This window comes from Mytilus galloprovincialis, chromosome 14, assembly GCF_965363235.1.
Source record: "Mytilus galloprovincialis chromosome 14, xbMytGall1.hap1.1, whole genome shotgun sequence".
Lineage (NCBI taxonomy): Eukaryota > Metazoa > Mollusca > Bivalvia > Mytilida > Mytilidae > Mytilus > Mytilus galloprovincialis.
Window position 1 is genome coordinate 56,723,416 of NC_134851.1, and position 576,716 is coordinate 57,300,131.

Sequence of the window (576,716 nt, forward strand, 5' to 3'; positions counted from 1 at the left end):
CACAATAACTTTGAAGCCCGTCTTTGATTGCTGATAAAATAGATGTTAATAATTTAGAAAGAGGTTTCGTGGAGCACTTGGAAGACCCAGCAATATACCGTTGTTTGTAAGGACACTTATGTAGTTTAGGTATCCAATACATTGATGGAAGATCCAGTTCTTCATCTTTGGTTGAAATTCCAAAGGAACATAGAACAGACCTATGATTATCCAGGAATTCCTCTTTGGTAAGTGTCGTGAGGGTATATGTTGAGTTACCAAGTGAATTGTCAATACCTAATTCGTTTATCAAGCAGTTGATGTAGTGACTTTTACACACAAAAACGATGTTATTTGGGGCTTTATCTGCAGGGACAACAACATATTTGTCATGGAGGTCGGATAGGTGTTTTGCAACATTTGGGTCTTTAAAGATTGACGTAGCATGGTTATTGATGGACCCATTCAGTTTCTTAATTCTGATTTGTATCAACGACCTCACTGCCTTAATCCATTCGGAAAGAGTGTCTACGTCTTCCTTCTCGCGCTTAGCCCATTGCCTGGCATAATCCTCGACTGAATCCATCAAAATTTTAAAGTTGTATTTCCAATTGATGGATTTAGGCTCACGATATTTGGGACCTTTCGATAACACATTTCGTAGAGAAGTGTTATTAACAATGTTAAGGTCACCGGTAATAACGTGGCCAGCAGGATTATATGTGAATTTGGAACTAGCACAAGTGCAATCAGGAGGTTACACTACAGTCAAATATGACCTCAAATTGAATTTGCGGATACTTCAGTTTTTTTTATAGACTTCGTCTTGCTTTTTGGTTTTTTTTCTCACAAATATTACTGCTTCCATAGTATTATCTGTTGTTGTGTATTTCACTCTGGTTAATATCTATTACATTATAGGTTGTGTACCTATATCCCCCCTTTTTTCCTTGCAACGTACCACAAACTTCAAAACTATTCCATATAAAAAAAGAAGATTTGATATGATTGCAAATGAGACAACTTTTCAAATGAGACCAAATGAAACCTAAATTAACAGTTATAGGTCCCGTACGGGCTTCAACAATGAGTAAAATTCATACTGCATAGTCTGCAATTCCCGCAATGAATAATGTAAAACAAACGAAAAATCTAACGGCCTGATTGATGTACAAAATAACTAAGAAACAAACAAATATAGTATATAGAAACAAACGACAAACACTGCATTACCGTCTCGTGACTTGAAACAGACACATACAGAATGTGGCGGGGTTCAACCTTTTTAAAGGTGCGCCAACACTCCCCTAACTGGGGGGGGGGGGGGCTGGGACCGTGTGTACCAGTGCAACAAGCTTTATACCAAATCAACCGTTATCTCCATCATCTTCATTTTCATCAATCATCGCAAGACATGTTTTAATATTTCTACATATTTCACTCATGGCCACAGGTCTGCACATGAAAGGTTCTGCTCAAAGCAAACACGTTATTTTAAGTACAGACAATGTATTGTAGGAAGTCCGAAGACATTTGCTCCTTAACATACAAGCTTCAAACCAAGCCTATCAATTCATCCAAGATTTAACAGAGATCTAAAAGGGGGTTTATGAAGGTGTGATGACATCCATATGCTTGTCTGCAAAGATGCTGGGGAAACATTATACGAGACGTTCACACTATCTTGAATTCGCTCAATTTCATGGCTGGCAACACATTAGATAGCGTTACACTTTACTTTAAGAAGCATAAAATCCATTGGCATTCAATGTTTCAACAAGGTGTTTTTAAACCAAACTCATGGTACATTTGTAAAGCCAATCCTAAATGAAAAGGAGTAAAAAGAAATTGGCCACACAAACGATTGACTCAACAATTGCTTACCATTTACGCAATTTTTCTGGTGCCGTTTCCTGAGAATAGTCTTGGCTGTATGCAGTATTTGCAGTAAATACAAAGGTATTGACTGAATTGAAGAAGGAAAAGACAATTCATCCGAAGTTAGGTATTCTTTTGTAGAGTTTCAATGTCTTTTCTAAGTATACTTGCAGCGGAACGAAATATCTGTCCGTTATTTGTGTTTATTATACTTCATGTCAAAATGCCAGATTTTGATTGGCTAATACGAGGGTGTCAATCTACTCTATTACCCTTCATGGAGACGCTTGATCAAGTGTGCGCTTTATTAAATACGACTCTATCCTATGACATATACTCTATCACCCTTCACAGGGACGCTTGATCAAGTGTGCGCTTTATTAAATACGAATCTATCCTTTGGCAAATACTCTATTACCCTTCACGGAGACGTTTGATCAAGTGTGCGCTTTATTAAATACGGAAGGTTATGTACAAGATGTCATAGTTTATTACTTTGAATTTAAAATTTAATCGACAGTAATAACAGAACATTCAGTATAATAAATTAAATAACACATACCTGAGAGGGTGATAGAGCAGATTGTTACCCCTCGAAAAGACATTGTCAACCTTGGCTTCGCCGCGGTTGACAATGTTTTCTCGGGGTAACAATCTGCTCTATCACCCTCTCAGCTATGTGTTATCTATATACTATTACAGTTGACATTGAGATTTTGAGGTCAGTTTTCAATTGACTAGCAGCTGATATGGCATCTCAAATAGTTATTTTGCTACTAAATATTATGTTATACTTGCCTTGAACTTCTTGAAGTTGTGAATTTCTATAGAAACCAATGAGTTTAGACTGCATTTTACACGTAGAATATTTTAAATTAGAATCAGCCGGAAGGAAAGATCTATATTTATCAAGTAACGATGTCATGCGGAATAACCATTAGATCGTTGTCAATAGCCAAAATAAAATTAGCAAAAGCGGTATCGTGATCTGAGATGTCTGCTTCCACGGGTTTGGATTTTTTTTTTTTCGTTTTTAGCAAATAATTTGTAATTGCAAATAAAATGACCGAGTGCTTGAAGTTTAAAAGATTGACGGGAAACTATTTTAACTTTAACTTTATCTGACACGGATAAAACATTCTTAATACGCTCATCTGAGTCAAACTTGAGTAGTTTTTTGCATATTAAGCATTGCATAAAATTTAACGACTGTTGTCTTATCTTTGGACTTAATGTGCAGCAAGTTGCAACGGACTTGACATATCACGGAATATTTACTGAAACTATCCGTTTATTATTTTGATCTTACAATAAGACTTTTCTGACAAAGTATATTTGATGTTTTATAACCAAAAACAGAGAATATAAACATAAACAAACAAAGTATGTGGCATATATCAGTGCACTTTAATTGAAAATATGTGTATATAATAGCGAAAAAGGTAGTAATTTCATATATCAGTTGAGAGAAAATTATTGACTAAAACACAAAATGTGACGGAAGGCAAGTGATTAAGTTCCGTGTTGAAATTGAAGTGTTTTACTCCATTCTTTTTCCATTGATTTCTTAAGGTTTTTTTTCATATTTTGGTTCCAAAATTTCTATCACTTATTAGTTTTATGAAATACTAATTGCCTAACATATTATGGGATAATTTTTATTACTACTATGAAGAAAAAACTAAAGTTTGTGTCTGAATTTGCAATAAAAATTACCTCAATTTTAAACAGTCCAAACTTCGCAAATTTTATAGATTAAAATAAAATAAAATACTGAATTGAATATTTTGACATATAAAAATAGCTTCAGGAAAAAGTATTTCAATTAAATGTAAGTAAACATACACAAATTTTCATTTTGAAAAAGGGGGGTTGAAACTCTCCAATATACTACTAGTCATTAAAACGACTTTTTAGAAAAATGTGACCGTACGAAATTCTGACGACAGGGCAAAAACTAAAGAGGACATATTTGTCTTTAAGTTAAGACCATATTTAGCCGTGTGTTATTTGGGGAGATTAAACTCGCGATCTAGACGACTTTTTACACTTCTGTCACCGCACTATAAATTAGTATAATTAATCACAGTGACTATTGACTGGCGATAAGTATCGCTAAAGAAATGAAAATAAGGTTTTCATCTTTGATATGTCGTCATAGTAATAATCTATTTGTTACGGGTGTGGACCCCCTGTTTTGAACAATCAATGCATTTGAATAAGGACATATTGCTGGAACCCCCCGTTTTAAAATGTCTGGATCCGCCCTTAGGATTAAATTTTGTATTAACACCAGACGGCCGTTTCATCAAAATTATGGCTAGTTTATACGGCCATAACTAAGGCCATAAACATATTATTGACTAGTTTTGGTACTCGATGAACATCGTTTTCAATATCCTCTCAGTGACGTCGATGATAATAAGATATAACGCCTATCTAGTACACCAAAATGTTAAATGTTTATATGTATCAAGTTAAACAACAAATGAGGAACGGTGTAATATAATACCCGTAGCCCATTCACAACACCACAATTTACACGACAGAAATAAAATAACTTGAGTGTCAGTGCATTAAAACAAACTTAGTGTAGGCCGTCTTACGAACAAATAACCCATTTACATTGGAATTCATAAAAAAGGAATAAGAAATATAAGTGTCTTATTGAATAGTAACTTCGGTTTGACCACTGTCCTTAATTACTTTTCTCTGAATAAATACAGTCAGTAAAATTCTACCTACGTTAAAAAAATACCTTAATCTATAGAATGCTTGTCCGGCAGGATCGTATTGGCCGCCTTCCATAAAGCATAATGTGCCCATGTTACGAACACGTGAAACTATTGAACACAATATACTAACTCGAGCGCACAAGTTGGTAACTCGTGCGCACAAGTTGTGTAACTTGTGCGCACAAGATAGTAACTCGTGCGCACAAGTTAGTAACTCGTGCGCGCAAGTTATGTAACTTGTGCGCACAAGATAGTAACTCATGCGCACAAGTTAGTAACTCGTGCGCGCAAGTTTGTAACTCGTGCGCGCAAGTTATGTAACTTGTGCGCACACGATAGTAACTCGTGCGCGCAAGTTTGTAACTCGCGCAAGTTGTAATTATTTTTTTGCGTGGCACTCCAGGGCTTCCGTAAAATTGTACTTTTAAATTGCATATTGTAATTTTTTTTCTTATATTGGATTTGTTTTTCACTACATGTATAACATTATAATTTCAGGTTAGAATGCAAAACTGGTGAAGATGAAGGTTATAATTGTGATCATTGATTAATTTGAAGCAGATTTTGTTCTTAAGAGTGAAATAAAAAAAAAACAGAGGTGTGTTTTAGAAAGATTTCAACTACACCTGTATTAACAAGACAACAAACATATTCATTGTATGACTGAGAGAGAAATGAATATAAGTCTAATTAAAGATTAGACTCTTAATTTTCTTTTTCTATTCACACTTTTAAGTAGCTATATATAGCTATATTACCAAGCTCTAATTAGACTCATATTTATTTAACCCTCTTTCCAATTTATTTGCAATCTTTGGTAATCTTATTCAATTACAATTTGGTGGTCCTTTGGTCAATGTATCTAGTGCTGACAGTTCTTGTTGTTTTTTATGCCCCACCTACGATAGTAGAGGGGCATTATGTTTTCTGGTCTGTGCGTCCGTCCGTCCGTCCGTCTGTTCGTTCGTCCGTCTGTCCCGCTTCAGGTTAAAGTTTTTGGTCAAGGTAGTTTTTGATGAAGTTGAAGTCCAATCGACTTCAAACTTAGTATACATGTTCCCTATGATATGATCTTTTTAATTTTAATGCCAAATTAGAGGGTTAACCCCAATTTCACGGTCCACTGAACATAGAAAATGATAGTGCGAGTGGGGCATTCGTGTACTGGGGAAACATTCTTGTTGTTCGACTTTTAAGATATATGGTCCTAGGATAGGCAAAGGATATCGTATGTATGCAGATATCCCTGTCACATTGATCATTATGGTGTTTTTATAAGTAGTGTTGTTTATTTGTGTAAAATCAGGATCCCAAGTCATCTAAAATTGCAATTGTCAAACAAATAAAACTTAATATGACCAAAAGAAACCAGAGTTTCACACTACTTACTTAGAACAAGGTCATACAGAATGAGAATGTGTTGGGCTTACACATACTGTAAGTGCTTAATTCTCCTGTAACTTGTGACGGTCTAACAGCTTAACATTTAAGAACAAACGGTTGACACACAGAAATTTCACCCTTATAATAAATAAAAATATGTGGTAAGATTGCTAATGATTGAAAAAAGACATTTAACTCTCCACCAGAGACCAAATGAATCTACTGAAAAATAACTCATTTGTGTCCCTGCATGCAAAAGCTCTCAAGTCAATAAACCCTGAACATGGGCTGGTCTAAAAATCTCAATGGGAATAAGATGTGCTTCAGTTAATACAACCCGATGCAGATGTTGGATTTTTAAAAGGGGTTTATGGAGGGGTCCCCAACCTAGACGAAGTTATAGTAGTGGAATCTGCAAAACCTGGACTGACCCTAAATGAAGCTTTAATTATAAAATTATCGACGTACGATTTATGGTTACATCACTGACTGCAGCTGGAAACAACAAATAAGAAAGATGAGTACGTATGTCAGCTTCTTATAGTTCTTGTAACATGCTCAAATAAGCTTCTGTGTGAAATCTGTCCCATAAAGTTAATGGGACGTGTTTGTCAAGAAAAGGACATTTGTTTTAACAAAGAAAATATGAGTGTCTGCATCTTTGGTTGATATACAAAAACAAAACATTTAGCACGCCTATGACAAATGTATGAGTTTTAATTTTATGATGTCCTCTTTCTTGAAAGAATTGACGGGGGAGTGAATTGGAAACTCCTAATTCCTGTATCCGTATTGTTTAATAAATTCACGATATTGAAAGCCGTTTCGTCGGCAGCGAACCGTCAACGATAACATTTCCTGGAGTAACACCAGCGTATATATACATGATATATAGATAGCTATTACAATGTGTAGGAAACAACTAATGAATAGAGCTATTCTTGATATAATGGTATATATATTTTTTCAAACTCCAAAAGGCATATATAATCTGATTCTTAATTTAGAGGTATTAATATTAAAGAAACATATTATAAACGGTTCCCATGGCCAGAGACATGTGTGTATATATGTCTCTGCCATATGGCCACCTGTTTCTTATGTCATAGCTTCAAATTGTCATAATTTAAAAAAAAAAAAAATCATCAAAAATTTGCAATCCAGATTTAATAAATATGTACAAATTATTGAACCAAGGACACAATATATATGTATATAAGCCCTGGTGGTCGTGTGGTCTAGCGGGACGGCTATGTACAGTGCAGGTGATTAGGGATCGCAATATCTCAGTAGCATGGGTTCGAATTCCAGCGAGTGAAGAACAAAAGCAAATTTACAGATCTAACATTGTTGGGTTGATGTTTAGACGAGTTGTTACTTGTATATATATTTTGTCACTCTAAATTGTGCCTTGATCCGCCTATGCTGATCAGGGGCGGATCCAGAATTTTTCCTAAGGAGGGCCCGCTGACTGACCTAAAGGGGGGGGGGCTCCAGTCATGCTTCAATGATTCCCTATAATCAACCAAATTTTTCCAACGAAAGGGGGGCCTGGATCCGCCTATATGCTGATTCAGTGAAAAATGCTGACGATAAAGTAGCCAACTTGCATGAAAACTATATATATATGAGAGGTTCTTCCCTAAATTAATATTGGACTGGTTTTCAGTGCAGGATAATAATACACAATTTCTATTATGTCCAACCTCTGTATACTCGCATTATTCATAAACATTCTGGAATCTTCTAGTTTTTATTTCAAGTTTGTCAATACTGTGATTTAAAAAGAACAGAAATACGGAAAGATCATCATGTGAATAATGTAAGAATAAAATATAAGTCAGTGGCGGATCCAGCCATTTTAAAAAGGAGGGGTTCCAACTATATGCTCCCATTCAAATGCATTGATCGGCCAAAAAAGGGGGGGGGTTCCAACCCCCGGAACCCCCTGGATCCGCCACTGGAAGTTTTGATTTAATAATATTGCAGATAGAGCTAGCTATTATCTGAGGCTATATAATTTGGTGACACTCTCAGAGCCTTTATATATAATTATATTATAATACCACTTCACGCGGAGTCCCTTTTTATTAATATCCAACACATTTTGACAATGTTTGATGACTTACACCAAATCACATTATTTGGTCATTGTTTTTTGTGGACTGGCGGGGGATCATTTTCAAGTTTAAAAGGCTTTCCAATGCAGTATTATTGATATCTATAAGACTGATATTTTTACAATCATTTACAAAAAGGCTTAAAAAATTGTAACAGTTTCAGCAAATCAATGAGGATTCCGCAAGTGTTACACATGATACATGATATCCTAAATCAATATCATGCATGTGACAGCCCCGACAGTTTATTTCTCCGGTGAAAAAAAAAAGGCGTATTTGTTACAGAAAAACTGGTTTAAATAAAAAATTAAAAAAAAAAAAGTAAATTTCTTCCTGAATATAAATTCATTTTCAATTAATTTAACTCGATTAATGAAATATGTATATCGGTATACTACTGTATTCTGAATTTAACGAATCAAACCAATTTAAATTCATTTTCAATTAATTTAACTCAATCCCCCTCCCCCCCTTTTTTAGTTTTTATATTACACGTAGAAAACACTCTAAGTGAGTGCATTCGTGTGCTAGCACATGTTTGTTATCCTATTTTGGGAGTGTAGAAGAAGACCCCAAATAACCGATCAAGGGTTCATACACTTATCAAAATAAAACACAAAAAACTTTAAGCCAATCGAACTAGCAGGATAATTTATCGGTATGTTCGGACTGTATGTTTATTTGTTATGTAAAATCTAGATATTTCCGAAATAAAGCCGCCATTGTCTGAATATCATCTGAAGCGAGTTAGGCTCCCCTCTCTATGATTTCCCCTGGTATATTTTTGTTCAATGACAATCAATATTTCTTGTAGGTTCCAAACTGTCCTTCACTTTTGACAACGAGTACTTACATTTCCCCAAATTTACCCTTGGAAAAAATGTGTAAACTGGATTTTTATTTTATCGAATCTTTTTTTTTTTGGAATTATTTAGATTTTTATAAATAATATTCTTTACACCAGAATTTTTTTTTTTTAAACAACCGTAAGAGTAGTAATGACTAGTATATCACTATCGGACACGCAAGACAGAGATGTATATTATACAACTGATAGTTTAAAATGGAAAGTTATCGGTCGTGTACACTGATCAGAGGTGAAACGATGCGTGAACTTGCAGGTCCGACATGAAACCGCTTGAATACCTGAACGTGTCCCCTCACAATACATATGGGAGTAATACCTTTAGCCATGCTGGTGATCAGACAAGGGAAGGTCCAAATGTATCTAAATAAGTTTATTACATAAAAGAATTATGAACAGATTAGATTTTCGAAAACAATTTTTACGGAACACTTATTTATGACTTTTGACACTATACCAACACGCGATTACGACTATATTAGGCTATACAAGTAATAGCTTTTCTAAAAAGCTTGCCGTATTTTAGCTGATTATATTGAGATCAGTGGTTTGTGAGTAGTTTATTTTTATTGGAATATTGCACTTCAAGAAATATGAAAACATGCGCTTTTTTTCTACTAATTTGTCATTTTTGGTGTATTATTGGTCTACCCGTGTTATAATGGAAGGAGATTTTATAAAGTTGAGAATGGAAATGGGGAATGATATTATAATAAAATGTATTTTGTGTCTATAATCAACTTGATAAAAATAGCATATAACCTACAAGTACTTTTGAGATTTCTACTTGACAAAATGGACAACAACAGAAGGAAGTGGCGGATCCAGAGGGGTATGTATAAGGCGTACACCCCATTCCCCCCCCCCCACCCTTTTGCTCATTTTTTTTTTTTTAAATGATTAATCATACTAGACTATGTGAACTTTGCGATTTCCTGTGTACTCTATTTTTTTATATTTATGTGACAATTCTTTACTTATAAAGATATTTTTGGCTGGAATTTACTGATTGTCAAAGTAATGTGATTCGCTATGGTAGAGTTGACCAGTGCTTCGAAAAACGTCACTCAGTTGTTTTGAAATTCAAATTACAGTAACACATTGCTAAGTCTGAGGATGACAATCATGACACCTTCAAAGCGACATAGGATTGAGCAAGAACGTATTGACTTCTATTTAACTATTCCACCGAACAGGAAGTAATACTCTATAGACTATACATGTAACACTCTCATGAAAAAATTCTGAGGCAATATTAAATACCTACGAGAACATGTTTAACCCCAAATGCCATTGTCATGATTGATTGAATATATAAAAGTGCTGCTTTGCGTTGAAGACTAAACTCCAACCTTTAATAATTTACTTTTATAAATTGTGACTTGGATAGACAGTTGTCTTTGGTACTTACATACATGTATATGAGATCCAGTTATATCTATCTACAAGATTGAGCACATTTACTTTTATAAATTGTGACTTGGATAGACAGTTGTCTTTGGTACTTACATACATGTATATGAGATCCAGTTATATCTATCTACAAGATTGAGCACACATTTTTTTTGTAATAAATTTAAAAGATAATTATTTCTATAATATCTGATAATATGTATCAGTTATTTGTGATTTTTCATTTGATGTGTACTCTCTGGTAATGTCAGTTTCAGCATGATCAGTTGATTGGTTGTGATAGAAAAAATGGGGCAGTTTGCAATTGTCATGTGCAGGTACACCACATGTGGATCTTCTTTCCCCTCTCATTTATAAAATTGTGCATGATATCTATCACAGAAACGCACCAGAATTTTGGTAAATGAAACACTTGTCATATTAAATTAAAGTCAGGGGTGGAATTAAGAGGGTTTTTCAGGGGGCCTGGGCCATCCCTTTTGTAGGAAAATTTTGTTTTTTTATAGGGAATCACTGAAGCATGACTGGAGTTGGCCCCTTCTTAGGCAGTCAGTGGGCTCTCGCTTATGAAAATTTCTGGATCCACCACTAAAAGTTTGAGTATAGTTAGATAAGAATTTATGACATATTATGTTGAAATTTGCACAGATAATGAATGAAAAATAGAGTAAATAAAAAATAGGCACTATTATTAAAAGCTTTCCTTGCTTATTCACAAGGACATATAATATCCTCCATGCTATTCCGATCTTAGTTTCTATTCATACATACATGTAGTCTGGTGCTGTTCCAAGTAGTTTTCTTTTTTCTGTTTCTTGAGAAGTATTTCTTTTACCTGTTCAGTCACTGTAAAGTGTTACAATTCCTATTTAAACGCAACACATAAATAGTGACCAAAAAGGTACAGCTATCACATGAGAGAAGCTAGAAAAAAGTAAAATGTATACATTTTAAACATTTTTGTAGGACCATGAAAATGGGGTATATAGACAGATATGCATAAAGAGACCATAGAACAAATAAGCAAACAAATTCAAAGGAGATGTACAAGTACATGTAACATGAATTATTATTATTAAAAAAAAGTCATGGCATGGCCAGAGACCCCAAACTTGACAGCTTTTGGTGTTGAACAGGTAAAATGTTTGCATTGACAATAAATATAGCCTTTGTTTCACCCAGGTCGCCTTTCCCTAAATCAGCTATATTATAGGTAACCACATATTTCTGGGCCGGGTTGAAAAATAAATGAAAATGACTTTGAAAAAAGCTTATAGAAAGACACCAAATTTGGGAGACATCTATTAAAATGTTTGAAATAATAAGAAAGTTGACAAGAAATAAGCTTTTTCAGATAATATACAGACTATTGAAGTCAGCCTCCTGAAATGTTTGCTTATACACTTTGCTTTCCTATAATGATTTAAAATCAGTGTGATAGTTTTCATGAAGAACACTGAGCGTACAGGTATTATGACGAGATAAATGTTGTGTTACATGTATCTACCCAAATAAGTAAAATATGAAAATTCTTGCCTCCAAAACCAGTGATTGATCTCCTGATTTATATTTCATCACTCTATGCAGATGCTGTGTGAAAAAAAAATTGACTAAACAGTATGCTTCTATCCATTGAGTTGATTTATTATTAATTATTTTGCTTTGAATACATCTTATTGCTACTATATGAATATGTCCACCATTACAAACTGTACATGTACATCACAAATATTCCATGTAAAATTTTGATGTTTTAATACAAAATATATCCCACTGTGTTCATACTGGGACTATTATGGTCCAACAACCAGTGGCGGATCCAGAAATTTTCATGAGTGCAGGCCCACCAAATTTCCCCAAAGAGGATTGCATGCCCCCTTGTCCCCTTCTAAATCAGTCTCCTGACAGCTACAAAGAATAAATTATCAGGTACGAGTACATCAAAGATCATTAAACTATCTACCCCACATGCAAACATCTATTTGGGAGTTCACTGTATTGCAAGTTTTTTTTGGGGGTTCTAAGGATCGTATAAATGATTGCATTGGGGGTCATTGTCAAAATATAGAGCTAAAGATAAATTATATAATTTGCAACAGCTGACACTTTAGTATCATATAGTGCACTGAAACCCTTGCAAATAACAATACAGTGGTGCTTGGTGTAGGCTTCTTTGCACATAAGAAACCATATTGCTCACCTTGTAATTTTTGTATTCTTCTAATAAGTATCGTCGGGTTTGTTTATTTACACCAGAAATCAATGAAGCGATGAATGCTGGAACCGAAATTACATCTTCGGTAAATTCCATGATTCTAATATTTTCTAATCAATATGTCCAAGCAATGAAAAATAAATCGTTATTATTTTTATACATAGAGCATACGTTTTATGTATTTACTATTTAAAATCTAAGCTTACGAAGAAATATAACACAAAAGTATCTCAATGCTCGTCGATCTCAATCATTTAACCGTTTTAATACGCAGTTTAAAGTGTAAATTATACGCATTACTGTTCTATTTTTAAAGAATAGCAATAATACATAAATGTACAGTTTCTTAACAAAATAGCAACATAATTACAAGATTAAATCACCACATTGTCACAAGATTATATAATCTGCACCAAGTTGACAGTTTGTCGTGAGTTATCATCATAACTAATCACTATAGCAAATGAACACTTTATCATAATATGTACATATAACCTAGTATCATGATTTCAATCCGACCCCACTTACGGACGCGTTGAACATATAATGCATGCCACTCATTAATAGCCAATCAGACGTTAAAAAGACCTTCATTTCCCAAAAAAATCATTCCGGAAACATCCGCGAAGCAGTATTTATAACCAATGAAATAACAGAAATATCGTTAACAGATTTACCCGAACCTGACGTTTAGCCTCTGACTAATCTAAATTTGAATGAAAAAATGAAATCGATGGTGATCTATGGTCTAGCAAAATAAAACTTTAATTTTAATATCTATGAATTTGAACATTTTTATACAGAATAGACATAATATTTGTTTTTGTTTTTTTTTTTGCGGAGTTTAAGAATTTATAATGTTAAATTGAAATTTTGGCAAGAAAAATGTATATATTCATGAATACCATGCAGATGATTGGGGTCAAATGTCAAACATATAAATGAAATCTTTGGTCCTATTATATTTCTACTACCTAAATACATTTTAAATAATACATGCTTTTTGTGTATTTATTTGAGTCCCATAATATAATGTTTATTTTTATTTAATTGGTCAAAATGAATTTATTTTGGTTTAAACGATAATTAAGAACAGAGAATAAAAACACGGTTAAAGAGAACATACATATTCGTGTTAAATTCGCCTCATTTTGTTAATTCAAGTTTGACAACAACTTAATCCGTAATCCACATTAGCTGACAACCTTGTTTATTGTATTTTCTCAATGCGGAAATTAAGTGAGACAAATACATGTATGTTATTTCTTTATTTCTGTAAATTCCATTTATTTACACATACATGGTGATCTTTTCATAGCCTCATATATGTACATGTTCCGGACCATATGAGTATTTGGACCATACGCGTATGGTCATGACCATATGCGTATACTCATATGGTCCGACCATACGCGTATGGTCCGACCGTACGCGTATGGTCGGACCATATGAGTATAATACTCGTTTGGTTATTAACGGGCCGGACCATATAAGTATTTGGACCATATTTGAGTATGTTTTTCAAATTACATAATAAACGTTTCAATGATTCAAAAACTTTATCTAGGAAAAAAACAATAATGGTTACATGACAATGTATTAGTTTTATTATTCAAAGATTATGTAAAAATTAAATATTGATGCCACAGTTAGTTTTCATCGCTAATTACATTCTTGCATATAGGTTTGGGATGACATTTACTTCCACACGGTATCATAGCTTATTTGTACTTGCAAATTTTGGTTGTGCACGATCCTTTTCATTTTCACCTTTTGTTTGCAAGTGAAAAGCTAGCCTTTTTGCAAATGCATACAGTGATGCCGAGTTTTGGGCCAATCCGATATGTCTACGGTGTTTTTAAGAAGCTCTAGATTTCAAATATCGTAACATGACTGCAATACACCATATCCACAAGACAACTTAAAAATAAACTATATTCTTCTCCAGTGACTTCTTGTGTAACAGTTCATTAAGAAATTTTTGGAATTAACTTTTTAAGTCGACATATTGCCTTTTACTCGTAATAACAAACCGGTAATTACCATCGGTAATGACCATCGGTATAAAATGTTTTTATTATAGTTTTGACAAGTAAGTTAAATGAGCTATGTGAAACTTCTAAATTTTATTTAGCTTGTCTTTTATTTTTATATAACAATAAAATCACCTATATGATAGCGTCTTTTTAATGAACGATCATACCATATGAAGACTTTAGAAGTAACAGAGTTTTAATTACCCCGACCATACGCGTATGGTCGGACCATATGAGTATATACCCATATGGTCATGACCATACGCGTATGGTCCAAATACTCATATGGTCCGGAACATACATGTATACATGGTATTTGGAACAGAAAAAAAGATACCGTCGTAAATTTAAAAAAAAATGAGAATGAAAATAGGGAATGTGTCAAAGAGACAAGTAACCCGACCATAGAGTAGACAAAAGCAAAAGGCCTCCGATGGGTCTCCAATGTAACGAGAAACTAATGGCTACATGTATATACATGCAAGCATTACTTACGATATTCATACGGTACGTCTAAATCCCACCTTGGCCGCATTGGTGCACTAAGCTCCAGGAAGTGCACTAAGCCCATGATGGACCACTCAAATAAGTACCAAGGTCATTCAGTACGATACAGATTTGAATAAAGAGCATATATTTAAATTTTGGTGTAAATATGTTTAAGAATTGAATGCTTCTTTTTGTAAATTTATTGGGGTGTAAAAGCTTTGACCGAAGTACATTTTGTATTATAAAAATGTACGCACGGTCAACGCTTTTTAACCCTATAAAGTTGCAAAAAGAAGCATTCAATACTTATAATTACATTTTTTAGCTATGATTATTAAAACACGAATTTTATATATTTTATTATTTAATTCACCTATGCACTTTATTGTTGGAGCACGTGTTATCATGAATGAAAAGTGAGTATTGAGCAATGCAACTGCTTACGGAATAACACGTGATGTGCAGTTAGCCAATCAGAATAAAATATTATAATGAAACATACATCTAATGTAATTATTCAGAAATAAAAGAGTTATTAACATTTTACATGGCACGCGCCGATTTTGTGTCTAGTTGTCACATTGTTGATTGAATCCAATGAAGCTTGACGAATTTATAAATACTGCACTAAGGATATGAAGCAAAGGTTAAATATGCAGCAAGATAACTATTTACTATACTATACATAAAAATATTAATTTTCGCGAACCATTTAGGTCACGGAAATTCCAAAATATGGCATCAGTAAGGAGAGTTGTACAAACAATGTAAATACACAGAACCCCATCCAAACTTGCTTTAACTAATAGTATTCATCTTTTTCTATTTTATATGTACTAACAACATTCCATTTTTCTATAATTTCGATTAAAAAATTCCAAAATCTGAGTTAAAACAGGTCGAATGCCCCAAATAAACGTTGTCTGATTGGTTGAAGTACTGTGGCGTCGATGATAAGCATAGAAAGCCTCGATGTAAAGCACAAGCCTCGATGTAAAGCACACGCTTCACATGAATAAGGAGAGTTTTACAAATAATGTGAATACACAGATCCTCCATCCTATTTATGTTTTGCTGAAAATGTTGCAGTGTTCATCATTTCTGTTTTGATTCTGCTAACAACATTCCATTTTTTCTATAATTCCGATTTAAAGATGTGGAAACCCGCAATAAAAATAGATGGCCTCAATGATTTATTAAAAAGCAACGCAAAAAAATTCCGTTAATATAAACATGTTGAACTTCGACCCTGAGTTAATAAACCGATTCACAATAAAGATCTCCTTGCGCTCAAATGTAATTCTTAGTGAAGTATACGGGTAAATTCGTTTACAGAAATTTATAAACACTTTTATCATTAATATATTACCAGGCTTTTGCATAGTCACGTTTTTTATGTTCAACTTTAGTCAAATTCAATTCTATACATTTTTTTTACGTAAAGCAATAGGAGTAAGAATATTATTTCGCGCCAATTTAACCAGCATCACCGCCACCATCATAATTATTTACCGTTATCTTTGTGAAATTTCAGTTATATAGTTTATTAATTAGAGAAATTTTGGTAAGTATTACTTATTAATGTTAAGGTTCTACTGATGTGCTTCTCTAGACCTTTTTGACGGTCAGTTTTATCCCATTTATCTCAATATTATCCCCGATGACAGAAATGTCAACCCGACTTATTCGTGTCAAAAGTGAAAATCGATCTATTTGATGAACTAATTTCTTCATAAACTGTGCATGCATTATTTCTGTATTATTTGATAACCAATCACATTCACGTTGCATGTTTGCATGATAATGGGTTATGTATCAGTGGATTGTAAGGGCGATGCAACATGTGAGGTCTGCGCGATCACGTGACATTATTATTTGTAAACAAACATGCTCCCCGTGTAACACGTGTCTGAATTATCCTTTCAAAGTGTTATGAATCTTTCAATCACTATTTTATGATATATTTTTCTGTTTTTAGGTTTGCATATCAGTAGTCAAAGTGAATTAGACATAGTTCTGTGGGTTTTTTTTTTTTTTTTTTTAAATTAGTCTACATTATTTAACTGAAGTCTAATAAGATGACTCAACTTTTCCTCTTATTCTCCCTCTATTTTTGAAACCTGCATACCAAATGAAAGGGCATTTGCTCCCCTTGAACAATATTTGGCCCCTTCCCTGTCATTTCCCTTTAAATTAGTTCGAGATTACTCTGATGTCCAACGGCAAAATGCCGAAATCGATGGGTCACTGTGAAAACTGTTAAAATATGGAAAAATAAAGGTTGGCAGGTAGGTGAAACTTACATAAATGAAGAGATAAATGAAAAATGAACAGATTGGTGCCCGATTTATATAACTCCATGGCCGTCAGTCGGCATCAGAAGCGGCGAAGCAGCGCATCTATTTTGGGTGGGCAAATATCCACTTTTTGATATGGGACGAGCTCTGACGTCCCACGGCCCCAGCTTGTCTGGCAAAACAGCCGTTGGACGTCAGAGTAATCTCGGACTACTTTTAAATTTGCTCAAAAGTCATAGTCCATTTACAGAAACGGCTGATTTGTGATTTTACCATCTTAACTGCAATTTTCATATTGAACACATTTGACCATTCAGTATGAGTTCCCATGTATTTTTGTCTTTTATGAAGGAGGTTTTAGGTCATGTTTTCCTAAACACCTTATTGCTATTTGTCTGTCTGGATTGTTAAAACCACAAAATCAAATATCGATGAATATGCAAGTTTTCAACAATCCAGGAGAATTGACATCCACGAAAAATATAGGAATCCACAGTAAGATTTAGGTTTTGATAAATTTTGGAAATGACATTAGGAAGTTATAAAACTTTATTCTTTGAATGAGGGGGAGGACAGGGGGGTACCCTTCTCCCTTCTCCCACCCCTCTTCTCCTTTCTCCTACCCCCGTTCTCCTTTCTCCCATTAGAATAAAACATCTCCTTTTGAGATATTTTTTCTTGAAATATTAGAAATTTTTTTAAAAGTAGAGATATTTTATTTTTTCTCCTTTCTCCCAGCCTTCCTCTCCTTTCTCCTACCTACTTTCTCCTTTCTCCCACCCCCTTTCTCCTTTCTCCTACCCCCTTTCTCCCTTACCCCTGTCCTCCCCCTCTTGAATATGTTTCAAGCATATTACATGCATGCTCAGCACCGCTTTTTATCAGGAATTTTATAATTTATGTCTTAAAATTCGGGTTTTTTCTATTATAAAAATAGGTGGATTTTCAAGTTAATGAGAAAAATGCTTTGTTCACTAATTTAGCAATGCTTTAACTGTTGTGAATGTAAGCTCCCTTCGGCTATTATTAGAATCTAGATTTACATCATTCATTTTCAATGTAAGAGTTCTCCTTTCATTCAAAAGGTAAATTTCCATGTTTCCTGGTCACTTGACTAGAAACTGCATTCAGTGATATTGTTTGTCTCAATTTACGCCTGAATTTCAGATTTTTCCGAATTACCAATCACTAAATCACTAAAATAAATGTTATTTAATACGTATTAAATACATGTAGCATTGTATGTAACTATCATATTCATGTTTTTATTTGACATTATGAAAGTACTATTGAGATCCAGGATTCTGACTTGAATAAACAGTGTTTGTAACACACATGGTTTTATCCGTTTCTTTCCCTTCCCTTAAAAGTATCTTTCAGTTTGAAACTACCTGACAATCATACTGAGTTCACACCTAATTTGAATTGGATTGACATTAACTAATTTGAATTAGTTTAATTCACATTTGAAACGGTTTACATTAACAAACACATAGTTCAAATGCGAATCGAATGCAAGTGAATTGTTTGTCTATCTATGGTCAACATGTTGGGGTATGACTATACCGCTTTTACCAATTTTAAGAAACATTGTTGAATTTTATTTATGGAAGCTTACTTTTCATTTATATAAATTTAAGATTAATATTTCTGAGGTTATGGATTGTCTCTACTTATAAAAGAGGAGGATTCCAAGTTATTTAATATATTTAATTAAATTGTATTCAGGCGCATAGTTCCCTATATGCCAACACGCAACTGTGTGCATATCAATTCAGCATGCAAAAAAAATGTCAAAATAAAAATTTATAGCATTCGGCATGCAAAAAAAAAATGTCAAAATAAAAATTTATAGCATTCAGTATGCAAAAAAAAAAAAAAATATCAAAATGAAAATTTAAAGGAAACACAAATATGTTGTTTATAATAAAAAAATCATTTGAAAATTGTATGTTTTTCGAATATCATAAAAACAGTTGTGAAAATGAATAATCAGTCCCTTGCTTTAATGAAAAATCTTGCTTCACTAGTGCAGAAAATGAATAATTTGTCCTCTTAGATTACAAAAATAAATAACCGATCAAAAACAAATCCACCTGCCCCTCCCCCAGAATATCAAATGGTCGACCCCTAAGTCTATAGGATTTTTTTCTGCGACAAGTGCCTCAAACCATGTATTAAGATTTTTGGATAAAGGACCACAATAGGTAAAAGTCCAATTTAATATTAAATGTTTTAAGTTCTTAGACTACATCCATTCTCCGTCAGAAACCTATTCTATTTTGACTATTTGATCACAATCCAAATTCAGAGCTGTATCAGGCTTTAATGTTGTGTCCATACTTGCCCCAACTGTTCAGGGTTCGGCCTCTGCTGTAGTATCAAGCTGTGCCCTGTGGAGCATCTGGTTTATTTGAAGGGAAGATGTTCCCGACCTGTTTATTAGTGGAATTGTGAATCAGGCCATTTCTCTTCTTTTTGGGATACGATTGCTTTCAAGCAATCTGTAGACTTATACTGGTGGCTCAGAGCATTGCCCTCACGTCAATCGTTTTATTCTAAACATTAAGGAACATCTCAGATTCTTATGATTGTCTTGCTTTAAAGGTAAAAACAAACAAAGGGATTGAACTTTAACTACTTTCCTATAATGTTCTTTTCATAATCTTCATGTTTGATAATTCCCTTGACTTATATGCGTGTTTTTAACAACACGGAAAATCAGAATTACGCAGTATTTATATTTAGTGTTTTTCTAAATTTAGAAACACGTTAGAGGGAATTCCCAGTTTGATAAAATGCGATCCGATAAATCTATTTCTGTCATATAAGAACTGAAGTGGAGTTTTTCTTATATTTTACCTTTATGAAACTGATATTTGAGATTGTACTTCCATAAAGAAATAGAGAACTATCTAGGTTGTTTAATAAACATTTGATATACGTTCTTGCTCCAGGTTTTTTTTGGAAATTATGCGCATGCGTATAGTTTTCTTGACTTTGAGGGGTTTTCGATTGAATGGTTGCTCTGGATTCCCCACTCAATTAATTAATTTTAAATCATATGCATCATTTAAATGAAAATAAATATAGTCCACATCGTAGAACACCCCTTCAGGCAAAATGGAGTCTTCCATATTATTGTTTCCAATTGTCTCCCTTCTGGAAGTAACTTCCGTGAATTCTGAATTAAAACAATACGTCGAGTATTAGCTCGTTCTGTCAATAAAGTGTATTATATTAAAAATGATCGAAATTTAAACCGATAAATGTGTACGGAAAGGAGTCATGATCACTGACCGAAAGGAAATTAAATATTTAAAGAGTTAGGAATGGGGTTCCTCCTAGAATTAACGTAGGAAAATAGGTGATAAGATACGAAGTGAAATACCTTCTCTCACTCTGAGTCTCAGTGACTGCTGTGGAAAGTAAACTTGGAATTGATAGTACAAAAATAAAACACAATAGGCCTAATCGCATTGTTCATACACTTTTATCCAGGATTGGCTATTTTGTAACTATTTTACATGTGCAGTTGAATTAGTTTTGAAAATAATATTATCCAGCTACATGTATACATGTACATGTGTCAACGAAACAACGGCAATCGTATCCGTCAGAGCAATCTGCTCTTTGATTTTTTGGGGGGGAGGGTTCCAAACCTGTTGTTTATAAGTTGCAAATCAGGCCATTACATTAATTGTTGCTTACTTAACATGTCTAGACTGTTTTTTTCTCACTTATTAAGGCTGTATGGTTGCCTATAATTACTTTGTTATTTTAACCTCTGGAAAGCTGTCTCATTGGAAATTATACCACATATATACAGATTTTTATATGGATTGTAGACCTGAAAAAGATTTTCAAAGTTGAATATGCTGCAAACTTCAAACAACCTACTACTTATTTACCATGCATGTCTATCATGAAACTTTTGATCAGAACTATATATAAGTGATTTCACCATTTCTTCATATGTGTACCACTATCAATCAACAGAACAAATGCAAATTATTTTTTTAATATTTGCATATGGTTTCCTTTAATTTCTCACATCTATTTTATTTGAATTTAGGGAAATAAGTACATGTATTATGTATATAAACAAATCTCATGTCGATATATAACATGTACAACAATCAAACATCAACCCACACCAAACTGGCTGTAGTTGAAAAACATCAAAAGGGAAAATACAGTGAAATCTGGAGAATTTATATTATCACATATACATGCATTTGAAATATATTTAAAATATTTTTTTCAATTTTTTTAGTTTTAGGTTCCACCTAGCTACCATATTAGAAAACTGGGATTTAAATGCTAGTCTATTAGAGGGATATTTCCAGTGGCGAATCCAGAAATTTTCATAAGTGCGGGCCCACTGACTGCCTAAGAGAGGGCCCACTCTGATCATGCTCCAGTGGTCCTCTAAATAATCAACCATATTTTTCCAGACAGGGGGGGGGGGGGGGGCTCTTAATTCGCCTTTGATTTCATTGGTTGTAATTTTATTTTATCATGAATTAAGATTTGAACAGGACTTGGGGAATGAAGGTAAAGACTGAATGTCAGTTTTAGTCTTATATATGTACTTTAATTTTAGTCTTACATGTATTTATGTGTACATATATCACTGATTCAGTGGCGATGGTGAATAGCTATATATAGACACTGACAAGTCTTGGATAACATTTTATAGTTTTGAATGTTTCTTCATCAGTTTACTAAAATTAGGTGGAGGTATGTTTTTATTTCCAACAGAGGGCACTCATGCTCAACCTATATCAGTTTGTGCATGAAGCGATTGATAGTTGCCAGACACTGAATGATTATACCTCAAATTTGTTAAAGTTTTAACCTATGCATATATACTTTAAATACGATAAAAAAAAATCATGTCTTTTTCAGGACTTCTGATGATCCAACCATGTAGAATGGCATGTTATTGAGATATGGTTCTGGTTGATGGATGTTCACGAAGGACCTGTAGTACAAAGTATATCACTGGATTGAGCTCTCTGTCTAAGTGTATTATTAAAGTGCTTTGCTTTGAGCTCGGTTCATTGTTATGCAATTCATTCTTTGTGAAGTAAAGATTTTACAGACAACTCTCATGTACAAGGATGTCTCCATGTATTATCATTTCTATGTACAATGTAAGTAACAGGGAGATAAAAGCATTTTATTTTTTGTTTGAACCAAACATTATTTGTCCATTGACCAAATTTGTTTTGCTTTCACCAGCTTTGAAGGAGATATTATCAAAGAATTGATAGAAAACAGCACAGAAGCTTACTTTCTAGCTCATCAGGCCCAAGCATCATGTTAGGCATGGTCATTACTAAAATCCAATAAATTTCTTCTAATCTGAGGATCAATTCAACATTTTAAAGTGTTTTACTAATGATACTGACAAGCCACCACAAAGATATACTGAGTGCCATTGAAAACACAACACTTTTGTTTTTACAAAAAGTCTGATAATTTTTATTTATTTTATATTAGAACTTTGTAAAGTTGGTTGAAAATGACTTTAAAGACAATTGTCGACAACTTTACGGTTGGGTGATTTTTGGAACAAATGCGAAGTAAGGGTTATTTTGAACGGACATAAACCGAGTTCACCGCTTTTCAATATACGCACCATTTTCACGATTTTGTCATTTAAAGCTTGGCTAATGTCATGAATTTTCCCGCCCTTATTGTAAGGAAACTACAATAAACATCTGAGTAAATGCCAGGACTTTCTGACAACCAGCGACATGCAGTTTCCGGCATGATCCAATGAAGCCTTTCACAGCATACAATTTCGAGAAGACTGTAGCCTCTACAATAACCCAAATCATCCACAAATTCAACAAAAATGGATCAGTTAATGATAAGCCACATCCCGGGGTTCAAAAAGCAAGAAACGTTCAGCAAAACCGATACATTTAGTCTTTAACATATCCGATATCGACTCTGATGGATGTCCAAAGGTCACGAGAGTTCAATGGTAGTCAAGGTAGATCCTCTGAAGCAATTTCAGTAAAGCACCATTTGCGCAGAAATTCAACAGTTAAAGAACACCAAAGCCGACATCTTAATGGCCGTCTGGCGTAATCATCGAATTCTGTAGACCAAAAATCATTCATTATGTACCAAAAATCGTCAGTGGTGGTTACATAGACGTTTGGCACCCGCCTTGGCCAAAAGTCATGCATTTCGCCAGATTTAGGTCCGATAGAGCAAATTTTGCATCAGATTTGACATGGTTTAGACGATGAAAACCACCACCAATATAAAAAAGTCAGCTTGAGTTTGCTTTGCGGGACAAGTGGAATAACATTCCTCGAGATCACATTAAACGTCCGGGATGATCAATTCCGCGGCGCTGTCGAGATTGCGCTGCAGAACAGGGTTGTAACATTTTTTGTTAGGACTGTGATTTGATGATTCGACATTGGATGTTTCGTTGATCTATTGCGCCCGAAAGATGACAATGAAACATTTTTGTTTGATATCGATCTATTGTTAGAATTGTTAATTTTCAAGAACAATTCATTTTGAAAGATCATGATTTCTAATATAAATTTTATTTTTGAAAAACCAAGTGTTGCGTTTTCATTGGCACTCAGTATATATAAATAGAACCATACAAATAGTTAGCAAATACATATAAAAAAAGATGTGATATGATTGCCAATGAGACAATTCTCCACAACAGACCAAAATGACATAGAAATTAACAATTACAGGTCGCCACACACCCTTCAACAATGAGCAAAGCTAATGCAGCATAGTCGGCTATAAAAGGTCTCAAAATGACAATGTGAAACAATTCAAAGGAGAAAAATAACGCGTATTTATGTACAAAAAATAAAGAAAAAACGAATATGTAACGCATAAACAAACGACAACCACTGAATTACAGGCTCCTTATATCATGTTCTCAGATATCATCTCCCAAAAATTGAACCTATTATGTGTTGCTCTCCTAGCTATAAAATGTATCCAAAATCAAAGATGTGGAACATATTCTATCATAATCATTTGGTAACTAATGCAATTAGTGTCTCTTCCATGCCTGTCTTGAACATAAAAACTAAACTACATATAAAATAAACAATACTCCTAATGCTCCGGTTGGTTGTCATCGTGCAACACAGTTAATAACACATATAGGAAAATCATAGAACTACATTTATCATAAAACACTGTCAAACATTCAAACATACTATCCACACTCATCTGTGTCCACACTTGTATATTAAAAAAATATGTTAAAAGTTGGTTCGATGATATACAGAGATTTTAAAGTTATTAACATTTTTAACGTGACACGCGCTCTACATGTGTAATGTCTGATCACCTTGTTAATTGATCCAATCCATTCCGATTGATTATCTTTTAACTAGTAAATTATTTTCTGATTTGTTGGAAAAAATATTTGGAGAAAGTGTTTGTTTGCGCTCAGTTTGGAAATTAAAAAAATGCGGAAATAATAATAAAAACAATAGAAATCGGCTTTTACTGAAAGCGGAGTATATTGTTGATTATTTCTTTCTTTTTATTCTTCCCCATTTACCATTTCAATATTTGCACGAATAGACACAAATTGTAACACATTCAAATACAAGAGTTAAAATGTGGCGTCCTTGGGGTTCAACGCAACCCATTTTCAACAAGTATGATAGTCTTGAAATTCTACAAGAGGTGAATTATTATCAAATTTATATTTCATATAAAAAAATAGTTAGTGTATGATTGCCAATGAGACAAATATCCACCACTGTCCAGAGATAATGATTGCCAATGAGACAAATATCCACCACTGTCCAGAGATCATAGTGGAACGGCGAAGATAAAAGCAAATAAAGGTCGCGCAATACAACTTTAAACGATGAGAAAAAGCATACCGTTTTGTCAGCTTTATTTTTCAGATTTAGCCAATAAGTTTAAATCAAAATTAAATAGTAGAAGAATGTTTTTTTTTAAATGCTGGATTTTAATAGTTATGTTTTACAGAACTGAAATACTTGATGTTATGTAGTTTTATGGTTTCACAGAACCGAAATGCTTTATAAAATATATGTTTCATATCTGTTGATATTTATCAAAATGAAATATTAATAAATGAACTTATATGGGAGAGATCCGTTTGCGCCAAAAATGCGTCCTTTTGCGCTACAACTTTTTTTCTCCAATGCTACGTTTGCGCCACCTGTTTTAAAATTACATGGTATCATTCGCGCCAGAAATAAAACATACGATTGCGCCAATTAGAAGAAAAATGACTTCCCTCCATTCCCTCTATTCGGACTTGGAACCTGCAGTTTACACGGCAAATGTTTCCTTTTCTGAAACATTCTTTCTTCTTACTGCTGCTGCATGAGTACCTCCTTATTCTGTGTATGTAGGAGCTTCTAACTTCACTTTATTGTCCAAAAAGACAATCATTGAAGGATGAAATGCATAAAACAGTTCACAATAATTCCCCGTGGAATGCTTCTGCTCCGTTACTAGTACATCTTGCGGTTTGGACTTAGTGTGTATATATGTATCCGCTGATAATAATTCTATGTTAGATAAACATAATTATTTAGAATCAAAAGTTGTTTGGCTATCAATAAGTGCATTTTCAAAATCCTTTATTTTTTTAGGCTTGATGAAGATCTACATGATTTAACGAATAAATGAAGAAGATGTGGTGTACTTGCCAATAAATTAGATCACCGTACAGCCTTTAACAACGAGCAAAACCTTAACCGCATAAACATTTACAAAATTTCCCAAAATTACAAATATGAATTCAAACAATTCAAATGAGAAAACTATCGGACTGATTGATGTACAACACTTATAGAAAAATATACACAACAACGACAACCACTGGTCACAGAAAAGAGGGGGTTCAAACCATATGTCCCAATTGAAAAATAATTTCGTCAAACAAACGGGAGTTTTTATCTACAGAGTAATACTTGGACCAGCCACTGTAGAGTCTCCTGAATAGTATACCTGTAGAATAGTCAAAGATAATGGCGTAAAAAAATATTTTCTTTATTTATGTTTTTATTCCATTCAGTTCTTCAATTTATCGATTGATTAATAAAAATATCGAAACAATTATTTTAGTTAATCTAATCTAATTTTAAAAATGTCAGTACGATCTTTTTGATAAGATTGTAAGGCCTATATTGCTATATGGCTGTGAAATTTGTGGATTTATTTTTATTGATGCAATAGAAAATTTTGTAAACTTTTCTTAAACTTGAAAAAATCTACCCCAAGCTTTATGGCATATGGAGAACTAGGCGCTTATCCTATGTCAGTATATGTGGAACATCGTATGCATCTTTTTGGTCTAACATTGAAAACCTTTGTTAGTCTTGTATGATTGTGTATAATTCGGAGTTTAGTATGACGTCCATTATCACTGTACTAGTATACATATTTTTAGGGGCCAGCTGAAGGACACCTACGGGTGCGGGAATTCTCGCTACATTGAAGACCCATTGGTGGCCTTCGGCTGTTGTCTGCTCTATGGTCGGGTTGTTGTCGTTTTGACACATTCCCCATTTCCTTTCTCAATTTTATTTCCCCAATACTTGTCGCCAATGTAGGAAAAACACACAGAATACGTACAGAAAAAAAAATCATTTTCAAAGAAGTCCGAGTCCAAAGTCAAAATAGGTAACAAAAGAATCTTAGCAAATTAACAATGATACATCAATTAACAGAGGACTATGGAACACCGTAAGTGTTATTTTTTGGTCATGAAATCTCATATGAAGAGTTGTCACATTGACATTCATATCAAATCTTCTTTTTTTATATTGTTTTTATCCTTTCGGCTGCCATTTTAGGAAAATATTGTAAAGCATTTACTTTGGATTCATTAATATTCGTTGGATACCCATTATAGTGGAAATCGGGGGTACAGGTTAACCACGAATTGAAATGTTCAACGAATTGTAGATTATATATTGGCTTGAATACAGACTGACAAAACCATGATATGTTCCACGAAAGTAACTGTTTTCCTCAAACCACAAAAATTGGTACCCACGAAACTAAATGAATCCACATTACACAAAGAATAGACTTCCAAAATTAAAAGTAGGGCTTAACGAAAAATCTTTCAAAAAGGGAACCTTTATTCTAATGTTAAAACAAAATATGCATTTATTTTACAATTATATCTCGACACAAGGAAAACAACATGATGAAATTTCTAAACAAGTATTAGGAACTCAACACATATCTATCCATCTTGAACGGAACTGTCACTTGTCCGTCATAGTTCAAATAAATACTCGCGATATTGTCGGAAGGGTTGGTAGAGAGATGAGCGGGCCGGTAGAGCAGACTCTTCCTATATGAAGGTATATTATGTTCCGCTGGAATGGGTCACTTTTATACGCCACATATATCAATGTATTGTGAATTAACCACGGGAATAGCTCAATAGGGCAGTTATATTCATCTTTCGATACGATTTTTGTAAAAATCTTGATTTATCGTTTAAAAATCAAGTTAGTATCTAAATGATAAATATGTGATATCTGAGAAATATATGAAAGGATACTGATTTTGCAATGAAAGTTTGTATTGTCGAGTTTACACAAGACTTCAATATATTAAGAGGGTATTTGAAATCCAGGCTTCACATACATACATAAAAACTCAGTATAACCCCCTTCCCACTCCTTGTTAAACAGTAATACTTAAAAAAAAAAAGTATTGAGGAAAAAGGTGTTATAGACTACACATATCCTTTCCAGTACTAATAAGACAAAATTTCACATATAATACTAGATTGGATATAAGAAATCTAATAGGTCTCAAGAGCTTGTGTCACTCACTTGTATTAATTTTACTGATGCTTTGGAAATCATGTAAAAAAAAGGTTAAAAAATAATTTATAGTATTAGATATTAGAAACTATAATGATATCTAAGATAATAACAAAACACTACAAAGTTTCCGTTAAATTATCAACTCAGAGGTAGCAACCCAACACAATGGGTTGTCGGATTTGTCAGAAAATTTCAAGGCAGATATATACAATACAAATTTGTTTATTGTCACTTATGACGCCCAATAATTTGAGCAGTTCAATTAATTTCAATTTCATACAAGTGATAACATATTGATTACATTGATTATTCAGGATTTTCTCAGTAGAATAATATGTATAGTTTCACAATATAATATAGATTGATAATTAACCGTATGACGAACACTTTTGCCATTCACAAGATTAGCTCTAAATACTTTAGTTTCAGAGATATAAATCAAAAACTACATTTTACCCCTAATGATGATTACGGCCAAGTTTGGTTTTGTGTAAGTAGTTTCAGAGAATAAGATTTTTGTAAAAGTTAGCAGACAACTACGGTGCCGACGACGGACGGCCAAGTGATGAGAAAAGCTAAGTTGACCTTTTACTTGAAGTTACCCAATCAAACCATTTGGACCTGTGTACAAGCTTTAGTGACAATGTAACCTCAGGTTTCCAACATATTCTATAGAAACATCTAGTAAAAATGATAATGGTGCGTTGAACCACCCAAGATTATGTTATCCCAGATGCTAATTAAGACCAAACAACAAATTGGCAGTATTTGGCCACAGCCTTTAATATTATATTCTCATAATTTATACATGTTGTATATAACTGAAAAATGAGGTTACCCGCATATTGCTGATTATGGCAACCGTACTGTCATATATATATATACATAAAGTACTACCACAGATAATGGTAACTGAAGATAGGATTAAAACAATTTGGAAATCACCGTGGGAACACAGGTGATGGATCGAAACCCTTACATTGTTCATCAAGATCTGTAGTAAATGATCCTATTCATAAAACAAAATGTTTTTTGATGCAGCGAATTATGCAAATCACAGGCCTAATAAATTCAGTCTTTGTTGGAAGGTTCGATAACTTCGATCAGACTTCTTCACAGGTCCTTCCTGTCTGTCCAAATGGCCAAATACATATAGGTGTTCAAACAATTGACAACTGAAACATCACCTGAAATTATAAATTACAACACAGGCAGTATCTTATTCTAAAACATTGTATTTACAATAAATATACATTTCGGGAGGAGGGAGGGATTTTGAATAAAATTTTCCTCTGATAAGTTATTTAAGCAGCCTCTCCTGTTGGACCCAAATTAAAAAAGGATCGTTCACTAACCACCAATGAAATTTGAGTTTTTCTAAACTCACTAATAACCAACCAATGTAATAGTACAGCGCACCGTGATAACTGAATTTAAGTACAGGACTTAAATTCTATTATCCCAGATGCTAATTAAGACCAAACAACAAATTGGCAGTATTTGGCCACAGCCTTTAATATTATATTCTCATAATTTATACATGTTGTATATAACTGAAAAATGAGGTTACCCGCATATTGCTGATTATGGCAACCGTACTGTCATATATATATATATATAAATTACTACCACAGATAATGGTAACTGAAGATAGGATTAAAACAATTTGGAAATCACCGTGGGAACACAGGTGATGGATCGAAACCCTTACATTGTTCATCTAGATCTGTAGTAAATGATCCTATTCATAAAACAAAATGTTTTTTGATGCAGCGAATTATGCCAGATTGACAGTGAAACAGAGTAATGATTCACTGTCAACCGCCATATAATGGAGGTTCGCTGCCAAGCTGTGAGCCAAATACATCCACTAAAAATCAAAGCAAACTTCAAGTTACATGTAACTACTAGTAAAGTTGCTGAATAAAAAAATACAAAATAAAACAAACTATATATATATATCTACATTAAAATTTTACACAAGATCAATTATACAAAGTTTGGCTTAGGTTACAATATTGTATATTTATATCACCGAGACAAAAACACAAAATAAAACTACATATTTCATACTTATATATCAGTAGAGGGGAAAACATGACCATTGGTTTTAAGCATGAAAAACTCAAGACCACCTTGAATTGAATTTAAAAAAATGTTATTTCCTATAACAGACAAATGCACCCCATCAGATTTATACATGTTTTCAGTCCTAGAGATGTCTGGATAGCGTATATAATAACCACCCGATTCCAATATAAAGTTAGCTACTGCATTATTAACCCTGTATCTACATTTTTCCATTGCCTTACTATCGTTAGAGTATCTCCATTTTAAACGAGGCAACATTTGTGACCACACAATTTTAGTGTCAGGCAAGTCCTTTGAAATAAAGGTCATAGCTTGTATCAACTTTTCTCTTAAGTCTTTAGTTTTTATATTCCCTAAATCATTAGCACATGTACGACCAGAAATTTAGGAGGATCTTCATATGTTTTCATTATTCTTATTTGTCTTCTTAGCTGACTTGTAACCATGCCTGATTTCCCTTGCCACCAAATTTCTGCATTTAATCTGTCAAGACAGAGGTTAGTCCCACCAGGACGTTGCCTAGATTCAATAAAGGCATTCTTCACTAATGAAGACCCCGTAATCCAAATCTTTGCAGGTTTACCTATACAAATTTTTGTTATTTTTTGTAAATTTAACCAATAATAATACAATTTAATTCAATACAAAAAGTTTTTATGATCTGATGTAAGTTTTGTAGGCATTGGATTTCCAACGCCCTAGTTGCATGATTATGGCATCAGGCACACCCCAAGTGACAAACTAGTAGCACAACCAATGCGAAATGAATGAGAACTATAGTTTTTATAATTAACCCCGACTCTCTCCAGTGATTTTTTCAATACCGTTATGAACTGATAACGAGTAAAACTGCGCCATTGTAGTGACAAAAAAGTGCTCCTGGTAAAGGAGGTCTATCCATGAGAAAAGACTTTATTAACTTGCATGGGCAGGTCTCTGAATTAGGTTGGGATTGAAATGTAATTAAGGCACCTGTACCCAACTGGTCAGTTTTTGATGAAGGTACACGTATATTTAAGACCCCAAAAGATGACCATGACACATCAGATATAGAGATAATATGAGCTGACTTTCCATTACTTACTGCTAATTCTCCTATTCTCAAAAGACCATGATAGGCTAACGAGAAGGCAGCCTGAAACAACTTAACTTCATAACTGGAGGAACAAATAAACGGTAGAATTTTAACTATTAATAGAAGTAATTCTTTGGTAATAGGCAATCTTGAATCCCTAATTTTTGGCCTTGTCCGGTTAACCCCCTCCATCATTTTCTTTATAATAAATTTTTGAGTAAAATCTTCAAAGTCATTCATTCTACTGAAAAAACTTATCCCTGCTAAATAACACTTAATAGAGGAATGGGAATAACTTGCTTGAAACAAATATGCTATAAAATTGCACAATTCATACAAAGGTATTGGCCATACATTTGATAAACCAAACAGTTTTCTGAACTCATTAAAGGCCAATACACCTCTTTGATATGTTGTTAAAGTACTTGGGGCAACTGAACTATCGATAAGGGACCCAATTATATGTTTGAAATTAATGTCAAGAAATCTTCTGGTATCCCTGCTGGGGTCGTTCTGGCTGTTGGAACCAGAGCTCTGAAACGTGACATCTGAAATCGAGAGATGGCATCAGCTACCTTGTTTTTTGATCCTTCAATATGCACAGCTTTACATTGTATATTGTTCATCATTGTCAGTAACACAAATGGACGAATCAGTTTCATTATTTCCTTATCTTTTGATGACCTTTTGTTTACAATACTAACCAATGCAAGATTGTCAATATTAAAAAGGATCTTTTTGTTTTTTAGGTTTTCTGCCCATAAATACATTGCAAGCACCACTGGAACCAACTCTAAAAATGACATGTTCCTCATAATTTGTAAATCTTTCCATGTTTCAAGCCATCTAAACTGAACCCATGACCCCTGGAAAAATGCCCCACAGCCCAAATTTGGGTTCCCAGAGCTATCAGTGAAAAGTTGCAAAATTTCGTTAGATGTCCAAATTTGTTCTGGAAAGAAACACTGGCCATTAAAATTCTCAAGGAACTTTAATAACATGGCTATATCGGACTTCACCTCTATATTCAATCTTATTTTATGAAACGGCTTCCTTGCATACCCCATCAAATCATAAAATCTACGAATGAATGCACGTGAAGATGGAATGGCTTTTGAACAAAATGAGAGTAACCCTGTCACAGATTCTAACTCTTTAAGTGTCATTTTTTTTTAAACGATAAAGGTTCAAGAATCACTTTAAGCTTTTCTAGCTTTTCTGGTGGAATCAAAATCATCATGAGTTTGGTGTCGATAAGGAAGCCCAAAAAAGGTAAAACCGTGGTTGGTCCCATTGTTTTATTTTCTGCAATGGGAACACCTAACTCATTACAAACATTCGTAAATGTATCCATCAACACCAAACAATCATTTGTGTTTTCGGCCCCCATAAAAATAAAGTCATCTAAATAATGATCAATAGAATTTAAGCCGGACTGCCTTTCAACAACCCACTGAAGAAAATTAGCAAAGGTATTGAAGAGTTTACACGACAGCGAGCATCCCATAGCTAACGCTTTATCCACAAAATAATAACCATTAAATTTTATGCCCATTAAATCAAAATCAGCAGGATTCACAATTAACAAACGGAAGGCCGATTTTACGTCCATTTTGGCCAAGGAAACATTACTTCCCAATGCATAAATCTTGTGAAGTATACTGTCTAAAGTGGAATAACTAACTTTACAAAGTGCGGGTTCAATATAAGAATTTACACTATTATTATCAGGATGTGATAAATGAGTTATTAACCGCCATCCCCCGTCTGATTTCGGAACTAGACCAATTGGTGAAATGCGTAAATTTGAAATTGGCAATTTTGAAAAAGGGCCTAAAATCCTACCAAACTCTATTTCTGTTTTTAATTTGTTCAAAGTTTCCCATTTAAAGTGCTCTGCGGAAACTAAATTTTTTGACATAACATGTTCCCTAGGCCCTGTATATTGTAAACGAAAGCCAAGAGAAAATCCTAAATACAATTCCTCAGCTGCCTCCCTGTTCGGATAATTTTTAAGTAACTCTTGCAATCTTACAATTCTTATTGGGGTATGCCCTAGTTGCCATAGACGTGCCAGGAGCTCTCGGTCTTGTTTGTTGCTGTTGCCTGAATACAAAATTTTGAGAAGACATTACTCCAGGTCTTGAAAATCTTGAGTTGACATATGGTTGTCTGACCCTTGAATTTGGTGTTGTCTGTGAAGGCAAATTATATTGCCTGAATTGACAGTTTATAACTGAGTGAACACCATGACATTGTATACATGCATGACTATATTGACAAAATGAATTGAAACATTTGCCGTTATAATTAAAGGCATAGCACTTTGACTTTTTATACACATTTCTATTAGCAGAAAATGTATTGTAACCAGAAGAAACTACTTCCAAATTTTGTGTGCCACTACTATCAGCCATATATAATAACCAAACCTCTGAATCTACTATAGCCCATGAACTTGCCGGATCCAGTGCTTTGCGCAACCTAAATTGCTCATCATATAACTTCCAACCTAAATTATTTGGATTTCTTTTTGCACCCAAACGTACAACTGACATGTATTTAAGTAATTCTTGTAATCTACCTGAATGCACAGTACAATATACACTAACAAAAATGATAAATGCTGATGTCCACTGGTCAATAGACCCAATTTTGTTTTGCAGGTTTTCTGTTTGCACAATGAATTCACCCCCTCTAAAAACAAGCTTTTGTGTAGCCTGCTGAGTATTGTTAGCTAACAAAATGCCTAAATCTATAAATTCACTTTTCATAATTTTTTCTCTAATACTTTGAGAAACATTAAAAGCAATATTAGCATGCATGCTGGGTATCTGAACAGGGTGGTCAAAGGTACTGAATGGCATTGTAAAATTTGAGGCACCATTAGTATTACCTAAGGAATGTTCTGGAGGATCTTGACTGGTTACAGTGTTGTACTCTCTTTGGTCTGGTAGTGGTACTCTTGAGTATAGAAGTGTGTAGTTGTGCTCGTCAAATCGACTGGCCCTGTACTTGCACTGGTATATATGCCTGCCCCGGTCTGTGAAATTAACATTGGGTATGTCCCAGTAGAACTAGTAACTGGTATGAATGGTGTACCAGTATCAACTGTAGGCAACTGTGGTGCCGGTACTGACATAGTGTCAGGTACTCTCTGGTTAGCCTTTTCCTTGCTGATGCAGCAGCCACTATTGGCAAATTTTTCCTTTTCCTGGCAGACCGCCTGAGCTGTGCTGACATGACTCCTAAAAGAATAACTCGAATTAAAAACAAAAAACACTGTCTGAATACTCAGTTAATCCAGATTGATTATTGCTTGATTAATTGTCCAGTAGAAAATATCACACATGTGTAATTAATATATATATACGAAGCAAATTACTGATGTATCACAAAATGCACAAGACAGCTAAAATTAAATTAAATAGGCTGTGACCGTTTTATTATTTAAAAGACAGTACTAATAATAAGGTTGTGTGAATTGCATGTAACTCTGTACTCCATTATCCATCAGGAACACCCATATTTCGATAATTATTTGACTTGATGTTATTGTTTACATTAAGTACCAAATTACCTCTTGTACAATTCAAAATAGGTAACAAAAGAATCTTAGCAAATTAACAATGATACATAAATTAACAGAGGACTATGGAACACCGTAAGTGTTATTTTTTGGTCATGAAATCTCATATGAAGAGTTGTCACATTGACATTCATATCAAATCTTCTTTTTTTATATTGTTTTTATCCTTTCGGCTGCCATTTTAGGAAAATATTGTAAAGCATTTACTTTGGATTCATTAATATTCGTTGGATACCCATTATAGTGGAAATCGGGGGTACAGGTTAACCACGAATTGAAATGTTCAACGAATTGTAGATTATATATTGGCTTGAATACAGACTGACAAAACCATGATATGTTCCACGAAAGTAACTGTTTTCCTCAAACCACAAAAATTGGTACCCACGAAACTAAATGAATCCACATTACACAAAGAATAGACTTCCAAAATTAAAAGTAGGCCTTAACGAAAAATCTTTCAAAAAGGGAACCTTTATTCTAATGTTAAAACAAAATATGCCTTTATTTTACAATTATATCTCGACACAAGGAAAACAACATGATGAAATTTCTAAACAAGTATTAGGAACTCAAGACATATCTATCCATCTTGAACGGAACTGTCACTTGTCCGTCATAGTTCAAATAAATACTCGCGATATTGTCGGAAGGGTTGGTAGAGAGATGAGCGGGCCGGTAGAGCAGACTCTTCCTATATGAAGGTATATTATGTTCCTCTGGAATGGGTCACTTTTATACGCCACATATATCAATGTATTGTGAATTAACCACGGGAATAGCTCAATGGAGCAGTTATATTCATCTTTCGATACGATTTTTGTAAAAATCTTGATTTATCGTTTAAAAATCAAGTTAGTATCTAAATGATAAATATGTGATATCTGAGAAATATATGAAAGGATACTGATTTTGCAATGAAAGTTTGTATTGTCGAGTTTACACAAGACTTCAATATATTAAGAGGGTATTTGAAATCCAGGCTTCACATACATACATAAAAACTCAGTATAATCCCCTTCCCACTCCTTGTTAAACAGTAATACTTAAAAAAAAAAATATTGAGGAAAAAGGTGTTATAGACTACACATATCCTTTCCAGTACTAATAAGACAAAATTTCACATATAATACTAGATTGGATATAAGAAATCTAATAGGTCTCAAGAGCTTGTGTCACTCACTTGTATTAATTTTACTGATGCTTTGGAAATCATGTAAAAAAAAGGTTAAAAAATAATTTATAGTATTAGATATTAGAAACTATAATGATATCTAAGATAATAACAAAACACTACAAAGTTTCCGTTAAATTATCAACTCAGAGGTAGCAACCCAACACAATGGGTTGTCGGATTTGTCAGAAAATTTCAAGGCAGATATATACAATACAAATTTGTTTATTGTCAATTATGACGCCCAATAATTTGAGCAGTTCAATTAATTTCAATTTCATACAAGTGATAACATATTGATTACATTGATTATTCAGGATTTTCTCAGTAGAATAATATGTATAGTTTCACAATATAATATAGATTGATAATTAACCGTATGACGAACACTTTTGCCATTCACAAGATTAGCTCTAAATACTTTAGTTTCAGAGATATAAATCAAAAACTACATTTTACCCCTAATGATGATTACGGCCAAGTTTGGTTAAATTTGTGTAAGTAGTTTCAGAGAATAAGATTTTTGTAAAAGTTAGCAGACAACTACGGTGCCGACGACGGACGGCCAAGTGATGAGAAAAGCTAAGTTGACCTTTTACTTGAAGTTACCCAATCAAACCATTTGGACCTGTGTACAAGTTTTAGTGACAATGTAACCTCAGGTTTCCAACATATTCTATAGAAACATCTAGTAAAAATGATAATGGTGCGTTGAACCACCCAAGATTATGTTAATGACCTAGAAATATTTTATTGAAATAAGATGTAGGATTAATTTCCTACCACTGCTCATGTCAAATTCCAGGGTATATTTTTGTTTAACATTTTTCGTAAACAACACGTATAAGTGCCAATGAGACAACTCGCCATCCAAGTCATGATTTGTGAAAGTAAACCATTTTAGGTCAAGTACGGTATTCAACACATAACCTTGGCTTACAACGAACAGCTTTATATAAATGGCCTAAAAAATTACTAGTGTGAAATAATTTAAACTAGAAAACGTACATACCTGTTCTTATATCAAATCAGAATTTGTAAATAGTTGATCATTTGTGAGAAATAGTTAACTGATAAGTAGATACTATTAACGATCATGCCTTATATCTAAAAATGTTATCTACTTCGAAGTGCAACATTATCCCAAGTACCTGTCCTATCTAAGTGACAAATTGGTTGTTGTCGCCGCAGGTAAATCTCCAAACAATTCTGTTCATGTATTCATAATGTTATAGATACTACAAATTTGGATGCGTTTCTTGTCATATAGCACACGAGGGGAGTTAACATTAATCGACATAAAGACCGACCGTTGTGCAATCCAGACACGACGAGGTGTGTTAAGCAACAAGAAACACATAAAATTAGGCATTATCTAAATAATATACCGTCACACCTTTTGATTTTTCTGCAAATATTTTAAGGAATTATATCCAATTTCACCGATTACTTTGATATACGATACTCTTTTCATAAACGTTTAGGTATAACAACGCCCTACTGCAAATTTTAATGGTTTATAGATACATCGAATAAGCGTTGTTCCTTTGAAGAAAAAACCATGTAGTGAGAGCGGAGGGTGAAACGTGTGTTTTTAAAGAATCGACGCTTATCCTTTGTATCTCTTAATTAAACTATTGGGTTGATGGTTTTTTGTTTTTTTTTCTCCAAAATTAAAGCCTTTTCCTAATTAGAGGTTTTTGAAATTGAGTTTATCATGTTCAAATAGTTATCAAAGGAACCAACTTATAATTTAACACTCTAGACGCATGTTTCGTCCACATAAGACTCATCTGTGACGCTCTGATCAAAATAGTTAGAGAGCCGAACAAGTACAAAGTTGAACAGTATTGAGGACCTAAATATTCAAAAAAGGTGTGCTAAATACGACTAAGTTAATGTATGCCTTGTTAACAGTAAATTTATAAATTTAAGATACAATTTATATGCATGTAAACACCGAAGTACTGACTAGTAGGCTGGTGACACCAACGGGAACGAAACGTTCACCAGCAGTGGTATCGACCCAGTGGTGTAAATAATTTTAAAAGGTACCAGGCTTATAATTTAATACCCCAAAAACGCGTATCGTCTACATAAGACTCATCAGTGACGTTCACATCAAAATAGTTAAAAAGCCAAAAAAGTAAAAAGTTGCAGAGCATTGTGGACCTACAATTACAAAAAGTTATGCCCAAATACGGCTATAGTAATCTATGTCTGGGATAAGACAATCCTCAGAATTTCGAATAATTCATACTTTTGTCAACAGTAAATTCATAAAATTACCATACAATAGAAATTCATGTCAACACCGAAGTTCTGACAACTGGGCTGGTAATACCCTCGGGGACGAAACGTCTACCAGCAATGGCATCGACCTAGTGATGTTAATAAATATCAAAGGTACTAGGCTTCTAATTTAATATGCCAGACGCGCGTTTCGTCTACATACGACTATCCGTGACGTTCAGATAAAAAAAGTGAGAAAAAACAAACAAGTACAAATAGTTATGAAAGGTACCAAGATTTTTATTTAATATGCCAGATGCGCGTTCCGTCTACTCAACACTCATCAGTGGCATCTGATCAAAATAATTAGAAACAAAATAACTACAAAGTAGAGGAGCATTGAGGATCCAAAAATTCCAAAAAGTTGTGCCAAATCCATATTATTTTGAATAATCCATACTTTTGCAACAGTAAATTTAGACAATTATCATATAATTGATATTCATATCAACACCCATCGTCGCTAGTCCAGGGTAACGATCCACTTCCCTCCTCTCCACCCTTGGCAGATTGAGATATGATTATACGACTATATTTAGTGACAATTTGAATGTTATTACTCAACTAATAGAAATTCCTGTGTTTGTCCCTAGGACAAAGGCATGAATGTCAACGTATATTTTCGTTTCCTGTTTTACCAAGTGTGTAGAATCTAGCCGCTACCGTGTTTTACCTCCAAATTCAAGAGTTCAAGTGCTACCATTAGTCAAGAATAATGTATTCGGAATGCGCGTGACTTATGTCTACCGATAGATGGCACAAAATTGTTACTTCAGATGTTGGCTTAATCTGCCTAGGGTGGAGAGGAGGAAAGTGAATCATCACCCTTGGCTGGCGAAGATGATCAACACCGAAGTGCTGACTACGAGGCTTGTGATACCCTCGGAGACAAAACGTCCACAAGCAGTGTTGACTACAGGGCTGGTGATGAAAAACAATATGTATCTACATAGTCACTTGTGTTCAACTAGTCATAGCAATTGCAGTTACGACTATCCCAAAATGGCGGAGCCAAAAACAGGTAAACATTGTTTTATAATTTTCCCTTTTCACGCGTTGTTTTGAAGAATTACGTACTCAGGTGCTAATTTGATATTTACGATATTGTTGTGTGTGTGTTTTCTAAGTATCATATGTCTTTTTTTTTTTAAATAATAGCCATAGAAATGTTTCGGAAGATCATCGTAACTCAAAAAATTTTAGTGAATTAATTACGAATTTACTTTTTTGCTTTGTAGATATATTCTTTATATTTTACAAGTTATAATTTACTGTAGAGGCAAATATTTTCCAAACAAATTGTTAATGGAAACAATAATGTATAAAAGAGGGACGAAAGATACCAAAGGGACAGTCAAACTCATAAATCTAAAACAAATTGACAACGCCATGGCTAAAAATGAAAAAGACAAACAGAAAAACAATAATACACATGACACAACATAGAAAACTAAAGAATAAACAACACAAACCCCACCAAAAACTAGGGGTGATCTCAGGTGCTCCGGAAGGGTAAGCAGATCCTGCTCCACATGTGGCACCCGTCGTGTTGCTTATGTGATTACAAATCCGGTAAATAGTCTAATTCTGTAGGTCATATTCATGAAAGGGAAAGGGATAGTAGTTACGACGTGAAACGGTTATTCCATAACGGTCAACCAACTCGTGATGGCGTCCGTAAAATTTATATTACGTTCGTTTTCAAGTTAAGATATGATTTAAGTCATAGTATCGAATCCTCCTTTGAACCGTTTGTACAAGGGTCCCTTAAATGAAAAAAACCAGCTTATATATAAAAAGAATATGTGGTTTGACTTCCAATGAGACTACTCTACACAAGAGACCAATTAACACCGAAATTAACACCTATATGTCACCAAACGGCCTTCAACAGTGAGGACAGCTAAACCGCAGATTCAGCTATAAAAGTCCCGAAATGACAAATTTAAAACAATTCAAACGGAAAAACTCATCACATGAATACAAGTAGAAATTCATCTAACAAAAACAGAGTGGACGTGAAGGGGTACTTGTATTTTCTAACAAATATAAAGACCCTAAGTATAGATCTGAGAGTACTCCCAATAACAATTAAAAAAAACAATCATGCATCTAAGATTACCTTATTTTGAAAAAAAAGTATTTCGAATCTGAATGTTGTTACGCGTTTGTTATTATTTTCAAATAATCTTGAGTATGACCCCATCATAGTGGAGGGGCATTAAATTTTACAATTTTCCCCGTCTGTTACGTCCGTCCGTCCGTTAGTAGGTACTGTTCTCTTACTTAAGTTTGCCACAACCAAATATTATGAAACTTACACACAATGCTTATTACAACAAAAAAACAGATTAAGTTTGAATTTTGGTGGTGTTCCTTTTACCGTTCTAGGGTAATACCCCTTTATAAATGGATAAATTGCTGATTTCGTTTCTTCTGTTCTGTTACTTAAGTCTGCCTTAACCAAATGTTATGAAACTTATACACAATGCTTGTTGCCATAACACACAGATTAAGTTCATTTTTCGGAGGCGTCACTTATGCTTTCTTGAGTTGTGCCCTTCCAAATGGAAAAATTGCTGAATTGTTCTTTTCTATTCTCCAGCTTTTATTTACCATAACAAAATGATATGAAAATTTAACACCACAAATTATAACCACATAACACAAATCAATTTGTCGGGGTAATTTTTACAGTTCTAGAGTAATGCACCTTTAAAAACGAAGACAATGCTGAATTGTTCACTTTCTATGCAATTTCTGAAAACTATGACGTCACGCACTTTAAAAATTTTGCCTGCTTACCTCTTACTTTCTTTTAATTATTTTATTTTATACCATTTCGTATCTTTTTCTTTTGATTCAATACAATATAATGCCAGGTAAACTAATATATATTTATTTGGTACCAACTCTTTAATGATATAAATTAGAGTCCTGAATTACGCAACTTACAAATCACAACATTCAATTCTTTCTGACGATAAAGAACAATATTTCAACAAAATGTTCAGAGGAATTGCTTAAATGAAAGTCAATGCAAAACCTCAAAACCCTACAGCGAACGTCATATTAAACATATGTGCATTATTAAGTTGCAAGTATTAAATTCAGCTAAGGGGTCACATAGCATGAACAGTTTTATTATATTAATGTATCAATGACTTTTAGTTAGTGTTCGTCTTGACATGAGACCAGTTGCAAATTGTTGAGATAAAATATTGACGTTGATTTTGGTACTTTCGATTTTTATACCTTTAAAAACGGATAATGATATGCTTTACAGACACGAATAACTAAATTGGAAGTGACGATAGGGTTTGTGTTTCGTAATTGCATTATATATGATGGTTGAGGATATCTTTAATTCTTCAAGGTAGCACTACAGTCAGACTTTTCTGACTCCAACCAACAGTCTTTAAAGATTTATTTCTCAAAAACTACTCAATGGATTTTTAAAATCGTTAACTCATTTTAAAGCTGAAATGTTACTCTTTCTTAATCTATAGCTAAATTTGTTATTGGTATGATTAATCTCAAAATATAGCTCATTTATTGCCAAAACAGTGGTCATCCAACATGGATGAAAGTTGCACATTCAGGTCAAATGGTAGTAAAACTTTGTTTTCATTCCTTTAATCAACCATTCACAATTAACAAAACCGTGTCTCAGGTTTTTATATATGCCTCTAGTAAGAAGATATATTGATTTAACTGCTGGGTGCCAAACCTTATTTCACCTTTCATCTTACAAGACCTATAAATTCATTTAAAAACAAATTATCCAAAAACTGGACACGGTATTGTAAAACAATACTCCCTTTAATCCCATATATCAAAGTCAAGCCAAAGGGGGTACCCATAAAGTTTCTACTTCCTTTTTTTGCTAACAATTCTCATAGAAAATTGTTCTGAGATATCACCTAAAAAGTGAATTCCCTCTAAGAACCCCTATAAATGCAAAATAAATACGAAAATTCCACAGGAGTGTTCTGACATCATTATTGCATCAATAGAACCACACACTCTGTGTCTTTGATATTCTAATACTGTAAATTTTGCATTATTAGTGCAATGTCTAACACTAACTTAGCATTTGGCGGAATTGACGTCACAGATTTCACGAACATTTGTAATGTAGTAATTACATATAGACAAAGCTCCACCTCTTACAGTCTAAGATAAGGGAATAACAGGGTTGACAAGCTGCATATAATCAATATTTACCATCATTATTCTGGCTGTAAAGAATAATTTTCATTTGAATTTTAAAAAGAAATATACTATGAAATTAGCTAGAACATTATAATTGTGCAATAAAAGACATGTTCATAAAAAGATCAAGACCATCCCCTTCTTGAAAATAGACTGTCTCACATGATTTTTCCGTTTTATGGAATTGCAAAAGGAGTAGGTCCGGTAAGGACCAATTTCGGCCTCAAAATTCAGGTTCATCTGACGAAAATTTTTGACCACTTTTTAAACACTTAAGTGTCTATTTCATTTGAATCAATTAGTTTATGTGAAAGATTTTAACTGATTTAGTCATTAAAATCGACCCGATTCTAGCACAAATGTGACAAATCTACCAAATATGCCGAAAAATTTCACTTTTCAGATGGTTTTTGTCATAAATGAAAGTGGCCGCATCCGTGTTCATCCTCAACCTTTATATATGTTATGTATTATCATAAAAATACAACTTACATTTCAATATTAAGGATGAACACGAATGCGGCCACTTTCGTTTTACACGAAAACCGTCTAAAATTTAAGTAAAATGCTAAAATTGTGAAGATTTCAGTAATTTAGCATGACTTAATGGTGCTAGTACCCAATATACGTGCATTGTATTGTCAAAAACAGCCATATTTATGTAGCAGAAGCATTCTACTGTCCAATAAATAACTAAAAGTTTACATTTTAACGATTTTGTAAAACTGCTATATTTTGGGGCCAAAATGAGGTCTTACTGGACCTACTCCTTTCACATATTAAAACTTAAAATTTATTAAAATGTCAAAAACTCTTTACAGAAGACATGCTCATCATTTAAATTTAGAAGAGACTAATTTATACAGGCAGTAAGAAATGTTGGGTAAGTTACTTTAGCTATAATTTATTTATTTTTTGTTAATTTTTTTTTATTAATAAGTAAAACAGTTTAAACTACATGCAAGACACGTGAGCAAACATTTTAATGATGGTAGTATCTAATAATAATTTTAATTTATTGTTGATTAATTTAAATTTATTTTACTATAAAATAAAAAAAAGTAACTAAATAAAAATGTTTATAAAAATGTTTCTTAGATATGATGGGGAAATGTTTGCCACATTGCTACAAGAGGAAGTACACTCACAAAGGAGAAAACACAGGTGAGATAGAAAATTAAGATGGGTTACATACCGTCATTGGGCTTATGCTTTGAGGGTAAGATACTGTTACGTTAAAAAGAAAATTATCAAGTAACAGAATGAGTAGATTGTCTGATCCGTCTACAAGATGGAGGAAAATAAATCGTTATATATATTTCTTTCGCCAAATTCTTTCGCAAAATGCGAAAATGGCGACCGCCAGCGGAAACCCTGCTGAACTGTCACCATCACCGACATATGTTGTATATTGAAGACTGTGCTTTTCTTCTGTAAATAAGTAATTCAGCACATTGTGCCTCCATTGTCCTAGCTGACCCATCATGATTCAATGTGCAATCTTTCTCATGTTCAACAAACCATTTAAAATAATCCCTAGTGGTTTTTTTCTTTCTCATTTCTTACAAGCCTTGCATTCATTTGATAATGTCACATAATCTAGCACCTTTCCTGTGTCAAAAGATATAATACTTACAAAGCCGAATCTAGAACAATATCCTACATGTGCCCATGATCCATCGACAGAAACGGAACATTTTCATGCTCCCTTTCCATCCCAACCGGACTTTCTTTTCAATTGCTGAATTTCCCCAGCTGCTTCAGACAGATTTTCCTCTATTATTTCAGTGGCAATTTCTTTCCATGTTTCCGTACGCTTTTTGTAGGGTCCATAATTTACTGGACTTGGTAGATCAAGTATAGAACCAAATTTTCGAAGTGCATTTCTAGATTTTCCCAGCATGCGCATTGCTAAAACCGAAAGACGGTTCACATTGTATATTTTACTATATTCAAAGTTTCCTTTCTCATCAGTATCAAGCACTGTATTTCAATGACACTCATTAAATCTTAATGTTAATTTCAAGCATAGTCCACTTTTTATGATTTCACTCGCATCAATAACATTTAATTCACCAGTTTTACAAGTACTACAAACAGTAACCTGGTTAAAAAAAATTTGGCAAAATCTTCAGCTGTATAAATGCACGCCCAGTTACACTTGCATCCTCTTGGTCATCACAAGACATATCAGTGTCAGAAATGTTTTCATTGTTGGAATTCACTTCCCATGTTTTTTTCATTTCTTTTTCTCTCTCATCATCATTATTATAAATATTATTATCATCATCATTATCAGCAGCAGCAGCAACAGAAGCAGCAGCAGCATAAACGTCTTCAAATTCAAATGACTGTTTAAAAGGTGATGTAAGTTTCAGAAAAGAAACACTACTATTTAGATTATTTTCTCTGGAAAAAAGACTGCTTGTCACTGTTGGTAGTGTCAGATTCAGAAGCATACTCTTCTTGTGATATGACGACTTTGGGATTTTATAAACTGTGCAGAATGATATTTACTTCAAAATTATTGTGATAAAACAAATATCCTCAAAACATCATTGTAAGACTGTAGTTCTACCTTAAATACAAATGTTTGCTTCAGCTTTAAGAAAATTGGTATATTTTTATCACTTAATTAACTATATGTCAATTCTTATGATTTTCATTGCAAGGTTTTTAATTTCGAATTCATTAGCATAGTGGGAGATATTATGGACATAATTGTGCAAATCGTGATACAAGCATGAAATTTGGTATAAAGGTTGACTAAATGATACTTAAAAAAAATCCGCCGCTGGCCAGAAAAAAAAATATTTTTTTCAAGATGGCCACCACACATTTCGAAAATGGCGTCATAACAAATTGACAATAATTCGTTAATCCTTTAAAAGGTGTGTAATATGTAAAATAGTTCCTAAATTACGACAAGACAATACATTAATGAAACTAAAGGTGACTTCCGGTTTCAAAATGCCGCCAAAAAAGTAAAAAAAAATTATACTTTCAAGCAACTTCGCAAGGGATGTATAATCCAATGTAAGTTATGATAAAACGTTAAAAAAAAGTTCCTAAGTACGACAAAATAACACATACATGAAGAAAAATAGTGACTTCCGGTTCCAAAATGGCGGCAAATACGTAGAAAATATTTTTATAATTTCCATCAACTAATTAACAAGTGTTAACACTCTTTGTTAAGTTTAAATGCCTATTTCACAGTGTAGATACTATTCTGTACGCTATCCGGAAGTCGCGATTTTCGAAGCGAGAACTTTTTGGATTGCATTTGAAATTTGATGGATATACTGAATTAAACGGTAAGTTGATCATCTGTACATTGCTTAATGATTAATTCAGCTGACATCGGTATTCTCAAATGGTTAAGAATTAAATGTAGTGTAGTCGCACTATCTGGGCATGAATAAATAGTAGACTGTATAGGGTTCTGGATAGTTTTATTATTCAATGAAGCATCAAAAGAAACCCTGTAATATAATATTACATTTAATAACAATGTATATAAATCAATTCTTTTAAAACATGTATTATATCAATCTGATAAATTTACGTAATATGTACATGTGTACTCAAAATAATTAACCAATTTACTGTAAAATACGTCACAGTTCATGAAATTACCAAAATGTGCAATTAACCTTATCTAATCAAAATATAACTTTCTGTGACATCCGAAACAGAATTTAACTTGTCAGAAAAGCAAAATAGAAACATAGTTTCTCATTTAACAAGACATTATAATATACGAATTAGCCGTTAAAACTATAAACAAACAGTCTAAGCAAAATAAGCATTAATTAAGCCAATACCAAAAAGCAGTTAACTAATAAAGCCAAGCTAAGCTAAACAAAGCAAAATAACTAAGCTAATAAAATAATAAGCAACTACAAATGAACACTCATTCTTACCTCGTATGAGGTACAAAGGTTATGCCTCTACGTATATCTACATCATATGCAGAACTCTGTCAAATACCTGTATAACAAATACTAAATTATAGTTACTATGCACAGACTTATAAAGTACTTAAAATCTATCTATCGGAGACAAAAATATTATAAAGACTCTGAAAAGTATTTATCAAGTTAACATTTTACTCATTTACTCTCGGACTCATTCTGCTCAAATATTCGGCATTCAATACGTTTATATTTACTCTATTTATTTCCAGGCTTAAATTATGTAGCTCAAATGTAAATCAATAATGTGCCTGTTATAAAAGTTACGTTAACCTTTTAAATAGTTTACAACATTCATTCACCAATCACACGATACACATTCTTACTACGAATTCATGCTAAAATGGAAAGTTACTCATGCGTGAAATACTGATTAATCCGGTAATAAAATTACAATGAAAGTAAGATAAAGACAGAATATCTAAAGAGATAAGTAAGCAAACTGACCTGAAATAATCGTGGAATTCCTCCAATACAAATAGTACAAAATATGAAACAGCAAATAAAGTATATGAAACGTCTGTTCGGTTTGAACATCAATCCACAATTGAATATAGACTGAATAGAAATAAACCGCCAAAAGATATATAACCAATGAAATAGCAGAAAGTGTGCGGTCAAATCAAGCGTAAAACACTGACCATCAGAATAGTAGAAGTGAGTAACAATCAAGGCCGAACTAGTCAATCGTCAAAGTCCGTGAACATAAAATACGAATAGCACAACTCATAATTAATTACAATCCGTAATTAATCTATTTGAAAACGAAAACACAAATATGAATTAGGAATTAAATCATCTTTATTAAAAGCAAATTCAAATCGGAAATAAAATATACATTACAAAATCATAACGGTATTTATTCAATCTTGAATAAATACACGCTAGCACAGTAGCACATTCATTATTCGTATCTTTGCCTTAATCAATATATTTTCAAGTGCATCACTAAGGAAAATCAGTCTGTGAACCTAAAAACAATCTTTTTACCCTCTTAGTGTACAAATTAACGTAAACACCAGACTTAATTAACTAAATGAAGTATATTTCAAGTGGTGGTTAAAATTGTAACCAGATCTTTGAAGCCAGAAATAAGAAAATTACACTTGTTTGAATTTCTCACTGTACGATCAGTCTCGCTTGTATATTTTGAAACTGCATGATCAGTCTTTATTTCACTGTATTCTAGTGGTGATTTCAAAGTTATTTACGATACATTAGAAGGTGGCATTTTTCTAAATAACACATATATATTTCAATAAATTCACATCCTGAAAACTTGTGAACCATGTTTAGCTTAATAGGGTGTACTCGACTTACTACATTAAGTATAAGGATGTTTAAATGTTGTTAAAATAAGAGGAAGGTTTGTTGTGTGTATAAGTTTCAGAACTGTCCTCCGTGATACTTAAAATTGTACAAACACACAGATTTAATTGTTATATAAAAATGCATGTATTTGCACACATTCGAGGCCGTACTGTAGCCTATAATTGATCACAGTTCCTTCACTTTGTTTTGGAAGTAGAGCTGTCTCTTTGATACGCAATTGTACACCACTTTGTAAAGCGGGGGTTTATAGTGATAATGAAGTCCGTCTTTCCGTTCGTTCGTTGGACCGATGCAATATGTTTCACCGGTTTTGTAAGCGCATCTCCTCATAAACTACTTAATATACAATGGGGTTTCCAGCCATTTTTAAATGGAGAGAGGGTCCAACCCAGGAGAAAAGGGGATTCCAAATATATGTTCCCATACAAATGCATTGATAGTTAAAAAAAAGGTTTCAAACCGCCGGCTCACCTTTTATTGGATCCGTCACTGATATGACTATTAATTAATCTTTCTCGGATTCCTTATCATAAATGATAATGACTGTATTGTGCACCGTCTATTTCGAATTTTAGTAAACATCTTTTATGGGGTTTCTTTATATAAGATACGGACTTTGCATTATATGGGACGACCATCAGGTATTTCCAACACCTCCTAAACCAATTATTAAAGTCTTCTGAAATTGCTCCATTTGTAATCAATTAAAGCATTATGCACCTTCTATTTCGAATTTTTGGTGAAAATATTTTTTATGTTTCTATATCTAAAATACGGACTTTGCCATAGCCTTATATTGGGCGTACCTATTTTATATCCACAAATTCCTTTAGACATATAACTTAATGAATCTTTTTTAGATTCTTTATCATTTAATTCAATTGTGCACCTCTTATTTTGATTTTTCGAAAAAATCACTGTTTTCTCTTTCCGTGATAAGGAAAAATAATATAAATAAGAAGATGTGGTATGAGTGCCCATGAGACAACTCTCAATCCAATTCCCAACTTATTTTAAAGTTTTAGTACAGCGGGTTTAAACGTTTTAATGGTCGCACCAACCTTCAACCTACCAACCGATTTTTCTGTGGAAAATCCTGTTAAAAAGGGTGACAGTACATAAGCAAATTATTATCATTTCATCAAGTTGTCACGCAATTAACAAATGCAATCAGTACAATGAAATATATATGGATTCACCCAGAAATCGCTTTTTAAAGAAAAATGATAATATCCTTTTCATTTTAACTTCATTCGTTATTGATATAGGTAATGATTTCTGTAAGCTTACCCAAATTATATCACATGAATTATTCCCCTTCGCAAAGCTTTCTTTTTGCATTTTTTGTAATTTTGAAAGAGACAAGCTTGATTCATGTTATCATCAATTGGTCAACGGCGGACGGTGTAAATAGTCTTTAAAAATGTAATAGCTAAATAGATAACTGCAACGATACACTATTACATAGTCCACAATCAAATCATGTGTTGCTTTTTATGCATTTGATTCTAAATCAGACTGACGGAACAAAAATACAATTATTTTGCAGTCTGCAAAAATTATCAGAACTATATTTATATTGTCTGATGAAAGATATTACACGTTATAGTTCCCTGGACAGTTCATAATATCACATAGACACGTATATACCTTCAAATTGCCGTTGGTTTTTTTTCTTCAAAATCACGACTGGTCATACAGTCAAAAAATTGAAATCGCTTCTAAAATACAGTCAGTTGTAGACTGATCGTACAGTAATTTATTTTGGGATCCTCAAGGAAAACATATTTTTTTATGGGAAATACGAATATTCTACTTAGATACGAAAAGATTATTGAAACAGTATATATTTAACTGTAAACTGATGTAGATATTTGTAATAAAAGATTATTTGCTTTGTACTACGAGAGCAAAATTGTCCATCATTTTCACTTTTTTCTATCAAGTTGGTATGATGCACACGTATATTTTATGTTCTAGTGCATGTTTTTGTTACAATTACACATATTTATGATGCTATACATACCTTGAAGATGTCCAAAGCACTGTAAATATATATATAGGTGTAAACAAATGATGAGAAAAGTCACCGTAGGCAAAACCGTCCTGTCAGCCAGTTGGAAATCATCGCTTCGAAAATCGCGACTTCCGGATAGCGTACAGAACAGTATCTACACTGTGTAGTTTGGTTAGAAAGACAGGTTGCTTATTTTATAATTATCTGATAGTTGCCTATGCAACAACCCGTACAAGGAAGGCCAAAACGGTAGCATCTACAGTTACCAACACAGCTCGATTTTCGCCTCCGCATTTCAAAATTTTCTAAAACGAGGATGCAACGGCAGTCAAAGAAGTCCATTTTGGTTTCCAACTGTCATTGATTCTTTCTTTCATCCAACCCCAGTGTTCATGACTTGGAACACGTACCTGTCGAATACATGAATCAGGCTGAGCCCAAACAACTCCTCCTTGATATACTTCTCTTTTGATGTGCTCTGGAAAAGAACCTCTTGTAGCCGCTGCATGCTTCATGGCAAACAATTCACATCGTGCCTCGCTTCATACTTAAGCCTAAAAAAACATCCTTTACATCTGGAAACCCTTTCCATTGTTAGCCAAGCTGACCTTTTGCTTTTTTCATGACAATTCGACAAATGCCACATCCGCTAAATGCATGGACGAAAGGAAGAGCAGCTACACAGGGACCAAACGCATTTGATATGTCACGTGCAGGAAGCCATCACAAGTCGTTATTCCTTCCATAACCTATCCACAATTTGTTCTATCTAATTTTGCGATTGCTGCAGTTCTTGATACTATGGCATCTGTGTCAGTTCTACCTAAAATTACATTTTACAACACTTTTCATAATCATGCCGAACATGGACAAACATTCGTGTATCTGCTTCTTCATGATTACAAGGAGATAGATAGCAAGTATCTTTATTGAAATTGCAAATAATATTCTCACCATGAGTAACATACACATTTTTATTAGTCTCTTAAGAAGCAATTTTGTCAGCAAGAAACTTGAACAATTTCGTTTTGTTGTCATCTTCACAGAGAAAACTACTCCATACCCTTGATGTTCTACCAGAACCAACACCATCTGGCACAAGAACCTTGCCTTTGTCTTGTCACAGCCTTTAAATTATTCATTTAGTAAACATCAAATACAATGTCTACTTTTTAATACTTATCGATGCAAGATTTTATATAAGGCAGTATGACATCATTAGCATAATCATCAAATATTTTTGCCCAACTTTGTGACCTGGAATTAACCATTGCTGCCCCACCAACGATAAATGCGTCCGAATTTGGATCCGCAAATCGCAGAATGTTTCAAGTAAACCCATTTGCAGCGATTTAATACCACTATTTCAAGTGACATCCTGAGATAAAGACGGAGGAACAGTTTGGTTTCTATGGATAAAGAAATATTCGAAGTAAATGAAAAGTCTAGAAAAGATAGCGCAATCACTTTTCAGGTTCTTTAGGTATGTTTTTGACAAAACGTTTCCAGTTTCATTTTGCGGCCAAAATAGGAAGTTGTTCTTTTTTATTTGGTTATAAAAAGCAGGTTCTCCGTCGTTTTGCATTTGCTTCAAAAGATCTTCGTATTGTTTGGACCAATATCTTGGAGTTTATTTACATATCTTACCTAATTACAGCCCCTCTGGTCATGTTATAACTGGAGATCTAAACATAATTCAACATGAAAATCTCCGAAAGGTGATTTCTCATGGTCCTAAGTTTAGAGAACCCCAACACATCAATTGGAACCATAACTTCAAAATAATTATGGATTCCATTGAGGACTACGCCAGAGCATGGGCTAAACGAGAAGAAGTTGAACTGGACACTTTGTCAGAATGGGTTAAAACTATCAGGTCTCTGATAAAACGTCGCATTCACAAGTTGAAAAACTGTGTTAACGATCGACCAAAGTCCATTTTCAGAGACAAAGAGGCCATGAAATGTCTATCATCTCTTCATGATACGTGTGTTGTTGTTCCTGCGGACAAAGCTTCAAATAATATTGTCTTTGTATGTAAATCGTATTACTACGAATGTCTTGTAAAAGAATTGGGTATAAAGGAGCACTCAGGTAATCCCACATACAAAGACATATCATTTGACAAGGATGAGATTTTAGCAAATCATAAGTCCTTCATGGCTTCCATAAACATTACATTGAACACCAAATTGGAGGACTTACCTTGTTTGTATTGGATACCAAAGCTTCATAAAATTCCGTACAAACAACGGTATATTGCTGGCTCATCTTCATGTTCCACTAAAGAATTGTCCATTAGATTGACTAAAATTTTATCCGCAGTGAAAGAGGGTCTTCAGAAATACTGTGAAACTGTTTACTCGCGTAGTGGTATTAACCATATGTGGATTCTTAAAAATTCTAAAGAACTTCTAGACAATTTTAAATCTCGGTCTATTTCTGAAATTAGTTCTATCAAAACTTTTGATTTTTCAACCCTGTATACCACCATTCCCCATGTGAAATTGAAAAATCGCCTAAAAGAAATAATCCACAATGCCTTTCAACATAAAAATGGTAGCATACGCTATAAATTTATTACTTTGGGATTTCATAAGGCATATTTCGTTAATAGTGACAAACAAAAAGGTAAAACCTGCTACACAAAAGAACAAGTGGTCAGTATGCTGGAGTTTCTTATCGACAACATATTTGTTGAGTTTGGAGGTAGACTTTTTCAACAAACTGTCGGCATTCCTTTGGGAACGAACTGCGCGCCTCTCCTTGCTGACCTCTTCTTGTTTTCATATGAATCAGAGTTCCTTCAGACACTTGTCAAAAACAAGAAGATCAAAGAAGCCAGGTTATTTAATTTCACTTTCAGATATATTGATGATGTTCTTTCCATTAACAATCCAAACTTTTCTGATTTGGTTCCATTAATATATCCACCAAAACTAGAAATTAAAGAGACAACAGACACGGCTTCATCCGCATCATTTTTAGACTTATACCTCGAATTTGACATACACAGTCATCTTAGTACCAGAATCTATGACAAACGAGACGATTTTGATTTTGAAATTATCAATTTCCCCCACCTTAGTAGCAACATACCAACTTCACCTGCATATGGAATATACATTTCCCAACTTATTCGGTATTCAAGAGCTTGCAGCTCCTACTCAGACTTTGTAAAACGTCACCAGTGTCTGAGCAGAAAGTTGATGAACCAGGGGTATGTCAAAGAACGTCTCGTCCTTTTTCTAAAAAAGTTCATCGGAAGGTACCCAAAACTTGTTGATAAATATTCCGTATCAACTTCACAAATAATACACGATGGTCTTGAAGTATAGATTTTGCGTACTGACGTTGTTTATCATCTTAATTACGTGTTATATTATCCTTTTATTTGTCTTTATTAATATTACTTTTACTGTTGTCTGTTTTTAGAGATATCCTTTTGACGTAACTCTGTGCTTATGTATCCCATCATACTTTGAACGACAAAATTATTTTATGATGTGACTCTGTACCTATGTATCTTGTCATACTTTGAATGACAAAATTATTTTATGATGTGACTCTGTACCTATGTATCTTGTCATACTTTGAATGACAAATTTATTTTATTCATTAATATTACTTTTACTGTAAACCAACTTTTTTTGTGATATACATTTTACGTGACTCTGTACTTATGTATCACGTCATACTTTGAACCACACTATTATTTTATTTATTATTATTACTTTAACTGTCAAGTCAGTGTTTGTTATATCTATTTTGCGTGACTGTATCTATGCATCCCGTCATACTTTGAACGACAAAATTATTTCATGTCTACCTGTGCGAATTTCAAACGCGCAATTTTACACCAGTACCCATACCCTCCTTCCTTGATGGGTGCATTTTACATAGACAAATATAATCGTATAATATAATCAAAATGAGGATGTTAATTTGATGTATGCCTTTTTGTGCTTCTTCGTTACATTTTTGTTTTTATAGTGATTAAGATGATAACACAATGTTGACTGCTGTACCCCTATTTTTGACATTTTTACCTATTATGTCTGTTTGTTTTGTTCACGCATCGGTGACTATATAATGGAATTTGATGAGACTGTCATACAAGTGAGAGGTTTAGCTAGCTATAAAACCAGGTTCAATCCACCATTTTCTACATTTGAAAATGCCTGTACCAAGTCAGGAATATGACAGTTCTTGTCCATTCGCTTTTGATGCGTTTTGTTATTTGATTTTGCCATGTGATTATGGACTTTCCGAATTGATTTTCCTCTGAGTTCAGTATTTTTGTGATTTTACTTTTTACCTGTTTCCGAATCAACAATTTCCTAAATGGAGTATTTTTTTTTACAAATCTGACGACTTTTCTAGAAATGAATTTCCAAACTCGTTCATCACTTTGCAAAGCCTTTAAAACTGTTTAAAGAAATCTTTTTGTGTTTTCGTAGAGTCTTCATTATGTCGTTCGTCTGATTTAGAATGACCCAAACCACTAGATCTTTCAAATTAATCTTCTAGTATACTGACTCCTGGTCCAGCAACCATCCATTTGTCTAATGGGATCTTTGGTTAATCCTATGGCACCAATATCGCCCTTCACAATAGCATTATTCAGTTTTTGTGCCTGATCAATTGTGTTACAAGAAAGAAATTTACTGGTCTTACGTACAGTGAAATTATCATTTTCAAACTCCATTGCCACCTGTGGGTGATGTTCGGGAAGGGAAGTCATATCTCGGAGATGAGTCGTTAATGATCTAGCATAATTTACACGATCAAGACCTAAAACAATACGCTATCATGCTTTATATGGACTGTTTGAAAAGTACTAAATCTCACTCATGAAATGAGCATGATGCCAAAATCAGAAGAAGTTCTTAATTTATAATTGAACGCCAGGAATCAAACTATGGTCGAGATGACTCTATGTCCTTACGCCAGTCTTTTAAATCATTGAACGTCACAGAGTCATGACATAATTATATATTCTGAGTTTAGCTTTTATAATCTGAAATTAACAATTTTTAAGCAAAATACATGCAGTTGTCTGATGCGCCTGTCTAGTCCTAGGTACATTTGAACATACATAAAAAGAATCTGCCGTTCTTGGAGTTGCAATATTGGCTTCAGTAAGACACCATGTCTATCCCCTATCACGCAATATATCACCCAGAGTTTTATAACAAGTCTTTTCAATGTGCAAACCAACCAAACATGACGATACACTTATATTTTCCTTACAAATCAGGCCGTTCCCACTGAATTTGCTTAGGCATTTCGCAAAATGGCCGATCTGCAGTTACATTTGATGTTTCTCCAGATTAACTACATTTTCGCCTTAACCATCGAATACCTGAGAATTGCCCGGTAGTGCATACAAATCGCTCTTGATGTCTATAAATAGTTTGCACATGCGCAAAAGTGTGGAACACATGTGTATCATAACCTTGAAAAATGTTATTAAACCAATTCATAATATCATTAGAAATCCAAAAACGCTAAATATATAGTAAATAGTTCAAATATTTTTGAAAGAATTTTGTTACATTTTCGCGCATGCGCAAATACTGGATATATTCATTTTTAATAAATATGTGATGTAATTAAGGTAATTGGTTTTTACTAAAAGAAGTTCAAAGAAAAGTTTTCCAGAAAAATCAGTATTTTCAAACTAAAGAAAACAGCCATTTTAGAAAATGGCCGTGGCCATCTTGAAAAAAATAATTTTTTTAATGACCAGCAGTTATTTCTTACAAAGTATATAATAATGATGCTTTGTGGTAATTTTCATGCTAGTATCATCATTTGCACAATTCCCTCGATTTCGCTTGCTAATATCTTCCACTAGCAGAAAGATATCCATTGCCTCATTGCATTTTACATAATCTTGGTCTTTACATTATGTTCATGCTATACAGATGCCATTTTTAGCTCACCTGGCCCAAAGGGCCAAGTGAGCTTTTCTCATCACTTTGCGTCCAGCGTCCGGCGTCGTCGTCCGTCGTCGTTAGCTTTTACAAAAATTTTCTCCTCTGAAACTACTGGGCCAAATTAAACCAAACTTGGCCACAATCATTATTGGGGTATCTAGTTTAAAACATGTGTGGCGTGATGCGGCCAACCAACCAAGATGGCCGCCATGGCTAAAAATAGAACATAAGGGTGAAATGTAGATTTTGGCTTATATCTCTGAAACCAAAGCATGTGGAGCAAATCTGACACGGGGGGTAAATTGTTTATCAGGTCAAGATCTATCTGCCTTGAAATTTTCAGACAAATCGGACATCCTGTTGTTGGGGTGCTGCCCCCGAATTAGTAATTTTAAGGAAATTTTGCAGATTTTGGTTATTATCTTGAATATTATTATAGATAGAGATAACTGTAAACAGCAATAATGTTCAGTAAAATAAGATCTACAAATAAGTCTACACGACCAAAATTGTCAATTGACCCCTTAAGGAGTTATTGCCCTTTATAGTCAATTGTTAACAATTTTCATAAATTTTTGTTAATTTTTGTTAATTTTTTGAATATATTTTCCACTGTAATTACTGGGCCAAGTTCATTATAGATAGAGATAATTGTAGCAACAAGAATGTTCAGTAAAGAAAGATCTACAAACACATTACCATCACCAAAACACCATTTTGTCATGAATTTATCTGTCTCCATTGTTAACATGCACATAGACCAAGGTGAGCGACACAGGCTCTTGAGAGCCTCTAGTTTAATGATGCTTCTGACAGAAAAATAATGAGGAGATGAGCTAAACAATTGTATCAAAATTGTGTACGCCAGATACTCATTTCTCATAAGGTGACGTCAAAATAAAAAAAATGGAAAATAAACAGGTCAAATAAAGCATCTGAAATTCAAACAACACTGCATTTAATTTAACGGTCATTGTCAAGACTTGACATATACGACATTTACATGTACGATGTGTCTGTGTCTAAATTCACTAGATTCATGCATTCGCTAACTAAGATATTTTAAAAGAAACACGAATTGTTGTACGATTTAATAATGCACAAGGGTTTTTTTACAATTCCGTTATTTTATATGTTGGCTCAGTTTTGATTCACTTTGCGTGTGAAGGAAGTACTTACACTGGCGACGCAACAGGAGTCGCCCCTTTCGAAGTTTATGTTTTTCCCTTAATAATGTGTTTATCTTGGCTTGGTTTTTTTTTAAAGATTAATGAAATGTCATCATAAAATAACTACAAATGCCACGTGCGCTTACAATACTCACTAAAAAGAGATGATATTCATTGTTGGCGATGCTGTATTGACATACACTAAGCTGAAATACCAAAGGAGTAGGGTCAGTAAGATCCCTTTTTGGCCCCGAAATATATTAGTTTTACAAAATTGTTAAAATGTAAACTTTTAGTTATTCATTGGAAAGTTGAATGCTTCTGCTAAATGAATATGGGCTGTTTTTTTACAATACAATGCACATATATCGGGAAAAAGCATCGTTAAGTCATGCTAAATTACTGAATTTTCCACAATTTTAGTTAATTTTAGACGGTTTCCGTCTTAAATGAAAGTGGCCGCATTTATCTTCATTTTTAATATTGAAATACAAGTTGTATTTGATTATAATACATAATATATAATATGATAATTATATAAAGGTTGAGGATGTACATGGATGCGGCCACATTCATTTTGACAAAAACCATCCGAAAAGTGACATTATTTGTTAGATTTTCAACTGATATAGACACTTCAGTGTTTCAAAAGTGCCAATAATCTTTCGTCAGATGAACCTAAAATTTGAGGTAAAAATCGGCCCTTACTCCTTTCTGTCATACCTTTAATGTAACATAATTACGATATAAACTCTATAATACTATAAACGACGTTTGGATTGAAAGGTGATGCAGGCCGTCACAAGATTTGTACCATATTAGAAGACTTGAAAAATACAATGAAAATTAAGTGTTTATCTGCTATAAAACTATATGGTGGTGGCGGCGGGACTTTGTAATTTTAATTGTTCTTTAACTTTCAAACGAATGTCATATTCCTGACGTGGTATAAGCATTTTCTTTTGAAAAAAAATATTGAATTGAACCTGGTTTTATAACTAACTAAACCTCTCACTTGTATGACAGTTTGCATCTTCCTCCTAAAACTACTAAAACCGTTACGATTCGCAGATGCTTGCACTTTAAAAAAACAAAAACATACTAAAGACTCAGACTGAGACATATTTTAACCTAGTGGTATTGCAATTTTGAATTTCTATTTTATATATATAAAAAAAATAGCAAACAGCTGTTTTAGTTAACTGGAAATTGTGTTCCAATAGACTGTTATAAGTTACTCTGTAATAAATGTTTCCTCTGCAATGAATGCATTCGTTATTAAAGAGTTTGAATCGATACTTTGTAGATACAAAAATAGGCACATTACAAATTTATTTTAACCAATTTGTCTTAATGATCTGACATGAGCTTTTTCCAACATGTGTCACATAGTATGCAATAAGTATGACTAATATCCTCCACAAGCCAGGTAATCTCATAGTTAATCACATATAGAATTGTATAATGAATACAAAGTCAAATCACCAAAAAAAAATGAAATCCAAGGAAAATTCAATCGGAAAGTCCCTAATCACACGGCAAAATCAAATGACAAAACACATCAAAACGAATGGACAACAACTGTCATGTTCCTGACTTGGAAAAGGCATTTTCCTATGTAGAAAATGGTGGATGAATCTGGTTTTTATAGCGCTATCCGTCTCACTTGTATGACAGTCTCGTCAAATTCCGTTATATTTACAACGTTACATGAACAAAACAAACATAATAGATAAAATAGTCAAAATATGGGTACAGCAGTCATCACTGTGTTACAATTTGAAAAGAAACAATTTTACTTAAAAAAGGCACAAAAGCATCTATCAAATTGAAAAAACATTTATTGCTTCGCGTTTCTGACGTCAGAAAATGTTTACCTCACATAGGAAGAAATTTTGTCGTTCAATGTTTGTACAAAACAATTTTATCATTTCACAATGGGGAATGTTGGCATACTGGGTTAAAAAAAATCAAAAGTATGTTAGGATTAATTTCAGAAATAGACCAAGATTTAGAATTGGCCGGAAGTTCTTTAGAATTTCTAAGAATCCATAAATGGTTATTACCACTACGCGATTAAAATAATTTTGTCGTTTGTCGTTCAGCGTATTTTCTAATTTATAATCGAACTATAACATTATGAATTAAATAGAACAATAACATGATGACGGGATCTTTTAACGTAAAGACTCACGTTATAAGAACCAAAAGCAATACAAAAAGTCGCATATACAAAACACACCAGCCTAAATGAAAGATAATACAAACACATTGACGGGATGTTTAAGTACCGAACCTCGTCAAATAAAACACAGAAAACAATCCAAACAATAAAAGTAATATTGATAATAGAACAAAGACAAATGGTCCGAGTACACAGTTATTTCGTAGTGCATTTCTTTTAGACAATAAATGAAAATTAAGGAAATCCCAACCGCGCTTTCTCAATAATATTTTTACAGTGTGTTGTACTACTTTTGGGAACAAATTATATCAAAATTTTAGAAAGCTTCATCGGCTCTAACTGAAAATATGGACAATTTTATGTTTAAGGGGTCTTGAAATCTTTTGACAGCTTCCGAAGTGCTTTTTTTTTACCTTTTTCAGTGGGACCTAATCACTACTTTACCTTAATATATATGACCCAATTTTATTTTTACAGTGTCATTTCACCCCTCTCCTGTCTATATGAGGCATAAAACATGGAGAAATAAATTTGGAAGGGGTATAAAACAAATTGGCAAGTAACACACTGTCCACATTAAGGACTATATTCGTGGACAACGAAAATCAAAGGACGATAACTGTGTACTCGGACCAAATGAAAGAAAAATATAACACGTTGTTAAGATAATAAACAACGTCAATACGAACAATCCATACATAAGACTATCATGTATTATTTGTGAAGTTGATACGGAATATTTATCAACAAGGCCTTCCGATGAACTTTTTTTTTTAAAAGCACGATATTTTCTTTGATATACCCCTGATTCATCAACTTTCTGCTGAGACACTAGTGACGTTTTACAAAGTCTGAGTATGAGATGCAAGCTCTTGAATATCGAATAACATGAATAAGTTGGGAAATGTATATCCCATATGCAGGTAAAGTTGGTATATAGCTAAGGTGGAGGCAATCTATAATTTCAAAATTAAAATAGTCTCGTTTGTCATAGATTGCAGTACTGATATGACTGTGTATGTCAAATTTGAGATATTAATCTAAAATTGAGACGGAGGAAGCCGTGTCTGTTGTTTCTTTAATTTCTAGTTCTTTGGGATATATTAATGGAACACCATCAGAAAATTTCAGATTGTTTATGGAAAGAACAGCATTAATATATCTGAAAGTGAAATTTAACAATCTGGCTTCTTTGATCTTCTTGTTTTTGACAAGAGTCTGAAGGAACTCCGATTCATATGAAAATAAGAAGAGGTCAGCAAGAAAAGGCACACAGTTCGTTCCCATAGGAGTGTCGACAATTTGTTGAAAAAGTTTACCTCCAAATTCAACAAACATGGTGTCGACTAGAAACTCCAGCATACTGACAACTTGTATTTCTGTGTAGCATGTTTCATTTGTGTTTTACCCTTTTGTTTTCCCCTATTAACAAAATATGCCTTATGATATCCCAGAGTAAGCTGGCACTTATGGTAGAAGCATCGTTTTGGAATAAAGAACGATAACTCTCTCTACACGACCCATCTGAAAAGTTTCGTCACTCTCGTTAAATCTCGTACGATTATTTTTTTTAATGGCTGCCGAATTTAACGTTTCAACGCGAACTTGAAAAAACTGAACAGATAGGAATAATTTCTATGTAAAATGCGACATGAATTTGTATTTGTTTACAAAAACAAGAATTCAGAAATTTTAGTAACTTGTGAAGTTAATTTAAATTTTATTGTACCACGGAAATTACCGAAGTTTGGACGTCACAACATCTGACGCCATGTTTCGTCTGCTTCATTTTCCATTATCAGGGAGGTCAAAACAAAGTTCCTGTAATCACAGGTACTTCATTTAAAAGTCACAAAATAATAATTAATGATAACATATTTAGCGTAAAAGTTCCGTCCAGCCATGGGAACACACAAAAAACCTCTGCAAGCAATACATTTCGGGATTTTTTATATAATGGCCATGCGGCATGTGGGGCTCCGGTGCCAGCTGTCCGGTGCACTGGTCGACAATGACTATACTTATGTTCACCTGCCACATAATTCCCCACATCAACGAACAGTGATAATGACGTTGGTTATACTGTTGAATGTGACGGTAAGTCATAAAAGCCTACAGACTAATTCAAAACTTTAATTACGTTTTTTAAATTACCAGTTTAAACCTGATCAAAAAACATTTTCACTGACACTCTACAGAGTACTTTATCACAATATCAGGTTCACATTTCAACCTATTTAGCAATACACACTTATGGGTATATAACATCACAGTACCACTGACACTACAGAGTACTTTATCACAATATCAGGTTCACATTTCAACCTATTTAGCAATACACACTTATGGTTATATAACATCACAGTACCAAAACTGCATTCAGTAACCAAAATTGCACCTATTCAACAAAACAAAAGGCTGTGGAAATCTTAGGCTACAAGTTTTCTTTCACCATGTGCAGTTATTTAATTATGATCATCTTTTTAAAATGAGCGAATTAAATTTGTTACCAGCATCCTTTTCTTCAAAAAATAAAAGTTGAAGCATGGAATAATGTCAAATTGTTCGAAAATATTTGAAGAAATAAAACAAAACATCTGTTTATATTCCAGTTTTAAGGATTTGAAATAACATGTAATGATGTATGGAATTTGGGTACTGACCTCATTACAGAACATGGATTGTTTGGAGGTCAGTTCAAACCCATTTTTCTATGACTGCATGGACTCAAAATTAAATTGGTGTAACTATATTGTAAACAAGGATAGACTAAAAATAAGCACGGAATAAACTTTTGTCTGGTTCATAAAAAGAAGTTGGTGAAAAAAACTGACAATTTAGGTGCAATTTGGGTACTCTCATGTTAGAAACTTCACAACAGAACTACAAATTTATTTTCATGACAAAAATAAAAAATTTACAAACCTTAAGGCAATAAAATGCTTCGCCATGCACAGCCTGATATGACCACAGATGTATAATGTATATTTAGCATACTAATTTGTCATATCAAGTCAATCAATCAAGTTGAAATCAAACATATTTTAATTTGGGACCCTTCAAACTTCAATATGGACTAATTTGAAAACGGGTATCAAGTGAACCCAAACATTTCTATTCAGCAGAATTCTCTAACTACATATCTCCTTAATTTCATATAATATTGATAGTATTAAGTCCTACAAAAATATTGAAAATGTGTACATTTATTTTTTTCCTAGCTTCTCTCATGTGAAAGCGGTACCTTTTTGGTCACTATTTATGTGTTGCGTCTAAATAAGAATTGTAACCCTTTATAGTGACTGAACAGGTTAAACAAATACTTCAAAAGAAACAGAAAAACAAGACAACTTGGATTAGCACCAGCCATGCCAGTATATGTATGAATAAAAACTCAGATCAGAATAGCATGGACAATATGTTAGGTATATCCTTGTGAATTTATTATGAGGAAAGTTATCAATAATTCTGCAGATAATGCTGCTGCAATTTCATCAAGACTAGTGTTTTGTACATTTTCTGTTAAAATTTTCACACAATCAGTGAAATATTCAGAAAGGCTGAACTTAATTTTTATTACTGAAAGTTTTAAACAATGACAAGTGTTTTATTTATCAAATAACTCATGTGTTTCTGTAAGAAAAAGGTCATGTGCAATTTTGGGAATTAAAAGGGAAAGAAGATCCTTTTGCCTTGCACTGGTGCATGGCAATTGTGAATATACTTACCAAATATATTTTCTTTATCATGATACTCATGTCGACATTATGAAGAAGTACACATCATAGAAAAAATGCACAAATTACAGATAAAATAATTAAAACATCCTATTTTGTGTGCCACTCCTGCCAAATCAGTATTTGTTGCATCTATATATATACTAGATGAGTATAATCCATGTAAATATGGTAAATTTTTAAAGAAAAACACAAAATTTTGATAAAAAAAACAACCCCAAAAATGTTGTACCATAACCCCAAAATCAATTATAATCCTCCCTCTGTGTATTGAACCTTCTAGTACAATTTCATGGAGATCCATTCACTTATACTAAAGTCATTGTCTTGAAACCAAATGTGTCTTCTTGAAAACAACTATGACATGATTAAGCAATACTCGAAAGCAAATTTTTGACATGGTTGTATTTCCCATTTCCATTCTCAAATTTATTTTGCTGTCATATAAAAACTTGAAGAGTGAGCTAACAAAAAAAAATATGCAAGAAATGTCATAAAACTGACTCTGAATTAGGACATGAAATTGATGTAGAACTAACAAACTGAAGATGATCAGGAATACAAATGTTTTTTTGTTTGAGTCATATTTTTTTCACTGAACCCCTACATTGCTATCAATTAAAATTATTTAGTCAAAATTTAACACTAGTATTAAGGTTCATCATAACAAATAGGCAAATACAGCCTATTATCACCAAAAAAATACTGTGTACAGACTTACCTGTGCCGTTTGGGAAGTTTTAAATATTTTTTATATATTTTTACAGTTAAATTTATTTTGCATTTCTGAAAGATAAAATCATTTTTGGTGAAGATCTGGATTCAAAATATTTATATCCTCTGCTTAAACAGATTTTTTTTCATCAATTTGGGAATAAGAATATATTTTTTAGGAAAAATACCATAACCCCCTCCTGCCTTTTGAAGTTCTTTTTTTTTTTTTTATTCAACAATATATTGCTTGCTGTTAACAATTGACTCCACTAGTCCAGCCTTCTAGTGAAGGGTACCTGCATTTTAATATTATTTCTCTCTGTGTAACAATGATAAAGTACAATTTATCTAGACTATAGTGTATATATTTCATTTTCAACCGTAAAATAAATAAGTATATATGAAATTCTAATTTATCAATATGTATATCTAGTTTGTTAAGAAAGAAAAAGTTTCCGGAAATATTTCACACTTGCCGTTATCGGTTTTCTATTATTGTATTGATATCTCTTCCTGGTTTGGAAATACCAGTTTTAATAATGATTTATGATTAATATAAGCAATTCACAGGTATGTATAAACAATCATTACAATATATGTGTATCGATTCTGATAAAAATAGAATGTAATTAATTTTTTTTCCCTTTTATTTTTAACGCTAAAAAAGTGGAGAGCAATACCGTTATCTCCACGCTTATCGGTGAAAGGTGAAATTATTTCTCTAAATCAGTTCCGGATCTAGACTTTTTAAAATTATTTATCTTTTTCTATTCTTATTTTTGCTAGATTATACATTTGCAAACATAAAAATTATTACAACAATTTGACAACTTTATCAAGTAGACATTTATTCTTAGTATGTTTACTAGTTGCCTGCATTTTGTAGCTGTACATGAATTCTGTTTTAAATACAGAATATACATCTAAAGATTTTGTTTTCTGTTCAGACATATAGTTTGCCTTGTATATACAAAACATTATAATTGTAATCAAATAATTAATTTCATAGTATTGTTCATCATTTATTTTATAACCCCAAACTAAATTTTTTAATGTGAGAATATTATTATTAATATTTAGTTTTTCTAAGAGTGTTTTTACTTTTCTCCAGAAATTATCAAGAAAGTGACATGTTAGAAACATGTGATCATAATCCTCTGTGGTGTTGCAATAATGACAATTTGAAATATCGCATATCTTCCACTTTTTTAATAAAATTTTACAAGGTAAAATAAAGTGTAGCAATTTCCAACGGAACACTTTGTATTTATTATCTTTTAAAAAATAATGAACAAACTTTAACATATTACATGAAAGACTCTTAATGTATACAAGGTTAAGCTTTGTCTTCCATTTATAAAAACCAACAGGTATTTCAATTTCATTCTTAATTAATATATATTATACTAATATATGTTTTCCCATCTATTTTGATTTCAAATCCTTTAATATTATTGTCTTGTCTTATTCTACATGCTAATATCTCTACAGCAATAACGAAAATTAAAGCACTGCACGGACATCCTTGTCTAATCCCTCGAAAAATGTTGAGGGGTTCAGATATCCACCCATTATTGATCACTGAGCTTTTAATATCTGTATACATAGTTTTTATCCATTTGAGCATAGAATCTTGAAAGCCAAACTTTTTTAATGCTGAGAACATGAAATCCCATTCTAAAGAGTCGAATGCTTTTGAAAAGTCTAAAAATAATAATGCTCCTTCTATATTAAATTTTTCTGCATAATCAATTATATCCTGGATCTGTCTAATATTATAACCTATATATCTATTTTTTACATACCCATTTTGATCTTCATGGATAATTTTTGGTAAGACATTTTTAATGCGCTGAGCTAATGAATATGCTATTAATTTTGTATCAATATTTAATAAAGTAATTGGTCTATAGTTATCTAAACTCAGTGGATCATTTTTTTTATGGATAAGAGAGATAACTCCTAATTTCTGAGAAGTTGTTAACTCCCCTTTTTTATATGAAAAATTAAATGTGGATACAATGAATTCTTTTAATTCTTCCCAAAATGTTCTATAAAATTCTACGCTTAAACCATCAATTCCAGGTGCTTTGTTCAATTTCATCTTAAATAGTGAATCTGTACATTCATCTATAGTTAATTTTCCTTCCATAATATCACTCTCTTGTGTTGTTAATTTATGATCAATATTTGTATCATTAATATAATCATTTATAAATTTTATATCTGGATTTGTACTTTTATAAATATCTTTATAGAATTCTGTCTCTAATTGTAAAATTTTGGATGAGTCAGTTTGTATCACTCCTTCTTTATCTCTTAGTGCAGTTATAGTTTTTCTTGTTTGTCTAGCTTTTTCCAAACCTAAAAAGAATTTCGTATTTTTTCCCCTTCTTCTACCCATTGAATTCGTGACCTGATTTGAGCTCCTTTTGTTTTTATTTCATATATTTTCTTTAATTTATTCTCATTATTAATTAATTCTTCATGAAAATGCTTTATTACCTCATCTTTACAATGTTTATTAATGTTTTCATTTAATTTTTTAATTTTATTTTCCAATACATGTATTTCACTTATATTCTGTTTTGCTTTTCTTTTACAGTAATCAATGGTGTATTCTTTGACCTCAATTTTGAATAAGTCCCAATATTTATATCCTCTGCTTAAACAGATTTTTTTTCATCAATTTGGGAATAAGAATATATTTTTTAGGAAAAATACCATAACCCCCTCCTGCCTTTTGAAGTTCAATGATCATTCCCTAAACATTTTCAATCTGAACTTATAATTTTATTTTATACAAAAACTATATGTTAATGTAGCCTAGGACATTCGTCCTGAAAATGCATGAAATATTTGCCACTGGACGTTAAACAACCAACAACCAAGCAATATATAGGATATAGTATAGTCTTAGTATAAATCTGGCATTAAAGGTAGCGCCTTCCTCATATTAAATTTATAGCGTATGCTACCTTTTTTATATTGAAAGGCATTGTAGATTATTTCTTTCAGACGATTTTTCAATTTCACATGGAGAATGGTGGTATACATGGTTGAAAAATCAAAAGTTTTGATAGAAATAATTTTAGATAAAGACCGAGATTTAAAATTATCAAGAAGTTCTTTAAAATTTTTAAGAATCCACATATGGTTAGTACCACTAGGCGAATAAACAGTTTCACAGGATTTCTGAAGACCCTCTTTCACTGCAGACAGAATTTTAGTCATTCTAATGGACAATTCTTTAGTGGAACATGAAGATGAGCCAGCAATGTACCGTTGTTTGAACAAAATTTTATGAAACTTAGGCATCCAATATAAACAAGGTAAGTTCTCCGATTTGATGTTCAATGTAATGTTCATTGAAGCCACGAAGGACTTTTAATTTGCTAAAATATCATCCTTGTCAAATGATATGTCTTGATATGTGGATTACCTGAGTGTTTATTTATACCTAATTCTTTTACACGAAATTCGTAGTAAGACGATTGATATACAAAGACTTATTTGAAGCTTTGTCCCCTGGAAAAACACCATACTTATCATGAAGAGATGATAGACATGTTACTTTTGTCTCTGAAAACGGACTTTAATCGATCATTCACACAGTTTATGAGTGCGACGTTTTATCAGAGACCTGATAGTTTTGACCCATTCTGACAATGTGACCAGTTCAACCTCTTCTCGTTTAGCCCATACACTGGCGTAGTCCTCAATGGAAACAATATTTATTTTGAAGTTATGGTTCCAATTGATGTGTTGGGGTTCTCTTAACTTAGGACCATGCGAAATCATCTTTCTGAGATTTTCATATTGAATTATGTTTTGATCCCAGTTATAACTATAAGGCGAGTGGGAACAGTCACATGTCGGAGGATTGTTTAGGTATTGTTTTAAGTCAAGGTCCTGCAATACTTGTTTAAAGCTAAATACATTAGGTGCAATGATTTTGGTGTAACGGGACTTTATGGTATTTTACAAAAGGAGCACTAGCTGTCAAATTAATGTTCACCGTTTTGACTCAAATTCTTATATTTGATTTATAACATACTAAAATGTATATCCAAATTACTGAAATAAACAGTCAACAATTCATGTACTCGATACCTCCTATAAAAAATCGTGTGTATTTAAGTCTAGACGTCAAACGTAACCAAACTCTTGCTAATAGATTACATTGAAGGTCCCATGAATACGGATTTGATGAGGTCGAATTATTCAATTGCAAATGCATAATTCATCAGCGAAATTTATTTGCTTATTTTAACAAAATTGAACCTAATAAGCTGCTAAAAGCAAATTATTATTTCATTAATTCACTTTCCTTAATGTTTGAACCAAACGCAACAGTGCCCCGTAAAGACATGAACCTATTCCTTTACTGTAATTGTTTTCAGTATAAGAGATCAAATAAACCACATGGGGATCGAACACAAAACTTTCTGTTTTTTTAAGTGACGTCATGTCAACGAAAATACCATACGCTGTTAAATTTCACAATTTTACAAATAAGGATTAACTTTTTCGCTATCAAATATGAAATTCGGCATCGAAGGCTGATCTATATATATATATATTTGATTTAATAAATGTGTTTCTACACGAAATTGAACGATTTGCATGTATTATAAATATATCTATCTCTTACTGTATCAATCGTAAAAATTGATTGCTATAAAAACCTTAGCAAAAGGACAGGTAAAAAGGCAAATTGTTTAGAATTTAAGTTGTTTTCAGATATTAAGAATGAACCAACAGAAAATTGTTATCCTTTGAAATATCATATACGCCTTCCTCTGTTCTTCTTTTTTCACACCATTAGTATGTGTACACAGAACAATATATATGCACGAAACGACATAGCAAAACATAACAAGGAAAATACGGGAAGCTTTTTGAAAAAGCTATTACTTGTATGTCTTCGTTTTTACAAAGAATCCATAAGTTGTCTCCCTTTCTACACAACAATTAAATACACCTTTGTTTATGAAGCCGCAAGTCAAAGTGCTACTTTGCTGGTGTATATTTTACATTGCAATATTGATTTCCTTCGAAAAACAAAATTTGAAATAAATACATCAACAAAATAAACAATACAGTCGACCAAACTTCTTCGTGCATATCATTCATATTCGATATTGTATTCTCAAAAGGAAGCGGAATGTCCACCAAGAAATAAAAGGGAACAGACTGTCAGTGACAATTGGTTCAGTGTTTTTAGGATTTTACTTTTTGCTCTGAATAAATAACTTATCTTAAAGTAACGGACTAAAAATAATTATGTTACCGTTTATAAATGAATCAAACAGACTTGACAGTCATCTATATTGATTTTCTAAAATAGAATAAAATGTCGTCCATATAAAAGTGTGGCGAAAGATACCAAAATATGTAAAAACACAGGAACAGACGATTTTAACAAAATTAAAGAAAGTCACTTAGTATAATAAACACGACGGTGATTGATCCACTGAAATACATTGAAGATTGAATGTGAAACAAAATTGTCATTGTCTGATGTCTATCTAATAATACTATTCCGAATATTTACCACAGCTGAGTACATCTTTATCTAAATTTATAAAATTGGCAAACTTGTCAATATACAGATCGTTAATTTCTCTATTAAAATCATTTATCGCTTTTTTGTGCATTTCCCCTTTGATTTTTTTTTTGTAATAATTTTTCATATTATGGAACTCGCTTGAGATAAAAATTATCGCTAGAAACTAAGGAGGCACGTTGCGTTGCTCATGAAATTGACATGCAATTGACAACGTCGGCATATGTATAGCGATACACAGATTATAATTGGTCGTCTCAACTTGATTAAATTTCTCGCTTTCGTCGTACAGGCTCAAGCGAGAGAGAAAATCAATCTGTTTGAGATTATCAACGATAATCTATAACTACAATCGTACTACTCTAGTAGCAATTTACCATATTAAACATCAAAAAGTAAAATCACAAAAATACTGTACTCCGTGGAAAATTCAAAAAAGAAAGTCGGTTATCAAATGGAAAAATCAAAAGTTCAAACATATCCAACGAATGGATAACAACAGTCTGTAATATTTTTGGCTTGGTACAGCCATTTTCTTATGTAGATAAATGTGGATTAAACCTGCTTTTGTTATATTGACAACGATGTGTGAATAAAACAAACATCTATAATAGGTAAAATATCAAAAACAAGGGTACACGAGTCAACATTGTGTTATAATCTTAATCACCATAAAAACAAACAAATATGTAACAAAGAATCACAAAAAGGCATATAGCAAATATTAAAGACAAGAATACACAAATACCATAGGACAATAACACAATGGCTGGATGTTTAAGTATAGAGCCACATTATATATGTAAATAGGATCTATACATGTCCCAACGTATTTGGTAAGAAGGAGCTTGTAGCAAGATGTTATAGTTTCTGAAACAGGGTTATGACAACTTTTTTATCCTTTCAAACCAGTTCATCATTTGTTGACAATTTTTACGTATCAGCTTCACAAATAACACATAACGTTGTTCATCACCTTAATTAAGTGTAATAATATTCTTTTATTTGTATCTGTAATTTTTTTACCTTCACTGTTTATATAAAAAAAAAAAGAAGATGCATGATTTCCAATGAGACGTCAACATTCAACAAGAGACCAACTGACACAGCAATTATCAAATAGTAGGTGACTATACTGCTTTCAACAATGAGTAAAGTATATTCCGTATAGTGAGCTATAAAATGCCCCGAAATGACAAACGATAAACAATTCCAACGAAAAAGCAAATGGCATAAGTTATGAACGATTAAATAGAAAAAAAACATATACGAAACACAACAGCAAAAAACAACACCACTGAATCACAGGCTCCTCCCTTGGGACAAGTACATACAAAATGTGGCAGGGTAAAACTATGTTTAATGCACCAACCCTCTTCTTAAAACGTGGGACAGTAGTGTAATAGAACAACATAAGAACAAACTATAAAAATTAATTCAAAAAGGCATAACTCATCGGATGGATAAAATAGAAATTCATCAAACAAAACAAAAACACAGGACGGACGTGTACGGATACTTGTACTCTAAAAAATCGATATAGTGCTATACATTCTGGAAACTTATGATTATTTGTTTGCTTGGTTTTTAACGACACCTTCTTAACCATTGCGCTATTTCGTGGAAATCAGTTTGTATTTATTGGGGATACTAGAGAGAGAAAACCTACCTTCTGTATGAAAATTGACAATCGAAGTCAATTAAGATCAACTTCAACTTTCAACTTTTATTAACACTCTAGACAGTTTACACTGTAACAAGAGGCAGACAAGTAATACAAGTAATAATTTACAATGGTGAACAAGATAGAAAGAAATATACATACATAGTTCATTAATTATACCTAATTCTCTGTACACAAGTATACACATACATAACACGTGATAATTATTCAAAGCTATAATAATGGGATCTGAGATCGCCAGTCGATTACATGTAAGTGATAATATATTAGAATTATAGATATTTCGTAAGTTTTTTGATAAAAATAGACAAGTTATTTAACACTTTTACATTACATAAAGACATCAAACCTTTCATTTTATATTCTGAGGGGTTAACAATATAGTAATTTGGAATATATGCACGTCTTAATTTTTTAACCTCGTCATTTTGACATACAAATAAGTAATGAAACTGATTTCCAATACCATTATTTTTACACAAAGTACATAGTCTTTCCTCTTTTGGAATATTATGCCATCGACCAGTTTCTAGTGGAATTTTGATATTTGAGCATCTAAGTTTGGTAATATATATTCTATTTTCTTTTTTTAATCTTACCAAATAATTTTCTAAACAAAAAGCGTGTTTAAACAGTAAATAATATCCACCTCTAGAAGAGTTTTCAGCATCACTAAACCACTTTTGAATAAACTGATCTTGTAAAATTTGCTTAACATATATTTTGATGTCAACATTTCTTAAAATACATTGATTGTTCCATACATAGCTTAAACCTGTGTTGTCTAATGTAGATCTAATACAATTAATCCACTTAGAAACAATATTTCCAGAATTATGCATCTTATACAAAAATTGGTATAATAATCCTGATAATTTCGTGCTGTTTAACAATAATTTTGACCAGAATGATAACATTCGTAATCGTACTTTAATTTCCAAGGGATACGTGCCAGTTTCACCGTACACCATATAATTAGGAGTACTGCTTCTTAAGGCAGCAACCATTTGATTTTCTGGGGGGGGCTATGGTTTTTTTTGGAAAAAAAAGTTTGTTTCCAGTTTTTGGAGAAAAAAATAATTTGTTTTTGATTCTGAGAAAAAAAATTTGTTTGTTTCACCCTTAGCTGCCACTATATGTAATGCTAAAATTGAAAGAAAAAAATTGTTTTCGACTTGTCGCGAAAAAAATAGATTGTTTTTCGCCGCAGGCGAAAAAAAAAGTTTGTACAGAAAAAAAAACCATAGCCCCCCCCAGAAAATCAAATGGTTGCTGCCTAATGAAAGAATTCTTTTCAAAAATTTTAAATGAACTCTTTCTAAAGCATCTATGTTTTCGAAACCCCATATTTCACAAGAGTACATCAGTATGGGTTCAACCAAAGAATCAAACAATTTTAGTTGCAAATCAATAGGAATATTTAAATTCCTTATTTTTCTGTAGAGAGCATAGAGTGCCTTTTCTGCTTGTTCTATCAATTTTTTTCTGGCATTTGTAAATCTACCGTTACAATTAAACAGCAAGCCTAGATAAGGATAAAAATCTACTATTTCAATATCAGAACCATATAATTTAAAATCATGTAAGTGGTTTCTTTTGCTTTTTCTTTTTGAAAATATCATAATCTTTGTCTTATCTGTGTTCACAGAAAGTTTCCATTGAGTACAATATAATTCAAACATATCTAATGTATTTTGCATATCACTTGCTGTTTCAGCAAGTATGATAGTGTCATCTGCATAAAATAAGATAAAAATTTGTAAATATAGTCCAATATGTTCTTGACAATGCGTTGATACTGTTTCGAGTCCATTTATGTTATTTTCACACAAAAATTCTTCTAGATCCGAAAGAAAAATAGAAAACAAAAAAGGTGATAAATTTTCTCCTTGGCGTACCCCGAGATCACTAGAAAAGAAGCCAGAAATATCATTTCCCTTTTTGACACAAGATTTAATGTTATCATACATATTAAAAATCACTCTTAAAATTTTTCCGGTAACTTGATTTTTTACCAACTTTTGCCATAACCCCAATCTCCAAACAGTATCAAACGCTTTCTTAAAGTCGATAAACGTACAATAAAGTTTTTTACCAAATGATAAATATAATTCTATCAGCACATGTAAACAAAATATGTTATCCAGAGTTGAATAGCCTTTCCTGAAGCCAGCTTGTGCTTTTGGAATTATTTCAAATAAGTCTGCATATTTTGAAAGTCTCCCATTCAGTATGGCAGTAAATAATTTTCCCAGAGAAGATACTAGAGTAATTCCTCTGTATGAGTCAGGATTAAGGGGGTCCCCCTTATTTTTGAAAAATGGCAAAATAATACCTAATGTCCAAGCTTCAGGAATGGCTCCAGAGTCTAATATTTTATTAAATAACTTAAGATAAAGGGGCATCATGAATTGAATGGTAGATTTCACATATTCATTGATGACCATATCGTAACCTGGCGCTTTTCCGTTTTTTAAATCTTTAACGGCTTTAAAAATTTCATTTTCTGTAATTTTACCATTTAAGATTGCATTTACACGTTCGTCATTGCAATCTGGTATTTCAAAATCTACATCATCTCGTTCTCCGTCTGTGTTCAAATTTTTAAAATAAGCGTGAAGTTCATCAAGATCGATTGGTGTGTTTTTACCCTGTGGTCTTTCAAAATTATTCAAAACATTCCATAATTTTTTTGGATCATGGTGATCCATACTACGCAGCTCGTTTTCAGCTTTAAATTGAAACTCCTCGTAACTTTTGTTCATTACTGTTTTATATGCCTTACTAGCTTTTTTCAAATCGTGTCTACTTTCCTCTGTTTTTAATAAATTATGTGTTTTCTTTGCTTGATGAAAACTATCTCGTTTTAAACGACATTGCGCATTAAACCACGGTTGGTGTTGTTTTGAATTTCGATTAATTTTGGCGGGTTTATTTCCGAAATTTTCGATGGCTGAATCAAGAAACACTTTATTTAAACTTTCGACTAATTCGTTAAGGTCAGTTTGAAAATTTTCATTAGTTATATCAAGCGTGTCTAACTGGTTCGACAAGTTATCAATGGTCAATTTACTTTCAACGCTGTCAACAAATTGATCTCTTTTGTCACCAATCCAACGAATATGCTTACTAGGCACATTCGGTGAATTGTTTTTATCAAGCAAATCATCAGGTAACATCGCTGAAAGATTGAATTGCAATCTACAATGAATATCAGAAAATAACGAATCAAAATCAATAACTTCAAATTCCGTAATATAGGGGAACAAATCTCCTGATACTATTAAGTAATCAACTAGACTAGTTTCTTTGCTAGTTACTTTGCCCATATTTTTGTCGTTACCAATTCTGCCATTGGCAATATATAAACAATTGTTTTTACATAATTGCAAAAGTTTGTTACCATATACATTGATGCGACCTTTGTCCTCAGACGATCTTTGTAAGGATACATTATATAAACATAAATTGTAATAGTCATATAAACATCTATCTATCTCATCTATTCCATCATAATTCAAAATTGTTGAAAGTTCATCGTCTGGTATAATATAATCACAAAGAGACCCTGTTCTGGCATTAAAATCGCCAAGTAGTGCAGTTGCAGTGCTTTGATCTTTTAACGTAATTAATTCTGTTTCAATTTCATCAAAGGCATCCTTGGAGGAGTACCTTGAATTTTCGGGAGGTACATAAATACAACCAAACATAATTTTAGTTAATTGCATTGGAATATCTACTTTAACCCAAAGTACAAACTCAGAGTCTGTGTTTATAAATGTAAGAAAATTTTTTAAACATTTTTTAAAAATAACTGTTATACCTCCAGATTTTCGTTCAAATTTTTTTCTATTTTTGGTAAAATAATCATATCCCTTAGGCAAGTTAAGCTGGTCTAAATCATCTAGTTTTGACTCAATACATACAAAAATGTCATTTAGTTCAATCAAATCAGTAAATTCTTTAAATATTAATCGATTTTTTAGGCCACATACATTTAAGCATGAAATATTTAATGAGTGAGAATTGTTACATATACTGGGTTTAAAGTTCAACTGTCCTCTTGTTTGCCTGTCCTATATGTGGCGGGGACGTCCAAAACCTGCTCTTGATTCGTCTCGTGAGCCAAAGTGCTCCCTTAGAAATTGACTGCCTTGTTGAGATGGATACATATTGTCTTGCGAAGGGTTGTTGGGTACATTGGAAGCATTTTTCTGAGCTTCAATTACATCTTCAGGATATATTCTGTGACCATTGACGTATAGCTTGTCTTCTTTAAGACGTGCATGATTTCCTAGACGTTGTTCTCGTTTGAAAATAGGCCATAGAACATTTCTTCTTTCTACCATTTCGTATGGATATTGCTCAAAGACGCTGAAAGATGTTTCTTTCAGTTTAGCAGGGGCAGCTCTAAGAACTTTGTTTCTATCCTTTCGACTTTCAAATTTAGCTACTATGGTTCTTGGTTTGGCGTCCTTGCGTGGTCGGAGGCGGTGAACAATATGAAATTTGATTTCTTCGTTTATCTTAAGTTTTTCTTTGATAAATTTCTTAAGGACTGTTTCCGTTTCAATATTATCATAGTCATCTTTTTCCCTCGGATCTTCGAGTATACCACCAAAAAGAAGATTTTCCCTCATCGACCTTGACTGAACTTCGAGAAGCTTTTCTTTTAGTTCCATATTTTCTTGTCTCATATTATCGAATTCCTCCGTTATAAAGCAAAATCTGTTTTCAATCTTTTTAACTACGTGTTCAGATCCAGTTACTCTGCATTCTATTTGCTTCATATCTTGCTTGACTTCGGCAAGTTCTGTCTCTAATGACGAGAATCTGCTTTCGATCCCCCCTAGACGTTTATCAATCGACGGTAAAGCATCTAGATGTGACAGTTTTGTATAAATGTCATTTAATATAGATTCTAGACAGATTTGTGTATTTTGTGCGTTCGAAATTTGGGGGGAGGGTTGATCGGAGAAAACCAATTTCTGTTGTGGGTTGCCATGCAGATTTGCTGGTGTGTTGAAAGGTACATAGTTAAGATGCTGTCCATATAAAACTTGGCGTGCACTTTCGATTGAATTTCCAACAGGAGTGTCCACTAATGAGTTATTTACAATGCGATTTTCAGGGTCCGCCATTTTTGTTTACAATTGTAAACAATGGTCAATTTCAGAGTATCATTATATGTTAATTACTTGGCTCTGTTGTACATACTTGCTTTTTTGTGTAGAATTAAATGTTCAATATCCAATATATTAATGATAGTACACGGTCATAACTCGAAATTGTTTCTTGGTTTCATATTAAACTAAAAAAATTTAAGAGCGACAATCAACACCTTCTATCTTGTCCGCCATTGTATCTAAGAACCCAGATCAGAGTCGAGTGCCTTTGCCTCCATGCTAGATTCGAATGCACAATATCAGTGTTGACTGGCTAGTGATATGTGGGTCATTTTCAAAAAATGTGGATATTTCAGTTGTGAAATAACAATACAAAAAAAATATTCAATTTTCAACTTTAATATATGAAATTGAATAGTTTAACAACAATACAACCTGAAATAAAAATATGCAATCTTAAATACTACTACAAAAATATTTTAAAAAATAACATAGAAACAAGTATGGGACATATGTCAACTACATAACGGATTTAGTTTCGGTCCCTAATTTTTTTTTAATAATATTTACATTTTGCTTGATATATATTTCCATAAAAATCATCACACTTTTTTCAAAACAGTTAACATGGTTAAAATAACACTTTTTAGAAACATATTTTAAAGTGAATTTAATTCAGCATTGTCAACTACATAACGCTTTTTGTCAACTACATAACGATTCACTGCGTTATGTAGTTGACCGTTATGTAGTTGACCTATTTGTGGTTTTTGGATGTTTTTCTTGACCCTAATACTACCAGATAAATGGTTTTTATTGAATTAGAGTCAGTATTATAGACTTTGAATGATTTATGTAAAAAAAAAATATTTATGCCAAAATTTATCAATGTTTTTGCCGTTACAAAGTTGACATAGAATAAAATTACGGAGTAATTTGTACTCACCAAAACTAATCTATAATGAAATGAATCAATGATGTCATCCTGTAACTTTAAGCACGTCATCAGAGGATGAAGAGTAAGTAGAGAACACTTCCTTAGGGATATAATCAGTTGTTTATTGGCAACATTATTTCATTTGTGTTATGTAGTTGACATTTTTTTAAGTACGAAATGAAAAGTAAAAAAAAATACTAATAAAATCTAATAATTCCCTGTATTTGTGTATACATACCTGCAGTGATACCTATATATTTATAATAACAAAAGAAAAATAATAATTTCCGCTGGGTATTAAAACCAGCATTTAAAAAAGACTAGTTTTTCAATTTCGTACAAGCAATTTTGGGGTTTTTGGACCCTTTGAAACCCACTGGAAGCAATTTCTGTAGCTAAATTTCATATTGAATTTGCTGGAACTTGTTACACACACCAAAAACTAAATGGTGGATCTAAAAATTGGATAAAAAATATTTACACTTTTTAAAAAATATTGATTGTACAAGAAAATCCACATTTTTTGAAAAAGGCCCATAAACGTCGACCACCTAGACCTCAGTGTTACCGAGTCTCCTCTGTAAATTATGAATACTTATTCTAAAAATTGTATGTGACCGAAGTAAACATTAACATCAAGGCCAAAATAAACTGTAACGATAAAAATGATAATAGACTCTCAGCTAGATACTACACAGAAAAATAAAGTTATAGGTCATTTAGCCCAAACCATCAGGTAATTTTAAGTTTTCATCTTATCGTTAACTTTGCCATACTTGATTTCACCCTAGTCTGTAAATGACAATCCAATGATAAGAAAAAGGTACGATGGGACAATGAAAATATAATTTTAAGGATGTATTCTTCTGACTGTTCAGTCTCGTTCAGTCTCGTTGAAATCTCGTTCTTTAATTGTTTTCAAAACATGTGATACAAGTGAAAAATATCATCGTATTTTAAAAATATTATAATTAAGCATAACTCTGTGAAAAAATTGTGTATTTACAATGAACTTTTTTTGAGTAATCAAGTTTTCAAATCTTCAAGTCAGTATTTTTAGCCAAAATTTCGAAAAAATGGGTGAGGGATACAAAAAATGATTTTACAAGAATCATGTACATCCCATATCGTTTTGGTCTTTTCAAATTTCTTAGATATGTACTTTTTTAATCATTTATAACCAAAAAGTTGAAATAATATGCATTTTGTTCTTAAAACTGAGAAAAATCACAAAAATAGAAAATTGACAGCATGGTAAATTTTACACAAAAAAACGTCAAAATATGATAAAATTTTCTTATATTAACACCTACCTATAGTTTTTTTAAGTAAAATTTATTCAGATTGGTCCATTTCATCTCTATAGAAAGTATGAAAAAAAGTTTAATTGTGGAACAGTGATTTTTTTCAGGATAGCAAAAAAATAGGTAAAAATCGATGAAAAATGGGAATATCATCAAAATTGGGCATTCATTTTCAAAGGGCTGTAGCAAAAAAAGAATTGCACCACCATATGATTTTTCCTTCACCAATTATAAACAATAATGACTAAAATCATAGTTTTAGAAAGAAATACAAATCATGTATTGTTCTTTTTAGATGATAGATATCGCTATGTGTATTTTGTTACATTCTTATAAACCCAAAAATCAGGTTAAGAAAAAAAGTTTAATTATAGAAATTTTTGGCTCCTCAGAGGTGTACATCCTTAAGTAACATTGTTACGAATTTTAATAAATTTGGCAAGGAATGATATCCCTTAATTAATAACACCTATATTTCACAGCATGCATTGTATTTGGAGAAGTTGTCAATGACAACTGTCAAGGAACACGCATGTTTGCATTGATATCATAAAACTTTGGTTCATCTCCAGTTTAAAAAATAACAAGAGGTGCTTCCACTTATATGCAAATCTCATGATTATTCCACATTATGGTAGTGTAGAAATTTCAATGGTTTACATGCAATGTTTTTAGATTTTTATATAGCTACTGAACCACTCAAGTTTCCCGTTTTTTCCGTTTTCGCTTCGTTTTTCATTCGTTCCGTTTGCGTGTTTCGTTCATTCCGTTTACGTGTCATTCATTCCATTCATTTCGTTCATTTCGTATAAGTTCATTCCGTGTTCCATTCCGTGTGCCATTCCGTTTATACACGACATAGCATGATAACAATCGTGTTGTTCGGTAAATTGTGAAGCTAATAATTTCGTTTAAGAACGTTTACAGCGTGTGTGAACGATTATATCAGTCTAAAACGAAAGGTAATTTGGTTCGTTTCACAGATAAATTTCGTATTTTATAATCACATCATCAAATGTATTTGTTCTTTATTAAAAAAAACGACAATAACCACATAATGGTCACTGGTTCAGGTCTAAATAGACCGTCTTTTTTATATAAATGATGTGAAATTTTGTTAAAACTTTTTTGTTCGCAGTATAGTCATTAAAAACTTGTTGATACATGGACATATTATATTTTACTTTCAAATTGAGATTAAATGTATTCACAGGTTCATTATGTATATTTTGTAAAAAGGATGTTTAGAAATATTCCTATTTTAAAGTGTACTCTACACATGGCTTACTGGATATGCCGAGTTGCAGATTATGGTTGTCTAACTAATATACAATTAAACAAATGAAGAAAATTGTAGTATGGTAGTTTTAAATAATTAAAAGTAAATGCTGAATATAATGTACCTACGATTGCTTAAAACATAGGGACAATATTTCAGTAAGTCTGTGTTTCATTTTAAAAAATAAAACAAGCTAGATTTATATTTTTTTAATACAGTTACTGTAATCTTACTGTTGTAGGAAAATATTTTTTTATTTGCATATCATAAATATCATGCATATGAAACATGTATATGTATACAGCCTTGTGTTTAAGTTTAGTGGACTATTGACAATAACATATTTCTGTGAAGCTAAAATGACTTAACATTTTATTGCAACCGATGTGTATTAATTAAAGTGGTGACAACGTTTTTGAGGTATGAATACATGTTTTAATCAATCCAAATAACCAGCGGGCGCACTCTGCAGGACATCTTTTGAAAACTTGCCAGACATTTCACACTTAGTTGTTCAACAGATAATAATGCTACTGCCAATCATCAAATGGAACTTTTATTTTTAGCAAATGAGACTGATAAAGATATTTATATATTTACATGGATCTTGAATTTTTTTGGTGTTTAAAATTTGTTCAGAAATATAATTCAGTATTTTTATTTCCTTTATTTGAAATGTTTAAGCTTTCGGTTAATCTGACAATGACAGTGTAGTTATAACTTGATACCTGTTAAGAGAACGGTAAACAAAAAAAAAAGTCACAGGAAAAAAGTCCCTGGAAAAAAGTCACAAAGTCCCTAGATAATAAAGTCACAGGAAAAAAGCCACAAGAATAAAAAATCACAAGAAAATAATCACAGGGAGCTGACAATGCGGTATGGGCTTTGCTCACTGTTGATGGCCGTACGGTGACCTTTATATATAAATTTGTTAAAATTTCTGTGTCATTTGATCTCTTGTGGAGAGTTATCTCATAGCAATCATACCACATCTTTCTTATATATGTGTTGTGCAAAAAAAATAAACAACACAAAACCAGTGCAAGTTGTCGATTTATTCAGTGACAGTTGCTTTTTCAGTTACTGAAACCGTTAATAAAAACTGTCACGTACTTTGACGTTTAAAACTAATTTGAATAAGCATAGCATATCTGTTGATACATGTATGTAAGGGCTGTATAGCCAGTCAAATTCTTTAAAAACTTCCATCATCATGTTAAAATAATAGATTATGATGATGTTTGTAAAAACTTGTGATCTTTTAACAAATTCCCATCAACTAGAAATTAATATTCAGCCCTAAACGTTGCCGATGAAAGCATTTTAGAAAACCATAAATAATATAGTGAAGATATTTTAGCTTTGTCTTAAAATTTGCAATAAAAAGTACCTACAAATCTTGAATCAAAACTCTTTTGAAACAAAGAAATGTGTCCAGATATATATAAAGAATATTTTTTTCCGTGTTTTATTCCGTTTATACACGACATAGAATTTTCCTTTCCTAATCAATTGTACTCATGACTTACAGTAATGTGAAATTTTACAGCAAATCATCTAAAAAATTGTACTTTAGTGTCAGTAAGGACAAACAGTCATATTTAGTGTAAAGTGCAAAGTTCCAAAAATGTGGTTAGAGTTATGAATTTTCGTTAATTCATATATATATATCACATTTTATAAGAAATATTAATATTAAACCGGGATAAAAAAAAATCTCAATTATACTAAAAAAAAGAATATTCAATGAATATTATACAATATGCTTCGTCGCAAATTCGTGTAAAACCTTAAACAAATAGTACAGTTGCATTTTATCGACTGGTCAGTGTTTGGAACTTATGATAGCAAATAGTTATAGCGTATTGAGGACGAGAAAACGAATAAAAAGCTATATTTCGCAAGAAACAACTATCCATCAGAAACAAAAGGAATTATAGATGTTAAACTGGTCCGCCTTTCCATCTATACATGTGGCTTCGCACTTCGAGGTGAACTCAACAGGGGTCCAGTTTGTATAGATGTGAATTATTAAAGGTCACCGTCTCGAAATCCTATGCACGTTTGAGTTTAAATCCCGCGATAATTACAAGGTAACATCAAAATGACATATAATTAATATTCGTTAATTCTATATACTCAGAATGAATAGCTTGATCGTTTATACAGAGAATAACATAAATCTAAAATAAAAAAAATATGTGGTATGATTGCAAACGAGACAATTATCAACCAGAGTAAATGACGGATGAAAGCAACCATAAGTCATCATACAGAAAATCCATACCGAATAGTAAGCTCTAAGAAGATTCCGACACAAAACTATTCAAACCAGAAAATAAGTCATCCTGTTGCTGTTAAGACTTCATAACAATTGTATTTATGAATGAAAGCATCAATCTGTCGATTGCTTTCTTTTGCTTACTGCGCTACATCGATCAGAAAAAAGAGAAATATTTTGTTAAAAAGAAAACAACCTAAACATCAGAGTTACATTTAATTTCAGTTCTGTTCCAGTATCCATTCGCAGTTTTTCTTAAATATTTTTTTACATTTTTTTTCTTATATGCAAAGGGTTACCGTGCATAGGTTTAGTATCATAGACCCGAACTTAATTTAATTATCTTTTAAACAAAACAGGTAACTGTTGTGGTGACTTTTGCAAGAAATTTTATAGGTACAAGGACACGTTATCGACGCTACTTGATAGTAGAAATTTTCACTAATGGTAGTATGAAAATTGATAGAATTTTTCGTAATAAATATCCTTTGTCAAAGATCTATTTTATATTATGATATGTTAGAAATGAAACACAATGATAGGTCACCGAGTTTGTTTTCAAGCTACAGACTGTGAAAATATGAACCAGTTTGTATGGATTATACACAGAAAGGGTATCATTATATGAATATTTGAAGGTAAAATGAATGATAGAATTTCAAATAAAAATGTGAGAAGATAACTCTTATAAAATGCATTCAGAATACCAACAGAAAAATCGAGGCACTATGCATTTTATCCTGTTAAGCATACATGACATATAACATACAATAAACATTTTTCGGTTAATTGTAGTAGACATACATGTAGTCCTGTCTTCGTGTTGCAGACCGTAATTTGACTTGACCTGTAATTGTTAATTCTTTATACATTGTTACTTGGATGGAGAGTTGTGTCATTGGAACTTATACCACATCTTCTTATTTGTTTGTACATTTATCTCTGATTCAGTGATGTTTTAGACAGTCCGAAAATAATGAAACGAGATATAAGGCAGTTTTAAAATATGTATCAGAAATTCAGATTTATCTTCATTTTTCATATACCAGACTAAAATACAATCTTTTAATACCATTTTAATTTCTAGCAGCTTTGTTCAAGATTGACTTCGTCTAAGCAGAGGTTCAGTACGTGCCAGAGGCAAGATAAATGTTCTAAATATTTTTAACTTTTGACATTTTTCATATCATGAAAAAATGTAATCGAATATCCTGTTATTACCACGTAGAAAAGTAATATACTAGTAGGAACTAATAAATAATTCGGTCCAAGGCCTGGTTGATGAAAGGAAATTGTCGACAACACAAAATGCAGGAAATAATTGTGTACAAGAATTGAATAAATTAATCAAATGGTCGCCCATTTACAGTAACTGTAAGAAGAAAATGGTATAAACTTGCATCTGCATGGTTAGTAAGATTGTACAAGTAAAAAGTAAACGAGTATTCCACCTGGCTAAGGTGTTAATTGACTTCTTAATTAATGACTTAATAGTATTATACTATGTACACGAATTGAGAACCCGCTTATCTATCTAATTTAGTCTTCCCGTTAAGCGTGAATACAAGTACTTCTTCGTGACAATTACAGCTGATTTCTTTTTTGGTGCAGGGTAAGACTTTGGTAAGTTTGATTGCTATGTTTGTATATTGACAATTGGGATTGGGATAACTTTCAATCAAATTTTAACATAACATATACTTGTTTTAATAATGCCTGTCTATATTGTTTGCAGAAGTCGATCTTTATAATAGTGCTTGAACTAACGTTTATACAAACAAAGCAAGCAAGCCAACTAAAGTTTTACTCTACAAGCATTAGGAAATTAGCTGTAATGGTACAATTAAAACCAGGAGCATTTAAGATCGTAAATAAATTATTGCAACCCGAAACACAGCCGTAGTCCGTTTTAAAATCTTTTAATGTGTCATTGTAAATAACGTTGTTTTGTCAATATAATTTTTTAATTTTTTTTTTATTTAAATGATTCTCATATTGCTTGTACATGTTAACGCAAACACTTTATCGGGTGAGTATGTGTTCATGTCTGCATGGTCACTGCTTATCAATCGTAAGCCTCAACAATTTTCATGAACTTTCGGGAATTATCGCTTGATTTAATAGTTCGGATTTTTAGATTAGATATGCGCCGTTAAATGTGAAACTGGTCTTACTAGGACTATTTTCAGAATAAAAGTTCCTTAACATTTGTTAAGTTATCGCATACACGTTAGTAACTTACTTGAAAAGTACATGATTTCGTCTTCGCCGTTTTACTAAACATACAACTTTTCAGTAATTACTGCCAAACATCACACTATATTGCATATAATATATTCCCTCCACCCCCCCCCCCCCCCCTTAAAAAAAAGAAAAAAACAACAACCAACCAGTACATCATTAGAGCCCCAAATTATTCATCGTGAAAATATTGCGCTTAACAAGAGGGACAAAAGATAGCAGATATCAGAGGGACATTCAAACTCACAAGTCGAAAATAAACTGACTTCGCCATGGATAAAAAAGAAATAGATAAACAGACAAAAATAGTTCACAGAACACAACATAGGAAACAAGGACTGAGCAACACAAACCCCACCAAAAACTTGGGTGATTTCAAGTGTTTTGGAAGAATAAGCATATCCTGTTCCACATGTAGAACCCGTTGTGTTCTCATATTATCCATAATTTTAATTTGATTTGATAGCTTTGTTATGCCCCACCTACGATAGTAGAGGGGCATTATGTTTTCTGGTCGTCTGTGCCTCCGTTCGTCCGTTCGTCCGTTCGTTCGTTCGTTCGTCCGACTTCAGGTTAAAGTTTTTGGTCAAGGTAGTTTTTGATGAAGTTGAAGTCCAATCCACTTGAAATTTAGTACACATGTTCCTCATGATATGATCTTTCTAATTTAAATGCCAAATTATAGTTTTGACCCCAATTTCATGGTCAACTGAACATAGAAAATGAAAGTGCGAAGTTCAGGTTAAAGTTTTTGGTCAAGGTAGTTTTTGATGAAGTTAAAGTCACAACTACTTGAAACTTAGTACACATGTTCCCTATGATATGATCTTTCTAATTTTAATTCCAAATTAAAGTTTTGACCCCAATTTCACGGTCCACTGAACATGGAAAATTATAGTGCGAGTGGGGCATCCGTGTACTATGGACACATTCTTGTTTTGATTTATGTTTCAGACGCGAATATTCAGTTTTTGGTTAAAATGCACACAATTGATTTTTTTTTTTTACAAAAATGCTTTTGAGGAGAATAAAATTATGAACCCGTATGCATAAATTCTTAAAACATAGAAAACATATAGACAATAACTGTTTAGTGTCTTTAAATATCAGCTGTATGTGTACGAGGCTAAGATACAGGTGTAATGCGAGCTTTAGCGAGCTATTATTCCTGTTTCGAGCCGACTACAAATACAGCTAATATGTAAAGACACTAAACAGTTATTGTCTTTATCCTGCATTTAATTCTGTAATTTAAATTTAATTTTAAATTTAATTCGTGTTTTGAAAGACACAAAACTTCACATTTTTATTTTTACATTTATTTTCGATTTGAAACCCTTGCGTCCCGCATAGTAATATTAAAATATGAACCCAAATTCAGCTGAAGACGGGTTCGAAAAAAAAAGAATCTCGAATGGTCAACAATAATACATTGCTTAAGGTAAATAATTGTTTATTTTAACATAACAACTAAATTCAACAGTAAAAACAAATAACAAATCATTGTCCCATTTGAAACAGAAGTGTACGAATTGTAAGGGTATATATGTTTATACAAAACAACGTAATGAAATTTTCCATGGCGGTCATTTTTAAATGGTATCTCGTCAATTGTGTGCTATGATTTTTCTCAACTCTATTTTTTGTTAACCATGTTAACCATTTATCATATCTTAAAATCCTTTTCAAAATGTTTTGGAAAAAATTACTGCTTTTATTGGTTTTTAAGGTCTTTCCCCTACGTGAGGAAAGACCTTATTGTTTTTCTAACGTTTTTTCTTTTTTTTCTTTTTTTTCTTCCAACATTTTTTTGGCATGGCCTCCCTATGTTTCTTTTGAAGTTATCAAGACCAAACATGGACCATCGATAAACCTCATCATGAGGTATAACCAGATGACCCTGTTAAGGATTTCATCATCCCCTTTATAAGTTATCTCCCTTTTATTAGTTTTTTTCAACATGGCCCCCTCTCGTTGTTTTTCAAGATATCATTACCCTATTTGGACAATAGGTAGATCTCATCATAATGTATTACCATATGAGGTGGAATAGGATTGCATCATCCCCTATGATAGTTATATCCCCTTGCAGCAATTTCTTTCCTTTGCATTTTTCTCAAAAAGTATTAGAGATAGAATTGATTTGAAAACGGCAACATGTAGAGGAACAGATGGTAATGTTAATGAACATATACAATCATTTTGTTATTAACCCTTATAAGGAGTTATTACCCTTGAAAAATTGTGTACAATTTTAGAAAAAGTGTATTTCCAGAACCGGAAGTTTTAGAGACTTGGGACCTTCACCAATAATCTTTAATTCATGTGACCTTTAATTTGCACCCAAGGTCAAAGGTCACAGAGTGCAAAATAAAATTACGCTGCAATTTCAGGCTTACATATTAGGAAAACGATAAGACTTTGCTGCATACATACAGCGTATAAAATGTTCCTCTCGACGAGCTCTACATTTTATATAATAAGCCCAAAAATGTCCGACCGTCTGTTCAAAAGTTACAACGGGATGATTCTTAAAAGTATAGTATTTTGTGTATATCTTTTTAAAGGTAACAGATATCAACCTACTATAAACTGCAAAGATGATCAGTAATTCAAGACTTTCAATTTGAGGTCAATGTCAGGTCATGATGAAATTTCACCTTGACCTTCACATTATACTATGACCTTGAACTTGTGATATTTGCAAGGTCAAGTGGTCCTGAGTTGAATGGTGACAGTCCCATGTCTCAACGACTTCCGGATCTCAAGTTTGGTATTGCATCATATATTTGATGATTAATTGTGACCTTGGTGAACATTGAAATTGTCCCGATTCTTTTTCTATAATGTTGTCCTTCAACTGCAGATCATTTACCATTTAACAGATTTGAGATATCTATTGTCGTTTCAGAGATAATGCAGTTTGAAATTTTGCGAGCCCGGGCATGTATTTCTGAATCAGCAACAGCTTACCACTTAAAATGTTTAAGAAATTGAAGAGGTTAACATAGTTATATGTTTGACCAAATACCAAAAAGATTCCATTGAAAAAAACACCAAAAAATCATTTTGAAATTTTCATGTTTTGCATCGACTTTGTAAGTTTCATAACTTCTATTTATATCGTTGATATTGCATCATTTTTGGCACTTTGTGAAATAGGGTCATCTGATATATCAAATTGAAGGTCTCAATAAACTCTACTTAAAAATGAAAATTTTAAACCTCTTTTTCATCCCAAGTGGAAGGGTGGGGTCATTTAGTGCAAACATTCAAATTTCTCAGATGGTAAGGTTGTCGCAAATCAAATAAAAGAACATAAAGTGTACATTTCAAATTTCAAATTGACGTCTCCCAAAAATGGGTTGGATGGGGTCATTGAGTGCAAAAAATTAATTTTCTTTTAAGATATATAGGGTTGTTGTATATCAAATGAAAGGTCATGATGTGTACATTTGAAATATCAAATTCCCGACCCCCAAATATTAGTTGGATAGGGTTATTAAGTGCAAAAATCAAACTTTCTAAAACATGGCGTTGTCGCATATCAAATCAAAGCTCATCTACCCTATGTTACATATATCATAATTCCGATCACAAACATGTAGGCGGATGAGGAAATTCAGTGTTAAAAGCGAAAAGTTTCAGAAGGTATGCTTGTCGTATATCAAACGAAAGGTCGTACAAAGTACATTACGAAAACATCACTTTTACAGGAAAGACCTTTCAATTGTTTTACAAACAATTGAGATACTAGTTCTTTTTTTTTTTCTTTTTTTTTCTTCCAACATTTTTTTGACATGCCCGCCTCTTGTTTCTGTTGAAGTTATTAAGACCAAATATCAACCATCACTAGACCTCACTAAGATGTATTAACAAATGACTTTGTTAAGGATTTCATCATCCCCTTTAGGAGTTATCTCCCTTTTATTGATTTTTTTCAACATGACCCCCCCTCGTTGGTTTTAAAGATATCATGACCTTAATTGGACAAAATGTAGATCTCATCATGATGTATTACCATATGAGGCTGAATAGGATTCCATCGTCCCCTATGAGAGTAATATCCCCTGGAAACAATTTCTTTCCTTTGCATTTTTCTCAAAAAGTATTAAAGATAGAATCGATTTGAAAACGGCTACATGTACAGGAACAGATGGCAATGTTAATGAAGATATACAATCATTTTGTTATTAACCCTTATAAGGAGTTATTCCCCTTGAAAAATTGTACACAATTTTAGAAAAAAATTATTTTGAGAACCGGAAGTGGTAGAGACTTGGGACCTTCACCAATAATCTTTAATGCATGTGACCTTTAATATGCACCCAAGGTCAAAGGTCACCGAGTGCAAAATAAAATTACACTGCAATTTCAAGCTTACATATTAGGAAAACGATAAGACTTTGCTGCATACATACAGCGTATAAAATGTTCCTCTCGACGAGCTCTACATTTTATATAATAAGCCCATAAAGGTCCGACCGTCTGTTCAAAAGTTACAACGAGATGATTCTTAAAAGTATAGTATTTTGTGTATATCTTTTTAAAGGTAACAGATATCAACCTACTATAAACTGCAAAGATGATCAGTAATTCAAGACCTTCAATTTGAGGTCAATGTCAGGTCATGATGAAATTTCACCTTGACCTTCACAGTATACTATGACCTTGACCTTGTGATATTTGAAAGGTCAAGTGGTCCTGAGTTGAATGGTGCTAGTCCCATGTCTCTACGACATCCGGTTCTTAAGTTTGGTATTGCATCATATATTTGATGATTAATTGTGACCTTGGTGAACTTTGAAATTGTCCCAATTCTTTTTCTATAATGTTGTCCTTCAACTGTAGATCATTTATCATTTAACAGATTTGAGATATCTATTGTCGTTGTAGAGATAATGCAGTTTGAAGTTTTGCGAGCGGAGGCATGTATTTTTGAATCAACAAGAGCGTACCTCCTAAACTGTTTTAGAACTTGAAGAGGTTAACATAGTTCTATGTTTGACCAAATACCAAAAACATTCCATGGAAAAAAACGCCAAAAATTCAATTTGAAATTTTCAAGTTTTGCATTGACTTTGTAAGTTTCATAACTTCTATTTATATAGTTGATATTGCATCATTTTTTGCACTTCATCAAATGGGGTCATCTGATATATCAAATTGAAGGTCTAAATAAACTCTACTTAAATATGAAAATTTTAAACCCCCTTTTCATCCCAGGAGGACGGGTGGGGTCATTTAGTGCAAACATTAAAATTTTTCAGATGGTAAGGTTGTCGCATATCAAATGAAAGAACATAAAGTGTACATTTCAAATTTAATATTGACGTCTCCCAAAAATGGGTTGAATGGGGTTATTGAGTGCAAAAAATAAATTTTCTTTTAAGATAGGGTTGTTGTATATCAAATGAAAGGCGATGATGTGTACATTTAAAATATCAAATTCCCGACCTCCAGAAATTAGTTGGATAGGGTTATTAAGTGCAACAATCAAACTTTTTAGAACATGGCGTTGTCGCATATCAAATGAAAGCTCATCTACCCTGTGTTACATAAATCATACTTCCGATCTCAAAAATGTAGGCGGATTAGGTCATTAAGTGTAAAAAGCGAAAAGTTTCAGAAGGTATGCTTGTCGTATATCAAACGAAAGGTCGTACAAAGTACATTACGAAAACATCACTTTTACAGGAAAGACCTTTCAATTGTTTTACAAACAATTGAGATACTAGTATTTTATTTTATTTTTTTCTGAAAATGCATGTATTGGCCATGGGTTAAGAAGATTTTGATTGTATGGATAAATATTTTTTTCTTCTAAAATCCTAAAATTTCATTAAAAGAAAAGTATGCGAAAGATATTGAAACTTTCCAACTCTAAAAAGTTTAAAACATCATGTTTCTCGCCTCTTGAGTCTCTTTTTCATATTCTATTGAAATATTTTCCCTAGGTTAGATCTAGGTAAGGGCGTGCAAATATTATTATTTCACCGAGTGGAGCAAGACGAAACACACTGTAATATTTGTTTATGCCAAAAACAAAAAACGATGCCTCCTGCTTTTAATTTAATCCTTTAAAAGTTACAACATTGTATAGTAATGCAATAATATAAGTATGTAGGAGTGTACCATCTTTCAATGTATTTTGCCCTTCTGTATATACATAGACAATAACTGTTTAGTGTCTTTAAATATCAGCTGTATTTGTACGAGGCTAGGAAACAAGGTGTATGCGAGCTTTTAGCGAGCTACTACACCTGTTTCGAGCCGAGTACAAATACAGCTGATATTTAAAGACACTAAACAGTTATTGTCTTTATCCTGCAATTAATTCTGTATATTGTTTGTGTTTTGAAAGACACAAAAACTAACATATTTAGCATTTATTTTCGATTTGTAATCCCTTGAGGCCCGCGTAGTAATATCAAAATCATACATTACGCTGAAGACGAGTTCGCAAAAAAAAAAATCTCGAATGGTTAACAATAATACATCGCTCAAGTTGAATAATTATCCATTTTAACATAAAAACTAATTTCAACAGTAAAAACAAATAACAAAACATTGTCAAATTTGAAACAGAAGTGTACGAGTTGTCCTACGCTCCAGACTTGACATTCACTAAACATGCATGCTGAAATTGACATGGTTGATTTTGTAACACAATCAGACACATTCAAGTTTTGGAATCGACAATTGTCATCGTCATTGGAATGCAACTGGAATACACATTCTGAGGTCACACAGGTTCAAACAATACTCAGTCCGGCAGTGGGCGGAGCTTTAAAGCGATATCTGTATAGTATACAGATACAGCATAGCGATATCTGTAGAGCTGTATCTGTATAATAGGACACCCAATTGCAGGATAAAGTCCAGCTATCGCGGATTCACCAAAACACGCGATTCCACGATGGAAATTAATTAAAGATCGTGGATTTCCGTGATGGACGCATTTAAGAGATCGCGACCTTTTACCTAAATAATATCCAAATCTGGTCCGCGAAGTCCACGATGACGGTTGATTTACAGGATAAAATAATTCCTTTAGTGATGCTACATTTTATAGCTGATACAATGTAAGCTGTCTTAATGCGAGTCACGGCAATGAGATAAGACAACGAGGTGTAATTGGGTCTACGTGCAGAATAATAACAAAAAATGTTTTAAAGGGTTTTTTTATTCATTAAGCAAATGTATGATATGTGATTACTAAATACTTTTTATTCTGAATTAAGATAAAATATTTTAATTTCATCCTCCCGAAAAAAAGCTTTAAATTGTTTATCAAATTTGACACACGCTACCTTTGTCGTACCTTAATTTGGATCTTATTGTGAGTTCAATAGATAGCAACAAGGTCTAACTGGGTGTACATTTAGAATAAAAAATACATTAGTTTTTTTAAAGGCTTACGCATTCATAAAAAAATATGTATGATATGATAACTCATTTCTTTTTATTCTGATTAAAAAAATAATTTTAATTTAATCCTCCAATAAAAAGTGGTAAATTGTTTAATAAATTTAAAACATGCTACCTTTTTCGTACCCCAATTTGGAAGTTACAAAGATTACAATGCCTGTCAATCATTACCCCAATAAAGGTTAATAAACGCATAACCTGCGTCGGCCAACAGACACCTGCTGTTATAAACAAGTACGTGTCCGATTTATATTTCAACAGGTAAACAGAAGTCAGTTAACAGAAATTGATAAGTGTTTTTATTAAATTGTTGAATGATAGTTTAAACCAAGCTTCACATGTTCTTACACCCAATTTACAATAGCCTTGACAAATCTCACTACTAGTCTTGTTTATAGTCTGGTCGACTGTCTTCTCTACTACCTGATTGTCTATTATTGTTCTTTGTATCTCAATGAGTTCTTCAGAAATTTATTTAGTGACGCTTCGAATACCAGATAATTAGTTAACTTGACCGTCAATGGGTTGATAAGTAATTATTATATTATAAAGAGCCTCGGACTAAATTTCATTTTACATTACTTTTAAATTCTTTATTGAAAAGCACTTTACGCCCATATGGACCAATGGCTTAAAACATTATACATAATATACAGTTTACATAAAACAATGAAAATAAACAATGGACACACTTTGAACTATAATTTGTCTTTTTTTTTTTAAATCAATATATATAAATATATACTGGTTTGGGTATAGTAGTATTCACCTTATACATGTCAGATTTAAATAAGCAATCATACGAAGTTCCCTGTTATAATTTCGATAGATCTCTGGCCATCGACCACAATTAAATTCCTCTATTAGTTCTTTTTAACGTTTGTCTCATTAAAAATGCACCAAGTCTTCTTGTCAAATATGCTGTGTGTGTTAAGTGCAGTACTAGTCCAAAATATATCCAAAATTCCGAAAGATTAAACTAAATTATAAATCGTCTTACAAGTTCAAGCCAATACACATCCAGCCCTTATGGACAGGTCGAGAGATGTTCCGAAAACTGTAAATATGACGCTTTTGCACATGGCCTAATTACTCTTTCCATATCAAAATAATTAGAAGTGTACGTAATTGCACGCCTCTAGCGGAATACGGGATTAAAAACGTTCGTCGTTATTTACGCAAATTATCTCCCTTACTCCAAGAAAGGACACATGAAAGAGAAACTACTTTCTGCGGTCTATAATGAATCCAACAAGCACGCCTGTGCTGTCGTAAACCTCATAGAAATTATCTAAATAACTCCAATTAGAAATCACAGCATTCTGTACATTGTTCTGTGTGCAACCTGACTTAAAAACACTGTTTTTGTTTTTGTTTTAGACGCGTAGGAGAAGGCATTTCGTGTTTATGATATCAACAGAAAGAAAAAACGCCTCACAACAAAATTATAATTAAACAAATAAACAAATAAACATGTAACAATTTTTCCTCTTTTGATATCAAATTAATTAAAATGAAACCTGAATTGACCCAACAATTTTAATATCGTTTTAAAAAGCCGTAGTCTTGAACGAAAAACACAGTACTCAACGTAAAGTTTTATAATAGGTTACAAATAATTAATGAAAGACGTGTGAATTTATTAAAAAGACGTTGAAATGTTCGTATTTTGTGCAATTGAAAATTTAAGGACATGATTTATATTCATATAAGAAATCAGACCACTAGTGCAAAACTTACCAGTCGGAAGAACAAAGACGGAAAACAAACAAAAAATAAACAAATATGCCCTAAATTACTCAGTAACTTAAAAATTGTCTCACTCTATCATTTATCTTAAAATGTGTACATCATTCAAAATTAGAGAATGTAATTTTGAAATAGAATATAGAAATACGGGGGGGGGGGGTGGTGGGGATAGGACCTTTATCGGAACTCCGGAATCGGGTGTTTTTAAGCTATGGATTTCGGGATTGACCCTTTCGGGATCCGGGAATTCTATTTCCGAATTTCGGGTAGTCGGGATTTAAATTTTTTTTTAATTCGGGACCTCGCCGGATTTCGTGTTTTTAAGCCCGGGATTTCGGGATCTGGATCCCTCCTTCCTTCCTCCCTCTATTATGGTTAAAGAAAAGAGGTCAGGGAAGTTTTGTGATACTTGCAACTGCAATTTAATATTTAGTGGAATGAGAGGTGAAATGTGTTTAGACTATTATATTTCGATATTTTTTTTAATTTAACCAAAGTTTACTGCAAGGGGTGTTTAACGACCTCGATGATTATCCATGAGGATCTCGCACTCGGTCATCTCTAGGTTTTCAACTTGTTCATGATCATACAAGAATTGAGAAGCCTGTGGTTTACTAGTCTTATAATATGAGACTTTGGAGTTCATATAATTTACATTCAACGTTTTTTATCGAATATTTCAAGGCTTTTTGACTATCAATGTTGATCCCCCCTTTTTCCAATTGATTGGATAAAATGAATGGATTGCCGCCCCTATTTCGAACTGAAGTCCTATAAACTGACTGGTATTCGAATTTGTTAAAAGAAATAATTGATATCTCTATTGATTCAATACCGTAATGTTGAAAAACAATCATTTGTTTCCGCGAATTCGGAACAGCTAGAAATATATATAACCGGAAGAAAAGGGACATTGGGAACTTTTACTATAATTTTCAAAGTGCTTTATAGGAACTCTCGTTTGGAATTGAATATGTATATGAACTCTCGTTTTGAATAGTTATATGAACTCTCGTTTTGAATATTTATATGAACTCTCGTTTCGAATAGTTATATGAGCTTTCGTTTTAAATTGATTATTTCTCGTTTTAGTTTTAAGTTGAATATTTCTTGTTTTAAATGTTTCTTTATTCTTAAATATAATGTTTCTTATTTCAAATATCCAAAGAGATTATAGATTTACTATTTTACAACTTAATCCGATGGCTGTCAAGAGTGTGAGAGATAATACATGTATCTAACACTTGAACTACAAAAGCAATTATCGCTATTTTATAAAGTTTAGCCGGAGGACAATAATCCTATTATTATTACATAAGATTGGACAATTATATTTATATTTTATGAGAACCTTTTATAATGTTTTAATACCCTTATCTTTGAATTAATTTATGTTTTGTAAACTGTTGCTGGGGCAGTCTTCCCCTAGCTCTCAAGCTGTAAACTTGTGAATAAATTTGTATATATTTTATACGGCCTTGCGTTTAAAGCAGCCATAGTGTCGATTATAGACCTACAAACTTTAATATAACCCGTGCCGAAGTTCACGGACTGATGCCGGAATTCACGGGGTTATAATTGGGAAGGATCCCACGATTACCGTAACCTTTGCAGCCAAGCGAGTGTTTTACTTATGAACTAGTCCCAGTATACGAAAATTGAAAAATGGAGTTACCAAAGTTGGAAAAATTTAACGCGTTCGAAACAGAAAATGCAGATATGTGGATACAGCGTTACGAACTTATGTGCGAATTTTCAAAGTGGGATGACGTGCAAGCCACAAGAGCGTTTACATGCTTTATTGACGATTACGTTTTAGCATGGTACATGTTATTAGACAATGAAGACAGAAACAACAAGCAGACATTGTTCAGAAAATTCACGGAGCGCTTTGGGAGAAAGAGTATAGAAAAAGTGGGATTGTGGAAAGATGCAGCCGATTTAAAACAAAAACAATACGAAACTGTTTCGCAGTTTATATCCAGAATCGAGAGACTCTGTTTTCTAGCTGGTCAAACATTAATGATGGAACAATTTATTCTTCGTGGACTTAGACCAGAGTTTGTTGTTCCGTTTGTCACCGCAACCGGTCTTAAACAAAACTTTTCCGTAAGTGAGGCCATAGATGCTGCTTTGCTAGCAGACATCACCATGCAGCTAGTATCGAAACCAGAACCAGTCACCAGTGCTATAGAGGACAACCCTACACCACAGATCCAACCCAGAAGTGATGGTAAGTGTGATACATACTGTCATAGTTACGAACATTTTGAGAATGCACAATTTTATGTCCCCCCTGTCAATGTACTTAATCATGTTTATAGACAACAGAAACGCCCCCCAAATAAAAGGCTTCAGAGAAACAAATTCAATTTTTATCCAAGTAGTGCTAAGTCCAACCTATCCCATAATTCAATCAAAAGCAGGTTTATGAATTCTAGAAATAATCCCCCTAATCAGAATATTGTTAATCTTTTTGCAAATACAGGCTGTTCAAGAGCCGATTGTAAAATAAATGTTAGAATAGGTTCCTCGGTTATACATACTCTTGTCGATACCGGTGCAGCAGTATCGGTCATAAATACAAATACTTATAAGTCATTGCAAGTAGACAAACCCTACCCTGTAGATAAATCAGATTTGTTAGGTGTACGTGGTGTAAATGACAATTTTATCAGAGTGCTAGGCAAAGTTACACTGCCCGTTGAAATAGGAAAGCTCACTTTATTTCACGATTTTTATATTTTGGATGATGTCAATATGCCACTTATTTTAGGCCGAGACTTCATGCATGATCAAAAAGCTGAGATAAGTTTCCCCAAACAAGTTTTATCATTACAAAATGGAATGACAGAAGTTTCTTTAAGTCAGGGCCAAGATCGGGATCACACCCACAATTTTGTTCGTGTGCTATCCGATGTTACATTTCAACCTAGAGAAAGAGTAATTTTTCCTGTGAAAATAGATAATTTTAGCGAAAACACATCAGGTATAATTGAACCAAATTTTTCACTTGCTGGCAAACACAGTATAATGGGAGCACGGTGCTTAATTAAAACATATAATAACAATTCTGTTTTTGAAATTTTAAATCCTACAAATGCTGTAATAACACTGAAACAAAATACTATAGTTGGAAATTTTATTAAAATTCAAGATGATAAAATTTTTGGAGAATTAAAAGAAAATTTTGAGTTTATAGATAGTATCAGAACTGGCGAAGCTTCAAATTCAAATAATAATTATATCAAAATTGCTACCGAGATGGGTATTGATCTTTCAAAATCCGATTTAAGCGAAACACAAAAATATCAGTTATTGACTCTGTTAGGGCAATATAGGCAAGCTTTTGCTAAAGACATAACCGAATTGGGCTGTACCAAAATAGGCAAACACATCATTGATACAGGCGATGCAAATCCAGTCAGACAATTTACGTACAGGACTACCCCTAAAACAAAGGAAGAAATAAATACACATTTGGACGAAATGGAGGAACAAGGTATCATTCGAAAAAGCATGTCACCATGGAGCAGCCCCATCTTACTTGTAGCAAAACCCAATGGCGAGAAGAGAGTATGTGTGGACTATCGCAAACTAAATCGTCTGACGAAAATCTATACACAATCGCTCCCAAATCTTTCAGATGTCCTAGATACACTTGGAGAAAAGCATGCGCAGACATATAGCGTCTGTGATATGAGACAGGGCTTCTGGCAACTGGAGCTTGATGAGCAATCCAAAGAAAAGACTGCTTTTATGACGCATCGAGGTCAGTACGAGTTCAACCGACTTCCATATGGCCTAGCAAATTCACCTGCAACCTTCAACATGATAATGAATGAAGTAATCCGGGATCTCAACTGGAAAAGCGCATTAGTTTATGTGGACGACATTCTAATTTACAGTAAGAACTTTGAAGAACACCTTTGTCACTTGGCAGCTCTGTTTGATAAACTAATCGAAGCCAATCTCAAATTGAAGCCGTCAAAGTGTCAGTTTGCTTGTAAAGAAGTGCAATATTTAGGCCATATTATCACAAAAGAAGGCATAGCAGTAGATCCTGAGAAAACAGCATCTGTTCATTCCTTTGCAGCGCCGAAAAACGTTAGAGAAGTACGTATGTTCTTAGGACTATGTAATTATTACAGGAAGTTCATTCACAACTACTCCAAAATAACTTCTCCTCTCAATCAACTGTTACACAAAGATCAACAATTTCATTGGACAGACGAATGTCAACGATCGCTCGAAACCCTCAAGACAAAACTCACTTCAGCTCCTATTCTAGTATTCCCGGACTTCAATAAAGAGTTTAATCTACATACTGACGCAAGTGGTACTGCAATAGGATATGTTCTAGGTCAACACGACAAAGACAAGAAACTCCGAGTTATTGCGTATGGCGGACGTATGCTACGAAAACCAGAACAAAGATGGGACGTTAAAGACAGAGAATGCCTCGCACTAGTTGTAGCTATCAAACAGTTCCATGTTTATTTGGCCAATAACAAGTTTCACGTGTATACAGATCATATAGCTTTGCAATACCTTCATCGTATTAAAGAGAGTACCGGACGTTTAGCAAGATGGTCTATGTATCTTCAGACATACAATTTTGAAGTACACTATCAACCAGGAAAAGATAACGTTTGCGCTGACTTCCTCTCCAGAATTCAGCACCCCGAGAACCAGCGTCAGCGTCGACTCAGTATAGACGAAATCGAAGCTGCATATACAGCAACCGATCAATCCAGAAAAGAAACCAATCAACAGATGTATAACGAAAATCAAAGGTCAGTCGTCCAGCCAGTCCTGTTACAAGACTCTGGCAAATCAAAACATAATTCAGTATCAGCAATTAAGGCAGTCACTGAAGCAGATAACAGTTATCGTAATGCGGACCCATTACTCATGATCATCGAAACCACAAAGCTAACACAGGATAGAATCCAAGCAACTCAAAATGAAGACGAAGAAGCAGGACAAATGCTACAATACATTGAACAGAATACTCTACCACAAGACAAAAAGAAAGCTGACGTTATAGTCCGTGAGTCAAACCACTACGTTGTTTCAAATGGTATACTATTTCACCATTACTATCCAAGAGGGAAAGGACACTTATCAGATAGGGTCATCAAACAATTAGTTGTACCAAAGTCATTACGTAACGACGTACTTTTATCGTACCATGATGCAATTATTGCAGCGCACCCCGGTATTGACAGAACTTACAACAACATCCGAATGAAGTATTATTGGAAGAGAATGTACTCAGACATTGAAGATTATGTGAAAACCTGTATTGAATGTCAACAGGGCAAAACGAATCCACACTCTAAAAGAGCACCATTACAGCCTCTTCCGGCAACTGGAGTATTTGAAAGAATACACATGGACATTCTTTGCAATTTACCGCATTCATCAGGAGGTTTCAATCAAATTTTGCTAGTAGTATGTCCGTTCTCCAAAAGGTGTGAAGCCTTTCCTCTTAAAACAGGAGGAGCTGTAGAAACTGCAAGAGTCTTGTACAACGAAATTATATGTCGATATGGTCCTTGTAGACAAATTCTTACAGATTTAGGGAAAAATTTCACTTCAAACCTCGTGAAAGAAATCTGCAAAATTTTCCAGATCACCAAGCTCAATACGTCATCCTATCACCCAGAATGCAATGCAGCAACCGAACGACAGAATCGTACATTAGCAACATCTCTGCGAATGTATTGTCATGACAACCAGTCGACTTGGCCCGACTATTTACAAGGCGTCATGATGTCTTTCAGAAACACAATACAAACTGAGTCAACACAATATAGTCCATATTATTTGGTCTTTGGAAGAGAGCCTCGAAATCCCATAGACATTGCGCTGATTCCAGAATCAACAAAAGGTCTTAGCAAAGATGCAGAGTCAGCCCTTAAATTGATCGTTGATAATCTCACCCAGGCCAGAAAAACAGCCAAGACAAATATTGAAGCTGCACAACAGAAGTATAAAACGCAACACGACAAAAATGTAGAGGAACCAAGTTTTTATATACTAGACAAAGTATGGCTTTACTGTACCCGGACTCCAGTTGGGTTGTCGCCCAAACTCCAACGAAAATGGACTGGACCATATTACATTGCGGAACACATAGGCGAATACACTTACCGTTTGCGCAAAGCTTCTGACAATAAAATATTGAAGGCTCCAGTGCACGCTAATCGATTGAAGAAGTATCTCGACCCCAAGAATCGCCCCACGAACCAACCCAATGAAGTTAATGAAGATAACGACCTAAACCCAGAGGAACTCATGGACATGCCTGAAATCCTTGACAGAGTCAATGACACAATTATCAATCATACACAAAATCAAGTAGGGAAAAATAATCAAAATGATCAAACACAATTACACAAAGATAAACAACCGTCACAAAATCCAAACCCTCAAAAGGACATATATGATGTCGAAAGAATCCTTAAGTGTAGAAAACGAGGCAACATTAAGCAGTACCTTATTAAATGGCAAGGTTATAGTAGTTCACAAAATACATGGGAACCATCAAACAACATACCCAATAATTTAATCCAACACTTTCATGCTCAGAGTCAAAGTAAAAATAAGCGAAAACGACATGGATAACTTTTAAAATAAACTACATGTAGGCCAAGTGTTTTTTCTACAGAGCACGGTTTTTATCGAGTCTAGATAATCAACTCAATGAGAAAAGTCTATTTTTGTTTGTCATTTTCACATTTAGAATCATTTTATTAAGAACACTTCATTATTCTACTATGAATATTCATTTCTTTTCTCAGATATTTGCCACTGACATTAAGAAATTAAGCAATAAATTGAGCTAAAGTCTGTGTATCTTTGTTGTAGCATAGAACCTAGTGTTTTACACAAGTGAAGGTTGTAACTTTGAACAAAGATCACTGACTATAGTATACCAAATAACCACAATTATTTTTTAGTTGTCGATATTGGATCATTTAATACAACATGCTACAATGTATAAGTAGGTGACTTTACACGTGGAAGCTTGTATATACACAGATTATCAATGGTGTAACAAAATCATTTTATAATACAATTTTGGTGCGAAACAAGAATGCAAGATGGACTCGTCACCTATCTTGTGTTCTTGTTTACATGGGTGTACAGGAGTGACGACCTGTATACTACATGTCAGAAATGCTTTATTATGTTTGATCAAAAACTGCTTACAAGGTACAAATAGCCACTGATAATCTGATAATCGGTTTAAATTCTTGATAGTGTTTTCAAAAACCTTCCAAACAGTAAAGGGTAGTTTGGTAGAATTCTAAACGGTCCAATGATCATTATCCCCCCCCCCCTTTTTTTCCGCGATTCATTGAATACTTAGATACTTAGTTCTACTTTTATGATTATAGTAAAAGCATCCCCTTCGTTGTTTTATATATCTATACATATATATAATAGAGCCATGCTCTTTTGAGTAATGAAGCTGAAATAGATATTTTAGTATAGTTATGTCAGTAGTCCCCCTCCTCAGAGTATAGTATACTTATGCCAGTAGTCCCCTTCCTCAGAGTATTGTTGTACTTATGTCAGTAGTACCCACCTCAGATTATAGTATACTTATGTCAATAGTCCCCTCCTCGGAGTATTAGTAAACTTATGTCAGTAGTCCCCCTCCTCAGAGTATAGTATACTTATGTCAGTAGTCCCCCTCCTCAGAGTATAGTATACTTATGTCAGTAGTCCCCCTCCTCAGAGTATAGTATACTTATGTCAGTAGTCCCTCTAATCAGTGTATAGTATACTTATGTCAGTAGTCCCCCTCCTCAGAGTATTAGGATACTTATGTAAGTAGTCCCCCTCCTCAGAATATCTAATATGTTTATGTTTATCCCCCTCCACATACCCCCTTTGTATATCTATTAAAAGGTCCAATATGTGCATTTTCTATGTTCGTGATGTTTTCAGTATGTACACACTTTCAGCAACTAGAGAGACGAATTACCCATAGACGAATTACCACTAGACGAATTACCCATAGACGAATTACCCAAAGACGATTTACCCAAGACGTATCACCCATAGATGAAATAACGTTAAAAACCCAAATACGAAATGTAGCAATTTGTGCTCGGGACGAGCACTTCGGGGAAGCAGTGGAGAATATAACCGGAAGAAAAGGGACATTGGGAACTTTTACTATAATTTTCAAAGTGCTTTATAGGAACTCTCGTTTGGAATTGAATATGTATATGAACTCTCGTTTTGAATAGTTATATGAACTCTCGTTTTGAATATTTATATGAACTCTCGTTTCGAATAGTTATATGAGCTTTCGTTTTAAATTGATTATTTCTCGTTTTAGTTTTAAGTTGAATATTTCTTGTTTTAAATGTTTCTTTATTCTTAAATATAATGTTTCTTATTTCAAATATCCAAAGAGATTATAGATTTACTATTTTACAACTTAATCCGATGGCTGTCAAGAGTGTGAGAGATAATACATGTATCTAACACTTGAACTACAAAAGCAATTATCGCTATTTTATAAAGTTTAGCCGGAGGACAATAATCCTATTATTATTACATAAGATTGGACAATTATATTTATATTTTATGAGAACCTTTTATAATGTTTTAATACCCTTATCTTTGAATTAATTTATGTTTTGTAAACTGTTGCTGGGGCAGTCTTCCCCTAGCTCTCAAGCTGTAAACTTGTGAATAAATTTGTATATATTTTATACGGCCTTGCGTTTAAAGCAGCCATAGTGTCGATTATAGACCTACAAACTTTAATATAACCCGTGCCGAAGTTCACGGACTGATGCCGGAATTCACGGGGTTATATATATTCCAGAGTTTCAATTTGAGTAACTCGAATAATTCAAGCCCTTTCCATGTCCGATTTTCTCCCATACGAGAAATGTAGCATTCGTACATCAGCTGAATAATACGACTGAATTATTCGGGTTACAACTTGTGTAAATCCCGAATGCACATAAAAGTAAAGGTCCAGCCCGACTTTCGGAAATGGACTGTTGTAGATTTTAGATTGATTTCCAGAAATAAAATTCATACAAAAATGTTTCACGCAAATATTCGTCTTCAGACGTGTAAAGTTATACAACGGTTACTAGCCGGTCTGGATTGTGAAAAAAAAGAAGCGCATGCAATGCATAAAATATATAATGTCGTGGCTCAGGGATGTGTTGAATTATAGAGATGCTTATGCGGCATAAAGATAAGTCTAATTTACCCAAATGTACTAAGAATTACCACACAACTTAAATTTACTTAAATATTGATTTCTTATCCTGTGCCAGACAGACGGCTGATATTCTGAGAAGAGACCTTGATGAAATGAAGTTTTATGGGAACAAAGATTTTGAAAACACGTTGCAGTGTTTAGATTTTAACAAAAAATAAGGCACAAAGGTCGAAAATAGTTCTAGTTCATAGTGAAGAAAAATGTTAACCGTTTTCTAGCTTGGCGATCTCCGCACGCACCCGAATATAATAGACAAATACAATACAATAGTACACAAAACGTAACATAAAGAACGAAATACCGAGCAACACGAACTCCAACAAAACGGTATATATTTCATACAAGTATAGGACTATATGAAGCGTCGTAACTGTTGCGGCGACGTTTTACACTCAAGATTCAACTTTAACAGGGTATAGCTTGAAAGAACTTTCTTTTCACGGGTTAGAAAAATTGTTGTCCTTCCGATTATGGTTTACTTATATATTTCAGTCAACAACCAGTTGCTATTTTAGTGGAAGGTGAATTTTTTTCTGAGTGAAATTAATTTTCAACTTTGTACGATTTTGACGTGCAAACATTTCTTTTTACTGTTGTACACCTTTATTTTCTTCATTGTGTTGGGTAAAATATATATTTTCATTCTTTTTGGACGAGGTTATTTATTTTTAAGTCTTCATCAGGCCAGACTATTAATTTTCACAATTCGGCACCTCTCCTCAGAATAACGAGTAATTAATCGTCCCCTAACATACAGAGTCAAAATAAATGTGATTACAGCAACTATAAGTAATCATACGGCCTACACCAGATACCCTGTAGTCATTCAGAAAGGATCCGACATGACAAAATGTGAAACAATTCAAACGAAAAAAATCAACTCATTTTCGAAACAAACTTGCCTTCAGAGTTACATGTGATCCATAATGATTACCAAGAAAGATTAGGTAACAAAGAGTAATCAAGTAATTGATGAGCTATATACACCAAACAAACTAATTTCCCGGTATTCGAAGCGTTACTAAATAAATTTCTAAAGAATTCATTGTGGTACAAAGGACAATAATAGACAATCAGGTAGTAGAGAAGACAGTCGAGCAGACTACAAACAAGACTGGTAGTGAGATTTGTCAAGGCTATTGTAAATTGGGTGTAATTGAGTCTTTTATGCAAACATTTATTTCAGGAGGATAATACGTCACTTGGATTGTTTGATTATTGTCTTTGATTTCATTTGAATAAAGTACAAAATTTAATCCATTAACACTTTCAATCATTTTGCAATAAAAAAAAATGCTGGTTTTATTTGTAATAAAATTTTCAGCTTTTTAATTCTATAATTATAAAAATATGACCAAATTATTAAACACAATTTTTTTTCTCATTTTGGACTGGTTGGAAGTTGTTTGTAAAATGTCCAGTGACAAATATCTCGTATATTGTCGTGCAATTTCTTTAAGCGATGTTGCTGGTTGGCACGTTTATTTAATTAATTCCCCGGTCAATATACCAGTCTTTAAAACCCTGGGACTGTTAGACAACAGGACAGTTATCAAATAGAGTTAAATGGCATTTAGTATACATTCAACATTGAGCACTACAAGACATGGTTAAGACCCGGGGATTATACATGTACTTATATGATGCAAAGGACAGACTGTAAACTCGGATGCCTATTTTCTGCATTAATAAATGCATGTCATTTTGGAAGATAACGGTTGGAACATTATGTAAATAATAAGAAAAAAATGGTGGAAAACATGTTTGTCGTATGATTTGCCAAAAACTAAGCTTTATCAAACTTAGTAGGGTATATTGAAAATGTAATGCTGGGCAAACAAAAAGACATAATTTGTAGTAATATAGCATAGAGGAAAAGACAGAAGATGGACTGGGAGAAGAGCTAAGTTTATTGTATTTAATTTAATGCAACAATTTCAAATATCTTTTTGAAAGATTTGTGTGGTCCTTAAAAGGACCGTTGTAGTCTTTGTGTAAACTGTATACACCTCAAAGGGCGTTGAAGTTTAGCTCTTGATAATGGGTGTCAGCTTCTGGTGGATTGTTCTCAATCTGGACAGCAGCAAGTGCAGGTCTTTGCTTCTTTGGCTGCCGACGCAGCATCTCATTCACTGCATTGATGACATTCGTCCGGAAGATGTCTTCCTGACGGACCTCAGGGTACATCCGAACTGTGAATTGACGAATTATTTCTCGCCTGGCTGGGTCCAGTTCACGCTTGCCATGCTTCCCACCACCATTCCAGTTGTAGAAGTTGCGCAGGTTGTCCATGCCGTACAATTCTGGAAAAAAACCTTTTTGTTAAGGCAGCCGCAAAATTACCAGAGCTCTTTGCCGAAACCTTGATTCTTGTCAGCTCCTCATTTGGAATGTTGTACAAGTCTGGTATGGCAGGTACCTGTTGGTCGTCTACAACTGCTGCTGGAATGGTGGGCCTATGTTGTCCGTCTAAAATCTGGTCTTGTTGCCTCGCCAGTCTTGTACACATGACTTCCAGGTCTGTTAACCTACGGAGTACTGTATCATTTTTTCTGTTCATAGTATCAAGGTTTTTCTGGATTGATGTTACTGACAAACCTATTGCTGCTAGTGCAGACATTACAGGACCGAAATGACTAGAAGAATGGGTTGGTCTGGCTGGTGTAAAGGGCGATTCTAGCGGTGGAGTTGGTGCTGTCGGATTTGGTCCACGGATGGCAACTGGCGTACTAGAAGTTGGTACAGGTAGGGGGACTGCTGGTTGGGTCTGATTGGAACCTTCAGCAGATGCTGGTTGTTAAGTAGTGGCAATGCGACGTCTAAGTGGTCTGATGACTGGTAACGGGTCGTAAAACTCTGGGGGAGTGACAACCCTAATCACTCTTGCTGCCGGTTTACCACTTTTGGTTAGGGGTCGTACAGTTTTGGATCTGGAAGCCTTTGGTCTGCTTGGTGTTTGACGTATTGGACCTGATGTTTTAACTGCTGTTTTTGGTCTGTCTTTTCTTTTTGGTTTGAGTTCTCTCGACAGGTGGGCTTGAAAGATCATCACTCTCGGCTGCTAGAGAAAACCGTCTGTCCTGCTTTGCCTTTTCTACTAGGGCTGACATTGCCGCGTAGTCACCAGAACCAAGGATGATGGCACTAGCGTACTCTTTACTGTTCCACTTAACTCGGTAAATTTCATTTACGTTTATTCTGTCTTCTGTTGCTATGTGGACTCTCTGGCGTACCACGACACCCCCACAGTTAACAAATCTGACAGCAAAGTCAGATTGCTCTCTGGTTAGGGGACGTAAAGACATTGTTGTAGTAAATGGTATATATTTTAGTTAACGGATAACTGAAATGATAATATTTTTTGTTGGCCTTCGTATTTATTGCCAATTTGGCACCGCCCAGACGAAGGTTTTTAATGATTCCATAAATTTCATTGGTGATAAACCAAAAATTTACTCCCAGAACACGTGCACTGCCTTGACACGTTAATGTGTATTACAAATGATTTCGAAGAGGCGACACTATGTCTGGCTGAACACCTGTGCTTCCAAAGTTTGTGAAAAGATTTCAAACTATTGAATAAATATATAATTTTTACAGCAGATTCCAACGAGTATGAAGCTATAGGTAGATTCTTTGGTTAGCTTCCTTGCTAGCTCAACCATGAAATGATTATTACCTTAAATTTGGGAGGAGCATAGCACTAATTCATCATCCAATGAAAACACTCATATCAATGACCTGTTTATAATATGTATGTTTCATACAAACAGGTTTACCTACATGTAAACAACTTTGCAAATTAAATTGTATTTCTTATAGTCTTTGATTGAATTAAAAAATTCTTAGTATTACAATAAATTAGAAGCGGAGTTACGGTTTATGTTTTGTTCAAGGATAATATTTAGTGTTGATTCAATGCTTAACAAATAGAAATTCTATAGAAAATCCACAGTATTTCCCCTTGTAATCTCACATTTGCCAATTTGGTACCTGATAGAGGGATAATTATTGCAAGCAGTGCTAGCAATGATTTCCTTAAAACAAGTTTATAGATTTAGATATTGGTTTAAACAAATATAAATATGGACTAATTCAAGTACACCTTCTAGGGTGCGCTCGACTTTCGTGACTTAACACGATTTTTAAATCTAATTTAAAAGGTTGTTTAGGATATTTTGTAAACTATAAACGCTAGCACATCATAGAAAATGAAGTGAATAACCTATACTTAAAATTTTATAACAAAGATATCTGTGGATTTTCTACAAAAATCTTGGTTTATTTGTCACAAAATCCCGTTTAACTTTAAAAATGCAATGCAACTATAAATAATAATGCTTGCTCGAAGTTTCCCCTTTGTATATGCACACAATGGCACATCTCTATTATTCGTTATCTTTGCTGTTTTAATACTATTGCAGTTTGACAAATTCGTAATTCAAAGGCAACAGAAGGGGTCATAAACCTTATATTTACGCCGTGATTGTACCATAGTAAAGTACTTACACCTAACTGGATTTATAAATAAACTGAGTAATTGATTGAAATAAAATTGGCAAATCAAACACGCCTACAACATGCTTCAGCCTTGAGAATTTGCTTATACTTATCAATAAATTTTAAATTTAGATTGAAAACTTATTTTTAAACTGACTTGTAAAACTTGTTTTACAATGTTTATATTCTGTCACTATTTCTGATTGGTTCTCTGTTTAACTATTGACTCCACCCAAAGGCTTGTGTACCTAACCTAATAATGATTTCATGGTTGAGCTAGCAAGGAAGCTAACCAAAGAATCTACCTGTAGCTTCATACTCGCTGGAATCTGCTGTAATTGTTTTAAACTCCGCAGTCTCCTGTTGCTTTATAGTATTATGGGGGCACAAATTTAATGTATTTGCATGAATAAATAAAAGTGTGATATGCTAGTTTTACACCTGAATTAAAATATGCCGTAATTATGACTATAAAGCAATCTAATATGTAGTAGAACTTAATCAGAGATCAATATTTTAATTAGGGCCCCGCCTTTAGGCGGGTCGCCCTATAGTGACCAGTCTGTCCGTCCGTCCGTCCGATGATTATGATTTCATACTTTATACTTTACATGTTATTAACCACCACCAGAGGGCGTGTCATGATGTATGTACATCTTCATAGGTCAAAGGTCAAGGTCAAAAAACTTTTTTAGGTGGGTCGCCCTATAATGATCAGTCTGTCCGTCCGTCCGTCCGTCCGTAACACTTTAACTTTGTGTCCGCTCCATATCTAGAGAACCATTATGATTTCATACTTTATACTTTACATGTTTGTTAACCACCACCAGAGGGCGTGTCATGATGTATGTACAACTTCCTAGGTCAAAGGTCAAGGTAAAAAAACTTTGGTTTCAGTTGACAACCCTGTGTCCTGTGGTGAAGATCGTGTCCGCTCTATATCTTGAGAACCGTTATGATTTCAAAGTTTATACTTGACATGTATATGAACCAAAACCAGAGGGTGTGTCATAATTTATAAACGACTGCTTAGGGCAAAGTTCAAGGTCAAACACTTTGTTTTCCGTTGACAACCCCATGTCCTATGGTAAAGATTGTGTCCGCTCTATATCTTAAGAACCGTTATCATTTTAAAGTTTATACCTGAAATGTATATAAACCAATATCAGAGGGTATGTCATAATTTATGTACAAATTCCTAGGTCAAAGGTCAAGGTCAAAAACTTTGGTTTCAGTTGACAACCCCATGTCCTATGGTAAAGATCGTGTCCGCTCTATATCTTGAGAACCGTTATCATTTCAAAGTTTATACTTGACATGTATATAAACCAACACCAAAGGGTGTGTCATAAATTATGTGCAACTTCCTAGGTCAAAGGTCAATGTCAAAAATTTTGGTTTCAGTTGACAACCCCATGTCCTATGGTAAAGATCGTGTCCGCTCTATATCTTGAGAACCGTTATCATTTCAAAGTTTATACTTGACATGTTTATAAACCAACACCAAAGGGTGTGTCATAATTTATTTACAACTTCCTAGGTCAAAGGTCAAGGTCAAAAACTTTGATTTCAGTTGACAAACCCATGTCCTATGGTAAAGATACAATTTTTTAATGCACATTATTCACAGCGGGGCCCACAGAGATGGCTCCCATCTCAATGATATCTAGTTAGATTGGACTCTATAAAGATTATTATAATTATTCTATATCAAAACAAATTTTCTCTTTCATCTTCACAACAATAGTATTCCAAAATAAATTTATTACTTAATTAGTTTTCTGTCAAACTGGATTCCTATTCAAGGTCCGTATTGATTAAAATATGTATTTAAAAGATGTTGATTTTAATCGATTGATTGAATTATGGTTGCTCGTTTAACCTTCCGTGACAAATATTAAATACATATTCGGCGAATGAAAAAAATACACAATTGATACAATATATATGCATGGTAACCGGAATTAAAGGCTAGATGTTTGAATTGTCGTGAAAATGAGAGTACATGTATCATGTTTGGTAAGAATTTACAACTGACCATCTATTGACACCGGCTATTTTCAAAAGGTTTCATAGACTGCTCTTCCGATAAAGTTATTTGCAAAAGGAAATTTTCTTTCAGTTGTGTCATCTAATAAATACATGTAAGAGAATGATTATCTTTGTAAAAAAGTAAGTTGTATAAGAAGCGTAAAGATCAAATTAATAAAAAAAAAAAAATTAAATAAATAAATTCCGACAAAGATGTGTACAAGAATTTAAACGTTTTCAATTAAAAAAAATGGTAAGTAAATTCTGCCAAAAATAAATCTGTATTTTATATGTGTTGCCAATTGTTACATTTACGGGTATTTACAATATTCTTACAACCGTGAGAATTTATTTTGGAAATTGTTTACGATGACATATTCGGGTATTGATCAGCTGAATACCTGTACATGTACATTTACCTGGTTGAAATCCGTTGACCAGTCCGTTTATTCCCGGGGGCAGTATAATGTCATTTGCTGGTATATTGTGCAACAGGGTTTTATGACTTGATATTTTTCAGTTTACCATCTGAAGAAATTGATGAATTCGCTGTCACATGTTGATTTCTTATTAAAATACCAACTGTTTGATGAAAAATTATCAGTTTCATCGTAACAATGGGCAGAGTAGACGACAAAATCAAACAAGAAATCGCAGTACTGAGAAAGTCGGGCAACACAATCCAAGCAATTACTGGAATATTGAGGTCCAGGGGCCATAACATTTCGCGTCATTCCGTACGGTACTGGCTGAGAGCCTATGACAGGGGTTTTATTTCCGAGCTTGGTGTTTATGTCCAACCAAAACAACGAACCTTCAGAAAAGTTTCTGAGAGAGACGCCGAACTCATCAAAGAACTAATCAAGTCAGACTTTTCCATGTCAAGCAAGCAGATTCACAAAGCCCTACTTGCAGATGGTGCCAACTTGAGTCTGTCGCTCACCAAAATAGCCATCGACGCTGCAGGCTTCACCCATTCACGACCGCGGTATGGCCAGATGGTGAGAAGGGCAAACAGACCAAAACGTGTTGATTTTTGCCAACACCTCATTGACGAAAATGACGACTTTGCAGACATAATCTTCTCTGATGAAAGTTCAATACAGACCTTCCAAAATAAGACCAATTATTACAGAGAGAAATAATCTGCTCCAATGGTTCATGGAAAGCCTAAACATCCACTGAAAGTCCATGTTTGGGGTGCCATAAGTCGGAGGGGTCCGTCAAAACTGACTATCTTTGAAGATATAATGGAAAAAGAATTTTTCACCAACTCAATTTTACGGGACAACCTTCTTTCTTATGTTCGGGTAAAGTTTCCTGATGGGCACAGATTCCAAATAGACAACGACCCTAAGCACAAGTCAAAAATGGCAAAAGAATTTATGAACGACAACGGTATAAATTGGTTGGATATATGGCCTTCAGAAAGTCCTGACTTGAACCCCATAGAAATGGTATGGAATCAAATGAAGCGTCATGTTGCCCGTGTAGACCCCAAAACAAAAGAGGAGCTTGTTGACACTTTACAGACCTTTTGGTGCGAGAAAATGACAGTAGAGTAATGCAACATGTACATTGATCATATATACAAGGTTGCACCTGTATGTGTCTTGATGAATGGAGCAGCAACTGGTCATCTGCCCGACAAGATTTTGCCTGAGAGGACAAGGGGTAAATCGCTAACGTATTTCAACAATAAGCTAAAGACTGACTGATTTAACTTGTTCGTTCTCATTTCATTCCATTCGCATGTTCGTTCCGTCTTCGTTCCGTGTAAGACGGAACGTTGAGTGGTTTAGTAGCTGCATGTAACAGTTGTGTTTTCAGATATGAAACAAAGTTCAAATTCATGTGTAATGACCTTCCAATAAAAACAATTTAAGTTTGATGTAGAGTAAAAAGATGCAAGTATAATTAAGTTCTTACCATTGCTTTAGTTGACGATCATTTGTTTATTTACAGAACGTATGTCATTTTATAAGAATAAAGAAATGTTTTGTCATTTCTAAAGAGACAAAAAAAAAAATTAAAGTTAAAATAAATGATAAGCACCCATACCATATAGTCGGCTATGAAAATAGCCGACATGAAAAAAATCAAAAAAATAACGGCCTAATTAATAACAACGACCTGGACCCCAAACAACCACTGAACTACTGATTCCTTACTTAGGACCAGCACATCAAGGATATGACGGGGTTTTTATTAGAATCAAGATTTTACCTTCTTTGTGAATGTTTTACTAAACGTGTTTGGGTTATAATTGGTGCTTTGTTATGTTTCGGATGATTTATTTCAAGTTTAAACGCGATCTTATCTAATAATTTATATACAATTTAGTCCTGGTCTCTATGGTGTTTATTGATCTGACTTTAAAAAAGTACTTTGAAATATCTATTGAAAACATATAAATGCATGAAAAAACATGAATTGATTTGAAAACATATCTGTTGCCTCGTTAATATTTCATTTCATATAAAAATAAATATATTCAATTGAGAGCACACATGTTGGTAGCTATATATCTCTTTTCTATCTGAAATAAATTATCCGTGCAATTTAACGTATCTGTTACCTTAAAATATCACACAGGTTGAATTCTTATAAACCATTATGACGAAAATCATAGTTTTAAAAAGAAATACAAATTATGTATTGTTCTTTTTATATGATAGATATCGCTTTGCGTGTTACTAATAAAGGTTCTGGATAAACATCATTTTTTCCACCCGGCAAACAAAACAACACAAAAACCACGTTACTTGTCATATATATTGTACAGTGAACAAATGTCTCTTACTAGGTAGTTATTGTTTACGTCTCAGTAGATGTATTTATTTCTTTGGATATAACATTTACAAAAAACATCAATTTATCTACATATGCTATTTTTAAAATCGGTCGATGTGGCCATGTATGTAGAAATAGTTTGGATTTTAATGAACGTAATATATATCATTTACAGAATATTAAATCAGGGATTCCGTTATCATATTTTATTCAACAATTGTGAATGTAACTATATATAATTTGTATTACAATCACCTCCTTATTTTTTATAGTAATGTTGTTTTTGAATTCTATCTTTTCTGTGTCATGATTATTTACAATTCAACAGTTTTGAATAAATCTATCACTGAAGTCAATGTCTTTAGCTTTTTCGTGTATAATTTAGTTAAAGAGGGGCGAAAGATACCAGAGGGAGAGTCAAACTCATATACCGTAAATAAACTGTCAATGTCATGGTCAAAAAAGAAAAAGATAAACAGACAATTATTGTACACAACATAGAAAACTAAATACTAAACAAGACGAACCCCACCAAAAGATGGGGATGATATCAGATGCTTTGGAAGGGTTATCAGATATTGCTACACATTTTTCCTCCGTCGTGTTGCTCATGTTATCAAAAACCCGGCAAATAGTCTTATTCGGTAGATCACATTCGTGAAAAGGGAAGGGGTTGTAGTTATGACATATAACATATCCGATATCAACTGTGAAACTGTTATTCCATAACGGTCCATCAACTCGGGATGTCGTCCGTAAACATCGATTTTGATTTGATTTGGAGCGGAATTCGTAACGCATATTTTCAAAGGATTTAATTATCGATAAAAAGACGAATAGCCTTGGTGAGGATCCATTTTTAATAACGAGTTATTTAAGCAGTCAAAATATGTTTTATGTTATCATTTATGGATTATTTAATCAGGGATTTGGTTACCATAAACCCCTCAAAATTCTAGCCAACTACCTTTAAATAAACACACCATTGGTGGACTTCTGCTGTTATCTACTATTTGGTCGGGTTGTTGTCTCTTATACATTTTCCCCATTTTCATACTCAATTTTATATATTTGGTTTAAAAGTTCGGATGTACCTGTATTACAATCACATCATTATTTTTACTTTTATTGCAATGTTGTTTCAAATGTTTCACTATGCAGATGTGGAACTGATCTTAATTTAAAAAAAAAATATTTAAAAACGATCACGTTAATCCCCTTTAAAATCAATACTTGTTTGAAACTCAGCCAAGCTCCGCCTATCTTGTTATCAATCCTTTTTATCTTTTATTTTAGCCTACGCAGTGTACGTTTAAGAATAGTTGTACACCAGATAAGATAGAAATAGGTTGTTTTTAAGAAAAAAACTGTTTCATTAGGTAAGTTAACGTTAGTTAATACATTTACACGAGTTGATTTGTTTGTTGACTAATGATACACTTTTAACTAATTGTGCAATGTAAAATATATTTAAATTCAGTACTTAGCATATGAGGTCAGCTTATTAGAATAAAAATAATGATGGTACAGTTTAATAGTCGATTCATTGGAATTTAAAAGATTAAGGCCCAACAGAGCAAGAGCAATAAAATATTGTCAAGTATCAAAAATTTGATATGACGATGTAAATCTAAAATTAAGATGAAAATTTGAAAATCATATTATCAACAATTTGCCATGATTCTAACAGCCTAATCGGAATGAAATATATTTCAAGTCGATAATTATGAGGACTCAGAAATGTTCTGTGCTTACAACAACTAGGTTTGCTGACAAATAATGTCAAAATTGATGCAGTAAAATAATACTTAAAACCAGTTAAAAGATAACATAAACTTGATTCTTACTTATCTCTTATTTACTATTAGTATAATTTTCGCGCGAATTATTCTTAAATCACCTTCCCTATGCACAATTAAAACCAATGCAGGCCGTTATTTTTGTTTTTTAATTGAATAGTTTCATATATTTCATGTTGGAGTTTTCAAAGCCGACAATACGTTTTTTTTTTTTTATCATTGTTGTTGAAGACCGTATGGTTACCTACCGTTGCCTACATCCACTTTATTTGTACTATTTAGCGTTAGCAATCTTATCACATATCTTTATATTCATATTATATATATATATATATATATATATATATATATATATATATATATATATATTGCGTACTTTTACACTGCTATCCTCAGGGGCCCGAGTGGCAGGGTTGTCTAAGTAGTTACTACTGAAATCAATAGCAACTCACCACTGAGGTTGTGAGATTCCGCTCTTGCGGGTGCACTCCACTCCAATCTTTATTGACTAGGATTGTAAAATTTCATATCAAAGGTCGGTGGTTTTCTCCGAGCACTCCGACTTCCTCCACATATATAAACTGGTAGCCACGAAATAGTCTAAATGCAATGCTTAAAAGTGGCGATGAAATACCACCAAAAAAATAAATTAATAAGAAGGTTTGGCGACTGAAGCATGACCTTAGATTCAGTGGTTGTATTACGTTGCTTTTTGTCAAAGTATATCTACGTCATTTAGAGAGGTTTTTGTATTGGTTATCATATCAAACTTTCTTATAAAATTGAGAATGTAAATGGACAATGTGTCAAAGAGACATTCGAATATGACGTTCTTCTTAAATTTTGGGTACAAAGCCATGTTCTAATTCGAATAGAACATGGGCTGCACGTGATTGACGTCACAATTGAAATTGCAACGTCAGATGAATTTTGAACAACGCCAGAGATCAAATTGGACATTTTTGTTGGTGTTGCTCGCTCGGAAATTTAATAAAACATTCTTAAAGTAAGTTTAAATGTTTCTGTTCATTTTTTATTGATGAACTGTTAAAGATATAAAAGATTTTGTTCATCAAATCAAAATGGCGACATTTCGAGCGTCTACTATAGGTCCGCTTCGAAGTACAAAAGTTCAAAATATTCTTATTAGAATCGATTTAATTCTATCATGCCATGTTCTATGCTCATTTTAACATGGGTAGGCATTATATTTGTAAAAATTTAATACCTCGCTAACGCTCGGTATCAAGATATTAAAAAATATAATGCCTACCCATGTTAAAATGAGCATAGAGCATGGCATGAAAGAATTATTTCTTAAACAACCCGACAATAGAATAGACAACAGGAGAAGGTCACCAATAGGTCTTCAATGTAACGAGAAATTTCCGCACCCCGAGGCAACCTTCAGCTGGCCCTAAAAAAAGTTGAGTGATAATGAACGCCATACTTCACTCCTAAACAAGAAACTAACTTTTAAAAAAATAAAACACTAACAAAGGCCAGAGGCTCCTGAAATGACACAGGTGCAAAAATGCAGCGCGGTTAAACACATTTATGAGATATCCCCCCCCCCATACCTCCAGCCAATTTAGAAAAGTAAATGCATAACAATACGCACATTAAAGTTCAGTTCAAGAGAAGTACGAGTCTGATGGCAGAAGATGTAACAAAAGAAAATAATCAAAATGACAATAATACATAAGTCTTCATCATATGAATATCAAGAACAATCCCTCCAGTTAGGGGTTGAGTATCAAACCATCATAATATATATGAGTAGAACATAACCCGTGTCATGCCAACAACTGGTTTATAAATAAATGGGCTTAGTTCCGATGCAAAGACCCTATAAGTGAAACAATATCAAAGCCGAAATATGCAATTTTTAATGACCTGACAACAGTATCGTAACTATATCCCTTCTTGATAAGACTATTTAAAGGTTTTGTTAGCTTCTGAGGTGAATACTGACATTTTTGTGCTTGATAAAGAATATTTTCATAAAAAAATATTTACGAATGATGTCCTTGTACCGATGAAAAAATTTAGAAACTGTTGTGACTAGTTTGTGATATCGAAAAGCCTGGTGTAATAATTTTTCAGTAATACATAAATTTCTCTGGTTAAAATCTGTATATATCATACATATAACTGATTAATAAAGAGAAAATGGAAAACAACACGCCTAATAATTTCTTGCGTCCGAAGCGCTATCCGGATTTACCTTCATCAGGAACGCTGAAAGCCAAACATTTGAAATCCGAAAATGGATAAGTTCCGAAAATTGTTGAAGAGCTATACAGAGTTTCACGCAAAGCAACTAACTACACGACTACCTACAGAAGATAACCATAATACTTGTGTTACATTTTTTATGGGCTAGCATTTCTTTATTTGTTATAGCTTTTATATTAACATTATTGATACTGTTTTCACGAACAATATACCTTGATATCAAGAGTGTATCTTTGAAATAAGACTTACTTTATGATTGTTAGTCAGTAACATATACTAATACATACATATATATTGTTGAAGATTTTCTGTACAGAATTTTGTAAAATAAAAATGGCTGTAGGGTCTTTTTAAAATACGTTGTCGATGTAATTTTGTGCAATTGTCATACAATCGAGATGTTTATCTAAAATTGAAAATGGAAATAGGGAATATACTAAAGAGACAACAATTCAACCATAGAGCAGACAAAACACCTATTAAACCAGGTTTTCCACAACAAAAGATCATGCCTGTACCAAGTCAGCAATGTGACAGTTAATATCTAATCGTTTGATGGTCGTGCTTTTGATTTTGCCTATTAATAAGTGACGTTCCGTTTTGTATTTTCCTTGGATATTTTTTGTTGGGTTACTTTTAACGGATGAAGAGGAGTCAGTTACAAATTTTAGTTATAATTCTACCTATGTGTATCACGACTTCATTTATTGTCAAATTTGGAATGATATACCAGACAGCTTCGATCGGTCAGTGCTGTTCATTTGGAATGAATTTCCACGCAGTGGTTGTTGTAACAACTAAACTTTCATCACCTTTAAAATTTCAGAAATTTACTTGTTCATATTGCTCATTACAATCTTTTTGATAAGCATATTTTTGCAGTCTTTGTTGTAAATATCTATATAACCTAGTCACTTTGAAAATTTAAGAATTGTACAAGCGTTTTTGATTTCCTTTTTTCTCTTTTAGTTGTATAAAATTCAAGCTCGTTATACCTAAATCAAAATAGATTGATATGAATCATATTACATAGTAATCATAACTGTTATTCGAAATATTCATAGATAATTACATTTATTTTTAGTTTTTTGTTTGTGTTGTTTTGTACACTTTTATGCGTTTACATAATTTATTTATTGTTTACATGTCTTGTTATTCGTTACGATCAATCACCCTTGTAAGAAAGGCTTTCAACTAGACGTGTTATATGTACTATGATATCATAAATAAATTTAGTATTATTTCTTATTTTGAAACTAAAACTGGAATTTATGAATTAGATTTCTTTTGCTTTCTTTCATGTGCTTGTACACTTCAATGTATAATTAAATCGTTTTAATGAAATAGTGTATGTGTACTTTTATTTTTATTTTGTTCTTTGTCTGATGCTTGGTCCGTTTCTGTGTGTGTTACGTTTCGGTGTTATGTCGTTGTTCTCCTCTTATATTTAATGCGTTTCCCTCGGTTTTAGTTTGTTACCCCGATTTTGTTTTTTGTCCCTGGATTTATGAGTTTTGAACAGCGGTATACTACTGTTGCCTTTATTTCGGATATATAAAAAGACTTGTTCATTGAAAACCTTGTAAAAGTAATGATAGAAATACATGATTATAATTTCGGTCTCCAATCTTATATCCGAATACAATGTCTTTAACATAGCTTAAAATCTTTTTTTTAACTAATATAAAAAATAAAACGAACTCAAAATCGGAAAGTCACATAGAAAATGGCAAAATCAAAAGCTCAAACAGCTCATTCATACGAATGAAATACAAATTCCTGACATGGTATAGGAATGTACAAATACGGGGATTAAAAAATGTTAAGAAGCTAATTAAAAATCTCGAATTCCGGTATATGTCAGTCGCATCAAATTCTATGATATTGACAAGAATCTGTGAACAAAACAAGCACACATCACAGGTAAAAATGTAAAACTTGGGGTACATCAATTAGCATTGTGTTATAAAAAGTATAACTTTAGTACCGAACTAATCACTATAAAACAAGAAAATATGTTAACACAAAAAAGCTTTACAGTTTTAAATATTGTATTTATCAACTGTAACTTTGGTGGATCGTTGTCAGATTGGCAGTCATGTCACATTTCCGTGTTTTCGAATCATTTGTTTAACAGATAATAATTCAACCTCTCGTTTTGGGTGTTTTTTTCAAGTATTGATACTTCAGCTATCTAGTTGAGTTTTGTTTCTAACAACAGATTATATTGCTACATCAACTGAACATTATTACTGGCTTATTTTCTATTTTTATTCTTTCCCTATATATTTGAGTTGCGTTTTTCTATTATATTAATGGGCGATTCTGTTTGACATCACCTTTTGCAGCCACAAGCATTTCACAATATAAGGAACTTCTGGTATCTTAATCAAAATGTAATGTGTTTTCAGATTAGAAATTTTACATTTAATTTAAAGATAATAATATTTTCGCCTTGTTTTGTAAAATTTTGCAATAATTATATTATTATAATGTAACCGTGTATATCATTCATATTGTGTACGCATTTTAGAACTGATCGTTTTAATTGGTCTTGTTTCCCGTGTCAGTTGAAGTTTAAAATCTCCTTTCCGAAATTGCACTTGAACGTTTTATTCATGGCAGTTAAATTTGTAAATATGTCTGTAAAGACGTCATTAACAGTCAATGAAAAACACGACAGCTCCTAATTTTATTTTATACAGTCTGATACAATCCTAATGGGTGTATCGGTAAGGTTTATATAATCATCTTTAAGTTTATATAATACAATATTTTATTTTTCCTAGCACAATGCCTTTTTATTCTTGTTTAATTTATTACCAGAATTGAGCCAAATATTTCAATAGTGGTGCTTAATGCTACTACCATTTTGTAATTAACTTTAGAAACAAACTTGAGTCTCCTTCTGACTGAGAATTTTTCAAACTAAATGTTAATGGTAAAGTTTTATTCCAATGCTAAATAAAGGCAACAGTAGTATACCGATGTTCAAAACTCATAAATCGATAGAAAACAAAACAAATTCAGGTCACAAAACAAAACCGAGGGAAACGCATTAAATATAAGAGGAGAATGACGACACAACTTTATTTTTTCCAAAAGCAATGGATAAAAAAGAACTGGTATCTTAATCATCTTGCTTTCTAAATGTTGTTTTCATTTCTTTAATCACATGCCATGGTTTCTTCTACAATTATGGAAGATGCATCAACCTCGCCGATGGACATCTTTATTTAAACCAGGGGCAAAAATCACTCAATTATTGCACTCTGTACTGTTTTATCGGTATATAACTTTTGATCATATTACGAAAAGAATATTACATCTGAAATGTTAAAGATTTGATCCATAACGGACCATTTTGAAGTTTATTGCACTTTCGACATTAAATTTGTTATCGTAAGCTATGATGTCTTACAATTGTCCAACATTTGTTCTGTATATCATTTTTTATTTTGTTTGAGATTAGACTAAATACATTCTATTTATTCTTTGAGCTAAGGTACATGTATACTTAAGTATGATAATATTTTGTTATCAGAAATAAACACGGAAATTGGCCATTAGTATAAAAGATCTAGGGGGTCATTCATTTTGTATAGCAAATCAAGAATACTCTATGTTTGGGGGGGAAAATGCCTGTCATGTTTTATATTCAAAATGTTAATAAGGGTTGGGCCTAGTGATTGCCAAAATCTTTCACACAATTTTGTTGTGATACCATTTTTATCTGGGATTTAATTGGATGCTAAATTCTAACAGCTATTGATAATTATTTTATAATGTAACATATCCCTCACATTAAAGGCTTTTGTGTTTTAATAAGTTGCATGTTTACAGTTCGGTGAAACGATAAACTTAATTAAAGATATACCTTGCCCATAGAACTTGTAAACCATAAATAGTGAAGTGACTTTTTTACGTTTACTCTGTTTTGAGATATTTTTATCCATTGCTTTTCGTCTATGGTGCATGATTTTTTTTAATTATTCATTGTTTTTGGCTTTTTAATTAGCTTTCATTAATTGTGAATATTTTCAAATCGTAAATTCGTTTTTATTTGACCTAATGACACAATTATTTTAAGCACTTTGATTATTAAATGTTTACTTAGTTTGTTTTGTGTTTAGTCACATTTGTTATGTGTATAACCATTTATAAGATTTCAGTATGTCGCTAAATTTTTCCTTTCGTATTCACACTTTGAACAACAAATTAACTTATTTTGTTTTAAATATTTGGTAACTCCTAACAACAAAACTTATATTTATGTATGTTTACCTATTTACGTTATTTCATTGATCATTATTTTGTCCAAGGCAAGGGTTATTTTTTTTACATTGATTTACATCTCCTTTTTTTATTAATATTTCAATTGTATTGTGGCATATTTCAAATTTATTTGTTTAGTGTATATATGTTCGCTTTTTATCATATATTGTTTTATCGTGTGTCTGTCTATCCCTAAAAACAAGAACCCGTTGTACAACTGCTCTCAATTACAAGTTTTGAACATATAGTAAATAGTTTTACTATAACATAGTGAGAAAAAAACCATGACCCAACGGGGAAAAAATCAAACATTTAAATGCACCAAACTAATAACATGTATGCTAGTATTCATAAGGGCATAATAAAACAAAATAAACATTTTGTAAATATAAGCATAATAGCATGCATAAGTAAATACTTTTAACTTTCTTCAAATGACTTTCATCACCACATCAGCATAAGTAGACACATTCTAGTTGTTTATTTTGCCTTCACAATATACACATATGTTCTCCTATTTATTTGTATTGTAGTCCTGTAATGTTATTTTGTCATTTTAATGTATTATTGAACATTGCCATTATAGCGGGAAGTTTGGCATGCCATAAAACCAGGTTCAACTCACCATTTTTTTTCTTAAAAAAGTGTCCTGTTCCAAGTCAGGGAAGTGGCCATTGTTATATTATAGTTCGTTTCTGTGTGTGTAACATTATAACGTTGTGTTTCTGTTGTGTTGTTTGTTTCCTCTTATATTTGAGTGTGAATTCACATTGCTCTAAGACATGTCACGGTACTTTTCTATTCCAAATTCATATATTTAGTTTTGATGTTACATTTGTTATTAACAAATCATATGTATGACTGTCGCTCTACATTCCGTTATATTGACAACAATGTATGAATAAAAAAAGGCAGACATAGTAGGTTAAAAGGTTACTTAAAAGTTAGCGTTTTTAGATTGAATGGTTCATCAAATGAGGCTTTGAAGGTGATATACATAACGTTTTCTAAATAGCCTATCATTTGTTGCGAATATTCAAAAAGGTTGTAATAAAACGAAGTTAGTCACATGTGAAGCAGAACCTGATTTTCTTTCCTGATCAGTTGAAATATCCCCCCCCCCCGGGTTTTGTGTGGTGACTGTTGCTAAATATTTTGGTTGTTTTACGTTGTATTTTGTATACTGTGGTTTGTCTCTTGATCGTTTTTGTTTTTTCTTGCCATGACACCGACTTTCAATATACCTTTAGCGTAAAAGGTCTTTTAAATATAAAAACTCGGATGCTTTCTATATTACGGTTTGGTTGCCCGTACGAATTACATTTTTTAGATCTGATTTATTGAAGTGTGCACCGCACAATTTTTTGCGACTGAATAAAAACAGGAAATAAGACGATAAGTCTTCGAAAGGTTTTTTTTATATAGCCGTATTTTGAGGTAGTTTTGAAAGAGTCTATTTGAAAAATTTCGTTTGCATTCAAAAATATTTAATAATAACTTATTTTCTAAACAGAATATGGAAGAATTTGGTAATTATGCAACTGACGAGGAATTTAAAGGCATTCATAAAGAAATATCGACACTCATTGGAGAAAAGGGTGTTCAATACATCTCTGATTTTATTGACAAAAAGTCAAATGAATGGAAAAAGGAAGTTATTCAAATTGGGATTTTGGGTGAAAGTGGCTCCGGCAAATCAACATTTTTGAATACTATCCGTGGGCTAAAAAGAGGCGATGAAGGATTTGCCGACCAGGGTTACATTGGTAATACAACGAAATCAGCTACAAAATACACAGTAAAGGATAATCCTAACATCATATTTACGGATGGTGTTGGTTGCGGAACCATACAATATAAGAGAGGTTCTGAATATCTCAAATCGCTGGAAATAGAGAAATTTGATTTTGTGCTGTTGATGTCGAATAGGAATTTCTCACAAGATGATGCCTGGTTTGCCAAAGAAATACGTAACATGGGAAAGCCTCTATTTTTCGTTAGAACAAAGTTTGACGAAATCTTGCGAAGCGCCAAAGCAGACGGAATCTCAGGAAATGACATTCATAAAGAAATTTTAACAGCATGCGCAGAAAATATCAAAGACAGTGGAATTCCATCAACAAGTATATTTATAATATCCAGCTATGACCCGTCACTTGGTGATTTCGATCCGTTAATGACTGCAATATTGGAGACTTTATCACAAAATAAAAGGAAGGCATTGCTTTATTCTATACCTCCGTTATCGCACCAGGTGATTAAAGATAAGAAGAATGAATTGATCAAACGGGCATTCCTTATGTCTATTTTGTCGGCAACAGCTGCAGCATTACCTATCCCCGGCGTTGATGTTTGTGTCGACTTATCAGTTCTTTATTCGGAAATACAGTTTTATCTGAAGGAATTTTCGCTGACTGAAGACAGACTTGAAAGCACTTGTAAAATACTGAAAATCAGCTATAAGGAAATGTTGATTAAGCTTCCTCATGTTCGAAATATACTTGTAATGGGAATTAAAGCAGCTATCATTGCGACAATAAAGACACAAGTTGCTGATAAAACCACCAAAGTCATGGCAAAGCAGTTTTTAAAGTATTTACCAATTTTCGGTACTCTAATATCATCGTCGTATGCGTACATAGCATGTTTAAAAATGCTCCACCAGGAAATAGAGGAATTAGAAAAAGAAGCACACAGGGTCCTTGATGAAGTTCTTGAAAAGCTTAGAATAGAGTAAACAGTTGTTCATAAACATTATGACAGTTTGGTTAACATCTAAATTTGATCTTTGACTTTTATTCTTTTAAAACTTAGTTATATATAATCAAAAAAAAAATGTGGTGCCAAAGCATACCACCAACTTTACTTTGACTTCTGTACTTCACACGAAATTGTTTTAATCTTTAGAAAAAGAATTCCGCAGCTTCTACTTAATAGAAAGTATATGATTGAATGTTGCTTCTCATACTAAATCTTTTTTAAGACAAAGTTTCAAATTGTATATTTAAATATGTTGTCATTACATTTTGATACCTAAGTGAATAATGTGTCTTTCTGTTATCATTTTCTATTATATGGTTTATAGACTCCATGTTTTTTCCTACCCTATTGCAACGTTGTTGAATAGTTAGCATCTACATTGTATTTTTATTTCGCCATCCCTTCCTTGCTTATTTTTTATGGATTTTTAAGTTTTGGTTGATTGTTGATTTGTTGGACTGATGAAAAATAAATGCTGCAATTTGTAGCTTTTTTTATAGGCCACATACGCACCATGTTGAAATTTCTATTAACTAAGCATTTAACTTCGTGGTTCTTCCATACCAAAGAAATCAACAAAAGTTCAGATGTTTGTTTTAAATGCTACTTCCAGTCTTTCTTATCTGCGCAAAATGTATGTAACGAATGTAAAGTCACACCATGAAATAATGAACGTAAAGCCCCAGTCCCACTAGACCACGATCGCACTACACTCACCGCGATCAAAACTAAATTCAGATCGTGGTGAGGTCGCAGTATGAGCGGCATGAACATGTAAATTATCGTTGCTTTCACGATGCTACTACGTCCTCATTACGCTTCTACAACGATCCCGCTACGATTATACCACGTTCTCCCCACGCTTGTTCTGCGACCTCTCTACGCTTATCAAGATCTTTTTACGCTTATCACGTTCCAACTACGACCATACCACGAGTTATCCGATTGCAACACGATGTAACCACGCTTTCACTGCAATTTAAGTACGTTCTTACCACGATTATACTACGTTCATACCGCGATCTTACTACGTTATCAGTAATAACGTCAACATTGTGTTCCATATAAATACAATTCCATTCCTTCTATTTCTGATTAATACATAGATATCTCGGAGACAATATACCCATGCCACCAAAATCTTCTAGAACACGTGGGTTTGGTGTTAGGGGTTGATGTAGTGGCAGAAGGAGCTCTGAAAGTAACGAATCCTGATCAAGCAGAGATTTCGGACCGACCATTCCAACTTAAACTACAACCTTTTGCTGGTCCATAAAGCTCAAATGATTTTAGTGAATGATAGCAGAGATGACACAGATGTGTCAATAGATATATGAAGATGTGGTATGAGTGACAATGAGACAACTCTCCATCCAAGTAACAATTTATAAAAGTATTTTATAGCCATTATAGCCCAAGGTACGACCTTCAACACAGAGCCTTAGCTCACACCGAACGGCAAGCTATAAAGGGCCCCAAAAATTACTAGTGTAAAACCATTCATACAGGAAAGCCATCGATCTAATCTGTATAAACGAGAAACATGGTTTAGCCGTTAGAGAAAATGGACAAGAACTACATACATTCAAACAAAACCTGGAGATATATTATATATTTTATTAGAAAATGACAATGAGTATAATGGTCGTAGTATGAACGTAGTCAGGTCATAGGAAGAGCGTGATGAGAACGTCAAGGGCGTGCTTGAATCGTACAATGGTCTTGAACAGCGTGATGTAAACGTGGTATAGTCGTAGTGGAAGCGTAGTTGGGTCGCGGTGAGAACGTGATGTTCGTAGTCATGGTAGTGAGGTCGTAATAACGTCGCTGTGAGATCGTAGGGCATTCTCTTCGAAAAGAATCACGCTTTCGCTACGCTTTCGCTACGCTCTCGCTACAATGGTACAGCGGCCTTTGCGATCTTATTACGACCTTAATGAGCTCTCACTACGCTTCTACTACGTTCTGATTTCGCCACTACCGCACCACCATTGTTTTGAACATGTTCAAAGTTGACCACACTCATCGCGATCTTAAAGACCTCACCACGACAGTTCTACGACCTTACTGCGATCTTCACGATCGTACTACGATCATCCAAATTTGCATTTTTTTCACAGATCGTAGTGCGATCGTGGCCTAGTGGGACTGCGGTATAAGGTTTTAAAAGATATTCATGAAAAAAGCACAGTGATTATATTACTATTTTTGAATTAATTATGAATGAATATATCATCATTATATAAAGTATTCAATTGATACAAACACGCATAATTATATTTAATATATCGACATAGCTTTCGTTTTTCCTTTAGTTACATGTTTGTTTTATAATACAATGTTGAAGCTGTACCCCTATTTTGACGATTTTAACTTACGATGTCTGTTTGATTTATTCACATATTTTTGTCAATATAATGGAATTTAAAAGCGACAGGCATCACTGAGTCTACACTACACCGTCAAAAAATGTTTGGACTCGATGGTAAACGTGGTATAGTCGTAGTGGAAGCGTAGTTGGGTCGCGGTGAGAACGTGATGTTCGTAGTCATGGTAGTGAGGTCGTAATAACGTCGCTGTGAGATCGTAGGGCATTCTCTTCGAAAAGAATCACGCTTTCGCTACGCTCTCGCTACAATGGTACAGCGGCCTTTGCGATCTTATTACGACCTTAATGAGCTCTCACTACGCTTCTACTACGTTCTGATTTCGCCACTACCGCACCACCATTGTTTTGAACATGTTCAAAGTTGACCACGCTCATCGCGATCTTAAAGACCTCACCACGACAGTTCTACGACCTTACTGCGATCTTCACGATCGTACTACGATCATCCAAATTTGCATTTTTTTCACAGATCGTAGTGCGATCGTGGCCTAGTGGGACTGCGGTATAAGGTTTTAAAAGATATTCATGAAAAAAGCACAGTGATTATATTACTATTTTTGAATTAATTATGAATGAATATATCATCATTATATAAAGTATTCAATTGATACAAACACGCATAATTATATTTAATATATCGACATAGCTTTCGTTTTTCCTTTAGTTACATGTTTGTTTTATAATACAATGTTGAAGCTGTACCCCTATTTTGACGATTTTAACTTACGATGTCTGTTTGATTTATTCACATATTTTTGTCAATATAATGGAATTTAAAAGCGACAGGCATCACTGAGTCTACACTACACCGTCAAAAAATGTTTGGACTCGATGGTTTCTAATATCCGGCACGGTAACGGAACTTTAATACGCCGAGAAAAGGGTGGGTTTCTGTTTATCTATTGGTTTTTTATGATATCGAAGAATATATATACATATACATTTGTATAAACATTTTCTATTGTGAGATGAAAAATTTTCTACAACCATTCTAGATTAACGCAAAAGTAAGAAAAAATGCACGTCAAAATGACGAATTTTTTAACCTTGCCTCAACTTTGTTTAATATTTTTGTAAATTGTTCGCATTCTACGGAAATAAATGTATGGAAAGAAGATATTAACATGGAAATTGCAAAACTAACCACTTTCAGCACATCAATACTTGATTTCTGTGTTTGGAACGAAAGAAAATGGGTATGTTCAAATGAAAGAAAACGGTTTTGTCAATGTGCATAATCTGGTTTTGTCCTAGATTTCACAATACAAATATTTAAATATGTTTTGCATCGGAAAATATCTTTCGCAAATGATTAATTTTAATCGCCACAACTATTTTTTTACGGCACTTGAAGTTCAAGTTTTAAATTACTTAAAGATGACGTTTTTAATGTTTATATCTGTTATCAACTGGTAACTCACACAATAAAAAAACGCATTCAGATGTTACGATCTACATACGATTACTGAAGGAGGAAAGGTACAGAAACATGTAGCGGGATTAACAAGACGTTTACTCTTAATGTAAAACCTCCCACGTCATATTACATTTATATAACAACAATGGCGACATTAGTTTTCGCAATTGTTGTAATATAACTATATATGAATTTTTATTTAGGAGTTTGTTTTCTTTCCTATTTGCTGTTATTGTTTAATACATAAAATCTCGTTTCCTTTGCTTTACATTTAGTCGTGAAGGCTGTAAATCTACGTCATTTTGGTTCTATGGTGGATAGTACTGTTATTGAAAATTCACTTGATATTTTCTTATTTATAGATATAATGTGCATTGGAATCGTGCACAAATTTCATTTAGATGAATTTATTTTTAGAAATTAAATGATCTGATAGATAAATAAATCATCAAAAAGATACCGTTTACATCTCGTTTAAAAAATTGGATTCCTCAGTAATTCTCTTTTGCAACCTTTAATAAAGTGTAAATAGTTCACGTAGATAATTGCATAAATAATCATCTTAAACTCCGTGTGGATATACTTTTTCCGTTTAACTTTTGTTAATCGACACGAATAAAAGAATATATAAGGAAAAGGATACAAGTCTTATTAAAAACTCTGAAATAATATATGACAAAATGAAATGTTTCAACAGGCTGACCACCATGCACAATCAATTAAGAACCGAAATAAAAACAAATCCTAAAAACAAATATGAACCTGGTTGTAAAGTAAGCTAAAGATCCGACTTATATAACAGTTGTTTTTAGTTTCGTTGTACCTATCAAATTGGGTAGGCAATAATTAGTTAATGTGACAATAATTTGGATCCAGCAGCTGAAACTGTGTACACAAATGGTGTACACATACATTAAAGTCATACAGAAAAAATGACTACAAATCCACACTACAAATTAGCATAACAAAGAGGCCAATAAAAAAGTTGTAGAAGATAGAAGTTAACAATTGTTTATGAGAGGATTAAAATTTTTAAAACCATCGTCAAATGCTGTCTACAAAAGACTAATCCGTGACGTATAAGTTGGACGTAAATTGGATAATGACATCCACAAAACAAAATTTCCCGTTGATAATACATACCGTATAAAGTATTATGCTTAGTAAAATGAATATAATGTGGGCTTTCAAATAAATCTTTGCGTGACTGATACATGTGATAACAATTCTACACTCATTATATTTTGTCAAATAAAATAGTACAATTTCAACGTCAACCCCAACCTCGAAATAATGATGTTATCCACCGTTGTTTTCTGACAATCAAATCATTCAAAAGAATATCACAATCGATTTAATAATGTTCCAGTTGTCACAAATATGACAGAAATTGTACCGGTTTATCTGTGTGTGTGGTGTTTTTTTGTAACAAAAGTATATCTAAAAATAAAGGAATCCTGTGTTCCAAAGGATAATGTCGATGCTGTTATCATTGTCTTTTTAACCTATGGAAATGGTTTAAAGGACTAAGACTAAATGTCCTGTAATTTAATAAGGAGGGCATTATTTCCTGAATGTATGACTACACATTTTAAGATTGAATGGTGGTCAGTTTGAAAATTCGAGCTAATCCAAGGCCGAGATAAGAATTTAAAAAAAAGGAACGTTTGTTGTTCTGTCCTGTTACAGCCTACGTTGTGTACCACCTGCAATTATTTTAATGTAAGCACTATAACTTTGCTTTTTTCTGTTACGTTCTGTCATGCTACCTGATAAGAAATAACAACATATTCATAATCAGAACCAAGAAGGATATGACAGACAATTTTATTGATGAAACACGAAGTTCACCTACTATTTGCCTAACAGTTCCTGTGTCAATGTTTTTCCAGTAGAGATATTTGTTTTTAACATAATTAACAATGCAGCATATATATTAATTTCATGTTTAGAATTTTTTAATATTTTACCTTATCTATTTGTAAGCACATTTGTTATCTTGCCAATTTTTTGCTGTTAGAAAATATTTTTATTAAAGTTTTTGAGATTTTATGTTTTGTGTATGTATGCGTGTCTGGCTTTGATTTGACAACACATATATTGAAAACTCCAACTGGATATCTTTAACATATCTAAAGGATTTTGTAATTTGTTGTTAAAACAATTTGATCATGTATGTTATAATTCATAATAACACTTTAAAATATTATATATAAATGTATCCGACGTGAAAATTACATGATTTTGTATTAAAGATGTATTATTGACGGATGCACATCATTATTTTCCCTCGTGGAGCCTCTATCATGCCTAAGTGTTCTGTTTAGTTCTTGACTAAGTTACAAAGTAACAGGTTTTATGAAGACGTTTATGAGGTTCAAATTTGGGAAAAAACGTCGTATATACCCAAGCAGTTTCCTATATATATACATATAGAAAAAAGTATTGCAACACCTTTATTTTTCAAAAACTGAAAAATCAGCCTCTTATTTTGGATGGAATATGATAAAATTATTGTAAAATAATATTGAAACATAGTTTATGAAGTGTTTTTTGTACAAAAAAAATGCATTTTACAACTTTTTTTGTAATCGAACTTTATAATGTCAGACATTTTAAAATTAATCTTAAGATGATTGTTCACATCATGGTTGATCGTTATTACGTCAAAGAATTAGTACTTTGTTCGCTGCCTCCATTCAAACGGATAACTGCCTCTTAACGTCTTCTGATTCCTGCCTTAAATCGACTAATTTGTTGCTAAGGTAGCAGCAATCATTTCTGATGAAGGGCATTGTTTATTTCATTACGTGTTTAAACTGGGGTGTCCTTTCGCAAACTTTACGCCAAAAAAAATCCCATATATGCTCGATATGGTTCAAATCCGGGCTACGATCGGCCAAGGAAGATGAACCTAATTCCATTGAAACAATGGCTCTTCCTCCACGATGCTAATGTCCAACTTTGTCGAGCTCTGCACTACATTTGATACAGACAACTGTGTGTCTGTTCGTACGCAAAGGTCCCCGATATGGTCTTATCGCACGATAACCAGTAACGATGAGTCGATCTCGAACAGTTCTTGTTAAAAGGCTCCTGAATGCCCACCACTCTCTTTTAAGGATTGTAATGTATGTAATGGGTTTCCTTCTGACCAACCTTCATTACGCTTGATTTTCCCTAGCAGATGGTATAGGGGTTCTTCTTGTTCTCTGAAGGTCTTTAGCATCGTTTATTGCCTGATTTTTATTCTCAAAACGACTTTTAGTGGAATGGTGATGACCAACAATACGTGCGGTTGTCACAGCGACATTCCTGCTTCTCTCATGCTGATAATCTGCCATTCTGCTGCAGTTAAGAGTTGTGGAGGACCCATTTGATGGTGCCATTCACATAACTTCATGAACTTGGTTATTTAAAGTGTTGAAAACAATGAGGATAAAAACATCTGTATTGCTGTTTACGGGTACAGCAGCTGCATGTGCAGATAAGAACTTATCGAGTCGATACTTATTGATTAAACCCAGGTGATATTTAAATAATGTTTAACTAGTTCTATTTTAATCTAGTGATTTTTTTTATTTCAATTTCAATTCGGTGTTGCAATACTGTTTTCCATGTGTATAGATCGATAATGATTATATGTACATGTACATTTGTACAAGGATAGATAATGTATAAAGGTAGATGCTAATATTTTTTTCTCATTTGCTTTTCCACCGACAAATGAGACTGTAAAAATCGAGGCCTCCTTAGTTGCTTCCCTGGTCAACTGAGGGTTGATGTAACAGGTGGTTTTAAATAAGATATATTTGTAATTAAAAAAAAGAAGCTTTGTTTTGTTTTATTTAGAGTGTTGTTTTAACGATTGTTTTAAAAATAGCAATATTTCTTCTTTTTACAAAAAATAATGCAATGATATACGGAATTACTTATTTTATAGGCCTCAAAGAACTATTTTTTTTTTTATAGAATTTGAATAAGAATGCAATAACTTCTTTAATTTAATAGAAATTAAGAACCGTCATATGATTTCAATACTTTTGTACATCCAGGATTCGTTTTTTTTTATATAAAATATGCCGACTGCAAATATTTTATCTTTTATCAGAAATTTTGCAACCTCAATTGAAATCAGTTATTATAAATGCATTTGAACTGAAAAGCATTTATCATAAAATGTAAATAATTTAAGGATATATATGAATAAACTCTTGGGTTTTTTTTAATAATAAAATTGTGAAAGGAGATTGGGAATGTGTCAAAGAGACAACAACCCGATCAAACAGTAGAAGGCCATTAATGAGTCTTAAATGCTGCAGGAAAACCACGCAACAAGAATGCAATTATTTCTTTTTTTATAATGGCAATTGTTAGTTGCCATCAGGGGTCGAATTTAAGTTTTTTTTAGTACTGGCCAGCCGGACCAGTGGACTGAAAACTCTACTGGTCCGACTCCGAATCTACTGGTTCTGCAAAAATGACATTCATTTCACAAACACTAATATAAACGATAGATGTTTAATTTTATTTTGATGCTTTCGTTTACATAAGTTAGACAGGAACAAAGAATAGTCTTGATTCTGATTTTGATAAAGGCTTTGATAATCTCAATGATTTTCTTTATCATCAAAATCAGATTTGTTTGTGCTGTTCTAATTGCTCATAAGCAAGTACAGAATCCAATTTGAAATTTGACGATCCAGTTACAAAATACATGTCCTATCTAGGGTTGTCACTGCAAATTTTTCACATGTTGTACAGTTCATTAAATTCCGATCAACCATTCGCGAGACAGGCACTTGTTTCTGTCCATACGAAGGTCGACTATCCATACTTCTATTTATATGGATAGTCGACCTTCGTATGGACGGAAACAAGTGCATGTGATTCGCGATCTTTTTCCCATGATTTTTGGTATTTGCGTTTCCTTTTGTCAATTTCATATACTTTATTTCGATCTTCCTTTTGATTTTCACTTATTTTCATTTTTTTGTCCGGCGGTTTCACTCCTTCCAATAATTTCTTCATTTTATATTGTTATAAATGACGCACACCCGAGATATAAATTAATTTGATCAATTGTAATTACCCCAGTACCGTGTAATTGATTTTACAGGTAAATTGTTCTGTAAACAAACGATGCAATCAGTGTTTTTTATCGACAAATTTCTACTGGTCCGCCGAACCACCAGCTGACAAATTCTACTGGTCCGACGCACATTCTACTGGCCCCGGACCACCGGACCAGCGCTAATTTCGACCCCTGATTGCCATTGATTTTTTTTACTTTTTAAAGTTTAGCATTGATTGTTTTTCATTAAATTATAAAAATAAAGAGAATTTTTACTAAAATATTGTTCGCATTGTTTCAAGTTACCATTTGTTCTTCTTTGTAAAAAAAAATTGATGCATTGTTATTTGTAACTAGATATGTCAAAGGCCTCAAGATAAGATTTGTATCAGAATTTTAATAATTTAAGGAAAAAAATATTTTATTTTTTTCTTTGTGTTTATTACGAATGCAATACTTTCTTAAATTTAATTAAAATTATGAACCACCATTTGATTTCAGCACTTTTTTGTACATCGAAATTGGATGTTTTTAAAAACATATCCGGAATTTCAGTGAAAAGATAACAAATCACCTCCCTCTTTACCTCAAATCAATGATGAATTAAAAAAACACACAGTAATACGCACAATGAAAACTCAGTTTAAACGAAGTAAAATTTTGATGTTAGATAAAAAATAAGCAAAATGACAGTGCTTAACATTTATCAACAAAGCACTACAAAGAGTTACTGAAATACCATCTCCAGATTTCAATTATACTGATTGAAGAATTATGTCTTCATCATATGAAAATCAAGCCAGTCCCTCCCATTAGAGGTTAAGTATTATTCCAACATAAGATAAACGAGAGGATTATAACCCGCATCACGTCATTAAACTGGTTTTACAATAACTGGTTTATTTCCGACGCAAAACCGCCAAGAAAAACATATATAATGTATTTACAAAAAAACCATATTTATAACTTGACAACAGTATCGTATCTATATCTCCTCTGAATAAGTCTGTTTAAAGGAAGATGAATGATGTCTTTTTAGTGCTTTGTATAGAAAATTACCATAAAAAAATCTGATGTGAAATATCTGAACGTATAATATGCTTGCATGCGGATTAATATTTTCGAACGGCGTCCTTGTACTGTTGATAAAATTTGGTAAATTTTTTGACAAGTTGATCAAATCGAAAAACCTACGGATGTGATCCATATAATATATAACATAATCAATTCAATCAGGAATACACATTATATCAAAAAATTTCATGGACTATCAGGTAGTTATCTATAAGTCCGTTATGAAAATTGTCACTCCATTCTTTATACAATATTTAATAATTTCTTATTTTCTAAATAGAAAATGGAAATATTTGGTGATTGTAAAACTGATGAAGATGTAAAACGCATGCATCACAAAATAACAGAATTTATTGCTGAAAAGGGAGTTGAATTCCTCTCAGATTTTATTGAGAAAGAAACAGATAAATGGAAAGATGAAATTATTCAAATTGGGATTTGTGGTGAGAGTGGTTCTGGCAAATCAACATTTATTAATACTCTCCGTGGGCTAAAAAGAGGCGATGAAGGATTTGCCGACCAGGGTTACATTGGTAATACAACAAAATCAGCTACAAAATACACAGTAAAGGATAATCCTAACATCATATTTACGGATGGTGTTGGTTGCGGAACCATACAATATAAGAGAGGTTCTGAATATCTCAAATCGCTGGATATAGAGAAATTTGATTTAGTGCTGTTGATGTCGAATAGGAATTTCTCACAAGATGATGCCTGGTTTGCCAAAGAAATACGTAACATGGGAAAGCCTCTATTTTTCGTTAGAACAAAGTTTGACGAAATCTTGCGAAGCGCCAAAGTAGACGGAATCTCAGGAAAGGACATTCATAAAGAAATTTTAACAACATGTGCAGATAATATCAAAGAGAGTGGAATTCCATCAACAGATATCTTTATAATATCCAGTTATAATATGTCAATTGGCGATTTCGATCCGTTAATGGCTGCAATACTGAAGACGTTATCACTGAGAAAAAAGGAGACATTGCTTCATTCTATCCAGCCTTAATCATACCAGGTGATTAAAGAGAAGAAGGAGCAGTTGATCCAACGGGTGAAATTCATTTCTATTTTTTCGGTAGTAGCTCCTTCTGAATTTTTGACTGATTATGATCGCGATTACAATTCATCAGTTCTCATCGACGAAATACAGTTTTATCTGAAGGAATTTTCTCTGAAAGAAGAAAAGATTAAAAATATTTGTATAAGGCTGAACATCAACTATAATGAATTATTGTGTAAACTTCCTCGTGTTCGATATTTGTTGCAAATAGGAATCCATAGAGCGATCGATGCGTCGATTAAGATAGAATTCGATGAAAAAACCACCAAATTCATAGCAATGGAAGTTTTACGGGTTCTGCCGGTTATCGGTACTGTAATATCATCTTCGTATTGGTATATTGCTTCTTTCAAAATGCTTAAAAAGGAAATAGATCTTTTAGAAAAAGATGCACACAAACTTCTTGACGAATTTCTTGAAACATTTGAAATATAGAAAATGTCAGTTTATAGACTAAATAACAGTTAAGAAAGCATCAAAAGTGCGTCATGACTTTTCCCTGCTAAGGGATTTTTTTTTCATTGCTTAGTTTCATGATACTTGTAGCAGAGTGTAGATGCAAATGGGTATTTCTAGCCTTTCAATCAGCACTTTTGTACTTTGTTTAATTTTGCTTATTTTTTCAAAAATTTTCCTCGTGTTTTTTTCTTATAGTTTTCCATTGAGATATTGATATATAGTGTTGCTTCTCACAATAAAAGTTTATGCACAAAATAAAAGGTATAAAGTATGAATAGCTGATAACATTTACGCTATTATACCAAGTGGAAAAGTTGAAGCCATCCCTTCGATAAATGTATGAACACCGTCACGAGTTGGTGACATAGTACCATAGTTCCAATTGTCGAACCTGCAATTCCGTCTGCTTTCCCTGGATTTTCACAAATAGAAGAGTGGCTGCCTACTCATTCGAAGCAAACGAGCTTATATCAATCCAGAAATTTAAGTGCGACAGAACAAATAAGGAGTTTTCAAAAGTTTCTGTATTAAGGATGTTTGCTACTTTGTTTAAAAATAACAAGCTTTTTAAAAGACTGTTATTAATTGGTAGTATATAAATTAAGAAACTAAAATAACAGATAAAAACGGATGGTCCGTGTGTTTGTTTTCGAGATATAAGCCATTGAAAATTTGGCGGGAAATAATTCTCTCTAGAATTTTCTTACATTTAACATTGGCACCTTTTTATGGTTAACAAACTATGAATAAAATAACAAGGATTCAATAAGATTTTGAAATATGGCTTTTTAAACTATACGTAATACAAACATGAAGAGAAAAGTAGGGGTTAGTGGGCAATTTTTTTAATGTTAATACATGGATGAAACCAGAGGATTCCGAAAATCTGGCAAAAATTCTAAAATAGAGTAGCAAACATCCTTAATATAAATGCTCTACGTAAAGCAGTTCTAGCAGATCAATAATAAATAGTCACTCCCATTTGTGTTAAAAAAAGAGGAACGACAGATACCAAAGGGACAGTCAAACTCATAAATCTAAAACAAACTGACAACGCCATGGCTAAAAATGAAAAAGACAAACAGAAAAACAATAGTACACATGACACAACATAGAAAACTAAAGAATAAACAACACGAACCCCACCAAAAACTAGGGATGATCTCAGGTGCTCCGGAAGGGTAAGCAGATCCTGCTCCACATGTGGCACCCGTCGTGTTGCTTATGTGATTACAAATCCGGTAAATAGTCTAATTCGGTAGGTCATATTCATGAAAGGGAAGGGGATTGTAGTTACGACGTAAGGAACATATCCGATATCATTTGTGAAACGGTTATTCCATAACGGTCAACCAACTCGTGATGGCGTCCGTAAAATTTATGAAGGGATGATTTCAACTTCACCATTTGGAACTCTTGGTTTAATAGCTTCCTTGTGAGCAGTAACCCTCTATCAAGAAAATCATGATAGGAAATGCAAGCACGGGAATATCGTATCAATTGGGAGATATATACCCCGTATGCAGGTGCTGCTGGATGTTGCTACTTAGAAATGGAAAGTTCACAATTGGAAAGCTGAAATCATCTCTTTTGTCGTAAAGTTTTGTTTTCAACCGACCCTCATTGTCAATTTCTATATGTAAGTCAAGATATGAAGCTGACTTAACTGTATCTGTAGTATCCTTTATCTCCAATTCGATGGGATAGATGCGTTCCACATAGTCACCAAATTTTGAATTGTTTAGTGAAAGAACGTCATCTATATAGCGGAAAGTAGAGTTAAAGGATATTGCTAACTTCTTATCTTTCTTCCTAAGAAGTTCCTGCATGAAGTCAGCCTCATAATAATAAAGAAACAAGTCGGCGAGTAGAGGGGCACAGTTTGTTCCCATTGGGATGCCGACAGTCTGTTGAAAAACACGTCCTGCGAACGTTACAAATATGTTGTCAATCAAGAAATCAAGCATCTTGATAATATCGGTTTCAGAGAATTTTTGTTTGAATCAGAGTGATTCTTTACAAAGTATGATTTATCCCTCCCTAAGACAAGATACTTGTATCTACGTTGGCCATTCTTTTTTATGAAGCAAAGTAATACCAACTCTTTCAATTTGTCTTTTAGTTTGGAATGTGGAATACTTGTGTAAAGAGTGTTAAGCATTTTGTAAAACATTTCTGGCAAAGTCAGTAATTTAGTATCAGCTGTTTGAGATATTTAAAAGCAATATGTACAACCTTAACATTTTTTTAATGTTATCTTTGATTTTTTTTTTTTGATTTTCTTAAATCAAAGTAAACCAAACGAAAGCCATTACTTAAATTTTTATATTAACCAAATGCTAGAAGCACAACTGCTTTTTTAAAAGTGACTATAAAAAAGAAGATGGTGTATGATTGCCAATGAGACAACTGTCCCCATGAGACTAAAAATGACACAGACTTTAACATCTATAGGTCACCGTACGGCCATCAAGAATGAGCAAAGCCCATACCGCATAGTTATAATAGGCCCCGATATGACAATGTAAAACAATTCAAACGAGAAAACTAACGGCCTTATTTATATAAAAAAAAATGAACGAAAAACAAATATGTACACATAAAGAAACGACAAGTTTATCGTTGATTTTTTACGCCTCCGAAATATATATTCTTTTCAAATAATTCATGTTTCTATATCAGGTGTTAAGATTGATTTGAATTTGTTTTATTTTGGAAATAAAGCTCCTGCACACATCCTTGGTTTCTCTGTATCGTTTTAGTCATATCGATCATATCGTGTTAGGTTGACTTTATTCATAAGCTTTTCCGGAAGAAATTAAAGAAACTAGCATTTCCCGGTAACTTCACACATTTGATGACTTTGGTGAACTCATCTATTTCATTAATATTCAAATAAAGGTGAAAGCTGATTCACTTAAGTTGGGCTCGTATCTTGGCTAAAAGCTTTACATTAACAAAGAGGGCCGGTCGATTACAAAATTTTACAAAAAGATACTTTCATCTACCCAAATGTTACCATTTGATTTCTATGTCATCTAAAGACAGCTCTGACATGTGACTGTTCCTATCCGCCTTATATTTACAGCTTCTGTGGCCATGTTAATAATGGGGATCTAAACATAATTAAACATAAACATCTCCGAAAAGTGATATCTCCCGGTCAAAAATTGAGAGCCCCAACATATCAATTGGAACCATAACTTCAAAATAACTAAAGTTTTTATTGCGGACTACGTCAGACAATGGGCTTAACGAGAAAAGGTTGAATTTAACACTTCGTCAGAATTGGTCAAAGTAATCAGGTCCATGAGAAAACGTCGCATTCATAAGATCAAAAATCTGTGAGTTAGATCGACCAAAATCCATTTTCAGAGACATAGAGGCTATGCAATGTCTATCATCTCTTTACGATACTTATGTTGTTGTTCCTCCAGACAACGTTGTAAATAATAGTGTCATTGTATGTAAATCCTACTACTACGAGTGTCTCGTAAACGATTTAGGAATAAATGAGTATTTATGTGATCCCACATCTAAAAACATATCATTTGACAAGGATGAGATTTTAGCAATCATAAGTCCTTTATGGCTTCAATGAACATTACATTGAACAACAAATCGGAGGACTTACAATGTACCTTGTTTGAATTGGATGGTTTAGCTTAACAAAATTGCGTACAAACAACGGTACATTGCATGATCATCTGTATGTTCAACTTAAAAGAATTGTTCATCAATTTAATAAATATTCTGTCCGAAGTAAAATAAATTAGTTTTATCAAAACTTAGGATTTTTCAACACCTGTAAACCACCATTGCCCATGATAAATTGGGAAACCGTCTAAACGAAAAATCCATAATGCATTTCAACATAATAGTTGTAGTTTTTGTTAATACGGAACCAAAAGGTAAAACATGCTACACGGAGAAACAAGTGTAACTGTTTAACAACATATTTGTTGAAGCATTCTTTTTCAACAAATAGTCACAATTCCTATTGGGACTCTTCTTGTCGAACTTTTTATATTTTCATATGAGTAGGAGTTCCTTCAGACACTTGTCAAAAACAAGAAGATCAAAGAGGCTAGGTCCTTTTATTTCCGTTCAGATAGCGTATATTGATGGTGTTCTTTCAATTAACAATCCAAACTTTTCTTATTGGGTTCCATTAAAATAGTCCACAGAATTACAATTAAAGAAACAAAAGACAATGCTTCCTCCGACCCATTTTGTCGACATTTACCTTGGATTTTACATACGCGACACGAGTTCCAAAATCTACGACAAACCCGACGATTTTGATTTTGAAATTATTAATTTTCCCCACCTTAGTAGCAATATACAAAATCATAGATACCAGGATTAAATTTTGTATTTACACCAGACGCGCGTTTTGTCTACAAATGACTCATTAGTGACGCTCGAATTCAAAAAAAGTTAAAAAGGCCAAATAAAGTACGAAGTTGAAGAGCATTGAGGACACATTGAGAAAAAAAATTTGCTTTCATAATTTTTTTGTTCATCCTTCGCCGGGATTCGAACTCGTGCTACTTTGAAGAAACAATGGACAAATGCATTATTCGACTAAAAACAATCGATCATGGTACAAAACCAACAAAAAACTGTCCCTCATAAGACATCTTTATTCAACGACAAATCCTTTTACAATGTTACTTTCTAAATCATAGAAGTAAACACTGAGTGGGTCACCACATCACGACGGAGAAGAAAACTTTTGGAACAACCAGCGCCATACAGAAGAGTTGGCAGATCCTGCTCATTTAAATAGAAACCGGGTGATAATTCTTATTCGGGAGGTTACATTCGGGTAAAGGACGGAAGGCGGGATTGTGGTGTCGACGAATGGCATATATTTGTCGTCATATATGAAACAGGTATTTTGTACAAGTTTAAACTTCACGTATTAAAACTTTTAGTTCAATGGCTTCCCCGTAAGAGCAACCTTTTATCTTAAGCTCGGAAATATCGTAACAAATGAAAGATATATCCTCAATTGTCAGTCCCTTTTTATGTGTTGCTACATAGAATTTAAAGTTCACAATTTGAAAGCTGAAATCATTTCTGTTGTCATAAAGTTGCATTCTCAATCGATCTTCGTTGTCAATTTTTAGATGTAAATATAAAAAAAAGAAGATGGGGTATGATTGCCAATAAACAACTCTCAACAAGAGACCAAATGACATAGAAATTAACAACTATAGATCATCGTACGGCCTTCGACAATGGGCAAAGGTCCCGAAATGACATATGTAAAACAATTCAAACGAGAAAACTAACGGCCTTATTTATGTACAAAAAAATAACGAAACACAAATATGTAACACATCAACAAACGATAACTACTGAAGTACAGGGTCCTGACTTAGAACATACACATATATACCAAATGTGGCGGGGTTAAACATTTTAGGCCAAGATATGAGCGGACTTCATTGCACCTGATATATTTGTTATTTCAAGATCGATGGCATACATTGTAGATGCGTTCAACAAAATCACCAAACTTTGATTGATTTAGTGAGAGCAAAACTTGAAATGAAAGAATATTTCTAGTGTTGTTTCATTTTTCATTTCTGTATGAAGTTATCCTCATATGAATATAAGAACAAATCAGCAAGACGAGGAACACAGATGATTCTAATAGGAATGCAAATCCTCCAAACGTAATCAAACATCTTGATAATGTCAGTTTCAGAGAATCTTTTGTTATTTTCTTACAAATTAGGATTTATCCCTCCTTAAGACAAGATAATGGTATCTGGGTCTTATCTTTCTTTTTCATGAAACAAAGCAGGACCAACGCTTTGAATTTGTCTTTTAATTTTGAAAGGGAACACCTGCATTAAGTACAGAAATGTTAAATGTTATAATAGTACCACTAGATGAAAAGAACTTCGATTGTTTGTACTGTAATAGATGTTAGGAATTTTTAGATAACAACTTCTGGCTCTGATTGCTGATATTTCGAAAGAACATATTTTATATGAGATAGAGCCAGGTTTATCAAATATTTACTTTTTGGTAGTGGTGGTGTATGTTGAGTTTCCTTGTAAATTTACAAAAAAATTATATACTTACTTCATTCACCGTGCAGTTTAGGCAATAAAATTTACACATAAGCTAACAACACTAGGTGACTGGAATATAGCATAAATCAAATAAACGGAAAAAACATTCAGCACAGATACAAAACGCACAAATAAATAACATAATAGTATTTTACCACATCTTAACAGAAGAACAACAACAAATGTGTCAAAACTTCCACATTTTCAGAAAAAAAAAATTTAAATCTAAAATCAGCCATAACTGCACTTGTATATATTTGATAAAAAAAAACATAACCTTGTTCTGCAAATTATACTTTTGAGGGGTTATTGGCATTTGTAAAGTTTATTTTCGTTTTGTGAATTAGAACGATTGCGGTTTAAATTAAAGAAGGTCATGTTATCTGACTATTAGAGCACAAACTCTGATAAACTCTGGGAAACGTCACCAGTATCTGAGCAGAAAGTTGATAAACCAGGCCTCACGTTCATAAAACTTTCGAGCATGATTTTTGTACTCAGACTCAAAAATCCACCAATCAAATTGCTTGATTTCATGTTTCGAGCATGATTTTCGTGCTCAGAGCACTGAGCAAAGTGTTATGCCTTCAAGGCCAGGGTTATGTCAATGAACGTCTCATACTTTTTCTAAAAAAAGTTTATCGGAAGTTACAAATACCTTGTTTGATAAACATTCCGTATCAACTTTACAAATGATACACGATGTTCTTGGAGTATAGATTCTGGGTACTGACGTTGTTTATCATTTTAATAACGTGTTCTAGTCTTCTTTTATTTGTCTTTATAGGTTTTACTTTTACTGTTAAGTCTGTTCGATAGATATTACGTGGCTGTGTACTTATATATCCCGTCATTGTGAGATTGTTCTTCGATAAATTTTGTATTCCGTTCTCTTTCATTTTTGCTAATGTGCTTTGTCTATATGCTTTTTGAGCTTCTCTGTTACAAATGTGTTTGTTTTTATGGTGATTAAGATTATAACACAAAATTTGACTGCTGCACCTCTATTTTTGACAATTTTACCTATTATTTCTGTTTGTTTTGTTCACACATCGTTGTCAATATAATGGAATTTGTTGCGACTGCCATACAAGTGAGAGGTTTAGCTTGTTACAAAACCAGGTTTAATCCACCGTTTTCTACATAAGAAAAAGCTTGTACCAAATCAGGAATATGACAGTTGTAATCCAATCGTTTAATGCGTTTGAGCTTATGATATATCCATTTGATTAGGGACTTTCCGTTTAGAATTTCCGTCGGGGTTCAACTTTTTGTGATTTTACTTTTTTGATAGTAGTATTAACGTTACTAGTTTAAATACTATAATTTTCAATTAAGAAAAATTAGTGTTGTCAAATCGTACACTTTTGTCTAACCGGTTAGTCGTATAATCGTTCGACCGATTAACCGGTTAACCGGTAGTTTAAGTTAATGTTTGAAGGCCTTATCAATAGTACCCTACATATCGAATAGAAATACATTTGCCGAAAAATTAAAAGGTACTAATGACTAGTTAGGGGACGACCATTTGATATTCAGGGGGGGGGGGGGGGCAGGAGGATTTTGAAAATAAATAACTCAGCCTTGATAATCACAAAAATAAATGGTTTGTTCTGTGGTGGTTTGAAAATAAATTACCTGACTTGCAATGTATTGAAAATAAATAACTCAGTAGGTCTAATCAAAAGTATGAGATGGCACCAGATTCTTCATAAATTCATCTCTTTCCCCAAACAATCGGGAAACACTTCCCAATTTTTTTAATAATAAAAGTATATAAATATTATTTAAATATACTTGAAATGTCTGAAAATTGGTTTCATTTAACTTGAGGTATATTGTCTCCGTAAACCTTACCTCACTTTTATTTCAACAAGGCCGTAACTACATTGATGCAAATGCCTCATGTAGGAAATTTCAAATCCAAACGCTTGTCTCCATATCAAATTGCTTCACGGCGAGTGCCTTGCAAGACGCAAGTTCTGATTTCCCTCAGACGTAGCCCTGATTTTTTTTATCAATGTTTCTTATTTATTTGTCTTTTGTTCATTGATTGCCCTTCTGTTATCTGTTAGTGTTGCAGTCCCTTTTGTAGTCTAGTAGTTTTGTTATGAATTTGATCATGAGTTTAAAAAAAACAGCAGCCACAGACTTTACTATGTGAATTCCATTTTTGCTTTATCATTGGTTTTTGGTTTTGTCCCTAGAAACTTAAGCCTTACACTGAATTTATACATTTTGCTTTGTTTATGTAATTTTTTGTTAATGTGAGCGTTACAAGTGAAGGTAAATCAAGGGAAAATTGGTGTACGCTCAACTTTTTAGCTCACCTGGTCCGAAGTTAACTTTTCACATTTTGAACTTCTTCTAGAGAACCACTGAATGGAATAAAACCAAACATGGCATGAATGTTCCTTATGAGATGCTGACCAAATGTTGTTACTTTGTAGCCGATCCATCATCCAATATGGCCGCCAGCAGGGGAATAACAATTGATCAAAATACTCTTAACGTCATGGGACATGCGCATTGTGTTGAATTATATTCGGCGTAATTTGATTAAAACCCATCCCCTATGTTAAGAAATAAACAAAAAAACAAACAGCAAAAGCATTAATAACTGTCTCCAGTTCATTTGGAAAAAATATAAACAAAAATTAAGTGACGAGACACACAAGAGATATTCCAAAAATGAATGCTCGCAGTTACAGATGTTACGAACAATAGCAAAAATGGAAACCAATGTTTCAGTTAATTTCTGACAGTTGGGGATAAATGAGAAGAATTTGGAATGCCGACCCATTATCCTGTCATGACTCTGATAAAACAAAATGTGTCTAGAAAGTTCATCATAGATACTAGGATTGACATTTTGTATTTGACGCGCGTTTCGTCTGCAAAAGACTCATCAGTACGAAGTTGATGCTCATTGAGGATCAAAATGTCCAAAACGTTTTGAAAAGTACAGCATATACAGCTAAGGTAATCTATTCCTGTGGTAAAAAAATTGTTGTTTGACAATAATCGTTTCACTTTAAATTTATATTTATTATTGCATCTACTTTATGGAGGTCAACTATAATACCAGTATAGTATCTCTATGCAATGTTCTGATAGCACGGCAATAATAAATAAAAAAGAATGCCACACTTTATTATATAGTAAATACTCTTATTAAATGTGATAATAGAAAACGACACAATGATGGATGATCATGTGAGCTCATTAATATGAGGCAGGCATAACCTGTGAATGGGGACGAAATCTGTATGTATTTTTTTTTAATTCAAACATGTTAATAAAAGAAACGGAAACACCGTTACATTCCCGATTTTGGTTCTGTTGTTAGGGATATAGCTGTGACGTTCTTTAAGTTATGACGTCATATTCAATGTAAACAAAAGAAACACTTTCAACAGGTAACGTTTTTTTCATATCAAACAATTATTAAAAATAAATTTGTATTGAGTTTCAATCTGATATTTTATTCAAAGACTCATACAAACAAGACCGGAAAAGAAAGTAGATTTCTTCGCAAATGCGGGGAAAACCGGAACAGGAAGTAGATCTGAAAAAAAAGTTAACGATTTTGAGTTCATTAGCAGAATGAAAAATTCGGGAAATTTTCCCGATTTTCTTTTTTTTTTTTTATTGATTTTTCTACCATAAAAGAGGGACGAAAGATACCAAAGGGACAGTCAAACTCATAAATTTAAAACAAACTGACAACGCCATGGTTAAAAATAAAAAAGACAAACAGAAAAACAATAGTACACACGACACAACATAGAAAACTAAAGAATAAACAACACGAACCCCACCAAAAACTAGGGGTGATCTCAGGTGCTCCGGAAGGGTAAGCAGATCCTGCTCCACATGTGGCACCCGTCGTGTTGCTTAAGTGATTACAAATCCGGTAAATAGTCTAATTCGGTAGGTCATATTCATGAAAGGGAAGGGGATTGTAGTTACGACGTAAGGAACATATCCGATATCATTTGTGAAACGGTTATTCCATAACGGTCAACCAACTCGTGATGGCGTCCGTAAAATTTACGAAGGGATGATTTCAACTTCACCATTTGGAACTCTTGGTTTAATAGCTTCCTTGTGAGCAGCAAACCTCTATCAAGAAAATCATGATAGGAAATGCAAGCACGGGAATATCGTATCAATTGGGATATATATACCCCGTATGCAGGTGCTGCTGGAATGTTGCTACTTAGAAATGGAAAGTTCACAATTGGAAAGCTGAAATCATCTCTTTTGTCGTAAAGTTTTGTTTTCAACCGACCCTCATTGTCAATTTCTAGATGTAAGTCAAGATATGAAGCCGACTTAACTGTATCTGTAGTATCCTTTATCTCTAGTTCGATTGGATAGATGCGTTCCACATAGTCACCAAATTTTGAATTGTTTAGTGAAAGAACATCATCTATATAGCGGAAAGTAGAGTTAAAGGATATTGCTAACTTCTTATCTTTCTTCCTAAGAAGTTCCTGTATGAAGTCAGCCTCATAATAATAAAGAAACAAGTCGGCGAGTAGAGGGCACAGTTTGTTCCCATTGGAATGCCGACAGTCTGTTGAAAAACACGTCCTCCGAACGTAACAAATATGTTGTCAATCAAGAAATCAAGCATCTTGATAATATCAGTTTCAGAGAATTTTTGGTTTGAATCAGAGTGATTCTTTACAAAGTAGGATTTATCCCTCCCTAAGACAAGATACTTGTATCTACGTTGGCCATTCTTTTTTATGAAGCAAAGTAATATCAACTCTTTCAATTTGTCTTTTAGTTTGGAATGTGGAATACTTGTGTACAGGGTAGAAAAGTCAAATGTTTTAATACTGTTACAAGATGAAAGAGAGTTAGATTGTATGTACTCTAAAAGATCTTTTGAATTTTTAAGTATCCACATCTGATTTACGCCACCTCTAGAATAGGTAGTTTCACAATAACTTTGAAGCCCGTCTTTGATTCGTGATAAAATAAATGTTAATAATTTAGAAAGAGGTTTCGTGGAGCACTTGGAAGACCCAGCAATATACCGTTGTTTGTAAGGACACTTATGTAGTTTAGGTATCCAATACAGTGATGGAAGATCCAGTTCTTCATCTTTGGTTGTAATTCCAAAGGAACATAGAACAGACCTATGATTATCCAGGATTTCCTCTTTGGTAAGTGTCGTGAGGGTATATGTTGAGTTACCAAGTGAATTGTCAATACCTAATTCGTTTATCAAGCAGTTGATGTAGTGACTTTTACACACAAAAACGATGTTATTTGGGGCTTTATCTGCAGGGACAACAACATATTTGTCATGGAGGTCGGATAGGTGTTTTGCAACATTTGGGTCTTTAAAAGGGGGACTTCGTCCCCATATTATTTCCTTTTGTTTCCAGACTTATATCTAAGTGGTGACGACTGCCAGCATCGCTCAGCATGTGACCATTGTCCGGATAGCCAGGTGTCACATATCCATCATCTAGGGTATCATATAGATTATTGTTGCCGCACATGCGGAAAGACCACTGCCACAGTTCACGTAATAAATACAAAGACCGAATGCGTATTGTCAGACCATATGAGTATATTCCCATATGATCATGACCATACGCGTATGGTCCAGATACTCATATGGTCCGCCTATTATTCTAATGTCCCAAGATAAAAAAATGTTTTACAGTTATTTCTTTTCCTTTTATATCTTAAGTTTGTGCTTTTACTCTTGATTTTTCCTGTATGACAAAACATCATTATGTACTTTATGTAAACACATATTTAAACCAATAAACACGAAATAGATACCAAAAGGTTCAATAATTATTATTTCTGGTATTTTGAAACATAAAACAAGGTTATTAGGAATTCAAATATTGCATACACAACGCTTTGATATAATTTTAAACATGTATGAATACAGATTACTTTCCTTTTATTAATCAAAAGCTATAAAACCAAACACTTACTTTAAACAAGCAACAACCGCCTGTCAGATTAGTGATAAGGCTTTTATAATGCAAATTATGTCATTAACACACGATGTTTTTCCAAACCTCCAAATTTTATCAAATCAATTTTGAACCGGACATAGCTTTTGACCGTATAGGCGAGGGACATTGCTTCTTATCTTCACATATATTTCTAAATAATGTAAACATGAGTTTATCATTTCCTTGTTCAGTGCAAAAGCGTCCAATCGAAATGGGGTTATGAACTCATCCTTAGACTGGACAGTACTATTGACAATCCTCGTAGAGTTTTTAAAAATTTTGTATTACGCTGTTTAGCTTATGTTTCATTATTTTATAAAAGAAGTCACAACGATTGAAAAACATATTTACGAACATTCAGTGCAATTTTTCTGAAAAATTTGATTTTCTTTCTTTTGAAACATGCGCTCAGTTTTCAAATGATTGATAAAAAAGGTTCCACTCTCCACAATTTCATAACAACCACGAAACCGCAATTACGTAAAAGTTGACCGGTGTTTCCTGCATTTTCGACTCTTTGCCAATCATGCATTTATACAACATGTCAGTATTTATGTAGGAAACAAAACCAGCACATCTGATAAATTTATTTTCAATGAAACCTGTTAGGAAATCACTTAACATGTAATTGTTATGAAAAATAGGTTGATATAAAACTTTATTAATCATGGTCTATGCATGAAGGAGGACGGAAGAACTCTTTTCAGTATTGGTTCTTTTTGAGGGGAAATTCGGGATTGGGCCTATATTTTCAATGAAATTTAGAATTTATAACTAACGGAACTCGGGAAGTCATATTTTCATTTCTGGGATCCGGAATAGAATTTTTTGGGGATTCGAGATTACGCTCCCTTTTAAAGAACCTCATGGAGTAGCTCAACTGAGTTGGCACCATGCATATCTTTTAAAAGTATGCAGTGTTCTTTAAAATGAACACATTTAACGTTTGAAATTACTTGATTATATCCAAATACCAACTGATACTGATGAACAATAGAAGTGGTCAATATTATCGTTCAAAAATAGTTGTCAAAGAAAATACGCTTATAAACAGTTTGAACAACATTTGACAGAGTTCCTATCTATTAAATGTGCCTTGATGTGTATCTGCAATTCAAATTGTGTACAGGTACTAAGTAAATTAAAATCAAAAGGGAAATTAGCATGCGTATAATTGTTCGAATACTAGAGTCAAGAAAGGCACCAAAACCAGGTTTAATTTAGAACAGTCGGGCTCCCCTTGTTTTGAAAACAATTTATTCTATTTTGTTTCAAATGACAACTTCACTAGTAAAATCAAACGATATATACTATGTCAAAATAATTCATAGATAATGCACATATATAACAGGTCCTGGTTTTTACATTTTCAAAAAGATTTTAAAACAGTTTGTTTGTAACTGTTCACATAGTGTATGAGTCCAAGTTAACTAATCTGTTTGTTGAAAACAAATATGATCTGTGTGCATGTTCAATCCCACCAAATGTTGAATCAAACCTACAGAAGATGGAGCATTAGTGATCATGCGTTACCTAGAATTGATCAAAAGCAAATGCAACGATAAAACCTGAACATAGCTCCAGTTAAGCGTTTTGTGTGAAAAATATGATAATAAAAAGATGTGCTATGATTGCCAATGTAACAACTATCAACATGAGACCACATTTCACAGGAAATGATTACTAAAGGTCAACGTACTTCAACTTCACTTCTATGGTCGGGTTGTTGTCTCTTTGACACATTCCCCATTTCCATTCTCAAATTTATTCAACATAGATCAAAGCCCGTACGTTAAGATCAACTATAAAAGTTAAACAATTCAAACGAGAAAACTAAGTCTAATGTTTGTACATAATAGTTTACGAAAAACAAATATGTTACATAGCATTTAACAAAAATGACTGAAGTGTAGGCTTCTGACAACCCTCCCCTTATTTCCATTCATTTTGTTTGGTGTTTTGAAATAATAAACTAAATCTAGCTCTAGATAACGTATTATTACTAACGCTCTCTTAATAACGAAACAGGTTTTTAATTTCGACATTCGAACTGACTGGTATACGAATAATTTCAATACCCCATTCTGATTTGACGCTTTTACACTAAACGTGGAAATGATAACCATAAATGTACTGCAACGAACATGATGAACTCTTGTTTACGTTGTTCAGAAATACATTTAGATAAGGTGCAGTGTCCCTCGCCCCTACGGTCAAAAGATATGTCCTGTTCGAAATTGTTTTGAAACAATTTGAAGGTTATGAGAAAAGACCGTGTGTTAATGACATAATTTGTAATTATAAAAGCCTACTCGCCAAAGAGAGTCGACAAACTATTGTTGCTGTTTCTTAAAGTATATCGTGATACACTAGTAAGTAAACTTAAGTATTTGGTCTTACAGCTTTTGATATATAAAATTGAAGTACAGGTCATTCATAATGTAAATCTAGCAAAGTTTTTGTATACAAATGAAATTGAAGTATACCAAAGAAGCATTCAAATAATGAGTCGAACATAAACTGTCAATGTCATGGCAAAAAATAACTTAGAGGCAAACAATAGCATACAAGCATAATGTAGAAAACTAAAGATTGAGCAACACGAACCTGGAATAATCGTTTTTAATGCAAAAGAGTAATCAGATCCTGCTCTACATTTTTTTACATAAATAAGGCCGTTAGTTTTCTCGTTTGAATTGTTTTACATTGTCTTATCGGGGCCTATTATAGCTGACTATGCAGTATGGGCTTTGCTCATTGTTGAAGGCTGTACAGTGACCTATAGTTGTTAATGTCTGTGTCATTTTGGTCTTTTGTGGATAATTGTCTCATTGGCAATCATACCACATCTTCTTTTTTATATGTCGTAGTATTTTACTATCTTTTCGCTTTCTTTGGTGTTTTGAAAAACTAGATGCATTAATCATTGTTGTCTTAAAAGCCTTTTGACATATATTTTTCGTCTATTGTTTTGAATACTATGTGCATACATTAACTACAAACATGTCCATACATGATATACATGTACATGTTAGTAAATATGCATGACATTCGTTTAAAGAAATTACAGGTCTATGTTTGGTACTTTTGAGAGTCGATATTTTACTTGACTGTGACAACTCTTTTTTTACATTGCATTATAAGATCTAGTGCTGTATTCGTATGTGATAGAAGGTGACAAATTTTTGTTTATAATTAAAGCCATTGAAACGTTTTTCAAAATGGTCACTGAAATAGAACAGGTATAAGAAAATGACATTGCCATTTTTTTTTGCACTACATTTATATGTCTACTTATATTTATATAATATGTAATTTTGTGTATAGTTTTGCACGTTGTTGTTATCATATTTTAGGTTTAACATGAAATTGTTCGTAGTTGCTCTTTTGGTTCTAATGGCATACGTTAGTGGTCTTCCGCAAAGAAGATTTCTTCTGGATGGTAAGCTTATGTCTATAATTCAAGCTATTGGGACGTTTTTCGAACACACCACTGAAAAAGAATGGATAACGGGAAATGTCACGAATACCGAATCAAATTTCTAAATCAATACACAACATATATACCTCCAGATATCACCGTGTGATCTCTATAAAGGAATAACCTTTAATGGACGTTTACTGCTTTGGTTTTTCTACTTTTTGTTAGACTTTCGGAATCCTCTGGTTTTATTAATGTTAAGCAAGTAAAAAAATTGCCGATAACCTCTACTTTTCTTGTCATAATTCCGGTTTAAAAGCATTTTTAAAATTTTTATAAAACCCTTGTTGCTATTGTATAGCTTTTGAAAGAAACAAATGAGAAACAAGCTTAAGGTGCCAATATAAAATGCATCCAAATCTAGAAACAATCATTTCCCGCAAAATTTTTATTTCATTTTTTTAACAAGTACACGGGTAAATTATTTATTTCTGCTATTTGAGTTCTGTTATTTATATACTTTAAATGCATAAAAGTCTTTTAAGGGGTAGCCTTCTTATTTTGTAACGAAGGAACTTACATCCTTAAATACGATTGGGAATTTTTTTACTCTATTCCTTTCAAAGAAAACAAACCAGCGATCCAAACATCAGAATATCTAGCGTGAGAACTAATATTTCTGTCAGCATTTGAAATAAATTTGAGGGAAAACAATCAGTATCAGAAAATGTATTTGTCCTTTTCCCTGATCATAAGATTTTGTTCTTTAAAGTTCTGAATCAGTAATTCAATTCAAAAAAACATTATCTCATCCTCAAACTTTTCAAAAAAAACCTTTCTGGTTAACATAAAACACTAGACCATGAATAACAAATGACCAAAATACTCTTAACATGGACATGCGCATTGTGTTGAATTATATTATATTTGGCGTAATTTGATAAAAACCCATCCCCTATTTAGAAAAAAAAAGCGGTAAAAACATTAGAGTTTAGTCTCCAGTTCATTTGGATAAACATAAACACAAATAAAGTGACGATACACACAAGAGATATTCCAAAATAAATGCTCGCAGTTACAGATGTCACGAACATTAGAGAAATGAAAACCAGTACTGTGCACTATCCTGTCATTAGAAAACAAATGTGTCGAAAAAAGCTCATCATAGATACTAGGATTGACATTTTGTATTTCTGTCAGGCGCGCGTTACGTGTGCAAAAGACTCATCAGTGACGCTCGAATAAAAAGTTTCACTTTTATATTTATTATTGCATTTACTTTATGGGGGGTCAACTATAAACGCAATGTGGTATTTCTATGCTATGTACTGATAGCATGGCAATAATGAATTGACAGAATGCCACACTTTAGAAATAGTAAATACTCTTATTAAATATTATAACGGAAAACGACACAATGATGGATGATCATGTGAGCTCATAATTATTTCCTTTTGTTTCCAGACCTATATCTAAGTGGTGATGACTGCACGCATGGCTCATCATGTTCCCATTGTTCGGATAGCCAGGTGTCACAGATTCATCATCTAGGGTATCATGTAGATTATTGTTGCCGTTCATGTGGAAAGACCAGTGCCACATTGCATGTAAGCAGTACACATTCCGTCCTGGAGTGTGCATGCCACTAAAGCATCTAACACGATGTGGCACTTTTATTTCTGAATATAATAAATGATGAGCATATATTAGTACGATTGATAATGTTTACCTCATTAGTTAAATATACCAACAAAACATATAAAAAAGGGACTGTCAAGTTATAAACTGATGATCATGTCTAGAAAAGGGGAAAACTAGAGACATGTAAACCCTTGTATTGTTCCATGGCCTTTCAGGGTTGGCTGGTTTTTGTTAGGACATAGCCTTGCGGATCATGAATTGAGATCGAGGTTTTTATTGTCTTCTTTTCATGTCTAGTATACGTTCTTTTTTACACACGAAAACTAATGGACAAGAAACACAAATAAGTATAGACATCGGACAATTTCAAGAGCCCGGTAAATAAATTAGTTTAACTGTCAGATACATCAATCTCTGAAACAGGGTGTCTTTATTTCTATTATATTTGATTCTTTCATGACTTTTCATTTAATATGTTCACAAGAGTGCACACACTGAAATATCTCGCCTTCTTTTCTTATCATTGATATTATGTTGATAGTCCGTAATATTAAGCTTTATTACAACTGTCACATAAACTTAACATTAACCAAGAAAACTAAACATTGACCAATGAAGCATGAAAATGAGGTCAAGGACAGATGAACCATGCCAGGCAAACGTGTACAGCTACTAATTCTTCCATACAACAAGTGAAGCTGACCTATTGCTTATAGTTTAAGCAAAGAAAAAACACCAAAACAGAAAAACTTAACACTGAGCAATGAACCGTGAAAATGAGGTCAAGGTCAAATAAAACCTGCGCTACTGACATATATATCATAAAGTATTTCCAAATATATTTGACCTATTGCATATAGTATTAGAAAAAAAGACCAAAACTCAAAAACATAACTTTGACCACTGAACCATGAAAATGAGGTCAAGTTCATATGACACCTGCCAGCTAGACATGTTCACCTTACAATCATACCATACACCAAATACAGTAAAAGAAAAACAGACCAAAACACAAAAACGTAAATATTACTACTGAACCATGAAAAGCAGGTCAAGGTCAGATAACACCCGCCAGTTGAACATGTACACCTTACAATCCTTCCATACGAGGAATATACTTGACCTATTGATTATAGTATCTAAAATATGGACTTGACCACCAAAACTTAACCTTGTGCACTGATCCATGAAATGAGGTCGAGGTCAAGTGAAAACTGTCTGACGGGCATGAGGACCTTGCAAGGTACGCCCATACCAAATATAGTTATCCTATTACATATAATAAGAGAGATTTAACATTACAAAAAAATAACTTGTTTTCAAGTAGTCACTGTTCCATGAAAATGAGGTCAAGGACAACATTGTACATGTGACTAACGGAAACTTCGTAATATGAGGCATCTATATACAAATTATGAAGCATCCAGGTGGTCTAAAATATAAAGCTTTTAAGAAGACAAAAGTCGCAGGCTCGACAAAAAACGATTTAAACGTCTGTATGATTGAGGCAAGTTATACCAATGATTACACCCTATACAGATTATTTATTATACATACATGATTTGCATAGGGAAACGTCTTTTGTCTTTAGCCGTAATTTTTCATCTTTGTTAAATTTGCTAAATCTCGAAATATCGATAATGATATGCAAAAATATATCTAGCTTTGAAAATCAAGTATTCTTTTTGGTTCAAATTTACAAATTACAAAAAAAAGTCGGATCAATCAGAAGCAATAAGTATTTTTCAATGCTGTAAACTCAAATTTCAACAAATCCATGATTACCTTTAACATGTCTACCTGTCTAATACAGCTTATGAGTAATTACCCAAACATACAATTATGAATTTGGTACAGACAGGAATTAGATAGATCCCGACTTCTTGGCATTTTTTTCTGTCAGGTTTTCTTTATCCATGACAATGACAACCTTCAGTTTTGGTTGAATTGTGTTCAGTTAGTTGAGACGAATTTTTTTAATATCTAACCTCAACAAATGGTGATGACGATGACGGACGCCAAGTGAAGCAATAGTTCAAAACGTCTGTCTCTCTGGCGACAATAGTTATCAAAGGTACCAGGATTATAATTTAGTACACCAGACGCGCGTTTCGTCTACATAAGACTTATCAGTGACGCTCAGATCAAAATAGTTGCAAAGCCAAACAAGTGCAATGTTGAGGAGCATTGAGGACCCAAAATTCCAAAAAAAGTTGTGCCAATACGGATAAGGTAATCTATTCCTGGAATAAGAAAATCCTTAGTTTTTTTTTGAAAAATTCAACCTCCATTTTTGTCATAATTTATAGGTTTTGTCATGTTGATAATTTTGCTATTATCAGTTTCTTATTTCTATATTTCTTAGAAGTCATCACATGTTACAACCAGGATATATGTAATTTTTTACTTTCTGAGTAATTTCCCCAGTCATTTTTTCTGTCTGTTGTAGTTTTTAAGATATGAGACAATACGTGCTAAACTCATTATGTTTTGGTTTTAGTCAAGGCATCAATGTTTATTTACTGACAAAGGGAAAAAACGCAGACTTCATATTCGATACTATAAAAAACATTCATTTTTCCCGTTTGAATGGTTTTACATTTTTGGGGACCTTCATAACTTACTGTTCGGTGTGAGTCAGGACTCCGTGTTGAAGACCGTACTTTGCCTTATAACGGTTTACTTTTACAAATGTGATTTAGATGGAGAGTTATCTCATGGGCACTCGTGCCACATCTTCTTATATCCATTCACTTCAATTTTGGTTGAAATTATCTCCGTAGTTTCAGAGTATAACTTTGAAGAAGTATAAAAGGGACACAAAATCTATGTTTTGGCTATAGCTCCTTAAGAGATCATCCAATTTTAGTCATGGCGACCATGCATATGTTTGTTCACTGACTGAGGAGAAAATACAAACTTGAAATTAGATACCATAATGACCATTCACTTCAAATTTGGTTAAAATTGGATCTATAGTTTCAGAGGAGAAGCATTTCGGAGAAGTTTACGACGATCACAACAAATTAATCAAGTTCTATTTTAGTAGATGTCCAAGAAGTGGCGGCTGTTCACAAACCTTTATATTTCAATACCATAAGAACCATTTACCACAAGTTTGATTAACATTGACAAAGTAGTTTCATAGTTTACGACGGAAACAAAACATTTATCAAATCAATGTTTAGACTATGTCTCAAGAAGAAGTCATCCAATTGCTTTAGATGTATTGAAATTTTTTGGATTTTGTACTGATCATTTTTTCTGTTTATAATTTGCACTTAACTGTTGTAGTTTTGACGTGTTCTTGTGTTTGCATTTTTATGTTTCTTGATATTCAAATTTTCTACCTATCTCATAGATTTTTAAATTATAGGCAAAACAACACTAAAATTCAGTAAAAATCATCATAAACGGACGATAACTCCTTATGAAGTCATTCAATCATTTTTGTAGATCTTTTATCATTTTTGGCTGTACCAATATGTTTTAGTAAATAGACAAATAAATGAAAACAAGTCCTATAAGTAGTCGTCTGATAACTTTGGTGCAAACGGGAAGTAGGTCAATACTACATTATAAGCATAAAGAGCAGCATGATGCGTGCCAAATGTGAAGCAGGATCTGCTAACCCTACCGGATCCTGAGATCACTTCCACTTTTTGGCGGGATCGTGTTGCTTTATCTTAAGTTTTCTATGTTGTGTCTTGTGTAATAGTATTTGTATGTTGGTCTTTTACTTTTTAGCCATGACGTTGTCAGTTTAGTTTCGGTCTTGAGTTTGAATGTCCCTCTGGTATATTCCGCCCCTATCTTATTTATCCTAGATACCCTAATAATCTATCACCACTTCCTTGGTTGAAAAAGTTTACAGGGAATGGTGACAAAGATGACTGACGCCATGTAAAGCAATAGCCCAAAATTGGTCTTTATCAGTGCCGGGTCAAAGGTCAATTTCTGTCATCTTGGCAAATTTGTTATCTTATCCTGTTGATAATTCATGCTATAAACAGTTGTCTTAGTCCTACATTTTTTTTCCAAAATTATCATTTAGGGACAAGAACACCTATACATCCTTTCAACACAATTTTTATTTCGTGGAGACCATTTTTGAAAACTGACAATCACAGTCAAATAAGATAAGAGTTGAACACACTTCTGCAACGTGCCGGGTTGAAAGTCATAACCTCATTTATTTCAATTGCATGCTAGTGATAAAGTTGTTGAACTACTAAGACAACTGTTCACCTAGTTCCCTATTGCCAAAGATATATTCCACGTTCATAACATGTTTGTCACTGTCAGATGTTATCTATCTATATAAATAGTTATCAAAGGTACCAGGATTATAATTTAGTACGCCATACGCGCGTTTCGTCTACATAAGACTCATCAGTGACGCTCATAACTTTTTTGGATTTCAGCGTCACTGATGAGTCTTTTGTAGACGAAACGCACGTCTGGCGTATATATAAAATTTAGTCCTGGTATATATGATGAGTTTATTTAATCAAAATGTGTATAAAGCCAAACAAGTACAAAACTGAAGAGCATTGAGGATCCCAAATTCCAAAAAGTTGTGCCAAATACGGCTAAGGTAATCTATGCCTTGGATAAGAAAATGCTTAGTTTTTCGTAAAATTCAAAGTTTTGTAAACAGGAAATTTATAAAAATTACCACATTATTGAAATGCATGTCAACACCGATATGTTGACTACTGTGCTAGTGATACCCTCGGGGACGAATTAAAGAGATGTAGTATGATTGCCAATAAGACAACTATCCACCAAATTTCAATTAGAGTGGATGTATATAAAGGCAACAGTAGTATACAACTGTTCGAAATTCATAAATCGATTGAAAGAAAGAAAAAAAATCCGGGTTACAAACTAAAACTGAGGAAAATGCATCAAATATAAGAGGAGAACTACATCACTGCATAAAAACAACATTAAAATGTAACACACACAGAAACGAGCTATAATATAAATAAAGGCAACAGTAGTATACCGCTGTTCAAACTCATAAATCCATGGACAAAAAAACAAAATCGGGGTAGCAAACTAAAACTGAGGGAAATATAACAATGGCCATTTTCCCCGACTTGGTACAGGACATTTTGAGAAAAAAAAATGATGCATTGAACCTGGTTTTGTGGCATGCCAAACTTCCCGCTTTTATGGCAATGATAAATATAACATTAAAATGACAAAATTACATGACAGGACTATAATACAAATAAATGGGAGAACATTTAGGACAGAGAAACACATGAATAATAGCTAACAAAAGGTACGAGGTTAAAAATTTAATACGCCAGACATGCGTTTCGTCCACACAAGACTAAGCAGTGACGCTAAGATGAAAAAAGTGCGAAAGCCAAAACAAGTACAAAGTTGAATAGCACTGAGGACCAAAACTTCCAAAAAGATGTACGCAATTATAGGCAGCTGTACAGCGTTCAACAAGGAGAAAAAACCTATACAGTATAATCGGCTATAAAAGGCCTTTGCAAGAAAAATGTTAAACAATTCATTTGATAAAACTAATGGCCTAATTTATTACAAAACAATTTACAAATTAGACAAAGTGATGCCCCCTGGAAATGCTCCTTTTATGCAAGTAAATACCCAAAAAATGACACAAAGTTCAACTATCTCCCAAAACAGCAAATATTAATAAAAATCAAAACCCTGACTTCAGGCACACCTTCAATATATGTACAAACAGCCAGCAAAGTGAAAACTTCCTAGGACTCAAACTATAGGAGGAGTTATCCGGAAACGCTCAGCTTATTCAAGTAAATACTCCAAAAAATAAGAAAGTTCCACTATCTTCAAAAAGAGCAAGTATTAATAAATTCAAAACCCTGATCACATACACACCTTCAATATATGATCATACAGCCAGCAAAGTGAAAACTTCCTAGGATTTATAATTGTATGAGCAGAAGGAAGGGCGGAAAGAAGGAAGGATGATAGACAGACGGAAGGATAGGGGTAAAACAATCTGTCATATGAAGGACATGAAACACCAACCACCACTGAACTGCAGGCTCTAGTCTGTTTCAATATTAATAACAAAACTAACATTTCAACTCTCTGTTCAACTTTAAGCCATGTTCATCATGTATGGATCTAATTGGGCCAATAGTTTAAATAACAATTCAAAACCATTTTGTAAAACAAGGAAAATAGAATTTTTTACAACATATATGTATTTCCTTGTGTTTTGTTGCCATGGTAACTAGTGAAACTTTTATTTCTGAATTGTACGGTAGTGTAAAATTTAAGAATATTTATAACTTTTAAATTTGCACTTAATTTTGTGCCAACTAAGGCCTTTTCTCCCTACTTCTTTCTAAAATACAGAAAGAAGGATTTATGAAAATTAAGAATGAAATTAAAAATACAGAATAGAATTTTAGACATATCACTTTATTCAAAATAATTGTACATCATAATATGATATATATCCTAATAAACAATGCAAATAAATAACAAATGGATGGATTCATTAATATTTTGGACGGAGTGATACAATAATTTCTAATATGACAGTTGTTGTCCATTCGTTTGCTGTGTTTTATCATTTGATTTTGCCTTTGATTCTGAGGTATCCGTTTTGAATTTTCCTCAGAGTTCAGTATTTTTGTGATTTTACTTTTTACAGCAACAAATACATTCATTTCACTGATTAAACTTAAATATATAACACAATATTTGACAGCAATGACTTTGATTTTCACATCTATTTACTTATTTCATGATACAAGACAGATTTTGCGTGTCTGGCGTATAAAAATATTTTTTAACCTATTACCTTTTGATGGCTATTATTCGTTTGTTTCTCTGTCCTAAATTTTCTCCCATTTATCTGTTTATTTATTGAAACCCTGTCTTGTAATGTTGTCATTTAATGTTATAATAAACACTGCCATTAAAGCGGGAGGTTTGGCATGCCAAAAAAACAGGTTCAAACCCACCATTTTTTCATAAAATGACCTGTACCAAGTCAGGAAAATGGCCATTGTTACATTATAGTTCGTTTCTGTGTGTGTTACATTTCAGTGTTGTGTCTCTGTTGTGTCGTAGTTCTCTTATATTTGATAAGTTTCCCTCAGTTTTAGTTTGTAACACAGATTTGTTTTTTTTAATCGATTTATTAATTTTGAACAGCAGTATACTACTGTTGCCTTTATTGAATCTGTATGCTCCTTTTCCATATTTAGGCTAATCAAAAGAAACAAAATAATGAATGAACACATACATAATTTGACAATTTTAACTATTATGTCTGTTTTGTTCACGCATTGTTGGAGATATAATTGAATTTGATGTGACTGTCATACAAGTGTCGCTACAAACCAGGTTTAATCAACCATGCTTTAATACACTGCATGTTGAAATCTGGTGGATAGTTACATGTTTTTCATTAGCAATCATACCAATACCTTAAATTAAAAAAAAAAATTAAAAAAAAGTTTTGTTCATTTGTAAACTAATAAAAAAAGTTTGTATAAAAAAGTCAATAGGTGAAATTAAAAATTAAAAAATCAAAATAAGAATTTAAAGTCTTCAAAATACCAATGTTTGGTTTACAATTTTTAAACATCACTATAACGAGTACAAAAAAAAAACAATAATACAGAAAAAATAAAACAGAAATTTCTTAACAAATTTGACAGTGCAATATATTTTACCCCCAAAAAATTCAACCAAATTTGTTAAATAAACGTACAATCAACAACTGAATGTCACTTAAACTCATTGCTGCCATGCATACATGTATTTCAGCTAAAAAGAATTGTATGTAAAAATTTGCATATTAACAGTAAGTTTATAGTTAAAAGTAAGCATCATGACACAAAGATAAAACAAGAATGTGTCCCCAGTTCACAGATGCCCCACTCGTACTATCATTTTCTATGTTCAGTGGACTATGAAATTGGTGTCAAAACTCTTATTTGGCATTAAAATTAGAAAGATCATATCATAAGGAACATGTGTACTAAGTTTCAAGTTGATTGGACTTTAACTTCATCAAAAACTACCTTGACCAAAAACTTTCACCTGAAGCGTCCGGATGCACGGACGAACGAACAAACAGAGGCACAGACCAGAAAACATAATGCCCCTCTACTATCGTAGGTGGGGCATAAATACAAAGCATAACAAAATGATGCAATCATTAACAAATAGTTAAAACAATATTATAAACACTGATTGCATAGCAGTTCAATGATCATATATGGATAAAATACAATGTCTTAACTCCAAAACTTTTGGAGTAGTCAAAATGTAAAATACAACAGTCAAAACAAATTCCTAAATGGAATGAAGTTAACATCCCCCCCCCCCCCCCTCTCAAAACAGGCAGTAAACTGTTTTTATGTACAGAAACAAAAGTTGCATCATACTATATTTAAAATATAACAAACCAAAGGTCAATCAGTAACCAAAGACAAATGTTTTATGGCAGAAAATGCCAGCTCTTATTGCAATAAAGCTTAAACCATATAGAAGGACTTGCTGGTCACCATAATTGATTTTAACATATCAAATAAGAAATTTTACATTTCAGTGATTTTTTTTCAAGATTCTGTGATGGTATCAAACAATGAGTAAAATGATTGGCAAGGCTTTTGTGATTCAGACGCCCAAAATTAAATAAGAGGCTTTTGTTTCATTTTCGTAAAAAAACTGGTATAGAAAATTCTAGCTGAAAATATCCATTGCGCTAATTTTCATCTTTTATAATATGACAGGATCCTAGTTTGAGATCGTTATTCTTTTTCCCTGCAAAACTTGAGTAAACATCATGTTTTAGCCATGTTGGTTGTAATTGATTTATAACAGTGTGTGATATTTTTATAGATCAATGAGACAGAACACAAATCTTACACATTCAAAAATACCCAATAATTTCTGTTTTTACAGTTACATTATCATTTTAGTTTTAAATTTATCCTTAATGATTTAAAATAAAATTAACATCAAGAATTCATCATATTTTTCAATGTAGATTCTCCACTAGAACTCTGTATAGATAATGCCTTGCCTCCATAAGTCGTCTCGTTCTCCTTAATTTCTGTTGCTTTCTTGTACAATTTGGCTGCAGCTTCAAAATCTTTCTATAAAAAAATAGGAAATAAATTGAACATTTTTTCATAATTCTTATATGCTATGCATAATAAGGTTAGCAAGGGCTTACCACAAAAAGTTTAATAAAGATTCTGCGAAATTAATTTGGTTTACAGTATATACTGAAAAGCATTTTTCTGGAGTATCTTGATGTGACATGTGTAAATAAGACAAAAGAAATAAGTCTATAAGTGAGTGTTAAGGTAACCCTAACACAGCAAGAAAATCAAGGAAAAAAATCTGTTAAACTTGTAGTAGGTAAAAAAGTACAAAATAATTGAGAATGTAACAGTCTAGAAAAATCATAAAGATGAGACTTTTGTTTGTTTTATGTTTTGCCCGTAATTTTTTAGTTTTTGCAGTCAAATTTTAAGATATCTATAATAAATATTTACATAGTAAGATGGCAAAACAGCCAAACTTTCTTGTCTTTATATTATTTGTGCTTTCGTGTTGCTGTCAATTAACTGTTATAACTTTGTTGGCATTTCACACACTGTTTATCATTTTATCCTTATATACTGTACCAGTACCAGAGAGTTGTGGTGTAGTGGTTAGTGCATCGGACTACTAACACAAAGGTTCCTGCTTTGATACCCGCTCCAGGGAGAACATTTCAGGGACTGAGTTTTTGGCTCTCCCTTGACACCATTTGCGAGAATGCTCTTGAGGAAACGATGATAGTCCATCGGAAGGGGACGATAAATGGCTGACCCATGTTAAGAGAGAGCCATATCTCTTGCATGTAAAAACCCCCTTGTAGATTTTGAAAAAGAACAGGCTAATGCTGCTACAAGGCAGCACTCACACCCGCAAAGTGGAAAGGAATTATAAATTGCAATAACTTGTTTCCCAATCCACTATAAATAAATATGTTTAAACTAAACTTTCATACCAGTTCATATTTCATAACGGCCAGATTGCGTAGAGTTTCTGCCACACGAGGATGCTGAGGTCCCAGACTTTCATCGTAAATCTTTAATGCCCTCTCATACATTGGCTCAGCGTCTGCATATTTGTTCTACAATATATAAGTAATATCATTGGTTTCTATTCAGGACATTCCCTAGTAATGTTAAAAATAAAATAATTACATTACATATATATATTTTATTTTGATGGGCTAACATCAAGCTCGGGTCATTCTAATATCAACCTTCATTTCTAACTGATATGGAACATTCATGATGACACGAGCTTCCACAATAAAGTGCACAGGTAAATAAAATAAAAACTTGATAGTACTTGTGTTTTCAAAAAAATGTAATTATAAGTATTGAAAGTTTTTTTAAATAATTTTATAGGGTTGTAAAAGCATATACATTTTTTTTAATGAAGTGCTTCCATGCTTCATACACAATGAACTTCGGTCAATGCTTTAAATAAATTTACAAAAAGAAGCATTCAATTCTTATATAATTTTCAGAAACAAACATTTGTTTTTTTCAGCAAAGTTGTTAAAGCAAATAAAATATGAGTATTATCTATCTAAATTAAATCTGTACTATCAAATTGATAAAATGATTTACATTCCATTGAGTTAACACATAAAAAATTAAAAAATTTCTCCTTTAGAATAATTTTCTGTGAAATTTACATTTGTTAAAGGCCAATAAAGTGTATATATATACAGATACGCTATATTATAACATTAGTTTGGCAGGTTTAATTATCATAAAATTTTGACAAATAATTTACTCAGACCCTTCGACACAAATTTCAAAAAAACTTGAACCATGCACTTTATCTGAAAATTTCATTGCAGTTTGACAAACACTAAGTTGGATCATTGAGAAGCTTTATATTTCCTTAACAATAGAATGTGATTGAAACATTCAGCTGATTTTTAGAGTTATCTCTCTGTAAATACCAGCTAAATGTAAAATACCAACCTGTTGAGAATATAATACAGCTAGGTTTACTAATGCCGTTGCTACAGAAGGGTGATATGTTCCAAATGTTTTCTCCCTGATTTCTACAGCTTGTTTGTATAAGGGTAATGCCTGATCAAATTTACCCTGTAAATAATGACATGTAACATTATCATATATTTAATATTATTTTGTTCATGTTTCTGACATAAACATGAAACACCTTTAAAATAGCGAAATATCTATCAAACTTTTTAGGCAATGTCAAGCTCATTGTGTTTCTTGTTTCCTGTTTTAATATATCTATAGTGAGGGGGGATAGGACCTTTGTCGGGACTCCGGGATCGGGTGTTTTTAAGCTCTGGATTTCGGGATTGACCCTTTTGGGATCCGGGAATTCTTTCTTCGAATTTCGGGACATCGGGATTTCGTGTTTTTTAAGCCCGGGATTTCGGGATGTCGTGTTTTTAAGCCCAGGATTTCGGGATCAGGACCCCTCCTACCCTCCCTCTATAGTTGATGTGTGGAATAAACATGTGAAAATAACAATGAGAAAAATTCCAAACTAAAAATATGTCACAATTTGGCAATTTTCATATCATGCGCAATATTATTATTGAAATGATACTGTGAAAATTGAAGTTTCATAGAGTTGTAGGGTCACAGATTCTAGCTTTAAATTCAAATATGCCATAAGTTTACAGTTTGTTCCTGTTTTTGGTCTATGTTGTGTATATAGACTAAGGTTTTTTGCCATTATAAGTGATTTAAATTACCAGTTGTTACAATATGGTTGATTGCTTTTTGACGCAGCTCACATATTTGGAATGTAAACTTACAGTCATAAGGATGACAATTTATCAATCTTCATATCTTTGATAATTTTGACATTGGACATTGAGGATACACACGAACATACAAAAGTGATAATATCCTTAACATTTTGTTTACCTGTTTCCTATACAGCAGTGCTAAATGGTTGATAATGGAGGCTACACTCTCATGGTTGGTACTTAAATACTGAAAATAAAAAATAAACTTAATTGCAGAACAAATAATTGAGGTGATACTTACTTTATTATATTTTTGTTCTTAAATATTGAACATTTAAATGACTGATAATTTCAAGTGAATCTAAATTTTGTAACTGTTCAAAGAAAAAATATTGTTTATTTCTTTTCAACTCAAACTTTCACATCCTTATAAGATAAATTGGCATTTCAGTTATACATTTATACTAGTAAAAGCAAAAATCAATTTCAATGGATTTCCATTAATTTAAATGAATGTTTTCTGTAGGCTTTTATGCAGACTTTGGGAAAACCAAGAAATCAAATATTCATGAAAATACAAAAAAATGAATCCACAATAGCTGTTTGTGTGGTCAGGAGTTGTTTCAACATTTTGAATCTCCTTAAAAATCTGTACATTTGTTTCTAATAAGTGATGCTTAGTACCAAATGTTTTGGTATTCTTTATTTTTTTATTTGTTACCTACCTTAGTTTTTATATCAAGAGCCCTTTCATACAGAGGTTCTGCTTTATTGAACTGTTTCCTGTCATTATATAAAGCAGCCAGATTATTCAGAGACTGAGCCAAGTCTAAATGATCTGGTCCCAACGTGCTCTCTCTCATTTCCAAAGCTCTCTTGAAAAAAGATTCAGCAGTTCTAAAAAGAAAAATAACAATGATTTATACTTTATTTGTCATGAATTCTTTTATTTTTGGTTAACTACAAAGCTACAGCCATTATTAATATATCCAGGTGCTCTAGAATTACTTTGATCCCCTTACAGCATTATCGTTGGCTTTAATTTATCTTAATATTTTTATCTTTCATGGAATTCATTACACTACAGTTTATGTGGATTTTATCATCTCTATTGATCCATCGTTTGATATATATCTACTTTAAACTTTCTATTTCTTTTCTTACCATCATTAGAATTGAACCAAGTACAAATTGGAAAAAGAAGTAAAGCTTTTGAATCTATAATATCTGAATAAATCTATAGTTAAATTTTAGTTGAGAGAAATGGTCTGCTTGCAAAAGTTAGATCAAATATTTTGGGGTTTTCAGTGTATTCATATGCATGCGATGAGTCATTGACCCTCTCCCTTTTTTTTTTTTTTTAGAAAATCCTTGATATGTCACTGGTATATATGCTGTAATGGAAACTATGTGGAGAGAATAAACACATATATCTTACTCAAAGTCATTCTGTAGATAATATAAGACCCCAAGTTCATTGAGTATTCTGGCATTGTCAGGAGAATCTGGTCCTAGAGCTAACTCCTCCAGCTGTAGAGCTCGTCTCTGGACTACGGTCTTAGCTTGGGTTTGCTGAAATATACAGAATTAAAATAACCAAAAAAAACATAATGAAAAAAATTTTATTTCCATCAGTATAAATTGCCCAAGTGTAAAAAGCAAAATCGTGGCTGTATGAAAAACAATTGTATGTTCGACCTTTTCCAGAGGATGAAATTGTAAATATATTTGAAATCAATTAAGTTACCCATTCCTTTCATTTAACCCTTCAAAATTGTCCTCATGCCTATAGAGATTTTAAATTGTTTATGCATAGTTATATTGTAATTATATTTATTACAGATTATTTTTTAGCCAATATTGATACTCAAAACATAACCCATCAAAAATTTCTCAGATTGATTCCATTCATATATTTTAATAATGATATAAAACTTGAAAAGTTACCATAGGTGTGACTTTAGGAGATTTTTGTTTCTTTCTGATGTTCACAGATCTTTTCTTTAGAGGATCAGCTTGGTCATGCCTGAAATACAATAATTCAAAATAGTTTTTTTTTATCTTTATCTTTTATTGTTGAAATACATTAACTTGAAATAGTTTCTAGTTTGGCACAAGTTCCAAAACTTGCTGTTATTATGCAATAATGTATCACTCATTTCTTTAAATACCTTTTTTTTTGGCATTTTAATGCCATACATGAAGTAAATCAATAGTTCTTTTCAATAAAACTGTGACCTCATTTATTTTCATGCTTACCATTTTTTTTGTTTAAAGGAAAATTTAAATTTCACTGAAACTTGCAATCAATTTCATGCATGTTTTTAACAAATTCTGCAAACCATACAGAATAAGTGCCCTATTAATTATTTAATCCACAGAAATAGCAGGAGATAACAGCGGCCATTATTTTATTTGTAAAATCCTGATCCCGAATTTTAATTAGTTTTTACCTGTCCTGTCTCTGATATAACTGAGCTAGAGCCTCCAGTTCAGTAGCCACCAGTGGATGATCCATACCATACTCATTCTCATACAGAGCCAGAGCTTGTTTATAAAAGTCTTCAGCTGTGGAGAATTTACCCCATTGTGCATAGAGTCCTGCTAGTATATGATGTGTCCTAGCTACTATTGGATGATCTGGGTGTAGGGTGGTCTCCCTTATTTCAAGAGCCTTCTGCAATGCTGATACTGCCTGAAATGCAGAAAAACGATTTTATGGTTAAATCTGTCACAAGATCCATGAAAATTCCAATCAACCAGTATTTGCCAGTATTGACTACTTGACGAATATTTACAGGGAAGATTAATATCAGTGTTAAATACTGGGGGAGGTATACTGAACCATCTTGCCTTCTCTACAAGCACCTAAAATAGATTTGGATAGAAATTCTACCTAAGAACAAGAATTTAGAGACGCCCCAGCCAGGGTGTGAAATTATGGTTTGTATACTTCCGTTGATTACATATATGCAAAGCTATCATATTAAAGCTAAGTATATGATAATTAACTTTATTTACCTGATTGAGTTGACCTAGATCTTTTAAGAAATGCCCTAATGAATCATAAAGGTCTGCTATTCTCTCCAAGGTAATCAGTCCACCATACTGGCCAACCACTGCAAAATAAAAACATTAAATGGATAATACTTTCATACGATTTCAAAATATTCTCTGGGTTGTATCAATTGTACTTTTTTAGATCTAAGTACGAAAAATATCTTCTTAAATATAGTGCAGTGTTCTCCCCAGGATTTTTGGATAGCGCTGTGGTAAGCGCGTAATTTTTCGACAATTCTCAGTAACTGTGTTGCAGCATGCAGTTCGTGTATAATTGATTTGTTATGTTTTTTTCTTATATTATGCTTTTGCTGTTTTTTATTGTAAGGATGTCCTCCTCATCATGCCAGGCCTGGGGCCATTACATTGCAATGTAATGCATTACATTACAATTACTTTGTGATTCTTCCATTACAATTACAATTACAATTACATGTTTTCTCACATGTAATGCATTACATTACAATTACTTTGCCTGTGTAATGCATTACATTACACATTACTTTTTCAATATAAAATCTAAAAACATTTCAAAAAACAGATTTTTAGGTTAATCAATATGTCCATTGAACTTAATTATCATAAGAGGTTCAAAAGTGATGTCATTAAGAGAACAGCGATCAGTTCTGTACACCTTTCTGGCAATACTAAAAAGCCTATCTACAGCAGCTGATGTGTGTGAAATGGCTAAATACTTGATAGCTGTATTAGTCAAAGAAGAAAGGCACACTGAATTTGACTTCCATCATTCCAGTGCATTGATTGAAATTTCTTCACATGGCTCAGACAAGTAGATGTCAACATCATGTACTGCACCATACCTGTGTCTATACTCTTTGATGGAGTAGTAGGAGGCATGAAACTGGAAAAGTCACTTTTAAGATTCTTAGGTGGTGGTAAAAAATAAATAAATTATCATATAATTTTGTTTCTTACATTGATCACTTAATCATTAAGACATCATTAAGGGATTTCAAAGGAATATAATAAATGCTCATGGAAGTTACCCGTTTGTTTGTTAAATATTATGTACATGTTATTGTCTGGATATAGAAGAAGTCTTTTTCTCTCCATTTTAATTCATATAATCCTCATATTATCTGTGTATAAAACCAAAGGAGAAGTCTTTTTCCATGATGGGTCTATATCAGACTGCCTATGTGAAGATTTCTTAGCACTAACAGGTGATGTTGCATAGCATACTGCAGAATATGTAGGACCAACAATAAATTCATTGTCAGCTTCTGTGTTTGCTTTTGTTACCCACTATAGCAGTGTACTGTTAACCTTACGACGTTTGACAGGAATTGACATTTTTTTAGCAAAATGATTTCTCATTTTTCTAACCTTAAAGTTTTATAATATATATTAAAATAGCTTCATTCAAGCTGGACATCGAGAAAGTGAATTTCTCAAGTCGTATCAGCTTGGGGTTTGTTTTTCTAATCATATCCTCTCAATTGTTTTCAAATGGTAAAATTCATTACTGAGGAATTGCTGACTAAACAATTATCTGTTCGAATAGGTGATAATTAATACTTCAAAAACTTGCTCATTTTCGGGTTCGTATGGATAATAAACCCGGCAAATTGTAACAAACCCTGGTGTTTGATCGATTTTAAAATCATCATTTGTTCAAAGTTCGTAAAACAAGTTTGTGAGTTTCGTCTGAAATGCGGTCAATATATTTCATCTCATTCCATTTATATACGCCTCTATATATTCTTTAAATTAGACAATAGATGTCAATGTTGAAATCTTTGTTTATTTTTATCTTTCAAAGTCGCCATTTTGTAAAATTATTTATTAGACTGGTCCCGGGTAGTTACTTAATACAACGGAAATAATTCATTCAGAAGACAGCAGGGAACTGTAATAGCACTGAAAAGCGCAGCGCTAAAACGGCCTGGAGAGAACACTTTAGTGGATTCATTATAATTTGCAGGATACCATTATTTATGAATTTCTTTGAACAGTTTAAATTCACGTTCAATGGTGTACAAATTTTCTACATTTTTGTTTGTAGAAATTTTTAAAAACCACAAAATCAACAAGTGAAACTGCGAGCTACTGCTCACTGATGATACCCCCGCCGCAAGTGGATAATATTAATAGTGTAAAAATATGCAAGTGTTCGGTAAACAGGAAGTTGTCGAGTGATGAATCTGAAAACGCATCACACGGTATAGCTCACTTATAAAAATCCTGAAACCAAATTTCAAAAATCCTTGTATTGTAGTTCCTGAGAAAAATGTGACGAAAATTTTTTAACTTGGTTATCATGTGTAAAATCATACAAGTGTTCGGTAAACAGGAAGTTGTCGAGTGATGAATCTGAAAACACATCACACGGTATAGCTGACTTATATAAATCCTGAAACCAAATTTCAGAAATCCTTGTATTGTAGTTCCTGAGAAAAATGTGACGAAAATTTTCAACTTGGCTATCATGTGTAAAATCATACAAGTGTTCGGTAAACAGGAAGTTGTCGAGTGATGAATCTGAAAACGCATCACACGGTATAGCTGACTTATATAAATCCTGAAACCAAATTTCAGAAATCCTTGTATTGTAGTTCCTGAGAAAAATGTGACGAAAATTTTCAACTTGGCTATCATGTGTAAAATCAGACAAGTGTTCGGTAAACAGGAAGTTGTCAAGTGATGAATCTGAAAACACATCACATGGTATGGCTGACATATATAAATGTTGATACCAAATTACAGAAAGGGTGGATGTGTAGTTCCTGAGAAAAATGTGACGAAAGTTTCATGGGACGGACTGACTGACGGACAGACTGACAGACAGAGGTAAAACAGTATACCCCCCCCCCCTTTTTTTTAAAGCGGGGGTATAATTATCCATGAAACCAAAATTTATCCACAATCCACATAGATAACTGAAACCACATATTAAGTCAAATCAACAGGAACTTACATTCTTCCATTTTCCTTGTAGCATTGAAGTAGAGTTGTGCCATGGTGTTTTTATCTGCTGCTACAAACTGCCAGTAAGATAAAATCTCTGGACATCTCCCTCTGAAAAATACATGAAAATGAATAAAATATTATGTAAATCTACCTATGGAAAAACATTTATTGCAGACAATTGAAAGTAAGCATACACAAGATAAATAGGATCTTCTGATTACATGATAAAAGTTAAAATTTTCTCTGAAAATTTATATTTCCTTTTCAGATTTTCTTTCTTTTTCCAAAAAATCTGTTCTTGTCCTGAACACTATTAAAAATATTTGCCACTGGACATTATCCTTTGAAAGTCATATAATGTACATCTTGTTTCATACATACCTTGAATACAACCTTTGGAATACACATAGATTCAGTAAACATTGCTGTAATTCCTCTTTTTCTTGTGTTTGTCTCAGTAACCATGGCAACTCATCAGAAACTCTACAAGATGTCTTCCCTGGACTACAATAAATTTTAATATTTTTTCATGGATGGTTGAAAGTAACTATAACCCAACTTATTTTCGCGGATGCTCTTTTTCCCATTAAGTCTTTTCATGGCAAATTTGAGGCTATTTAAGTTTGCGATTTTCAAATTTACTTGATGTAATTCAATAAGAAAAGACCCAAGTTTTACAAGTTGTCGATTTATATTCGCCCTATTTTTCTACTTGGGAATGTTTGGGAAAATAAATCGCTCCCAAAAAGGTGTTGGTTTACAGTATCCAATTTTATGAGAATGAAATGAATACATAAAAGATTTTTATACATGCCTGTTTTTTGGAGCAAAAACAAAAGAAAGACTGTACTAAGATAATTTATTTTCAATTTTATTTCAATATTTGTACCATTTCTAAATTTAAGTTGAGTTTACTATATTTGCCCCCTTCTGTGTGTCAAAGGCTGACCGTTGCCTAATTGCTAGCATCTACTTTTTGAAACATTGGTAATCAAACCACATCTCCTTATTTTTATATTAGTGAGTATCTCTTTTATTCATTAAGCAGGTGCAAAAAAAAAAATTTTTTTTTTTTTATATATGTGTACATATTTGATTTCTTTATTCTTACCTTAAGGAATTTGAAAAATATTGAATTAGATTTTGTCTGTATTGTGGAATTAGCTTGGCCTCCTCTTTACCAAAACAATATTCAAGTGCTGCCTTCTCCATCTGAAAGAAATTAAAAATAATTATCATTGAAAATACATGTTTTACAACATAATCTGTCAATATTTAGCCTACTTTGATCGACAAGTGGTTTAACACCACTTTCACAACTGTTGTGCTTTTTGTGGTAGTCAAGTGTTTTTTTGCAGAGTAAATCAGAGAAAACCAAGATGTTTGGAAGGAAAACTGGAAATACTAATCAATAAGAATAATTTGTTGAAATTGGTCTCACAACTCAGTGTTGATTGGAAGGTTTGATACAGTAGTTCGACTACTTATACTTCTTGGCTACCAATACCACACTGTCTTAGAGAGAAAATTGTTACTTAAAATTAATTTGGACACATGTATAACTGATTTTACCTGCTGATGTGCAAACATGAGTAGTCCTCCTTGGTACTTTATTATAAGATGATGAAAGAGAATTTCTGTGAACAGTGTCAGGAAATTAGATGACAAATTTGGCATCAGATCCAGTAACTCGCTTTCTCTTAATCCACAGCGACTCACATATATAAATCTTAATATCTGAAACAGAGCAAATGTCTTAAAACATTTGGATAAACTATATTTAGCCTTGGTCAAAGGTTATAGGAATATAGGAAACTGCAAATTCAGAAAAGTCTGTATTCACATACAATATACGGTATGAGTCTTAGAAACTTTGTACGTGCAAGATTTACAAAGCCCTTCAACCGTTTTATTCGGATTACAAAAAATTGGCCAATAACTCCACAATTATTTTGTCATATCTATGCACTATAAGAAGTAAGAAAGTATATTGAATTCATACATGTATTAAATGAAACTATTATATACCTTTTCTGTTTTTTAAGGCTGATCAATTTTGTTAAATTAACAAGAGAAATTTTAACATGATGTGAATGCTCACTTAGCATTATAAAGGAAAGAAATTAAATCTTAAAATTATAATGTAATTATTGGTTAAAACTAGTGTTGTCAAATTGTACACTTTTGCCTAACCGGTTACTGGGATAATGTTCGACCAATTAACCGGTTAACTGGTAGTTAAAGTTGATGTTTAAAGGCCTTATCTAAAGTAACCTACAAATAGATATAAGAAGATGTGGTATGAGTGTCAATATCATGTGACAACCTCCCAACAAAGTCATAAAGTTACGTTTTTATTATAAGATGAATTGAAGAAAGTCTATAAGTCTTATAAGGCTTGTCTTAGAGGATTCTCGGCGAAGTTTGACTTTTCATAATCAATGCACCGTATCAACTATAGTGTTTGTACTAACTTAAGATTGAAAAATTAAAAAAAAAAACTTTCGTAGAATTGAATATGTCTGAAACCGATGATTGTTACATTTTTTTTAGTGTTTCAATTTGAACTGATTAAGAATGTTACTCGTACTATAAAGAATACATTGAGTACATTAACATTGGTTTGAATTTTGCAATTTTTGAGTTAGCATTTCGGTTGAAGTATGACAAAGCCTTTCACGATGGAGGTTACACATTCAGATTTAGGTCTACACAGTATTAGATCAAAAATGAAATAATGAAGTACATTGTAAAATTTAATCTTATTACTGATTTAAAGTTACTGTTAAACATGTTAAAAAAACATGTATACTAATTATGTTTCCTTAAAATCTTGCCCCGAGCTGATAGACAAGTTCTAATTAATTTTATGTTATTTGATTAACAATAGCAATCAATGTAATGGATAATTGGTCTGTCAAATTAATTACCACGACAATAATTTTTAGAAAAAACATAACTTTTTAATGATTTCAATCCAAATTTATATCAAATCTATTAAAATTGAAAAAAAGTCCGGTTAACCGGTTAGTGATTTGGTTTTTCGGTATTCGGTCGTTCGAACGGTTAACCGGTTGACAACACTAGTTAAATCCTTTAAATTTTACTTTTGGTTAAGATGTATTGTAGGGATGTTGACTTTTTTTTTATCCTTCCCATTATCAAATTGGTGTGAACTAACCTTTTTGCACCAATAAGGCTTAAAGCAAACACCAATAAATCACATATGATTTAAAGGGGAGCATGACCCTTCTAAAGCAATGGCGTTAACACCTAAAACGTGATAAAAATCACTCAATCTTTAGTTTTCTATTTGATGTTTTGAGGACTGGAATTTTTTGTCTGTTCCTTTTTTTTTCTTCTGTCCATAAAATTGTCTGTTTGTCTGTTTCAGACTCTTTTTTTTATTTGCTTTCTGGATATTTTCTAGATCGTTAAGTAATGAATAATTAAACTCACCATTTTTAAATGACCTCTGCTTTCATGAATTTATACTCACCATTTTTAAATGCCCTCTGTTTTCATGAATTTATACTCACCATTTTAAATGCCCTCTGTTTTCATGAATTTATACTCACCATTTTTAAATGCCCTCTGTTTTCATGAATTTATACTCACCATTTTTAAATGCCCTCTGTTTTCATGAGATTCCAGTGAATATCTAATTACATCTAAAACCTTACAGTATAAACTGACACAGTCTGTACATGTTAACAAATTCTCTAAATGCTTGGCTGGTTTAGAATCAAATCTAGTGTACCTATAAAGAAAGAAAAAACGACATAATATACAGTTTATTTTGAAGTTTGGTTGTACCTGTAGAAAACTATTTCAAACATTATAGCCCATCCCATTGTTTACATTTATTATTGATAATTGAAAATTCAATAATTGCACTTTCAGGAAAAAATAAAAACATTGAAAAAATTTCTGAATTTACAATATTACATGTTAGAACTTAAAATATAAGATTAAACTTAAGTAATGTATATAAGGTTATTTTTAGCTTGTGTGTTCTTCAATAAAAGGTAAGTTTGTATATCATGCATTTTTTTCTTTCCAACTATAATAGATTATCACATTCTACCTACCCTGATATATGCCTAGCTAGCACCATTACATACAGTGAACAACAAGTGGATGGAGTTCTACATTGTGTCAGTATGGACGTCTCCTCTTCAGAACTTATAGAAGCATCCAGAGTAGCTAACTCAGCATGGAGTAACTCCTTCACATTCTTGTTACTCAGTGGTTCAACCCGTACTGTAGGCCAAGATCTGTAAATAGAACAATTATTGAAAAAAAAACACAAAATTTAGAGTTACACTTTGAAGCTTATCTCAATAAGTTTAGTTCAGATGGTTTATTTCTTTTTACTATTCTGATTGGTCTACCAAATAAAATCTGGATTTCAAAACTGGTTGCATTTTCAAAAACACTGACATTTTTCTGCCAGAGTTATTTTCACATAATCTGCTATCAAGTAAAATGTACAAAAATATCCCCAATATGAATATGTGTTGAAAGTAATATTATTGATGGAAAGGGAGAACATATTGTTTTAACATGTAAATTTTATTAATTATCAATTAAAATCATAGAAATAACAACCTTTGAAAATATGTTTTCAGTAATCATCATATCATCATGAGAATGATGTTTTATTTAATTAAGGGAAATAACTCTAATCAAAATCATTAGAAAACAGAATTCCACTACCAAATCTTGTGCAATACAATATTTACCATCTCTCCACAGTTCAATTTTAAATATTTGAAATGCTCAACCAGCCTCAGGTTTTAAATTTAAAAATTTAATGGTCTAGAGTGGATAAATTTATTATCACACCTGATGCAGTGGTAGAATCTATAAATCAATAGTCATATTACAACTTTCCCGTTCCCCTTTTGACCTTGATCAGATATGGATATTTTGCTCCATGACCAATGACAACTTTCTCTACATGCTGACCTTTCACCTTGACCTAGATAAGCAATAGGGTTTTTTTTCTTCTTACCTCCATGACTGGGGACAAGTTTCTTCACATGCAGACACAATTATTCTTGTATCCACTGGCAAAGGATCTTTCAGCCATTTTAAATGCACCTCAGCTTGCTGAAAATACAAATGATTTAAACATAGGTGTACATTAATACTAAACTATTACTTTATATAAGCCTTTCAAGCTAGCTGAAGGTCAGTGTGTGATGGTGCAGTATGTTTCAAATTAGAAACCCTTAAGCTTGATGCCTGAGCACCATTTCTTAAACAGTAGGTTCTAGACAAATTTTCGCCAATTACCAAAATCTAAATTAATTCATACAGGTGACAGTCTAAATTCCCTCCAATCTGTATCCCATCTAATCACTTTTTATTTTACTTTCAATTGTGTCACCCATGTCATTTTCATTGACTAGATATAGTCTGATAGTGTATATGCAACAAATTTGATGTTCATATTGATACAAAAAACAGAATTTTACTTTTTTGAATTTTCAGGTATCTCCCATCTCCATTCAGGTAACTTCATTCAGTTTTGCACATATTATTTTCAAAATTTAAGACTTATGCAAGCCCTTCTTTTATAAAGTATAGCATATAAGAACTTTTCAAAAGAAACTTATAAGGAATTAAGGAAACTAGAATCCGAAACAGGCAAGTGATGGTATTTAGATGTGAAACATTACTGCTTATGGTACCTGGAAACGATCAATGGAATCCAGTACAACAATAGCTCCACCTGGTGTCCTAGATGATATCCTCTCTAACCACCGGGGAAACTCCTCCACTATTCTGACAGGATCAGAAGTCAATTGTGGAGGTGAATTCAACTGTTGCATCAACTAGATTAAATAAAAAATACACAGAAATATTAACTTTTTTACTTAGAAATCTTAAAATGCTGGATTAAAAATGGTGGCGGGAAGACAAAAAACCCTGAGAACTTTTTAGATATCAGGAAACAAGTTATATGGGGAAATCAATATATTAGGAATCAAGGCAAAAGTTTGCATTTTAAACATTGGATAGAAGAAGATATAATTTTTATTAATGATATAATCGATGATAAAGGACCTCTCAAATTTTTTTAGACAAACTTAAAAGGAAACAAAATTGGATACCAAATCTTGGAAAGAAAAATTAAAGAGTAAAACATCTACAAATACTAAAATTAATTTTCAACAAGATATAAAGATGAATAGCCATGGATTGTATTACAATCTAGACAAAATTTCATTCAAAGAAATATATAATATTTTAATTAAATCTAATAAAGAGCTCCCAGTAGGATTCTATGTATGGAAAAATCATTTCACTTTTGATAACGTTATTTATTTTATAAAGAAGAACCTTACTTTTACATTCTATTTTTTAAAAGATAATAGAATGAAAATGTTTAGATGGAAATTAATGCATAATATTACAGCAATTAATCATAATTTGTATCGTTGGAAAATATCTGATAATCCAAATTGTGTGATTTGTTCCAAATGTGATAACTATAATAATTTTTTCTTTGAATGTAAATGGGTAAAAAATTATTGGTAAATAATTCAAGACATATTGATGTATTTTAATATAGATAAACATGTCTTCTGTCTTAAAAATCTTGTACTTGGATATAAAATTGAAGATATTGAATATAATACACTTAATCATGTCATAACAATGATTTGTTTTGTGATTTATAAATGTTTTTATTTATCAGAAAAGAGAACTAAATTTGTGAACATGTTGTCAGTTCTAAAAAATGAAATTGAAACACAAATGTTATATCATCCAGATAGTTTATTTTTGAGAAAATTTCATAGGAAAATATCAAAACTTTGATTATATTTATTTTTTATGAGAATTAGACCTTATATTAATACTACAGTATTTAAATAACAAAAAATCAATCAATTAATAATTTACAAATCAATCAAGATCAGGGGTCAATAGCTCCTTTTTTGATCTCTTCGATATACTTCATTCTTACTTACCTGTAATATTCGATTATTATAAGTTTAAAAATTTACACATTCGATAAGTGACTTGATGACCGTAATAAATTACTCACCATTTCATGAATTTTTTTGTCAAGCCATGAGGTCAACCATGCTTGATCATTCTTGATCATTCTACTTTCGGTTAAATTAGTTTTATATAATCAAAACAAATGACGGGCAAAAATACAGTTATCTGGTGTTCTTTTTATTACTTTCTTATATGATTGTTTATATAGGATCACTGAATAATATATATATGTATTGTGTGCTCGTATGAATACTTTGTAAAATGCAACTAACACAAGATATAAATATGAGATATATTTTGCTAATCAAATCCCCTGGTTTCATTAGCAATTAACAACACAGGGAGGAACCTTAGCGTCATTGTAGTAGCGCTAAGGGACATTGTTCACAACCAGTAGTGAAATAAAATATTTAAAGTTGAAAAAAAAATATTTACTTTAGTAAAGAATAAAAAGACACAAAAATTTTATTTTTAAAAATATCGCAAAAGCTGAGCTCAAACAGTCATCTTGAAATGTTCATTGTGGTCATGGGCACTAGGTGTGAAAAGACTCTACATTCCAACTTTTTAAGAATTGTACTGTTTTTTACAAAATTAAAAGTTAAATTTAAGAAAACAGGAATATAGTCCTCCACTATGTCTGAGTGGTATTGTCTAAAATGTAGTACATATTTGTCTTTTTTTTTTATACATTCAAAGGACACATCTACAGGTCAGAAAATTTGTACTCAATGTTCTCAAATATATATAGACTACTTGTCTATATTGAATCAGCACTGACAGTGGACTCTCTACCAACAAAATGATACAATCTACCGGTACACAGAGACTACCTGTCTATAGAGGACAAATTACCTGAGCAGTAAGTCTTCTCATCATCATAATTGGATCAGCACTGACCGTAGACTCTCTTCCAACAAAATGGTACAATAGGAGACTGCTGGGAATTTTCTCCTGCTGTAACTGGATCCTACAAAAGGGGAGACAATTATAAACATTTTACCATGGCAACTTAACAAGATATCCTTTTTCTTTAAAAAAAATCTTATCTAGCTTAAAAATGTAATAAATAAATTTGGTGTATTTACTGTCTTCTGATTGGTTAAATTTATTAGTTTTATTTTCAATGTTGTCAATTTTTATGGCGACACGCCCACTCTGACGTTGTGTATTCATACGCAAACATGTTTGTTGTTGTTAATGTTAATATAAATGATATAAAAAGTTCTTTGAGCTTTATTTTTGATAGAAATTTATTTATAATGAATGGCAATAATTTATTTTGAATTTATTGAACCATAAAATTAATTTTTGACTCTTCACATTTTACATAATCCGCTTCACGGATTATTCAATGTGAAGAGTCAAAAATTAATTTTATGGTTCAATAAATTCAAAATATATAAAAGCCATTCATTAAATATGTTAAATATTTGCTAATTTGCCAATAATACACAAAATAGCAAATAAATAACAATGGGTTTCATTCATGGAATACCATTTTTTTTTTTATCTCGAGGGGAATATGTGAAATCTAAATGTCCAATTAATTTTCTATAGGCTTATATGCAGACTTTGCAAAACCATGAAATCAATGTCAACATTACCTCAATCCACAAAACTTGGTACTGATGAAAATAATAAATTTGTCCAAAAGACAGGAACAACAAAAACCTGACAAAAATAACCACCAAAAAAGTATTTATATTTTAAAATTTTGTAAAAATATACTTTTTTGCAGTACTCACCATTTGGCAAGAAGAAGAGATCTTCCACATCCTGATGGTCCTAAAATCAATAATGGCGGTAATGGTCCTGCTGACAACACATGACCATTTAGTCTCTCATAATGCTGTAAACACAAAATTCAATAGAACATGTCTTACATTTTTTTGTGTATTTAGGTTACTCTTTCATCAACATAGTCAGGGGTGTCGAAATGCTATGCCCGACTCGCCCGACTCGTACATTTGAACACCCGGACAAGTAATTATTTGTGTCTGGGTTGCCCGTGGACAAGTAAAAAATTATAAAAGACAAAGTTCAAATCCAACAAAAATATAGAATAAATTCAAAATGTATAAAGATGTGTAAAAGAAATCAATGGTCAGCGAGTAAAAACAATGTTAATTCATGACGATAAATATTACATAATACCGGAAATAGATCGATTAACAAAATAGATAAAAATAAGTATGCAAACCTGAGTCGCGTAACATTGCAATGGTTTTGTCCATTGACCCGGGATCGTCGATTAGGTTTTATCAATCATGAGCGGAAGTGTCATTTTATATGATTTTGTGTCGAGATTCAGATTGATAAATACTTAAAACAGCCTTACCTGCCAACTGTCACTATTTGCGGGGGAAATCCCGGGACCATGGAGGCTCCCAAATTGAAATTTTGAAAGAGCAATTTTGTCCACAATTTTAAACAAAACAATTAATTTTTCCATGACTGTAGGCTAACAAAAGTATGAAGAAGCCAAAAAAACAACATTAAAATGTATTTGAAGGCCCCCTTGAAGGTTTTTATGACTATGACAGCCATCTTGCACGCAAAACCCCCATGGGCATTTTGAAAAGTTGACAGGTATGATTACAGCGGACAAAAAGAGTAATGAGTAGAGTAAAAAAATGAAAAAGCAAATGCAAATGGAGGATAAGGAATTCTAAAAAAAATATGGAAGCGAGAGTTTCAGACATTGTGACTATCAGATTGCAACTGGCTATCTAGGATGGAAATTCAGAAAATAAAGTTATTTCTTTGTCTTTATATTTATAGATCGAAGTGAAGGCCAACAATATTTGTTGTCAGAGTGGTAAATAGAAGGGATGCTTTAATTGCCCATTAAGACAATTATAAAAAAAAAACAAGCGTTTCAGTTGAGAGAAACACCAAAAAAAACAATAGTTTATCCATTATTTAATTTTCATTTCTTCACTCACTGTCCTCTAAATTAGTATATCACTATATGTACCTACTGGCTACAATTCTTATTCAAAAACTGCTGCAAAAAATGACCTTTACATGTCATTTCATTGGTTGGTTTGCTGTAAGGTTTCTGTCCCATAGATGTTAATTATATATATAACCTACTTTCCTAAATACATTTAAACAAATGGATTTCATTTGCTTGTGATGCAAAACAGTGCTAAGCATTACATATTAGCTAACAATGAAATACTTCAATATTTATTGGGACCATCAGGGCAAGTAACTTTTTTTCCGGACAAGTGAAATTTACAGTTTAACTTGCCCAGGGACAAGTGCCCACAGCAAATATTTCAACACCCCTGAACATAGTACTAACATCTGTTTTTGTTCATTCATACAGGAACATTGAAACTTCAGATATGAATTAAAGTTTGCACGGAACCTAATATCAAAGTATCAATTGCCCAGGATTCAGTAATTCAGACTTGGATGGAGAGTTGTCTCATTGGCACTCATCTTCTTATTCATAAAAATGTACTGTGTTTGAATGTTAACAATTGTCAATTGACGATTTGATTGGTGATACACTGGAAATTTGTCAATGATCATTCATTTACCTCAAGATTGCTTTTTAATGCTTTTTGTTTTTAGGTTACTGTGGCATTTAATTTTTATCAATAGAAATTCTACCACTGCATGGAGTGTGATGCAATATTTCTCTACATAATACAGTCAAATTTTATCTTAAAAGAGAGATGAGAAATATTGTATTGCATATGATTTGAAGATGGAATCTGTTTCTCTTATGATTTATAGACAATATGTAGAATAACATTATTCTTTTTCAATGATCTACAAAAAGATTTGTTCTTTCTGAGTGATGTTATCAGGCATGGATACCATGTCTTGAGTTGCAAAAGAGGGATTTCAGAAAAAAACAAGAAAATTGGATGTCATGATTGAATTTTAACCAATAAAGAATTGAGATCAAAAGGACCACAAGTTGCTTGAATAAAAATAAACAACAGGTCAGGAAATGGATAAATTGATAAGGATTAGAATACTTTTTTGCATTAGTCCTTTCCAGTTAACTATATGTGGCTATTTATTTTTTTATAATTTGCTATTTTTTTATCAACTTTACGGAAGACCAAATTTTTTAATAATTGCAACAATTCATATCTTATTTTCCCAATTCATGAAAGTTGCAAAAATTAGCTCGTTAACATTTATGTAAGTACCCTTTCAAATCCTAATTCACAACTTGAGCTTTTAGCTAGGTTAATAGCTTCTAATTGTTCATTGTCGCTCTGTACATCCCAAACATGGCCGCCACATAACTGGTCTGGACCATCATCCTCATTCTCATCCTCTTCTCCCTCTGCTCTCGATTCCAACCCAATCTCCTGAAATACACAAAAATGTCTTGTGAAGTATGATTAACTTTTGTTTGATTAATGTCACATGACACATATTCCATGCATATTATGAGAAGAGATTACAAAAAGTATATACAGTGGATTCGTTCATATTTGTGGTTACCAATTTCGTGGATTACGAAAACTTGCATGTTCCTGGATATTAATTTTTGTGGTTTTGTCAAAGTCGGCAAATAAGTCCATTATTTATTGAATTTTGTGATTCACCTGTACCCAAGAAAGCCAAAAAAAATGGTATGAATAATGAATCCACAGTATATTTGATTGTTGTTAGATTATAGAATAACAACTAAGGCCAATTTTTTTTGCTTTTGAAATTATTATGTAAATTAAACTAGTATCTTTACAAATTGATAAATAGGTGAGGATGAACAATGTTGTACAAACTCTTATGACAAACAAAATCTGAAAGAATATTTGAGATCAAAACTTCATTATGTTTATTTGTATTCTCATGTTTTTAGTTTGTTGTGAATATAATTCAAAAGAAAAATATACTTTACATATCATTTAAAACAATAAATGCTTCTTACTGCAGAGAGAATTTTTTCGATCGCTGAGCTAGCTTGCTCCACACCTCGACTAGGACTTGTATACCCATCTATGATCTTAGCAGTCTTCTTCTCTCTTATCTTTGATTTTAGGTCTTTAGCATCACTGTGACCTGATTTGATCCTGTAATAAGTAAATATTTATGTCACTGTGACCTGATTTGATCCTTAAATCAGTAAATAACTATGTCATCGTTACCTGATTTGATCATTAAATAAGTAAATAACTATGTCATTGTTACCAGACTTGATCGTTAAATAAGTAAATAATTATGTCACTGTGACCAGACTTGATCGTTAAATAAGTAAATAATTATGTCACTGTGACCAGATTTGATCATTAAATAAGTAAATAATTATGTCACTGTGACCAGATTTGATCATTAAATAAGTAAATAACTATGTCATTGTTACCAGACTTGATCGTTAAATAAGTAAATAATTATGTCACTGTGACCAGACTTGATCGTTAAATAAGTAAATAATTATGTCACTGTGACCAGACTTGATCGTTAAATAAGTAAATAATTATGTCACTGTGACCAGATTTGATCATTAAATAAGTAAATAACTATGTCACTGTGACCAGACTTGATCGTTAAATAAGTAAATAACTATGTCACTGTGACCAGATTTGATCATTAAATAAGTAAATAATTATGTCACTGTGACCAGACTTGATCGTTAAATAAGTAAATAATTATGTCACTGTGACCTGATTTGATCATTAAATAAGTAAATAACTATGTCACTGTTACACAAACTTGGTACTCTTTGTGAGCTATGAACAGAATCAAGATTCGACAGAAAGGAGAATCGAGTCAAGCTGGTACCAGACCATCTTGCAACACAGGTTATAACTTCTAAGACAGCTTACTTTATATTTACCTATATTTTTAGGAATAAAATGCTGATACTTACCCTTTGACATCCCTAAAACAGAATATCGCTGACTTGGCTGTTGGATTGTCTAAATATCCTATTTTATACTCTATACTTGTAAATCTGGAATAGAAAGAAATATTCATATCTTATTCTCTTGATTTATTAGTAAAATCAGAGGAAAAAATAATGTGAGTATTTCTTGTAATAAAAACTCTTCTAAAGTGTATATTAGAATTAATTATGCTAAAAGCACAAAACATGACCTTGCATACAAATTGTCAAAAGATTATCAGTTTTTTTTCATAATATTTTTTAAATATAAAAAAGAAGATGTGGTATAATTGCCAATGAGACAACTATCCACCAAAGACCAAAATGACACAGACATTTAAAACAATTATAGGTCACCGTACGGCCTTCAACAATGAGCAAAGCCCATACTGCATAGTAAGCTATAAACCCTCTGTGCATTTACTTATTTACTAGACTTAAAACTGATAAGAATATATACTAGGTAGATTTGATATGCTATAAACGATTTGGCTTATCATGATTCAAATTAATTTTGAAAATATTCAGATAAATGTTTTCACTTATAACCTTAACATTACCAACGTTCCGTAAAAATGAGGTAAAAATTTACATGGATTTATTCCTGTATGAACCAATTCTCCTGGATTAAGGAAAAATTGTATTTTCATGGATATGTTATTTCATGATTATGTAAAAGTCTGCAAATAAGTCTATCAAATATCTATATAAAATGTGTAATTTGTTGAACATCATTTAAATTTGTAGTTCACCATGTTCACACAGGAAATTGATGAAATTGGCATTCCATAAATAATAATGAATACACAGTCAAACTGTGTACTGTGTTTATTTTTAATAATTTTTTGACACTTACTTATCTGTTAAATCTCCTAAGAAAGCCAAAAATATACAGGATTTAGATATCTGTTGTTTTCTGGAAATCTGTTGATGCCATAAGAACTGTAAGATAAATAATAAATACAAATGCAAGTATTTGTAAGTGGAAATGACAATATGTTGTATAGGCTTTGCTCATTGTTGAAGGTCATACGGTAACCTATAGTTATTAATGTCTGTGTCATTTTGGTCTCTTGTGGACAGTTGTCTCTTTGACAATTATACCACATCTTCTTTTTTATAATATCCACATAAGTTGTTATTCATTATATTATAAACGGCTTAAGACATCTGTTCTAGTCTAGATGTGTTCATTAATTAATATAATGTAAAATTCATTGTTTTGAAATTTGCATTCTTAAAAAGTAACTTTAATCATTGATAGTTGGCAGTTGTCATTTATTTCATTTAAATTTGCTTGAATCAAGCATTTGACATATGTAACAAAAAGTTTAAGACATATTATTAAATATGTCATCTATACACTCCTCTAATTTTTATCTTTAACTCACAAGGCAGGTATGCCATCACTGGGGGTCTCATTGGGGGGTTTTGATCCCGGATCCCGCTTACTGTTTTGTCAGATTCCCATATCCCGCTTACACTATGTACGTAAGCAATTATCATTTTTTTGTAATTTCCTGTGTCCCGCTAGACTTCACAGCACAATAATTTGACTTTCACATGCCACGCTTACAAAAAATTGGCAATCCCGCGTCAGGCTTAGACCCCAATGAGACCAACATCACTTAACCTCTGTTTTCTATACTCATAAACAAGTACCCTTTTGACTACCGGTAACTTACCTGTTGTGATACTGTAGATGTGTCATCGTAAGGTAGGTGTGTCATCACTAAACTTCTGCCCTCTGTTTCACACATGGCCTGCAGCCGTGGATAATAATCCTGTAAAAATTGTAACTATATCGGCAAGGTTGAAATAATCAGTAATACAGGTATATACTGGTTTATTGTCAATTCCTGTCAAAAATTTACTATTTTCATATTACCGACTTTTGATCCGGAAAGTTTTTTTTCTTTTTTCAACAGGTTACCTACTTTTTGGTCAGACATTCTTGCACTCGTTCAAGTAAGACCACTTGAAAGAAGCAAAATTCAGCTTACAGGTTGATACAATTTGCAGTGAAAAACTTCTGTTTTGTGGCTTTTAAACATGACAAAATGATTGTACAAAAGTACACTTTTTAACTAAAATTGCACCAATTAATATACATTAGATTTTACTTCTTTCGATTGCTCTTACTTTGACAGAGTATGAGGATATCATTGTGCAGATAGAAAACTTACCTTGATCAGGATTTCAACTTCAGTATGTGTATCTCTAGGAGCTGATATGTAGATTCTAAGCACAGGACTTAGTGAATGTTCTGGAGCACTAGGTAAATTTTGTGACAAATTGGATAACACAGTACTCCAATCCTCTGTAAATATACACATGTAAATAATTAGAATAAGTGTCAGCCCAAATGTCTGTCAAATACAACTGGAATTGCTGTAAATTCAGAAATCAATGCACACATTAATTATTGTGATTTTGTCATTTTAATCTTTTTGCATTTGCAATAATAAAAACCTTGCAATAATTTATAAATTCACAGTAAATGATTTCCTATGACATATAATGATAGGTAAAATATATATTAACTATTATGTGTGAATCATTTAATGCTGAATTCACATGTAATTCGAATTCGATTCGCATTAACTAATTTGAATTAGTTTAATTCGCATTCTAAACGTTTTACGTCCTAACTTCAATTCTAATTCCAATTACAATGCGCGTCAAATTCGCTTTACTGTCCAAACGACGTCAACTTTTTATTCATATTAACAAAAGGGTATTTCTAATGCGAATTAGATAATTCAAATTAGCGAATTCGAATCAATTCGAATTAAAAAGAAGAGTGTGTGAATGCGATTAGCGAATTCGATTCACATTCGATTCTAATTCAATTCAAAATAAATGTACGTGTGAACGAGGCATTAATTCTTCTATATTGATTATTCACTGCAATGAACTTTCAGTGATTTTTAACTGACTATTTTTGTGTGTTCTCTATGTATCAAAATATCTCTCTCAGAATGATTTGATGTGACATATAAAGAAACATCGACTGTGGATTTATTTACTATTGTGGGTACCAATTTTTATGAATTGAGGAGCTGAGTAGCTTTTTTTCATGCTTTTGTCACAAGTCTCCATATATTCCAATAGAAAATTTGTAATACAGTGAATACTTTTTAAAATATGTACGGTGAACAGTACCAACCAAATCCAAGAAAATTGTTATTAAACAAATAACAATGAATCCACAATACAGTATAGCGGGTTCTTTTCGCCGGGCATAAATTTGTTCGCTTATTTTTGCGGATAAAACAAAATTGCCAAAAAAATTCCGCCAATTTAAAAGTGCTCATGCAAAGATACTGATAAAAGTGTTAAATCTGCCAAAATAATAACCACCAAAATATATCTTATACTTTATTAATCGCGAAATTTTACACCTGCGAAAATAACCCGTTATACGGTATATGATAGTGAACAACGTTCAAATTTGGTGTCTCAAAGGATTTCATTTTCATAAAAACCACCCAAACTCTTATATCAAAATATGCAGATACTTTAATATAACTTGTTTTAGCACTTATCTTTTCAAAATCTTTGTCAAGCCTATAAGTTTTTTTTTATCATTTGTCATCGTATAATTAATCAAATGTAAAAATAATGTGGGAAGGGGGGTATGGTTTATTTCTGTATCAGAATAATGATAATCTTTCAGTTCTAATATTCATTAAACAAATGGAGATAACCCTTTATTACCTTTATTGACATTTGTAAACATGCCTTCTGGTTCTACCATACTATGGACAAACTCTGGTAACCTTGGTGATGGTTGTTGTAGCTGCATTGTACTACTGAGGGATGGCTCTCCGTCCATATTGGGCCACCACTCACCAGGGTTATTGTTACCTGTGATGCAAAAAAAAAGGTCTGTTAAGGTGGTTCCTAACACTACAGGGAGATAACTCTGTAAAATCAGCTAAACGTTTGAATTATGTTACGGTGTTAATGGAATATTAAGTTTCAAAATTATGAAAATTAGTGTTATATAATTATTGTAATTTTTCTGATAAAATGGTTGGTTTAAAATTATTGAAATTTTCATATTTTTGTCAAAGGGTCAGAGTAAACACTTTGTCAAAATTTCATGAAAATTAAATGAGCCAAATCAATTTTAGTGAAGGTGTTAGGTACCAACTTAACAAGCTTTGATTATTTTATGTAATACTGTGTATTTGTTCATTTTTCATGGGAACTTTGCAACTTTTGGTGTTTATGTTAGTTTTTTTTTTTTTTTATTCATGCTGATTCATGCTGATTTGATGTACATGTTTCAAGGCATTTCAAACTGATCATTATAGCTTGTTCTTATATTTTGATGTTACACTGTTGCCCCAGTTAAGATGGAGGTGGACTACACACAAAGCATTGTTTTTTGCTCAGAAACTTGAACCTCAATGGTTCCATTTGTGTTGTCACATTAATTTTATTTTTCGTTTGTCGGAAATGAGCACTTTAATAGCTTTTCTGCTTTGAATTGTTTTTAATTTGTCATTTCTTGGCATTTTAAAGCGGACTATACAATATGGATTTTGCTCATTGTTGAAAGCTGTGCAGTATCCTACAGTTGTTAATTTCTGTGTCATTGGCAATCATACCACATCTTCTTCTTTATATAAGATACAGAATTTACTCAATGCTGAAGGCCATAAGGTGACATACAGTTGCTTAAATTCATGTAATTTGGATTATGTTGGATAATTGTCTCATTTAATTTGCAATAATACCTCATCAACCAATTGTATATTAACCACCACAGGCATTATTTGTGAATACATCTTAATTTTATATCAAAACTTTTCCTTCAATCATGATCATCTTATCAATAAATGTTGTTTACAATGTCTTTCAACTGTAAGGTCAGTTACAAAAGAGCATACTTATCTATACTTACTATTTTCATCATATTCCTGTCTGGATTGAGCATCAACATCCTCTATGGAATAACCTAAAGCAATTTTTGCCAATTTGTTTTCCAACCTTCTTTTTTCTCTTAAAATATTTTGTAATTCTCTCTCCATTGTTTCTCTGAAAATCTGATGAAAATAAAATAAACAACCTTCATATTCAAACTTTCAATATAAAATATTTTTTTTAAGACTTAAGACTTTCAGATTTTTTTTTGACAAGTGCAAGCTATTTAAGTTATTTACTTCTGCTGCTTTCTCCAGCAAAATTAAGCTATCCAGTCATTACTGACCACAAGGGTAGTGGTAGGCTAACCTTTTGTTTTGGTTGATATTTTTTTTGGCATTTAACCCCTTCAATCAAACTTCTGAACAAATTATGAATATTTGACCATCATGCTGATTATTGTTAAAAATATATAGTATAATTTTTAATTTGTTTCTATTCTTTTAATGTTTGTTATTTTTCAAGCACCTATTTCATAAATTAAAGCAAATTTGTTATTTATCATGTTTATACATAATATGATGAAATATCAGAACTGCAATTAGGGTTTCTCATTTCTTGATTCTTTGGGATTATTTTACCAATTTTTTTCCCCTGACTTTATTCCACTTTTTGCCCATTATTCTCTATTGAACCCTAACAGATTATTTCACGAAAAGACATTTACCAAGAAACAAATTGAAAAAAATAGTTTCTAATTCAGTCAACCTTTACTAAATAATTCACCATAAAAAAAGTATTAACATGTCAAAAGTTTTACTTTGAAATTTCTCTGTAGTTTTCCTCTTTCATCTTCAAATGTAGCCGCCCTAATCAGTGCATGTTGTTCTGCCTCGAGTGACATATCTCTCTCGCCCCGGAGGTTAGTGCACGTTTTCTGTAGTACTACTAGTTCTGCCTTCAGTTTCTTGTTTTCTCTAATTAGCTGCTGTTCTTTCCTACTTGAGTTAGCCATTTCATTGTCTTTATTAATTCTGAAATTTATACTCTGGCAATGAATAACATTTTTTGAAAAAATAATTCCTCAATTTTTTTTTTTCTTATAGGTACAACCAATTCTAGTTATATCTCAAAGTCAGCAGGACAATAGAAATATTTTGAGATAACTGCAGTTTGACTGAAACGAAAATCGGAACTTTGAAAGACCAAGGGACACAATCCTTTAAATCTATCTGGATGAATATGGGAAGGGGGTCAATATTCCAGTCTCAGGTCAATGTATTTGTATGTTATGGTCTTTCATTAATATATTAGCATTGTTTTCACTCATTTAATTATTTCTTTGAACAGTTACAATGTTTCCCTGTTGCTTTTATCCTAAAGAGTAACTTCCGATCGATCTTAGTGTTATTTAATTCATTTAAAGTTGACAACATTGTTTATTCTCCAATACAAGAAATTTTAGAAAATTTAGATTTCTTTAGATTTTTTTTTTATCTCAATCTTTCTATTCAAGAGAAAATACAAATAGATTAAAGATGACGATTTCTGTAGATTTAAGGTGATCACCAAGGGAAGTCTTAATTCCACTTAATACACATCATTCATATATTTTTTTTTAACCTTATTTTATTATCTTCTGCATTTTATATACTGGCAAAGAATGACATTTTTGTGAAAATAACTTATCAATTATTCAAATAGTCTCTACCTACATCATACATGTATAGTATTTAGTGCTCTTCAAAAGGTCCCTCATGGGGGTTGTCCAAGTAATCACATAATCACAAATTCTTACCAATATAGTCACATAATCATTCATTAATTTTCAAACAAGATAATCAAGTAATCAAAATTACAGTCATAAAATATCAAATAATCATGAAATATTTGGTGAAAAAATTAACCTTGTATTTTCCTGAAACAAGTGACAATTTTTCAATGTTACAGTATCAATGAGTAAGGGGGCGACCATTTGACTACTGCACAACAATTCCAGAAAAAAATGCTCCTTTTGCGGTTTAAGCAAGGTACCAGTCTTGTATTACAACTCCAGTTTCCGGTGCATGTCAAAACATGTAGGGAAACAAAATTGTCCATTTTTTTCTGGACTCAATTTTTTTCTGATGATTATAGGTTCATGCTGAATTGAAACATATATATGTAGATTGAAAAAAAATTAGCATTTTTTTGGGGATATCAATCCAGGAAAATTGAAGGATATCATGTTTACTGGAAGTGGTGCGGCCTTGTTAAAACAGCAAACAGAAAGTAGAAAAAACATGTTTTGACTTCAGGGTTACGTAACTTTTTATTCTTCATGGCATGACCACTTTTTTTTCAATTAAATCACAATTTCACATTAGTACATGTATATATATACATAATATGAACATGAACATTTTTTCTATGTAGCATTTTTTATTTTTTTATTTTCAAAGATCAGCTGTTTAGCATGTAAGCCTATGGAGCAGTCAATTACAAGACTGCAACCGCAAAATGTACACTAACTAAAGAAAGACAACTCTAAATGAAAAGGGAAATAACTTAAATGAAAATATTGAATACCTGTACATCTCAAACTCTTTTCTTATCCGCTCTACTTCTGTGTTCTCTATCTCTACAGAAAGGGCAGAGCTAAGACTTCCTCCCTTTGGCCCTTTACGACTGGACCCACTTTTAAGACCAAGTCGTCCTCTTGGTCTAATTTCTATCGGTATTCTTTTGATGACACCTCTACTGCTTCCATCCAGGTCCTTTCCAAGGATATCATCATCCTCAGGATTATGTAGAAATGACCCCCCTGTTCCCATGGTCACAAAATTTCAACAGAATCACATATCACCTTGGAATACTTTGTTGAAGCTAAAAAGAAAAAAGAAAAAATTACATTACAGGAAATTGGTTTTTTTTCTTCTCTTTGTTGAATGACATCCTGAACTTGTGTGGATTCATTTATTTTCATGTAGTCCAATTTTTGTGGATCATGTACGTGGATTGTGAACATGGTGTGAAAAAAAGGGCATTTTGGTGAATATTTTATTTCCTGGTTTTACCAAATTCGGCATACACGCATATCGACAATTTGTACTTCTTTAGATATTACAATTCATTATAAACACTAAATACATGAAAATTGGTATCAGATAACAAATTCACAAAAACAAATTAAATACAGAAACAAGGATCAGTTATAAAAGTATTAGTTGAACATTTTTGCTGGTTCATGATTATTGATGATACATGTAATATTTTGGAACATTATGATCATGCAGTTATGAAAGTTGAACATTTTTTATGGTTCATGATGAGACAGATGACACCTTACCTGGTCTAAGAACACAGACATTTCGTAGTGCATTTCTTTCAGACAATAAATAAAAATTTAAAAAATACCAATATATTCACCTTCACTTTCTAAGTGTGTTGTACTACTTTTGGGACAGACTATAACAAAATTATAGAAAACTTCATCACTCAAAATATGGACAATTTATGTTAAGGGGGTCTTGAAATCTTTTGACAACTTCCGAAATGCAAATTTTTAACCTGGACCAAACCACTAATTTACTTTTAAATTCATGACCTACATTCTTTAAGTGTTATTTCATCCCCCTGCTTGCTATTTGAGGCATGAACATGTAACATGAAAAAGAACTTTGGAAGGGGTAAAAAAAAAAAACTAGCAAGTAACACACTGTCCACACCAGAGACTATATTTGTGGACAAGGAAAATCAAAGGACGACAACTGTGTTCCCCCTACCAAATAAAAAAATAATATGAAGGGAGATAATTGTGCAGGATTATCTAACTTCACATATCATTTTAGTAGGTATACTTTCATAAACAAGGTTGTAAGTATCCAACGTGATGTTTGGCCAATTATCACCCAGATAATTTTCCTATGATAAGGTTAATCACCTGTTGTGTTTTGTCACTTGTCACTTTTACTTTTATAAATTTAACAAAAAAAGTGTTCATTTTTTCAGACAGTGTATATCAAAGAGGTGAAACCTAAAGGAACAAGTGAAACTGCGAGCTACTGCTCACTGATGATACCCCCACCGCAAGTGGATAATATTAATAGTGTAAAAATATGCAAGTGTTCGGTAAACAGGAAGTTGTCGAGTGATGAATCTGAAAACGCATCACACGGTATAGCTGACTTATAAAAATCCTGAAACCAAATTTCAGAAATCCTTGTATTGTAGTTCCTGAGAAAAATGTGACGAAAATTTTTAACTTGGTTATCATGTGTAAAATCATACAATTGTTCGGTAAACAGGAAGTTGTCGAGTGATGAATCTGAAAACGCATCACACGGTATAGCTGACTTATATAAATCCTGAAACCAAATTTCAGAAATCCTTGTATTGTAGTTCCTGAGAAAAATGTGACGAAAATTTTCAACTTGGCTATCATGTGTAAAATCAGACAAGTGTTCGGTAAACAGGAAGTTGTCAAGTGATGAATCTGAAAACGCATTACACGGTATGGCTGACATATATAAATGTTGATACCAAATTACAGAAAGGGTGGATGTGTAGTTCCTGAGAAAAATGTGACGAAAGTTTCATGGGACGGACTGACTGACGGACGGACTGACGGACTGATGGACTGACGGACTGATGGACGGACTGACGGACGGACGGACTGACGGACGGACAGACAGAGGTAAAACAGTATACCCCCCCTTTTTTAAAGCGGGGGTATAATTACCAGTCTTATAAACAATTCTAAAGAACATAAATTATATATCTATATAGGGTAGGTGAATTTTTATTCACTTGGAATGTACATGAATATATAAGTAAAATGTTTGTATTGATTCTTGAACAGTGAACATTTAAGTGAACATTCATGTTGCTAAAAATAATGCATGTAGTCTAAATAATTAATTGTGAAGTATGGCTATTCGAATTTCAAACAGCAATAACACATCATAATATTTTCATGATAATAAGCAGTGTTTATGTTTTCCTTAAAAAGAGTACTAAGTTCCCAATAACAGTAAGAAAATCAATAAAACCAAAAATCAATATACTAATCATGCTAATGAACTCAAGATCCTTAATTTTTTTTTATTCTAACTTTTTCTAAAAGTTATGTCATGATCATCATGATCACGACAGTTGTGGCACAAAGTTTGCATGTTACCCACGCTGCCTAGATGTTGTCATCAATTGCATCTGTAAATTTGTACACATCATAACCCAGGCCATTCATTAGGAGGCGGTATCCGGTACTTTTACCCTCCTATGCTATTGACAAGTAGCGCCTAAATGTAGGAATTTTTATATAAGATATTCATGGAATAAATTGAAAAGTACCACCTAGAAACATGGAAAGTACCAGTCAACATGAAAGATAATGAAACCCCTGATAACCAAAAAATAGGAGGAAAGTTTTTTATTGGAACCCTATTAAATACTTTCAAGGCACATATTTATTCAATGCAACAAAGCTATAACTCTCGAGCGTCAGATTCTAGGGGAGTACACATGCAACATGTGTAAACAGTGAAAATTGTCCCAGAAAACATTTTTTTTTTCATAAATTTATAAGTCCCCCAAAAAATTTCACATCAATCCACTTGAACTTTTTTAGCTGTGCTTTGCTCTGCGATATGCACCCCATAGTTTGGCATCCACATCATTTCAGAGGGTCCTAATGGGGCTACCTTCATGACAAATAATGGTAAAAATTGCTAAATGACATTAACAATAACAGTACATGTAATTGTTGGTGCATGGTGATCAAATGTACTTTTTTTAACATGTTTAAGAAGATGAAACAATCGACAGATTTTGATGAATCACATTATTTTTTCCCATAATAACAGTGACAATAGTTATTTGAGACCTCTGACAAATCATGAGAAGGATGTTTTAACGAAACAATGATAAAGTTTCGACCAATTTGACACTAAGGGTTGCAAAAAATGTAAGATTAACACCGGACGGTAAAGGGCTTTACTACCCTCATTTCAGCCCTAGCTACTGACTCCGGATAACATAAGAGTATTCTCAAGGTTTACTAACTTTAATCCTTTAATATGTGCCTAAAAATTGAAGACAGAAAAATTCAAAATACCTTATTTTTTTTAGACTTTTAAACTGTGTATCATTAAAAGATTCAAATACAGATATTTGTGGTGATCCATAACTGGATAGATCAACAAAAAAAAGAAGAAATACACTTTTCCCTTATTTTTCACACCATACAACTATTTGAAACCTGTCAAGTCAGATGTATCTCAGGTCGTTCCAACCGTGTTAAAACTGTTTTGACATTTCATGAAAGTCTAAAAGTTAGACCGGTTACGGAACAAGCACCTGTCCCTTGAAAATAAATAACTCGCTCTCCGTGTATTCTGTAGGTTTATTATTATTATGTGTTGTACAATTGAATATTTTTTATTTCTAATATAAATAATTTACAAACCAGCATTAACGTTAACAGCTGGTTAAACTTTATTTAAGATAAACTATCAGGGTAAAGAGGTAAAGACCCCCGAGGAATGTTGATTGCACTGGAATCTACTAAATCAAGGTGCTACCGAAGCTTGAAGTATTTTTCAAAAATCTCAATCATTCTAAACATTTTACAGACACAGTCGTGTCACCAACAACACTTTTTGCCGAATGTTCAACGTGTTATATAGAAGAAGTGTGTCGTCTTGTTTTAATCGTTTTGTTCGAGGTAAATACTTTAGAAGGCGTGTCAAGATTTTTACAGCCCTAATTATGTATATGTCATAGATTATAAATCTGGTAGTACTTTTTTTGTATTTCCCTTCCTGATCAATCCTGATTTATATAACTTTAAAAATCCTTCAATTTGGCTCAAAATTAACAGGATATATATGAGGGTGAAAATACCCTTTACCGTAAGTCGTCAAACGGTTATTTTTGGCTACTGTTATCATCAAATTGGTTAAGATTTTACCTTGATTGGTCAAAATATCCTTATCGTGATTCGTCAGGTGACTGAAATAATTATCGTTAGCATTATTTTGGTGAAAAAAAATTGTGTGTTTCGTCAAATTCAGCTGATCTTTTTTTTATGGTCTAAAAGAAAGTACATTTTATCATCTTGCACTTAAAATTACCGTTTCCAGGTAAGGAACCGAATTCATACTGAATGTGTATGGTCCCGCGAAAACTTAGCTCATTGCCTGGCAAGGCAGCAAGTCCTCTCAAAGTTATATACATTTAAAATGTTCGCCAATTTACAATTAAAATTATATACACTCTATGCTGTTCACTTCCTTCCAGAGCCTGCTTTGAGAGCAGCTCTGAAACCCTCTATCGAGTCAGCTGATGTTGTTTTAGCTGGAAGTTGATTCCAATCCCTGATGGTTTTTGGAAAGAATGACCGTCTATAGGTTTCATGCAGTTTTTGTTCTTTCCAAGTAAAAGCGGCCTATACCTCTGGTGCGGCTGTCATTGGGTATTAGATATTGTTGTCTATCTATATCAATAAGCCCATGCTGGATTTTAAATAGCATACATAATTTGTTGGTTTTTCTTCTTTCTTCCAGGCTTTGCCACTGTAATTGTTTAACCATGTGTGTTACACAGCCAAGTGTTCGGTCTGAGTAGTTATTATGAACAAATCTTGCTGCTCTTTTTTGAACTTGTTCCAATGATTTAATCTTTTTTTGGCTCCATGGATCCCAAACTGTACAGGCATATTCCACTGAAGCCGTGAAGGTCTTACCATGGCTGTATATGCTGCTGCTTTTACTGGTTTTGTGCAGTCTTTCAGATTTCTTTGGATAAATCCCAATGTTTTATTTCCTTGGTCTACAATATTATCAACGTGTCTATCCCAAGATATGTTGTTACTGATAGTTACGCCTAAGTATTTGCTTGCATCACCATTGTCTAGTGTATGTCTGTGGAGTTTGTATGATGTATCTCTCACTTATTTGTTTTTCTGCGTTATTCTTATAACTATGCATTTTTTGGTGTTAAAACTCAAATGCCATTTATTCTCCCATTCTTCCAATGATGTTAAGTCTTTTTGCAAAAGGTCGCTGTCTGCCTGGCTGTTTACTGTTCTACCCTCATACATACTCATGATACTAGTCCAAATATTTATAGGTTGTCTTGCAAGGCTATTTTAATGTGTCACAGTTAAAAAAATAAAAAAGCCTTGCAAGATGTCATAATTATCAAAAAACATAAAAACAAAAATACTTTGACCTGTAAGGCTGTATGACCTGGCTAAAGGAGACTTAAAAACAATAGAAAATTTCTTAGCAGTCCGAATTTGTCAGGAATTTGTTCAATTTGATTTTTTATTTCATTTAATGTCTTATTGTATATTGTAAAGCCCCTAGCAGTTGTAGGGGAGGTGCATTAAGTTTTATCCTTTCCTTTCGTATGTCCCAAACTCAATTAAATGTTCTGATTTTATATCAAAACACAGAGCAAGTTTGAAATATGGCCCTTAAAAACAAAAACGTTATAATTTATGCCTGTTTCCAGGACATATGGTATATCATTGTCCGTCTTTCCATGGTCAACATGTCAAACATTAACTCAAAAACATTTTAACCAATTTGCATGAAACATTGGTGAATTGTAACGTTTATATCTATTGATGTGAGCTCCCTTTTGTTATTTATAATTTTACATTTAATGTTCCAAGTTTTGGGGTTTTATTCATTAAAAAAAGGGGGGGTTCCAGTTTTTAGAAAATAACTCAAAAACTCTATCACTAATTTGCAAGAAACTTTGGTGAATTGTTTATATATATTGATATGAGCTACCTTTCGAATTTTGTAAATTTTTGATTTTATGTTTTTGAAGTTTTATTCATTAAAAAAAGGGGTTTTCCAGCTTTCAGTCAATAACTCAAAAATGCTTCCAGCAGTTTTCATGAAACTTGGGTAAATTGCTTATATCTATTGTTGTAAGCAACAGTTCCATTTTTATAAATTCAAATTTTATGATTCTGATTAAAAAAAAGGGTGATTTTCAAGTTTACAGACAATATGATATTGTCAATATCCCTTAAGCATGTGAAGTGCTTTGAGCAGTTTTTATAAAAACTTGGTGGCTGATATATATCTATTTAGATAACTTCCCTTTAGTTATTTTTATAAATTTCTGATATGACATTGAGAAGTTATTGATCTTTATTCTTTGAAAATGCCACGGTCATATCATGTGCTCATGGTGGAGCTGATTTAATTTCATTATTATTCCACCAAAGACAATTTATTTTATTCAACAATTAATGAGATCAAAGACATCATAACTATGCACAAAAAATGCTCCTAAAACAAGTAATAAAGTCCTAAATATGTCCTTTTGTCAGTTTGTTTCATAAACTTCAAGAAAAATATATGTATGCATTGAAGACCAGGCCTCACGGTCATAAAACTTTCGAGCATGATTTTTGTACTCAGACTCGAAAAATCAACCAATCAAATTGCTGGATTTTATGTTTCGAGCATGATTTTTGTGCTCCGAGCACTGAGCAAAGTTTTATGCCTCCAAGGCCTGTTGGTGACCTTCTGCTGTTGTCTGCTCTATGGTCGGGTTGTTGTCTCTTTGGCACATTCCCCATTTCCATTCTCAATTTTATGTACAATTTGTTTAATGATATATTTAGGCCATAAAAAAAGAATATGTTTGTTTACCCAAGCGCTACCTACCCAGAAAAAAGCTGCCTACTCAAATTCTTTTATTGTCCTGATTTGAAGAAGTTTTTTTTAATCAGATAGGCATGAAGACTAATAAACACCCGATACTTCAATTTCTCTTTTTGAAAAAAAAAAGAAAATGCCTACCTACCTACCCACTGTCTCAACCTTTGGGTAGGATTTGGGCAAATCAAAATTTTTTTAATTGTGGCTTTACCATATGAATATCTGAATAAGTTTATTAAACCTTCAATACCAATAAGATTACATTTTCAATAAATATGTTGGAGGGCAAACAGACCAAGTGTTGACAAGCATGTATTCTGACAAGCAACAATAGATTTTGAATTATCATGATTATGATGTCAAATGTTTTGAATTGTGATGCAATATTTTACTGTTCAAAACAGTTTCCAACTTGTGTGATTTAAAGTGATGTCCAATAAATTTTCATACAAGTGTAAATTACATGTAGATTATATGTCTAATGACCCAGTTTTACTGTTCTAGGATTTTTTTTTTTTTTTTTAAACATGAGTTACAATATTAATAGAAGGAATCAAGACGTCTTTATTAATTCGACTACTGTAGACCTAAAATTCTAGTAATACTAGACCAGTTAAAAAACAACATAGACCAGCTGTTAGACCACATTTAAGAATCTTCTCATGGCATGGATTTGGATCATCTGTATTTGAAAATATGTTATACAAACAAAAAAAAGTGATTATGGATTATTGGAATTTTTCTTTCATATTTTTGGTTTTTACCAAAGTCAAGCATTGTGAAGTGATATTTCAAGTGTCAAGTGATATATAAGAAGTAGAATATTCTTTATATTCTTGAATAGCTAAGTTTTACTACAAAACATGTGTATATGGATTTTCTTTATAATTTATATATCAATTTTTCTTTAGAACAAAATATATATAAAGAAAATCCTTTGTCTTGTCAAATTCTTCAGAAATGTACTGCTATTGAACATGGTGAATAATTGTCTTCTGATGTACTCTAATTTGCCTACAACTTTACCTTTATATGCAGTGACCTAAACCACAAGACCTCTTGTTAATTCTTTGACAACAAAGTACATGTGTGCTGCAAGGGGGGAAATCCAAAACTGATGGACTCACCAGTTTTCAAAATGATGAGTTCAGGACTTGTGGACTCACCAGTTTTAAAAATGATGAGTGCAGACAAATTTTAATGAGTCCAGGACTCAGGGACTCACCAGGAGTTCAGATTTTCATGATTCAAGGACATGTGGACTCACCAGTTCCAAGAATGGTGAGTTCAGAGCACTTTTCATGAGTCCAGGACAAGTGCCTTGAAGTGGACTCATAAGTTTTGAAAATAATGAGTTCAGACAGATTTTCATGAGTCCTGGACTCTTCGACTGGCCTGAGTGAGAACCTGTATAATATGTTTTATATGTATGAATTTTTTGCCTGATTACACATCAGAAAAATGTGTTTGTATTGATGAAAATTAAATCATAATCAATTTAAAAGTTAAAATTCATTAACCATTCTGTATTTTTTAAATACAATTAAGACATTGGATATAAGTACTACATGTTTACTACATATACATGTATGTCAAAATCATTCATGTTTCCCTTAGTTTTCCAGGAATAAAAAAATGCAGTTTACATGGTATACTTGTTAGATTTTACAGGTAAAATGCATGTACAAATTATATGTTATTCAGAAAAAAACATGCATCCTATCAAATTTTGTTGACAAGTAATTTTATTTAAAGATGTGCAAACCAGGATGCACCATACTGTATACATGACCAGTTTTCAAAATTTGATTAAAATGTGTGATTTCTTAACTTTTTTAGGTAAGAGTATAAAAATGACTAAGATCATTACTGATGATTTAATTTTTAACATGATTACATTGAACCTGTACCTATTTTCATGGATTTAGTAGATATTGGTAAACCCCAAATTTTACAAATTTTGTATATAAATGACTGTGGATTACTTTTTTCCCTGGGTACAAATTTTCATTGATCAAAGAAAACTTGTATATATAAAAAAGAAGATGTGGTATGATTGCCAATGAGACAACTGTCCACAAGAGACTAAAATGACACAGACATTAACAACTATAGGTCACCGTACGACCTTCAACAATGAGCAAAGCCCATACCGCATAGTCAGCTATAAAAGGCCCCATTAAGACAATGTAAAACAATTCAAACGAGAAAACTAACGGCCTTATTTATATAAAAAAATTAATGTTCGTTGCTATTTAACTTCGGGGTTTTGCTGAGGTCTGAATGCAAGCCTATATGAAATTTGTCAATCGTTAAGGATTTAACTTCGTGGTTTACCTGTACCCACGAAATCCACGAAAAATTGATATCCAACGAATAATAATGAATCCACAGTAGGCTTTTATGCTGACTTCGTTGGGCATAACCATAAAATTCTACATCCACAAAAATAAGACATTTTTCTCTTGATTGTACCCACAAAAATAATTAAATTAGCAGTATTTAATCTGACTTAAAGAACTATAAGTAATGGTCATTTGCTATTCTAAAAAAATTATCATATGAGCTCAGCTTCGTATAGAAATCGACCTTAAATGCAAGCGCATGAATATGTATTCATGTAAAATACTTTGATTAATTTTGGATCAATTTGGAAATCAAAGAAAAGATTATTTTTAAAGGTTTTTTGTAAGGTTCTCATTAAACATGTACAACATTTGCAGGTAAATATCAATGTATCATGATATAGTCAATGCACATATATATATCTTTATTTTTGAATTTTGTGATCTAAATGAAAATGTTACAAATTTCTATCATAAACACTTTTAATACATCCGCAAAAAAATGTTTGCATCGTATAATGCTATCATGTCTGCATCGACATCGTCCGAAGACACATTTAGTTTCCGGACAATATCTTTAGTTTTAGTGAATGGATCTCTATAAATTATTACCAGAAGGTTCAATACCACTAAAGGAAGTTTGGGATTGATTTGGGGTTTATGGTCCCAGTAGTTAAGTAATTAGGAACCAAAAAGGGGGCACAAAATGAGCATTTTGCAGTTTTCAAACAATAACTTGTGTTCAAGTGTATGAATTTCTCTAAAATTATTCCACAAGTTTCCATACCATGAAGGGATGGTTAGTATTGACTTTAGGTGGTTATGGCTCAAAGTGTTTTGGAATTAGAGGCTTAAACGGGGGGAAAACTAGGTTATTCTGGTCAATTGACAATTAAGACAATTTAAAAGCATTGTAAGGGAGGTAATTCAAAAGCATTTAACATACATTGTTGGTTATGTTCAGATATACCTCCCTTACTCTTCTTGTAAATTATGTATAAAGGAATTAATGTCAGGTTTTGGACTAATTGCAAACTAGAGGCTCTCAAGAGCCTGTGTCGCTCACCTTGGTCTATGTGCATATTAACAATGGACACAGATAAATTCATGATAAAATGGTGTTTTGGTGATGGTGATGTGTTTGTAGATCTTTCTTTACTGAACATTCTTGTTGCTACAATTATCTCTATCTATAATGAACTTGGCCCAGTAATTACAGTGGAAAATATTTTGTAAAAATTTATAAAAATTTACAAACATTTATGAAAATTGTTAACAATTGACTATAAAGGGCAATAACTCCTTAAGGGGTCAATTGACAATTTTGGTCATTCTGACTTATTTGTAGATTTTATTTTGCTGAACCTTATTGCTGTTTACAGTTTATCTCTATCTATAATAATATTCAAGATAATAACCAAAATCTGCAAAATGTGCTTAAACTTACTAATTCGGGGGCAGCAACCCAACAACAGGTTGTCCGATTTGTCTGAAAATTTCATGGGCAGATACCACTTGACCTGATAAACAATTTTACCCCATGTCAGATTTGCTCTAAATGCTTTGGTTTCAGAGATATAAGCCAAAATCTACTTTTCACCTCTATGTTCTATTTTTAGCCATGGTGGCCATCTTGGTTGGTTGGCTAGGTCACGCCACACATTTTTTAAACAAGATACCCCAATAATGATTGTGGCCAAGTTTAGTTAAATTTGGCCCAGTAGTTTCAGAGCTAGGAGAAGATTTTTGTAAAAGATAACAAAAATTTACGAAAAATTGGTCAAAATTGGCTATAAAGGGCAATAACTCCTTAAGGGGTCAACTGATAATTTTGGTTATGTTGACTTATTTGTAGAACTTACTTTGCTGAACATTATTGCTGTTTACAGTTTATCTCTATCTATAATAATATTCAAGATGATAACCAAAAATGGCAAAATGTCCTTAAAATTACCAATTCAGAGGCAGCAACCCAACAACAGGTTGTCCGATCCATCTGAACATTTCAGGGCAGATAGGTCTTAACCTGATAAACAATTTTACCAAATGTCAGATTTGCTCTAAATGCTTTTGTTTCAGAGATATAAGCCAAAATCTACATTTCACCCCTATGTTCTATTTTTAGCCATAGTGGCCATCTTGGTTGGTTGGCCGGGTCACGCCACACATTTTTTAAATTAGATACCCCAAAGATGATTGTGGCCCAGTTTGGATTACTTTGGCCAAGAAGTTTCAGAGGAGAAGATTTTTGTAATAGATTACTAAGATTTACGAAAAATGGTTAAAAATTGACTATAAAGAGCAATAACTCCTAAAGGGGTCAACTGACCATTTCGGTCATGTTGACTTATTTGTAAATCTTACTTTGCTGAACATTATTGCTGTTTACAGTTTATCTCTATCTATAATAATATTCAAGATAATAACCAAAAACAGCAAAATTTCCTTAAAATTACCAATTCAGAGGCAACAACCCAACAACGGGTTGTCCGATTCATCTGAAAATTGTAGAGCAGATAGATCTTGACCTGATAAACATTTTTACCCCATGTCAGATTTGCTCTAAATGCTTTGGTTTTCGAGTTATAAGCCAAAAACTGCATTTTACCCCTATGTTCTATTTTTAGCCATGGTGGCCATCTTGGTTGGTTGGTGGGGTCACGCCACACATTTTTAAACTAGATACCCCAATGATGATTGTGGCCAAGTTTGGTTTAATTTGGTCCAGTATTTTCAGAGGAGAAGATTTTTGTAAAAGTTAACTACGCCGGACGACGACACCGGACGCCGGACACCAAGTGATGGGAAAAGCTCACTTGGCCCTTCGGGCCAGGTGAGCTAAAAAGGGGGATGGTATGAGTTTTCAAAAAAAAAATTCCAAATTTTTGAAAAGTTTTAAAGAAGAAATTTTTAATTGCAATATTGGGCAATAGATTTGTAAGATCTTGACATTTGTTTAGTGTCAGTAACTCATATTATGTCAAAAATTTGATCACAATCCAAATTCAGAGCTGTATCAAGCTTGAATGTTGTGTCCAAATTACTTGCCCTAATTGTTCAGGGTTCGACATCTGCGGTTGTATAAAGCTGTGCCCTGCGGAGCATCTGGTTTATCATGTTTATCAATAAAAAATATGAAGTTTTTATGCTATTTTATCTGTCATTAATTTTTAAAATGATGTTTATGATTAACAGACTAATCCAGAACAAGCATCTACAGATAGGTTTAAAAAAAAAGTATCTTTTCTACATGTTCTACTTGTAAATAGGATGAAATTCAGTTATGCGAGTACAAATGTAGCAACTAGGAAATATAAAATGAGCCATCTTTTAACCACCAAGAAAATGATATATGATCAGTGAAGAGTGAATGCTAATCATAATATTTTCTATTTGTCCTTCAAGAATTGCGTGTAATTAGCTTAGGAGATGGAAAAGAACTTTCATCTTCATGATCTTGATAATTAAGAAAAAAATCCCAAGTTTAATTAACATACTTTCTTTGATGTTTGACAAATTTGACATTGCCGTAGAATTTTGTAGAAAGATTTGCTTTTCTTAATTTTCATCATCTTTCTTTTCATCTTGATTGATTTCCTGATTAATGATCATATAGATTTTTATCTTTGATTTGAGAATAAATATTACAAGGGAGGTAAATCAATTATTTCATCATATAAATTTCTTTTAATGAACCACCTAGGTCATTTTTGTAGGTGCATTTTGTTTTCCGGTCTGTGCCTCTGTTTATCCGCCTGTCTGTCCCACTAGAGGTTTAATTTTTTGGTCAAGGTAGTTTTTGATAAAGTTGAAGTCCAATCAACTTGAAACTTAAAACTTGTGTTCCCTAATCCCTATGCTATTATCTTTCTGATTTTAATGCCATTACAGCCAAATTATAGTTTTGACCACAATTTCACTGTCCATTGAACATAGAAAATGATAGTGAGAGTGGGGTAATAATCCTTACAAATTTACAGCACTGAATTGATGATTCTTCAAATTTTTCTAAAGAATGTGTTGCAAAATTAACAAAAATTGATAGGAATCAATATATTTTTTCAGGCCATGTCCTTGTCTGGCCTGTGCTTATTTCAAGGAGTTTATTGCTGTGTCGTATAATTAATCACAATCCAAATTCAGATCTGTATCAAGTCTGAATGTAGTGACTCCATACTTGCATGAACTGTTCAGGGTTCAACCTCTTCTGTTGTAATAAGCTGCACCCAGGGTAAAATTTTAGATGTATAAGTTTTGCTTACTCTTTACACTGTGGAGTGTGGATGGTTACAGGTCGGTACCAAAATCCTCTCCAGTTGAAGTGTAATATCATTGGTTTATCTCTTGAAACGAGCTATTGATTGGTAATTGAGAATATTTCTCTGATAACCAATACTTTAATTAAGATATTGTATTTTATCACGAACAAACTCTTACATTGCTTGTTTATACATCTGAGGTAAGCTGTTTGAATTGTTTATTACTTTATATGCATAATCATTAAAGGGGTACATTTCCCTAATTTTGAACACACATTTTATACATACATGACATAAGCTTAAATAAGGTTGAAATAACTTCAATAAAGATTTTATGATGTTCAAGTTTGAATTTTTCCATTAATTATTATTTGATTATTGGTTCTATGATTTTATCAATTTGTCTCATACATTGGATTTCTAAATTATAATATGCAATAGTGAATCTGTTCCAGCAGTGTGCACTGTCCTTTTGAATAAATAAATTCATAAGTGAAAAGATTCTGTTAAAGACTTATATTTTGCCCAGGGATGCATGTATTGAAAATTAATCGTAGAACATTTTGACAAAATATTTACTTTGGCCAGTTGACAAAATATTAGAAATACAAGAAATTTGAACCAGACAATTTTCAGGAATAATTTCATTGGATATACAATGTACATGTACAAATGATGTACATTGTATATATACCAGTTTGACAAACACTAATTTTGATCATTGAGAAGCCAATGATTTTTTTTTACATGTTTTACTGTATGTGATTTGTTTGGTTTTGAAGAGCTTAATCCCTTAGGTGCGCTCAATCTAATTAAAAACCGATCTCTCATCACTCCTGTTTCTGATATGTCGCGTGGGAGATCTAACAAAACCCGCTTTGAGGTCACATGTGAGTGACCTCATAGGTGTGTCTTTTTCGACCAATGAAATTGAGTCTTCCACGATCTTGGAAGTTTAACGTAAGGCAAAGGGATGTAACTCATTTTATTTACGACGAAATCGTCAGTCAAAATAATTCATAAACTTTTTTGATTGGCTTATTAATAGGTCGTCAACTCATTTGCATATCTTTATAAATTCATAACTTTTAGTTCACTCACATGTGACCTCAAAGCTGGTTTCGTTAGATCTCCCACGCGACATATCAGAAACAGGAGCGATGAGAGATCGGTTTTTAATTAGATTGAGGTGCGCTTGTACCTCCTTAAGCACTGATAAACATTTAAATTAGATGGCCATCAATGTTGTTAAGATATTTCTATCTATCAGGGGAATCTCCTTACAGTGCCCAAGTACTGTGGATTCATTATTATTCGTTGGATACCAATTTTTGTGGGTTTCGTTGGTACAGGTGAACCACAAATTAAAATGTTCAACGAATATCATATTTTTAATAGACCTTGTATACAGAGATTGGCAAAACCACGAAATCAAATGCCCACGAATATACAAGTGTTTAGCAATCCACGAAAATTGATATCCACGAAAAAATAAATGAATCCACAGTAGTTGTTTTATTTTGGTCAGTTTCGTACACTTTTATAGCTGTATCTGTGTTTCACTCATTGTTGAAGGTCATAATGTAATCTATAGATGCTAACCCTCTACGTCATGTTATCTTTGGTGGAGAATTGTCTCATTGGACGGTAATCATAATGATACCTCATCAAATTTTTATGAATTTTTATTAAATAATGTCATCTTTTTTTTCAGTGTCCCTTCGTGTTTGCCATTACTCCACCTTTGACATGACATCTTTCCGACCTATTGTAATCAGCGGACCGTCTGGAGGTGGTAAAAGTACACTGTTAACACGCCTCTTCAAAGAATTCCCAGACTGCTTTGCATTTAGTGTTTCGCGTAAGTATTAAAATTTATGAATTTTACGAAAACTGTGTTTAAATGTTCTTAAAGTTAGACCACGGTTAGATCGAATAGGATGACTATGTAAATTGTCAGATATTTGTTGCTGCATGCCTATTGTTCATAGGATTTTATACCAATGTCCGTCTGGATGCAGGTCACACATCTTAATAAAAACTAGAGACTGTTTTAATATTTCATATACATTTAACTTGTATCATGTGTTTAATGTTTATTTGAAAGACATTTTGCATTAATCTAAATTTGAATTCATACTTGTCACTTCATTGTTTCAATGCGTAACAGTAAAATTGTTTAGATTATAATACACTTGTAAATAATTATTCCAGTATTATTGAACCTATTCATTTGAAACCTATTTGGGGATCACTAAATCATATTGTAAATGGAAACTTCATTTGAAATTTTACCCACAAATTTAATACATGTATAACACTCTGATTAGTCATTTTAGTAGGGACTTGTAATTAAAATACTATTTTGTTTCTATGAATGGTTAAGTATCGCATCATGATCTGAGTTACTCAATTAACAAGAAAAATCATTTCAAATAGCACCCATTACATCTAATCAATATAGCATCAGTGATCACATTACCATAAAAAAAAGTTCAGTAAAAAGGTTCATAGAGCTTATAATTATTATTGTTATATATGAACCAAATTAAAATAAAACGTTTGTATTTCGTATATCAATGCTATCAAGGGTTTGTATTTCGTATATCAATGCTATCAAGGGTTTGTATTTCGTATATCAATGCTATCAAGGGCTTGTAGAGACTACATATTTTTTAAATGTTAAACAAAAATCAATATTTTGCTCCCATAGAAAATCATTGATTGATTTGATGTAGTTTGATGTGTGTATTAAAATTATGTAATCTATTTTTAACTCAAGCTTTAACACTTCCTTCCTAATAAGCATAAAAATTTGTAACCACAACTAATCTGAACTCAAAACTTTATATAACTCATTATATAGCTATAGGGAGATATCAGGCTTTAAGTTTCTTTATACTTTCTTTGTTGAATTGTTTCTTTTTGTTTTATATATTATAGTTTTTTGTTTGCTAAAGCCAACAAGAGAAGAGAAAAAAGTTTGTGTAATGATTGGTGGGTTATAAAAAGTTCATAGTTTTCCTATCATGACAATGTTTAAAAATAGTTTCTATGTTATTTATAGATACGACTAGAAATCCACGAGCGGGTGAACAAGATGGAAAAGGTAAATTGTCACAACAACTTGATTTAGCAAGAAAAGTTCTCAAAGGACCTACAATGTACTCCTACCTAACTTCCAAAGAGAGTAAAAACTTTGTTTACATAGCATTTCATAACAATTAAGCCAAATTTTGCAGTTCTATTTCAATCCAGTGAGAATTTAATCACTTGAACTTTTATTTTCATAAATGTATGAAAAATATGAACAAGAGTTGATGTCAAGATTGTTTATTATTATAATTGTTAGTATTTTGCCCAATAATGCAGAAATTTTCATTTAACACAATTCAACCTTTTTGCGTCCATTTCTTAATCTTGAAAGCTAATTTTTTATTTTGTTTTGTAAAGAGTTTGTACTTTGTATAATTCCTTTTCAGATTATTTCTTTGTTACAAGACCAGACTTTGAGTCATTAATGGCAGAGAATGGTTTTTTAGAACATGCAGAATTCTCAGGGAATAGATATGGAACAAGGTATGATGTTTTCTTACTCTAATTTATTTTTTTGGTTTTCTGTTTTAATAAAGTTTCAGAAGAGACTAATAAACACTAATAAAACATGATGTCAAAAAAGGATGGACAACCCCATGCCAAAATTTTTTTTTAAAATAAAAATTACACAAAAACTGTGCAATAGACTATTCATGCTATTGATTGAAGAATTTCAAATAAACAATAGCTGACTATGCGGTTGGGCTTTACCTATAGTTGTTAATGTCTGTATCATTTTGGTCTATTGTTGACAGTTGTCTCATTGGCAATCATACCACATCTTCTTTTTTATAAAAACCTATTAGTAAACTCTGTCAGAGTAAAAACTTCTTTGTAATTCTCTCTATTTTGATAGTTTAAATTGCTCTTTTGACAAGAAATTACCCCACGCCTCCACATTGTCACTGGACAAATAAAATAACTCCTAGAAAAAAAATTGAATCATAATTTCCTGCTGATATGCACATCTACATGTACACAGTATGACCTTATTATCTACAAAGTTTCATGAAATTATGTTGTGTGTTTTCACAGGAGTTGCATTAACAAACTGTTGCAAAAGTTTATAGAGGTAACTAAAATGAAAGTTCAAAGGGGCGTAACTCCTAGAAAAAAACTTTGTCATTAGATCTCGGATACAGTCAAAACTGTAAAAAGTATCATTTTACCATTATTTCCTGTCAATATGCACATCTACAAATAATTTTTTTTACATAATACATGTATGTCCCTATTATCTTCAAAGTTTCATGAAATTCTATTGTGTGGTTTTGGAGGAGTTGGGGTGGTCAAGAACAGGTCTATCCGACAGACGACGGGTCAAAAACATAATAACGAAGGCAATAAATTATGTTGGGTATAAAAATTTGGTGACAAATGTCATTTGTTTTTTTCACGATTGGGGAAAGACTGATGAAATGATGGCATCATAAATCGTAAAAATATATTATCCATGTCCATTTTTTGACCACCTCTTAGTTTGGGGATAAAATATGTCAAGGAAAATCATCTGTTGTCTCACTTTCTACACCATAAGTCTTTCATAATGAGCAAAATAAAGTGAATATATATAGTCTGATTAAATCAAAATTGTACAAAAACAAAGGCATAGTAATAAAAATTGTGTAAATAAATTCCTGAAAATAGACTAAAATTAAATATATGTTTGACTCCAATTTAATTTGTCTAGGATTGTCAGTTTTGCTACCAAGGCTTGTGGTTCTCTCAGTGCACCTTGTCTTCCTTCACAAATAAAAACTGACTGCCAGGAAATTGCACAATAGCACTGAAAGTGGCATTAAACACTAATCGATCAATATATCTTGTTTGTCTATCCTCATTGTTAAGGAAAAAAACTAGATGATAATACTTTAAATATCTGTTTCTTACCTTTCAGTAAAAAAGCAGTAGAAGATATACAAAAGACTGGTAGAATATGTATATTGGATGTAGAAGTTAATGGTGTGAAAAATATAAAAAAGACAGATTTCAATGCTAGATATGTGTTCGTCAAACCTCCTAGTATGGAGGTGTTGGTAAGTATAAAAGACAGATTTCAATGCTAGATATGTGTTTGTGAGACCTCCTAGTATGGAGGTGTTGGTAAGTATAAAAGACAGATTTCAATGCTAGATATGTGTTTGTGAGACCTCCTAGTATGGAGGTGTTGGTAAGTATAAAAGACAGATTTCAATGCTAGATATGTGTTCGTCAGACCTCCTAGTATGGAGGTGTTGGTAAGTATAAAAGACAGATTTCAATGCTAGATATGTGTTCGTGAGACCTCCTAGTATGGAGGTGTTGGTAAGTATAAAAGACAGATTTCAATGCTAGATATGTGTTTGTGAGACCTCCTAGTATGGAGGTGTTGGTAAGTATAAAAGACAGATTTCAATGCTAGATATGTGTTTGTGAGACCTCCTAGTATGGAGGTGTTGGTAAGTATAAAAGACAGATTTCAATGCTAGATATGTGTTTGTGAGACCTCCTAGTATGGAGGTGTTGGTAAGTATAAAAGACAGATTTCAATGCTAGATATGTGTTTGTGAGACCTCCTAGTATGGAGGTGTTGGTAAGTATAAAAGACAGATTTCAATGCTAGATATGTGTTTGTGAGACCTCCTAGTATGGAGGTGTTGGTAAGTATAAAAGACAGATTTCAATGCTAGATATGTGTTCGTCAAACCTCCTAGTATAGATGTTTTGGTAAGATGATTTGATGACTTTTTTTAGAGCTAATTTCTTTATGTGTGTAGAGTAAGACTTTGGTTGGCTTGATTACTTTGTTTGTATATTGTATAATTGTACATGTATTTAGGATGACGTCCAATCAAATTTAATATGTATATACATGTTTAACTATGCTGATCTATATTGTTTTCAAATGTCAATCTTAATTACAACATTTATACGAAAAAGCAAGCCAGTTACAGAGCTCCAGATAAGAATTCACAAATTGGGTTTTTTACCCACCATTTTCTTATATAATTGGGTGATAAAGTATTTTGATTGCATTATCAATTCCAATTCACCCTCATGTTAATATCAAATTGGGTTTTTCACCACCAAGCTCCTTAATGTATTGGGTTTTTTCATCAACACAATATTGAATATTTAGGCAATATCAACCCCAGATTTTTTTTCCATCTTAAATATGTTTCTTTCTTTGTTTAGCTGTTTTATTTGGTTGAGGGTTAGGGTTATTTGCTAGCTGTTTTATTTGGTTTATTGACTGAGAAGCAATTGTAGGTTTAATTTGTGTTCCGTTTCAAACCTGCCAGTTTTGTATTTTCTCATATAAACTGTAAAAAAACGGATATGTGTATTCACAGGCACTCGTCTTATACCTTTATATAATAAATTCTTAGACCAGTGCCTGTGTGTGTATTCATTAATTAACGGTAAAATGAAAAAAAAAATAGTATATAAACTCTAATTATACTTGAATGTTTTTGTTTTATTCCAATTTTCATAAATCTGGGTTTAGTTGTCTTTTATTAGAACTTTTGGTTTCTGATGCTTTATAATGTCATAATTGATTTGGCCTTTCATTTTTTCCAACTGATTTCGTTTTTGAGGACACCCTGCTTTTATTAGCAATGTTCTCATTAAGGTACGCACACACGCCCTAAAAACACTGGCTGAGTCATGTTATCATCATAACTTTCCCTAAGCTTTTTAAAAGAAGCAGAAAACATGCTTCTATTCAATATTTTTACCGGAATTCACTTTTGTTTTAATTCAATGTATGTTATGATAAATCCTGAGCAATGCGAAAAAATATGACTTCATGACACATGCTAATTGGATAAACGCCGAGAAGATCGAAATGTTTTCAAAAATAAGTGTACCTATTGAGCAACGGAAAACTCCAACAGGGACCCATTTCAGCTACTTGATGCAGGGATCTTTTTTTTAAACGAAAGGAAATTTCCAATTATAAATATTATAAAAATAGTTTACGCGACGACTGTAAACCGATAAGGGTAAATAACGCAAATGGTAGCCAATAAAAGGGTTGAGAACTCATGGTTTTGGAATATAATTGGGTTTTCCTTTGAATTAATTGGGTTATTGAACCCTGCAATGGGCAATTGCATGGGTTTTTTTATTATTTGTATTGCGTGATCACGCAAATACGCAGCTTATCTGGAGCTCTGCAGTTAACAAAAGTCTTACTCGACAAGCATTGGGAAATAAGCTCTTACACACAATAAGAAAAATCTACAGAACACTCGTTATTATTGCATTGTTCCAATTATTGCAAAGGACTATCACTTTTCCTAAGGATTCTCTCTGGGCAGTCCAGTAACCAACACCATTAAAAACTTACCACTATGCATGAAATAGGATTTTGGAATCAGGACCAACCCTCGACCCTCATACTTAGTATGACAAAGTATATATTCTACTTGTTGAGAGTTGAACTAGGATTTGATATGTATTGTCAATTTATATGACCCACTTATTGGCATTATGTTTTTCGACTTTTGTTCGTTCATCCGTCTGTCCCCATTCAGGTTAAAGTTTTTGGTCTAGGTAGTTTGGAAGTTGAATTCCAATCAACTTGAAACTTAGTACACATGTTCCCAATGATATAATCTTACTAATTTTAATGCCAAAAATAAATCTATTTTTTACCCCAATTTCAGGGACTACTAACATACAAAAATGATAATCTAGCGGGACATTCCTGTACTATGGACAAATTCTTGTTTTATCCTCAGACATCCACTTCTTTTTACAATATTTGACATTTCAGTGGGGTAAACTGAGTATAAAAATGATGTATTCTTGTTGAGAGTTGAAACGGGATTTTATATGTATTGTCAATTTTTGTTATTATCTGAACTTCTGTATTTTTATAGGTTGAAAGATTAAAATCACGAGGAACAGAAACAGAAGAAAGTTTACAGAAAAGAATAAATTCAGCAACAGAGTCTCTGGAATATGGTATGAGAGAAAGATTTTCTTATAATCATGCCTTCCCAAAAAGAAATTGGAAAGAGGGAGTTTAGAAGAAATAGATTTATCAGTTTTAAGACATTTTTCTTCTCCAGAAAATTTCCTTTGTCCTTTTCTTCACCAAAAAATATTTTAAAAAACATCAATGTTTTTCATATTTGGAATATTAATGGGGAGGGGCTGGATGGGGTTTACATAATAGAGAGTAATTACTGATTAAAAACAAATAAAAGAGAAAAAATATAAAAAAAAAGAAAAAAAAACACAGAGAATAATGGGGTACAAAGGTATAAAGAATTCCTGTAGAAAATAAATTTTACAGAATATGTATTATTTTTAAAGATATCATAAGAAAAAACATCTTTTTTAAAGAATCCAGGAATTAATGAGTTTGACTTCTATCGACTTACATTTGTATTGTTATTATTTGGGTCTTAAATGGAAAGAAAAGAAATCAAGAATGGACATATTCTTGTTAATGACCGTTTATGAGTTATTGAAGTCTTATATTAAAAGACAAATTGATGTTTTTGGGGGAAAATATTTTAACCTGTATTGAAAGGAAAAAAATCAAGAAGTCGAACATCTTACAAAAATTCCTAAACCTCACCCAAGTACATCCTTAATGTCATTGTTCTTTATTCACAATGCATCAGAGCAAAATCAAGATAACAGTTAATTAGCTTTGATATAATCAGAGATACAGCAGCATCAGTATGTTAATCTTATAGGTGTTTTGTTTTCTTTTTTCAGCTGAACAGAAAGGCAGCTATGACCACATTGTAATAAATGATGATTTAGACAAAGCCTATGATAATTTCAGGGGATTACTTATAGAGGTACGTTATAGAATTTAAGATTGGAGGATTGGTAGCAATATTATGCAGGCATCAGCAGAATAGATATTATAGAGCCCTTTATAGAAGTAAAAACATCATCAAACACATTTTCTTACAATTTGATTAATATATATGGTGGATCATCTTAATATATTTAATGGGATAGTATTTTCTTTTTCTAAAATGTAATAAAATGTATGATGCACTGCACTATTTTTCACAAACTGGCAAAAATCATTCATGTAAATATAAATCTATGAGATAATATGAAAAGATAGGTTTACAAAATGCAATTAATCGCTTATTTTTTTCTGAATTCAAATACTGTGGATTCATTTATTTTCGTGGGTATCAATTATCGTGGATTGATGAACATTTGCATTTTCGTGGATATTTGATTTCATGGTTTTGCCAATCTGTGCATACACATCCTATTGTAAATTTGTAATTCGTTGAACATTTAAATTCATGGTTCACCTGTTTCCACGAAACCCATGAAAATTGGTATCCAACGAATAATAACGAATCCACAGTAACACCCCTGTACATTATTTGCCAGACTATCAAAGAGAGCTATTTTTATTTTACAGGCACACAAGTTTAAAATATACATCTATAAACATTTTAATACCATCTTCTTTAGAGGAGATGATTTTTTGTCCAATGGTTGCAAGAAATAATTTTGAACAAGGCTTTTTAATATAAAAAAGAAGATGTGGTATGATTGCCAATGAGACAACTGTCCACAAAAGACCAAAATGACACAGACATTAACAACTATATGTCACCGTACGGCCTTCAACAATGAGCAAAGCCCATACCGCATAGTCAGCTATAATAGGCCACGATAAGACAATGTAAAACAATTCAAACAAGAAAACTAATGCCTATAATAGAAAAACAAAGGATAGGGGGTATCCATCCATGACACAAAATCAATACATGCACAGAAACAAAAACACACAAAAAGCAAAGGAACAGTGATTTTATTGCTGTTCTTCATCTCAGTGATTACAAAGCGCAATAAGGACATCTTAATAGAATAGATAATTTACATAAGTTCATTTACATAAGTTCATTTACATAAGTTCATTTACATAAGTTCATTTACATAAGTTCATTTACATTAGTTCATTTACATAAGTTCATTTACATAAGTTCATTTACATAAGTTCATTTACATAAGTTCATTTACATAAGTTCATTTACATAAGTTCATTTACATTAGTTCATTTTATTGAAATGTTTTGTTCTTGTAGGATATTACAGCACTGCAACAAGCCAGATTAAAAACAACGAAATAATGATGGCAAAAAGATAAACTTTACTATTATCTGCATTTCTGTATTTCCAGATAGAAAATAAAACATTCCTTCTAAATGTTATAAAATAAAAATTAATTGAATTTTTATTTATGTTGGATTACTGTCTCATGATGAAACCCAACATTTATTTTATTCATAATTATGATGTAACGAATTTTAAGGGCAGATGAATTTTTTCTTCATCTGGAAATGCAGGAATGCCGATTATCTGAAAAGGTTGAATGATTCTGCAATAAAATGGTAGCTCAAAACTATTATACAGTGCAATTTGCAAGGACTGTTTTATATAATAATGCAATTGATTTTTTAGCAGCTAGAGCTTCATATTGAAAACAAATTGTAAAGTTTTGGCGGGTTTAATTTTAAGCTAACCTATAAAATCCTGTTGAACAGGAAATGTAATTGATTACTGAATATCTAAATAAATGTTTGTAAGTAATGTTTATGGAATAAGATCACTTATTTAAAGCCCCATTACTTTCTATGTTCAATTTTGCAAGATATTTTTTGTTGAATGGTCGGATAAATCCATGAATTTTGAAGGGCATTTAGGAGCATCATTGAAGAAACATTTATTGGGCAAAATATGCATAGGAGCAGTAAATAAGTTACGGTGCAGTCTGGTGTATCTGTGCACCTCAGACTTCACTCCATTCAACTGATAAAACCAATAATTGGATAATATTGTGTGAACACATTCATAGCGAACTTTTATTTCATAAAATCTATTGTTTGTATGGTTTCATCCTCTAGATTTTGTGTAATATGTGTCCAAAATTAGGGCACCCCCCTGTGCTGAGAGTTCCTCCAATGTCCTGTAATTTAGTGCATGCCTTCCAAAAATAGCTTATTTTGGATAAAGGAAAGATTTTACACTACGAAATATTGCTGAGTTTGAACCAAATACACTGCCAACGATGTAGAGCAAAAAACGAATTTCAATCTGATAAAAATTTGACTTAAATAAACAAATTTTATCTGATGATGTATTTTTTTTGGTAAATTGTAAATTTTAGAAATTGTCCAAATTTGGCAAATCACGGGATTGCACTTATTAATTTACTCTTGGACTTATCAATTTTATTCTTTTTTTTCTCCCTTTGGAAGGCTAAAACAATAACAAGAACAATTTTATTTGTGTTACTGTGTTGATATTACGAAATCAGCTAAGGTGTGATATCACAGGCCGCACAGACACCAGGGACTCCACTGTACCGCTATTGTAACTACTATTGAAACATGGGTGAAATTTGATATCTAATAATATAATATAATAATAATAGTAATAATAATGATAATAATAATTCTTTATTTAAAGAGGGTTACACAGTTAGCTATAAAGCTAATCTTCCCTGAGGCCCTCATGAAATACAATGATATATAACAAACAATTACAAAATCTGACTTCAGTTTTTAGATTTTTAGAACCAGCAATCCTTAATAGATAATTATCATCTGAGAATATACTATAGGGTGTAGATTGCAAAAAAGAAAAATAATCAAAAAGTACAAAGAGAAAATAAAAATGGACAAAAAGTACAAAGAATAGAAAAAATGGCCAAAAAATTAAAAGAATACAGAAATGTAGGACCTCATCCAGACCCTCCTGTTTGGGTTAATGTTTGAGCATTTCTTTTAAGGTTTTTAGGATTTGTTTTATCAAATATCAATTAGCTGAAAATAAAAAGAATTATGTAACTCAGAAGATGAGATATTTTCACATATAACTGTTATGCAAGTTGTGGGTAGAATATTGTCTTTATTTATTGTATAATTTTATATCGCTGACATCATTTAAGATGAAAATGATTGGCGAAATTGTGTAACAAAGTATAAAGTAGAATTTATGATATAGCCACCTTTTAATATTAAATGTAGATATCTCAAAGTATCATAAACAAAAAAAAACGATCTGTAGCCATCGATTTGAAAAATAGCTCTACTTATAGTCTAGGTTGAAGCCTTAAGCAAACATTAATTGTACTCATCTCAAAATGAATCTTTAACTTTAGATTGAGGGATTCCTGCATCTTTGCCAGATAAAAGATGAAGTTCAAAGATATTTCATGATGTAAAGTATCAGTAGTACAATTCATCAGCATCACCAAAATGCTGAATAATTTAATGTACTCTTAGTCAAATGAACAATTAATATAGACAGGTCCACACAAATTTCTTTTGACAATCAAACATTTAAAACTTTCAATCTAAAACTGAATCAAACATTATAGGAGAAGTATGCTAGAGATTTATTTTTTAAATTTGCCAGTCAGACTGGATTCATTAATGAATGCTTATACTGTTACAGTGAAGATTTAAAAATGTAAACCTTCATATAAAACTAACAGAAGGTAGTTCATGTATAAGATACTGTTAATTCAGAAATTATTACCGGTACAAGGTTTTTATTGATTATTATAATATCTGTTTGCAAATTTTCCTGAAAACACAATGATTTTATTTTGTATTTTGTCCATTAAAATCGTAATCATTTCTGAACTTTAAATTAAAAAATGAATATTCTTTAATTGTAGTGTCATCTAATTACCTGTCAATCTGGACAAAATACTACCTGTCTAATCTGAACAAAATTCTACCTGTCTAATCTGGACAAAATCCTTATAGTCCCATAGATTTTGATAATACTGGTTTATTTGTGTTGAATTGATTTTTTTTCATTTTTTTTTTCATTACCTCTGCATTTATGTTCATACAGAGTTGACTTCTCCTGTTTTTACAGAGTTGTCTACCTCTACTCATATGAAGTTATCTCCTCCTGTTCATACATAGTTGTCTCCTCCTGTTCATACTGAATTGTCTTAACATGTTCATACAGAGTTGTCTTCACATGTTCATACAGAGTTATCTCCTCTTGTTAAAAGTGCTAATATTGTGTCCATGTGTAGGGGAACAAAATTTTGTATTCCATTTCATTTATAATTTAATATTTTGTGATAACAATAGGATCACAGGGTTATCAGATACTCAAAACAAGCTATCAAAGAAAAAACCAAATTTTTGATTTCAATTTGACATTTCCACAATGGCTGTTCAAAAAAGATTTGGGAGGCAAATAATTAGATATGGGTGGTTGCATTTTCCTTAAAAATTAAAAAAAAAAGCCATCTATAAAATTTCATTTACAGGTGGTTGAGGTCTTCAAAAAGTGCAGGTAAGTTATATGCAAGCAGGGGCATCATTTATTATTCTAATATTCTGAACCAAATTAATTCAGACTTTGCCCAGCTTTATCAAAATGAAAGAATTAGAATATTCACTTGTATGTTATATAAGTAGCACTTGTATTTTATTATAATTTAAAAATTTACATACATAATTAATATAAGTCAAAATTTAATTATTTGTTGTTGTTTCTGTGTATTAATGATGTCTTTTATCTTGTTATATGCTACAGATAATAAATATTCTAATGCAAGATTGTTTGTATTGTTATTTGATTGGAAAACATTATCCAATTTTCATATAATTGATGCTATGAAAATGTATGCACAAGCCTATACCACATATGACTGATTTTAAATGTATGATTTAATGGTGTCCTTTTCTGTCAGTTTGATTTAATTTAAAAGCTCCGATAGTATCAATTGATTATTTGATGGTCACAAATACCCCTTTAGTGGCTCCAAAAATGTGTGCTAGTAATCTTAATTTGCGACCATCAAATCACCAATTGATGCCATCGGAGCTAAAATACAATACAGTTATCTTCTTATTGTTTTTGCACCTATAAAAAAATACATCACATCCTGTTGCATACAAAAATAGGTCGAAAAAAATATTCTTTTGAATTTAACAGTTGTAGGTAATTATACCCCCGCTTTAAAAAAGGGGGGGTATACTGTTTTACCTCTGTCTGTCCGTCCGTCAGTCCGTCCGTCCGTCAGTCCGTCCGTCCGTCAGTCAGTCCGTCCCATGAAACTTTCGTCACATTTTTCTCAGGAACTACACATCCACCCTTTCTGTAATTTGGTATCAACATTTATATATGTCAGCCATACCGTGTGATGCGTTTTCAGATTCATCACTTGACAACTTCCTGTTTACCGAACACTTGTATGATTTTACACATGATAGCCAAGTTGAAAATTTTCGTCACATTTTTCTCAGGAACTACAATACAAGGATTTCTGAAATTTGGTTTCAGGGTTTATCTAAGTCAGCTATACCGTGTGATGCGTTTTCAGATTCATCACTTGACAACTTCCTGTTTACCGAACACTTGTATGATTTTACACATGATAGCCAAGTTGAAAATTTTCGTCACATTTTTCTCAGGAACTACAATACAAGGATTTCTGAAGTTTAGTTTCAGGATTTATATAAGTCAGCTATACCGTGTGATGCGTTTTCAGATTCATCACTCGACAACTTCCTGTTTACCGAACACTTGCATATTTTTACACTATTAATATTATCCACTTGCGGCGGGGGTATCATCAGTGAGCAGTAGCTCGCAGTTTCACTTGTTAAACCTACATTTCATTGCAATAAAACATTACTAAGTCATAAACATATATTTTGGGTATTTCAAAGAAACATTATTGTTATTTCAATTTGGGGTTACTATAGAATATTTTGTTGACTTGAGGTTGCATGGTTACTTAAGCTTGTACAAAGTTTAAAAAAGGGGAAAATTTGATTGGTTACCTTCCAATGATGTTTTTTTCTTATATGCAATGAAATGTTATGTGATTTTTTTTCTATAGTACTGAACAGGATAAAACTTTACTCATGCCAAGTATTTCTTTATTTAAAACAAAGATAAATTTTGCACAATTTTTTGAAAAGAGCAAATTTAACAAAAACTAATAGGAGAAAATCATTGGTGGGATTACACGTGTATGTATTTACTTTAAATCTTTAATACTTGCATCATTCCTTTCTCTGGAGGGCTTGATGCTTAGGGGGCTTAGTGGTCGTAGATTAAAAAATAAGGAGATATGGTATGATTGCCATCAAGACAAATATACACCCAAGTTCAAATGAAGTTGATGTTAGAATTCATAGTAACTGTTCAGCCTTCAACAATGAGAAAAAGCTGTAATGTATAGCGCTAACATGAAAAATTTGAAACAATTAAGTAAATTAAGGGTCGTATTTATAGCAAAACAATTTCAAAAAACAAATATGACAGACTTAAATCAACGAAAACCACTGATCAACTGGCTCCTAACTTGGGATACACAGATAAAAAATATAGCTGGGTAAATAGATATAGGAAGATGTGGTGTGAGTGTTTGTGAGAAGTTCATCAAGTAATCACAAATATATTGCCAATATAATCAAATGGTCATTAATTATTTTTTTAAACAAGTAATCAAAAATACAGTATTAGATTATCAAATAATCTCTATAAAACGGCCCAGTAATCACAAAAAAACACCTATTAGGAGGCTCATTAGGATTGTTATTTTTCCAACGAAAGGTATTTGGATCTCTATGATTACTCTGGCTTCCTTATTAAAAAAAAATACAGCCAAGATAAAACACAGAGCACTTCAAAATTGTGTTTAACACTAGTAAAATATTAATCAACCCTCAATGCTGTTGAGTTTTGATATTTTGGTGTATGACGGTTTACTACTTCTAAAAGATTATTTGCAGGAATGAAAGGAACCCCTTTTTTTATGTCAAAATAAAATAATATGTTCAACCTCCAAGGCCATAGCAGACAATTTAACCTTGGAGGCTGTGTGAAATTATGTTATGTTTAACATTGAAGGCCATAATTATGAGTTTAGGTTATGTTATACCTTGGAGGCTAGATGATATTAGGTTATGTTTTACCTTGGAGGCTGGATGATATTAGGTTATGTTTTACCTTGGAGACTGGATGGTATTAGGTTATGTTTTACATTGGATGATGGGTGATATTAGGTTATGTTTTACCTTGGAGGCTGGATGATATTAGGTTATGTTTTCTCGAAGTAATATGATGCTTTTCTTTTCTTTTAGTTTGTAACCCGGATTTTTTTTCTCAATCAATTTATGAATTACGAACAGCGGTATACTACTGTTGCCTTTATTTTTTACCTTGAAGGCTGTGGGATATTATGTTATGTTTCTCCTTGCAGGCTGTATGTGATAAGGTTAGGTTTATTTTATGTTATATACTATGCTATCCCAGAGGAGGAATGGAGAGTGGTCTACTAATTAAGTGGTTGTAACTGAAAGAGGGACGAAATATACAAGAGGGAGAGTCAAACTCATAGATTGAAAATAACTGACAACTGAAGTCCAAAGGCAACAAATTATTGGTATTGCCCATGACACCGTCTTGGCTGGACATTTAGGTACAAGGAAAAGACTTACCGTAAGATCTTGCAACATTTCTACTGGACCGGACTTTATTCGTTTATAGGGATTGGTAATATGATTGAACCACCTTTTGTTCTTAGAATATGGAACAAGCAGTTATATTGAAAAATTCAGACATTTTGTCACATTCAGACTCCCTACTTTTTTCAGCCGTGCCAAACAAAACCACTGCTACTTGTCAGAATGTCGATGAAGGTGATTCTTTTCCAAAAAAGCAACATATTTACCGCCTCAATCCGCTAAAACTTGTATTTATGAGACAAGAAATTAGACAATATGCTTGACAATGAGATTTTGAGCTGAGTTACAGTGAACGGAGCTTTCTATGTCTCCGTCTCCTTGTTCCTAAAACAGAGAAAACCTTTCGTTTCGTAATTCATTTCAGAAAAGTTGATTCGTTTTTAAAATCTGATTCCTATCCGATTCCAAGGATAGACGACTGTATCACATTGGGCACTCAAAATTTGTGAGCAAATTTGATTTATTGATAGGTTCCTAACAGGTGTTCTTGGCACATCGAGCTCTTGAAGTATCAGCTTTTGTCACAGCAGACGGCTTATTTCAGTATACAGCTGTCATGCCTTTTTGTATCTTATTGTATGTAATGATACTAGTAGCTGGGAAGACCATTTAACACATTTATATGATACTTTTCGTAGATTTTACAATGAAATTTGACTGTTAGTTTTGGTAAAAGTTGCAGGCTAATTTTGATTATTTAGGGCATACAGTTGACCAAGGGCAGGTGAAACCTATTATGGTTAAAGTGGATGTTATTACTAATTTCCTCCTTCTACAAATGAAAAACAAATCATGAGATATTTAGGTATGATTTGATTTTACAGGAAATTCTATTCAAATTGTTGTCACTGTTGTCCAATCATTGACTCATTCATCTTTTACGTTAAATTCATCTGGAGTGATAATTGCCAAGACTCATAACGCTTTTGAAAATAGCAAATCACTTTTAAATTAATTTACAGTCCAGTTCTGATCACTTTCTGACATCCGCAAGTGATGTCAGAATTGGAGCTATTTTATATCAAGAGACAGATGATACTTTTGAGAAACGTTGTTTTAAACTTTTTACAGATTTTGATAGTTATTTACTGATATTAATGTGTTTGTTGTTTAATTTTATATGTTTTTGCTTGGATTCTGACTGAGGCTTGTTTTGTACTGTAATGTCTTATTATTGATTTAATTACTTCAATCGTTGTACTTAATTTATATGCTCTTTATGGACCCTATAATTTTGAATAATAAGAACTTAATATTTGACTTAATTTATACTTCCGGAAAGATCACGCGCGTCTAGCGTATCAAATTAAAATCCTGGTACCTTTGATAACTAATTACACCACTGGGTCGATGCCACTGCTGCTGGACGTTTCGTCCTCGAGGGTATCACCAGCCCAGTAGTCAGCACTTCGGTGTTGGCATGGATATCAATTATATGGTAAACTCTATAAATTTCCTGTTTGCAAAACTTAGTTTTTTCGAAATTCTAAGGATTTTCTTATCCCAAGCATAGATTACCTTGGCATATTTGGCACAACTTTTTGGAATTTTGGGTCCTCAATGCTCTTCAACTTTGGACTTTGGTTTTATAACTATTTTGATCTTAGCGTACTAAATTAAAATCCTAGTACCTTAACTATTTACATAATACTTCCGGAATTCCGAAAGATCCCTTGTGCGACACTTACAAACGAGGAAATACTGGATAATCATAGGTCTGTTCTATGTTCAACCAAAGATGAGAAACTGGATTTCCATCACTGTATTAGATGTATATATATATATAAACTATATAATTGTCCTAACAAACACTGTACGTGTTGCTAGGTCTTCAAAGTACTCCACGAAACCCCTTTCTAAATGATTAACATCCTTTTTATCAGCAATCATAGCCGCGCATCAAGGTTCTTGTGAAACTGCCTATTCTAGAGGTGGCGTGAATTAGATGTGGATTTTTAAAAAATACACTCTCTCATCTTGTAATAGTATTAAAACATTTGACTTTCTACACTTTACACAAGTATTCCCCATTCCAACTAAAAGGCAAATTGAAAGAGTTTGACTGTCCCTTTAATATCTTTCGTCCCTTTTTTTGGTATTGCTTTATTCCATAAAAAAAGAATGGTGAACGTAGATACAAGTATCTTGTCTTGGGGAGGGATAAATCCTACATTGGAAATAATCACTCTGATTCAAACAAAAAAAATCTCTGAAACTGACAGTATCAAGATGTTTGATTTCTCGATTGATAACAACATATTTGTTACGTTTGGAGGACGTGTTTTTCAACAGACTGTAGGTATTCCAATCGGAACCAATTGTGTCCCTCTTCTTGTCGACTTGTTTCTTTATTATTATGAGGCTGACTTCATACAGGAACTTCTTAGGAAGAAACATAAAAAGTTAGCAATATCCTTTTACTTTACTTTCCGCTATATAGATGATGTTCTCTCACTAAATAATTCAAAATTTGGTGACTATGTTGAACGCATCTCTCCCATCGAACTAGAGATAAATGATACAAAAGCTCAGTTAAGTCGGCTTCATATCTTGACTTACATCTAGAAATTGACAATGTGGGTCGGTTGAAAAAATGAACTTTACGACAAAAGAGATGATTTCAGCTTTCCAATTGTGAACTTTCCATTTCTAAGTAGCAACATTCCAGCAGCACCTGCATACGGGGTATATATCTCCCAATTGATACGATATTCCCGTGCTTGCATTTCCTATCATGATTTTCTTGATAGAGGGTTACTGCTCACAAGGAAGCTATTAAATCAAGAGTTTCAAATGGTGAAGTTGAAATCATCCCTTCGTAAATTTTACGGACGCCATCACGAGTTGGTTGACCGTTATGGAATAACCGTTTCACAAATGATATCGGATATGTTCCTTACGTCGTAACTACAATCCCCTTCCCTTTCATGAATGTGACCTACCGAATTAGACTATTTACCGGATTTGTAATCACATAAGCAACACATGTGGAGCAGGATCTGCTTACCCTTCCGGAGCACCTGAGATCACCCCTAGTTTTTGGTGGGGTTTGTGTTGTTTATTCTTTAGTTTTCTATGTTGTGTCATGTGTACTATTGTTTTTCTGTTTGTCTTTTTCATTTTTAGCCATGGCGTTGTCAGTTTGTTTTAGATTTATGAGTTTGACTGTCCCTTTGGTATCTTTCGTCCCTCTTTTACGACAAAAGAGATGATTTGGAGCAGGATCAGCGTACCCTTAGAAGCACCTGAGATCACCCTCAGTTTTTATTGGGGTTTCGTGGTGCTTAGTCTTTAGTTTTCTATGTTATGTCTGTTGTACTAGTATTTGTCTGTATGTCTGTTTGTCTTTTTATTTTTTAACCATGGCGTTGTCAGTTTATTATCGATTAATGAGTTTGACTGCCCCTCTAGTATCTTTAGCCACTCTTTTAACTTCGACTGTGTTCTAGAAGTTTCGCTTCTTCAAAGTTCTAGACGTTTCTGTGGTAACTATATATATATACTGACGATTAGTTATAAGACAGTAAGATATAAGATTACAAAGAGTTGTTCCCTCAGTGTTCGGTTTATAACGGATTTGTTTCAGTTAAATCGATTTATGACTATTGAACAGTGATATACTATTATTGCCTTTATTTATTGATAAATTCTACATCATACTAGTTTCGTTGGGAACTTATTGGACATAATGTTTCATTTGGATTTCGCAAAAATGAGGAGAAGAATTCCGGATAAAGGAAAGACTAGTTCAGACTTTCAGATATTTTTAATAAAGGCAACAGTAGTATACCGCTGTTCAAAATTAATAAATCAATAGAGAAAAAAACAAATCCGGGTTACAAACTAAAACTGAGGGAAAAGTATCAAATATAAGAGAACTACGACTAAACAGTTAAGTGACATTTCAATTTGTATAATATTTCTTGTAAATAGTTAAAGGTACCAGGATTATAATTTAGTACGCCTGACGCGCGTTTCGTCTACATAAGACTCGTCAGTGACGCTCATATCAAAATATTTATAAAGCCAAACAAGTACAAAGTTGAAGAGCATTAAGGATCCAAAATTCCCAAAAGTTGTGCCAAATACGGCTAAGGTAATCTATGCCTGGTATAAGACCTTAGTTTTTCGAAAAATGCAAATTTTGGTAAACAGCAAATTTATAAAAATTACCACATTATTGATATTCATGTCAACACCGAAGTGTTGACTACTGGCCTGGTGATACCCTCGGGGACGAAACGTCCACCAGCAGTGGCATCGACCCAGTGGTGTAAATAGTTATCATAGGTACCAGGATTATAATTTAGTACGCCAGACGCGCGTTTCGTCTACATAAGACTCACCGTGATGCTTATGTCAAAATATTATAAAGCCAAACAAGTACAAAGTTGAAGAGCATTGAGTAAAATTGGAGTATAAATCTTGTTAAATTATTATTGATTTTAGTCTTTACTGGCGACAATTTAATAGTGAATTTTTGCCGACACAATATGATAACTCAAATATATCAAAAAGCCAGAAGGCAACACACTATATGTTAGTGTTTACTAATTTGTTGTGAACTAAATTGTTGTAGTATTGAAGGTATAATTCATAGTGTTAACTAATTATGTGTGATCTAAATCGTTGCACTATTGAAGCGATAATACACTGTTTACCCATAAAGTGCCAACTAAATTGTGGTAGCATTGAAGCCAGAAAACTTGGTGTTATCTAATTCGGTGTGAACTAATTTGTTTAGTCTTTTCAGATTATTATGTTACACAGGTCAATCAAGTTCCTCTTATGATCGAGTTATTTTACTTTGACCGCATGCATTGCAAACGCTTTCTGGAAATCCGAAAATTCGGCTTCCTCTGCATTTCTTGGCGGAGGAATATATTCTTTCCAAGATTTTATGTCAAATCCATTTGTAGCATACACTGCTTTTAAATCAGACTCGGATATTTTCAAACAAGAAAACCTGAAATTACCAACTCTGTAAAATGTCTGGTCTAATACTCCGATTACCACGAGATGACAGCCTGGGGTCATGAGACGACCAACATTCTGAACTATTTTCTTGTAGTCTGGAACCTCGAGGCATGCTGCCTCAAAACAAAGACTTGAGACAATTATATCAGGGCAATCGTTTCCAAGCTGTATTGGAGGCCATTTGTTCACATCAACCGGAAGTATCTCTCTGATTTTCTGTCGAATCTCTTCAAATCGTTCAGGGACTGTCTTGCTGAAAAACAAAGACCGTTTTAAGATTGATTTCTTATATCTGAAATATGAAAAACAAAATCTAGCTTCAATCAAACAAGATTTACATCAAGTTGTGTGCAGAATTTTTGTAAAATGCGGGGATTTAATGGTTACATGCACATTAATTAAAAATTGAATGCTTCTTTTTTGTAATCTTACTGGGATACAAAATCATTGACCCACAATAATCAAAGCACATTTTGTTACGCGCCTCATATTAAACGTACGCACACAAACAACACTTTGACACCCTGTAAAATTACAAAAACAATCATTCAATTCTTATAATTTCACTCATATATGGTACAACTATGAAAATACGAGTTATATTATTATTGTTTTCCTGTGCATCGGAGTGACGTTGTCATGAACTATGTGTATGAGTCAGAAAAACAATTTGATTATGGAATACGTCCTCGCGATTGATTTCAGTACGGATTCTTAATATGAAACATACATGCTCAATAAGCCGTTTCAAAATATAAAGGGTTATAGGTAATTTCATTGTTCGTACACTGATGCACAAAATGAAAATAACATCACGGCATTGTTTGAAAAGGGCGTTTTTATCCAATCACAACGTACGTGTTGTTGTATGCTTTTGAAAACAACTGAATACCCAGAATGCAGTAGATTCTGAAACGGCAAATTAACTAACATCCCAAACTTACTGAATCTTTCCACCTTCAATGTCTAGCACAAATTGACATAATGCACTTCCGGTCTGTAATTTGTCATCTTTCCAATCCCCCAAGGCGTCTCTATTAACTTGTGAATAATCCGATAGTATTATATTTTGTACGTATGGACATGCACTTATGACGGTGTGAATTGTTGGACCAGTACCAATATCTAACAAAGTTTTTCCGTGGACATTGCCTGGAAATAGAATGTTTTGTGCAATTTTATATCTAAAATTCAGATGAAATGGCAATTTTATACGCCCGAATCCCTTTTAGGGATATATCTTCATCTTGAATCTTATATGAATAGATAAATGCGTGGTATGGGGCAAACTATTGTACCTTGTATCGTATAGAGAAAAAAAACTGAGGAGTCCGAACATCAGACACAAATTTCAAAACTTCACAACCTTAATAGGTCAATTTGACAATAAATCGGATCCAGCAGCCATAACTGTGTAAAGATACAACAACGACACATACAAATAGTCCAAATAAAGACGACAAAAAAACTTATGTAGTTGATGGTTAATTTAAAAAAAAAAACACTGTAAAAACATGTTGCGTCCTAGTTGCACCTCCAGACACACTTATACTCAGGAACGACAAAAGCTAAAAATCAAATTTTTAAAATTAGAATTTAGTTTTGTAAATCAAATACTTTCATAAATTTAGATATCAGTCAACTCGCTGCATTATTCAACCGGAAACCAGCCAGAAAAAATAACCATGACCAGTGACAACCTCTCCCACCTGACATCAGCGCGTCATAAACCTTCATCATTTGTTCCTTGAAATGCCAGGCACTAAGGGGGATGAAGGGGAGGGGGGCCTCTGTTTATGAAGGTTAGTATTTAATTTACAAAACTAAATTTTAATTCTAAAAATTTGATTTTTATTACATTAAATACCTCATCTTCATAAATCTAGATACCGTATAGCGGGTTATTTTCGCGGATGTAAAATTTCGCGATTATCATTTTGGCGGATTCAAATATTTTTATCAATACCTTTGCATGTGCACTTTTAAAGTTGCAGAATTTATTTTTGCGATTTTGTTCAATCCGCGAAAATAAGCGAAAGTTTTCACATCGCGAAAATAACCCGCTATACGGTAACAGAATTTAACGAAACGCTGAATCCCCCGTCACTATGAGCAGGAACAACAACCTGTTTAGCAGCAGCTAAAGGCCCTTAAAAATATAGAGGTTGTCACAATGAAGAAGCATGGACCATAAATAATGATTATAAAAGACAATATCTGACCTCCAAAAACCAGCTGACACGATTTCCGACATAGAGAAGGAATTAAAAATGTTCCAAGAAGAGGCTATCACTCTTACTTCATGTGATTTAACTTGATGTTTAGCTACAACTTCAGAAGATGCAGAATTAAAAGCCAAAATGACAGTATTGCAAATCCAGGTAGAAATGGTTTTAGCAGAAATGTCAGAAATTCCCTTTTTAATAGTAATGAACAAGCTAGAATAACCAGCCGCTAAAGAGACTATGTACAAAAGCAAAGTTCTCACAAGACACAAAACCTGAGTATCTGCAGAGGCCGGTAAGGCAGGGATAGTAATTAAACCAGAACCTGGTTCTCGGCTAAAAAAAAGGGATCATTGAGAAGAGTAACTGGGGTCCTATCAGCCGCAATGGGTAGGCAAGACTCATATATCGACAAGGCATGAATCTCACTCCTTCTACGACCATTAGCCAAAGCTATAAGAAAACAACATTTATACGATAAAAATTTGAAGGAGGCTGAATGTAAAGGTTCAAAAGCCGGAAACCGAAGAACTATCAAGACTACACATAAGTCCCAAGAAGGAACTAAACGTCTTTGACGAGTCCTATTAAGGCAAAAGTTTTTTTTTTATCAACAAAGACTCCTGAAAGAGATATTGTTCTGGATATTGCAGATCTATGTCCCTTTATAGTAAAAGGAGAGAAACCCTTTTCTTCAAAAAGATAAAGGAAAAATCCGCTAACTATTGGACAGTAACTGTGAAAGGATCAATCTGTTTCGACTGACACCAAGTACAGAATTTAACCATTTAGAGTCATAGCATCTACTACCCAAGCTTTCTCGTCTGGAATGGGAGAAACGTAAGTCTCCAACTTGTGATTCAGACTGGTTGCTAAAAGATCTATATGAGGACGATCCCAACAAATAAAATAAATAAATAAATAATCTTTATTTCAAGAGGATGATCCCATTAGTTAAAACTAATCTTCCTGAGAGTCCTCAAAATAATAATAACATATTTATAAGTACATAGAGTATTATAAAGTTATATTATACACAATATATACAATACAACGAAGCGTGATCTCCTGAAACACTGATGGATGAATTCCCCATTTTGTGTTCACTGAAACACGCGGACGGGAGAGAGCATCAGCCAGAAGATTTTGACTGCCTTGAACATGTCTAACAGAATTATATCGAGACTGTGACACAGAAGAAGAATTCCCTTTCTCAGATGATACAGAGAAAATGAATGAGTTCCCCCTTGATTCTAAAGATAAGCCACTACTGTGGGGTTGTCCGTGGCAACCAGTAGTGACTGACCCTGAATCAAAGCATGAAAATGAAGGAGAGAAAGAAACACAGCTATCATCTCTAGAAGACTGAGGTGTTCCTCAAACTCAGCACCTGACCAAAGGCCTGAAGCTGATCTACCCTCCAGATAAGCTCCCAAACCATTCAGACTCACATCTGTGAACAAAGATATGCTTGGGTTTGGAGGATCCAACAAAACTCCCTTGAGAAGATGTTTTTCCTGAAGCCACCACTGAAGATGAAGTAAAAACCGAGGCAGAATTGGAATACATGCCTCCCACAACTGAGAAATTGGGTGATAAAACTCCGACAGATACCACAGGATTGGACGAATGTGTAGACGTCCTAGTGGAATGACGTCTATGATTGAAAACAAGAAACCCACCACTTGCAGAATTTGAAACTGTAAACCTGGTCTGCCCAAACCAATCTCAGGAAATGACGAAACTTGTGAGAAATTGGGATGTGAAAATATGCGTCCATCAAATCTAGAGAGGTTGTTCAAATTCCCGAATGAACTGTTGACCTGATTTACCAGTTGGCTTCCGTTTCAAATGTGGAACCAACAGGTACTGATGGAGAACAGAAAGATCTAGAACCAGTCTCATTTTCCCGTTCTTCTTTGGAACCAAGAACAGCCGGGAATAAAACCCTAGATAAAAAGGAGGATTTACCTCCTCCAACACATCCTTCTGAATAAGAATGTTTACTTCGTCTTGTAACAACTGATTCTTTCGAGAATCATTTGTCAATGACAGATTGATTGGAACAAGAGGCTGTTACAGAAACTGAAGCTCCAATCCCCTCAGTAAAATCAAAAGTACCCACTTGTCTGAAGTTATCATAGACCATTGATCTAGAAAGTGGGACAGCCTGCCCCCCACTTGAAGATGAGAATACTATATACTATAGACGGAGCAACACGAACCCCACCAGAAACTTGGGGTTTCTAATTAGAATCCTGTTCACCGGTTACAGATATAAAGTGGAACTCAAAACATATTCGAAGTCAATAAAAAAAGAAAAATAAATGATATCTAGCTCTTGCTCTGCTTTTGAAAAAAAAAATAGTATTATAGAATTTGTTTACAGTTATATGTATCTTTTATTTTTCTGTCGCTCCATCTTTTTTCCGTTGAAACTCGTGGAGAAGTTGATTACTTAGTAACTGAAACAACATTATATCAGACTAAGAATTATAAAAATATGGTTTGTATTACCTAACCTTGAAAGATAAGATCATCACAAAGATAAATGATGCACTTTATATACAATTTTTAGTCACTTACGATTTTTTTCCCAGTCTTTTATCAATGCCGAGTTTGATTGAAACACCACAGAATTAAGCTTTAACTTAAGATGTCATTTGGCACAATCATGGTCAGGGGATCGGACTAGGAAGAATTCACAAAGTACCCTAAATAAATGCTTAAGGAAGTTGATGTCAAGATTGCAATTGACCATTAAAGTCAGGATCAAAATATGCTCCTTGTATTGCAGTTCCTGAGAAAGATACGACGAAAGATATTCATGGGACGGATGGAAGGACTGACGGAATGTCTAATGGACTGACGGACGGAAGGACAGAGATAAAACAAGAAAACCCAAGCCTTTTTAAAGCGGGGGTATAAATATGCTCAGTCCTTTTCGGGGATGTCCTATACAGTTGCATTACTTGGTACGACTTAAAAGACATGTGTTAAAAAGAAAGTAGTCAACAACACAAAATCCATTAGTCGTTTTGATGTCGTGTGTACATTAAACTAGATGTGTCAAAGCGACACAAATGGCCCCGTCCCAAAAAGTTGAAAAAATCTGCAATATCAATATAAACACATGTGGACACAATCATGGTGGTAGTCTCACATATCAAAAATCAGCTCAAAATCTGGAGGGGAATAGAGAAAAAAAAAATTTATAACTATGATTTTCAATAATTTATCAAAGTCTAAAGCCCGTAATTTCAGCGAAAATAAGCGGAGCGGGACGAAACTTAAGGTTGACCTATAACTCATCATGGTTAACTCACATACCAAAAATTAGCCCAATATCTGAAGGCGTTTAGAAAAAAAGTCCGTATAACTATGATTTTCAACAATTTCTCAAAGTCCAAAGCCTGTAATTTCGGCTAAAATTATTGGAGCAGAACGAACAATACACTTGATCTGTAACTCATCATGGTTAACTCACATACCAAAAATCAGCCCAATATCTGAAAGCGTTTAGAAAAAAAGTCCGTATAACTGTGATTTTCAACAATTTCTCAAAGTCCAAAGCCAAATTTCGGCAAAAATTAGTGGAGCGGAACGAAACTTAAATTTGATCTGTAACTCATCATAGTTAACTCACATACCAAAAATCAGTCCAATATCTGAAGGCGTTTAGAAAAAAATTCCGTATAAATGTGATTTTCAACAATTTCTCAAAGTCCAAAGCCCGTAATTTCGGCAAAAATTAGTGGAGCGGAGCGGAACGAAACGTAAACTTGATCTGTAACTCATCTTGGTTAACTCATATACCAAAAATCAGCCCAATATCCAAGACGGAATTTCGGACAAGGGTAAAACTATATGGCACCGACAACTTCGTTGCGGGGCCATAAAAAAAAACCACTGTCAAACATCCAAACATACTATCCACATTGATATGTGTCGGCACACTTGTGTACATTACAAAATATATAAATACACAATACGGGATATTACAGATTTAACTTACCTGCTTTAAAGATATCATGCAGTGCCATTAATACAAAGGTCAGGAAATCTCCTTCTTCGTGACACCCAGAAACTGCAGAATAGTAAGAGTCAATATACCAATTAACGTCGAAATCATTAGAATAATCGGTACTTGTCAAAGTCGCCATTTCGTGAAGGAAAGGTCACGCAAAAAAGTTCATTAGATCTTAGATAGATGAGAGATTGTCTCCCTTTGAGCAGTGATATTCTTTAATTTGTATTTTGATTGACAGATGCAGTGGCGTAGCTAATATAAGCCATGAACATTTTAAAATTAACTATTATAACTGTTTTCTCTTTCACCAATGCCGATTGTTTTTGAAATTCCATAAAATTATTAAGCTTAAACGTTAAGTAGTATCATTTACGATCATTTACCACCTCGGACCAAACCCTTTTAAGGTTCATCATAACAAACGGACAAATATGGCTGTATTTACATGCCAAAAATTACTCAGAGTACAGACTTACCTGTGGAGTTAGAAAAGTTTTAATGCCAGGCATCCACTAGATATAATAAAGTTAAATGCATTTTGTGTTTCAGAAAGATAAAATCTCTTTTGGATTTTGATGGGCATTTTTTTCCTTCATGCAAAAGGTGTGAAAATTAACTAAGTTGTGGTACAACTATGAGATGCTCCCTCAGGTAAAAAACCGGTTTGTATTGTTTTTATTGTCCTAAGTGACATGGACAACAGGTATCATCACAACTATAGGTGAGTTAAAGAGTTTATCTGAGTCAGTGAGTGGACAGTATCAAAGTAATTCAGGTGTTTGTTTATTTTTACACCTTCTGCAGAAAGGAAAAAAATGCCCATCAAAAACCAAGAAACATTTTATCTTTCTTAAACCCAAAATGCATATAACTTTTATATATCTAGTGGATGCTAGGCATAAAAACTTTCCAAACAGCACAGGTAAGTCTGTACACAGAGTAGTTTTTGAGTTGAAAATACGGCCATATTTGTCCATTTGTTATGATGAACCTAAAGAAAGCCCAGTCGAGGTCTTAAACAAATTCATTGCTTGAATCAGCTAACATAATCTATATTTGGTTAAGTGGTAAAGAAAATCAGGCCCTAAAATGCAGTGGGAAAACTGGTTAAAGACCATATGATTTAGTTAAAGCTATTTTCCAAATGCATATAGTTCTGAGGTTCGGTCGGTATGCTTGCTTTGTTTGTATTTAAATGTTTGCTCCAGAATTGTAATTAGGATTAAGACCTCTGACAGATCACGATAAAAATATTTTGACGATTCACGGTAATTTTTTTAACCGGCAAATTGACGCTACCAAGTAGCCAAAAATAACCGTTTGACGACTGATGGTAAAAGGCATTCCTACCCTAAGTGATCCTTTTGATGTTAAATTTGATTTTATCACTTTTTCAACGTTTGCATTAATGTGTTTGACTTTCAAGGAAAGTTTGGCCTCAAGCATCACTGAAGACGTTAGTTCTCGAAATGTGCATCTGGTGCCGAAAAATTGGTACTGTAAAATGATATTGCAGATCGTTTTTCATTCAATTATTCACACCTTTTCTGTACAATTTGAAGTTTAACATACTGTAAAGGCACTTGTTAAAGACTTGATTGATGCTTAATGCCACTTTCAACAGAATTGTGTTATTTCGTTGGTGTCAGTTTTATTGTTGGGGGAGTATAGAGCCCTCCCCCCCCCCACCCCCAGAACCACCAACTTTTGGAGGAAAATCTACAAATCCTAGATTAAGATTGGAATTAGGTGCAACTGTACGATAGGGTTCAAACTCATAACCTCAGTGTTGACTGGCTAGTGATTACAGTTGTGGTACTGATCACATGGCAAAACCAAATGACAAAACACATCAAAAACGAATGGACAAGAACTGTCATAATCCTGACTTGGGACAGGCATTTTCAAATGTGGAAAATGGTTGATGAACCTGGTTTTAAAATTGTTTTATAAAAAGAGACGAAATAAGATACCAAAAGGACATTCAACTCAGAAGTCGGTTATAAACTGAATCAAAGTGATGGAAATCACTCATGGAAAGATTAGAAGAGTAGTTTGAATTATTTCATATTAAGGTATGGTGGGGGGAAATGAACATTTATAAAGCACTGTTGCTGAAAATTGCATTAACAGCAGTTCTTTAAAAGGAAACTTGCTTTTCCAGTATGAGGATAAAATGAGCTCAAATTAAATAATATGGGTCTCTTAACTTGCACAATTTTATTTAAACTGCAGTTTATATCTTATCGAAATTATGTTGCCGGTTCTGAGTATGTTTAAAAAAAACAAAAAAATGCAAATCAAAAATTCTTCTAGTAAATGTTACAAACAATCGGTATCCTTGCAAGACATAAATCTAGACCAACAGCTTAAAATTTTAAAGTGTCAACAAAAATAATCTAAAGATGTTGTTTTGGGGCATTTTGTAAGTTGAAACAGAGGTTATATGACATTGAAGATTAAAAGTTTTAGAGTGCCTTTTGGTCAATTTTTAAACTATTTTTCAACACAGGGCATTGAAAATGTACTTTTTCAACGTACTTTTTCAACGTAAACCAATTAAAAAACTTATTTTATTGAAATGTGGATTCTTTCTTGATTGCAATAATATATATTCACTTCTTATAAAAGTTCAAATGACTAAAATAGACATAATGATTAATGGGGAATAAACTAATAAACAATGGTTTGTTATAATTAAAAGTTTTAAAATTTTAAAACTGTTTCAAGCCAATTCCTGATAAAAAAAAAGTGAACTAATCTAAATTGCTGATTAATTACAGATGATTATTGGAAATTTATCAAGTAAATTATAGGCCTTACTTGAATACCTTTTATATATTTATATTCATATTTCAATTTTTTTAAAGATCTTGTTAATCCATTAATCATTTATCTTTCAGATATAATTTACAGAATCACTTTATGTAATGTAGATCAAAAGTAATTGGCAATAAATAAATCTATCATCCTTATAAATATCAAACATCTAATATACACATTTGTGTATTCAATTTTGAGGTCAAATACTTGTGTATTGAGAATTAGATGTATACTGATTGGTCTGTATAATTATGTAAGACTGAGGTTGATAGGTAATGTGGTCAATTTGATTGGCAGTTTAGGAGGTGGGACATTTTAATTAAAGGTTCACCTTGTCTCTGATTGTTTAGTGATAATGACAGTTGTCAATCATACTAGTTGAATCAATACCCACTTACCTAATCAAAATATTTTTAAAAAAGCCTGTACATCAACACACCTTAATGACATGTTTTCTTGAATGAACTGCTCCAATAATATACCCAGTTTTTTCAGTTTATATTTGTATTATGTGCACATACATGAGAACCATAGGGAACTATATTTCAGTGTGAATACATTTTGTAACAGAAGCTAACCTGTCCTGTTGTTAGGGAGGCCGGTGCCTAAGTAAAGATTTAGAACAAGTTCTAATCTTTCCAAAAAGCCATGGCCAAAAAAGGAAAAAGATCAAGACTAACAACAGGTTACGAAACATTTTAATATCATTTTAAAACATCTCATCCTATTTTTCTATATATTTTGTATTTACATTGTGTCTTTCAATGTTGTGATGTTACACTGTTGTTTCAGGTAAGGGTGAAGGTTGGTACCTATTAGAACATTTAAACCCACTGCAATTGTTTGTAACTTTCCTAAGTCAGGAACCTGATATATTCAGTGGTTGTCGTTTGTTGCTGAGGTTTACCTGTTTGAATGGTTTTACAATAGTCATTTTTGGGGCCCTTTATAGCTTGCTGTTGGGTGTGAGCCAAGGCTCTGTGTTGAAGACTGTACTTTGACTTATTATGGTTTACTTTTACAAATTGTGACTTGGATTGAGAGTTGTCTCATTGGCACTTATAACACATCTTCTTATATCTATAAAACACAACATAAAAAAACTGAGCAATACAAACCCCACCAAAAACTAGGGGTTATGGACCTGATAGCTCTGTTCTGCTTTCTGTTGTAGTAATTATTACATCAGCCAATGAAATATCAGCCTTCAAATTTGTGAAGTCATGTATCATTATAACAAAGCCAGAGGATCCCAAAAGGTCTTTTACACCATATATAGTACAACGAGGATCCAAAAAGGTCTTATACACCAAATACAGAAGAGCAATGCATGAGACAGGATCTGAGTTTTAGTAACATTGATCCTTACATTCTCTGATATGTAACCTGAAACTTGATATTTTTTTTCCTTGGTCGGTCGAGTTGGGATATAAGATAACAAAACACATTGATATGTATGTATGTATTCTCTTTTTTTTTTTAATTTTAAATACAATGAAATGATTGATGCTTGTGTATGTTCTCCGCTTCCCTGATCAAACTAAGCACATGACAAAAATCAACAGTAGGTAACAATGCCATACCAAATTTTAGCTTGAATTCACTCATGCATTAAATATAGGTCATGGTGGACAATTTATAAATATTACAAAAAAGTACTGTCAACATACAGATTTATAGAGCAGACCAAGATGATGTATTTTTATACAGATTTTTTTTTATCTTGACAATAAGATAATTTGTGACAATCTAATTATAACAAATAACTTTCATTGTTTCAAACATGTTATAAAATGATATTAATATATATGAAAATTATGATTTATGCATAAAACTTTTGATGATGGCGTGGTTGCACATTACTTGTGTAATTATTTGATAGATTTTGCCCTCCACTATTAGAGGATCTAAATTGGAGGTCATTTATTCATAAATTCCTGTTTAAGGTAATTTTTCTGTATTCTGTATATTTTAGAACCCCATTATTCTTTTTTTTTCTTTTTTTCCCCCTATTTTCTATTTTGCTGACCCATTTTTCTGTAGTATTTACCCATTATTCTATATCTCCCCTCCACCCTCTATTTCCTGTTCTTAGTTATTTTGTTGGCACTTTTTCTGTAGTTTTAGGCTTATACTCCCTATTCTTAAAACCAAGTACCTCCCTTAATCAATTGACTGAGGGGAGGTAACTCCTTAAAGATTTTTAAAAACTAAAACACAGAGGTAAAATTCACAACTTTTCAAAATTAAATAGAACCACAATAACTTTTTTTTTTAAATCTAATTGAAATTAAGCTTAAATAAACTTGTGATGACACATCAAAAATTCTAGTCAACATTAACATTTGGAAAACAATCAAGAGAAACGGTTTATTCAGCATATTAACAAATACACCTTGAATAACATATAAAAGGACACAACATAATATATGTTTCCCATCCTCAGAAACTGAGATATTTTACCACCACTGCTCCTTTAAGTGAAAATACTGCTCCATTAAACTACTACATGATACACTTGAAAATTTATACTAAACTATTCAATTTGTGAAGGAGAAATAAATTCAACGTTTCTGAGGATCTTTTTCGTGCTTTGAACAAAATTTACACCAATGAAAGACATATTTACAAGATTTTGAAATTGAAAAATCAGCTTAAAAATCATTAAATCTTTTTGGAAATTGATCATAAATTATAATTTCTAAAATCTGATAAAAAGATTTGTCAGTGATGCCTTAAGGTGCGCTTTCAGGGGTTGATTTCTTATCTGACTTCATAACGTCCCACAGGAATATCTTAGTATTACATTGTATGTACACAAAATATGATTTTTCCATTAGATTACCCAAATGACATCTGATTTGAAGAGTTCACATGGTGAAATTTTAGTTGAAAGCAGGTGCACATGAATAAATTGAAACAAAATCATACCGTGTAGACAAACAATTACTTGAACAAAAATTAAATAAGTCAATTTTGAGATCTTAAAATATTTTTGGTAGAATGTAGAAAAATATAATAACATAAAGTACTTTAACTTTATAAACTGGCAACTATGACAACAAATAATACACAAATAGAAAATTTAGCACAATAAATATTGTTTTTTAAGACAGTCCCCAAAAATTGGTTGAATTCAAAAAGTTTTATTTTCATCAAATGAAAGACAATATTTTAATATATGAGCTGTGTCGGATAGAAATCGACCTTATGCAAACGAAAATCAATACCGCTGTTAACCTATTTTGGGTTATAATCATTTCTACGGAAAGTCTGTTATTGTTCAAAAGTAGGTTTTCATAAGAAGACAACCCTTTTAAACGGACCAAAATGCAGCTTTTATATCTTAGTTATTCCAAAATCGATCAAAGTCTTAGATATGAGTACATGCACTTGCATAAGGTCAATTTCTATCCGACGCAGCTCATATCTTGTAATGAAAAGTTTGTTTGAAATGATAAATAAAACATCCTTTAATTTCATGCTCTCCTTTGAACAAACATATAAACTCATGTAGAACAAGATGTCAGAATTTTTTTTAGAATACATGTATTTTTAACAGTCCTGTCATATTTTTTCTGTCCTTGTTATCTATTCAACAATTATGACCTAATAAGGCCAACGAATAATACAACACCATGTAGTATAATTATTCCCAAGTACACAGCTACTTTTGCATAGGTACTATTTCTGTACTAAAAATCTGTAGTACTGGAAATCTACTTTTAATATTCAGTACTATTTTGTTACTTTAAAATTATTGTAATATTTAGGTACCTGTATTTTACAGTACTTGATTTGTACTTGAAATTTAGGTGCTACAGATTTTGGGTTACTATAGTTACATTTTCAGCATTTTGAAAGTTTTTCTATTTCAAATTTTTTTTTAAATAATGATTTTCAAACATGGAATATTGTATAATTTCTGTACCAAAATATTTAGTACAAATCAAGTACAGTAAAATACAAGAACCTTAATATAACAATAATTTTAAAGTAAAGAGATAGTAATAAATATTAAAAGTAAATTTCCAGTACTACATATTTTAGTACAGAAATAGTATCTACAATCATAACAAAATTTAAAATGAGGCCTCAATAAAAGTATTCTTGATTCTCAACTCGTCCAAGTTAACAATTTAAAAAAAAAAAAATTAATGCTGCCACTATTATGCATAAATTTTAATATTTCCTGGTCTCAAAAAAGGTAATGTCTATGTATTACTGTGGATTCATTTATTTTCGTGGATACCAATTTTTGTGGATAACTTGTTCGTGGATATTTAATTTGGTGGTTTTGCCACAGTCTGCATACATTGGTTTGAATCGTGAAAGCCACTTCTGACAACACAATAACTAATAAACTGTAATATATATTTCATGGTCAACTACGTAAGCAAGCGTATTTAACTTTGTTGTTCTTTGTTCACATTTAGATAGATCTTATGTAACTTGCTTAAATCTTGAGATGTATAGGAAATAAAGGCATAAAGTAAATGATGGCCTTGATGAGTAAGAATCTCAGTTAGATCTGCTGTAATCTTGAGATGTATGAAACAATTTAAGGCATGTAGTAAATGATGGACTTGATGTGTGAGAATCTAAGAATATTTCTATTTATAGCATTTAAAGGCAAACTGTATATTCAGAAATTATTGATTTTACAGTAACATATTTAGACACAACAGTAGTTTCAGAATAAATATATTTAAATTAAATCACAGTTTTTGTTGGCACATAATGACCTGATTAAGTAGAGACACTTCCAGACAATTCACAAAATAATCATTTTCTTCTTCCACAACAGAAATTTAACATAAGTTAATTCCCCCTTGTAAAGATTTTTTTCAATTGTCTTATATTAAAATTTCAAGCATTTTAACGTTAAATACTATAAAATTTCTATGACAGAAAAATTCTTTCTAGATCCATTACAGCTCTTCTATAAAAGCATGCAAAGCAAACCATTGATTAACTTGCTTGCAATATTGGTTTTGATGTTTGTAAACAAAAGGTAGGTAGTCTATTTCAGTCTGTTTACTATTTACTGAAATATGATTGGACAATAAACACTAAATTCATTTCATGTCAATTCTTCTTGTCCAATCAAATCCCAGTATACATAAAAACAGACTGAAACTTGGTCTATCTATTGTTTGCAAACAACCAAGGAATCATAGCAAGCAAGTTGATCAATGTTTTGTTTTTCATGCTTTTCTAGAAAAGCTGTAAAATGTTTTCATTATAAAATAAACTTTAATTCATCACCCTCAAAATTGAGAGAATAAAAGCATTATACTAATGTTTCTTTCCTCTCAACAATTTAGTGAGTTATTTTCAAGATGTTTCTCTAGACAAAAATTGAAATTTGCTTTTAAAAGGAAAACAAAAAATGTTTAAAAAATACACTTCTATTTAAATTCAATCTCCTATGCAAGGCATGGTCGGTTCCAGTAGTAAATTAAATCAGCGGAAATAAGGTTAAAATATTGTGTGATTTGTCTGAAAGTAATTAAAATATAACTTTTTGTTAACAACTTTGTAAAGAACTATCCTTTTTACCTCATATTTACATAGAATAATAACTGGCCAACTTTTACAGTACATTTAAAAATACCATTGACAATTTATTATCTGGTAATAGATCAACATTGCTATAGTACTCATTACCTATTTTTCTTACAGAATTAAACAGATATTCATTTAGTAACATATTATCCTTCACAAATTAACATATGTCAACAACTACTGATATTTGTGAAAGAAATTCAAAGTAACAACTTAAGAAAAGAAATTATTAAATATATAATGCAAAGTTAATAAAAAGTTATGGAAAAAAGGTTGATTTCTGTACTTTCTTTTGTAAACATGAGATAATACAATATGCTATGGAAAATTAAAAAAACATGAAAAGAGACTATTCTTACCAATTCAAGCTTATCCTTGTAACAAATTGGCCGTTTCAGAATCTAAAGCATCATGGGTAATTTCATTGTTCGTACCCCAAAGTGAAAATAACGTTACGTCATTGGTTGAATTTCCATTGTTTATAACGTTTTAAACCAATCAAAACGCTTTGGTGTAAGCTTTTGAAAATATTACCCAGGATGCATTAGATTCTGAAACGGCGAATTGCCACAATCATTCACATGTTCTTATCTATAACTTTCAATAGCATTTTTAAATTATGTGTAAATCAAAGTTTAATTGATTCTTTTCCCTTTTTTTCCCTATACATTCAAACTTGACGCTTGTTTTAAAAAATTCAGGTCAGAAGATTCCAAATCACATTTATAACACAAATATTACAAAGTTAAGGAATTTCCTATTCAATAAATCTTCAATGAACAATTTATATATATGCAGCATTGCTTTAATTTTTCTGTAGAAAAAAAAATAATCTCCTTATTTTCTTTGAATTGTAATATGTAATGAAATGTAGGAAAATTCAAGCATTGAAATCAGAAAAACACTTTATAACACCAAACTTCTCAAGTACTTCTAAAAGCAGTCACTATGTAGGAAAAATTATATTAATTAACCATAAAAATAATCAACATTTAAAGGAGGTAAACAGAATTTGACACATGAAAGTAGCCCTAAAATACATTGCACAAAATAATATGTGTATATTGATAACAACTTTATGTACAAGAATACTGAATATATAATCAACAAGCATAGAATATAATTTGACAGAGCCTTGTTTTATAGATTTTAGATCCTAAAACAAAGACCCCAAATAAAGACTAAAATTACAACGGAAGGATCTTTTTCTTTCATAAGCTCATGAAAATCATCATGAACAACTTTATTTACATGAATACTGACTATATAATCAACAAGCGTAGAATATAATTTCGAAAGGGCCTTGCTTTAGAGGTTTTGGGCCCTAAAACAAGACCCTAGTAAACAAGGTCTAGTAAAACAGGACAAAAATCACAATTGGTTTGGTAATTTCATAGAAAAATGTAAATGTTAAGGAAGAATATACATAAATTTGAAGATGGGCAACAAGAAAATCATTATTTACCATTAAGATGAGCTGTTTTTTAATTGTGATTAATCCTATTAATCATGATTAAAACACCTGGCTATAATACTTGAGTTGTCTTTAGAATTTATTCTTTCATTTTTAGAGGACCCCTTTTATGCTTTGGCACTATGTCCTGTTCCCAACCCTGTTTAAAACATATATGTGTATAAGTAAACATCTAATTATATATAAATAAGTTCAACAATAACAACAGAACAGGGGAAAACATGCTTTAGGCCACAACAATTTCATTTCTAGTTTTTAAGACTACTCATAAAAAAGTATCAAAGTTCTAACAAAGCATGCACCAGAACGATGGTTAACTTTCATAAGTTCAAGCCGATAATTAATTTTAATTAACAATATCCATATTTCTTATTAAACTTAAAATTTCTCTTCTTGGTCTCTTTTTCGAACATATTGATTAATTGTCACAATTTTTGTATTAATACATTTCAATTCTATTTATTATTATATCTATCAAAACTTTGAATATGTATTTTTTTAACATGCCTTTCACAAAAGATGCTAAATAACAAATAACATCAAAATCAAAATGATATGAACTGTTGCAATTTGAAAATAATTTAGTGTCATGTTTTTTTTTGGGTGTTTTTTTTTTATTAGTTGATATTTCAGTTTATTAAATAAAAGATGAAAAAGCGACTTGTGCAAAATAATCAAAAATGACTTAATTTCTTAAATGCTGGAATTTTGATATTTCTGTTGATGCATATCTGATAAAAAATTGTATGGAAAATATTGATGTGCAATAGTCTGGATCAAAACAGATACTTTCAGAACTACTAGATAAAATGTTGTGGCCTTATAGATAAAAATTACATGCAGTAAATATTACAATTTAACAATTCTTGTGCATTCTATCTTCATAAAAATTTCATGCAATAACATAATAGATATTTTCACTCCCCCTTCCCCCTTTTTCATTTTATTCATTTTCCATATTGTGAAAAAAGTTTAAAAAAAAATATAAGACAAGAATTTTTATAGACAGTACTATAAAATAAGGTAATTTTCAAGGGTAAATAAAAATCTAGGAAAATATTTTTCACACAAATAGACTAGTAGACTTTGATGAACAAGACAATGAAAATACAGTTGACATTTTAAATGGTCGTATAGAAATATATATAACAAGCAACAAGAATAATCTTAACAAGCCTGTACAAGGGTCTGGATTGGAATTCTTCAATTCTTTATTTTTTATCTATTTTCTATGTGATTTTTCACTATTTTTATATTTCAGCATCCCATGCATTTTTCTCTGAATTTTTGGCCTTTTATTTTTTATTCTTTCTATTTCAGGCCCTTTTATTCTGTCCTTCATTCTTTATTCTGTAATCCCCTATCCAGACCCTTATGAACAAAATGAAATATTTCAGGAAAATTTACTGTTTAAACATATAGACTAGATAGGTAATACCTGATTAAAAGATTAACATGCATACATTCAAGCATCTAAATAAATACAATATCATGCTAAAAATAAGGTGTCATGAAAAAGGGGAGACAATAACCATGAAAATCTAAATGTGCCTGTTCTTGAAAAGTTATATTGATTTTGCCAGAAAAAATAAAACATAGAAAATATGATGTTAAATTGAAAATCTTAAAGATCTGTCTTGTGCACTTTGCAGATTTTTTTTATAGCAACTTTTTTTTATCATTTTCCTTTATTTATAGCAGTAATAAGACTTTACAATAATATGCCTTGGTCATCACTGAGATTATGGACCTTTTTTATAGATTTACAACCATTTTATGAACACAAATAAAAACACATTAGCGTATGGCCTAATTTGACTCAGTAGTCAGTGTGTCAGAAATGACATAATCTAACAATTTTTTCTTCAATTCTCTATTGATAAGTTTTTCTGAAACCATATGGCCTAATTTGACTTGGTAGTCAGTGCATCAGTAATGACACAATCTATAACAATTTTTTCTTCAATTCTCTATTGATAAGTTTTTCTGAAACCATATGGCCTAATTTGACTTGGTAGTCAGTGCATCAGTAATGACACAATCTATAACAATTTTTTCTTCAATTCTCTATTGTTAAGTTTTTCTGAAACCATATGGCCAAATTTCACTCAGTAGTCAGTGCGTCAGTACAAACACAATCTAACAATTTTCTTAGATTATCTATTGATAAATTTTCAATAAACTAATTTTTAATCTCCCTCAGGCAAATTTAACATTATGTTGATCTAGCTATTCCCTATAGGCTTCTCATATATTCATATTCATATATCCTCAACTTTCAAATTTTTGGAATTAAACATTCTTAATGAATGTTATTTCGGAATAATGCTTTGGACACACTAAATTCAGCTGCAATGAACAGGTATTTTTCTGGTTTTCTTTTTTTAACATGAAATTTGCATAAACTTCAACGTCTCTTATTTCCAGGAAATGAGTAAAGGGTTTTTAACAGTAAATTTGTGAATTCTAAAAATAAACATTAAGGAAATCTGCATATCAAATTATTAAACATTCTACGTCTAACTACTTGAGGACAGAAGAATATTGAGGACTGCAATGACAAGATTGTGAAGTGGATATAAAATATAGATGTAAATGTATGATGTCAGAAACAATCAAGTTATGAAAGGTTCAACTCATCAATAAACTTTGAAATCTGGTAGTGATTTACTGCAGTAACTCACATATTAAATTTTCAAAAAAGGACATTTTTTTTATAAGACAGTTAATATTTTGAAAGAGGAATTAAATTGAATTTAACCTCTTAGCACTTGTTCACATATAACCTCCAAGCACTAGTTCAAATTTTACCTCCCTAGCACTAGTTCAAATTTAATATCCTAGCACTTGTTCAGATTTGACCTCCTAGCACTAGTTCAAATTTAACCTCCTAGCACTAGTTCAAATTTAACATCCTAGCACTAGTTCAAATTTTACCTCCTAGCACTAGTTCAAATTTAACCTCCTAGCACTAGTTTAAATTTAACCTCCTAGCACTAGTTCAAATTTTACCTCCTAGCACTAGTTCAAATTTAACATCCTAGCACTTGTTCAGTTTCTACCACCAAACACTATTTTACATGAAACCTACTAGCACTAGTTTAAATTTAAGCTTTTAGCACTAGTTCATAATTAAGCTCTAGCATTTTTCCTAATAACCTGAATTTCAAACTTAAGATGAAAGAAAAGCCAGTCAAAAATTTTATTTTTCAAAATATTTAATTGGGTCTCTTAATTGAACATTATTATGTCTATGACACGCAGAAGAATAAAAAAAACAACATTGTATTTAAACGTGAGTGACATCGAAACATCTGTGAGTTACCAACAATGAAAACAAAACTAATGAATGATCACAGTATACTAAGCAACAAAAATATTTCCTGTGATTTTTATCTTTTCATAGGTTCTACAACTAAACAAAAACCCACAGTTTATTACATTAAACATCATCCTGTTATTGTCAGGAATTTCGTTGTTACTCAGAAAAATAGTTATAACAAAAAAAAAAACAATTTCACCCGGCAACTTTCTACGATAAATTTTTAAAAATAGAATGAATAAATAACTGTATTTTGACTACAAGGTGTGCAATATATATATTTTTTTACAATTTTTTTTATCACATTTTAACAAGAATCTATAAACTTTTCATTTCAATAAACATTGTTTCTGTAATCAGCAGTTTAATACTGTTGCTGAAAAAAGTTAAAGACTAGAATTGACACTAGAGTTAGTTCCCCTTCCTTCTTGTGGGTAGTCTTTCCTTGGACTTCTAGGACGACCTTCTCCTCCTCCTCCTCGACCTCTACCTCTGTAGCCTCCTTCTCCTCCTCGACCTCTTCCTCCTCTGTAACCATAGCCACCTCGACCTCTCTGCCCTGACTGTGGTCTTGGTCCACCATATTGTCTTTGGTCTTGTCTTCGTTGGTTCTGTGGATTTTCTGAAAAACAAATTATCAGTTTAAAGTCAGGGTCATTTAAATGTCAGGGTCGATTAAAGACCCTTAATTTTTCTTCTGCCCTGAAATAACATGGTCTATTTGTTACAACATGATTTCATATTTACCATACATAAAAAAAAAAATTTATAAGTCATATTTTTTAAATTGTTAATACAAATCCTTATAAACAAACTACAATCTATATCTACCAATATGAAAAGTAAGAGGTGTTGATTCATAATATAAAATATTTAAATTATGTCTCTGTTTATGTATATTTTTACTGGATTAATTCTACTTTGTTTCAGTTTGGTACAACACGGGTAATGAAATGTCTATGATAATTATAGATATTTTTTCAAACAAGAGGGAATTTCCCTGCTACTTTCTCATCAATGACATCGATTTATGAAATCACATTCTCTTGGCCTGTGAAAATCCCATATATTCAGAATAGCTTATATAAATATCATTACAAAAAAGATCAAATGAAAATTTAAGACAAAAGGATTAAGTGTCAAGTTTTTCGTATAAAGAGAAAATAAAAACAAAGAATTTTTCCAATGTTTTTTCCTGAACTAGTATTGACATTGTCCTTAGAATCTACAACAGACAGTTTCATTGTTTTTCTCAAGATCTGAATCTAACGACAATCAACACAACCCTTGCCCAAGCTGTACATTGATTTTCTACATATATCATTTTATTCTGATATCACATAACTTGAACAAAGGAGTATGTTCGATAAGGTCCTAAAATGGGCCCCTTTTTTAGCGTAAATTTCAAATTCGGATTTATCGACCAATATCACGATAAATTATAGCTAATACATTGACTAGCTAGGATATAAACCATTTTGTTGAAAATTTTACGTTTCTGCGTTTCATTATGATGTCACAAGTTGTACTCATATTGATTTTTCACGAAAAAATCAATGAAAATGGGTAAATTTCCATAGATTATTGGACAGGAAACATAGAGCGCATACGTCGACAACAAAGATCTTTTAAAATAATGTTTGTGAAGACGTTTCACATGTCTTATTTGAATCTTAAGCTTGTCGACGCCTGCGCTCTATGTTTCCTGGTCCTTTATTTGGTTGAAATCTAGCTGATTTTGTAAATTTCACCAAAATCCCTTATCTTGACCTTTTTTGGATGTAAAAATCAACGTGTTAGAATTAAACTTTGACAAAAACAGTTCTGTTCAACATTCTAACATGTCTTTAAGGCAACTTAAAACAATTATTGTCTTGTAACTATGAACTTTATAATTGGGGCCAAATATGGCCCTTACCGAACTTACTCCTTTATACAGAAAAACACATTATTTTACATTACATTGCGTTGTACTTTTGTTGAGGATTATTAATATGAGTTATATTATAATGGTATCAGGATCAGCACAGTTTAAAGGTTAACATCAGAGAGAATCCAGCTTTTCATTTAGAATTCTAATAATTTGGCACAATTTTCAACGTTTAGATTTCTCTTTAACTCTCATAATTTTAAAACATTACAGTTTGCTAGGTATTGCCTGTTAATAAGTAGTTCTCTATCGTTTGTAATTAATGTTGCCCCTACCTCTGTTATCCTGACTGCTACTAGGTCTTGGTGATGACTTGTCATAGCCCTGTAAAGAAGAAAAAATTAATGTCAATGTGTTCTGACAGATTGAGGAAAAGTTTAATGCATTCAGACATATTCAGGGAAAACTGATGCATCTAAACAGATTCAGAGTAAATTTTGAAGTATTTAGACAGATTCAGAGAATTTTTTTTATGCATATAGACAAATTCAGAGATAATTGGAATGCATTCATTTAAATAAACTCAGCCTTTTTGATTGGCCACAAACCCAATTTTTCTTCAGGCCAAAATGATCTTAAATAAAATTTTCCGAAAGGTCTGTGGCTGCAAAAGATTATGATGAAGAGGAAATGTATATAAATTTAGACCAAACATTTCCATACATTCAGACAAAAAATTCAATCCATTCGAACAAATTCAGAGAAAATTTGCATGACAATTTGTTTTAAAAGTGTTTTCATTACTAGTACTGCATTGTAAACCCATAAATCTTTAATAATTTTAATTCCAACAAAATTTAAAGGGTCCTGCCCCTTACATTGTTAAACACAAATTTGAAACCCTGCCAATCCAACATACCATACTTTAAATAGGAAGATGTGGTATGAGTGCCAATGAGACAACTCTCCATCCAAGTCACAATTATAAAAGTAAACCATTATAGGTCAAGGTATGGTCTTCAACAAGCTTAGTTCAAAATGTTCCAGAATCGGTATTATTCCCCACCCATTTATTCCCAATAACCCAATCAAATAACTTGTCTTAGCTGTCAATCATTACTCCCAACCAACTCCTAAAACAGCAGAGATATCATACCCAAGAACCCAATCAAATAACTTGTCTTAGCTGTCAATCATTACTCCCAACCAACTCCTAAAACAGCAGAGATATCATACCCAATAACCCAATCAAATAACTTGTCTTAGCTGTCAATCATTACTCCCAACCAACTCCTAAAACAGCAGACATATCATACCCAATAAACCAATCAAATAACTTGTCTTAGCTGTCAATCATTACTCCCAACCAACTCCTAAAACAGCAGACATATCATACCCAATAAACCAATCAAATAACTTGTCTTAGCTGTCAATCATTACTCCCAACCAACTCCTAAAACAGCAGAGATATCATACCCAATAAACCAATCAAATAACTTGTCTTAGCTGTCAATCATTACTCCCAACCAACTCCTAAAACAGCAGACATATCATACCTAATAACCCAATCAAATAACTTGTCTTAGCTGTCAATCATTACTCCCAACCAACTCCTAAAACAGCAGACATATCATACCCAAGAACCCAATCAAATAACTTGTCTTAGCTGTCAATCATTACTCCCAACCAACTCCTAAAACAGCAGACATATCATACCCAAGAACCCAATCAAATAACTTGTCTTAGCTGTCAATCATTACTCCCAATCAACTCTTAAAACAGCAGACATATCATACCCAAGAACCCAATCAAATAACTTGTCTTAGCTGTCAATCATTACTCCCAATCAACTCTTAAAACAGCAGACATATCATACCCAAGAACCCAATCAAATAACTTGTCTTAGCTGTCAATCATTACTCCCAATCCACTCCTAAAACAGCAGACATATCATACCTAATAACCCAATCAAATAACTTGTCTTAGCTGTCAATCATTACTCCCAACCAACTCCTAAAACAGCAGACATATCATACCCAAGAACCCAATCAAATAACTTGTCTTAGCTGTCAATCATTACTCCCAACCAACTCTTAAAACAGCAGACATATCATACCCAATAACCCAATCAAATAACTTGTCTTAGCTGTCAATCATTACTCCCAACCAACTCTTAAAACAGCAGACATATCATACCCAAGAACCCAATCAAATAACTTGTCTTAGCTGTCAATCATTACTCCCAACCAACTCCTAAAACAGCAGACATATCATACCCAATAACCCAATCAAATAACTTGTCTTAGCTGTCAATCATTACTCCCAACCCACTCCTAAAACAGCAGAGATATCATACCTAATAACCCAATCAAATAACTTGTCTTAGCTGTCAATCATTACTCCCAACCAACTCCTAAAACAGCAGAGATATCATACCCAATAACCCAATCAAATAACTTGTCTTAGCTGTCAATCATTACTCCCAACCCACTCCTAAAACAGCAGAGATATCATACCTAATAACCCAATCAAATAACTTGTCTTAGCTGTCAATCATTACTCCCAACCAACTCTTAAAACAGCAGACATATCATACCCAATAACCCAATCAAATAACTTGTCTTAGCTGTCAATCATTACTCCCAACCAACTCTTAAAACAGCAGACATATCATACCCAATAACCCAATCAAATAACTTGTCTTAGCTGTCAATCATTACTCCCAACCCACTCCTAAAACAGCAGAGATATCATACCTAATAACCCAATCAAATAACTTGTCTTAGCTGTCAATCATTACTCCCAACCAACTCCTAAAACAGCAGACATATCATACCCAAGAACCCAATCAAATAACTTGTCTTAGCTGTCAATCATTACTCCCAATCCACTCCTAAAACAGCAGACATATCATACCCAATAACCCAATCAAATAACTTGTCTTAGCTGTCAATCATTACTCCCAACCAACTCCTAAAACAGCAGACATATCATACCCAAGAACCCAATCAAATAACTTGTCTTAGCTGTCAATCATTACTCCCAATCCACTCCTAAAACAGCAGACATATCATACCTAATAACCCAATCAAATAACTTGTCTTAGCTGTCAATCATTACTCCCAATCCACTCCTAAAACAGCAGAGATATCATACCCAATAACCCAATCAAATAACTTGTCTTAGCTGTCAATCATTACTCCCAACCAACTCCTAAAACAGCAGACATATCATACCCAATAACCCAATCAAATAACTTGTCTTAGCTGTCAATCATTACTCCCAACCAACTCCTAAAACAGCAGACATATCATACCCAATAACCCAATCAAATAACTTGTCTTAGCTGTCAATCATTACTCCCAACCAACTCCTAAAACAGCAGACATATCATACCCAATAACCCAATCAAATAAGTTGTCTTAGCTGTCAATCATTACTCCCAACCCACTCCTAAAACAGCAGAGATATCATACCTAATAACCCAATCAAATAACTTGTCTTAGCTGTCAATCATTACTCCCAACCAACTCTTAAAACAGCAGACATATCATACCCAAGAACCCAATCAAATAACTTGTCTTAGCTGTCAATCATTACTCCCAACCCACTCCTAAAACAGCAGACATATCATACCCAATAACCCAATCAAATAACTTGTCTTAGCTGTCAATCATTACTCCCAACCCACTCCTAAAACAGCAGACATATCATACACAATAACCCAATCAAATAACTTGTCTTAGCTGTCAATCATTACTCCCAACCAACTCCTAAAACAGCAGACATATCATACCCAAGAACCCAATCAAATAACTTGTCTTAGCTGTCAATCATTACTCCCAACCAACTCCTAAAACAGCAGAGATATCATACCTAATAACCCAATCAAATAACTTGTCTTAGCTGTCAATCATTACTCCCAATCCACTCCTAAAACAGCAGACATATCATACCCAAGAACCCAATCAAATAACTTGTAACCAATCAATACTCCCAGAAAAGCAGACATTACTGTACCTGAACATGAAGAGAATTCTTAAGTCGTTGTTGTAGTTCTGCTACTTCTTCTGTTGCTTTACGATCCAGTCCGTGTGGATGTGGGTCCTCACCTACAAGTCAGAATACTCATATTTAATAATGTACAGCACAAGTAAAAAATTCAATTACTGAAAATTCAGAAGCTATTGATTGCATACAATTTTTCATGGATTAACAAAACTGTGAGTTTAATAATTGTGATTACAAAAAATCTGCATAAAGATCTATGTTTCAGTTATCAAAATGCCAAATTTTATTATAGCTATACTCACCCAGTCACATTATTAGCACTACTAAAAACCTTGCAATAACTTCTGAATTATCAGAAACACTTAATATTTATCATTTTACAAGTATTTACTAAAATCTAATTGTGCACGTACAGCCATTTCTATAGGACTCTTACTACATTTGAAGTTCTACTTACTTTCTGAATGAGAGACAGGTGTTGTGTGACTGGTTTCCACTGCTACTGGTTCCTCAGTACTGGCCACAGAAGAGACAGACGGACGGCGAATAGAATATGTACATTTTACTGGAACAACTGTGAGAAATATAAAATTAGTTCAAGTCTTTGTATGAGAGAGATAGGCAGAGTTCAATCTAATAAGACTACCGTTAAAATCGTTAAATAAGCCAGGTTTTTAATTACATGAGCAACACGACGGGTGCCACATGTGGAGCAGGATCTGCTTACCCTTTCAGAGCACCTGAGATCACCCCACGTTAAAATGTCTTTATTTTTTTTTTTTATTTGTCTTTTTATTTTTTAGCCATGGCGTTGTCAGTTTATTTTCAACCTTTGCGTTTAAATGTCCCTCTGGTATCTTTCGTCCCTCTTTTCTAAAGCATACTTTTCAGTGTTGTTATAATTTCTGTGAACAGTGCATGTTGAAATTTGATTACTTGTGCTGTAACACCACTGTCCTAAGTTAGGAGGGTTGAGAAATCAGATTCATTTTCAACCCACAATATTCTTTATGTCCCTGTAGCACATCAGGAGTTGTAAAACAGTTGTTACTGATAGTATATGTGTAATTTTTTTTTTGCTAAATTGTATTTCTCGAATCAAGCTGTTTGTTAAGATATTGTTTGAATTGTTTTACTTTTTTCATGGCTAGGACTATTCTATAAGGAATCAATGAATATACATACCTTCACCAAACTGTGATATTTCCTGCAAAAACCAAAAGCAAATGTTTAATAAAATGAGTATATAATAAAAATTTTCATAAAAAAAAATACTTACATATAATATAGTGTTTAATACAAGCTCATGAATGATAAAGATTGATCTTCTGTTATATTGTATATAAATACATTGTCAGGAGCCTGTAATTCAGTGGTTTTTGTTTGTTACCTACTGTAAAAACATAATTTTTGTGGAGTTAATATTTGTCGTTTTGTTTCTATATAAGATTTCATGGGGATTTAATTTCGTGATTTCTTAAAATGGAGGTGATATTATATGTATTTAAATTTTTTCATTGAGGTTTTAATTTCGTGGATATATTCTTTCCACAAAATAAACAAAATTAAATCCTCCTTGAAAAAATTTCTGCTTTTACAGTATTTGTTTTTTGTTACTTATTTTGTACATAAATAAGGGCAATAGTTTTCTCGTTTGAATTATTTAAAATTTGTTATTTCCAGGCCTTTAATTGTTGACAATGCAGTATGGGCATTGCTCATTGTTGAAGGCCATAAGGTGACCTAAAGTTGTTAATTTGTAAGTCATTTGGTCTCTTGTGGAGAGTTGTCTCTCTCATTGGCATTCATAAAATTGAGAATGGAAATGGGGAATGTGCCAAAGAGACAACAACCCGACCATAGAAAAAAACAACAGCAGAAGGTCACCAACAGGTCTTCCATGTAGCAAGAAATTCCCGCACCCGGAGGCGTCCTTCAGCTGGCCCCTAAACAAATATATACTAGTTCAGTGATAATGAATGCCATACTAATTTCCAAATTGTACACAAGAAACTAAAATTAAAATAATACAAGACTAACAAAGGCCAGAGGCTCCCGACTTGGGACAGGCGCAAAAATGCGGTGGGGATAAACATGTTTGTGAGATCTCAACCCTCCCCCTATACACATCTTCTTCTCTATTTTGAGTCAATTAAGGTGGTACCTAACACTACAGGGAGATAACTCTGTAAAATCAGAAGAACATTTTAATGAAGTTGTATTCTTAACGGAATATTAAGCTTCTCAATGATCAAAATAAGTGTTTGTCAAACTGCTATATAACCAGTGTAATTTTTCTGATTAAACGGTTGGTTCAAATTTTTTGAATTTTTTATATTTTTGTCAAAGGGTCAAAGTAAATACTTTGTTAAAATTTTAAGAAAATTAAACAAGCCAAATTAATTTTAGTTAAAGTGTTAGGTACCACCTTAACAGATCGCTGGACAATTGGCCATTACAGAATTTAATGGACTATGGATAATTTTATTGTTCATACCCCAAAATAAACAAAAACGCCACAATATTGGTTGAATTTCTATACTTAGGTAGTTTCCATTTACCAATATGACAATGTTTTGATGTACATCTTTGAAAATATAACCCAGAATGCATTAGACTCTGAAACAGAAGTATCTGTATCATTATCTTTCAGGATGAGAACAAGTTTACTTTTTCATCATAAAGCTAGTTTTCTTGACATAATTGTTTTTACATTTAGTCATGTAGCTTTTAATTTTGACATTTGATTAGGAACTGTCTGTTATGAATATTCCTAGAAGTTTGCCTTTTATAAACCATTTTACCAAACAAGTTTTGTTCAATGTTGAGCCCATAAGATGATTAATAGCTGTCAACATCATATCAAACATCCGATGTTTTACCTCACAAGCGCTCCACTTACTTTTTTAAGATAATCAGAATCATACAAAAATCGTGTTGTCCGACTTAAATCTTCATCCATCTTTCTTTCACTGACAAAATGCTGAAAAATTAAATAAATAATTCTAGCTTCAAACAAGAGAACTTTGATGCTTATTTTATCATAAGAATTTCCAAAACATCAAACCACTTTAGACAATTTGAAAATGTAAAATAAAATTTTGTGTTTTTTTGTTGGTTTTTTTCTGTGTTGATGTGTTTTTTTCTGTTGTATCAATAGTTTTTAGTTTAACAAAAAATTAAAAGAGTGAAGAACATAAAGGTTACACACAATAATTAGAGATAAAGAGCGCTATCTCTTTCCTCTGGATTCCCAATGTCATTGAAAATTTGATGTACCTCCTAAGGGAAACAACTAAAAATAAATAACTAATAACAGTGTATGATTTCTAACGGTCGAAATGTCAGACAAAACATTCGGTCAGACAGAAATTTTTAGATTTTTCAGTTGAACTTTTTTGGTCAGACAGACAATAAAAAAGTTTAGCACAGACTGTTATAACTGGGTCAATTACACAAATACTGGCATTGGCCAATAGATTATCAAACATAAGAATTACCTTAACATCAGCTCTAAGTTGAGCTATCTGTTTATCATCCATTCTGTCAGCCCTATCTATGTTCTTTTTCAGGTCAACAGCACTAGTCTGTCTCATGTGGAAGGCATCACCTAAAATATAGTAACGATTATATTAGGGTGAAGGTTTGGCACCAGCAAGCATATTAGATCATGCAACATGCTTTATGTGTCAGTCCCAAGTCAGAAGCCTGTAGTTCAGTGGTTGTCGTTTGTTGCTGTATGTCACATTTGAGCCAGTCCATGCGAAAAGGTACAAAAAGTCCTTTTGGTAAATTTTACAGGACACGTTATCAAAGTTTGTTATAGTATTTTTGAAAAACGATTTTATCCGAAAAAAATTACACTAATGTAAACATTCATAAGATTGTCAATTCTATCCCGAATTTGTCAACTAAAACAGAAAAAGACGTAGAAATATCTGAATTTTTGGTATTTGAGCAAGTGTAAAATCATTTGTTCCCCGGACTAATGCTTTACCGACCAGAAACTTAAAAATTTATGACACTACAGAGACAAAAGTCAATAATTTCTGTCAGTTCTACAGGTTTAAAGAAAGTAAGACAACATTAAAACATGAGGGAAAATACAAAAACTATGACATCTTGTGTTTTAGAAATTGAAATTTAAGTTAAGTTAAGTTATTTAATATTATATAAATCAACCTTAGTTGCACGGGATTCGAACCGTTGCCCGGTTTGATTGCATTGATATCCGCATCGTAAGCGAGAGCCTTATCCCCACTGCTACCGGCGTTAACATTATCAATTGGCAAATCAAGCCATTTAAACTGTACTTTGAAAATGATTACAATATATGAAATAATTCACTAAAAATCTTGATAAAACTAAAGGGGGGGGGGGGGTCTCAACACTCGCAGGTGCGTGTAGCTCACAGCTTGATGATATAAGGGAAAGTAAATGTGTTTTATAAATCACAAGTCTACTACCAATAATTATGCACACTTTTTAGAATTTCGTAAATTTTTCGTTTTTGTACCTTTTCGCATGGACTGGCTCATATAGGTGATATCGGCGAAAATGCCAAGCAAAGCCTATGTATAGCAAATGAGTGATTTCGCCCTAACTTTTTAAAAAATCAACATATTTTAGATGTGTTTTTTGCAAACTAGATGTTTTGATAGATGCCGAATCCATTTGAAACATCAAATTGTTGCTAAAATATTTGGAATATGGACTTTTTGCTGATTGGTATATGGTTGCTAAGGGGAGAATTTTAGTTGCTAGGGATAATTATATGTCAATATTTGCATTAAATTATAACGTTGGATACGAAGTTTTATAAGTATTTCGATATTTCATTGCTTTTTGGCATTTTCGATTTTTTTGTTTTTTTGTGATTTTGAAAATGATATGAGCCAGTCCATGCGAAAAGGTACAAAAAGTCCTTTTGGTAAATTTTACAGGACACGTTATCAAAGTTTGTTATAGTATTTTTGAAAAACGATTTTATCCGAAAAAAATTACACTAATGTAAACATTCATAAGATTGTCAATTCTATCCCGAATTTGTCAACTAAAACAGAAAAAGACGTAGAAATATCTGAATTTTTGGTATTTGAGCAAGTGTAAAATCATTTGTTCCCCGGACTAATGCTTTACCGACCAGAAACTTAAAAATTTATGACACTACAGAGACAAAAGTCAATAATTTCTGTCAGTTCTACAGGTTTAAAGAAAGTAAGACAACATTAAAACATGAGGGAAAATACAAAAACTATGACATCTTGTGTTTTAGAAATTGAAATTTAAGTTAAGTTAAGTTATTTAATATTATATAAATCAACCTTAGTTGCACGGGATTCGAACCGTTGCCCGGTTTGATTGCATTGATATCCGCATCGTAAGCGAGAGCCTTATCCCCACTGCTACCGGCGTTAACATTATCAATTGGCAAATCAAGCCATTTAAACTGTACTTTGAAAATGATTACAATATATGAAATAATTCACTAAAAATCTTGATAAAACTAAAGGGGGGGGGGGGGGGGGGGTCTCAACACTCGCAGGTGCGTGTAGCTCACAGCTTGATGATATGAGGGAAAGTAAATGTGTTTTATAAATCACAAGTCTACTACCAATAATTATGCACACTTTTTAGAATTTCGTAAATTTTTCGTTTTTGTACCTTTTCGCATGGACTGGCTCATTTGTCTTTAGTTTTATCAATTGAAATATCTCACCCTTTTCATATCAGGGTTCTGAATAGCCATAGGCGGATCCAGGGGGGGGGGCCCTGGCCCCCCCTTTCGTGGGAAAAATTTGGTTGATTATATAGGGAATCATTGAAGCATGACTGGAGCGGGCCCCCCCTTAGGTCAGTCAGCGGGCCCCCCCTTAGGAAAAGTTCTGGATCCGCCACTGATAGCTGTCTATATGGTATGGATTTTTCTCATTGTTGTAGACTATACAGTCGCCTATAGTTGCATACATCCACACTTCTTTTGAACTTAAGTTGATAGCTGTCTCCTTGGCAATCATATCACATCTTCTTATTTTATATGAAATTTTGACTAATTTATTTTTTTACGTGACTTACATTAAATTTATAATGGACTGGTGATCTCTTAACAGCCAGTGGCAAATATTAGACAACTATTTAGCAACAAGTATCATATGTTTTTTTCTGTTAAAAAAAACTAAGGAATATGGCAGCACTTTTTCGTTTATTTCACAATGCTGATCCTACTATGGCCATTGATTTTGGTTTTTTTGCTCTTTCAAATCAAATTAAAAAGATTCTTTGTACATTACTAACTTCTTTCTCAAATTCAGAGATTTTCAAGATTTGACTGACAGCAATAAGACTCTAGTTACATTGAAAACTTTCTAAGCTAACAAACTTACTTGCTACAACTTTGACTTGGTCCATTTGTTGGATAAGTTCAACCTCTCTGTCATTCAAACTAAAAAAGAAAAATTATAGAAAAATAAGAAAAAAGAATTTAAAAAAGTATGGTGTTAGCTTATACAATATTATGACATCGAGCATTCTAATAAAATAGGGAATATGTCAAAGAAAAAACTAACTGACCAAAGAGCAGATATGCTACTAAATTGAGACAAGAGTGCACACGCTGAAATGTCTCGCCTTCTATACTAATCATTGATATTATGTTGATAGTCCTAAGTATAAAGCTAAGCTTTATTACAACTGTCACATAAACTCAACATTAACCAAGATAACTAAACAAAGACCAATGAACCTTGAAAAAGAGGTCCAGGTCAGATGAACCATGCCAGGCAGACAGGTACAGCTAACAATGCTTCTATACAACATATATAGTTGACACATTACTTATAGTTTAAGAAAAATAGACCAAAACACAAAAACTTAACACTGTGCAATGAACCGTGAAAATGAGGTCACGGTTAAATAAAATCTGCTCGACTGACATAAAGATCATAAAATATTTCCATACACCAAATATAGTTGACCTATGGCATATAGCATTAGATAAAAAGACCAAAACTCAAAAACTTAACTTTGACCACTGAACCATGAAAATGAGGTCAAGGTCACATGACATCTGCCCGCTAGACATGTACACTTAACAATCATTCCATACAACAAATATAGTAGACCTATTGCATATGGTATGAGAAAAACAGACCAAAACACAAAAATTTAACTATAACCACTAAACCATGAAAATGAGGTCAAGGTCAGATGACACCTGCCAGTTGGACATGTACACCTTACAGTCCTTCCATACAACGAATATACTAGTCCTATTGCTTATAGTATCTGAGATATGGACTTGACCACCAAAACTTAACCTTGTTCACTGATCCATGAAATGAGGTCGAGGTCAAGTGAAAACTGTCTGACATGAGGACCTTGCAAGGTACGCACATATCAAATATAGTTATCCTATTACTTATAATAAGAGAGAATTCAACATTACAAAAAATTTGAACTTTTTTTTCAAGTGGTCACTGAACCATAAAATGAGGTCAAGGACATTGGACATGTGACTGACGGAAACTTCGTAACATGAAGCATCTATATACAAAGTATGAAGCATCCAGGTCTTCCACCTTCTAAAATATAAAGCTTTTAAGAAGTGAGCTAACGCGCCGCCGTAGCCGCCCCCGCCGGATCACTATCCCTATGTCGAGCTTTCTGCAACAAAAGTTGCAGGCTTGACAAAAACCAAGTTTAATAATACTTCCCGTTAACGGGGGTATAAAAAGTAGCCTGAGATGGAATTATCACACGAAATTAATTTCTAATAATTTCAAGAAATGATGCATACAAAACAAATAATTCTGTGAACTATAAAAAATCCTAGTTTTTATTTCGACATAACATAATTATCACACGTGTAAATTTTAAACAATTTCAGGAACTGATGCATACAAATAATTCTATCAAAATTAAAAAAATGAATCCTTTTTTTTTTGGCAAAACAAATACTGTCAAATTTTGTCAATAATTTCTCAATTTTCATCAATTTGTATCTTACCAGCTCCTCATTTCATCAAAGACGGATTTAATTCGTTTGTAGTTTTTATCAACCTCTTCGTCCAGTATCAAACGGTATCTTTCTAACGACACTGTTTGTCTGTGCAAGTCCTTCACTGATTTCTCTAAAGCTGGAAAAACAAATTCAAGTTGTACTATAAATGATAGCATTTTTCAAATTGTAGAGTCATTTTTTTAAGTGAATTATCTTTCTTTTCAATCTCATTAAAATCAAATCTGTTATCCTATTTCAGGTTGAACTGATTGCTACGGAAAGTCTGTAATTACAAAAAATTTTAGTTGTCATTTATAAGAAAACAACCATACAAAACAGACCAAAATGCTAAATATGAAATTTTTTTAAAATTCTGTCAGATCATCTTTAATTTTGTATTTAAATGTTCCAAAATCAATCAAAGTCTTATACATATACTTGCTAAAGGTTGATTTCTATTATCCAATGAAACTCATACAAGCATTAGCCTTTCAAAAAGGGCTAGTCCACTCTTAGTTGATGTATTTCAATGTTCCAAAATTAATCAAAGTCTTATACATGTACTTGCTAAAGGTTGATTTCTATTATCCAATGAAACTCATACAAGCATTAGCCTTTCAAAAAGGGCTAGTCCACTCTTAGTTGATGTATTTCAATGTTCCAAAATTAATCAAAGTCTTATACATGTACTTGCTAAAGGTTGATTTCTATTATCCAATGAAACTCATACAAGCATTAGCCTTTCAAAAAGGGCTAGTCGACTCTTAGCTGAGATGTATTTAAATGTTCCAAAATCAATCAAAGTCTTGTACATGTACTTGCTAAAGGTTGATTTCTATTATCCAATGAAACTCAACAAGCATTAGCCTTTCAAAAAGGGCTAGTCCACTCTTAGCTGATGTATTTAAATGTTCCAAAATCAATCAAAGTCTTGTACATGTACTTGCTAAAGGTTGATTTCTATTATCCAATGAAACTCAACAAGCATTAGCCTTTCAAAAAGGGCTAGTCCACTCTTAGCTGAGATGTATTTAAATGTTCCAAAATCAATCAAAGTCTTATACATGTACTTGCTAAAGGTTGATTTCTATTATCCAATGAAGCTCATACAAGCATTAGCCTTTCAAAAATGGGCTAGTCGACTCTTAGCTGATGTATTTAAATGTTCCAAAATCAATCAAAGTCTTATACATGTACTTGCTAAAGGTTGATTTCTATCCAATGAAACTCATACAAGCATTAGCCTTTCAAAAAGGGCTAGTCGACTCTTAGCTGAGATGTATTTAAATGTTCCAAAATCAATCAAAGTCTTGTACATGTACTTGCTAAAGGTTGATTTCTATTATCCAATGAAACTCAACAAGCATTAGCCTTTCAAAAAGGGCTAGTCGACTCTTAGCTGAGATGTATTTAAATGTTCCAAAATCAATCAAAGTCTTGTACATGTACTTGCTAAAGGTTGATTTCTATTATCCAATGAAACTCATACAAGCATTAGCCTTTCAAAAAGGGCTAGTCGACTCTTAGCTGATGTATTTAAATGTTCCAAAATCAATCAAAGTCTTGTACATGTACTTGCTAAAGGTTGATTTCTATCCAATGAAACTCATATCATATATATTTACTGTCTTCTGATTGGTTAAAATTATTAGTTTTATTTTCAATGTTGTTAATTTTGATGGCGACACGCCCACTCTGACGTTGAGTATTCATACGCCAACATGTGTGTATGTTGTTTTTGTTAATATAAATTATATAAAAAGTTCTTTGTGCCTTAGTTTTGATAGAATTTATTTATAATGAATGGCAATAATTTATTTTGATTTTATTGAACCATAAAACTAATTTTTGACTCTTCACATTTTACATAATCCCCTTCGCAGATTATTCAATGTGAAGAGTCAAAAATTAGTTTTATGGTTCAATAAATTCAAAATAGAAAATAGCCATTCATTAAATAATTTGAATCCATAGCTTATCATTGTAAATTTTGATAAAACTAAAAATGCTGTCAGATCATCTCGACAACTTTTGTTCTCTTAAACATTGCTGACTATACAGTATGGGTTTTTCTCAATGTTGGAGGCCGCATGGTGACCACCCACTCATTTGAACTCTAATGGACAGTTGTCTCATTGACAATCATACCACACATCTCCTTAATTTTTTGTGCCAGTTACCAGTGTTAAATAAAATAGAGGTTTGTAAGTTTGTCTGTCTGTTCTCCATCAATCTTATTGATTCATGTTTTATGTAAAACAAGAATGTGTCCATAGTACACGGATGCACCATCTGCACTATCATTTTCTATGTTCAGTGGACTGTGAAAATGGTGTAAATTCTCTAATTTGGCATTAAAATTAGAAAGATCATGTCATAGGGAACATGTGTATTATGTTTCAAGTTGATTGGACTTCAACTTCATCAAAAACTACCTCAACCAAAAACTTTAATCTGAAGCAGGAGAGACAGACGGAAGAACGGACAAATGAACGGATGCACAGACCAGAAAACATAATGCCCATAAATGGGGACATAAAAAAACTATATGTGTCAAAGCAACACAATTGGCCCTGTCTCAAAAAGTTGAAAAATCTGCAATTTCAATAACACATGTGGACACAAACTTAAACTTGATCTGTAACTCATCTTGGTTAACTCACATGCCAAAAATCATCCCAATATCTGAAAGCATTTAGAAACAAGAATGTGTCCTAAGTACATGGATGCCCCACTTGCACTATCAATTTCCGTGTCCAATGGACCGTGAAATTGGATAAAAAATCTAAATTTGCAATAAATTTAGAAAGATCATACCATATGGAAGTTTCAAGTTGTTTGGTCTTCAACTTCATCAAAAACTACCTTGACCAAAAACTTTAACCCGAAACTCTCACTTTCATTTTCTATGTTCAGTAGACCATGAAATTGGGGTCAAAAGTCTAATTTGGCTTTAAAATTAGAAAGATCATATCATAAGCAACAAGTGTACTAAGTTTCAAGTTGATTGGACTTCAGCTTCATCAAAAACTACCTTGACCAAAAACTTTAATCTGAAACTCGTACTTTCATTTCTATGTTCAGTGGACCGTGAAATTGGGGTCAAAAGTCTAATTTGGCTTTAAAATTAGAAAGAACATATCATAAGCAACAAGTGTACTAAGTTTCAAGTTGATTGGACTTCAGCTTCATCAAAAATTACCTTGACCAAAAACTTTAACCTGAAACTCGCACTTCCATTTCTATGTTCAGTGGACCGTGAAATTGGGGTCATAAGCAACAAGTGTACTAAGTTTCAAGTTGATTGGACTTCAGCTTCATCAAAAACTACCTTGACCAAAAACTTTAACCTGAAACTCGCACTTTCATTTCTATGTTCAGTGGACCGTGAAATTGGGGTCATAAGCAACAAGTGTACTAAGTTTCAAGTTGATTGGACTTCAGCTTCATCAAAAACTACCTTGACCAAAAACTTTAACCTGAAACTCGCACTTTCATTTCTATGTTCAGTGGACCGTGAAATTGGGGTCAAAAGTCTAATTTGGCTTTAAAATTAGAAAGATCATATCATAAGCAACCAGTGTACTAAGTTTCAAGTTGATTGGACTTCAGCTTCATCAAAAACTACCTTGACCAAAAACTTTAACCTGAAGCGGGACGAACGAACGAACGAACGGACAAACGGACGAACGAACGGAGGCACAGACCAGAAAACATAATGCCCCATCTACTATTGTAGGTGGGGCATAAAAAAGTCTTTATAACTGTGATTTTCAACAATTTATCAAAGTCCAAAGCCCGTAATTTAGACAATAATTAGCGGCGCAGAACAAAACTTAAACTTGATCTGTAACTTATCATGGTTAACTCACATACCAAAAATCAGCCCAATATCTGAAGGCATTAAGAAAAAAACTCTGTATAATGGTTTGTTGCGGAATGATGGAATGATGGAATTACGGAATTTCGGAATTTGGAATTACGGACAAGGGTAAAACTATATAGCACCGACAACTTTGTTGCGGGGCCATAAAAAGGGACTGTCAATAGGACATAGATGATTATGCCCCCACTTGCATATCATATAAAGTTATAAAGGGATAAAACTGAAGAACGGTTAAAGTGACACTAACAAAATTTGTTATTGGTCTCCTTTTGTGGTAATAAGTATTATGTTTAAATTTCATAACATTTGGTTGAGGCAAACAGAAACTTAAAATTCAGCAATGTTTCCATATATGAAGTTACTCTAGAACAGTTAAAGAGACGCAACCAAAATTCAAACTTGATCTGTGTTTTGAGGTAATAAGCATTGTGTACAAGTTTCATAACATTTGGTTTAGGCAAACTTAAGTAAGAGAACAGAAACCAAAATTTAGCAATTTTTCCATTTATAAAGGGCCAGTTAGAGAGGGAAACCAACTATGGAACGTATAGATGGACTTACGTACATAGGGATAAGAATAAAACTTAATGCCCCCCTCACATGTAGGTTTTTATGGAACAGCTGATGCTATTTACATTTGAAATCGACTTACTTTTGTGAATCTGTTTTGGCAGTGAGTGACCATCTGAACTTCTTTCACTCGCTGTTCTCGGCCTATCTGAACTTTTTTCACTTGCTGTTCTTTGTCTAAGTGAATGTGAAGCTGCAGAGAAAACATATAAAAATTTTAGCAGTTTTCACCTAAGGCATGTAAGGATCCTATATACATAAAATTGAGAATGGAAATGGGGAATGTGCCAAAGAGACAACAACCCGACCATAGAAAAAAACAACAGCAGAAGGTCACCAACAGGTCTTAAATGTAGCGAGAAATTCCCGCACCCGGAGGCGTCCTTCAACTGGCCCCTAAACAAATATATACTAGTTCAGTGATAATGAACTAGTATACACATATTATTTTTTTTAAATGCACTGAAATATTGTTTTTTTTTAATTCATAAGTTGTGTATTGGTCATTTTAATTTGTCATTCTTATAACTCTTGTATATATTTTCTGTTACCTTGCAATACAACAAGTCAAATGAATTCAATCCTTGCAAATAATGTAAGTAAACCACAAGTATTTTTGAAGTTCTCATTGAAAGATTTCCTTTTATTAATAAGCAAAAATGTTGGAATATCATGTAATAAAATGACAGCTTAGCAATAAATTCCACCGAGATAATCGTGATAATTTAGATTAAAACAATGAAATGTAAGTGACCATACCAGACATACTGTGGATTCATTGAATTTCGTTGTTATCAATTTTTTTGTGGAATAAGGAAAACCTGTATTTTGGTGGATATTAGATTTCCTGCTTTTGTTAATCTCTGCGTACAAAGGCTATAGAAAATTTGTTAATTGTAAAACATATGAATTCCTTGTTCAACTGTACCCATGAAACCTATAAAAATTGGTATCCAACAAATAATAATGAATTCACAGTAATTCAAAATCCTTTCTACATATATCTTTTATTTTACCTGAATGATGTGTTCTAGAATGTGGGTGTGTTTGTCGCTGAGGGGCTGGAGGTTGTGATGAAATGTTTTCTGGCAGTGTGCTAACAGCAGACTGACTATTGGTCAATGATGATTGTGTTGATTTTGCATTGGATGGTTGCACTGGTTTACCACCGGTCAATGGTGATTGTGATTTATTTCGTGGAGTTGATGTTCCAGTTGCTATGGGCGACTGGGATTTTTTGCGACTAGGTCCTGACGATGATGGATGTTGATCAGAACGAACAGATACCGATGCTGGTTTATCGGAAGTCCTTGTGGATGAATTATCTGCATGGCGTGAAAAGGTATTTGAATTCTGTGAATTTTTCGCTGGTGATACATGATTGAATTTAGCATGTTTCTGATTTGATACTGAATTCTGCGATGTGTTGGTAGGCGATACAGTGTTGACTTTTGCATGTTTCTGAGACGACACAGAATTGTGCGATGTGTCGACAGGCGATACATGATTGGGTTTATCACATTCTGTTAGACTGGGGACTGTACATGTTGTTGGTGAGAGTGACAGACTGCTGACTGAGCTATCAATATCACTAATGGAGTTCGTCTTTACTGGCTCGGTGTCTGATTCTATGGAACCTGAAACATAGTTAAAAGTTTATTTGTACTCATGAAAACACAAGAGTCCACAGTAGATAAACTCATCATAGATACCAGGACTAAAATTTTACACTTACACCAGATGGCATTTCATCTACAAAAGACTCATTAGTGACGCTGGAATCAAACTAGAGGCTCTAAAGAGCCTGTGTCGCTCACCTTGGTCTATGTGCATATTAAACAAAGGACACAGATGGATTCATGACAAAATTGTGTTTTGCTGATAGTGATGTGTTTGTAGATCTTACTTTACTGAACATTCTTGGTACTTAGAATTTTCTCTATCTATAATAAACTTGGACCTTTAGATACAGTGAAAAATATTTTGTAAAAATTTACAAAAATTTACCAAATTAGTGAAAATTGTTAAAAATTGAAGAAAATGGGCAACAACTCCTTAAGGGGTCAACTGACGATTTTGGTCATGTTGACTTATTTCTAGATCTTATTTAGCTGAACATTATTGCTGTTTACAAGTTATCTCTATCTATAACAATATTCAAGATAATAACCAAAAACAGCAAAATTTCCTTAAAATTACTAATTCAGGGGCAGCAACCCAACAACAGGTTATCCGATTTATCTGAAAATTTCAAGGCAGATAGATCTTGACCTGTTACACCATTTTACCCCTGTCAGATTTGCTCTAAATGCTTTGGTTTTTGAGTTATAAGCCCAAAACTGCATTTTACCCCTATGTTCTATTTTTAGCCATGGTGGCCATCTTGGATGGTTGGCCGGGTCACTGGACACATTTTTTAAACTACATACCCTAAAGATGGTTGTGGCCAAGTTTGGATTGATTTGGCCAAGTAGTTTCAGAGGAGAAGATTTTTGTAAAAGATTACTAAGATTTACGAAAAATGGTTAAAAATTGACTATAAAGGGCAATAACTCCTAAAGGGGTCAACTGACCATTTCGGTCATGTTGACTTATTTGTAAATATTACTTTGCTGAACATTATTTTTTTTTTTTTTTTAACGTAATAATATCTTTATTGCATATTTGCTGTAACAATTTACTAAGTTTACAGCTTGTAACTTAGTATCCCTCATGTTAGTTTACCTAATAGTTTAGGGAAGCACTATTTGGTAAGATATAACTAATTCATAATATTAGTATCTATAGTACAATTGATTTCACAATTATATATTAAAATAAATATTGTGAATACACATACAGATCTTTGTTAAATAATTTCCTTCCCTATTTTTATACATTATAACTTTTCCGGAATCTTTTCCGTTATCGATTTTATCAAATGATCCGTATTCCATTGAAAGAAATTGGGCATAGTTAGTGTTGTTTCAACAAGCATGTGCGTTATCGCATTATTGATTGTGTCTAAATATTCTTATATAAACAGGATTTAACTTATTTTATAAAATTTGGTAAGTATGCAATTTTTGTTTAAGTTTCTACTGATCTATTGTATGTCGTCGTGTATATGTATTACACAAGTAAGTCATTCATTCTAGCGTGCACAATTCACAATTTGTCTACACTAGAATAAATTATTAAATAATCGTGATTACACATGTTTATCTTTTTTTTCCCCTATAATGTTTATGAATAAAACAACAATATGTACCATGTCGTTACTTATGCATGGTTGAACATTTTTACAAACATGCCAACATGCATGATTGAACTTGTAAATAAACATGACCATATATGGCTTGTAAACAATTAACAATTGTGTTTACAAATTACTATGTTTTAACTTTTTATAAAATAATGTTTCAAACATTTAAATTGATTTAATTCTGATTTTTTTTTAAATCTTCAATGAATCTATTTGTTTTTAGAATTGTCTTACTATTATTTTTGTTATTAAAATTGTTCATTTCAATAATATCTGAAATTTCTTTTTGGAAAATTTTCAAAATGTTTATTTTTTTTGTTTTCTTTTCTGAGACATAATATGCTTTATATAATGAAAAGGATATTATTGTTAGTATGTAGTTAATATCAAAGTATGCTGAGTCTTCAATTTTGTACCCTATTACTAGATTTTCAAGACTTATAATGTTTTTGTCTATACCTAGGGAGTTCATTAATTTCATTGCTATTTTTAGGAAGTCTGTATTAAATAAGCAGTTGACAAAAAAGTGTTCATAGTTATCTTTTTCTTTACAATGTTTACATAAGTTGTCTTCAGTAATTTTCCACTTTTTTAATAGTTCATTGCATGGCAGAATATAGTGAATAAGTTTCCATCTAAACATTTTTAATCTGTTATCAGTGAGATATTGAAAAATGAAAACAAAGTTATTTTTGAACTTGTAACTTAAATTTTTGTCAGGCCTAAATTAAAATATTGTTTGTTTGCCCTTTTCCGACCCTATGTTTTGAAACAGGGTAGGTAGGTAGGTAAAATATTTTATTTTTTTCCCAAAAAAAATAACTTGGCTCGGAATATTTTTTTTCATGGGTAGGCAGGTAGGTATACTTTTTTATTTTATAGATACAAAATCTGCATAATGTCATTTTTGCTTTTGCTAATAAGTTTCTGGGACTACGTTTTGAAAAAAAATATCATGTAGAATGTGAAGTTAATTCATATGCACTACTATTTTGTTTTCAAATATCAAAATATAGAGCTGTGCCGAATATTTTCAACGTTTATATATGCCTGGAACTTTGAAGAGTTTGAGCTTGCACTAATATTCTGTACTACGTACCTTGTACGTTTACCTCTACCTAAAGGTTTTCTGTAAGAGATAACTTTGTCCTGGTAAAATATGTCCGGGCAGACATACATTACTAGTAGAAAAGGTCCCTAGTGTTTAAATTTCCGAGTGTGCCTATGTTTCCAATAAAAATGCTACAAGACTTAAACTCAATTGTCACGTATTTTACATCGCATTTATAAATGATCTGTATGGAAAACTTGGGCGATTTTACTGCCAAATATTCTCCACTTTACAGGCTTTTGTAACCTTTGGTTCATGTCAGATATAAATAATATAGCAATGCTGGTCGAAGGCATTGGTAACATAATCATCCTGATCACAAAAGGCCATCCCTACATAGAATACAACGTCCGTTTACACAAAATAGTTTGTACACACGTTGATAATTTTGTATTAAACAAACTTTTTTGTAAATGAACCCTGCTCTTCAAGTATAAAGATACAGAGTTAAAGTACGTCATATCATGATTTCAAAGCGTTCAACATCGATTTCAAACAAATGCTTTGAAACTCTAACTGCCAGTGTGCATGTAAAACGCTCACGTGATACCAAACGGACTAGACCTTATACGATAAAGATAAAACCCGAGGATTCCGGTAAAAAAGTTTTGAGCGGGAAATACAAATATAATATTTTTTGTAGAAACGAAAAAATAAAATAAAATAAAATCTTGCCGGTAAATACAAATAAAAGATTTTCAGGCGGAACGAATTTATAGGGTCGGTCGGTAAAGGGCAAACAAACAATATTTTAATTTAAGCCTCAAATAATTTTTCCCACAACAGAAAGCCGTTTGGTTTTTCATGATTTTCTTTTAGTTTGAACATTTTATAAAGTTCTCTAGTGCTCGTTAATGGAGTTATTGTTGTGTACCTAATTTTTAAGTCGTTGACAACTTTAACTTTAGTTTTGATGGATTCTTCAGTACAAAGAATTAATTTCCAATTCATTGGAATAGCCTTTTTTAACATATATATTTGGTTTATCCAATTTTGTTTATATTTAAGCTTAGATAAGATGGTTGTTTCAGAGATTTTACCCTCTTCATCAATGATATCATTTATTGTAATTATATCACTTTTTATCCAATCGTCAAAGTTTAGACATTTTCTGTTAAACCTAATATTATCATTTCCCAACAAAACTTGTTTTCTAATTTCAAAAAATCTTTTGGGATATTTTGTGTTTCCTCCTTTTTCACTAATCCAATCTTTAATTAGTTGCTTGTAAAAGTCTGGCATATTTTGTAACTTATTTTTATCAATGTCTTTAATACTTTTTAAATTCATTTTGAATACAAGAAGATTTTTCCCTAATTTGTTAAAATAAAATTTTGGAATGATTGTCCAATTATCATTTTTATCTTCACTTAATTTTAAAATCCAGCTGATATGCAGTGATTTTATGTAAACATCAATGTCTGTCATTTTAAGTCCACCTTCCAAAAAATCTTTTGAAAGTGTGGATCTTTTTATTTTGTCTTTTTTGCCTTTCCATATAAAATTATATATCAAAGTTTTAAAATTTTGCAACATTTCTTTAGGAATTATAGTGTTTGATGCAATATATGTTAGGTTTGGCAAAACAAGTGATTTGATGATGACTATCTTTCCTATAATAGTAAGATTTCTTTTACTCCAATCAGTCATTATTTTTTTACATTTTAAAAGCTGTTTTTCAAAGTTTAATTTTTGACATTCTTGTTTATTGTGACCAAAGTAAATTCCAAGACTTTTAATAGGTGTAGTACACCAATTTATATCTTCACATTTATCGCGACAGTGTTTCAATTGGCCTAGCCATATCCCTTCAGTTTTTGTTTTGTTCAATTTTAAGCCTGAGAAAGTACCAAATATTTCTATTAAATTAATTGCAAGAGTAACATCTTTTTTTGATTGAAGAAATAAAGTAGTATCATCTGCTAGTTGGCAAATTTTCAGAGTATTACTTTTTCCGTCTAGTTTTATTTCTAGTCCTTTTAAATTTTTATTTTCCCTTATCTTAATTGCCATTACTTCTACTGCTAGAACAAATAGTAACGATGATAACGGACATCCTTGTCGGATTCCACGTGAAGCACTGAATCGAGTAGAAACCCACCCGTTATTAATAATGCATCCTTTAATATCCGAGTACATTGTCTGAACCCACCTAATAAAATTATTTTTAAAGCCAAATTTCTTTAAAGTCTCAAACATGAAGTCCCATTCTAACGAGTCAAATGCTTTTGTAAAGTCAAGGAATAAGATTGCCCCATCTATTTTAAAAGTCTCAGAGTAATCTATTACATCTTGTATTTGTCGAATATTAAAACCAATATACCTATTTTTTACATATCCTTTCTGGTCAGTGTGTATAATTTTGGGTAGCAGGGGTTTTAATCTTTGTGCTAATGCATAAGCGAGTAATTTTGCATCATAATTTAAGAGAGTTATAGGTCTATAATTATCTAGTGAAAGAGGGTCATTTTTTTTATAAATTAAGGATATTAGACCTACTTTCTGAGTGTTTGATAGCTTTCCTTTTTCATAACAATAATTAAAAGTAGCGACAATAAAAGTTTTTAATTCTTCCCAAAATTTTCTGTAAAATTCAACATTTAATCCATCAAGCCCAGGCGCTTTATTTAGTTTCATTTTAAAGATTGCATCAGTACATTCATCAACAGTTATTTCCCCTTCACAAGTATTACTTTCAGAGTCATTTAATTTTTTATATTCTTTTAGAGATTCTAAATACTTTTTTGTTTCTTCTATCTCGGGATTTTTTGTAGCGTACAAATTTTTATAATAATTTGCTTCTAATTCTAATATTTTGTCTTGATCTCTTGTAATTTGACCCTTATCATCATATAATTGGGTTATTGTTTTTCTACTCTGTCTAGATTTTTCCATCCCTAGAAAATACGCTGAATTTTTTTCTCCCTCTTCAACCCATTTTACCCTTGCCCTTATTCGGTTGCCTTTTATTTTCTCATTATAGAGTTTTCCTATTTCATTTTCTATATTTTCTACTTTCTGTACTAAATTGCTTTTGTTTTTGTCATTGCATGATGATTTGTCTATAATTTTATTTAATTCCGTTAACATTTTTTCCAGCTGGCTGATTTGGTCTTTTTTATTTTTAGCTTTTATTTTACAATACTTGATTGTCTGGTCTCTAACTTCAATTTTGAAATTGTCCCACAGAATGTCAAGTTCAGTTTTAGTTTTTGCCTTGTTTTTATAATTTTTTATTATCTTATTAATTATTTCAATGTAGTCTTCATTTTGAAGTACACTACTGTTAAGTTTCCAGTATCCCCTTCCTTTTTGTCCTCTACTTAAATTTATTTTTAAGGAAACACAGTTGTGATCTGTGTATTGTAGTACTATTGGTCTTATATCACATGAAACGCAGTTTTTGAATACCTCAGGAGCAATTAAAAAATAATCAATTCTTGTTGACTCCGATCTATCTTTTCTACTCCATGTATATTGAATTTTGTTTGGATTTCTGTTTCTCCACACATCACTTAGTTTAAGGGACTTTATAAGTTTATTTAAGTTGTGAGCAGGTTTTTTTTTATTTTGGTGCTTAGATTTGCTTTTTGAATCAATATGGGATAAAATTTCGTTAAAATCTCCTCCTAGAATTAATTGACCCAAACTTTTTTCTTCTATTACAGCATGTACAGTTTTAAAAAAAATATTTCTGCTTTTTGGATTATTTGGCGCATAAATGTTAGCTATTGTTATAATAGTGTCATCTATTTCAATATTAACAAGCAATAGCCTTCCTTCATTATCTTTATAGTCATCTATAATTTTAAAGTTTAGTTTTTTTTTCAGCCATATGGCAATTCCCCTTGAATTGCTGGAACCATTACTTAGTATAAGTTTGCCTTCAAATTCAGTATTTAAATGGTTTATCAAATTATCTGTAAAGTGTGTTTCTTGCATAAGAAGAATGTCACATTTTTGGGTTTTCGACCATTCAATCAATCTTTTTCTTTTATCAGGTTGTTGTAAGCCTTTACAATTTACTGTACAGATATGAAGATGTTTGTTTAATACCATAGTTGGTGAGTATTTTTAATATTTATTTGTAACATCCATTATGCTTCAGTAAACTTAGGTAAATCCCCTTTGGAGTGTTAATAATTAGGTTACATTTTAGGTGACCTTCACAGAGACTATAAATAGACATTTTTCCAGGTGTTTTATTTTTAAAGGGACTTTTATTTATTAATCGACTTGTTCTTTGTATTATAAATAGGAGTAATATATTTATAATTCTTTTACATTTGTAGCTGAATGTATTTATTGTGTACATGTAATCATTACAAGTTTTACACTTATTAACTTTATAAATAATGTTAACAAACATTATTAATTTTTTACCTGTACTTGTACTTTTTGTGTTTAAATTCAATCTACAAAAAGGATGATTTGTCCATCCTGCACATTTAATTTTACCGGTTTTACATGTGTTATTATGTAAAAAATAAGCATAGTTTATTTCTATTGAAGACATATAACTACAAGTTACATTCAAAAATGAGAAAAATGTGTTGTTTTCTTTGACCTCAAAGGTCATTATTTGGGTCATCCTTGTGACTTCACAAACAGTCATTGACATGTACATCATAACTTGAGTACACTCAGTGTCTGTTGGGCTCATATAAATATAAACACATATGTACTTCAATTTGAAATACATAATCAAAACATATTTAAAAAGAACTATTTGTATATACACATGCTTGCATATACATATACATGTATAACAAATAAAAACAATTTTGTTATAAGTACAAAGCATGAGAATCAGTTTTGTTAAAATATTTGTATTTATAGAAGTGGTATGTTGGTTTAAATTTTTCATTATAACCACATTTACTTTTACAAAGTTTAACTTTTGGGTTTTGAATATTTCTAGGATTGAATTTTTGACAAATAAAATATATTGTAAAATTGTTTGCTTGAAGATTTTTATTTTTTGCTTTATTGCCAAAATGTGTTTGATTAAACATTTCTTATCTTTATTTTTAGGATAAGAAGATGGTGACCGATTTTGACTGGTCCTCACTGAACATTGGCTTCCAAAAAGTTGAAACCTCATCAGATATGGATAAAATGTGAAAAGCTCAATATGTACAGACAGAACAAATATAATTATGTACAACTGCATTTTTTAAATTTTTTTTTTTTTTTTTTATAATATATAATAAAATAGGTTTAATACAATATTACAGTGTTCACTAGTATTGACTGCTAATTACACTTAGACAGATTAATTATTTTTTTTTCGTGGTTCTTGATCGTTTTGTACTATTATTTGTAGCACCATCATGAAGTTTTTCTGTAGGGGTAACTGGTGACTTTTCAAGTCCACTGCTAGTTGTTGCTTTCACTGGGGTATCATGATTTTGGCGTTGAGACGAAGATTGAGTAGTTGTGAATTTGGTGATTTGTTGTTGTTCGGAGTTTTTGTTTGGAATTCCATTAGATTTGTTCGCTGTGTTTGCAGGTTTGTTATTTTCTCTGCGAGCAGGTATGACTTTTGGTCTAGCTGCTTTTAAATTGGGAATATCATCGAGCAGTTCACTATTGTTAGTGACAATCCCTGTTAGGATTGATTGAGATTGTTGCAGCTCTCTTTCAATGGATGTAGTTGGTATTGCTTCAACTATGTCTACTGGTGATTGTGTAGCCTCCAGATCTTCATTTTCCTCTGACTGAGGTTCTGCGTAAGCTTCACAATGATCGTTTTGATCTTCATCATGTACGCTAGAGTTTTCTTGTTCATGATCATGATTTGAGGATAAATCGCTTGTACATTCGTTTTGTCTGTGGCCTGATTCTCCACAGCTTCTGCATTTCCAATCATTTTGGCAGTCTCTGGTTTTGTGACCAGTTTCCATACATTTATTACACTTGATATTGTCGTTCTGTTGCCCTTTGTAAAGTACTGTGGCTCTGTATTTCCCAATGGGTATAGATTTGGGAATTGCCTTAGCTAATGGGCCATCACAGATGACAATTCGATCTCCTGTCTGACAGTCAGTGATTTGATATTCGAATCTAAATCTTTCCCTGAAGTGTTTAAGAATTGTGCAGTTGTACCCCTCTAGCGCTCTCAAAATTTGTCCATCATCCGCTGAGAGCGGTACATCTTTCACACGTATTTTGACATCTGTAGAATTTTCTTCAAACCGAACGCGGGGATTTCTAGAATATATGAATATAGATTTCCCCAGAAGCTCAAGCCCGTCAGAAAGCAAACATTCTGTTTCTTTTTCTGTATCCAGGTATATCCGCCATAGACCTCTTATCCTTTGAAGACCCTTGATCGATCTTCTAGGTACTACTGCACCTATGGCTTTGTACATTTCATCAATTGTCAGATACAAACTTTTTAAATGTGGTTTTGGTATATCTCCAAATACATCAGATTCTTCAATGAATACTGGCTTAACTGAGGATATAGAATCATCAGATTGATCAAATTTAGGACCGTTTTTGAAGGCTTCGGCATACGACGCCATATTGGTTTTTTCTTGAGTGTCAGATTTGGTCATAGTTTACTCACCAATAGTGATATTTCAAGATAAATTCTCGAAAAGTTGGTGATAAACCACTAAGGGAATGTTTTTGTTCCTAATTGAATACTTTTCGTAACCAGTAAGAATGTCTAAATAAACTAAATACACAATTTCTCTGGAGCTATTTACAGACCCGTTACCGTGGTTAGGGGTCGTAACATAAGATTCATAAGATGCTGAACATTATTGCTGTTTACAGTTTATCTCTATCTATAATAATATTCAAGATAATAACCAAAAACAGCAAAATTTCCTTAAAATTACTAATTCAGGGGCAGCAACCCAACAACAGGTTATCTGATTTATCTGAAAATTTCAGGGCAGATAGATCTTGACCTGTTACACAAGTTTACCCCTTGTCAGATTTGCTCTAAATGCTTTGGTTTTTGAGTTATAAGCCAAAAACTGCATTTTACCCCTATGTTCTATTTTTAGCCATGGCGGCCATCTTGGATGGTTGGCCGGGTCACCGGACACATTTTTTAAACTAGATACCCCAATGATGATTTCGGCCAAGTTTGGTGTAATTTGGCCCAGTAGTTTCAGAGGAGAAGATTTTTGTAAAAGTTAACGACGCCGGACGACAGACGACGGATGACAGACGACGGACGCCAAGTGATGGGAAAAGCTCACTTGGCCCTTTGGGCCAGGTGAGCTAAAAATGCTTAAAAGGCCACATAAAATACTGGTACGCATTTGAAGAGCATTGACGACCAAAAATACCTAAAAATTTTGCAAAATACAGCTAAGCCTAAGGTTATCTATTCCTGAGGTGCCCAAAGAATTCGATTACGTGTTGTAAGCTATCCCATAAGCAAAGAAAACGTAGCATTATTCTAGAAAATACAAAAACCCTAGTGATTGAGTTGAATCAGAATGAAAACACTACATAATATGGACATTTAGAGATCTTCATTGATCTTTGAAATCTTCTGCCAAAAAAATATTAAATCATAACAAATTTACCATTTGCCACAATTCCATTTGGAACAATTTCTGCTGAAGACACGTCTCCATTCACATGAGGAGAGTTGTCATTTGCAGGTTTTTTCTTTTTATTTCGTTTCTTTTTCGGGGCCTTGTTCCCTGGATAATGCCATTCTTGTAAAGCTTGCTTGGCTCCATCTGAAATTTAAAACAGTATAAATCATTGTTTCATATCATAAATCATTCATGTGTTCACTAATTATCAGTTTAAAATACGTGAAAATATGGCAAAAAGTCTATGGTAAGATAACCAAGACATATCAATTGCTATAATGATGATTGTTTGTGTATTACAAAGCACATAAATTATTGCAAATTGACAGGGTTATAATTGCAATAATTTAAACTGGCATTTTGATTTTTTTTTAAATGAATTAAACAGAATGTTCTTGATATTGCAAAAAGTAGAATCACATTTTAGTCTAAAATGACAAAATCACAATAATAAATGCTCGCAATAATAACTGAATTTACAGTATGTATAAGTAAATGGTGATTTACAATTGTTTTCTTTCCTGTCAGATGCCATAATAACTCATCAGGAGCAGATCCCAAATTCGATTGGTGGAGGGGTGTTTTTTGTTTGTTTTTGTTGCTTTTTGTTGCTTTTTTTTTTTTTTTTGGGGGGGGGGGGAGAGGGTCCTCAGAATTATGGAAAGAAAAAATAATTTGGACACAAACTTGGCTATAATAAAATTAAATTTAACTTTTTAAGTTTTTATTACAAAAAGGAACTTATTTTGACACATACTTGGCTGTAATTTAACCTTTATATTCAAAGAGGAACTTATTTTGACACAAACTTGACTGTAATTATATTTTAATATTACATTTTGTTTGTTTTTAATAGTGCATCTCATCATAATGTGAACCTGCTTATATAATTGTACATGTAGCCTTCCTTGCATGATCAGTCATGCTACTGTATAGAAGATTTATTGCAAAATTGAAATTATTAGTAACTCATACCTTCAACATAGCCCTGTATAGCCTTCTCTACATTATAATCATAAAACTGTAAAACTAAGATTATCTCGTTATTACTTTTCCCAGGTACAACTTCACGGACTGCATTTACCTTGAAAAGAATAAGATTGACCTTTTAATAATACAGTGTAGCAGATTTGTGTAAATTTTTTCATATATGGGTAAATCTGTAAACTATTTTCAAATTCCTGGAATCTAATGAGCATGCATCAGGTGTCTTTCATATACACCTTTACTTTCAAAAGCATGGATATCTGTCCTTTGAACTTTGTGTCTTTAGTAGGTTTGTGCTTTGTGTTGATCATAAGTTAAGCCTTTTGCAACTGATTTTATAGGTTGTGTTGTTACACCAGTACCATGGTCACAGGTTAGTGAAGGGTAGAGACCTCACAAAATTGTTTAACTCCACATTATTCTGTCTGTATGCGTCTGTTCCAAGTCAGGAGCCAGTAATTCTGTGATTATTGTTTTTTTTATTGTATTGTCAGTTTTCTAGTTTGAACTGTCTGACATTCAGCATGTTCAGACCTTTATTAGCTTGTTATAGAATATGGTTGTTGCTCATTGTTGAAGGTCAAACTCTGATCACTAATTGCTAATGTTTACCTCAGTTAGTCTCTAAAAGAGAGTTGTCTCATTGGAAATCATATCACATCTTTTAATTTTTATATCGTTTCCCAATTCATACCTTCTCTTTTATATTATCTTGTAGATGAGAGGTTTCTGCCATCACAGACTTAGTTCTGGGGTCAAAGTGTATAGAACCTGGATTATCTGCAAAAGAAAGAAAATAAACCAATCAGCATTGTTGTTATGTGATGTTCTTTGTAATGTTGGTATTGATTGGATGATGCCATAATTTTGAGATGATAAATCCATGAATAAGCATCACAAGCATTGGCATTATCAAGAAATTAAAGAATTCCTACTATAAGCAGACTTGAGGAGGAGGTTAAAGAATTCCTACTATAAGCAGACTTGAGGAGGAGGTTAAAGAATTCCTACTATAAGCAGACTTGAGGAGGAGGTTAAAGAATTCCTATTATAAGCAGACTTGAGGAGGAGGTTGCAAGATTAATTGCTGTTGATGATTCATTATTATCAGTGAGGTTATAAGCCAAATAAAGTGTGAAATTGAGGACAATAAAGCCTTAAGGTGTTGACAAATACAGCGAAGGTAATCTATGCCTGGGGTACAAATCCTAAATTCATAAATATGTCAGAACACATCAATTATGATATTTCATGTGCTGACTACTGGTCTTGGCCTGGCAACATTTTGAATAAGAAAAGTTGTAAATAGTAAAAATAATAACAGAAGAATGTATACAAGCTTATAATGAGGACATGAATTTACTGTGATTGTCAATGTTAACAAGGGCCATAACTCCAGAACTGTAAAAGACTCACTGCCCAAATTCCAACTCAGTCTAAGTTTTGATTTTTGGCATTATGTATCATAAAATTTGCATGAGGCAAACTTAAGTTTAGAGTGCAGAGAAATGAATAAAATACTTCTTGTGGTAATTACAAAATGTATAAGACTTGTACATATAAAATCATTTAAATTGTGTCAACATTTTTAGTATGAAGCACTTCTTATTTTCAAACTGATAACATGTCACGGTTAAAATAAATAAGAAACATTCAAATTCCCATGACTGACTTCCTCAACTACTCAAGAAAGATTTATATATCTACTCAAAGATCTAAAGTGATGAAAACAGAAAACAACAAATGTATATTTTTTATGGGAACTCTCTTTTTCATTGTGTATTTAATCATCATGTTCATTTATATATATTTTTTTTTTGGTGTGAGTGTGGGGGGGGGGGGGGGGTCTCTTTCAACAAAAAAAATAAAAGCTGTGAGCTTCCTTGTAATTTTTCATATATAATACAAGAGCATCAGTGATAGATTCAGTATACTAAACAAATATGGATAGCCCTATTTTCCTCTAAGGATTAAATATGGAAATAAAGAGCGACGTTAAAACTCGTTCAATTAATAATGCGCTAACAATCACAAGGAGAAATGTGTGTAACTCATTCCATTCATAACGTTCAAACAGTCCGCAACAGCAACCATTCACAGCAAATCTCTAGTTTCTGAACAGCTACGATTGATATAAAAAAAAATCATTTAAAGAGTTTTTTTACAACATAGTTCTACTTAAGATCTTTAGCCATCTGTTGTAAGGTAAATACAATAGATTTAAATAATTCAAGTGGAGTTTTTATCATGCAAATTGTTAATTGACGTCATATTGTTTACATTTCAAATTGATCTATAAGCATGTCGAGGCTTTCATCGGCTTTATTTATTATTTATAATATAAAAATTGATGTCAGTCTTTATGATGGGAAGTTTTCAGGAAATAGATATTACGTCTTTTTTTTCACCGGGGTACCATGAACTAATAAATAGTACCATTGAATTATTAATACACCAATACAAAATTACTGTTATAAAAATGTTTGGGAGATATTAAATATGGATTGGAAATAACAGAGAAACCTTTATTAACCAAGCCCCATATAAACCAATTATAGAATGACTGTTATACTTTTTTCTGTCTATGAAGAGAAAAAAAACATCAAAAATGTGATGCACACTGCATAACTCGTGACTTGTTCAGTGACAAATATCTCATGTATATTCATGATACTAGGCTACATTCAAAATGTTAATCAAGACTGATTATACATGTACATATATATATATACACACCTTCTATCTATTAGGTTGCAAAAAATCTGTATAATTAATTTTGAAAAAAATTGACAGATGTTTTTAAACTACTCTACATGCTCATGATCAATAGATTAAAGTTGACATACAATTATCAATTACTTACATTGTATGTATACAGTTATATTTACATACAGCAATACATGTTCAAATAGATTTTTATAACTTATCTAAGTACAGGTAGAGCTTTTCAATAAAAATGTCAAGAATTTAGACTATTTTCATTTTTCAACTTTTAGAACAATATAAATCAATGGAAAAATGAGAAACACAAAAATTTAAATATTTCTAACATTTTGCTGAAGATATATAGTCTTTTGAAAATTAACAAGCTTCTGTCCAAGTTTCTAAAATTTCAAAAAGTTTTGACAGTTATTGTTTATATGAATACTAAAGATTGACAGATTTTGGGTACTATTTAGGAAAATATTCATTTATCATCCGAAATCTATTAGTTAGTATGAGCAAGCATTAATTTCAAGTTATTAAACCCCCGATAAGGGCCTTAGGCTATATATAGACACTTTTTTTGTCCAATCTTTCACCACCCCTCTTTAAGACTTCAACTGAAGCAGTATACATAATAATCCTTTTATTTGAAGGAGTATACAATGTACATGCAGTTTCGTATTTTTTACTTTTTTCTTCAAATGTCCTACTTGAAAAGTCCTGTTTTATCAAATTATGTTCTCTAAACAGTTCTAAACGCACCTTTATTTTCCATTTATAAACTAATATTTACCATGTTTAACATATTTGTTCAATTACGAAAAAAAATTTTTTTTTATAGTACAACAACCTATAGTTACAAATGTAAATGACATACAAATCTTGTTTATAAAAAATACAAACTGGTTTAAACCGCAGTAACCACACTGATATATATATTCCCACATAATGACCTACTGATTCATGTACATTTCATATCAGTTTCCCACATGTAGGTGTTGGGAGAGATCTGGGACAAGTCCTGTACTTCACTACTTGTACATGTTGTAATTCTTTCCAATGTTGATTTTCAGGGTTAGGTTACTAAGGTACCATGATTTGATTACATTGTTTGGACCCTGCAAGGAATCTCAGTGACAGGAAAATTGGACAAAATTCTCTGTCATGAGATCTTTTTTAAGAAATGAGCAACATCCTAAAAGTGTTCAAGATAAATTATTGAACATGTCTGATGCTCATTTTGTGTAGTTTCTATTGCCCAAATAGAACAAAATCTTACAGGCCAAATAGTCATTATAGAAATTTGTCAAGACATGACAGGCGGGTATTTGGTCAAGTGATGAAAACTGGGACAGTCTCATTGTATTTTGAATCATGTAATTCAAATTTAGGCCTAAAATGTCATTACTGTGTACATGTAGCTTGTTCTTTAATTATATTGACATATATAATTTATTTCAGAAAAAGAAAATGATAAAAAAAATGGCAATGAAAAATGAATTAGGCTTCAAACAAAAGTGAAAGTAGATACAAAATGAAAATGAAAGTAGGCCAATTATCTTTCAGAAATTTTCAGAAAGTAATTTAAAAATTCAGTGTGATTTGCTGTCTACATAACCATACATATGTAGAGTACAAATAAAATAAATCAAACTTTCATAATTGCTGATTATTTAGCCTTAATAAGTCATTCATGATTGTATACATAGTATATATACTTGAACTTTGATATCAATTACATGTAAATAGTGAGAAAAAAAATAGCTCAGATGTCAGATCTGTATGCATTCCTGTACAATGACCTTCTTTAATCATTTTATATGGAGTGATAAATATTATTATAATTGAAAAATTATTTGAATGCCATAAAATAATGGGAAATTAACCTTCAATCATAAAAATAAGAAGAGTGGTGTGTTTGCCTTTGAATGAGACAACTATCAACAAAGATGAATGGAGTGGATGTACATGTAGGCAACTGACGAACTGTACAGCTGTATGGCCTTCAACAATTAGACAAATCCTTAAGTCATCTCTTTACCATATGATCTTGATTTCGTAGACAAATGTAAATGTGAATTTCCATTCAAAACATGATGAATAGTTCTCATTTGCAATCAAACAACAAATCCTTATTATTCACTTATAGTCATACTTCATCATGTTCATCTGCCCTTTTATTCTACACCCCCCATTTTTTTCAAACATTCAGGCATCTATTTCCTCTGCATACCAGTTATCTCATGTATAATATTCAAACAAGTCCGACTCATGGGGATGACCAAGTAATCACATGATCAGAATTTAATTTTAATCAAGATAATCAAATAATCATGAAATATTTGGTCTGGTATCAAATAATCACTTTAAAAACAGCTAAGTAATCACATGATCAAAATTCCCATGGTGAGGCTCTCAAATTTGTTCAACCACAATGCCCTAACCATAGAATGACATGACATGGGGTTTTTTTTTTAGAGAATAAGGAATTAGCCTTCATTAATTTATCTTGTACAACTTGTCTGACATAGGTTTTTTTTCTGGCTATTTATAAATTACAGAATGTAAATTTATCTTTTATGTACAACTATTGTCTTTAGCATTTGTAAGTAAGGGAGCTACCATTTGATTGTTATAATAATAATAATAATAATAATAATAAATTCTTTATTTAAAGAGGGTAAACACAGTTAGTTACAATCACTAATCTTCCCTGAGGCCCTCATATACATGTATGCAATACAAGTAAAAACAAAATGATAATAATAAGAGAAACCAGATGCTCCGCAAAATTATGGGGGGGGGGGGGGGGGGCTAGGCTGAAAAATTTGTCCTGCCTATTTTGTAGCTGTAATCTCTGTCCTGCCTTTTTATTTTTCACTCAGTTTGGTCCTGCCTTTTTTTTTTTTTAGTTTATCCTGACTTTTTTTTACCTAAATTGTCGTCCTGACTTTTTTTTTTGCAAGAGTCTCATCCTGCTTTTTTTTTTACTTAAAACTCCTGTCCTGCCTATTTTTTTCAAATTTCATCCTAGCCCCCCCCCCCCCCCCCCCCCCCCCCCCATAAAAATCAAATGGTAGCTCCCTAAACCAAAATGTATCATTGATTTTTTTTTCTGTATTTGTCAAATGTTTATTTTAAAATTTAGCCGACCAATCACTTTTTGATTCTAACACTTTAAAAGTCAGCACATGCTTTTGTCCATTACCTGTATACACAAGTACATTGTATTATTATATATATAGATAGATAGCAAATGCATTTAAACTATAAATTGATTTTTACATGACATAATGTTAGAAAGGCGAAACTCATTTATAATCAAATTTTTTACTAAAATAGAACAAAATTGCAATTTATAAATTTTGTTTGAATGATTATAGCTGAAAATAAATTAGTCTTTTTGTAGTTAATTTTGGAATTTGTTATGATTAGTCAAATTGAACTGGTTTGGAAATAAACTTGTTTTCTCTAAGAGATTTAAACCTAACGACATGTTATCTGAAATCAATTTTAGAAATTAATTGTCAGAACTTTGTAACTTAACTTCTGGATGATCTACAATACATGTATGAATTACAGTGGAATGAACCTCAGTAGGGAAAATTCCTATAACCTAATAATCAGAAAATAATTAGCATGTGAAAATATCCTTTGTTCCCCATATTCCCTTTGCATTTTGTTTTCAGATTTTTCTTTTAGATAAAATCTGGAACAAAATCTCATTTTATTCTCCATTTACATGTACATGTAAGGCCACACCGATCAATTGTTCGACGGACCCGCCCGCACCTATTTTTTCAAAACCGATTTTTTAAATTTTTTTTATATTCCTGCTTCCCGCATCCGGAATTGTAATCAAGTCTATTTCCCACAATGTTTTTTTTTGTAAATATTATGAAAAGATATCAACATTTGTTAAATCACAGTCTAACCTGTATATATAACGATTTTAAACATAAAAGCACCCCACCACACTGTGTAAATATTTGTAAGAAAATTTGTTTCAGCATGAAACCTGGATTGCTCCGATAAAAAGTTATAACAGCGGGCATTTTCGTGAAGAACAAAAAATTGGTTTCTTTCCCCTTTACTTATATACCCTATCAAAAACTGTTCGTTGTTAGAATAAAGAACAAAGAACTTCTGAAGGATTTGCCTTCAACCGCAATTATATTGTATGCTGGCGAAACAAAACTATCCATAGCCGCTGCATGTTTATGCACCTGTCCTGATTGATTCTGGAGCATGTCGTTCAGCCGTTATCGTTTGTTAATGTTGTTCATTGGTATTTTCCCGTTTGGATATATAAATTAGATCGTTGGTTTTCCTGTTCGAATTATGTACGCTAATAATTTTGGGGTCCTTTATAGCTTGCTGTTTGGTCTGTATCAAAGCCCTGTGTAAAAGGCCGTACTTTGACCTGTGTTAGTTATTAAGTTATCAGGTTGAGAACAACCCTCCCTCAGACAAGGGGTCATTTTACTGATGTAGAAAAGAAAATAGAAATACCAAGGATTTGTTTAGTTCTTCTATACAAAACCTTTGAACACTTAGAATTTTGTACACAAAACGAGGAGAGTTACGTCATATTTTAAACAAATTTTTCTAAAAGAGGGGTCCACATATTTTGAATAATATTAAACTAAAGTAAAAGTGTTAACATGCATGGTTAAAGTCCAGGAATATTACTAAATTCTTGGACATGTTTTGACCATTTAATACCAGATAGATATATAGTTCTATGAGAAAAGATGAGCCCTTTTGTACAAACAAATATATTAGAACTTATATTGATCCCTCATAAAACATGTAAAAGGGATATTTATAACATAAAGGGCATACGATACAGTTTTGAACCTGTATTTACAAGTTGATGAAAATTTGCATATAGGCTATTTTTTACCTGATTAAATCAAATATGTAATAAAAAATATACCTTCATATGCTACTTTTTGAGTCAAATAAGGTCGAAATTTTGTATATTTGCTCAAAATTCAGATTTGTGTCCTTATTTTCTTTTTCGAAAGAAAGACATAACTTTTTTGTTTTAAAAGATAAACACAAAATGGTTTTTGTTAAATAATCGGTAATTTCTGTATTTTATAAGTATTATTAAAAATTATGCAATTTTTATTCCGAAATAACTCTATATTTATCAAATGTTCATGAATAGAGGAAAAAACGTCAATTTTTGCTGCATGTTAAAAAATTGTTTATCAAAATTAAAAAAATTGCGCTATTTACAGTTTTATAAAATTTGGGTCACATAATCTCCTTGCAAAATGAAACAAATTGCTGTTTTAAAAAATAGGGGTCCATGCACTCGTTTTCAAATTAAATCAGTTTGAACGGTAAAAATCAGTCGAAAAATGCTTCTTTTCCCGATATGTCAGAGTTTGACGTCGCGAAAATAACATTTTACGTTAGCAACGTCATTACCTTCCCTGTAACTGTATCGTATGCCCTTAAGGGGATGCCCCCAAACTGATTATGATTTGGATGGAGAATTGTCTCATTGTCAGTCACACATACATAGACCAGATTTAATTATTTCTTGGTGAATAGGGAAAAAATACTTCAGAAATTAAAGAAATGTCAAAGTACAAGTGATAAATCAAGTTTTAATATTGTAAAAACCTATTATTTTATGTTTACAAAAAAAAATTATAATCGCTCGCCTTTACTTTTCAAGCTTCGTCTCAAAAATTTGCAAATTAAATATTTTTTTATTAAAATTTTCAAATCGCTCGCTCGCCCCAAATTTTGGAGTCCAAAAATCCGTAGAACAAGAAATTAAATTGGTGTGGCCTAACCTGCTGAAGTAAATCATATAAACACAATGTTAACATACATTGAACTGGAAATAAAGAATTCCATAATTAACAAATGGTTAAGTCTGCTTCATTTCTTTACAATTTGATGTCATGTCTGATATATACATGTAAAATGTAGTAGGATAAGAACTTTGTTTTTTGTAAATTGTTTTGATAGAAATTAGGCCTTTCATTTTCTCTTTTGACATTTTTCATGTCAGAGCCATTTATACTGTAGCTCAGTAGCTGACATCATCTATAGGGTATTGGTTTTTCTCAGTGTTGAAGACTACACAGTCATGACAGTGGTCAAGCGATGATGACTGGGACAGTCTGGTTGTATTCTGAACCATACTGTTGTCTGCTCTATGGTCAGGTTGTTGTCTCTTTGGCACATTCCCCATTTTCATTCTCAATTTTATTCAATTAAGGTGGTACCAAACACTTTCACTAAAATTAATTTGGCTCGTTTAATTTTCATAAAATTTTGTCAAAGTATTTACTTTGACACTTTAACAAAAATATAAAAATTTAATTTTTTTTTAACCAACCGATTTGCCAGAAAAATTACACTGGTTATATAGCAATTTGACAAACACCAATTTTGATCATTGAGAAGCTTAACATTCCTTTTACAACACAATGTAATTAAAACGTTTAGCTGACTTTACAGAGTTATCTCCCTGTAGTGTTAGGTACCACCTTAAAGGCCTACAATATGTATAGGTTGTTCTTTATGCCTTAAAAAAACTGTTATAAAATATGTATACTTCATATTATAAGATAATATAAATTTCACACATAGCGGGATGCATAGCGGGTATGATAAACGCATGGCGGCCAAAATTTTATGCGTAGCGGTACCGCAATGCATGAATAGCCTAGTGAAAAACCTGGCATTCAACATGGTGTTAGTGAATGAAATAAAGACACAAATTATATAATAGTTCTTGAAAAACTGGTCATTATCGTGATATATGGACTGCCCACAGGACAGTGGTATTTACTATATATAGCTAAGATAGTGATAATGACTGAGCTGAAGGCGAGGTCATTATCGCTGTCGCAGTCAATACCACTGTCCTACGGGCAGTCCATGTATCATGATAATGACCAGTTTTTCAAGAACTATTGTGTTTATTTCATTGAGAAACCATGTTTTGGAAAATTCTCATAAATTCAAAATGCCTACAGCGAACTCGAGTAGTACGATTTCTATGGCAAAGAGTGAAAACCAGTCATACATGTAGTAATACTGCCATTCATTTTAGCGCAATTTTTCAGTATATAAATACTTAATCAAGTTATCTTTAATTTTATAATTAACGAAAACATATAATAAACAATTCAACAACTTAAATATAATATTGAAAAACAGGAACATGTTTTATAAAAGGTACATCTCTTTAAACAGAGAAACCACGCCCAACCGGTCATTAACAGAGAAATCACGCCCCAACGGTGATTATCAGACGAAAACCACGCCCAAACGGTCATTATCAGACGGAAACCACGCCCCACCAGTCATTATCATGTAAAAGTTCGTTAAAGACCGGTTTTCTGGTCCGTTTTTTTTCTGTTAATCACCGATGGAATTGATTCCTGAAGAATAATGAATGTCATGTGACCCCTTTTAATCCAATAAGAGAATCTTATTCTCAACGGATATGAAATAATACAAATGTAACTACAGACAAGTTTTTATTATGAAGATTTCCCACTTGAGTAATAGTAGACAGGGAAGCCATTGTCTCAGAGTACATGTAGCTTCTGTCTGGGCAGCTATCGGTGAAAGGGTTAATGTAGTATATATTTTTAATCTTAACCCTTTCAACGCTACACAAAAAAATAGAAAAATGGCTGCTGCTGCTGCATTTTTTTTGTGTTCATTCATTAGAATTTTGAACAGTATATTCTTTTTCAGACGGCTGTATCTTTTTTTATTATGTGAGCTACAGAGAAAGTTATAGTATGAAAAATGCTCAGGAGAGCATGAACTGTAATATTAGGCAATTATTTTAATGAATTTTTTATCAGGTTACCTGTATTTTCAGGTAATTAACAGGTAAGAGGTGTAATTTATTACATTTGTATTGAATTTTGAATAAAAACTACTTTTAGTCTTCATTTATTTTGTTGTTTTATCTGCCATATAATAAAGAAGACACAAGTTACTCGATTCTGTAGGGTATTGCACCATACACAATGTTTTAAGTAATCGTGGCACAAATAAATGGCTCCGTCCTAAAAAATTTCAGTCAACCTCCGTTTCCCCCCCTTTTTCTACGTCTCGTAATGATCGATCAAATCATATTTCCCACACAAATTAAATGTAATAAACACATTGAGATAACAAGAAACCTCTTAACTAATCTTCGTTGTTAGTTTCACCATAGAAATGCTGAAATATTTCCATATTTACAGCTTCGTTTCCGATTTCCGCCATTTGCATTTGTCAGAATATTTGTTTTTATTTTCCTTCTATTTTCTTTCTAATGCATGATTTTAAAATAAAAATTGCTGGGATTTCAAGCGCAAATGAGACCTTGTATATCCTCAATTCAAAGGAGGAAAAATTAGAGAGAACCCAAATGAAAATCCTTTGTCACGAATAGCATTGGGGAATGGTGTATGTCATCGCGGCATATGCCGTGTATACCGTTGAAAGGGTTAATTTACCTAACAACTTTCATCTAATTTTTTTTTATGATATAAAATAAATTTGTTTTTTATTAGTGCTAGATATTTAGTTGGTAGTTTCTGACAAAAGGACTAACATAGTTGAAAAACTTTGAATTTGAACCGTTACTTTAATTGAATATTCAGCATTGTTCAGGTATGAATTGAACAATATAAAAATATAGATATACATATGTATGTACCATGGCATGGCTCTATTTGTAATAGCTATATAGTAAAATCCAAACATTGTAGAGCCTAGAGCAAACAATCACTTATCTTTCAAATCTCACCACTTATCCCCTATCAGTTTCAAACAAAAGTCCCTTCACCCTATGATACTGCAGTAGTGTGGGCCCTGAATATATGTAATTCACTATTTTATTTATGTGCCCTATTTGGTATAGTTGACTAAAAAATTGCCATGCTCTTTTTCAGTTCTAGATAAAACACTAGCTAACATATACCTCATTAACAGTGAGACATCTTTCTTTGGAAGATACATGTACAATGTAATTGTCTTGCTGGCAACCATTCCACATCTTATTTAAATACATGTATAAGCATGATAAGTGTGATCTTCAGAATTTTCAAATAGCACAGGTTTTAAAATAATTTACAGCACCATGGCCCTTATTAATTCTTTATAAAATCATTAACGATGATAGCAATATAGCTTTAGGGTAACCTGTATGTGCTGTAAGGCCTGGGCAAGAACTCTGATTATGTTGTCATTGTTCATATAAGTGCTGTATCAAACAGTGCAGGGGTTTCATTATCTTTCATGTTGACTGGTACTTTCCACGTTTCTAGGTGGTACTTTTCAATTTATTCCATGAATATCTTATATAAAAATTTCTACATTTAGGCGGTACTTGTCAATAGCATAGGAGGGTAAAAGTACCGGGTACCGCCTCCTAATGTATGGCCTGCAGTGTCCCTTGCTCTCAAATTATAAATAAATGATAAATCACTGCCATGTAGGAAATAAAGATTAAATATGGTTCTCGTTAATTCAAGGTGAATGTCTGTTATTTATAAGAGAAATATCATTTTTATGGACTTTGTAAATTTCAAACCATCTGATCCTGCCTCGTCAATTTTATTTATATTTCATTTGCATTGTTTATCTTCATATTGATAAACCATTTGTTCTTCGATGAAAGGAGCTTCTAATCGACACACGTCTATAGAATACAAACCCAATAAACTTGCATGCAGTTTGTTATTTAACAAAGGGAGTTAACTCTTGGCCAGAAAGTGAGCAAGTTGGAATTGCATAACATAAACATTACCGTTTCATTTACAACTTCAACGCATTTCTTCATTTAAAAAAGGTTCTCGCATATTTAAGGTAAAACGAAACTGTCTTGCAGATTTGCTTCCAAGTGAAAATCAAATCAACTAGCCATTTTTTAGAAAGTGCCAAATGGTGCCGTAGAAAATGGATTTTCGTGTTTTATTTTTTTTCACAACGATCATTCATTCAAATTGCCAACCGTTACTATTTCAAACTGGCAACTTAAATTTGTTTGTTTATTTCAAAGAATTTTACCTGTTTTCAGTGTGTTTTTACGTGCCATCATCACTTATAATGTCAACTTCAAAACTTGAAAGTGCTGCTGCCACTTTTCACCGGAAATGCTGCCTTTGCTGTTTATGTCGGAAAGTTCCGGAAAGACCCGAATTGAATCTTTGGGGCTCTTGATGGGCGAATGAAATATGTACTTAATTTTTACTTATGAGCAAATGTATTTGGTTAAAAAAGAATTGAATGTGGTTAAGTTCACTAAATAGTTTAGAAAAAAAATGGTTGTTACAGCACTCATTGTCAGGACGAGCATAATAATGTCCATTTCGATACAAGTCGGACCGTGCCCTCGGACCAGATACATATAAAAGCTTTTGATACAATTAATTATCTGATTGATTGACAGATTTATTGCAGCTAATCAATTTATTTTCAGTTTGAATTTCTAAATAAATCAATAATACGACAAGTCAATGATTACTATGAATATACGATCATATCATACGGGAGACATTATTAATTCATTCATTCGTTACACAGTGATTCGTCAGGAAAACCATTTGCACAGTGTAGAGTGGGGCGCTCATATTCGCCGTGGACACAATTTCGCCGTTTTATGATTTTGAGGTGTAAAAACTTCAAAGGATGGTTGAAATTGAAGAAATATGCCGGTAACTTATATTTTTATAACAAATATGATAATTTTTGAAAATGAGACCAAATTTCGGCACTTATCGCAAAGGAGCGAAAAACGGACACCGATTTTCAGCCAATTTCCTAAATGAAAAAAACGATTTCAAAGAAGTATTTGTTTAGTAATTCTTTGACTGATTGCCCTAAATTTCAGTTTTTTTACACCTTTCAAATGGCTGCTATTTATCTATAATGAAATTTATTTGATACATATTGTTTAAAGCTGCAGTCATTTAGTTTTAAAAAGATGTGTAACAACGGCGAATATGTGTCCCCCGTTGACAAAACATCAGGAAATTTTAAACACCCTTTAATCCAACATTTTAAATGATTTTTCTCAAAACAAACACGTTTTAAAGCTAAGAATATTTTGCATTTGAAGTTATCTTCATATAACAATACCAGTATACTTCAAAAACACAAAGACCTGAACATAAACTGAAGAAAACATGGAAAGATATGACGAAAACGAGCACCCCACTCTATAGTATAAGCAGAAAAGTCAAAGGAAAATTAAATTATTGATGGACCCGTAAATAAATTTACAGGCACTGATTCAGACGGGTGCGCATTTGGCGCTGCGCCCCTTTTGAAAAAAATAAGACTGTAAGCGGATTAAGAAAAGGTAAAAATTAGTATAGCCTATCATTTCGCCTTGTTAGAAAACCCTGAAACGAGTCTAAGGAAAACATTTCCATGCCGCATACATCAAATCGTGACATGTTTTAGAAATCCCCTCGATTCATATACCCTAAAAGTTTGAGGGTACATAAGAATATATAGAAAAGAGGGGGGGGGGGGCTTCTGAAAGTGACAATCAAAGGAGAAAAAAAATTATAGTTTGATTTTCGAGAAGTTTTCAATATCCATTTTATTTTCATTTTTATTTACAAAAAATACGGTTTCTAAAGAGAGGACGGGGTTGTCCCCATGTCTACCGGCTCGGCCTACGCCAGAGTCGATTTTATCCCAATACAGTGAGATCGGCTCGGCCTACGTCAGAGTCGATTTTATCCCAATACAGTGAAACCGGCTCGGCCTACGTCAGAGTCGATTTTATCCCAATACAGTGAGATCGATCACTTAATTACAGTATTATAGTACCAACGAAGTCAACATGTAACTTTGCAATGATAAACTTTTGGTTATTTTGATTAAGTATAACCCATTCACGAATGTGTTAAGCAAACAAATCACCATTCACGGGTTTGTAAAGCAAACAAATCATACTTAATTGATTACTGACCCTAATTACTAAAATGGAGATTTTTACTTGTTTGAAAATGAAAGTGTACTATTTACCTCACACCCTTTTACGTTGTGATCAAAGTGATTTTCTAAAAGTCCCGGTTATTTTTAACTTTGATATCTTTAAAAACAAACAATCCGGTAGTTTAAATTTCAGTTCAGGTATGCGATTAAAGTACTAGTGGCTTGTTGGCTTTTTTTTATATAACTATTTTTGAAATTTTGAAAGCCAAGTTTAAATTAAAAATAATGATTATTTGATATCCGTATTTGATCACATAAATCAGTTGATTGATTTCAATCTTAGTTGGTTTAATATTCGATAAAACATATGTAGTGGCGGATCCAGAAATCAAGTTTTCATAAGAGGGCACTGACTGCCTAAGAAGGGGGCCCTCTCCATTCATGCTTCTATAAATCCCATATAATAAACCTAATTTTTCCATGAAAAGGGTGTGTGTGTGTGTGTGGGGGGGGGGGGGGGGGGGCTGAAAACAACTCCAAATCTGCCTCTGATATGATAAACAGATATAGATCAAAGAAGGTATCATCCGTAATTGAGTACCTGAGTCAATTTTTTCGTGCATTTTTTTTTTAAATATTTTTAATTTTACATATTCAATAAAGCATATGATTAAAAAGTTCACGGTGGAAGACTGATCAGAAGACAGAGAAAAGGAAAAGGATAGAAGATATGTATTTATAAAATGTATTTACAGCTGATAGTTATGGTTACTTGAAGGCCCACCGATAGATGACTTGACGCTTACTCCCAGCAAGTGTGAGCATTTTCTCCCGGCTGTATTGAGAAGTGTATTTTCCTAACAGAATTTTACTATATGATACCGATTCTATTCTCTTTTTTTCGAGATGATTGAGGTAAAAAAACAACCGGGGAGAGTGGGGGAGACATCAGTACGCGGCCTTCAACTGTGAGCAAAACCCATACCTCATACCGAACTAAGCAAAGTCTAGTCTATTCTCAATTTTATGTGGCGTATCAAATGGAACTTCATGGTCCAGGAACTTCATGGTTATCTACCTTAACCTGGAAAGGAGAGGACGGACACACAAACCAGAAAACCTGGCAATGAACTGGCGGACGCACAGACCAGAAAAACCTGGCAAGGAATGTACGGAAGCACATACCTAAAAAGCCTAGCAAGAAGCGGACGGACACTATATTTATATACCAGAATAACCTGGCAATGAACGAACAAACGCACAGACCTACTTTAACCTGGCAAGGAAAAGACGGACGCACAGATATAAAAAAAAACTTGCAAGGAGCGGACGGATACACAGACCAAAAAAACATGGCAAGGAACGGACGGACGCACAGACCTCAAAAACCTGACATGGAACGGACGGACGCACAGACCTCAAAAACCTGGTAAGGAACGGACGGACGCAAATACCTCAAAAACCTAACAATTTACGGACGGAAGCACAAACATCAAAATCCTTGCAAGGAATGGACGGACGTACATGCCTCAAACACCTGACAAGGAGTGGACGGACACAAGACCAGAAAACCTGGCAAGGAACGGACAGAGGCAAAGACCATGCAGAAAGCATCATCCCTGCTATATTTATGAGGGTCTTGATGGGGTTTACATAATAGAGAATATTGAAAGACCCAACCATACCCTCTACTATTGTATGCGTTGAACACACAAAAAAATAAAAAAAATGCAACGATACCTTATAGATGTCGGCAATGATACACACAATCAAATCACAAAGAATAAAACGTGAGCTTTCGAAATAGTCAAACTATTTTTGTCCATCTGATGAGTTAAGCCTATTTCAACTGATTTTTATAGTTCGTTCTTATGTTGTAATGTTATACCAATGTCCCAGGTTAGGGGGAGGGTTGCAATTCCGCTAACATGTTTAACCCCGCCACATAATTTATGTATGTGCCTGTCCCAAGTCAGGAGCCTGTAATTCAGTGGTTGTCGTTTGTGTATGTGTGACATATTTGTTTTTTCATTCTTTTATATAAATAAGACCGTTAGTTTTCTCGTTTGAATTGTTTTACATTGTCATATCGGGGCCTTTTATAGCTAACTATGCGGTATGGGCTTTGCTCATTTTTGAAGGCCTCGCGGTGACCTATAGTTGTTAATGTCTGTGTCATTTTGGTCTCTTGTGGACAGTTGTCTCATTGGCAATCATACCACATCTTCTTTTTTTATATATATAGTCACAAATATGCGCTACTTTCAAGAAGGCATATGTCGCCACTTTAAACACCTGTCAATGTCTTAATATTTCAGCACATGTTGCTAATTAAAATGCTGATTTAGATACTATAGAAGTAGATACACACGTACTTGGTAAAAATCAAATATTTAAGTAGCTATTTTTTATATATACTAGTAATAAGCATAGAACACCTACGTTTGGTCTCTGGTGAAGAGTTGTCTCTTTTTCAATAATACCACATCTTTATACATTGTACTTTTATATAGATAATCATAGATGTGCAACTGTATCATGTGTATGATCCGTAGATTATTAACAATATATTCCCATGGCCATTAGAGGAGATAGAGTATATGGCATAAGACGCATAAACATCGGTGAGAAATAGAGAAACGTATTTGCTCTTGATTCGAAAATAGATCATAACATGGGAATGCATAAACAAGTTTTGAAATATTATTTCATTATTCCAAAATGTAAGGATTAGATGATTGTTCGAAGAAAATATACATTCAATCGCATTTCATTGATTTTGTTGACGATACACATCAACCAGAGTTTGCGGTAGCTTCTAAATTCTTGTAAAAGCAATCTAATTGTTCTAAGAGCATTGCGCAGCACAAAAAATATATCAAGATATCAAGAGTCTTAGACAACTTGGGATAGGAACCTCTTTTTACCTGATCAATATAAAATTTACGGGGAAAATTGAACGAGTGTAAGTATACATAGCAGATTAGATTTTTTGACGATAAACATCAACTAGGTATAAAAGAGAAAGTTTGCAGTTGCTTAACTTGAAGAACAGTATTCAGCCAAGCAAAGCAGGGGCGGATCCAGCCATTTTAAAAAGGGGGGGGGGGTTCCTAACCAAGGATAAAGGGGGGTTCCAACTATATGTCCCCATTCAAATGCATTGATCGTCCAAAAAAAAGGGGGGGGTTCCAACCCCCGGAACCCCCCCTCTGGATCCGCGCCTGCAAAGCATGAAAGACACGAAACTACTTTTTATAGGACCAAATAGGAATTATAGTTTTCGGGTAAATTGAACGAGTGAAAGTTTACACAATTGACTAGAATTTATATACTTATACATACCTATCTTAAAAGTAGTCCTCTACATGTAATTTATCACCAGGATATGTTAGATAACGAATGACCTATGCTTTTGATAGTAGAAAAGTTAAAATGGCGGCGGCCGTAATGCACTTTCTAAAATACAGCTTGGAAAAGTTGTCAATTTGATGAAAGCCAATTTTTAAAGACAAAATTAGAGCATGCAATTTTCAAAGTACATGTATTTGTTAGTATATCCACAAAACCCCCAAACTTGTCACCAGACGAATTTAAGTATAACAAAAGTAAACGTTAAAATTTTGACAGCTATATCTATAAAATTTGTTTACCTTGATTTTTTCTTTATCAATGAAGAAAAACGCTGACTTGTGGTTTGTATTGATTACAGAGTAGTTTATTATATTCGCCTTCGTAACAGATGTTACTAACGATTTGGTCGGAGTTTTTGTATATAATTTCATAAAATCATATCTATAACGTCGTCTGCATGCTTGTTAGATGTCGTCTGCGGTATTTACCGAAAATACCATTTTGGCGCGAAAAATTATGTAATTTATTTTAGAGGTCAAAATTAAAGCTTAGAAGTATTATTCTACCTAGCTTTCCATTTTTTTTTGTCTTGACGCTTGTCTGACGAAGACGACCATTTTATATGTTTGGTGCGTCCGAGGCAATTATCGGGAATTAAGAACCGTTCATTGATCAATCATGAAATTTTTTAAAGCCAAGTTTCTATGAAAACTTTAACACCTTAAAGCAACAACCATTTGATTTTCGAGGGGGGTGGGGGGGTGGGGGTGCTATGTTTTTTTTTATTTCTGGACAAACTTTTTTTTTCGCCTTTTTTTGCCTTTGGCGAAAACCAACTTTTTTTATAGTGACAAGTCGAAAACAATTTTTTTCTTTCAATTTTAGCATTACATATAGTGGCAGCTCAGGGTGAAACACCCAATTTTCTTTTCAGGGTCAAAAACAAATTAATTTTTTCTCCAAAAACTGGAAACAAACTTTTTTTTCAAAAATACGGGAAAAGTGAATTTTTTTTCAACAAAATTTACTTCTGAATAATATCTTATAATCAGAAACAAGCTTTTGTCTAAGTTTGGTAGAAATCCAGGATAGTTTAAGAACATTATAAAAAAATTTAAAAACTTAAACCACAGAGTGAATGTTTTGTTTCTGGCAAAAAAACTATGTCCATTTATAAGTGAAATACAGAAAAGTGGAAATTTATTTTTACAAAATTTTCTTCTTGATACTATCTAATGATCATAAACAAGCTTCTGTCCAAGTTTGGTACAAATCAAGGATAGTTTATGAAAGTTATTAAAATTTTAAAAACTTTAACCGCAGAGTGAATGTAATGTTTCCTCGCAGAAAAACTAAGTCCATTTATAAGTAAAATACGGAAAAAAATGGAATTTTATTTTTACAAAATTTTCTTCTTGATACTATCTTATGATCATAAACAAGCTTCTGTCCAAGTTTGGTACAAATCAAGGATAGTTTATGAAAGTGATTAAAATTTTAAAAACTTTAAACACAGAGTGAATGTAATGTTTCCTCGCAGAAAAACTAAGTCCATTTATAAGTGAAAAACGGAAAAAATGGAATTTTATTTTTACATAATTTACTTCTGGATACTTTCTTATGATCATAAACAAGCTTCTGTCCAAGTTTGGTAGAAATTCAGTATAGTTAAAGAAAGTTATTAAAATTTCAAAAACTTTAACCACAGAGTGAATATTTGTGGACGCCGCCGACGACGACGACGACGGAATGTAGGATCGCTTAGTCTCGCTTTTTCGACTAAAGTCGAAGGCTCGACAAAAAGAATGATATGAATTAAGTTAGCATCAAACATGCAGAAGAACCACCATGAATCCAGCATCAGCATGCAGTATCATGCCAACTTAGTTCTAATAAACAAAGAAAACCCTTTTTAAAGATGGTGTCTGCGCTTATGGCAGACAACCTAACCTTCTTCTTTGTTTTTAAAAAATTGTTGTTGAATTTTCCATCATATTTGAAAGTTTTCAACTTATAAAATAAAAGGATGCGGTATGATTGCCAATGAGACAACTCTCAACAAGAGACCGAAATGACACAGAAATTAACAACTATAGGTCACCGTACGGTCTTTAACAATGAGCAAAGCCCATACCACATAGTCAGCTATAAAAGGCCCCGAATGACAATGTAAAACAATTCAAACGAGAAAACTTAGTCTATGTCCTACTATCGTCTCGTATCCATTTAATATTAACAACAAATAGAATTTAAGAAAAAAATCATCTAAGACGTATTAAAAAAACTGTTTGTGACGCAATCTAATACAAAATACATCCCCCCCATCCAGTACTCTTGGGTTGATAAAATTTCTTCTGAAATGTTAGCGGTCCGCCGATTACATATCTCGCTGTTTTCAATACTATTTTGTCCTCATGGAGAAAGGGGATGACGGATGGTTGAATTCAAGGAGTTTGTTGACGAGGCAATCGGAACCCAAAACACTAGCAAACGTTTTTATCCTTAGCAATGTTTGTTTCGCCGAGTACATACCTTGCTCAGTCTGTTCCCAACATGCTCAATGGGAAAGTTTTTTTTTGTAGATCTTGTGTTGCTGATCGACGTTTCTGTCTATCAATTACCGTTGTTTTAGATAGAAGGATAAAAGCAATAAAATCATCATTGCAAAATATTCTAGAAGTGGTCGACTGATTATTTTGAATAGTTTCAATTATAATTGTAGACCTGATTTTACGCTGATCATTAATACTACTTACACTGTCTTTTTATCTGCTATACTTTTATACCACCTTCAAAAAACAATATAAAACAGTGAAAACTTCCCCAAAAAATCGACAGATGATTTTAACAATGTTGATTTATTGGTAAATCTTTTCTAGCTTATTCACATTTAAACCCATTTGTTTTCACAGACGGCAGGTAAAACAATTTGTTTGCAGTGACAAAAGTTAAACCGTTTTGTAAGCACTGACAATAACCGAATTATTTACGATGCCAACAGGTAAATCATTTATTTATAGTAAAAAAACAGGAAAACCAATTAACAGATTGACTCATTTTTACACAGCGCCAACAGGTAAAACCAATTTGTTTGCAGTGACAACAAATCAACTCATTTATTTACAACATAATTAACTTATTTGTTTACAGTGACAACAGGTAATCGAATTTATTTACAGTGACAACGGGTTAACTCATTTGTTAACAGTGACAGCTGGGTAACCCATTTGTTTGTAGCGACAACAGGTCAACTCATTTGTTTATATTCGACAACAGGTTAACCCATTTGTGTGCAATGACAACAGGGTAACTAATTTATTTAGAAAAACAGCAGGTTAACCCATTTGTTAGCAGTAACAACAGGTTAATCCATTTGTTGACAGTGACAACAGGTTAACCCATTTGTTAACAGTGACAACAGGTTAACTCATTTGTTTACAATGACAATAGGTTAACTAATTTGCTTGTAGTGACAACATGCCAACTCATTTGTTTACATTGACAACAGGTTAACCCAATTGTGTGCAATGACAACAGGGTAACTCATTTGTTTAGAAAGACAACAGTTTAACCCATTTGTTTGTAAAGACAACAGGTTAACTCATTTGTTTAGAAAGACAACAGGATAACTCATTTGTTAACAGTAAAAACAGGTTAATCCATTTGTTGACAGTGACAACAGGTTAACCCATTTGTTTACAGTGACAACAGGTCAATTCATTTGTTTACAATGACAACAGGTTAACTCATTTGTTTACAGTGACCACAACGTAACTCATTTGTTTGCAGTGATAACAGGTTAACCGATTTGTTTACAGTGACAACAGTTTAGCCCATTTTTTGACAATGACAACATGTTTACTCATTTGTTTACAGAGACAACAGGTTAACTCAATTGTTTACAATGACAACAGGTTAACCCATTTGTTTGCAATGACAACGGGTAACTCATTTGTTTGCAGTGATAACAAGTTAACTCATTTACAATGACAACAGTTTAACTCATTAGTTTACAGTGACAACAGGTTGAACCATTAGTTTACAATGACAACAGGTTAACCCATTTGTTAACAATGACAACAGGTTAACCCATTTGTTTGCAGTGAATACAAGTTTACTCCTTTCTTTACAATGACAACAGTTTAACCCATTAGTTTACAGTGACAACAGGATAATTCATTTGTTTGCAGTGACAACAAGTTCACCCATTTGTAAACAGTGACACCAGGTTAGCCCATTTGTTTACAGTGACAACAGGCTAACCCATTTGTTTGCAGTGACAATAAGTTAACCCATTTATAAACAGTGACACCAGGTTTACTCATTTGTTTACAGTGACAACAGGCTAGCTCATATGTTTACAGTGACAACAAGTTAACCCATTTATTAACAGTGACACCAGGTTTCATTTGTTTACAGTGACAACAGACTAGCTCATATGTTTACAGTGATAACATATTAACTCATATGTTTGCAGTGACAACAAGTTAACCCATTTATAAACAGTGACACCAGGTTTACTCATTTGTTTACAGTGACAACAGGCTAGCTCATATGTTTACAGTGATAACATATTAACTCATATGTTTACAGTGACAACAGGTTAACTCATTTTTTAGCAGTGACAACATGTTAACTCATTTATTGGCAGTGATAACAAGTTAACTAATTTGTTAACAATGACAACAATTTAACCCATTTGTATACAGTGACAACAGGTTAACTCATTTGTTTACAGTGACAACAGGTTAACTTATTTGTTAAAAGTGATCACAGGTTAACTCATATGTTTGCAGTGATCACACGTCAACTCATATGTGTGAAGTGACAACAGATTAACATACGTGTTTGAAGTGACAACAGGTTAATTCTTTGTGTTTACAGTGACAACAGGTTAAACCATTTGTTTGCAGTGACAAGTTAACCCATTTCTTTGCAGCGACAACAGGTTAACTCATTTGTTTACAATTACAACAGGTTAACCCATTTGTTTACAGTGACAACAGGTTAACTCAAGTGTTTACAATGACAACAGGTTAACCCATTTGTTTGCAATGACAACAGGGTAACTCATTTGTTTGCAGTGATAACAAGTTTACTCATTTGATTACAATTACAACAGGTTAACCCATTTGTTTATAGTGACAACAGGTCAACCCATTTGTTAACAGTGACAGCAGGTTCTCATTTGTTTACAGTGACAACAGGTTAACTCATTTGTTAGCAGTGACAACAAGTTAACCCATTTGTAAACAGTGACACCAGGTTAACTTAACCCATTTGTTTACAGTGACAACAGGTTAAGCTATTTGTTTAAAATGACAACAGGTTAACTCATTTGTTTACAGTGATTACAGGTTAACCCATTTGTTTACAGTCACAGCATGTTAACTCATTTGTTTGCAGTGATAACAAGTTAACTAATTTGTGTGAAGTGACAACAGGTTAACCCATTTGTTTGCAAATGACAACAGGTTTACTCATTTGTTGTAGTGACAACAGGTCAACTCATTTGTTTACAGTGACAACAGGTCAACTCATTTGTTAACAGTGACAACATGAGGGATCAGAAACACGATAAATACAATTAATTTAAAAGTTTCTAAAATCGGGTAGGTAAAATCTTGAACTGATACACATGGAGCAAAATTCCTCTTTTTGATAACAAAATATACCCTTCATGTCCACCAGTACTGCAGAATTAAATTTAAACCTCATCCAAAAAATAAACTCCCAAAAATAAAGTATCACATCCATGTAATAAGGTCTGGTGGTCAGTGTGTGGTGGATAGTAGTCTCATTAGCAATTATACTGCCTCTCCTTATTTTACTTTTGGTGCTGACACATTTTTCTCTGTATGGTTATTTTTACATTGATGTTTTTTGAGGGGACTTTCCTGATATGGAACTTGCGCTTTCTCAGTATGACATTGCTATTGATCATTTTAAAAATCAAAACAGAGATGTTACTAGACAGTATGTATACAGACTTGTGTAATTACTTCTGGAATTAATATTCTAAAACTCTCAATTTAGGCTGAGACTACTATAACACACAGTAGTCTCAGATTTAGGGAGTCAAATGTGGTGCAGGAACTGCTAACCCTTCTGGAACACCTGAGATCACCCACAGTTTTTGGTGGAATTAGTGTTACTTAGTCTAAAGTTTTCAGTGCTGTTTGTTTGTCCTTTCCTCAACTGAATTTGATGTCATGGCTCTGTCAGTTACTCTTCAACTTATGAATGTCCCCATTGGCGGATCCAAGGGGGGGGGGGGTTCCGGGGGTTGGAACCCCCCTCTTTTATTTGGCCGATCAATGCATTTGAATAGGGACATATAGTTGAACCCCCCCTTTTTAAAATGGCTGGATCCGCCCCTGGTTCCTATATCTATTTTGAAACTGGAGTTCTTCCCATTTAAGGTGGTGCTCCTGTTGATGGATGAATAAGAGATAACACATATAGTAATAAATCATTTCCTTAAAAAAATGTTTTATTTTTAAACTAGAGGCTCTAAAGAGCCTGTGTCGCTCACCTTGGTCTATGTGAATATTAAACAAAGGAAGCAGATTGAAAATTGACTACAAAGGTCAATAACTCCTACAGGGGTCAATTGACCATTTCGTTCATGTTGACTTATTTGTAGATCTTACTTTGCTGAACATTATTGCTGTTTACAGTTTACCTATATCTATAATAATATTCAATATAATAACCAAAAACAGCAAAATTTCCTTAAAATTACCAATTCAGGGGCCACAACCCAAAAACAGGTTGTCCAATTCATCTGAAAATTTCAGGGCAGATAGATCTTGACCTGATTAACAATTTAACTTCATGTCAGATTTTCTCTAAATTATTTGGTTTTTGAGTTATAAGCCAAAAACTGCATTTTACCCCTATGTTCTATTTTTAGCCTTGGCGGCCATCTTGGTTTGATGGCCAGGTCACCGGACATATTTTTTAAACAAGAAACCCCAAAGATGATTGTGGCCAAGTTTGGATCAATTTGGCACAGCAGTTTCAGAGAAGTAGATTTTAGTAAAAGATATATAAAATTTACGAAAAATGGTTAAAAATTGACTTTAAAGGGCAATAACTCCTAAAGAGGTCAACTGACCATTTTGGTCATGTTGACTTATTTGTAAATCTGACCTTGCTGAACATTATTGCTGTTTACAGTTTACCTATATCTATAATAATATTCAATATAATAACCAAAAACAGCAAAATTTCCTTAAAATTACCAATTCAGGGGCTGCAACCCAAAAACAGGTTGTCCAATTCATCTGAAAATTTCAGGGCAGATAGATCTTCACCTGATTAACAATTTTACCCAATGTCAGATTTGCTCTAAATGCTTTGGTTTTTGAGTTATAAGCCAAAAACTGCATTTTACCCCTATGTTCTATTTTTAGCCATGGCGGCCATCTTGGTTGGTTGGGCGGGGCACCGGACACATTTTTTAAACTAGATACCCTAATGATGATTATGGCCAAGTTTGGTTAAATTTGACCCAGTAGTTTCAGAGGAGAAGATTTTTCTAAAAGATTACTAAGATTTACGAAAAATGGTTAAAAATTGACTATAAAGGGCAATAACTCCTAAAGTGGTCAACTGACCATTTTGATCATGTTGCCTTATTTGTAGATCTTACTTTGCTGAACATTATTGCTGTTTACAGTTTATCTCTATCTATAATAATATTCAAGATAATAACCAAAAACAGCAAAATTTCCTTAAAATTACCATTTCAGGGGCAGCAACCCAACAACGAAATGTCCGATTCATCTGAAAATTTCAGGGCAGATAGATCTTGACCTGTTGAACAATATTACCCCATGTCAGATTTGCTCTAAATGCTTTGGTTTTTGAGTTATAAGCCAAAAACTGCATTTTACCCCTATGTTCTATTTTTAGCCATGGCGGCCATCTTGGTTGGTTGGCCGGGTCACCGGACACATTTTTTAAACTATATACCCCAATGATGATTGTGGCCAAGTTTGGTTAAATTTGGCCCAGTAGTTTCAGAGGAGAAGATTTTTGTAAAAGTTAACGCAGGACGACGACGGACGACGACGACGACGACGACGGACGACGACGGACGCCGGACGCCAAGTGATGAGAAAAGCTCACTTGGCCCTTTGGGCCAGGTGAGCTAAAAATAGCTACATGTGAATTGTACAAGATGTATTTATCGCCATTTCTAATGAAATTTGTAAAAATATAGTTTTCTTCATAAACAAACAAACAAAGAAACAAATTGATATAATATATATACAGTAATAATTTTAAGAGCAGGGTCTCTTGTACCACAAGTTCTCTTTCTAACACAATCACAGCTAAAACAAAATAACAATACTTGGGTCATAGGTCAACTAATCAAATGGTTTATATCATAAAATGGTTTAGACAATGTGTGGATTTTTTTACAAGCTTTTTAAAATGTTATATTTTTTTGTTTATATTATTAATAAAAATTCATGACAAAAATATGATTTTTATAAAAGATTACTTTCTTGGGATTTTCAGTTTTTGAGTTACAGTGTGTTGGTCAGTTTAATAATGGTTCCTTCTACAAAACAGACTTTGACTTTGGACCACATAGTTGAAGTACAGTATTTAACATTATTGTAATTTTTTCAGCAAATCAGAAAATATTTCTTATGTGAAAACAAAATTTGGTACACCACATGCATAAAAACTTTTCTTCAAGAACATTTTTATATAACATATTCAAGTATTTAAAACAAAAATCGGAAATTATGAACTCAGTTCATGTTTCTATAACAACCATTTCAAACAAAATAATAACATTTAACAAAATAAATTTTGTTTTTACTTAGACCTTAAAACCCTCTCATCTCCTCCTGTTCAAATCAAATTAAAGTAGTATGGCCTTGAATAAAATAAATTTAGATGAGATCACAATATTTGGGAGATAATTCTGTAGTTCAATTTTTACTTATTTGAAAGTTTTTGACAATGCAACATAATCACAAAAACTATTTGACTGCATGCCAAAAAAAATTACATAGGATTGCAGAAAAGTTTCTAAGGATTTCTTGTGACATGGAGATCAACTTTTTGGATATCTTTAGAAGCCGCCTAAATACTTTATAAAAATGAAAATTTCATCCTCACAACTAAGTCTTTAAACAGGGAAGTAAAATCTAACCTGAAAATGAATCTCGTATCAATTCTCATTCAAATATAACCAGAGACAAGTTTTAGGGATTTCTCAGGAACATAAATTAAAAAATATATTAGGACTTCGATAATGAGACAAACTTTTGTATCAATCTAAACTCAATAAATTAGGCTGATTCATGGTTATTGGGTCCATATTGAATAGGGGGACTGACATTTTTGAAAGCATTTCAACTTCCATTATAATAATCTGCCCCTTTCAATATGGCTGCCATAACCATGGGTATAACACTATTGAGATTATTGCATACCTGCCAACTGTCACTATTTGCGGGGGGGGATTTCTCCCATGGAGGCTCCCAAATTAAAATTTTGAAAGAGCAATTTTGTCCACAATTTTAAACAAAACAATTAGTTTAACAATGACTGTAAGCTTATAAAAGTATGAAGAAGCCAAAAAACAACATTACAATGTACTTGAAGGCTACAATGTACTTGAAGGCTACAATGTACTTGAAGGCCCCCTTGAAGGTTTTTTATGACAATGACAGCCATCTTGCACGCAAAACCCCCATGGGCATTTTGAAAAGTTGGCAGGTATGTTATTGATAAAATTCTACATAATAACAACACATTAGAAGCTACAATAAAATGTATGCTATGGCAAAAAGCAAATATATATAACAAATATTTCAAAATACATGAAAATAATATGGGAGTTGTCCATAAAAAAATATGTCCTGTTTAACCAGATGTTGATCCTGGAATTTGAAAATGGTGGGACCCCAAACTAGGGAACATTTGAACTGGGATTCTGAACATGTAAAAAGTATGTGTATTAACCATATTAGCACTCTGCCATCTTTAGTATTCCTCTGTTTACTACAGGCAACCTTAATAATTCAGGACCTCCCTGTGTTAGATCTCTTTCACTCGAGAAAGTCAGAACTCCTTTATATAAGTAATGATTTTGTTTTTTTTAACTTAAATTAAAAAAAAAGAAAGCTTTTGATTTGAATAAGACATAATTGACAACTTGCAAAAAAACTTGTTTAACAAATGCAAGTTTTGGTTATTTCACTAATCTTTTCAGAATCAAAAGAACGGATATTCCAATTAAATAAGAGTAGGAAAGGACTTACAATAAATGAACATTTTAAAAATTAGGAGCTTAAAAATAGTCCATTCCCCACTTTCTAAACCTACAAATATTGTGAGTCTGTTTATAAATTAAAACTTAATAAAATATGAGTGTCTGGATGGGGGATCTCAAATTCTGTATTATCTAATTTTAGGCCATTCCCTCTATTCCGTATGTTTTTGAACTATTTTTCTCTATTATCTAGATGTTAGCACACTTTAATCGCCCAATTCATCTCTCTTCTTTATTTTTTTGTCCCTTTTTTTGTACAATTGGCCCTTTATTCTCTATTCTGTAATCCCCTCCCAGACCCTCTGATATGGAAATACTTTAAGATTGAGATCGCTATGAATTAAAATGCATACAAGTCATGATTAAAATCAGCAAACAAATTATTAACAGTTTATAATTTATTAATAAATAGTATTCCAGTTACAAATACACATCTACTGATTACATATAAAATTAAATAAAAATAAAAAAACTACTGCTGGTTCATCTATTTTTGTAGGTACCAATTTTCATGGATTTCAAGAGGAAAACTTGCATTTTCGTGGATATTCAATTTTGTGATTTTATTAGGACCTTTACTCATCAAAAGGCTGAGTTGAGCCTTCATTTTACAAAAGTAAAACATATTGTTAACATTTTAACAATACAGTATTATTTTTTAATGCACTATTCTCATAAAAAAATTAACTACACATTCATTACTAAAAATGATCTAATATAACATGAAAACAAAATAAAAACAAAATTGAAAGCTCCGTAAAAAAAGAGGGGGGAATCCTGTTCCCCTCTTGAATAAATATAACAGAAATTCTGTGGATGAAATATATATAGTAACTAACTAAGGGTTAATATAATCCTTTTCTATAAAGCAGCTACTTAGGTTGTCTGGGTCTAAAAACCCAATTTTAACAATTAAAAATACAATAAAATGTTGTTTGCAGAAGGGAGTCTTTGAATAAAACAGATAAGCTGTTAATTCAGAAATTTTTATGATGTTTTTTTTTTGTTTTTTGAAAATTATGAAAGATAGCATACAGTTGGTTGGAGTCAAAATCTCCTAATTGTCAAGACCTCTCCCGTAAGAAATTTCAATCTTCTGATCTCTGAATTACAACCCTGATAAAATTCACAAAAATAAAAACTCACATTTTGTAAATTTTGATGGCATTATGTGTATACAGATTTTCCCAAATTTTTGTTTACAGCAATTGCAATATAATTCGCCGTTTCAGAATCTAATGCATTCTGGGTAATATTTTCAAAAGTGTCCACCAAAACGTTGTGATTGGTTAAAATCGTGCTAAACAATGGAAATTCAACCAATGACGTGACATTATTTTTATTTTGGGGCACGAACAATGAAATTACCCATAGTCCTTTAGATTCTGAAACGGCTAATTGTAAATTCAGAAATTATTGTGAGGTTTTTTTATCAATGTGAATAATGTGACTGTGTTAGTATCCCAGATGATAAGAACTAGCATTCAGATAACTGAAACATGAACCTGTATGTAGATATTTCAAAATCACAATAATTAAACTCGCATTTTTGTCCATTCTTGAAAAAACACAAAAATAAATTGATGCAATAATTTCCGAATTTACAGTATCACATGATCAAATGTTCTTGAATAAATATTGAGTCATATCTAATTATCTAATAAAGTTTAAAAATAAAATAAAAACACAACTCTGAACACTTAATCTTGCTTGGATTTCCAAAATCTCAAAATGGTTATGATGAAATAAAAACAAAATCAAAGCAGACATAATCAGCATCACTTTAGTGTTTGATTTAAGTTCAGTATCTTTAAAGTGTTTTCTTATACTGGCATGTGGGCCAACTGATAGAAATCTGGGTCATCTATATCTTCATCATCAGAATCTTCTTCTTCCTGGTCAAGCTGAAAACAGAAATAAAGAACAAGTTTTTATCAAACCGAAAGATCAGGGCATTGAAATACTAGTCAAACTGATATGTACTGATAGTAATGCAACTTTATACAAAATATCATTGATCGATCACAAGTAGTTTCTATCAAACAGCTTTCAACAGAAATCTTGGAAATTGTTGATGCTGTCAATGACGGAAAAACAACAGCTTTTTTTTTAGCAAAAATTATTTATTTACAAGTTGATTTTCAAAGATTGGTGGCAAATATTGAAGCGCTATTCAGAGAAAAAACATTTTTTTAATTCAGATTTGAAATGAAAAACATGTGACGATCGAAGGGACACACAGACCAGAAAACAGCATAAAAATTGTACTTTATTTTTTTCAAGTGGCTTCTCTCATGTGAGAGTTTTGTATTGTCTTGATGAATGTTTTATGTTCCTTTGAGTTTATGAATAAGAATACATGATAACTTTTTATTTTTTTTTTATTAATATCATTGTTTAAAATAGGATATTTAGGCCAAAACCTAGCAATGTTACCATGGTAACTTACCTCGTGTAACTCTTGACCAGTAAATATCTTAGGTAGTCCCCTCATTCTGAGGGGCACAAGGAGTATAACAAACAATGGGAATGCTAAGGCTGCAGCAGTGGATTTTATGATCAGCAGCAGAACGAGGAGCACAAGCTGTATGATGGTGAAAAGATGCATCTTCATAGTCTTCACCTGAAAAAAAGTCAAAATTACTTTAATACTGTTGTATTGTAATGATTACAATTTTCATGGAATTTGTCATGGAATATTCATGGAATTGACATGGAATATTCATGGAATTGTCTTGGATTTCCAAGAATTTATCAATGAATTTCATGGTATATTCATGGAATTGTCATGGAATATTCATGGAATTTAAATGAAATATTCATGGAATAGCTGTTTTAATTTCAATTTTTTTTTCTTTTGGAATAATTTAAAATAACTTTAGTTATCTCAAATTTCAAGCTAAATGAACACTAGTGTGGTAGACTTGTACATGTATAAATCTTCATTATATTGTCATCATAACAGTTAAGATCCTTTCTCTAATTCTCAGCCAATTTATTTTTTCCTGACCTGTTGATTGTTTTTATTTAATCAACATGTATGTTTGATCTCAGTTCTCCATTGGTCTATATTCAGTTGCGACATGAATTTTCCTTGCTCAACATAGGAATGGAAGTGACACACCCCTAAAGGCTAGAATGAGGCTCACTAAAATGAATTTCTCTTATTTTTTAACCAATCGCTTAACATAGGAATGAAAATGATGACACCACTAAATGCTAGAATGAGGCTCACTAAAATGAAAGTTTTCGAAGGAAATGCAACAAACTCGAAAGATATCTATTGTTAACAACTTACTCTACGAACAAATCCTCTCGATGGATGATATTTGACTGGAATGAGTAAAAGTTTGAGTCTTTTAAACATCTGTACCCCACTCAATGAAGAGATACCTAGATACAGAAACACACCAAACAGCACAGCCATAGGCACAGCCTTTAAAACAGGCTCCCAGAACAAGGATATACCTAAATATAATAAAACAAATATAATACATATTATAATATTTTTTAAATTATCATTTACATATGAAAGCAAAACAAAATTAAATTATCATTACAATTATCAATTTTTTTAAATTATCATTTACATATGAAAGCAAAACAAAATTAAATTATCATTACCATTGTCAAATTTTTAAAATTATTATTGATATTTCTATTTTTTTTTTAATTATCATTTACATTTTTAAATAATTATAGAAATAACTAATCGAAAAATTCAAATAGAGAAAACTTTCTCCACACAATAAAAATTAGATCCCAAATCAAGTGTTTAATAAGTAAATTTCACCTATAACAATATTCATAACAAGTGCAGTAACTCTCTGCTCCTTAACTTCCATTAACTTTGGTTTTTCTCCTGGAGCGTGATGTCTGCTCATGACACTGAGTGCTGACACATGAGCTATCGTCCTGACGGTAGCGGGACACATCCATGGCAAGCCAAACAATGAACACATAAAGGTCATGACCCCGACTAAAATCATGTCTAAATGGAATCCTGATCCTTTCTTCATCTTAAACTCTTTCTTGTTTAATATCATCCTGCAAAAAAAAATATTGATATTGATTCATTTATTTTAGTGGATAAAGGAAAGTTTACATGTTCGTAGATATATAAATACTTGATTTTATCAAAGTCTGCTTTAATACAAGCCTCTACAGGGGCGGATCCAGCCATTTTAAAAAGGGGGGTTCCTAACCCAGGACAAAGGGGGGGGTTCCAATTACATGTCCCCATTCAAATGCATTGATCGTCCAAAAAAAAGGGGGGGTTCCAACCCCCGGAACCCCCCCTCTGGATCCGCACCTGCTCTAGAAATTTTGTGATTCATTGAACATTTAATTTTGTGCTTTACCTGTATCCATGTAATCCTAAGAAATCAGTATTCAACAAATTACATTGATTTCCTAGTTAAGGTGGTACCCAACACTTTAACTAAAATTAATTTGGCTCGTTTAATTTTCTTAAAATTTTGACAAAGTATTTACTTTGACCCTTTTACAAAAATATAAAAATTTCAATAAATTTGAACCAACCGTTTTATCAGAAAAATTACACTGGTTATATAGCAGTTTGACAAACACTTATTTTGATCATTGAGAAGCTTAATATTCCCTTAACAACACAACGTAATTAAAATGTTTAGCTGATTTTACAGAGTTATCTCCCTGTAGTGTTAGGTACCACCTTAAATAAAAACCGATAATTTCACATGTGAAATAAACGTGGTTATTTCACTCTCTGACGTCATACAACAATAGGCGTTGTCAAGACGTTGATAACGGCGGATCAAAACAAATTGTGAATGTGTAGAAAAAAAATATAGTTCCTTACATGTTTTACATTAATTTCTTTAAAAAAAAAAAGCCATTTGCCAATGTAATAAAAAGAATAACTAATTAAAGAATTCAAATATCGAAAAATATTCAACTCGTGACCGAACAACACTTATAATTAACTCATGTGCTATGCACATTTGTGAATTAATGTGTTGTTCGGTCACTCGTTTAATATTTTTCTCTATTTGAATTCTTCGATTAGTTATTCTATAAATAAACAATATTTGATTGTTTATAATGTCCTTTTAAAACTTACTTTTAGTAATAGCTTTTGAGATGAGGGCAAACGTAGGAGCTATGAGCTTGGAGTTCTGAGCTTAATACAGTAATTTCAGAAATTATTGCGTGCATTTATAAGTCATTTTTTTAAAAATGAACAAAAATGAGAGATTAAGTGTTACAATTTTAGGAAAAGCATACACAAAAATATGCATCAGATATCAAAATGCAAGTTCTTACTATTGCAATACCCAACCAATAGCAATACATTGTAATAAAAACATTACAATAATTTACGAATTTACAGTAATTTGAAATTTTAACTTATCAGATTTCTAGATTAACTATTGTAAGTTGTAAAACTTTAATGACATTTGGTCTCTGCTTGAGAGTTGTCCCATTGGCGATCATATCACATCTCCATATTTTTTAAAATGAAAGTCAAGTGTATCAACAACATAAATTTTATACCAAAATTAGGCTGCTAGTTTTCTAGTTTGAATTGTTTTAAATTGTCATTTTGGGGCTTTTTATAGCGGACTATGCAGTTTGGGCTTTCTTCATTGTTGAAGGCCGTAAGGTGACTTATAGTTGTTAATTTCTGTGTCATTTGGTCTTTCATGTAGAGTTGTCTCATTGGCAATCATATCACATTTTCTTTTTTATTTAAACATGCATGCCTCATTTTAAATAAACAAAAAACTTACTCTGTGATTTGAGTTTCAAGATAGAGCAGCAAGAAGATCAGAGCAGCTGGAATAAACGAGGCGAAAATAATATACACTTCAAACCTCTTCTTTGTACCTACAGGGTTGACCACCCATCCACGTTTGAGTGTAGGTTCTAAAGTGGGCGGAACTTGTAATTTCTGAAAAGAAAAGATTATTTGTTTCAACATAGCCAAAAAAAAATGAATCTTAAAATCTCAAAAAAAAAAAAGAAAAGAAAAGAAAAGCATTTCTTCTTCAGAGTTTACGGACACTGACTGCTTGTAAACTTCTAAACATATTTCATTTAGGTATAAAAATATAGTAAATATGTCAATACACATAATTAACAGCGCCTGGTGATGTTTCATAGCCTGACCAGTTTCAGTCCAATATGGACCTTCATCATATTTATATATTTATATTTACCAAGGTAAGTGGGGTTCTGTTAAAAGGAGGATTAAAAAAATCACATGATAGTTCATGCTCAGGAGAGACACATTTACAAATACCAGGGAGCTTCAATTTGTAGCTTGGGTGAAAAATTAGGCACATTTTCCATGTGAAGGACACAAACATGGAAGGGGGGTCTCATTGGGGGGTTCCAATCCCGGATCCCGCTTACTGTTTTGTCAGATTCCTGTATCCCGCTTACACTATATACGTAAGCAATTCTCTTTTTTGTCATTTCGCGTGTCCCGCTAGACCTCATTTCCCATTTTCACGACACAATAATTTGACTTTCACGTGTCACGCTTACAAAAAATCGGCAATCCCGTGTCACACTTAGACCCAATGAGACCCACTGGAAGGGGTAAACCAGAATATCACCATGCTTTAATTTGATTTAGAGAACACTTACCTGAGTATATACACTTTCTCCTATAATCAAATCTAACAGCACCATTAAAATAATAGAAATAACAATTCCAAAATCTCCCAACGCTCTTCTCGCCTGAAAATAAAAAAAATGAAATAACAATTCCAAAATCTCCCCCAAATATATGTCATATAAAGTGTTTCAATCATTTTTTAAGATCACTTGGTCAAAACCACTGCAGCTATGCCTGGTGCACTTTTGATGCCATTTTTTTTTTTTAGATCCCTGTTGTATATAAAGGTCTTTATGTGTTTTGATTTTTATAAATCCTTGGATTTCAATTTTTTGCCTATTTGAAGAAGATATAACTAGAATAACAGCCAGGATATATGAAAATTATAAATAGCTTTAATGGTTTTATTCTGAATATAAATGCTTGCAGAAATTTAATGTGAATACACTTGAAAAGTATGATCATGAAAATTAATGTGTCTTTCTATGTTGGTATGTTACACTATTGTTTCAGACAAGGGAAAAGGTTTGGTACCATCAAAATGTTTAATCCCACTGCAATTGTTTGAACATGTTTTAAGTCAGGAATCTTATGTTCAGTAGTTGTCTTTTTTTATGAGGTTCATAAGTGTTTCTCATTTCTTGTTTTTTATATAGATTAGAACCTTGGTTTTCCTGTTTGAATGGTTTTACACCAGTAATTTTTGGGGCTCTTATAGCTTGCTGTTCAGTGTGAGCCAAGACTGTACTTTGACCTATAATGGTTTACCTTTTTAAATTGTGACTTGGATGGAGAGTTGTCTCATTGGCACTCATACCACATTTTCCTATATCTATTTGGTCAACCAATACAAAATACATACCCTTCTTCCTAAAAATTTACTGTTTCGAAAAATCCTTAGGAAATATGCGATCAGAAATGTCCCTAATGTTAAAATCGTAGACATTAGAGCCGTATTGGGTCTATTTGTAACCTCTTTGTAATGGAGGTATTTAGTGTAATGAGTATCACTCTCAGCCTCCTCTTGAAAAGAATCATTGGCGAACGTATATCCAGGCAACGAAGTCACATTTAACACAGAATGAAGGGTAACATTGCTGTTTGACGACAGATTAGTTAAATTGTCTTTGGCACAGTAATCTAACAACAAAGGATGATCCTTGAATGTCTGAAAAACACAAACAAAATATTGTGAAACAGAATAATATAACATTGTACAAGGAGAAGAATTCGTCAAAGTGGAAAATCACTTGTTTTACAATGCTATCAAAACTGTCATTTTTTAGTCTTTAGTTTTCTATGTTGAGTCTTGTGTATTATTGTTTTTCTATTTGTCTTTTTTTTCTTTTTTTTAGCAATGATGATGTCCGTTTATTTTTGATCTATGGGTTTGACTGTCCCTCTGGTATCTTTCACACTCTGTTGTAATGTTTATGTTAAATTAATGTTTATACTAAACGGTTAAGTCATTAAGAATAATTTCAAGTCTCACCATTTTTTTTTGGGGGGGGGGGGGGGGGGGGGGAGGAGATACTGTCAAATCCGAAATTATTGCCAGGTCTTTTACATCTCTATAATAGGGCTGTGTGAATATTTCAATAATGAGAACTCCCATTATGTAATCTGATACATATAATTGTACGCAGTTTTTCCTGTAATCGCAAAAATTATTCTCTCATTTCAAAATCGTTGTAATAAATGCAACAATGATTTCTGAATACTTATGTTTTTGTGATCTGTTATTCATTTTGTTATTTCCAGAAATAATTCTTTAATAGTGTTTGTCCTTTTAGAAAAAAGTATAGACTGATGTTAATATCAAATTGATGGTTTGGTAAAATTAATTCATCATGTTCAGAAAATTCTCCTTTTATCCACTTCTTTCAACATCAGCAATCCCTTGTACAACATTGAAGGCTCCAAATCTGCTCTTTTGCAAACATTTTTATCACTGCATGGAGTTAAATTGATAGATAGTAACATGGTAATTACACAGTGACTATAGGGCATGTGTTTTTTTTTATTGTTCAAGGTTGTTTATATGTGATCTATTAACTTCAGACTCTGACTTTTCTAAAATGGACTTTTACTGTGTGGAAACTGTGTGTTTTTGTTGATCCTACGTTGGCTAAAGGTATAGGGGGTGGAGATGGTAAGATGTCACTTAAAATGTATAACCCAGATTTTTGCACCATATTCATGTCCAGACCCTCTGGACTTTGCTAGTATTGTATGTCTGTTAATTTTAGTTAGTTTAAGTTTTGGAGTTTAGTATGACGTCCATTTTCACTGAACTAGTATCCATTTTTTATTTAAGGTCCAGCTGAGGGACCTCCATGTACGGTATTTTCAAGCTGCATTGAAGACTGATTGGTGGCTATAGTAGGTTATCTGCGCTTTGGTCGAGTTGTTCTCTCTTTGACATATTCCTCATTTCCATTTTAAATTTTATTAAATTAGCATCATTTCAAATTTAGACCACCCTCGGTAATAGACGCCCTACTACTATGGTAATGTAAAAAATATTTAAACAAAAACATCCATATAATAATTCAATTTTGGACGTAACATGTCTTCTGATTGGATGAAAGTGTTTTGTCTATCAGCTCATAGACACAATTTTGTCATGTGACCATGACGTCATCAACGTTTTTATCATTATTTACTCCTTTTAAGAATTAAATCATAAGGAATGACTACACAAGTTATTCAGTGTGAACCACATTTTTGATGTTATTTCTTCATAGACAGAAAAATTATAACATTCTAAAATTCCTTACCTCATCAATTTTCTTGATGACCTCAAAAATGAAAATGAGCGAGATGAGAATGGCAAATATTTCTTCGGTAAATCTGGAGATATGACGGACGAGGACACTGCTCTCTGCTGCAACAGCTACTATAGAGATCAACATTACCCAGAATCCTATCCATACCCGCATCGTCAAAAACTCTATATTATTATTCTTACAAAACTGAAAGTAGAAATGTTAAAACATTTTACAAAACTGAAAGTAGAAATGTTAGAACATTTTACAAAACTGAAAGTAAAAATGTTGGAGCATTTTACTAAACTGAAAGTAGAAATGTAGAACATTTTTCAAAACTTAACAAAGAAATGTTATGTAATTTTTACAAAACAAATAGTAATACATTTTCACAAAAATGTAACTAGAAATGTAATGAAAGGTTTACAAATTTTACAAAATTAAGAGAAAAATGTTATAAAATCATAAAATTTTGAGAGCAGTACCTTTTTGAATTTAATTCAGTATTAAGGTGGTACCCAACACTTTCACTAAAATTAATTTGGCTCGTTTAATTTTCAAAAATTTTTGACCCTTTTACAAAAATATAAAAATTTCAAAAAATTTGAACCAACCGTTTGCCGCCAGATCACTATCCCTATGTCGAGCTTTCTGCAACAAAAGTTGCAGGCTCGACAAAAATTACACTGGTTATATAGCAGTTTGACAAACACTTATTCTGACCATTGAGAAGCTTAATATTCCTTTTACAACACAACGTAATTAAAACGTTTAGCTGACTTTACAGAGTTATCTCCCTGTAGGGTTAGGTACCACCTTAAACGGATGGATAAACAATGAAACTCAGGTGTAAACTTACCATATAAAGGGACTGTTCAAAAACAAGGACAGGTCCAGTAGCACCAACAAGCATTAAAGAGGCGTAAACTTACCATATAAAGGGGCTGTTAAAAAACCAGGAAAGGTCCAATAGCACTAACAAGCATTAAAGAGGCGTAAACTTACCATATAAAGGGACTGTCCAAAAACCAGGACAGGTCCAGTAGCACCAACAATCATTAAAGAGGCGTAAACTTACCATATAAAGGGACTGTTCAAAAACCAGGACAGGTCCAGTAGCACTAACAAGCATTAAAGAGGAGTAAACTTACCATATAAAGGGACTGTCCAAAAACCAGGACAGGTCCAGTAGCACTAACAAGCATTAAAGAGGTGTAAACTTACCATATAAAGGGACTGTTCAAAAACCAGGACAGGTCCAGTTGCACTAACAAGCATTAAAGAGGCGTAAACTTACCATATAAAGGGACTGTCCAAAAAACCAGGACAGGTCCAATAGCACTAACAAGCATTAAAGAGGCGTAAACTTACCATATAAAGGGACTGTCCAAAAACCAGGACAGGTCCAGTAGCACTAACAAGCATTAAAGAGGCGTAAACTTACCATATAAAGGGACTGTCCAAAAACCAGGACAGGTCCAGTAGCACCAACAAGCATTAAAGAGGCGTAAACTTACCATATAAAGGGACTGTTCAAAAACCAGGACAGGTCCAGTAGAACCAACAAGCATTAAAGAGGCGTAAACTTACCATATAAAGGGGCTGTTCAAAAACCAGGACAGGTCCAGTAGCACCAACAAGCATTAAAGAGGCATAAACTTACCATATAAAGGGACTGTTCAAAAACCAAGACAGGTCCAGTAGCACCAACAAGCATTAAAGAGGCTTAAACTTACCATATAAAGGGACTGTTCAAAAACCAGGACAGGTCCAGTAGCACCAACAAGCATTAAAGGCTGTCCTGCTAACAAAGCAAATATAATCCCACAAACAGACGTGCTTATCACAGTTTCTTTGACACCAAGATAATCATAGGTCTTCTCACCTGCAAAAAACACAAAAGACCGTGAAAATTGTAAAATTACTTAATAATGTGTACCATATGTTAATTATTGTGGATTTATTTATTTTTGTGGGTATCAATTTTCATGGATTGCTGAAAATTAGCATTTTTCATGGACATTAGATTTTGTAGTTTTGCCAATCTCTGTATGCAAAGCCTATATGTTATTCATTGGAAATTTTTGTGGTTCACCTGTACCCACGAAATCCACCAAAAATTGGTATCCAAGGAATAATAATGAATCTACAGTATTGTTAGTTAGTGTATTTTTTCTTCGATCTTTTACTCGCTGGTAAGATACTAACCACCTGCTGTTGTCACATAAAAATCAATGTCACAGGCAAAATAGCTATAAACAGGTTATCAATGGTCTTAACTCCAGTTTTTTTTATTGAATTTGATCCACTAGATTCCACAGTAAATATCTAAAAACCCAAACCATGGTGATGTTGTCTGCTTTAAAATTTGTGGGAGGGTAGGTAAGGACTACATCATTTCCCCCCAAAACTGACATATTGTCTTTGAATAATTTTGAACATCAAATGGACAAACAACCATCAATGATCTACAACACATGTCCAACAAGAATGTGTCCATAGTACACAGATGCCCCATCCGCACTATCATTTTATATGTTCAGTGGACTGTGGAAAAATGGGAAAAAATCTCTAAGTTGGCATTAAAATTAGAAAGATCATATCATAAGGAACATGTGTACTAAGTTTCAAGTTGATTGGACTTCAACTTCATCAAAAACTACCTGGACCAATTTTTTTTTAACCTGAAGCGGGACAGACAAACGGACAGACGAATGAACGAACGATCAGACGAACGGAAGCACAGACCAGAATACATTATGCTCATAAATGGGGCATAACAAAAAAAACTTTCCTCCATAACTATAATTGACCTTTGATCCTTCCTTCCCTCCCTAACCAATTATAATGGGATAGTCCTAATGTAAGTTACTGAGAGGACCCCTTCCTAACCAATTATAATGGTATAGTCCTAAGTTTACTTACTGAGAAGACCACCAAATGCAATACAGGGAGCGAAACAGGCGAAAAATATAAATACAATGGCTGCTAGGCATTTCAGATTAAATCCGTCCTTAAAATCACTAATATAGTGAGGATAACGTCTTTTTATGTCGTAATAAAGTCCACCAAATATCTTTTTCGTCCTTTTCAATGGATCCAACGGAATTTTATCTTTTTTCTCCTTCTCTAGAAGAGCTGAAAAGAAAATAGGATCAGAATTTAATAATTTTTCATTAGAATCATCAAATTTAATTTACCATTTCTATATCTGATTATATAAGGTAACAATATCTATGACAACATAACAAATTTAAAGGATGGAGCTTTTAAAATCATTGATTATTCTAACTATTGAAAAACATTCCTTTGTAGCCAATATAGAGGCAATTAACATCATTTACACTTTTATTTTCCAGAAACAGAGCCTTATCTGTCATAACAAGCGAAAGTTAATATAGGTAGTTAAATTCAATAATAGTTTACTATGGATTCATTTATTTTCGTGGATACCAATTTTCGTGGATTAAGGAAAACTTTCATGTTCGTGGATATCTAATTTCATGGTTTTGCCAAAGTCTGCATACAAGCCTATAGGAAATTTGTCATTCGTTGAACATTGAATTTTGTGGTTTACTTATACCCACGAAATCCACGAATATTGGTATGCAACGAATAGTTATGAATCCACAGTATATTTCTGTCAAAAGTCAGAAAACTTGATCTCACCTTTGGCATTTTAGGTCCAAAATATAAAAAAGAAGATGTGGTGGGATTGCCAATGAGACAACTGTCCACAAGAGACCAAAATGAATTAACAACTATAGGTCACTGTACGGCCATCAAAAATGATCAAAGCCTATACCTCATAGTCAGCTATAAAAGGCCCCAATAAGACAATGTAAAACAATTCAAACGAGAAAACTAACGGCCTTATTTATATAAAATATGAACGAAAAACAAATATGTAACACATAAACAAACGACAACCACTGAATTACAGGCTCTTGACTTGGGACAGGCACATACATAAATAATGTGGAGGGGTTAAATATCTTAGCTGGATCCCAGCCCTCCCCCAAAATGCTCTTCAATTTGACACTTTCTTTGGTCTTTTTAATTTTTTTGATTCAAGCGTCACTGATGAGTCTTTTATAGATGAACCAGCCTCTGGCATACACATTTAGAATCCTGATATCTATAATGAGTTTCTTAATAGTTCATAAATTTATCAATGAAGAACTTTTAGAAAAGTTTATTAAAAGTCAGGTCAGTACCAAAGCACTGAACCATACAAAGAAAACACTTTCACCTTTTGAAAAGTTTTCCCAAAAGACCAATTATAAATTACCTTGTTTTTCTTCTTCCTTTTGTTGTTTTTTCCTTTTCTGTCTTGCCTTCTTCCTTGCCATATCCATAATAGGCAAGAGTGTCTTCTGGTCCCAGTCTCCAGGTGGCAGTACTATGGATTCATCAAGGAATTCATTAATGGCACCCAACAATTCACCTCGACTTTCAGCTTTGTAAGCAATATCATGAAAATGCTGAAATGAGTCAAGTTTAACATTGAACATTTTGTTTTTATGTATTTTGTCAAAATGCAGACCTTTTTTTATGTTTTTTTGGTTACATCTTCAAATTTAAATGAAAGAACGGTAAGACCAAGCTCACATACACCATGCCTTAATTCGTAAGCTGTCCTGGCAACAAAAATAAAAATGTTTTTTTGAAAGTATGCTTTGAGAAAAAATTTGTAAGGGTTCCGGGGAACCCAGTGTCTCGCCTACTTTTGCTGTTAATTGCAGACTCAACAAAAATGAGGAAAAACATCAATAAAAATTTCCCTCTCGATACTGTCTTTTGATTGAAAGAAGCTTCCAAGTTTGGTAAAAATCCAGGACAGTTTATGAATCTAATGAATGTTTTAAAAACTTTAACTGCAGACTGTATGTAATGTTAACTGGAAGAAAAACTAAGTCCATTTATAAGTAAAATATGGAAAAAGTGGATTTTTTTTCACAAAATTTTGTCCAAGTTTGGTAGAAATCCAGGATAGTTTAAGAACATTATAAAAATTTAAAAAAACTTAAACCACAGAGTGAATGTTTTGTTTCTGGCAAAAAACTAAGTCCATTTATAAGTAAAATACGGAAAAAATGGAATTTTATTTTTACAAAATTTACTTCGGGATACTTTCTTATGATCATAAACAAGCTTCTGTCCAAGTTTGGTAGAAATCCAGTATAGCTTAAGAAAGTTATTAGATTTCAAAAACTTTAACCACAGAGTGAATATTTGTGGACACCACCGTCGCAACGTAGGATCGCTTAGTCTCACTTTTTCGACTGAAGTCGAAGGCTCAACAAAAACATGTCCAGCATTCATTTCAGTTTTTTTTTCTGATTAATCAAATTAACAAAGAAGCTCTATCAGGATAACCCCCAAAAATGTGTGTTTTGTGGATATAAGATTTTCAAAATTTCCATACCAGTCTAAAGAACTTGTTTTTTCTTTAAATATATCAAGTTTTTTTTTTTTTTTTTTATCTATCTATACCCATGAAAATTTGTTTCCCACAGATAAAAATAAATCCACAGTACATTCTCAACTTCATGTCACTATTTTTTCTCCCTACAGGACAAATCCTCATTTTCTACAAACCATTTCCCATCAGAGATTTCATTTAAATGTGAAACTTCCCCACCCCTGAGAACTATCACCCCTCCCTTTACAAACATTGGTAAACCTCATACCTGATTGGACATCAGGGTAGATATAGATCGACCAACTTCATGATAATCCATTCCACTATTCTCCGGTCCGAGTAACAGAAACAGAAACCGAACAGGAAGTGGCACCTCAGTCAGATTATCGAGGTATTGACCCTCGGCCAATCGGACAAAAGCTACAGCTGGTTTAGTCAGGTAATCCACACATCCTACGAGTACTGTTGTAGCTTCTGCTCCCTTTGGGATCCTCCTCATTATATCCTGGATGTTCTTTTGACGAGGGTCCTGAGCTGGAGCGATTCCAATATGTACACCGTCTGATGGCTGTAAAATCAATAAACACCATTTTGCAATAATTTTTTCAATTCAATAATAGAGACAGCTATTCTTGTCTAAATAGGGGTCATTAAAGATTTAAATACATGGGTGAGGGGGGTTTGGAGCCAGTGGTTACATTTTCTTTTATTAGTGTTTGTGGTCTAAAAAAAAGGTGCTGCCTTCCCTTAATGTGTTAAATCTGAAATCTGGGTCTTAAATTTTGAAATTTAGAACATTGATTAAAGTTGTCTAAATTACAAAATGTAGCTTTTAATTTTTGTTGTTTCTTTATTGATATTTTACATTTGATGTGTTTCAATAACTTTTGGGATAATCAACAACATTACTGTAATAGACTCCTTTTAATTTCTGACTTGCATAATACTTTCTTGTGAATGTACTTTTGCTAACAGAAACATTTTTTACTTCAAAACATTTAATGGAAGGGGGATCAAAATACCCATATTTATACATCAGACTCAGGGTTGGCAAAGTATTACTAGCCCAGGTTTTCCCGGGCTGGGCAATACTCCCAGAAATGGGTATTACTAGGCAATACTGGGCAATATGATTTTTTAAGCTTATTTCAACAATTAAAGTAGTAAAGACTTGTTGTAGTTTCATAGTATTATAGCTAAATATATACATTTTATACAGATAACCATTGAGTCATTTCTAGAAGATAAACCAGATGCTCCGCAGGGCGCAGCTATATACGACCGCAGAAGTTGAACCCTGAACAGTTGGGGCAAGTATGGACACAACATTTAAGCTGGATTCAGCTCTAAATTTGGATTGTGATCAAATAGTTGACACAGCATAGGTTTCTGACACAGAATGAATGTTGTCTAATGAACTTAAAATTTTTTTTTTGCCTTTGAGCAATTCACTATGCTGTTGAATATTAATCCTCTCAAAAAAATGTTTGAAGAAATTTTCTTTTTATTTATGAAATCTGAAATGAGAAAAATCTAACCCCCCCACCCCCCCCCCCCCCATTTTTTTTTCACATCCCCCTTTCCCTTTTTCCAAAACTGATCTCAATTCAAATTCCTAATGGAGTTTGCAACAATAACTACTCATTTAAATACATCATAAAATATTAAAATGTAAAATAAAGTGCTTGTTATCACTGAATGGTAAAGATTGTTTTAATTTATCAGTTGGTAGTAAAAGTGAATATACATTGTATATTGTATAAAACAATGATTTAAGTTGATTCAACTACTATTCTGGACAAAGAAAGATAACTCCAATCAATTGAAAATTTCTTGCTATTGCACAATATTGTGCAATTAGATATTTCTTGCTATTGAGCAATACTGTGCAATTGAAAATATTTGCTATAGCACAATACTGTGCAATTGAAGATTTCTTGCTATTGCGCAATACTGTGCAATTGAAAATTGCTTGCTATTGCACAATACTGTGCAATTGAAGATTTCTTGCTATTGCTGAATACTGTGCAATTGAAAATTTCTTGCTATTGCACAATACTTAATATAATAATTTTGGATCCTGATTTGAACCAAATTGAAAACTGGGCCCATAATCAAAAATTTAAGTATATGTTTAGATTCAGCATATCAAAAAAGCCCAAGAATTCAATTTTTGTTAAAATCAAACTTAGTTTAATTTTGGACCCTTTGGACTTTAATGTAGACCAATTTGAAAACGGGACCAAAAATTAAGAATCTACATAAACAGTTAGATTTCATTTGGCATATCAAAGAACCTCAATTATTCAATTTTTGATGAAATCAAACAAAGTTTAATTTTGGACCCCGATTTGGACCAACTTGAAAACTGGGCCAATAATAAAAAATCTAAGTACATTTTTAAATTCAGCATATCAAAGAACCCCAAGGATTCAATTTTTGTTAAAATCAAACTAAGTATAATTTTGGACCCTTTGGACCTTAATGTAGACCAATTTGAAAACGGGACCAAAAATTAAGAATCTACATACACAGTTAGATTCGGCATATCAAAGAACCCCAATTATTCAATTTTTGATGAAATCAAACAAAGTTCAATTTTGGACCCTTTGGGCCCCTTATTCCTAAACTGTTGGGACCAAAACTCCTAAAATCAAACCCAACCTTCCTTTTATGGTCATAAACCTTGTGTTTAAATTTCATAGATTTCTATTTACTTATACTAAAGTTATGGTGTGAAAACCAAGAATAATGCTTATTTGGGCCCCTTTTTGGCCCCTAATTCCTAACCTGTTGGGACCAAAACTCCCAAAATCAATCCCAACCTACCTTTTGTGTTGATAAACCTTGTGTTTAAATTTCATTGAATTCTATTTACTTATACTTAAGTTATTGTACGAAAACCAAGAATAATGCTTATTTGGTGCCTTTTTGGGCCCCTAATTCCTAAACTGTTGGAACCAAAACTCCCAAAATCATTCCAACCTTCCTTTTGTGGTCATAAACCTTGTGTTAAAATTTCATAGATTTCTATTCACTTTTACTAAAGTTAGAGTTTAGAGTGCGAAAACTAAAAGTATTCGAACGACGACGATGCAAGACGACGACTACGACGCCAACGTGATAGCAATATACGACGATTTAAATTTTTGCGGTTGTATAAAAATTCAATTTCATTCTCTTCTCTACTTAAATTTCATGTAGGCAAAATACAGGATTTACACATTTTAAGCTTCCTTGTTAATTTCCAAGCATTTTATTGCAGTGTTTATGTGGATTGTAAATTAAATTGCTATATATGCAATCATGATTGCTAAATAAACACCCTAAAGGGTCTTGTTATTAACTCTTATAGAAATGAAAAAGCTGATTATTGTTATATAAACATATCTATGTTCTAATCTGAATAATTACTTATTACAGTGCCTATCCAATAACCTTTGCAGTAGTGAATTACCTATTGCCTGACCAGTTTAAAAAATTGTCAAAACAATTTGTCCATTTAAACTTTACAATAGGTATTGTGAGAGCTATTATCAACAGGTGGTCATTTAACTACCTGTAGATTTACCTGGTTTGTTTTTGACAGAGCTAATTTAAATGAATGATAGCTAGCTTGCTTTCCTCATGTCCAATGTCCTGAATGGACTATTCTATTTTGGTATAGGACATTTTACATTTAATTCACTATTTGTTTTTTCTTATAAAGATATTTATTGTAAAATTTATTTTGCTTACAATCACAAATGAATCATTGGTGGTAAATCCCACTTTCATAATAAAGCACTGAAATTTCTATTCACTAAGCCATTTGTACTTTTTTTGATATATTGAAAATAAATTTTTAACAGTAATTCCAATTGAAGTAGATCCTGAATATTAAATGAAACTTTAATAGCATCACTACTATTCCATTTCAGGAATCGTAATATAACATGAAAATATATCCCATTAGAGAACACCAAGCCACACATAATTCATCTTGTAGAATTATTCACAATTAGATGGGCTATCCAAAAAAATCCATTTCACAAACTTAATTCCATATCAGGAATCAGAAACTTAAAATACATCACACATTAAAAACACCATGAAGCAAACATATATATATCCACTTTTTTTATAAACTAAATTCACTGATTCAAATTTTCATCTTGACTGTTTAGAGACACAAAAAGAAATGGCTTAAAATGTCCCATATCTAAATAGAATGGTCTATTCAGCACATTGGTCATGATACATGAGGAAAGCAAGCTACTCTATCGGTCATTTAAATTTTACCTTTTAGGAATAGTGAAGATTTTTTACTGGGTAGTAAAATGACCACCTGTTGATGAGCTCTCACAATACCTATTGCACAATTTAAATGGACAAATTGTGTTGACAATTTTTTATACTGGTCAGGCAATAGGTATTTAAATACCACAAAGGTGATTGATTACTGACAGTAATTAGTTATGTACATTTGTACATATAAATCATTTCAAAGTAATTTTTATTACATGTAATTGGTCAATTCTTTATATTAGCTATATATGGTTGAAAACAAAAATCTCAGAGTTGTTAGAATTATTCTTTCTCAAATGTATAGTATAGACTTGTACATTTGTACATGTATGTCTTATAGGACTCTCAAACAAGTAAACGTACATGTAGTTATAAATAAAAATAGGTTTATATATATCTTAAATGTATTGCATTTGTGTTTGATAACTGAATCCTCTTTAAAATTCAGGCCAGTATTCTTTATTACCCAGTATTGCCCAGTAAAACCCAGTAAAACCCGGCTTTTCCCTTCAGTATTTCCCACTGGGCTGGGCAATACTCATAAAACTCGGGTTTTTGCCAACCCTGATCAGACTGGTTACTGGCATTTTGGATTTTTATGTCATGGATGGAAGCTCCATATCCTGTGTTTTTCTATTATAACACTGGAAACTAGTTATGTTATTTTGTACTCCATGTCACATGTCAATCATGTGATGAGGAAATTATCATACCATATTGTTGTCAACATCGACTTTAACAAATTCTAGCTTGCCCTTGTTATCATGATTCTCGTCCAATAATTTCTCCCTCACTGAATCCTGACGACTAAAGTTCTTGTCTTTGTGATCAAGACTGTTTCGAGATGCTTCTGAATTGAAACTAGCAGTCGACAGTGACTTCATCAAGGAATGCTTAGTACTCTGATGTCTGAAAGGAACATATACTGCATATTCATTTATGAACTTAATTTATGAATATTCATAAAAGAAATAATGAATGTCTAAAAGGAACAAATACTTATATATTAATTTATGATCATACTAAATAATTTGAAAGCATATATAATAATTTATTAAGAATCCATAATATAAAGAAGAAATTATTCAGATTAAAAAAGTAATTGAATGAATATTCATGAGTGATAAAAAAATTTAGAGAATAAACAACATATAATGCATATTCATGAGTCATCCTCATATTAAATATTCATTAGAGTAGGATTTTTGTTTTGAAATTGTTAGAGTTTGATGTATTGTGTGTTTGGTGTGATTTCTGTTATCTTAGTTATGTATTTTTCAACGAATAAATATATTTTATCGACCATGTTATAATGAGTTTGATGTCACACATGATAAATCATTTATAGTCTTTTGTCTTTTTCACATTTAAAATTGTTTTGCAGTATTCAAAGGGACATTTTAAACATCAAGTGATATCATACAGCTATTGCATGATTATTGGTGAATGATGTCAGACTTTTATATTGCATAAGCTTGTGATTGCATCGCATATATACAAGGGAGATAATACTCAAACTCAATGTGATTTTTAAGATAACATGAGAAACAAAATTGGATTCTATATTCTAACAACAAAATTCACAAGGAAATAAACATTTCTGAACTAATCCACTAAGATATCAAGCTGAAATTTTTTTATATCATGGATGATCAATGAAACATGAAAGATAAATGTTTAAATAAAATGATTAAAAAAACACGGCTGTAATGCAATTAAATGAAACAAACTTAATTTTAAAACGCATTACAATATTCTAATCTGATAAATATAACTTAAAAATAAATCCTAATTCTTTAGTTGTTTTGATCACTGATGATAGCTCATTTTAATTTATTTTCAGATATTTATAAGCATCATTTTACTTCTGTTCTTGGGTCAGACATTTCAGTATAAAACCTACACAAAATCACCTCAGAAGCATTTTCTATTCTAAACTTAACCATCACCACATTCCATTATATGTTTGTAAAAATTCAAACTTTCAATTTCGTCTGATAATTCTTATTTCTAAATACAGTAATTAATAATGCATTCCAAATAAGGAGGAGGGAGGTTAAGGGAAAAGCATATTATCAGTCGACAGAGTGTTTTAACAGTATTTAAAATTGGAAGCATCTTATGAACATGAGTTACAATTTTCAAATCAAATGATCTATTTGGATTTTGGCAATTGAATATGATGATTGAAATTGAAGGCTAATAAACACTATAATTCTTTTTGGAAAAAAATTATGGGTACCCCCAAATTTAATATTCAAATAGTAACTAATATAAATATCAATTTCTGCTGAATTAAGGTGAGACAACACATGGATATTAGACTCAAGTAATGAACTTAATCTCCATCAAATTCAGCTGATCAAATTACAGCAGACGCACTTGAGTGTGTACAATGAATGAAAAAGTCAGGTTTCCATATTTGTTTGGTGGACAATGAAATCGCCTTGTTAACTACCTATCAAAAGAGTTTCTAGGTAATCAATTTTGTGGGACTGATGAAAAAAGTTAAATTAAAACATCTAGACCAGTGTTCTTTTTCTCCATTTTTACAAAAGTTCATAAAAAAAAATTCATGGTTCACCAAACATAATAGCACACTCTGATTGGTCAGCTGTTATTCTGTAAATGAAATAAAATGTGCAGCATTAATTTAAACCAAAACTGATAAAGGTGCTCATTCAGGCATAGACCTTATCGCTATTTGGAAATCTGCGCCACTTGACCCTAGAAGCTGCGCATCTTGAACCTAGAATCTGCGCTTCTTGAACTCATACAACAATCACATTTCAGCGTCAGATATTTTCTATTGTGACTTCAAAATTTTATGTGAACCTTTGTGATGTCCAGTAATGGCGGACAAATAGCGATAAGGTGCAATGTGAACATTTACGATAACTGAGTAAAAACAAACTAAATAACTGGTTAGTATAAAAAGATAGAAAATATGCATAAATGTAGTTTTGTCCACCTTAAAATATTGTTGTATTTTTACAATTAAAGCTTGTAGATTTAATACATTTTCTCTTCCTACTTTTTTTTATTTTTGAACCAATGTTAAGTTCTGAGATAGTCTATTTCTTGGTCTTATCCAATTTTACATATAAAAGTCATGTGGTTACAGGGTTTTCATGAAATATCAAGTTATGGGAAATGTTACCATAACCTATAGGCTTTTGTCAGAGTTAGTGAGCCCAAAATAAAAAAAAAATAATTGAATATTTTAAAAGGAAATCTGTTAAAATCATTATCTTTGCTTAATTTGGACTTCACAAGATTTGGCAGACACACAGAAAAATGTCACATGACATGACTTTTGACCCTTCACACAGAAAAGGGGGACTATCCAGAACTTTCTTAATGAAGTATATAAGATTAGAACAGACTACATACTGTAGGACAATCTGATACTCATCCAAGTAAGAACAAATGACAGCAGTAAAATCAAGCTTACTGGTATAAACTGTGTAATTTGGCACAAAAATGAACTGTTTAACAATGATTTTGTTGAGTGCAGAAAAAAACATATAACAGTGTATTTTTTCCACAGATTGCACCAAGTGTAAACTTGATTTTATTTATTTTTGTTGCTTTTACTTGACCAATTCCAGAATGTGTTATCACAGAGCAGGTAACCAGTAGTATATACTCATTAATTTAAAGTTGGTAATATAAAAATGGTCTTTTGAAAAGTTTCAGTTAAAAAATAAAAAAATTCCTTTGAAAAATATAATTTACTTGATCTAAACATAATACCAAATAGAACCTCCTAGTGTTTTAAGCAATACTTAAGGTGGTACCTAACACTTTAACTAAAATTAATTTGGCTCGTTTAATTTTCATAACATTTTGTCAAAGTATTTACTTTTAGACTTTAATAAAGATATAAAAAATTTTAAAAAATTGAACCAACCGTTTTATCAGAAAAATTACACTGGTTATATAGCAGTTTGACAAACACTTATTTTGATCATTGAGAAGCTTGATATTCCCTTAACAACACAACGTAATTAGAACGTTTAGCTGATTTTACAGAGTTATCTCCCTCTAGTGTTAGGTACCACCTTAATAATTAATGTGAAACAAATTGAAATACTTCTAAAGTAATTAATAAAAACAATATTTTTGATTATGGACAAAACTGCTAAAACTAAAAGAAAGAAATAAACAACTAAAGCCATGTTAGTATGCTGACTACTATTACCATGGTTACAAGTAATTAGCTAAGTTCATATTCAAATTCAAAGGTCAAATTCTATTACATAGATGTATTTAGATTATTTGTTTTATGAATGTTTGTAAAAATCTATTTTCATTCAAATATTTAATAATTCATTTTGAAGAGACATTTCCGCATCTGCAAGATTCTTACTTTGATTAAAAAATTCCCAAAGCTTCTTATTTATCAGAAAATAATATAGTCTTTGCATTTTGTAAAGGTTTGATTTTTTTATTCGGATAAATTATAAAAAAAATTATCAAGTTTAAGAAACCCTGACTTAATCTGAACTAAAAATGCATATTGTATATTGTTCTTTAGATATAAATGAGCCCTCAGCTTTAAACTTTTTTTTTTTTTTAAATATCTGATCATTTCTATAATTTCAGCATGCAAGCAGATTGGTGCATATGACAAATTTGGTTGCATATCTAAATGCCCAAAGCATTCAATAAAAGCTAATGGGTGGATTATATAGCAAAATACTATAGAAATGAGACATTAAAAAACAAAGTTCGTCTGCTTGTGCTGAGATATGAAAATAAAAAAAAATCAAACCAAATGATAAAAATGATTTTTCAACCGTTTTAATTTTTTCACAGCTCAAATTCATCAACAAAAAATTTGATTAATTGATTTTAATAACTGTCAAGAAAATAACACCCAAAAGAACAACTTTCACTCCTATATATGAAGGTTTTACAACTTTTACTCATTACCCATTAGTAAAATTTTCTTTTTTTTTAGTCCATAAATATTAGACTCTAGATAGAATCAATCATTCTGATCAATAATTTTACAGAAATTGAGCGAAGAAAAAATGTTTCATGAATATCAAACATTTAACAAAACAGATAATCTATAAACATACAATCAATAAAATGACCCATGACCTCTTGAATTTGAATGCATAATTAAATATGGTTAATAAATATATAGGATTCCCAAGAAGAATGTAACCATGGCAACCATGGTATATCCACCTGTATCTGTCTAATCCACGTAGATTCATATACGAAAAATTCCGTCGGATAAAGTTTTCTCTTTGACCAACATGTCTGAAAAAGGGAGGTAACTCTTATAATATCCTAATTAAACAAAATGGCTGAAAGGCCATGCTGTGCATACATACATTTCCATAAAGTTACAATTAAACAAAATATGACTTACAAATAAATCAGAACATATAAGTCTTGTAGAAAAGGCAACCAACTTCCAGATTTGATTTTCCTGTAAGGCTTTCATGCATAACTGAATGTCCCGCCAAAACAATTTTACATGCTCTGACAATATGGCCCAATAGCAACCAAAGAAGGCTTATATAAAGAAACAAGTATCTTAAACCTGCTGTTAAAACCAAAGCAACAAGAGGCAACCAAAAGCAAAGAAATATTTATTCCATATGGACCAAACTTATGTGGTCCTTTGTCTGCTTACAAGATTTGGACCCCACTAATCACCAAAGTACACATCTTATTGGACCATTACAATTTTATGAGGGTCTGGTGGCATTTACAGAATAGAGAATAACAAACATGATTGATTAAATACCAGAAAAATGGGCCTAAAAATAAAGAAAAGATAAAGGGGTGGTAAAGATTAGAGAAATATGGGCAAAATTTATGAATCAAAAAATTAAAGAATACAAGAACCTCCCCCCCCATTCTAGACTCTCAGATATGTTATGAAAAAATAACAAGTCATGCTAACAAATCCTCAGACCAAAATAATCATCAACTTTATAACAAAACAATAACATTACTATCTACTAAACATTAATAACCTGTTGACAAAATGACACCTTGACCTAGGGTGACCTTTATTCCTGCAAGGAAGCAATTTCTATTTATTAAAGATACTGTCTCTAATTTACTTATTAACAAAATGACACAATAACCTTTTGATGTACTTTGAATTTGTCCTGAAAGAAAACAAACTACCCTTGCCATGAGCATTTTGATTCTCCAAAACAATTTAAACTAAAGTCTTGTATTTCTTTATGGTGCAAGGGCGTTGTTTTTGAAATCAAACTTTCTTCTTCAGAATAATTACATTAAAATTGTTAAAAAGCACTGCATACAATGTAGAAATGGCAGTTTATTTTTTTAGGATTCAGTCCAGACTATTAGAAAGGTTATAATTAATTTCCAGCCAATTATTTAAAGCTATTAAAGGGAGATAATAAAAAAGCTCTTAAGGGGAGATAATAAAAAAATCTATTAAAGGGAGATAATAAAAAAGCTCTTAAGGGGAGACAATAAAAAAAAACTATTAAAGGGAGACAATCACTTGTTATAAGTTATACCACAAACAGGGCGTGAAATTAATTTGCAAGTTAATTATGCAAACAAATTAATGATCAAAAGTTTATCAATGTTATTATTTATTAGAATGGTGATATATACACACATGAAATATTTATCATGATTTTTATCTTTTTTCTCCTCAAAAAGCTGGAATTAATCTATGTAGTTCACTGACATGATTGATGCATATCCATTGAAAGATTGTTTAATGAAATATTATAATTGATGGCTGTTTAAAAGGTTAATAAACATGTTGATATTATTTAAATGATTTTAAGACAAGAAAAAATTGACAAATTCTGTTCTTTTACCAATGTCGGGACAAAATACAAAATATTTATTCTAAGAATGTCTTTTGTACCAAGGTATGTTTGTGTATCTGTTGAACAGAAGCTTAGTGGGTGATATTTTAAATGTCTTGAAGACATTTATAAAGACTGACATTTTCTTTTTAAAGGGAAGGAAAGCTTAAATCTTGATTAATGGCACCTATGGCTATGAGGTTTTGAAATATGTAATAATGAAAATCTGCTCAAAAGACAGACAAATCTAACAAAACCTGGAACATGATCTGATTTCAGAGAGGCCACTTCTTCCTTAAAGCATTTTTGTGGTAAATCTAGGTTAAAATTCCTTGACATTAAAGCTAATTTGCAAGCTAAGTTACTTACGCATTGTATGTGAAGCATTTGCATATCTGAATATTCATATGCTACTATGTTTAAAAAAGCTCAAGATAAAATCTAATTCAAACTTCTGTTTACTGCTAAATTCAAAAGCCATTTTCTGGGAATGCAAAAAGCAAAATGTAAAAACTGGTAGATATTTTTTTATATACATTATGTTCTAACACTTCTATCTTAAAACCCATTAAAGACTAAATGTTGACACAATAAAGACTGCTGGATCCTAAATATTGTCACGTTTTCCACGTATTTCTTCATTCACAAAGTCTAATCAGTTAATAAAGTTTTAAAATTATCCAGAGTTCCTCATTATTATTTTATTGTAAAATAGCAAAACTGTGACGGTCCTTTGCCAAATTTTGGTGGTCAACACCTTTCAGAACCACCACATTTTAAGAACGTCAGTTTTTTGTTTTTTAATCTTAGAATTTAGAGTAAGTGCTAGTGGGTTATCCCATGCTTAATCAAAAGTCACTGATACTTTCCTCAAACCTATTAGTATGTTCAGAGAAAGTATATAGATTTTAAACGGCAGATAAAGTTATTAAAAAGCTGAAAATGCTAAGTACATTTCCATGCAAAAATAAAACCTGAATGAATCATCCCTTCATTTTGAATCATGGAATTACGGAAAACTTCCAAACCTAATATATGCTGCATATGATTATTAACTGATTGAATTACCCCACCCCTTGGCCACCCAAAGAAAATGAAACCAAATTCGTAGACAGTAATCTGTAATCTTAATGAATGACAATGATGACTACCAAAGTTATTCATATATTATAACTCATTTTATGAGTATTTCTCAGTTAAGCTTATCAATATACCACACCGTGGCAACAATCACTCTTTATACCAATTTTAAAACACAACTGTAATTATTTTTCTACATACAAGGCACAACAAACATGATGGCGTCACAATGAAAAAAATGATGAGATTTAATCAAAAATGATATCTATGAAGACACAAGCACTTATAACATTAGAGCTGAAATATTTTACAATGTGTAGTTTAGTTTTCACCATATAACTAAATAAACTCAAATCAGCTTTTCAGATGATCACACCTTGTTACCATTGGCAACGATCACACATTGTGGCGTTGCAATGGTAACATCAACTTGTCAATTGACAAGTAACCAATGGCAACAAAAAAACACAGCTGATTACCTATTGAAACGATCACTCTTCAAATGATTTGTTACTTTTGTTACTGATGAGAGCAATCATTATTTAGCAGAGCTGACCTCAACACTTACCGCTTACTCATAACACTAAGAAGGAACAAATTACTTATATCAGAACATAACATTAGGCCAATCAGATATCTTGTAACTGAAGAAAGAATTAATAAAAGGGAGAGGAGCTTAACATCAATGAGACAGAAATAAAAAAAATAACTAAATCGTAACAACTAAAATCACATTTATGATGTAGGCTTAGTTCTTAGACATCTAGAGTACAACACATTCTTAAACAATAATCAGTTGTCTATACAATGTGTCAAGTTCTTATTCATCAAGACTATAAAATGTAACAGAAACTATCAACAACAAATTCTCAAAAGAACAAAAAAAAGATATGACATAAGACAACAAGTAAAGAGTTTCAAGACTTCAAAAAACATATGAATATGTACATGAAGAAAGTCTAGAATTGCTATAAACAATATCATTTAAATTCACATATGAACCAACTCAATTAGAACATTCTACATAGTAATTTACAATTCACAACGCAAAGACGAAAAAAGACACTTTAAGAAAGTATATGTCTTCAATCCTAACAAAAGCTTATAAAATATGACAACAAATGTAAAGAACATGTTAAATTGTAACAACAAAAACTTGCATTGACTAACATTCAAAAACATCACACACTTATAATATAGTGAGATCAGTATGAAGTACTCCATTAAAAAGAGATGAAATTATTTCACTTTTTTGGTGCCGTGACCAAGATATAGTATGAAAATATTTATTCAGTGTTATGTAACTAAGTGAATCTTAAATTTACCACTAATCTATATTATGATAATACATACTTATGTTTAAGAAGCAGAGTTCTTAGTATATTGCCTTTGTTTTCTGGCTTAATTTGATCATGTATAATCATGCTGTCGATGATGTTGTTTACAATGGTTGGCAGATCTGTTGCTTCTATGTCTAACAGCATTGTACCTTAAATAAGAAATGAAAACATGAAATAAATATTAACCCAAAATTGTATAATACTTTCCTAAATTTTAGTCATCTTGACAAAAGAATTTCATGAAATCCTGATTATTGTTTCCAAAAAATTTCTACAATACTTTGCAAAAAAGAATATATATAAATCAAATGAAAATCTGACTATACATTTCATATAAATGACATTTCTGAACTGACTTTCCTAGAAATATCATTTACTAGCATAAAAAAATCAATATAGCGTCAAAAGGTTTACTTAAGATGGAGCCACATAAAAACGTTTATTTTACAAACCATTCTCCAATCCCCTTCTGAGTTCCAGCAGACTATGAAATGAAAGTGAGGCTACATGGGGTTTCCCCCATCTTTCTGCTCCTTCTTCTACATCTTCCTCAAACTTGATCCAACGAGCTTTCTCTCTCCATTCAAATTCCTTAGACTCTCCGACATACAATTCATCAAGTTCAACAAACACCTGCAAATATAGATAAATGTGTAAGTATATTTGCCTTTAACTAATAAAGGCTCCAACACATATTTTTGTTATTGATTATTTCTGATCTCTAATTGGATTTGTCTTGTAATAATCAAAATTACTTTTCAAATTTAATTGCATGATTTGCATGAAGGAATCATTGTTATGTCTTTAATTTTTGTCATTTGATCAACAATGATTAGATTGAACTCATTACCACCATCACATTAACTTTTTTCATACTCATAAAAAACATGCCATGTGATTCAAACATGGAAAGCAATTACCAACGTAAAAGTATTTCTATTGGTTGGCCTCAGATTTAACTTGCAACCTAGAATTTGACTATGTATACCATTGTTTACCTCATGAGGACTATGATCAAACTTTTTCTTTGGTTCCTTGTAAAACTTTTTCTTCCCTTTGTCAGTCTTTCCAATATGGACAATGGACGCCATGGCATTACGTTTCTTCCTGTTTATTTTATGTCTTCGTATTCCTTGTAAGTTCTCCAATCTGTGGCCTAAAATATAATAGTTTTATTTTGTAATTCACTGAAAAGTTTGTGTTGCTTAGCCTTTAGTTTTCATGTACTGTCTATGGCAGTCTCCCAGGGGGGTTACTCCCTATATTTTTGGTGGCACGAGTGTGCCGCAAAACAGGGTTGCTTTTTCATGTCCTGCTGGTTAGAACAGGGTCCCTTTTTCATGTCCTGCTGGTTAGAACAAGGTCGCTTTTTCATGCCTTGCTGGTGAGAACAGGGTCTTTTTTCAAATAAAGCATTTGTCTATAACACAAACGATTTTTTAACTGTTTAAGATACAGCCTAGAACCTGGGTATAGATAAGCATCTATTTTATACGGTCTAGAACAGGGTATCAATTTTCTAAGCCTGTCTATAACAGGGTATGTTTTTCAATATTTCTGTTTAGAACAGGGTAAGTTTTTCAATATTTCTGTTTAGAACAGGGTAAGTTTTTCAATATTTCTGTTTCGAACAGGGTATGTTTTTCAATATTTCTGTTTAGAACAGGGTATGTTTTTCTAGGTTTTCTAGTTAAAACAGAGTATGTTCTGACAAGTGCTGTCTGCACAGTTATACCCAAACGTATAGTCAGTAACCCCACCCCCACCAGGGGCAGTCTCCATGATTTACCTTTGAATAATGGGTTCACAATTATTGCATTAAAAATTTATGCAGTTACAAGTACACACTTAGCATTTTTTATTTATTCAATTACTACTTTTATAGAAATTAATTTTCAATTTTGTGATCAACATCAAGAAAATATAATGATTTTATTATTCCTAGATATCCCCATGTTGGGCCTCCATAACAGAAACAATACATACTGGCCATTTCATCCAAATCGGCAGTTTGTAGTAAGTTAGCCTCATCAGCCTCAGTTGGTACCCTCTGAAGTTTTTTGTCCAAGTGGACTTCGCTCCCCTTCTGTCGTCGTAGTAACAGATCTTCTTGTTTATAATGCTCATGGTGGTGGTGGTGATGACGGTGCTTGTGGGGCCGCCCATCTTTTGACCTATAAATAGAAAATGTCTAATTTGTAATACACTTGATTCTTATTGTTCTCTTTCCAACAAAGTGTTTGTTTTTATCATATGTCTATTTTTTAAATCTGTTGTGTGTTTGTTGGGTATTAAATCTACTTCAGTGTGCTGAGCTAAAGGGTGAATAAGGAAATTTATTTTCTTGACTTTTGCCAGTTGAAAAAGAAGGCCAATATAAATTGTCCCATTTTTATCTTGGACTACATAAATAGGTCAAGAAATTAGAAAGTTGACTAGAAAGAACTCTTAGAGAAATAAAGTATCTATGAAGATATGTTTGTTTACAGTAATTGCGTGAGATCCCAAATTAGTCTAGTCAAAGACTTGTGAAAATTATGTATTTGCTGCATCAAGCACAGTGGCAGATCCAGAACTTTTTTTTACCGGGGGCCCACTGACTGACCTAAAAGGGAAGGCGGAGCCCTCCAGTCATGCTTCAGTGATTTCTTATATAATCAACCATTTTTTTTCCACAACCCCCACAGGCCCCCCTGGATTGGCCTATGAAGCATGACGCCTTTAGGTGTTGGAGAAGACTGGTTGACAAAGTCTCATAACTATGTGTCTGTACAGGTCTGTAAAATTGTTCTATTCCTGATATGCACCTAATACTGTAAACCAACTTATTTTCGCGGATACTTTATTTCGCGTTTAGCCCTTACTATCTCATTTCATGGAGATTTAATTTCGCGATTTTCAAAAGTGTTTGGTGTAGTAAAATAAGGAAGGATATAAGTTTTACATATTCGCAACAATTTATATTCACGTTATTTTGTTTCTCGTGAAAGTCGCAAAAATAAATCGCTCGCGAAAATAAGTTGGTTTACAGTATATGGTGTAAAAATGAATCATATATCACCTTGAACCTCTCCTATTCTGGTTATGAACTGCTTGCTCTACAGATGGGTCATTTTCTTTGTCCAAAGCCTCTAGATTAGAGTAACTGTCTGCCCCTAAAAATATATACATCAACTTAATTATATGGCTCAGGAAAACTGAAGTTTTGAATTTCAGATATCATATGTTCTGTAAATTCTAAAGATATTGTGCATTACCACAACCCTGTCAACACTGATGTTGTTAATTTGAACCCTGCAAGTAGATACTGAGGTAATATGTGGTTCTCTCTGGACACCCCACCCCCTCTTCCTCCACCAAAAGAAGCATTGATAAATAAAAATCAATCAATCAAAAATAAAGAACAAAATCCCTATATAAAATTAAAACAAAATAATACCGGGTTTATCATTGATCATACCTGTGCCAAAGTAATAAATATTTAACCATGCTAACATTGTAATATATATGGATATATGATACATGCTACACAAATTATATAAAAGAAATTATCCAATCATCTCTTTCACAATCTTATGCATTCTGGGTAAAATTTTCAAAAGCATATACCAAAGCATTGTGATTGGTTAACAAAGTTCAAAGCAATAGAATTTTAACCAATAAGGTACAGTTATTTTCATTTCATTGTTAAAACAACGAAATTACAGGCAATCCCTCGATTCTGAAATGGTGAATTTCTACAAACAAAAGAAAAACCACTCTTCTAAAATGCTAATATGATCTACCATTTATAGCAAAAGTTTAAACATTTGTGTGATAGAAGCAAAGAAGCAGACAAAGCATTAAAAGCAGATGTTGATAATGATATATACACTTCAATCCATGTGGATTTTGTTATGTCCACCTAATCCATGTGGATTCTGTTATGTCCACCTAATTCATGTGGATTCTGTTATGTCCACCTATGTATTGTGGACAGCCCATTTCTTTGAATTTCAATTGCAAGGTTTATTGGAAAAACATAGATTTAAAAAGCTTATATAATTCTTTCTATCTATATTCTGTTCAATGCTTATGATGAAAGGAAAGAAATGGCAAATCTTCTCCTAAAGGTTGCCATCTTGAATTTTGTCCACTCTGACCCTCTTCCACCGTACGGTGGTAGATATGACAAAATCCTCCCAGGTTGTAGTGTACATGATCACAGGTGAAATAAAAACAGACAAAGGTGATTGGTTGTTAGGTGAGCAGAGTACACTAAATAAAATTAATATATAAAAAATAACCTTTGACAGATCACAATAATTGTTTATCTTATGCACTGTAGTAACTTTGTTTATCTTAAGTATGAAAAGTGTTGTTTTTTTTTAATAAGAATATTTAGATAAAAAAAAATCTTAAAGACATGCCAAAATTCATAATTTGCGATACAAAATTTAGATAAATTACAAATATGTAAAATGCTATCTATAATTTAGGAAATTATCATCTAAATTTTTTTTTTTTATAAAAGTGAATAAATAAAAGAAGAAAGAAGAATTTGTTAGATGCTTATATTACTGATATCTATTCAGAGATCTACCAAAACAACTCAATCCATTTCAATCTAAGATTGTCTTAAGGATGAAAAGTGTTGGGTTTTATTAATCAAAATATTTAGATAAAAAAAATTCTTAAAGACACGCCAAAAATTCATAATTTGCGATACAAAATTTAGATAAATTACAAATATGTAAAATGCTATCTATAATTTAGGAAATTATCATTGTATATAATTTTTTTTTTTATAAACGTGCATAAATAAAAGAAGAAAGAAGAATTTGTTAGATGCTTATATTACTGATATCTATTCAGAGATAAACCAAAACAACTCAATCCATTTCAATCTAAGATTTGATCTATACCTGTAGTAAAGTTTAATGCAAGTCAACAGATAGTCGTTAAAAGATCATACCAAATGCATACGATAAAAAAAAAAAAAAGAAAGTTGGAATTGTGCAAAATTAAATTGACACTAGTAAGTTTTTATCATGTCTCTTGCTAGGAACAAATATGGTCACATCAAATTGGTCTTCCAGTTCTTTGGATTTTGCTTAATGAAAAAAAGAGTCATCAGAACAAGATTTTGTAATCTAATCAACCATTCTTCAAGCTTAAGGTGGTACCTAACACTACAGGAAGATAACTCTGTAAAGTCAGCTAAACGTTTTAATTACGTTGTGTTGTAAAAGGGAATATTAAGCTTCTTAATGATCAAAATTGGTGCTTGTCAAACTGCTATATAACCAGTGTATTTTTTCTGACAAAACGGTTGGTTCAAAATTTTTAAAATTTTTATATTTTTGTTAAAAGGGTCAAAGTAAATACTTTGTCAAAATTTTATTAAAATTAAACGAGCCAAATTAGTTTTAGTGAAAGTGTTAGGTACCACCTTAAAGTGAATGAGATTACATTTATTTGACCTTTTAAAATAGAATTTTTGTTTGATTCTATTCATTATCACAGCAAATGGTATTATTTTCTTTCCTGATGTTTTTTTTTTAGGGGGGAGGGGGATCATATACTCATGGTTACAGATGAATAGACATATTTACACTTTGGGTATTAAGCTGAATTTTTTATCTTCTCATATTGTGTGACAATCATTTTTAAATTTGAAACATCAAATATTTTGTTTTGAAGTGCAAAATTTTTGCTAGAACTTTAAATTGTTTGCAGACAAATTTGCATACAAATATGTAAATATGTCTATTGTGAATTGTGACTTGAGGTAATGGAAAAAACATTTCTAGCTTTAAATGATGTGGAAAATCCAAAGTCCTGTGAGGATCACCCTTAAAATTATCTTTGTTTCCCTCTTCTAATTTTTTTTTAACAAAACATTTTTTCAAAACAAATTTTAATTCAAATTTTTCAAAACAACAATTATATGCCATTTTGTTTATATTCATTTACTAAAGTTAAAAATTCTATATCAATGGAAAACTAGAAGAAGAAAAAATGACAGATCAATTTGAGGTAACAAAATATAATTCCAAGCTGATCAATCAACCAATGTGACCTGGATACCTACCCATTTTAAATGTGACTTTATTTAGTGGTTCTGAATCCTCGTCCATACCTATTCAAATAAAATCACTTGTTTTCAGTTTTAGACAACTTTTTAAGAATGTCTTGCATACAATGCTACCACAACATTTCATATACTTGAAAAACATACCATATACCTTGTGGAAATATGTACCAAAAAAAAAAGTTTAAACACCAAAAATTGATTATGGAATTCCATCTGATTCTGATCATGATTCAAAATGAACCTCTATGATACTATAATCACTATTAAGAGTAGACCTCTTCAATATTATGATCACTGTTGAGAACGGACCTCTACCATTCTATGAGCACTATTGAGAACAAAGCTCTACAATACTATGATCACTATTGAGATAAAACCTCTACAGTTCTATGATCACTATTGAGAACGAACCTCTACAATACTAGGGTCACTACTAAGAACAGACTTCTACAAATATATGATCACTATTAAGAACAAACCTCTACAGTTCTATGATAACTATCAAGAATGAACCTCTAAAGAACTATAATAACATATTGATATATAGGCTACAAAAATGTCAAGGATGGATGGTATGATATTGCCGAGAAAGTATTGTCTTTTATTCATCCTGAATCAATGACATGACATGATATGGATGATCAGTTAGTAGCTTTTGCAAAATACAAATACAGATAGGTACAGAGATAACATTTATTCTTGTACTGGTCAATGATCTCTTTTTTAAAGTCACCTCTTTTTATATTATGGGTGGTAAATGAATTTATTAAATTAAAAAAAAAATCTCCCTTATTCAGCACAAAACAGAATTCCCCCTAATTTTCTAGAAGAAGTCTGCAACCTTTAAAAATAAATTGATTATACTAAAACATAGTGAACCACTAAAGGCACTATGTTAAATGTCTTCATTTAAAATAAAAGATCCCCTTAAAAAAGGTCATCAATATTCTAATTTTTCTTTCATTTTTTTTAAGACCCCTTCCCTAACAAAATTATAAAATTGTTAAAAGATGACTATAGCCAGATTGACATGCACTTGAACAAAATGTTTCTTCAGTATATCTATCAGTATCACAACTCAAGCTAACTAGACTTAGTAACTAATGCAATCTGTAAGTATCACAACTCTAGCTAACTAGACTTAGTAACTAATGCAATCTGTATAATCAACATAAGCAGTACCTATAAGTAATAAATACTCTAGTTAACTAGCTTTAGTAAAGCAATCTTTAAAAAATCAATTAAAAGTAAATCTGACGCTTAATACAAATGACAGGTTTACAGTTCAAACTAAATAACATTTTAGATAAAGGGGTTCCACAAGACATAGCATCAACAAGGGAAAGTTTTTAAAATACAGTCAAACCTGTATTGGAAGGTCACTACCGTGCCCTTGAGAACTTGACCATTAAAATGAGGTTCAAAATGCATAGGTATTTCTACAAATGGCAAACCTTTGAAAATCTCTCATAAAGTTTTCAAATTTTTTTAGATTCTGATTAGAATTTATGATACTTTTGGCTTAAGTTTTCCTGTTTAGTTTTTAAAGAAAAAAAAAAGTTTCAAAATACCTCCAGAACACTTATTGGTTGAACAACATTTCAAACCAACTCAAAACCTAAAAAAATAAGTTGCTAGCATAAAATCTCATTAGCAATCTGCTACTTTAAGGGGGTAGACCTTGGTTCAGGGAGATAACTCTTTAAATCAGTTAAGCGTTTGTAAAAGTCAAGTTCATCAATGTTTTTTAAAAAATTACCTGAAACAGATTAAAAATAATCTATGTAACCTAGAAGCTTAGAATATGTTTTTGAAAATGGTTGACACAAACGTACTGATGATTTTTGGAGTTATTTCCCTAAACCTAGGTCTACCTCCTTAAGCAGCAAAAATAAGCCTGTAATATTTTTCTGCTGCATTCTTTCCCAAAATCTAATATCTATAAACAATCAGGCTCCGAATTATTATGTCTTTAGAATTAATTTCCTAATACATGCAGAGTAAGAGTTGTGTTGGCTTACTTGCCTTACTTGCTTTGTATTAATGTTTGCATGCTCAATCATTGTAATTAAGATTGACATCTGAAAACAATATGAAAAGGCGGAGTTAAACTTGTATACAGTATATTTGAATTTGATTGAACATTATCAAATAATCAACTATATACATGTTGACTCTGCCTACTTGTGAGGGCCCTCATGGGGTTTTTGATTATGTGATTACTTGGCCTTTTTTTTAATGATTATTTGATTATTAAGCCAAATATTTCATGATTATTTGATTACCTAGGACTAAAATTGAGAAAGGAAATGGTGAATATGTCAAAGCGACAACCACCCGACCATAGAGCAAACAACAGCCGAAGGCAACCAATGGGTCTTCAATGTAGCGAGAATTCCCGCACCCGTAGGTGTCCTTCAGCTGGCCCCTAAAATATGCATAATAGTACAGTGATAATGGACGTCATACTAAACTCCGAATTATACACAAGAAACTAAAATTTAAAATCATACAAGACTAACAAAGGCCAGAGGCTCCTGACTTGGGACAGGCGCAAAATTGCGGACTGTATTTTTAGTTTATGATTATTTGATTACTAAAGATAAGCAAATATTTAATGATTATGTGATTATATTGGCAAAAAAATGGTGATTATGTGATTACTAGGACCCCCCCATGAGGGGCCTCACTTGTATGGTTATATCAGATGTCAATCTTAATTACAATGCAATCAAGGCAAATAAAAGACAATAAATCTCTTACTCTGCATGCATTCGGAAATTGACTCTATTATTTTTCTACCGCATTCTACCCAATATCTATACATCTAAAACAGATCAGGCTCCGAATAATGAATTGGTTATATATAAAACATGATTAAAGATTAAGTCTACCTTCTTCACCCTCAACTAATGCACTTAAATAGAAATAGGCTGCTTTCATCTCTTTTTCTACATATAAATGAAAAACTTTGTAAGTAAAACTTTTAAAAAACAAATATACATATTCATGAACCCTTGGTTCTGCGAGTCTACAAATTAATTCATTATTCACCTAATCTGCATCTGTTTGCAACCATAAATAACGAAATACAATTATTTTGCATCTACTGAAATTGTTTTTTTCTAAGTCAGATTTTCATAGCACATTATTTTATTATTACTATTCAAGATTTTGTCTGTTTTCTTTTTTAATTCAAACTCATTTTCATGTTGTCTAAAATTCACTCTCCTTTTAGTTGCTAAGTGATATGAAATTTCCCACTTTTAAACTAATAAAAGAATAAATAAGCTCTTCCCCCTAAAAAAAATAATCATAATAGGCAATTATTGTTTAGACATATATTAATTGAATTTTCAACCTACCCATATGAAATTTGACCTTGCTTGACCCTACAGCTTCCTTTATACTTTTAGCTCCTTCCTGTGAGGCACTCTGGGACAGCAGGGGTTCTACACTAGCATCGGAAAGTACATCAATCCAGTTTGTGTCTGGAGGTCCCTGCGAAACAGATGTTCCAGAATATATTGATTCCGTATCTGCGGGATTAGACATTGATGATGTCACAGAATTAAATGATCCTACTTCCGACTCCTTTTTTCGTGACGATAATGAATTCTCATCAGCTAAGTAAAACGTTTTCTTTGGCGTATTTTGTTTAGAACTGACTGATTCAGTATCTCCAAAATAAAATACAACTTTGTCATCATCTTTGGAACCGTTACCACTCTTTTTGATAGGCCAAACTTTACCCAAATGTTGAATGTCTTCAGCGGAAGAGGCTCCAGATGAAACAGGACCAAGCTGAAATTGAGGCTTTAATGCTGAAGAGTTGACAGGAGATGTAGGATATTCAAAATGAACTGGCGAGGGTGATGTCAGAATTATGGCGGGGGAATCTTTCAGATTATCATCATCGGAGAGATCGAGCTTAAAATCATTAGGCTCAGAGCCTTGTCGATTAAGCTCAGTGACGGCATCATCTCTTTTTGTATCACTACTGATAAGATCTCTAAAAGTGGACCGTTCTTTTTCAATTAGGTCTACAGAGTCGGGTCGTTCCACTTCTGTAAAGTTTCCAGATTCAGGTTGGTGCATCCCAGTATCCATTAAGGTATATGTTATCCCATTCTCCTGTCTCTCTGTCTCTGATTCCATGCCATCTGTTTCGTAGGAACTGGAGGAGGACAAGTGCAATGACTGTCAACAAAAACAAATACATTAAACCTACATTTATAATTAACACAAAAAATTTAACAATTGCATGGCCAAGTTTTGCATTCTCTTTGTCTTTTTATGTTGTAGTTTTTTTACTAAAGATTTCAGTGTTTCTTTTTTCAAACGATTCTTTTTTCTTAATTCAGAAATGCTTCCAATCTAGTCTTAGACTTAGCTATTTAGGAATCTGTAACACTCAAGATGTTGTAATGATGTAAAGATTGATTGATTGACAGTCTGAGGCTGTCTAACGCCACTTTCAACACTAATGTGGTGCTCAGTTTTTATGGTGGAGGAAACCAGAGTGCCTGGATATATACACAATATCACAATTAAAGTGATATACAAAAATTTGATTGCAAATATGTCCATAAAGCATTTGATTTTAAACATGTATAACAATATTGTGGATAATCATTATTATTCATTGGATACCAAATTTCATGGATTTCAATGGTTAAAGTGAACCATGTATTCAAATTGAGAACAAATGTTCTATACCCATGTATTTAATAAACTCATCATGTATACATGGATTAAAATTTTATATTCAACATCCAATATCACAAAAATAAATATTCAAGTAAATGCAAGATTTTCTCAAGCGAGGAAAATCGATACGATATATATTGTGATTCACTTATCGTCATTCATTTTTGTTGTTGTAGATTATGTTTAGAACCTCTATGTGAATAAAAGGAGATGTGGGTATTTGCCAATGAGACAGCAACCCAATAACAAAGAGCAACAAGAGATATTTTCTAATAAGCTAGCAAAAACAAATCTTACATGATCTTCTTCATTCTCGACTTCGTGAATGGTAGGTGACAATATAGCAGATCGAGAGGGAAAACTTTTAGGTGTCTTCATTTTTCTTTTCTTCTTCTTCTTCTTTTTCTTCACTTTTTCCTGAGATGGAGGGGCATGTTTAAACGATTTACTCCTCATGGCTTTAAGTGGGTGGTGCTGATGGGGAAATCTAGAGGTTCGATGGTCTGTAAAAAATCAAAATAATATTTTATAAATTTCATGTTTCTTAAGCGCTTTTCTGGCTTTAACTTAAACCAAATAGAAAGCAGAGAATGTTTATGAATATCTATGGGACCTAAAAATAGTATCCAAATTAATTAAAGGTCAACTTTGCCTGTTGGATTGAGTTCCTCTCTAAAAATTTTGTGATTAGCATTTTTTCACTTTTTCATGGCTGTATTTTTCTAATTTTGTTGCTGTTTATAGAAACAAATGATAAAAGAGAATCTCAAAGTTTTACCTATTTGGTAAGGTTTAAATTGGTATTATTTTCCAGCTTGCCAAATTGAAAAAAAAAAATGGGTAACTGAAGTTCAGAAATTATTGTCTGCATTTATTATTGCGATTTTGTCATTTGAGCCTAAAATGCGATTTTAATTTTTGTGATATTCAGAAAAGTCCTGTTTAATTGATATAAAAAATTTCAAATTGCGAGTTTAAATTATTGTGGGGATTATAACCCTTTCGCAATTTATGCAATAACAAAAACATCACAATGATTTCTGAATTAACATTAACTGAAATTAAGTTAGTGAACAGTATTCAAGATAATGGTTTCTTCTATCGACAATATAAAGCAAAGCTTAATGAACACATATCATATTAGATATTGTAAAATAAATGAAAATTTTCATGATAGTTATAGTATATCTCAGTTAGAAGAGAAAATGTTTGATAAATATAAAAAAGACTGGTGTACAAGATTTTTTTCATATAGTACCGGTTGTAAATTGAGAACATATAAACTTTTTAAACATACTTATAACGCTGAGCAATATTTGCTACAGAAAATGCCACAGCGCCATCGTAGTGCTTTTTCAAAATTTAGATGTGGTGTAGCACCATTAAAAATTGAAACTGGTCGATATGAAAGAAAAAATCTAGACGAAAGAGTCTGTTTTAACTGCAATATTTTAGAGGATGAAAAACATGTGCTTTTAAATTGTCCCTTGTATGAAGATCTAAGACATGCTCTTTTTATTGATATATTGTGTCATAATGATATGTTTTTAAACTTGTCTGATGAAGAAAAATTTATATATATGTTTAAAAATACCAATATTTGTAATATTGTTGCCAAAACCTGCAATAACATTTTAACAAGGAGAAACAGTACTTTATATCATTAACTACTGTATTTATAGTATTTTATAAAATGAATAAGTATTATTTGTATTTTAATAGTCTCTCATAATTCTTTTAAGAATGGCACATACATGTATTTAATTGTTTTAACTATGTTTACTGTATAATTAATTTTATAATTGATCTTGTTTTAATCATGTTGTATGTGGTGAGACTTTAATAAACTATTGAATCTGAATCTATCGATCATCTTACTTGAAAAGTTCTCAACTTCAATATCTTCTAGGAATTGCTTCTCCATAACTTGAGCACCGATCTGGAAGTTAGGGTCACTACGATTAGAAGTAACAAGCTCTGACCCAGATGACAGTGCTGCAATGTCAAACTTCTCCGGCATAGAAAACAGTTTTTCGACATCTTCGTTAAAAGAACTCCTGAAGCTTGAAAGACGAGGTCTATACTCCTCCTCTAACTGGGAAAATGGGACGGGTGCCGTTGAAACACAAGGAATAGGGCCTGGTAAGGGAGCAATATCTTGTCTGCCATTGGATTCGAGGCTTCCCCCATGACTAGATGATGTTGAGAGAAAAGGTTCAGTTTCTTTAATATAATTCTGCAAAGAGAAAAACGCATTACAATATTTAATGTATGACAATGTCTTCAATATTAATGATAGAAAAAGGAAGACATTTAAAAATACCTAGAGAAAAAAGACTATGCACATCCTGTAATACAATGGAGGATGAAGCCCATTTTATTTTATACTGCAAAAAAATTGCTAAACTAAGAGATAACTTTATAGGAAATGTAATTAAACATATGCCAGATTTTATGTCCTGGCAAGAAAATGAAAAAAATAAATATCTTCTTTGTCCATCAACCTCAAAAGAAGTAGAAAGCTTAGGGTCCTATTTTAAACAGGCATTAGAACTGAGGACAGGGGACTCTTGATTTATTTATAAAATATATTTATATATCATATAGATAGATTGTTTTGCTTTTTTGCTTTTTTTGTTTTCACGGTTTTGTTTGTTAAATGTATTTTGTGTATGTTTATATTATTTGTCACAAACTTATTGTTCAGAGTTTATATGACAATAAATATTTGAATTGAATTAGAATTGAGTATAAAGTTTTTAACAGAGGGTACAATTCATGCTTATGGGAAGGGTTGGAATCCTGCTAACATTTTTAACCCCACTACATTCTGCTTGTATGTGCCTGTCCAAAAGTCAGGAGCCTGTAATTCATGGGTTTTCATTTGTTGATGTGTTCCATATTTGTTTTTCCTTCATTGTTTTGTACATAAATTAGGCTTGAATTGTTTTACATTTGCCCTTTTGCTCATTGTCGAAGGCCATGCATTGACCTATATTTGTCAATTTCTGTTTTATTTGGTTTAACTAATTGCACTGACTGTCAGCTTGATTTTGCTTCCTTTAGAGAAATACAGTACACATCTTAGAGACGAAACTTCCTACATGAGCACATTGCCTTCATGTTTGGTTGACAATGGTGCCAGGACAGACTTTGCTCATTGTTGAAAGTCGTACAGTGACCTTTAGTTGTAAATTTCTCTGTCATTTGGTCTCTTATAGAGAGTTGTCTCATTGGCAATCACACCACATCTTCTTTTTTATATTAGTTTTACTTGAGTGTATACAATTTTTCTACCATTGGGGTAATATAAAGTTTTATAATGGTGGTGATTTATTTTAAATATGTTTTATTGATCTTATGCAAACACAAACTGTGTTAAATATTTATCATAAAAGTCTCTTTTTCATAATTTATCAGTGTATAGTCCTTAAAGACCTTTCGCTGTTGTTTTATGCTGACTATGGTTTATGAGGAATATGTTTTACTTTGCAAACAAAAACTGTGTTTTATGGTCAATATAAAAATTCTCATTTCAATTTATATCGATTATATATTCTATTGCCTTAAATACTGATGCAAATGAAATATGTAAGATTGGCTCAAATGATAAGATTTTTTTTAATTGCAATTTATATTCATCCTGGCAAGAAATACATAAGGGGAAATAACTCTCCTTCATAAAAGTAGTTAACAAGGGGAAATAACTCTCCTTCATAAGGCCACGTTTTTTTAATTTGTTGGTTTACGGATTTTCCCCTTGAAAAAGTCAGATCGGTCGGTCGGAAAAAAAAAGAAAAAAAAATCTTTCAAGACAGAAAAATATGCAAAATAAATATATATTTCACCTTTCTAACAATATGTTTGTTATGCTATTTTGTCATCATTTCTTAAATTTTAGTTCAATGAAATATTATTGCTCATCTGTCATAAACATCGCATGACATTGTCTAATAATTTCCCGTAAAAAAGTGTGTGCACGGACAAAGACGAAATTAAATCGTCATTTCACAAACAAGAAAAACAGATTCGCGTAGCTCTTAATCAATTCCAGAAAACTTGGTGAATAATGATCTTCAAGCAGAAAACTGATAAAGAAAAAAAAATGTAAAAACGTTGTACGAAAATAAGTTTTAACACACGTGTCAAAAACGTAATAGACTCGTCCACCGGAAAAACGAAAATATCGGGTTAATCTGTTGTCATGCATTCCCGTTTTTTTTATCCAAATGGACGATATTTTTTATTATCTATGAAAAAATAAAATTCCAAATGATTAGTTAATATTCAATACTTTAACTTGATGTCTTCCACCTGTCCACATTTAGACAAGTCTATTTCTATGAGCATCTTACGGACTGATGATAAATTAGGGAAACAAACTTATTGTGTAATTGGTTTTAAACACAGGTTTCGTTTCGCAAAATTAATTGCACAAACGACATTTCAAGGTCAGTTATAATTGATTCGTCTATTTTTAGAAACGTAAACTGGAAGTTTTATTTTTCACAACAGAAAGTGTTATCAATTTTGTTAGTGATTAAAGCATTTCATTTCATAAAAAAAGGATATTTTAATTATTTTTCAGGGATAATGCATTTGTTAGGGTCGGCGGGAATAAAAAAGCATGAAAAGTCAATTTTATTTTTATTCTGGAAATCGGCAAAATCGGGACGGCGGATCCGTAAACCAACAAATTAAAAAATCCTGGCCTAAAGTAGTTATTAAGGGGAAATAACTCTCCTTTATAAAAGTAGTAAACAAGGGGAAATAACTCTCCTTCATTTTACTTGTATATATATATAGATATGTGTGTGTTCAACTCAGTTATTTTATTGTTGTTGTTACTTTTGTTTATGTCACAAGTATGATGTTACTTTTATAACAAATAAAGAATATAATTAAAGTATACAAGGGTGAATAACTCTGCTTCATGAAATAAAACAAACCAGATCTTCGCTGTTGTCTCTTCCAAGTAATGCCATAGTCTTCTTACATAGAGGGAAGTCTGAAAAAAATGAAAAAAGAATAAGAAATAGGTCAAAAGAACGAAATATCTTCACAAAAGTATGAGGGTATAAATAAAAATTACAAACATATCATCTGACCCCTGTGTGACTTGTTTATTCATACCTACAAGTCCTGTAGGCATTACAACTTCGCACCTAATGACCCTAATGACCTTGCTCTCATATACCTATATATTCTATTGGTGTAAATTTAATTTGTTATAAATATATTGGGTTCTATATTTAGTGACTTTTATTTGAACTTGGAATTACTTTTAATTTTGGAATTTGCATAATTTCTTGTGTTTGAAATTTTTAATAAATTCCATGTATATTCTGTATTATAATGTTTTGAGGGGTGCATAACACTTTCCACACAATGTATTTTGTATAGATAGAGACTTGTACAGTACATTCTATTAAAAATTTGCTATCTTCTTTGTAACAGAAAGTGTTGTGTGCCACACAGAACATTATTATACAGAATAAACATAGAATTCATTAAAAATTACATGCACAGGAAATTATGCAACTTATTCTATGTTTAAAAATATTATTAAAACCTATAAGTTGCATTTTCATGTGTGCATTATTTCAAAAATTGCAAAAATTGCAAAACAGTCTTGTTGGGTTGCTATCTTACCAGTCTGCACCAAAAACTTTTTCAACTACAACTCCGAAGACCAATATTCTAACATTTTTCTTATTTGGCCAAAGAAAGTTTTGCAAAAACTTACTAGTCCGAACCAAATTTGACTAGTCAGACGGGCATCGGACTAGTGGCTAACCGTGCAGACTGTCTTACATTTATATCCCATATCACACTTACCGATGCTCATGTTAACATGGTTCATATTCCAATAAGTCACATAAATATATAAATAAAAAACAACAAACCTAATATCAACCCCTGTGTAACTTTTTCATATCCTCAAGTCCTATATCAAAGTGACAATAACCTTCACACCTAAAAACCTTTGTCCTCAGAAAATTTATTGGATTCTTAAAATTTATGAACAAGATTGACAACAGATAAGATTAATTTGTACATTTATATAAATTATATTGGTTTCCATATTCATCGATTTTATTGTAATTCAAAATTACATAATGTTGTTATTTTAATTTTGCCTTCCCTTACGTAACAGGAAATCATCAAGTTTTAAGAGGGGAGTAAAGAGGGGTATCTATACAGAAGAACGTAAAATAAAATTGCTATTTCACAATGAATCAACAATTTAAAAAAATTTGCACATTGATCTTTTTACCGATTTCACGAAACACTGTGAATAACAAACCTTTTTCACGGCTGCACGTGAAATAAAAACAGCAAAACACATTGCACAAAAATAACCCTTTACCACCGTCTTTAATATTTATTTGGAAAAGTGCAAATTTAACTTGAAATTAAAGTTTTTGCATGTACAGTCTTACACCAAGAGGAAACCCGGAAAAGTAATTAAAATAAAAATAATAAAATTATATATGCATGTAAATGTTAATGCATATATTGCACAGATCTGAGAAAAAAGATAAAAATCAAATTAGCACCATGGGAACTTAAGATATCCAGTAAAAAAAACATTGAAATTTTCAACAAACACAAATTATATTTTCTGAGATCTAAATACTTGATTTAAAATAATGTTTCCCACAGCCAAACTAACAATACTTAATACAATATTTGATCTTTTAATACCATAGCAGGGTAAAACAAAGACTTTTAATGTAGTAATTGCTAATTGATGCTGCAAGTAAGCCTTTAAGAGAAATAACAGTCTAGGACTCTTTCTAACTGAAAAATCTTACGACAAAAACTGATTGTAAGAAATGTTGTATTGGAGATGTTCGTGACTTACAAGTATTTTTTCTAGTAAGATTTTTATGAAATGAATCGCTCTTAGGTCTGCTTTGAGTCTGATTATTACAGATTGCAAGTGAGACATGTTGTACCACGGTGCTGTAATCGTGTGAGCTGTCATACTGTGGATTCATTTATTTTCGGGAGTATCAATTTTCGTGGACTGACAAAAACTTGCTATTGATTAAAACTTGTTTTTTCGTTGGTATTTGATTTCGTGGTTTTGCTAATCAATGTTCACCAAACCTATAGAGATTTTGTCATTTGTTGAACATTTGTATTTGTGCTTCAAAAGTGCACCCTAAAAAAAACAAGAAAATTTTCGTTCATTTTTTTGTATAAATAAGGCGGTTAGTTTTCTCATTTGAATTGTTTTACATTGTCTTATCGGGGCCTTTTATAGCTGATGACTATGTGGTATGGGCTTTGCTCATTGTTGAAGGCCGTACGGTGACCTATAGTTGTTAATGTCTGTGTCATTTTGGTCTCTTGTGGACAGTTATAATGTCTCATTGGCAATCATACCACATCTTCTTTTTTATATCCAAATAATAATAATATCCACAGTATTTAACATTTGACACCCTGTTAAGTTCAAAGTACTGATATATGTAACGCCATGCAGTGATTGAAAGAACTGAAATTATTAAATATAATTTATAAAGTTTATAATTGTTTTAAAGTATGTATTATTGTAAAACTACAAACGTGACTTTCTATATGTACTTGCTTTTGCTCTAGGGATGTTAAAGTTTATGACCATTGCTTTTTCATTTAGTGACAAATTTGGGTCATAGTTAATTAAACTTTAATAGTTTTACTTTAATTAACCTAATGTTAAGTATATGGGACCAAAAGTAATGGTCACTGTTTACAACCATTTTGTTTATGGCTTTGGGCTTTCTAAAAGTAAGTACCTACCTATTATAAACAAAATTCTTTCTAAATTTAAGTCATGTTTGTAGTTGTATAAAAGATTGTCTCTTACAAGACAGTTCAGATTGTAACTAGGCACTGAATAAAAATTAGTTCCTCTTTAGCCATTGGTTTTTATAGTGACACATATATCCTTTAAGGTGGTACCTAACACTACAGGGAGAGAACTCTGTAAAATCAGCCAAACGTTTTAATTACGTTGTGTTGTAAAAGGAATATTAAGCTTCTCAATGATCAAAATGAGTGTTTGTCAAACTGCTATATAACCAGTGTATTTTTTCTGATAAAATGGTTGGTTCAAAATTTTTAAAATTTTTATATTTTTGTCAAAGGGTCAAAGTAAATACTTTGTCAAAATGTTAAGAAAATTAAACGAGCCAAATTAATTTTAGTTAAAGTGTTGGGTACCACCTTAACTCATTCGCCCCCAAGACATTTTTGGAAAATCAGGCATTTTCGAAAATTTGCAAACATATGCAAATTATATGCAAATGAGCAAACTCCTGATGCTGTAACTGATGCTCATCTATTAAACTACTTATTGGGATTTGGGGGCGGATGGCATGGGTGAGGGGTGGGGTGGGAGGTGGAATATTTTCTCGTGGGTTTGAACCCACCCCCAGTGAAAAATGTTAATTTTCCGTCTATTTTCCGATTTTAAAACGACCTTGAGAGGTGAACACTGACAAGACTGTGTTTTTTTGTCATTCAAGTATTACCCTATAGTTACAGTAGTCCATTCATGCTAGCTGGGAGTATATTGGACTTCAGGTCTGCCTAAATGTCTGTTTTTATGGATTTTTAACAAAACGGTGACCTAGATTTTACAGACTCGATTCCTATTGGCCATATCATACCTCGTTGTGTTCCTATACCACCTATGCATGCATATATGATAATAGTTTTTACCAACAGTCACTTCCAGTTACGTATTGGCCATCAAAAGATGCCCACCCCACCTGATTTTGGCTACTTTTCATGTTTTTCCGATTTTGAACTCTTAAACGGCTTTCAAAGTGCCAAATTTTCATGAACAGACATCTGAGAAGAGTTGATGGACCATGAACTGCTTGGTTGAAGTCCCTGCTATCATGACAGTTCAGTTGGGGCAGTTCAAAAAAAGTATGGAGGGTCATACGGGCCATCAAATAATGGTTGTTGCCATCACGCCTACAGGCGGGATTGGGGGTTAAAGGGTTAAGGGAGTTCACTTCTCAGTTTCAAAGTAATTAACTTTTCAAAACACTATAGTTTATATAGATAGGGGGTTATTAAAGGAATCCGAAGAGCAAAAAAAATATATAGGTCGCCGTGCTCGTTTTCAAGATATATGCCATTGAATTTATGACAGGAAAATATTCTCTCTTGACTTTTCATAGCTTTATCATTGACAAGTTGAAGTTCTCAAAAACTGTTAAAAAGTAATTAAAGTTTTATAAGACTTTTACAGATTGCTTATCAATATACATGTTAAAGATTTATAAAAAGAAAAATGGGGGTCACCAGGCAAATTTTTTTCAGGCATTCAAATGGATAAAACCAGAGGATTCCGAAAATCTGTCAAAAAATCCAAAACATGACAAGCCAGCTTCCTTAACATTTCCATGTAATATTTTAAAATCTTCATTTAATATTTGATTTTAGACTTAACATTTATCTATCAAACAAACTCCCAAAGAATTTTGTAGATAGTTTTTATATATATATTACACACCTATTAATTAGTACATATCATTCAATGACAAATATTTGATTTGTATTCGAAAATATTGGAAAGAGGATCACTGGTATTATTGACACATTTTCAAAATTACATTTTTGTTTCTTATTTCTCAAGTTTTCTTTTTGGGTGTTACCTTGAATGCTTTGCTATATATATGTTAAAACTGAATGTTACATGGTTAATTGGACATTTGTACATAAGAATGTGTTACCTTCAAATTGTTCAGAAACTGTTTGGGCCAAAATCATCATCAGATATTGGTCATACAAATAGTTATCAAAGGTACCAGGATTATAATTTACATAAATTGTTTATGAAATTAATGTAATTTAAAACTCAATGAAGCATGGTTGATCGGACGTTGACATAAGAATATTGATTCTTTGTTAGTAGCCCACCACCCTTTCATAGGTGTCTGAATCTGTTGGGCCAAAATCATCACCAGATATTAGGTCATACAAAAACAAACAAATTTACATAAAGTTGTTTATATAAAATTTATGTAACTTCAAACTTAATAAAGCATGGTTGATCAGATGTTGACATAAGAATACTGATTCGTTGTTAGTAGCCCACCACCCTCTCCTAGGTGTCTGAATCTGTTGGGCCAAAATCATCACCAAATATTGGTCAAACAAATTTACATAAGTTGTTTATATAAAATTTATGTAACTTCAAACTTAATGAAGCGTGGATGATCCAACATTAACATAAGATTAAAGAATGTTGATCCCTTGTTATTATTGGTAGCCTATATCCCTATAGGTGTCTTCATTGGAATTTAACTTGTCTAAATATTGATCTTTAAACATTATCTAACATTGGACAATAGATAAAAGTGATAAAAGTCAATAAGTAGATCATGGTCTCCATAAAAATATGTCATTACACAGAAATTTAAACCAAGTCTGAAAATGGTCCAATGAAAGTTGCTTAAGTACATTATCATCTAAAAATCAAATCAATAAAACTTTGTATGTATGATATGATTATTTGAAACTTTCTGAAATGTTTTTATTCACATATCTCAAATAAAAATAAGTCTGCTGACTCCCTCCCCCTCTTTTCTGCTTTCTTTTTATTCTTATAAACCTTGACCTATGAACGATATTAAGGTTTAAATGGGAAGTGTGTACATAAACAAATGTTCTTCTCTTTTTTTTATTCTAAAAACAATAAAAAGTCTTAAAATACCTATCATAATTAAGGTTTCAAGGTTTAAAGGGGGATTTTTTTAAATCAATCTTCATGTTCAATTAAAATTCTTCCTTTGTTTTCCAATCAAAGTAACATAATATACTTAAATTAATTAAAGTTCAAAGGGCATTGTATAAATAATAATATCTTTATGTTCTTTCATGTTTTTTTTCTAAAATATAAACAAATACCTATGATCAAGGATTTTTATAATATAGTATACAAATCCTTGATAATGATTAACAATTCAAAAACAGCAATTGTCAATTTTCCAACTTATGTAATGAAAATATTACCATTTAACCAGATTACATCAATGAAATTACACACGAAAATGTCTTTTTCATAACAAACATTAATTTCACTTCCTGAAGTGAATCAAAGTTTAATGAGAGTGGTAAAGGGTTATTTTCGTGCAATTTTTATTTCATGTGCAGCCGTGAAAAAGGTTTAATTGTTACTTCACTGGGTTTCGTGAAATCTGTAAAAAGATCAAAATGCAAGACATTTTTAATTGTTCCCATTCTATTTCACGTTCTTCCATGCAGATACCCCCCTTTACACCTCTCTTTAATGTGAATCTTAATTACAACTAAACAGATTCATTTTTTCAGGTTGAAATCAAAAGTTTACTGATCATGATCAAATTGAGGTCCTCAAATAGTTAATTAATTAAACTGGTATATAATAATTGGAAAGCTTTTTTAATCAAAACTATTGACTTAATTCTAATATGTGTTGTTAGTTTTGCCATAGGAAACTTATTCTCTCCCAATAAAGATTCATTCATTCATAAACTGAATTTTTCTATTTCATTATCTCATATCGATGGGGAAAAAAAAGATGAAGTAAAAAAAAAGTATAAAAATATACAATTCAATTTCTAATATTTGTGAGTAAACTACACTTAATGATTTAAAGTCTGTATCAAATAAAAGAGGAGTCATTATACAAGCCATCACTCAAGACTTTTAATGTTATTGTCATAAACTTTAAACAATAAGACTAAATTGATGCATATGACCTAATATGGCCATTTCATGATATTTTTGGGAAAATAAAGATATAAGTCACACCTAAAATGATATTTCACATTTTTAGTACAAAATTCAAAAATATGAATACAGATGTCAAACAGACAATTTTATGTATTTCTGAATGATTTATTCAAATTTTGTAAGTTTCAAAATTCAAAGGGTCAAATAAAAGTAACTTTATCATACCTAATTACTTCTTTTTCTTTTTCCCCTTTGAAACTTTTTTGATAACTTTATGAATAAATTTTATCTGAACACTTTTTGGGTAAAAACACTTTTGATATCAATTCTAATCGTTGATAAAACACTTTAAAAATATCAATTTCGAAATGAACAACTTTTCTTATGATTGACAGTAAATCATTCAGATTATCTATTTCCTAATATGAAATTTACAACTTCTCTGGTCAATGATGTCATCAAATACTCACCCGAGGTTAGAGATGACACCTCAGTATCACACGCCACTACATTCATTTCCGCACATAATTACATGCAACAAACATGTAAACAAACTTCTTGTTGACAAATATAAATACTATCAGCAGTTATAAGATAGCCATGAATATTCTATTTTAAGAATTCTCACAACATACTTGGATCAACCTAATTGATTATTAGGATAAAAGCAAACAAAGCCAACAGGGGTCCTAGGGGTGAAGCGTTAATTGTTTATGTATTTATATATTTTACAATACAGCCAGAATAATTAAAGAACAAACTATTATCAAAATTGATTACATCATTAAGGTTCTTTAAGTGCCAGGAGCTTTGTAATTGAAGTATTCAAATAACTGGTATTTATTTAAACACTTTTTTACATGGACTAGAATAAATCATAAAATCATTGTGCACCACATCCCCCCTCCCCCTTCCTAAAAAGCTTAGCTATCATCAATGATGTGATTTTAACAATAGAGAATAAAATAAATTATGATGAAAAATAGAGCTAATATATCAACAATTGCCGAACAAGGAGCAAAATATATAAAGAACTTAACTGTGTTCTATGATAAATAGTTTTCTTAATTATACAAAATAAAGGTATAATATGTTGTTTATTTTAAAATTTAATGCATTTTATGAATTTATAATTTGTTTCAACCCCAAAGGGTAAACATATGCATTCAAGAATATAAATAACACTCAATTAAGGAATTTTTGCATTCATTTAGGATTGCATTTCTTACAAAATGGACAAACAATTAAGAAGTAATAATTACCAAATTGAAAAAAAAATCTATTTTTGTTTTGGCAAATTATTTTTTTTTGCAACATTTTACTGAAATATTTTTTTTTTGGCAATAATTATTTTTATATCATTGTCCAATTCCAAAAATCCATATAAAAAATGTATGCATTTTTTAAATTTTTTAAATAGCTATAAACTTAAATCAAATCATTTTTATGTGTTTCTTACCTCCAATAACTGGCTTCATGACAATATCCGATGTATGTACAAGTTAAATGTCCCAATTAAATTCACAATTAAACTACTCAAATATGTCCCAAAACACAAAAAGTCTTCTTGTTTACAAAACAATTATAAAAGTCAAATTGAAAAATTCACTTATCTAAATGAGTAGTATTTTCTTTAATTTAATTTTAATTAAATGTAAAAAATAACACATTTAACTAATCAATTGAGCAGTCCATTTCAATTTATTATAATCACAAATTCCAACCAACTGTTTACAAGGATAAATGAGTGAGAAATAAACAAATCAGACAACTTTCAGTCAAAACAATCAGATTTAAGGATTATTTGAAATTATTAAATAAACAGGTTTAAATATTAGATAATTTTAATTGGCAATCATGTGATGACTTGTTTGTTTTACAAAATTTATATAACTTCTTTCTCCTTCTGTTATTACAAACTAAATAATCAGGCTAGACATCTATATGTGTCCAAGGGAGAAAACTTTTTAAATCTGCTAAATATATTTATTATTTATAATAAGAAGATGTGGTATGATTGCCAATGAGACAAATTTCCATGTCATATCATACTTCAAATTTAAAAAAAAAATAATCTGACTAAGCTCTTTTTTTTATTCAATTTAATCTATGAAGTATTATTCCATATTTTCAATCTATCTAGTAATATGCAATATATTCAATCTGGAATGTATTATTCAATGTATTCAATCAAGACTTTATTATTCAATAAATTCAATCAACCTAGTATTATTCAACATATACAAAGGCTATATTTGTTATATTATTAATTTCAGACCATTATGCATATTTGAATCAAAATCGTCATTTGATTTTGTTTGAAAGATATCATATTGTCTCCTTGACAATAACAACATATTAGTTGTTATTTATTTTTATTTTTTTGTTTGTTTGACATCTTATGTATTTGAAGATCTTTTTCGTCAAATAATCGATCACAGATATCATTTGTTTCAAAACGTTTAACGATATCCTGGAATTCGTTACATGACGTCACAAAGTAAATCGGTTTTTAAATATTCTAAAAATAACCGTGCAATATGCTCTGTGCAATATGCTTTTTGCTATCCTCCGTTTTCTCTCTACCTTCGAAAATTAGTTTAACATGTGACTATCCCTTAACGAATCAAATTGTTAAAATACACAAATTAATAATATAAATCAATACATATTCAATCTATATAGTATTATTCAGTATATTCAATATTTTCAATCTAGTAGATACATGTAGTATTAGTCAATGTATTCAATTCAGCTAATGTATTATTCAATGTATTCAATCTATCTAGTATTATTCAACATATTCAATCTAGGTGGTATTATTCAATATATTCATTTGAACTAGCTAATATCATTAAATGTATAATCAATCAAGCTTAAATATTCGATGTTTTCAATCTAGGTAGTATTATTCAATGTTTTCAATATAGCAAGTATTATTCAATGTTTTCAATATAGCAAGTATTATTCATTATCTTCAATCTATGAAGTATAATTTAATTTATCATATGTTTAGTAGTAAATACAGTAGTTTTGCATATTTGATAAATAGCCTACTGTTTAATCCATATCACGCAACTTTGATGTGCACCCTTTATCGCGTACCCTTTATCACACCCCTACTTTTTTTTTGCTTAAGAAAAATTTCCCTCAAAATAGGTCAATTTTTTGAATGACGTCATTGTTTGGTATGTGACGTCCCAAACGTCAAGTTTTCATATTGTATTTGATGTCAGGTACGTCAAGTTTTCATATTTTTTGGCACACTAAATGCAATGATAAAAAATACAAAACACACAAATAAATACAAATAAATACAATAATAAACAAAATATTTTTAAAACAACAGCACCCAAATTGTAAGGTAACCCAGGTGCTTCAGATAAGTAATTGAGCAGTTATTTTAAGGCCTTTGAAACAAGACAAAAGTAGAACTGAAGTTAACCCAGTGCTATTGATCAGAAAACAGTTCATATAATATAATACTCTTCTGTTGAAATATATGATAAAGCGTATAATACATGGCAAAATCCGTATCACATGCCGTATTTCCCTCGACCAATATCATCCCTTGGGCTGATATTGATGTCTCGGGATGATACGACATATGATACAGATTTTGCCATGTATTATTCTCTGTATATTAAATCTAGGATTTAGTTTTATTCAATGTAGTCAATCCATATAGTATTATTCAATAAATTAAATCTATATTTCTCCTCCTACTATCAAATAAAGTGTAGCCTCAAAGAGAAACCTATTACAGGGGCTCATACCATAGAGCATTACATAGTAATATTAGTTACATAGTGTGCTAGTGACCTAATACGGTATATATGGGGTCAATAAATTCCATATGGGGTGAGAGCGAAGCTTGAATCCCCATATGGAATTTACTGACCCCATATATACCGTATTAGGTCACTAGCACACTATGTAACGAATTTATCTTACCGACTATCTTAACGTGTAAAATTTAGACTAGTGACCTATCAAAATGAGCAAGTCTTCAATACAGTTAGCATTAACATGATGCCAACAATGACAACTTGTTAGATTTAAATGTGTTTTCTGAATTTATTTCACTTTATCATCACTTTCTTCGTCTGTTGAAACCTTTAAGATTTTTTCTCAGTACTGTTTTGTTTTTCTAAAGGGACGTAACACCACTACTAACCGTGTATGAAATAAGCCCCGCCTCCTTATTATCTTATATGGAATAAAAAGGGACGTAACTCCACTACTAACCGTGTATGGAATAAGCCCCGCCTCCCAACTAACCTAATATTGAATATACACGGTTTCCACGAGGACGCTTTTAATCAATCATATTCCTAGAAATGTATAGGAGGTAAGATAAGTGGACTTACTAGCAAATCTAAACCATGTCTAGAAAGAATATAACTGTCAAAAAGCAATTTGATAACTAGAACCTCCTTCAACATCCTCACTTAATATTACACTGCTGCCACTCATAAACTGTGATCCAAAAGCTAAGTAGAAATAAAATAACTCTTAAAAAGGCAAATTGATATTATAAACCCTCTTTCAACACCAAAACTTAATATTATACAAACAATACATGTATCATACTTTCATATTATGTATATATAGTTAGGCCTATTTCAACGGCTCATCTCTCCAACTTATTAGTAAGAGCCCTAACTGTCAAACCTAAACTTGGGCAGTGGTCCAAAAACTAAGTAGAAATAAAATTACTGTTTTAAACAGGCACTTTTGATAGTTATAACCATCTTCAACACCCTCACTTTATAGTACACAAACAATACCATACTTTCATATTATTTAATCATGGAGAAAATCAATTTGTAGATTTTTTTTTGCTCCATTAAGATCACTGTACTTTAACCACAACAAAACACTTTTCAATTTCATCCTGATTTACGAGCAAAATATACGTTAACATAAAAAAGAGATCTTAATACTATTATAAATGAAAAATTACAATTGATCGGCTCCTATTATTTATTTTCGGATGAATAAAAGTTGGATTAGTTAAAGTTACAGTTTTGATCATTGAAAAGACAGATAAGGTATACTTAGATTTACTTATTTATATATGACTGACAGATCTCATTTAGTAGGTCAAAAGTTTGGACTTAAAGTAATGTCAACATTGAAAATATTTTCTGATGCCACAGTGGAGGGCGGATCCAGGAGTAGTGGGAGGTGCTGAAACTTGATTGTATGTACCTCTTTTTCCTGATGCCACAGTGGCAGATCCAGGGGTAGTAGGAGGTGATTAAACTTGATTTTATGTACCTCTATTTTCTGATGCCACAGTGGCAGATCCAGGGGTAGTAGGAGGTGATTAAACTTGATTTTATATACCTCTATTTCCTGATGCCACAGTGGTAGATCCAGGGGTAGTACGAGGTGATTAAACTTGATTTTATGTACCAACATTTCCTGATGCCACAGTGGCGGATCCAGGGGTAGTAGGAGGTGATTCAAAACTTGATTTTATGTACCTCTATTTCCTGATGCCACAGTGGGGAATCCAGGGGTAGTAGGAGTTGATTAAACTTGATTTTATGAAACATTTTTTACAGAGGTTACTTTACGGATGCCACATGTGGAGGAGGATTTTCTTATTCTTGAAGACCTGAGCCCACCTTTAGTTTTTGGTGGGGTTTGTATTGCACAGTACATGTATTTAGATTTTTATGCTTATGTTTTGTGGCTGTTTATCTTTCAAGCTGAAAAGCTGGGGGGGGGGGATAAATTGAAGGGTAAAGTTACTTGTCCAAAAATAAACAATCTTACATTTGTCTCCCTAAAACTGTTTCAATGTAAGGTTTAAAATTTCAATATCTTGATTACCACTTTTTTCTAACAGTTATTAATATCAATTTGCATTTGTAACTTGATCTAATCCTGAATTTTTAATTAGTTTTGTATTATAATGTAGTATAATAGCCTTGACCTATAAATAGCTTTTACACATTAGCACAATATTACATAATGTTAAATTTTGTGAACTTGACCTGTATGCATTGAAACTCCATGTCTGACAATTTGAGTTAGAGCTGACGCTTGTTAAAGGTCAAATAAAAAGAGAACTGATTTTAAGAAAATCCCCTTTAAATTTCTTCAACTTAAACCTTATCATCTATAATTCCCAATATGGCATTTAGGAGGGAAATGTCTTTATTTGCATCGAGATAACTTTTCCATTTTAGGGAGCACATGGCTATAAATTACCAGTAATTATAACATTTACACCATAAACCATGGAGGTGTTAACCTAATTGCTTGCATTGGTCAAAACTTTTTTTTTTACAAGCTTTTTAAATGACTGTAATAAATTGATACTATATAAATAACGGAACTTAAAAGCAGAATAAAATTAAAGGTCACTGACCTGAATTGCATTCAATATTGTAGCGGCTACATAGGGCTATGTAGATTTTTTACTACTGAACGTGTAACCTAAGCCTAGCTGCTTCATAGATCTTAGGATAGCAGCTATGTACATCTATGAAGCTACTACAATATTGAAGCAACCCTGGTTTTCGAGATTTATAGCAAAGAAAAATTTGGCAGGAAATGATTTTCTCTAAGACTTTTCACAAACTTGACATTAGCATCTTTTTCTTTAAAAAATTTGAAAAAAATTATAAGATTATCAAACATTTAAACTAAAATATATAGTTAAACTATAGAATGAAATGAAAGGGATAGCAAGCAAAACTTTTCATGGCAATGCATGAACAAAACCAGAGGATTTAAAAGTCAAATAAAGTAAGCTATCATCTTTAATGAATGTCTGAGGTCAAACTATTTTATTTCTCCTACCTACAGTCAAGAAAATTTAAAGGTAGTTATTTTTTTTTTAATTGAGGACAAAATTATCAAGTTCACTGTTGTCACAGCAATATATCTATCTTGTCACATCAACAACTGTCATACAAGGGAGTTTTAGCTAGCTATAAAACCAGGTTTAACCACAATTTTCTCTGAAAAAAACCTATACCATGTATCATTGTGTTTGGTCTGGATTGGTGTCCTTAATTTCTGTATTATCTCTTATTTATCGGTAGTTTTATTTTTCTCTATTCTTTCTATTTTCTGCTAATTATTCTGTATTATTTATCTATTAATAGATATGTATGTTTCAAAGGCATCTGTAATAAGTGTTTACCTCAAAAAATTATTTGCACCAATTAAATTTCAATCAATATGAAAAATTCATCAATTAGTTTTCAAGGAAGAACTTTATATTGCCTTTGGCATAAAATCAAGGGAAGATGTTGTACATTATCAATTAGTGAAGTAAGAGAATTTATCCAGAGGCCTACGATTATTTTTCTAATGGTTAGAAAAACAAATTTACAGATTTCATGTCAATAAATTGTTATTATTTTTCAGTCTTTTGATTTGTTTTTATTTGGAGAAGTTACGAAAAACCAGATGCTCCACAGGGCACAGCTTTATACGACTGCAGAGGTTGAACCCTGAACGGTTGGGGCAAGTATGGACACAACATTCAAGCTGGATTCAGCTCTAAATTTGGATTGTGATTAAATAGTTGACACAGCATAGGTTTCTGACACAGAATGAATGTGGTCTAATGAACTTAAAATACTTTTTTTTCCTTTGAGAATTCACTATGCTGTTGAATATTATCTCAAAAAAATGTTAGAAGAAATTTTCTTTTTATTTATGAAATCTGAAATGAGAAAAATTTACCCCCCCCCTTTTTTTTCACATCCCTCTTTCCCTTTTTCCATAACTGTTCTCAATTCAAATTTCTAATGGAGTTTGCAACAATAACTACTCATTTAAATACATCATAAAATATTAAAATGTAACGAAAGGTGCTTGTTATCACTGAATGGTAAAGATTGTTTTGATTTATCAGTTTGGTAGTAAAAGTGAATATACATTGTATATTGTATAAAACAATGATTTAAGTTGATTCAACTACTTTTCTGGACAAAGAAAGATAACTCCAATCAATTGAAAATTTCTTGCTATTGCACAATATTGTGCAATTAGATATTTCTTGCTTTTGCGCAATACTGTGCAATTGAAAATTTCTTGCTTTTGCACAATACTTAATATAAAAATTTTGGATCCTGATTTGAACCAACTTGAAAACTGGGCCCATAATCAAAAGTCTAAGTACATGTTTAGAATCAGCATATCAAACATGTCAAAAAAGCTCAAGAATTCAATTTTTGTTAAAATCAAACTTAGTTTAATTTTGGACCCTTTGGACTTTAATGTAGACCAATTTGAAAACGGGACTAAAAGTTAAGAATCTACATACACAGTAAGATTTGGCATATCAAAGAACCCCAATTATTCAATTTTTGATGAAATCAAACAAAGTTTAATTTGGACCCAATTGGACCAACTTGAAAACTGGGCCAATAATCAAAAATCTAAGTACATTTTTAGATTCAGCATATCAAAGAACCCCAAGGATTCAATTTTTGTCAAAATCAAACTAAGTTTAATTTTGGACCCTTTGGACCTTGATGTAGACCAATTTGAAAACAGGATCAAAAATTAAGAATCTACATACACAGTTAGATTCGGCATATCAAAGAACCCCAATTATTCAATTTTTGATGAAATCAAACTAAGTTCAATTTTGGACCCTTTGGGCCCCTTATTATGTTGGGACCAAAACTCCCAAAATCAAACCCAACCTTTCTTTTATGGTCATAAACCTTGTGTTTAAATTTCATAGATTTCTATTTACTTAAACTAAAGTTATGGTGCGAAAACCAAGAATAATGCTTACTTGGGCCCCTTTTTGGCCCTAATTCCTAAACTGTTCAGACCTCAACTCCCAAAATCAATACCAACCTTCTTTTTGTGGTCATAAACCTTGTGTTTAAATTTCATTGATTTCTATTTACTTAAACAAAAGTTATTGTGCGAAAACCAAGAATAATGCTTATTTGGGCCCTTTTTTGGCCCCTGCCCCTGTGAGATGATAATGAATAATTCATGAATATGCATGAACATTTCATGAACTGTTCATGAACAGATTTCATGAACAGTTCATCATATCTTCATGAACATTTGATGAGCAATTCATGAACTGAAAATCGACAGTAATGTTCATGAACTTCAATGTTCATGAACAATTCATGAACAAGAAAGGGTTCATGATCATTGTTGTTCATGAACATTTAAATGTTCATGAACCTTTCTTGTTCATGAATTGTTCATGAACATTAAAGTTCATGAACATTACTGTCGATTTTCAGTTCATGAATTGCTCATCAAATGTTCATGAAGATATGATGAACTGTTCATGAAATCTGTTCATGAACAGTTCATGAAATGTTCATGCATATTCATGAATTATTCATTATCATCTCACAGGGGTTTTACTGTCAAGGAGAGGATTCTGGGGGGGATTGGAACCCACCCTTTTTTAGCAAGATCAATGCATATGAAAGGGTTTATAGTACATAGTTTGAACCCCACACCTTTTTTAAAATGGCTGGATCTGCACCTGTACCCACCCAATATTAAAACTAAAGTAACTATGCGTCAGATATAATAATATAAAAGGATACATGTAAAGTTTCTGCTTCTTTCTGTAATATTTTGTTGTCTCTGTTCTTCCAAGTAGAATCGCTGAATAAATGTAACTAAAATCTCCACGGAATCTGTTTTACTATCAAAACTGGCAGCTCCATTTTGATATTTAATCATTCAATCCCCTAAAAGTATAAAAAAAATCCACAAAGAATCAATTGTTCTAGATGTTTTAAAGCAATAAAATTCAATTGAAATGTTGTTGCCTGTTTAAACACTACATCTGAAGCTGTTAATGAATCAAATTCATTTCAAAACCCTCCCCCTTTTTATCCCCTGAAGATTATAAAAACTGGCTACTTATTATTTTCACAAAAGAACAATTCAAACAATTCAAAAACTATAAATTTTAGGTAACTACCAATAATCATATGTGGAAACAATTATTCATTTTGTTTATATAATTAAAAATAAATTTTCAAATATGCTTTCAGACTTTCTGATGTTGCTTTGCTCAAAGAAACCATAAAAAAATTATATTTCCTCAACAAATTATATTTTATAATAATATACACATGTCTGTCATGTTAAATTAAATTTGTAATGCACTTATCTGAAATCTTTCTGACTGGAAATGTCTTTTCCGTGTTTCCATCAGCGTAATCTCCATTTTGGTGACGTATTACCCAAGAGTGCACTTATGCTGACGTTGAGACTGTGACAATCTCGCCCCAGATAATATCGGCCAGAAGTTGATCTGTGCCGTAACGGAAGTATGAAAATAAATCAAGGGTGTCGCAAACAAATATTTATTAATATGCAGTTTTATTAAGTATAATAAAAAAAAAATCTTTAGTTTAAACGGCACATGGTGCATGTGAATAAACAAGTTGACTCACTTGGAAGGTATTTTTAGGGCCGAACTGTTCAGTACGATTAAAACCACGAGGTCAAGGTTTGTTTACATTGTACATACGTTGAGAAGAATGTAGGACAGAAAGTCACAGGACAAAAAGTCACAGACAAAAAGTCACGGACAAAAAGTCACAGGACAAAAAGTCACAATTCATTTTTTCTGATTATTTTCTTTGAATAAATAACGCTTATTTCTACAAAAATATTTTTGTATTTTTCTTAAACTATTGTATATAAACCAATTTTTTAAACAAAATATATAAAAAAAATATCAAAGATTATCAAATAATTGTTAAAAAAACAAAATGTCAAAGTGACTTGGCACTTAAATGGCTTCATGGTGCCAAGAAAAACATCTTTTGCATGATTAAAATTAAATAAATCTTCATTTTTCAAGTATAATGACACATTTCCTAAACTTTAATATGAATATATGTATTTAAAAGTAAATATTTCAAGATATATTCTTATAGATTAAAACAATTGTCAATAAATTATTTGTGACTTTTTGTCCTGTGACTTTTTGTCCTACCAAATTTGTGACTTTTTGTCCTGTGACTTTTTGTCCTGTGACTTTCTGTCCGTTTACCGTTGAGAAACGTCTGTCGTTGGGCCTATCTATCATTGATCTGATATTTTTCTAAGTTATTTATATGCCGGACGACAATTAATAGAAAGGCACATATGTGAACTTGGAGAAAATCAGAATTTACATCTTTAGCAGTTTAGGGAAAGGAAGAGTAAAAAAAACCTTCTTGCAGCAAACCAGTAACAGCAGTGACAGTCCCACACGCAGTGTTACCAGTTACTAAATCATCTATTATTCATAACACATGCATATGACAGATGAACATTTCAAGAATTTCAATGATCAGCTCGTGATTCATCAAAACTTCATGAACATTCATAAAATACTTTTAATGAACATTTCATGAATTTTTATGAGCAGCTACTGATTCATCAAAACTTCATGAACATTCATAAAATACTTTTAATGAACATTTCATGAATTTTTATGAGCAGCTAGTGATTCATCAAAACTTCATGAACATTCATAAAATACTTTTAATGAACATTTCATGAATTTTTATGAACATCTAGTGATTCATCAAAACTTCATGAACATTCATAAATACTTTTAATGAACATTTCATGATTTTTAATGAGCAGCTAGTGATTCATCAAAACTTCATGAACATTCATAAAATACTTTTAATGAACAGTTCATGAATTAAATTCATGAACCTTCATTTATGAATTATTTATGAATTTTCATGTACCATTCATGAACATTCACGAACCATTCATGATAGTTCATGAAGTCATGAATTTCTTCTCGCCGGGGTAATACCTAAACTGTTAGAACTCCCAAAATCAAACCCAACCTTCCTTTTGTGGTCATAAACCTTGTGTCAAAATTTCATAGATTTCTATTTACTTAAACTCAAGTTATTGTGCGAAAACCAAGAAAATGCTTATTTGGGCCCTTTTTGGCCCCTAATTCATAAAATGTTGGGATCAAAACTCCCAAAATCAATCTCAACCTTCCTTTTGTGGTCATAAACCTTGTGTTAAAATTTCATAGATTTCTATTCACTTTTACTAAAGTTAGAGTGCGAAAACTAAAACTATTCGGACCACGACCACGATAGCAATATACGACGAAAAATTAAAATTTTTGTGGTCATATAAAAATAATGCTGTTTACATGTGTTTGTTCATCAGAAAAGCAAGAAATGTTTTAAACTTCCAAATAGCTAAAGTAATTGAAATGTAATGCGTAAATACAAGGCAAAATTAAATAGGCTATGCAATTCATTACTTTCAATTACTTGTAAATACAATTACATGGCAAAAGGGCAATGTAATTCATAATACTTTCAATTAAATGGAATTGAAAATATTCTCAACTGCACATTACTCAAAATAACTTTTAAACATGTAATTGATTACATGTAACTACATTTAAATTTGTTAATCAATTACATGTAATTACAATTACATTTTTAATTACCCCAGGTCTGTAATAAGTATATGTATTGTCTTCCAGCAGCTTAACACAATCTTGAAAGATTTGAAATGTTATTACCAAAAATAAGTGAGAAATCTGCCAAAATCTTGTCAACACTCAAGATTAATTAATAGATATTAACACATAGATCAGGAAATTACTAGTTTGAGCTAGATGTACTGTGGTTCAGTCTCACAACCCCAAAATAACTCTATTGCAACAATATAGATTCATGAATGGAATGTGTAATTTTTCTCCCACAGTTTTCTCCAATAGACACACCCAAAATGGTGAACTATTACATTAGTCTGGTAATTTCCATGTGTCCCAAGAGAAATAGGGAACTCACAGGGCCTAATTTTGTTTAAAAAATTTTGTATGCTTTTATTATAGCGATTCTTGACCAATGGGTAAAAAATAAAGGCAACAGTAAAAATTTCTTAGTATCGAGTTCAAACTTAAAATTTCGTCCCTACCAATGAAATTCATGTTAATTTTGTATTTAATATAATTAAAGTTTCAATGAATCTTTCCTGATCATTGACAATAAATATCTTATTCAAATACTAGTAAATGATAAAACTTTTCGTCCTTTTTGACAAGTTATCAGATATAAAATAACACTTGTAAACAAACAAGTTTGTAAATCATCAAAATTGTCGAGGTGAGCAAGTTAAAATGACCGAGTTAAGGCGACCCAGTTAAGGTGAACTGAGTAGAAGTGACTGATTTGAGGTGACAGAGTTGAGGTAAACGTGTTGAGGTGACCCAGGAGTTATGAAGGTAACCTCATCAAAGGAAATATGTGCTCTATGTTTCAAGTTGATTGGAATTCAACTTCATTTAACACTACCTATATTGCCCAAAAACTTTAACCTGAAGCTAACAGACAGACAAACAGACCAAAAAACATAATGCCTCTATGTGGGGCATAACAAGATTGCAACCTTATTCTTCTTTAATAGTAATACCCGATGAAGTGATTTTGTATAATGCTGTTTGGTGGTGTTGCCTGTGACCGCAATAAAGACCTCGCCTACAGCTCAGTCATTATCACTGTCTTGGTCAATACAACTGTCCTGTGGGCAGTCAATATTATCACGATAAGGACCAGTTTTTCAATAACTATTTGTTTATATAAAATAATATATACATATGGAATAAATTACAACTACTCTGAAACAATATCATTTACTATCATCCCAATATGCTAAACTATTCCGCAATTTGAATTCACAAAATTATAATGAAGGAACATGCTTTTTTTTTATCCTGCACCAAGTCAGGATCCCCAATGGCCTTTTTTAGTCTTTTATATTTTTTTTTAATTTTAGTTCATTTATATGTTTTGGAGTTATTAGTATGACGTCCATTTTCAATGAACTAGCACACATTTTAATTTATAGCCAGATGAGGTCCATTTCCAGATGTGTAAACTTCTAGCTAGCTGTGTTGAAGACCCAATGGTGGTCTTCAGCTGTTATCTGCTCTTTGATCAAGTTGTTGTCTCTTTGACATATTCCCCATTTCCACTCTCAATTTTATTTTCCTCATCTGAATTTTTTTAAAGCTCTTTCTGAAGTTTTTTACCACATTAAATTTTCAATTAAACAAACATGCTTTTCCTGAAAATTTTAGTTACATGTAAAAAGATGGAGAGAAAAAAAGAGGAGGGGTGAATCTAATCACATTTCCCAAACAGTTTTATCAAACATGTATATTAGGACGCCTCTGGGTGCGGGAGACCCATCATTGGTGGCCTTCGGCTCACTCACAGTTGTCTGCTCTATGGTCGGATTTTTGTCACTTTTATTCACACATTCCCCATTTCCATTTTCAATTTTTTATAGTTATTTTTTTTGCCCTTCCACCAATAATTAAGTGTTGACAATGCATATCTTAAGGTTCTCTTTTTATTTAAAATCATATTTAATTTGTTACGATCAATTTTTTTCAACTGTTGACAATCTTTTTTCATCTTGTTATTATATTCATGAGTTAGAAAAACAGATAGATTCGTCACAATATTTATGGTACATAGCAATGGAGATCAATATTTAATTCCACTCTTGTTAAACCCCAATCTATCGGTAATCTGATGTCACAAATAAAACAACTATCTATCTGTCAAATCTCAGCCACAGTCATCTTTATTAAGAGGATTTCAAATAAAACTCCAAAAATAGAAATCAAAAGTCGGAAAAGATTACGGAAAAGATTACGGCTGTTTAAATATCTGTCATTAATTACTGGGAAAAATCTTTGTATGTTAGGGCACTTCTTGTTTTTTAATGAGTATAAATACTGGGAAAATTGACATTAAGATGTCTCAAAACACAATAGTTCTCTAATGGAGCTTACGTTAGGTGAAGCCATATTATTTGTGTGTATGAGTGAGAAAAAAAAGACAAACAAAAAGAAGGTAGTGGTACTAAGTTAACTACCTGATTTTTGTTTTACTGTGGATTCATTATTATTTGTTGGATACCAATTTTTCGTGGATTTCGTGGGTATAGATTAACCACGAGATTAAATGTTCAACGAATGACAAATTTTCCAAAGGCTTGTGTGAAGACTTCTGCAAAACCGCTTTTTTTCATCCACGAAAATTGGTACCCACGAAAATAAATGAATCCACAGTATGATAGATCTCCACTTTCTTATTCATTTCTTTTACAAAATACTTTAATATCAAGTTAAATTTATGATTAATTGGAGTGCACTTAATTTTAATGAATGCTGAACACAAAGTTGGTATTTTTTTTTTTGGTGTATCAAAATGATCGATGTCACCTTGGCAATGCAATAGTCTCTTGATTTGCTTTGATAATTTTTTACTTTATTAGTCTGACACTCAAATTAAATTTATAAGAGAAAAAAATAATCATTTCTCAGTAAAAATGCTAAATCAGCTGTTTACCCCAGTTATAACAGGACTGAGAGAAAAAATATGCCATTTAACATTACAATTAAAGGTCAAGGTGAGATTTGTATTTCACCTGAAACCTTTCTTGAAATTTAAAGGTCTGATACACTGTGTTGAACTTGAAACAGAGTATGAACATAACCTTTATGCACTAACCAGTATTAAAATACAATATAATTAAATACTGCACATGTAAATTCAGAAATTATTGTGTGCATTTATTATTGCGATTTTGTCCTTTTAGATGAAAATGCAATTTTAATTTTTGTGATACCGAGAAAAATCCTGTTGAATTCATATAAAAAAAATCGAAATGGGAGTTAAAATAATTGCAATTATTAAAATGTCGCATTTTTCGCAATAATTTCTGAATTTACATTAATCTTAAAGGAGCAGATTTTGTCTTTTTCACCTGTACCTTGTTGGAATGGACACAAAGTAGACCAAAGTTCCAAAAGTCTCCAGAGCCCAATTATTTACATGCCTGAACAATCTGTTCATTCAAAGCTTTTGGATTTAAAGTTTGAAGTATTTTGTAAAGTTTGAGTTAGCAGAAGAGGACTGCCACTTAAAATAACAAAACCTACCCAAGCTATATATATAATGAGACATTAAAAACAGTGATTCATTTGATTGGTCAAAATACTGTAAACATAAAATTTAAGACAGTTCAACTCTTGCCAAACTGAAATCAGGAGAGTTGTTTATAAAACACTTAGATTCACTGACTGATAGAAATATATCAAAATAATCAACCATAGCACATTGACTGTAATAATGAAAAATCAAAAAAAAAATTAAATTAATTTAAAAAAAAAAACATTTGCAAAATAAAAACTAGGAAAATTATTGCGAGATGCTAATAATATAACTTGGTGAGTATTGTAATAATAAAAATGCACATTTTGATACAAATAATCTGTGGTCAAAGTTTTAGTTTCATTTTTTTTTAAATTAATATCTGACTCAGGATCATTAAAATTGACTATGAATCAGTTCCTTTTGAAATAAAAATTAATAGTAAGTATGCCTTACCAGGCTATGTGAGATCTTGTTGGTAAATCCTATTGGTAAAACAGATCTGACTGCAAAGTAACTCCGTGATGACTAGCTGTGCCGTCACGACGGTTAGTGAAAAATTCAAAGAAATCTGAAAATAAAACCAAGATTAAAATATTGTCACGTCATCATTATTATTAAAATATATGTGGTGAAAATTTGATGACATTTTAAAATATTAAAAGTAGGTTTATTTTACATATACATGTATTACAAACAATTCTATTGGGTAACATGCTATCATGTGACATGGAATAATTAAGTTAAATTTCATTTAATTGCAAGGAAGCACAAATAGTTTTTATAATTTACCCTAGTGGTGAATATAACCTTATAATTCACCAACGAAAAACAGTTTCTTGATTTGTACACAAGTTATCTCCCATGAAAATGACTTCCCAGATGTAAATGGTCTCATTGGCACTTATACCACATCTTCTTATTCATATTAACATTTCTTACAAAAAAGAAGATGGGGTAGGATAACCAACATCAGACAACTCTTAACCAGAGACCAAATGATATAGAAATTAACAACTAAAGGTCACCATATGGCCTTCAACGATAAGCAAAATCCATTCTGCATAGTTAGCTATAACATGCAGTCCTGGAATAACAATGTTAAATATAACAAGAAACAGGATGACAGAAAAGGTAGTCACCAAACAGTCAGTGTTCCTGATAGCTGGTGGTCTGTTTGGGGTCGGCAGGGGGTGGGCAGTTGGATAATTCTTGTCATACTTTCTATGTTTTATTCCCTTGACATGCTTAAATTTATCTAATTCATTAATGTTGAGGGTGTTGACAATGTAATGAATGTCATGGAGATTAGTATTGGTTTGGTTTCCATTTTCTTGGAAATAATATGAAAATGAGGATGAAAATACACTGGATTTTCTTTATGGATTTTAGTGATCATGATGAATAAAAAAAAACACCATACACATCTTTTTCCATCAAACAATCATTGTAAGATAAATTTAAAATACCAGCAAGTTAGAAATTGTTTTGTTAGATTGAGTAAATTTGCCAAAAAATAATGTTTTCGTGTAATAGGGAGATATAATATTACAAGAAAACAAGAATGTGTCCAAAGTACACGAATGCCCCACTCGCACTATCATTTTCCATGTTCAATGGACCGTGAAATTGGATAAAAAATATAATTAGGCATTAAAATTAGAAAGATAATATCAATAAGAACATGTGTACTAAGTTTCAAGTTGATTGGACTTTCAACTTCATCAAAAACTACCTTGACCAAAAACTTTAACCTGAAGCGGGACAGACGGACGAACGAACAGACGGACGAACGAACAGACAGACGAACGAACGGACAGACGGATGAAAGGATGCACAGACCAGAAAACATAATGCCCCTCTACTATCGTAGGTGGGGCATAAAAAGATTTTTTGGCAAATTCATTTTCATATAATTGAAATGGTAAATCAAACCAGTAACCTCTTTCAGTCTGCACCGTTAACCGCTAATCTGATGCCCCAGACTAGTAAATATTGATTTGGACTAGTGAAAATTTTCAAAATTTTACATAGTCACTATATATATAGGGACAAGTTTTGATAATTTAGTGTCCGGACTAGTACATTTGTAAATGGAAAGGTTTTTGGCACAGACTGCTCTTTTTGAAATTACTGAGAAACTAAATTACACCATTAATATATATACATGCAAATAGTAAAATTGATAGTACAAATTAAAAACAAACCTGATATATATTTCAAGGTAAATTCCACAAAATACAAAAAAAAATATTGGCTATTCTACAAAGTACATTTACTAACAGTATAAAGTCTGTACATGTATGTTATTGTATCACAAGTCTTAAGTTTACATTAATAAATCTGACTCACTCTACATGTATGAGTAGGGAATGTTATTACCCATGTGACAAAATATTTCTATTTTGGTTGCCAAATAATTTCCCCACGTTCTATTTATAGACCTTACATTCAGCTTTAGGAATCAGATCTGGACCAATCCCTCTGTTAACTAAAATTCCATTCACATGGCCTAGCTGTTATGAAAACTTTTCAAGTCTATGATTTTTTGGTAATTTTATACAAGATGTTCCTTCATATAGTTATTATAAAAGTCTGGGGTGCTATACCTCGTAAACATGATAAAAACAACATTAAGATATAAAATAATGAGGTATGAGACAACTTTTCATCTAAGTCACAATTTAAGCAATATCAAGTTTGGGGGAAATCATGGAAATGGGGAAATAAACATTTCATGAAATTGCAATAATAAATATTTATATTTTGTTCAGCTGTTCAACATTTGCTATTATTAAATGCATGCAAAAAAAAATCTGAATTTACAATACTTTTCTACATATTCTATTGAAAATCTAAATATATATAAATATCTATTATGGCGCAGTTTTCACAATTACCAAAAAAAAAGGCAAAATTTTACAGCATTTTAAAATTCCCCAGCTAACAGATGCTTAAAACTGTATCAATTTGTATCTAAATATTGTAAAATCATCAATTATTGCATGCATTTATTTTAGTGATTTTGTCAATCTGGACATAAATGTGATTTTTATTTTCGCAATATTGCGAAAAATCCTATTAAATTCATATAAAAAAATCAAAATGCGAGTTTAAATCATTGCAATTATAACCCTGTTGCAATTTTCACAATCATAAAAACATTGCAATAATTTCTGAATTTACAGTGTCTGATTGTAAGATGTGAGGTCCTTTTAAGGGCATATAAGCATCAGAGTTACACCAGACAACTCTTTAAATCATTAATGTGTTTGTAAAAGTAAGATTTCTCAATGAATTTGAAAGAATCATTTGAAATGAAATTAAATTTGCCTGTTTTACTTAAAAGCTTACATTATAATAATTAAAATGAATAACATAAAACATACCAATGATCATTGAGAGTTGTGTCCCTTCATCTACTGTTATAGTACCTCCTTTTTGTAGTCAAGATGAGATGAGAACCAGAAAGAAAAGTTCTTTGGTTATTTCCTTTTAAATATTCTTATCTAACCTATATGACTTTTTCTTATTATCTAACATGTCCTTACATTCAAGTACATTAAGAATTGAAGGTCTTTTCAAGGTTTTTTTATAACTTTAAATTTGATACATTGTATAACATCCACCCTTTTTAGTTTATTACTTTTTAAATAAGATCGAAGCATCCCCAAAAGTAGTTTTCAAGGTCTAATCAAGGTTGTTCAACACGGAATTTAATATTAGGGTCATGGGAGCATGCGGATATAAAAAAGTCATCATGCCAGCTAAATTTTCTGTCATGTGATCTAAAATAATTATACTTCAAACAGCGAGTATGAATGACATAATTGTCACTGCCATGACCCCTGGTCTATAACAGTATCCAATTTGTCCTATATAGCTTTAAAAGGACATTAAAAAAAACAATTGACAGCTCTTATTTTTGGAAAATATTACCATTAATATATTTAAATGAATCTCAATTTTCAACAGTAAATTCAAAGTTGAATTAATTTTGATTTTATCATTGAAAAAAAAATTGAATTTGGTGACAATTGCAAATTTCAATATTTTGATTCTATCATTCATGCTAATAGCTCTTATTTTTGGACAGTTCATGTATTAGTTATCATGTGTGTATCATAATTGGTTTTAATAACAGTGCAAACTTAGAATTAGATTTTTCCTTCAAAACCTTTGAAGCACCAATGCATTGACACATCCTAAATGTTAAAGCAATAGCAACTTTCTAAAGTCTTGTGCTGTATGCAAACTTTGAAAGAAAAAAAATTCAATTTTTACAGTCTTATAAAAACCATGAAATCAACTATTCTCAGATTGAACAATTGTTCCTTGCTCGACACTAGCTCAATTTGTAAAATTAAGAATCCACAGAAAATTTGGAATGATCCACAGTAACCATTACATTTTGTATGATCAGCATTTTATAAACATTTAGCCTGAGTTTGGAGACTGTTAACATATATATATATGCGCTGGCAAACACTAAATCTAGCTGCATATCAAGCATTTTCAATAGGGGAGGTTCTCGACCCAGGATAAAGGGGTGTTCCTAACCATATCTCCCCATTCAAATGCATTGATCATTAAAAAAAAAAGGGGGGGTTCCAATCCCCTGAATCCTCTCCTGGATCTGCCAGTGAAATAAATTTTACTTACTTACTTGACTACTTCATGGTTTCTGTTTTGATGTCATTTTTTTTTAATGTTTAAAATTCTGTCAAACTTATTTACTAAAATAAACATCAAATATTACTGGAATTTAAAAATAATAAATACCACAAAAATTCCTTACCGAAAAATACATACAACCTTGTATGCCTATAATTCTTTGATGACAATATGTAAATAAAACAGTATTTTATGAATTATTTTATAGCATGTCAGCTTAAATATTCATGCTATGAGCAATAATATATATTTTGTTTCAAATCTCCTAACGATTACTCACCGGTCAGACTTGCAGGATATTCAAAACAAATACTTTGGTGCACTTTGATGTATTTTTGTATTTTGTTTAAATCCTTGTCAAAATGCAAATTTTATTTGTACTTCTTAACACAACATATGCACATAGTTGTTTTGAACTTCCAATCAAAATCTGTTTGTTGTAGTTGAAAATACCACTGTATTTACATTGATATTATAACATTTATTTTAACCTTTTTACGGAAAACAAATTAAAAATTCCGGATATTTTGATAAATTGAAGTCCTTATACCTTTATGGCGATGTCACTACAAACTTAAGCACTACATAAGAATAATTCCCTTTCCAAGTTGGATTTTTACGCAAATAAACAAACAAAAATATTCAATAAATATTTTGCTTTTGGTTAAATATGGCAATGATGAATAAGCAAAGGTCATGTGTACTTTTAACAACATCCTCCAAGCAAAATTTATTGGTATGAACTCATGTCAAATAAATCAGGTGGAATGATAAATTGCATTTAACCAATACTTTGCCAAGATACCATCTAACACAAGAATGTTATTTTTGTAAAAATCTATCTTTTACACTGATGGTAAATGCATTAAATAAAAAAATAATCTATGCATGTACATGTTTATATACTTGCATATGGAATATGAAATTAAGCATTTCTGTAAAATCACTAACCAGGATATTCGTGCTATTTTTTCCCCATAAAGTACTTTTAAAATTAGACAATGATTTTTAATAATATAAAAGTATAGTGATTCAAAAGAAAATAATTTTAATTATAATTGTATTTATAGTCATGACAGTATTTGAACTGTGAATTCATTAGATACTAATTTTCGTGGAGTTGGTGGGTACAGGAGAACCATGAATTCAAATGGTCAACGAATAACAAATTTTCAGTAGGAATATATGCAGAATTTGCCTAAACCACGAATTTAAATATCCAGGAATATGAAAGTTTTCCTTAAACTATGAAAATTTGTACACACAAATATAAATGAATCCACTGCAGTAACTGAAATTAAAAACATTATCTCAATTAAGGACCCTGCCTTTAGGTCTGTAAAAGTCCCCACAGTAATTAACCAGATGCTCCGCAGGGCGTAGCTTTATACGACCGCAGAGGTTGAACCCTGAACGGTTGGGGCAAGTATGGACACAACATTCAAGCTGGATTCAGCTCTAAATTTGGATTGTGATTAAATAGTTGACACAGCATAGGTTTCTGACACAGAATGAATGTGTTCTAATGAACTTAAAATTTTTGTTTTCTCTTAGAGCAATTCACTATGTTGTTGAATATTAATCCTCTCAAAAAAATGTTTGAAGAAATTTTCTTTTTTATTTATGAAATTTCAAATGAGAAAAATTGAACCTGCAATTTTTTTAATCACATCCCCCTTTCCCTTATTCCAAAACTAATCTCAATTAAAATTTCTAATGGAGTTTGCAACAATAACTACTCATTTAAATACATCATAAAATATTAAGATGTAAAAAAAACTGCTTGTTATCACTGAATGGTAAAGATTATTTTAATTTATCAGTTGGTAGTAAAAAGTGAATATACATTGTATATTGTATATAACAAAGATTTAAGTTGATTCTAGACAAAGAAAGATAACTCCAATTAAAAAAAAATCTTGCTATTGCACAATATTTTGCCATTAGATATTTCTTGCTTACTATTCTGGACAAAGAAAGATAACTCTAATTAAAAAAAATTTTGCTATTTAACAATATTGTGCAATTAGATATTTCTTGCCATTGCGCAATACTGTGCAATTGAAAAGACTTGCTATTGCACAATACTTAATATAATAATTTTAGATCCTGATTTGGACCAAATTGAAAACTGGGCCCATAATCAAAAATCTAAGACCCCAAGATTTCAATTTTTGTTAAAATCAGACTAAGTTTAATTTTGGACCCTTTGGACTTTAGTGTAGACCAATTTGAAAACAGGACCAAAAATGAAGAATCTACATACACAGTTAGATTTGGTATATCAAAGAACCCTATTTATTCAATTTTTGATGAAATCAAACAAAGTTTAATTTTGGACCCCGATTTGGACCAACTTGAAAACTGGGCCAATAATCAAGAATCTAAGTACATTTTTAGATTCAGCATATCAAAGAACCTAACTGATTCATTTTTTGTCAAAATCAAACTAAGTTTAATTTTGGACCCTTTGGACCTTAATGTAGACCAATTTGAAAACGGGACCAAAAGTTAAGAATCTACATACACAGTCATGACAGTTAGATTCGGCATATCAAAGAACCCCAATTATTCAATTTTGATGAAATCAAACAAAGTTTAATTTTGGACCCTTTGGGCCCCTTATTCTGTTGGGACCAAAACTCCCAAAATCAATACCAACCTTCCTTTTATGGTCATAAACCTTGTGTTTAAATTTCATAGATTTCTATTAACTTAAACTAAAGTTATAGTGCGAAAACCAAGAAAATGCTTATTTGGGCCCTTTTTGGCCCCTAATTCCTAAAATGTTGGGACCAAAACTCCCAAAATCAATACCAACCTTCCTTTTGTGGTCATAAACCTTGTGTTAAAATTTCATAGATTTCCATTCACTTTTACTAAAGTTAGAGTGCGAAAACTAAAAGTATTCGGACGACGACGACAACGCAGACGACGACGCCAACGTGACAGCAATATACATACGACAAAAATTTTTTCAAATTTTGCGGTCGTATAAAAACATTATCTCAATTAAGGACCCTGCCTTTGGGTCTGTATAAGTCCCCACAGTAATTAAAAACATTATCTCAATTAAGGACCCTGCCCTTGGGTCTGTAAAAGTCCCCACAGTAATTAAAAACATTATCTCAATTAAGGACCCTGCATTTGGGTCTGTAAAAGTCCCCACAGTAATTAAAAACATTATCTCAATTAAGGACCCTGCCCTTGGGTCTGTAAAAGTAAAAAAAAAGGCTCCATCTTGGACAAGCATTATCTAAACAAACATACATGTATAATATTTTACTTAATTTCTACAAAATAAAAACGTGTATCATTTTCATAAAAAATCTTACCACTAAAATTGGTTATAATTTATTTGACTTTAAAATTATTTATTTAAAGTAAACAAGAATAAATCAATTGATTATAAGAATTTTGTAAAAATATGTGCCCATATAGAAGATTTGACTGTTTCTTGAAGTACACCTACAAATTCAACAAGAGTGCACACGCTGAAATGTCTCGCCTTCTATACTAATCATTGATATTATGTTGATAGTCCTAAGTATAAAGTTAAGCTTCATAACAACTGTCACATCAACTTAACATTAACCAAGATAACTAAACAAAGACCAATGAACCTTGAAAATGAGGTCAAGGTCAGATGAACCATGCCAGGCAGACATGTACAGCTAACAATGCTTCTATACAACATATATAGTTGACCTATTACTTATAGTTTAAGAAAAATAGACCAAAACTTAACACAGTGCAATGAACCGTGAAAATGAGGTCATGGTCAAATAAAACCTGTGCGACTGACATAAAGATCATAAAATATTTCCATACACCAAATATAGTTGACCTATAGCATATAGTATTAGATAAAAAGACCAAAACTCAAAAACTTAACATTGAGCACTGAACCATGAAAATGAGGTCAAGGTCACATGACATCTGCCCGCTAGACGTGTACACCTTACAATCATTCCATACAACAAATATAGTAGACCTATTGCATATAGTATGAGAAAAACAGACCAAAACACAAAAATTTAACTATAACCACTGAACCATGAAAATGAGGTCAAGGTCAGATGACACCTGCCAGTTGGACATGTACACCTTACAGTCCTTCCATACACCGAATATACTAGCCCTATTGCTTATAGTATCTGAGATATGGACTTGACCACCAAAACTAAACCTTGTTCACTGATCCATGAAATGAGGTCGAGGTCAAGTGAAAACTGTCTGACAGACATGAGGACCTTGCAAGGTAGGCACATATGAAATATAGTTATCCTATTACCGTCTTTTGGTATGTATAACGCGCACATTTATACCCTAGGTCATGTTTCTTGTAAGAGGGGTGCGTGTTATACACGACTACAAACAATTTCTTAGTCTTTTTTTCAGGTCCAAACTCCGACAAAGAAATTTCCAAGTGAAGTGAAGAGTACGGAATATTTTTGCTAAAACTTAGATTGTTTTTATGTTTTACATGTTATAATTGTAATATGTATCGTATTGTTCTTGATTTGTCATGTTTTATTCAAATAAAATACATTCTATATCTTTGTTGATACGTTTATTGTGTAAATTTGTCCATCTGTTTCGCAATCCGGAAATTTGCCAAGTCTTAATAAAGACACAATAAAGCTTTTGCTGTCGATTAAATTACCCTCTGTGTTCCTTGTTGTCATAACTTACTGTTTTTGTATGTGTTCATCATAGAGAGTTGAAGAAAAGTGTATGAAAATTGAATAAACCACGCACGTTTTGAAAATATAAACCGCCATTTTTTCTAATGTATTGATCAGGTGATCGCAAGTCATGTGGGTCAGTCATGTGACTTAATACAAAGTATTGTAAAGTGATGATTTACTCTATGAGAAGTTTATTTTTATAAATACGTTTTTACTTTGTAACTTTTAAACTTTTAAACAACTGTTTAAAAACTGTTCAAGAAATAATGATTGAAAACATGATAATCCCATAATTGTCACCTGAACGAATTTAATTAGGAACAAGGTCAACCTGTCACTGAATTGTTTTGACTTCGATTAGACCTGTTGATTGAGGTGTGATAATCCGGATTAACAGCTAAAATCATCAAACAAAAAATGAAAACAATGAGATTTTAACAATTTATTACAGCACTAATGACATTAATTATAATTATTAGACTGATTCGTAATTATTAAATTGTTTGAATCAGAACAATAATTTGGACATTTAATCTTGTCCTTGATACTCAAACCATTTATTAAAATATTTATCTCAATCTAATAAAATTCTTATTCATTTGTTAGAATACTTTTGATTTCATATAAATTAAGTATTCCGTACGGAATTCTCCGACATTGGTGTCCATTTTAAAAACTTCCTGTTTACCAAAAACTCCTGTTTGCCGATTTTGGAGCTGAAACTTTTCCGAAAATGTCTAGGAGTATTATACGAACAAGAAACTTTTTTTCTCTCGTTTCTTGGACCAGAAAGGGGGTGCGCACAATACATCAATGCGCGCTATACATACCAAAAGACGGTACTTATAATAAGAGAGAATTCAACATTACAAAAAAATTTGAACTTTTTTTTTAAGTGGTCACTGAACCATGAAAATGAGGTCAAGGACATTGGACATGTGACTGACAGAAACTTCGTAACATGAGGCATCTATATACAAAGTATGAAGCATCCAGGTCTTCCACCTTCTAAAATATAAAGCTTTTAAGAAGTTAGCTAACACTGCCGCCGCCGGATCATTATCCCTATGTCGAGCTTTCTGCAACAAAAGTTGCAGGCTCGACAAAAATTCTATTCTGTTTTTTTTTTAACAAAAGAATTCTTGCATCAACATTCAAGCTAAAATAAACCAACAGATGTATCTAAAATGAGGAAATGTTCATTCATGTAAGATGTAGACCAAACAAAATAAAAAATTTTAATCTCATCCATTATTAACCATCTTTTGATCTTATATAAACATTTATAAGTTATTTTAAATTATACACTAATTGCTGCAATAACTTTAGGATAATGATAAAAGTGAATATAAACATCTGATCATAACAGCAGAATTTAACCATTTTGCAGTTTCGGAATTCTTTTTTGAATTCATTAAGAGCTATTAACTAGAGGCTCTAAAAGAGCCTGTGTCGCTCACCTTGGTCTAATGTATGAAGGAAACAGATGGATTTATGACAAAATTGTGATTGTAGATCTTACTTTACTGAACATTCTTGTTACATGCAATTTTCTCTATCTATAATAAACTTGGCCCTTTAGATACAGAGGAAAATGTTTTGTAAAAATTTACAAAAATTTACAAAATTATTGAAAATAGTTTAAAATTGACTATAAAGTAACTCCTTCATGGGTCAAGTTGACTGACCATTTTGGTCATTTTGACCTAATAAACAATTTTACCCATGTCAGATTTGCCCTAAATGCTTTGGTTTCAGAGTTATAAGCCAAAATTAACATTTTATCCCTATGTTCTTTTTTTAGCCATGGTGGCAATCTTGGTTGGTTGGCTGGTTCACAAGACAAATTTTTTAAACTATAAATACCCCAATGATGATTGTGGCCAAGTTTGGTTAAATTTGGCCCAGTAGTTTCAGAGTTGAAGATTTTTGTAAAAGTTACTTAATGACGACGATGGATGAAGACTACGACGGAGACGGTGACGGTGACGGACGCCAAGTGATGCGAAAAGCTCACTTGGCCCTTTTTTTTATATAGAAGTGTAATTACACTATGAAAATATCACTTTATAAATTTGATGATTGATTTACTTAGGGTGAGGGGAGGCTCAAAAAATAAATTGAAAGCCAAGGATGTAAACATATAGATTATATACGGAGTAGTTGAGGTGCTACATGACGAAATATTGAATAGCTAAATCCATCTATTGTCAACTTTGCCCCAACAAGTTAAGACAGTAGGTTTTTTTGAGCTTCATGTACATGTATGTACCAGTCATTCCCAAGGTTAATGGACCAGTAATATGAGGCAGGAATTACCTGTAAATGGGGACGAAGTCTTTGATTTTTTTTTTAAATCAGCAATGTTAAAAAGAGAAACGGAAATACCGTAACGTTTCCGATTTTGGTTCTGTTGTTAGGGATTTAAGGATGTACTTAGGTGAGGTTAGGTGAAAATTAATAAATTAAGAAGTTAAAATTGATACTATAAGCTGGTAGAGCATCAATTAAGGATAAAAATAAGCTAAAAATATTGATAGGTCATGGATCTCCTTTTCGAGATATTTGAGATTTAAAATATGGCGGGAAAAGGTTGACTCGGACTTTTACCTTATATTTGGATTGGTATTATTAGGTCTCAAAACAAAAGAAAGAAAATTAAGATTCTTCTAAAATTTTGGTAAATGACCTTTCATGAGCTATTAAGTCTTATATGAAAAAATAAATTGGTGTTATGGGGCAAAATATTTTACATTGTATTGTATGGAAAATTACCAAGGAGTCCGAACATTTGACACAAATTCCAAAACCTCAAAAGTACATCCTTAAGTTGTGACGTTATTTAAGTTATGACGTCATATTCAATGAACGATTTTGAGTTCATTAGTACAATGAAAAATTCGGGAAATTTTCCCGATTTTTTTTTTTTTTTTTTTTATTGAATTTTCTACTGTTATAGGGGACTTCGTCCCCATAATATACACCTTATATAATTATTGCTTTTTGTTCGTCATTACTGGACATCACAAAGGTTCCTGTAAAATTTTGACGTCATTATACTAAATCTCTGACACCACAATGGAAAAGAGATTGTTGTATGACGTCAATACAATGACAATAGTTCAAACGGAACAGATTTCCAAATAGCGATAAGGTGTGTTTGTTAGGTCCAGTTGAGTGATATGCATTTTTGGTCCAAATGAGCAGCAAAATTATTTAAATAATACATGTAAAAGCCCTGTAAGCAAAATTTTGGTCCAGTTAAGTAAAAAGTGTCCATTTTATTTCTAAAAGCCTTGGGAAACACTGATTTACAGATAATTTTATATTCAGGTAAACACTCTTAGTATTGAAGAAATTACTACAAAGCCATTCATATCAGTAAATGACCTCCAAACATTATTTATGAATGTTTTACTGTCACATGACTTTCAAATTCACTTAGAGGTAAATCGTAATTTTGATCTTTTTTATCTCATGTTTGAATTAATATTCAATTTGGACGAAATTGAAATATATAAACCAAGTTAAAAAGTCCACATTAAGTTGCCTTTGTTAAGATTTCATCTCAAAAATTGCGTTGTGAAAATAAAAATCAAATTAAAGAATGCTTATCTCAAGACTTCCAAGTCTTATAATTTTGAAATAAAAAAAAATAATTGAAAAATAATGTCAAAAATATTTTAGGTATCCATTAAGATTCAAAACCCATATTAAATGTGATGTTACTGCAACCTTCAAAACTTAAAGTCATAAGGGATGACATCAAAAGATCAATGTAGGATAAAAAAACTTAAATCAAATAGTTTGAGGATGGGTCAACCTTGCTGCAAGTTTTGTTAATCTAAAATCGATTTTACATATACATGTATCCCTATTGTTCAATCAATTTTCCCCAAATTAAGTTAAGAGGAGATGGGGGGGGGGGTGAAAAAACTATGTGAATTAAGTTTTTTATCCTTCATTGAACTTTTGATGTCGTCCCTAACAAATTGTACTCAAAAGGATCCTGTGCTATAGTCAATGACATTTATGGTAAATAAATGTGAAAATACACATGATGTTGACTAGCCAAAAAAATTCTATAACTTCAATCTTAGATCTTAATTTTTTTTTTTTAAAGATTTTGGGCTATGCAAGTACATGTACATGTATGTGTTTAATGTTTCTAGTTACAGTAACTTCAACATTACACTTACATGTAGATGCCATTTTCATAGGGACATACATGTTATGTTAGGCCTAAAATAAAATATTGTTGGTTTCCCCAATCCCGACCGACCCTGCAAAATTGGTGCTACTCATAAAATTTTATTGTCAAAACTAAGTGAAATATTATTTTATTCATTTTGGATTTTCAGGATTGCCGGATTGTCCGATAATGTCAAGCTTTTAGGAAAAATAAAATTATTTCCCTACCTACCTACCCACACCTGGCTTGGCAGGGTCGGGATTGGGGAAACAAACAATATTTTAATTTAGGCCTTAATGTTGAAGGATTTTTAAGATTTTGAGATTTAGCAATAAAGATGATTTATATAAGTGTACATCGAAATAACAAATAGACATCTGACAGATACACACTACAATAAGCTTCACAGCCATTGGTTAACTTATATATAATTACCTTGAACTTGAGACGGAACTAAAAATAAGCGTAGAGGTCTGAAATTGGATTTGCTTTTGATCATTTTCATGACGCAATTGCTGACATAATCATTCATGAAGACTCATGGTGAACATTTGACTAGTTTAAGCTCAATTGTAGAGTTGTTGTGGTCTGTTTGACACATTCCCCGTTTCCTTTCGGAATTGTATATTCTACTACTATATATATTTGTACCTTTGAACTTTTCCTGCTTTAGTTGGCTTCTTTTATATTTATCTTTTCAATAGTTTGCTTGTTTAATGTTTAATCCTTTGTCTTAATCTGCCGAGCAGCAATTGTAATCCAAAAGTCACACTTCTGAAAACATACAAAGTATATGTTGGAAATATACACACTGGTTATAGACTTCAATTTATATATATATAAAAGTACAGGTTCCAGCCCCGGCGGCGGGGAGGAAGTTACGAATCAAATCTACTCTAACATCGTTAGGTTGATTTTCTTAGCACTTTATATATATATATACTTTTTTAGTGTACTTCCATACACATACTAAGCTCTTTAAAACAACCCAAATAAGAACAGTTCGCCCTTTCAAAATCTGCAGGAAAATTAATTGGTAGTTTCATTGTGCTGAACCAAAAATGAAAATTATATCATATCATTGGTTGATTTTCAAAGTAAAGAATGGTACGTAGCCAATCACATGTTTTGGTGTTTTACTTTTTAAAATATTTCCCAAAATGCATTATAATGTTCTGAAATAGCTTGGTCACAAATCTCTTTTAAGCAGTGCTGTCAAATAAAGACAATCATTTTCTTTTGAACACCTCTTTTTCCTTAAACAGCATACATTTACATGTTTTTCTCTAAGCTTTATGCTTATTGCATATATTCATGCAGTATTGTTATAATTCATCAATCACTACACAGTTTAAGTACTGTCACCATTTAAATTTTGAAAAAAACAAATACAAAAATGAAAATTTTAAATACATGTACCGGTATAATGTAAATCAATCTTCTACAACCAGGTTATCAAATGACTTAATTATAGACCAATCAGACTTCACTTCAAAACTTTGTAAACATTACCAGAAGATTTTGTTTTCTTATTACGTAAAACTACAACAAACTACTTGAACAGTTTAACCTGTTTAACAGTTAGAGAATCAAATAACCTAATTATAGATCAAACAAAAGTCACTTCAAAACTTTGTAAATTTTGTCAAGTCAAACTAGAGCAACTACTAGATAACTAGTACAGTTGTACCTGTTTCAGACTTTCAGCACAGAATCAAATAACCTGATTACATATAAACCAATCAGAAGTCACTTCAAAATTTTTGAAAATACAAATGTACATGTATTATAAAAAAGGCTTTAAGATGTTGTCTTCTTGTTAAATAAAAATTTCATAGTTGACCAGAAAATTATATATTATAAAGCATAATGAATTTTGCTACTATTTTGTAAATCATGGAGGCACTTAACAGTGTTCTCCCCAGGCCGTTTTAGCGTCGCGGTACCGCGACGCTATATTTTTTCACCGTGATGCTATAATAATTCCCGCGACGCTATAATTATTTTGAAGATGCTATTTTACTTGTCCTCATTTTTGAACTTTCATCTATTATCGATTATGTGATCATAAAAATTATATCACCTTTAATTGTAATCCCTTTAAGTCGGACACTAAAGGCAATTAAGAGATTAAATAGCCAGGTTTTAATTGCCCTCAGGGTGATAACTGTTTGGATGCGAATATCCCAAGCTGACACTTGTGACATGACTAAACCACGTGTCTGCAATCACCAATTTCGACATGGAAAAATGCAATCACAAAAACTATTGGAAATCTATGTTTTGTATTACGAAATTTCGAAGATTAAAACGATTTTTTTTTTAAAAAGGTCGTTTATTTGTACAACTCTCCAAAAAATACTTTCTTTCTCTTCCGGTAATCCGATAGCGAGAATTTTGGTTTTGAGCTAAAATAAATTTTATACTTCTTTAAAAAGTGATCATAATTGGCTTAAGTTTATGTTTAATTCATTTGATGCATTAAAAGCGTCTTATTCATTCACAATCTCTTGTCAAACAATGTTTATTCTCGGACTCATTTTCGTAAATGTTTCTACGGCCGCCATTGCACATTTTTGTGTAAACTACGGATCGATACCGGACCAGATATGACAAAAATCCGCATTTTCACGATAATGACAACAGACGGACGGTAGACAGAAAAAATATACCAATAGAGAAAACTACGCATTAATAGACTATTTGTTAGATAACTTTGTTGAAAATACGTATCATTTTGATGTAAAGATAAGAAACAACAGGGACTAATTCATTCAGTGCCATGAAACAATGCATTTCATAAACATGATAAAAAAAAGTTTTTAAATTGATTTTTTTTTGCTCCTTTTGCTACTTTATCTTTACTTAATATAATATAAAAAAATAGTTAATTTTGTGTACTAGATATTTAGTTTTGTATACAGGTTGCACTATAATGAACCATTCATTCATTTGACTTATTGTTGGGTAACTGAAAGCACATATTTATTTTTATTTGGCACAAGAGGAAAAAAATAATTCTGTAACTATAAATGAATAAAGAAAACATAAACTGAAACAACTGTTTTTGTTGTTATAGTTTAATTGTATTCTCAGTTATGAATTGAACAATATAAACTAAAACATATTAAGGAAATAGAGCAGCATTGAACGCGACGCGACAAATGACATTAAAAAAAAATACAGTTTTTTTACGCAAAATGTGATGCTATCCAAAATTTCTGCGGAGAACACTGCCACTATACATGACACTGATTTGATACTGATATATGTGTAAGTCAACTTGTATATGACTTTTTTCGTCCATCTTCAAATTTTTAGATTTGCTCAAGGTATTAACTGCTTTTACACTTAAAATGTTATCTGTTTTAATATATAGGTAAATATAGATATTGTAACATGTAATAAAATACTATTCATTTTTTTTTTAATTTACACACAAAAATCAAAATCAAAAAAAAATTATCATAAACATGTACATGTAATTTCCATGTTACTGTTGCGAGGAAAATAATTATTAAGGTACATTGAACCAAAGTGATCTTTTTCTAGTCCCCTGCTGCAATATAGATACATATATATACATCTATAATAATATTATATCGTTGCTGGGCTTCTAAATTTTTGCTAAAAGACTTTTTGACACCAATGGTCTGGGCGGGAGGAAATCTTTGGTATTACAAAATAGCATACAGTTAGACCAATCAAAATGTGTGAAATAAGACATATTACAAAATTGCCAATGTCAGTTGTTTGTAAAGTTTGCTTCCCAAACTTGAAAATCTTTGTACAATTGCTTGGGAAAAAAATAATTGTACATTTCTTTATTTCTGTGAAAATAACTTAAGTTCTTGGATAATCCAGAAATCTCAACATTTTTATTTCACTGCTATTTACAAAAATGTTTAAGTTCACATACAACATTTTGGAAGCATATGCATTTTGCCAAAATTTTCAAAGCCTGTTTGTGAGAAAAAATTTTCTTGAAAAATTTGTAATTTACAACATTTTAGAAGCCCAACAAAGAAATATAATATACATAATGTTGATGATGTTTTATAAAAAAAGATTCTGTATGCTTTTAAAGTCAATGAGAAAAGACAATATTTATGGCTATATAATAATAAAATTTTGAGTCTTGCTCTTTCTTGATATACAAAAATTCTAGAACAATTGACCTAGTACTACCTATTTACCAGAATATCAAATATATAACCATATGAACAAATTCTGTTCTAAATTTTGTATATTTCACTATGATTTCAATTCTTCTTCACAAGTCATACTCTCTAGAACTACCCAGTAGTCCTTAATTGCTGTTAACCACAAAATCACTACTATATTTTATAACAGTGACACTAAAATTAAAGAGTCTTTTTGTTACATAAATCTTCTAGAAATAGTTCTTACTGTTAAACAGTGAATTTAATCACAAAATCATAAACCAATCAGATTTTAGTCTTCTTCTAACTTCAAACTTCTAGAACTAATCCAGAAATGAAAGATCCGTATAATCATGATCAATTTTACTATCAAATATTGTAAATATATCATGACGCTAACATAAAGGAGTGACCGCCCGAGTCCACTAGCACTTACGGTTAACAAGAAAAACAAATAACCCTTTAAGCAAATTCACTGCTGTATTTTTGTAAATATATCTATGACACTTAAGATTTTAAATCTTCTCGTTACGTCAAACTTTCGTAAAACAAATGTTGTCCTCCAATCCTATTTCGTCTTAAATCATCTGATTTGGAAATTGAATTTGACCTTCATGACCCTGTCAAACATGATAAAAGTAACCTTAGGATAAATAAACTTATGAAAAGTTGTTTGTATGCTGGACAATATTTACAGAAGATTTTAATTTAAAATTCCTCGTAAACAACTGATAAAACGGTGTCCTAAATTTTAAGGGATTATCTCTTTGAATGTTTCCTTTTGTTTACATCTGCACATAATTTATTTTACAATATATCTCATATACTTAACATGCTTAAGAAATCCAAAAGAAAATTTATTTATTTTTACAAATAAAATCCCAGTCCTACAATGAAATTAAGTCTATGTATGTTATTTATCATGTTACCTTTATTTACATCTGCAAATTAGTTATTTACAATATCTCATATACTAGGAATCCAAAAGAAAATTTATTCATTTTTACAAAAAATTTCTTGGTCCTTATTAAGTCTGTGCATGTTATTTATCCTCTTTCCTATATTCGCATCTGCAAATTATTTATTTTAATATAATATATATATATACATTTTTGTACACGAGGTAATTAAAATGAAAATTTATGTATTTTTCCAAAATTTGTCCAAGTCCTTCTTACTTCTGTCACGTGTGTATGTTATTTATCAAGTTTCCTTTATTTATTTTATGTGCATGTCATTTGATCTCAATATAATATATTTAGTATATTAAATGAAATTTTACGTAGTTTGTATATCTAGTCTCCCAGGCCTTTTTAACAATGTGTTGTTTCAGTTATACAATGACAATAATACAACAGATACATGCATGATGAATAAATTATGTATTTACAATATATTATAACACATCGTTATCCAAAGAAATTACATGTGATTATTACAAAAACTTCAACAGTTATGCATTGTCGTTGCAGTTTTTTATTTCACCATATATAGCGTTATCCCATTTAACTAAGGGAACGACCATCTAACTCCAAAAAGGGGGATGGGGGTGGGGTTAGGGGGTATTGTTTTTTCCTAAAAAAAATTATTCTGATCCCCATTTTGATGAAAATAAATATTATGGTCCAGCAGGTGACCAAAAAAAATTCTGAATCTAGATTTTCCCTACACCTTAGCATTCATAAATTAAGTATTAAATTAAAATATTTTTTTTTATTGAAAACATGAAAACATAAAGTCAAAAACAAATTTCTCACTCAAACAATAAAAAAAAAATCCCCTTGAAGTTAAATGGGTGCTCCCTTATATGTTGTAAATGTTAATTACCAATAAAACAAACAAAAAAATCTATTTCAGAAATGTTGAAATTCATATCTTGACTGGCAAATTTTAACAAGAACCAACATAAATCTTGAGTGTTTTATAATTACATTAAAAATAGTAATTTCTTTCAAATTTCAAAACATTGTTAAACCAACTTAACTGAGATTGGAAAATCAAAATGTATACATTGCCTACACATATATTTGTACATGTACATTTGTACATATATGTAATATTTATTTCATTAGTACATGTATCAAATCATAAGAATTAAACCATGCATTAACATGTGCATGTGTAATTAACGTAATAAAAAACGTTATATGACTTTAAATGTAAGCTTTCTTAGGTTGAGGAAGTTACTTTTTAATAATTTTCCAGTTGAGTAAATTTGCACTTTAGTCTATATATATGATAAATAATATCATTTGTTATTTTATGATAATCTATTTATGGTATTGAAATTTAAATTTTAAAAACATGTGTTGCTAAACTTTAGTACTTAGCATGTACATGTACGTATATATCTATGTTAGTATATCATACCCTTTTCTTGATTTTTTTGTAGGTGCATGAAAAGTATTACTTTTGAGAAAATTTATAGACATTTTATAACATGTCCACAGATCTATTCAAATTACTTGACCATGTCCATATAGATCTAATCAAATTACTTGACCATGTCCATATCTGAAATGTATCGGTAAAATTGTGCAATCATATGTCTGGGTATTGTACAGGCTAGGTTGCAAGGTTTTCTCCCCCTTTTCATGGAATTCCATTGATTATTTAGGGAATAACTGAAGTATGACTATGCAATCCCCTCTTATGGCAGTCAGTGTCCACCAGTCTCATGACTCATAAAACACAAATTTTAATTAGGGAACTTTAAAGAAAAAAGAGCAAATACACTTGTTTATGAATTTTTGACAGAAATTTGAAATCCTCTTGTTTTATCCATACAGTGTCATTAAACATTTAGCCAGCTAACCCCTACTTTTCTTTTCATAATTATAAGACATGTATATATAGTTTAAAAAGCCATATTTATAAATCTCATAAAATTCTTGTTTCTTTTCATCGTTAACTTTTTAAAAGAAAAAAATACCAATGTTAAATGTGTGAAAAATCTAGAAAGAACCATTTCCAGCCAATTTTCAATGCCTTTTACCACAAATCCTTATTTTTTTCTGCTTTTTTAGTTTCTTCAATTCTAATATTCAAGCAATTTACATGATTTATAACAGTCTTAAATTTTATTTAAAAAGTTTGTTATTATGAGTGAAACAGAGTAGTGAACGTCATTGGCGGATCCAGGGGGGGAGTTCCGGGGGTGAGCACCCCCCCTTTATTTTTGCCGATCAATGCATTTGTATCGGGACATATGTTTTGCACCCCCCCTTTGCCCTGGGTGCCCTGGGTTAGCACCCCCCCCCCCTTTCAAAAATTCCTGCATCCGCCCCTGAACGTCCTAATTAGGATTTACCAAGTACAAATGAAGTATGTGTAATTTGTTAGTAAACATTGTAAAATAGAGTTATATTTTTCGTCCTTGGTTTTAATCAGCTACTATGATAAATTACAATCTCTATAAAAATTGGATATTATGTCATGCATTTAATTCCAAGAATAATTAAAATGCAAAAACATGCAATAAGAAAGAAATTTAATCCTAACAACAAGATACTTTATAATTACAATAAAGTTCTCACTCATAAATTTTCTCTTAGTTAAAATCAAGATTTGAAAGGTAACGCTTATGGTTTTCCCTAGAACTTTCAAACAAGATTCTGACATGGATCGATGACATTATGTAACATACACAAGATTAAAACACAAAAGCTGGTTGAATAATGTATGTTTTCTTCATTAAGAAAATTAGGGTAGGTAAAAGGGATTTTTTTTATAATGCTAATTTTCCCATGAAAAGTAAACCCTCAATACAGGTTATCTGTTTCATAATTTATGAATCAATTATGAAAGAGTTACCTCCCCTTTCAGAGGGAATAGTAATACATGTACAAAAATGTAGTTCAAAAAGCCTTCCATTCTTTTTCAGTTCTATCTTTCAAATTACATTATATAATTCAATATTATGGTAATTAAATAATTTCATTTTTTTTCTAACATTTCACTTTTATAGGTGTTTTCCTACTTTTTCAATCACCTGCCATCATCACCAATTTATAACTGTTGATCATTTTTTACTTATAACACATTAGCACTTGAATAGAGCTCAAGTTGGCCCATTGGCACTCATACCAAATCGTCTCATTCTTAGCATGTACATGTACATCTACACAGTCTTCATGCTTAACCACAAGTCCTACAGGCCTGGCTTGTAAAATTGCTTTCAAACTTGTAAAATTCTTCTCTACAAGCATGACAATGCAACAGAATTCAACTAAAATTTTGAAAAAGTTGACCTTCAGGCTTTTGGACTGAAAGGTTTATTGTGAAGGCTGATGTACATGTAATTAACTTAGATAGTGTTTAATCAATCAAAAACAATCCACCTGATTAACAATGACTGGTTTTAAATCACTCCATTTCTTAATTACAAAATTAAAACTTCACTCACCAAATGAAGTATACTAAATATACTCACTTTAGAGCAAAAGTACTTTAAAATTCCAGGTGTATTTGCATAATCACACATCAAACAGGAAAATTGCTTCCTTTTTTGATTGACGTCCAAAATTAATTTCTCCTACATGTAAATGTAGTTAATACTATGATTTATCAGGATCGGAACAATGTTATAAAATGTTATTCAAATATAATTATATCTTCCTTGACGTACATGTACACATGTACATGACAGCAAACCCATTCCATAAAATGTCAATATGTGGTTTGACAGACAAACCTTTGCAAACTTGTACTTCTGTTTCATTTAGTTTAGTTTAAACATATTTATTAAGTTGTCCATAATCGTGTCTGTTTTAATTTTTTTTTCTTAGAAAATGTTCAAAAGACAGAGTCCAGATAAACGATTTATTTTCATTGTATTTCTCAACTACATTGTACATGTAGGTCTTCACTCTTCTTATGGTACTAAAGAACAGTTCTGCCCGCGTTGCCGTCGAGACCGGCATACATGCAAATACATTAAGTATCTGAAAGATTCCCGGGTATCCTTGGTTTATAACATTTAATGTTTCCTGCAGCTTGTTAGGATAGTTATCAAAATATTCAGTCCATTTTGTTAACCATCTCCGAATTTCGATTTTGAAATTCGTCTTTTGTAACATGGGCAATCATCTGCATTTCATTAAATATTATGTCCCCAACAGCTAAAGTAAGTTGGTCAATGTTTTTTGGGATTAACTTTTGTGCGACATAATGTTGCTCTGCTGTCAGAAGTCTTGTATTCAACTCTGCTATCAAATGATCGACAAAAGATAGATACATGTACATGTTCAGTTTCATAAGAATGAATTGATGTCCATGGTCTCTTAAGAAGGTCATATTTTATTTCATCAGTTATTTGGAATCTTCAGAAAAGATGTCAGGGTAAGGAGGCATAGAAGACGTGACAATTGTGTTTTGACACCCGGTGGACTAAGCCATTTTAAATTGTTTGTATCAGCAACAGAATCACGATGCTGATTTCGTAAATGAAAAGGGAAGACTAGTTTTCGGAACGGAATATACAATGTAGCTACAAAGTGATCATTAAAATATTTGTTTTTTTTGGTTTTTTTTATTAACTTCATTACTTTAGTCTTACTAGATTTACCATATTTTTATTTTTTTGAGATTTTCGATGTGTACACAACTGCGTTTTTGCGTACGGGTTGCTACGTGCCTGGATTGGGAAACAAGTTCTTGCAACTTATATTAATCCCTTTCCACTTTGCGGGTGTGAGTTCTGCCTTGTAGTGGCATTAGCCTACTCTTTTTAGAAATCTACAAGGGTGTCTTAAAGACTTTTTGTCTCTTACTTGCAAGAGATATGACTTTCTCTTAACAGGGGTTAGCCATTTATCGTCCACTTCCAACAGCCTATCATCGTTTCCTGAACATGCTGAAGACCATATTGTACTTCTGTACACTCATTTGATTACAAACTTGTTCAACTGCAACTTGTACCACTGTAATTTGTTTATTTGCAAACTTGTACAAGTGAACATGTACATGTAAAGTCAGGAACCTCTGGCCTTTGTTAGTCTCTTATGTTTTTTTAATTTAAGTTCATTTATTAGTTTTAGAGTTTAGTGTGACGTCCATTTTCTTTGAGATACATTTAGTACACAATTTTATTTTGGGGCCAGCTAAAGACCACCTCCGAAAACAGGATTTTTTTGCTACACTGTACATTAAAGAATCATTGGTGGCCTCTGCCCTTCGGTTGGGTTGTTTTCCCTTTTGACATATATATATTTTCAGGCTTTTTCCCCATTTCCGTTTTCAATATTTTACTACATACATGTACATGTATATTAGACATGAAATTATTCTACAAATATCAATATTAAATGTCTCAAAGATGGAAAGTCAGAAAAAAACATTTTTTTTCCAGAAATATGGAAATGATGAAAAATTAATTATAAATACCAGAAAAAAATAAAGGTTTTAAATTGGAGAAAAAAATGGGGGTAGTATTATATTTCCTCCTATATAATTGATTATTCTCTTTTCTTTTTTTTTTAAGGGGGGGGGGGGGGGGCATTAATTTTTGAATATTTGCCTAAATTGTATCTTTTTAGTAAACCCCATCTAAACCCTCAATTTTGATGTTTCACTGTTATTTTTATACACATGTATAGGGGCAATAAAAGTATCAAACATTTTTTAAATAATGATATAAAATTTACACAGGGAAGTATTGTGTTATGATTCATCATGTCCAATCCTCTACATAACAACTACCTTAAAAGTTATATGCAAGATAATCATAGCTGCTTGGCTTTTCGTTTATTACGAATCAAATGCACACAGTTTCCTAAAGAATCAGTTTTATTGAAAAATTCATGTTGTTGCAAGAAACTGTTCACCATGTTCACAGTGTTCTTGTTTTGTTTACTAACAAAATAATTATAACTTCCATGTTGTTAGTTTGTCACAATGTATTACTGTTAAGCTTTTTCATTAAAAATTCAAGTTGATGCTCATTATTATTTGAGTTAAATGTTCTTTTTTTTTTGCTAGACTACATCAATAGACAATACAAAGTCAATATCCAACTCGAATACTCCAAAAAAAAGAAAGTTGAATGGACACGATTTTTCTAGCTTAGTAGCAATGCATAAATCTTGCACATTATGCAAGATTTTGTGTTTCTTCTTACTGTTAAATTCAAGAATGACACATGCAGAATTCCTTCTATTGTGTTTGATTTTAACTAAATTTGAACAAGCGCCAACAAAATAAACAAACCCGATCGGACGTTGGTCATTGCATCTTGTTATTTATATAACTAAAATGAGCAAATATAGGCTCCGCCATCAAAATATTTTGCTTACATATGAGTCTGAGTTAGTTGCTTACCTGGTTGACAAGGTTAATCTTGCAAAATTTGTTGTTAAAATGTGAAAAATATCGATTTAATCCCACACAGATCTGTACAAGTGCATAAATTCTAAAAACCGGAAGTACATACAATATTGCGGAATTAATCGTAGTTGCGTTTCACACTATGCCGTTAAATCTGGAGGGTCCTCATGGGGGTAGAAGTAATCACATAATCCCAAATTTTTGGTCAATATAAGATTTCACATAATCATTATATTTTCCTTTAAACAAGGTAATCGAATAATTAAAAATAAAGTTCTATAGAAGTTATCAAATAATCAAACATAATGAAATATTTGGTCTCAGGGTCAAGGATTTGTACAAATCTTTGATCTGTTGCTGGTAATCAGGCAAATAATAATAATCACTATACAAACAGCTAAGTAATCACATAATCAAAAAAGGCTCAGGCTACCTTACAGTTGAATTTATGTCTGAAATTACAGTTAGTATAATATATTATATTAGTATGAAAGTCCCAGTCCAGGTTACTAGACCGTTAATGTGGGTAACAATATGCTGCACTGAAAACAGGACACAGTACATTTGTTTGTCCTGTTTTGGGTGAAACAAAATTGACACGCATAATACAACAGGTCATACATACTAGTTAGGTCGAGCGTTAGGCTGGTAATATAGATACAGAATTTTAGACTTCATGACTCAATGATTCCGGCAAGCTGAGGAAACTTTTTTTTAAAGTCTATGCTTTTTCTTTTACTTTTAAACAATTTTTAAAAAATCTAAATTATTTACGGCATTAATGAGTCTAAAAAAGAAAAGATATGTAGTGGGCTAGGTTGTTTTACTCCTTTAAATATTCAGTATACCTTCGCAAGGATTTGTAAAGTATACTTTTACTATACAAATACTTGGCCTTATATACCGAAATATCAAGCTTGTCAATAACGGTCGGGTACCAGTATAGCAGCTGGACTTACTGGGGTTTCAACATAGGCACTTGTTTCAGAAAAAATCCTATAAACCTTATTGTTACACGTGTTATAATAAGGTATATAGGGAATTTTTTTCTGAGACAAGTGCCTATGGGTTTCAAGTCTACTTACAAAATTCTATACCAGATATCTACCGGTTATATTGTCTTTTGATTTCGATAGGTATATAGGTATTCCCCTTTCGTGGATATATTGCCAACTCAGTTGCATTGTCCGAAGAAAATGGTTGACAAAATCTGCATGGTTTTTTAAAAAGCTAGCTATTATAAACCTCTTACTTGTGTATTTGTAAACGTCTCTTTTATTTATGCAAACATTTTGAATTCAAAATTCAATTTAAACTTAACCTTTGAGCCCAGTCATTAAAAAGTAAAATCACAAAAATACTGAACTAAGAGGAAAATCCAATCAGAAAGTCCATAATCACATGACAAATCGAATGACAAAACACATCAAAAACGAATGGACAAGAACTGTCATATTCCTGCCAGTGACTTGGAACAGGCATTTTCAAATGTAGAAAATGGTCGATTAAACCTGGTTTTAAAGCGCTAAACCTCTCACTTTGATGACAGTCTCATCAAATTCCGTTGTATTTACAATGATGCGTGAACTAAACAGACATAATAAATAAAATAGTCAAACTATAGGTACAGCAGTCATCATCGTGTAGCAATTTTAAAAGGAACAATTTAACAGAACACAAAAACATCTATCTACAAACACATTCATCATAAGTTTCTGTAATCGCCCAGCTTCAAATAAAACAACGTGAATAACCATATTCGCATGCCAGTATACCGTGATTTTCAGTAACTACAACTTTTCTCAACTAAATAAAAAAAAAATCCAGGACACGCGCTTATTGGGAAACTTGATAATTGATATTATCTGCTTCTCTGTTAATCATACCTGTATACATTTATACGTAAGAGTAAAAAAAAAATCTGCTGTTTCTCTGAGAATCATGCGTATATACACTAAGTAGTAAAAGTAAAAACGAATATCTTGTTTCTCCGAGAATCCGGCATGCGTATACGCTTAGTAGTAAGAGTAAAATCTAGTCTGCTGGTTCTCCGAGAAACATGCGTATACGTTTAGTATAGTTAGAGTGAAAACTTGTTGGCTGCTTCTTCGAGAATCAGGTGTATACGTTTTTTAATTAGAGTAAAAACTAGTCAAAAGATAAAAACAACACAAGTTATAAATTTCAAGTTTCCGAAGCTAGTCATGAATTTTTACTTATATATATATATATATCTATTCCGTTGACATTTGGTGGTCCTCTATGGGTACTCTAACTCCCTCCACTTACAAACACCTTAATATAGCCAATGTATATAAAAGTGGCAGTACAGACTAACAGCAACAAACAAAGTAACGAACATCATTTAATACTATTTAAGTTTTAATACACATAATTGATATGTTATATTGAATGGCCACATTAGTGATAATCAAATAAGAAGATGTGGTATGAGAAACATATCCACACATCAGAGTTTAATTGATGTGGTTCTACATCATAATAGATCACCTTCAACAAAAAGAAAAACATTGTTGGCTATACAACGCCCCGACAAAACAAAATGTGAAAAAACTAACGACCTATTTCATAACAAAACAATTAACGAAAAACAAATACCAGTATGACAGACACCAACCAACGGCAGTCGACAGTAAACTTAATTTGCGACCATCTAATCCCCAATTGATGCCGTCGGAGCTTAAAATACAATACAGTTATCTCCTAATTTGATTATTACTGACAAAATATAACACCAGCGTTTTCTGTGTCACAAACTTGTCAAAACATTTTCTTTTTATCATCGGAACAAGGACATCATTGTAAATATAAATCAACATGCATTTTTTAAAACAAATAAGGCCGTTAGTTTTCTCGTTTGAATTGTTTTACATTGTCTTATCGGGGCCTTTTATAGCTGACTATGCGGTATGGGCTTTGCTCATTGTTGAAGGCCGTACGGTGACATATAGTTGTTAATGTTTGTGTCATTCTGGTCTTTTGTGGATAGTTGTCTCATTGGCAATCATACCATATCTTCTTTTTTATATATGCAGACATCTTATACGTTCAGGTATTTCACATCCAATGTTTTATGATAATATTCTTTACAAACACAAAAATGTTGGCTTTCACCTCAAAATCTACCCAAACCTTTAAATAGACTTATTCGGAAGGGATATAGTTACGATACTGTTGTCAAGTCATTAAATATTTCATCTTTTGGTATTGATATTAATTCACACATATGGTTTTTGCATCGGAAAATCAGATAAAAACATTTATTCTAAAACCAGTTATTGGCGTGTTACGGGATATGTTCTTCTCATATATTTAATGATGGTATGATACCAAACCCCAAACAGGAGGGACTGACTTGATTTTCATATGATGAAGACATAATCTTTCCACCAGTTTAATTGAGGTTTTGAGCATGCTAGCAGTATTTTGTTAATTTATGTATCATTATCAGTTTGCTTAGTTTCTTTTGTTATCTATTTTGACATCGATCTCGGAGTTTTATTGTGCGTATTGCTATGTGTTTCTTTATTCTGCATATTGGCTAGAGGTATAGAGGGAGGGTTGAAATGTCACAAATCATGTTTAACCCAGTCGCATTTTCGCGCTGTCCCAAGTCAAGTGCCTCTGGCCTTTGACAGTCTTGTATGGGTTTTTTTTAAACTTTAGTTCATTTATATGTTTTGAAGTTTAGTGTGACGCTCATTTTCACTGAACTAGTACACACTTTTGTTTAGAAGCCAGCTGAGGACCACCTCCGGGTGCGGGATATTCTCGCTGCTTTGAAGACCCATTGGTGGCCTTCGGGTATTTGCTCTTTGGTCGGGTTCTCTCTTTGAAATATTCCCCATTTCCATTGCCAATTTTATTAATCGTATTTAACATGATTATGAGGGATGAACCCTTTCATATATAACCGTAGACAGTGGTGTATCAGCTCAACACAAGAAAAAAACTGTAAAAAATAGCAGCATTTGTCTTTTCCTCAGTCGATTAATGAGAGGCACAAAAACAACTAACACCAGTAGAATTGTAGGTGTAATGTTATGAATTTTGTGCGACAAATATTGTATTGTATATGGATTTAGTTCATATATGGAAGTACATTATCATGGCCTAAGACAACAACACAAACATATGACAAAAACATCAATAAACGAAAAAAAAAAACAAAGCGCAAAAAGAACCTTCACAAGAAAACTACAAAGAATACGTCTTATGGAGGAAATGATATATTCCAACTGATGGTAATGCCATATCAAGAGAAGCTGACGAATAACTGATGGCCTCATCAAATTAAATCACATTTCTTTATTTCTAATTAAAGGGCCTTGATTCAGAGTATATAGACTACAACAAAATTCACATGAAAAAGGTTAATTCATTATCAAGACAAACATTACATGTTGCAATCGTCCTGAACATGCATGAAATATTCGCCACTAGACGTTTATCAATCCATAAATCAACATGTTTTAAAAAATAAATACACAGGGACACATATAACTTAAGACAAAGAGGGACAACTCTAAATGATAAATCTAATTTGTAAGTCATGACAATATTTTTACATACAGACTGACTGAATAATTTTATTTTTAATTATTTATCTTATATATCCTATACATTTTTCATTGTCTCAAACAGAAAACTTTGCTTAGATACTGAGTATATAATAATGTTTCAGCATATAAATTCGCATTTGTCCTGATTCCGATAAACATATTTTGAATTGTAGAAGATTTAACCTGTTTTTATAGCTCGCTAAACATCTCATTTGTATGGCAACTTACACTTCTATTATATTGACAACATCGTGTGAAATAAACACACAATAGGTAAAATTAATTTGAACAATAGCGGTGGAACAGTCAACATTAATCTTGGTGCTATAACCTTTTAAATCACTATAAAAATAAACAATTAACTATGTTAATGAATGCAGCAAAGAAAAAACAAAATGTCAGATAGTCAATCTATAGACAAAGCACAGAAGCAAAAATGAAAGACAAGAATACAAAAACTGACCGTAGCACAATAGCAAAATGGTGGGATGTAGAAATACCGAGCCACGTACTGTTACGGTGTTCTTTTTATAAGTCTTTGTATATAAACAACGTCAGTACGTATAATCATAATTCAAGACCCTCATGTTTAATTTGTGAAATTGAAACGTAATATTAATCAACAAGATCCTGGTCCAATAATTGATACAATATTGAGTTGTTTTGGAAACACCGAACACTTTCCTTAACCTTATCTTATTAGTAAATGTTATAAATATACTATTTCAACACAGTAAATTCAATTATCAGAAAGTTAGTTTGAAAATAAACTCATCATAAATACCAGGATTGCAATTTTGTATTAGCGCCAGAAAGACTCATCAGTGACTAATTTAAAGACTGACTCGGCTGGTGATACCCTCGAAGAAAAAAACTCCAACAGTAGTGTAAGGTTTCTGAAAAATGTATGAATTGACTTTATTTCTTCCTGTTTTACTAGTAAATCATACATGACACACTTTTATAAGCAGAAAATTAAAATACCCGTTATTTGACACGCCAGGTTTCCCCGTACAAGATAAATATACCTCTGTCATGTGACCTTTTTTGTTCCTGGTTTAGAAAAATGGATGATAACATTTGATTGCTTTTGTTATATTACAAAGTTTAGGTAAGATTTAAATTGTTACTATAATAATTGATTTAAGTGTGCTTTGTTAAAAAATTGTTGATAATTCTGTTTCCATATATCGATATCATTCTAAAAATACTAGTTTAAATTGTTTCCCAAGAGTACTTCAACATTCTGAAATGGGTCTAAACGCATTAAAAGTGGAACGAAATGAAATACAATTGATATTTTGACAAGAGGATTAATGTTGGTATTTTATTACTTATTCTTTCATGTTTGTTTTAATATCACACAACTACCATTATCATTATCAGGGGTATGTTGATCAATCGTAGAAAATATTGTTAAAGTATACCGAACATTCCTAATACTTACAAAATATGAATATCAAAGTCTGATTTTTATACGACCACAAAAACCTTTGCTGTCGTATATTGGTATCACGTCGACGTCGTCGTCGTCGTTGCAGCAATTGAAGACATTTGGTTTTCGTACACCAACTTCAGTATAAGAAACTAGATATCTATGAAATTTAAACACAAGGTTTATGACCACAAACGGAAGGTTGTGATTTATCTTTGGGGTTATGATCCCAACAGTTTATGAGCAAGGACGTATAACTAACATAATACGTCCTTGTTATGAGTAAGGGACTAACAAGGAGCCAAAATAAGCATTTTTCTATTTTTTAAGACCATAACTTGTGGAATGGTGCATGGATCTCTCTGAAATTAAACCACAAGTTCATATGCAACAAAGGGATGGTAAGAATTGGCTTGGGGGGGGGGGGGGGGGGTTGTTATGGCTCAAACCTTTTAGAAATAAGGGGCAAAAAAAAAAAGAGAAGGAAAACAAGGGTTTCCTGGTTAATGGACAATTACTTAAGAAGACAACATAATTTTAAAGCAGTATAAGGGAGGTAATTCAATCACAATATTGATAATGTTGTTTGACATGTTTGAACTACATAAAAAAAAACTCCCTTACACTTTTAAATTATGCATACAGAAATGTTGTATTGTCTTGAGGTGATTAGCAGTAATTTATTTTTAGAAGTAACCTCAGGATTTATAACAATGCTAAATATACCACTAAAATGACAAAAGTTCATGGCAGGAAAACAGTATATTATAAACGCAAGAACACACACGACAGAGACATAAATGAATAAATAATATAATTAGTTATCAAAGGTACCAGGATTATAAAAGGATTATAAAAAGATTATAAAAGTGCATTATGACATGTTAACCACAGAATAACAACGAATACCAAAAATAATATAAAACCTGATTTAAATAATTTAGTATGTTTATTTTAGGGATGGCAACGAGTACTCGAGTACTCGGGTACTCGATCGAAAAACAGTTTTAGTACTCGGATACTCGTTTGCCTGTTGTATATCTTGAAATATGTTCTCTTCACATTTCCACTCACTTTAGTTCCGTTGAAATATCACATTCGTAATACTAAATAAAACCAATTAAGAGCATAAATATGTTTATCATGAGGCTTCTATTTGTTATAGTAGTACCAGCAAAGTTCTATTCTTCCGCGGGAATGTTTTCATGTGCACTACTTGTAACAAAAAAAAATGGAAAGTCAAACAGTCTTTTGTCTAACAAAAACACTGCATCCCACCTTAAATCTATTTTTTTTTTCAATAGACGTTTAAGATTCATCCGAGTACTCGCGAGTACTCGAGTATCTTGACCAAGTATCCGAGTATTTAATTTCAGATCTTTTGACATCCCTAGTTTATTTACCACTCGTTACACATATAATTAGTTGCCTTAGCGTTGCTTTATTCAAAATCTTGAAGAAATCTCGACGCTAGCCGAAAAGTTTACTTATTCTGAAGTAGCTTTAGATTTCGACTATTTCATACATATGTATTTCCATGGCCGTCCACAATTTGCTAAAACATATCATACCAAACATTACAGGTTTGCTTCAAAAGCAAATCAGATAGCCTCAAATCAACAAAAAACAATTCAGTGGAGCTTTAGAAGAGGGTCGAAAGATACAAGAGGGACAGTCAAACTCATAGATCGAAAATAAACTAAGGCCATGCATAAAAAAAGACAAACAGACAAATTATAGTACACAAGACACAAGACTAAGCAACACAAACTCGAACAAAAAATAGGGTTGATTTAAGGTTCTCCGAAAGAGTAAGCAGATCCTGCTCCACATGTTGCACCCGTCGTGCTGCTCATGTTACTACACACCCGGTAAATAGTCTATTCCGGTAGGTCACATTTGGGAAAAGGAAAGGGGGTTGTAGTTACGACACAATGAACATATTCGATATCATCTGTGAAACGGTTAATGATTTTTTCCATAACGGTCAACAATCTCGTGATGGCGTACGTTAAATTTACGAAGAATGATTAATTTTCAACATTTGGAACTCTTGGTTTAATAACTTCGTTTTGAGGAGTAAGCCTCTATCAAGGTTAAAATGAAATTCTCAAGTATTGTTAAACACATTAATAATGTTGAACATCTTTGATATTATATTTTTTAGATTCACTATGGCATCAAATACAAGTATATGTGGCATATGTTCACTTCGGAAGATAACGAAAACATCTGACCACTGGTGCCATGAATGTGAAGAAGCTCTTTGTGATGAGTGCTTAGAGCATCATAAATTACTAAAGGCCACCCGAAGACACAAACCCATACCAATTTCAAGTTACAAATCTCTTCCGTCATTCATAGCTGACATAAACCAATCATGCGTCTATCACAATGAACAATATCAAATATATTGTAATGAACATGCAATACCTCTTTGTCTCCAATGCATTAATGATCATAGTAAGTGCAACGTCACTTCAATTGAAAAGATCACCATGAACATCAAGACCTCTGGGCAATTTCTAGATTTAGAATCAAGGCTAGGCGATCTATTACAAAACATTGAAAGAATAAAGAAAAACCGAGAGGCCAATGTAACTGACATTGAAACATTACGAGTTCAACATGTTAAAGAAATAAAGCAGATAAGAGTTGAAATAAACAATCATTTAGATAACCTTGAGAAACAAATTCTTGAAGAGCTTAAAGAGAAGGAGTACCAATGTAAAGAGAGTATTCAGAAAGTTTTGCTGTCGGTCAAGGAAAGAGGATCTATAATAACTCAATGTCAGTTGAATTTCAAAAGCATTAAAGATTATGCATCCGATCTTCAAACATATATTGGAATGAGAGACCTTGAGGTCAAGGTTGATGAAAATGAACAATATTTGCAGTCGTTGATAGATACAAAAGGTTTTGAGCATCTTGACTTAGTGTACAAGGTTGACACAAATGTTCAAAATATTTTGAACAATCTTAAGAGTTTTGGGTCAGTTGAAATAAAAAATCACATAAGTGATATTGAGTTGACAAGAGCGAAAGATAAGCAAGCACAAATACAAGTAGCAGCAACGAGGAAGACCGTTAACGATGTAAAGTTAATTCAGCAGAACAAAATAATAACAAATGTTAATGCAGTAAGGGGTTGCTGTATGTCAAGAGAAGGAGACTTTTTGTTCACTGATCATGCCTTACGTTCTCTGTACGTAATTGCGTCAGATGGAACCCTAAAATATAAGATGTCGGTTGATCCTAGTTATGGGTTTGATATAACATTTGTCGATGATAACAATGTTGCTATTACATCTGGAGATTCAGGGAAGACCGGTATTGGCATTATAAACATTGAGAACCGAAATACACTAAAGTTCATCAACCTTCCTTGTCCGTCATATGGAATCACACGTGATCAAGACTCGTTGTTTGTCTGTGTTGAAGGACGTGGTATATACAAAGTAAGTACCATGGATTATACTACCACTCACGTGATCAGCTGTAAATTTCCGTGGAGATCCTACGTATCTGTATTCGACGGCAAGATATACTACACTGACTCGAATGATCACAGCGTAGTTTGTTGTGACCGTAACGGGTCACATGTTTGGACTTTTAGGGAAATCTCAGTTTTGAAATGCCCGAGAGGCATCACTGTAGATAATGATGGAAATGTGTTTGTTGTCGGAGAGGAATCGTCAAATATGGTCATTATATCAAACGACGGTGAACATCATAAGGAAATTCTTACCAGAAAAAATGGTCTAAATAAACCGTCAGCTATTTTCTTTGATAAACAGACACATGAACTTCTTGTTACAAATCTGAGGAATACTGCCTTTCTCTACAATTTTACGTAAACGTGATTAAAATCTTAACGATCGACACATTAAACGTGACAATAATTGTCGCAAATTACTAGACACCCGCTTTCCTTTACGGTGTTTTGTATAAACATTTGAAATTGATCATTTTTTTTGGTAAATTGAATAAATAAAAACAACAAAACACTTTGAAAGTACCTTAAATTGTATAAAATTACGAGTGTTGTAGTGTCTAAATGAAATCATATCAAGTTATTTAGTTGAACTGAAGCATGTTTGCATGTATAAAGGTGTAATACCACCATTAAAAAAATTGTACAGTATTTACCTTTATTTCAACCAAAGAAATACTTTGCATGTGTAAAGTTCAATCCTTTCCAGTGATACAGTGAAAATTTCACACTACATTTTATTGCATATAAGAAAGTAACCACCGCCGGAAGTAAACAACCCAATTTTTACACTGTTATTTACTGGTTATCGCTTTGGTAACTATGTAACCTTAACGTTCCAAAATATTTCATAAGACCATCAAATAAAAAAAGAATGATGCTTTCAGACATCCAACATACATATTTACGACTCAGAAAAATTTAAGTGCATTGAAATGCAGGGTTAATTTTCTACAACTGTCAAATTCAAGGGAATATTTTCTTAGGCCTACTTTCGTTTGCAACCGGATCTGACGTACCATGATTTGGTGGTATTACACCTAAAAAGAAGAAAAGATAACAATATGATCAGTTATACCTACATGGTTGTAGTCAACGAGATAGAAAGAAGCGTATTTGCGTCACTGAAGAGTCTACGTGACCTATTGGCTTCTTTTGACATCATAATGGCAACAAATTCTGTATGTAGACTACTATCCTGTTGGTGTCCAGAATATAAAACAGCCTCACCAGTAGCATGCGTTGTCTTACCAGTTGAAATCCATCGAGTCTCGCTCAACCCCAGTATTTCTATTTTGTACATTTTCATTTTATTGGCTATGATTGCTGCTTTGCCGCTTTGGTACATGGTTTTTACATACCAGGTCCCAAGTATAGATGTTGATCTAGGTGTCAGCAGGTATTCGCCTTTGCAGCTCTGCTTCCGCTTTCACTGCAATGCGTCATATCTTTTGTTGTTGAAGAGACCCTCTCTGCCGAGTCGCTTAATGTATTGTTGTTGTTGTTTTTTTTATGTAGAACTGAAATAAAATAAGCAATATAGACCAAATACTAATAAGCAATAAGTAAGAGTTGTCATATATCTTTCAAGGATTCATCAACTTAAAATTTGAATTGAGGACGGCCTTGATAATACAGAGGAAGTATTGACAGTTTATTTCACATATATCATAAACAAAACAACACGTTTTACTTAATTATGAAATAGTCGAAATCTACTAGACTAGAGTTGTTTTTGTTTGATTTTTAAAGAAATCATCTGTTAGGAATGTGTACTTTTATTCTATTAATCGAAAGTATATAATCCGTTCAGGTTTAATAATATTGTTTTGTATATTTTTATTAGCTTGTTATTGTATCAAAAAATCATTTTTATTAATGTATATTTACCCAATGTTACTGTACATCTATGTGTCTGCGCGTGACTTTATGTTTGATCTTACTAAAAATCTTGAAGTCAGGTGAAAAATTAACTTATCCCAAAGTGGTTTTCGACTATTTCATAATTAATAGTTATTAAAGGTACCAGGATTTTAATTTAGTACGCCAGACGCGCGTTTCGTCTACATAAGACTCACCAGTGACGCTCAAATCAAAATATTTATAAAGCCAAACAAGTACATAGTTGAAGAGCATTGAGGATCCAAAATTCCAAAAAGTTGTGCCAAATACGGCTAAGAAAATCTATGCCTGGGATAAGAAAATTCTTAGTTATTCGAAAAATTCAAAGTTTTGTAAACAGGAAATTTATAAAAAATAACCACATAATTGATATTCATGTCAACACCGAAGTGTTGGCTACTGGGCTGGTGATACCCTTGGGGACGAAACGTCCACCAGCAGTGACATCGACCCAGTGGTGTAAAAAGTTATCGAATGTACCTGGATTATAATTTAGTACGCCAGACGCGCGTTTCGTCTACATAAGACTAATCAGTGACGCTCAAATCAAAATATTTATAAAGCCAAATAAGTACAAAGTTGACGAGCATTGATGATCCAAAATTCCAAAAAGTTGTGCCAAATACGGCTTAGGTAATCTATGCCTGGGATTAAGTAAGACGGTCAATGTTTTTATTGTGATATGTTGTTATACACCACCTACAAAAATAGATTGGCATTATGTTTTCTGCTCTGTGCATTCGTTCAATCGTTCATCCCCTCGTCCGTCTGTCCCGTAAAGGATATATGTACTTTCATGACCGTCCACAGATATCATACCAAAAATTGTAGAATAATGAAATTCAAAGCCAATACCATAGCATCAAATAAGCAGAAAACAATAAAGGGGGCCTTTAAAATTCACATTGATATTGATTGACATCTCTTAAATTGATTTTCTTCAGAGACAACAATGGTTTCTAATACAAGTGTATTTGGAATATGTGCACTTCGAGAGATAACGAAAACATCTGAACACTGGTGCCCTCTATGTGAAGAAGCTCTTTGTGATGAGTGCAAAGAGCATCATAAATTACTGAAAGCCACCCGAAGACACAAACCCATACACATTTTAAGTTACAAATCTCCTCCGTCATTCATAGGTGCCACAAACCAATCATGTGTCTATCACAATGAACAATATCATATATATTGTAATGAATATGCAATACCTCTTTGTCTCCAATGCATCAATGATCATAGTAAGTGCAACGTCACTTCTATTGAAAAGATCACCATGAACATCAAGACTTTAGAATCAAGGCTAGGTGATCTATTACAAAACATTAAAATTATAAAGAAAAACCGAGAGGCTAATGTAACTGACATTGAAACATTACGAGTTTATCATGTTAAAGAAATAAAGCAGATAAGAGTTGAAATAAACAATCATTTAGATAACCTTGAGAAACAACTTCTTGAAGAGCTTAAAGAGAAGGAGTACCAATGTAAATAGAGTATTCAAAAAGTATTGCTGCCGGTCAAGGAAAGAGGATATATAATAACTCAATGTCAGTTAAATTTCAAAAGCATTAAAGATTATGCATCCGATCTTCAAACATATATTGGAATGAGAGACCTTGAGGTCAAGGTTGATGAAAATGAATACTATTTGCAGTCATTGATAGATACAAAAGGTTTAGATTGATTGATTGTTGGTTGCTTTACGCCGCATTAGCACAAAAAGGCTATATCGCGTCGACAAAAGGTTTAGAGCATCTTGACTTAGTGTACAAGGTTGACACAAATGTTCAAAATATTTTGAACAATCTTAAGAGTTTTGGGTCAATTGAAATAAAAAATCACATAAGTGATATTGAGTTGACAAGAGCGAAAGATAAGCAAGCGCAAATAAAAGTAGCAGCAACGAGGAAGACCGTTAACGATGTAAAGTTAATTCAGCAGAAGAAAATAACAACTAATGGAACGGCAATAAGGGGTTGCTGTATGTCAAGAGAGGGAGACTTATTGTTCACTGATCATAATCTTAAAAAATCACTCTACGTAATTGCGTCAGATGGAACCTTGAAATATAAGATGTCGGTTGATCCTAGTTTTGGGTTTGATATAACATTTGTCGATGATAACAATGTTGCTATTACATCTGGAAATTCAACAAAGAAGACCGGTATTGACATTATAAACATAGAGAACCGAAGTAAATCAAATTTCATCGAACTTCCTGGTTGTTCATATGGAGTCACACGTGATCAAGACTCGCTTTTTTCTGTGTTGAAGGACGTGGTATATATAAAGTAAACACTATGGATTATACTACCTCTCACGTGATCAGTTGTAACTTACCGTCATATTCCTACGTATCAGTATTCGACAACAAGATATACTACACTGACGAGAATGATCAAAGTGTAGTTTGTTGTAATCGTCACAACGGTTCACGTGTCTGGACTTTTAAAGATACTTCAGTTTTGACGAAGCCGAGAGGCATCACAGTAGATACTGACGGTAACGTGTATGTCGTCGGAGAAACATCGTCTAATGTGGTCATACTATCAAACGATGGAAAGCATCACAGAGAAATTCTGACAAGCGAAGATGGTCTAGATGAACCGTCTGCTATTTTCTTTGATAAACAGAAAAGGAAACTGCTTGTAACAAATCGAGAGCATTCAGCCTTTCTCTACAATGTTGCGTAAACGTGATTGAAATCTTACCGACCAACACAACGCACAATTAATAAGTCACTTATTGTTGCAAATCACTGGACGCCCGCTTTCCTGTACAGTATCGTGTAAAACAATTGTAATCCAAATGACTGACTGAACTATTTATCAGGATCTTTTGTGAAAAAGAGGTAGAGGCAATTTGCCGGTATTTTTTTTGATTCGATAAGATAGGTAAATCATGTTTTGAATAGCCCGATAGGTGCTAATTATAGTACATGAAAATACGTCACACCATCTATTGTCATACCTTGAACAGGTATTCCTACAAAAACAAAGCCAAGACTATTGATTTTTTAATATTGATTTTATTTTATGATTAACACCCTTTATGCAAGATACCATACCACGTACTTTGTAACTTGTTAAGGAGCCAAATAATTTCGAATAAATTCAAATCGTGTTTTTCTCATTCTGAATATATGTATATCTGTATTTGTCCTGGTCTTTTAAGGTTTTATCGTCTATAAGATAAGATAAGATAATACATATAGAATAAAGGACTTTTTGTTTTTGATACTGACTTTATCACAGTAAAAATATCAGGTGAGCCCGAAGGGAGAAAATAACAAACGAACTTCTTTTTCGCGTCGGATCACGGCAAATCACACTTGACGTCACAGCTGCATTATGTCATTTGAAATTTTGTCACAGTGCAGTAAACATGGCGTTCTCTTGCACAAAGTATAAAGATTTGAAGGAATATTATTGCAGGTGTTTCATTAATATTCAGCTTTGGACATGACTCTAACGATGGCAAATATAATGGTAGCATACCGGTAAGTCAAATTTCTGTATTTTTCACAAAGCATCAACATAGAGGGGGATAGGAGGGTTCCTGATCCCGAAATCCCGGCCCGTTTAAAAACACGAAATCACGAGGTCCCGAATTTAAATAAAGTAAATCCCGACATCCCGAAATCACGAGCTTAAAAACACCCGATCCCTGAGTCCCGATAAAGGTCCTATCCATGAATCCATGACCTCCCTCGAGCATAGTTAGTCAGAACATTAGAATGATACGATATGAATCAGCAGATTGTTCATCGATCATCATTTTTAAGTTCAACGACAAGTTATTATAATTATATTTTACTTAGTTTAGTGGATAAAATTACATTTATCTTGTCATTATTCGCTCAGTGTTCATCATGAAAACGATCACATTGATTTCAAATAATTTTAAGAGAGCACTGAGGAGTAGTCCAAATAATTATGACGTCTTGAAAGTCTATAATATTTTTTCGTCATGATTATTTGGACTATGTGAGGAGACATTTTAGGACCTGAGTTACGGTTAAAGTTATTTGTAAATTATCTGAACAAGCTCATTTATTGTCTACTTCATAATTATTTCAAACATTTTAATAGACGTCACTAGACTTTTAGCTTAATATAATTCTTGCTTTTGTCAAAGTCTTGTTCATCTATTTTCAACACGGACAGGAAATATGAAAATTGGAGTTTACAGTCCCTGTGGTTACCTTCTTAATGGTTAATTTCTTATGTGAATTTAGGTGACGGCGACCCGTGTCAGTCACCTCTTAGCTTATAAAGACTACAATTCAGGTCAAAGCAGACCTTTATACATGTATAGTTTGGTGACCCCGGTTACCCCCCTTTTTAAAATTTATCCTACATGTAGATTTGCAAATGAATAAGTTCACTTTTTTGTTCTTTGTTCTATGAATATCTGTCTTTAAATTGACCATTATTTTCTAGCTTCTCTCATGCGATAGTGGTACCTTTTTGGTAACTATTTATGTGTTGCGTTTAAATATGAATTGTAACACTTTATAGTGAGTGAACAGGTAAAACAAATACTTCTCAAGAAACAGAAAAAGAAAACTACTTGGAACAGCACCCGGCTATGTATTGGTATTGTATGCATAAAAACTCGGATTGGAACATCATGGACGATATAATAATGTTAGTCATGTACTTAATATATCAATTATAGATAACGCATTTTTTTTAAAAGTCTATTGGCTTTTTCATGCATTTTTTGTTTACATTTTGACATCAAACGTTCAAAAAGACTAAACGAACTTTGTGAAAGTTTCAAACAATGTAAAGTGTTTCATTCGCCAAAAATCTCGTGCGTTTCTGCGAAAAAAATCACGCGCAATTTTGTGAATGAAAGGGAAAAGTAGATCCTTACGCGTTGTATTCGCGCATGTCAATTGCGTACTAACCCAATAATTTTTATATCACGGCCAGTCCACTGATACTGACATTATCAGCGAGTACACATCAAAGGAAAAATATACAAATTACCGATAAATGTATATATTTGAACCGGAGAACATCTTACATCAGTTGTTCATAGATCACCCTGTTTCACTCACACATGTTATATTGCATTTTCTGGCATTTTAACAAACCGGCTCTTTGTTGTGATACAGATACAACAGCTTCTTGATGTTTTACCTACAATCACGATTTGTAGTGCTATTGATTTGTTCTGTTGTGTTGCTTTATTTTGTGATGACTTAGGTAGCGATGTAGTGACGGTGGAAAAAATTCAGTTGCAGTATCTACACATCTTGTGAATTGGCGACAACCTTGCTGTTGACTGCTTTTGTTACATATGATACCATGTTAAAAAATTGTTTGTGTTGTTTTGAAACTTGTATACAATGGCCGCCTTATTTTAATTTATGTGTATATAACACCCGAAACATTTGGGATTCATTGCTATAGAACTAATTCCCGTGTTATTGGTTTTGTACAGGCACCCACATCAGTTTGACGGCAGATGTTCCTTGAATATATGCAATAAATGTAAACAAATAAATAGAAAGCAAGTCAATAGTATGGACAGTCATAGAAATGCACACAATAAGCGAAACATTATTTTTTTCTTTAATACATGTAAAATGATATACTAGTAAATTATATAGTCAAAATGAACCATAATGACTCTATGAATTAATAAAAAGATCCGAAAAAATATGATAGAATCATTAAAATTAAATATAACAACACAAAACATGCAAAAGATCTGAGCCAGATTCGAACCCTTTCTTCAAAACCATCATTCATTAATAGTTCTGTGCTCTTTTTCTCTTGATAAAACTTTATTCAAATATGTACAATGAAACATTCCTCCAGACAGTACCTGGTGTCACAAACAGACAGTTACATATAGTCAGTTACAAATATATAGAAATTCAATGTAAGTTCAGATACTAGTATGTTTATAATTAATATAATATTTCTGCATGGTTATCTGTTACTTTGATATTGGGATTGTCCAATATAAAATATTTTTCTAATAAGAAAGGTTCTTTTCTCTGATTTAAAAAATAAAAATAGTGAGAGATGTATTTTTCTAATAATGTTTTAAAATAGTCTACTAAATTGAGTTTAGCTTGAGGATTCAACAATTTAAAATTTCTTCTTTTATAGATACTAAATCTTGCTATACTCATAAAAAAATTAGCCATTATAAAAATTAAACCCGTTACTTCTGAAAAATGAAAAAGACAAACAGACAAACAATAGTACACATGACACAACATAGAAAACTAAAGAATAAAGCATCACTTGGTCAAAATCAAGCGTATTTACAACGTTATCATCAACATTACACATAAAATGTAATAAAAAATCCTTAAAAAATCAGTAATTTGTGACAAACTGACACAATTAATAAACATGTGTTCTAAATCCTCTCTAGATTGTGCACACACTGGACAAATGTCATTATCAGTCATGTTACATTTTAAAAGTTTAACTTTAGTAAACAAAGTTCTAAGAAGTACTTGAAAATCAAGTTCCCTGCATTCACCAGGCAAGATATATAAATTTGAAAAAATATAACAGTTTAAAAGTTCTAATTCTGGATACTTTTCGATCCAATAAGCATATTGGACTTTCATCCTTTTTGAGGGTTAAATTAAGTATTGATCACACATATTATAATATATGTAAATCGACATATTGATCAAAAAACATTTTTATTTTTTGTTTTTATAGTAAATTTATTCTGTCGGCACTTTTTTAAATTGGCCCTTCTGTGAAAAAAATTCCCGACAAATTGGCCCTACTTCTAATTAACGCACCTTATTTTTTTTAATAAATGTATAAAATCACGAGATTTTAGTGTTTCAATGAATTTGCATTTGCGAAGTTAAGAAGTTGACCTGAATCATGTTTATAAACTGAGATTAGGTAAAATAATGATCCGTTGCACCTTACATCACTTACAGAAAAAACAATCACAGAGTACTTCGTTGTGTTTGCTTTTTAGTTGTGTCCATCAGCATTTATTTGATGTATTTATATTCAGAACGGTATATTAATTTGATTGTTATGCTCATTGATTTTTTAATTTTAAATTATGACCTTTTTTTTTTAAATTCTGACAGGATAGGTATCACTGAAGACACTAATGATAGCATGTAGTTTTTAGATTAAATCTTTTCGTTTTCTCGTTTAAATTGTTTTATTGTGTAATTGTAGGTCCTTTAATAGCTGGCTCTGCGGTACTGGTTTTGCAAATCATTTAAGTTGGAACGGTGACCATTAGTTGTATCTATTTTAGTCGACCTTTTTCAATACCCACCAAAAGAAATCAGCTCCTGTATCAGCTATGGTTAGAGGAGAATATATTTCGATTGTCATGTTGACTCAATATTGATATTGTGAAATACCAGCTGCGAGTCATAAAAAGAAGCTTTTGAGCTAGTAAATGAAGCGAACAAGTTCAAAAAGGAATAATATTGTTCCGATCAGCTGATATTTTACAATGTAGATATACAGACAACGAGATATTTGATTTATTGAGTCGTTTTTTGCGTTTTTTGCATGATGGAAACCGGACGATTACTTAATGAGTTTGTTAAACCTTGTCAACGTCAGTTTAAACATTATGACGTCGCTGATATGTCTGGTCAAAAAGTTTTAGCCGGATCAACGCATTTGACATCACAAAGCCGTGATATGCAATATCATTTAGAGCTGACCAGAGTCGTATAGACAGTAGAACGATTTATAAAAAGCTATGAACACTGATGTGAGCAGAAATAATGTTTTTATCACGTTTAGGAAGCATTTAAAAATAAACCAGATCTAAACTAACTTATTTGATGTAATTCAATTTATAAATTATAATGACTTATTTTAGTTCAAATATCTGATTTGTTTCTATGATTATATATCAAATATATCATGCGACTCTTTCGTATTTAAATGGTTTGAAACAAATTCAATGTCGAGATATCAATTTTTTTTTTATCTTAAAACATGCAGGAAATAGAAGAAGGGCCAAAGATAGCAGAGTCAAACTCATAGATCGAAAATAAACTGACAACGCCATGACTAAAAATGAAATAGGCTGTTTAGCAGAATAATTTTACACGTAATACAACTTGCAGAAATAAAAAAAATAATATATGAAAAATATCGAACTCAAATGTAATTTCATAAAGGTAAAGCCCATACAAACTGACAAAATTAAACGGTGACTTTAATAACCAACTGAACGAAGAGATAACAATTCTCAGGCATTTTACAAAGAAATGGCGAGATAATTCTGGTTGTATAGCTAGCGAAACCTTCCATTTGTATGACAACATGGACAAATGTATATAGGTTCGATAAATTGATAAAAGTGTTCACACAACCCAAATAGACATACGTGTAAGGTACGTGTGACAATGATTGGGATCCTACAGTCATAACTGTTTAAACATACATTACAGAAATACAACACAGCTGACTAAAATGTTCAAACAAACATACAAATGGAAAATTGACTAAGTGGAAAAACCACTTGTAGTTGATTGTGGGTATTTGTCATACAAGGTTTTTGATATTTTTAGGTTTGAGGGTTCTGATAAAGGTTAAACTCTGATTATTATTAATCTTTTTTAACCTATGTCACTGTACAAAATGGCAAAGTGTATTGCAATTGTCTATCATTTGAGATCATTTGAAATCATAAGTCTAATCGCAAGTATCAAGTGTCTCTCTAAATACTGTATTTCATTTTTGTTCATCTGATTTGTTTCAAATCATAATGTTGTTCATGTTGATGATTGTTTTAATAAGGCATATTCTTTTTAGTTGTATTCTAGTGGGTCATTAAATGCTTTATGCAGAGCAACTAATCTGTTTTAAAATAGCAAAAAAGGTGATACAAAAACAAAGAACACAAAGACAAATTAGAAAGGTGAAGGCCTATTAAAACAGACAACATTGAACGATTTAAATGAACAGAAGAAGAAGCAGTTGCCTTATTCCTAATTCTAATACAATTCGTTTATAACGAAATATTTAAAGAATTAAAAAGAATATAAATACGTCAAGTGGTTATGTTTGTCATCGGGAGCATACCTTTGCCTTCACATTGTTTAGATTTCAAAGACAAAGTAAAAAGTTTCGATAATTTTTCATTTATAAAATTGAGAATGGAAATGGGTAATGTGTCAAAGAGACAACAACCCGACCAAATAAAAAACAACAGCAGAGGGTCACCAACAGGTCTTCAATGTAGCGAGAAATTCCCGCACCCGGAGGCGTCCTTCAGCTGGCCCCTAAACAAATATATACTAGTCCAGTGATAATGAACGCCATACTAATTTCCAAACTGTACACAAGAAACTAAAATTAAAAATAATACAAGACTAACAAAGGCCAGAGCATTTCTAAGACGAAATATTTACTAAAATGTAATATATATTTCTATATAGCATTAGAATAGAGTTAACAGTATTGTATGTTATGTTTAGGCTTTCGTGAAACGTATGATGAATATTTAACAACTGTTATATTTCGTAGTTGGTATAAATATTTCCGTCTGTAGAAAATGATAGATTAAATCTGGATTAATACCTAGCTTAACCTTTCTCTTGTATCAAAGCCATTTTATTGACAACCATATCATATGTGAGTAAAACAAACAGACATTAGCCATTTTATTGACAATCATATCATATGTGAGTAAAACAAACAGACATTGTGACTGGATGGACAGTTGTCTCATTGGCACTCATACCACATCTTCTTTTTCACACAATAGGTAAAATATGTCAAGTCGGCATACTATAGTGAAAATTGTGTTATAATCCTGATAAAACAAATTAGTATTAACCAGTTTAAAAGAAGATGACATATATGCACTCAATAGGCAAAGTACATCAGGAAAAATGAAAATAGCCTAACTACGCAATTACGGGATGTATTAACACAAAGAAAAAGACAAACTACGATGGGACTAGTAATATGTATTAAAATAAAACTGAAAAAACTTTTATTTGATATTTACAATATTGCTAATAAATGTTTTTAACTTTTATTATTGACAGATCCAGCAAATTGTTTTTGGAGCACGTTTTAGTCCGACGCATTTTTGGTGAAACGACCCCAAGCAGCCATCACAAACTAGTGTGCACAATTGTAATGCATGCTGTACAAGTCCATCCTGCTTTTCCCTTTTCCCTTTTTTAAGGAAAAGCAACTTTCGTTGTCTGCCATGCTTCAGGTGAAAAACATTTTCTTTTACTGTTACGTAGTTTAATATTTTTGTTGGGAGCATGTGAGATTGTTTCATGTTGTCTTTTTATGTGATTTCAGGTAAAACTCTAATTTCGATATCCAACTAAGCATCTCAAGTTTAAATTTTTCACAGCAAAGGAGTAGTTCCAGTAAGACCCGTTTTTGGCCACAAAATATAGCGGTTTTACAAAATTGTTAAAACTTAATGTAAACTTTTAGTTATTTATTGGAAAGAAGAATACTTCTGCTACATAAATATGGGCTGTTTTTGACGATAAAATATATATCGGTTACATACATCATAAAATCATCCTAAATTACTGAAATCTTCACAATGTTAGCATTTTAGTTAAATTTACGCGGTTTCCGTCTTAAATAAAAGTGGCTGCATTTGTGTTCATTCTTAAAATTGAAGTATAAGTTGTATTTGATGATAATACATAACATACATAAAGGTTGAGGATAAACACGGATGTGGCCACTTTCATTTTTGACAAACACCATCTGAAAAGTGACATTTTTTGGCATATGTGATAGATTTTTCCGAATTAAGCTTGAATCGGAGCGTTTTTAATAACTAAATCAGTTAAAATCTTTCACATAATTTAATTAAATAAACTAAAATAGACACTTACGTGTTCAAAAAGTGTCCACAATTTTTCGTCTGATGAACCTGAAATTGAGACCAAAATCGGCCCTTACCGGACCTACTCCTTTGGTAATATGAACCTCTTCATCCGTTGTACAAAGTATAATGACAGTAATAAGTGTACAGTTAAACACTTAAAAGTGAAAACTTTTCTCTGCCAAAGTTTTTAACAACGAACCAATGAACTATATTTCGCCTTTGAAACTACTTAACTGTAGTTGTATCTTAAAGAAAATCAAAACAATTAATACTTAAAAAAACTCTCTTAACAGTATTTGTAAAATAATAATATTATCATTATTACAACTATTATCAAGTAAATATCAAAGAATTTACAAATCTATTGAAGGTTTAAGTTTAATAAATCTAGCGTACATTGCAGTCTATCATGTAACAATAACGCAATGCAACCGTACCACAAATAGTATTGTTACATTTGTAATTAATCGGGTCCTTACCCAACCCTGCCTTCCGGTAATTTAGTATTGTTACATTTCCACGTAACCGTAGCCAGTGCCTAAATAGAACGCTTTATCACATGATTTAGATAATAAACAATGTTAGTACCTATAATATATACCTTAAGATCTTCATGTATTATTTATGAAGTTGATACGGAATAAGTATCAGCTAGGTTTTGGTATCTTTCTAATTTTCTTCTCAGACACTGGTGACGTTTTATAAAGTCCGAGTAGCATCTTCTAAATATATATCCTATATCCAGATGAAGTTGTTGGTACATTGCTGTTTAGGTAGGGGACATTTAAAATTTCAAATCGAAATCGTCTCGTTTGTTATAGATGACCACTGATGTCGAGTAAAAAGTATAAAAAAAATGAGGCGGAGAAATGTGTGTCCTTTTTAATTGTTTTATTCTGTTCTATCTTCGAGTTTGTGTCAGACTGGAAAAGTTGGAACTTCTCTTCAAATATTCAGGATAGTTAAACATGATATAGGTAACCGGGTTAAAAGGTAATAAATTGATTGAGAAAAAACAAATTCGGGTTACAAACCAAAACAGAGGGACACGCATCAAATACAAAAGGAAAACAAACGAACAACAGGAACACCGAAGTACAACAAAAACAAAACGTCAACGTACATTGAATGGAACGATTTGATAACAACAGATCTTTTGAATTTTTGTTCCTGTAATGAATTCAAATACAATTTGCCGTCAACATTTAAAAAAAAATAGTCTTAAATTTTATTAGATGTGGAAATAAGAGTTTGCAAACGACAGTTTATTTATTCTTTAGGATTCAAACCCATTATAGGCCAAGTTAATGTCTGCATTTATTTTCCTGAACGACATACAGAGGAATATATTTGGTTATTTGATCAGTTGAATGCTGTGGGCTGTAATTTGATGGTCAAAATGATTTATCACTTAATAATTACATTAGATGTATGTTTCATTATGATATTTTATTCTGATTGGCTAACTGCACATCATGTGTTATTCCGTAAGCAGTTGCATTGCTCAATGCAACTTTTCACTCATGATAACACGTGCTCCAACAATAAAGTGCACAGGTGAATTAAATAATAAAATATATAAAATTTGTGTTTTCATGATCATAGCTAAAAAATGTAATTATAAGTATTGAATGCTTCTTTTTGTAACTTTATAGGGTTGTAAAAGCATTGACCGTGCGTACATTTTTAGAATGAAGCGCTTCCGCGCTTCATACAAAATGTACTTCGGTCAACGCTTTTACACCCCAATAAATTTACAAAAAAAAGCATTCAATTCTTAAATGTTTGAGCTGTATGTACATGTAGCTTCCACTTGTACCATTATGTGTCTTTTTGTAGGTTTGTCTGGTTTTTTTTAGCCATGGTCTTTTCAGTTTATTTACGATTGATGAGCAAGAATGTCCTTCTGGTATCTTTCGCGTCTCTTTCGGATAAACGATATATTGAAAAAGGAAATGGATATATTCGGCTACTTTTATGAAAGAAAATAAGTATCGCCATGCTATGTGATAAACACCCAATTCGAGTCTTATACATAATCAGGAATTAAGTGAGAGTAGGGATGCAATTAATATGTTCATTTTGTTTGCTGTGTTGGAGAAGAATAGATCATTTCCTAATGGAATGTGCTAGATAGTCTATACCTAAGCTCCGTACACAAATGAAATCATTGAACTGTTTGAAAATAAGGTGATGTGGTTTGATCGTCAATGAGAAAAATATCCACCAGAATTAAACTAAAATGGATTTAAGCAACACATAAATTGTATCCAATCCAGCGCTTTATATTAATCGTTTGTATAGGCTTCATATAGATAAAAGTTTCGGTTTGAAATTCTGGTGAAAGCTTTTTTATTTGAGTAGACATTGTTGAGCTAAACCTTCTTCTATACCTTGCTTTGTTATCATATTCTACACATTATATATAAACTTAAGATAATAGACTTGTCGTCTGGTGAATTAAGGCAACAGTAGTATACGGCTTTTTAATTGAGATAGATATTGTTTGTTTATTTTAAACAGTAATGCATGTCTGTGTCTTTATCATTTCCTAACGTGTTCTATTAAATACATTCTGACAATAATATATATAACACAATTGAAATCGATGAACAACAATTGTCTTTACGTACACATGATATTTAGTTCGTATCTTAATGCTTCGAAAAACACGATTGATATATCAAGGTTTTGCTAGATATAAAACCAGATATAACCAACTGTTTTCATCTTATAATTCCTGTACCAAATTATGAATATGACAGATATTTTTCACTTGTTTTATTTATTAATATCGTTTGATTTTTTAAATTCTTATGGCCTTTCCCTTTGCTGATTTTTTTGTTATATTTGTATACTGAAGCATGTTAAGGTGATATTAAAAAAACAATTGGATGACATCAGTTACGCACTTGCCGAGACGACACAGTTGACAAATGAGTATCAATATTACATAACACAGAAACAATTTAAAATTTCCATTGCAGCAATTTGTTCTAAAAGTTAGATTCACTTAGTAGTAATTCACTGCATATAGAAACATACAATATCATATCAGTTTTTGTTTAATCAAATCATAAACAAATAGTGTACTAGTCACACCATACCTAAGTTCAAATATATAATATTTTATCAGTAATGTTTGGTTAAAGATAAATAATGTTTATATACATCTTGTAACCATCTACGGACAACATGTACCGTATATTTAAAATCATAAAAAAATAGATCAACAGTCAAAAATCAAATGAAAGTCAAAATGATTATGGGATGTTTAAGTAATGGTAAACTAATTTTAGTAATTTTGAATTTGAGCTTCTTGATAACGTTATATCAAAATGTCATAATCTTATGTTCTTGTGACATATATACTAGAAATAATATTGCTGAGCTAAGTGTTTTTCGGCAAAAATTTCGTTGTGATCATCATTAGCAATTTCATAATGTTGATCACATCGAAATTGGTATAGGGAAACCCTTATTTCAACCATATTAATTCTAGTATCTATGTTATATATTTATCTAATTGTTTTAATATTTTCATATTTTTTTTATATATAAAAGATAAAATCACAAAAAAAAAACCTGAACTTCGAGGAAAATTCACATCGGAAAGTTCCTAATCAAATTGCAAAGTCAAAAATTCAATCACACCAAACAAATGAATCATACAAATGTCATTCTTTTATCTTTTAAAGCTTTTGAATCTCAAACACTTTGGCCTTGACCATTAGTTAAGAGATACTCATAGTAGAAATACCCATCTTGTGCGGACAAGTTGGTACCGTTATGATTATATGAAAAGAAATATTTCAGTTAGATTTAGTTTGTATCAGCGATTTATTGTTGTAGGTTATGGTAACCAAGTGACACCTACCTGCTAAATATAAGACATATATGAATAAGGAGATGGGATATGGTTATCAATATGATAAAATTCCACAATAGGTCAAATGAAATGGATGACAATATTTATAGGCAGCCGACTGTGCGATGACTCTTTAATTAGCCAGCCAAGGTAGTTTAAACAGCCATAAGTAAGTAAGCAACCATAAGACCTTCAACAAAGAGAAAAAATCCAAATGTACAGTCTGCTATAAAATGTCCATATGTTACCTTGGGTATTCAGGAAAATAAATAAATAGAACACAATTTAAAAGAAAAACTTGCAGATTTCTGACACAGTTAAGTTATTTTAAAACTACAACCTATACAGAGAAAATTCTCTTTTTTGAAAGTCACTGAAACGATACGGTTCTGCATTTCTTTTCCATATTTCTTAAAGGACTTCGAAATTGAATATTAGCAGGAATGAACGGACGAGCAGTGAAATTGATACATTTTAATGTTTCCGAAATTTGAAAAAAAGACCAACAATGAACACAACATCCTATTAAAGGACAAGGGTAGTCTGCATAGTTAAGTATGAGTGCTATGATATGTAAAGTAAGAATTTATAAAGATTTGTAGTTAAACAGGTGTCCATACTTACTCCAACATTCACAACATATACGACTAGCACACGTTTAAGGTTACCCAAATAGCTTGCCATATTTATCAATCAGACGTTATCCCACCCCACATTAAAGTTCAACATTTGTACTATGCTACATTTATTCAGATGACAAGATGTTTAAAAGCATTTGATGTATAAAGGTAATTATCATCAATTTAAATTGTTTTCTTATGATGGATAAACATATTTTTAGAATGTTTTGGTTTTCGACAAAAAATGTTTTATAATATTGTTTCTTAAATATTTATTTTTGACCGATGACGTCCTCGACATTCAACTGGTTGTGCTTGTGAAGTGCATTTATACATGCAGCTCCCTTTACTCCATTTTAGGAGAGATAAAATCGCTTAAAAATAATACGACTAAAGTATACTGATATACGCACCATTTAATTGAAGAATAAATGATAAAAACATAACAAGTGTCATTGAAATTAAAAGGATATACTCATGTCCCTTACGAATTGATTTCGTACTTCAATGAGCACTTGAAAATGATATATTTGCAGTCATGTACGGACGAGCAACAACAATAACTCACAAAACTTTTGAAATAATAAGAATTAAATTATTAATAGTGAGAATGTTTGTTCAAAACAGATAATATATGAACTGCGACAAAAACCAACGTTTTTGAAAATATTTAATAATCTAATTTTGAAAATTAATAGAGCTTTTCTTCATTTGTTGCAATAACGATTGATTGCTAGAGTGGTGATTAGCCGTATTTGGCACCACTCGTTTGAATTTTCGGTCATCAACGATTCCACTTTGTTTGGCTTTCTTTGGCATTTTGGCCTGAGCGTCACGGATGAGTCTTATGTAGACGGAACATGCATCTGGTGTATTGAATTATACGCCTGGTATCTTTAATAACTATAAGTTTGCGTACTGTTCTATTGTATTGTTTATTTGTGTGTTTCTCTGTCCTTTAGTTCTTCCATTTATTTGTATTGTAGCCCTGTCATGAAATGTTTTCATTTTAAGGTTTTATTTAACATTGTCATGAAAACGGTAGATTTTGGCTTGCCACAAAAGTAAGTTCAACCCTCCATTTTTTCTTTAAATGTCCTGACCAAGTCAGTAAAATGGACAGTCTTATATTATAGTTCGTTTCTGTGTGTGTTGCATTTTAGTGTTTCTGTTGTGTAGTTGTTTTCGTCTTATATTAGATGTGTTTCTCTCAGTTTTAGTTTGTAACCCGGATTTGTTTTTTCTCAATCGTTTTCAGAACTCCGAACAGAGGAACACTACTGTTGCCTTTATTTATCATTACTACCACCACTATTGGCTATTTCGTGGCGGTCACAGTTTGCTTTATTTCGCTTCGATTTTGTTGGTATGGGCTCTATTTTTCAATCTTGAGCACATGATTTGAGGACATGATAAAACTTTATCTTATATTCAATACTTTAACTATTTTATAATTCATAAATAAACGTCTAAGAAGTTATCTTACTAGTTTTTTACATGTGAGATAATTTTTTGTAAGACAGGTGAAAGATACAAAACAATGGACATTATACTCATAATTCAAAATAAATAAACTTCATGAATCGAAAAAGTCGAACTGACGAACAACAGTACACTAGATGATATCAAGTGCTCCAAACGTGGTACGCAGACCCTGCTCTACATGTTGTGGAAGACCATAAGGTATTATTATTTTTCTTTAAAACAATCTGCAATTTAAAAAAAAACGTATATTTCAAAACCTAAGACACCACAATCTAATATGTATTTCAAATGGAAATAAGATAGTCTCAAATAAAGATGAAAAAACAATAATTGAGCTTTGGTGTCTCTCCTTTTTAGATTACACAATGGCTTCTACTACAAATATTTGTGGAACATGTGCACTTCGACAGATTACGACAATATCAAAACACTGGTGCCAACAATGTGAAGAAGCTCTCTGTGATGAGTGCAAAGAGCATCATAAATTACTGAAAGCCACCCGAAGACACGAACCCATATCAATTTCGAGTTACAAATCTCTTCCGTCATTTATGGCTGACATAAAACAATCATGTGTCTATCACAATGAACAATATCAACTATATTGTAATGAACATGCATTACCTCTCTGTCTCCAATGTATCAATGATCATAGTAAGTGTAACGTCACTTCTCTTAAAAAGGTCATCAGCAACATCAAGACCTCTGGGCAATTCTTGGATTTAGATTCAAGGCTTGGCGACTTATTACAGAACATTGAAAGAATAAAGAAAAACCGAAAGGCTAATGTAACTGACATTGAAACATTACGAGAACTACATGTTAAAGAAATAAAGCAGATAAGAGTTGAAATAAACAATCATTTAGATAAACTTGAGAAACAAATTCTTGAAGAGCTTAAAGAGAAGGAGTACCAATGTAAAGAGAGTATTCAGAAAGTTTTGCTGCCGGTCAAGGAAAGAGGATCTATAATAACTCAATGTCAGTTGAATTTCAAAAGCATTCAAGATTATGCATCCGACCTTCAAACATATATTGGAATGAGAGACCTTGAGGTCACGGTTTATGAAAATGAAAAATATCTGCAGTCTCTGATAGAAGCAAAAAGTTTCGAGCAGCTTGACTTAGTGTGCCAAGTAGACACAGGTGTTCAAAGTATTTTGAACAGTTTACAGCAGTTTGGATCAATTATAATAACAACTCGAACTAGCAACATCGAGTTTAGGAGAGCAATAGATAAGCAAGCACAGTTGCAAGTAGTAGCGAAAAAGACAATAAACGACGTAAAGCTTAATATTCAAAAGAAAATAACAACAGATGGTAGGGCTGTCACGGGTTGTTGTATGTCAACAGTAGGAGACTTTGTGTTCACTGATCATTACTTTAAAAAATCCCTTATCGTTATTGCGCCAGATGGTACTCTCACATATCGCATGTCGCTTGTTCCTAGTTATGGGTTTGACATAGCATTTGTCAATGAGAAAACTGTCGCTGTTACCTCCGGAGATTCAGATAAAACCGGTATTGACATTATAAACATTGAGAATCAATGTAACATTAAGTTCGTCAAACTTCCTGGTTGTCCACATGGAATCACACTTGATCGCGACTCGCTGTTTGTATGTGTTGCAGAACATGGTATATACAAAGTGAACACCGTGGATTATAATACCTCTCACGTGATTAGTTGTTCATTATCGAGTTATTCATACGTGTCTTTGTTCGCTGACAAGATATACTACACTGATTGCAATGATAACAGTGTAGTATGTTGTGATTGTAAGGGATCACGTGTTTGGACTTTCAAAAATGAATCGGTTTTGAAGAGTCCGAGAAACATCACTGTAGATGATGATGGTAACGTGTTTGTTGTAGGGAAATTGTCGTCGAATGTAGTCGTTATATCAAACGATGGGAAATACCATAAGGAAATCTTGGCCAAAGAGGATGATTATAGTACACGGTCTGCTATATTCTTTGATAAACAGAAAAGGGTACTTCTTGTTGCAAATTTAAAACATACTGCTTTTGTCTACAATGTTACGTAAATCCTAATGACCGACACAACTCACAGTTAACAAGTCAGTTATTGTTGCAAATCACTTGACACCCACTTTCATTTACAGTGCCGTGTAATACAATTCAAATCCAGATGACCGACAGAACTGTTTACCTTGATTTAAAAAAAACCATAACGCACTCTACTTTTTTTAATAAATGTATAACAACAAGAGTTTTTAGTGTCTCAATTAATTTGCATTTGCGAAGTTAATAAGTTGACCTGAATCATGTTTGCATGTATATAAACTGAGAATAAAATTAGATAAAATAATGATCCGTTGTACCTTACATCACTCACAGAAAAAAAAGCAATCACCGAGTACTTCGTAGTGTTTGCTTTTTAGTTGTGTCCATCAGCATTTATTTGATGTATTTATATTCAGAACTGTACACTAATGTGATTATTATTGATCATTGGTTTTTTTTAAATTATGACATTTTTTGAATTCTGACAGGATAGGTATCACTGGAGACAGTAATGCTTGCATGTAATTTTTAGATTAAATCTTTTCGTTTTCTCGTTTAAATTGTTTTATTGTGTAACTGTAGGGTCTTTAATAGCTGGCTCTGCGGTACTAGTTTTGCAAATCGTTAAAGTCGGAACGGTGACCATTAGTTGTATCTAGTTAGTTAGTTAGTCGACCTTTTTCAATACCCACCAAAAGGAAACACTCCTGTATCATCTATGGTAAGAGGAGCATATATTTCGATTTTCATGTTGACTCTATATTGATATTGTGAAATATCTGCTGCGAGTCATAACAAGTTGCTTTTGAGCTAGTGAACGAAGCGAACAAGTTGATATTTTACAATATAGATATACAGACAACGAGATATTTGATTTATAGAGTCGTTTTTTGCGTATTTTGCATGATAGAAAGAAGTGTTTTCCACCGGCAAAACCGGAAGATTACTTGATGAGTTTGGTAAACCTTGTCAACGTCGGTTTTAACAAAGCCGTGATATGCAATTTCATATAGAGCTGAGCAGAGTGTTATAGACAGTAGGACAACTTAAAAAAGGCTATGCACACTGATGCGAGAAGAAATAGGTACAGGTTCCTATCACGTTTAGGAAGCATTTAGAAAATAAACTAGATCTAAACTAACTTATTTGATGTAATTCAATTTACAAATAATAATGACTTATTTTAGTTCAAATATCTGATTCGTTTCTATGATAATATATCAAATGTATCATGCGACTTTTTCTTTCGTATTTAAATGGTTTGAAACAAATTCAATATCACGATGTTATTTATTTTTTATTAAAACATACAGATAATAGAAGAGGGGCGAAAGATACCAGAGGGACAGTCAAACTCATAGATCGAAAATAAACTGACACCGCCATGACTAAAAATGAAATAAAGTGTTTAGCAGAATTTTTGACAGATTATAAAATTTGCTGAAATAACAAAATATATGAAAAATATCGAATTCAAATGTAATTTCATAAAGGTAAAGCCCATACAAACTGACAAAAGCAAACGTTGACTTTATTAACCAACTTAACGAAGAGATAACAATTATCAGGCATTTTACGAAGAAATGGCGAGATAATTCTGGTTTTATAGCTAGCGAAACCTTCCACTTGTATGTAAATTGTTGATAGTTTCGATATATTGATAAAAGTGTGCAGATAACCAAAACAGACAAAGCAGGTACGTGTGACAATGATTGGGATCCTACAGTAATAACTGTTTAAACATACGTCACAGAAAAGCAACATCCTAAGTTTGATTGAAGAATAATTTGTTATCACATTAATGTTCGTCATGTATTTATCTAATTTTGTTCTTAAATAGTTTGTCAATGAATTTTGTAATATGTGCATATTCATCTGATTTATATGAAATCATTTTTAACTGTTTTAGTAGAGAAACAAAATCTTTCCATTTTCACTGAACTATTACAAAATGTTGTTTAGGGGGTCAGCTGAAGACCTGCAGGTGCTTGATTTTCTCGCACTATTCTCAATACTATTTGCATAGTGAGTGATATTTTATCTATACCACCAGCAAACGTTTGTAGGATTTGTCCTTCCCAAAGAACACCTAGACTAGAAACGTTGAAAATTTTTCTCTGAATATTCAGGGTAAATAAAGGCAACAGTAGTATACCGGTGTTCAAAAGTCATAAATCGATTGAGAAAAAACAAATCCGGGTTACAAACCAAACAGAAAAACATATCAAATATAAGAGATAAACAAAGGACCAACAAAAAACCCCAAAATGCAACAAAAAACAAACGACAACACATATAGAAACGAACGTTTGATAACAACAGATACCAAATGAGTTCCATATTGAATAGTAAGGTTTCCCCACCAAATTTTAGTTTCAACATTTACCATATCATCAGTCAGTTATGATTTGGTAAAGTATCAAAACGATTGTCATAAACTGGTAACTTTCAATTATTCCATTCTTAAAATTTTTGTTCCTGTAATGTATTCAAATAAAATTTGCTGTAAGCATTAAAAAAATATAGTCTTAAACATTTTTTTTTAACTTTTGATTTTTTTCATTTCCAACAATTACAACATGTACATGACATACATACAATATAATACATATAAGATATATACAATGTCATTATTATAAATATATCTTAATTGGAAATATTTTACATTTTTTATTGGAAAGATAAAGAAAAAAAAAAGAAAAACATAAAAATCAATAAATAAATAAAAACTGAAAATCTTTTCCAGTTCAGATTCTGTTCAACTAAAACGTCAACCCACTTAAGCTGTCCAGTAGGAATAACATTATTTCTTGTCAGTAAAGAATACATAACTTTTGATCCTTTACATGTTTTAAAAATACTTGCAGATATGATGGTATAAAAGGTAAAAATCATTTGAAGATACTGTAGTGAATGATTTTAATAGTCTTAAACATGAACAGGTGTGGAAATTATAGTTTGAAAACAACAGTTTTTTTTTTCTATTTTTAAAATGTAACCCATGGTAAGCCAAGTTAATGTCTGCATTTATTTTCTTGATCGGCATACAGGTGGTTCGCTTATGTATTTGTTTATTTGTTCAGTTTCATGTGTGGGCCCAACTTTGTTGGTCCAAAGTATTTATTACTAAATGTTTCAATTAAGATAAATATCGTGTGTGATTTGAAATAGCAATGAATGTTTTCGACTTTCTTATTTCTTATTGTGTTCTAATAAATACAATTTGACCATAATATATGTAACACAACTGATATCGATAAACTATAATTGTCTTAAAGTACACAGGATAATTAGTTCGTATCTTAATCCATCGATACACACGGTCGATATAAAAAAAATAAATTGAATAGGGCAAAAAATCTAACTCTGACTTCAATTGTCCAAAATTCGAAAATAAATTGAAAAAAACTACACTTGCATTTCATCATTTACGGGAGATATCATAATGAATGTAAGACAACATCGTAAGGAATAACGCATAGACATGCAGAATAATTCAGGCAGTCTGCATTACATTCTGGAATAGGTACAAGTGTCTTACGATATACATTCAAATGCTACAAGATCTCTAGCGTCGACAAGGCAAAAGTGTCCTGCTACGCATGAACCATCCATCAATTTTTAACACAATCATAATGATGATTTGTAGCGGTTAACATCAACGTACAGTAATCGTTAGGGAAATTTATAGTGATAGCAATCACATGTTGAGTTTTTCATTATTTGAATAAATGCTTTGAAAGATCCGTTGAACAACGTACTATCATATTTATTTTCCCTTTTCTGACATAAGTCTAATTAGTGTGATGGAACAATCACAAAATCTTCTCAAATATGACGGAACTATAAACAACTGTAATGCTAGTGGAAGGTTTTGCTAGATATAAAATCAGATATAACCAAATGTTTTCATCGGATAATTTCTGTACCAAGTCAGGAATATGACAGTAATTTTTCACTTGTTTCATTTATTGATATCGTTTGATTTTGTCAATTTTTATGAACTTCGCTGAATCTTTTGTTTAGAATGAAATTCAAAACAGTGTAGCTGTGGTCATTGATTGACACATTAAATTTATCCATTGACTGGGACAATTTAGGTAAACGTTTGTATGTAACGACCACTGCTCACTATGTACTTTTTAAAGACCAAAGGTTCTCAACACCTAAATAAAGTAATTAGAAAAAATGACCAGAAATAACACGATGTTTTGATTTATATTTGAATTTTTTGAATTATTTTATAATTAAAGGCGTTATGAAACCTTTGGTGACCCCACAGTTCAAATGTCTATCGTATGTAAGTCGTGAACAGTGGTCTTTACAGACAAACGTTCACGTAAATTGTCCCAGTCAATGGATGAATTTAATGTGTCAATCAATGGCCACAGGAAAATTCAAATCGGTAAGGAAATTACCAAATGGCAAATTCATAATTTTCAAACACATCAAACAAATGAACAATAGTTTTGAACTAATCATACAACTGTCCTTCTTTTATCTTTTAAAGCTTTGGAATCTCAAACATTTTGGCATCGATCATTACTAAAGATAAACTCATCATATATACCAGGATTGAAATTTCGTATAAACGCCAGACGCGCTTAGAAATTCATAGTAGAAATGGTCATCTGGTGCGGAAAAATGGGTACCGGTATGATTATATCATCACAAATTATTCTTTATATTTCAAGCTAGATGTAGTTTGTATCTGCGATGTTTTGTTGTAGCTACTGGTAACCAAGTGACACCTACCTGCAAAAGGTATGATATATATATAAATAAGGAGATGATTATCAATGAGACAAAATTTCACCATAGTTCAAATGAAAATAATCATAGGCAGCCGACTGTGCGAGGACTCTTCAATTAGCCAATCAAGGTAATTAAATCCCCATAAGTAAGTAAGCAACCCTTAGGCCTTCTACAAAGAGAAACAATCCAAATGTACTGTCTGCTATAAAATGTTCGTATGTTACTTCGGTTATTCAGGAAAGTTATATATATATACTAAATAAATAAATGATTTGGAAAATACATTGAAGGTATAAAAAGTCATGAGAAGTCCGAATGCAATAAGGTTCTATCCGGGCACTCTGGTTCTAAACCTTGGTTGCATCTGGGTTTTTGGTTCTGAACCTTGGTTCTTTCCGGGTTCATTGGTTCGAAACCATGGTTACTGGTTCAACATCCGGGTTTTTTGGTTATAGAACCCAACTTCTTGGTTCCATCTGGGTTCTATTCTAGATCATTCTAATGTTCCCGTTGAACTTGGAGAAGATAACCGCAAGTATCCGAATACAAAGATAAAGTTGGTCAAAGACGCTCAAATTGTTTTATAACATTAAACATTTTAGCATCGACGGTTAAGGAAGCTGTAAGGTATTTATCTTCTCATTTTAATTATTTTGATTAAGAAGCTAGATAAGAATAAAGCATCGTATAGATTTTAAAAATAAACCGAAATATACAGTATATCGCCCATCGTTTTATTTAATTCAATCGTTCTGTTTTCATTTATTTTCCTTTACTCATCCGTTATTTCCGTTAATATTTGTAGAAGTTTTAAAACCACCAAATTAGGGCATGTCGTTCAATTGGCCAACAATATGTGCATCTAGCCACTTGACCAGTTGACGACATATATTTTTGATATCACATTTATTTTCAAGTTCGACTGAATTTTATTTAATTGGCTTTGTTATAATGTTATATTTGATAGAAATACATGTGAAGTATATGTAACAAATCGTTTTGTTCAAAACAGGAAGTTAAAAGAAATTTAAGTTTGTAAGCTTTAATTAGTTGAAAAATAAGCTATAACATATTACAAAAATGTGTATGCACAATAAATTTTGTAAAATTTGATACTTCTTGTGAAGGTAATGCATATAATCATTCGGCCCAAAATAAAGAAATCAAAATTAAGATTAAATATTTTTATAATAAAATGTTGTGTGTGTGTGTTAATGACAGTGCTAGTGGAATGAATATCACCAGCGAAATAGTCAGAACTTCTATGTTGGTGCCATAGTGGAGGGACATAAAGTGTTACCCTAGTCCGTCCGTCCCGAACGTCCCGAAAAATGGGTTCCGTTCTTCTAATTTTAGTTTGCCTCAACCAAATACTACAAAACCTATACACAATATAAAAAAGAAGATGTGGCATAAGTGCCAATGAGTCTCTACTGGAGACCAAATGACACAGAAATTAACAACTTTAGGTTACCATACGACCTTCAACAATGAGCAAATCCATAGTGCAAAGTCAGCTATAAAATGCATCAAAATGACAATGTAAAACAATTCAAATGAGAAAAAAAACTGACTAATTCATGTACAAAAAATGAACGAAAAACAAAAATGTAACACATAAACAAATGACAACCACTGAATTACAGGCTCCGGACTTCCGACAGGTGAGGCACATACATACCGAATAAGCGGGGTCAAATATGTTAGCGGGATCCCAACCATTACCCTAACATGGGACAATGCATGCTTATTACCACACAACACAAAATTCAATTTGAAATTCGGAAGTATCACTTTTACCGTTCATGATCATGAGTTATCATGTCCCTTTTAAAACATAGAAAATACTGAATTTTTCGTTTCCGCTCTCTTAAATAAGTTTGACTCAATCAAATGTTAGAAATCTTATACCCTATGCTTATTACCCCATAACACAAATCTATCAAGTTCGATATTGGGTTGCGTCACGGTTCATGAGTTATTAGATTTATAAGAAGATGTGGTACGAGTTCAAATAATACAAATGTCAACACGGAACCTTAAGATAGGGAAAATTCTAAATCTGTTGTTTCCGTTCTTTAACTTTAGTTTGCCTCAACCAAATGCTTTGAAACTTATAGAAAATGCTTATGGTCACAAAACGGTCACAATTACGTGAATCCTGCATCTATATGTTGAAGTTTACTGATGTTTTTTTTTCAAAAGCAGGGGCATTAGTGGTCCATTGACATATTCTACATTTATTTCAGTAAACAGCTGATTTATTTCCATTGAATTCTACTTCTTATAGAATTAACTTGCAATTTTTTCAGGATCTCGGTGCAGTTTGGTGATAGATAGTGATATTTCAAGTTACATGTGACCAGCATAACAAAGTGTTTCACTAGATTGACCTCTCTGTCTAAGTGCACTTTAAAGGTTCTTTGCACAGAGTTAAGTTTATTGATATGCGTATACCTTCTGTGTGAAATTTTATGATGTAAAAACAGACTATCCATATCTACATGTCCATAAAATAAAATCTAAGGTAAAATGGTTGAAACATTTTGTATTATCTATCACAACTGGCAGCACATGGTGCTACTGAAGCAGTAAATGTTCTCTCTAATTTTTCATGGAAATTAAAGGATTTAGTTTTCATTTGAACAAAACATTCTTAAAAATTGAGAATGGAAATGTTGAATGTGTAAAAGAGACAATACATGACAAAAGAACAGAAAGCAGTCGAAGGCCACCAATGGGTCTTCAACAAAGTGAGAAAATCCCTCGCCCAGAGGCGGGCTTTAGATGGCCCCTAAACAAAATGTGTACTAGTTCAAACTCCAAAACATAAAACTGAACTTGCAATTAAAAACATACAAGATTAACAAAAACCAGAGACTCCTGACTTGACGTCAAAGTAATCATACCAAGAGACACACCCAATATGCATAGGTCAAGAGTCAAAAAGTCATAGTCTGGTCAAGAGTTCCTTTTCAAAAATACACAAAGCAGATTTTGAGGAAAGGGTCATCGTGGTACACAAAACTAACAAATATATATAGATAAAGATGTGGTATGAGTGTCAATCAGACAATTCTCCATTTAATTCAAACAAAATATACAAGTTGTACATTGTGGGCAAAGGTCAAGCTCACATGAAGTTTCTCATGCCCCTAGACTCACCATCTTAAGTTATGACAATACATCAACATGCCACATATTCAGAAGCAAGGTCAATTGAAAATTATAATTTGAGGTCAAGGTAATATACACACTGTATCGTGTTGACACAACCAACGAGCATAGGTCAATAGTCAAAAAGTCATAGTCTGGTCAAGAGTTCCATGTCAAAAATACACACAGCAGGCCTGGCTGCACGAAAGTTTATCATGGTACACGTAACAATGTCGTATGTCATGATGCACTACACATGCCAAATACAGAAAACCTAGGTTAGAGAAAGAAACACAAGACATATATCTTAACTAAATGGAACGGTAGGTACTTGTATAGCAGGTCACTACAATTGCATTCAAAATAGAACATAAACTCTCGCAACACTGCAAAGTTAAAACCGTAATTGAGAACCGAGTCGTGCAGTTATGTCAAAAAATTAAAACTGTAAGATTAGACATTAAAACACTAAAAACTAGGGTTTACCATTTATTTCTAACCTAACTATGTGATAGTACTATGTTAAATTGATGGAAACACATGATTAAGTCATGACATTGAACATTTGCACTAGTACGACCAGAACAATACGAGACAGAGTTGTAAACAAATGAAAGTAATGATACATACGAATTTTTAATCCCAATGCACAAATTAAGAACCGTAGTTTTCATTTAATTTATTTATCTAAAATGTACGCTTGCGTTAAACAATGGAAATTAACACTGTATATTTATAAAAACGATTAATCTTGTAAATAAATAAATAAGTAAAACACAAATTAAAAGAAAAACTTGCAGACCTCGGTTTTTTAAGACTATAACCTGTACAGAGAAAATTCTCTTCTTTGAAAGTCACTGAAACGATACGGTTCTGCATTTCTTTTTGCAATTTTTCTTTGAGTACTCGAAAATGGAATATTAGAATGCATGTACGGACGAGCAGTGAAATCGGTACATTAAAAAAAATGTTGCCGAAGTTGCAAACAACAGCTCTGAACAGAAAATCTTATAAAAGGACAACGGTAGTTTGCAAAGTTTTGTATGACTGGTGGGATAAGTAAAGTTAGTATTTATAAAGATTTATAGTTGAATAGGTGTCCATACTAATTCCAACATTCACAATATTTATAACTAGCCCACGTTTAAAGTTACCCAAATAGTTTTCCATATTTATCAATCAGACGTTATCCCACCCCACATTAAAGTTCAACATTTGTACTATGCTACATTTATTCAGATGGACAAGATGTTTAAGAGTATTTGACAGATTATAATAAATGTCATTAATTGTTTAATTTGTTTTCTTATGATAGATTTATATATCTTTGGGAAGCTTTGATTTCGAAAAATAACTTTCGTAATATTGTTTCTTAAATATATATTTTCACAGATGACGTCCTAAACATTAAACTGGTTTTGCTTGTGAAGTGCATTTATACACGAAACTCCCATTGTTCTATTTTTGGAGAAATAAAGTCGCTTTAAAATAATACGATTATAGTATACTGATATACGCACCATTTCATTGTGGAATAAATGATAACAACTGTCATTGAAATTAAAAGAATATGCTCTTGACCCTTACGACTTGCCTTTGTACTTCTTGAATACTTGAAAATGGAATATTAGCAGCTATGTACAGACGAGAAACACCAATAAATCGCTGAAATTTTAAATCAGCATGGATTAAATTATTAACAGTGAGCTAGCGAGAATGTTTGTTCATAAAAGCTAATTTATACACTGCAACAAAAACCAACGTTTTTGAAAAGATATGATTATATTTATAAATTAACTGTTTACCACATTTTGAATTTTTTGAAATACTAAAGCTTTTCTACCTCAGGCATATTTTACCTTGGCTGTATTTGGTAAAACTTTTAGGAATTTTGGTCCTCAATGCTCTTCAACTTCGTTCTTTATTTGGCCTTTTAAACTTATATCAACAATACTGTGTAAAACTACCTTACCTATTTGTGTGTCATGCATCAATGACCATCGCAAATGCAACGTCTCTACTGTTGAGAATATCACCAACAATGACAAGACCTCTACATTTTCTAGATCTGGAATCCAGGCTGGACGACTTATTGCAAAACATCGATAAAATGATAAAAAATAGAAAAGCTAATTATTCTGACATTCAAAAAATTAAAACGCAACATGTTAAAAACATTTCACAAATAAGAGTTGAGATAAACAGACATTTAGATGCTCTATAAAAACAAGTTCAAAGAGATCTTGAAGAGAAGGAGGTTCAATGTAAGGAGGATATTCAGAAAGTATTATTGACAATCAAAGACAAGGAAGTTATTATAAGTCAATATCATTCCAAATTCAAAAACATCAAACAATATGCATCTTATCTTCAAACATTTCTTGGAATAGGAGAAATTGAGGAGAAAGTTAACGAATATTAAGCATATTTGCAGTCGTTGGTAGAGGCAAAAGGTTTCGAGCAGTTTGATCTTGTATTCAAAATAGACACAGATGTGCAAAGTATTTTGAACGCACCAAAGCATTTTGGATCAACTGAAATCAAAATCGGACAAAACAACTTCGAGTTTAACCGAGTGAAATATAAGCAAGCACAGTTGTGGGTAGTAGGGACGAAACAAACGATAAACGATGTGAAGTTAATTCTACAGAAAAAGATAAAAACATACGGCGGCACAGTTAAGTTTTTTTTGTGTTTCAGAAGTAGGCGAATTTCTATTTATTGATAACTGGAGTAAAACAATGCTTCATGTCATATCGTCTGATGGCACATTAAAGTTCAACATGTCGCTTGATCCTTGTGATGTGTTTGATATAGTCTGTATCGATAAGAATACTGTCGGTATTACAACTGGACAGTCGTTAAAGAAGACCAGTGTTTATATTATAGACCTTGAAAAACGAATTAAAATAGAATATCAATCCCTCCTAGGTCGCTCATACGGAACCACACGTGATCAATACCCGCTTTTTGTTTGTGTTGCCGCAATAGGTATATTCCAAATAAACATTGTGGATCATACCTCACACCTGATTAATCGTTAATTATCACTTAATTCTTACGTATCTGTTTTTGGCGACAAAATTTACTACACTAACTGCAATGATTACAGTGTAGTGTGTTGTGATCGCAATGGATCACATGTTTGGATATTTAAAAATTAATCGGTTTTGAAACGTCCGAGAGGCATCACTGTAGATAATGACGGTCACGTGTTTGTTGTTGGGTATGCGTCGTCGAATGTAATAATTATTTCGAACGATGGGAAACATCTTAAGGAAATCTTGACCAGACGGGATGGTCTTCGTCGTCCATCTGCCATTGTCTTTGATAAACAGACAAGGGAACTTCTTGTTGGAAACTTTCACTACAATGTTGATTATTAAAAGTTATTGAAATAAGAACAACAGACACAACTTCCGGTTCATTTTTAAATTTTAAATCTAACAATTTAATACTTTAAATTAATTTCAAATAATTTTTCAAGTAACTTTAAATATAAGTATTGATGTCTCCTATGTTTACAATTTGTTCAATATGCAAAATCATATGAGAAAAAAAGATACCACGTGAATATTTGCTAGACATATATTACCTGACCTTATCCTTATTTTCTTATAAAGTGGAATAAAGTCATCATAGATACCATGATTGAAATTTAGTATTTAAGCGACACGCTTTTCGGATACACAATACTATCTGTGATGCCCGAACAATTTTTTTAAAACATATCGCACTAACTACTGGTATCTGTCTTCGTTGTTCTTATCGATTTTAGGTTTTTCGCAGGTTGGAACATTTCATGAAGAAAAAAATCTACACACAAATACAAATGTCTTTTTCATGGTATAAAATTACGCTTTAAATATCACTATAAATTATAAGTATACATGTTTACTTGACAAAACATCAACGGAACTGTGAAGCTTCTAAAACAATGACGCTGATTATATTTAAAAAGTATAATCACAAAAATATTGGAAAATAAAAAAGAAAAGTCCCTAATCAAGTGACAAAATCAAAAGCTCAAATACATCAAACGAACGGATAATGACTGTCATATTCTCAACTTGGTACAAGCATTTTCCTATGTAGAAAAAGCTGGATTTAACACTTGTATGACAGTGAAAGACAAAAAGTAAAACGACAAAAATACTGAACTCTGCCGAAAATTCAAAACCGAAAGTCCATAATCAAATGTCAAAATCAAAAATTAAAACACATCAAACGAATGGACAACAACTGTCATATTTCAGACTTGGTACAGGCATTTTCAAATGAAGGACGATACCAAAAAGTTTAGGCGAACGATATCAAAGGGAAATTCATAAATCAAAATTAAACTGACAACTCAACGGTTAAAGCGAACGAACAGATACACAAGAATATACATATACTTTGTATGTTTAAGTGAACACTAAGTACTGAGTAAAACGACCCGACAAAATATCTGCGGTGATCTCAAGAAGAGAAAGCAGATCCTGCATCATATACGGCACCCATCGTGTTGATCATGTTAGTACAAATCCTTGGCAAACTAGAAATGAAATATTAAAGAAAACCGTAGAAAAAAATTATGTGTATTAGACACACGAAGACTCAGTTTGTCTTTGTTGATACATTAGAGTTAATTGTTATCAACATAAATCAGCCACAATCGATAACCTTAAATGAAAGCATTTTGTCCAAAATTGGGATTACCATTAATTTTTTTCTATAGATATGCAATAAGAGAGCAAAGTCACTGCGAACAGATACATACTATTATTTATCAACTGTTATCAAATCATAATCAAATAGTACATTAGACAAATGTTAGTATATGACTTATATTTGTTGACATAGAATATATCAATCGGCAATGTTTGATCAATGATAAATAATTTCTGTCTACTTCATTTTGTCCCAATTTACGACAATCTTTTTGTTATATTCATTAGACATGAATATAAAACATTTTTAACATAGTTTTATTGCCCCTAAACAGTAAATTTTCTATTGATCTATTCAAAAATTGTCAAGTAACCTTGGTCCAAACTCCCTTAGGCAATTTCGACCTTTGGTGGATTTTGGGTATTCCATTTGGAATGCCGTTAGTCATAAGGATTCTATGATGTTTGAGTCTTGATAATTTTTATAATTTTCAATTTAAGCGTTGCTGCTGACGGTATATTAAAAAAAAGTGCGTTAGGCTCAGAAGCTATTGCGTCTTACTTTTATCACATAAGTGTATGCATTTAACCCACCATTTTCTTCATCAGAGAATACCTGTACCGAGTCAGTAATACGACCGTTGGTAATTATTCATTTGATGTGTTTGAGCTTTTGATTTTGTCTTTTGATAAGCCACTTTCCTTTTTTCAGGGTTCAGTTTTTTTTGTGATTTTACTTTTTAGTACACTCAGTTCCAATTACTCTGCAAGAATCATTTCCCTATGAAATATTCACTTTTTCGTTTCTGCATTAATTTTTCAACTAGTTGTTTATTACTAGTACGCAAGAAAGAAAAAAATTATATGAGATATTCACTTTTATGTTTCTGTACTAAATTTCAGTTTGTTGTTGGATACAAGTACGTGAAATGAATAATTAAAAAGTTTGCCTTACGTGGAATAGATTTTTTACATTTACATTTTTCTCCTAAAGCTGCCTTCAAAACAATTTTGTACGAAAATCCGATAGACGTACCAGGGTAGTTTGTATACTTATGTTGTATATGACTGGCGGGATATGTATGATATCTATAACTATCAATGAATGATTGGGCTTCCATGTTTATACGACTAACGCATGTTTAAGATTACCCAAATTGTTTACACATTTATTTATCAGCCGTTTTCCCACCCCACATTAAAGTTCAATTTTTGTTATATACTTAATCGATTCAAATGGATAAGACGTTTTTGACCAATTGAAATATCTATACATACAAAGGGAACTATTACCTTATGAACGGTACGTCCTTTTTATAGTTTTGCTTTTACTGCAATCGCATTTCTATAGCTTTTAAAAAATTGCAAATCTTGTTCAAATCTCGATTGTTACTTTAATTTTTTTGTTTCTTTTCGAAATATTTTCATCAATCAAATTTAATAGCGTTGACGTCATAACTTAACCCTGGTTGGAAATGTGTGCGTATTGGTAGAGTATACCCCAAATACACTTTGTACGTACAAATAAGGACGCTTATAAATATTAAAAATAAAGTGTCCTGAGTTGCTACGGTAATGCTCTTTTTAATTAATAAAGAGGTATTTTGGGCAAAATACATTACTTTGCAGATGGTAAGATTTTTATTGACATTATCATCAGTAATTGGTTTCCCTATAATACATTGCTGATATATGTTATAGAAAAAAAAGTAATTCATTCATTTGCCACTTATGAGATACATCGAGTGAGTGTCGGTCGTTATTTTTTAAGGACACTTTTAATTTGAGTTAATTTTTTTTAATCTACAAACTTATATATATATCATGCTGTCTCTTTCTTTGACTTATAATGCAATCTTCACAATGATCTCCTTGCAATATTGTTAAAATTTGTTTGTATTACAATATTACTGCCCTGAATATAAAGATGATTGAAAAAGCTGCAACATGTACTGATAAAGATCTGCGCTTCCATGCCAAGACATTCGAACTCAAATGTTTACCGATGTTTAAATCTTCTAAATTTGATAAATCTTTGATTCACACAGAGGTTGACAGACTCGTTTGAACTCTTAACGGAACCGGTGCCTTGACAGTGTAAGCTTTTCTTACTATGCATGCATCATCATGATCACCTGACATGTGATTTCACAATCTGAAAATACGACACAACTGGCTAAATTACTAATCAGACAACACTACTGGTATCTCATATATATTGCTAGTGAGTTGAGATACGGACACATAGTGTCTGGCTCATAGTTGGGCATTAATTATGTTTTCCTAAATCACCCGTAGAAGCTAGATATTATCATTATATTGGGCCAAACGACGACGTTTTAAATCTGTGTGAATTAAAAATACACTTGACTAGAATGAACTCTATTAACATTCGAAGCATTTAAATGTAAATCAAAGTAAGTTGAAAAGTTGCCAAAATACCTATATAGTAATTCACTCACTAAATGTAATGTCATATACTTTTTTAATACTGTTTTACGAACAACTATTACTCGAGCAAAACATTTGAACTTTATTATGAGTTTTATCCCGCAATTGGTAGTCTTATCATACATATACAAATCAACAGATATCACTAGACTGTATCTGTATACTACACAGATATCGCTTTAAAAGCTCCGCCCACTACCGGACTACGTTATTGTATTGAGGAGTGTTGTATAAACATGTGTGACCTCATAATGTGCATTACAGACGTATTACTTGACCTTATGCAATAAGCTAACAAAAGATTGATTTACGTTCAGTTTGTTTTTAAGCATTATTTTAGAGCAATAAGAATAAAATCCATTTTCTGCTAACAAACAAACCAAAACAGCAGGATCAAATCCATTTTTTACAACGCTAATCATCAGTTTAAATGTAACATGTGTATATGTGTAGCACCAAATCAACTATGGAATAATGTCCATTTCAGCATGATAAGTGAATGTCAAAGGAGTAGGGGCAATAAGGCCCTTATTTGGCCCAAAAATTACTGCAAATTTAAAAGTTATCATACATTTTATTAAATTACTGTAAACTTGACTAAGGTATAATGTAATAAGAAAAACAAAACAAACTTGACATCGAACAAGTTACCATGTCAACAAATCAAGACTTAATTTGCATATTTTGTTAAATGTCGTGATTTTCCTTGTTTTTTCATCAAACAAAACAACTTTATATTTGGTGAGATTATTCCAATAGTTATAATAAAGCTTCTGTTAAATTATTTTGTTGTTTCTCGGCTGCGCAGGATGTTTCCACAACGGAAATAAAGATGGAAAACTGCATAAATTCTGTATTTTTCATCGTTTTTGTGAAAATAGTACACATTATAACGTAATTGTGACGTCATCAGATAAAAACCTTTATGTTTTTCTTTTATATTTCTTGACCCTATGAATTTCTAAACAGTATGTGCCAATTTGAAATAGTTATCAAACATTTTATTTTTTTGGGCCAAAACTAGGCCTTAATGCCCTTACTCCTTTAGTACAAAATTCTGAAGCGTAGGACAACTCATACACTTTTGTTTCAAATTGGGCAACGTTTTGTTATTTATTTTTGCTGTTGCAATTAGTCGACCTGCTAAAGCTATCAATACACTTGTTTGTCAGTCTCGTACAAATACAGCTAATATTCAAAGACACTAAACAGTTACACTGTTAAGCCAGTTGATAATACTTTGAACGACATACGACAAAATTATTTTACTCGCGTAACGGTATTAACCATATGTGGATTCTTAAAAATTCTAACGAACTTCTGCACAATTTTAAATTTCGGTCTATTTCTGAAATTATTTCTAATATACCACCATTCCCAATGTGAAATAATAATTGTTTTGAATAAACACGGAACGCCAGTATTTCTTCCAATGTAACGTTTACAATTATCTGACGTCAGACACGCGAAGCAATAAATGTTTTTTTTTAATTTGATAGATGTTTTTGTGCTTTTTAGTGAATGTTAGTTTTGAGATTGTATCACAATGATGACTGCTGTACCCATATTTTGACTTTTATTTATTTTGTCTGTTTTGTACGAAAGCCTAAAAGGGACACCAATTTTTTTTTTATCTCGTAAATAGTTATCAAATGTACTAGGATTATAATTTAGTACGTCAGACGCACGTTTCGTCTACATAAGACTCATCAGTGACGCTCATATCAAGCTAAACAAAAACAAAGTTGAAAGCATTAGGATCCAAAATTCCAAAAAGTTGGACCAAATACGGCTAAGGTAATAAATGCCTGGGATAAGAAAAGTTTTGTAAACAGGAAATTTATAAAAATGACCACATTGTTGATATTCATGTCAATACCGAAGTGTTAACTACAGGGCTGGTGATACCCTCGGGGACGAAACGTCCATCAGCAGTGGCATCGACCCAGTGGTTTAAATAGTTATCAAAGGTACCAGGATTATAATTTAGTACGCCAGACGCGCGTTTCGTCTACATAAGACTCATTAGTGACGCTCATATCAAAACATTTATAAAGCCAAACAAGTACAAAGTTGAAGAGCATTTAGGATCCAAAATTAAAAAAGGTTGGGCAAAATCCAGCTAAGGTTATCTATGCCTGGGATAGGAAAATCCTTAGTTTTTCGAAAAATCCAAAGTTTTTTAAACAGGAAATTTATAAAAATGACCACATTATTGATATTCATGTCAACACCGAAGTTTTGACTACTGGGCTGGTGATACTCTCGGGGACGAAACTTCCACCAGCAGTGGCATCGACCCAGTGATGTAAATAGGTATCAAAGGTACCAGGATTATAATTTTGTACGCAAGACGCGCGTTTTCTACATCAGACTCATCAGTGACGCTCATATCAAAATATTTATAAAGCCAAACAAGTACAAAGTTGAAGAGCATTTAGGATCCAAAATTCCCAAAAAGAAGGGTCAAATACGGCTAAGGTAATCTATGCCTTGGATAAAAAAAATCCTTAGTTTTTCGAAAAATCCAAGTTTTGGAAACAGGAAATTTATAAAAATGACCACATTACGAGATAATTATCGCGTAGTACGAGCTAAGAAGTTTTTGTAACTCTTAATTACGAGATAGTTATCGCGTAATTACAATAAAACTATCGCGATATCACGAGATTTTATTTTTTTTTATCTCGTAACACGCAATAATTTTTCGTAATTACGCGATAGTTTTTCTCGTAATGACGAGATATTAATCTCGAAATTAAGAAATAAATATTTTTGGTGTGTGTCCCTCATAGGCTTTCGTAGTTTTGTGAACGTATCGTTGTTAATATAACGGAATTTGATTCGCATATAAGTGAGAGATTTAGTGCTATAATACCAGGTTCAATCTACCATTTTCTACATTTGAAAATGCCTGTACCAGGTCAGGAATATGACAGTTGTTGTCATTTGATGCGTATTGTCATTTGATTAGAGAATATTCCTCGGAGTTCAGTATTTTTGTGATCTTTATTTTTTATTATCTTTATATATTAAGCAAAAACGATAGCCTCATATAAATATAAGTTAAGCTTTATAGAGATATTAGATACTAACTAACATCTTTTAAATTTGTTTTAGGAATCAAAATGGCCTCTATAATCAATATATGTGGCATATGTTCACTTCGACAGATTACAAAAACATCTTTCCACTGGTGTCCTGAGTGTGAAGAAGCCATTTGCGATGAGTGCAAAGAGCATCATAAATTACTGAAAGCGACCAGAAGTCACAAACCCATTGCCATTTCCAGTTATAAGTCACTTCCGTCGGTCATAACTGACATTCATCATTCATGTATCTATCACAATGAACAGTATCAACAATACTGCGTTGAACATGCCTTGCCTATTTGTTTTAAATGCATAAATGAGCATCGGAAATGCAACGTCACTACTCTTGAAAATGTCACTGTAAATGTTAAGAACTCCGGGCAATTTCTAGATTTAGAATCAAGGCTGGAAGACTTATTGCTTAACATCGATATAATGAAAAAAGACAGAAAAGCTAATGTGACTGGCATTGAAAATTTGAAAACGCGGCAAGTTGCAGAAATTAAAAAGAAAAGACTTGAACTAAACAAACATTTAGACAATCTTGAAAGACAATTTATTAAAGATATTGAAGAAAAGGTATGTAAATGTAAGGAGGGTATCCAGAAAGTTGTATCGTCGATAAAAGAAAAAGAAACAGTTATTCATCACTGCCAGGTAAATTTCCAAAGCATAAAAAAATATGCATCCGATCTTCAAATATTTCTTGCAATGAGAGAAATTGAGTTGAAAGTTGACGAAAACGAAAAGTATCTGCACTGTTTGTCACAATCAAAAAGTTTTGAGCAACTTGATATTGTGTGTAAGAATGACACAGGTGTTCAAAGTATTTTCAAAAGTTTAAAATTGTTTGGCATAATTGAGATTAAAACTCGAACTAAAACTATTGATTTTATCAGAGCGAAGGATAAACAGGCACAGTTCCAAGTAGCAGGGGCGAAAAAGACGATAAACAATATGAAGTTAAATATGCAGAAGAAGATTCCAACTTACGGAGAAGAAGTAAGGGGTGGTTGTATGTCAAAAGAAGGGGACGCTTTGTTTACTGATTATTTTAATAAGAAATCGCTTAACGTTATCAAATCAGATGATACCCTGAGATATATCATGCCGCTTGATCCTAGTTATGGGTATGACATTACATTTATCGATGAGAAAACTGTCGCTATAACATCTGGTCATTTATCGATGAAGACCGGAATTGACATTATAAACATAAAGAACCGCAGTAAATTGAACTTCATCAGACTTCCTGATCGTACATATGGTATCACATATGATCATGGCTTTATATTTGTCTGTGTTTCAGAATGTGGTATATACAAAGTAAATACGTTGGATTATACCACAAGTCGCGTAATCAGTTGTTCTTTGCCGGCATATTCCTACGTATCTGTATCCACCGAAAAGATATACTACACTGACTATAAGGATGCCAGTGTAATTTGTTGTGATCATAATGGCTCACGTATTTGGGTTTTTAAAGATGATTCAGTTTTGAAAATACCGAGAGGCATCGCAGTAGATAATGATGGTAGCGTGTTTGTTATTGGACATGGATCGTCAAATGTAGTCATTATATCAAACGATGGAAAAAGTCACAAGGAAATCCTGAATAAAGAAGATGGTCTCCGAGAGCCATCTGCAATTTTCTTTGATAAACAGAAAAGGGAACTCCTTGTTGCAAATGATAAGCAAACTGCCTTTCTCTACAATATAACGTAAAAGTTATGATGCCAAACAAATAACATTTAATTGTACAGTGCCATGCTTTACACGAATCAGTTTAAATGATTTCAAATAATTAAAAAACCTATAAATCAAAATAAAAAACGAAATCTTGAATTGTCTGCAATTGAATTAAATTGTATAAACATTTAATACTGTTATAATTAATCAAAATTAGATTGATTGATATTGAAAACTTGAAGGAGATTTCCAAGATCACGTCTTATATATATATAAAAGTATTTGAAAAACGACAGAAGAATTGTGAACATTTGCCCACGTTAAAGGTAGAGCCATTTTCAAATTTATTTCATACGATAAACAGTAATCATTAACTATAGCTACCACTGATTGAAATGTTTTGAATTGACTTCGGCCTTTTTTGAATGATTAGGAAATCAAAAGTTGTTTTACCCCGCTTGATAAGCTGTCGTATTTGGTAAAACGCAAAATAACAAAAATACCAAACATAAATTCAAAATGAATGTGGCAAAATACATGCAGACTCTCTAAGATATTGCAACGCAACCCAAATGAATGTTAAAAAAAATCGCCAAATTCAACAAATATGTTGTCATTATGAAACTCCTGCATATTGATCACTTGTTTCTTGGTTATGCATATTTACCTGTTTTCTTCACCTTTAGCAAACAATATCGTATGGTATCCCAAAAGCAACACATTTATTACGTACGTACCATGTGTATATTGAAAAGCATTGTTGATTATACTTTATAGACGATTGTCCAATTTAATATACAAAAAAACCTGTTTCTTTTTTTATACTTTCTTATGTTATACAACTTTGTGTTTTATCTGGACCTTAGCCTGTTTTAATATGAGCATCTTTGATGATTCTTGTGTAGATGCATGGACTTTTGGCTCTACAAATTATAAGTCCGATATCTTTGATGAGTATTTGCAATCATCTGTTTGGTGACACCGACAGTGGACGTGTATCCTTGGTCTGTATGAGCAAAGTCGTCAGCATTGTTGAATGAAATATCATTGATTTGATAAATTTTTGTATTTACAATTTACCAAAAATTTGATTACTAGTACTCAATATTTATTAAATATTTTTTTACCACAATGAATACTCAATAGAAGCCGCATTTAGCACAGCTTTTCAAAATTTGTGGTTTCATTGCCTTTCAACTCCGTACTGAGTTTGTTCTTCTAGCTGTTTTGATTTGAACACCACAAGTCTTAGATATACGAAACGCGCTTCAGGTGCACCAATCCAATCTATAAGCATATGGCTCTTTTCGAAAAATATATGAAAAGGATAAATCATACTCTTAAGTCATAAACATTTCAGAGTAATTCATATGTTTGTTTAAAGAATAGCCGCGGTGATAATTTCTGAGGGGTAATTGCCTCATATTCTATATATTTATGTGGTATTTTTTATAGCCTACTGCTGGATCATTGCATGTTAACATGTATCGATAAGAATAAATTATACTTTTGCTGAGTCGTTATTACAACAAGACATTATGTATACGTTCCGTTATTTTAAAACTTATTCAATGTTATGACTTTCGGTTATTATTTTTATAACCCTCAATTAATCATGATTTTACAAAATCGCAAGAAAATAATATACACTAATCCTTCAAAGATATTCACGTGCTAAAAAAACCTCATTCTCAATATAAATTTAATCGCGATCAATCAAAATTCCCTTCCAGATTTTGCACTTTTTACAAATGGGGCAAATGAGGCAATGATGCTGCAGCCAGATTATTAAATACATATGCACGTGAATTACACAAATACTGCGGTGCAATGCCAGAAAATGAAAAACCTGATATTATCTGCTGACAATATTGTAAGGTCAACCGTAAACTGGGGAGTTTTTTTTAGCTTTCTCTTTCCTGTGACAAAGCATGAAAGACTCATTTATCTGGTTACTTTACTTGAAATAACCTAAGTGATGTATGTGTTTCGGACCATGTGAGTATTTGGACCATACGCATATGCGTTACTCATATGGTCCGATCAAACGCGTATGGTCCGAACGTACACATATGGTCGGACCGTATGAGTATAATACTCGTTTGGTTATTAACGGGCCGGACCGTATGAGTAGACCATATAGGTATTTATGGTTTGGGCAACTGTCCACAAGAGACGAAAATGACACAGATATCAACAACTATAGGTCCACGTACGGCCTCCAACCATGAGCAAAGCCCATACCACATAGTCAGCTATAAAAGGCCCCGATATGACAATGTAGAACAATTCAAACGAGAAAACTAACGGCCTTTTTTATATATATAAAAACAATGAACAAAAAACAAATATGTAACACATAAACAAACGACAACCACTGAATTACAGGCTCCTGACTTGGGACAGGCACATAAATAAATATTGTGGCGGGGTTAAACATGTTAGTGGGATCCAAAACCTCCCCATAATCTGGGACAGTGGTATAACAGTACAACATAAGAACGAACTAAAACAATCAGTTGAAAAAGGCCTCATCAGATGGACAAAAATACAAATGAACGTTGCCGGCTACTTGTACATCCCGACAACAAAAAGGCACTAGGAACAGATTGCATGTTAAGATTATAATTCGAGAAATAGTCTGCTTTAATGTTGAGGAAGTTATGCAGTACCCTTTTTTGTCATATCCATTATAAGTTTTTAGTGAGTCTTGTGTGTTGTTTTTTTTTAAGTTCATTCGTATGTTTTGGACTTTATGTGACGTCCAGCAAAACTTCTTTATTATGCGAAGTTTATTCTCATAACAGTTAAAAGAAGGTACAGTTTAAATATCGAGCACATGTTTTTAAATTTACTATACTTATATTGTATTTTAATCTTTCAGGTGAGAAAAGATTTATCCTTGTGTGATTTATTTAAAAGTACTTGGTGAGTGTTTATAAAATTTAAAATTATGGAAATACTAAGGCTTTTCTACCTCAGGCATAGATTACCTTACCTTACCTTACCGTATTTGGCAAAACTTTTAGAAATTTTGGTCCTCAATGCTCTTCAACTTCGTACTTTATTTGGCCGTTTTAACTTTTTTGGATTCGAGCGTCACATATGAGTCTTTAGTAGACGAAACGCGCGTCTGTCGTATATACAAAATTTAGTCCTGGGGCCTGGTTTTCGAAAGTATCATAAGATATGCCATAAGATATATCTTAGGACAAATTTTATGACCATCTTATGACTATCATATGATATGTCATAGGATGTAAATCAAAGCTGTCTTAAGATAGTCATGGCTATGATGCTCTTATGACTGTCACAAGTGGACATATTTACGTTATTTTAATATTATATAAAAAATGTTAAAAATAAATAAAGACTGAAAAATAAGTATGACAATAATAATTATTATCATTAATATTATTTATGAATATTTTCTTTTTAATTATATGTTTAAATCTCGTTTGTTTATATATATAATATATTAAAGATATCCAAGTTCATGTATCATTATATACAGATTCAATATTTTATTGAAGTCTCACCACTTGTATATTATTATACATGAGGTGTTATTTAATTGTGATTACTTTTAAGTATTTGTACATCGAATACTTGCTTATCGAAATACCCGTGCAAATACGTTACTAAACTACTATATAAAAGAAAATAAATAATTTAGATATTTATTATACGCAATCATGAGTAAGAAAAGAAGCCCAAATTTTACGACACAAGAGATACAGATTTTGACTGACGAAGTCGAGAAGAACAAGTCCTTACTATTCAGCCGACTCAGAAACACAGCAACCAACAGTGCCAAAAAGAGAGGATGGGAGGCTGTATGCTCAAAGATGAATGCAGTCAATGACACAGATCACCTACGAACAGTTAAAGAGATTCGAAAAAAGTGGACCTGTTACGTCAACAGTACAAAGAAGAAGCTAGCAGAAAATAAAAGAGAGTCACGGCGGACTGGTGGTGGCCCCCCTCCAAATGCAGTATCATCAGTAGAAGAAAAAGTAGCTGGGATAAACGGCAAAACTCCTATCAATGGAATTAAGGGCGGTATTGACACTTGTGTAGCTGCTTCATTTGAGGAAGAAGACTCTTGTGCTTCCGTTTCATCGCCTGAAAAGTCAAAAAGGTTGTCATCTTAAAGTTCCAGCATTTTGCAAGGTATGTACAGTTATTTTTTAAGGATAAACTACATGACAAATCGATCGATTGTTGATTGTGTAACATCCAGCGGCAAATATTTCAGACAAATTGAAGGCGAGAACCAATTTTTGTTGCTGTTTATTTATCAAACTTTAGGTTTTCTTCTTTAAAACTATTTATTGTTTAGACTTAGTAGACGGTATGAGGTTTGGTATTGTTGACGGCCTTATTTTGAGAATACTTACATCCATGTCATTTGAAATGTAATGGGTAGTTGTCTCATAGGCAATCAAATCGTGTACACTCGTTTTTGAAGGACTCTTGTGATCCATCAAAAATTATATCGTAAAAGGAAGGTAAATTGTACATAATAAAACAACTCATGGATCATGATGTCAAATTTAGATACAAAATTTGGGGTAAGGGAATAATGGCCTATCTCTTTTATTCATTATTTTTGTTATTTTGATACTATTATAGTTTAAAAAGTTCGTACTTAACTTGGACATACCAACAAAAAAAGTTCAGAAGGAAAATGAAACCTTGCACCTTATTGATATTGAAAATGAAAGGTAGAAAGTGGAGAGAGAACGGTTACAGATAGAAAGAAGTAGATACGATCTAGAAAAAGACAGATACAACTTAAAGATGCAGAAATTAGAGATAGAAAAGGAAAAACTGGAAATGGAAAAGGGCAGATATAATTTGGAATTGTCAAGGCAACAGTTACAAATAACAGAGCTATGCACAACACAACCAACCCTCTTTCAGATGACTAATCCGTGTGTGGCTATCAATCCGTCAGAAAGCAGCTGTGATTCTTAAGTTTTGATGAAGTGTGTTTGTATTTATATTTGTTATGTTATGAATGTATTCAATTTTGCATATCGTTGTATGATTTAGAAGGTATATCATTACCATTTACAGAATAAATTATTGATTATCGGTTGTTTTACATCAATGTCATTATTGAAGAAATTAAGTCGCATAATGATAACATGAAAGTTTAGATTTGTGTTTGCATCTCCATATACTACATGTACTACTAGAAACTATATTAAAATTCAAATATAGAAAACAAGCAATGGTATTTGGTGTAAGCTTTAAAAGCAATAGAAATATTGAAAAAAAAACAATATTACAGAAAATGTATTTTATTGGGAAAAGCGTCCATTTATAAGTCGTCTGCGTACAGTCGCACCATCGTTCAGATGACCAACGTACTGCTGCCTTGCTATATGTCCACGGTCACAGTGATTTTCATCTGGAGGTAGTGGAATGCCATGGTTAATGCCCATATTGTGGAGAACTGCTACACCAACGGTAATGTCACAGCTTTTTGTAGCTCCATACAAAAGTGTTCCAGCACTATTGTCAATGCATCTGAACCTCGATTTCAACAAACCAAAGCTCCTTTCCACAACACATCTTGCCCTCATATGTCCCCTATTATAGCGTTCCTCAGCTTCAGTACTGGCATTTAGCATAGGAGTCATCAACCATGGTCGTAATGGATAGCCACTATCCCCTAAAAGCCATCCAATGCCAATTTCTCTCGAATCAAATAGTTCATAAATGTTTGAATTGGTCAAAATAAAAGAGTCATGAGTGGCACCAGGGTATTTTGCGACAATGTTCAAAAACTTCATACTGGAGTCACAAACTGCTTGCACGTTAATTGAATGGTAGTTTTTTCTATTTACATAGAGATGTTCATCCTCTGCTGGAGATTTTATTCTGATGTGTGTGCCGTCAATGGCACCGTCAACATTTGGAAAGTTGTTCTTTTCATAGAAACCCCTCATTATGTTGTGCAGTCCAGCCTGGTCAGTTGGCATCTTTATATAATTCCTGCAAACCCTCTTTAAACATGAGGTAACATCACTTGTAATTTTAGATACGCTAGGCCAACAAAATGTCGGATGGAAAATTAGGTCAGTATCTGTTTTAAGTGTTACTATATCATTTTCTTTACAAAGTAAACATTGATACGATGTAAATGTATAAAAGATTCACACAGAAATCACAAATTACAACCGAGAAATGTTCATGAAACGGAAAATTCAATTTGTAAAATTCGCTAAGATGACCGTAAATCATTATCAAAATATTTTCAAGATGACCGTAACAGAATCAACGATTCATAACAAGTAACATATAACAAGGATGACCGTGATTGGCAAACAGATGACCGTAACTTGTAAAAGATGACCGTAACTTGTAAAAGATGAACGTAGTTTGTAAAGAATGACTGTAATTTATAAAGGAAGACCGTAATTTATAAAGGATGAACGTAACTTTTAAAGGATGACCCTCAATTCTAAGAATATTCGTATTTGTATTCATAGCTTTTTGTTGTGTTTGTCTTAATATGTGCTCGGTTAGCGGAAATAAACATGTTTCATCAATTTCTTTTTAACTATTTGCCGTATTTTGAGTTCATGATAATTATAGTAAATTGAATATTTCTCGTAAACAATGAAATATTTATCGATAACGACTTTAAAATGTTAGAGATACGACGAAACGTTGAAGAAACTAGAATGTGTCCCTAGTACACGCATGCCTCATCTACACTAATTTCTATATTAAGTGAACCGTTAAAATGGAGGAAAACCTGTAATTTGGCATTATGACGAACGGACGCACATACCAGAAAACATAATGCCCATAAATGAAGCATATTAAACATGAATCGAACATATGAATATCCGGTTATCGAGCCTATGTATATGGTTACAGAGGAAGCAGATTTAAATCTTAATTTGTCTTGATATATGAATAACATTGCTGTATATATAAATTGACAAGGTCCCCCCTCAGTGGCGGATCCAGGGGGGATCTGGGCGTTTGAACCCCCTTTTTATTTACCGATCAATGCATTTGAATGGGGACATAACATTTGATACCCCTTTTTTTTTGGGAAAATGGCTGAATCTGCCCCTGCCCCTTGTGATACGCTATACGTACAAGATTATTTTTAGGATCAATTTTGCTGGAGCTCACCTTCACTAGTCGTAGTATTTTAAAACAGGTTCTGTTATTTTACTTGCAAGACAAAATAGTAAGCCAAATCAAAGACGATCGATATAATATCAATGGGTGTAAATCCATTAGCATTTTTTAAAAAGTGCATTTATTATATGTCATTACAAGGAATTCCAGAAATAAAAAATAGATCTTTTTGCTTTTAGTTCAGTGGAGACTGTGCAGCTCAATTTTTATTGTATTATACTTTGTTGCAGGTTTCTTCCACTTTTTCATGTGCATGTCTTGTATGTTCATTTTAAGAATTATACCCTCTACCGTAAAAAAGATATATATAGTGAACTATGTATTAAAAGCAAGTCTTATTTTCTTCTACCTATAGGATAATACTCTCACATAAATACTTTTTATGTCAACACCATTAATCATTTGATACAAAAAAAGTAGTTATACAAATACGGATATTTCTTAGAATTGACGATCATCCTTTAAAAGTTACGGTCATCATTTAGAAATTACGGTCATCCTTTACAAATTACGGTCATCTTTAAACCAATTACGGTCACCCTTGTTATGAATCGTTGATTCTGTTACGGTTATCTCGATTGTGATTTACGGTCATCTTGGCGATTTTTTCAAATCGAATTTCCTGTTTCATGGTCATTTCTCGGAAGTAATTTGTGATTTCCGTGTGAATCTTTTATAAATTTACATCGTATCAAGGTCTCCTTTGTAAAGAAAATGATATAGAAACACTGTAACAGACAATACAGATACTGACCCATTTTTTCATCCGACATCTTGGGATGACGTTGAATACAGTTACGGTCATCAGCTTTACCCCAGTATAGATTGTGCCGATCAGCTGATATTTTACACTATAAATATACAGACAGAGGGAAATTTGTGATTGATTTGTTGAGTCGGTTTTGCGTATTTTGCATGATAGAAATAAGTGTCGGCAAACCGGAAGATGACTTGATAAGTTTGGTTCCGATCCCGTTTAGGTGTCAGACCACCAATTACTTCCTCCAATTTAGAACGTATGTAAAAGTAGCCCTACTCTGACACAAAATAGTGCTTTTGATGTCCTTGTTTACTTTAACTAACCAACAAATTTGCAGAAATGAAACTTTTGGTGAAAGAGAAATATATCTAGATCATTTTGAGCCAAAAATTTACTTGTCTATTAGTTTGCATTAAAATTGAGGATGAATGCGCTCCATAGTATACTAATTTTTAGATTTCCAGAAAACAATTTTTTTTTTTGGAGAACCTCTGTTTGAAGGTCAGTTATTTTGTTAGAAGGCTTTAAAGGTATTGTGAAAATTGGCATATAGAAAGCTGATACATGTACAATTAAGGATATACCTGGTTTCTATGAAGTTAAACTTAAGGTAAACTATTTAGAAAGCTGTAAAAATTGCAACATTTGGTTGAACAGATTGGGATTTTTAATTGGTGGTCTGACACCTTTAGGTGGGATTTTTAGAATCAGATCGAAACTAACTAATTTGATTTTAATCAATGTATCATTAACAAAGACATGTTTTAGCTCAAATATCCGTTTCTAAGATTTTATATCAAATGTATAATGCGACTTTTTGTTTTGTATTTAAATGGTTGGAAACGAACTCAAAGTCACGATATGAATAAGGTATATAATTAAGTAAAACATACAGATAAGCTCGATTATAGACTGTTGAGCAGAAGTTTTGACAAGTTATAAAATTTGCAGAACAAAATAAATATAGGAACAAGAATGTGTCCCCAGTACACGTATGTCCCACTCGCACTATAATTTTCTATGTTCAGTGGACCATGCAATCGGGGTCAAAACTCTAATTAATTTGGCATCAACATTAGCAAGATCATATAATAGAGAACATATGTACTGAGTGTTAAGTTGATTGGACTTCAACTTCATAAAAAAAAACTCGACCAAAAATGTTAAACTGAAGCGCGCCAGACGACGAAAGTACGGACGCACAGACCAGAAAACAAAATGCCTCTCTACTATCGTCATTGGGGCATAAAATTATCATTTATCAAAGGTAATTCCAAGGAGGTGAGATCCATAAAAACCATAAAGATAGAAAAGCCTGGTTTTATAACTAGCTTAATAACCTCCCAGTTGTATGAGAAGTATTTATATTTTTATTAAGTTAATAAAAGTATGCACACATAACAAACAGAAAAAGAACGTACGTGTGACAATAATTGGGATCCCACCGTCATAACTGTTTAAACATGCATCACAAAAATATAACAGAACTGACTAAAATATTCAAACAAACAAACAAATGAAAAATTGACAAAGTGGAAAAACCAATTGTAGTTGATTTTAGGGTTCCTTGTGTATTTTAACCTCACCTACACAATTTATATATTTATTAAGAAATCCGGTTCATTCTGCACCGAAAGCTCATATTATCTAGTGTAATGCAATGGTTATCATGTTATCAGTAGACATAATTTACGAATATTCTTTTGAATTTGTATTGGTGATCAATCAGTTCCATACAATCCAATATGGCGGCAAACAGTGAATCTACCTTAAAAATCTTCATTTCTAAGGAAAAATGGCAATCTATGTGTAAGTCTTTTTTTTAAATAAAGAACAATAAGAGATTTACTATAAATAGAATTCATTATATTAGTAAGATTGTTGTTGCAATTATCATAAACTTGATTTTGTACTTTACAAGGTTTCTGATAAAATGAATATATCTCACTGTATCATATGACTTTTTCCCTACTTGGTTGCTGAGTAATTTAAATCACAAACAACCCTATTTAAACACATCAAATTAAAGCACGCCAGGTTACCGCGTACAAGATAAAAATACCTCGCTGTCATGTGACCTTTTTATTTCCTGGTTTAGAATAAGAAGGTTTATTACATTTAATTATTTGTTTATTTTATTCCAAAATTAAGGTAAGATAAGACAAATTACTATCATATTTGATTAAGATGTGCTTTTTTGAAGTTCAAAATGCTACAATATGTTCAATATCGTTCTATTAAATATCTATCATTTTTTTAAACTGGTCAAAACATGGATTAAAAATGGAACAAAGTTAAAAAGGAACTAATATTGTGTCAAAACGATTAATGTTGGTCTTTTAATACTCATAAATTCATGTTCTTAAACATTTATTTTAACATCACACAACTGCTCTTACAATTGATAATCATGAACATCTCAAATAAGAGTATCATTATCATTATATGGGTCAATCGTAGAATACCTTGACAAAGTATACTGAACGTCCCTAATATAAATACACAATTTGATTATGAAAGTTTGATTTTTACACGATACTTCACTCAGAAATTGAAAATAACCTCATTGATTAAAAGACTAGCAACAAACAATTGGTTTTACAAGAAAAACAATAATTGTCAATTATTTGATAGAAAAACACTACTATTAGTTCATCGTATATAAATGGTGTTGATTATTTAAATTTTCTTCATCTCGAACTGGAATGAAATAAGCAAGCGAGACCAAGTAAGCAACGAGTAAGAGTCGACATTTATCCTTCAAGGATTCAACGACTTTGAATAAAAGTTGTTTTTATGTGATTGGCTGATAACCTTTATTCTATAATCCGTTCAGATTCTATAAACCATCTTAAACAGTTCGGGCAATGATTGGTCATAGTATGTTGTATTGTGACAACTTGATGTTTTGTAAAATTGTTTTGTATTTTTTTTAAGTAACTTATTTGTTCCCGAGGGTATCAGCTCAGTAGTCAGCACTTCGGTTTTGACATGAATATCAATTATCTACCGAATACAATTTTTAAGTATATTGTAATTTTTATAAATTTCCTGTTACAAAACTTTGAATTTTTCGAAAACTAAGGATTTTGTTATCCCCGGAATAGATTACCTATTTGGCACAAAGTTTTGAAATTGTTGGTTCTCAATGCTCTTCAACGTTGTACTTACTCGGCTTTATATCTATTTTGATAACAGCGTCACTGGTGAATCTTATGTATTAAATTATAATCCTGATACCTTTGATAAAACTGAGAAAGGAAATTGGGAATGTGTCAAAGCGACGAGAACTGTTTATTGTGATATGCATAAAGTTTTGTATATCTTTTATCAATTCTTTGATGTTATAACAATTCATGTTTATTATGTTTGTTTACTCCATGTTTCAAACACATGGGGCTGAGCGTTGCTTTATATCTAATTTTGAAAAAATCTTGAAGACAGCTGAACAGTGTTCTAATCCCTTAGTAGATTTCGAGTATTTCTGAAATTATAATTAAGAGGGTTAAAGCTGTCTCGGTTAGTGTATATAAAGGTATATACTATGAAAATAAGAGACTATCCAATTTAGCACATATTTACAACTTGAGTAATCCTGTAATTAGTCTATTGATATATTTTGGCTGACTAGCTGTAGCTCATTATCCGGTGCAGAAAAATTGGTACCGTTAATGTTATTACATAGTTTTGTAAATCTACTCACTATTATCATTGTAAATATTGACTTCAGAATGAAAAGATTGTAGTTGCTGGTGTAAGTATGTTTATTGGTATATTGGTATAAAGTTGTGTTGCAAGCATGTGCTAATATACATGATAAATTTCAAATCATATAGATAGTTTGCAGTGGCAGATCCCAAAAGAGGGTGGTGGAAAACGCTTATTTGGGGGGGGGGGTGATCAATGCTTTGAATAAGAACATACAGTTGAACCCCTCCCTCTTTATTTTGGGTTGGAACCCCTTTAAAAATGGATGGATCTGCCCCTGGTATGTACCCATAGGTAGTCTAGTAAATAGTTTACATGCATGAAATATCTGTCACTGGACATTAATTAACCAATAATCAATGCATTCATGACGAAATATATCAAATTGCTTTTATTTCCCTCTACAAGGTTTCATGATTCACTCTTTTAAGTAATTACATGGAAGATAATATAAATGATTACAATTTTAGATGGCATTGTACTCTAATCAAGTTATAATGAACTACAATGTATATTTGTTACTCTTTATTTAATTGAAAAAAACCTTTAGACAATTGTCAAAAACATTTTTTGATCCAAAGATTAAATAGTGGGATGTTTAAAAATAAAATTGAAAAATAATTACAAACTATTGAGTTTAATTTGGAACACATTTTTTTCAAAATAGCCAGTAGCAATTTGTATTTCAATATCTTGATTACGATACAATGAAATCTTACCCTGGTGGTCATTCATGCGTAGTTACTTAGTACACAAAAGAGTATGTACTATGAAAGTTAGAAGACAAATTCAAGCAATTTGATTGATGAAAAGTTGTAAGTATGTGCTAAATATTGTTACATGTTATTTGTTTATAACATGTAAAATATATTGTGAACTCTACTCTACTCAAATGTCATACAAAATTCATCAATGTAATTCAAAAGCAAATATAATAATATAAAATAATCAGGAAACAATACAGTGAAGCTTCAAATTTAACAGGAATTATAAAAACAAAAAAGATTGATATTGATTGACATCTCTTAAATTTTTTTTAGGGATAACAATGGCCTCAAATACAAGTATATGTGGCATATGTTCACTTCGACAGATAACGAAAACATCTGAACACTGGTGCTCGGAATGCGAAGAAGCTCTTTGTGATGAGTGCGAAGAGCATCATAAATTACTGAAAGCCACCCGCAGACACAAACCCATACCAATTTCAAGTTACAAATCTCTTCCGTCATTCATAGCTGACATAAACCAATCATGTGTCTATCACAATGAACAATATCAAATATATTGTAATGAACATGCAATACCTCTTTGCCTCCAATGCATCAATGATCATAGTAAGTGCAACGTCACTTCTATTGAAAAGATCACCATGAACATCAAGACCTCTGGGCAATTTCTAGATTTAGAATCAAGGCTTGCCGATCTATTACAAAACATTGAAAGAATAAAGAAAAACCGAAAGGCTAATGTAACTGACATTGAAACATTACGAGAACAACATGTTAAAGAAATAAAGCAGATAAGAGTTGAAATAAACAATCATTTAGATAACCTTGAGAAACAAATTCTTGAAGAGCTTAAAGAGAAGGAGTACCAATGTAAAGAGTGTATTCAGAAAGTTTTCCTGCCGGTCAAGGAAAGAGGATCTATAATAACTCAATGTCAGTTGAATTTCAAAAGTATTAAAGATTATGCATCCGATCTTCAAACATATATTGGAATGAGAGACCTTGAGGTCAAGGTTGATGAAAATGAACAATATTTGCAGTCGTTGATAGATACAAAAGGTTTAGAGCATCTTGACTTAGTGTATAAGGTTGACACAAATGTTCAAAATATTTTGAACAATCTTAAGAGTTTTGGGTCAATTGAAATAAAAAATCACATAAGTGATATTGAATTGACAAGAGCGAAAGATAAGCAAGCGCAAATACAAGTAGCAGCACCGAGGAAGACCGTTAACGATGTAAAATTAATTCAGCAGAAGAAGATAATAACTAATGGAGCGGTAGTAAGGGGCTGCTGTATGTCAAGAGAAGGAGACTTTTTGTTCACTGATCATGCCTTACAATCTCTGTACGTAATAAAATCAGATGGAACCCTGGAATATAAGATATCGGTTGATCCTAGTTTTGGGTTTGATATAACATTTGTCGATGATAACAATGTTGCTATTACATCTGGAGTTTCAACAAATAAGACCGGTATTGACATTATTACCATTGAGAACCGAAGTACACTAAAGTTCATCAACCTTCCTGGTCCGTCATATGGAATCACACGTGATCACGACTCGTTGTTTGTCTGTGTTGAAGGACAGGGTATATATAAAGTAAACACTGTGGATTATACTACCACTCACGTGATCAGCTGTAAATTTCCGAGGAGATCCTACGTATCTGTATTCGACGGCAAGATATACTACACTGACTCGAATGATCACAGCGTAGTTTGTTGTGACCGTAACGGGTCACATGTTTGGACTTTTAGGGAAATCTCAGTTTTGAAATGCCCGAGAGGCATTACTGTAGATAATGATGGAAATGTGTTTGTTATCGGATTGGAATCGTCGAATGTAGTAATTCTATCAAACGACGGAAAACATCACAAGGATATCCTGACCATACAAGACGGACTCGTTGAACCATCTGCTATTTCCTTTGATAAACAGAAAAGGAAACTACTTGTTGCAAATCTAAAGAACTTTGCATTCCTGTACAATGTTACTTAAAAGTTAAAAAGGTCAAACTTGAAGGATATTTTATTATTTGACAAAAAGAACAAACATATTTTGTTTATAAAGATTGTAAATACAATGAATGTTTACAAGACTAAAATTCTCAGAGATAAAACAAACTGAATTCAACAATTTACTTGAAGAAAATTTAATAGAGATATTAAAGTCATTTCCTTTGAAATAAAATTGAAAAGAAGAGTCACATATCAGATCTTCTTGAATAGCTCAGTAATAGTTTGACAATGAGTTAAGCTTGTTCAAATGTATTCTCTTTGAACAGTTGGCAAGGCATTTTATGGCAGAAAAGTCATTTTCATGCCCCCTTCGTGGTAGGTAAGTTTTAAATTTTCTCCTTGTCCGTCTAGAGGTCTGTCGGTACGTCCGTATATCCGTACGTCCTGAAATGATTTTTATTCTCTAACGTTTGATTGAATTAAATGTTATGAAAGACGGACGAAAGAAACCAGATGGACAGTCAAACTCATAAATAGAAAATAAACTGACAACGCCATTGCTAAAAATGAAAAAAAGACAAACGAACAAACAATAGTACAGATGACACAACATAGAAAACTAAAGAATAAGCATCGAAAATAAACTGACAACGCCATGGCTAAAAATGAAAAAAAAGACAAACAGACAAACAATAGTACACATAACACAACATAGAAAACTAAACCAGAAGCAACACGAACCCCACAAAAAACTAGGGGTGATCTCAGGTGCTCCGGAGAAGTAAGCAGATCCTGGTCCACACGTGGAACCCGTCGTGTTGCTTATGTGATAACAAACCGGTAAATAGTCTAATTCGGTAGGTCACATTCATGAAAGGGAAGGTGATTGTAGTTACGACTTAAGGAACATATCCGATATCATTTGAGAAACGGTTATTCCATAACGGTCAACTAACTCGTGATGGCGTCCGTAAAATTTACGAAGGGATGATTTCAACTTCACCATTTGGAACTCTTGGTTTAATAGTTTCCTGGTGGACAACAACCCTCTATCAAAAAAATCATGATAGGAAATGCAAGCACGGGAATATCGTATCAATTGGAAGATATATATCCCGTATGCAGGTGCTGCTGGAATGTTGCTACTTAGAAATGGAAAGTTCACAATTGGAAAGCTGAAATCATCTCTTTTGTCGTAAAGTTTTGTTTCCAACCGACCCTCATTGTCAATTTCTAGATGTAAGTCAATCTATGAGGCCGTTTTAACTGTATCTGTTCTATCCTTTATCTCTAGTTCGATGGGATAGATGCGTTCAACATAGTCACCCAATTTTTAAATTATTTAGTGAAAGAACGTCATTTATATAGCGGAAAGTAGAGTTAAGGATATTGCTAACTTCTTATTTTTGCTTCATAAGAAGTTCCTGTATGAAGTCAGCCTCATAATAATAAAGAAACAAGTCGGAAAGAAGAAAAACACACTTGGTTCCCATTGGAATGCCGACAGTCTGTTGAAAAACACGTCCTCCGAACGTAACAAATATGCTGTCAATAAAATAATCAAGCATTTTGATAATGTCAGTTTTAGAGAATATTTTGTTTGAATCAAAGTGATCCTTTACAAAGTAGGATTTATCCCTCCCTAAGATAAGATACTTCTATCTACGTTGGCCATTCTTTTTTTATGAAACAAAGCAATAACAACTCTTTCAATTTGTCTTTGAGTTTGGAATGTGGACTACTTGTGTAACGTGTAGAAAAGTCAAAAGTTTTAATACTATTGCAAGATGAAATCTAGGCTCATTTAGAATGTGAAATAAAACTCACTTATTAATCTAGATATAAACCTTTAAAATTATCATCTATTTACAATAAAAGTATTACTGTAACTGCATGAAGAAAGACACAAATAAGTTGTTACCTTTCGATAACGGTGTATGACAAATACAAAACACATTGTAAGTAATTTGTATTGACATTTCTTTCGCGGAAAAGTGGTTATTTTTTCAACAATTTTAATTGAATCGAATGAAATATTTAGAAAGATTGTATTTAGCAAAGCAATACATTGTTTTAACAGATAATCAGGATATAGTTATTTACCCTCCTCACCCACCCCTTTTGTGAGTTACGTGAACGTTATTCTTATATAAGTTGATAATTTGATAGAGTAAAAGGTATACATGAATTAAAAAAAGTTAAGAACTGACACGAAGACGAATATAAATACATGTAGGTCACATCCTGATTTCCTATTCAGTGTGTATCGTCCTGAACATGCATGAAATATTTGCCACTGGACGTTAAGCAACCAACAATCAATCAACCTATGCAGTGTGACTCAATAAGATTTTCGAAATCTTACAAACGAATATGTTAAATCTGGCTTTCTTCTTTGATAGTTTACATTAAAGTTCTATATCTCATATATGAGAATGTGTCTGTATTGGAGCGATAAATTAACAAAACTTCACGTTATTTGTTTCAAAAATTAAAATGTGGACAATGACATTTTTATTACACCTATCATTGATTGAATTTTAAAAAGTAAATAATAAAATCGGCAACGAAAAACTATCAGACGAATATGATTTTGAAGTAGATTATAGATTGCATTTTTATCAAGGAAAATAATGATCTCACACAGGTCATTATTTAATGCCTTGGAGCATATTCCATTGAAACATAGTATCGTCCGGGTTGATTCTGAAATAGAATGACCTATCGTTCTGAAAGAAAAATAACTCCATATAGGTATATAAGTTGAGTTTCCAAGTGAAGTGTCAATAACTAATTTGTTTATCAAGCAGTTAATGTAATGAGTTTTACACACAAAAACTGTTGTTTGGGGCTTTATCTGAGGGGACAGCAACATATTTGTCATGGAGGTAGGATGAGTGTTTTGCAACCTTTGAGTCTTTAAAGATTGACGTAGCATGGTCATTGATAGACCCATTCAGTTTCTTAATTCAGAATTGTATCAACGACCTCATCGCCTTAATCCATTCGGAAAGAGTGTCTACGTCTTCCTTCTCGCGCTTAGCCCTTTGCCTGGCATAATTCTCGACTGAATCCATTAAAATTTTAAAATTGTATTTCCAATTGAGGGATTTTTCCACGATGTTTCGGACCTTTCGATAACACATTTCGCAAGGAAGTGTTATTTACAATGTTAAGGTCACCGGTAATGACGTGGCCAGCCGGATTATATGTGAATTGAGAACTAGCACAAGTACAATCGGGAGGTTTAGACTTGAAGTCGTCAATATTGAGATCCTGCAAAACGTGTTTGTAATTAAAAATGTTAGTTGCAATAGGTTTGGTATAGGTATAAGAAATGGGTACAGACTGATTTTTGAAATAAGGAGGTATTTTCGATTGAACTAATTTATGATGAAGGATATTGCCTAAGTTGACACCATCGATACCTTTATTTGGAAAGGAAAGATTAAGAAAACATCTTTTTCTCTTTATCATCTTTCCCGGTGCGGACTGGGTTGAAAAAGCTATGACTTGCAATATCCGAAATTATAGCTATATATATATTGGTGTAAAAACTAAAGTTTTAACATTTGGTGGATTTGGATATTTTCTTTTCGATCTCCACTGGTCAAAAAGATTCTGTGGTTTGTTAAATATTCGTCACACCTGGCTTTTAATATTTTATATTTGATAAAGATATATCCAGAAAATCGCACAGGACAGTCATGTTATGTTTATTACTCAAGTAAATGCAGTGTACACACAAACACTCCTTCCTTTCACACACATCTGTTTACAAAACGTTTTTTGTCGGCTTTAAAATTGTTGAAACATCTTTAATTTTTGTATTTGCCATCACATGATCAATAGACGTATTTGCAGATATATATCATCGAATACAAATATTCTTTTAAATTTGTATTGTTAATAATAAAATTGAGAATGGAAAAGGGGAATGTTTCATAGAGACAACAAGGTTATAAATTGATCTTCAATACAGCGAGAAAATCCCTCATCCGCAGCATACTATATTGATTTTGCGACATACAACTACCAGAACACATGGGATCATCTTCGGTGTTGGGGTTAATTCTCGTTGTTCACGTATTCCGTTTTCTATACTGTTGTTTGTCTTTTGGTTTGCCTGTTTCACAGTTATGTTCTTAGTCCACGATATTCAAGCGAACATAACATATTTATGTGTTTATTTATGATGTGTTTATTACCAAGAATAATAAAAACAAAACAAGTAGGTATTGATAAACTTCTAAGAATGTTTTTTTCAGAGATCACAATGGCCTCTAATACAAGTGTATGTGGAATATGTGCACTTCGACAGATAACGACAACATCTGACCACTGATGCCCGGAATGTGAAGAAGCTCTTTGTGATGAATGCAAAAATCATCATAAGTTACTGAAAGCCACCCGAAGACACGAACCTATACCAATTTCCATTTATCATTTAGATAATTTTGAGAAACAGATTCTTAAAGAACTTTTAGAGAAGGTGTGTCAATGTAAAAAGAGTATTCAGAAGTTTTAGTACCGGTCAAAAAAAAAGAAACTACAATGTCAGTTGAGTTATAAAAGCCTTATAGAATATGCATCCGATCTACACACATATATTGGACTGAGAGACGTTGAGGTCACGGTTTATGAAAACGAACAATATTTACAGTCGCTGATAGAAACTTAAGGAATAAAGCATATTGACTTATTATCGCTCTACGTAATTGCGTCAGATGGTACCTTTAACTATAAGAAGTCGCTTGTTCCTAGTCATGGGTATGACATTACATTTGTCAACGAAAAACATGTTGCTATTACATCCGCAAATTCAGGGAAGACTGGTATTGACATTATAAACATTGAGAGCCGAAGTAAAATAAAGTTTATCGACATCCCTGGTCCATCATTTGGAATTACATGTAATAAAGACTCGCTGTTTGTCTGTGTACACCGACTTGGTATATATAAAGTTAACACTGTGGATTATACTACCTCTCACGTGATCAGTTGTAAATTAACGTCAGATTCCTACGTATCTGTATATGCCGACAAGATATACTACACTAAAAAGCAGGATGGAAGTGTAGTTTGTTGTGATTTAAATGGATCATGTGTGTGGGCTTTTACAGATACCTCAGTTTTGACCAACCCGGTCGGCATCACTGTAGATACCGGTGGTAACATTTTTTGTCCAAGGGAAAAGGTCGTCGAATGTGGTCATAATATCAAACGATGGAAAACATCACAGACAAATTCTGACAGGCGAAGATTATCTACGTGAACCGTCACCTATTTTCTTTAATCAACAGAAAAAGGAACTTCTTGTTACAAATCTAGAGCATACTGCCTTTCTCTACAATGTTGCGCAAAAAAGATTGAAATCCTAACTATCGTCACAACGCACAGTTAGCAAGTTACTTAGTGTTGAAAATTAATCTGCAACCGCTTCTCTTTACAGTGTCTTGCAAAAATAATTTAAATCATAATGACTGACAAAACAATTTATCTGGACTTGTTGTAAATAACAACACTTTTTTTTTTAAAATGTATAAAATCAAGAGTGTTTAGCCTCTCAGTGAATTTGCATTTAGTTGATAAATTGAACTACGGCTATATGGGCGGTTGATCTGGTAATCGGGTTGGTTAAAGTCTGTTAATCATGTGTTTTCGAGAAAATAATTTCAAGGTTCTGGTTTGAATTGTTTTTTTGTTGTTATAATTGAGGGGCTTTTTCTTTCTTGCGATATTGGTTTTATATCGTTAAAGGCGGAATGGTGACTTATATATATTTATAGGAAGATGTGGTGTGAGTGCCAATGAGACAACTCTCCATCCAAATAACAATTTATAAAAGTAAATCATTATAGGTCAATATACGCCCTTCAACACGGAGCCTTGGCTTACACCGAACATCAAGCTATAAAGGGCCCCAAACTTACTAGTGTAACCATTCAAAAGAGGAAAACCAACGGTCTAATCTATATAAAAAACGAGAAACGAGAAACACGTATAAATTACATAAACAAACGACAACTACTGTACATCAGATTCCTGACGTAGGACAGGTGCAAACATTTGCAGCGGAATTTAAAATTTTAATGGTACCAAACCTTCTCCCTTTTTCTGAAACAATAGCATAACATGGTCATCACAACATTGAAAAACACATGATAAAATATCAATTGGCAGGCTTAACTCAATCAAAAAACGTAAATTAACACACTATGAACAAATAAATTTGATCTGCGATATATTTGCATTGAGAATAGTCGGCTTTTTTCAATACCCACCAAAAACCCAAGAAATACCTCCTGAAAGGAAAGCTTGTTGTGAGAGGAGCAGATGTACGGACTACCGTTGATGTGAGGAAAAAAACATACAGGTTCCAGCTGTCCGGTTCATAAAGGATTTTAAGAATCAGACCTAAGTTAACCTAATTGATTGTAAGTCAATGTATCAATAATTAAGACATGTTTAAGTTCAAATATCCTATTCGTTTCTATAACTATACATTGTATATCAATTGTATTATGCGACTTTTTATTTTGTATCTAAATGGTTCTAAACAATCTCAATGTCATGATATGAATAACATTAATAATTTATTAAAACATTCAAATAAGTTCGATGTCAAAAACAATTCACAGGCGAGTTAAACCTGATTTTATAGCTAGCAAAACCCTCCCATTTGTATGACAATTAGTTATAGTTTCGATAAATTGATAAAAGTATGCACAGAACCCAAACAGACATGTGAAAATGATGGGGATCCTACAGCCATAACTGTTTAAACATACATAATAGAAATACATAACAACTGACTAAAATATTCTAACAAACGACAAATGGAATATTGAATGAGTGAAGAAAACACAAATAGTTGATTGTAGGTATTTGTCATACAAGAATTTTGAAATTTTTAGGTTGAGGGTTCCTGATGAAGGTTAAATCAGATATGTGTTTTGAATAAACACAATTTAGTATTTCAGCCACACATACACCATTTATTCAGAAATGCAGTTCTTTCTGCATCGAAATCTCGTAAAATATCTGGTGTAGTGCAATGCTCATCACGTTATTAGTAGACTTATATGCAATCCAATATGGGGGTATACAATGAATCTACCTTAAAAATCTTCATATTGTAAGAAAAAAATGGCAATCTATGTGTAAGTTTCTTTATTCAAATAAAGAAAAACAAGTGATTTATTGGATTATAAAGACTGTTTGCGCATTAACTGTTTCACGTTAGCATCATACAGGAAGATAACTATTAAAGTAATTATTTGATATATTTCAATGGAACTTTCGAGAAAACAAGTTCAGTATCACTACATTTCAAAATGTTCTTCTAAAGCGAATTATAAACAACATACGACCAAAAAAAAAAAAAATTTTTGCAGTTGTATAAAAACCTATATCCTTATATTTTATTTCACAACTCAATCTGATAGATTTCTCTCTATCCACAAAAAAGGAGAGAAGTTTCATACCATATTACGTAAGTATATGAATTTGTATGTTGAGTAATTGAAATTCTTGATGAGTGGTTTTGAAACCAAAGAAGCACTTTTCTTGATCTCATATATATATTAAACTCTTTGAAGAGAGTAAATTCAAATATTAACTATGAATTCATCTCGCTGTCTCATATGACCTTTGTTCCTCCTTGGTCACAAATTACATTTCTTTAACAAAGCAAATAAAAACACTCCAGGTTACCGCGTACAAGATAAAAATATCTTGCTGTCATGTGACCTTTTTAATTCCTGGTTCAGAAAAAAATTTACATTTGAATTTTTGTTTATTTCATTCCTAAACTAAGGTAAGATTGCACTTATTACTATCATATTTGATTTAGATGTGCTGTTTTTTGTTGTTAAATCTGTAACGATATGTTTAATATAATTCTAAAATAATAGCTTAAATTAATCTTTAAACTAGTCAAAATATGCATTAAAAATGGAACGAAGTAAAAAAGGAACTGATATTGTGACAAAACGATTAATGTTGGTTTTTTTTAATACTCTTGTTCTTTCATATTAAAACATCACACCACTACTTATACTAACAGTTTATAATCATGAAATATCTCATACATAGAGTATCATTATCATTATATGGGTCAATCGTGGATTACCTTATTTAAATATACTGAACATCCATAGTTATACAAAATGAATTATAAAAGTCTGAATTTTAAAAGATACTTTACTCAATAATTGAAATTAAACTTATTGATTTAAAGTTTAACACCAATTATCTTTACAAAACAAAGATGATTGTCAGTTATGTAATATAAAACACTGCGTTTTGTTAATCAGATATACATGTTGTTGTTTATTTGGGTTTTAATGTCGAACTAAAATAAAATAAGCAATCGAGACCAAGTAAGCAATGAGTAAGAGTTGTCATATATCACTCGATGATTCCTAAACTTGAAATTTAAATTAGATTTATTTTTATATGAATATAAATTAATCATCCGTTAGGGCTTTTACTCAATCAGTCCAAAAGTATATAATATGTTCTTGTTCTTCAAACCATCTTAAATACTTCAGACAACGAGAATTCAAATGCATTGTATGATTTAGAAAATTCATAACTTAACTGGATTTTGCCGTACACTTTTTCTCGTCCCTGCGGAAGATGATAAAATTAACAAACAGTTGAGTTTACCTTGATATGGTCCACTCAGGTACACAGTTTAAATAACCAATTATTGTCAGGTATCTATTGTCCATCTCATGTCCATGTCAAGCAATACAGCTCACTTCAATTATTACCTGTGGGGAAGTTCTCAAACCTGTTTCCCAACTTAGTTTATTTTGGCACCTTCTGGAGGAATGAAAAAAAGTGTACGGCAAAATCCTGGTAAGTTTTTATTTTTCTAAAACATAAAACATATTTGAAATTTATTTATCTAGGGCATGCTATGCCTGAAATTTTTTTACAGATGCGCAGGTTTGTCTGTACTCAGAGTAAATTTTGAGGTGAAAATGCGGCCATTTTAGCCATAGGGTCCACATGAACCTTAAAATGATTCCCAAGAGTACTTCAACATATTAAAATGGGTCTAAACATGCATTAAAATTGGAACGAAATAAAATACAATTGATATTTTGACAAGAGGATTAATGTTGGTATTTTATTACTTATAAATTCTTGTTCTTTCATGTTTGTTTTAACATCACACAAATACCATTATCATTATCATGGGTATGTTGATCAATCGTAGAAAATATTGTTAAAGTATACTGAACATTCCTAATACTTACAAAATATGAATATCAAAGTCTGATTTTTATACGACCACAAAAAACTTTGCAGTCGTATATTGGTATCACGTCGACGTCGTCGTCGTCGTTGCAGCAATCGAAGACATTTGGTTTTCGTACACCAACTTCAGTATAAGAAACTAGATATCCATGAAATTTAAACACAAGGTTTATGACCACAAACGGACGGTTGTGATTTATCTTTGGGGTTATGATCCCAACAGTTTATGAGTAAGAGACTAACAAGGAGCCAAAATAAGCATTTTTCTAGTTTTTAAGACCATAACTTGTGGAATGGTGCATGGATCTCTCTGAAATTATAACACAAGTTCCTTTGCAACAAAGGGATGGTAAGAATTGGCTTGGGGGGGGGGGGGGGGGGGTTATGGCTCAAACCGTTTAGAAATAAGGGGCAAAAAAAAAAAAAAAGAAGAGGAAAACAAGGGTTTCCTGGTTAATGGACAATTACTAAAGAAGACACCATAATTTTAAAGCAGTATAAGGGAGGTAATTCAATCACAATATTGATAATGTTGTTTGAACTACATAAAAAAACTCCCTTACACTTTTAAATTATGCATACAGAAATGTTGTATTGTCTTGAGGTGATTAGCAGTAATTTATTCTTAGAAGTAACCTCAGGCTTTATGACAATGCTAAATATACCACTAAAATGACAAAAGTTCATGGCAGGAAAACAGTATATTATAAACGCAAGAACACACACGACAGAGACATAAATGAATACATAATATAATTAGTTATCAAAGGTACCAGGATTATAAAAGGATTATAAAAAGATTATAAAAGTGCATTATGACATGTTAACCACAGAATAACAACGAATACCAAAAATAATATAAAACCTGATTAAAATAATTCAGTATGTTTATTTACATCACGTTACACATATAATTAGTTGCCTTAGCGTTGATTTATTCAAAAACTTGAAGAAATCTCGACGCTAGCTGAAAAGTTTACTTATTCTGAAGTAGCTTTAGATTTCGACTATTTCATACATATGTATTTCCATGGCCGTCCACAATTTGCTAAAACATATCATACCAAACATTACATGTTTGCTTCAAAAGCAAATCAGATAGCCTCAAATCAACAAAAAACAATTCAGTGGAGCTTTAGAAGAGGGTCGAAAGATACAAGAGGGACAGTCAAACTCATAGATCGAAAATAAACTAAGGCCATGCATAAAAAAAAGACAAAAGACATATAATAGTACACAAGACACAAGACTAAGCAACATGAACTCGAACAAAAAACAGGGTTGATTTAAGGTGCTCCGGAAGAGTAATCAGATCCTGCTCCACATGTTGCACCCGTCGTGCTGCTCATGCTGCTACACACCCGGTAAATAGTCTTTTCCGGTAGGTCACATTTGTGAAAAGGAAAGGGGGTTGTAGTTACGACACAATAAACATATTCGATATCATCTGTGAAACGGTTATTGATTGTTTCCATAACGGTCAACAATCTCGTGAAGGCGTACGTTAAATTTACGAAGAATGATTAATTTTCAACATTTGGAACTCTTGGTTTAATAACTTCGTTTTGAGGAGTAAGCCTCTATCAAGGTTAAAATGAAAATTCTCAAGAATTGTTAAACACATTAATAATGTTGAACATCTTTGATATTATATTTTTTAGATTTCACTATGGCATCAAATACAAGTATATGTGGCATATGTTCACTTCGGAAGATAACGAAAACATCTGACCACTGGTGCCCGGAATGTGAAGAAGCTCTTTGTGATGAGTGCTTAGATCATCATAAATTACTGAAGGCCACCCGAAGACACAAACCCATACCAATTTCAAGTTACAAATCTCTTCCGTCATTCATAGCTGACATAAACCAATCATGTGTCTATCACAATGAACAATATCAAATATATTGTAATGAACATGCAATACCTCTTTGCCTCCAATGCATCAATGATCATAGTAAGTGCAACGTCACTTCTATTGAAAAGATCACCATGAACATCAAGACCTCTGGGCAATTTCTAGATTTAGAATCAAGGCTAGGCGATCTATTACAAAACATTGAAAGAATAAAGAAAAACCGAGAGGCTAATGTAACTGACATTGAAACATTACGAGTTCAACATGTTAAAGAAATAAAGCAGATAAGAGTTGAAATAAACAATCATTTAGATAACCTTGAGAAACAAATTCTTGAAGAGCTTAGAGAGAAGGAGTACCAATGTAAAGAGAGTATTCAGAAAGTTTTGCTGCCGGTTAAGGAAAGAGGATCTATAATAACTCAATGTCAGTTGAATTTCAAAAGCATTAAAGATTATGCATCCGATCTTCAAACATATATTGGAATGAGAGACCTTGAGGTCAAGGTTGATGAAAATGAACAATATTTGCAGTCGTTGATAGATACAAAAGGTTTAGAGCATCTTGGCTTAGTGTACAAGGTTGACACAATTGTTCAAAGTATTTTGAACAATCTTAAGAGTTTTGGGTCAATTGAAATAAAAAATCACATAAGTGATATTGAGTTGACAAGAGCGAAAGATAAGCAAGCGCAAATACAAGTAGCAGCAACGAGGAAGACCGTTAACGATGTAAAGTTAATTCTGCAAAAGAAAATAACAACGAATGGAAGGGTAGTAAGGGGTTGCTGTATGTCAAGAGAAGGAGACTTTTTGTTCACTGATCATGCCTTACATTCTCTGTACGTAATAAAATCAGATGGAACCCTGGAATATAAGATGTTGGTTGTTCCTAGTGATGGGTTTGATATAACATTTGTCGATGGTAACAATGTCGCTATTACATCAGGATTTTCAACAAATAGGACCGGTATTGACATTATAAACATTGAGAACCGAAGTACACTAAAGTTCATCGAACTTCCTGGTCGTGCCTGGTGAATCTCTCGTAATCAAGACTCGCTTTTTGTCTGTGTTGAAGGGCGTGGTATATATAATGTAAACACTATGGATTATACTACCTCTCACGTGATCAGTTGTAAGTTATCGCCATATTCCTACGTATCTGCATTCGACAACAAGATATACTATACTAACGGGGATAATAACAGTGTAGCTTGTTGTGACTACAATGGGGCACGTGTCTGGTCTTTTAATGATACTTCAGTTTTGACGAATCTGAGAGGCATCACAGTAGATAATAACGGTAACGTGTATGTCGTTGGAGAAACATCGTCGAATGTGGTCATCCTATCAAACGATGGAAAACATCACAGACAAATTCTGACAGGCGAAGATGGTCTAGATAAACCGTCAGCTATTTTCTTTGATAAACATAAAAGGAAAATGCTTGTTACAAATCTAAAGCATTCAGCCTTTCTCTACGATGTTACATAAACGTGATTGAAATCTTACCGACCGACACAACGTACAGTTAACAAGTCACTTATTGTTGCAAATCACTAGACACCCGCTTTCCTTTACAGTGCTGTTTAAAAACAATTTTAATCAAAATGACTGACAGAACAATTTGTATAGATTTGATGTAAATAAAAAAATTAAAAAAAGAAAAATTGCTTTAAATAATTGTATGAAATCAATAAATCAATGAGTGTTTGAGTGTCTCAATTAGTATCAAGCTATTTAGTTGAGCTAAAGCATGTTTGCATGCTAGGTTACAAGATCGCAATTATTTGTTTTTTACCCCAAGATGGTACTCAGAATAAAATCCTATACGACTTATGATTGGATGATACAGAATTGGAATTTCATTTAATCGAACGCTTATCCTATTAGGTTTAAAAAATTACGAAAATTATATTCACATTTTACTAAGTATTGAAAATATATTTCATATCAGAATCTGCACATCTGAGCCATTAAGAATACGCCTTTTGCATTAAGCGAAAGAAATTACCGATCTTTTAGAACTGTATTTTAAGTCAATTTTAGCCACATAACCATATATATTTTTTGGTTGTAATGCAACACTGGCATTCCTAGTAATAGGAACTGCTACCCGTTTTTCTCGAGTTTACCTCAGACTACAATTAATTCTCTACTATATAATATAGTTCCCAATTATTATATGGGGTATTTCTTCCTAAGTAATCTGTCTACTGTTTTCTTTCAAATGTTTACTATTTTAGTGATCCTAGCAGTTGCATATATATTGAAATAAGTAAAACATGTGGAAAAAAATTATTTTTGAAAGTGAAAGTAGTGATTTGGCCAAAATTAGCCTTCGTCATTTATTCAAGATTCAAAACCTACCATTGGCATGTTTATATGGCTCTCAAAAGAAAAAAAAGCACTAATGGATTGTCCTGGGACCAGTTAAATTTATTTCATATTTTACACGGTACAAATTTAATTCAACTTGACTTTTACCAAAAAATGCATTGTAGCCAAGGGGGACACAATTGTGTTCTGAGGCCAGTTTGTGTAGTCTTCGAGGAAAAAAATATAGAACACCAGTGGAAAATGCATTACGAATATTTGCGCTCTTGTAACCTACTAGTATATATAAACTGAGATTAAATAAAATTATAATCACTCAATTACACCTACATGGCTGTACTCAACGACACAATTCACTACTCTTACAGAAAAACAATCACCGAGTACTAAAATACTACTTTGTTGTGTTTGATTTTTAGTAAGTTTTATGATATCAATCACTTTAAAACAAAGAACTTTTTAAACAAAGAAAAGCAATTTAAAAATAGCATATAGGCACTCTATAGACATTATTCATAAGCAATGACAATAAGACAATAAAACGAAAATGACCATAGCATAATAACACAAGGCGGAAGGTATAAATACCTAGCCAAGCCAAAACTATATACCAAAAACGCAATATCAGTAAAGTTCTGAATATACAAACACAAACACAAAGAACACTAAGACGACTTTAAAATAAACCGCAGATCCCAGAATTAAAACTTCAAGACCATCATGTTTAATTTCTGAAGTTAATTCGGAATATTTATCGACAATGTCTTGATATTTTCCAAGGAAAGTTTTTTTGAAAGAGACTTAGACGCTCTTTGACATAATCCTGATTCCTCAACTTTCTGCTCAGAAACTGTTGATGACGTTTCATAAAGTCTGAGTAGCAGCTGCAAGGTTTTAATGGCCAAGCGATACCTATAACTGCATTGTGAAAAGTCGACTTTTTCCTTTCGGACCAGAAGGAAACCCCTCCTGAAACGTTTATTTTGATCAGCTATAATTAGGACGACAAAGGCTGCTGCACAAAGGTATGTGGTGTTACCGTTGAAGTGGGAAGAAAAATTAAAGGTTTCAGTCCCGGTTGGGGAGGAAGTGAACAATCAGATCTTAATTGAATTAAATTCAAATATCCGATTCATTTCTACAATTGTATATCAAATAGATAATGCGACTTTTTCTTTCGTTTAATTAAATCAAATTAAGTATGAAAATATACAGATATAATATAGATATAGGAAGATGTGGTGTGAGTGCCAATGAGACAACTCTCCATCCAAATAACAATTTATAAAAGTAAACACTTATAGCCTGTTTTGTATGCATTGTGACAGATAACAAAGTTTGTTCAAACAAATGTAAAACAAAAATAACAAACTCCAAGGCAATTCGCCGTTTCAGAATCTAATGCATCCTGGGTAATATTTTCAAAAGTGTACACCACAACGTCCTGATTGGTTAAAAATGTCATAAACAAAGGAAATTTAACCAATGACGTGACGTTATTTTCATTTTGGGGTACGAACAATGAAATTACCCATGATTCTTTAGATTCTGAAACGGCTAATTTCGAAAAGGGGAAGTCCATGATATCCAACAAAATCAAACGTTTGACAATATTTGCCAACAAAACGAACGTTTCAGGTTAAAGTATTTGGTCAAAGTAGTGTTTGATTAAGTTGAAGTCCAATCTACTTGAAACTTAGTACACATGTTTCCTAGAGGGCCATGTTGAAAAAGGCAAATAAAAGGGAAATAGTTTCTATAATGAAATCCTAAAAAGTCATTTTGTAAAACTTCATAATGAGGTCTATCGATGGTCCATATTTGGTCTTGATAACTTCAACATAAACGGGGGAGGTTATGCCTTAATTAAAAAGGAAAAAAGGAAAAAGAAAAAGAAAACATAAGAAAAACAATAAGGTCTTTCTCATGTAGAGGAAAGACCTTAACAACTAGTACCTCAATTGTTTGTAAAACAATTTAAAGGTCTTTCCTGTCTTTACTTTGTACGACCTTTCGTGTGGTATAGACAAGCAGCAAACCTTCTGAATCTTTTCGCTTTTTACACTTAATGACCCAATCTGCCTACATTTTCGAGACCGGATGTATCCCAGGCATGTAATCAGTAATCGTAATCAGCTGTAATTGATTACATTTGGCAGTGTAATCCTATGTAATCAGCAATCACGCCATTTCTGATTACAAGTAATCGTAACGTAATCGATTACATTGCCAAAAACATGTGTACCCATGATTACCTTAAGATTACTTTAAGATGACATTCATATGATTACTTGCTGATTACAAATCTTGTATACTGGTATATAGAAAAATAGTATTTGATAGACAATATGAAAATGTAAAGCATGAATAAAAAAATCATGAAACTAGTATTCACTATGATGGGACTTTGTTTAATGTGATAAATAGTATCATCTATATAACAAGTTTTGTATTACTAAGTGTTTAATTTTATTAACAGTTTACTAAAGGAATTTGCTTTCCAGTGTTTGTGAGATTGAGCTCGTATGATATAAGAGTATGTCTTGAAAGCATTTTTGTTCATTGATTGAACACTTCTGATACTAACTCCAATTTCATGTAAGTATAACCAATTTTTTTTAAAAACTACAATGAAATTCAAAAGTAGAAAACAGTTAGTTCCAATTATACTTTGAGGGTCGACATACAAAAATGCATGAGCCCTTTTGATTCAAAATGCAATTTAAAATCATATTTAATTTTTTGACAATTTTAATAAATTTTGTTTTTCATAAATATTATGATATAAATGTTTTCAAAATTTTCAAACAAATTATGACAATTAACCACTTATAACTTTATTGATATTGCATTTAAGACAATAAATTTTAAATACCCAAGCTCACCTATTGTTTGTTAAAAAAATGGAAGTAGTAATTAACACCTGTAAAATCATTTATGGATGTGCCAATTATGTCCTCATAGACAATAAAACTATACTTAATTGATTTTTCATTATTTGTCCAGGTTTAGTGAATCTGGCAGTTGGTTAAAATTTGTAGAAAAAACAAAGTTATCTTTTTTACATACAGAAAGGACACTTGTCTATAGCTATGTTATCAAATTACACATGTTACACTGTACTTGTCTAAATTCTTTTAAATAAGATTAATAAATTATGGCTTTAAAAAATATCATCAAAATTAGCTTTTTCGTGATGATAACAAGTTATAAGAAATTCTTTAATATTGTAATATACAATGTAATCATAAGTAATCACAAGTAATCATGATTACTTTAAAGAAAAGTAATCTAATTTAATCAATTACATTTGAAATTAGGTGTAATTGTAATTTAATCGATTACATTTTAAAGTAATCGTCGCCATCCCTGATGTATGCTACATGTAACATAGACTTGGTGATCTTTCATTTGATATGCGACAACGCCATGTTCTAGATAGTTTTTGTACTGAATTATAAAAACCCATCCAACTTATTTTTGGAGGTCACGAATTTGACATGTCAAATTTATACAGCGTGACCTTTCATTTAAAATATTTCAAATATACAACAACCTTACCTTGAAAGAAACATTGTTTGCACTCAATAACCAAACTCAACCCATTTTTTGGGACATCATTTTGATATTTTGTGCTAAAATAATTAGTAAGTCAATGTTGTAATATGTACATATTCATTTGATTTATATAAAATGATCATAACTGTTTAAGAAGAGAAATAAAATCTTACCATTTTCAGGATAGTAAAAAGCAACCGGTGTTGATAAGAAATAAATTGCTTGAAAAAAACCTCCGAGGGAAACACATCAAATATAACAAGAAAACCAAGGAACAACAGGAACACCGTGCAAAAAAAAAAACCCAAGAAAAAAACACAGAACGCCATCACACATAGGAGCGAAAGGTGTGATAACAACAGATACAAAATGCGTTCCATACTGATGAGTTAGACGTTTTCCAACCCAATTTTAGCTTCAACATTCATCAAAATATCAATCGATTCCGATTTGGTAAAGTATCATAACAATCGTCATAGCACGGTAACTTTCAATACATTCCATCCTCTGAGTTTATGTTCATGTTATGTATTTAAATAAAACTTGCTGTCAACATTTAGAAAATAGTTTCAAACTTGATCAGGTGTAGAAATTACAGTTTGCAAACCATTTTTTTCTATTTCTAAATTGTAACGCATTGTAGGCCAAGTTATTTTTTTTTTATCGACATACAGACGATTCACTCGTGTATTTGTTTATTTGATCGATTGAATGCTGTAGGTTTTTATTTGTTGTTCAAATGTATTTAGTACCAAATGTTTGGTTTGCATGTAGTAAATTGTATATATTCTTATATTGAAATAAGATAAGTATATTCGTGCTATGTGTATTTGTCTAAATCCAGTTCTTAAACATAGTCAGGAAGTATGTAAGATTTAGGATGCCACCTTCACAGTCCATATTGCTACCTACAGAAGCAATAACAGCAACAACAACAGCTATCAGTAAAGTCGTTACAGAAATTGATCCTGATTCACAGGAGAAAAAAACAAGAAAAAAGAAAAACAAAGACAAAACAAAAAACAAGCCAAAAGTTGAATCAAAAGGACCAATAGACAAATTCATTGTAAACCCTGAATCAACAACACCAGTACAAAAACAGGGGAAAAGACCAGCAACAACCCCTACAGATGAATATCACAAAAGACAAACTGATTCCAGTAAATCATCAAAGACATAGGTACAAGAACAGTTACCATATACCATTTCCTTTCAAAATATATTATCCATACAACAATGCCTAAGTCAATGGACATAATAATTTGTACTTGTACAAATATCTGTATATACTCCTATTTTATATATATTCATAAAAAACAATTAAAAAAATATGTGGCTTTGTATGATACAATAACATTAGATTGTATATACTCTGCACAAAACAAAATAAAACAATAAACTCTATATATAGATTGTTGTCAATATAATATGTATAGATCAATGAAACTAATTCTTTTTTTTCATATGAAACAACTAGTATAGTTATATATATATATGTAATAATTTGTGCTTCAATGTACCACAATATCAATATGTGCGCTATGTCATATAATCATGTAAACAGAAAAGCAATAGCACTCTACTATATTTATATAGATATGCAAATTAATTCCATCGCCATTTCCACACACCTGTATACAAAATGTAAACAAATCAGTTTGACCTATTTATACCTGTTTTTATATGCAGATAATTATCCTTTTTTAGTTGTAGCCTCAAAAGTTTTCATTCATGTATTATGTCTTCATTCTTTTAATTATTTGCATCAGAATCTCCGTGTTCTGCTAAATATCTTTATAATTAAAGTCAAGCCCCTTAAACAAAATAGTTGTAATATTATCTGTACTGTTATCACAAGCATACGAAAGTATTTGATAATATTCTCCCGTTATTTTTGCTACTTGGTTATTAATGTCTTTATTTCTGAAAAGTGTTTTAAAAATATACAATTAACGAAAAATAAATTCAATACTCACCAATTCAGAAAGATATATATTACATCCATCACATTTATATATTTCTATGTACGGTATATTAGTCTATTAAAGTTAATCCTCGTGCGAATTAATCGTTTTACATGTGAAGGTCAATATATTTTACCAGCTAACAATTCTAAATATAGAAATAGGTGGAAACCTATTAAAGTCGGTCAATATGAAATTAAATGTATGTGTGTACATGTAATTATATTTCGTCTAGCAACTCACACATGTACAGTCAAAGCTAAAACTGTCACTAGAGATGCACATATGATTGTATTTTTATCTCTAAATTCTGTATATATTTGTATGTATATTATGCTTTTTATATTTGAAATACATGTATCAAATACTTTTTTAAAAACAAAATCAAGATGTCACTTAATCCATTGCATATATGTTCTTTAAATTGTCAGGGGTTAGGAAAATATGAAAAAAGAATTAGACTAAAAGAATGGATAAAACAACAAAAATGCAACATAATATTTTTACAAGAAACACATTTTTCAAACAATTTAATAGATAAAGAATTTACGGGCGATTTATATCATAGTTTTGGAAGCACACAATCAAGAGGTGTTTCGATTTATATCAACCAAAAAATTAAGTATGAAATCATAGATAAATATGTAGATCAACACGGAAGAATTGTTTTAATCAACATAGAAATCGACAAAAATATATTTACTTTTGTAAACCTTTATGCCCCAAACACAAGTAAAGATAGAAATATATTCTTTAAAAAAGCTTTAAGTGTCATTGAAAAATATAGTCTTGGTATAATTATCATAGGCGGTGATATGAATGAAACGCTTAATATAAAAGATAGAAAAAGTAATAGAAAAGATCAACAAAAAATAAAAAATAAGACAAATGGGCTAAAAACTCTGATAAAAAAACTAAAAGTTATAGATATATGGAGAGCTATAAATCCAAATAAAACGCAATATACCTGGAAAAGAAAAAATAATGAAGTAGCTAGTAGAATTGACTATTTTCTAGTAAGTGAAGATGTGAGACCAAGAGTACTCAGCACTGATATACGACCTGCAACAATTCAATATACAGATCACTTAGCGATTTCACTTAAAATTAATCATTGTCAAGGGAACAAAGGAAAGGGATACTTCAAATTAAACAATAATATCCTTAACGACGAATCATACAAACTAAAAATAAATACTTTGATAGATAAATATGAAAAATTAAGAAATAAAAAAAGTCTAGCAATCGTGTGGGATCTTTTTAAAATAGAAGTTAGAGAGAAAACTATAGAACATTGTAAAATAAAAGCTAAACATAAAAGAGATGAAATTACAAAACTAGAACAAGAACTTAAACTTTTGAATGAAATTCACGATAACTACATAGATGAAAAAAATAATAATTTGCCAAATATAATAGATTCAATAAATAAAACAGAAGAAACACTACAAACTTTATATTCAGATAAAATAAAAGGGGCACAAATAAGATCACGAGTTAAATGGATAGAAGAGGGCGAAAAAAATACAAAATATTTTTTGGGATTAGAAAAATCAAGACAAACAAGGAAAAACATTACTGCTATAAGAGACAGTAAAGGAGAATTAACAGAAGATCAAGGCAAAATATTAGAAACGGGGAGAAATTATTATGTCAATTTATATAAGTCAACTAATCCTGATCTAACAGAAATTGAAAATTATATTGAAAAAACTAAAATAAATTACAAATTAAGTACAAAAGAAGGTAATGAAATTGACGGCAACCTGACAATAGAGGAATGTACACAATCTGTTTTTAAAATGAAACTTAATAAAACACCAGGTATCGATGGTCTCTCAATTGAATTTTATAGAGCTTTCTGGTCAAATTTACAAACCTTTGCTGTAGATGTTTTTAATAATTGCTATGAAAAAAAAGAATTAACAAATTCTCAGAAACTTGGATTGATTACCCTTATATACAAGAAAAATGACCCATTAAATTTAGATAATTATAGACCAATTACCTTACTAAATGTAGATACCAAAATTATAGCATACTCTCTTGCACAAAGACTGAAACCAATATTGCATAAAATCATTCATAGTGATCAAAACGGTTATGTAAAAAACAGATATATAGGATTTAATATTAGACAAATCCAGGATATTATAGATTATTCGGAAAAATTCAATGTAGATGGAGCTATCTTATTTTTAGACTACACAAAGGCATTTGACTCGCTAGAATGGGAATTTATGTATTGTTCTTTAAAGAAATTTGGCTTCCAGGAATCTCTTTTGAGGTGGATAAATACTTTATACACAGATATAAAGGGTTGCATATTAAATAATGGCTGGATTTCAAGACCCTTCAACATTGAGCGCGGTATCCGTCAAGGGTGTCCCGCGAGTTCTATAATTTTCGTAATTGCTGTTGAAATTTTAGCTAGTAGATTAAGACAAAATAAAAATTTTAAAGGCTTTCAAATTAAACTAGATAATAAAACCCATACATTAAAATTAAGCCAGCTTGCAGACGACACCACTTTATTTTTAAATTCAAAACAAGAAGTGTCATTAACTCTGAATATTATAGAAATTTTTGGATCACTTTCAGGCCTAAAGCTTAACCGAAATAAAACAGAAGGAATATGGCTCGGCAATTTAAAAGCCTGCAAAGATAAAGTTGAAAACATTAATTTTACACAAAAACCTATAAAAGTTTTAGGAATATACTTTGGACTTAACAAAAATGAGTGTAAAAAATTAAACTTGCAACGACAATACGAAAAATCTGAAAAAATAATTAAAGATTGGAATAAAAGAAATTTAACTATGTTAGGTAAGATAACTCTTGTTAAATCATTAATCTTACCGAATATTACTTATGTTGCATCTGTAACCGAAATTGATAACGAATACCTAGCAAAATTTAAAAAAATAATATACAGTTTTATATGGAATAATAAATTTGAAAAGGTTAAAAGGGATATAATAAGTAAAAATTACCATGCTGGCGGGCTTAAAATGATAAACATAGATAAATATCTAGAAGCGATAAATATTAGTTGGGTAAAAAAACTCATCGAAAACGAAGATCTATCACCCAATTGGAAAGTATTACAAAGATTTTATTTTGATAAATTTGGACAAGAATTCCTTATATTTAAAATGAATTTCAACAATATTAATTTGGTCTATAAACTGAAAGAACTAATTCCACAATTTTACTTAAGAATAATCAAATCATGGATAAATACAAAATCTGAAAAGGAATTGGATCATCTATCATATAAACAAATAAGACAGCAGCTTATATGGGGCAATAAAAATATCAAATTAAACGGTAAATGTCTCATCTTCAAAAACTGGATAAACAGCAAAATTCTTTTTTTAAATGACATTATTGATAATAAAGGAAAATTTAATCAAAACATGATCTTAGATAAACTTTCCTGTCATGCTAACTGGTTTTCAGAATATTCTAAATTAATGAAAGCAATACCAAAACAGTGGTTACAAGAGCTAACTAAAGAAGAATCATTAAAAACAAAAGTTGCCACTGACTCCGAATATAAATTTAAAGATAAAAAAGGAAAAATGGTATCACTTAAAAACATTTCCTCCAAAGACATTTACATCTCCCTCTTAAATAGATATTATGAAAAACCAATAGGATTTCAAAAATGGGACAACATATTTATCTTGGAAAACAACACAAACAAAAGACAACAAATGCTAAATTATATCTTTTATTATATACAAGATAATAAATTCAAAATGTTAAGATGGAAATTTCTGCACTACATTTTACCAACCAAACAATTACTTTTCTCTTGGAAAATAACTAAAACTCCGCTATGTAATATTTGTGATGTCATCGAAGATTATGAGCACTACTTTTTAACATGCAAATTTCTGAAATCATTTTGGGATAAAATAAAACTTTTACTTGATAAACTTAAAATAGGACATCACATCATATCAATTAAATCACTTTTGTACGGATACAAAATAAACGATACAAGTTACTACAGTATAAATGATTTAATTACAATTATTATTTTTACTGTATACAAAGGATACTATACATCCGAACAAAAAACAAAACAAATTAATATGTTTGAAATTTTCAAAAAAGAATTTCTTCAATATCACGAAATATTGATAAATAAAGAAGGCAAATATGAAAAATTCCATAATCTGGTTGCAGAAAAAATTAAATTAATTTCATAAATTAGAATTTATTATACATCTTGTTATCATATTTCTATTCAGTTACATACATGTCATTATTACTATATATACATATTGTGCACTAACAAGTACTAACTTATCAATAAAATGCTATATACTAACGTTAACGAGGCCGGGATAAGGTACCGGTACTTCATGTATCTCTAACAAATGTAAAATTCAAATAAAATATTTTAACATTTAAAAAAAAAAAAAAAAAAAAAAAAAAAAGATTTAGGATGCAATTAATATTTCCATTTTGTGTTGCAAAAGAATAAATCATTTCCTAATATGATTTGCTGGATATTCTTTAGCTTAGCTCATTACACAAATGTTTAAATACCAAATATAATATTCAAACTGTTTGACAATAAGGTGATGTGGTTCGATTTCCAATAAGAAAACTATCCATCAGAACTTAACTGAAATGGACTTATGGCGAAGTGTACGTAATTACACGCCCCTAGCGGAATACGGGATTAATAACGTTCGACGTAAGTTACGCAAGTTATCTCCCTTACTCCAAAAAAGGACACACGAAAGAGAAACTACTTCGTGCGGTCTATCATGAATCCAACAAGCACGCATGTGCTGTCTTAAAACCTAATCATGAGAAATTATCTGAATTACTCCAGTTAGAAATCAAAGCATTCTATTGTTTCGTGCAGCCTGACTTTTATACCAGTTTTAAACTTATGATACCAACAGATTGTAAAAACGCCTCACAACAGAATTATAAATAAATAAACATGTGACAATTCTACTTTTATTGGTATCAAATTAATTAAAATGAAACCTGAATTGACCCAACAATATCGTTGTAAAAGCCGTAGTTTTGAACGAAAACACACAGTACTCAACATAAAGTTTTAGGTTACGAACAATTGATGAATGACATGTGAAATTAATTATTAGATTAAAAAAAAGCGTTGACATGTTCGTATTTTGCGCAAATGAAAATTTTAGGACATGATTTATATCCATTTTATTTTAGAAAATAAGACGATACCAAGAGAATATAATTTTACCACTAGTGCAACACTTATAAGTCGAAAGAACAAAGACGAAAATTAACAAATTAGGCCCCCAAAAAATACTCAGTAAACTAAAAAGTGATCACTCTAAACAATTATCTTAGAATAAGTCAAAACTATGTCATTCAACTCCCAGTTTTTACTTTTTTCTACAGGTGCATAAAATAAACAGGTGTCTTCTATTCCGTCCGCAATTTATGGGAAAACTAAATCTAAATTTAGAACCAAATTGAAAATGAAAGTACACATACACATGATACATGTAAGATAAAAATATAACACGTCATTTCTTCTTTATCAAATTCGAATTTCGAAGAGAAAGCAAAATTTGTTTTCTTTTATTGTGCCTGTGTGCATCATTTCAAATTAACACATGGCAAGAGTAAAATCTCTTTGTTCTTACTGTGCTATAATCTGGATAATGCACAGCTAAGGTGTGCATTAACTACCTCAGATATACTGCACAGTGCAAATCTATTTTTTTGCGGGTAGTAGAAGGTTTTGAAACAGAAACGTATTTTCTGTTTATTTCAAATTTAAATTTAAGTAATATAACATCTTCTTAGGTTCTTATATCATTAATTTTACACCAGTTTATTTAAAGCATTACACTATACAAATTTTATTGCATAACACTGGGTATGTTCCGTTCGTTATTGCACTAGGTACGTCGATCTCAAAAGGATCATAAGAGGTGTAAGGTTTTCATTTTGAATGTACATGTATGAAATATCTGTGACGGGTAGTTATACCAAATACTCTGATCTTTTCTATTTTAATAAGCATGTCCTTCTTTTTAACCTTATTGCGGTCTAAAAAATTCTGAAGATTAAATGAAATCAACACGTTTTAAATTTCAAGCGTCCGAAGCGCTTTTCTGATTTAACCTAGATAAGGGACACTAAAGGCAGAACATTTTAAAGCCACGGATGTACAAGAACTAAAATAGTTGAAGAGCCATAGTATGCATTATGCTTATTGTTTAAATCCGTGTTACCCCAAGGGTGACTGGGTAAACGAAATAGACACTGGCTACGGTTACATGGAGACTAATTGCCGAAATGCATGGTTGGGTAAGGACCTGATTAATTACGAATGTAACAATAACTACCGAGGCTTACATTGCGTTATTGTTATATGAATAACAGCAATGTACGATGGGACTAGTAATATGTACTAAATAATAAAAGTTTTAGACATTTATTTTATATTTACAATATATACAATTATAAAGATAATTTCTTTAATTTTTTATTTACAATGACAGTTTCTAGCCGATATATATCCAGTTAGTAATTTTTAAGGCATGTTTAAGTCCTACAAATTTTGATGAACAAACCTACGTCCTCCATGGATACATGTATACAGAAGTTCCAAGTATTTAAGTTCACAGTAAGCAAACTTTGCTTTTGATGTATATTTTGTTAGAACTGCTTTTGTATAGCTGTGTGAAGTTGGTGTATTGGTATTTTTTTCAGTTTCGTTTCAAACGCATTCAAAGTTTAAATTTTTCACCCTTAATAAAATAGGTAATAGGAATCTCTTCATTCCTTTGCTAAAAGTATAATGACAGTAATAATAGTATGTGTTCAGTTTAATACTTAAAAAGTAAAACCATTGAACTATATATTTCGTCTTTGGAGTACTCATAATCTGAAGTAGTATCTTTAAGAACATCAAAACTATGAATACGTAAAACTATTTTCACACCATTTGTTGAATAATAATATTTATTATTTATCATTATTACAAGTATTATTTAGTACATATGAAAGAATTAAGCAATAATCACGTCCGGTAATGATCAGAATGGGGACGTTAAATCCAATGCCTCGTGTATAGATAGTGCCACATTCTATGCCCATTTAAAACCATTACAACAACTATAATTTGAGGGTTGCGTAGGTGGACTGTTGCACGGCAAAATTTCTGTCCCTATCCAATATACCCTCATTTTCCAGTGTCACTCCAAATTTCCCAGACCATCATCCCGGATGGCCTCTGTTATGAACAAAACTTCCTATTGTATTTATTGTTAACTTGTTCTCGTTCTGAACATGCATGAACTATTTGCCACTGGACGTTAAGCAACCAACAATCAATCAATCAATTCAAATCCTTAAATGTGGATTTTTAACAAATAATGCATGGAACAAACAAATATTTTCTTATGTTACTGAAACTTCATTCAGCAAACATTACATCATTCTTTCTCATTTAGTTAAAGAAAAGGGAAAGTGATCGAAACGGGAAATTTTGTAAAATAAAATATTGATGCGTCTCGAGCATGTGTGTAAACATGACGAATGAAATAGGTTTATAATGTTGACTATACTGTGTGCAAATCCTCAGCTTAACAACATGCAGAAATGACGAACATGAAAATATGCAGAAAATAGGTCTACTTTTTTAAATACAAACATGCAGAAGTAAGATTGAAAACGAGGTGTATGCCCGATCCTAAAACTAAAACCGATCAATTCATTCTGACAACACTGTGTTAACCGGTACAAATTCAAACTCGATATTTGATTCATAAAAGGATTAAACAATCCATGCAAGCATTAAAAAAAGGTTCGAAAATCACTCTAATATAGAAAAGATGAAATTAGGAGTCTACGGTAAATTTCTTTCATTTGCGGTAAATTTATTTACAAACTTGCATTTTCTTTTGCGACAGAAATATTGTTTTGAATTAGTTAGTTTATTTCCTTATCAATTTATATCGTTAGATCATTTGTAATACAAAGGAAGATGGGTAATACACACGAACGACATTGCTACGACATTGTAGGGTATAATAGAGTTACGAAGTAGAAGTTGTGGCGACGTTACGGTAGACAATAACGTCGCCGTATTATTTTGATGTTCCGGCCAAAAAAAAAAAAAACTTCAACAAGGAGTAGCGTAAAAACTAGCACGGTTGCTAAGGACTTTCTTTGCACCGATGAATTCGTCTTTCATTATTAAATCGTATATCAATTTTTATAAAAATTCTATTGACCAACAAAATAGAAAATCTTGGTAGTGTAAAAATATCTGCTAATTTTAATGATTTTCCCTATATATCCTTTGTATTTTTGGAGTGTCATGCTGTTAACTTCAACTGCTCGTATCTCAAAAACGAAAACGGTTACCCCATTTTTTATTTTATTTTCTCGTGTAATTTTACAAGCAGAATTCATATGTGAAATTTAAAAAAAAGCCATTGTGTAGTTTAATTACACTTCGCCTTAATTAAGCAATACTAATTTGTATCTAATCCATTCCTCATATCAATGGTTTGTATAGGCTTCATATAGATATAAGTTTCGGTTTGAAATTCTGTTTAAGGCCTTTTAATTTGAGTTCACATTGTTGCTCTAATAATTTGTCTATACCTTGCTTTTCTTTCATATTTTACACATTATATATGATAGTTAGAGAATAAATTTTTCGTCTGGCAAATAAAAGCAAAATTAGTATACGACTGTTTAATTGAGATAGATATCGTGTATGCTTTCAAATAGAAATGCATGTCTGCGACTTTATTATTCCTTAACCTGTTCTATTAAATACGTTCTGACCATAATTTATATAACACAATTGAAATCGACAAACTATACACAGGAGAATTAGTACGAATCTTATATTTGTGTATATGCTTCGAAACACACGGTTGATAAAAAATCAATATAATATATACTGCTGTTCAAAACTCATAAATCGATAGAAAAAAACAAATCCCGGTTATAAACTAAAACTGAGGGAAACGCATTAAATATAAGAGGAGAACGACGACACAACATTAAAATGTAACACAAACAGAAACGAACTAAGCGTTAGACAAAATCCGATGAGAATAACAAATATAACATCAAATTAAATAGGGCAAACATCTAACTCTGTCTTTAATTGTCCAAAATTCGACAAAAAAAATAAATAAAAAAAACCACACGTATTTCATCATCCACGGGTCATATCATAATATATTTAAGACAACATCTCAAGAAATAACTCATACCATGCGCAATAAATCGGGCGGTCTGCATTTATATTACAGTCTGGAAAAGGTACAAGTGTCTTACAACATACATTCAAATGCAACGAGATCTCTAGCGTCGACAAGGCAAATGTGTTCTTCTACGCATGCACCATCCACCACACTAATCCACACTCAGATTACCTGGTACCTTTGATAATTATTAGCAGGTCGAAATGTCCTATCGTAATGTTTATTTGTTTTTTTCTCTGTCCTGAATATTTTTGCATTTTTTGTTCTGTAGTCCAGTCATGCGATGTCATTTTAATGTTATATTTAACATTGCCATAAAAGTGCGAGGTTTGGTAAGCCACAAAACCAGGTTCAAACCACCTTTATTTCCTTTTAAATGTCCTGTATCAAGTCAGGAAAATAGCAGATGTTATCTTATTGTTCGTTTCTGTGTGTGTTGCATTATCGTTTTAGTTTTTTATGGCACTTCAGTGTTGCTGTTGTTTAGTTGTTTTCCTCTTATAGTTGATGTTTTTACCTCAACTTTAGTTTGTTACCAGGATTTGTTTTCTCTCAATCAATTTATGAACAGCGTATAGTAATGTTGCCTTTATTCAGACAAAATGTCAAGATTGGATGCGTTATGAGGTTTTCTTACTTTTTAAAACATAACGATGCTTTGTAACGGTTAACGTCCACGTACATTGGTCATGAGTGAAATTTGTAGTTGTAGCATTCAAATGGCATGGTGATTTTATTTTTCATGATCAATTTTTAATTAATGCTTTGAATGATTTACAATAAATGAACATAATCTTTTGAACAATATATTATTATATTATCTTTTTCTTTTCTGACACTAGTCTTATCCAAATGTAAAAGCACACAATTTTGTCAAATATGCCTGAACTATAAACAACTGTCATACAAGTGAAAGGTTTTGCTAGATATAAAATCAGTTATAACCAACTGTTTTCATTAGATAATGCCTATACCTAGTCAGAAATATGACAGTTATTTTTCTCTTGTTTCCTTTATTGATATCGTTTGAGATTGTCAATTTTTATGGACTTTACCTTGGCTGATATTTTTGTTATATTTGTATACTGTAGCATGTCAAAATAATATTCAAATAACAATTGGATGACATCAGTCATGCACTTGCCGAGACAATCCAGGGGACAAATTAGTATCAATATAACATTACACAGAAACAATTTAAATCTTCTCTAGCGTCGACAAGGCTTGTAGAATTATGGAATGTTTAGGTAATGGTCGTCCTAACTTTTGTATTTAATATGATCGTTCAAGCATGTGATCAAAGTCATTGCGAATAGAAACATACAATATCATATCATTTTTTTTTAATCAAATCATAAACAAATAGCGTACTAGTCACGTCATACATAAAATCAAATATATAATATCTATAATATTTTATTAGTAATGTTTGATTAAAGATAAATAATGTTTGTATACATCTTGTAACCATTTACGGAAAGCATGTATCGTGTATTATAAAAAAATCATAAACAAATTAGTTGAAGAGTAAAAAAATCAAATGCAAGTCACTATTCGTCAAAATGATTATGGGATGTTTAAGTAATGGTCGTCTTTATATTATAGTATTTTTGAATTTGAGCTTATTGATAAAAAATATATAACACTTGTTACTAGGAATGAAATGGCTGCAATAAATACTTCTTTGCATAACTTTCGTTGTGATCATCATTATCAATTTCAATATGTTGATCACGTCGATTTTGGTTGGAAACACTTAATATTAATGCTAGTATCTATGTTATTTATTTTGTTTCATTGTTTTAATACCTTCATGTTCTTTTGATACATAAAAATAGTAGATCACAAAAATAGTGAACTTCGAGAAAAACTCAAATCGGAAACGAAATTACCAAATGGCAAATTAAAAAATTCAAACACATCAAACAAATGAACAATAGTTTTGAATTAATCATACAACCGTCATTCTTTTATCTTTTAAAGCTTTGTTATCTCGATCATAACGAAAGAGGTAATCATAGTAGAAATACGGACAATTTGGAACCGTTATGATTATATAATAATACATTATTCTTTATATTTGAAGATAGATGTAGTTTGTATCAGCGAATAATGGTTGTAGGTTATTGTGACCAAGTGACACCTGTTATTCAGGAAAATAAATAAATAAATAAATAAAACACAAATTAAAAGAAAAACTTGCAGATTCGGACACAGTTGAGTTTTTAAAGACAGAGAAAATTCTCTTCTTTGAAAGTCACTGAAACGATAGGTTCTGCATTTCTTTTTGCAATTTTTCTGTGAGTACTCGAAAATGGAATATTAGAATGCATGAACGGACGAGCAGTGAAATCGTTACATTAAGAAAAATGTTGCCGAAGTTGCAAACAACAGTTTTGAACAGAAAATTCTACAAAAAGACAACGATAGTTTGCAAAGTTATGTATGACTGCTGGGATATGTAAAGTTAGAAGTTATAAAGATTTATAGTTAATTAGGTGTCCATACTTACATGTACTCCAACATTCACAATATTTATAACTAGCACCCTAAAGTTACCCAAATAGCTTTCCATATTCATCAATCAGACGTTATCCAACCCCATATTAAAGTTCAACATTTGTACTATGCTACATTGATTCAGATGGACAAGATGCTTTAGAGTATTTGACATTTTAAGGTAAATTTCATAAAATCCGTTTAAGGAGGCTCGCGGGTACAAAAATTTCAGCAAAAAATTAAACATTTGTTTTTTTCATTACAAATTTTATTGTTTACACTTTTAGTTATTACTTTATGATATGTTACATAAATTAACCGAAAAATCGAATCATTTTGGCACCAAATGCCCTTTAAAATGTTTATATCATTGAAAAAGCTCCAAATTACCTCACTTATGTGCAAAAAAAAAAATTGGCATTAAAATTGAAATAACTCATCAGTGACCTATATCTTTTATTATTGTTTTCAAATAAGCTGTAAATAAATTAGATAATTGTAAATTTTAAGCGATTTCTGTAATTAGTTTTTTTTTATTTCGATATTACCTCTATTTCTTCTATTAATTCAACAGGAAAAAGGAACTTCACAAAAATATATGCTTCTTTCGGAGGCAGATTGTGAGCTTAAATGAACAGTGACCCCATTTTTTTGTTTCATTTTTCTATTAAGTATATGATAAAGTTCATTTATAAAAAAAATATGCACAAATCCCATTTCAAAAACATATGATTTATACCCGCGAACACGGCGAACCCCCTTAAATTGTTTTCTTATGATGGATATCTTTCAATATCTTTGGGATGTTAGGTATTCGAAAAAAAATACTGTTATAATATTGTTTCGTAAATAATAATTTCACCGAAGACCTCCTGAAAAAAGGCATCAGTAGTATACCGCTGTTGGAAAGTCATTTATCGAGCGAGAGAAAACATTTCAAGGTTACAAACGAAAACTGAGAGAAACACATCAAATACAAGTGGAAAACAACGAAACCACAGAAGTGCAACTATGCGGTATGGGATGTGCTCAATGTTAAAGGCCGTACGGCGACCTATAGTTGTTAATTTTTGTGCCATTTAGTCTCTTGTTTAGAGTTGTCTCATTAACAATCATACAACATCTTCTTTTTTATTCATAAACTTAGCTAATTTTTTTAATCAATGGTTTATTATTTGGTGCAGTGATTATCCTATTTTGTTGTTGGTTGCTCTTGAATAGTATATTTTTTCTTTCAATCCTTTTGCAGACAGTGGTTGGTATCTGTCATCTGCTTGACGGTTTTGTTTTGTCCTGTGGACTTTTATACCTCGCAAATATTATAAAAAAAACAGAAGTTCATCGAGACAATAACAATCAAAACCAAGGAGTAAACAAAGACTCAAAAAACCTAACGACATTTACATCAACAGGTATAAATTATGAATAAGAAACAACACGAACTCCGATGTAGAAATCTCGAAATTGGTAATAAAGACAAGGTCACAAACAGTATCTGAAAGAAACATATATATATCAATCGCGTTGACAAGACGAACGTTTCATGCAAAAAAAATATACCAGGTCAGGTATATATAAGTTGTTTTTCACTTGATCCGTTTATAAAAAGTGTTTGATTTTTTTAGTTTTGTTGTGAATTTCGGTATTTTTGTTATACTTTTAAACTAAAGAAAACTAACAAATAATTATACCTATTTTGTACTAGCTGAAACGACAAAGCTGAATGGCGTTTAACAAATAGGTATCAATATCTTTCAAAAAACCATAAACACAATTCAAAACTTTCATTGCAGCATGTTGTCCAACAACAAGGTGCAATTAATACATTTATATGGACATGTAAATAGTAAAACAAAGTCATCGTGAAAAGAGACATGCAATAGTATATCAATTTTTATCATTAACAGATAGTGTAAACGTCATGTCATACATGTATATTAGTTTAAAAAGATACGATCTACATTATATTCGTCAGTAATGTTTAATCAATGATAAATATTGTTTTGAAATAATCATACAATTATCTTTAAAAGCTTTGGAATCTCAAACATTTTGGACTCGATAATTACTAAAGTCATGCTCATAGTAGAAATACAAATCTGGTGCGGACAAATTGGTACCGTTATGATTATATAAAAAGAAATTATTCTTTATATTTCCAGTAAGTTTGTTTCTGCGATTGATGGTTGTAGGTTATGGTAACCAAGTGCCACATACCTGCTAAATGTATGATAACAAACTCATCATAGATAGCAGGATTAAAATTTTATATATACGCCAGACGCGCGTTTCGTCTACGAAAGACACATCAGTTATGCTCGAATCTAAAAATATTTAAAAGACAAAATGAAGTACGAGGTTTATGATCATTGAGGACCGAAAGTTCCTTAACGTTTTGTCAAATACAGCTGAGGTAAAAGAGGGACGAAAGATACCAAAGGGACAGTCAAACTCATAAATCTAAAACAAACTGACAACGCCATGGCTAAAAATGAAAAAGACAAACAGAAAAACAATAGTACACATGACACAACATAGAAAACTAAAGAATAAACAACACGAACCCCACCAAAAACTAGGGGTGATCTCAGGTGCTCCGGAAGGGTAAGCAGATCCTGCTCCACATGCGGCACCCGTCGCGTTGCTTATGTGATAACAAATTCGGTAAATAGTCTAATTCGGTAGGTCACATTCAGGAAAGGGAAGGGGATTGTAGTTACGACGTAAGGAACATATCCGATATCATTTGTGATACGGTTATTCCATAACGGTCAACCAACTCGTGATGGCGTCCGTAAAATTTACGAAGGGATGATTTCAACTTCACCATTTGGAACTCTTGGTTTAATAGCTTCCTTGTGAGCAGCAACCCTCTATCAAGAAAATCATGATAGGAAATGCAAGCACGGGAATATCGTATCAATTAGGAGATATATACCCCGTATGCAGGTGCTGCTGGAATGTTGCTACTTAGAAATGGAAAGTTCACAATTGGAAAGCTGAAATCATCTCTTTTGTCGTAAAGTTTTGTTTTCAACCGACCCTCATTGTCAATTTCTAGATGTAAGTCAAGATATGAGGCCGACTTAACTGTATCTGTAGTATCCTTTATCTCTAGCTCGATTGGATTCTACTCCTGAGGTAGAAAAGCCTTAGTATTTCAAAAATTTAAATATATATAAATAAGGAGATGTGAAATGATTATCAATGAGACAAAATTCCACCATTTGTATTATAGTCATGTAATGTTGTCATGTTAATGTTATAATAAACATTGTCATAAACGCGGTAGGTTTGGCTAGCCACAAAAGCAAGTTCAACCCACAATTTTTTTCTTAAAATGTCCTGACCAAGTCAGAATAATGGACATTGTTATATAATATAGTTCGTTCTGTGTGTGTTGCATTTTATTGTTTCTGTTGTGTCGTTGTTTCTTTTATATTTGTGTGTTTCTTTCAGTTTTAGTTTATAACCCGGATTTGTTTTTTCTCAATCGTTTTCAGAACTCCGAACAGAGGAATACTACTGTTGCCTTTATTTAACATTACTACCACCCCTATTGGCTATTTCGTGGCGGTCACAGTTTGCTTTTATTTCGCTTCGATTTTATTGTTATGGGCTCTATTTCTCAATGTTGAGGACATGATTTGAGGATTTGATAAAACTTTACCTTATATTCAATACTTTAATTTCATAAATCACAAGAAAAAGTCTAAGTTATCTTACTAGTTTTTTACATGTGAGATAATTTTTTGTAAGACAGGTAAAGATACAAAACAATGGACATTATACTCATAATTCGAAAATAAAAAAACCCTTCATAAATCGAAAAAGTCGAACTGACGAACAACAGTACACTAGATGATATCAGGTGCTCCATATGTGGTACGCAGACCTGCTCTACATGTAGTGGTACACCATAAGGTATTATTATTTTTCTTTAAAGCAATCTGCAATTTCAAAAAAAACATATATTCCAAGCCTAAGACAACACAATCTAATATGTATTTCAAATGGAAATAAGATAGCCTCAAATAAAGATAGAAACACAATAAATCAGCTGTGGTGTCTCTCCTTTTTAGATTACAAAATGGCTTCAAATACAAATATTTGTGGAATATGTTCACTTCGACAGATAACGAAAACCTCTGACCACTGGTGCCCGGAATGTGAAGAAGCTCTTTGTAACGAGTGCAAAGATTATCATAAATTACTGAAAGCCACCCGAAGACACGAACCCATACCAATATCCAGTTACAAATCTCTTCCGTCCTTCATAACTGACATACAACAATCATGTGACAATCATAATGAACAATATCAACTATATTGCAATCAACATGCATTACCTCTTTGTCTCCAATGCATCAATGATCATAGTAATTGCAACGTCACTTCTCTGGAAAAGGTTACCAGTAACGTCAAGACCTCTGGGCAATTTCTAGATTTAGAATCAAGGCTTGGCGATCTATTACAAAACATTGAAAGAATAAAGAAAAACAGAGAGGCTAATGTAACTGACATTGAAAAATTACGAGAACAACATATTAAAGAAATAAAGCACATAAGAGTTGAAATAAACAATCATTTAGATAACCTTGAGAAACAAGTTCTTGAAGAGCTTAGAGAGAAGGAGTACCAATGTAAAGAGAGTATTCAGAAAGTTTTGCTGCCGGTCAAGGAAAGAGGATCTATAATAACTCAATGTCAGTTGAATTTCAAAAGCATGAAAGATTATGCATCCGATCTTCAAACATATATTGGAATGAGAGACCTTGAGGTCAAGGTTGATGAAAATGAACAATATTTGCAGTCGTTGATAGATACAAAAGGTTTAGAGCATCTTGACTAAGTGTACAAGGTTGACACAAATGTTCAAAATATTTTGAACAATCTTAAGAGTTTTGGTTCAATTGAAATAAAAAATCACATAAGTGATATTGAGTTGACCAGAGCGAAAGATAAGCAAGCACAAATACAAGTAGCAGCAACGAGAAAGACCGTTAACGATGTGAAGTTAATTCAGCAGAAGAAAATAACAACTAATGGTATTGCAGTAAGGGGTTGCTGTATGTCAAGAGAAGGAGACTTATTGTTCACTGATCATTATTATAAAAAAATCACTCTACGTAATTGCGTCAGATGGAACCCTAAAATATAAGATGTCGGTTGATCCTAGTTTTGGGTTTGATATAACATTTGTCGATGATAACAATGTTGCTATTACATCGGGATTTTCAACAAATAAGACCGGTATTGACATTATAAACATTGAGAACCGAAATACACTAAAGTTCATCAACCTTCCTGGTCCGTCATATGGAATCACACGTGATCAAGACTCGTTGTTTGGCTGTGTTGAAGGACGTGGTATATATAAAGTAAACACTATGGATTATACTACCTCTCACGTGATCAGTTGTAACTTACCGTCATTTTCCTACGTATCTGTATTCGACAACAAGATATACTATACTGACTCGAATGATAACAGTGTAGTTTGTTGTGACTGCAAGGGGTCGCGTGTTTGGAGTTTTAAAAATGATTCGATTTTGAAACGGGCGAAAGGCATCACTGTAGATAATGATGGACACGTGTTTGTTGTTGGAGAATGGTCGTCAAATGTTGTCTTAATATCACACGATGGAAAACATCACAGACAAATTCTTACAGGCGAAGATGGTCTACATGAACCGTCAGCTATTTTCTTTGATCAACAGAAAAAGGAACTTCTTGTGCCAAATATAAAGCATACTGCCTTTCTCTACATCGTTACACAAAAGTGATTTGAAATTTTTATGATCGACATAACGCACAGTTAACAAGTCACTTATAAGTTATTGTTGCAAATCATTGGACACCCGCTTTTCTCTATAGTGCCGTGTAATACAATTGAAATCCAGATTACCGACATAACTATTTACCTGGATTGAAAATAAAATAACTCACTTTAATCTTTTTAAATAAATGTTTAAGTGTTTCAATGAATTTGCGAAGTTAATAAGTTGACCTGAGTCATGTTTACATGTTCATAAAATGAGATTACATAAAATAATGAGCCGTTATGATTTACATCACTCACAAAAAAAAAACAAACACCGAATACTTCGTTGTGTTTGCTTTTAAGTTGTGTCCAGTTGCAATTATTTCATACATACAAAACTATAAATTCAGAACGGTACATTAATGAGATTGTTATTGATCAATGCTTTATTTTTATATATAATTTGTTTTTAAATTCAGGTATTATAATTATTGTTGATAATAATGTGAGCATATAGTTTTTAGATTTAAGCTTCCAATTTTCCTCGTTTGATTTCTTTCATTTTAGTTATTTTGGGGCCTTTATTTGATGAGTATGCGGTATTGGTTTTGAATATCGTTAGATGTGGAAAGTTTGCATACTAGTATGATAATATACGACCTTTTTCAATACCCACCAAAAGGAAACACGTCCTGAAACAAAAGCTTGTTGTTAGTGTAGCAGATGTAACGATTATCAGATTGTCTGCATATTGCTACAGTAACTGTAAAATATCAGCTCAAAGTAAAAAAAAAAGCTTTCCGGTGAATGAGCGAAGAAAACGAGTCAAAATGGCTTCATATTGCAGTTGATATTTTACATTACAAATATATGTAGACGACCAGATAATTGATTTATCAGGTTATATTTGCGTATTTTGCACAGTAGAAACAAGTGTTTTCTTAGTTTCACTAGCCTTCTGGAAGATGACTTGATAAGTTCGGTCAATTTGTCAACGTCGGTTAATACATTATGTCGTCGCTGCTATGTCCAGGACAAAGGAATTATAGTATAACTAATCGCCGTATTTGAATATAAGAATAAGACAACGCGTGACCGAAACGACCCATGGATTAAACGAGTGCGCAGCACGAGTTTAATCCATAGCGGCGTTCGGTCACAAGTTGTCTTATTTTGGATATTCAAATACGGCGATTAGTTATTTTTTTTATTACATTCAATTTGGCAAATGGCTTTTTTTTTTAAATTAATGAAGAACATGCGTCCGTGTACATTTACGCCAAACATTTTTCATTTTAAAATGAAAAATAAATTTTAAAATTGCTCTGCAAATTTTGAAGGTAGATGGTTTGAAAAATGACACATACATCTATTGAAATCACTTTTGAAAAACTATTTTCTCTATGAGATTTGAAATTTGTTATTTTCATGAAATTATATTTTTGATTTAACGAAGATATTGTAACAAATAACAATAAGTTTGTGTTAAAAATGATTTTATTTTGTCAACAGTTTAAATATATTAAAACATTTGTATTCGCTTGTTTTAGAAAACAAAACATATTTCAATCTCATTCTTAAAAGCATATATTGAAAATACTGACCTTTAGCATTTTTCAATTTAGTTTACAATATTGAAAAATGAAAAATACTCTAACGTGGAGCATTTTTCAATTTGACTTACAATATTGAAAAATGAAAAATGCTCTAGCGTGGAGCATTTTTCAATTTGACTTCAAATATTGAAAAATGAAAAATGCTCCAACGTGGAGCATTTTTCAATATGACGTTTGATATTGAAAAATGAAAAATGCTCCAATTTTTCATTTTTCATTTTACTGTGCAATATTCAAAGTTGAAAAATGTTCATTAGTTAAATGTCTAATAATGAGAACGAAATGTAATTTGTTTCAATATAGGCGTTTTAAATGTTTAAATTGTTGACACTTTTTATTAAATGTTTTACTATTTCCGCTATCTTTTTTCTTGTTTTAAGCGCAATATATCTTGAAGATCTTTTTAAGGAGTGTGTGTGTTAACTATGTGTGGCATCAACAAATTCCAAACAAGAATGGTACACTGACAAGTACGATAATGACAAAAAAAACATTCTTTCTTTTTATCTAATATCTAGCTGTCTTTGTAGCTACATATCTATATCTATATTTCGATCTACCAATCTGTCATTCATTGTGACTATCTATCTGTTTATCTATCTTATTTTTTGTTTTTGTTTGTCTTTTCTTTTTTGTTTTTGTTTGTCTTTTCTTCTTTGAATTGTCGGTGTTGAAATCTTTAATTTTGGTCTCTCGAAGTGAAGAAGTTACTTGTTTACATACATGTACATGTTGTAAGAATAAAAGAACTTTTAGACCATCGATGTTTGATTCAACAATTGATACTTGACGGAAGAACACACCAAGACATTTCTCAACACTTGACTTCTTTAGGATTCAAGCATGCATCAGCGCGAACAATAAGCCATTTTTGTCCTGAAAATGGAATTATCAAGCGATGCGGAGCAGACGAAGGAGAATTTAACCATAGCGTGGCTGAATATGTCAAACATGTTAGAAAAGAAGGGACAATATTAGAATATTAGATATTGTCCATGCCAGTTTCTGTACATGGTCAAGGAGCAGGTTTCGCGGGTGGAGTGGGGTTGGGAGGGATGGGTGTAAATGTTATATTAGTTTGATCACTGAGCTATTTTTTGTTTTCAAATTTGTATTTTTCTGCATTGTACAGCATTTCCTAATTTTGAATCTGTTTAACAAACTTGTTTTTCCCAAGCTTATAATATTCACAATTCTCTGTCGCAGAATATCAAATAAGCATCATCTTATAAAATATAATACGAAATTAACTTGCATGCATGTATGTGTGGTAAATGTATATTTCGAAGGATGAATGACTTTTTATATTTGCTTTTACCGGAGAAAAAAAATGTAGCAAAGAATATATCATAATTATGTGAATAGTATTTCAACAAACATGAAACAGTTCCCATGCGGTTCTGTTTTATGTACATTCTATTACCTTTTATTCAATATGATTTTATATCTTTAATACGTGAAAGCAAACGAGTGTTATAGGACAAATATGTCGACACAAAAAATGGGTCTCAGTCAGTGACAATCTTCTTTTGAAATGACAAAAAAAGTTTAAAAAAAACAAAACAGATCGACATAGATCGACACAAACGTATTCCAAACCATATGCATCATGTACATGGAACATATACTAGTAGGTACATTTAAAACGTGATGTGCGCATAGTGTGTGTTATTTTCAGGTTGGACCCTCATACGGTGGGAAAATGATGACAGGCCATTTATTAAGCAAAGGAATCAACGTGTATGAGGCTAGAGTTAGTAAAGCATTAGCGACAGTTAATCCTCGCTATCATCATTTACGACAGCAGCAGTGGCGGATCCAGAACTTTTTATAAGGAGGGGGCACTGAATGACCTAAAAGGGGGCCGCTCCAGTCATGCTTCAGTGATTCCCTATATAATCAATCAAATTTTCCCCACAAAGGGGGAGGGGGCGGTCCACAAACGGAAATACATAGTGTTTCAACTTCTGCAATGATGACAGAATATGATACACATGGTCGACGCTTCCAGAAAGCCAAGAAGTATGAGACGACATCAAAAGTCCAATGTAGGATAAACAAAAACTTAATTCACATAGTTTTTTCACTGACACGGGCCCCCTCTTTTTTTCTTAAAATAATTTGAGAAAAATTGATTGAAACATATGTTCATATGTGAAATCGATTTTGGATAAACAAAACTCGCAGCAATTTTACACCCCCTCCCTCCTTCCACCCCCACTCCCACCCAAACTATTTGATTGAAGTTTTTCATCCTACATTCATTCTGCTTTTGTGCCTATTACCATGATCGGTCGTGGATTTTGCGTTTAATTATGGACATATAAAATCTCTTTTGAATAGCCTTAATTTTTGTTTGCTAGTCAAAAGAAAGGTCAATAAAAAGGTAATATTTGAAAGATAAATCTTTTGTCATTTTACAAGTTTTGTGTGTATGTGTGTAAAACTCGTCTTCTAGTGAGTCATGTCGCTTTCTTCTTATATATCATTATCTTGGTAGCGTTCTTTACTACTCCCAAATGGCATGACAGAGACTTGAACCCTACAAACATTCTAAAACAGTAACTTTCTTTTTCTGTACCTGCCTACTAGTATTCCAAGCTATTAATTTGTATGAATGTACTACAGTTGTGGTCCTTATTCAATTTGCTGTCAGTCATAACTTATTTTTTCATCGTTTTATTAAAATCTTGACCGTGTTTTTTTTTTTTTTTTTTTCGTTTCTTTTATTGTTTCGATTTTTTTGTTTGTTTGTGCTAATTTCCTATAATAATGATGATAGCAAACTAGAAGTTATAATTAGTTTATTTTGCTTCATCGACCTAGTATTTGTTTAGCAACCAACAATCAATCAATCCAACTCTTAATTATTTGTAACAAACGTATATATAATGGTCCTTTCATATTTTTAATAATTATCATTTCTCTGCAGGGAACGATGTTTTGGAATATTATTTCATATCATTAAAAATTTTTGTAATACGCTTACGGAAATATGATTGTGCAAGGTTTAACTTAATGTAAATGGCGGAAAGTTCATAAACTTGGTAGCATAGCATTCACTACTCTCCTTTTTATGTGACAACATTTAAGTTATGGAACTTTTACCACTGTAGGGTAAAATCAACTGTTTCATACTAATTACTTTCCCCTGAATTATAAATAAAAAACCCCCTTTCTTTTCTGTTGTCAGAATAGGAACGAGAATTGGACAAAGAGACAACAACCCGACTAAAAAGCAAAATCAGGCCAAGGCCACAAGTGGGTCTTCAAAACAGCGAGAAATTCTGGAACACGGAGTCGTGCTCCAGCTGGACCCTTTACACAAATGTGTACTAGTTCATCGAAAATGGACGTCACATTAAATTCCGAAACATATTAATAAACTAAATAGAAAAAAATTAAATACAAAACGAACTAAGGCTTCCAGCCCCCTCTTTTTTTATTCTATTATATTACTTAACTTTTTTATAAGTACATTTAGTTTGTGCAAGCGAATGTACTTCCAGTGTGACTCAGTTTCACAATTGCTTTATAATCCTATTAACAGGTGTCGATAATAAAATTACAGTAATTGTTTTTGGTCAAAATCCATTGCAATTCTACTGACTGATTTTATAGGCTCAGACACAAGATGGTTTATAGGTTGCTATTCGCTTTGAACTATAACTGTCACAAACTTCGAGCACGCTTGTATCTGTACTATGTGTTAAGCCTTTTTTATAACTTGTTTCTTGGTTTTTATACGCCCGTCTAAAACGGGACATATTAATATGGTATACCGTTGTCCGTCCATCCGTCCGTCGTCCACACTTGGGACAATAAATAAAAAACGCTTCCACCAACTTTTATGAAACTTTGTTGAATTGTTTATATCTATTGACGTAAGCTCCCTTTCGATTTTTATAAATTTAAGATTTTACGTTTCCATGTCATGAATTTTTATGCTTAAAAAAGGGGGGATTTTCCTGTTTTCGGACAATCACTAGTAAACACTTTCACAAATTTTATGAAACTTTAGTGAATTGTATATATCTGTTGACTTAAGCTACCTTTCAATTTTTATAAATTTCAGATTTAACGTTTATCAGTTCTGAATTTTTACATTGAAAAAAGGGGAATTTTCCCAGTTTTGGGACAATAACTCAAAACACTTTTACCAGCTTTTATGAAATATTTACATTTTTGGAGTTATGTTTTTATTAATAAAAAAAAATTAGGCCTTTCTTCCCAGTTTTTCGGATAATAAATCAAAAATGCTTTCAGCATTTAATGATGAAACTACGATGACTGGTTAATATCTATTAAACTAAGTACCCTTATGTTTTTATACAATTTCTGATTTGATGTTGTACAGTTGTGGAATTTTTCTTTCTTCTGAAAAAAATGTCGGAAACGGCCAAGGAAATTTATTCGTTGAAAAAAAATTCATCTAAAGCATACAAAAAAGGGGAGTATCATGCGCTTAATGCGCAGCTCTTTATTTATTTATTTATTTGATGAGTCAAGTCTTTTCAAATGATTGTATAAGAAGTTTTATAATATGCTGTTTATCACTGTTCAATGTTAAGGGGTTGGTTGTGCACCTAAAACAAGTTATATATTTTCATGTGCCATACATGCTATACATATATGAATTTTTATATAAGTAAATGTATCAATTTGGTGATGCTTTTTGTACTTGCTATAATGGGAAACTAAGAAAAAATAATATAGCAACGTTTCTTAGGTACTGATTACGTACGGTACCAAAAATTCAAGACGAGAACCAGTTACTCATTTTGATTAGTAAGAAAGGTAGAAAAATAAAGGGTCCTACTAAAATGCGCCCGGGAGCGCCCGGTTGAAGAAAAAGCGCCTGGGGAAAAGAAAAAGCGCCCGGAGAAGAAAATATAGCGCCCGGGGACAGAAAAAGCGCACGGGGAAAATATATAGAAATTTTATTGGCATAAGACAAGTTTGTTAAGTTATGAACATTGATACATTGATTTTTTTTTTATTTTAGACAAGTAATTTGCAGATTCAGATAATACACATTTGTAATAAAGCACAAAAACAAGTATGAATGTTTCAATTTTGACAATAATATACGAATACTTTTCAAAAGATTGATAATAATGGATCACAGTTTTTGCTGAAGATTTATAAAATGTAAGACACCAAAAGATATGTTTTTCAAAAACGATATCAAAATGAAAAATGTATAAGACAACCCAAATTTCACAGATAAATATTAATTTAATCAAAATTAAAATTAAAAGAGGTACACATAATAAATCAGCACATGAAAAAAGCAGTACTATACATGTACCGTAGTTAAAACAAGGGGGTAAAACATAGGTGTTTGGTTTAAATTTAAGTCTAAGCATTAAAACCCTGATAAGCATAGCCATTGAACATGTTGAAGCAGTTTTAGTTTTATAAAATGATATAATATCTGTATAAAAAAGTGTTCACCATGCAATTGCGAAAATATTAGACCTCAGGCACCGATTATTTTTAAATAACAAAATATACATTTTGATCGAGGACAATGTCTTTCATGATTCTTCTATATACTCTTATTTATATTTATTTACTTACTTATATACAATTTTGAAATCTAAAATGTAAAAGTGCAGTAACACTTTAGATGTAGCATCGTACATCGTACATATCCCTATTTATATTAAGGACAAAACAAGCAATCATTAGTTATTTTCTAAGGAAAAAAATATTGTTATAAAATATTATTATTTTCTTCACCCGGGCGCTAATTTTCTTCTCCGGGTGCTAAATTTCCTTCTCCGGGCGCTTTTTCTTTTCCCCGGGCGCTTTTTATTTTCCCGGGCGCTCACGGGCGCTTTTTAGTATGACGTTTAAAACTTTGGTTTTATGCCCAAGTCACACGAGACCACTATTGCACCACGCTCACCGCGATCTAAAAGGTGGGGTCACGGTACAAGCAGAATGAAAGTTTGGATTTTTATTGTTTTCACGATGCTACTACATCCTCATTACGCTTCTACAATGATCCAGCTACGGGTCACGTTCTCATCACGCTTATTCTGCGAATTCAATGCGATAATCACGATATTATATGTAACGTATAAACGACAATTCATGCTCGATTTATTCGATGCAACACGATCTAAACACGCTTCTTCTGCGATTATAGAACGCTCTTACATCGATCAGTATACGACCTTTCCACTTTCATACCGTGATCTAACTACGCTCTCGTCAATATCGTCAACATCATATTCCATATAAATACTATTTATAAATACTGTTTCATTTAATTCCTTCTAAATGTCATTAATACGTAGAATTCTCGAAAACAACACACTCAGGCATACCACCAAAATATACCAGAACTAGTGGGCGTGATAGTAGGGATAGGGGTAGAATCAGAGGAGGCTCTGATACGAATTCTGATCCAGTAGACATGTCGGATCAACCTATCCAGCCACGCCTCATCCATCGAGATCAAATGACGCTATTTTATTGAACAATAGAGATCATGATATAGATGTGTTAAGCATGGTTGTGCTTATCAGACCTTGACCAAATTTCATGGTTCTGTGGTCAAAGTTAACTTTTTGTTATTTAGTCTTTTTTTTTGGACACTATATGCAATGTGTCATCTTTATTTTGTGTATGGAAATATTTAATGATATGCATGTCAGTATGGCAGGTTTTATTTGGCCTTGACCTCATTTTCACTATTCATTGCTCACTGTTCAGTTTTTTGTTAGTTTTGGTCTGATTTTCTTAAACTTTAAGCAAGAGATTAAATATATTTGCTGTATGGAAGAATTGTAAGCTGTACACTTCTGCCTGTCATGGTTCAGATCCTTGACCTTAATTTCATGGTTCATTAGTCAGTGTTTAGTTTTTTCGGTTATGTCTGTTTCTTAGAAACTATTAGCAATAGGTCAATTATACTTAGTGATGTATTGTCAGATGTACATGTATTTCTTGTTTTGTTTATATGACTTTGACCTATTTTCTTGGACCATGTTAAGTTTATGTAAGAGTTGTAGTAAAGCTTTATATTTAGGACTATCAACATAAAGGGTGGGCAGGACCTTTTTCGGGACGTCGGGATCGGGTGTTTTTCAGCTCGGGATTTCGGGATTGACCCTTTCGGGATCCTGGATTTCTTTTTTTTTTCGAATTCCGGGATGTCGGGATTTTTTTTTTAAATTCGGGACCTCTAGATTTCATTTTTGTAAGCCCGGGATTTCGGAATCAGGACCCCTCCGACCCCCTCAACAAAATATCAATGATTAGTAAAGAAGGCGAGACATTTCAGCGTACGTCTGCACTCTTGTCGCAATTTGAGAAATTTTAAATAATTTGATTAAAACATTTATCGATATCGCCTCTTGGTTGATACTAAATAAAAAATTATATTTTTTGTAGCTCGTCCGCTCCCATTTTATATTCGTTATGTAAACAGAAAGTCACAACTGTTTTGTTTTACCGGGATCACGAAACTTTAATCCTGTTCAATATCAGGCTGATAATTTTGGGCATAAAAATCTATCTTGATCAAAATAAATCTTGCAATTAGCCCTCGAAGTGGGATATAGAGAGGGGGTAATGTTGAGGTTACAAAAAGGTGATGTTGGATAAAGGATTATAAAAATTGGGGTAATGAAATCAAGGGAACAACAAAGATGGGATCTGGAGAACAAAAAAAGTGGACTTTAGGAAAAGGCGCACACCGAGTTACTCCGACCTCATTCACGTGAATGATATAAAATTCCATCTGTAATGTCGGAATAAGATTTAAGTGTTGTTTACTTTTTTTTGGAGGGGAGGAAGGGCGGGCATTATGGAAAGATCTCCCATCTCTGACTCAAATATGTGTAATTTTATCATATGTCAAGGGTTTTATAATTCTCCCTGACAGCTTCAGACATAATAATTTTGTACCTTTTATTTTTTCAAATAGACAATACCCTTTTCTTAAATTGAGAATGGAAATCGGGAATGTGTCAAAGAAACAACAACCCGACCATAGAACAGACAACAACAGAAGATCACCAATAGGTCTTCAATGCAGCGAGAAACTCCCGCACCCAGAGTCGTCCTTCAGCTTGCCCCATAACAAATATATATATATACATTGTATACTAGTTCAGTGATAATGGACATCATACTAAACAAGTTAAACACAAAAAACTCAAGTTAAAAATAATACAAGACTAACAAAGGCCAGAGGCTTCTGAAATGAGACAGGCGCAAAAATGCGGTGGGGTTGAACATGTGTTTGAGATCTCAACCCTCCCCTATACCTCTGGCCAATGTAGAAAAGTAAACGCATAACCATACACACAGTAAAATTCAGTTCAAGAGAAGTCTGAGTCCGATGTCAGACGAGGTAACAAAAGAAAATGAACAAAATGACAATAATAAATAACAACAGACTGCTAGCAGTTACTGACATGCCAGCTCCAGACCTCAATTAAACTGACTGAAAGATTATGTCTTCGTCATAGGAATATCAGGCAACTCCCGTTAGGGGTTCAGTATTATACAATCATAAAATATTTAAGAGAAGAACATAACCCGTGTCATGCCAACAACTGGTTTTTAAATAAATGTGTTTAATTCCGATGTAAAGACCCTATAAGTGAATCAATATTAAAGCCAAAATATGCAAGCTTTAATAACCTGACTACAGTATCGTAACTATATCCCTTAATAAGTCTGTTTAAAGGTTTTGTCATCTTCTAATGTTCCCTGTTGTCGTTTGTAGTTGTGATTCATAAGTGTTTTTTGTTCTGTATATAAATTAGACCGTTGTTTTTCCCGTTTGAATAGTTTTACACTAGTCATTTTGGGGACACTGTATAGCTTACTGTTTGGTGTGAACCAAGATTCTGTGTTGAAGACCGTACTTTGAACTATAATGGTTTTTATTTTAAAAATTATGACTTAGAAGGCCATCTGTCTCATTGGCACTCATACCACATCTTCTTATATCCAAAAAAACGTAAACTAGCTTCACATTTGAAGTTCATTTTTAACTGAAATGCCACCTCACATTCATTCCAAATAATAGAAAATCTGTCTCAAAATGAACAAAGTAATCAACAATATCAGTGTTGACAACATCAAACCTATTTTGACTATATATATACATTTACCAAATAAACCATACTATTTAAAATGAAAGACCAGAGGAACAATTATACACCTAAATTTTCAAAACTTGTCTCCTAAAGACAGTCGTATCTAATTCCACCAAGCAATGAACAAAATGTCTGCTTCATTCCTGATTAGTTTTCCCAAAATAATGTATTTCAGTTAAAAACAGAATAATTGCTATAAACCTCGCGGGACCAAAATGTAGCATGAGTAATTTTGATTGAGATTCGGAGATGTGGACCACAGCTTGTTCTAGTTGTAAACAGAGACGATGGATGTCATATGTTAAAACACTATTGGTATCTGAATAGCTAAGTAAATAAAAACCAAAAACAGTGAAAACATTATATAATTTATTTTATCTAGTTAAGAAATGGAGCATTCAATGACTTCCAAAATAAGCCGTCTTTAGAAGGAATATGGCATATTCATCAACCTTATACAGGGAGACTGGGAAAAGAATAGCTTTCCTGGGTGTTGTTTTTATCTTTTCACCGTTTTTTAGGTTGCCAACGAGGATATATCACCAAACCGGTAGCCAGTGCATGAAAGCACGAAATTTTATGTTAATAACATTTCCTGTTACAACATTTTTTATTTACTTTACATTCAGGAATAACTCTCTCGGCTTCGGTAAAACTATTGTATCGTTTAGGGCTTTATATGCCATATTGTAATTGCTTTCAGCTACGAATAATCCTTTGAAAGGTTACATTTAATACGTGTTTTTAAGAGCAGGCATACATATGCTTTGATCACTACAGACAACAAATGGAAGATTTAACGATCTTGACTGGCTATATAGCCCTTACACGATCGGCTTACATAAACGTAGATATATTTGTTATATTAAATGTACATTTACTTTTTAAAGAAGTTTACAAATGTTTTGCAACGATGCAAATACTAAACTTGGGAGTAAAAACAAATAGAATGAAATTCAAAACAGTGTGGCTGTGGCCATTGATTGACACATTAAATTCATCCATTGACTGGGACAATTTACATGAACGTTTGTCTGTAACGACCACTGTTCACGACGTACCTACGATAGAAATTTAAACTGTGGGGTCACCAAAGGTTTCTTAAAGCCTTTAATTATAAAATAATTCGAAAAAATAATCAGGAATAACCTTTATGTTTTGATTTATATAACTGATATAAATCAAAACATCGTGTTATTTCTGATTAATTTTTTCGAATTACTTTATTGAGGTGTGGAGAACCTTTGGTGACCCCACAGTTTAAGTGTCTTTAAAAAGTACACAGTGAGCAATAGTCGTTACATACAAACGTTCACCTAAATTGTCCCAGTCAATGGATGAATTTAATGTGTCAATCAATGGCCACAGCCACACTGTTTTGAATTTCATTCTATCTTTATCAATGATTCAACATACCAATATCTATCTGATTTAACAGATATATAGAAAATATTTAGTTAACTCTTGAACGTAAATAACAAAATAGGGAAATATAAAATTCATGGTTTTAAACAAGGGAAATAACAATTGCATAATAATCCTGCGCCACATCACAAAATTTTGCTGGTGCGTTGTTGTTCTATCTTTTCGGGGTAAGGTAATAAATGTGTACATACGGGTTCACACATACACACATGTGTATTATATATATTTAAAGCACAAAAACAAAACTTCTAAAGTGTAAACAATGAATGAAAAAATAATTTGATTATCCATTTTTTCAATATCTTTGATTAAAAAAAATTAAAAATGAAGATGAAAATTCAACATTTTTCATTTTTCAATATTTAAAGGCAAATTGAAAAATACTCTACGTTGGAGCATTTTTCATTTTTCAATTTTTAAAGTCAAATTGAAAAATGCTCCACGTTGGAGCATTTTTCCTTTTTCAATTGTTAAAGGGAAATTGAAAAATGCTCCACGTTGGAGCATTTTTCATTTTTCAATTGTTAAAGGCAAATTGAAAAATGGTCCACGTGTTAGCATTTTTCATTTTTCAATATTTTAAGGCAAATTGAAAAATTTTTAAGGTTAGCAATTTCAATATTTGGTTCTTTAGAGGGCGGTTGAAATTTGTTTTTTTCTAAAACAATCAAATTCAAATGTTTTGATTTATTCAAATTGTTGATAAGATGAAATCTTTTAAAGACAAACTTATCATTACTTTTTATATTATCCTCGTGAAATCAAATAATGTAATCTCATGAAAATTACAAATTTCAAATCGCATAACGAAAATGATTTTTCAGAAGTGACTTCAACACATGTTTGTTACATTTATCAAACCAATTAATTTTAAAATTTGTAGAGTATTTTGCAAAATCTATTTTTTCAGCTTAAAATGAAAAATGTTTGGCGTAAATATACACGGTCTAACATGTAAGGAACTATATCTTTTTCCTACGCATTTACAATTTGTTTTGATCCGACGTTATCGACGTCCTGACAACGCATATTGTTGTATGACATCAGAGAGTGAAATAACCACGTTTATTTCACATGTAAAATTAGCGGTTTTATTTAACTGGAAAATCCATGTAATTCATTGCAACCAATGTAATAATTTAGCTTTATTTAGCCATGTGATCGTATTTGACCTCAGAAAGCCGTGATACACAATTCTATTCAGAGCTCAGCAGATTGATATAGACAGTGGGACGATAGATTAGAGAATATTACTGTTGATGTGAGAAGAAAAAAGGTATCGGTTCCTTTCCCGTTTAAAGAGGATTTTTATAATCAGATCTACACTAATTCAATGTATAAATAATAAAGACTTATTTTAGTTCAAATATCTAATTTGTTTCTATGATTATATCATATGTATCATGCGACTTTTTCTTTCGTATTTAAATGGTTTGAAACAAATTTAATGTCACGATATCAAATTTTTTATATCAAGACATACAGATAATAGAAGAGGGGCGAAGAATACCAGAGGGACAGTCAAATTGATAGATCGAAACAAAAACTGACAAACCTATGACTAAAAATGAAATAGGCTGTTTAGCAAATTTTTGACAGATTATAAAATTTGCTGAAATAACAAAATATAGGAAAAATATCGAACTCTAATGCAATTTCAAAAAGATAAAGCCTATAAAAATTGACAAAATCAAACGTTGACTTTATTAACCAACTGAACGAAGAGATAACGATTCTTAGGCGTTTTACGAAGAAATGGCGAGATCATTCTGGTTTTATAGCTAGCGAAACTTTTAACTTGTATGAAAATTGTTGATAGTTTCGATATATTGATGAAAGTGTGCACACAACTTAAACAGACAAAGAATGTACACGTGACAATGATTGGGGTCCAACAGTCATAACTGTTTTTTAAACAAACATAACAGAAATACAACACAGCTGACTAAAATGTTCAAAAAAAAATACAAATGGAAAATTGACTAAGTGGAATAACTACTTGTAGTTGACTGTGGGTATTTGTCATTCAAGGTTTTTGATATTTTTGGGTTTGAGGGTTCGTGATAAAGGTTAAATCATATCTCTGATTATTTCTTATAAACACCTTTTTAACCCATGCCAATGTACATATTGGCAAAGTATATGGCAATTGTGTATCATTTGAGATGATTTGAGATCATAAGTCTAATCGTACAAAATATTGTTGTCTCATTGCTGTATCAAGTATCTCTTTAAACGGTGTATTTCATTTTTGTTATTCTAATTTGTTTAAAATCATAATGTTGTTCAGGTCATGTTGATGGTTGTGTTAATATGTGCATACTGTTTTGATTGTATTCGAGGGGATTATTGAACGTATTATGTAGAGCAACTAATCTTTGAATAGCAAAAAAAAAGGTGATACAAAAACAAAGAACACAAAGGCAAATTAGAAAAGTGAAAGTCCATTGAAACAGACGACATTGAACGGCTTAGATGAACAGAATAAGCGAAAGGCAATTGCCCTATTCCTAATTCTAATGCATCTTGTGTAGAACGAAATATTCAAAGAATTCGAAAGAGTACGAAACAGTATAAATACATCTGGAGTATACCTATGCCGTCAAACAGTTAAACACAAGATGACATATAGGCACTAAATAAACAAAGTACATCAGCAAAAATGAAAATAGCTAAATTACACAATAACAATGTATAAACACAAATAAAAAAACGCTATAACACATGATTTAGATGATAAACAATGTCAGTACCTAGAATCTGTACTTCATGAATTCGGATTCAAAAGCGTCGAAAAGGCTTATGGGATTATGGGATGTTTAAGTCATGGCTCAAGAGTAATGGTCGTCCTTATTTTAGCATTTAATATAATAGTTCAATCACGTGATCAAAGTCATTTCGAATAGAAACATACAATATCATATCAGTTTATATTTATTAATCAAATCATAAACAAATAGTGTACTAGTCACGCCATACAAACAGCTCGAAAAGATAATTTCTATAATAATTTGTCAGTAATGTTCGATCAAATAAAATCATGAATACATCTTGTAACAACCTACGGAAAGCATGTATCAGGCATTTAAAATTAAAAACAAATAAGTTCAACAGTAAAAAGTCCAATAAAAGTCACTGTTGGACAAAATGTTTATTGGATGTTTAAGTAATGGCCGTCCTAATTTTAGTAAATTTGAATTTAAGCTTCTTGATAAAGTTATATCAAAGTTTCATACTCTTATGTCCTCGTGACAAAAACTAGCAAATATATGACTGAAACAAGTGTTTTTCTGCACAAATTCCGTTGTGGTCATCATAATCAGATTCATAATGTTGACTACATCGAACTTGTTTGAGGGAAACACTTATTTTTTTTGACAAATACAAAAAATAAATCACAAAAATACTGAACTCCGAGGAAAATTCAAAACGGAAAGTCTCTAATCAAATGGCAAATTCAAAAATTAAAACACATCAAACAAATGAACAATAGTTTTGAATTTATCATACAACTGTCATTCTTTTATCTTTTAAAGCTTAGGAATCTCAAACATTTGGCATAGATCATTACTAAGGAGATAATCATAGTAGAAATACGGACAAAATGGTACCGGTATGATTACATAAAAGAAATTATTCTTTATATTTCAAGTTAGATGTAGTTTTTATCAGCGATTAATTGTTGAAGGTTATGGTAACCAAGTGACACCTACCTGCAAAATATAAGACATATCAGGAGATGGGATATGATTATCAATATGAGAAAATTCCACAATAGTTCAAACCCCATAAGTAAGCAAGCAACCATAAGGCCTTCAACAAAGAGAAAAAATTCAAATGTACAGTCTGCTATTAAATGTCCATATGTTATCTTGGGTATTGAGGAAAATAGATAAATAAATAAAACACAAATTAAAAGAGAAACTTGCAGACTTCGGACACAGTTAAGTTTTTTTGCAAACTATACAGAAAAAGTTCTCTTCTTCGGAAGTCACTGAACATGCTGAAATGATACGTTTCTGCATTTCTTTTTCAATTTGTCTTTGAATACTCGGAAATGGAAAATTGGAATGCATGTACGGACGAGCAGTGAAATTGACACATTAAAATGTTTCCGAAGTTTAAAAAAACCAACAATGAACAGGACAAGGGTAGTTTTCAAAGTTATGTATGACTGCTGTGATATGTAAAGTAAAAAAAAAAAGAAGAGATTTATAGTTAAAAAGATGTCCATACTTACTCCAACATTCACAACATATACGACTAGCACACGTTTGAGGTTACCCAAATAGCTTGCCATATTTATCAATCAGACGTTATCCCACCCCACATTAAAGTTCAACATTTGAACTAACTACATTTATTCAGATGGACATGATGTTTAAAAGTATTTGATATATAAAGGTAATTATCCTAAATTCGATTCAAATTGTTTTCTTATGATGGATAAACATATTATGCTCCACCTACGATAGTAGAGGGGCATTATGTTTTCTGGTCTGTGCCCCCGTTCGTCCGTTCGTTCGTCCGTTCGTGCGTCCGTTTGCTTCAGGTTAAAGTTTTTGGTCAAGGTAGTTTTTGATGAAGTTGAAGTCCAATCAACTTGAAACTAAGTACACATGTTCCCTATGATATGATCTTTCTAACTTTAATTCCAAATTAAAGTTTTGACCTCAATTTCACGGTCCACTGAACATAGAAAATGATAGTGCGAGTGGGGCATCCGTGTACTATGAACACATTCTTGTTTTTAGAATGTTTTGGTTTTCGAATAAAATGTTTTATAATATTGTTTCTTAAATATTTCTTTTTACCGATGACATCCCTAACATTAAACTGGTTGTGCTTGTGGAGTGCATTTATACATGTAACTCCCTTTACTCTATTTTAGGAGAGATAAAGTCGCTTAAAATAATATGATTAAAGTATACTGATAAACGCACAATTTTATTGTAGAATAAATGATAAAAACATATCAAGTGTTATTGGAAATTAAAAGGATATGCATGTACTCATGTCCCTTACGACTTGCATTCGTACTTCATTGAGCACTTGAAAATGTTATATTAGCAGTCATGTTCGGACGAGCAACAAATATATCTTGCAGAATTTTTAAAATACAAAGGATTAAATTATTAATAGTAAGAATGTTTTTTTCAAAACAGATAATTTATACACTGCGACATAAACCGACGTTTTTGAAAATATTTAATATCTTAATTTTGAAAATTAATAGAACTTTTTCCTCATTTGTTGCAATAACTATTGATTGTTTGAGTGTTGATTAGCCGTATTTGGCACTACTCTTTGAAAGTTTTTGTCATCAGTGATTTCATCTTTGTTTGACTTTCTTTGCTATTTTGACCTGAGCGTCACTGATGAGTCTAATGTAGACGAAACACGCGTCTGGCGTAGTAAATTATACGCCTGGTATCTTTCATAACTATTAGCTTGCGTAATGTAATGTTCTATTGTATTGTTTATTTGTGTGTTTCTCTATCCTGCATATTCTCCCATTTATTTTTATTGTAGCATTGTCATGTAATGTTGTCATGTAATGTAATATTTAACATTGTCATAAAAGCGATAGGTTTGGATAGCCACAAAAACAAGTTCAACCCACCATTTTTTCTTATAATGTCCTAACCAAGTCAGGAAAATGGACATTGTTATATATTATAGTTCGTTTCTGTGTGTGTTGCATTTAAATAATTTCGTTGTGTCGTTTTTCGTTAATATTTGATGTGTTTCTCTCAGTTTTAGTTTGTAACCCGGTTTTGTTTTTCTCAATCGATTTAAGAATTTCGAACAGAGGAATACTACTGTTGTCTTTATTCAACATTACTACCACTACTATTGGCTTTTTCGTGGCGGTCACAGTTTGCTTTATTTCGCTTCGATTTTGTTGTTATGGGCTCTATTTTTCAATCTTGAGCACATGATTTGAGGTATGATAAAACTTTATCTTATATTCAATACTTTAACTATTTTATAATTCATAATTAAACGTCTAAGAAGTTATCTTACTAGTTTTTTTTTACATGTGAGATAAAGTTTTGTAAGACATGTGAAAGATACAAAACAATGGACATTATACTCATAATTCAAAATAAAAAAAAACACTTCATGAATCGAAAAAGTCGAACTGACGAACAACAGTACACTAGATGATATCAGGGGCTCCAAACGTGGTACGCAGACCCTGCTCTACATGTTGTGGAAAACCATAAGGTATTATTATTTTTCTTTAAAACAATCTGCAATTTTCAAAAAAAACAAACCATACATTCCAACACCTAAGACAACAGATTACGACAATATCCAAACACTGGTGCCAACAATATGAAGAAGCTCTCTGTGATGAGTGCAAAGAGCATCATAAATTACTGAAAGCCACCCGAAGACACGAACCCATATCAATTTCGAGTTACAAATCTCTTCCGTCATTCATATCTAACATAAAACAATCATGTGTTTATCACAATGAAAAATATCAATTATATTGTAATGAACATGCGTTACCTCTTTGTCTCCAATGCATCAATGATCATAGTAAGTGCAACGTCTCTTCTCTTGAAAAAATCACTAGTAGCGTCAAAACCTCTGGGCAATTTCTGGATTTAGAATCAAGGCTGGACGATTTATTACAAAACATTGAAAGAATAAAGAAAAGCCGAGAGGCTTATGATACTGACATTGAAACATTACGAGTTCAACATGTTAAAGAAATAAAGCAGATAAGAGTTGAAATAAACAATAATTTAGATAACGTTGAAAAACAAATTCTTAAAGAACTAAAAGAGAAGGAGTGCCAATGTAAAGAGAGTATTCAAAAAGTTTTGTTGCCGGTCAAAGAAAAAGAAACTACAATAACTCATATGTCAATATCAATGTCAGTTGAATTTCAAAAGCATTAAAGAATATGCTTCCGATCTTCAAACATATATTAGAATGAGAGACCTTGATGTAACGGTTTATGAAAATGAACAATATTTGCAGTTGTTGATAGATACAAAAGGTTTCCAACATCTTGAGCTTGTGTACAAGGTAGCCACAAGTGATCAAAGTATTTTAAACAATGTAAAACATTTGGGATTAATTGAGATAAAAAATCGCAATAGTGATATTGAGTTGAAAAGAGCGAAAGATAAGCAAGCACAAATACAAGTTGCAGCAGAGAGGAAGTCCGTCAACGACGTGAAGTTAATTTTGCAGAAGAAAATAACAACACAGGGAATTGCAGTTTGGGCTTGTTGTATGTCAAGAAATGGAGACTTTTTGTTCACTGATCATTCCTATAAAAAATCACTATATGTAATCAAGTCAGATTGAACCCTTAACTATGAGACGTTCGTTCATCCTAGTGATGGGTTTGATATAACCATTGTCGACGAAAAACATGTCGCTATTACAACTTGGCAGTCATCAAAGAAAACCGGTTTTGATATCATTGACATTGAGAACCGAAGTATACTATCAGATTATTACATGGCATTTTTCATATCGCATGTATTATCAGCCCTAGGTTCAATATCAGCCCAAGAGCCGCATGGCTCGAGGGCTAATATTGACCGAGGGCTGATAATACATGCGATATGAAAAATGACATGTTATGATCTTTTGATCATATGCTTCAACAACAGAGAAATAACAGATTCATATATTGATCCGTTTACGTTGTTCCCAAATAGAAGTTCAAAGAGTGAAAAGTTCATGGACGTCGGACCCCAAATTTAGTACATTCGATATGAAATATTTTTAACATATGCCTCCATAGAGAAAAAAAAACATTTTAATAAGGACGAATCGACAATAAAAAACATAATCCAACAATATATATAGAATGAACACAACCATTTTTAAAGTAACTTTCTAAATTATGTTTGAAACTTTTAAAAAAGGCATTTATTTAATAATTTGTTTTGTTGTTTTTTTATGTTTTTTTTGTTTTTATTATTTTACACAATATACTTTCCAGTTTCCATGTATCCAAATGGTTGGTTTGTATACAATAATACTTTGTAATGTTTTTCACTGAAAACGTAGCATTGAAGTGTATTTTCCGGAATTTGCCGAGCATCACCGGAAAGCCATGCGATAACGTTACGGAAAGGCATGTGATAACAATCGAAGCATGTGATAAACTTTTCATATCAGCCCGCTAAGCACCAATTAAAAAAATATGAAGTTTACGTAAATTTTAATGCTTTTATCATACAGTAAAATTCATATGTTATTTAGCCTAAGTATATGATAATATCAGATTATTACATGGCATTTTTCATATCGCATGTATTATCAGCCCTAGGTTCAATATCAGCCCAAGAGCCGCATGGCTCGAGGGCTAATAAAGTTTATCAACCTTCCTGGTCCGTCATATGGAATCACATGTGATAACGACTCGCTGTTTGTCTGTGTAGAAAGACGTGGTATCTTCAAAGTTTATACTGTAGACTATACTAACTCTAACGTGGTAAGTTGTAACTTGTCCTGGTTTCCCTACGTATCTGTATTCGCCGATAAGATTTACTATACTGACAAGAATGATCAGAGTTTAGTTTGTTGTTACTCTAATGGATCATGCGTTTAACTTATAGAGATACCTCAGTTTTGAAATTCCCGAGAGGCATCGCTGTAGATAATGATGAAAACGTGTTTGTTGTTGGAGGCTTGTCGTCGAGTGTGGTCATTATATCAAACGATGGAAAACATCACCAGGAAATCCTGACCAATGAGGATGGTGTCTTTAAACCAACCGCTATTTTCTTTGATAAACAGAAAAAAACTGCTTGTTACTAATCTAGAGCATTCAGCATTTATCTACAATTTTGCGTAAACGTGATTGCAATCCTAATGACCGGCACAACGCATAGTTAACAAGTCAATTATTTTTGCAAATCAGCAGACACTTGCTTTCCGTTACAGTGCCGTGTAAATCCAGATGACCGGCAGAACTATTTACAAGGATTAAAAAAAAAATCACCAACTTTATTTTTATGTTTAAAATTTTAGTGTCGTTATGAATTTGCATTTGCGAAGTTAATAAGTTGACCTAAAACATGTTTGCATGTATAAACTGAGATAAGATAGAATGATAATACCACTCACAGATAAAAACAATCACAGAGTTCGTCGTTGTGTTTGCTTTTTAGTTGTGTCCAGTTGCAATTATTTCATATATATATTCTGAACGGTAGATTTATGAGATATACAAAACATATACATATATTCGCTTTTAGCAGCCAAAATGGTTCAATTTTGTCAAAGTAAGCTATAAAAAAACACAATGAAAATGAAGTATTCACTTGCAAGTGAATAATTCGACCTCATAAAATCCATATTCATTTGAACTTCAATTTAACCTCTTAACCAGCGAGATGGACATCACATGCATTGTGCGTGTACTAGTTATTTAAAGGAAAAGAATATCAACATTGAAAATGAAACAAAGGTAAATCATTTGATGACTTATTTGATCCACAGAAAATCTTTCTCATACAGGTAAAAACGATGGGAAACATATATTGTAATCTATGAAATAAATTTAAACAAACCTATAAAAATCCAAATGCACGAGTTGGCTTGATATACTTATATCTATATTTATGTTTTCATCGCTTATATGTTCATCTGAGGACATTTCGATAGATAATGAGATGGAGTCTAGACTAATACACACACGAAACGAAGCTACATATCATCGCCCCTATTAATTGTTCACTTTTGACTTTTGATAGTTTGGATAAATGTTTTACATTGTTATAAATAAAATATAAGATTTTGAGTCAAATTGGTGACCAAGAATTTGACAGCTAGTGCCCCTTTAAATAATGATATTTTTAAAGGTCTGAAAAAAGAGGGACGAAAGATATCAAAGGGAAAGTCAAACTCATAATTCGAAAATAAACCGACAACGCCTGGCTAAAAATGAAAAAAAACCAAATAGACAATCATTAAAATACATGACACAACATAGAAAACTAAAGAATTAGCAACATCAACCCCACCAAAAACTAAGGGGTGATCTCAGGTTCTCCGGAAGGTTAAGCAGATCCTGCTCCACACGTGGAACCCGTAGTGATGCTGATGTGAGAAAAAATCCGGTAAAAAGTCTAATTCAGTAGGTCACATTCATAAAAGGAAAGGCGATTGTAGATACGACGTAAGGAACATATTCGATATCATTTACGAAACGGTTATTCCATAACGGTTAACCAACTCGTGATGGCGTCCGTAAAATATACAAAGGGATGATTTCAACTTCACCATTTGGAACTCTTGGTTTAATAGCTTCCTTGTGAGCAGCAACCCTCTATAGAGAAAATCATGATAGGAAATGCAAGAACGGGAATATCGTTTCAATTGGAAGATATATGCAGGTGCTGCTGGAATGTTGCTACTAAGAAATGGGAAGTTCACAATTGGATGGATAGCTTTCTTGTGAGCAGCAACCCTCTATCAAGAAATTAATGATAGGAAATGCAAGTCGTAATGTTTTGTTTTCAACCGACCCTCATTGTGAATTTCTAGATGTAAGTCAAGATATGATACCGACTTAACTGTATCTGTTGTATCCTTTATTTCTAGTGCAATGGGATAGATACGTTCAACATAGTCACCAAATTTTGAATTATTTAGTTAAAGAACGTCATCTATATTACACCAATAATCAGCAATGCACTTGCCGAGACAATACAGTTGATAAATGAGTTCCATTATTACATTATACAGAAACAATTTAAAATTTTCACTGCAGCATTTTATCCAAAATTAAGATTACCCTTAAGAAACTTAATATGATAGTTGAATCACGAGAGCAAAGAAACATACAATTTAAATAATATACAAATAGTGTACTAGTCACGCCATACAACAGTTCAAATAGAGAATATCTATAATATTTTGTCAGTGAAGTTTGATCAAAGATAAGTCATGTTTGTTTAAATCTTGTAACAATCTACAGAAAGGATGTACCGTGCATTTAAAATCATAAAAATAAGTTCAACAGTCAAAAATTAAAATGAAAGTCACTATTGGTCAAAATGAATATGGGATGTTTAAGTAATGGTCCTCCGAATTCAAGTTATTTTTGATTTGAGCTTCTTGATAAAGTTAAGGTGGTACCCAACACCTTGACTAACATTAATTTGTCTCGTTTAACTTTCATAAAATTTTGACAAAATATTTACTTTGACCCTTTGAAAAAAATGTAAAAATTTCAAAACAAATGAACCAATCAGTTTCTCGGAAAAAATTGGTTGGATACAAAGCAGTTTGACAAACACTTATTTTGATCATTGAGAAGCTTAATATTTCCATAACAATACAACGTGATTAAAATGTTTAGCTGATTTTACAGAGTTATCTCCCTGTAGTGTTAGGTACCACCTTAAATCACACTTTCATACTCTTATGTTATAAAGGGACAAGAGTAGTTTTCAAAGTTATGTATGACTGATGTGATATGTAAAGTTAAAATTTATAAAGATTTATAGTCAAACGGGTGTCTATGTTATCCCACCTCACAGTAAAGTTCGACATTTGTACTATGATATTTTGATGTAGATGGACAAGATGTTTAAGAGTATTTGCCATTTAAAGGTAAATATCATAAATTCCGTTTAATTTGATTTGAATTTGAAAAAAATGACGTCTTTAACATTAAACTGGTTGTACATGTGAAGTGCATTTATTCATGATACTCCCATTCTTCTATCTTTGGAGAAATAAACTTGCTTTGAAATAATACGATTATAGTATACTGATATACGCACAATTTCATTGTAAAATAAATGATAACAACTGTCATTGAAATTAAAAGAATATACTCTTGACCCTTACGACTTGCTTTCGTACTTCTTTGAATAATTGAAAATATTATATTATCAGGCATGTACGTACGAGCAACAACAATCACTCGCTGAATTTTTAAATCAGCATGGATTAAATTATTAATAGCTGAGCTATCGAGAATGTTCAAAATAGATAATTTAACCACTGCGAAAAAAAACAACGTTTTTGAAAATTTGATATTTAATAATCTTATTTTGAAAAGTATTAGAACTTTTTCTTCATTTGTTGCAATAACGGTTGATTTTTTTAGTGGTGCTTCACCTCACTACCACAACTATTGACTATTTCGTGGCGGCCAAAGCTTATAGGTGGAGGAATTTACAGTGTCAGGAGAGGACTTCCGGCAGGAATACTTACAAAGCCTGTCGATTCAGATTGAAGTCGATAGCACATTCCACTAGCTGGTTTCGAACTGATCTAATGACATCATAAGTGTTGACTGACACATGCATTTTATATATAACTATGTGGAATAGGTTTTTGTTTATTGCTCAAGGCCGTTATGTGACCTATAGTGTAACGTATATTCCATTCGGGCTTTGGTTTAGAGTTGTCTTATTGGTAGTCATACCACATTTTCTTATTCTTATAGTGAAACAGTATTTCTGAAATAACTGGGGAACCGACTCTAGCTGTATCAACGATGAAAAATAAATATGTTAATGATAAAAACGCTTGAAAGATCATATGTTTATTAGGCACAATGGATTTTTTTTGTAAATTATGCTTGTTTTTCAAAAATGAGCTTTTATTTCACTGCGATATTGTTGTTATTGTTTTGTTAAAGACTCTATTGTTTAATCATGATGACTTGCATTGAAGCTTCGTTAAAACGTGATCTTATATTTAATACTTAAACTATTTAATAAAAAAAAAAACAACGTCAAACCTGTCTTACTAGATTTTTTTTTACATGTGAGAAAGAATTTTATAAGACAGGTGAAAGATACAAAAAGGGACATTATTATCATAAGTCGAAAATAAAAAGACAACGCCATTAAAGGAGAAAGTCAAGCATACAAACAACAGTGCACACGATGATATCAGGTGCTCCTAAAAGGTATAGCAGACATTTCCTATCATGATTTCCTTGATAGAGGTTTGTCGCTCATATGGAACATATTAATCCAAGAGTTCCAAATGGTGAAGATTAAATCATCCCTCCTTAAATTTTACGGTTGCCATCACGAGTTTGTTGACCATTATGGAATATCCGATTTACAGATGATATCGGATATGTTTCGTAATTACATTCCTGTTTCCATTTCACGAATTAAACCTACAAAATTAGACTATTTACCGGGTTTGTCTGATTATCCGTGCAGAGCACCTGATATCACCCCTAGTTATTGGTGGGGTTCGTATTGCTTTGTCTTTAGTTTTTAATGTTGTTTCTTGTGCACTATTATTTGTCTGTTTGTCTTTATCTTTTTTAGCCATGTCGTTGTCATTTTAATTTCGATCTATGAGTTTGAATGCCCCTTGGTATCTTTCGCCCTTCGTCTATGAATTTGGTGGTAGACCATAAGGTATTTTTATTTTTCATCAAAATAATCCGCAGTTTTTCAAAAATATTGAAAACCTATGACAGCACAATCAAAAATATATTTCAATAGCATATAAGAAAGCCTCAAATACAGATAGAAACACTACAGTTTAGCTTTTGTATTTCTTTTTTCTTGGATTACACCATGGCGCCTTCCAATACAAGTACATGCGGAAAGTGTTCACTTCGACAGACAAAGAAAACATCTGAACAATGGTGCCCTAAATGTGAAGAAGCTCTTTGTAACGAGTGCACAAACCATCACAAAGAAATGAAGGCCACAAGAAGTCACAGACCCATACTAATCTCTAATCACAAGTTACTTCCGTCAGTAATGGCTGACATACATCAATCATGTATCTATCACAATGAACAATATCAACAATACTGTGTAAAACATGCCTTAACTATTTGTATGTCATGCATCAATGACCATCGCAAATGCAACGTCTCTACTCTTGAGAATGTCACCAACAATGTCAAGACCTCTGGGGATTTTCTAGATCTGGAATCTAGGCTGGACGACTTATTGCAAAACATCGATAAAATGATAAAAGACAGAAAAGCAAATTATTCTAACATTGAAAAAATTAAAACGCAACATGTTAATCACATTTCACAAATAAGAGTTGAGATAAACAGACATTTAGATGCTCTAGAAAAACAAGTTCTAAGAGATCGTGAAGAGAAGGAGGTTCAATGTAAGGAGGATATTCAGAAAGTATTATCGACAATCAAAGACAAGGAAGTTATTATAAGTCAATATCATTCCAAATTTAAAAACATCAAACAATATGCATCTGATCTTCAAACATTTAATGGAATAGGAGAAGTTGAGGAGAAAGTTATCGAATATTAAGCATATTTGCAGTCGGTGGTAGAGGCAAAAGGTTTCGAGCAGTTTGATCTTGTATTCAAGATAGACACAGATGTGCAAATTATTTTGAACGCACCAAAGCATTTTGGATCAACTGAAATCAAAGTCGGACCTAACAACTTCGAGTTTAACCGAGCGAAATATAAGCAAGCACAGTTGTGGGTAGTAGGGACGAAACAAACGATAAACGATGTGAAGTTAATTCTACAGAAAAAGATAAAAACATACGGCGGCACAGTTAAGGGTTGTTGTGTGTCAGAAGTAGGCGAATTTCTATTTATTGATAACTGGAGTAAAACAATGCTTCATGTCATATCGTCTGATAGCACATTAAAGTTCAACATGTCCCTTGATCCTTGTGATGTGTTTGATATAGTCTGTTTCGATAAGAATACTGTCGCTATTACAACTGGACAGTCGTTAAAGAAGACCGGTGTTTATATTATAGACCTTGAAAAACGAATTAAAATAGAATATCAATCCCTCCTAGGTCGCTCATACGGAATCACACGTGATCAATACTCGCTTTTTGTTTGTGTTGCCGCAATAGGTATATTCTAAATAAACATTGTGGATCATACCTCACACCTGATTAATCGTTAATTATCACTTAATTCTTACGTATCTGTTTTTGGCGACAAAATTTACTGCACTAACTGCAATGATCACAGTGTAGTGTGTTGTGATCGCAATGGATCACATGTTTGGATATTTAAAAATGAATCGGTTTTGAAACGTCCGAGAGGCATCACTGTAGATAATGACGGAAACGTGTTTGTTGTTGGGTATGCGTCGTCGAATGTAATAATTATTTCGAACGATGGGAAACATCACAAGGAAATCTTGACCAGACAGGATGGTCTTCGTAGTCCATCTGTCATTGTCTTTGATAACCAGAAAAGGGAACTTCTTGTTGGAAACCTTCTCTACAATGTTCATTATTAAAAGTTATTGAAATAAGAACAACAGACACAACTTCCGGTTCATTTTAAAATGTTAAATTTAACAATTTAATACTTTAAATTAATTTCAAATAATTTTTTAAGTAACTTTGAATATAAGTATTGATGTCTCCTATATTTACAATTTGTTCAATATGAGAAAAAAAAGATACGACGTGAATATTTGCTAGACATATATTACGTGACCTTATCCTTATTTTCTTATTAAGTGGAATAAAGTCATCATAGATACCATGATTGAAATTTAGTATTTAAGCGACACGCTTTTCGTATACACAATACTATCTGTGATGCCCGAACAATTTTTTAAAAACATATCGCACTAACTACTGGTATCTGTCTTCGTTGTTCTTATCGATTTTAGGTTTTTCGCAGGTTGGAACATTTCATGACGAAAAAAATCTACACACAAATACAAATGTCTTTTTCATGGTAGCAAATTACGCTTTAAATATCACTATAAATTATAAGTATACATGTTTACTTGACAGAACATCAACGGAACTGTGAAGCTTTTAAAACAATGACGCTGATCATATTTAAATAAAGGCAACAGTAGTATACCGCTGTTCAAAACTCATAAATCTATGGACAAAAAACAAAATCGGGGTAACAAACTGAAACCGAGGGAAACGCATTAAATATAAGAGGAGAACAACGACATGACACTAAAATGTAACACACATAGACAAAATCCCACGAGAATAACAAATATAACATATATATACAAGTTGCTTTCTTTAAAAAAAGAAATGCAATCGTAAACCCAAATGCTTGTTTGGTATTAAATATTAGATAATGGTTTACTTAAGATCTTTGTTTTATATAATTATTGTGGTATAAGAATTAAAAACTGACATTGATTGTTTACTTAATGAAATTACAATTCAATGTGGGTTGATATATTTTCGCTAAAGCTGTGATCACACATTCACGATTTTTACTGCCGTCCTTGACAGGACCATTCCCAATTAAAATTTGTCAAAAGTCTGATCAAGATCCTGTGAATCGTGGAAGGAAATTCAAACTTTAATTAATTAATCACGACAACAATCAGATATTGTTCAGGAAGCGTCGATATTCAACCGTTTCCAAGAGAATTTTTTCACGATAATCCCGTTCTCAATCCGCTTCTAATCCGATTTGTATCTTTCGCAAAGTAAAATTCGACCGAATTGGTCACAACTGCATCCCGATTCTACCGAATGTAATCCGACAGAGATCAGAACGTGACCAGACAGTGAACCGACGCTGACAGAAGTTATCTGTTCGAAAACTGTCGACATACTCGGGATGATCAGGTACTGTCGGAACGGAATTCTATCACGATCCTCTCTATCTCATTGCAAACGTCTTTGTCTGGTCTCAGTCGTATTGTATTCTGTAATTGTCGGGACTCTGAGGTGGGTATCATTGGCGAATTTTCGGCAAAGACGGTTTGAAATCGACTAGATCTGGATGCAATCTGGACTCAATCGGCAGAAAAACATCAATGAAAAATTTCCCCAGATCATTCCCGTTCCACAGGACACCGTCCAGAAAACACAGAACAATGTTAGAATTTTTATCCGATACAGCAGAATCTGTCACGACATAGTCACGCTTGTCATCCGACTAGACAAAGTCGGCTGAGTTTCCCCGAATGTTACGGGACGCACCTAAATGTCGGGGTGCTTCGCCGAACTATCAAGACCATTCCCGACCCGTAGCCTATCTGTTACGAATTTAAACGACTGCGTTCAGACAATGAATGGACATTCCAGATAATTGAGAATAGTAATCCGACTTTTTCACTTTCGTGTCTTATCGCTGTCTGATCTCAAACGGGAGCAATAATCGGCAATGTGTGGGGTGCCTATAAAGTGCGAAACGAAATAGAAACGAAAAGAAACGAAACGAAAAGAAACAAAACGAAACGAAAAGAAACGAAAAGAAACGAAAAGAAACGAAATAGGAACCAACGAAAAGAAAAGAAACGAAACGAAATCAAATTACGGATCACTTGATTTTTTTTTATCTTTCTAAAAACAAAACTTAAAAAAGTTCATAAAATACTTAGACGTATACAATATTGTATTGCTAGTGTATGTGCCTTATTGTCTTTATAAATATATATATATTGAAATAATTTGCTATTGAATTTAAAAATACTTCGTTGATTGAAATTATACTTATTTACTTTGATTGTTACCGGCACTTCAAAACTTAATGTACTAATTCAGAACCAGCCTCTTTGCTTCAAACATAAATCAATAAGAAAAACTGATCGATGCCAGTTTGATTAACGACCTTGCTTTTCAAATCACTTTGAAGTTCCTCTGAAGTTCCATATTCCCACAGAAGGGTGTTGATCACGTAGCAGTTTCTTGATATATGATAATATTTATATATATTCTGAACTCCAGACACGTTTTTAATGTTAAAGAGAGCAGTAAATATTATGCGAGACAAAAGTAAATTTTATTGCCTTGAATTCCGCCGTCATTCCCATTGCTTTAAAAATGTATCAAATCTTCTTACTTGCAAAAAGATGAAGCTTGTTTATGTTGAAAATAGATTATTCTCATTTTTACCAATATTAAAATCAAATGTTCCTAACTGAATAATATACCTCAACTGCTCAATATTAATATAACAGTAGTTAGTATGATTGCGACTGGGACAGCTATATCTAACACGGACCCAAAACGACGCGGATGTGAGCAGCCATGTCACCGTACGGTCTTCAACAATGAGAAAAACGTGCACTATGTGTAGCTATTAGTAGTATATAGGAGACACATATAAAACAACATAACAATGTAAAAATCAGTTCGAATTCGCCACGATAAAACAAAACAGCCAACAAATAAATTTCATAAGGTATCGATCAAAACTTATGTAAATTACTGAAAGCTAGTTCAAAGAGAATTACAATTATAAAATAAAGTTTCAGATTTATACACGTCCAACAGATTATTCTACAGTAGAAAGCATGATTTTAATGCAAAAAAAAAGTATTAGTATCAACAAGATTTAGAGGTTTCTGATTAACATTATCATTTATTATTTTAAAGAGGCATAGTTCTTAGGATAATGATGTCATCGAATCCCAAATTTATCTTGAGGACTTTAATTACACTGCAATCTTCTATATCTTGATAAGATAACAAAAAGGAAGTTCATTTAAATTTGAATGTTTTGAAATGCCTGTTATACAGATGACGTAGGATATATCTTCCAATTGTCTTTCTCTTAATTGAATGTGACGTCAATGTACTGAATGAGACTTAGCATCTATTGTGTAGTTGCATGAGCAAAACAAAGGATGTAGCTTGTGAAGCAAGGTCTACTCGCCCTTTCGGAGTATCGTATATATTACCCCTGTGTCTGTTGTCTTCAGTCTAAAGTTTTGCATTTCCATGGCGACAAGTTTCTTTCGTGATTTATAAGTTCCAACGTTCTTTTAATATCGCCTAGCTACCTCTCTCAAGAAGACAATAATTTGTCATTAAACAGATTATATCTGCTTTCAAGAATGGTCTCAGTTACGGTGCTTGTAGGAATTTGTTGTTTGGAAAATAGTTATCTGTTGCATCTCCGCTATTTTGTTGTTTTTCGTGAGGGTGAGGCACACTGACTGGCCTATCGGAATTAACGTCTTTACAGTTGTCATCCTGGCTGTTTCACATGGTACACTGGAGCATACAAGTTTAAAACCGACTAAGGCACGGACTATTTGACTTTCTTTTTTTTCGATCCAAGTGCTGGACAGATATTGTTTTTACCTAAATCAGGGCCAGGATATTTTTTAGAACCCCCCCTCCCGCAATTAAGTGAAATGGTCCGTGCCTAACCGTGTCCGTCTAGTATAATTTATAGAGTTCATTGTCAAATATTATATATTGTGTTTAAGTCGTTCCTAAACCACAGCTGGTTAACGATTACGCTGAGTTTCACAGTTTTTTTTTCTCAATTAAAAAAAAATTATATCAAACTAGACAATAAATAATATTTATAAATACAATTTGATTTAAATTTTATTCCTCAGTTCGTTTCGTTTCTTTTCTTTCGTTGGTTGCTATTTCTTTCCGTTCCGTTTTATGTTGATTTCGTTTCTTTTCGTTTCGTTTTGTTTCTTTTCTTTTCTTTTCGTTACGTTTCGTTTCTTTTCTTTTCGTTTCGTTTCTATTTCGTTTCGCACTTTATAGGCACCCCAATGTGTGATCCCGCCTTAAGGAATCATTGCCCACGACCAAGGAATATTTGTTTCTTCTCTCTCCCGAAAGACAATATGCTGAGTCAACCACTGGATGTTCCATTTTAAGGTGCTGGTTTTTTTATAAGAGTTATTTTTTTAGGCTAAAGTTCAATTACAAATGTGAAGAAATGTAATTAATTGATGATTACTTGTGTTCAAGAAATGCAGTACGTGAACCTGTAAATAGCTGTGGTGTTTTTTTTGATAAAATTTGATATGTTCATGGTTATTTGAACAATGGCTTGATATTGATCATTATTAATATCTTTACACCTGCTCTGCAAAATTTTTGTGATGCTTATGGTAGTAAGCATTGGCAATTTTAAGTTGTGTGCTTTCTGCATGCTCTTAAAAGTTTTAGATGGCAAAACGCTTATGTTAAAAACAAAAACTTATTAAAAATTTTAACTCGCTTTAAAGATATTTTCTGAATGTTCCGAGTAAGAAGCATGTTGTTTGGTGGTTGTCTTTTTTGGTGCAGTTCATATTTGCTTTCTGTTTCTGGTTTGAAGTTAGCAGTTACATGTATAGTATACATGTAACTGCTAACTTTGACTACACTGTGTCTAACACTTCATGGAGAGTTGTCTAATTGTTTTTCCTGCCATATTTAAAAAGATATTCCCTCTGAAATTTGACTAATTCATTAGAATAATCTATATAATAATACACTTATATATTGAAATTGAACAGAAGTTGCCTTGTTAATTTTTCTTTATTGACCCATCTTTTTCTCTCTTGCTGGATAGTTTTATACTGTTCATTTGGGGGTACTGTGAAGCCTACACTGATCAGTGAGATGGCTCAAAATCCCCTTGCACTATTTTACATTGTCGTACTTAATATATACTAAAACCGAAAATTCATCATCTGATCGTCTTCAAGAAATAATAATTATTTATTTTTATTTTTACGAACATTTTGAAGAGCCTTTAAAATTACAATAGGAACATATAGTTAGATAATCTGTTCCCTGACCATATATGATAGAAATTATTATTGGTTATCTCTGTCTACATCTATCATCACTCGGTGTCTATAAAAAAACCATTTGATATCTTAACGTCGATCCTGTTAAGTCTGCTAAAATTGCATGCATGATTAATTTTAAGGTTATCAATCGTTATTTAAGCGGCACATTTAATTTGTTATGTCATTGCTTGTTTACATGAAATCTTTTCTCATGAATTAACTCAGCTGGTAACCAGGTTTCAACGTTTGACTCTAATTAAAATAATTATTACGGATATATGTAAGGTAAATATTAGAAGCTTGCAATTGCGTGCAAGGAAGTATTCAAATGCTCATTAACATAGCTTGTGTCATGATAAATTTTGCATCTCTATAGCAACTCATGATGCTAATGCTTATTCAACAGGTCAATTGATAAGCCATTGCGCATGTATATGAAAGGTGGCAATAGAAAGGACAGATGTATTCCGAATAACATCCGGTGTTCCGAAAGACTACATATATCGTCCAATATATACTGCGTAAACCCTCAGGGGTTTACGCAATAACATCCCTTATACACATTCTGAAATAACTGGGGAACCGACTCTAGCTGGTATCGATGTCATGTGTGACAGACACACAATAAATTTTATCGATGTCATGTGTGACAGACACACAAGAATAAATATATTTAAAAAGTATAATCACAAAAATACTGGAAAATAAAAAAGAAAAGTCCCTAATCAAGTGACAAAATTAAAAGCTCAAATACATCAAACGCTGTCATTTTCTTAACCTGGTACAAGCATTTTCCTATGTAGAAAAGCTGGATTTAACACTTTTATGACAGTGAAAGACAAAAAGTAAAACGACAAAAATACTTATCTCTGCGGAAAATTCAAAACCGAAAGTCCATAATCAAATGTCAAAATCAAAAAATAAAACACACCAAACGAATAGACAACAACTGTCATATTCCAGACTTGGTACAGGCATTTTCGTAAGGCGAACGATATCAAAGGGAAATTCATAAATCAAAATTAAACTGACAACTCAACGGTTAAAGCGAACGAACAGACACACAAGAATATACATATACTTTGTATGTTTAAGTGAACACTAAGTACTGAGTAAAACGACCCGACAAAATATCTGCGGTGATCTCAAGAAGAGAAAGCAGATCCTGCATCATATACTGCACCATCGTGTTGATCATGTTAGTACAAATCCTTGGCAAACTAGAAATGAAATATTAAAGAAAATCGTAAAAAAAAATATGTGTATCAGACACACGAAGACTCAGTTTGTCTTTATTGATACATTAGAGTTAATTGTTATTAACATAAATCAGCCACAATCGATAACCTTCAATGAAAGAATTTTGTCCAAAATTGGGATTATCATTATCAAGAGAGCAAAGTCATTGCGAACAGATACATACAATTATTTATCAGCTGTTATCAAATCATAATCAAATAGTGCATTAGACAAATGCTAGTATATGACTTATATTTGTTGACATAGAATATATCAATCGGCAATGTTTGATCAATGATAAATAATTTCTGTCTACTTCATTTTGTCCCAATTTACGACAATTTTTTTGTTATATTCATTAAACATGAATATAAAACATTTTTAACGTAGTTTTTTTGCCCCTAAACAGTAAATTTTCTATTGATCTATTCAAAAATTGTCAAGTAACCTTGGTCCAAACTCCCGTAGGCAATTTCGACCTTTGGTGGATTTTGGGTATTCCTTTTGAAATTCCGTTGGTCATAAAGATTCTATGATGTTTGAGTCTTGATAATTTTTATAATTTTGAATTTCAGCGTTACTGCTGACGGTATATTAAGAAAAGTGCGTTAGGCATAGAAGCTATTGCGTCTTACTTTTATCACATAAGTGTATGCATTTAACCCACCATTTTCTTCATAAGAGAATACCTGTACCGAGTCAGTATTATGACAGTTGTTATCCATCATTTTGATGTGTTTGAACTTTTGATTTTGTCTTTTGATAAGCAACTTTCCTTTTTTCAGGGTTTAGTTTTTTTTTGTGATTTTATTTTTAGTACACTCAGTTCCAATCACTCTGCAAGAATCATTTTCCTATGAAATATTCACTTTTTCGTTTCTGCATTAATTTGTCAGCTAGTTGTTTATTACTAGTACACAAGAAAAAAAATCATATGAGATATTCAGTTTTTTGTTTCTGTACTAAATTTTAGTTTGTTGTTGGATACAAGTACGTGGAATGAATTATTAAAAAGCTTGCCTAACGTGGAATTGATTTTTTACATTTACATTTTTCTCCTAAAGCTGCCTTCGAAACAATTATGTACGAAAATCCGATAGACGTACCAGGGTAGTTTGCATACTTATGTTGTATATGACTGGCGGGATATGTATGATATCTATAACTATCAATAAATGATTGGGCTTCCATGCTTTTTCCTACGGACAAAATGTATACGACTAACACATGTTTAAGATTACCCAAATTGTTTACACATTTATTTATCAGCCGTTTTCCCACCCCACATTAAAGTTCAATTTTTTTTATATACTTAATCGATTCAAATGGATAAGACGTTTTTGACCAATTGAAATATCTATATATACAAAGGGAACTATTACCTTATGAACGGTACGTCCTTTTTATAGTTTTGCTTTTACTGCAATCGCATTTCTATAGCTTTTAAAAAAAATGCAAATCTTGTTCAAATCTCGATTGTTACTTTAATTTTTTTGTTTCTTTTCGAAATATTTTCATCAATCAAATTTAATAGCGTTGACGTCATAACTTAACCCTGGTTAGAAAAGTGAAGCGCATTGGTAGAGTATACCCCAAATACACTTTGTACGTACAAATAAGGACGCTTATAAATATTAAAAATAAAGTGTCCTGAGTTGCTACGGTAATGCTCTTTTTAATTAATAAAGAGGTATTTTGGGCAAAATACATTACTTTGCAGATGGTAAGATTTTTATTGACATTATCATCAGTAATTGGTTTCCCTATAATACATTGCTGATATATGTTATAGAAAAAAAAGTCATTCATTCATTTGCCACTTATGAGAATCATCGAGTGAGTGTCGGTCGTTATTTTTTAAGGACACTTTTAATTTGAGTTAATTTCTTTTAATCTACAAACTTATATATATATCATGCTGTCTCTTTCTGTGACTTATAATGCAATCTTCACAATGATCTCCTTGCAATATTGTTAAAATTTGTTTGTATTGCAACATTACTGCCCTGAATATAAAGATGATTGAAAAAGCTACAACATGTACTGATAAACATCTGCGCTTCCATGCCAAGACATTCGAACTCAAATGTTTACCGATGTTTAAATCTTCTAAATTTGATAAATCTTTGATGCACAAAGAGGTTGACAGACTCGTTTGAACTCTTAACGGAACCGGTGCCTTGACAGTGTAAGCTTTTCTTACTATGCATGCATCATCATGATTACCTGACATGTGAATTCACAATCTGAAAATACGACACAACTGGCTAAATTACTAATCAGACAACACTACTGGTATCTTAAGATCTCAGACCACAACCATATATATTGCTAGTGAGTTGAGATACGGACACATAGTGTCTGGCTCATAGTTGGTCATTAATTATGTTTTCCTAAATCACCCGTAGAAGCTAGATATAATCATTATATTGGGCCAAGCGACGACGTTTTAAATCTGTGTGAATTAAAAATACACTTGACTAGAATGAATTCTATTAACATTCGAAGCATTTAAATGTAAATCAAAGTAAGTTGAAAAGTTTCCAAAATACCTATATAGTAATTCACCCACTAAATGTAATGTCATATACTTTTTTAATACTGTTTTACGAACAACTATTACTCGAGCAAAACATTTAAACTTTATTATGAGTTTTATCCCGCAATTGGTAGTCTTATCATACATATACAAATCAACAGATATCACTAGGCTGTATCTGTATACTACACAGATATCGCTTTAAAAGCTCCGCCCACTGCCGGACTACGTTATTGTATTGAGGAGTGTTGTATAAACATGTGTGATCTCATAATGTGCATTACAGACGTATTACTTGACCTTATGCAATAAGCTAACAAAAGATTGATTTACGTTCAGTTTGTTTTGAAGCATTATTTTTAGAGCAATAAGAATAAAATCCATTTTCTGCTAACAAACAAACCAAAACAGCAGGATCAAATCCATTTTCTACAACGCTAATCATCAGGTTAAAATGTAACATGTGTATATGTGTAGCACCAAATCAACATTTCAGCATGATAAGTGAATGTCAAATTTAGTACAAAATTCTGAAGCGTAGGACAACTCATACACTTTTGTTTCAAATTGGACAACGTTTTGTTATTTATTTTTGCTGTTGCAATTAGTCGGCCTGCTAAAGCTATCAATACACTTGTTTGTCAGTCTCGTACAAATACAGCTGATATTCAAAGACACTAAACAGTTACACTGTTAAGCCAGTTGATAATACTTTGAACGACAAACGACAAAATTAGTTTACTCGCGTAACGGTATTAACCATATGTGGATTCTTAAAAATTCTAAATAACTTCTGGACAATTTTAAATTTCGGTCTATTTCTGAAATTATTTCTAACATACCACCATCCCAAATGTGAAATAATAATTGTTTTGAATAAACACGGAACGCAAGTATTTCTTCCAATGTAACGTTTACAATTATCTGACGTCAGACACGCGAAGCAATAAATGTTTTTTTTTTTAATTTGATAGATGTTTTTGTGCTTTTTAGTGAATGATTGTTTGTTTTGAGATTGTAACACAATGATGACTGCTGTACCCATATTTTGACTTTTATTTATTTTGTCTGTTTTGTACGAAAGCCTAAAAGGGACACCAATTTTTTTTTATCTCGTAAATAGTTATCAAATGTACTAGGATTATAATTTAGTACGTCAGACGCACGTTTCGTCTACATAAGACTCATCAGTGACGCTTATATCAAGCTAAACAAAAACAAAGTTGACAGCATTTAGGATCCAAAATTCCAAAAAGTTGGACCAAATACGGCTAAGGTAATAAATGCCTGGGATAAGAAAATCCTTAGTTTTTCGAAAAATCGAAAGTTTTGTAAACAGGAAATTTATAAAAATGACCACATTATTGATATTCATGTCAATACCGAAGTGTTAACTACCAGGATTATAATTTATTACGTCAGACGCGCGTTTCGTCTACATAAGACTCATCAGTGACGCTCATATCAAAACATTTATAAAGCCAAACAAGTACAAAGTTGAAGAGCATTTAGGATCCAAAATTAAAAAAGGTTGGGCAAAATCCGGCTAAGGTTATCTATGCCTGGGATAGGAAAATCCTTAGTTTTTCGAAAAATCCAAAGTTTTTTAAACAGGAAATTTATAAAAATGACCACATTATTGATATTCATGTCAACACCGAAGTGTTGATTACTGGGCTGGTGATACCCTCGGGGACGAAACGTCCACCAGCAGTGCCATCGACCCAGTGAGTTAAATAGTTATCAAAGGTACCAGGATTATAATTTAGTACGCCAGACGCGCGTTTCGTCTACATAAGAATTATCAGTGACGCTCATATCAAAATATTTATAAAGCCAAACAAGTACAAATTTGAAGAGCATTTAGGATCCGAAATTCCAAAATGTTTGGCCAAATACGGCTAAGGTAATCTAAGCCTGGGATAAGAAAATCCTTAGTTTTTCGAAAAATCCACAGTTTTGTAATCAGGAAATTTATAAAAATGACCACATTATTGATATTCATGTCAACACCGAAGTTTTGACTACTGGGCTGGTGATACTCTCGGGGACGAAACTTCCACCAGCAGTGGCATCGACCCAGTGATGTAAATAGGTATCAAAGGTACCAGGATTATAATTTTGTACGCCAGACGCGCGTTTCGTCTACATAAGACTCATCAGTGACGCTCATATCAAAACATTTATAAAGCCAAACAAGTACAAAGTTGAAGAGCATTTAGGATCCAAAATTAAAAAAGGTTGGGCAAAATCCGGCTAAGGTTATCTATGCCTGGGATAGGAAAATCCTTAGTTTTTCGAAAAATCCAAAGTTTTTTAAACAGGAAATTTATAAAAATGACCACATTATTGATATTCATGTCAACACCGAAGTGTTGATTACTGGGCTGGTGATACCCTCGGGGACGAAACGTCCACCAGCAGTGCCATCGACCCAGTGAGGTAAATAGTTATCAAAGGTACCAGGATTATAATTTAGTACGCCAGACGCGCGTTTCGTCTACATAAGAATTATCAGTGACGCTCATATCAAAATATTTATAAAGCCAAACAAGTACAAATTTGAAGAGCATTTAGGATCCGAAATTCCAAAATGTTTGGCCAAATACGGCTAAGGTAATCTAAGCCTGGGATAAGAAAATCCTTAGTTTTTCGAAAAATCCACAGTTTTGTAATCAGGAAATTTATAAAAATGACCACATTATTGATATTCATGTCAACACCGAAGTTTTGACTACTGGGCTGGTGATACTCTCGGGGACGAAACTTCCACCAGCAGTGGCATCGACCCAGTGATGTAAATAGGTATCAAAGGTACCAGGATTATAATTTTGTACGCCAGACGCGCGTTTCGTCTACATAAGACTCATCAGTGACGCTCATATCAAAACATTTATAAAGCCAAACAAGTACAAAGTTGAAGAGCATTTAGGATCCAAAATTAAAAAAGGTTGGGCAAAATCCGGCTAAGGTTATCTATGCCTGGGATAGGAATATCCTTAGTTTTTCGAAAAATCCAAAGTTTTTTAAACAGGAAATTTATAAAAATGACCACATTATTGATATTCATGTCAACACCGAAGTGTTGATTACTGGGCTGGTGATAACCTCGGGGACGAAACGTCCACCAGCAGTGCCATCGACCCAGTGAGGTAAATAGTTATCAAAGGTACCAGGATTATAATTTAGTACGCCAGACGCGCGTTTCGTCTACATAAGAATTATCAGTGACGCTCATATCAAAATATTTATAAAGCCAAACAAGTACAAATTTGAAGAGCATTTAGGATCCGAAATTCCAAAATGTTTGGCCAAATACGGCTAAGGTAATCTAAGCCTGGGATAAGAAAATCCTTAGTTTTTCGAAAAATCCACAGTTTTGTAATCAGGAAATTTATAAAAATGACCACATTATTGATATTCATGTCAACACCGAAGTTTTGACTACTGGGCTGGTGATACTCTCGGGGACGAAACTTCCACCAGCAGTGGCATCGACCCAGTGATGTAAATAGGTATCAAAGGTACCAGGATTATAATTTTGTACGCCAGACGCGCGTTTCGTCTACATACGACTCATCAGTGACGCTCATATCAAAACATTTATAAAGCCAAACAAGTACAAAGTTGAAGAGCATTTAGGATCCAAAATTAAAAAAGGTTGGGCAAAATCCGGCTAAGGTTATCTATGCCTGGGATAGGAAAATCCTTAGTTTTTCGAAAAATCCAAAGTTTTTTAAACAGGAAATTTATAAAAATGACCACATTATTGATATTCATGTCAACACCGAAGTGTTGATTACTGGGCTGGTGATACCCTCGGGGACGAAACGTCCACCAGCAGTGCCATCGACCCAGTGAGGTAAATAGTTATCAAAGGTACCAGGATTATAATTTAGTACGCAAGACGCGCGTTTCGTCTACATAAGAATTATCAGTGACGCTCATATCAAAATATTTATAAAGCCAAACAAGTACAAATTTGAAGCGCATTTAGGATCCAAAATTCCAAAATGTTTGGCCAAATACGGCTAAGGTAATCTAAGCCTGGGATAAGAAAATCCTTAGTTTTTCGAAAAATCCACAGTTTTGTAATCAGGAAATTTATAAAAATGACCACATTATTGATATTCATGTCAACACCGAAGTTTTGACTACTGGGCTGGTGATACTCTCGGGGACGAAACTTCCACCAACAGTGGCATCGACCCAGTGATGTAAATAGGTATCAAAGGTACCAGGATTATAATTTTGTACGCCAGACGCGCGTTTCGTCTACATCAGACTCATCAGTGACGCTCATTTCAAAATATTTATAAAGCCAAACAAGTACAAAGTTGAAGAGCATTTAGGATCCAAAATTCCCAAAAAGTTGGGTCAAATACGGCTAAGGTAATCTATGCCTTGGATAAAAAAAATCCTTAGTTTTTCGAAAAATCCACGTTTTGGAAACAGGAAATTTATAAAAATGACCACATTACGAGATAATTATCGCGTAGTACGAGTTAAGAAGTTTTTGTAACTCTTAATTACGAGATAGTTATCGCGTAATTACAATAAAACTATCGCGATATCACGAGATGTTATTTTTTTTTATCTCGTAACACGCAATAATTTTTCGTAATTACGCGATAGTTTTTCTCGTAATGACGAGATATTAATCTCGAAATTAAGAAATAAATATTTTTGGTGTGTGTCCCTCATAGGCTTTCGTAGTTTTGTGAAAGTATCGTTGTTAATATTACGGAATTTGATGCGACTGTCATATAAGTGAGAGATTTAGTGCTATAATACCAGGTTCAATCTACCATTTTCTACATTTGAAAATGCCTGTACCAGGTCAGGAATATGACAGTTGTTGTCCATTCATTTGATGCGTTTTGTCATTTGATTAGAGAATATTCCTCGGAGTTCAGTATTTTTGTGATCTTTATTTTTTATTATCTTTATATATTAAGCAAAAACGATAGCCTCATATAAATATAAGTTAAGTTTTATAGAGATATTAGATACTAACTGACATCTTTTAAATTTGTTTTAGGAATCACAATGGCCTCTATAATCAATAGATGTGGCATATGTTCACTTAGACAGATTACAAAAACATCTTCCCACTGGTGTCCTGAGTGTAAAGAAGCCATTTGCGATGAGTGCAAAGAGCATCATAAATTACTGAAAGCGACCAGAAGTCACAAACCCACTGCAATTTCCAGTTATAAGTCACTTCCGTCAGTCATAACTGGCATTCAGCATTCATGTATCTATCACAATGAACAGTATCAACAATACTGCGTTGAACATGCCTTGCCGATTTGTTTTAAATGCATAAATGAGCATCGGAAATGCAACGTGACTACTCTTGAAAATGTCACTGTAAATGTTAAGAACTCCGGGCAATTTTTAGATTTAGAATCAAGGCTGGAAGACTTATTGCTAAACATCGATATAATGAAAAAAGACAGAAAAGCTAATGTGACTGGCATTGAAAATTTGAAAACGCGGCAAGTTGCAGAAATTAAAAAGAAAAGACTTGAACTAAACAAACATTTAGACAATCTTGAAAGACAATTTATTAAAGATATTGAAGAAAAGGTATGTAAATGTAAGGAGGGTATCCAGAAAGTTGTATCGTCGATAAAAGAAAAAGAAACAGTTATTCATCACTGCCAGGTAAATTTCCAAAGCATAAAAAAATATGCATCCGATCTTCAAATATTTCTTGCAATGAAAGAAATTGAGTTGAAAGTTGACGAAAACGAAAAGTATCTGTACTGTTTGTCACAATCTAAAAGTTTTGAGCAACTTGATATTGTGTGTAAGAATGACACAGGTGTTCAAAGTATTTTCAAAAGTTTAAAATTGTTTGGCATAATTGAGATTAAAACTCGAACTAAAACTATTGATTTTATCAGAGCGAAGGATAAACAGGCACAGTTCCAAGTAGCAGGGGCGAAAAAGACGATAAACAATATGAAGTTAAATATGCAGAAGAAGATTCCAACTTACGGAGAAGAAGTAAGGGGTGGTTGTATTTCAAAAGAAGGGGACGCTTTGTTTACTGATTATTTTAATAAGAAATCGCTTAACGTTATCAAATCAGATGATACCCTGAGATATATCATGCCGCTTGATCCTAGTTATGGGTATGACATTACATTTATCGATGAGAAAACTGTCGCTATAACATCTGGTCATTTATCGATGAAGACCGGAATTGACATTATAAACATAAAGAACCGCAGTAAATTGAACTTCATCAGACTTCCTGATCGTACATATGGTATCACATGTGATCATGGCTTTATATTTGTCTGTGTTTCAGAATGTGGTATATACAAAGTAAATACGTTGGATTATACCACAAGTCGCGTAATCAGTTGTTCTTTGCCGGCATATTCCTACGTATCTGTATCCACCGAAAAGATATACTACACTGACTATAAGGATGCCAGTGTAATTTGTTGTGATCATAATGGCTCACGTATTTGGGTTTTTAAAGATGATTCAGTTTTGAAAATACCGAGAGGCATCGCAGTAGATAATGATGGTAGCGTGTTTGTTATTGGACATGGATCGTCAAATGTAGTCATTATATCAAACGATGGAAAAAGTCACAAGGAAATCCTGAATAAAGAGGATGGTCTCCGACAGCCATCTGCAATTTTCTTTGATAAACAGAAAAGGGAACTCCTTGTTGCAAATGATAAGCAAACTGCCTTTCTCTACAATATAACGTAAAAGTTATGATGCCAAACAAATAACATTTAATTGTACAGTGCCATGCTTTACACGAATCAGTTTAAATGATTTCAAATAATTAAAAAACCTATAAATCAAAATAAAAAACGAAATCTTGAATTGTCTGCAATTGAATTAAATTGTATAAACATTTAATACTGTTATAATTAATCAAAATTAGATTGATTGATATTGAAAACTTGAAGGAGATTTCCAAGATCACGTCTTATATATATATATATAAAAGTATTTGAAAAACGACAGAAGAATTGTGAACATTTGCCCACGTTAAAGGTAGAGCCATTTTCAAATTTATTTCATACGATAAACAATAATCATTAACTATAGCTACCACTGATTGAAATGTTTTGAATTGACTTCGGCCTTTTTTGAATGATTAGGAAATCAAAAGTTGTTTTACCCCGCTTGATAAGCTGTCGTATTTGGTAAAACGCAAAATAACAAAAATACCAAACATAAATTCAAAATGAATGTGGCAAAATACATGCAGACTCTCTAAGATATTGCAACGCAACCCAAATGAATGTTAAAAAAAATCGCCAAATTCAACAAATATGTTGTCATTATGAAACTCCTGCATATTGATCACTTGTTTCTTGGTTATGCATATTTACCTGTTTTCTTCACCTTTAGCAAACAATATCGTATGTTATCCCAAAAGCAACATATTTATTACGTACGTACCATGTGTATATTGAAAAGCATTGTGGATTATACTTTATAGACGATTGTCCAATTTAATATAGAAAAAAAACTGTTTCTTTTTTATACTTTCTTATATTATACAACTTTGTGTTTTATCTGGACCTTAGCCTGTTTTAATATGAGCATCTCTGATGATTCTTGTGTAGATGCATGGACTTTTGGCTCTACAAATTATAAGTTCGATATCTTTGATGAGTATTTGCAATCATTTGTTTGGTGACACCGACAGTGGACGTGTATCCTTGGTCTGTATGAGCAAAGTCGTCAGCATTGTTGAATGAAATATCATTGATATGATAATTTTTTGTATTTACAATATACCAAAAATTTGATTACTAGTACTCAATATTTATTAAATATTTTTTTACCACAATGAACACTCAATAGAAGCCGGATTTAGCAAAATTTGTGGTTTCATTGCTTTTCAACTCTGTACTGAGTTTGTTCTTCTAGCTGTTTTGATTTGAACACCACAAGTCTTAGATATACGAAACGCGCTTCAGGTGCACCAATCTGTAAGCATATGGCCCTTTTCGAGGATAAATCATACTCTTAAGTCATAAACATTTCAAAGTAATTCATGTTTTTTTAAAGAATAGCCGCGGTGATAATTTCTGAGGGGTAATTACCTCATATTCTATATATTTATGTGGTATTTTTTATAGCCTGCTGCTGGATCATTGCATGTTAACATGTATCGATAAGAATAAATTATACTTTTGCTGAGTCGTTATTACAACAAGACATTGTGTATGCATTCCGTTATTGTAAAACTTATTCAATGTTATGACTTTCGGTCATTATTTTCATAACCCTCAAATAATCATGATTACAAAAATCGCAAGAAAATAATATACACTAATCCTTCAAGGATATTCACGTGCTCAAAAAACCTCATTCTCAATATAAATTTAATCGCCATCAATCAAAATTCCCTTCCAGATTTTGCACTTTTTACAATTGGTTCAAATGAGGCAATGATGCTGCAGCCAGATTATTAAATACATATCCACGTGAATTGCACAAATACTGCGGTGCAATGCCAGAAAATGAAAAACCTGATATTATCTGCTGACAATATTGTAAGGTCAACCGTAAACTGGAGAGTTTTTTTAGCTTTCTCTTTCCTGTGACAAAGCATGAAAGACTCATTTATCTGGTTACTTTACTTGAAATAACCTAAGTGATGTATGTGTTTCGGACCATGTGAGTATTTGGACCATACGCATATGCGTATACTCATATGGTCCGATCAAACGCGTATGGTCCGAACGTACGCGTATGGTCGGACCGTATGAGTATAATACTCGTTTGGTTATTAACGGGCCGGACCATATGAGTAGACCATATAGGTATTTATGGCTTGGGCAACTGCCAACAAGAGACGAAAATGACACAGATATCAACAACTATAGGTCCACGTACGGCCTCCAACCATGAGCAAAGCCCATACCACATAGTCAGTTATAAAAGGCCCCGATATGACAATGTAGAACAATTCAAACGAGAAAACTAACGGATTTATTTATATATATAAAAACAATGAACGAAAACAAATATGTAACACATAAACAAACGACAACCACTGAATTACAGGCTTCTGACTTGGGACAGGCACATAAATAAATAATGTGGCGGGGTTAAACATGTTATTGGGATCCAAACCCTCCCCATAATCTGCGACAGTGGTATAACAGTACAACATAAGAACGAACTAAAACAATCAGTTGAAAAAGGCTTAACTGATCAGATGGACAAAAATACAAATCAACGTTGCCGGCTACTTGTACATCCCGACAACAAAAAGGCACTAGGAAAAGATTGCATGTTAAGATTATAATTCGAGAAATAGTCTGATTTAATGTTGAGGAAGTTATGCAGTACCCTTTTTTGTCATATCCATTATAAGTTTGTAGTGAGTCTTGTGTGTTTTTTTTTTTTAAAGTTCATTAGTATGTTTTGGACTTTATGTGACGTCCAGCAAAACTTCCTAATTATGCGAAGTTTATTCTCATAACAGTTAAAGGAAGGTACAGTTTAAATATCGAGCACATGTTTTTAAATTTACTATTAATACTTATATTGTATTCTAATCTTTCAGGTGAGAAAAGATTTATCCTTATGTGATTTATTTAAAAGTACTTGGTGAGTGTTTATAAAATTTAAAATTATGGAAATACTAAGGCTTTTCTACCTCAGGCATAGATTACCTTACCTTACCTTACCGTATTTGGCAAAACTTTTAGGAATTTTGGTCCTCAATGCTCTTCAACTTCGTACTTTATTTGGCCGTTTTAACTTTTTTGGATTCGAGCGTCACAGATGAGTCTTTAGTAGACGAAACGCGCGTCTGGCGTATATACAAAATTTAGTCCTGGGGCCTGGTTTTCGAAAGTATCATAAGATATGTCATAAGATATATCTTAGGACAAATTTTATGACTATCATATGATATGTCATAGGATGTAAATCAAAGCTGTCTTAAGATTGTCATGGCTATGATGCTCTTATGACTGTCACAAGTGGACATATTTACGTTATTCTAATATTATATAAAAAATGGTAAAAATAAATAAAGACTGAAAAATAAGAATGACAATAATAATTATTATCATTAATATTATTTATGAATATTTTCTTTTTAATTATATGTTTAAATCTCGTTTGTTTATATATATAATATATTAAAGATATCCAAGTTCATGTATCATTATATAAAGATTCAATATTTTATTGAGGTCTCACCACTTGTATATTATTATACATGAGGTGTTATTTAATTGTGATTACTTTTAAGTATTTGTACATCGAATAGTCGCTTAACGAAATACCCGTGCAAATACGTTACTAAACTACTGTATAAAAGAAAATAAATAATTTAGATATTTATTATACGCAATCATGAGTAAGAAAAGAAGCCCAAATTTTACGTCGCAAGAGATACAGATTTTGGCTGACGAAGTCCTTACTATTCAGCCGACTCACAAACACAGCAACCAACAGTGCCAAAAAGAGAGGATGGGAGGCTGTATGCTCAAAGATAAATGCAGTCAATGACACAGATCACCTACGAACAGTTGAAGAGATTCGAAAAAAGTGGACCTGTTACGTCAGCAGTACAAAGAAGAAGCTAGCAGAAAATAAAAGAGAGTCACGGCGGACTGGTGGTGGCCCCTCCAAATGCAGTATCATCAGTAGAAGAAAAAGTAGCTGGGATAAACGGCAAAACTCCTATCAATGGAATTAAGGGCGGTATTGACACTTGTGTAGCTGCTTCATTTGAGGAAGAAGACTCTTGTGCTTCCGTTTCATCGCCTGAAAAGTCAAAAAGGTTGTCATCTTCAAGTTCCAGCATTTTGCAAGGTATGAACAGTTATTTTTTAAGGATAAACTACATGACAAATCGATCGATTGTTGATTGTGTAACATCCAGCGGCAAATATTTCAGGCAAATTGAAGGCGAGAACCAATTTTTGTTGCTGTTTATTTATCAAACTTTAGGTTTTCTTCTTTAAAACTGTTTATTGTTTAGACTTAGTAGACGGTATGAGGTTTGGTATTGTTGACGGCCTTATTTTGAGACATACTTACATCCATGTCATTTGATATGTAATGGGTAGTTGTCTCATAGGCAATCAAATCGTGTACTCTCGTTTTTGAAGGACTCTTGTGATCCATCAAAAACTACATCGTGAAAGGAAGGTAAATTGTACATAATAAAACAGTATGTGTGTCCTAAAACAACTCATGGATTATGATGTCAAATTTCGATACAAAATTTGGGGTAAGGGAATAATGGCCTATCTCTTTTATTCATTATTTTTGTTATTTTGATACTATTATAGTTTGAAAAGTTCGTACTTAACTGCCTACAGAAGGGGTCATAAACCTTAAAAGTTTTATACCAATAAGAGTAAAAGGTTGGTTGTGGTGTTAGAACGCACAGTTCATAAACATTTTTAATCTATTCTTAACATTTCATTGATCCACGGGGAAAAAATACATTATTTATAGAGTTTTTTTTTTGCTTACATGAAATGAAAATACTTATCTTATTTTGTTTCAGCCTTTCATCTTATTTCGTCAGACGATGATGATGCTGTTGAGGATGTGATAATTACCCAGGATATGCCATCTTCAAGTGAAGTTGCAAAATTGGACATACCAACAAAAAAAGTTCAGAAGGAAAATGAAACCTTGCACCTTATTGAAATTGAAAATGAAAGGTAGAAAGTGGAGAGAGAACGGTTACAGATAGAAAGAAGTAGATACGATCTAGAAAAAGACAGGTACAACTTAAAGATGCAGAAATTAGAGATAGAAAAGGAAAAACTGGAAATGGAAAAGGGCAGATATAATTTGGAATTGTCAAGGCAACAGTTACTATTGTTTTTCTGTTTGTCTTTTTCATTTTTAGCCATGGCGTTGTCAGTTTGTTTTAGATTTATGAGTTTGACTGTCCCTTTGGTATCTTTCGTCCCTCTTTTACAAATAGCTGAGCTATGCACAACACAACCAACCCTCTTTCAGATGTCTAATCCGTGTGTGGCTATCAATCCGTCAGAAAGCAGCTGTGATTGTTAAGTTTTGATGAAGTGTGTTTGTATTTATGTTTGTTATGCTATAAGTGTTGTGTATTTAAAATGTATTCAATTTTGCATATCGTTGTGTGATTTAGAAGGTATATCATTTACAGAATAAATTATTGATTATCGGTTGTTTTACATCAATGTCATTATTGAAGAAATTAAGTCGCATAATGATAACATGAAAGTTTAGATTTGTGTTTGCATCTCCATATACTACATGTACTACTAGAAACTATATTAAAATTCAAATATAGAAAACAAGCAATGGTATTTGGTGTAAGCTTTAAAAGCAATAGAAATATTGAAAAATAAAAAAAATATTACAGAAAATGTATTTTATTGGGAAAAGCTTCCATTTATAAGTCGTCTGCGTACAGTTGCACCATCGTTCAGATGACCAACGTACTGCTGCCTTGCTATATGTCCACGGTCACAGTGATTTTCATCTGGAGGTAGTGGAATGCCATGGTTAATGCACATATTGTGCCGAACTGCTACACCAACGGTAATGTCACAGCTTTCTTTTGTCAATGCATCTGAACCTTGATTTCAACAAACCAAAGCTCCTTTCCACAACACATCTTGCCCTCATATGTCCCCTATTATAGCGTTCCTCAGCTTCAGTACTGGAATTTAGCATAGGAGTCATCAACCATGGTCGCAATGGATAGCCACTATCCCCTAAAAGCCATCCAATGCCAATTTCTCTCGAATCAAATAGTTCATAAATGTTTGAATTGGTCTAAATAAAAGAGTCATGAATGGCACCAGGATATTTTGCGACAATGTTCAAAAACTTCATACTGGAGTCACAAACTGCTTGCACGTTAATTGAATGGTAGTTTTTTTCTATTTACATAGAGATGCTCATCCTCTGCTGGAGATTTTATTCTGATGTGTGTGCCGTCAATGGCACCGACAACATTTGGAAAGTTGTTCTTTTCATAGAAACCCCTCATTATGTTGTGCAGTCCAGCCTGGTCAGTTGGCATCTTTATATAATTCCTGTAAACCCTCTTCAAACATGAGGTAACATCACTTGTAATTTTAGATACGCTAGGCCTGGATATATTGTGTACATCAGCATTGACCATTTGGAAGCTTCCAGTGGCATAAAACCTGAGTGCTACCATGATTTGAAATGATACTGGAAAAGCACGAGATCTTGCTGTTGGCCGTGCTAAGTCGTTTTCAAACATTCTACAAAGTTCAAGAATCAATGGGCGTGAAAGTCTATATCTACGTACAATTTGATCATCGTCCATGTAATCTAGTGGGTTGTTTCTGTCTCGGAAGACCCTGTTTCGGCGTACATTTTCAGCTCGTTGTCGAATGTGCATGTAAACAGCAGCCCTATTCTTTCTTTCACGTGATGTCGTAACTTTTGTGATAATCATAAGACCATCATAAGTCAGGTCGCGAGGCGTCTTAAGTTTATGATAAAAGTTATGACATATCTCAACTTATGGCACTTTCGAAAACATATCTTACGACTATGACATGTCCTAAGACCATCATAAGACATGTCTTAGTCATAAGATACTTTCGAAAACCAGGCCCCTGGTATCTATGATGAGTTTATTTAACTACCTTGACATGTTTTAAACGTGTTATCAATGGTTTAAATTGGATTACTACGAAATTTGCTGTTCCACTTTGTAACCTATTTCATATAAACAGCTTTGTTAGTAGATACTTGAAATGCCATTTTTACAAAATCAAAATGTCTTTTAAATAGTGGGCTTAATTTGTGTTTGTATCAGATACGGATATAAGTAAACAAAATATTATGATCCGGGATTGAGGATTGGAATTTTATTCATGCAGCATTCTATTGTTTGTTTCAAGTGCATGTTAATATACCCAAACGTTTATTGTTTTATTCAAATGTATATTTAGAAGTCCTTATGATACTCCTTCGTTGCAACACTTCTATATTTACTTATAGTTTGTTTGAATAAGAAACAAAGAACGAAATACATGGAAATCAATAAATATTTATCAGCTATTTAACCCGAAAATGTATGTATAAGTAATTCTTGGAATTGATTACAAAAATGTTGGGGTATCGAAAAGGAAACAGTTTTGCCTTCTGTTTTCTCTTTTTGTTATTTTGGTAAAAAAAGGATTTTTGCAGTATTTCAGCTTTTATCTATTATAATAAAATAATAAAAATGTCATAGTGAATGAATTGTCTGTTTATTTATATGAAGTAAATTTGGTTGACTTATATGATACTCGACACCTTTTGGAACAAAAATTATCCTTGCAAATAAGTTCTAAGTAATGAATAACATAGATTGGGTTTCACCTTCAGAAGCAGTTTTTGAACGGGTAACATATTGTCGTGCAACTTCTTTTGTGAAGTGGCCACTGAACGCTAAGCAACCAACAACCAATCTTTTGTGAAGCTATACGACATGTCTGACGGTAAGTTACATTTTTTTTCTATACCAAAATTAGATTAAATGATAGTATTTATAAACACAATAACAGTTTGGAAGAACAAAAATGAATATGTACATATACATTTTTTTTTACAATATAAGAATTATGTAGAAAAAAACAAAAATTATCGAGAGAAAAAATATACAAAAATATAAATGAGAATCCTCGTTCAAATTAAAAGATTTTCCTGGAACTGGATTAAAGATGTGAGACGTTTTTTTTTCTCCTCAAAACCTTAAAAAAAAAAAAGAATGACATACCATAGTGCTAGCTGCGGAACCGTAGCTCTTAGGTCCTTATGTTATTTTTTGATTGTGGACCATAGAGCTACGGATTTTTTTTATTGCAAAACGTTCGGAATATCGACCCAGGTTCAGGTCGCACTTATTTCCCAAGAAAATATTGTTTATAATCAATGCAAAGCTTGTCAATATATATAGTTCGTTTCGTTAGATATTTTTCTAGGATATGACGTACCTATTTATGTTTGAATATTCATTTCCTATAGGTCTTCAGTTAATTTCTAAACTAGTATATTTATGGTTTACATTTGTTTTGTTATTTGATTTTGCCATGTGACTATGGACTTTCCGATTAGGTTTTCAACTGAGTTCAGTATACTTGTGATTTTACTTTTTTCCAGTAACATAATATTACGTTCAGTCATATATTCATTATGCCAAATATCTATAGGGGAAATAGAGAAAAATCTAAATTTGTGAAACCAGTGTTATTGAATGGGATGACGTATACGTCATCAAGGATTTAATCACAACGAAATTTCCAATTTTTAGAAATTGCACTTTTTTTTTTATCTTTTAAATAAAATTGAGAATGGAAATGGGGAATATGCCAAAGAGACAACAACCCGACCATAGAAAAAAACAACAGCAGAAGGTCACCAACAGGTCTTCAATGTAGAGAGAAATTCCCGCACCCGGAGGCGTCCTTCAACTGGCCCCTAAACAAATATATACTAGTTCAGTGATAATGAACTCCATACTAATTTCCAAATTGTACACAAGAAACTAAAACAAACTGGAATTGCATATTGCATATTCCAAATAATACACACAGGTAACTGAGTAATTAAAATGAGACCTTCAACACCATAATAATTTCCTTCATGTGTTCATGGATTCATTTGTTCAACTTCATTTAGAACAAGCATACCAAAAGGATGTACATAACGTATAAAATAAAATAATTCCCACACATAGTTGTCAGTGGCGGATCCAGGGGGGGGGGGGGGTTCCGGGGGTTGGAACCCCCCCTTTTTTGGCCGATCAATGCATTTGAATGAGAGCATATAGTTGGAACCCCCCTTTACTCTGGGTTGGGAACCCCCCCTTTTTAAAATGGTTAGATCCGCCACTGGTTGTGATTTTAAAATATGTAGACAAAATTGAGTATATTGCAACAACATGAAAGCTAAAGAAATGGATTCATTGTGAGATACTTTACTGTGTTTAATTTAATTAACTTGAAGATAAAAAAAAAGATGCTTGAATTTAGAAAAAAAAGAAATAAACATTTACCATTTTTATTAGCTGAAGTACATATTTTGAAACTTCAGATGATAATGGAACATGTACGCTCCAGAAGAAAGATGGAAGACGTTAAACAGATATTCAAGCACACAAGTTGAACATACAGTAATAACGCCACGGCAAAATTACGAAATCTGGTTCTTTCAGTCGTCGTTATATACCGATGGAGGTTTTTCTTCACATTCGTCCGAACAATAAAAATATACTATGGCATGAGTTTATGATTACAATATTTGTTTTCACATATTTTTCATTTATAGAACAAAAATATAACCAATCGTCCCACTGAAAAAATGAGGAAAATAAAACATAGATGGATGCGTTCTGGTTCTGATATTTTCCATTTGTTATTATGTAGTGAAAAAGTATTTTTCAAGAAAACATACGTTGTACTACTGTTATAAGTTGGTTTTTATCTTAGATATCTATATTTACAACAATCAATATAATAAATGTTAGCAGTCTAAATAGAGACATATATCAGTCAAAATAATAATCATACTGTAGTAACAACTATAAGACACCAAACAAATTGCTGTTTTCGAATTTTCATTCATTTGGATAATCTAAAATCTTCTTCATGCCAATAGATATAGGAAGATGTGGTGTGAGTGCCAAATGAGACAACACTCCATCCAAATAACAATTTATAAAAGTAAACCATTATAGGTCAATGTACAGCCTTCAACACGGAGCCTTGGCTCACACCAAAAAAAATGCTATAAAGGGCCCCAAAATTACTAGTGTAAAACCATTCAAACGGGAAAACCAACGGTCTTATCTATATAAAAAACGAGAAACGAGAAACACGTATAAATTACATAAACAAACGACAACTACTGTACATCAGATTCATGACTTAGGACAGGTGCAAACATTTAAGATTTACCTACATGTATACTTTATGTCTCTTTAGTCTGTAAAGCCAAACATTTCTCGTAAGTTTTTGTTTTAAAACATTTTGGCCTTGGGCATCAGTCATGAGACACACAACAAATAAGATAAGATAGAAAAAAATTACTGAGACCAAATGAAACAGCTATAGGTCATCGTACTGCCTTCAACAATGAGCAACGCCCATACCACATCTGAAAAACGGTCCCAATATCATAAATATAAAACAATTCAAACGAGAAAATTAACGGCCTTATTTATGTACAATTTTTTTTTTAAAGAAACACAAATGTGTAACACAGCAACAAACGAGAACCACTGAATTACAGGCTCTTGACTTTGGACAGGCACATACATAAAGATTTTGCGGGGTTAAACCTGTTAGCAGGATCCCAACGATGCCATAACCTGGGACAGTGGTGTACATAAGAATACAACATAAGAACGAACTATGAAAATCAGTTGAAAAAAGCTTAACTCATCAGATGAGTACAAATAGAAGTACATCTAACAAAAACACAGATTGGACGTGGTCGGGAACTTGTACATCCCAACATCAAAGGGACACTCAGTACAGATCTCAGAATACTCACACTTAGTTCAATGCGGATAACAACTAATAAGAGAAATCATGTATATAAGATACCACACATTCATTTTTTATAATTTAGAACAAAAACCTCATTGGAAGTTACGAAACACTTAGCTAATTTGCATGTGCATAGTACTTTATATCGTGGGGGTGGGGTGAGTCAATAGTGATAAATGAACACCTTAGATAAAGACATCTTTTATGTATATTAAAAGACAAAAGTTATATCGATCTCATTGTAGGATTATAAGACGAAATATCTATATTTTTCCGAGAGAAAAAATCAGATCTCTATTACTCTATCTCCACACCATCGCAGTATTAAAATGTAGCCATTGTATTCCACATGTTGGAAGTTCAGAGACAAATATGCATCTTATCTTAGAACTAGTACTGAAATTATGTACATGCTTTGAATCCTACGAACGAAACATCTTTTAGGGAAAACATATACTTACCTACTTACAGAATTGAAAAAAGCGGCGATGTTTTTTCAATGATGTTTTAAATGTTGCTTTAAACTGTTCTTTCTCTTCATGTTTTACACGTATAACACTATTTTCGTTATGAATATATTAATATATATAAGCATTTGTCGAAAGAAAAAAAAATAGAATGCGATAAGTGTTCCATAGTGTGTGTTAATTAAAATTGACAAGCGGTATAATTGGATTGTCTTTCTTTAAACTCTAGAATTAAATGAAGGATACCGAATAAGTTAAAGAGGACGATAATTCTATTTCCGCTGAGTGGGAGGGCTTGGAATTAGAAAATCGTTTGGTACCTAAATATTCCTCCCCACCTGTTAAGAGCCCAGCTTCTTTTTCAACGCGCAAGAATAATAGTTTTATGTTTATACATAAATGTTACGGTTTCTTGCATTTTATTGGCCAGCATATTCATTTGCATCTTGTCTTTATAATTTTCCAGGCCAACAAACGAAACAAAATGTTAAGTCTTGTAAGAGTTTATATGCGGAATAGTCTGCACCATCTAAAACCTCTTCTGTCTAAGCCTCGTGTTTTATGAAAATCAGAAGAATTCCGTCCTGTAGTACTTAACACGGATTCATTTTAGTCCATGGTCCTCATTTGTGCAATTTTTATTTATTTTCATAGTATATTAATCGTGTTCTTAAAGTGGAGAAATTAATCTGTAATTGGAGTCACTACGATAATGTGTATGGTTCTTTTTTCAGAGTGATATATTTTGAAATGATTAATTATTGGTTGCCTTATTCCAGTAGCAATTTTTTCAGACAACTTGATGACGAGAATAGATTCTAAGGCCGTTTGGGGTTTTTAACAGACACAGGAAAATGAATGGGCAGGAATTAAGTCTTGTAATAGACTTACCACGGACCACTCAAAGAGTTGTTGCAGTGATTCTTATAACTTTCAGAGAGCGTTGCACTATCTTTACACGATGCATAGGATCTAACTGCGCCATTCTGAAAGACCGTGGCAGTGTAATTGTGCATCCCGCACATTTAAACAGCCTGTCAAGGGTTTTACCACAGGTGGGAAGAAGATCAAAGTGACCCTTTGGGTCATTCTTTTGAAGAAATATCCGGCGGATACCAGGGTTCAATGAAGTGTGCTTGAAAGCGTAACATTGCCTGTGCAAGATCAGTATTCATCCTGATTGAAATGCAAACAACAATTAGGGGAAAAAGGCAAAAGGAATACTGGATTAACACATATTCGAATTCCGGAATACATCAGGATCTAGGACAGAACAGTTTATGTTTTTTCGCGAATTTAGAATAAAACTCTCTTTAAACTTTCGAAACAATTAGGAACTAGTCATTTGCTTGCATTGGTGGTTGGAAAGATTGGATTTTTCATATTTTGTATTCAAGTGTCAAAAAAGAAGAACAAAAATAATCAAGTCCCCACTTTCAAAGACAAAATTAACATATGTTACTTTTCTGAAGAACTCGATACGATGCACAACTAACATATTAAAAAACAATCAAAACGAATCACAGAATTGAGAGTACTCGCAGCTACTGCAAACTAGTTCCAAGGTCAATTACAACTAATAAACAACATGAACAAAGTTTAGAGGTATGGGCTTTGATAATTTTTTTTGACGGCAGTACTGTGACTTATAATAGCTGTTAATTTCTGTGTCATTTGGTCTCTTGTAAAGAGTTGTCTGAGAACTTGACTCTTAATTTTGATAATCATACCACATATATCTTTTTTTTAATATATATATATATATATAAAGCAAGTTATCTCGGGCAAGTCCTTTTCAATTTAATAATTTATTTAGCATATACAACCCTTTACCTAAAAAAAAGAAGAATACAGTTATAATGAAAAATGTCAATATGCAAATTAGACACTGAACTAGCAAATAAAGATGTGTATGAATAAATATTGTTTTGAAATAATCACAAAGTTCTCTTGTTTTTCCCATTGTTTTCTCTCTTTTATAACAAACGAACAAATTAATTTAGAAATATAGATCGAATCGATAATGTCCGGTAAAAAAACCCAAACGTTCTTTGTTGTCATCAGTAAGCGGCATTTCCGGTCTACTTTTGTCGGTTATATATAAGTCACTTTGAAAACTTTTACAGTTGCATCACGTGCCCCAACCCATAAAAATCCTTTAGAATCGATTGCGGTTGCATACGGACCGTACACTTCATCATTAGATGTGAGAATAAGGCGGATGAATTTACCAGAGTGATCTAAAAGATGTATAGCATCATTTGCATTGTCGGTGACGAAAATAAATCCTCTAGAATCGCATGCGAGACCACGTGGTTCAAAGCTATTTTTCAGACCGGATGTTTCTGCGCCAGTGTACTTCGCCTTCAGTGTTCCATCTCTTCTGTGTATTGTTACGCATCTTCGTTGACAATCAGCTATGCAGATATCTCCAGTCATATTGACAGCTATTCTAAGAGGATACATGAATTTCCATTGATCTTCATCTCCGAACTCTCCAGTCATTCTCCCATCAACTGAATAACGGAGAACTTTATTCTTGTGGCCATCTTTGTAATCTTGAAAAGCTAGCGACTGACCAGTGCAGACGAGAAGCTCGTTGTCCTCGGTTAACGCGATTCCTCGCGGGTGTTGTCCAAGAGTTGCTATGATTGAAAAGTCGATGTTTCCATGACTACGAAGAATTTGACGTTGGTCGCTACACGTTACGATCAAAGACTTTGATTTATCTTGAATGATTGAGTCGATGTTTCTGCCGACGGATTGGGTTCTCAATCTTGTACCGTAGACATTGAATAAATGTATTTCCGGTTTCCAACCGGAAGTTACCCATGCTTCACCATCGCCTACTGGACATATGGAGCTGACTACTTTGAATGTGTCGTCTACTTGGAAGACAGCCATTTCTTGAATCTGAAGTGTAAATATAAAATAAGTATTATCAAGTTAAAAAGTAAATAAAAGAACACCTATGCAGACCCCAAATTAATGACTTCTCTGTCCGCATTTATAAATATAACTATACATGTATATACAGTTGCTTGATATCGTCATATTCCATTTAAGGAAAATCTAAAACAAAAGAAGCGCTGCAACTCAGTGGCATATGGAACACTTAAGTTCATGTTTTAATCATTAGACATCTTAAGCATGTTAAGGTTTCTCTACAAAAATTGCAAAACTGCGGGGGAACAAATAATAGTACAAAAATAGATCTTGGATATATATCACAATCGAACTTTTCCCCCCTCTTTTCCTCTTTGAGAAGAATTGTCTGTTCTGATTGAATAAAATGTAATATACATATTACCCCCTTCTTCAAAATTATAGACAATATTCATAATGTATTGTTTTTCGACCCGTTTCTATATACTAACATAGTTTGAGTCAAGATAGATGCATACTATCAGAAGTCTGTCAAGACAAACGTTAATAGATGAGTGTACGCCATACACGCATTTCGTCTATATATATAAAAGACTCGTCAGAGACGCTCGAATAAAAAGTTAAAATGCATAAAAATAAAGTACGATGATGAAGGTGAAGGTAAGGAACAAGGTTTTATCAGTTTTGACATAACCAAATTTATTTTTGTCTGTTAAATACTTACATTGTTAAGTATCTCCCCACTTTAAAGTAGCATGTACGTTTATGGTTCAGGGGTGAAAACTCGTTTATTCAGGGGGGATCCAGTCATTTTCAAAAGGAGGGTTCCAACCATATGTCCCCATTCGAATGCATTGATCGTTCAAAATAAGGAGGGGGTTCCAACCCCCGAAACTCTAGATCTAGATCCCTCTAGATTCGCCACTGTTTATTTTTTTCACTTTCAGTCAAGCAAAAGGCAAACCACAAGGTAGAAATTACCAGGGGGACATTTAGAAAAATAGTGAAAAAAAACCTACACATAAAAGTAAAGATTGACCTATGCGAAACGAAACAAATGAAAACTCGAGTGATGAAGGTAACATTAAAAGATAGGCCAGCGATACCAAAGGGACAATCAAATTCAAATGTCGAAAATTAACTTACAACGACATGAATAAAAAAAGAAAAAAGACCCATATACTAAATTTACCCCTAGTGGGACATTTTTTTACTTTAAGATAAGCAAATACCTTAATATCTACAGCAGGCGGACGTCTTGTTGACAAGCTTCCGAACGACTCTTCTATCTTCCCTTCTAGAGTTATGCTAGGACTAAGTTCTAGAGTCAATTTAGGTAGTTGAAGCCTTTCAGCAGTTGTTGTTATATTTTCCATTTGTTGGACCAATAAATCCTTGTTTCTAGCTATTTCTGCATCTGCGCCGTACATGACTGCTTGATTCGCCGCGTGTATCTGCCCTGCAAGTGCTTTCGATGCTTGGGTAATTTTCTTTCTGTGGCTATCGATGCGTGCCGTTTCTACATTGTATTCCGAATCAACATCGTGTATCAATGTTGCTGCTAACTTGTCAACTTTATCGTGTAATTTAGTGGCTCTTTGATTAATGGTTTTAACAAGTCTGTCTTTTGTTTGTACCATGTTCTCTTCGTAACGATTCGCATCATTCAGCTGCTCGTGAAAAAGCGGAAGGTGAAGTTTTGCGCCCTCTAGTTTTGTATTCAGGTGCTCACGTGTTACTCTTGCTACTTCCTGAAGATCATCACTAACGTGATTCTCGTGTGACGTAACCTTGCATCGTAGACAGATGGTCATATCACATTTTCTGCAGTAGAATGTCAGCTCGTCCCCAGGATGTTTGTCACAGTATATTCTGGTAAGAACGCGGTGGCGAAGGTTAGGTGTCGAGTCGCGGACAAACAGGCCAATGAGATGATGATCGCGTGAAGCAGTCATCTTCAAGTGTGTCTTACAGCAATTTGGACACATGTTCTGGTCGCACTCTAAACATCGGCTGTCGGCAACATCATGTCGTTCGCAGACGTCACAGCGAACATTCGGCATATAGGTAGATCTTAGCTTGTCGGCCTTTACATAGAAATTTGTCTGGAATCTTGCCACCCCACCTTTTGGTATTAATGTATCTCCTAGGCATAGCGGACAACTAAACCGACCGAGCCTACCTGTCTTATCAACGTAAGACTCCAAACATTTGAAACAGAACGTATGAAAACATGGCAGAATTTTCGGACGAGTGTATTCCCCCAAGCAGATTCCGCATGCGTCAGGCTGGATCATCGGACCGAGTGAACTTGGCTCTCTGCTCTCCATCTCTTATCTATTAATTCTCGCTCTGATCAGTGCATGTTTCTAAAATATTAACCACCTTCTATCTGCTCGGTCGTCATGAAACAAGAAACTAATATCGCTTGTTACCAATGGTTGAGATTTGACATTTATTTAACGGAACAATAATTATGTCGACAGAGTTTAAAAACAATGCTAACATTAATGAACCTAATCATTTGTGTAGTATTGTCAAAGTCTAATTTGATTCACTTTTTAAATGCTTTAAAAATGGAGTAATTAATATCAGATGTATTGATTTTATATGGGAATTTATAGTTTATAAAACATTCAATCTGAAATTAGAACTAGAACTTATGTTTCGAAGGCACATAGTGGTCATAATTAAAGGCAAAAAACAAAAAAAGACTGATTTTAAACCATAAATAGTCGATATTGATCTTGCATTGAATAATAACGAGAACTGTTACTTGTTGATTTTCGGTTTTGTATTCATGAGGTGAGATAAGCCTTTTTAAACTGATTTTTTTAGTTTATACATATGTTTTTCTGTAACACCACTGTCAAGGGTAAAAACAGGGGGCGGGAGCGCTTTTAAACATCTTAAAACCTCCACATTATGTGTGCCTATCCAAAATCATTAGCTTCTAATTTAGTCAAGTTAGTGGTTGTCGGTTGTTCATGTCTGTCATATTTATTTTATGAATTGTTTTAATTTGTTATAGATTAGGCGGTGAGTTTTATGAATAAAATTTTAATTTCGGGGACGTTTTTGGTCGACTATACGGTATTGTTTTTTTCTTATTGTTGAAGGCCGTAATGTTGCCTATCATTGCTTACATTCACCTAAGGAGTAAGTCCAGTAAGACCCCTTTTTGGCCCAAAATATAGCAGTTTTACAAAACCGTTAAAAAGTAAGCTTTTAGTTATTTATTGGACAGTAGAATGCTTCTACATAAATATGGCCTGTTTTTGACAATACAATGCACATATATCGGGTACTAGCACCGTTAAGTAATGCTAAATTACTGAAATCTTCACTATTCTATCATTTTAGTTAAATTTTTGACAGTTTTCGTGTAAAACAAAATTGGCCGCATTCGTGTTCATCCTTTATATTGAAATGTAAGTTGTATTTGATGATAATACATAACATATATAAAGGTCGAGGATGCAAACGCGTACGGATGTGGCCACTTTCATATTTGACAAAAAACATCTGAAAAGTGACATTTTCCGGCATATTTGGTAGATTTTTAATATTTAGGCTTGAATCGGATCGTTTTAATGACTTTTAAAATCAGTTAAAATCTTTCACATAAACTAATTGATTCAAATGAAATAGACACTAAATTGTTTAAAAAGTGGTCACAATCTTTTTCATGTTCAGATGAACCTGAAATTTGAGGTCAAAATCGATCCTTACCAGACCTACTCCTTTGAACTGCGGTGGATACTTGTCTCATTAGCATAACATATTTTCATTATGAAATGTCAGATGCTCAACGAGAAATTTATTCGACATACATGTATTTAGTGTCTAACAAGCTATAAAGTATCACAAGTTATTCAATAAATGAAAAGTATGTTGCTCTCTAGATGTCGTTTGTTCGTGTTTTGTCGTTGGGTTTCTCGTGTCGCATATCTTTCCAACAGTGTAACAGTCTGGCCGATCTGTTTTTTATCGTTTATTTTTGATATGAGTAATTTGGAAATATTGCCCCGGTGTCTCGATAAAAGAAATCTCAATTTAACAAGACTCATTCACAATTTTTATTAAGAAAGTCAGTAAGTAGTATAAAACAATTGAAAATCAGAAATCGATTTTATTTATTGAAAAAACTCGTTTAAGACATTCAGTTAAATTATTCACTGCAACAAACACATATATATATAATGACTGAAACAAAATTAGTAAATCTTTATATAACAGTTATATTACAGTATCAATGACATTTATCCCTAAATCTTTCTTTTATTAAAAAAGAAAATCATATTACATGTCGACATATCATTTTCTTTACTAAAGCAACTATTTAAATTATTTTGAATGTGAAAAGAAACTTTAAAAGATTTAAAGTGTAGGTTGTCGTGTCAATACACAACCATTCAGATGATTGTAAATTGAGCATGCGTATTCAAAATAAATCGAGCGCTAAAATAACTAGTACTTAAGGTGTGTAATCTGATCTGTCGATTTTTTTTAAAAGTGTAAACCGCTTGTCATGTTCTAATCTAATATATAATTATATAGTTAAACCTGTTAAACCGAACTATCCTTGTGCATTGTGCCGTTCAAATAGTCCAAACGATGATTATAATTGACTTCAAATTGACAATATTTTGATATACTCCTGATCATGTTTTTACTATGTAATCGATGAAGTGTATTGAATCATTTTGCTGTCAGTATCATCCTGTTTATGCTTTCTGTAGTTGATGAGTCCAGCCCTTTCTATATCAGTTTATAATTTTTTCTTGAGATTTTCAGAAAAACAATGTTTTAGATTCGAGGGAGTTTAACACCACTTACACAAAAAGAAGTTGCTGTCTATGCTAATAGGTAGTTTGTTTTTCATGTTTATTGTCATACATTTTATCTTTTATAGCTTATACATGTAATACTGTACTTGTGAAATTATAAAAGTGAATGTTGGTTCGTGGCGGTTAGTGGGAGTCGGAGTGCTCGAAGAAAAACATCGACATTCTCCTGGAGAACTGACAATCATATTAATTTAAGATTGGAGTTGAACGCACCTACCTGAACGCTAGTGAAAAGTAAACTTATGCCCTTTGTATAAATTTGACATTCTCTTTAAAAAGTAAAATCACAAAAAAAAAAGAACTCCGAGGAAAATTCAAAACGGAAAGTCCCTAACCTAAAATATATTTATAATTTGTCGATTATGGTAGAGAATAAAAACCAAATATTCTTGAGGAAATAGTTTTTTGCATTTTGTCCGATACGATGCGATTTATTCAACATGATATTGCTCGGTGAGTACTTAAAAAAATATAAATTTTACTGATTCACTTCTTCAATATCCGTTAAGTTTCTACTAATAATTAAAGTCACAGAAAAAAATCACTCGCCAAAAAAAAATAAATCATTCGCGAAATAAGTTTTTTACGTGTTTATGTTACTGGTTACAACATATTTGTCCATTGCAAAAAATAAACGAACACATCAAAAATATATTGATTGCCTAGTTAAACCTTATACATCATATGCAAAACTGTTTGGTCTCGCATTTGTTTTTTTTTTAGACCGAAAACTTTAGATTACATACAGGCTGTTAGAAACTCGAACTCATCTAAATCACACTAGACCCAAATGTGACCATACTTGACCCAAATGTGATCATACTTGACCCAAAAGTGGTCACAATGGACCCGATCACACTGGACCCAAACATGATCATACAGGACCCGAATATAATCTCATAGGACCCGAATATAATCACATAGGACCCGAATGTTATCATACTGGACTCAAAGATGATCACACAGTACCAACTGTAATCACACTGAACTCAAATGTGATCACATTGGACCCAAATCACACTGGACTCAAATGTGATCATACTTGACCCAACAGTAGTCACAATGGACCCGATCACACTGGAACCAAACATGATCATACTGGACCCAAATATAATCACATAGCACCCGAATGTGATCATACTGGACTCAAACATGATCACAAAGGACCCAAATGTATCAAACTGGGCCCAAACATGATCAAACTGGACCCAAATATAATCACACAGGACCCGAATGTGATCATACTGGACTCAAATATAATCACATAGGACCCGAATGTGATCATACTGGACCCAAATTTAATCACACAGGACCCAAATGTGATTACACTTGACTCAAATATGATCACACTGGATCAAAATGTGATCATACTGGACCCAAATGTGATCACACTGGACCAAAATGTGATCATACTGGACTCAATAGTGATCACACTGAACCAAAATTTGATCACACTGGACCAAAATATGACCACACTGGACCAAATGATATCATACTGGACCCAAATGTGATCACACTGGACCCAAATGTGATCAAACTGGACTCAAATGTCATCACACTGAACCAACATGTGATCACACTGGACTCAATTGTGATCACACTGGACCCAAATGTGAACACACTGGACCCATATGTGATCACACTGGACCCAAATGCGATCATACTGGACCCAAATGTGATCACACTGGACCAAAATGAAAATGAAATGATAACTTTTGAAATAAGGGTTCACCAAGGTAAATATTAGCCATCGAAACACAGGCACTTGTCTCAGAAAAAAAGTCCTATATTACTTATTAGTGTTTTACAGTGAAACCTGGTTAAAACTGAATCTGAAAATAAACCGAAAACAGGTATTATCCAAACATGATCTTAAGCACCGTCATATCAAATTGTATGCGTTATGAACCTGATAAAAACCAAACATCGGCCAAAACCGAACAAAATCTTAAGTCACGTTTAAACAGGTTTCACTGTATTAAAGTGTGTGGGATTTTTTTTGATGAGACAAAAGGTGCATCGAAAGTGTAATTTTCTTTTTTGGTTCTCTTAAAAGCACTTAAAATGCTAGAATGTACTGCATACAAAGAGGTCTTTAAAATTATAGAACGATCATTACATATTTAAGGAAAAATATCTGTCGGATCTATCTTTAGTAATTGAAAAAAAAACCATGTTAACGAGTCTCGTTTCTATTGCCATTCAGTATTATTTATACACAATGCAGTTAAAAATTTGTATCGCCAAACTTCACGTTCTTTGTTAAAAATTGCACGCATTAAGGCTTATTAATTTCTTTTATTTTGTTTTAAATATACTTTAAAATGATTTAATATGAAATCTGATATATGAAAGTCATTTTAAAAGTTCATTCTAGTCTTAAGTGAAAATGTAAAAACGTGTTTTAAAATAGACAATCATGTTTTATTAGGTTTGAGACACTCAACGTGTGATCTCCATAAGAGAATACATCGAAATGACCACTGGACGTTAATCAAATAACAATCAATCAATCAAAATGGCTACCAGCCCTCAGGATTTTAAATATCCGATTGATCATCTCGAAAGATGTGGGTTATGTCTCAAAACTTTTCGAGAACCAAGAATGTTACCATGTTTTGATAGTTTCTGCAAGGATTGTATAGCGGTCTACATGGATGCAAAACGAACAGGACAGACGTTTCCTTGCCCATTGTGTACGGAATCTATAGACATTCCAGAAAAAGGCGCCAACGGATTTGACACAAATATCCACGTGGCAGCCACGCGAGCTGTGTCTGCTGTTTTCCAAAGACCAGACTGTGATATTTGCGAGACCAAAGATCCAGCAGTGAACAGATGCGTTGAATGCGCACAAAACATGTGTCAAGGATGCAGTAAAAATCATCTTAAAATCAAATCAACGAGAAGTCATCATCTTGCAAATATGACGGACCCTGAAGGACGCGTGTATCTAACGTCAAAAGCTTTCTGTACAAAACACCAATCAGAAGAAATTACATTTTTTTGCATTCAGTGCCAGCAATCTATATGCTTGAAATGTCGTCTGACAGTGCACGAAAATCATCTAACGGAAGATTTAGCCGACAGTGCTACGAAAACGAGGCAAGTTTTGACAAATGCTCTGAAAGAGGCAGAACACACAGCGACAGCACTACATAATCAGTATAATGATTACAAAAATTATAGCAAAAACATTGCCATTATGAAAGGTCAAGTTTTGGCAAATCTTGTTACGCAGACGCAGAGGCTTCATAAACACATCGATGAAATGTCGGTTCGGCTGTCTTACTTCGTCGAAGAGGAAACCTATTCCGAACAACATTACATCGAATCAAGGACCCGAGAACTTGAAAATGCCATTACATCTTGCAAAGCGCGGATTCGGGCGGCAAATCAAATAGTTGAATGTGGATCAGATGTTGAGATAGTCCAAGCTACTGGCAAGTTAAATGCCCGTATGCAGAGAATAATTAACCCGTCTGTGACATTCATCAAACCAAATAGACTGGAGATTGATTATATTCCGAGCGTCGTCGTTGACGAAGACTTGGAGGGATTATTTGGCATGTTAAATAGTAGAGTACAATCACCGGACTATATTCGGACTGAGGAAGTAATATCATTCCGCCTATCAGACGGTGACGATGTTGTTAATTGTATTTGCCCGACTTCTAATGGAGAAGCTTGGGTCACCATTGGCTGGACTTCAGAGATAAGGCTGATTAACAGAACCGGTGTAACAATTAAGTCATGTTTTATAAGTTCCGATATAGATTTCATTGCACGTGACAAGAACGAGCTCTTATACGTCTCGTGCCGAGCCGAAAAATGCATTCGGAAAATTAACCAAGAAATGGAAATAGTGGAATCTATAGTTTTTGATGGATTTCCACGAGGTCTTGCAATAACTACGACAGGAAGTTTACTTGTTTGTTTACCGAAATCGAAGACATATTTCGAGTACTCTCCTGCGCATGTCAACATAGTGAGACAGATAAACCCGGATACATCTGACGCAATCAATTACGGCGAATCAGGTGATTTGTTCGTTTATCCAATTAGAGTAGCTATGAATCACTACGGTGACATATGCGTGTCCGATAATCTTCGTCACAGTGTCACCATATTTGAAAAGAGCGGTAAAATAAACTCCATCTATTATGGACAAAAGTCAACAGACGATCTCGGAAGGGAATCAGCACAAAACACATGTCGATCGCAACTGCGTGTTTCTAGAAATAATGGTAACGAAGAAGTAATATCCGCGAGGGGATCCGATGGCGATTTCGAAGAACCAATTATATCTGCTCGATCAGGCAGGTCATCAAAAGGAACACCGATTGCAAGGGCTATACCAGAACCTGAATCGGAAATGAGCCCTTTTGATCCCAGAGGAATAGCATGTGACCGATTTGGGCACGTTCTCGTTGCGGACTATAACAGTAATTCTGTACATTTGTTGGACCATTCTGGACGATTTCTTCGACTGCTGCTGACAGATGCAGATGGAATGTTTGGACCAACGTCCATAGCTATAGATGAAGATGGATTTCTTTGGATCGGAGGAGGAAATGCCACGGTTCGTGTTTACAGGTACATTAAAGCAGACGAAACAAAGAAGGAACCAATGCAGAGAAAATGAATTACTTAGTTTACTTTACAAAAATTCTAATTGAATGAGAATTTTTTTGATATGCAATTTGGAGTGTAGGAGTTGCGGTAGATGGACCATAGTGAAATTATTGTGTACAAATGCCTAACTGTAGAATGTTTAGACTTTTAAATTCTAAATTTTATCTTTTATTGTTTTCCTTTATCATTGTTCATGATATAGAAATAAGAAGATGTGGTGTGATTGCCAATGATACGACTCTTCATCATACACCGAAGGACAAAAAAGTTAAGAAATAAAATTTAGAATGGAAATGGGGAATATGTCAACAACCCGACCAAAGAGCAAATAAAACAAAAAACAAAAAACGAAGGCCACCAATATGTCTTCAACACAGCGAGAAGTTACCGCATCCAGAGGCGTGATTCAGCAGGCCCCTAAACAAAAAAAAACATGTGTACTAGTTCAGTGATAATGGACGTCATACTAAACTCTGAAATATAAATGAACTTAAATTAAATATCATACAAGACAAACAAAGACCAGAGGCTCCTGAATTGGTACAGGCGCAAAAATGCGGCTGGGTTAGAAAAGTATTTTAACATCTCAACCCTTCCTCTACACCTCTAGCCACTGCAGTTTACTGTAGAATGTTTAGACTTTTAAATTCAAAATTTTATCTTTCAATATTGTTCATGATATAAACATGAGAATAACATTAACGGTACCAATTTTCAGCACCAAATGCGCATTTCGACAATACATGTCTCTTCAGTGATGCTCGTGGCCAAAATATGTAAAATCCAAAGCTTATATAAAAGATGGAGAGCTATAATCTAACAGTTCCAAAAAGTATACTCAAATCCGTGAAAGGAATCAAAGCTTTGCATGAGGGAAATACATTCCTTAATTTATAATAATTTTTAATATTTTGAAACAGCAAATTTAATAACACAAAAAATCTGTATTTTCATGCCAGTACCGCAGTACTGGCTACTGGGCTGGTGATACCCTCGGGGACTAACAGTCCACCAGCAGGGGCATCGACCCAGTGGTAGTAATAACATTAACGGTACCAATGTTTCTGTACCAGATGCGCCTCATGAGAAGATGTGGTAGGATTGCCAATGACACGACTCTCCATCAGAGACCGAAGATCATAGAAGTTAATGAACTAAAGGTTACTGTACGACCTTCAAGCATCATTGCAATTCGTGTAATGTCGTTTTTCTCTCTCACACATATATAAATAAGAAGGTGTGGTATGATTGCCAATGAAAAAACTCTCTACCAGACTGAGACCAAATGACATAGATGTTAACACCTGTAATAAGTTACCGTACGATCTTCAACAATGAGCATCACCCATATACCGCATAGTCTGATAGAAAAGGATCCGAAATGACAAATATAAAACAATTCAAACGAGAAAAACAGACAGCCTGGTGTTTGTATAAAACAATGAAGAAAAAAAAACAAATTTGACAAATATGATATACAGCAACAAACAGCAACTACTAAATTTAATTAAGGACACGACCTAATTTATAACAAACCAGTTCACTGAACTACAGGATATTGATATGAGTGAGATTTTAGTCTTTTTGGTTTTCTATCAACAACATTGTAACTGCGAATGGTGTTGGTAGTTATTATTGAACGGTTGGCTTGTTATTGTCTAACACTGAGACTTTCTTGCTCTGGGTTGGTATTTAGTTTTTCTATTATTGTTTGTATTTTAATTACTTTTTGCTTTTGCCGCTATATCATATAAAAAAAGAAGATGTGGTATGATTGCCAATGAGGCAACTCTCCACAAGAGACAAAAATGACACAGACATTAAACACTATAGGTCACCGTACGGCCTTCAACAATGAGCAAAGCCCATACCGCATAGTCAGCTATAAAAAGCCCCGATATGACAATGTAAAACAATTCAAACGAGAAAACTAACGGCCTTATTTATAAAAAAAATATGAACGAAAAACAAAAAACAAATATGTAACACATAATCAAACGACAACGACTGAATTACAGGCTCCTGACTTGGGACAGACAAATACATAAATAATGTGGCGGGGTTAAACCAGTTGTGACTGAATAAAATTAAGAAGATTTTGTGTAAATGACAAAGAAACTTGACGAAACGAAATGTAAGGTTCCTGTATATATGTCAAATCGTATGCATTGTATGCACTTAGCGAGTCCAGGGAGGTTGGGTTACGGTGGTGGGGACCCCCTCTTTTTGACGATAAATGCATTTGAATGGGGACATATGGTTGGACCGTTCCTTTTATCCTGGGTTATGAAACCCCTTTTCATCCTGGGTTAGGAAAACCCCATAAAAACGGCTGGATCTGCCACTGATATGATGCATGATATTTTAACCAGACCATGTGTAAACTGTTGTTTAATTAGTGACATTCGACCCTTTCCTTCAAAATTTGGAAGGGTGTACAGCTGTCTGAAATTTGACCAACATAATTGTAGTAATTTGAAATACAACAATGATTAAAAATGAAGAAAATACTAACTCAAAAGATACCAACTTCCAAGCAAGGACCGAAGCTCATAAACTCGGCAATCAATAAACGCAGGACTTCGGGAATGTCCGGAGAGCCGACAGACAACCTTGCTTCGGAAGTTGAAAAGATACATCGTGATTTTGTTGTTCTTTATTTTCAGTCAGAACAAAGTTGTGTTACTTTTTCAGGAATATATTATATTGCATGGCGCTAAAATTCATACAGCATTCAAATGATAATTTTACAGAAAAAGTCTTTAACATATATTGTGATATTTATATAATTATTGTGGTAAACATGATTGTCTTCTTTTCTTTTCTGTTTTAAAATTTTATAAGGGTTATAACAGTAAATAAATAAAAGAAATCTTCTTCTGCATTATTTACCATTTGTGAAAATCAAAAATCAAAAAAAAAAAAATAGTTATTTTACTCAGAAATTATTCACATAATAACAAATGAAACTAGAGGCTCTAAAGAGCCTGAATCGCTCACCTTGGTCTATGTGCATATTAAACAAAGGACACAGATGGATTCATGATACAATTGTGTTTTTGGTGATGGTGATGTGTTTGTAGATCTTACTTACTAAACATTCTTGCTGCTTACAATTCTCTCTCTCTATAATGAACTTGGCCCAATAGTTACAAAGGAAAATATTTTGTAAAATGTATGAAAATTATTTAAAATTGACTCTAAAGGGCAATAACTCCTTAATGGGTCAATTGACCATTTTGGCCATGTTGACTTATTTGTAGGTCTTACATTGCTGTACATTATTGCTGTTTACAGTTTATCTCTATCTATATTAATATTCAAGATAATAACCAAAAGCTGCAAAATTTTCTTAAAATTACAAATTCAGGGGCAGCAACCCTGAAAATTGCAGGGAAGATAGATCTTGTTTGACCTTATGAACAATTTTATTCAGTCAGATTTGCTCGAAATGCTTTGATTTTAGAGATATGAACCAAAAACTGCATTTTACCCCATATACTATTTTTAGCCATGTCGGCCATCTTGGTTGGCGGACGGGGTCTTCGGACACAATTTAAAAACTAGATACCATAATAATGATTGTGTACAAGTTTGGTTAAATTCTTCTATGTAGTTTCAAAGGAGAAGATTTTTGTAAATTTAAAGATAACAAAAATTTACTAAAAATGACTAAAAATTGACTCTAAAGCGCAATAACTCCTTAAGGGGTCAACTGACTATTTTGGTCATGTTGATAGTTATCAAAAGTACCAGGATTATAATTTTATACGCCAGACGCGCGTTTCGTCTACATAAGACTCATCAGTGACGCTCAGATCAAAATAGTTAAAAAGCCAAACAAATACAAAGTTGAAGAGCATTGAGGACCCAAAATTCCAAAAAAGTTTTGCCAAATACGGCTAAGGTAATCTACTCCTGGGGTAAGAAAATCCTTAGTTTTTCGAAAAATTCAAAGTTTTATAAACAGAAAATTTATAATATGACCATATAATTGATATTCATGTCAACACCGAAGTGCTGACTACTGGGCTGGTGATACCCTCGGGGACGAAACGTCCACCAGCAGTGGCATCGACCCAGTGGTGTAAATAGTTATCAAAAGTACCAGGATTATAATTTTATACGCCAGACGCGCGTTTCGTCTACATAAGACTCATCAGTGACGCTCAGATCAAAATAGTTAAAAAGCCAAACAAATACAAAGTTGAAGAGCATTGAGGACCCAAAATTCCAAAAAAGTTTTGCCAAATACGGCTAAGGTAATCTACTCCTGGGGTAAGAAAATCCTTAGTTTTTCGAAAAATTCAAAGTTTTATAAACAGAAAATTTATAATATGACCATATAATTGATATTCATGTCAACACCGAAGTGCTGACTACTGGGCTGGTGATACCCTCGGGGACGAAACGTCCACCAGCAGTGGCATCGACCCAGTGGTGTAAATAGTTATCAAAAGTACCAGGATTATAATTTTATACGCCAGACGCGCGTTTCGTCTACATAAGACTCATCAGTGACGCTCAGATCAAAATAGTTAAAAAGCCAAACAAATACAAAGTTGAAGAGCATTGAGGACCCAAAATTCCAAAAAAGTTTTGCCAAATACGGCTAAGGTAATCTACTCCTGGGGTAAGAAAATCCTTAGTTTTTCGAAAAATTCAAAGTTTTATAAACAGAAAATTTATAATATGACCATATAATTGATATTCATGTCAACACCGAAGTGCTGACTACTGGGCTGGTGATACCCTCGGGGACGAAACGTCCACCAGCAGTGGCATCGACCCAGTGGTGTAAATAGTTATCAAAAGTACCAGGATTATAATTTTATACGCCAGACGCGCGTTTCGTCTACATAAGACTCATCAGTGACGCTCAGATCAAAATAGTTAAAAAGCCAAACAAATACAAAGTTGAAGAGCATTGAGGACCCAAAATTCCAAAAAAGTTTTGCCAAATACGGCTAAGGTAATCTACTCCTGGGGTAAGAAAATCCTTAGTTTTTCGAAAAATTCAAAGTTTTATAAACAGAAAATTTATAATATGACCATATAATTGATATTCATGTCAACACCGAAGTGCTGACTACTGGGCTGGTGATACCCTCGGGGACGAAACGTCCACCAGCAGTGGCATCGACCCAGTGGTGTAAATAGTTATCAAAAGTACCAGGATTATAATTTTATACGCCAGACGCGCGTTTCGTCTACATAAGACTCATCAGTGACGCTCAGATCAAAATAGTTAAAAAGCCAAACAAATACAAAGTTGAAGAGCATTGAGGACCCAAAATTCCAAAAAAGTTTTGCCAAATACGGCTAAGGTAATCTACTCCTGGGGTAAGAAAATCCTTAGTTTTTCGAAAAATTCAAAGTTTTATAAACAGAAAATTTATAATATGACCATATAATTGATATTCATGTCAACACCGAAGTGCTGACTACTGGGCTGGTGATACCCTCGGGGACGAAACGTCCACCAGCAGTGGCATCGACCCAGTGGTGTAAATAGTTATCAAAAGTACCAGGATTATAATTTTATAATCATATATGGAGATTTTACTTCATCTCTATCTATAATAATATTCAAGCTAAAAACTAAACACGGCCAAATTTCATTAAAATTACCAATTCAGGGGCAGCAACCTAATAACGGGTTGTCCGATTCATTTGAAAATTTCAGAGCAGATAGATAATGACCTAATAAACAATGGCAGATTTTCTCTAAATGTTTTGGTTTTAGAGATATAAGCAAAAATCAACATTTTACCCCTATGGTCTATGTTTAGTCATGACGGCCATCAAGGTTAGTTGGCCGGGTCACCGGAGACATTTTTAAAACTAGATACCCCAATGAAAATTGTGGCCAAGTTTGGTTAAATAAGGCCCAGTAGTTTCAGAGGAGAAGATTTTTGTAAAAGTTAACGACGACGACGGACGACGGACGCCAGGTGATGAGAAAAGCTTACTTGGCCCTTCGGGACAGGTGAGCTAAAAAGGGATCAAATACCGACAGCAGCACACCATTATGTGTGGACCATATGTTTTTTTCTTGAAAAACTGCGGAAGATGACCAAAAATTACTTAATTTTGGATGTAACAAGTCTTCTGATTTGCGGACAGTGTTTTGTCTATCAGCTCTTAGACATAGTTTTGTCTAGTGACCGTGACGTCATCGACCTTTTTCATGATTTTCTCCGGCCTAAAATGTAATTTAGAATTAAATTATAAGGACTGTCTATTCGAAATTAAATAGCATTAAAGATGTTGTGCACACTTTAAAAAATCATGCTACACCGGTTACTTAGTGTGCACCAAATTGTTGATGTTATTTCTTCTTAGTCAGAACAAATATTACAGTAAAATATAGCTCAAAATAGCAAATATTTTTCGCAGTGTTTGGGTATTTCTATCAAACTATAAAGAAGATCTGTACTTTAAACGATAACCGAAATTGTCCTGAGAGCAAAGGTCTAGGATACTAACAGGTTTAATATCCTGAAAAGCAAAATTCAGATATAAGATATAAAACAATCCTTATATTTCACGTTAAAGTGTATTGTTGATGGAAAACTGGTTTAAAAAGACTGTATAACTGTACCACGGGAGATAATCTTAATATTAAAACAATTTTTTTTGCTTTTAGTTAGAACTAAAAACAAATATGATATTAACATGATCTAGCAACAAGCGACAACCACTGAATACAGTCTCCAGGTTTTGGACAGACACAAAGTCAATTATAAATCTAGATTCTGAAACGGCGAATTGTTAATGTACATGTTGACATAATTTATGATACTTCGAAGCACTCCATTAACTTTTTAGAACTTTCCTTTCATAGATATTTTCAATAAGTTTTTCAGTTCTTAGCTACAAAGCCATAACTTTTAGTCCTGACGATATTGTTTTGTCAATTTGCCGTTGTCAGCTTTGTTATTTTAAGGTCAAAAATGGTTAAAATGTGATTTTTTACAAAATGGATAGGTACATGTTTTAAAGGAATTAAGCCGAAAACTTAACAAAGAAGATGAGTTAAAGTTATTTAACATGAAAATTCAATATGCGAGCTTAAGGCCAAATGCACATGAATTTTTTATTTATGATTTTTCGTTACTTTATATACTACATGTAGTAGCATATACTACGGTTACACTTCCGATTTAAAAACAGAAAAGGCCGAAAGTTTTAAAGAAAAATATGTTCTTCTGTACAAGAACAGAAGTTTCGCCTCCTAGTCTATAGTATCTATTTATTGTAAATTGTTCAATATCATTTTGATTACAGGTATTATACCGGAAAATTGAACTTCTGTATATATGTCGTGTACATGTTATTATTTTTTATCGGTAATTCGTATATTTCCCTTTGATCTTACTGCCTAATATTTTCGAGTATCAACGTACTGGCTGTATCACTGAAAATATTAGGCAATACATTGTGTGATGTCATAATTACCGATAAACAGAATAATAGGTAGTTTCGTTTTTGATACTGACTATATCATGTGGAATATCTTATATCAAATATATGAGCAAAACTTTCAGTTTAGTAGCCAAAACTAAACTGTAGAGATGGGAAACAGTATAGAAAAGAAATTTCACGATAAAATAATTAAATTGTGTGATGACAATAAATCTTTAGTTCTAATAATTCAATATTTCCACGTGAAAGATACAGAGATGCTATTGGTAATGTTAAGGAAGCAAAATTAAGTCACAAAAGACTGCTCTTCAAACATATTTCTTACAGGGCAGTATGATGTTTTGAGTGTAGCAGGAATTGAAAAATTTATTATTGTACAGTATATGAACTTTATTCGTTGATGAGAGAACTGCACATTTGTTCTAGAGTTGGTCATGGAGGCATCCACAAAACATATAAGGAGTTAAAAAAAAAAATTGCAAATATCAGCAGAGAAATTATCAGACTTTTTATTCAGATGTGTGAACAGTGTATTTTGAAAAAAGTCGCTCTGAAACCATCAAATTAGTTGTTCATCCTATCACATCTACATACTTTAATTCGCGTTGTCAAGTAGACCTTGCTGACTATCAGTCATTTCCTGATGGAGAATATAAGTGGATCATGCAGTACAAGGACCACTTAACCAAATTCAGTATATAGTGCCTTTTAAAGTAAAAAGGAGCAGCTGAAGTGGCTTACCAAACGGAATCTGATGGACAGCATCATTGCTTATTATTTAAATGTTGCTAGACCATAATTGAACTTATTATGTAATTCAAGATGTAATGATTCCTTGTCTTGTGCAAACAAATAGGTTCTTTTATCTATTAGGCTTGACTTTTGTTTCCAATATATGGTATTATGTATGCAACTTTTTGTAATGATGTATGTTTGAAAATAAATGGTTGGAGGGTAACAATTTATTTTTGCATTTAACGACTATGTCACTTTGCACCAGATGTCCGTATTTATGTAGCATCAAGCTGTTTAGCTAAATTTGCACAAGGTGTCATGGTAACTGATGTTTTTACTTTGCGTCCTTCGTTCATCTGTAAACTTCTAAAATTTCAAAATCAATAATAAACACTTGAAAATAAAAAAAAAAAAGGAACAAACACAAAATACGACAAAATGCCCCAAAAAGTCCAGACTAACAAGCTAAAAAGAGAAGAGTTTGTAAATAAGACGAATCAAAAATATAACTTAAAGAAAGTGAGTTGTACAAGTTATTATCTTTTTCTCCAAAAATCCAGGTAATTACTTGTACAATTATATTTGTACAAGTAATAACCTCTATGATGGCATCATACAAGTAATTACTTGTATTAAGTTTTTATAACCTGTACAAAATAATAAAATGTACACAACATATACATATTTGTTTAGAGGCCAGCTGAAAGAAGTCTCCGCGTGCGCGAGTTTCTCGCTGCATTTGAGATCCATTGGTTAATTGCCTAAATATGTAGGAATTAAGGGCCAAAAACGGGCCCAAAAGAAGCATGTTTCTAGAGTTTCCAAACAATCAGGACAATACCTTGTGTTTAAGTGTATGGATCTCTCTGAAATTATACTACAAGGTTCAATACTACAAAGGAAAGCATGGGATTTACTTTAAGGGTTATTGCTCCAAGGGGGGTTCAAAAGGTTGGGGGGGGGGAACCTATATTATGTCAAAAATTGGATCACAATCCAAATTCAGACAGTATCAAGCTTGGATATTGTGACCAAATTTACCTAAGCTGTTCAGTGTTCAACCACTGGGTCGTATAAAGCTGCGCCGTGCGGAGCACCTGATTTTAATAGAAACACAGAAAAAAATTATGTCACTTGGACATGCCTTGATAATATATCTGCCCTTGAAATTTTACTTGCGAACATTTATTTTTTGTTCGCTTTGGAGATTCCGTATATCCAGGGCCGTAACTAGCCCTTTTTAATACTGAGGCAAAATATATTCGCCGTGGCGAAAAAATTTTGGAGAGGCGTCTGGGGGCCGCTTAAGGCCCCCAGAAGCTCTGAGAAAAATAACGCAAAATCGTGCATTCTGAGCGTTTCCCGGACTCTTTCTTACATAGAAACGCAAATCATTTTTAGCTATTTTTTCGACAATATTCTGGTCTCAAAGCAAACACATAGATTCATTGATATTTAAGACTTTAAAGTTTTAGGGAAATTCAAACCATAAAAAGACCGATATGTAGGATAGAGCAAAAATCGTAATCCTCATAATCATTTATACCGGATCTGTCTGTCTGTTCTTGTCTTGTATTGTGCTGACTTGAGAGATTTTTTATGACTAGATTTAAATATAGTGACAGTTATTAGAGCAGTAATATACGTTAAATACTAGTACTGCTCAAGTCGACACTAGGGACCATATCATGCATGACCTTGTTTTACGATATTTATGATTCTTTCATTATTGAAGACCCTCCAGCAAGATGAAGAACAGGAATAAAAACTTTGACCATTGATCATTTGTGTTTTTTTCTATACATTGACATTGTGTGCGATTAGCTCCCGTGCACGTGTACTTCATATGTTAAAGGGTCTGAACACGACTTAATGCAAATTTAACCCTTGAATGTAAATTAGGCAACAACCATTTGATTTTCTGGGGGGGGGGGCTATGTTTTTTTTTCTGTACAAACAAAACAATCTATTTTTTTCGCGACAAGTCAAAAACAATTTTTTTCTTTCAATTTTAGCATTACATATAGTGGTAGCTGAGGGTGAAACAAACATTTTTTTTTCTTAGAATCAAAAACAAATTATTTTTTTCTCCAAAAACTGGAAACAAACTTTTTTTTCCAAAAAAAAACCATAGCCCCCCCCCCACCCCCCCCCCCCCCAGAAAATCAAATGGTTGCTGCCTTAGGTCATATGGCAATACATTGATGTTTTTTTCAACAAATGATTTGATACCGGGAATTTGGTGGTCTTACTTTAATTTAAACCATGTCAGCTATCTAGTTTTATCCACAGGCGCTTGGGTATATGATACAGTTATTTTTTTGTTTTTTGTTTGTTGATTAAGATATTCAATTTTCCATATCTATAATAATAGATATCTATCACGTCTGTGCATATCTCACCTACAGAAAATATCTAATTTTGCAATCCATTGGGTATGGTTTTATATACAAGAAAGACAGTTTCGTATTCTTTGATATCAAGTTCAATTCTCCATGCAGAAACGACCACTTTTATCTGTGTCTAGTAGCATCGTAGATTCTAAAAAATATTTTCTCGCATAATGCCTGGACACCGGTGGACATGCAGCATTATACAGTGTGACACGTTTACAAATGAAAATCAACACTCAGACTAGTCATTAAGTAGGACAATAAATGAACAAAAGACAAACCCGGGACACAGAAGTACAAACAATAGACCATCAACTCTGAAAACCAAAAGTAAAATAGAAACATGGATTACGAAAAATATGCAGGGGCGACATCAGAGAGTGAAGAGAACTTGCTTCTTGCAAGACACTTCAGTGAAAACAATTTGATATGAAGACAATCATATGAAACAATCTTTTTTTTTTTTTTTTTAAATTTTAAACATGAGGCACTTGCCTCATTTGCCTCAATGTAGTTACGGCCCTGATATCGTCAAGTTATCGGAATTCCAATGGGGAATAACTGCGCCACTTATTGCGGACCTGTTTTTATATTGCTATGAGTTACAATGTATGACTAAAATCAGCAAAGACCCATCGAAACAACATCTGATACAAATACTTTGATACATTTGGATGATATATTGGCTCTCAATAATGACGACTACAGTATGCATTTAAACTAAAGAAATTTATCCTGTTGAACTTACTTTAAATAAAGCTAATACTAACAATGACCACTGTCCTTTCCTTGATCTTGATACCTATATCATTACTAACGGGAAGCTTAACACAAACATTTATGATGGTGGACTATCAGTCCCCGAGGGTATCATCAGCTCAGTAGTCAGTGCTAAACAAACTTTACTAAAATTGTCCGTTTTTAAATTTTTAATTATTATGAAACTAAGGTTTCAACTCCCTCAGGCAAAGTTGGCTTTAGATGAATTTGGCTATTTATTTTAGGTATTTTAAACATATAGCTCTTCAACGATTTTCGGTACTTATACATCTTCGGATTTCAAATGTTTGGCTTTGAGCGTTCCTGATGAAGGTAAATCCAGAAAAGCGCTTCGGACGTAATAAATTATTAAACGTGTTGTTTTATATTTTTATGATAAAAGATATGATTTTTCATTTTCTTACGTTAATTATCCATTTTTAGATGGTGACGTTCCCTTGTCACCATCTTATGATGTTTATATATCTCAACTTGTACGATTCGCTCGTGTATGTAAAAATGTTATAGATTTTAGCGAGAGAAATTTATCATGTTTATGTATTACTGAAAAATTATTACACCAGGGTTTTCGATATCATAAATTAGTCAAAACATTTACTAAATTTTATCATCGGTATAAGGACATCATTCGTAAACATAATTCAACATGCATACGTCCCATAACGTTCGCGTATTTTAAATCCAATCTTTTATTGTAATATTCTTTACAAAGTACAAAAATGTCAGTATTCACCTCAAAAGCTAACAAAACCTTTAAACAGACTAAATAAGAAGGGATATAGTTACGATACTGTTGTCAGGTTATTAACGATTGCATATTTTAGCTTTAACATTGATTCACTTATAGGGTCTTTACATCGGAATTAAATATGTTTATTCTAAAACAATTTGTTGGCATGACACGGGTTATGTTCTTCTAATATATTTTATGATGGTATAATACTAAACCCCTAACAAGAGGGATTGTTACTGATATTCATATGATGAAGGCATAATATTTCAATCAGTTTAATTGAGGTCTGGAGCTAGCATATCAGTAACATCTCTATACGTCTACATCGACGGCATGGAATGTTATGTCGTCACTCGAAAAAGGTACTTTGACCCATCACTCAAGTATAAATTAACTTTGACGTCCTCCAACATGACAAAAATCTTTCTATGTAACATTTACTAACAATAGTTCCATTTGTGATCAAAGTTTATGTACAGGTGCAGGTTAAAAAAATCATCTATCTTTTTGTTGTGTTGTTTAGCCACTACAGAGAAGCTTGGTGAGTTTGGTCTTGAATTCCTCACTGCTCTCGTCTGGTAGTTTATTCCAGTCTCTGGTAGTCCTAGGAAAAAAGCTGTATTTGTAGTAACTGCTAGTAGTATGTTGTTATTTATGTATTATTGTCATTTTGTCTATTTTCTTTTGTTTCCTATTCTGACATAGGTCTCGGACTTCTCTTAAACTGGGCTTTACTGTGCGTATTGTTGTGCGTTTGTTTTTCTACATTGGCTAGAGGTACACATAGGGGGAGGGTTGAGATTTAAAAAAAAACATGTTAACCATGCCTGTCCATAGTCAGGAGCCTGTGGCCTTTGTTAGTCTAGCATCGCTTTTAATTTTATAGTTTCTTGTGTGTATGATTTTGAGTTATTATCACTGAACTTGTATACATATTTGTGTAGGGGCCAGCTGAAGGACGCCTCCGTGTACGGGAGTTTCTCGCTGCATTGAAGACCCCAGCATCGGTGGCCTTCGGTTGTTGTCTGCTCTATGGTCGGGTTGTTGTCTCTTTGACATATTCCCAATTCAATTCAATTCAATTCAAAGCTTTAAAATTATTTATAGTCGGCATGTTACATAACAAATAAACAGAAGC

At 32.4% G+C, this 576,716-nt stretch overlaps 9 protein-coding genes and 9 long non-coding RNA genes across 28 annotated transcripts; 11 read left to right on the plus strand and 7 right to left on the minus strand.

Annotated features, from left to right (window-relative positions):
- Nucleotides 1-29,012: 29,012 nt before the first annotated feature.
- LOC143059550 (uncharacterized) lies at nucleotides 29,013-35,006 on the minus strand. The gene is made up of 2 exons (XR_012973511.1): nucleotides 34,317-35,006; nucleotides 29,013-29,441 (listed from the first exon to the last, which is right to left on the minus strand). It is a non-coding gene; the product is annotated as an uncharacterized LOC143059550 (long non-coding RNA).
- An 11,122-nt stretch (nucleotides 35,007-46,128) lies between these two features.
- On the minus strand, nucleotides 46,129-47,360 carry LOC143058712 (uncharacterized). Its single transcript, XR_012973204.1, has 3 exons — nucleotides 47,115-47,360; nucleotides 46,617-46,683; nucleotides 46,129-46,175 (listed from the first exon to the last, which is right to left on the minus strand). It is a non-coding gene; the product is annotated as an uncharacterized LOC143058712 (long non-coding RNA).
- Nucleotides 47,361-148,824: 101,464 nt separating this feature from the next.
- Nucleotides 148,825-151,725, plus strand: LOC143058225 (uncharacterized). Its single transcript, XR_012972952.1, has 3 exons — nucleotides 148,825-148,967; nucleotides 149,952-150,037; nucleotides 151,481-151,725. It is a non-coding gene; the product is annotated as an uncharacterized LOC143058225 (long non-coding RNA).
- Nucleotides 151,726-159,340: 7,615 nt separating this feature from the next.
- Nucleotides 159,341-193,490, minus strand: LOC143059632 (nephrocystin-3-like). 3 transcript variants are annotated; one of them, XM_076233143.1, is made up of 30 exons: nucleotides 193,430-193,490; nucleotides 189,760-190,056; nucleotides 188,012-188,225; nucleotides 187,232-187,373; nucleotides 186,037-186,186; nucleotides 184,503-184,636; nucleotides 184,002-184,100; nucleotides 183,173-183,258; nucleotides 182,302-182,385; nucleotides 181,363-181,504; nucleotides 180,632-180,796; nucleotides 178,202-178,305; nucleotides 177,309-177,423; nucleotides 175,136-175,279; nucleotides 174,454-174,551; nucleotides 173,528-173,713; nucleotides 173,055-173,196; nucleotides 171,009-171,173; nucleotides 170,548-170,648; nucleotides 169,818-169,940; nucleotides 169,444-169,544; nucleotides 166,467-166,564; nucleotides 165,899-166,140; nucleotides 165,393-165,471; nucleotides 164,884-165,017; nucleotides 164,171-164,342; nucleotides 163,624-163,692; nucleotides 162,694-162,819; nucleotides 161,697-161,822; nucleotides 159,341-160,791 (listed from the first exon to the last, which is right to left on the minus strand). In XM_076233143.1, exons 2-30 carry the CDS (start codon nucleotides 190,002-190,004, stop codon nucleotides 160,654-160,656), a joined length of 3,924 nt encoding a protein of 1,307 aa, XP_076089258.1. In that variant the 5' UTR covers nucleotides 190,005-190,056; nucleotides 193,430-193,490; the 3' UTR covers nucleotides 159,341-160,653. The 3 variants fall into 3 exon arrangements, with proteins under 3 accessions (XP_076089258.1, XP_076089259.1, XP_076089260.1); XM_076233144.1 differs by having other exon boundaries at nucleotides 193,412-193,474; XM_076233145.1 differs by lacking the exon at nucleotides 193,430-193,490 and adding an exon at nucleotides 193,286-193,394.
- A 283-nt stretch (nucleotides 193,491-193,773) lies between these two features.
- LOC143058363 (guanylate kinase-like) lies at nucleotides 193,774-214,172 on the plus strand. The gene is made up of 8 exons (XM_076231866.1): nucleotides 193,774-193,894; nucleotides 205,175-205,321; nucleotides 206,528-206,569; nucleotides 206,943-207,039; nucleotides 208,454-208,592; nucleotides 211,425-211,509; nucleotides 212,275-212,360; nucleotides 213,620-214,172. Exons 1-8 carry the CDS (start codon nucleotides 193,837-193,839, stop codon nucleotides 213,662-213,664), a joined length of 699 nt encoding a protein of 232 aa, XP_076087981.1. The 5' UTR covers nucleotides 193,774-193,836; the 3' UTR covers nucleotides 213,665-214,172.
- A 10,404-nt stretch (nucleotides 214,173-224,576) lies between these two features.
- On the minus strand, nucleotides 224,577-231,444 carry LOC143058031 (nicotinamide N-methyltransferase-like). The gene is made up of 3 exons (XM_076231494.1): nucleotides 231,263-231,444; nucleotides 225,967-226,174; nucleotides 224,577-225,275 (listed from the first exon to the last, which is right to left on the minus strand). Exons 1-3 carry the CDS (start codon nucleotides 231,408-231,410, stop codon nucleotides 224,843-224,845), a joined length of 789 nt encoding a protein of 262 aa, XP_076087609.1. The 5' UTR covers nucleotides 231,411-231,444; the 3' UTR covers nucleotides 224,577-224,842.
- Nucleotides 231,445-235,547: 4,103 nt separating this feature from the next.
- Nucleotides 235,548-288,577, minus strand: LOC143059048 (spermatogenesis-associated serine-rich protein 2-like). Of its 4 annotated transcripts, none has more exons than XR_012973359.1 (16): nucleotides 288,467-288,577; nucleotides 276,405-276,490; nucleotides 275,699-275,807; nucleotides 274,709-274,867; nucleotides 263,817-264,437; nucleotides 262,883-262,993; nucleotides 258,351-258,480; nucleotides 256,729-256,787; nucleotides 253,846-253,955; nucleotides 253,248-253,328; nucleotides 251,531-251,552; nucleotides 250,803-250,919; nucleotides 250,355-250,446; nucleotides 246,670-246,718; nucleotides 244,155-245,086; nucleotides 235,548-243,953 (listed from the first exon to the last, which is right to left on the minus strand). XR_012973359.1 is itself a non-coding variant. In XM_076232521.1 (16 exons), the coding sequence occupies exons 1-16, from the start codon at nucleotides 288,495-288,497 to the stop codon at nucleotides 244,851-244,853; spliced, it is 1,977 nt and encodes a 658-aa protein (XP_076088636.1). In that variant the 5' UTR covers nucleotides 288,498-288,577; the 3' UTR covers nucleotides 235,548-244,850. The 4 variants fall into 4 exon arrangements, 2 of the variants coding, with proteins under 2 accessions (XP_076088636.1, XP_076088635.1); XR_012973358.1 differs by having other exon boundaries at nucleotides 244,030-245,086; XM_076232521.1 differs by having other exon boundaries at nucleotides 235,548-244,963; nucleotides 245,000-245,086.
- Nucleotides 265,709-272,386, plus strand: LOC143058016 (uncharacterized). Its single transcript, XR_012972917.1, has 3 exons — nucleotides 265,709-265,850; nucleotides 271,157-271,219; nucleotides 272,190-272,386. It is a non-coding gene; the product is annotated as an uncharacterized LOC143058016 (long non-coding RNA).
- A 367-nt stretch (nucleotides 288,578-288,944) lies between the features above and the next one.
- LOC143058657 (uncharacterized) lies at nucleotides 288,945-290,474 on the plus strand. Its single transcript, XR_012973175.1, has 3 exons — nucleotides 288,945-289,016; nucleotides 289,624-290,067; nucleotides 290,160-290,474. It is a non-coding gene; the product is annotated as an uncharacterized LOC143058657 (long non-coding RNA).
- A 13,734-nt stretch (nucleotides 290,475-304,208) lies between these two features.
- Nucleotides 304,209-395,950, minus strand: LOC143058441 (band 3 anion transport protein-like). Of its 6 annotated transcripts, XM_076231932.1 has the most exons (27): nucleotides 395,839-395,950; nucleotides 385,010-385,132; nucleotides 371,258-371,372; nucleotides 348,071-348,129; nucleotides 345,000-345,357; nucleotides 343,419-343,624; nucleotides 341,777-342,611; nucleotides 341,306-341,362; nucleotides 335,397-335,490; nucleotides 334,322-334,509; nucleotides 333,334-333,491; nucleotides 332,788-332,968; nucleotides 332,349-332,484; nucleotides 328,291-328,365; nucleotides 323,802-323,997; nucleotides 319,070-319,369; nucleotides 317,668-317,860; nucleotides 316,302-316,514; nucleotides 315,113-315,261; nucleotides 313,389-313,583; nucleotides 311,471-311,776; nucleotides 310,638-310,730; nucleotides 309,776-309,936; nucleotides 307,798-308,051; nucleotides 307,303-307,472; nucleotides 306,454-306,627; nucleotides 304,209-305,908 (listed from the first exon to the last, which is right to left on the minus strand). In XM_076231932.1, exons 4-27 carry the CDS (start codon nucleotides 348,104-348,106, stop codon nucleotides 305,828-305,830), a joined length of 4,809 nt encoding a protein of 1,602 aa, XP_076088047.1. In that variant the 5' UTR covers nucleotides 348,107-348,129; nucleotides 371,258-371,372; nucleotides 385,010-385,132; nucleotides 395,839-395,950; the 3' UTR covers nucleotides 304,209-305,827. The 6 variants fall into 6 exon arrangements, with proteins under 6 accessions (XP_076088047.1, XP_076088045.1, XP_076088044.1 ...); XM_076231930.1 differs by lacking the exons at nucleotides 371,258-371,372; nucleotides 385,010-385,132; nucleotides 395,839-395,950 and adding an exon at nucleotides 356,305-356,443; XM_076231929.1 differs by lacking the exons at nucleotides 341,306-341,362; nucleotides 371,258-371,372; nucleotides 385,010-385,132; nucleotides 395,839-395,950 and adding exons at nucleotides 338,409-338,456; nucleotides 355,316-355,376.
- A 5,514-nt stretch (nucleotides 395,951-401,464) lies between these two features.
- LOC143059798 (uncharacterized) lies at nucleotides 401,465-473,009 on the plus strand. The gene is made up of 2 exons (XR_012973613.1): nucleotides 401,465-401,538; nucleotides 471,174-473,009. It is a non-coding gene; the product is annotated as an uncharacterized LOC143059798 (long non-coding RNA).
- Nucleotides 408,718-410,392, plus strand: LOC143058529 (uncharacterized). The gene is made up of 2 exons (XR_012973104.1): nucleotides 408,718-408,933; nucleotides 409,005-410,392. It is a non-coding gene; the product is annotated as an uncharacterized LOC143058529 (long non-coding RNA).
- On the plus strand, nucleotides 439,892-446,099 carry LOC143058365 (uncharacterized). The gene is made up of 2 exons (XR_012973026.1): nucleotides 439,892-439,978; nucleotides 444,247-446,099. It is a non-coding gene; the product is annotated as an uncharacterized LOC143058365 (long non-coding RNA).
- LOC143059312 (uncharacterized) lies at nucleotides 449,478-450,904 on the plus strand. Its single transcript, XM_076232792.1, has 3 exons — nucleotides 449,478-450,048; nucleotides 450,250-450,268; nucleotides 450,639-450,904. The coding sequence occupies exons 1-3, from the start codon at nucleotides 449,603-449,605 to the stop codon at nucleotides 450,885-450,887; spliced, it is 714 nt and encodes a 237-aa protein (XP_076088907.1). The 5' UTR covers nucleotides 449,478-449,602; the 3' UTR covers nucleotides 450,888-450,904.
- LOC143058530 (uncharacterized) lies at nucleotides 458,587-460,484 on the plus strand. The gene has a single exon (XM_076232034.1). The coding sequence runs from the start codon at nucleotides 458,594-458,596 to the stop codon at nucleotides 460,277-460,279; it is 1,686 nt and encodes a 561-aa protein (XP_076088149.1). The 5' UTR covers nucleotides 458,587-458,593; the 3' UTR covers nucleotides 460,280-460,484.
- A 58,865-nt stretch (nucleotides 473,010-531,874) lies between the features above and the next one.
- On the plus strand, nucleotides 531,875-540,031 carry LOC143058561 (uncharacterized). The gene is made up of 2 exons (XR_012973118.1): nucleotides 531,875-531,990; nucleotides 538,179-540,031. It is a non-coding gene; the product is annotated as an uncharacterized LOC143058561 (long non-coding RNA).
- Nucleotides 540,032-552,912: 12,881 nt separating this feature from the next.
- On the minus strand, nucleotides 552,913-556,424 carry LOC143058330 (E3 ubiquitin-protein ligase TRIM56-like). Its single transcript, XM_076231803.1, has 2 exons — nucleotides 555,257-556,424; nucleotides 552,913-554,051 (listed from the first exon to the last, which is right to left on the minus strand). The coding sequence occupies exons 1-2, from the start codon at nucleotides 556,352-556,354 to the stop codon at nucleotides 553,233-553,235; spliced, it is 1,917 nt and encodes a 638-aa protein (XP_076087918.1). The 5' UTR covers nucleotides 556,355-556,424; the 3' UTR covers nucleotides 552,913-553,232.
- Nucleotides 556,425-561,242: 4,818 nt separating this feature from the next.
- Nucleotides 561,243-563,673, plus strand: LOC143058667 (uncharacterized). Its single transcript, XM_076232129.1, has one exon. It carries the CDS (start codon nucleotides 561,393-561,395, stop codon nucleotides 563,517-563,519), a length of 2,127 nt encoding a protein of 708 aa, XP_076088244.1. The 5' UTR covers nucleotides 561,243-561,392; the 3' UTR covers nucleotides 563,520-563,673.
- The last annotated feature ends 13,043 nt before the right edge of the window (nucleotides 563,674-576,716 follow it).

What these genes read in the sequence shown, in the direction of transcription:
- LOC143059632 (XM_076233143.1), bottom strand. Translation starts at nt 190,004, where the DNA reads ATGGGAACAGGGGGGTCATTTCTACATAATCCTGAGGATGATGATATC. An exon ending in CTAGCTAGGCATATATCAGG is followed by an intron (nt 173,197 to 173,527) that starts GTAGGTAGAATG and finishes CTTTCTTTATAG; the next exon opens with GTACACTAGATTTGATTCTA. An exon ending in CCGTTATGAAATATGAACTG is followed by an intron (nt 160,792 to 161,696) that starts GTATGAAAGTTT and finishes ATTTTTTTATAG; the next exon opens with AAAGATTTTGAAGCTGCAGC.
- LOC143058363 (XM_076231866.1), top strand. Translation starts at nt 193,837, where the DNA reads ATGTTCAACGTGTTATATAGAAGAAGTGTGTCGTCTTGTTTTAATCGT. An exon ending in CTCCTAGTATGGAGGTGTTG is followed by an intron (nt 208,593 to 211,424) that starts GTAAGTATAAAA and finishes GTATTTTTATAG; the next exon opens with GTTGAAAGATTAAAATCACG. An exon ending in TCAGGGGATTACTTATAGAG is followed by an intron (nt 212,361 to 213,619) that starts GTACGTTATAGA and finishes TTGTTCTTGTAG; the next exon opens with GATATTACAGCACTGCAACA.
- LOC143058031 (XM_076231494.1), bottom strand. Translation starts at nt 231,410, where the DNA reads ATGGCGACTTTGACAAGTACCGATTATTCTAATGATTTCGACGTTAAT. An exon ending in GCATGATATCTTTAAAGCAG is followed by an intron (nt 226,175 to 231,262) that starts GTAAGTTAAATC and finishes TTCTATTTCCAG; the next exon opens with GCAATGTCCACGGAAAAACT. An exon ending in ATTGAAGGTGGAAAGATTCA is followed by an intron (nt 225,276 to 225,966) that starts GTAAGTTTGGGA and finishes TTTGTTTTTCAG; the next exon opens with CAAGACAGTCCCTGAACGAT.
- LOC143059048 (XM_076232520.1), bottom strand. Translation starts at nt 288,497, where the DNA reads ATGATGGCACGTAAAAACACACTGAAAACAG. An exon ending in ACCTGTCTCTCATTCAGAAA is followed by an intron (nt 250,447 to 250,802) that starts GTAAGTAGAACT and finishes TCTGACTTGTAG; the next exon opens with GTGAGGACCCACATCCACAC. An exon ending in AGAATTCTCTTCATGTTCAG is followed by an intron (nt 246,719 to 250,354) that starts GTACAGTAATGT and finishes TCTTCTTTACAG; the next exon opens with GGCTATGACAAGTCATCACC.
- LOC143058441 (XM_076231928.1), bottom strand. Translation starts at nt 355,361, where the DNA reads ATGAATGTAGTGGCGTGTGATACTGAGGTGTCATCTCTAACCTCGG. An exon ending in GGTGTCATCTCTAACCTCGG is followed by an intron (nt 348,130 to 355,315) that starts GTGAGTATTTGA and finishes CATTTTTTTCAG; the next exon opens with ACTTCCCTCTATGTAAGAAG. An exon ending in ATTAGTTGAGGGTGAAGAAG is followed by an intron (nt 335,491 to 341,305) that starts GTAGACTTAATC and finishes ATATATTTTTAG; the next exon opens with GGGCAGACAGTTACTCTAAT.
- LOC143059312 (XM_076232792.1), top strand. Translation starts at nt 449,603, where the DNA reads ATGAGTAAGAAAAGAAGCCCAAATTTTACGACACAAGAGATACAGATT.
- LOC143058530 (XM_076232034.1), top strand. Translation starts at nt 458,594, where the DNA reads ATGGCCTCAAATACAAGTATATGTGGCATATGTTCACTTCGACAGATA.
- LOC143058330 (XM_076231803.1), bottom strand. Translation starts at nt 556,354, where the DNA reads ATGGAGAGCAGAGAGCCAAGTTCACTCGGTCCGATGATCCAGCCTGAC. An exon ending in CGCCTGCTGTAGATATTAAG is followed by an intron (nt 554,052 to 555,256) that starts GTATTTGCTTAT and finishes TTTACACTTCAG; the next exon opens with ATTCAAGAAATGGCTGTCTT.
- LOC143058667 (XM_076232129.1), top strand. Translation starts at nt 561,393, where the DNA reads ATGGCTACCAGCCCTCAGGATTTTAAATATCCGATTGATCATCTCGAA.